Source organism: Crinia signifera, chromosome 3, assembly GCF_055691185.1.
Source record: "Crinia signifera chromosome 3, ASM5569118v1, whole genome shotgun sequence".
Classification (NCBI taxonomy): domain Eukaryota; kingdom Metazoa; phylum Chordata; class Amphibia; order Anura; family Myobatrachidae; genus Crinia; species Crinia signifera.
In genome coordinates, this window is record NC_139219.1 from 141,497,818 (window position 1) to 142,074,533 (window position 576,716).

A 576,716-nucleotide genomic window follows, 5' to 3' on the forward strand; every position below is an offset into this window, starting at 1 on the left:
TGGGTAGTGAAAATATTCACTCCCGGTATGCAACCTTCTTATCGAATAAAAAAATTGGATCCCTTGAAGATCCTAATATTGATGCACGACTGCATCAAATTCCATCCATATTCATATGTATGTGGGTCCTAAGTTTTTCAAAAAAAGGACTCCTTAGACAGGGACACAGCAGGTCAACAATAAACCAACTGCAGGTCTATTCTTTATTGTTGGCCTGCTGTGTCCCTGTCTAAGGAGTCCTTTTTTAAAAAAACTTAGGACCCACACACATATGAATACGGATGGAATTTGATGCAGTCGTGCATCAATATTAGGATCTTCATGGGATCCAATTTTTTTATTCGCAGCCAGGGGGCTGGATGCATGGCTAGAGGCTCACAGAGCCTTTGGGTCATGCCCCAATAGCGGCAAAATGGGGGCGTGACCTCGCGGGAGAGCCGCGAGTATAGACCACGCCCCAAATTAGGCCACGCCCCCGAAAATTTTGGCGCGTCTGCGGCGCGCAGCAGCAGCGTCCCGCCTGCTAAGCTGCCAAAGTTGGGAGGTATGTATATATATATATATATATATATATATATATATATATATATATCTCTTAGGGTATATAAGAATGACTGTACTCATTGTGGAATCTATAATTTACTGACAGCCATGAAAACCTGCGATTTAAAATATTTGTATATATATATATATATATATATATATAAATGTACATTGTATAAACTTTGTGCTGTTTCTGAATTGAGACCGTTTTACAATATTCTGGCATATTTCAGTTGAGTTCACATTCGAGCCCTCTAATATCTAGTTTGACTATATATAATTGAAAAAAGTAAACTTTTTCTGTGATGCTTGCAAACAGATAAATGGAAAGTAGCAGACAGTAGAGGAATTTGGTGAGGCCCCATTGAAGGTGTGGTAAAGGGAGGAGTGGGGGGCTGTGCTATAGTTCCTTCCTTGGTCTTGTGTAACAATTTCTTGCAAAGCTTCTCTCTAGCAAGGAAGCAGATCGTCCCGCCCAGGGGGCAGTCTGTCTGTGTCACCACGGCCATCAGGGGGGTGAGGGAGAGACATTCAAATCCCTGATCTAGCAACGAATTGTATAGCTGCAAACACGCCGGAGGCAGCAGGCAGGTGACTGCAGTCATTCTACTGCAACCACCCTGAAAGCTGTGACCACGGGGCGAAGCAGCCGGAGCTTGCGGGATCTCTGGGCGTTTTATTTAACTTTCTAACGTTACTTTGAACAGTTGGCGATAAGAGTCACGGGCATGTGATAGACACAGGAGTTGCAGAAGCGCCTGCAGGAAGAGCTGATCACTGGTGGGCTCTGCATACCTTCGGCACTGTGACGCTGGGCTGTACAGGTTACCACACACAGGTACCCAGAGTCACCTGAGGACGTGGGCTCTGAGAGCCGCATATGAAATGGCCCTACCGACTGTGTAGCTTGGATTACCTCCTCCACTGTATAGCTTGCTGCTGCGCCCGCGGGCTCTCTTCCTGCTCACACTCGCCGCTACAGCATAAGGAGGAGACATGAGTGACAGCAGCGAGGGGATTTCTTTCTCTGTGCCCGTGGAGTCCCAATTCTGCATGTATGAACACAAAGCTGGGCACCGGCACCAAGCAGCAGCCGGTAGCGGCGATGAGGGCATGCACCATGCAGCTGGCAGTTTCTGGAATGAGGACTACGTACATGGAACTGGAGCTGCAGTCAGATGTGCCAAAGCTTTAACTCCAGCCTCTACCTCGGGTAATGCCAGCCGCAGTACCACCGTGGTCTATGTGATCAATGAGGGCACATCGGAGCTGCAGGCCTGTGAGAACGCTGCCCGACGTAGCCTGGAGGAGGCGTGCGAGAGCCAGGGGGCAACACTGGAGACGTTGCACTTCGGCAAGCTGGACTTCGGGGAGACCACTGTGCTTGACCGCTTCTATAATGCGGGTGAGTCCCACTGTGACTGCGTGCACTTTAGTCGAATATTCAACACATGGTTTGTGCAGATGTTGCTTGCTATATTTAGAAGGGTGATCATAGTAAATGCTAAGGCTTGTTTTGCATTAAATGATATTGGCCTTTGAATTCTTGCTGGTGAAAAATGTAAATACTTTTGAGAAACCATTGCTTAAGGGTCTCCACATACTACAAAGATCTGTAATCTTGAACTCCCTGTCGGCCCTGGACTAAAGATTTTGAGAGAGATTTATCTTTAACATTTCAGAAAAAATTTGAACCCTACACCCGCCTCTGCATACAGTGCGATCGCAATCTGTACCCAATTGAAGGGGTCATTTTCAAATCCTGATTGCTGCAGGTAGGATCTGCAAAATTACCAAACGACCAACGGGGGACATGCATCAGATCAGAATCTGATCTAAAACATGCCCAATTTACGTACAATCGGTCGAGATTGTATCAAAATTGGAGGAATTGAGGCCAAATCTTTCTGGTGTGTACACAGCATAACACCCAAGCTCCTGAACAGCTGAGAACCCAATGGTGCCCGACCTCACACAATTGCCCTAATACCTAAGCATTTGAACGTGCCCAAGCACAATTAAACGAAGTGTCTGAAGTGTCCAACTCCCAAATACCCAACCTAATGTTCGAGCAGCCGGATGCGCCCGAGCGACTGAGTGCCCCTAACTCCTAAATACCCAAATGCATGAAGACCTGAATACCAGAGTCCCACAGATCTTGAGATGCATTTTCTGATCTTCAGTGCGAAGATCAAAAGATCGAGCTAAAGAGCCATGGGAGTGCGCATTAGTTCATGATTGCAAACAATTTGCTGTAAAAATCAGCCGATCGGCCTGAAAAAAATATCTGTCGTGTGTTGGCACCTTTATGCGGGGTACACTCCAGGACGACCCGCTCACGATGCACATCGTGAGTGGCTCATCAGTGTTTCTTCCAACCCGCTCACGATGACGCGGGGGGCACGACCCGCTCACGATGTACACCGTGAGGGGGTCCGATCCGTTGGCGTCCCGCACCCAGGAGTATGGTCGTTTCAAGATCCTACCTGCTGCAGGAAGCATCTGAATGACGACCGACCCGCGGGACCGTGCATCGGATCGGTATCGGACCACACCAGGACAGAAAAGGGCCCAATCACCACACAATCTACATCCAATCGGTCAGAGTTGGATCTAGATTGATGGGATCGGACCTTTGTCGTCCTGGTGTGTACCCAGCATTAGTCTGCACGCCGTAGTATCTGGCCTTGCACATAGCTACTGTAACCAGACAAGTTCTCTAAAACTAAACAGTAAAAAGTTGTCCACATTGTAAAAATTTCCTCTGTTAGGCAGATACGCAATAGTGCGCAAGTTGTGCAGTCTCTTTACAAATGATGCTCTGCAACACACCAAGTCATTGGCGTGCTCCACTTCAATTTACAGTATACAAATTACAATGTTCACACCATATGAGAGAAAATGTACTGTGCAGTTCAGCTAGATATTTATTTAAAATCCTCCAGGGACAAATCAATATACCATGCTAGCTCAGTTTACCTCTGCCCACCACAGACATTGCAACATGACAGATATCTCTTAGGACATACAGTATATTAATAGCCTTAAGGGTGGCAATATCTCCCTCCCTCCCTTCCCACAACCATCATCATTGTTATTATCTCTTATTTATAAGGTGCCATACAAAGAAGTGCATACAAACTAAGCACTGTTGGGCATAACGTGCATATAAAAGTTCAAAACAACCATTACATGACATAAAATGCATACAAATGCACCATATGAACATAGTAATACATAAAAGAGCAATTATCACTGGCTGAATCAGTACGGCAGTTAATGGCCCAGCAGAGAAGCTAATTGAGAAAAGGTTGCCCCCTACCTAAAAGTGGGTAGCGGACTGGCAAGGGGGCAGGCTCCTGGCGCTGACAGTGAATTAATGAGCAGGTCCCGCTCATTACTTATGCGGCTGTCAGCGCTGCTATCCCCTGCAGCGCTGGAGCAGGGACCCGCTCAATAATATTCACTGCAAGCTGGGTTCCCGGTCTGACTACTCCTGTCAGAGTGCCAACGACGGGCAGGGGGCTGTCTGGTGGAATGTATGCCTGTTTGATCCTCCGCCAGGATGCTTTCCGCTAGGAAAGCATTCTTAATAGGTGGAATATCAAATTGGCGGAATATATTCCTCCTCCGCCTGACAGGGACTTACCCTTAAAGCTTAATTTTCTCCCAGCAAAAATTAACCCTAGAATGTGTGTATGCATGTGAATGTAGTCAAGCTTCAAAAAGTGATAAAACGGAGAGTGATAATCAGCCAGCCAATCAGCTCTTATCTTACATGCTACAGGCTGGGTTTATAAAGTCGCTGATTGGCTGGTTGTTTGTCAATCTCCATTTTATCACTTTTTGAAGCTTGATACATCTGGCCCAAAGATTGTATGCTCCACTGGGGCAGGGACTGATGTGAATGTTCAAATATTGTCTGTACAGCGCTGCGGATATGTGTGCGGTATATAAATAACTGGTAATAAATAGGACAGTATATAGTAGAGTTTTGCATCTTAAGGGGTGTACAAATGGATGGAGGCATAGCGATTCATGGATTGATTATTGCAATAGTCTTCTTATTGGCCTTCCCTAATACAGACTCTCACCACTACAGTCCATCATTAATGCAGCTGTGAGGCTAATCTTCCTAGCCAGATGTTCATTGTCTGCAAAGCTACTCTGTCAGTCACTTCATTGGTTACCTGTATTCTACCGTATTCAATCCAAAATTATTTTACTTACACACAAAGCCATAAACCAAACTACACCAACATACATATCCTCTCTTTTCTCAAAATATCTTCCAACCCGACCTCTTCTCTCCTCACAAGATCTACGTCTCTCATCCACACTCATTACTCACTCCCATTCCCGATTGCAGGACTTTCTTCGGGCTGTACCCACTCTGGAATGCTCTCCCAAGTGGCAACTTAAGTCAAAATTTGGCCAGACAATAGCAACACCGTGCATCACTATTGCCTGCAGTGTACACACAATGCTATTCTGGTTAACCACCTAGGCAATTTTGACACCCTAATCCAAAATCTCCTTGCATCGTGTGTACACCCCTTTAGTCTCCAAGCTATCATAGGACAGCTAATCCTGTCTTACCTGTCCTGCTCTGTATTCCAGCAAACCCGTGTTACCACCTACTGGTCTTGCTCCTCTTACCAAAAAATCCTCAATAATTGGCAATGCAATGCATCAACTACCTCGCTTCCAACATATTGTTCATTCTAACACTCACCATCTTTGAAAACCCATGCAGGTCCTCTTCCCTGCCTGTGGTGCTTCTAGCACAGTATGGTCTGTATATCAGCACTGATATGCAAACCAGACCTGTGCTAGAAACACCACAGCAGACCAAGACACCCCAGGCAGGGAACAGGAGCTGCATGGGTTTTCAAAGATGGCGGGTGCTAGAATGCACACTACAACATACTACCAGGTGATCTCCACATTGTACTGATCCCGATATGGAGACATCCAAACCTCCAGTCATGCCAAATATATAACTGCTGCTGTCTTACAACAAAAGCCCCCTCCCCGCTTGGCCGCAGGGCTCCGACTTGCCCCCTTTCCTCTCCACTGCTCCCTACACTGGCGGCGTGGTTGAAGCGGTTGTCAGGATCCTGTGGGCACAATGCTTACATGTCCGCACGGTCCAGCGACCCTTTCCTTACTTGTATGGCTCTCAAAGCTGTCAATACTTGGCAGTGAGTGGTTCTGTGGTATAACGTTATTGGTGCAGCCATTCTTTCTTCGGTCATGTGACACTGGATTATCGGCCTCAAGCAATTCCTTAACAACCAATTACAGAGTATTAAAAGATTTATAAGCATTCTAGCCATAAACCCAAATCGCCAGTGCAACACTATTCACAGTCAGCCTGTGTGTAAGGTCTCTGTGCTATCTATTGCCTTCTACAGGTCCAATCTGCCTTCTTATTATACGGTTCAGAGCATTCTAGCTTCCACAGTCTGGCCTAGTCAGCCTGGTTATTAGCCAGTTCCACAGTCTTCTTTAAGTTTCTTCATCTTCAGATATCTAGTCCAGTTTGATTTTAATCTGACAAGAGGAGTTTTACAGTGTTAAAACTCATATTACAGCCTGGTAGTAATATACTAGTAATTATTGGTCACGTTCATATATAGGCGCAATAGTTTCTAGTTATGGCTTTCTAAAGTCATTATGAAAATTTAAGTTTCATTTATTTATTTCATTTATTGTCTGCATAATCACTTTTTTGCAAACCTCAGCATTTGTGGGTTTTAAGGAGGGTAATCACTTCAGTTATTTCCTATGCCTTATTTAGCACCATCATACACTGTAGTATGTAATGGTTTTACTTGTGTTCTGAGAATGATGGGTACTTGTGTATTATCACGGCTCCCATCGCATGCCAAACGTAGTGGCATGCGATGCGATTGGCATGCGATTGTCATGTTAAATGCACCCCAAATGTGTTTTTTCACACTGTACCACCCCCACTATCAACGCCAACCCGAAGCGTAGCGAGTGGCGGCGGTACGCGTTCCACGACCTTTTCATACCCCCACTATCCACGTCGGCGTGGAGTTGAGAATAGAAAGTGTGGCGAGCGCAGCGAGCCACCAAGCCCGAAGCGTGGCGAGCGGACGCGGATACCTGTGAAGCCTGCGAGGGGCCGCGGATACCTGTGAAGGTATCCGCGGGCTCGCTGCGCTCGCCACGCTTCGGGTTGGCGTTCATAGTGGGGGTGCTACAGTAACAAATGCCCTTTGGGGTGCATTTAACATGATTTTAACACATGTCAATGAATTCTGTGAAAAATGGCATCTCATCGCGTCGCATGCGATTTTTTCATATACGATGCACATCGTGGGAGCCGTGATACTACACAAGTACCGAATGATGTGTTGACATACAATATAATACTAACCTCAGGTCATGGTCCAAGGAGAACACAGATTTCTTTGTGTCAGGAAATTACTTGCTCTGATTTATCAACACATCCCTTTTGTTTAATATGATTACTGAGTTGAGATGAGTGGTTTCAGCTTCCCTGTAACAAGGGATTTATTCAGACCTGATCGCTGTTGTGCGAAATCACAAACTGATTGATTATTGAATAACTACGCATGCATAAGAATTGCATACATGCATCCGGCCAAACCGATTAAAATCAGCGATTGTTTTTTTTGCAATTTGACTAACCGAAAACCATTTTGGGATGGCAAGCGTTCATTTTCTGGGAGTGTCAGAAAAAACTTAAGATGGCCATACATCAGAACGACCAGCATCCGATTCTGATTGTGTCACGATTTCCCCTGCAGTTTCTCAGACCCAATAGATCTTATGTGTGTAATTTCACATAAGATCTATCGTAAGATCTGCAACTCCCAGCCTTCTGGTCGTTAGCAGCATCTTCAGATCATGTGTGCGGCACACATGATCTGAGTATCGACCATACTTGCCTACCTGACCCTCTCCATGTGGGAGAAAATGCTCTGTTCCTGGGCTTCCCTGGTAATATATGATTGCCATCACCTGTGGTGAGCTAGGTAATTGATAAGAAAGGTGTTTCACCACAGGTGATGGCAATCATATATTACCAGGGAAGCCCAGGAACAGAGCATTTTCTCCCACATGGAGAGGGTCATGTAGGCAAGTATGGCACAAAATAAACCGTACAATGTTTTGCACGGCCCATTGAAATCGTGCATTTGGGCATGAAATCTTTTTGATGTATAGCCAGCTTTAGGTGTGCCCAGGCATTTCTAGGGAGAGTTTGGCCTCTATCAGCTTGGTGCAGAGTTGTGGAAGGGTCAGTTACTCACTTGCACAGACTGGCAGATCGGCAGTATTTTCGCAAATTATCCATAGGCCGGGATGTATCAACGCTTAGCGGTGCGCTTACATCACGTTTTCGAGTCCGCATTGTGTTCCCGTGATGTATGAACAAAGTTTTGCATTGTTGATTTTAAAAGACTGGGGCGGCAGTCCTTCTTCTTGTTTTCTATGTAAGCTGATGCGCTGTGGAATGTATTAACATTCGCAGCACTCAGCTTAGCCCTGGTATTATTCGCCAAGTATTTCAGGCGATATACACTGCTGTGCCATTCTAGAAAATAAAACTGTGAGGTAATTGCAATGTTTTGTTCCTATTATATTAGGGTCTGCCAACCAGAGGTAAAAAGTGTTTTGTGGGATGCATTTTTCCAGTATCTTGGAGGCAATTTTGGAGTTGTGTGGTTGTTGTGATGGGATGGTTATGAAAGTGGAGCATGGTGTCAGGCACATTAGGGTGAGGTGAGAACATCAGGCCAAGGTACGTGGCTCATTCGGGCACATTGGGGTGAGGTGTGTGCCAAATTATGGATGGGTAAATGGACATGTTAGTGTGGGGTTTAATGCAAATTAGTGCGAGGTGTCAGGCTTCATATTAACGGCAATTTCGGCCGAGGTCTGAGGCTTGGGAGGGGAAAGGAATATTAGGGCGAGGGGAAGGCAAGACACATCTGCGCATGTCAGAAAACAAGAAGCTGTCATTGCGCATGCGCAAAACAAAGACAAAAAAACGAAAACAATCCGGCGGAGGGCAGAGTTTGCGCAGCCCATTAGAAAAGATAACAAAATAATACATAACGCGGACAGTTCCGCAAAACGGGCGCGAAACAAGCCCGAAAAAAAAAAAAGGTAACTTCACTTTATAGATGCGAATATTGATGCATCCCGGCCATAGACTTGCACAGGAAGGGTTTTCACTCTGTCTGGGTAATCGCAGGGCTCTGCAAAATTGCACAGCAGCGATCAGGTCTGAATAACCCCCTCAGTACAATTGCAAATTTGTACATACTGTCCTATAATGCAGAGTTCCCCAAACTTTGTCATTACTGTCCAGGTTTAGGGGTATCCATGCATGAGCACAGGTGACCTAATTACTACCCTGGTCAATTTCACTTGGCCATCTTTACTTAAGCATTGATATCCTCAAAATTTGGACTGTACTAGCAGAGTTTGGGAAATGTAGAAGTGCCATCACCGCCTAATGTTGACTAAAACAACTGTTGTAAGACATCACATACCTTATACTGTAAACTACGTACAGTAGTGATAGGCAAAACCAGTGCTGGTGGCTGCCAATCCTAAAACACAGACAATCAGAGGCACAACTGTACTGCAGCACATGTAGTCTAGGACGGTCAGCACTTGTGCTGTTTTTATTTAGTTTCTGGTGTATCATATTTTTTGATAAACAAATTGCAGTATGTAATCCTTGTTTTGTATTTTGAATTGTTTGCTGCCACATTAAACTCTACTGGGATATTAATGTAGGGTCCGTGGCCATGCGGTACTAACCATTTCATTTAGCCTTCCTTCAGACACCAAAGTACATTTTTCTTCACGCCCTACAGAGTGTCGTAGTATAGTCTATAAAGCTAGTTTTGCCTCTGAGGGGTATTCAATGCCCCTGACCGCAATCAGTGCCGATAGCTCGCCGTCAGAGTATTCCACTCCCTCCCCTTCACCTCGCTGGTTCCAATTGGCAAGGTGTAAGTGGCGAGTGTGGCCATTAAAACGGCACAGTTTTAAGGGGATGCTCGTCAACCACTCGAAGGTGAGGATTTCTCCCTAACATTGAATACAGCGTAGGGGTTTGACGACAAGGATGGCTTTTCCTCGCCGAAAATAAGCCATCCTCGCATTGAATACTCTCCATTAGTGACAACGGGTACAAATAAACTGGGGTTGCAGATGTGACCTCCTTTCGCTGTTTCCCCATGTTCAGGAAATAGGGCACATGTGCAGGACCCATCCTGCTCATGTACAGGTGTCCTGCACTGGAATCGCTATAATGCATTTGTCTCTGCCTGATTGACAGGAAGAGGTGTTCACATGAAGGGACTAGGGTGGCTGGCATTTCCAGAAATGGGAGTGTGTAGACAACAGATGACATTGCAAATGATATGAGGTTGCTCATGATTTCCCTTGAACTCCTAGACAAATTATATATTGCATACAACAGTGGTTCCCAAACTGTGCGCCTAGGCTCCCTGGGGTGCCTCGGGACACTTGCAAGGGTGCCTCGGGTTGGTTGTCCAGGACCAATTCAAATTATTTATGATCGATTTATTTCTGGACAAGACCAGTGATGGTGGCTGCTAATCATAAAATGTGTAAAATGTGTACAATCAGAATCAAACCCTGCCCTTTACCACGTAACTGAACCTAAGAAGCACATATAAACACAACCTACTTAATTTGATATATATTTTTGGGGGCCTAGGGGTGCCTTGGAAAAATTCTGATACTCTAGGGTGCCGTGATTAGAAAAAGATTGGGAACCCCTGGCATACACACTGAACGAATTTACACATGATAATGTCGGTGGCCACATCTGTATGTATGACAGCGAATGCCGCTTACGACCCGAGTGGCATCTTTAAAAACCATGTTCTCACAGTGTCGCTATGACTGGTCATTATCGTACATATGGTTTAAAATATGGTTTACGTCTACGCAGCTTAAAAGCTTTGGGTGTTTCGGTACTTGTGTAATAGCACGGCGCCCACTACGCTATTTGCTTAGTGGGCTATTCTGCATAGTGAAATCGCATCGCATGGAACTTTTTGTGCCGTGCGATTAATGCAATTTGATGCGATCTCACTAGTTGATTTATTCACTGCACCCTGATCGCATTCGATTTTGCGTGCGTTGCGTGTTCCAATTTTGCATAACACCCCCAGTGTACATGTGTATGGGATTTAGGACACCCCCACTATCCACACCAGCCCGAAGCGTGGCAAGCGGACACGTTACGCGTCCTCCCGACCTCTTCATACCCCCACTATCCACTATCCACGTTGGCGTGGAGTTGACTTTATAATGTTTGGCTAGCGCAGCGAGCCACCGAGTCCGAAGCGTGGCGAGCTGACATGGAATTCATGTAAAGTAATCCGCATCCCCTAGCGGGGCTCGCTGCAGGCACTTTATAAAATAAACTCCACGCCAAAGTGGATAGTGGGGGTATGAAAAGGTCGGGAAGATGCGTAACGCGGGGCTAGCTGCGGTTGCCACGCTTCGGGGTGACGTGGATAGTGGGGGTGTTTTAGGAACACATTCACACCTGCCATATCATACATCTGACACAGTAATGATGAAATGTGTTAACAGCTAACTTGAATTTACTTAATAAATAATAATTAAATATCACATTAATCACATAAAGAAACAAATGTAATAAGAGTCACTCTGCCTTAGGAAGCAGCGAAAGTGCGTGAAGAATACACTGAAATGCGTTATCAGCACCCATAGTCTTCCGCCAGATGAATTCCTGCAGGTAGGACTCTAAATGCTGGCGTGTCATGTCTCTTTGGCGCTTGTTGCGCCATTTGCAAGAGCCCCAAAGGCGCTCAATGTTCTGGGTGTGAACACCTGTGTCCGGGTCCACAAAGTTAAAACGATGATTAACCAGAGCATCGTGATATCCGGCCTGTTCCAGCTGCTCGGTATAGGCCCGCCAGCAATCCGAGTAAATAGTTGTGCCCGGCTCGATAAATTCATTGATGGGGGCCATCAGAGTGCTGGCATCCTGTTTCTGCACCTGAGTTACGAAGCACTCGCCAGTTTCCCTTGAAATGCCTCCAAATATCCACTGCTGAGGCAGCATCCATCCAACATTGCTTTTTCTTTGGACGAACAGACTCTCATCCACTTCCAGGATCTTACCCGGACCGCCAATACGCCGCTGGGGCTGTGCCATACGGTCCACGGTGCAGGCCTCCCGCATCCAATGGTTGTAGAGGACCGCAGTTTTATTGGACAACTGCAGTTGTCGCTCACAGTAAGCAATAGATGTCCGCTCCTCTGCCCAGGAATAGATGAATCGGATAAGTGTCAGGAAGGATAAACGGCACCCCGGGAAACAATGCACCACTCTGAGGCTCACCTTGCGACAGGATTTTATATGGCACCGCCACATGCACTCTTTACCAGATAAGCGCATAGGGTGCCTATTACTACAATTCTGCGTGACCGGCAGCAAATTGTGCTGCTGAAAGAAAAGAACAACCTCCTCCTCTGTCTTCGGCAAGGTGAACATAGTTGTGACCTGTTCTGCAGCCATTACTCCGGCAGCTCTCAGTGATGCAGCCATTCCTGTCAGTAATTCACCTCAGACTGACACTACGCTACTTCTGACTGACTACGCAATTTAGTTTGACACGTTGCCTACGCTGATTCTGACTAGCAGAGTACCATATTAACTGCGGAGATCGTATTGCATCCATCGCACGGCACTAAAACGGGACATGCAATGCGATTTCAGTACGCTAGCGTATGTATGCTAATTGGGCGCCCTGATAATACACAAGTACTGGTGTTTCTTTTAAACATTTTTAAATGATTTTCTAAGGAGTAAATCAAATGTACTGCAAGTTTCTTTTTCTCTTCAAGTAGAAACATTGCGGAGTGTTAAGGGTGTTAGATAAATGTTATTTATTTATGGCTTCTGGGTGTATTTACTGACTGAGTAATGCGTGTAATCCTTGTTTCGCTTGTCACAGCTGTTAGGGCTTTAATTATTCAGCAAAATACAGCTTTACGGCAAAATGTAAGATCAATGCTTGGATTTATTCTTTGAAAGCTTGTCTGATAAATACAGGAAACACATTCAATTTCAATCTATGATGAGAAGTTTTCTTTATTTTGTGCTATCTGTGTACTGTACAGCTTACAAGTTATACAGCACTACTGTATATAAAACTTTGGCAATTTGTGTAAGAACCTTAGCAACCAGTCATACTTCTGGAATCTGGAAATAACTGCAAAACCATAACTTTAAAAATAAATATATTATTATTGTTTGCTTAACATAAGTAGTGCGTGCAAGCTGGGATCATATAAAATTTTCCAGTCACTTTACACTGTGTTTGTCTCAGAGCAGTCTCCTCCAGCTGCTGTACCTTAAGTAGAAGAAGTTGTTCTGTGTGTCTCTACAAGGTAATGGAGCCGAATGAGATATTTGGATTCTAGGAATTCTTTGCTGTTAAAGGAAGGGTGTTTGTCATGGAACAGAGAATTTCAAGGAAAGTTTCAAGGCATCTGGCCGTTCCAGTAATAGGAAAATAGCTCCTTGTTCTGCAGCCAGAATTCCTGAAACATTACTTATCTACTATGACGTAAAAAGTGTGATGTTTTCCACTTCATGACCAAATCTTTGGCCTTACAAAAATTATAGTTCTGTCAGCTAACATGTAAAACACTGAGGAAACTGAACAGAAACTAGATTACTATGATTATTTTCTTCAAAACTTTATGGATAAGATTCTGACTTTCTCATACCTAGAGCATTGCCGTCATCACTAATGTTTTAAGGTAATCAAATAAAGTTATAGTAACACATAAAGACCATACACACAGGGAGATTTCTGCGCTGTGTGCGCCCTCCCACCCAACCTCCATACTGAACCTAGTACGCTCCGATTGGCTTGCGTGTTGGCGCGCCATTTGAAATAGCCCTGCCACGGATGGACGAACCTGCTCTGAGACAGACTGGTTTCCTGCCGCTCAGCCTGGCTATTTCCTTTAGCGGTGCAGGCAGGAACATACAAAGGGGCAAGGTGAGCGGACGGAGGCGGAACTGTTCAGTCTCCAAAATGGAACTGACGGAACTTAGTTCTTCCCCGTTTCAGCTCACTTTAACCCCTGGTGGGCAGTGGTGCCAATAATATATACATTGTTGGCATGTGCCAGCAATGTATATACTGTATTACTGGCTAATTAATAGTCATTGGTGCCCAGTGGTGCCAGTAATATATACATTTGCTGGCATGTGCCAGCAATGTATATATTACTGGCTTAAAAATAGAACATTGGTGGCCAGTAGAGCTACATTTTGTGTAGGGCGGGGAGAGCAAGGACCACATGTGATGTATCACAGTAGTGTATGGCCACCGTAGACTGTGGGAAAGCTCCCACACTAAATTGCTCAGAACACATCTCTTGCTCAAATCTCCCTGTCTGTGTGTAGGGTATGAATTCAATTGTTTGGCGCTGCCGCAGCTTCCAACTGCAATTACCAGGAGCTGATTGAATTGTATGTGCTTAGGGAAACCAATCCCGGGGCATTTTTCCAATACCGGGTTTCGTGATTGAAAAATGCTAAATCCTTGGTTTCCTGGGATCCCAAGATTGGCTTCCCTAATTAAAAAAAACACCATGGCTACCCAGCATGTTCACTTACATGGGCGGGTACGGCTGGGTGCCTGGAGCCGAGTATGTAGGCAGTGCCTCTAGGGGAGGGGGGCTGTCCACAAAGAGGAAGATGGTGACGGGATGCAGTTAAGATCCCGGCGGTCGGGATCCCGGCGTTCAGAATCCCGACGCCGGAATCCCGTCCGCCGAAATCCCGACACATTCTCCCTCCAGGGGTGTCCACGACACCCCTGGAGGGAGAATAAATTAATGTGCCGAGCGTAGCGAGGCACCGGGCTCGCTGCGTGGCGAGCGCAGCGAGCACGCAGGGGGGGGGGGGCGATCCACGTCCCCCCCTTATCGGGATTTCGGCGGTCGGGATTCTGAACGCCGGGATCCCGACCGCCGGGATTCAATACTGAATCCGATGGTGACAGCATGGAGGGCAGACAGTGTGGGAGGAAGGGGCTGAGCCATGGAGGGTGAGCAGTGCGGGAAGTGGGTCTGAGCGGTCTGCTCAGCATGACCTCTTAAAGTTCAGGGTGCGCAGAACCACTCAGTCTTGCACGGGAGAAGCCGGGGAAGTGCTCAAACGCTGCCGGGCATTTGACTGTGCATGCACGGTCTAATCCCAAAATCCTGGGATTGGAAAATCCTGGCAATTTTGGCCCCAAATTCCAGGATCCTGACGATCCCGATCCTGGGATTGGCCTCCCTATTTGTGCTTCTCTGTGCAATTGCAGTGGGCAACCATTATTTATGCTTTCACTCATCCAAGGTGGCGAGCTGAAATCAATCCATTTGTCTATCACATTCCACTAGTTTGCATGGCTTAATAAACTATGCAGGGCTCATAAAGTGTATACAGCCATCTATAATAAGCAGATACATATGAGTAGATATGTAGTCTTCTGGAGGTTAGTAGTAGTAGTGCTACCTCGGGGAGTTTAGCCGCAGTTAACCCAACCTTAAACACATATAGGGCCTAATTCAAACTTGATTGCAGGGCAGTTTTGGGTACTTGTGTGTTATCTGGGTGCCCATCGCATCGCATACCACTAATTAAGGTATGTGATGGGATGCGATGGGGCCCGATTTCCGGACGCACAGACTTGCACTGTGTAATAAAATATCGCATCGCATTGCATGCCATTACACATGGCATGCTATGCGATATTAAATTGCACAGGCAACGTGATGGGTGATTACTATGTTAAATGCACCCCCATTGTAAACGCCACCCCCACTATTAACGACCACCCGCAGCGTGGCGAGAGCAGCGAGCCCACGAGGAGCGGCGGTACGCGTCCTCCGACCTTTTCATACCCCCACTATCCACGTCGGCGTGGAGTTGATTTTAGATAGTGTGGCAAGCGCAGCGAGCCACCGAGCCCGCAGCGTGGTGAGCGGGCGCGGATTACATGTGAAGTAATCCGCGTCCCCTCACGGGGCTCGCTGCACTCGCCACGCTTCGTGCTCGGTGGCTCGCTGCGCTCGCCATACTATCTACAATCAACTCCACGCCGACGTGGATAGTGGGGGTATGAAAAGGTCGGAGGACGCGTACCGCCGCCCCTTGCGGGCTCGCTGTGCTCGCCACACTTCGGGTGGGCGTTGATAGTGGGGGTGGCGTTAACAGTGGGGGTGCATTTTTTTTTTTAACCCCAAAATAAACCTTCCCTTTAACCCCCCACCCTGTACTGCCCACCCCCAACTAAGGCGTACTTGGATCCCTTAACAGTTCCCAAACTATCTAGCACTAACACAACAAGGAGTAAATTAGCAGCCACTAGCTATATTTAGCTAGCCTAGCTTAGACAGAACTAATTTACCCCTACCTCCCATCAAACCCACCCCCTAGTTCTATGCTACACTATCTATCTGATCCCCCCCTCCCACCCAGCCCATATAAAGGATATTAATCGAATGTGCTGACAGGGGCAGTGGCACAGCACATACAATATAGGAGAGGGTCCCGTTACATCCATTACTGGGCAATCTAGTATAACGAAGAACATTTGAGCATCGGGTGAGCAAAACAACAGCCGTGATAGACCCAACTCCCCCATCACTGATGCTCTAAGCATCCCCCGCCGGGTTAACGCGGCGAGGGGCATCGCCATAAAAATCTGGCGATGCCCCATAGAAGCCAATGGGCTTCTACCGCATCCCACCGCCGCCCCGCAACGACCCCCCGCCGCCCCACACGGACCCCCGCCGCCCCGCTTTGCCCCCTCCCCCCTTACCTGTGTCCGTGCAGCACAGAGCAGTGCTGCCCGGACCTGTGACCTCCTCCCTGCACTGATCCTCTTCCGGGTGCAGGGAGGAGGAAAGCCCGGCGCAGCAGCAGCAGCGCCGGGTGTGTGAGGGAGGGGGGAGCCGCTGGGACCCGGCGACTCTCACCGCAAAGGACAGCTCTTAACGCAAGAGCTGTCCTTTGCTATAATTATCGCATATGTTAGAACATATGCAATAATGATAAATGCGAAGGGGGGCGGAGATTCTTAGAGAATCTCCCCCGTAGTCTGCTATTCACTGTAGCCTCTTGCGTTCAGTCTGGTGCTCATTCACACTGATTCTACCTGTGTGGTTCTCCGCTTCAGCCGGCATACCTGCCTGCAATACCTCAGCCTGCCCATTCCTGTGTGTGGTCTCATCACAGTATATTATTATTTTTTTATTTACAGTTTCTTATATTCAGATTCCATTCTGCTTTACAATAGTAGACTATGATAAAACAAACTGGGTAACAGACAGACATGGAGGTAGGAGGGCTCTGCTGCAATCTATAGGGATATAGGAGGGAAACACAAGGACAGGCACCAGTAATAGCATAGCAGTCTCACCAAGTTACAAGTCCAGAAGGGAAGCTATATAATGCATAATGTATATTACTGCCTTCTGATTCAGCTTGTACTTTACGGTATATAAGCTTGCAAACAGGTTCTTCCTACCTCTATTACTGTTTATTACACAGTTTTATCTGTGTGTCTAATTGTAAAGCGCAATGGACTTTTCTGCGCTATATAAGAAACAGTTAATAAATAAACAAAATAAATAATGCACAATTATTTGCAACCTGCTAATATCGTTGTGCAGTTCTTATCAAAGCCAGCAGATCGAAATCGCCGGCATACTTACGGGTACGCATACTGTCTGCATGTACTACTATCATATCAGCAAAGCTGTTCCCCCCCCCCCCCTCTCTTGAGTGCACACATGCCTCTCTCGCACTCGCGTGTGCGCATTCTCTCACATTCTTATGGAAGGGGAGACATTTAGCTATCAGAGGATATGAACCCTAATTTTCTGACATCCCCACAAGGCTAATAGCAAGCGTCAGAACCCATGGTGCGTCTGAATTAATGGGCTTATTATAGTCTATGGGGAAAATGTGTCCACTTTGCACCCTGATATCTCTGGTTCTAGGTGTCCTAGAGACCGGTGCCATATCAAAAAAGCGGAGGCTCTTGGCTTTTTTCAGGGAAGACTACTAGTTTATGTGACATCGGGAAGCGGAGCAACCGGAGGGGTCCCCTCCAATTGTCCACCCAGCTTGCAGGCGTTTCTGGCTTCCTATGCAGCCAGGGTGCCATCACTGGACAGCGGGGAGGTGACGGTGAGCAAGCCTGCGCTCTGGTATCAGCTCCTGCCAGTTGCTCAGCTCACTGTTGCACAGCAGGTGCGTGACAGCGGTGCGGGTAGGGGACCGGAGCTGCAGGTTGATCATTGCAGCGTCTGCCTTTGTCAGCAGCCCCTGTGTGTTTTAAATTGTGTAATGAGACGCACCTTCAGCATTCCCCGTTGCTCACTCCATAGATGTGAGCTTCCATGAAGCCCTGGTTCACACTTGGTATCCATTTTGTTAATCTGCTTGGTACATGAGTTGGGTCTACTCGTACTGTGTGTCATTCATACTGTAACATACTTCTGTGTTTAACTGGCATAGCGTAATGAGACTCGCATACAGAAGTGGCCAATGGCTCCATAGATGTGGGCTCCAATGAAGCCCTGGCTGACAACCGGTTGCCATTTTGTTAATCTCCTCATCACTCAAGTTTGACCTGCTCGTACTGTATGACATTCCTACTGTAGCGTAAATCTGTGTTCAACCAGTGTAGCGTAATGAGAGGCACAGACAGCAGTGCCCTTACACAAGTGCATCTACAGTCTGGATCCGCGGTTGTCTTTTCTGCTTTTGTGCCACAGTGACCCTTCTCGGTGCGCAGTTTCTCAAGACTAGGATGCACTAGCAACTCATGCGTGCACACACCTCATTCTCAGTAAAATTGCTGTCACTTATTCCCATAACCCACTATAAATCGCATAATGAGATAGACACTTTTTTCCAAAAATACTAGATGTATAACTAACGTACTGAACAGTACAGAAATGTACAATAAAGTAGATCTTGCGCTATAGTGCTTTTCAATGCACACGCAATCTGGATTATTTTGCTATAGTTTTTCATTAGACATCTGACACATGTGCAGTGGTTGTTTTAAAAAGCAACATCTGGTGGATGATCTCTGGTATTGCCCTCATCCTGTAAAGCCATACGCAAAACACCAAGTAGTACTTTTTATTGTGTGACTAGGCACGCTGTGGCGATTTGGTGGGCCAAACGCGATAGGCAGGCTAGATGAGCTTGACTCCATCTCTATGTATGCGTTATACTCTAATCCAGGGCTGGGCAACACCGGCCCTCCAGATGTTGATGAACTACACATCCCAGCATGCCTTGCATCAGTTTCAGCATGACCACATAGCAAAACTAATGCAAAGCATCCTGGGATGTGTAATTCATTAACATCTGGAGGGCCGGTGTTGCCCAGCCCTGCTCTAATCAAAAATAACCATTATATGTATACATTATGCATGTGGATTCCTTTTGTTTGGTTGTTACCTACATCATGTGGATGCATTGCTGTTATATAGATTTAAACTTGCATATGTTTTATTATATACTTATTGTAATAGTATTTGTTCATCCAGTGAGCAGTGTAATTGCCCCCTTTTTCAGTTTATACAAGCTTGTACAGTATGTCACTGTATTAAGGATGTGGCGTAACAAGGGTATACAGACCTGCTGGACAAGTTTCTTCGATTTTCTGGATATAACACACTTGTACAGGATCTTCTTACCTGAATGGCTTCAGTTTCCTGAAATCGATCGGTTCAGCTGACTAATTACATTGTGGTAGGTGTGGTGAGTGTATGTAAGCTTAGGTCGCTTATGAAATCATAATGTAAGGTGTGCTGCTACATCCCTGTATTTATGTTCAGTGACATGCCTGAAATGATATCACATTGGGACTATGACGTGTTGAAACTGCATAATACCAAAATGGGTGTGGATCAGTTGGTCACCAGCAAGCTGTTATACAGTCATTAGGACAACATGCATTTAGGTCGACATGAGTCTAGTTCAACATGGGTTAGGTTGTCAGGGTTATTAGGTCGACATGGATAATTAATTTTTTTGTTCTATTTTTTTTGGTACTTGTGTAGTTTCATGGCGGCACTGGGATCGATTTGCATGCGATGTTTGTTGTGCAGTTTCACGGTGCCCCTGCCCGGAGATCGCATCGCACGCAAATCGCATGCGATGTGATTTAGCACACCTCGCATGCGATGTGATTTACGCGTCCTCCCGACCTGTTCATACCCCAACTATCCACATCAGTGTGGAATCGATTTTATAAAGTGTGGTGAGAGCAGTGAGCCACCGAGCCCAAAGCATGGCGAGCGCACGTGAAATACACGGCAAGTAATACACGTCCCCTCGCGGGACGTTATAAAGTCCACTCCACGCCGACGTAGATAGTGGGGGTATGATCAGGTCGAGAGGTCAGTTGCACTTGCCACACTTCGGGGTCACGTGAATAGTGGGGGTGAGCTAAGTAATAGTGGGGGTGTGCTAAATCGCATTGCAATCCGTGGGCAGGGGCACCGTGAAACTGCACAAGTACCATCGCACGCGATCGCATACGATGCAATGCGATCCCAGTGCTGCCGTGAAACTACACAAGTACCATTTTTGTAATTTATATTTACCCTTATGTCCACAGTCAACATAAACACGTACCACCGCGTCCCCTCGCATGGCTCGATGCGCTCGCCATGCTTCGGGCACGGTGCCTTGCTACGCTCAGCACACTATTCTATTCTCCCACCATGCCCTAGTGGATGGTAGGGTATGAAATACTGCCTGTAGGCACATGTCGTGTCGACATCGACACTGAAACTTACCACCACGTCCACTTGCCATGCTTCGGGCACACTTTTTTATTCTCCCACCATGCTGTGGTGGATGGTAGGGCATGAAATACAGCCTGTCGGCACATGTCCGCTCAAGAACCAGTAAAAAAAAAAAAACATGTCGACTTAACCCAAGTCGACTTAACCCATGTCGACCTAGTGGTGTCAACCTAATGCTTGTCGACCTACTTGGTGGTGACCCAATGACCGTATCCCACCAGAATTATAGGTGCGCTATGTAATGATTTATGTTAGGATTTACGAACACTGTCTGTAGTTAAAATCAAAAACTGTAAATGTAGTGGACCATGCATTTCACTTTCAGAGAAATCTGAAATCTGTGTAATTAATTATGTTCAAGCATTAAATCAGGCTTGACAAATGTAAAAAAAATCTAGGAGCCAGAACGAAAGTGTAGTAGCCAGAACAAAAATAGTGACCGTGTGCGCCAAAATGTAACACCATAATGCCTATTACACATGTCACATACCCATTACATATTACACCACATGCCACAATGCCCATTACACATTATGCCACAATAATGCATACTATCCTACACACAATAATGCCCATTACATGGTAAACCAAACACAGTAATGCGCATTACACATTATCCCACACACTGTATTGCCCATTACATATACCACACACACCGTAATGCCCATTACACATTATGCCACACACTGTAATGCCCATTACATATAATACCGCACGCCATAATGCCCATGACATATTATGCCACATAAGTGCTGCTTACCTACATGCTCATTGCAATAGATTTTTGGCTTGATGCCAGGCAGGGGCAGATCGAGAACAAAATGAAGGGGGGGGGGGGGGGGGGGTACCATTTACAAGATTATGGATAAGGGAGGTAGAGATGGACAGGGAGAGCTGGCAGCAGCCTCTGGTGCCTCTGCGTAAGCAGTGGGTTCCCGTGGCTAGTTATCTGATCAGGAGCGCTTACAGCAACCTCGGGTGCCCCTGTTATCATACACGTTAGCAGATGGCCCCGTGGTGGGTTATACTGTTCAATATAACAGCCAGACTGGTGCACAATTCTCCTGGCTGACGCTGTATCAGAGAGCAGGTCCCCGGCGCAACTATTACAGAAGTAGGGATGGCCATCGACGATTCGAAATCATTGATTGTTTATGACAGATGTCAAATACTTTTACCATCAATGGGGGAGAACCAGATGGTTTACCTACATCGATGGCACAACAAACCCATTGTGTTTTTTTTTTTTTTTGTCAAAGTGCTCGGACATGACACCCGAGAAGCCCCGCCCCCGTGTTTTGAATGGCCCACAGACCAATCACTTAAACATAATAGATGATAGTGTTACACTCTATCAATGGCCTGTTGCACTTTTGCCATCGATGGCAAAGGCACCGATGGCCATCCCTATACAAAAGTCAAGGTGGTTCACGAGCCAATCAGGAGCTACCACTGCAGCTCCGTACTTGAGTTTTTAAATAGGTGCGCTGCTGACCTGCTCTGATATAGCGGCAGCCGGGAGAGTTGTGCACTGGGCTGCCACTGCACTGGCTGTTAGATTGAACAGTATAACCCACCATGGGGCCATCTGCTTACATGTCTGATAACAGGGGCACCCAAGGCTGCTGTAAGGGCTTATAGATAACCAGCCATGGGGACCCGCTGCTTACGCAGAGTCTGCTGCCAGCTCTCCCTGCCTCTCCCTGTTCATCTCCCGGCAGCCGGCTGCAGCTGCGCTGGCTGTTATATCTAACAGTATAACCCACAGTGGGACATGCTGCTGTCAATAATTCTGCCCGGGGGTTCTGCTTCCTGGCAAATCTGGCCGCCAGGAAGCAGAATCTGGTTGCCATGGTGACCTGGCCCCTGGGTTTGTCGAGCACTGCATTAAATTGTATCCTTTTCTTTCCACAACCTGGTAATATACTGTTTTTATGTAATTTATTTAGCTTTTAAGTTGGTTTGTATTCATTGCCATGGTATACAGCACAAAACCTTTTGAGTATCGTTCTATTATGCTGGAGAGCTGTCGCATCTTAGGGTAATAAATAACAAACTCAAATTGATGAAATAAGCCATAAGAAAACTGGAATGAAAAAACAATCTGTTGTCAAAAAAGATGTTTAGGCCAATCTTTGTCAATGATTTTTAATTTAATGTAATGCTTCCTTATTATTATCCTCACTGAAGACGGAAAGATTAGAATTTATACTGTACAGTATATCATGCTACTTGGTTGACTATTTAACTGGACATATGCTTGCCCTTCTATCCTGGTCATGTATTACAAAGTTTCTCCAGCTCAGGAATTCCCAACATCACTCAGCAAGGCAAGACCAGGGTTGTTAATGCCTCCTCTAACTTATCTAAAACCAGGAGAAACTCCCAATTGAAGCCAGCCAGCCACAGAAACTGTGTAATACATAGGTGTGCAGAAATAGTATGGTAACCCTAATTATTATCTATCAGTTAAAATTGCTAATATGCAAAACTAGATTTGATTAAAGTACACACTTCAAAATGAAGACCTCTGCTAATTAAAGTGTGGGTACTTGTGTATTATCACGGTGCCCATCGCATTGCATACCATAAGGCTTAATATGGTATGCGATGAGATGCGATGCGATGGGACCCGATCTTATACAATTTAAAATTGTATATGGCATACAATGAGATGAGATACGATTTTAAATTGTATAAGCACACTAATCTTAATTGGCCCCCCTATAAGATTTTTAATTGCATAAGCACCCTACAATGCACCCTACAATGTTAAATGCACCCCCACGCCACCCCCACGATCAACGCCAACCTGAAGCGTGGCGAGCGCAGCGAGCCCGCAGAGGGCGGCGGTACGCGTCCTCCGATCTTTTCATAACCCCTACTATCCATGTCGGCGTGGAGTTGATTTTATATAGTGTGGCGAGTGCAGCGAGGCACCGAGCCCGAAGCGTGGTGAGCGGACGCGTAATACATGTAAAATAAAATGCGGCCCCTCGCTGCGCTCGCCATGCTTCGGGCTCGGTGGCTCGCTGCGCTCGCCACATTATATAAAATCAACTCCACGCCGACATGGATAGTGGGGGTATGAAAAGGTCGGAGGACGCGTACCGCAGCCCCTTGCGGGCTCGCTGCGCTCGCCACGCTTCGGGTTGGCGTTGATAGTGGGGGTGGCGTGGGGGTGCATTTAACATTGTAAGCACCCATTAGGGTGCTTATACAATTAAAAATCTTATAGGGGGGCCAATTAACATTGAAAGTACCCATTAGTGTGCTTATACAATTTAAAATCGTATCTCATCTCATCTCATTGTATGCCATATACAATGGTATACATTTTAAATTGTATAAGATGGAAATCATGGGCGCCGTGCTAGGAAACAAGTACCAAAGTGTGTAAATCAATGAGCGGTATTCAATGCCGCCGGTGAGGGGGTTTCTGCGGTTACCTCGCTGTCTAAGTACTTCGCCGGCCACTCGCCCTATTCTATGTTCCTCGTCATCAGAGAATGGTGAAAAAACATCAAAGTAGAAATGGTGCAGGGGGGTTAGTTGAATACTGACCCGCAAGCTATCGGTACTGCTCGCCGGCACAGCTTGCTTAAAGGCATTGAATATACCCCAATGAGTAAGGATAAAATCCTGAATGGACAGATCATCACCCTAGGCCTGTAAGCTCACTCTGGTTATGACAGCATCATTAGCAAACAAGTCCTCTGTCATCATGGTAAGTATTGTTTCAGGTTAAATCCTAGCCTAAGGAATATGTTAAATTACATTGTAACAATGTCTAATCCAAGCTGATGCTGCATCTGAAAAAATAGCTTTAAATACAAATCAGAGACATCTTGCTACTGATACTCCTTTTATACTGATAAGTGGGGTTGCAACCGGCTCCAAGCTGGGTGCAACCCGGCTTGTGACCCCTTTCGCACTCGCGCAGGAGGGGGTGTGATGGGTAGACTATTTGAACAACCGTTAATAAGGTGACCACTATTGGAAGCATTACAGAGGCAAGGCTGCATATCACTATGTAACAAGATAAACGGTCCCCAAAATGCACATAGAGGCGTCCTGTAGTTACCCCAAAGTGATCTCAGGCTTTAATGTTGTCTGCATAGATTGATTTTTGTTGAGTAACACAGTATTAATCTCAAATTTAGTTGCATTGCCATTTGTGATCTTAAAGTGCATAGACTGATAATTGCTTCAGTGTCCTGTCCCCTGATGCAACTATCCACATTAACCATGTACTTGTCCTAAACTGTCTTGTGATGTAATTCGTTACGTGTTCTTGCTCATAACTATTCTCGGTTCTTGTGTAGTTTCTGGCGCCGTGCTACTTCCGGGTTGGGTACGCTCGCCAAACTATCTAAAATAAAATAAAGTAACTGAACTCCATGCCAACGTGGATAGTTCATACCCCCACTATCCACGTTGGCATGGAGTTGATTTTAGATAGCGTGGCGAGCGTAGCGTGCCACCGAGCCCCGCCATGCTGGCGCCGTGAAACTACACAAGTACCCTATTCTCTGTAAAGTGCTGCGGAATTTGTGTGCGCTATATAAGAACCTGTTAATAAATAAATAAATAGAGTGTTAAGGCCCATGCATGCTGGGGAACTTTGATCTGAAAGATGCTTAAACTTGCTGTTTTGAGAAGCTTTCAGCTCAAAGTCGCCCAGTGTGTATGGCCTGGCGATCATTGCCGGGAAAGCCGTTCATCTGCTTATATTACCAGCAGATGAGTGACTTGAGGATGGCTTTGCATAGCGCTGCGCTATGCAAAGCCGTCCTCCCCATGCTGACTGTGCCTAGCAGGGGGAAAGCTGCTCAGTGTATATGCACTGAGCGGCTTTCCCACCAGCCCAGTGTGTATGGACCTTAATTGGTTATAGTACATTGTGTGTTCAAGTGGCTAAAATTCATTCTTTTTTCACTTGCTACTGTCATCAGTTCCATGTCATCAGTTCCACTTCCTACTGTTATCAGTTCCATTTTATTCTTTCATGCAAATCCCTGTCTGCCTTTCTTTGTGTCTGGGTAAACCTTGCTTCTCTGCAATGAATAGGGAAGTACTGCTGGTGAAGGAGGACTATCCCATCAAGGTAACTCTGACCTATACCATATGCTTTGCACACTTGTTACACCATACTATTGCAGTAGAATTGTAAGGTTTTATTATTTCATTTGCAAAAGTACAAATACATGTAAACAGGACGTTTCATTGTTGGAAAAGAGGAAATCAATTTAGATGTGGTAATTTACCACAGGTGGAAAAGGGTGGTGGCTTCAAGCTTTTATGCTAGGGGCTATTCAATTAGAGATTTATTTTTTCCCTTGCCTGCTTACTAGGCTACTTATACTGGGGCAATCCATCTCATAACCTTAGTTAAATGTAGCTGTTATTCCCTGCAAGGTAAACTGAAAAACCACACCGTCATGGTAATCTAACTGTAAGGCTGTATCATATGAGTGCATTTAATTTTTTTTTTACTTTTTTTCCCCAATGATGAATGGGGCTTTGGGTTTTTTACTGACCATAACAATCCAGTCCAGCTATGAAAAATGTGCTTGCACAAAATGGTTGTCAGACCATGACCCATTCCTCCCTTCTCCTGATGATCAGTTTTTAAAACCCACGGGAGGCAAGGTTTAAAGATTTTCAGTGATTGTATTTCATTATAATAATTGATGCTAAGGGCTCAATTTAAGAATGCTAAACCGTGTGATGCCCATACAGAATATAGCAAACCCTAGTTATATGCTTTCAATGAGGACCCAGGAAAAACTTTTCCAGGGTCAATGAATCCTTCAGATTGGCCACAAAGCCATTACTCAAGCTATGTTGTTTTTCTATGCATGGTATTGACCCTGTGTAAATATTCTATCAGACAGAGTAAACTATTTGACTTTGTGATGAATACTTCTGATGAGTCATGGTTACAGAGCATCCACGTGCTGTGCTTACATAGTTGCTGACTCACTGATGTTATACACAAAGTACAAGCTACTACCAGACCTAAAGGTGCCCATACACGCTGCGATTTCAGCAGGCGTTTTGAACTTCTAAAGTTCAAAATGCATCACATCGACCTAAGGCCCCCATACATTAGCCCGACTTGTCCTAGGGACAAGTCGGACCTGATTTCCCCGGCAGCTCCCCGGGAGGTTTCACACATGATTAGGCACTTGATGTGCCAAGTTTTGCATATGATAAATCGCCATGCGATTTATCATATGAAACTCCCGGGGAGCTGCAGGGGGAGAGCCGGGCAGAATCAGCGTGCGAGGGACACTGGGGAGCTGCAGGGGGGAGCCGGGCATGGTAAGCTGTCAAATAGACAGCGGACGGGGGGCGCTGAAGAGCCGGGCTGGGGACACACAGGCAGCGCGCGGGGGTGGACGCCGGTGAACAGACGAGGGAGCTGGGCAGGAGGATCGGGGACTCGCTCTGCACTGCAAGCCAGGGGAAAAAAAACAATACAAATGAATAGGAAGCTCTCAGCCAATTGCTGATTGGCTGAGAGCTCTCTCAGCCAATCACTGGCTTCCCATTCATTTGTAATGTTTTGTTTTTTCTTGCAGAGTTGTCCCCGTCCCCAGCCCGGCTCTCCAGCGCCACGCCCCCTCCCCAGCATCTGCCGCCGCTGACTCGGCCCGGCTCTGGCGTCCCTCGCCCGGAGGCTGCACATAAGATTTAGGAAATCTTACGTACAGCCGGTTCGACTGCCCGACTCCGATCCGATGCGCACGGGACCGCGCATCGGATCGGAGGGGATGTCAAAACATGCGATTTGGGCCGATTTCATGGCCCGATTCATCCGAATCGGGTGAAATCGTGCCCAAATCGTATAGTGTATGGGGGCCTTTAAATTGCACCGTGTACCTGCGGGGATGCGATGCGGGTACAATATTGTAAAGCACAAAAAGTATCTGCAGGCAGTTCGTTTTGTGCTTCATTGCATCGCATCAGTTTTTGCGTACATGCGATGCGATGTGATGTGCATTAGTGACTATTAACTTTTTTTAAAAAGAGGCTGAAATCGCATCGCACCCGCCCAGTACAGTACTGTACATTGCATTGTATCCCCTTCAAGTGGCAAAATCGCATGGCACCTGTGAAGTTCAAAACGCACAGCACATGAATATCACAACGTGTATGGGCACCTTTACAGCTACTCGAATGTTTCTCACAAATGAATTGCTTATTCAAAAGATGATTTTAAAAAGAAAACTTAATTATAACTAGTTTGTTTTGTGTCCGAGAAGTTTGTAATTTTAAGGCAAGCTTGCCAAATAAGCTGCTGATATAAAATGTTCGACTTGCTTGCTCGACAGCCGTGACCCTGTCCAGTACTCGGTCTGCTCGACCGAGAACATGCAGGTGGGATTCAATGTCCCGCCTGCAGTGGGATGGAAGGAGGCGTGGCCGTGAGTTGCGGCCGGAAGATGCGAGCTGCAGCCGGCAGCTCGTCACTTCCCGGCAGAACGAGTCCGACTGCTTGTGAAGTCGGGCTCATTCTGCTGAGCTCCCCCTGTTCAAATGTTGTCGGGGAACACAGCATTGAATAGGGCCCGGCGGCCATCTCCCCCTCAGAAGATGGTCGCCGGTGATTGAATACCCACCTAAGAATTAAAAAGGAGCAGCTAAAAAAGGTGGTGGTGGTGTAGATAAATAGGGCTCAATCGAAGTTTACTCGTGTACTAATGTATTCTGCACCAATTGTTCTGCTGGACTGGCAGATCTTTGAAGTCCCATAGGGCTGTGTGCAAAAATGTGTGTCCTGGGTGATTTGTGGTGCCATTGGGGGTACTTGAGGACTGGCGTTGGAAATGACTGAACTTAAACCTAATCGGTAAAGGCCCATACACACTGGGCGACTTTGAGATGAAATCCGCAAGTTTGAGTGGCTTTCAGCTCAAAGCCAGCATTTCAGCTGACACCCCCCACTATTACGCCCACCATCGGGTATTTCAAACCATATATAAGCATTTACATTTCTTTTGCCTTTTTTATATTTAACCACATTATTGAACGTTACATGTACCATTTAATGCAGAATCTCAGAAGACATTTACTTTACTTGCACTCAGCTACAATATGTTTCCCTGTTGCACACACAGCTCTGACACTATCTAAAAAGTAGAACATAATAGTAGCCACATTGGAATCACTCTCCCCTGTATTTTACTGCTATTATAAAAGGGGGAAAAAACATTTTTCTTGGACTTGCGTAGCTCTTGAGGACTGGAGTTGGCTACCCCTGGTTTAAGCCAATCAGCTCGAATTGCTGTGTTAAAAGCTGTGTTTGAAAATTGACAGTAGCTGATTAGTACTTTATCTCTCTCCACTTTATAATTTTCCATAGCTTAGTACATATGCCAATGGACATGGTGCTGCTGCATGAAATATTATTATTATTATTATTATTATTATTATTATTTAATTATTTTAAAGATGTATTTTATTGAAACTTCAGGAAGTGACAACAACAAATCTGTCGTACTTGAATAATCCCCCAAATCCAGAATAAGTAAAATAGTGAAAAATAATGTTTTCCATATTCACCAAGCATGCATGTTTAAATTGGATTGTGTCTGATATGGGATAACCACCATGGTTGGGGACCATTTTTACACGTATCACATGAACAACTCTTGAAAAAGGTTTCTTATACCCCTTTCAGACAGAAAAAAAGACCCGGAATTTCCTGGCTCTTGCCGTGTCGACCCGGGTTTTTCTTCTGTCTGAAAGGGTCAACACGGGTCTAAAGTTCAGGGACTTCGACCCAGGTATTTACCTGGGTTTTTCCCGTGTCAGACGCATGTTTGCGGCTGTGTGAAAGGGTCGGACCCGTGTTTTTCTCCCGACTATTGAAAAATAATGCTGATTGGCTGGGCAGGATGGCTCTGCGTGATTGGCTGATCTTTTCAGCTTCCCTGATTGGCTGAGCAGGCGTGGCAGTGGCGTGCAGCGCAGCTCTAAATGGCCATGCCGCATTAAAAAGATGAGGTGATCCGTGAGCTGCTCAATGTCAGAGGGTAGGAAGAAATCAGCAAAACACACAGAGCACTCATGACCTCCAGGTTCTGCAACTTGTCAGCCATGTTTAATGCAATGCAGTGAGCAGACACCTCCCACTTTTCATGATCTCCTCTCTGTGTGCCTTTAAAACTGTCCTTTTCTTATGACACACAGAGTTTTGCAGGAAAAATCCGGCTTCTGTGTGAAAGGGGTCGACACGGGAAATACCCGGGTTTTTGCTCCTGTGTGAAAGGGGGTCAGCACCTTGCTGCCTAGTTCTACCCGGGTTTTTGTATCCGGGAAATACCTGGGTTTTTGGGATTTTTCTGTCTGAAAGGGGTATTATTCTACTTCTGTTTGAACTATTATGTGCAGGACACTGTTCTATAACAAATTTAATAATGGTTATCTTCCTCTTCATATAGATACCGTATTATCAGTTTACCAGACATTGGAGCAGATGTATTAAGCCTGGAGAAGAGATAAACGAGATAAAGTGAAAGGAGATAAAGCACCAGCCAATCAAACACATTTCACTGGCTGGTGTTTTATGTCCAGTTTATCTCTTCTTCACCTTTGATAAAGCCACCTGGAGTGGCGAAACATGTCAGGGAGCTGTTTGGATAACCCCATTTACTGACCCATACCGGATAGAAGTCTGAACCAACCTCTGGGACTCTTCCAACAAATCTGAAGGAACCTTTGCATTGCCTTACATTCATTGCAGTTGCCATCTGCTAAACCATCTTTGCGTCCACGGACCCGTGGACTGGACTCAATTGCCCCCTCACAGCCATCGGTGATTTGTGCCATCCTGGACCGAGCAAGGACTGTTGGAGGACTTCTGTACCCTCAAAAAGGGTGGTAATTATCCTTTCCAATATTTTATCCCAGAAGGTATACTAGGAACGGACTCTCCGGTGCCCAATACACAATTTTGGGGTGTTCATGTATGTTTTATCAAATTCTTTTATGATATATGTAATTTTTAATTCATTATTAATTGTTAATAAATTTATCTTACTCAAGACCATCCAATCTGAAAAAAAATGTCATTATACTTTCAAGGCTGTGCGCTGCTATACCTGTTTACTTGTACCTCTTTTTCTACGGGACTAACTATCTCTACCAACAAGCAGCTGCAGGAAATTGCACTCTAGGTGAGCGCCCCCCAGCTCTGTCCCCCAGGGCCAGTTCTAAATAATCTTTTTTTGAATACATCTGCCCCCTTGACGCTCATCATAAATGTAACTCTCTTGGGGAAACTTAAATGTTGCATGCAGCAACGGACACTTTTCAGTCACTTCTCTTTTTAACTCTCTCCCATTTTAAGTTAGGGCTCTTTTTAAGGATAACTCACCTACTATGGTTCATAAACGACATTTTTTGGATGATACAGATGTGTCCTCATATACCTAGCCTAAATACAGTATGCTGCTGACATCTGGCACAAGCAGTGTATCATCTGTTTTAACATTTATATAAGTGTCGGTTATTTGACTCTGTATAGGAAGCTAAGAGGAACTTAGCCTTAAAAAGTCACATCTGCTGTATTGCGGCACTTCGTATACAGGATAAAACTATTGGCACTCCTAGCAAGGTTTGCTGTTACGGAACAGTATCCCCCAGCTGTCCTGGCGACATTTCATTGATGCATTTTGGTAATAACATAAGTATTTATAAGCCGTACGGATGGTGTAATGGTTAGCATTACTGCCTCACAGCACTGAGGTCATGGGTTCAATTCCCACCATGGCCCTAACTGTGCAGCGTTGGTATACTCCGGGTACTCAGGTTTCCTCCCACAATCCAAAAATATACTGGTAGGCTAATTGGCTCCCAACAAAATTAACCCTAGAATGTCTGTGTGTGTGTGTGGGGTAGGGAATATAGATTGTAAGCTCCACTGGGGCAGGGACTGATGTGAATGTTTAAATATTCTCTGTAAAGTGCTGCAGAATAAGTGTGCGCTATATAAGAAACTGTGGTACTTGTTTCCTTGCACGGCGCCCACGATTTTCAATAGTATGGCATCTTATGCATTGTATCGCATCGTATGCCATATAGCCGCATGCGATGCGAGTTTGGCCCCCCTTTTTTGGATATATGGATAAGGGAGACGGAACCTGGAAAACCTTAATAGCGGTACCATTTCATATAGGCCAGTTGTTTCAACAATCTTTTTATTGAATAACAAGCTAAAATACAATGTGATATAAAGAGTACGAAGTGAACATCGAAACCAAATGCATGCATTACAAAACAATAGCGGGCATAACCATGGAAGACAATAGAAGAGAAGGAGTTACAGCATCGATAGTAAAATAAAATTGCAAATATGTATGTTGGAGACCCCCCCCCCCCCCCACCACACACACACAAAAAATGTGGGTCGTCAACGGTACTGGTTATGATGTGCCAATGGTGGCGTGGCAAAACTCTCCAGTGTTTTCATAATGAGGTATCCATGAGGTTTCATGCTGGTAAGACCAGGATCTTAAGAAACTGCATTGGCTATGCATTTTGACCCTGTAGAACAGGCATTCCCAACCACGGTCCTCAAGGCACACCAACAGTGCAGGTTTTGTAGATATCCAGGCTTGAGCACAGGTGACTTAATTAGTACCTGAGTTATTCTGATTAAACCATCTGTGCTGAAGCCTAGATATCACTAAAACCTGCACTGTTGGTGTGCCTTGAGGACCGTGGTTGGGAATGCCTGCTGTAGAAGAACAGAAACCTTTTCCTACAAGATGCTACTGAAATGGGGTATATCAGTCCTATAATGGTTTATGCTTCAATATCAAGAAATTTACTAGAAAAGTTGAACTTTGGAGTAAGGCAGCTTATGTGTCTGTGGGATGTTACATTTGTTTTTACGCGTGGGATGTTACATTTGTTTTTACGCATGGACCCCAGCCTCTACGTAATTATGGTAACATTTATGGACATGATTGCTACACATTAGGCCTGATTCCGGTTACATTGCTACTGCTTTTGTAGTCACAAAGTTCTGGTGCTTGGTACTTTGTACCTAACCCATTCATAGCACAGTGACTTCAGATGTCAAACGATGGATAGTCTGCAGATGTTTCAGGGCACGGAGGTGCCAGCAAGTAACTCAATTTCCTACTGAGATTTCCTGGCCTCTTGGATGGCGCTATGGCAGATTGCAGGAGAGTTAGATTTGGGTGGGGTGTGTTCAAACGGATATCTATATTGCAGTGTAACAATAAAGCAGCTAGTATTTACTATGCACTGAAACAAAATAATCACTCATTTAACACTCTCTGCACCCTTGAGTGGTGAGTTTTGCTAGGGCAGGGCAAACCTACCAGGGCACAGAACATAGGCCCCCCTCACCTCTGCTCTGGCGTTTGTACACCAGAGCTCCCCTGTCACAGTCAACAGTGACCACAGGTGGCAGCCTCGGTTGTTCGTGGCAGCTTGGGAGGACTCAGGCTCTTTAGTGCCCCCGAGCCGCCCCGAACATCACTAAGCCTGCTGCCTTCAACTAATGGTGGCGGGGGCAGCGGTAGGGGAGCTCCGGCGTATGATCGCCGGAGCAGGGAGTGGTGGGGGGTGCCCGGACCGGTGACCCGCCAGTGGTGCACAGCTGCATGCACCACTGGCACACATCTTGATATTAGTGGTATGCCCAGAAATTTTTCCAGGACAGCCCGCTGCGGCAGCACAGCTGAGTTTGGAAAATTTTCCAGACATACCACTCAAGTGGTTAAAGAAGGAGTTTTTTCTTTTGCAAGTGAACCAGAATCAGGCACTATATCTCAAACTCATGAGGGAGGCTTCTAGTTATACCAGACACCTCCTGCTGCATTACAATATCTGTTCATCGCTGCTGCTTCAAAGCAAGCAGCACCTATGCTAAATCCAACCACATCTGAATCTGGCCCATTGTTCTTAGGGCAAATGGTGGAGCAATTCATTATTGAGGAAGTAGAAATAAAAAAAGAAGTAACTTAAGGTGTATGTAATAGTTTATATACCTAAAATATGTGTAAATCCCCCCCATACACACTGCAATGCTCTCTGTTCTATTTGGTTCCGGTTGTTGGGTTGACAGTAATTTGGTCGACCACTATTGGTCAAAATTTACAAAATGTCAACACATGCAATAGTAGACATGGCAATTGTCTTCACACGAAAAGGACGACATGAGTTTTTCCCCCAAAATTTTTTTGTTAAGATAACTTGCTAATACTTTACAAATCCACGTTGTCTACAATTGGTAATGGTAAAGTGTGCCAAGCTGAGTGAGGCACCATGCCCGAGGCGTTACACTAATTGGGGGTTCATGCCGACAGATGTTTTTACTAAAAATGTGAAAAACTCGTCCTTTTGCTTGTGTTGAACTAGTGAATGTCAGCCTTTTTTTCAACATCAAACTTTTCAGTATCTGCCTCTTGAGAGTTGACCTAATTCACACCCCTTTTACTTTGGAGAGTTTTTCAGAGAGCATAATTTCTCTATTTTCAGGGCACTGCATACAGCAGATTAAAACCATTGGATAATTGGTAAAACATCATGCTCCAAGGCAAGCAGTTTTTGCAACCCCTGTGTAACAGAATTTATTTTATTTACTAACTGCAGCCAGTGAAAAGTGCATCCTATATTGATATAGTTGTCCAAAGTATTGCTCACTCTTCTGCTGTGTTTTTTTTTTTTTTTTAATCTCCTCCGTTTCGATTGGATGATTACTGATCAGTTTGTAGCCATTATGTTTATAGGAGCACAGATTATTTTGGAAATGTGTGGATCTTTCCAAAGAAAGAAAGAGACCCACCTACCCAAATGATATTTAACATTGAGGCCAGGTTGCATATGAAAATTCAGCTTTTTTTTTTTACAACTGCTGTGTTGGATCTCTTTCTCCATAAAGGCACATGCAGTTCTGTATGTGATTGATTGAGATCCTGGCTACCTGTGTCAGGACCATGATGTGAATATAGGGTACTATTCCCACCAGTATGATTATTGGGATGGAAATGATTACTTATAAACCTCTTTAAACATATGGTATACCTGATAATGATGTGGTAGTCCCAAATATACTAGTAGATAATAACCCAACGGTTTGTAATAGTGCAAAACTAGGCTTAATGTGAATGTGCGGAAATGTCTGCTGTCCATATATTGGTCTAATACCCTTTTCACACCAGCCTGAATTCCAGGGATGTCCCCGGGAACAACCCGCTACTAGCGCTGGTGTACAAGGTTCCTGGGCCAATTTCCTAGTACAATTTCCTGGGAATGCAACCCTGCCACAGCAGGGTTGCACCTGGTAAACAGACCGGTGTGAAGGGTACTTTCCCTGCATCCCCACTTGCTGCCATCCAGACAGCGGGGTCCAGGCGGCAGGGTCTGGGGTCCAGACCGTGGTGATCCGGCATTGGCAGCTGGGTGTTTGTAGGTCTATTTGCCGGGCAGCAGGGCTGGAAGCTCTGCTGGATTTGAAAAGACTGGCCGGACGCTCTCAGCCAATCAGCGCCTGTCTTTTCAAATTCTCCCGCCCCGCTCCCTGGCAAATAGTTCTACAAATGCTAAGCTGCCACTGCCGAATCCCCACAGTCTGGACCCCGGACCCCACCACTTGCTACCCCCTTACACCAGAAAATGCAGGTACTAGGCCGTTGTGAAAGTGGCCAACCTGGGAATGTCCCTGCATGATCCAGGGACTATATTCCTGGGTAAGTCTTTTCTGGTGTGAAAGGGGTATTGTCTGCATCTATCATTTGCACTTCAACTTCAGAAATTCAACTTTAAAAAACAGGGGAAGTACGTTGTTCTCATAACTGAAATTCTTTTCTTCAGAATTTGTCGTAACTTGTCTATACTCTAGTTTGCAATTTAGAAACCTTTCTGCTTGTAGTTTACATGCAGTGCTAGAAAGAAAAGTGTTGGCAGGGCTGTATTAGCCACAAGACTGACCTGGCTAAAGCCTAGGGCCACTCGTTTACTAGAGGCCCATGATTTTTTTTGCTGGGGCTCTGCTACATACATCCAACAGCTTCAATGGTTAATGGCACTTTGTACTCTGCTGTAGTTTGCATACTCTGCACACCTTTAGTCAACTGTGTCTTGTTTTGAGACAATGCGGGGGTGCTCTTTCAAAAGCGAAAAGGAAGAATGATTGCTCTGTGAGAAAAGAGGTGAGCAGTCTTTATTTCAATTGGGTATCGCTATTGGAGTGACCATGAAAAGGGGTATGGATCATAGGATAGGCAGACATTAGGTCTACAAGCATTAGGTTGACCACTGAAGGTCAACACGCATGAAGGCCGACATGGGTTAGTAGGACATGCATTAGATCGACATGGGGAAGGTCAACATCCAAAGGTCGACGTGGGTTTTTCACTTTTTGATAACTGAATGTTGGCAAAGTCGACATGGACACTAAAAAACGTGCACCACGTCCCTGCTCGTGGCTCGCTATGCATGCCATGCTCTGGGCATGGTGTCTCGCTACGCTTGGCACACTATTTATTTATTTATTACCAGTTATTTATATAGCGCACACATATTCCACAGCACTTCACAGAGAATATTTGAACAGTCACATCAGTCCCTGCCCCCATTGGCTGTTTTTCTAATTTGCCTCCCCAATTTAGACACCACTCATATGCCCTCAGTGGCTCAGAAAACATACAAGTCTTTTGTTGGTCCATTGCAGTGTGCTTGGTGAATCTTCTCTTCTTTTTTTTTTGCTAGATTATCTCTCCATTACAAGCACTTTTGATGGACCAATACATTCTGAGCAACCTCCATTCTGTGTGTCTCTGTTCTGATTGGCATGTATGTGATCAGTAGCTGGAAGGGATGCACACAGGTTAGAGGTCATGAATTTATGACCCAAAGTGGGGATAATTTTTTACATGGCTAACAAATGTGAGGAGGGACTGAGGGGATGGGGTCTCTTCATTGTGCATTTTTTATCCAATTTATTCCTGGCAATGAATATACTTTTTATACTATATACAGTTGACTTTGTAAATATATTTCTGATCCCAGGGGCATTCTAGTGAAGATAGGATGTTCCTATGGGCAACCAAACAGATTCTGTTATCATGCTAAATAAGTAGATTCTGATCCAATCATAGTCCTATGATTGGAAAGGGTGATTTATGGTAAAATATCAGACTTTTTGGGAGTAATTCCATTTGTCAGTCGACAAATATATTACTACATTTTGCGATTGGGCATGGCTACATGATTTCTGCTCCCAGCCTACTGTGGTGGAGAGGCAAAATCTGTAAAAAGTTTGCCAAAAAGGCTTTTTGGTGCCCAAATAGTAAAGTGCTTAAAGTTTAGATGGCTTAAACCTAGTGTTCTTATACACCCTGTGGCACTCCATTAGCATACCAACTGAATAGTTACATTTGTCACACATTCCTTAATCTCTTGGGTATGCAAAAAAACTATTGAATTTCCTCTTGTGGTTTTAATGTGGCATTGGGAGCATTGCCATATTTATGGGAAAGTGCAGGTTGCAATAACATATTTAACGTGATCTCCTTGCCTTGTGATGTTTTCATGTTGGGCCTAAGCTATACCTTACACAATGTGTACAACACATTATGTTTGGATAACCTGTCACTACAGACCAGAATATAAGAGAATGAAGACAATTCGAACAGCTTGGGAGACCGTGTACTGGAGTGCTGGATTTTCATAAAAGGCACAAAACTTTGAAAACCCTTGTGCTGCAGCCTGAAAGGGAAAATCACAGCTTTTACCCTAGCATAATGTAAGACTGTTTCAGTTATGAATATGATCATATAATCTTCCAAAAATTTAGAAATGGAGCATAAATGACTGAATTGGTTTATAACTTTTCCCCATGTGCCAATTTGGAACATGTATTGCATGTTTTTTTCCTTATACACAATGTAGAGGCTTGTCAGAAATTGTATTGCAGTGTTTCTGCATTCGTCTATATTCAAATAAAGCCTTCCACGCATTTCTGAATGTCACAGCTCAGCTTTTCTTCAATACAGCTTTGTGTTTAGAAATTCACAGTGCTAAGAATTACAGTGTGCAATACTGAAAAATGTTAATCGAAGAATTAAATTCACACAATTCAGTCCTTTTAAACAGCTAATGTTTTGAAGAGTCTGTTTCCCATAATGGGTTGAGGTTAGGGGAGAAATTAACCCCCAAGTTTTTGTTTTCATTGTTGTAGAAATTTTTGACTGATTTGTTATGTAAGGTTTGCAGTTCTGTCAATAAAATTTATCTTCAATGCTAGATATTTTCCGATTTGAAGTTTTGACAAACCAAAGCAGAGATTGGCAAGAATACAATGGAATTATATAGGGCAATCAGTGCAGTAATTAAAATATCAGCGACAAAAGTTTATTCAGTCGTTTTCGCTAAATACAGTGGGGGAAATTTAATATGATGAGAGATTCAGAAAGTGAGAGATTTGGTAAGAAATCCTCAATTTTTTTAAAGCAGCAATCATTTACACTGCAAAACCAGTTTGATCTTGCAGTGTACATTTTCTGAATCTATCATCCTATAAAATTTCACCCCCTATGTTGTGGTTAAGGAAACAAATTTAGCATGTGCTCAAACAGATTTCTTATAAGAGCAAATAAATATGAATATGATGATGATAGTAGAAGCAAAAATACTATATATATATATATATATATATATATATATATATGTGTGTGTATGTATGTATGTGTATATATATATATATGTATATATGTATGTATGTGTATACTCAAAATGTAAATGGGTATAAATAAAGAAAATAATGTGATGTTATAACCTATTTTTTGCCAATTTACACAGTTTAAACTACTTACAGAATTTATGACTGGCTTTAAATGTTGCCCTGTCTGTAGAGGATACCCCCATAATCAGAATGTGTGTAATACCCTGACAATCATGTTGATCAACTAATAACTCAAGCATACCATATATCCATTTGTTAGAGCTGCTATAACCAGTGTGGAAGAACTTATCACAAAATAAACTAATATACAACTAAAACCATAAGAAAAGTTTTTTTTCTTGAAGGAAGAGGGGAGGAGGTGGGAGAGTTGTTTTTGGACCTTAACCCTTCCCAACAAACCCACTCACTGGAAAAGACTGTAGAAAGGGACATCCCCTCTATTGGTAATCAGTTGTGTTAAGGACCACTATGTTCAAATGTTTTAAATATAAAGTGTTTATGTGTAATTTCCTTTGTGTTACAGATATTGCAGTGGTAGAAATGACTGATGCTTTTCGCCAGCCCTCCCTATTCTACCATCTGGGTGTTAGAGAAAGCTTTAGTATGGCTAATAATATTATCCTGTATTGTGATACAGACTCCGAATCTCTACAGTCACTAAAGGTAAGTCAAAATGCACCTTCATCTAGTAGACCGAGGCAGGACACATTGTTTAGTTGCATTTTATGGCTAATTGGCAAGCTTCACAATCCAACAATCCATGGTTGACACTAACTTCACTTAAAAGAAACCTACTTGTTAGCCCTCATACCTGCATATATGCGTCTCTTATTATACCCTAAAGCTGTGTACACATTAAACGACACTTCGAACAATGCAATGTCTTCAACAATTTCCCTTAAGCGGGCTGTTCTCCTTGACAATATAATATAATGCATACATAGTAAACAATACTGCAAACGATATCGTTCTATGGCCACATCCAGTAGCATGCTGCTGTTCATATAGTTAGAATTCTACGGCATGTACAGATAGAAGGGATCAATATTGAAGCATGCGCCTGTGATTCATTAATTACATAGTAGTGCATACACACTAGACATTATGTCCGATAAATATCTAAGATCTAATTATAGTGCAAATTGTTTTAAAGAAATCATCTAATGTTGTGGTTTCCAAACTGTGTGCCGTGGCACCCTGGGGTGCTCCAGAGCACTTGCAGGGTTGCCTTGGATTGATGGTACAGAACCAATAGTAATACTTTATAGTCAATCTAAGTGCTTGTGGCTGCAAATCATAAAATATGCTAACAAACAGAAATGAATCCTGTCCATCACTACATAATTGAACTTATTGAGGATATATATGCATATATTTTGTTCTTCATTTTTCAATGAGACACTTTTGGCCTTGGGGTGTGTGAATTTTTTTTTTTTTTTTTTGATACTCTAGGGTGCCATGATTAAAAAAAAAATTGGAAACCACTGCTCTAATGTGTACCTAGCTTTTACACTTCTTAACTCCACAGAAACAGGGATGGGCATGCATACCAACTATATTGTATGTCATACCTCTGCAGACCATCTTTAGGGGTGCATACACATGGGGCAAATTTTTGCTCATTTTATAAGTGAGCTGTCTATATAAATATAAAGAAAAGAAAATGACTCTTCCAATACCAGTGAACAAAAACAAAATGTTCTATGAATGGATCTACATTGTCCCTAAAATAAATTGTTAAGCAATTCACTTTTATTAGAGTTATGAGACAGCAATATTTTGCAGCTACAATGTACAGGGCAGCATTTATTAACACTGTACCTGAGTGTTAGTCATCTGCTGGGGATTCAAATCTAATTTTCTTCTGCAAAGCTAATAAAAGCAGGTGCTCATTCTCAAACGCTTCCTCTATAGAGATCAAACAAACTACCACACAAGATTGACATCACCAGTCATTTAAATACATCAGAAAATCTATCACTGACAAACTTCCTTTTGCTTTTTGACAATCTCTGCAACCATTTAAGCCATTTGATAAGACTGTGGGGTTTGATTTTTGAGGGGATTTTAATCAACGGGGAATACCTTATGAAACATGCTTTACTATAAGCACGCGCTTCATATGTTAAAACATCACTTTTTGCATTTCGGTTAATGTAGGTATCCATGAAATTGTGGATGGCCTCAGGCCCCAATTCAAAGTTCATATATATTATTTTTTTGTTTTTTTATGTGTGTTGTGCCATGGCTAGCATGTGCAAACTTATAATAACATAATCAGGATGAAACCCAGTTTTTCTGGAGAATAGAATCAAATGTAGCCATTCGGTAATGACAATCAGTAGTCATTTGTGCGGTTAATTGCACCATATCGATTAACTTCTTCACAAATGAGTCAAATATAGAACAAAAAATTTCTTTTTTTTTCAGAGGAGTAAAATCATAAAAAATCAATTGGCAACCAATATCTCTACACAATCCAATACACAACCCAATAGTGTTATTCAGCGCCCATAAACAATTCTTCAGTAAATTCAGTCTTTCCACACTTTGTACAATTATACAATTATCAACCAAGAATTCTTCTTGGATATAAAATATTTATTATAAAACATATAAAAACAAATGCTCTTGCAATAGAAGTATCCTCTTGGGATTGGGATCATACCAAGTACCCGCACATTTCGTTTCTTTATGAGACTTCATCAGGGGTTTTGATACTTATAGTATGAATCTTTAAAGATGTTATAATTCCTAAAGAAATTTGAATGAATTTTTCACAGTGGTTTTTCTCAGTGGGACGATAGTATTTACTGTATTAATTCTTTAAATCAGGATTTATAGCAATCTTCAATTTTTGTCTATTAAAATGGTAACACTGTACCATTTATGAGTGTATCATAATCTCATTCTTAGTGAATTTTTCAAAGGAGAATGGTACTTGAGACAGGTGAACCGTATTAATATGGGTAAGGGTAGCCACAATTCTAGCCGGGTTCCTTACTTTCCAGCCTCAAAAAAGGAAAATGGTCACTTATTGACTTTTGAGCTTGAACCAAGAGTAAAAACGGGTATATGGAACCTTAGTTCCCACCTCCAGACAAGTGATATGATCGCTCTTTAGTATTTTTTTGGGGATCGGAGTTAAAATTCCCTCAATGTGGCCTGAGCATGTGCACTCTCCAATATCCTAAGGGCAAGATCACTTGCCCTTTGGATATTGGAGAGTGCACATGCTCAGGCCACATTGAGGTAATTTTAACTCCGATCCCCAAAAAAATACTAAAGAGTAATAGACACTGTTCAGTTCCAGATTTCACTATCCAAGAAGAAAGACTTTGGATCTTTAAACATAACTATGGAGCTGTATCACAAACAGTTTATAACCCTGGGAGAAGGGCTCCCAACTCTTAGGGATGATGGCTTCTGCAATAGGAGTGGTGCCATGGGCACAATGGAAGATGCGTCCACTTCAATGGAGACTCTTGCCTTATGTGACGATGACAAAAGACCATTGGACAAGGATTGTTTTGTGAAAAGAAACAAGAAATTCTCTAAATTGGTGATCACAAGGTTTGGAGTTCAGGGCGACAAATCTTCAGCTTCCTCAGTTGATCAGTGTTACCACAGATGCAAGCCTCACAGGGTGGGGAGCTCATGTTGCAGAACTCACGGTACAAGGAAGAGGGTCTCAAGAAGAAAAGTCTCTTACCTCAAATGTAAAAGAGGCATTGGCGGTTTGGAAGGCAATCTGCCATTTCAAAGATCTATTCAGGAACAATCATCTCAAGGTCTTATCAGACAATGTCTATGTAGTGGCACACCTCAATCACCAATGAGGCACAAGAAGCAGAGCTCTAATGAAGATAATGGAAAAAATTATTCCTTGGTCAAAGAAAAACCTAAATTCCCTCTCGGCGCTATGGGCCTTATTCTAGTTCACTCTTAGAGGCAAATTCCTTCTTAGATGGACAAAACCATGTGCACTGCAGGTGGGGCAGATGTAACTTGTGCAGAGAGAATTAGATTTGGGTGGGGTTTTACTTCAAAGTGAGATCTATATTACAGGGTAAAAATAAAGCAGTCAGTATTTTCCCTGCACAGAAACAAAATAACTCAGCCAAATCTAATTCTCTCTGCACATGTTGCATCTGCCCCCTGCAGTGCACATGGTTTTGTCCACCTAAGAAGGAATTTTTCAGAAAGAGTAAACCAAAATAACCCCCCATATGTGCCAGGAAAAGAAAACATCTTGGCAGATTATCTCTGCAGAAAATAAATCCTAACAGGAGAGTGGGAATTGAATACGACAGTCTTCCAAATGGTAGTAAGAAGTTTTGGGATGCCAGAGGTAGTATGGCTATGCACATGAATTGCAAGGTAGAGCGATTCTACGCAAGATTCTATCTCCCAACAGCTCTGGTTACAAACACATTTTAAGTGAAGTGGGACTTTCAGTTGGGTTATGTGTTTCCACCAATTCAGATGATAGGTCGAGTATTAAAGAAATTACAGAAAGACTGAGTATCTGTTATAGCCATCCTTCCGTTTTGGCTGAGAACACCTTGGTTTCCTATGATGCTCAATCAAGCTGTCCAGAAACCTCTGATTCTGCTTGTAAAACCAGATCTTTTGATCCAATGACCTATATATCATCCTAGTCCAGAGATATTTTGTCTCAGGGCCTGGAAGTTGAAAGGCAGTATTTATAACAGAGTGGCATGTCTGATCCAGTAGCTGATATTCTTCTTAAAGCCAGGAAATAAATTTCTTCATTGGCCTATTACAGAGTTTGGCGTAAGTTCTTGCTATGGAAGGGAGTCTCCACTATAATGTCAGAAACTCTTACAACACAAGTTCTGCAATTTCTATATGAAGGTTTCCAGATGGGGCTTGCCGTATCAACAATAAAGTGTCAAATAGCAGCCCTTAGTGTCTTGCTAGAATGGAAATTGCCCAAAGAAGAGCTGATTATCAGATTTTGCAAGGCAATCAAGAAGATGCATCCTTCTAGGAAGTCCATGGTTGCTCCTTGGGACCTAAATGTTGTTTTAAAAGTTCTTATGCAGACTCCATTTGTCACATGTAGATTTAAATTTCCTATCATGGAAAGTATTATTCTTGGTCACTATAACCTCAGCCAGGAGGATTAGTGAAATCCAAGCCTTTTGGGTGGAAGAACCTTATCTGAGTATCTTCCCTAATAAAGTTGTTTTAAGAACACATCCCGATTTCCTACCGAAGGTGGTGTCAAAATGTAATCTCAATCAGGAGATTATCTTGCCTGCATTTTATGAGAATCCTTGTAACCCTGAAGAAGAGTTGCATTCTCTAGACCTAGTCGGAGCCATTTCCCTTTCTCTTCAACGAGTTCAAGGGATCAGAAAAACAAACGGTTTGTTTATAATATTGGAAGGTGTGAATAAGGGGTCAGTCCCTTCTAAAAACAAACATTGGCAAGGTGGATTAGAAGTCTCATCATCTTTACTTATGTGCAAGAACAGAAAGAGGTTCCGCAGATCAAAAGAACACACTCGACAAGAGCAGTAGCAATATCCTTGGCCAGGAAAGGAAAGAGAATCTAGAATCTGTTCAGGCGCTTGACAGGGGTTGTTTCTGTAAAAAAGCAGCTGCTGGATGTGGGGGTAGTCAATCCCCACTAGAGGAGGAAAAAAGGTAGTCATGCAGTTTGCATGTCAGGTGTGATTAAATAATAAAGATGAACCACATTAAAACACAGGTAATAATAAAAAAAAACCTTTATTAAGACACAGTTAATACATTTGTAATGATTATGTAAGATACAAATAAAACCTGATGTGTGTAAAATAGGCCACTTCACGTTCTCAGGAACTGATAGATGTGCTGGGGGGGGGGGGTCACTGAGGTAAGTGCACTTTCAATTGGTAAAGTGCACTTACCTCAGTGACTCCCTCTCCCCCCAATCACATCTATCAGTTCCTGAGAACGTGAAGTGGCCTATTTTACATGTGGTTCACCTTTATTCTTTAAGCGCTGCTAACATGCAAACTGCATGACTGTACCTTTTTTTCCTGGGCTAGGAAGGCTCAAGCGTCTATTGCTGAGATTTGCCAAGTGGCGACTTGGTCATCTATACATGCATTTACTAAACACTATGCCTTATATATCGTTGCTTCCTCCTTTGGGGAGAATGTGTTACTGTGCTCTAAAATAAATAATTGCATTGGTATTGTCTTCCTCCCTCTTCTGCTTTGGTATGTCCCTAAATATGGCTGCCATGGAGATCGTAGAAGAAATCAGCAAATTATACTCACCAATAATTCCATTTCTTCTTGGAGATCCCATGGCAGCCACAAAAAAGATCTCTCCCATATGCTGAGGGTGATTTTTTGTATATAGGGGAAATATCCCTAAGTATGGCTGCCATGGAATCTCTTAGAAGAAATGGAATTATTGATGAGTATAATTCGCTCTTTTTGAATGCAATTGCAACAACTGATGATCTATAGGACCATACATGTTTATTCCACACAAACAGGGACTTTCTGCTATGTGTGATTTTTCTCAATGGACTTACCAGTTTTGACTTTAATATTCCACTATATTTGGAATTGTTGAGATTGGTTTTAACTAAAAACTATTTTCTATTTGATGGCAAGATGTATCTGCAGTTGTCCAGATGTGCCATGGGGGCGGCGGTCGACCCCGACCTATGCCAATGTTTTTATGTTTAATTTTGAAAATGAACTGATTTTTAAACATCCGGGCGTTCTGCAGATATATAGATGACCTATTTATGTTCTGGAATGGGGGAGAGGAGTTCTTTAACATCATGATGTACAAAATGAACGTGTCTGACACCTATTAAATTTACATATAAATCGAGCAGTACCTCAATTGATTTTTTTAGGTGTGTCGATTACATTGTCTGGTGGTAAGATCCATACATCTGTATTTAGGAAACCTACAGATAGAAATACACTACACTATCAGCCACCATCCACCTCCCCTTAAGAACAGCTTACCGTACTCGCAGATGGTACAAGCAAGGCGAATTTGCAGTGACCCATCTAAAGTAAATGATGAATTGGATTTGTGTTACCGCCCGTACCGGAAGTGTTCATGGTTACAGTAACTGACCGGAACCCGATGTGTGTGTTCCATTTTGTGGGTCACAGTACAGGAAGTGGGATATGCGCTCTGTTACTGATACACAGTAGCTGGGAATTAAGGATGTGCATTACACTAATTGGAGAAAGAGTATTGCTAGTATATATATCACAATCATAAATATTGTTTAGCTGTAATATAGTAATATTTGTTTTAATGTGTTTTGTTTGTTCTTTTCCTTAGGAAATTGTTTGCCAAAAGAATAATGTGAGTATTACCTATTTTGGTTTTATGAGAAATAAACAAAAGAAGAGGTGTTACCAGAGAAAGGACCTTATTCTGGGCATTCTCATGGAAATTCGTCGATGGGGCGGGCAGCTGACGTCCGCGGATGTCAGCTGCCCACCCGCTCCACAGAGGTGTCTTAGGTCTGCGTGCTCTGTAGAAATCATTCAATAGTCGGCGACCATCTAATGATTTCCTCCCCTGCACACAAGGTGCAAATGGATGTTTATGCAAAACATACATTCGCATGCCTGCGGGGGATCTTGGCGGGGGGCGTATTTGGTGGACTCTTAAGGATGTGAAATTCTCTGTCTTGTGAGTCAACCAGAATAAATTCCAGTCTGCATAACTTTTAAAAGTGTTCTGACATATATCAGTGTGTAGTATATAAGGAAAGTAGAGAAATGTGTTTATCTGTAAATCACTTCTATAATATGCACCAGAGAAGATGCGGGTTTGCCCATGTTTAATATGTATGCATACAATAATAAATGCAGCAATCAATAGGTTAAAGTAAAGATGTATTTATATTGATGCTCCAAGATGTCTGTGAGGAGTGTGATTTTTATTGTTAAACAGAAAACCATTACATCAGTCTTGTATTGGTTAATGCTCTATCTTTGCTAACAATTAGTACTAGAAAGTTGTTTCAGGCGGATCATTCAATGGTTAATATAAGTGATGCAAGACATTGGTGCTGCTGGACTATACTCGGTTAGACTAAGGGCAGGATGTATTAATATACATCGCCGCCCTTTGCCTGCCAGCCGCCGCGATGCATACGCATATGTTCTAACATATGCGGCTAGCATCGGGTTGCGGTGACCACCGCAATACCTGTAATGTGGTGTACGGGGGTCTCCGTCACATCCCGGCAGTTGGCAGTGTCCCCCTGCGTCTCCTCCTCCCCCCTGCAGCCAGATGTCCTCCCGACTGTGACACCTGCTGGGGGAGGAGGAGACAATGGAGGACGGGAGGGGGTGGGGGTGGGGGGCGCACGGACGGCGGGCGGCAATAGAAGCCCATAGGCTTCTATAGGGTATCACCACCCAGAGGGTGGCGATACCCTGCCCAGGGGAGATGGGGCGGACGGCTAATGGTAAATAGGAAATTTCCCTTTAGTACATCCCGCCCTAAGGGCCTAATTCAGACCTGTTAGCAAGGCTGCAATTTATGCTGATGGTCAAAACCATTCTGCACTGCAGGTGTGGCAGATGTAACGTGCAGAGAGAGATATTGATTTGGGGGATATTGTTTCTGTGCCGGGAAAGTATGGGTTGCCTTTTAGACATGCTGGACCAGTGTATGGGGGTTCTTTCTGCACATGTTTTGCCCATTTTGAGAACAAATTTGCTCTGCGATAGTCTGAATTTGGCCCAATCCAAAAACAAAAATATAGGGCCCAGTTTCAGCAGCAGTTGCAGATTTGCTAAAATAGCTAATGCATACTATAGCTGCTGGGGGATGCCCAGCACAGGCAAGACTGCCTAACATGGAAAGGCTAGCCCAACGCTGCCATTGCAATGTTATTGATCGCTCTGATCACAGTGATTCGTGTCGACCCCTGCCTGTGTAGCCTGGCTTTGAAGGAAATAGCATCGACGCCACTTTTCCTTTCAAAGTTCCTGCATTAGATGTCACACAGCTATCGCAATAAATAGTAGGGACACACCTGTGTTGTCTGCCCCACTCCCACAAAACACAACTTCCCTGCATACCTCTCCCTCCCCCATGCCCACCACTGTCAATCACAGTGTGATCGCATCCTTCCGGAATGAAATCACACTTTGAAAGTCCAAATTGCCCCTATCCAATTTACTGACTTCTGCGTCTGATGCTGTATCAGGCCTATAGTCCAGAAAATCTGTTTGCTCCATCAAACAATACAAGGTTATATTCACAAAACTTGTTATGCTGATTCACCCCTATTTCATATGTGGTTGGTGGTTTAAAAAAAAATTGATTTTTGATGGATTTTAGCGAATAATGGGGCACTTCTAAGACTCTGCCGCCTTTTCTTCAATGTCCTTGGATCATTCCCTACTGATCCTATTTGAAAAATGCCAATCCCCTAGTTATAAAAAAAAAATGTTTAAGATTGGCCGGCATCCAGCACCTCCAGCAAACTTAGGCCCTATTACATTTCCCAGGTAATGTAAGTTGGCACCGTGCAAATCTAAACCCCTCCATATATGAAAAAGATACATAAATATTAATCCTTGCTGGCTGCCATATTTAACAAATCAACTAGTTTTAACAAGGTTACAAGAAATGAGAGCGAATTCTCCATGTTGCATGTGTTGTGTAGGCATCGGGCTCTGTGATCACTAGACGGTATTAACTTGTAGTTTTAGTTTAGTGATGGTTTTTAATTGCCCAACAGCTTATTATGGGGCAGATGTACTAAAGGCCCCCATACATTAGTCCGACTTGTCCTAAGGACAAGTCGGACCTGATTTCACCCTGCAGCTCCCCGGGAGGGGGACACACGATTAGGCACTTGATGTGCCAAGGTTTGCATATGATAAATCGCATGGATTTATCATATGCGGTCCCCGGGGAGCTGCAGGAGGAGGGAGCCGTGCGGGGGGGGGGGGGGGGGGGGGGTCATCAGCGGGCGGGGGATGCCAGCTAATAGAGAGCCGGGCAGGAGGAGGGTGACAGCGGGAGCAGCGCACTGGGCAGGGAGGATGACGCTGGCTGCCGGGCAGCGGTGGGAGCCGGGAGGAACACAGATAACTTGAAAAAAAAAAGCCCATACAGAATGACTAGCAAACCATTGATTGGCTGAGAGGTCTCAGCCAATCAATGGCTTGCTAGTCATCTGTATGGGCTTTTTTTTTTCAAGTTAGTGTGTTCCTCCCGGCTCCCGCCGCTGCCCGGCAGCCAGCGTCATCCTCCCTGCCCAGCGCGCTGCTCCCGCTGTCACCCTCCTCCTGCCCGGCTCCCTATGCAGCCTCCCCCTGCTCGGCTCTCTATAGCCGGCATCCTCCGCCCGCTGTCATCCCCCGCACGGCTCCGGGGCTGGGCTGCACATAAGATTTACCAAATCTTATGTGCAGCCCGTCCGACCTCCCGATCCGATGCGCACGGGACCGCGCATCGGATCGGACGGGGTGTCTGCAAGTGCGATTTGGGCCGATTTCACAGCCGATTCATCCGAATCGGGTGAAATCGTGCCCAAATCGCATAGTGTATGGGGGCCTTAAGACTTGGAGAGTCATTTTCTCTTTTGATGGCTTAGTACATCTTCCACTGTGTACCGTAATACAGATGCATTTAATATATACAATATAATGTAATGTCATTTTTTAGTTTTAATGTGTTTTGTTTGCTTGTTTGTTGCAGATGTGCACGGCTAATTACACATTTATTGCTTATATGACTACACCACATAACAAGGTGTTCTGCTGTGAAAGCAGCTTCATGAAAGGATTGACTGAATTGATGCAGCCTAACTTTGAGTTACTTCTCGGCCCCATCTGTTTGCCTCTGGTAGATCGCTTTATTCAAATATTGAAGATAGCACAGGCCAGCTCATGGTGAGGTCTTTTCACTGTTGTCTACCTACACTCTACAAATAGTGATAAACATCTTTTTTTTAATGCTTGAGAATATTTGTAATGAGCGATAGTCTACCTTTTTTGTGTACAGTATGTGCGTTTTAATTAAATTGATTAATGCTCCATGATTGAAAGTACAGAAGTGTGTTTACTGACCATCACCATTTATTATGCCCACTTAGCCACAATAAAAAAAACACATGCTAACCCCTGTACCCCACAGCCTAACCCTAACCCTACTAAGTGTACATATATACAGGTTGAGTATCCCGTATCCAAAATCCTCGGGACCAGGAGAATTTTGGATAACGGATTATTCCGTATTTCGGAATATTTTAATATTTCAATTATGTATTTTGAAGTATCTTGCATGTATGCTGTATAAACACATAAAATACACACAAATATATTTTATTACCACATACAATACACACATATATTTTAATTGTTCAAAAAACAAGGTTTCAAAACATGAAACCAAATTTGTGTACTATCTCAGATATTGAATTTGAATGTCAAGCAATCATTTTCTTGTACATATATAGTGGCAGTTACATATCATGTCACCACTAGGGCTGTTACAAATGTCCCCAGTGAGTTTTTAGCAAAAAAAAAATTTTTTTTTCACTTTCTGGAATGTATGGTTTTCGGAATAATTCGGATAACGGATACTCGGATACGGGATACTCAACCTGTACTACACATATTCCATTTAGTTGTGCTGTGCACACTGACTAATATACTAGTTTTCTTTGATTCCCAGGTGCATTGTTTAAAATACTAATTTATGAGCAATCACAGGCTGGTGTACTAGTGATTGTATAGCACATGATATACTACAAATGTGTACATGCTGGTAAGACTGGCATAGTGTTCCTGGAAATAAAGGGTGGCATAGTGTACTACAGGCACAGGGTAGTATAATTGTATACTTGGGTTTTACATTGGTGTACAGGAATTCAAAGGCACAGCCCCTGTATATAACCTGTGCTGTGACACACAACACTGGTGCCTCACATTATTACCTGACCATATCACTTGAACACTTCCACCTAGTCTAGAATGCTTTGCTACAAATTTCCCCTAAGTCTCTATACAGTAGCAATATATGCTGAATTAGTTCTTTATTATTTAAAAATTGCATTTTAATCAATTCCTTACATCAACATTCAATTAAACCATAGGAAAATAAAGGTGAAGTTCACAAGCAGAGCATTTTGTATTAAGAGGTCATGGCTGAGGGTTTATGGGATTTGCTGTTTTATATCAAAATATGGGAATTGGGTGGCATGTGGGAGATGGGAAACTATTGTCAATACTTTAGTAGGAAAGCCACTTGAAATTTGGATAAGTATGATTATCATTCACTTAGTCATCTTATTTTAGTGGTTTTTTTTATCCCCATACAGTTGTTTTTGTACTTGGTATAGGGAAGTGCTTGTGCTTTCAGTGCTATTGTTTCTCATTATGGCTCTCCAGATGATCGGTGGTGCCATATGAGATGATGATGATGATACAATGTCGACAAGACCAGGCATAATGAATGGTATCACTAATATTTTTATTGTGCAGTGTATGTTCAGGATTATATTAAGGTCCCAACAGCTGCCACAGTGGCTGTAAAAAGTTCCTCTAGAAAAGGGAAAGGAATATAACATATTAGAAAATCCTGTGCCATTGACATGCTGCAAGTTTTAGTGGAGACCAGTACAGAGCTGCAACTATGTTCAACTGTGCAGGCACATCTATTAACCAGGAGAACTGGCATGTCCCCTACGGGGACAGACTTGCGCTGGCATAGGTGCTGATTTATGTTTTTGCTGGTGGGTGCTCAAGCCAGAAATATAGGGGAGTGGCTTCATGGGAAAGGGGCGTGAACACAAAATAATACTGATTTATATTCTGCAGCACAGTTGTCTCCATCCAAATTATGGCAACAGTGCCAAATACATAAATGCCCACACAGTGCAGGTACAAAAATCCCCCCCTCCCACAGTGCCAAGTACATAAATGCCCCTACAGTGCAGGTATATAAATGCCCACACAGTACCTGTGCCAGCGACGAGGGAGGGAGAGTGCAGTGGGACACAAACAAGTGGGCCGCTGCTGAGCGCTCAGCAATTTCCGTGGGTGCTCGGACCCTCAAGCACCCACAGAATCGGCACCTATGTGCGCTGGTATGGGTTAATAATCCAGCTGCTGTGTGGTGTGGGGTAGTAACTTCCACTTAAACAGAAAAACAAGTAAATATATTTACACAGCGCTACTATGAGGAAGAATAAATGTGGATAGCCACCATTGGATAAAAGTTGAAATTAAGCATTTATTTCATTTAACCAATCTATAACAATCGATAGCTAAAAATGTAAAAGTATAAAAAAGTGAAAATATTTATTATACTGTAGCAGCAGTTGTGAGAATGTATGCCATAATGGAGCAGCAGTCTCACTTGATATATTTGACCTTTGTTGGATTACAGTCCCGTTCCTATGATGACCTCCAATTTTATGAACAATATCCTTTAAGCTGATCAGTCGCTCACTATTGATGGATCTTCACTCGCTGGGTGTTGGCTTGTCGCAAGGGGTATCCTGGATTGAAGGATAATTTACAGCAACGGGTAGGCTTGAGACCCAGGATTCGAGCTCTGAAAGTCCTGGGAAGGAAAAATTAGGTCTAGTCCGGGGCTGAGATGGCACTCTAAGTGGATCCAATATGGTGAATGTCAAGAGAGGCTGATCTGTGGCGATAATTCCTGTGTGCCAGTTCAACTGGCTTTATCAAAGCCATCTCAGCCCCGGACCAGACCTACCTTTTCCTTCCCAGGACTTTCAGAACTCGAATTCTGGGTCTCAAGCCTACCCGTTGCTGTAAATTATCCTTCACTCCAGGATACCCCTTGGCGACAAGCCAACACCCAGTGAGTGAGGATCCATCAATAGTGAGCGACTGTGATCAGCTTAAAGGATATTGTTCATAAAATTGGAGGTCATCATAGGAACGGGACTGTAATCCAACAAAGCTCAATTATATCAAGTGAGACTGCTGCTCCATTATGGCATAAATTCTCACAACTGCTGCTATAATCAATATGTTCACTTTTTTATACTTACATTTTTTTAGCTATCAATTGTTCTAGATTGGTTTAATGAAATAAATGTTTAATTTCAACTTTTATCCCATGGTGGTTATCTACATTTATTCTTCCTCATAGTAGCGCTGTGTAAAATATTTGCTTGTACATCTATTAACCATACTGTAGGTTTCAGTATCTCTCTGCTACATTTATTTTGTCAACCTTTCTATGTTGATGGTTTGTGTATACTTTGTTTCTATGCTGTTGCCTGTGCCGAGCACTGTGGCGCCTTGCAAAGTAGAAAAAAAATATATGCTTATGGCACGATGCAGAAGTGGACACAGTTTAAAATATGTGGCCTATACATTCTTTTTCAGAATGTTCGTGAGATTCCAGAGTTTCGGGGAGTGCCCTTAAATTCCCTGGAAATTAAGCCATCCTCTTACCTTTATTGTGAAAAGGACAGGCTGGGGTTTTAATTGCAATATTTTCTTTGATGTGCAGCATTGAGCAGAAGCCTGATGATGTCATCACTTTATAGGGTGTATTCAATGATTTTTGCGAACTGTGGCAGCAAGCAGTTCTAACTGCTCGCTTTCACAGCTCGCAGGGTCAATATTCAACTGACCCCCTGCACACGCCGTTTCCACCTCACTAGGTTTTTGTAGTGGTGGGGAAACGGCGTATGCGGCCACTAAAACAGCGAGGCTCACTGCTAAATGGAGCGGGCACCCTGCATTAGCTGCGAGCCTCTCAGTTTGGGAAAATTTTCGCCATACTCTGACAGCGAGGTTAGAACAAAATGTAGAATAGGGTGAGCGGCCAGCACGTGGGTTAAACGGTGAGGATCGCTTGTTTACAGGGATCCCCAACATTTAACCCCTCTCCCCGAACGCATTAAATATGGCCTTATGTGTGATGATATATTATGAAAAGATCTGTGATCTCATCACAACCCAAACTTATGGAACTTGGTAGTTCACTTGCAAAGATGTGTACATATGTTCCCAATTGTAAAGAACAACAGAATATGCAGGTGCTATAGAAGTAAATATTAACCCTTTTTATATATTGTAAGCTTGCGAGCAGGGCCCTCCTACCTCTATGTCGGTTTGTATCTACCCAGTTTGTTTAATCACTGTTGTCTCCAATTGTATAGCGCAACAGAATTACAAATACGCAGCGGTGTATAAGGATCTGTAAATAAACCCTTTAAGTGCAAATTGAGTTTGTCTAAATAGGTGTGGAAATTGCCAAGCAAACCTCTTAATTAATCATCAGGATCTGTACTGTTTATATAGGAAAAAAAAATTTACACAACATTTTTTATTTGAATTTATATAGCAAATGTGACTGGTGCGGATATTGTGAACATCTGTCATAGATGTTGGCACTCAAAAGGTTAATAAATACATTTCTGCATTTAGTCGAATATATGCATTTTACTTCATCGCACATAATGCTGGAGCAAATACTCCCAACTTGCATACAACTTTATTTGTAAATGATAAAACTTTAGCTCCTCAGCCTGAAATGTCTGTATCCTGGCTACAGATGGGGTTGTTCTCTGCCATTCCACCGGCGTGCCATCTGCTGGTATCTGGTGGATGGCAATTGTCAGCAGTGTGTTTTAATTGTGTCTTTTTCTTTGTAGCTTTTCATTACAGTTTTAAGTATGTACCTTAGGGCAGAGTGAAAAAGTTGAAATTGAGCCCTTCAAAATCGGCTAGTGTAGAAAAGTTGTGACTTGACCTGAATAAGAAATGTGCAAAAGCGTTTTGCTCTAAGTCAATATCTTCTGTTCCGGCAATACACCTTAAGTTTCGCTTTTTAGATGAAAATAACCAAACGTATGAAGAAGCATCGATCTAGTTAAAATTATGTCAGGACGTCTTAGAGTGGTTCAGTAATATACTTTAGCATAGTAAATAAGAGTACGAGCTTGTCCTAGTGCAAAGTTACTGACTTTGGCGGGAGAAAAAAATCCCTGATATCTGACCCGTTTTCATGGTCACAATTGTGAATATTGCGTGTTTTCACCCGAAAGTGTTTATTTGATTTTTTTTTTTTTTGGAGAGGATGCTCTTAAATTGAAGTGACCAAGGAAAAAAACTTGGGGGAAAAAACCGGGGTATATCTCTTTTGAGTTTACTATTTTGAGTAAATATATTTTTCTAATTTGAATTTTTTTATTTTTTATTCTAGCCAGTATTTCCGAGAAGCCATTCTCAATGACATCAGACGTGCACGTAACCAGTACACTGGGAAAGAGCTGGCTGCAGAGCTGACAAGAATCCGCCAGCGTGTAGATAATGTTGAAGTTTTATCGCCTGATATAATTATCAATTTTCTCTTGTCATATAGAAATATACAGGTATAGAAGTCTTTGCTTGAAACGTGTCGTCAATTTATGTGTCATAAAATAAATTTAAATGCACTACAAAAATAACTGGTTCTTTTTATGAGTTTAGTTATGTGTTTAAAGCGTTACTCTATTGCAGTGTTTTTCAACCACTGTGCCATGGCACACTAGTGTGCCGTGAGCTATTCCCAAGTGTGCCCCCAGATCTAGAGATGGCCAAACCAGTTTACAGCCACCACCAGTTCAACTGTTATTTACTGGTCTCTTCTTTTCATGTAAAGGGCCAATGTATTTTATTTTTATTACCTGTGGGGACCAGTGTGATTGGTTTTTATATGGGGGCCAATATTTTTCTTTTTTCCTATGGGGGCCAATGTGTTTTGCCCTGTGGGAATCTCATGATGTGCCTTGGCAATTTAAAATTTAGTGTGCCGCAAGGTAAAAAGGTTGAAAATCACTGCTCTATTGTTTACTTGCTTTGCTACACTAGCGTTTACCTGAAATAAGCAACAAAGTACTAGAAGAGTTCGCTTATATGACTGACAGCTGGGGGGCCTATTAAAGGAGAAGTACAACAAACACGATATTAACTTCACAAAAATCAGCGCTTGAACACATACAGCAACATAAATGTAGTTTTTTTAAGTAATTTCCTAAGGGGTCATACACACGTGACGATTTTTGCCTATTTTCTAAGTGATCTTTCTAGATCACTTAGAAATTAATCACAAATCACTTCGCGTGTACACCCCATAGTGAGAGGGATCGGCGGTCCCACACGCCACCATCACCGGCTCAGATATTTAGTGCATGCATTAAATATCTATTCAGTGCATAGAAAATACAGGCGTTTGCACTCATTGGCCCATGTGTATGGGTGATCTAGACATCGGAAATTCACCAACACTTAGTCGCTTAGCACACATCGCTAAGCACAAATCTCAACGTGTGTATGCCCTATTAGTGTTGGAATTTATGATAAATAAAACTAACTTAAAGCAAAACAAATAACAGTAAGCTAATGGTTCTCAGACTAGGTGTTGGAGCACCCTGTCATTCTGCAGGGCACTTGCCGGGATGCCAGGGGTTGGAGGTCCAAATCTGATTAGTTATGGTCATTGTGATCAGCAGAACCAGTCCTGGTCCTTGCCAGTCCTAAAATATGTGGAGTGCAACCCTGTCAACCACCACACAGCTGAACTTAAGAATAAGTGCATTATACTTAACTTTTAAAAAAATTCTGAATTTCTTAATAAAAGCTTTTTGCTTAGGGGTGCCATGAAAATAATTTTATGGCACAGTGATTCAAGAACACATACCTTTTATATTAAATGTATTATCACATTTGTCTATTACTTATTTCTCATTTAACATTTGATGGTTGTCCAGTTTGCAGAGCGATACACAATTCCCATCAGGTATACAGATCTGCAGCCACAGGATTTATGAAGAAGCTCTCTTTCGGGCATCTGGAAACCTTTCTGTGGTTGCATCTACATATTATACATGACAAGCTACATCAGTCTACTAGTATCCTAATTTTAATTATTCTCCTTTGATCTCTTGTATAAACGGTTTATCTGAAAAGGATTACGATTCAATTGTGAAGCTAGTGGAAACATTGGAAAGACTGCCAACCTTTGATTTGTCCTCCCATCCCCATGTGAAGTTTCATTATGCATTTGCACTAAACAGGTGAGAAAAAAAAATTCAGTAACTTGTATACAATGATAATTAATCAGTACTATTTTCTTCCCAACTAGTTTGATTTTAGCCTACACTGGGATTTTAGATTACAAATAGATTTTAGACTACATAGATTTTAGACTGTATAGACATCAAATTGTTTAATGGAGCATTGCATTATGATCCACTTCAATAGAATTTTTCACAAACGTTTGAGAATTTTCACTTTGTTGAAATTGCTTGGTGCTGGATTTATTGCTATAATATGGGTTTCATTTGAGAAACATAAAGGTTTACTACCATTTACTTTACAGGTTTTTTAATTAACTCTGAGTTTTAATGACCATTTATCTATCATGTGACCAACTGAGGCACAAAATGTATCTGCAATGTCGTTTAATTGGGTGCTTTGTTATTAGAAACTGTAAAAAAGTGACATTAGGTCATGATTTTTATTTTTGAAGTTCTTAACTATTGAAAGATGCTCTATATTGTTCAAGTGATGATACCTGTTGTGGAGGCAACCATTTTGACTGCAAGATCTTGTGGAAACACACAGAGGGGGAGCATTTGAGAGAAATGAAGTGCCAACTAAACAGCCTCTGTCTTTCAAGCGCATGACATGACATTTGGGAATTCTAGTAAATTCATAGCCTGCATTTTTATAAATACTATTGCAGTCCACACTACTTTGGAGTCCACATGATGATAAAATCTAAAAATGTACACCCAAAAAAATATGAAAAACTCACTTCAACCTTTTTTTCATGTGTCAACATTTTTTCCACTGTCAACATTGTGTATGTCACCTTTTTTGGGGGCAGCCTGGACATTGTTGACCTAATATACCCATGGTTTTCTGTAATGCAAACTTTGTCATTGAAAGAAATTCAGATTGGGCAAATAATATATGCAAATAAAATACCTATCTGTATAAATATATACTTAATTCTCAGAGTCTTTTAGTTTTAAATGAGCGTGTACATTGTTCTAGTTATGTATTTATCTTCATGTAAAATGACAGATTTAGATGCAAATGCTGTTGGCTGCGTCAATGAATCTGAGCCACCCAGTCCATCCTCTTGTTAAAGTTACCATCTGTGAACACTTGTGCCAGCCCAAAACCTAGTGTAAATGGATTCTTGTGTACCCTCTCCACAGAGAAGCCTACAATTCCACTTGCATGCCCACAACATGCCAGGAAAATACTTATCCTACGAGTGCTAATCCTGCACCAAGGGGGCAAGAAACCCTCCCGTACCAAAGCCTGCTTTCCCATTTTGTAACAGAAGCCTTTCTCTTTGAAAGGAAACTCCTGCAGTTGACAGTTTCTTCTCTACTAATAATATGACTACAGCTTCACCGTACTGTAGAGTATGACACAAAATGTGTTATGCGTAAGCTTTACGCAGCTTAATGGGACCACAGATTTAGGCTCTAGAACTCAACCTGTTTCCAGAGTGACCTTTACTCAACAGTTACCGGTTTTGGCCATAAACATTCCGGTGGAGGCTTTAGTTATGATAGTGTTGTCTAACACCCTGTGCTTTTGTTGTCAAAATGTTCCCTGTGTTAATTACCAACAAAAGATAGCTGATCACCTTTGACAGTGTACCGTGTGTGTGCATAAGTGTATTTATAACGGATTCAGGATGTGGAGTACATAAGGGCAATTGCAGCATTGCAGACCTTTTGGCAGTCAAGCTGTTAATTTGTTAAGGTAATCTGAAGAAATTTCACCTCATGCTTCCTGAAGAACCTCCCACAAGTGGGATTGGCTTGATGGGCACTTAACAGCCAAACTGCTCCCACAACAGCTAAATGGGTTTGAGATCTGGTGACTGCACTGGCCACTCCATTACAGACAGAATACCAGCTGCCTACTTCCTCCCTAAATAGTTCTTGCATAATTTGGAGGTGTGCTTTGGGTCATTTTGTCCTGTTGGAGGAGGAAATTAGCTCCAATGAAGCGTTGTCCACAGGGTATGGCATGGTGTTGCAAAATGGAGTGAGTCGTCTCTTCAATGTAGATGTTGACACTGGCATTGTATGGGTACCATTTCTTTCATTTTGAAGAACAAGACTGTTGAGTTTTACATGAAAGTTTTCTTTCTCGCCATTGTGAGCGTGTAATCGAACCCACAAATGTGATTCTCTAAATACTCAACTAGCTCAAAGGAAGGCTAGTTTTATAGCTTCTCTAGGGAGCAAACCCATTTTCAGATGTGCTAACATAATTGCACAAGGGTTTTTGTAACGCAATTAGCAAACACAATGTACCCTTAGAACACTGGAATGATGTTGCTGGAAATGGGCCTCCACACGTTTGCAGCTAGTAAAGTCATTTATAACATTGACAATGTATAGAGTGTATTTCTGATTAATTTAATGTTATCTTCCTTGAAAAAAGAGTGCTTTTCTTTCTAAAATAATGAAATTTCTAAGTGACCCAAAACTTTTTAACAGTGTGTATATAGGTACCACTACTATTGTAAAGAGAAAAAAGAAAAAGTACTCTCTGTATTTGGGGGCACACTTTGAAATTAAAACTCAACGTTTATTTATAACTTCATTAAAATTGATTTAGACATGACAAGACAGACATACATAAAACATGTATAAGTTCTTGAGACTCCAATTTGCAGAGTTCTCTATTGATTGTGGATGAGTTATTTACAGGTAGATATCGTCCAATTCAAGTAAAGTTCTGGTTGGGAGCTACCAATCTCACACAATTTTAAAGTACCACAATGTATGGAGTGGACCGCGAATATTTGTTTTAAGGTTATTTTACTTATTTTACACCAAAATATAAATATAAATTTTTGCTTTTCAGGCCACTAAGTTGAATTTGACAGAGAAATTCTGCTGGGGATTATGCTTTATTATATAGCCAGTGACTGGTGTATGACAGAAAAGAGAATAGAAAAAGAAAGAGAAGGAAGCTAAAGATAGGGGAAAGAGGAAAAATGGGGGGGGGTTTGTAGATGGAGAGAGAAAAAAGAGAGAAGAGAAGGGAGGAGAAAAACAAATTTAGTGTCAGTACACCCCTGCAGTTTGTTTGTTTGTTATCACGGTGACTGCTGCTGATTGCTCTATCCGCCTGTCTTAACCAGACTTTTGTAAATCATCAAGGAGATTAAGATTGTAGACCGTATAGTAAAGTTAAGGTTGTATTATTATTATTATTATTATTATTATTATTATTATTATTATTATTACAGGTTGAGTATCCCTTATCTGAAATGCTCGGGACCACGAGCATTTTGGATAAGGGAGTTTTGCGAATTTTGGGAAAAAAAAATCATGCTTACCTGGTGCCCCGATGGTCCCTCAAAGTCCACGGTGTCCCCTGTCATCCACGGCAGCATTGAGAATCCTTTTCAGAGGCATCTCTGCTCCCAGGGGTGCATTGTGCGAGTGTGCCGATGAAGGAGATGCCAGTGAAGAGGATTCCGATGGCCGCCGTGGACACCGGGGGATGAAGTAAGTATGGAAAAAAGAGGAAGTGGGGCAAAAAAAGAAATATTCTGAAAAACCGTGGTTTTCAGAAAAATATTTCTGTTTTTGGAATACACGGACAAGCGAGACTCAACGTATAAGGGAGACCGTTGTTGTTGTTGTTGTTGTTGTTGTTGTTGTTGTTATTATTTTATTATTATTTGTAATGGCCAGAGTTTTTGTTTTTTACTCACCAGGCCATTGTGTAAATTCATTGACACTGGTGTTTAGCATATCACGGTATATAAAGCTGCATGGGGAATTTGATTGAGAGCAGAAAATGTAAAAAAAAAAACACTGTGGCTTGGTGTCTCTCTATTCAATAGAAAATCCCTCTTCTATTTTTATCTAACCTTCTTCCCCCTGCACTAATGCACTGCCAATATCCACTCTGTGCCACATTCTCTCCTTGTCACAGCTACAGTATACCATTTTCCCTTCTAGCTGGTTTTTACACCGGTATTTATTTTTTTGTATGTCCCTGTGATATGTTTGCTCTGATTTTCTCAGTCTGCTGCAGAGCACTGTAGCACCTTACACGTCATTGGGGCAGATGTATTAAGCCTTAACAAGAAATAAATGCAAGGGTGATAAAGAGCGATAAACGTCCAGCCAATCACATCCTAACTGCCATGGCTGTGTTTGAAAAAAGTCAGTAAGGAGCAGATTGGCTGGATGTTTATCTCTCTTGATCAACCTTGCATTTATCTCTTGTTTAGGCTTAATACATCTGCCCCAAAGTCTATCACACTCTTATGAAAGCTTTGAAATTAAAGGAACGTAAACCTGTGCTTGAACTTAGATGTATAACATTCTCTCTTTGTCATAGGAGGAAACTACCAGGGGACAGGGAGAAAGCCCTGGAGATAATGCTACCTATGGTAGAACACGAGGACCAAGCTGCTTCAGACATGTATTGCCTTGTAGGAAGGATATATAAAGACATGTTTCTGGATTCTAATTTCACAGATAACGAAAGTCGGGACAATGGCATATTCTGGTTTGTATTCATTGCTTTTCATTAAGTGGTTAGCCATCATATTTCTCTGATGCTGTGTGATACATAAATAGGAAGCACTGATTGGAACATGGCTGCTTGTGGTTATACATATTAATGAGCTCAGCTGACACATTCACAGTTGACATTGTTTTGGCTCCAAAACGTCTGGGAAAGTTCTAGTAACAAATACAAACAGGAGAGTGATACAATATTCATGTTTGAGCAATAGACTTAAGTATGCTCACACAAACTCCCGCCCATCCTCAACAGCTGTCCGTCTAGTTAGCCAATGATTTTGGTCTCCTTTCGTGACCTGGATGGATAGTTTCTTACAATAGGAATAGGAGCCATCTGCATCATGTCATGTGGTCAGTCTAAGTTTGCTAATGACCATACCAATATCATAAAAATAATGCAGTAACATTTCCTAATGTTAATATAATTCCTAGCCTAATTCTGAAATAATGAACACCATAAATTCAGGTTATGAATACGTTTAAAAGCTCAACTAGTTGACCTGGCTACTGTGGACTCAGGTCTGTCCCATGACTGCTAAAACTGAAGAAGGGGTGTGAGGGTACGAGTTCCTCAATCACTCAGACACCGAGCAGATGAAACCAAAATATGGTTTATTTTTATCACAGCACACGAAAGTAGATGAAGACAGGAAAAAGAGTCAAATGTAGCATCTAAACGTTATCGGGTAGCAGTCCAATGGCAGTCCTTGTAGCAGCAGTTCCAAAGCACAAAACTATCACTTAATCCACACAGCAGTGATAGCCGAAACCTGTGTAAATCCACACAACACAGACGCTCCACACCAGAGCTTGGTAGGATGCCCCCTTCCCGGGCAAACGATGTGTTCCACAAGATCCAGTGAAGGGTAGGACCCCTGAGACCGGATTGCGACTAACATACTGAGCTGGCAGGTGTACAAGTCATTTTAAAAACTTCCAATTTCCCACGCTTCTCCATACCATCAGTGGGCTTGCACTCAATCCCTATTGGTGGATTCAAGTCAGGTTTATCCCCCCTCCCAGGTACTGCTGCTGCCCATCTGCTTCTGCCCCCTGCTGGGGTCGGTTCCAGAAAGTCTGGAAGTAGCCAAGATATGCATAGCAGAGTCAACACAAGATATAAAACACAGTCTGATTACATTATGTGGTGGTCACCCCCTGTGGACAACCCTCCTGTTGATAGTAGGGGAATTTGATCACCCCCTGTGGTGATTGTCCTTCAGCTATCCCCCTCATGTAAACAGCAGGAACAATAATCGGCTGATTACATTATGGGCTGATCACCCCCTGTGGTGGCCGGTTCCACAAAGTCTGCTAGAGCCCAGAGGTTTGCAAAGAATTGTAAACCCCCCTGTGGAGATTGCCCCTCAGCTTCCACCCTCCTGTGATAGCAGGAACAAAAGTATGGTAATGGGACATAACCTTTTGGTGACTTATTTCCTGGGTATTTCCTGGCAGACCATATTAGGGCGAGAGCGATCTGATCTGGAACTACACACACATATAGGGAGTATATAGACATATATGGAGAACAAGAGGGTACCGACGGACTAAAATAGTACATTAATTACTACACCTAATAAAATATAGTAATTACAGATTTACAGTGAATCTGATAACCTCACATTCCTTCCCCTACTATTGTAGTCCCGGTACCCAGCTGTTCAGGAACCAATAACAACCTGGAATAGCGGGATGCAGAGCCGAGAATCTGGGGTTTGGATATACCACCTGAGTCCCACAGGGTGACATCATACCAAACCCATCTTGTAAAAGGCGGCTGGTTTGCAGAACCAGCAAGGGCATGATTACCGTCTAAGTCATACATTGGAACTAACAAGGGCTGTAGCAATTCCTCTTCTTCGGATTCTGGGTACCCCCCCTCTGCAACATTGTAACCTACTAATACTTTTGCCTTGGGCACAATGGGGCAGGGACCACTTTCCACCTCCCCCTCTTGCCCAAGGAACAGGGGCCAAACAGCAGGCCAATATAGGGGCTCTGGCCCTGGCACTTCCACCACCCCGTCATGTCCTTCCTCCCCCAAACCCAAACTAGGGGCATGGCACATTTCAGTCCAGCATTTGGTCTCAATGTCCAGGGCTGAGGAGGGACCCTCCATCACAAACAATTCCGCTGGTGGCTGCAGGACAGGCTGTGTCAGCTCTGTCCCCTTAAAAGCCAGATGCTCACCTGCAGCTACTTCTGCGCACACCTCCTTCTCCGCGATAGCCTCCTTCCCCAGCTGAGTATGCTGGGCAGCCCGAAACACGACGTCATCTGTGACTGGTGGGCTGGTGGCCTGGATGTTGTCGGATACTCCTCTAACCACGGCGATCTCTTCTTGGACGCAGTCCTCATAGATCCCCTGGCAGCAGGATAATAGCTCTGCATCTCCCACCTCAGCAAAAGGGAAGCAGTAGTGCAGCTCCTCCCTAGGATGGGGAAGAAGCAATTGCAAACGGTGCCTTTCATCACGCCCCCTGCGACACTGATCTTGCCATGCTGGGGTATCCAGGAGCCCCCGATCAATCGCCTCTTCCTCTGCCACCACGAAGCACTCCTCCAGACACTGCAATTGTTCCCACACACTCAACTGGGCACCGAAATGGAGGATCCAGGCTCGATAATCAGCAAATGCATTTGTAGGATCTCCCTGATCGTGAAGGATCTGCTGAAGGATTTCCCCGCGAGTGCAGGATTGGATGGGTATACCTCGCAGCTGACCTTCTGCTATCAGCTCCTCCATACTCATTTCTTCAAGGGCAGTTAGGGGCCCCCCTGACAACGACCCTTCTCTTGCGGTAACAATTAATTCTGTGGCAGACCCCTCGGTTGTCTGCCCAGATTGCAGTAGCCCCCTTCTAGACCTTTCCTCTGGTTCTATCTGGGGCATCAATTTATTCTGGACTTGTCCTTCAGCCTCAGAATATTGTCCTCTTTGTAGCATCTGGGTAACTGTAGCAATCACTTCCTCTGTAAATTCTACAAACTCTGGCTCTCCTAGCAGATTCCAAGAAGTGGCCTCACCTTTACAGTGCAGGAATGCATCCCCCAGGTAACACACTTTGTCCTGTATGCTGGATACTCTCCACCCGCTGACCATCTGCTGAGCGTCTTCCCAGTACTTCCAGATAGACTGCATTTTCCTGACAATAAATAACAGATCCGGCTTCCCAGCCTGCCGATACACTGAAGAACCTCCATCCCTGAGCTCCTCTGCTACAGGGGTCTTGAGGCATCGATTTTCTTTCCTTGGAAACATTTTCCCTTTCACAGGACTGACACCTGCTCACTTGCTGAACATCACCTTATTGCATTTTCCGTTTCCTTACATATGGTCTGATCCTCTGTTCTCTGTGCTTTCTGTGCTCGATGGTTGGTGTCTGAATGATCCCACTGTCGCTGCCGCCAAATGTGAGGGTACGAGTTCCTCAATCACTCAGACACCGAGCAGATGAAACCAAAATATGGTTTATTTTTATCACAGCACACGAAAGTAGATGAAGACAGGAAAAAGAGTCAAATGTAGCATCTAAACGTTATCGGGTAGCAGTCCAATGGCAGTCCTTGTAGCAGCAGTTCCAAAGCACAAAACTATCACTTAATCCACACAGCAGTGATAGCCGAAACCTGTGTAAATCCACACAACACAGACGCTCCACACCAGAGCTTGGTAGGATGCCCCCTTCCCGGGCAAACGATGTGTTCCACAAGATCCAGTGAAGGGTAGGACCCCTGAGACCGGATTGCGACTAACATACTGAGCTGGCAGGTGTACAAGTCATTTTAAAAACTTCCAATTTCCCACGCTTCTCCATACCATCAGTGGGCTTGCACTCAATCCCTATTGGTGGATTCAAGTCAGGTTTATCCCCCCTCCCAGGTACTGCTGCTGCCCATCTGCTTCTGCCCCCTGCTGGGGTCGGTTCCAGAAAGTCTGGAAGTAGCCAAGATATGCATAGCAGAGTCAACACAAGATATAAAACACAGTCTGATTACATTATGTGGTGGTCACCCCCTGTGGACAACCCTCCTGTTGATAGTAGGGGAATTTGATCACCCCCTGTGGTGATTGTCCTTCAGCTATCCCCCTCATGTAAACAGCAGGAACAATAATCGGCTGATTACATTATGGGCTGATCACCCCCTGTGGTGGCCGGTTCCACAAAGTCTGCTAGAGCCCAGAGGTTTGCAAAGAATTGTAAACCCCCCTGTGGAGATTGCCCCTCAGCTTCCACCCTCCTGTGATAGCAGGAACAAAAGTATGGTAATGGGACATAACCTTTTGGTGACTTATTTCCTGGGTATTTCCTGGCAGACCATATTAGGGCGAGAGCGATCTGATCTGGAACTACACACACATATAGGGAGTATATAGACATATATGGAGAACAAGAGGGTACCGACGGACTAAAATAGTACATTAATTACTACACCTAATAAAATATAGTAATTACAGATTTACAGTGAATCTGATAACCTCACAAGGGGTACTTTAGAAAGCTAGCTACAATATAAATATTATTGCATTGGAAAGCCTGGATACATGCACAGTATGTCTTCTGCATATTTGATCTGTTTAAATAATTATGTTTTATTTAGAGATGTGCACAGATCTCGACAGAGATTTTTTTAAATATAACGAGGGTGCAGAGAGGATGCCTCTTGATCTAAATACTAAACATTTCGGAATGTTCCGAAAGTCTGAATCCTAGCCCAATTTTACCCAGCACTACAGTTTCTTGACAGGCGGAATTCAATGTTCCACCTGCCGAGTGTCAAAAAGGGGGCTTGTTAGCGAAAATGGCCATGGATTGTCGAGAAACAGAAGTAAATTCGAGGGCCATATCCGGCAAAACAGATCCGACTTGTTTTTAAAATGATCCGATCTGTTTTGTTGAAATCCGCCTTCAATGCTGTTGAAACGGCAACGGCAGCATTGAATAGATGGTGGGCGCTATTTTCCTTGTCAAATATAGCATCCTACATTGAATACCCCCCCCCCCACCCCCAATTTGTAACACTCCTGCCCTATTTTCTGACACTTTAGTCCTCTACATTTCTTGTAACTGTACCTCATTATGTTGAGTTCCAGTGGGTTTTTTCTTTGTGCTTATTATGCATATGTATTTCAGTTTTAAAAAGTACCCAATATCTTTAACTCATGTACTTGTTAAAGAGATGAAAGTATTGTAAAAAATTCTGTTAGGACTATGACATTTTCTCACACATTTTGTAAGACTGCTTCCTTAATTCTATTTATATGATGACTCTATTGTCTGTAGCACACATCTGTCATTTCAACCACTTCCTTATTTTCTAACTTATATTTACGTTGGCAAAAGTAGAAGCTATTGGTTTTGCATCTTTTGCCAGTAGTCAGACGAGTGTGGATGCTGCAGAGACGGCAGCCTGTTTTATTGCATAGTCTTATCTTTTTCATTATTTAAATAAGGATAGTCTAACATACGGAACACCGGCATTTACTGTGCAAAGTAATTATGCTTTTTAACTGCTGCTGTCAATAATATATATGAACCTTTTATATTTATTGACCTTTTCATACCGCCAATATCCACGGCGGCGTGGAGTTGATTTTATATAGTGTGGCGAGCGCAGCGAGACACTGAGCCCAAAGCGTGGCAAGCAGATGCGGAATACATGTAAAGTAATCCGCGTACCCTTGCGGGGCTCGCCACGCTTGAGTGGTGCTGTTTTAGGTGTTTTATCATATCAACTACTGAGATCTCATCTCATCTGTGATGCGATTTCACTCAGGGTGCAGTGAATAAATTAACTAAATGAACCAATGAGATCACATCGCAAGGCACAAAAAGCCATGCGATGCGATTTCACTACGCAGAATAGCCCACTAAGCAAATAGCTCAGTGGGCGCCCTGCTAGGAAACAAGTACCAGTCTTGGTTACCTTAAGGTGCAGTTTGCTGCTCTTTTCATATGGTAACAAGAGTGTCTGGCTTCATTTTGAGAAGTGCTTTTGTTTTTTAAAGACGTTATTAGGTTTGAACAGCCTTTTATTCCACTACTGCTCCTTTGTATCTTAAACTGGTATTGCACATTAAGCAATTTACTTTATTTGATTGTATGGAGTCTGCTGACCTTAAATACTTCTCTTGAAAGGCAGCTTTGTTGTTCACGCTGGCATCGCATTGGCCAAGTTCTCAGCCGAAAGCTCTGTTGTGGTGTTCACCTTATCTCATCTTTCAGGGCAGAGCTTAGTGCTTGTATGATTTTTTTGTCTACTGTGATTGGTTCTGCTGTGAGTGGTTTTGGTTATAAACAATAAACAACCTATTGTGGTTCAAGTTTGCATCAAGATTTGCTAATATCATGCTCTCTTAACAGTTGTACGGTCATACATAATTTTAAGTGTGAAGTATGGATTTCTGTGAGAGATCTCCTTTGAACCATATATGCAAGGAAAATTGACAGAAAGACTGTCTAATTTATCAGCTAGAAACTTTTGACCTAGGGGTGCCATGAAAAATATTCTGATACTCAAGGGCTCCATGGTTCAAAAACGTTTGCGAACCACTGCTGTATTTTATTGTTGATGCAGTAAATCTAGTGTTCCGTGGCTGCTTAAAACTTACAGCAATACTAGATCTATGCCACCAAAATAGGAAATGTTGATGAAAACATAAAACAGCATCTGGAATTGATCAATTAGAACTTGCATTAACACTCTGATCCTGTTAAAGTGCTGATTGACTTTCTAGCAGTGTGGCACAACCTTCCAGAACGGTAGTACTATGTGATTAATAAAATAAAATAAAATATTTTCACAAACTACCATAAAGATTGAGCTTTGTTTTAGTTAATTTGCACACAACTGTAAATGATTGACATTTGTGTTTAACTTATGAATCCTTTTTTTTCTCCTGTAAGTGAACCTTCATACAGTTGTGTTTGGATAATGAAAAACTCATTGTGAGAACTGTTTAGTTGCAGGAACAATCCATAAACTTCTACTTGTACAGAACATTAAAACGTTATTTTAAATGGGATACAGTCCTTGGGTCACCAGCATGACTTAAGGTCGACTTGCAGAAAGGTCGACAGGGTCATTAGGTCAACATGGGTACTGACTACCATCCACTAGGGCATGTGGGAGAATAAAATAGTGTGCCGGCGCATGGCGAGCGGATGTGGTGCTACGTTTCAGTCTCCATGTCCATTCGACATGTGCCGACGGGCGGTATTTCCTGCCCTACCATCCACTAGGGCGTGGTGGGAGAATAAAATAGTGTGCCGAGCGTAACAAGGCACCGAGCCCGAAGCATGGCGAGCACAGCGCTACACTTTGGTGTTTATGTTGACTGTGTTGACATTCCGGTAAAAAAAAACAGCCTGTCGACTTTTTCAATGTCCACCTTACCCATGTCGACCTCATGACCCTGTCAACCTTAACTCATGTCGACCTTAATTTATGTCGACCTAATGCTTGTCAGCCATAATGCTGGTGACGGTGACCTAATGATCCATACCCATTTTAACAATAAGGTATTGTTTTGCACCAAAAACAATTATACTGTATATGGAATAACGCAATTCTTTTCTCTATTTTATATGGAATTATGTGGCCTATAGCTGTAGTATGAGTACATTTATGCCAGTCACACAAATCAGGAGTGATTTCTATCATTTAATATAATCTACAATGGGATGGGCAATTTTCTAAAAAAAACAGTGCGGCCCTAGGGGCAATGCCATAAACAATAACTTCCAAACTAATTTAACCACCATTGAATTAACCAGTATTTTGAGTTTCTTTTAGTCCTCTTTTCTGCCAGATAATGTCACTGAACTGCATCTCTATAGGAAGTTACAGACTGTTGATTCCTCAGTAGTCCTTTAATTCTTTGTTCTGAAGTACAGGGAATATTGTGTGAGTCTCTAGGTTGAAATGCTTAGCAGAGCAAGCTCACCGTAAAATTAGACACTGCTCAGGTTATTGCACATAAATCACCGTAGATATGAAGCCATTGGTATTTGATCATATCTGCCATAAAAGGTAATTGTTTATGTGCAGTTTTTTCCCACAGGTACAACATTAATGTTCTATTACTCTAAGCTGTTATTTAGTGGGTAGTATTCAATTACTTTAATGGCGCTGTGCAGCGAATCCTGTTTAGGATTCGCTGCACAGTCGCCGTGTTCCGGAGGGCTGGAGCCTTCGCTGCCAGTCCTCGCTGAAACAGTATTCAATGCCGCAGGGGCTCACTGCCCCTGAAGGTGAATATTAACCCCTGCGGCGGATGCCACAGACAGGGAGATGGAAGTCTCCCTGCCTGCCCCAGAATGTATGTGGGTGGGAGGAGAGCTCCCCGGGACCCAGGCAGCACAAGCTGCCCCCCAGGAGAGCTAGCAGGGGACCGGGTAGGAGCCACTAACACTGCTCCCGATCGTGCATATGTAATGATCGGGAGCAGTGAATATATGAATATGTAATGAGCGGCTCCCGGCCCCCTGCTGGCTGTTATGCGTAAAAAATATATATATTTTTTAATTAAATATATATTCATATGCTGTAAAAGCACATGAATAAAAATAGCATGCCCCTTCACTGAATAAAATTCCTGATTTTTTTACACCAATTTTTAAAAAAAACAAAAAACATTATTTTAAAAGTTCACATTCCACTTCACCATGTAAAGATGGCAGTACTTGTTTCCTATCATGGCGCCCAATTTTTTCATCTTATGGCATCTTATGCCATCGATACTATTTATTTTTGTATAAGCACCCTAATGGGTGCTTACAATGTTAAATGCACTCCCACGCCACCCCCACTATCAACACGAACCCGAAGCATTGCGAGCGCAGCGGCGGTACGCATCCTCCAACCTTTTCATACCCCCACTATCCACGTTGGCGTTGATTTTAGATAGTGTGGCAAGCGCACTGAGCCCGAAGCGTGGCTAGGAGGCTCGCTGTGCTCGCCACACTATATAAAATCAACTCCACACCGACGTGGATAGTGGGGTATGAAAAGGTCGGAGGACGCGTACCGACGCCCCTCGCGTGCTCGCTGCACTCGCCACGCTTCGGGTTGGCATTGATAGTGGGGGGGCATTTAACATTGTAAGGACCCATCTGGGTGGTTGTACAATAAAAAATCGTATACCATTGCATTGTATTTGTATTGTATTTTTTTATTGTACAGCATCGCATTACATACCATATTTAGTCTTATGGTATACAATGCGATAGGCGCCATGCTAGGAAACAAGTACCAAGATCGCGATTGCTACACAGTGACACTAGGCGAAAATCACTTAGAAAGCAATTCGCCGTCTTCTCATTGAATACACTTACATTGAAAAACCACAGCGAATTGTGGAGACTATCAGACAGCGAATTGTCCGCCATTCACTGTTCGCAGACGGTGAAAAGTTTACGTTGAATAGGGTGATTCACTTTCTGACACAAAAAATCACCTTCCAAAGTAAAAATAGCACAAATTCGTCATGAAACATGGCGAATTGGCCTCATTGAACACTGCCCAATGTCTTCTCTATGATTTTAGATTAAGTAACGCTAATCACTTTGAGCTAATGGCAAAATTCTATTGTTTGATATTGGGTTATTGAGAATAGTAGACCGTTTTGTAAGTACAACATTATATTCTGCTTAAATTGTTCATTTCATGTTTAGAAATCAGTCTGAATGTGTTTGTTTAGGTACAGGAAAGCCTTTGAATCTGAGCCAACGCTTCATTCTGGAATAAATTCTGCTGTGCTGCTTCTGGCTGCTGGGCAGGAGTTTGATTCTTCATTTGAACTTCGAAAAATAGGTATTTCCACCAGTTTCCTGGGAAGATGTTTACAGTTGTACTGTATTAGACAATGTTAACCCTTTCAGGTCCAAGAAATAACATGGTGACTGATTGTATTTATTTAGTGGTAACAGCGTTTTTTTTTCATACAAGAGTGACCTTTTCAGTGCTGTGCACTCTTTGACCTATAATTTGCATCAACGTCAGTTACTACTGTCTGTCAGTACTGTGTGTTTTATATGCTATAAACACTGTCACAATGAGTTGTCTAGAGGCCGGTTATGACAAGGAAATGTTATTGGCAGTCACAACCAAAAAATGTGCCAAACATGAATTAGTAAGCATTTACTACTTTACAGATGGCCAGCATAAGTTAGCTTGGGTATACCAGCAGATGTATGTGTGTGTCCATTCACCCTCAACAAAGAGAAATGTTCCAGATCAGTTATCCAAGGAAACTGTGCCAGAATATTTGGAATTGGCTGCTGCGCACTATAAAACTGTGTAAACTCTGAGGAGACAGACGACGAAAATCATGGCTAAGCATTCTCAGAAGAACAGTAATCTTTCAGTGTCCTGCATTCAAGGAATACATTTAAATCAGACTTGAATTTTGACACTGAAAAAGGTGTTTCTGAAGAAGTTTTGCAATGCAATAGAACGTTTTAAAATTTCAATTAGGCATGTGCCTGGAGCAGCGCTTGGATGCATAATCATTACTGTCTGCTCAAAACTAGCAATATATTTCCACATTGAAATTCTGTGCACAATCTTGAGAGGAGTGTGAGCAGCCTGAAAATGGCTATTCCGTAGATATGTATATGGCAGGGGTGGTTCATACTGTTGTGCCTAGTGGTGCCTTAGACCCTAAATCCACACCTGACAATTGGTGGCAACAAGTAGCTTCCATCTAAGTGCAAGTACATGTCGGTTTTACAGGGCTCAATAAATGGCATATGATCATTTTTATAAATTTTAGCTATATATAATCAATAACTTCTACTACACTTAACATTTTTCTCAAAAGTACGAAAACCATTGTTTTTGAAAAACGGGTGGATTTTTGTGGAGGTTTTTTATCCCCACCCTATGCAATAATAATAATAATAATAAAAAAAAGTACAGTATATGAAAAATTTCCAATTTTCCTTCAAAAACACACAGGATCTAGGATACGTTCCCTATCCTATGTGTTTTCACAAAAAGAAATAAGGGGGGAATTTACTAAGATGGTAGTTCTATTACAGATGGAATGTTGCTATAAGCAACCAATCAGTTACTTTCTATTATCTTCTAGAAGGTGCTAAATAAGTAGATTCCGATTGGTTGCCCATAGCAACATCCCATGTGAAATAGAACTCCCATCTTAGTAAATTTCTCCCTATGGGCTGGTTTCAGGGATTTCCCAAAATCCCTGATAACTGGTGGCATCCAGGATAATGGGTGCCTGACGCGTTTCCGACAGTCGGGATCCTGACTGTCAAAATGCAGACAGCCGGGTGCCCGATGGCCACCCGCTATTTTCCCTCGTGGGGGTCCACGACCCCCCATAGAGGGAGAATAGAGCAGGTGGCGCGCGCAGCGCGGCGAGCCCGCAAGGGGCTCTTATGCGCCCTCCATGCTGTCTGAGTACGGGCAGTCGGGATCCCGACTGTCGGAGCCTCATACCACACCACAGGATAATTTGGTAGCCAAGGGGATTTCATTAGCCACTGCAAGTAACATGGCTAACTGGATACTGACCTATTACTGATACTTTGTTTATTTCTATGGCGGCACAGGGGTTCTGCAGCACCTAACAGTACATAAATGAGCAAAAAATTATTAAATAACGAATTACAATACAAGGCAATTTAAGACAGTACATGGTACATAAAGACCATTTCATCAGGGGATAGGACACTGAAGTAAGTATTAGGATGTCAGATATAGATATATTTATATTATTCTAAGAAAAGCACAAGAGGAAAGAAGGCCCTGCTCGTGATAAATTACATTCTAAACTGTGCTGATATTTCTGACAGAAATTTTGGCACTCTTCTATTCATTGTGGCCATTTTTGACTGCATTGGAGACCATACAGATTAACTTTTTTTTAAAGTCGAATCTGCATTGTCAAAAACGGTTGGTTGTCTAATTCGTGGCTGTTTTTAACAATCCACGGCCCTCCCGACTGTCGGAACTTTTCCAATAGTCAGAAGATTGAATACCATTGATCAGTATTTCAAACTGTTGGAAATTTTCTGACACTCGGAAACTACGTTGAATACTCCCTGTAAGATGTTATTAAAAAGATTTGAATATATAATGCTTCATTTCAATGCATCTTTTCATTGTCAAAACCAAAGGACCAGAGCTAACATGCGACAACAACTTAAAAATTGTATTGAACCCCAAACTCCCTTCCCTTCTGATTGGCCCTCCAAAATGCCAGGTTTTATGAGGAAAACTATTTTGCCACTTGTTGCCCTTCAGTTCTTGTGGAAATGTAAGCCTTAACATAAAAACCATGCTGGGGCTTGTAGTTCCACAGCAAATGGAGAATGGGTTGAGGAATTGACCAGAATTGTGTAAAGTAACCCCTCTAAAAACAAAAATGTTTTATTAAAAAATGATGTAATCACCAGATTTCAAAGAAATCTGTCCTGATGGATGGCACTTACTGTTTTACATGTACAGCACACGCTCGTTTGAGCCCAAATAGTATAGATTTGAGTATTAATTTGTTTGGGAAGGTAACTGGATCGTCATAACACAGTATTTCATCTAAGACAATGATAGCTCATATTGGATAATGCAGTCGTCAGGTGGCTGGAACAAAAACATGGTTATGGATGAGAGCAAATGACAGTTGACCATTTGCTTGGAATTGCTGGAAAACTGACAAACTGTCACTCATCCATAACCATTTTTTGTTCCAACCAGCCAGATCTGAAGATAAATCTTACTAGTGTATGGGCCCCCATAGATTTATCATTCTGCCTGATCATTATCAGAACTTTTCTGATTTTAAACAAACTGAAATCCTTTAGTGGTCACATGCATGTAAAGAGTCTAGTGCAGTGGTTCCCAAACTGTGTGCCGTGGCACCGTGAAGTGCCTCAGGACACTTGCAAGGGTGCCTTGGGTTGTTGGACCAGGATCAATTCATATTTTTTTTTGGGGGGGCGCAATGTAACAGGCAAAACCAGTACTGGTGGCTGCCAATCATAACATATGTGGACAAACAGAAGCAAACCCTGTCCCTCACTACACAACGGTGATCTATAAACACAATGTACTCCATTTAATATATTTTTTTCTGAATTACAATAAGAAACATTTGGCCTAGGGGTGGGTGCCTTGAAAACATTTTGATGCTCTAGGGGGCCGTGGTTCCAAAAAGTTTGGGAATCGCTAGTCTAGTGTAATGTAGTGTAGAATCAATAGATTGTTTGTTTTTCTTAATTTGATTTTCTTTCTTTGTTTGTTTCTTTCTTTTCTTTCTGTATTTGTATTACTTTTTGATATTGATGGGATTTTATTTTCTGTGTCCACATAGGGGTGAAACTCAGCAGTCTGCTTGGTAAAAAAGGAAACCTAGAAAAACTGCAAAGTTACTGGGATGTAGGATATTATATGGGGGCTAGTATATTGGCGAATGACCATACAAAAGTAATTAATGCTGCGGAAAAACTTTTCAAACTGAAGACACCTGCTTGGTAAGTTGCTCCAGGAAGTATTTGTACTGTGGTTTGATCTTAGCATTTACACATACAGTATAATAGAGTAATTTATACTGACAATTAGGGATACTGGGGATTCACTTAGTATGATGGAGTCAGTGCACATAAAAAACTTCAAAATGGTGTGTTGGCTCTTCCCCTATGCCCCCTCCCACAGCCCAGTTTAGAAAAATCAGGAGAGGATGCACACTCTGGAGCTCCAGAGAATTTTCTTCAATTTATTTTAAAGTTATATCCACTGGACAGGGTCCTCCATTCAACCGGCAAAATGGTTGTGTCTTATGAGGCAATTTATTACGGCCGCTTCCATGCCAGTGGATTTCAGTAGGACCTCCTGCGCAAGTGGTCGGGTTCGCATCTGCAGATGCATCGGTTGATACACCTTTCCCCTCAGACCAGGATATTTCTGGCATGGTGGCTGCAGTTGTCCCATCTGTTGGAGGGGCGAAGGTTCAAGATCCAGGATTAGATTCCTCTTACAACAGACTCAAGTCTAAGAGGTTGGGGGACTGTTACTGAAGGGGTGCAGTTCCAGGGCAGTTGGTCAAGCCACGAGTCCATCCTTTCCGATAAATATCTTGGAGCTCAGAGCCATCCACGAGGCCCTGCTTCAAGCCTCCCATCTACTCCTGAGCCAAGGTGTTCAGGTGCACTCGGACAGCTGTAGCGTATATCAATCATCAGGGATGGCTAAAGAGCAGGACCTGCATGAGGGAGGTGACCAGGATTCCCGTCTGGGCAGAAAGAAGCTGAAGGGCACTCTGGCATGAAAAACTGTGAAGCCGGCTTCCTCACGACATGCACCTGGAGCAGTGCTTTGGCTGCCCGGAGATAGACCGGATGGCATCCTGGCTCAACAAGCTTCAACTGTATTGTGCTAGAACCAGGAACCCCCAGGCTGCGACGGTGGATGCCCTGACAATGCCCTGGCTGTATCGGCTGGTGTATCTGTTACCTCCGATTCCGTTGCGGTCTCGAGTGCTCTGCAAGGTTAGGAAGGAAAGGATGCAGGCAATTCTGATCGCTCCGGGCTGGCCCAGAAGATCTCTGGAGATCTCCTGACTATGGCCCTTATTCTAAATCGGACGGTACGGCCCGCGTGCGGCCGTACCGCCGATGTTTTTGTTCTGCACATGCGCAGAGGTCATTCTGCGCATGTGCAGCCCCCTTCGCCGCAGACGGATTTCGTCCGCCGCAAAGGGGGCGTATAGGGGCGTGAGGGGCTTCAGCCCCTCATTACCCTATGTGTACGCCCCGCGTTTCATGGGCGTTCCCATGCAAACGCGGGGCGTGTGCATGGTAATGAGGGCATGACGCCCTCATTACCATGACATGGGGGCGGAAAGCTGACGTCGCCGGATGTCAGCTTTCAGCCCCCTTTCAAGCTCCCACACGGACGATTGTCCGTGTGGTCTGAGCTTGCGGGAGCTGCCGCGGCGTGCGGGCCTGCCTTCGATGGTCGTCGACCATCGAAGGCAGGGGGCAGCTCCCACCATGGTGGAGGCGTAGCCTCCACCATTTTTGTGCGGATCGCCAGCCGTCCGTGTACGGACGGCCGTGGCGATCCGTCGGGTGGGCGGCCCTTGGTTTGTGCGGTCGGAGCCCCGTGTGCGGCTCTGACCGCACCAACCAGAATAAGGGCCTATGTCGGTGGATGACCCTTAGCCTCTTCTGCTAATAAGGGACCTTCTACAGCAGGGGCCCTTCGTTTATCTGAACTTACCACTGCTTTGTTTGTCGGCTTGGAGGTTGAGCGGACTATTTTAGCCAGGAATGGTATTCCGAGCAATGTGATCGCGACCATGATCCAGAATAGGTAGCCGGTTACTTCCAAGCACTACCATCTTATGTGGAAGCGATCTGTGTCTTAGTGTAAGGGGAAACACTGTTCTCCAACCGGTTCTTGTGATTTTTACAGGCTGGAGTGAATATGGGCCTGCATTTAGGCTCCATAAAGGTGCGGATATCTGCCTTGACGGCTAGCCTTGTTGCCGCAGATTCAGACTTTTGTACAGGGAGTTCTCCACATCCAACCTCCTTTTGTGCCCCCCCCCCCCCCCCCCACAGCTCCATGGGACCTGTCGATGGTCATAACTTTTCTGAAGTCCTCCTGGTTTGAGCCCTTGAAATCTGAGAAGGACAAGTTCCTTACTTGGAAGACAGCAATGCTTTTGGCCTCCGCAAGACTGGTCTCAGAATTTGGGACCTTGTCGTGTAAGAGCCCCTATTTGATTTTCTGCCTAAGGTGGTTTCGGGATTTCTCCTGAACCAGCTAGTTGTAGTAACGGCTCTGTGACAGAACATGGCCACGCCCACGTTCCGCTACGTATTTTTCTCCCACCTATTTCAGCACTTCAGCAAGAGAGTTGCAAAATGCTGTCGATAACAGTATATTATCACTGACTGTATTCATATCTGAGCTGTGTCCCCCAGACTACTGTATACAGGGGTCATCACAGGATTGTATGTCGGACAATAATAGAATGTTATACTGAATAATCCAAACGGGTTATCCCATTAGGTTGATTGTGTGCCACTGGAGGGAAATATTCCCTCATGTTATGTAAATGTATCCCATACTGGTACATACGCATATGAAGGCAACAAGATAGTTTTCTGGGCACAGGAGAAACTGGTATGGAGGATTATCATTGCCCATGGTTACGTTACTGCCTCTGTGTCCTTCTCTTAGTAAACTGCGATGGTATCATGAATAAGGGACTTGTGACTGACGTTAATTATGGCAGTCTTTCCAAATGTATATTACTTAAATATTGAAAATAACTGTATAGGTGGAGACAAATGGTCTGGCTAGAATGGAACAAATGCTTAGATTAGAATCTGTTCAGTTTGTGTATAGTTTTTGTTTCAGGGATCAAAGGGCTTCTATACAGGCTGGTTAGTAACAGAGACAACCGGTAGTAGCAGAGAAATACACTCCCCCCCCCCCCCCCCCCCCAAATAACAAGATGCTAAGGATGGATAACACCAGGGTCAGAGATCTGTTCACATGAAGGTGTGAAACCGCTCACCTACACAAGCTTCAAAGCCAGATGAAGGGAGCGAGTTAATCAGCCCCTGGACAGGTAATAGGAGACTCTGTTACATTCATACAACTGCACCCAGCATAGGAAGGGTTAAAAAATCCTGAGGGAGGGGGAGAGGGGTGCCTTTGGGATGTAAGTTGATGTTTGCAGGCAGAGAAGGGAGAGATGTGAATGAGAGTCAGCGCTGGGAGTTGTGGACTGGCTTGTCCTGTCCATCTGAAGCTAACCTGAGGGGTAACGTGGTAAGGTTCTGATAAAGTGACTAATACTGATGGCCTTTCTGTATATATTGTATGTAGACTGTAATTGCTGATTTTACATGTATAACCTGTGTGTAAAATAAAAGTAATACTTTTGTACCTTTGCTATTGTGTATTCCTGTGCGATCTTTGGAACTCTGAATAACCCCGGGGGGGGGGGGGGGGGGGGCTGTGCAGGAGGCATAAATCGCGCTGCGCAGCTGCATGACCCCGGGATCCTCACAATTCTGGATGCGTGGGTTCGAATCCCACCGCTGCCACCAATTGTGATGTCCCCTGTATACAGTCGTCTGGGGAACACAGCTCAGGTATGAATACAATCAGTGATAATATCTGGTTATCGCCGGCATTTTGCAACTCTCTTGCTGAAGCGCAGAAAGAGGTGGAAGAAAAATACGTAGCGGAACGTGGGCATGGCCATGTTCCGTCACAGGCTCAGTCCGGTCTGACCTTCCAAAATCTTTGGATGTTGTACGGGCCTTATCTAAATAGGATGGCCTTGTCAGAAAGATGGATTTCCTTTTTGTGCTGTATGATGCTCGTAAGAAGGGTTATCTTGCTTCAAAGCAGTCTATTGCTCGCTGGCTTCGTCTGACTATTCAGCAAGCTCATACGTCGACAGCATTGTGGGTTCCGCAGTCTATTCGAGTCCACTCCACCAGGTCTGGGTGGCTTCCCGTGGAGTCTTGGCGATGCAGCTCTGCCAACTTGCTACTTGGTCTGGGAAGAACACGTTTGTTCGTTTCAATAAGTTTGCCAATGAGGATACCCAGTTTGTTCTCACCACATTCCCACCCATTCTGAAATCCCCATCGTACTAAGTGAATACACAGTATCCCTTATGGATAATAGAGGAAAATAGGGGATATTTATACAAATGTGTCCAATGTTTATAATGCTATAAATTTACTTATTCTGTCCATTTAAGTAAATTAAGGATGTTTTGCGATTTATACAACTTATGTTTGAAGAGTTAAAATACTTGACCATAGATTACATAGAAACAGCATTTCCTTTTACAGATCTTTTACGTTTCCACATCTCCCAATATTGGATGTGACATGAGGTTGCTGGGTCCTAGTGGGTCCTTTTTTTTTTTCTATTTTATTTATTATTTATTAACAGTTTCTGGTATAGCGCATAAATATTACGCAGCGCTTTACAGAGTATAGTTGAACAATCACATCAGTGCCTGCCCCAGTGGAGCTTACACTCTATATTCCCTACCACATGTACAAGCGCACACAGACATTCTAGGGTTAATTTTTGTTGGAAGCCAATTGACCTACCAGTATATTTTTGGATTGTGGGAGGAAACCGGAGTAAACCCACGCAAACATGGGGAGAATATAAAAACTCCGCACAGTTAAGGTCATGGTGGGTATTGAACCCAATACCTCAGTGCTGTGAGGCAGTAATGCTAACCATTACACCATCCGTGATGCCCGTACTATGCAGAACAGCACTAAATGCACATATAGGAGTAGATTTATTAAGCTCGATGAAGTGAAAAAGTGTCTGGTCTTTATCACCGGCCAATCAGCTCATACCTGTCATTTTTTAAACCAAGCCTATACCATCACAGTTAGGAGCTGATCAGCCAGTTATAAAGTACCAGCTGCATTATCATTTCACTGACCTTAAATCTGCCCCTCAGTACATCCCTACTTTCCAGGGACAGCAGGAAACACACCTCAAATAGGAACTGGCCCAATAAGACTGAGGCAGATAGAAGGTATGGCTTTTCATATAGTTCTCCACTTCTCCAGCAGCTCTGTGCTAATGGTTATTATTAAGATTTCTCCTGAATTTCATGTAATGTGTTATTTTGTTATCCCAAAAGTAAGTAATATAAATAAATTTGACCTTTACCTGAATCTGATGAACTGTATTTGGTCTACAGTATATATGACCATGTTGTGCTGACAGTCTGTGCGAACCATAGGTGGTGACTATAGAGTAGGTGTATTTTCCTTCTACACAAGTGGCAAAGTGAAATAGATCTGTTTATTGCACAGAAAATAACATTCTCAGGAGCATTTTATAAATATGATAGGCCTATATAAGAGTAATACTCGTTTGCAGATAAGAAAAGAGGATCCTATGTGCTCCCAGTTCATCACTATACAGAGCCTTGCACATATCTCTGCAGAGACTAGACATATTTATGTATACCTAACAGTTGTTCCATTAGCTTGTTTTATATTCTGTCTCTGTGTCACTCTGGGAGTAGCCTTTCAGAGGTTAAGAGGATGACATTTGGAAACTTTATTTATGGCCATGTGTTAAATCACCAGTGAGTATTTGAAATATTTTTACAAAATAGTGGTCAATAGCCAAGTCACACTGGTTTTATATCATTATAACACAAACATCAAAGCACTGCTTGGTGTGACCTTACCTCAACACAATAGTTTCTTAACTTTTTTTTTTTTTTACCTTCATGTAATAATTTATTAAAAGCACAGTTGTACATTTTTTATTGTTGTTATTGTTTGTTTACAATGTTCAGGTACTTGAGTTCAGTCGTGGATACCATTTTAATATACCAGCAATTTAAGAAACCAAACCTAGATAAACATGTATCCAAACAAGAGCTTGTGGATTTTTGGATGGATTTTCTTGTGGAATCCACAAATACTGATGTTTCTGTGGTACGCTTTCCGGTAAGTCTTCCTTATTGTTCCCACCCCCACACTATTAGTACTAGCATACTTCGTGAAACACTGGGCATCCATCTGAAAACATTTGTTGTATTGTACTGACCAGAGGAGGAGTTAGACCTCATGGGGCCCTGGCAAGATACCGGTTTGGGGCCCTCCTCCCTCCAACAATCCATAGCACTATATTTTTGCTGCTGAATGCAGATGGCAGCAATAGAGTACCTTAGCGTATGCACAGTCTATCAATAAATGACTGCGTGAACATCGGCATTGCTTACATTATAAATTGGGCTCTAGGTCTTTTGGACCGTGTCACAGTAAACTGACTGCTCACTTACCTTACTAATATTGTTTATCCTACCAAATAACATGAAAGGGAATTTGGGAGTGTGGGCAGGTCCATCTTCTGTCATCACACTGTAGTCACACAATGCTCATCTGGGAACTTTTTGGATGGTCAGGATATCTTTATGGGGCCCTTTGGCCCTAGGCAGGCTATGCTGCCCTGTGGAAAATCCAGCTCTGATATGGACAATTAGTTATGTGAGAACAAGTACGTATATAGATAGATAGGAATTATATTCATACTAATGTATTATTATTATTTGTACAATGCATATACTCTCCTCATGCCATTTCTACATATTCATGATACTTTGGATCCTATTTATCAAGGTTCAAAAAGTTATAAAATGAAGAGTGATAACATGGCAGTTATGAGCTGGTTGTTTATCACTCCATTTTATCACTTTTTAAAGCTTGATACATATGGCCCTTAGTGGGTTAAACAAAGTTAGTACAGACACAACACACATATTCCAGCACCTAATGGTCTGGAACCTCTTTTAAATCCACATTAGGTGACAGGGTAATTTAGGCTACGGGGGGGGGGGGGTATAGAGGAGCAGTGGGTGAGGGAGCTGTGCTGCAGATGGGGGGCTTGCTGTAGGGGGACACAACACGACTGGATGGACTGCGTGGAGGGGGGAGTGTGAGGGTGCTGTATCAAGGACTGTGGAGGGTGAGACGGGTGCAGAGAATCCCCCCATGCTCAAGGGAATACCACTGATAATCCTGCAAATTGGGTAATCTGGCATAGTGCTAGAACAGGGGGTTGGATTATCGGTGTTGTATTAGTCTGAATACCGAGAAATCCTATTATATATAATTTATTTTATATGCCTATGTTATTAAATTACTATGTTAGCAAAAGAACCATAGTCTGACTTACACTCCCCTCCTACTCTGTCAAGATCTTACTCCGTCTTTTGCTTCACTGTCACCTGCTAATGTTGGCTGCTTGTCATGACTTTCCCAATGTCACCATTGGTCTGAAAATCAAATCCACCCTGGGATTGACAGGATGACAAAGTAAAGGAGTGCAGGATGATTTCAGTTAGTATTAGTCTTTTCACCAGAGGACAGACATAGCTAGTGGACAGGCATAGATTTTGTATGACCATGGTATAACGAGGGGGCGGGGGGGGGGGGGGGGTTTGGTTTCAATTGGCTGTGTAATTAATATCCTGGGGCTATTCAATTACCTCAGTGAGCTCATTTGCAGCATTTTTAATGCATTTATTTTTAATACATCTGAACAGATGTGAAAAAAAAAGCCACGATACCTGTAGAGTAACCCTCTTAATTCTCACACAGTAAGTTAATGTTTTAAGGTTTAAGATCAAGGTTTAATGTGAAAAAGCAAAAACCGGAAACATAAAGACTGCGCTGGAGATCATCTATATAATAGTTGTTATTTATAACACATAAATTGTAAATCACTGGCCAGTGTTTAAAAAGCGACAGCATAATTTACATATACATCAACTTAAAATAAATTTAATTAGATATATTGGGCAGTTTTCAATGTACATAATTGCAGCGTGCAGCGAATCCTGTTTAGGATTCGCTGCACTGTCGCCGTGTTCCGGAGCCTCGCTGTGCCCCTGCTATACCCCTATTTGACGTCGCAGGGTCTCGCTGCCCCTAACGGCAAATCTTAACCCCTGCGGTGTCCCGCAGGGAGCCGGGGGACAGCGGCAGTCAGGGAGATGGATGTGGAGGGGAGGAGGGCTCCCCGGGACCCAGGCAGCAAAAGCTGCCCCCCTGGGAGAGCCAGCAGGGGACCGGGTATTCACTGCTCCTAATCGTGCATATGTAATGATCGGGAGCAGTGAATATATGAATATCTAATGAGTGGCTCCCGGCCCCCTGCTGACTGTTACACACAATTTTTTTTTTTTTTTAAGCACATGAATAAAAATAGCATGCCCCTTCACAGAATAAAATTCCTGATTTTTTTTACACCAAATGTAAAAAAAAAAAAAAACTTTATTTTAAAAGTTCACATTCCACTTCACCATGAAAAGATGGCGATTTGCTACACGGCGACACACGTCGAAAATCACTTAGAAAGACGGCGAATAGTGCACATTGAAAAGGGTGATTCACTTTCTGAAATAAAAAATCACCATCCAATGCAAACATAGCACAAATTCGCTGTGAAACATGGCGAATTGGCCTCATTGAATACTGCCCATAGACTCCATTGATTAGTTGTATTAGCAGGTTATTGATGTAAAAACTCCTATTATTTTTATAGATTAGAATATTTTGACTTGATTTCTTCAGGAACTTAATTAGTAGTGATAAGTGAAAAAATCAAATGAAAAATTGTTATAATAAAAGTAAAAAATAGGAATAAAAAGATAAATCACGGTATCTTACTTTAGGTCTGGCCAGAAAATTAAGAAAAAGTTTATTCTCTGAACGTTTTCCTAATTTAGGTAATAAGTTGCTTGAATGTAGTTAACCAACTGGTGTAAAAGTACAATTTAATGCCTGAAATTATATATACAAGCTGGGTCAAATTCATTTTTTAATTCATGTACATTTCTTATATGCCTGCTTATTTTCATTGTTGACTAGATCTTGATCCTAGAACCCACCAAAATATATCAGCCATCCTATCTGTCAATCAACAGTGAAGCTGATGTGAAAAATGTGTCTATTTGGCACGTGCTTCCAGATGATAAGGTAATTGTGTAAAAAGAATGTAGAACAGTCAAAGTTGGACTTACTGTAAGCGAAAGCTGTGTTTTTCCCCCCATAACTTGTTCATTCTTATTCTGTATTACTCATTCAAGTTATAGGGGATATTCAATTAGTCTGTTTTTTTTTTTCAACTAGCTGGAATAAAAAACACTGTCCCTATTCAATTTCGTCTTTTAAAAAAAATCAAAACTGCTTTCTTGAAAAAAAAAAAAAAGTCAAAAACAGACACATTTTTGACTAAAACACGTGGACAGAAGAGTAATTAGACGATCCAAGTGTTTTCTGACAATTTTTTTTATCAGTCAAAAAATCGTGCTTTTAATTGAATGGTTCGAATGGAAATTCGTCATAATTTTGCGTATGGTACCAAGTTTTTGACTGTCGAAAAAATCAGTACTAATTGAATACTTCCAATAGTCTGGTAACTTAGTTGTATTTTGCACATAAAATCTTAGGAGCAAAAGGTACCCAGACGGTGGTTAGAGGGGCAGTGTATAGGTGCTTCTAAAGTATGTTAAGTATGTGACGATGCTTAATTAGAACAAAGATAGCACCTAACTGTTGCATTTGCACCGGTTTCGCAAGTTGATGATTGATATAAGTATGTTATAATTTCTGCGGCTGTGATCAAATAGTAGTATCACAGGGTACTAAACATTCAGGGTGTTCTTTCAATAAGCATGATTTGGTACTTATTTCCTAGCACGGCGCCCACGATCTAGATTGTATGTGTCGGGAGAATATCACAAGCATTGCATGCATCTTATGTGTTTGTGCATGGACGAGATCGACGAGATATACAATCTATAAAATTGAAAAGATTTTTAATTGTATGTACAATATCCCATCTTATGGATCTCATCTTATGGATCTTATGCATCCATAAGATCCATAAGAAGCCATAAGATAAAAGATCCATCAACACCAACCCGAAGTGTGGGCAGCGCATCAAGCCCACGAGGGGCGGCCGTACGCGTCCTCCAACCTTTTCATACCCCCACTATCCAAGTTGGCGAGAGTTGATTTTATATAGTGTGGCGAGCGCAGCGAGGCCCGTGAGGGGACGCGCATTACTTCACAGGTATTACGCGTCCCCTCGCAGCGCTCGGTGGCTCGCTGTGCTCGCCACACTATATAAAATCAACTCCACGCCGACGTGGATAGTGGGGGTATGAAAAGGTCGGAGGACGCGTGCCGCCGCCCCTCGCGGGCTCGCTGCACTCGCCAAGCTTCGGGTTGGTGTTCATGGATCTTTTTATCTTATGCATCTTATGGATGCATAAGATCCATGAGATCCATAAGATAAGATCCATAAGATGCGATATTGTACATACAATTAAAAATCTTTGCGATGGGCGCCGTGCTAGGAAATAAGTACCCATGATTTTGTAGGGGATGTCTGCTAATTAGGTTATTAGTGTGGACTTAAAAGTAAGAAAAATGTTTCTTCTCAATTCTCCAAGAAGTTTTGTTGCTTCTTGATTTTCAAGCCACTTATATTACAGCCACATCATCTATTGATTCCTGCGGCATCTGCTCCTTAAATAATAAGTGGAATTTAATATCCACCTATTAATTGTTTCTTTTTTTTCCTTTACCAATAGTATTTAACTTTAGAATTTTTCTTTAAATATGAATAATGTTTAATTTTTGTCAATTTGCTACTAATCAAGGGTGTCCCACTCTGTATCGGTAGCAAATGCACCTCCTTCACTGCAAATAACAGGAGCAGTTGATTCAGGAACAACCTTACTCTTGCTTTCATATATATGTTTGTGGGAAAGAGACTCTCTTTTTAGATTTTGCTTGCTTTATTCTAATTAATATTTAAGCTTCATATGTCTTTTTGTTATAATTTAGCACCAATAACCAACCTTTTCTTATTGTTAATAATTATAAGTATATAATTTGTGGAATTTCCCTCCCCCAGACCTTATATATTTTAAATGATAAAGGATGGCAAGTATATTAAATGCTCAGTGGAGTCATTATCTTCACTCCCCTTTTCCCTTCAAATCACAGAACCTGTAGCAGAATTATAGTGTAATGGTGTTTCCAGTGATTGTCGATCAGGATTTGGCAGCATGATATGTATTATTAAGTTGTTGGGGTATTTACTAATATGCCTAAAAGGGTTATGGAGCAGAGCAGCTGAAGGACTTTTAGATATGGCGAGATCTGTCATTTGGGCAATCAGACATCTAAGTACACACCAGAGATGTTAAGGGGGAAATTTACTAAAGGAAATGTGTAAAAAATAGGTGTAAAAATAGGTGTATTTGTACCCAGAAATACACTTATTTTTGACATTTTCTATCCCGAAAATATGGCAATTCGTATTGATAGCATATCAATACGAATTGCTGTATTTTCGGGATAGAAAATGTCAAAAATAAGTGTATTTCTGGATACAAATACACCTATTTTTACACCTATTTTTTACAAATTTCCTTTAGTAAATTTCCCCCTAAATGTCAGGAGAGGCTCACCATATGATAGAGCACCAATTCCTCTTCATTGTTACCAGCATGTGACGGAAAATGATGTTGAATATTTTTCTTTACATAGTAAAGCATTGGATATCAAAGAAATGCTTTTTGATTCTCCATTTTTGGAGTTGTATGCCTAGATTTGCGCATTCTCTCATTCTGAGCAATGGGGGTTAGTTTAGACCTGATCACAAAGCACATTTTATTTAGCAAACTGACAAAACCATGTTGCACTGCAGGTGCGGAAAATGTAACGTGTACGGAGAGTTAGATTTGGGTGAGTTATTTTGTTTCTGTGCAGGGTAACTCATGTCTGCTTTCTTTTTACACTGCAATATAGATCTCAGATTGATACCTTACCTTACTCAAATCTTACGCTCTCTGCATGTTACATTTGTCCCACCTGCAGTGCAGCAGGGTTTTGCCTGTTTGCTAAAAAAAAGGTGCTTTGCGATCAGGTCTTGTAACCCCCAATATTTTACAGAACCCACACAGAGTGTCTCGCCTAAATATCCATTCTGCTGTTCATAGTGTTATCCTTCCTTTGTAACTTAGCACTGCTTTAGTAACTGTCAGGTTATAAATGCCAACAACTACAAAGCTATAGTATAGTAATGCTATATGTTATATGTCTAAGCTAATCAAATAGCAATCATAACAATAAGGCTGGGTATACCTTAAGCAATATTGGTTTTTATATATATATATATATATATATATATATATATATATAGATAGATAGATAATCAATTTGACTTGATTCTGAGGTCAGCCATATCGCTCACCTCAGTAGCATATGCATGTCAGAGCAGTTGACCCCACTTACTATGCCATGACTGTGAATGTGGGATTTTACCGCTTCATCACACGATTGTACACCGGATCATGCAGTGTGTATGGCTGCATGATCTATACTACATCAGCTGCCCCGTCACAAGAAAAACAAGGTGTCCTGAAGTTTAGCTGTAGTAAGATTGTTAGCCAACAAACCATGCATCTATTGGGGCAGATGTATCAACCAGCGTTAAGTGCAAAAATGCACTTAACGCTGGTTAACTGGGGGGGATTACGATTACTCCAATGTATTACTAGCGCACCTAACGTGCGCTAGTGACAGCCCGCCGAGTTACGCTCGGCGGGGCTGTCCCTGCAATCCCCCCCAGGGATTAACGGCCGGGGCGATGTATTAACAGCCTTCAAGGCGTTAATTCGCCCTGGCCGCTTCGCCAGCTCAGGGCTAGGGTTGTCCTATCCCCCACTATGGGGACAACGCTAGCCCTGCGTCTGGCTTGGGCTGCGCTGGAGATCTCGCGGTTTTTGCGAGATCTCGCGCATGCCCAGTAAGCCGGGGGGGGGGGGGGGGGCGGCGAGTGCCATGTGCGGGGCGGCGATGGAGACGTAAAGGAGAACCGTTAACGCTGGGCATAACGGCTCTCCTTATCGGCTTGGGGGATGTTAATACATCTCCCCATAACGAGTGCCCGCTTCTCCTTGTTATGCAGGAGAAGCGGGACTCGTTATTTCACAAACGTAATCTGCCCCAATGATACATCTGCCCCAATTTGTCTTATTTAGCCAGACATAGGTAATTGTTACAGGTAATCTAACGGTAACTTGTATTTATTTCTCAAAAGGTTTTTGTGTATCTAACTGCAATGCCGCCATACCATACAAAGCACAGTAGTTTTCTTTTTTTTTTTTTTCATTCCATACAATTTCTTTGAAAAATATATATTATTTTCTTTTTTCAGAAAGGAATTCATGATTGGAATTTCAGTGCTGCTTCCATTAGAGGTGTAAGGCAAGTGCTTTATGTTATTATTTTTATAAGAAAATGGCACTTAAGTGACTTTAATGACTTAATTAAAATAATTTTTATCATTATTAGTATCCTTTATTTGTATGATGCCACAAAGGATCTGCAGTGCCCAATTACAGAGTGCATTAATGAATATGCAAAACTGGATTCAGTGATTTACGGCCCCTATAACCTTGTGTGATTTGGTCTGCTTTCACCCGATTCCGACAGATGAGGATGAGAAATCTGGTGAAATCGGCCCAAATCGCATGTGCTTTTTTATCAGAATAAACACAATGCGTGGTCCCAACAGCATTGAGTCGGACATGCTTCACATAAGATAAATGGTATGGTTCACATCGTGGTTGCTTTTTGGCACCTGCAATGTAACGCACTTGATTTCTCTTGAACTCCCCCAGCAGCTCCCTGTGAGTCATTTTACATGCAATAAATCACATGCAATTTATCACATGTAAAAATGGCGCATCAAGTGCCAAGTTGGATGAATGACTCCCAGGGAGATGCTGGGGAAGTTAAAGGGAAAACTGGTCCGACTTGTGCCTCAGACAAGTCGGACCAGTGTATAGGGGCCTTTACAGTTGTGTACAATAAGGAACAAACATATCTGCATCAGCGGAGGACACTGAAATAAGTGTAAGGGTGCCAGAAAAACCTTAGGATTTGGTGCCATTAAAGATGGTTTAAGTAAGGTAAGGTAAATCACGTGAGGGAAGAGGGTCCTGCTTACATTCTAAAGGAGAGGGGCATGCAGGGGTTGACACAGATGATGTAGACCGTGGGGATAAGATGAGATGTGACTAGTTTTTTTTTATATTTAGGTCTTGAGAGCATTCTAATGTTTTTTGTAGAGTCTGAGCTAGAGAGAGATCAGATCAGAGATATAAATAAAAGAGGAGTTGGTTTGAGCTTTGTGAGTGAGTGTGAGAGCTTGAATTAGTTTCTGAAAGGGAAGCCAATGAAGGGTTTGTTGGGGAGGGGAGGTGGTTTCTGGATTAAAGGGTCGGCAGTGTCTAGATAGACAATCAATAGGATAGACACCAAAGTGGACATGGCAATGGTAGACAGATGAAAAGGTCAACATGCGTTTTTTTTATACAGGGTATTTTTGAATCCCTTTCACCACCTCAGCATGTGGACCCCCCAAATAGTATACCCTCACTTTGCTCGCCATGCTTTGGGGCAGATGCCTTGCTCCGCTACCAGTCGGAGTCTATATGGATGATAAAGTATGAATAAATCCAAATAAATTGGAAAATGCATGTCTAACTTTTCATTTATCGATGATTGTTATGTTGACCTTTTGCTTATTTCAACCTTTTTTCAATGGCAGCCTTGTGCATGTCAGCCTTTTGGTGTTGACCTATCATTCATAGTGCATTTGGTGAGGAAGATGAGCCGGGCTGCAGTGTTGAGAATAGATTCAAGTGGAGGGGGAAATTTGTCAGGGATTTCAGAGAGGAGTCAGGAGATGGCCAATTTGTGGTTAAGGGTCTTGGTTTCTTCCAATGATACAGGATGCTTTGTTGCTGGGCTAAAATCACATTCCTTCTGTCATTGTGTATATCCCTGAGACCCAAGGGTATATCTAGAAGAAAATGACCGGGAGGCACCATGATAGGGGAAAGGGGATGGTTAGTGGAGCAAGGGTACATGTGCTCTCCAAAAAGGAGGAGTGAAATATGTGATGGGAAGAGGGAGCGGATGAAAAGCAGGAGGTGACTGGAAAGCAGTAAAGGACAAAGATGTTAACAGGGCGAGGTGGACCTGAAAGGAAGAAGCAGAGGGTGACAGAGATGGTGACAGGGAGAAGCAGAGGGTGACATAGAGAGACAGAGGATAGACATGGAGTGAAAGGCAGAGGGTGAATAGTAGAGACAGAGGGCAGTATTCAATGAGAATACTCTGCATATGCAGTGAATCCTGTCTAGGATGCGCTGCACAGTCGCCGTGTTCCGGAGGGCTGGAGCATTCGCTGCCAGCCCTCCCTGTCACCGTATTAAATGCCACAGGGGCTCGCTGCCCCTGATGGCGATTCTTAACCCCTTGCAGCGAACGCCACAGGGAGCCGGGGTACGGCGGCAGGCAGGCAGATGGAAGCCTCCCTGCCTGCACCGGACACTGTGGGGCAGGAGCAGGGCTCCCAGGGACACAGGCAGCAGAAGCTGGCCACCGAGAGTAAGCAGGGGACGCTGGTAGGGAGCCGCTTGAACTGATCCCAATCGTGCATATGTAATGATTGGGAGCAGTGAATATATGAATATCTAATAAGCGGCTCTCTTCCCCCTGCTGGCTGATGTGTAAAAAAAAATAATAATTTAATTATGGTAAATATATATTAATGTGCTGTAAGCCTGTTCCTTAACATAAAAAAATTCCTGATTTTTTTTACACCAAATTTAAAAAAATAAAACCTTTATTTTAAAAGTTCACATTCCAGTTCACCATAAAAAGATGGCGATTGCTACACAGTGACACACGGCGAAAATCACTTAGAAAGCAATTCGCCATCTGATCAATGAATACACTCACAGCCAATCACATTGAAAATCCACAGCGAATGGCGGTGACTAGAAGACAGCGAATTGTCTGTCATTTACTGTTTACTGTCGGCGAATATTGCACGTTGAATAGGGTGAATAATTTTTTTAGTAAAAAGATTCACATTAGAGCATGAAAATAGCACACATTCGCCAAAGAACATGGGGAATCAGCCTCTTTGAATGCTGACCAGAGAGTATCTTGACAGAGTACAGGGGGTAAATTGGACTAAAAGGGTTAACTGGGACAGGGACAGAAAAGTAGGTGAAACAGGCAGAAAAACACAACCGGGTTCAACATCAGGGGTGGAAGAGAGAAAAGGAGAGCAGATAGAGAGATAAACGGCAACCAGTGAAAGAGATAAGGAAAGGAAATGATTGAGACAGGCATCACTATATATCCCCCCCCTACAGTACAGGTATCAATTGAAAAGGTTGACATGTGTTTGGTCACTCAGAAAGGGTTGATGCATGATTTTCTGGTTAAGGGTTAAGGCCCCCATCCTTCTTTGTGTATGCACCAAGGTTATGACATACATAGTTGCAGGCAGTATGAATATTTACAAAGTGTAAATATTCTTGCCTGACCTGAAAATTACATAGGGCCTGATTCAGTGCAGTTGATTTTGCGATCACCTCTTACTGCAGTAGTGATCCGACCTGCATGCCAGGAGGCAGCATCAGCTTGAGGGACCCATGGTGACTCTCAAGCCACCCATTTCAGAGGCCATGAAATCTTGGATGCACTTGTTTAGTAGTAATGCATACCTCCCAACATGACCCTTTTCAGGAGGGACACAATGCTGTGTTCCTGGACTTCCCTCTAAATTAATGATTGCCATGACCTATGTTGAAACACCTTTCTTATTAATTCACCTGGTCAACCCAGGTGATGGCAATCATACATTAAGAGGGAAGTCCAGAAACAGAGTATGGTGTCCCTCCTGGACAGGAGCATGCTGGGAGGTATGGTAATGTGTCCCTAAAGTTTATTTTAAATGTTGTCAACTCTGTATTTTCTTTTAGATTGCATATATCTTAACAAACTTCTAATTCTAGAATACCCCTCTCTCCATTTTGTAGCATTTCAAAATTTGAAGAAAGGTGCTGTTTTCTGTATGTGCTACACAACTCTGATGACTTCCAGATCTACTTTTGCACAGAGCTTCACTGTAAAAAGTATGTATGTCTGTGGGAAGTGAGAATTGCTTATTTGTGGCTCTGATGTTGCTGCAATTAGCTTTTGAAAAAGCAGAAATAGATTTGCATATTATTTAATCTTGAAATCTCACATTAGTAGAAATGGGACAGGTTTTTTTTTTTATATCATAATTGCAAATACAGGTTGAGTATCCCTTATCCGGAATGCTCGTGGTCCCGAGCATTTTGGATAAGGGATTTTTCCGGTTTTGGGAATAAAATAGTTTTAGGCATACTTACCTGTCCCCTGGTGGTGCCCAGTGGTCCCTCGGCGTCCACGTTGTCCCCCGGAGTCCACAGCAGACCTTCAGCGTGAGGTCCCAGGCGTGCCGGTGACGTCACCGGCGCGCACTTGCGCAAAGCACTCCTGGGACCACTGGAGACACCGGAGAAGATGCCGCCTGCCATGGACGCCAGGGGACTGGGTAAGTATAAAAAAAGGGTTGGGGGGGGGGGGGGATAGGGGATACTCAACCTGTACCACCCATTGTGCTCATATCTAATTCATTACAAAACAAAATACCTGTGTTTGCTAAATGCGTATACATACAAGTGGCATTTTGCGCTGCTAATTTGCATTTTATCGTATTGTTTATGGCCACATTTCAGTTATGTTACTGTATGTTACGATGAAACAATTTAAACTCCCGATGATGCTGGTAAGTATGCTAATGTTCGGTGCATCATCTTTAAGCTTTTGTGTTGGATGCGTATGGGTGCAGTCTATCGTCTCATAGCATCCTTCTATTTTAGATTTTTTGACATGGTGAACAGCATTACTAACGAGAATGGAAAAAACGGAGATGAAGTGGATTGTGATGGAGATGCACTTGAAGTTAGTGTACTACTGTCTTTTCAATCTAATTTTATGTTGGTTACTTTTTCATCATTTTGATTTCGTTCTTTGATATTTTTCATTTAGATTTCCATAACGTCGTTATTCACCAGATTACGCTACATACTTGATGAGAGATGAAGTAGTACTCATATTTGTTATTTACAGCTTGGTCGAGAGTGTCTTTATGGCTGTTAATGTTCCAGATCCAGATTTTAATTTTATCCCCCATTATTTATTCCCTTTTTCTTGCCTACCAAAACGATTTTTCTTTCCCACCATTAAGTTATTTCCATGCTGTGACTCCAACAGCATTAATACTGTCACTTTCCGTGATATCACTCCTTCCACAAACCTGGTGGTTTTCTATATCGTAGTAAATCATCATCATGCCTACCCATGCTTATGACCACCAGGGTTTCATATTAGGCTACCCTCTATCCCCATCTCTGCATCATGTCTTTAAAACCATAGCGAGGCGCACTCTCCAGCATGCCACTAGTATTTTCTTTATGAGGGTTACATGACAATAGTCCCTCGATGAGCCCGCTAACAGGCTCCCACATATGTCACTCATTGTTAGTAAGCATTTCATTGGCTCCCATTCCTTATATAGACAGGCTCTGGGGAACCCTCAGGTTCGCATCACTTGTGAGCAAGCCGTAGGCGAAACACGTGTCAAGTGTACGCCCCTGACACGCCTCCCCCTGACGTTCCCGGAACAGCTGTCCCCATTGAAGAACCGTACTATCACAGTACACTGCCGCGTCTCAGCGGCATCCAGCCGCACCTGTCTGACGGCGCCAGATTCTCTGTCCCCACTGCGCACCCACAGGTAACAGCGCTTGGCAGCAGGACTTGGAGACTGCAGACTGCCCCTGTAATTCTCTACCCGAATACAGGCAGCGTGGTCTCTTGCTGGAGACACGGCGCCCAACAATTCTGCCATAAGCAGGTCAGATTTTTCTGCATACTCGCTGAGTATCCTAAGTGAATTACTAACATTGACTGTGCTTGTGCTATCAGAGTGAGGGGTTATTTAATCCACCCTCATCGCTCCTTTGTATTATATCTACTATATGTGATATTGATAATATTGGTTGCCAATTTTGTTGATACCTACACACTAGGCAATTTTGACTGTCACAACCAATGAGAAATTTGTGTGATCACTGCTGCGATAACTATTTCTTTCAATATATATTATCATTCCCTTTTTTTTTCTGGTTTCTGCTGTCTGTATTGAGATAGACATCCATCAACTACGTCTCCCAGCGGATGTTTATGTAACATTCTGACAACATCCATATGTGGACAAAAACCTTCTCCCTCAGTAAATTATCCCTTCAGTAAGTACCGGTGTTCAGACACACAAGCCCTGACACCAACCTTACTGCTCCCTAGTGGAGACTAGGGTACATTCAAACCGTGTTGCGGAGCCAATTTTTCTTTTCTACTTCTGGCTGGTATTATCTATGACCCTTATCACGCCTGCCATTTGACAATTTGATTTGATGGTAGATAGCAGAAGGAGGGTCTGTGATATCCACCCGTGTATTGATAATCAGTTAATTTCCGTGACTCTCTCATTTGTCCAAGTGCCTTCCGATCTCCCTGCAATGCACATTCGCAACAGAGTCACTCGGATTGGGCTGGATAAAAAGCATAAGCACATTTTTGCTCCCCACTAAAGACTTTGTGGTACTCTCATCCGTGGTTCAGTACGGTCATACATCACTGGTCCGCCTGAAATCCATCCCGCACTCAGAAGTTAAGCAGTGAATGGTCTGGTTAGTACTATTTTGGGAGACCAATTGGGAATACCAGTAGCTGTAATTTGACTTGGACAGCAGATACACCATTGTCTGATAGAGTGAGCACCCTTTTCTCTCCTTTCATCCAATACTCACGCCTCACCGGGAACGTCCGCTCATTCCACCAGCAGGGGTCAAGTGTCAAGCTTCTCTGATCCGCATGCTCCACTCCAATTAATTCAGACCAGAATAATGATTTTCTTTAAAAAGATACATATATATTTGTTTCACCCAAGTCTGGTCACTTTCTAATTTGAATAGTGGAGTATGTGTTACCATGTTGTTCATTTCGCTGTTAACATTGTGACCATTTAATTATAATCATATTGACTATTTCTATTGTCGAATTCATTATATATTTTTTCCAATAATTTACTCACACGTACCTATTTTAAGCATACTGTACTTAATAAAAGTTATGTTTTAATACTATCATTTTTCATCTTCAAAGTGTGCCCCAAAAAGCCTTGTTGTTCTTCCTTCCTCTTGGTCACGTTTGTGACCTACTACGTTTTCAATGTTCCAGATCCACAAAATGCCATACATACAGGATATTGATCATGTATCACTAAAATCAGCTAAGTTACATTTCTCTTTCATCCATCCTGGTGACACAGCTCAACCATGGGATGTAGGAGAGTCCAAAGGAGCCAGGCACCTATGCTAAAGCTTTGAGAGGCAGGCTCCTCCCTTCTGCATTCCTCAGTTCGTGTTAGGTGCCCACCGGAGTGGGTGCTATGCTGAAGGGCTGCTACAGCAGCCATATGATAGAGTAGCTACGGGGTTTGTTTTTTTATTAATATTACATCTTAGTTCCTGCAGGCACAGTGTGAGGCGTCCAGGGGAAGTTTCCTCACACTGACAGAGCAGCAGGGGCTGACAGAAGCGCATCCTGTCAGCTCCCTGTGTGCTGAGAGACTCTGTCTGGTCTCTCAGCACAGCACTTAAACCTCCTCACAAGTGAGGTTTCCTGGAACCTGGGGGACCCCGGAGCCGACATCCTGCATGGGGGAGGGGGGGGATCATGGGTGACGGGAACCCCGTAATGACGGCTGCCATCTTCATAACTCCCAACATCTCTCCAGGAGGGACACAATGCTCTGCTTCTGGACTTTCCTCTTAATGTATGATTGCCATCATCTGTTTTCAACAGGTTTACTAATAAGAAAGGTGTCTCACCACAGGTGATGGTAATCATATATTGAGAAAAAAGTCCAGAAGCAGAGCATTGTGTTCCTCCTGGAGAGGGTCATGTTGGGAGGTATGCATCTTGGATGGGTTTGCAGGCTGATTTCTGAGGAGATTGCAGCCTGTTACAGGAGCTCAGCGCTGCTGGACGATTCCAAGTGGTCCCCATTGAATGGGAGACACAGGTCAAAAGAAGAAACATTCATTAGGAGCTGCTCACAGGGGGAAAAAGGCGCCAAAGAGCCTTCCACCCCGCTGTAGCAGGGACTTTGTTCTCTTCCTTCACTCTGCCCTGGCGCATTTCATCCCACACTGTACGGAGCTGGAAGGAGATTTTTGCTGCAGAGTGACAAGTTTTTTTTCTGAGGCAACGCTATCCCCGGTGACCACAGAGGGTCAGACAGCAGACAGAAAAGTACATTAATATATATTAGCTTTGTACAAAAGCCTGACTTGGTGCACTGTGATAAAATCATGACAGAAAGTTGTAATGCTGCTGTGTTGGGGGAAGGAGCATCTGCCATGTTAATTAACTGCAAATCTTGCGGGCTGAACAGATGGACCATGGGGATATATGCTCTTCATGCTGTGCCCAGTGAGGCGCAAGCCCAGAGGACTGAGCAACCTGAGCCTACGTGGGCAGCTGCTCTGCTGTGTCTGCCTCAGTACAGGCTTTGAACAGACAGAAAGATGAGTTGGTGAGATCTCCCAGGCCATTGTCATCCTCACAACCTTCGATTGGCTCTATTCCCCCCTCTCTGGGGGACCCTGCATTTATACAAGCCATGCAGGACACTGCTCAAAGTGTGCACAAAATTAATGCTTTTATGGAGCTACTAAGGAGTCTAAAGTTTCTCCCAGACACCGTTAATCCACCCCACCTATCCCTAATATAGACTCTGAGGAGGACGGGGAGTGCGTGGAAGACATGTCATCTGATCAGAGGGATGAGATCGAATCCTCTGTTCCTGGTGTTGATGATTTAATTTTGGCTGTTAAGCAGGCATTGAATTTTACTGAGGTGGATAAGGCTCCACAACAGGGAGTGGTCAAGAGACAGCGCAGAGACGCAGTCACTTTTCCTTCTGATGAAGGCATGCAAGAATTGCTGGGAGGGGTGTGGAAAACGCCTGATAAGAGACTCCTTATGCCCAAGAGGTTTTTGAGTCTGTACCCCATGCCAGAAGAGCATGTAAAATTGTGGGAAAAAGTTCCACTGGTTGATGGCTTGGTCGCTAGGCTGTCTAAATCTACTGCTTTGTCTGTGCAAGGGGGCGCTGCATTTAAAGACCCTGTAGATAGTTAGAGGGCTGTTCAAAAGCAGTTTTTGAAGGTGTTGGGTTTACCCTGAGACCTATTGTTTCTGCCTGGGTCTCCAAGGCCAAGATGGTGTGGGCAAATACCCTGTGTGCATTACTGCAGCCGGATTCAGAAGCTTTTGCATTGGCTGAAAAGCTGAAGGCGGCGGAATACACCTGTAAGGCTGGAGAAGAGGGAGTCAAAATGGCTTCTAAGGTGTCGGACTTTTCCATGATGGCCAGGAGGGCCTTATGGCTTAAGGCATGGCATGCCAACAATGAATCCAAGAAGTCTCTGGAAGCATTAGCTTTTAAAGGGGAGTTGCTTTTTGGTTCTGAATTGTGCCCAGTGGGCACAATGGGGGGAATGAGTATGTTTCTTCCCACGCCGGCAGCCAAACAGGGATCTTCCAGGTTTGCTGCCTTTTGCTTGTCCTTTCGTCCCTCCTTTAGAGGGGGTTCTTCTTCCAGAGGGCAGCCTGGTAGAGGAAGATTTGTTGCTGGAAAAGGTAAAGCTCCCAAGTCATTTGGAAAGCCGTGGATCCTTGGGTTCTCAATGTGGTTTCCCAGGGACATAGGATCAACCTGAGGGGCGTACCTCCAAGTAGGTTTCTCCCTACACCTTTACCCAGGGAGGCACACTTAAAAAGGGCCCTGTTGGGGGCGGCGAGGTCTCTCCTGAAAAAGGGCGTGGTGGTTCCAGTACCGCGGGAGGAAAGGAAGAAGGGGTTATACTCCATTTTTTTTCTTGGTGCCCAAACCGGACAACTCACTCAGACCTATTCTGAACCTGAAGTCCCTGAACCTCCACTTGTGGGTGGATCACTTCAGAATGAAATCTTTGAGGACAGTTCTCCTGAGCCTGGAACTGGGAGAATTTCTAGCCTCGGTGGATATTCAAGACGCTTATTTGCACTTACCTATATGCGAAGAACATCAGTCCTTGCTGCGTTTCGTGATAGGTGATTTACATCTGTAATTTCGTGCTCTCCACTTCGGGCTGGCAACAGCCCCAAGGGTGTTCACAAAGATAATGGCGGTCATGGCAGCAGCACTCAGACTCCGGGGAATTGTAATCATCCCATATTTGGACGACCTTTTGTTCAAAGCAGAGTCAGCAGAGAAGCTGCAGGAGGATCTGTCTGCTGCACTCAGTTTCTGCAGTCCCATGGGTGGATTTAAAATCTGCCAAAATCCCAGCTGTGCCCTACTCAGAGGCTTCAGTTTCTGGGAGTAATTCTGGATACCCACCTTCACTGTGTAGTTCTTCCAGAATCGAAGGCCACAGACATTTGTCAGTTAGTATGGACTATTCTGCAGTCACCCGGTCCGTGGGCATTGCCTGAAACTACTGGGCAAAATGGTGACGACGGTAATTTAATGGGGGATCTTTTATTACTGTGGATGTGGAATGTATCCAGTTAGGGCGTTCCTTTCGGTCATGGGATTGGTTGGTGGTCACCACTGATGCCAGCCTCAGGGGCTGTGGAGCAGTAGCCCTGAATTTGAGGTTGCAAAGTCTATGATCCAGTGTGGAATTGTCCTTACCGATCATTGTCCTGGAGCTACGGGCAGTCTGGAAGATGCTTCTACAGGTGGAAGAGGTTCTGAGGGGATCTCCCATTTGGGTACAATCGGACAATGCCACCGCTGTGGCTTATCTGAACCACCAAGGGGGCACTCACAGCAGGATGGCGATGCAGGAAGTGGCTTGGATCTTCGAGTGGGCCTAGGTCAATGTTCCGGCCTTATCTGCTGTTTTCATTCCGGGAATTCGGAATGTGGAAGCGGATTTCCTCAGCAGAGTGGATCTCCTGAAGGGAGAATGGGCGTTACACCCAGAAGTATTCCAGGAAATAGTGGCTCTTTGGGGACTCCCAGAAGTGGACTTAATGGCGCCCACCACACAATTGTCAGGAATCCAGGTTCTGTGCAAGGACCAGGGATCCATTGGCATGGGTGGTGGATGCCATGACAGTGCCCTGGAATTTCAACATGGCATATGTCTTCCCGCCATTTCCCATGCTGGCTCGGGTCCTCAAAAGAGTGAGGATGCAGGGAGCATCCATCATCCTAATAGCTCTGGATTGGCCAAGGAGATCTTGGTATTCCAACATTCTGAGCTTGTCGACATCGTCTTGGCATCTGCCACTTGAACCAGACCTTCTCAAGCAAGGGCCCTTTCTTCATCAGGACCTAGCTCGGCTCAATTTGGCAGCCTAGCTCTTGAAACCGCCATCTTAAAAAAGAAGGATTTCTCTGACGCAGTTATCCGAACCATGATTAGTGCACGGAAACTGGTTTCTGCAGCTAATTATTATAGGGTTTGGAAGACATACATTAGATGGTGTGAGAAACAAAAGTTCACACTTCTAGATTTAAAGCCTCCAGACTTCTGGATTTTTTACAGGATGGATTTTCCTCGGGATTGAGCCTTCAGTCATTGAAGGTGCAGTTGTCGGCCTTGTGCAAACCTTCCTCCAAGGGGTTACCTGTTTTAAGCCTCATTTTAGACAACCAGTGGCTCCTTGGGATTTATCCTTGGTGTTATCTGTTTTACAGAAACCACCATTTGAACCGTTAAGGTCGGCTGACTTGAAGTTTCTTACTTGGAAACTAAAATTTTTGTTGGCGATCGCGTCTGCAAGGTGTGTATCTGAGTTAGGGGCCTTGTCTTGCAAGTCTCTGTTTTTGGTGTTCCTTGATGATAGGGCTGTGTTGAGCACATTTCCTAAGTTTTGCCTTAGGTGGTTTCCTCTTTTCATTTAAACCAGGAAATTGTGATTCTGGTGTTTAGTCCTCCTGAGGAGGTCAGAAATAGGGACAGATTAAAGAAATTGGATGTGGTTCGCGCTTTGTGCATTTATGTGGACAGAGTGAAGGAATTTCGTAAAACTGACTTGCTATTGGTTTTGTACGATGTACACATAAGAGGCTGGCCAGCTTCAAGACCAGTGCCCTCCAGAATTAATGCTCATACCACCAGGTCGGTTGCTGCCTCTTGGGCTGTGCGTCATAGGGCTACGGCAGAGCAAGTATGCAGGGCTGTAACTTGGTCCTCTGTTCACACATTTACAAATTCTACGGGTTCCATGAGTTTGTGTCGGAGGATGCTTCATTTGGGCGAGCAGTGATGAGAACTGCAGGCCTGAGCGTACCCTCCCAAAGGACCAGCTCTTGAACATTCCATGGTTGAGCTGTGTCACGAGGATGGATGAAAGAAAAAAGGGGAATTTTGTAAGAACTTACCATTCGAATCCCTTTCTCTGAATCCATCCTGGTGACACAGCGATCCCTCCCTTACGCTCAGTAAGTAATGTCGTTTTATGTGTTGACATGTTATGATGGTTATAATGACTTGATTGTGCATATTAATATGTTCAGGCGTTGTACTGAGTTAATGTATCCTAGTGTGCTCTGGAAATTGAACTAAGGAATGCTGGGATGCAGAAGGGAGGTGCCTGCCTCTCAAAGCTTTAGCATAGGTGCCTGGCTCCTTTGGACCCACCTACATCCAATGGTTGAGCTGTGTCACCAGGATGGATTCAGAGAAAGGGATTCGAACGGTAAGTTCTTACAAAAATCCCATTATTCCGTGGAAATCCACCTAGACAAATTAAAGGAAGCCATATATGTGGCCTATTTTTATTACTGATAAAAAATACAAAATAGCCCTTATACATTAGTATTGAAAGACCAGTGTTGAGTTTGAAAAAAAGATGAGAAATGATTGTCTGTGACCATTAGGTGATTTAATAAATGTATTTCTTTTGCAGTTCGATTATGAGTACGATGAAAATGGTGATAGAGTGATATTGGGTAAAGGTACCCATGGAGTGGTATATGCAGGACGCGACCTCAGTAACCAAGTCAGAATAGCTATAAAAGAAATTCCGGAGAGGGACAACAGGTATGTACATTATCAGAACATAAGGCACTTTTTAACCTGTTCATGGTAAAAATTCTAAAGAACTATGCTGCTTGAGGTGGTAGCATTTCTATACAAGTAAATATTTTGATTCCCTATATACATTTTGTATGATAAAATATTCAACAAAATAGTATTTTGCACATTAGGTGCCCTACACCTCCGCAGTGCTGGTTATTGTGATTTTAATGATAAAGTTTACTGAAGTCAAATAAAGTGCATCCTGCATGCAGAATCTGTACAGCCCAGGAAGACAAAAGGTGTTGGGAGAGTTATGTCTGAAAGCTCAGAGGTATCATTTTTTTTATGCTATATTATATTCCCAACATATGGGAGGTGGGAAGAGAGAGGGTCTGCGGGTTTTTGGCCTTGCAATGCACTTGCAGACTTTCGAAGCTGTGGCATGTTTGACATGCTGTGACATTCTGATGGAGGGGCATGGATTAAAGGCGTGTGGGGGCAGCATTTCCATAAATGGGGTAATTTCGGAGACGGACAAGGTCATGGTCTAACATTGGTTTACACAGACTGGCAAAACCTGGCAATGGTAATCCATGGCAGCATCTTTGGATACTAAATTTACAGAAGTGGTTTATTTTATATAGATAGCTCCTCCTGCATTTGCGTTTTGGTGGACATAATTGCAAAGCTGCTTGTGTGCAGCTCTGAAATGCCATCTATATCTGAAAAGGCCCTTTGTACTAAGCTTTGGAGAGAGATAAAGTAACGGCCAACCAGTTCCTCACTGTCATTTTTCAAACACTGCCTATAACATGACAGTTATGCCGTGTTCACACTTTGTGAACAACATGGATTTTACCTCGCATTTTAATGCAGAGGACTGTGGCACCAGACCCTGTTCTCACTGCTAAGGCAAATTCCAGGGTGAAGCAGTTCTACCCGGTAATTTGCCTTTTAACACGCTTTTTTTTCCTGCAGAGTGAACGGTCTGCATACCTGGATCTCAAACACTGGTAAAAAGAAGGGTTGGAGACCGGAATTTTGACACTGGTTGACCCGTTCACACTGGAAAAAAAACCTGTGTTAAAAGGCAAATTACCGGGTCGACATGCTAGACCCGGGAATTTGCCTTGCAGTGAGAATGGAGTATGAGTAGCTGATTGCTCTCTGCTGTGGAAGTGCCCCCCCCACCACCACCACCACCACTTCCGTCAGTCCACTACACAGGACACTACAGTCCATGGGGTGGAAGGCAGGACTGTCTCACCCAAAGTGGGATGTTGATGGATATGCTATATGTTGGTTTAAAATATACAAGGAAATTCACTAGTTTATAAATGACCTATGCTTTGAGAGTACTTCTCTAAATTTAGGTTTTCCTTTAGGTGGCAGCTGTTGTATTACAGAGGACATTTTGGCAGCCCTGTGTGCACAGTAGTGTTTAGGAATATTAGTTTAGTGCATGACTCACCTTTTATGAATGCCAGAAACAGATTCCTTCCATCTACAGTAACTCACAACATGGAAATCTTGCCTGCCATTCATTATTGTGTAGTAAAGGTGATAAAGAAACGTTTTTGGCCAAAAGGTAATTTTAATATAATTTTAATTTATGAGCTCATCTAAAGCATTTTGAAAACTGGTGCTCATCTACATAATTGCTTGTGAAATCTCTATAGTTACACAAATATCTAATACTAGTAAGCCCGCTCAAAGAAAATGTATGGAAAGCTAGTCTGCTATCTTGTGATTGCCTCTGTGTTTGTGCATGCGTGTGAGAGAGAGACAGATGGCAGTGTTTCGGAAACACACCGACGGACACATAAATAGATGATTACCAAAATCTCCATGGTATAAAATGGCATGTACTAGAAAAGGGAGACTAATTTGACAACTTTTAAACTACAGTAAAAATGTCATGTTTTTCCCTATCCTCAGGCTAGCAAAGGCTTACACTATACATTTATTTCTGTTATCAGTTCTCAGGCTGTTACAAAAAATAGGTACAAGAAACTTCTCAAAAGCAGGGCTGTTTCTAGCCGATTTGTCTTCCAGTGTGCAGAAATAAAAATACGCCCCAACCCCCATAAATAATTTGTCCGTGAAGGGTGTGGCTTAATATAAGGGGCATGGCCTAGTTATAAGGGGTGTGTGGTCTAGCAAGAAAACCATTCCCTTACACGCTTAAGTTGGCTGGCTGAAGGCCACAGAGTGGCATATAAACATAACGGCCCACACAGTGACCTAGTACGCCTCACAAACCAAGCCCAATGACAGGCTATTTAAATCAATATACCCTGTTTGTCCGTATTGCCAATTACACATTATGCCCGACACCGCGTGATGCCAATTACACAATACACCTCATACCATATTGTCCATTACACAATACGCCCAAACCCTTAATGCCTATTACACAATATGCCCAAACTGAAAAGCCCATTACACATTACGCCCCACACTGCCATGCCCATTACTCCCCACACAGTCATGCCTATTGCACATTACACCACACACCATCATGCCCATTACAGATTATGCCCCACACCGTGATGCAAGTGTACCAGTGCTTAACTTTTGGGATTTTATCTTTGTGTACCTAGTAACAATTTATGATTGGAATGAAACCCTTTAAATTTGGAATAGCCGTGAATAGCCATAACGCGTTTTGCTGTTAATAAGTAGTTTATGAGGTTCTGCTTCTATGGAATCATAGCATAATTTCTGTGTTGGTCTACAGCAGGGTTCAATTGTGAGTTTAATTGTAGCTGCTAGAAAATTTGATAGCATACTCTTCATATGTTTATCTATAGGGTTATAATATTTATGATCTAAGTAATCAGATACATGCTGCCTCCATGTCGGTTTGTATCTCCCCAGTTTGTTTAATCACTGTTGTTTCCAATTGTAAAGCGCAACAGAATATGCTGTGCTATATAAGAAACTGTAAATAAATACATGGCAGTGAAATACCTATTTGAGAGTTTTCTCCTATCCTAAATGCCTTCCTAAGGGTGTATATGGACCCCTGCTAATACCAACTTGTTTACTTTTACACATTGAGCATGTCCCTTTCTGTTTTAAAATATGGTTCTCTCCCAGCCTTCCATATGTACTCAAAACATGTTTGTCAGCACTTTCCAATGCACAATCATTTTGATCTTGAGCGAAGTCCTAGAGTGATCTTCCAGCCTTCTCTAATCTTGCCTTCTTTTTCATGCCTTCTGGAGCGTGACAATGGTCTAATTACAGCCAAGGCCAGATATTTTTGCTTCCTGAATTCTTCCTCATAACAGGGTCATGTAGGGTATGATGTACACATGGTACTTCAATTGCTGGCATGTCCGGAACAATCTGGTTAAATACAATTTCCTGGAACAGTGTAAAATCTTACCTCAAAACAAGGGGATATGGCAGCTTTGGGGCTGTTGCTGCCACTACCTGTACTACGTGTCCCCTCACGGTAACAGGAAGATAGACACGCCCAATGGACACTTATGACTTTTACTGGCAGTAGCTGGTCCGTCAGACCTTCTGAAACTAGAGCGATGAACGAGGTGACTTTCCTGACTCAATCCATTGCTACCAACACAGCCTTTTGCTGTATCAGGACATGGACATGGCCAAAAAAAGGGAACCTGGGTCCTGTTTACCCTGCAAAAAGAAAATCCATTGGTTCCTGGCTGTTTAAACAATTTCTCCATCTTGCTATCTGGGGCTAAATTTCTGCCAATTTCTGACATTTCTCACCAGTGTCTGTCCGCCCCTAAGCATCACGTTTTTGCCGCCCGTCCATCTCCCCCAGAGAAGAGAGAGCGAAAACAAAGCTGCTACAGCCACCAGCCTCTCCCCCATGCTATGTGGCTGTGTTCGGCTATCTTGCGCGTGGCTGACAGCGGCTCTGCAGCACAGTCAGAGTGGCAGGGGAGTACCTGCCATTGTTCCAGGTCACTGCACCGTGAGCAGCCGCCGTCTCATCCGCTCCCCCCTGTGAATGCAGGAGAGGTGGGGAGATTGACTGGGGCGGTACACCTGTCAAACCGTAACGCAGGTGTCCTAAGGCGAGCTCAGGGTGAACAGAAACCTCCTGTGGAGCAGATGGGGAACCAGGGCCTGCCCTTCCTTCCATCCCGACCATTATTTTGGACCCTTTCCTTCCGGCGAAGGTTGTCAGTGAGGGGGGAATGCCTTGTTGCCCCCAGCAGGTGCCGCCCATAGGCCCATGCCTCACGGGCCTAGTGGGAAATCCGGCCCTGCTTCTCACCTGTATAGTCTTAGCTGCCAGCGCCTGCTGGATTTTACCTCTAAAAGAGTAACAAAAACAACAAACTAGAGTGAAAGCTTTCTCTTTAACTGGAGTTACACAGAACACCACCTTCTTAGCTTTGTGCACAGGTACCACATCCAAGCTTAACAATTTTCAATAACCCTTTCTCTGCTGCAAGAGGTTTACAAGCAAAACAATTGTATTATGCTGCAACTAATTTTCAGACCGTTGCTTTTCACAATGTGCAAACATTTTTTTTCTTTTGAAGGACACAGCATAAACTTTACACATTGGCACTTTGCATATCCACATGTGCAAATAAACTGATTTTTGCAAGCCTTTTAACACCCTCCTTCAGGGGTCAAAGTGAGGGGGAGGGTTCCACCACCTCTAATGGTGAGGTGGAACATTTTTACTGCCACATTGGCCCTGAAAGAAAAATTGGTTTTGTGTGTTGCGCAATCAAAGGCTGCTGGCACAGGGCTTGTCAGGCCCCAATTATTAAGCAGGAAAAAAGAGAGATATGTGCCAGCGCCTACTGTCTCAATAATTACACGGTTCTCTTTTAAAATTAATTATTTAATTAAATTAACATATAAAATACATACATTTAATATGAAAAATAAAAAATTACAATAAAATGCTGGTGAATCATTTGAGTATTGTTAGAGAATATTCTCACATTGGTATAAAGTCCCGTAATAGGGGGAATGTATAGAAAGATATACATGTGGTAGAGAATATAGATTGTAAGCTCCAGTGGGGCAGGGACTGATGTGAATGTTCAAATATTCTCAATAAATCGCTGCGGATTATGTGTGTGCCATATAAATGGTAATAAATAAAATAAGGAAATGGCTTCCTGACCTTAGCTATCGCCCAGCTGCTTGTCCGTATTGGAAGCTCCACAGTCCTTTATATTTTCACATTCACCAAATGTAATGATGTATATAAATATTTCTTAAGACCCCCTATAACCACACTGCAGAAGTATTCTGCTTATAATGGCTACCCCATCTCTTGGTGATTTATAACTGAGGATAGTAGGGGCTATTGCAGTCAACCAGTGGCAAAACTCTGGAAGACACTTGCCTCCAGGCTTCATGCACCTGCATGTACAGCAGCACCTGTGTGGTTCGCAGTGGGATCCACACACGCATATTTATTTATTTTTTCTACATTGTTTTGGTTGAAGTCAGGGCACCAACCTACAACATTTTCTTTTTTATTTTAAGGGGGGACGTCACTAAACCCCAACTTCCTCCTTTGCATACGTTACCTTACCAACTGGCCACCGGTTTCCCTGGGGATCGCATGCAATATATCATATGCAGTCCTTTTGCATACAAAATATCGTGTGGGATCCGACAAATCCTATGTGCATCCCTTTGAGCACCTTGGGCGAAATGTAATGGGAGGTTTTTTTTTTTTTGCGATTTTTCCCGCAAAATATGCCGTTTTCGGGCATTTCCCGAAAATCGCATATTTTATAGGGTGCGATTTGCGGGAAAATCGCATTTTTTAAAGGTGCGATTTTTAGTTAGACTAAAAATCGCATCCAGATGTTTTCCCATTAAAAAGGATAGAACTCGCATATTTAATGGGTTGCGATTTTTAGTAAAGGTTACTAAAAATCGCAAAAAAAATAGACCAGGTTCTGCCTGGCGATTTTATCAGAAACATGCACAGATCATTGAGATCTGTGCATGGTTCTGTTGTAAAAAAAATAGTTAAAACAAAAAAAAAGAAAAAAAAACGGCGTGCGGTCCCCCCCCTAAGCATAACCAGCCCCGGGCTCAAAAAGCCGGTGCTGGTATCATAAAATCAAAGGAACAATCAAGTTGGGGTTCCCTGGATTTTATAAAACCAGCACCAGGCTCAAGGTCCGGCGCTGGTTCCTAAAATACGGGGGACAAAATGACTAGGGGTCCCCTGTATTTTAAGAACCAGCACCAGACCCAACCAGCCAGCAGGGTAATGCCACAGCCGGGGGACACTTATTATATAAGGTCCCGCGGCCAAAGCATTAACCCCCTGGCTGGTCAGCATGGGCAGGGGTCCTGGGGAAGTGGGGACCCCCCCAATGAAGGGGTCCCCCCCTCCAGGACTTACCAGCCCCTGGGCGGTGGGCATCGGGTTGATGGAAAGTGTAAAAAAAAGAATATAAACTATTGTTTTCTACTGTAGAACTATGAGTCCCAGCAAGCCTACCCCGCATGCTGGGACTTGGAGAACCACAAGTCCCAGCATGCGGGGCATTAAAGGGCCTGCTGGCACTTGTAGTTCTACAGTACAAAAAATAGTTAAATAAAACACACTGACACCCTGAAAAATAAAAGTTTAATACATACACAGCCCACACATACTGATACTTACCTACCTTGAGCCCGTAGGTCGGTCCCTGGGTCCGGGCTCCAGGGCAGAAGAGTCCGGTTCCGGGGCCTTGGTCCTGGTTCCGGGGCTGGTCCGGGGCTCCTGGGCTGAAGAATCCGGGGTCCAGGATCCGAAGTAGTCCACAGGGGTACCTGAGGAAGGAAATCCTACTCACCTGGTCCCCGGCGACGACCCCGGCATCTTCAGCTCCAGGCGCGCTGCACCCGGCTGCTGTGGTACCCGCTCACGGACTGGAGAGATTTTCATCTTCCGTGCCTTTCCTCCGGATGATTCTATTGGCCGCCTAGCGGCCAATCAGGAGGGCTCCTGATTGGCCGCTAGGCGGCCAATGAAATTCTGAGGAGAGGCGCGGAAGATGAAACATCTCTGCGCCTCTCCAGTCCGTGAGCGGGTACCACAGCAGCCGGGAGCAGCGCGCCTGGGGCTGAAGATGCCGGGGTCGTCGCCGGGGACCAGATGAGTAGGATTTCCTTCCTCAGGTACCCCTGTGGACTACTTCGGATCCTGGACCCCGGATTATTCAGCCCAGGAGCCCCGGAAACCCGGACCAGCCCCGGAACCAAGACCAAGGCCCCGGAACCGGACTCTTCTGCCCCGGAGCCCGGACCAGCCCCGGAACCAGGACCAAGGCCCCGGAACCAGACTCTTCTGCCCTGGAGCCCCGGAGCCCGGACCCAGGATCCAGGGACCGACCTACGGGCTCAAGGTGGGTAAGTATCAGTATGTGTGGGCTGTGTATGTATTAAACTTTTATTTTTCAGGGTGTCAGTGTGTTTTATTTAACTATTTTTTGTACTGTAGAACTACAAGTGCCAGCAGGCCCTTTAATGCCCCGCATGCTGGGACTTGTGGTTCTTCAAGTCCCAGCATGCGGGGTAGGCTTGCTGGGACTCATAGTTCTACAGTAGAAAACAATAGTTTATATTCTTTTTTTTTACACTTTCCATCATCCCAATGCCCACCGCCCAGGGGCATCGGGGACAGCCCCGGACTTTCAGCATGGGCTGGTAAGTCCTGGAGGGGGGGGACCCCTTCATTGGGGGGGTCCCCACTTCCCCAGGACCCCTGCCCATGCTGACCAGCCAGGGGGTTAATGCTTTGGCCGTGGGAAGTGTCCCCCGGCTGTGGCATTACCCTGCTGGCTGGTTGGGTCTGGTGCTGGTTCTTAAAATACGGGGGACCCCTAGTCATTTTGTCCCCCTGTATTTTGGGAACCAGCGCCGGACCTTGAGCCTGGTGCTGGTTTAATATAATACAGGGAACCCGAACTTGATGTTTCCTTTGATTTTATGATACCAGCACTGGCTTTTTGAGCCCGGGGCTGGTTATGCTTAGGGGGGGGACCGCACGCGTTTTTTTTTTTGTTTTGTTTTTGTTTTGTACAACACAGCGCACTGTACTGAAAATGTGCCGATTTTCATGACTGAAAATCGCACATTTTCAGGACTAAAAAAGCGCCCGAAATCGCACCATATCGCACTTTTTTGTCGCAAATTTGCATCTCATTACATATGCGAATTCGCGGCAAAAAAATGCGATTTTTAAAGGTGCGATTTTTTTCTTACGAAAAAAATCGCACCCTATTACATTTCGCCCCTTGAGTCCTGTTGGAGAAAGTGCGCTATATAAATGAAACTTACTTACTTTGTATCCTCAGCTCTGATCCATTGTGCATGGGGGAATAAGCACGGGATTGGCGGTAATGGACATACATTTGGGCACTTCTCACTCGTTTTCTCCACCCAATGCATCATCAGAATCTGGTGAAAAGTGCACAAATCATATTTGTGTGTATCGGCACCTTAAGAATTACATTTCAATTCCATTTTCTCTAAATCTGATCTAGTCAATCCCAGCTAGGAAGAAAAAAATGCTAGCAAGCTAGAAGCATAAAGGCCCCCATACATTAGGCCGACTTGTCCTTAGGACAAGTCGGACTCAATTCTCCTGTGAGCCGCCCGGGGGCGCAGGGGGCGGGCGGTTAGGGTCAGGGGGTGGCGGTGCACTATCAGGGTGAGCAGTGGAGCGGGCAGCGGGTCCCTGAGTGCTAAGCTGGCGGCGCCGGGGAGTGCTGACCTGGCCGGGCGGTGATGATCATAGATATCAGCAGCGCTGCGGGACGGGACGCGCAATGGCGGGTATTAGATTTTAAAATACCTGTCAAATGACTGACCGTTCTCTGATTGGCTGGCTGAGAGCTCAGCCAATCAGAGAACGGCTAGCCATTTGACAGGAATTTTAAAATCTAATACCCGCCACGGTGCGTCCCGTCCCGACTCCCGCAGCGCTGCTGATATCTATGATCATCACCGCCCGGCCAGGTCAGCACTCCCCGGTGCCGCCAGCTTAGCACTCAGGGACCCGCTGCCCGCTCCACTGCTCCCCCGGTGTGTGCATGCATATGCCTGTCAGGTGGGCAGGCATATGCATACAGGGAGGTCGGACGTGATCGTATGTACTGACCGTCCGACCTCCCTGATCCGGTCCGATGCGCACAGGACCGCGCATCAGATCGGATCAGATATCACACACCTGCAATTTTGGGCCGATTTCACCCGATTATCGGCACAAAGTGCCGAAATCGGATGAAATCGGCCCAAAATCGCATAGTGTATGGGGGCCTTAAGTTCTGCCAGAACACAGGGACTAGAATTTGTTTTAGGGCAACCTTAATGTGATGTGTGCTCTTTACATTGTGCATCTATTAACTTACAGACAAATATCACACTGAACTTTTGACCTTTGGAAAAAAACCTTTTATTCGATGTCTGGCACATTCAATTCCAGACCAAACCCATTAGAATAGATTATATTCAGTAATTGCATGTAGACATATTTTATTTGCATGCACTAAAAGCAAGAAAAGGAATAAACAAATTGGATTTACTTGATAATTTCATTTATTTGAAGTACTTCATGGCAGCCCTGACTTACAGGTTGAAACTTCAGTTAACTGAGCCAACCTGCAGAAGTGTAGCCAAGGTTATAAACAAGACTATCGCAACAGGCAAACAAAATGACATGGAATGGTCAGGTAACAATCCAATATCACGGCAGCCTAATACATACCGTGTGTGTCAGACATGCATAAGTAGTAGTAGGGTCGATATGCACTAGGTCGACATTGATAAAAGGCTGACAATGAAGAAGGTAGACATGAGTTTTTCAACCTATTTTACATTTTGTCTGGACTTTTTCATGCTTTATGATCCACATGTAATCTGATTGGGTGCAGCAAGGCACCAGGCTCAAACCATGGAGAGGGAAGAAAGCAGTGTGAGGGTATACACTACACTAATTAGGGTTCCATGTGCTCAGGTGTCATTGACACCAAAAAACTTGAAACTTTTGTATACCATTTTATTGAAGAACTGTACAGTTATACAGAAAAATAAAGGAATATCCTCAAAAGGCTTGAAGCCATTTGTCATACAAAACAGTAAGTAAAATCACACAAGTATACAGACAAATGAGGACGAAAAACAAACAGTTGGTGGGCTTTTGTTTAAGGAGCCCATACACGCTCCGTTTTGCAGCTCCGTTATGTACTTTTAAAGTACACATCGTATCGGATTGCATGCCTTGAGCAAGAACTGCGATCCGATACGATGTGTAGCTAGTACAAAATGTATGCGCAGCACATACTTTTTGTACCGTACTGTGTGATGCGCGGAAACGCGCATTGCATAGTACAGAACGGGGCCGGACCACAACGGAGCATGTATGGGCTCCTTTAGGCATATACTAATACAAACATGTATTAATGTACATCACAGAGAAATACTCTTTAGAAAAATGAGGGGTAGTAATAATATAAAGATAATCAAAACGGAGGCACTCCCGTTCTAAGGGTTTCAAGGTTAAACCAAGAGGTTAATTGCATCGCTTGTCTAAGGGAATTTTTGATGGAAGAGGGTAATTATCTAACATGAGGCATCCAAATGGAAACAATTTTCTTCACCCTTATTTCCTGGGTAATTTTAGTGAGATGGATAAGGTGTTAGTGGAGATCCATTGGGATAGGACCGTTTTTATGTTGCCCTTTTGATAGATCAGTGGTGGCCAACCTGTGGCTCTTGAGCCTCATGCGGCTCTCCCCCTTGTAAAGTGCGGCTCCTGCTCCCACTGCTGCCCGCCGTCCACCATCTGTCCCAGTCCCCCCTGCTGCCAGTTTCCTGAATCCCTTCTCCTTCTGAGGGGAGGAGAGCACGCATCGCGCATCTCTCCTACCCCTTACTGTGCATCCTTGTGACTGGGCCGTCTGCCAATCAGAGCTCGTGGGCCAGCAGCCAATCAGGAGCTGGCCAGCGAGCTTAAATTGGTGGGCGGCCCAGTCACAGGGAAGTGAGGGGGGAAGGACTAGGAGTCACAGGAGGACTGCAGGGGGGACACCAGACTGTCCTCTCCCCGCCTGGCAGCAACGGTGAGTGCTGCTGCTGGGAAATTTGCACTGTGGGGGCATAGCAGTTTGTGGCACTGTGGGGGCATAGCAGTTTGTGGCACTGTGGGGGCATAGCAGTTTGTGGCACTGTGGGGGCATAGCAGTTTGTGGCACTGTGGGGGCATAGCAGTTTGTGGCACTGTGGGGGCATACCCGGCACCGTGTGGTGCATACCTGGCACCATGGGGGGCATATGTGTATCTGCCACTATTGGGGGCATATGTATTTATGGCACTGCACTATTGGAGGCATATTTGTATCACACCCACCCAAGGGGTCAAAATAGACCATGCCCCTTTTTGGCGCACACGCATGATGTCGGCTCTTTAGCTTGACTACCGATATTTTTGGGCTCTTTACCTCTGACCGGTTGGCCACCCCTGTGATAGATCAACCTTTTTCATGTTGACCTGGTCAGTGTTGGCCTACTGCATGTTGACATTTTCGTGTCGACCTATTAACTGTCAATCCTTTTATCCACACTGGTGTGGCAGACAGGGAGAGTAAGCATCAGAGGTGGGTGGCAGAATAAGAAGTAAAGAACTAAAAGACTTCATAATGACAAAATCCACAGACAAAACAAAGCATAAACACTTTTATAAAAGCTAACACTGTTAAAAGGCAATGTGTAGATGTTGCAGACAGCCTTATAAACCCACTATTCTCTAATACCAGTCCAGTAAGTCCAACCCTAACAATGAGTGATGTCTAGCATTTCATTACCAGTGAAATACTGTAGGAGGACTTCTCAAGGCAACCAAAATAAAGAGAATAAATGACCCTAGGTGCACTGGAATGCCTGAGTCTGCCTCTGATTCGGCCGATACTGCAGACACGTGATTCACAGGAACTTTCGAATATAAAGTCTCAGCTGTCACAAGGGGCGAGCAAAGGAACAAAATGCACTTGTTTTTTGTTTGTTTGGGGTTTTTAATTGCTTTATAATTATATAGACACTGCTGTTTACCTGACAATATGAATGATGCAAATTCATGGGTTTACGTAGGCATGGCAAAGAAATGATGTTGCAGTCTCAATTCAGGGTCATTAAAAAAGCCACAAGCAGATCATAGATTTAGATGAGCCCACGGTGGGCATTTCAACGTACATGGTCAACTGACTTCACCAGCAGCACAACCCTAAGTAATTAACCTTTAAAATCTTCATTGCTTTAAATGAAGTCACAATCTCCCCTCTTCTGATTCTTTTAACTCGGCCTCAAAATAGTGACTAAAAAGCAAATCATATTTTTGCAGTCAGGAATAAGTTTCATAATGACTTCTTTGAAGTTGTAGTGAGATCCTGGGAGACTAATTCAACTATCAAATTTTTCTTTATAATTCCAGACTAACAAACCTGTACATTTTACATATACCTTCCACCCCTCTCAATTAAAACTCTTATGGGCCCCATACATCAGCAATTAATTTTGACAATCCTGAGATCTGGAGATGATTCTTATTCAGATTTTTAAACATGCTTAATAATCTGGTATTATCTGCGGATCTTTTTTATATGTGTGGGCATTCCCAATTCGTCTTCTTCAGTTATTTACATTATGAACAGCTGAAATGACAATCGATTGGGCAATTTCCAGATATGAAGATGCAATCTTTAGATGGAAAAATCTGCCGATCACTGAAATAAATCTGTAATGTGTGGGCAAGTCAAAAAAGATTTTAGAATCCATATATCTCGCTAAAAAATCCCCGGATCTGGAAATCCATTAATTGTGTTTGCTGATGTATGGGGCCCATTACAGAACAGCTCCATGTTTAGTGGAGATTTAGTCTCCTAACTATGCAATTTATGTTCAGCAATCTGGGGTGTCCCCTTTCATGGAGCTCCTAATTTACCTGAATGTAAAGGTACATATAAACTAGATGATATTATAAACCATATGCACGATAATGACCAGTGAAAATGACATTTTCCTGTTTTTTGTTCAGTGTGTTTGCACTATATATCATTAGCTATTCATGCTTTTGGGAGTCACTGGGAAGGTTCTCTGCAATCGGTACATGCAACTCAATTTCTTTAATATCATTGACAACTAAGTGCATATTGTTCAGTGATAAATGACCAGTATTTAAATTACGCTTGAAACCCAAGAAGTTGGTAATTTATAGAACAACAACTGCATATTGCTGGTGGTTTGTGAAATCCCTCAGTGTGTATGCACAATATTGTTTATAAGGGACACTGGGAAGTTCAAGAGAAATAGTCAGTTGATATCGATCATGATGCATGTCGTCTAGTTTGTATCTAGATTAACATTCAGTACATGCAATTGTTACCAATTTTATTTGCTAGTGGTGAAACTTCAAAGTCTTATGGTCAACATTGATTCAAGGTAGACTTTACTCGGTACTTATGTAGTATCTGGGCTGCCGATTTTTTGATTGTATGCCTTAAGTTAAGGCATACAATCAGATGCGATGCGATGCGATATCGCATCGCATCGCATCCGATATCGGATGCGATGACCCGATTTTTCCATAGGAATCAATGTTAAAATGATTCCTATGGAAAAATGGGTCCTTTTCATACCCCTACTATCCAAGTGGGCATGGAGTTGGATATAAACCTGTGGCGAGCGTAGCGAGCCACCGAGCCCGAAGCGTGGCGAGCGAAGCGAGCCCCGCGAGGGGACGGTATTCGTCCCCTCGCGGGGCTCGCTTCGCTCGCCACGCTTCGGGCTCGGTGGCTCGCTACGCTCGCCACAGGTTTATATCCAACTCCATGCCCACTTGGATAGTAGGGGTATGAAAAGGACCCATTTTTCCCATTGAATTCCATGTTAAAATGGACTCAGTCCATTTTAACATTGATTCCTATGGAAAAATCGGGTCATCGCATCGCATCGAATCGCATGGTCGCATGCGATGCGATGCGATCTCCCGATCCGACCCGATTTAGAAATCGGCAGCCCAGATACTACATAAGTACCCTTTACTCTAATAATGTTATTTATATAGCACTTTTCTCCTAATAGAAATAATCAGACAGTGGCTCGCTGCTTCTGCTTATAGCGGGGCTGAGGTAATATTTAAAACACTTTGAAAGTGGAGTTGTCTTTCAACAACAGTACAGACATTTAAAATATATATCTTTTTGTTGCTATATTCAGCTTTCGATAAAACTGTATTTTTACTTACAGGTACTCACAGCCACTCCACGAGGAGATTGCGCTGCACAAGCATCTCAAACACAAGAATATTGTCCAATATATGGGTTCGTTCAGTGAAAATAAACTTATCAAGATTTTTATGGAGCAGGTTCCTGGAGGTAAGACAGATTTTTTTTCTGATTTTATTTGTACACCTTGACAAGTTGGAAATGAATTTCAGCTAGAGAACTTTACATACGTAAGATGTCTTGTTACCTTACTTATTGAACCACCCTCATATCTTATATTTACATGCACTATAACATGTTGTGGTTCCTTTATTAAATCATGCATAGTAGAATTTTAACAGAAAGCCACTTGTGTTGCTGACATTGTAAAAGTATTAAACTGTCAGATTATTGTACATAGATAAGGTACTATGAACAGGAGAAGCCAGGCAATGAAGCCTTTCGCTTGCAAAAATACTAGATAGTATCTTCTGAATTACACAAGTGAATGCTGATTATGCACCCCTTGAATTTCAGGTGTATATGCAAATGTACTTATAAGAGTGGTTTTCAGTTATTGTTTCCATTCATTCAGTGAATGCAAGTTCATTATGCTGGCGCAATCAAATGAGATTAAAGAAAAATAATAGAAATGCTAACCGTGATCATTTTCATTAGTTTGAAGAGATTTCAAAAACTGCTGAGAGCTGAAGTGTGTGGTAGCAATTACCAGAATGACTGAGAGAAAATGTTCTAGTGAAGAGCAGCACACATAAAGTATCAGTGTAAGATGAGACACAGGCAGGTAGTCATGAAGCAGTTAGTGGTTACTAAATTGTAGCTGTTATTATTAGACAGACAGTTGTTTGTGTGTGTGGTGATCTATAAATATATCTAACTATTAAGCCTGGGTGTGATAAGAGTAAACAAGTTCAATGTCCATATAAAGTTAGTCAGTAATGCCCCTTTCCCACTGCAGGTCTTAAATGGTAAATTGACGTTTTTTTCCCTTTTCTAAACGTTTAAGGCTGCAGTGGGAAAGCGCCAGAGTTGATTTACCGGTTAAAGATAACCGGTATTTCAACACGTTTAAAAAGCAGAGTCCTACACGTTTCAGAGACATTTTTTATGCAGTGAGAATGGCTCTGTATTTAAGACCCCACACTAGTCTTCCCCCTCCCCTGGTACCTGTCCTGCCCCCCCTCCCCTGGTACCTTGCAGCTGGTACCTTGCATCCGGGCGGCAGGGTAGGCAGCGGGCATTCCAGGGCTCCTAGTCGGATGGTCCCAGACTGATGCATGAAAGCATCACGCAGGAGGAGGCTGCAGCTGGTGCACAGACATCGGGGGCAGTGGGGATCCGGGCAGCGCGGTCCGTGCTTAGGAGGAGGAAGCGGAGGAAGGTCCATTAGGAGATTGTCATTTCATCGGCGGCGGTCCCTGCTGCGAATGGGAAATAGCTGAGCTGTTCATTAAAGATGTGCATATTTAATTAATGGTTCATTATATATGCGCATATGTAATTTTCAGGGCTGCTATTTCCCATTCGCGGCAGGGACCCCCGCCGATGAAATGACAATCTCCTAATGGACCTTCCTCCTCCTGAGCACGGATCCCCAGTGCCCCCGCTGTCTGTGCACCAGCTGCAGCCTCCTCCTGAATCATGCTCCTGCATCAGTGGGGGACTTAACGACTAGGAGCCCTGGCATGCCGCTGCCTACTGCACTTCCCCGCTGCCCGGATGGATTGCTGCCAGGTACCGGGGGGGGGGGGGGGGAGCAGGATACCAGATACCAGGGGAGGGGGGTACCAGGGTAGGGGGGGAAGCTGGGGTACCAGGGGGAGGGGTGGAGCAGGGGTACCAGGGGGGGGAGAGGGGGGGCAGGACAGGTACCAGGGGACCCGTAGTATACCATTTTTCTAGCTTTCAAAACGGGTTTAATGTGAATGGTACAAAAACGGTAATTATCCAGTAATATACCATTTACAACATGCAGTGGGAAAGGGGTTTCAGGCTAGACACGTTTTAAAGGGCCATTTAACAATACCGTGTCTTTACCCGTTTCTGCAGTGGGAAAGCAGCATTACTCAGAGGCACAAAGAGGATGCAGGTCTTTTACACTTATTGTGCCACATTAAATAGAGTGTATTTATTGAATTTGTACATACAAAAGCACTACTATAGGCCACATACTTGTTTCTGACTCGTGACTGTTTGACTCAGATCTATAACAGCACAACAAAAGATAATAACAGAAATCTTGGTTACACAAGTATAATGCAGATTAGGCGCAGAGCAGAACAACATTCTCCACAAGAGAATCGCGTAAAAAAATAGATTACAGAGATTTTTCACCCTACAAAGAAGAAACCTCTTCTTGTTGGGAGAAAGGGAGATGTAGGGAGAAAAGTCCCCAAATTGTGCACGCAGAGCATGATGCAGTTGAAAATAATGGAAATATAGTGACTCGGGAATGTGCAATTCCAGTTTAAGCGTGACCAACATTTTAATGATCGAATGTATACCCCACTGGGGTATATTCATTTGAGGTTGAAACTGTTTTCAACATTAATAGGTCAGAACGGGTTCTGACCAATTCAGTGCTAGCTGTTTTTATTGTTCCGACCTGCTGAAAACCAGGTGGAATGGCGGAATAGCCGAAAATCCACCTACTTTTGACGGAAGCACAGCCAAAACTGAAAGGTTTTTGCCATGTTTCCGGCAATCTCAATCCGACATGAAAAGATGTCAGATTGAGGCAGGGAGGGCGACGCCAAGTGAGCAGCAGCAGTTTATATGGTTCTGTCCGCTGCCTCCTGCGCCCTCTTGCCACCTCCGGTAGCCACCTGCTGCGCTCACCTGTGAGCAGCTCACCTGGCCCCGTTCTCGCTCCCGTTGCCTACCAGCGATCCTTGATGTCGCCAGGGAGGCAATGCCACGCCTTTTCATCTGCACCACCTCCCCCAATTTCCTCGGTTTCCCTCTTATACCCCTTTTAAATTACATTAAAATCCCAGATCTGACGCAGTATTTAGAACACTGTTTCTATCCTGGTCGGATCCGGGATTTTTCCCGTTTACACTATGATGCTGTACACGGGAGCGGCGCTTGGAGATTACATCATCTCCGAACGTCGGGACCACTGATTGCCATTCTGGGGTGTAAGCCCAGCACCAAGGAAAGCTGCTAGGCCCCAGCCTCCGTGAACTGCTAGCCCCCCTCCGCAAGTTGAATGGATGCCGCTCACAAGCATAAATTCACATCCTTCCTCTCTGGCTCTGCTTTTGTCTGCACAGTACAGCAGCGGAGGCTGTGCGCATCCTCCATTCTGACCACAGGACGCTGCAGTACCGAGGTTGGCCTCCCTCATTGCTCTAAATGGGAGCCGGGCCTGATGACCCGGCATACCTGTTTACACTGCCCTTCACCCGGTCCTCCCCATGTTCCACCCTGGTCAGGACCAGGGTAGGATTCGCGGGGGTTTTTCAGCTACCTCTTTTACACCACCGCTGACCCCGGTCCACGATGCAAAAACCCGTTTTTTTGCCTCGGTGTAAAAGGGGTATCATTTCTGCTCACTTATTTCAACTTATGTACATTTCTACTAAAATGATGAATTTTAGCATTGTAAATGTTTTAAATTAAATTTGGAACAAAGGTTTCATGCTTTCTGATTGTAATTTTGGGGGATTTTTACTCCAGTGGTACAACTTTACCCAAAAGTACACCTTCTCAGGGGACGTTTCAGTTGTTCTATTGTAACCTATCTGACAGGAGATCACAGGGGCGGTGTACTATTGATTTTTGTTTTTGTTTTGTGATCGCACTATTAATGTTGGTGTTAGCCACATAGAGCAGTTAAACCCAACTAAACTAATTGGAGTTACATGAAAAGTTTGAGCGGTCAAATAGGTAATTCTTCGCACATTTCAGATTGCCACCCCCCGAAAGTATGAGCTGAAATGCCGGGCCTAGTTGTGACTGACAAGGGCAGCAATTGAAACCTTTTTCTGCCTTGTAAATGATTGCCCCTTTAAAAAACATCCGAGTTCTGACTTCATCAAATCCCCCTATTTGTGTTTGCAGACTAGCTGCCCAATGATAATTGTGGGTGAAGTGAGTTATTTACTGTACGCTGCCATTCAAGCTTTATTTTTTCATTGATTAACTGGAAAAGTTGTTTCTTGATCCTGATTTAGCACTTAAGGTGCCCATACACTATCCGACTTCTCCCCTCCGAGAAGCCAAGTGAATTTGTGAAAATTGGCAAGCAAACCTTTTTATTCATCATAATGACCTTTAGGGGGAAATTTGCTAATGGAAATTTGTAAAAAAATAGGTGTATTTATATCCAGAAATAGACTTATTTTTGACATTTACTATGCCAAAAATACGGCAATTCTTATTGATAGCACATCAATACGAATAAAAATTGCCGTATTTTCGGGATAGTAAATGTCAAAAATAAGTGTATTTCTGTATACAAATACACCTATTATTTTTACAAATTTCCTTTAGTAAATGTCCCCCTTAATGTTCAGTAATATAGGAAATATAATATTTTTTACACATTTTTCATTTGAATTAATATAACAAGTGTGAGCGACGCTGGCATCTTAAGCAGAAATTTTGACCACCTCTCACAGATGTTGGCATTCAAAGGGTTAAATTATAGTTTTCCCATTTTAAAAGAGTATGTGACCCGCGCTATAATTATTTAAAGCAGCTCTTATAATAAGATAGATTGTGACAGGGGAAACAGAGAGCGCTGGTTTGGTGATAATAGAGCACCTAAAAATAAATATAAATGGTACTTATATGTTAGTTGGGCACCCACTATAGTTAGTACGCTCATACCCCCACTATCCATGTCGGCATGGAGTTGATTTCATATAGTGTGGCGGGCCACCGACCCCGAAGCATGGCGAGGGGATGCGCAAAACTAAGCAAATAGCTTAGTGGGCGTCCAACTAACATATAAGTACCATATGAATAAATAAAAAGAAGAGCAAGAAAAACTGGTTTAAAAATTCATATAAAAAAAAACAATGTTTACACTCCTCTTTGTGGAGATTTTTGGTGAGATGAGGTTTTGTATTACAGCACTTTCCCTAGTCTTAGCCTGCGGCTCAGAGGTAACTGCTCCATCCGGCCAGCGTGTTTTCTGCAGACGATGACACCAATGCAGTCTGGGAGCGGGCAGGGAGATTTTTGCGGCTGGGTCCAAGTGGCTGACTGAGATCAGCCACTCGGATCGCATGCAATTTATCCCATGTAAAAATTGGCACATCAAGTGTAAAATCATCGTGAGCTCTCCCAGGCAGTTTCTGGTGGAGCTCAGGGGAAATTAGGTCTGACTTGTCCTTTGGACAAGTCGGCCTCATGTATGGGGGCCTTTAGACACCAGGCCTTAAGCCACGTGGGTACGTGTTAACTAATTGAGGTTCATGTTGACAGGTGTCGATATTGACACCAAAAATGTTAACACTTGTTGACCTATTTCACGTGTCTTTCTTTTCCATTTTGACCTATTGCATGTCGACCTTTGTGTGTTGACTTATTGAATATTTATCTAAAAATCCACAACCATTTTGAGCTTGAACAACACTTCGGCAACAAGCCTTAGCGATATGGTGAAACTGTGTAACTGAGTAGTTCTTATGTATGGCCTCATGCTAGTTCTACTTTTGGTGGGGGAGAGCTAATATTCTGCCCTTTGTGGTTTCGGCCTAAGCTTGTAAACTGTTCTGTACATGAGAAGCTAAATATGTTGCAGTAATGATGGATGACACTTTGTTTTATTATAGGAAGCCTCTCTGCTCTTCTACGATCAAAATGGGGACCTTTGAAAGACAACGAACAAACCATTGGATTTTATACTAAACAGATCCTTGAAGGCTTGAAATATCTTCATGACAATCAGATAGTACATCGAGACATAAAGGTCTGTGGTGTGTGTGTAAATTGTGAAGAAAGGTGAAAGGCTGCTTGCAGTATATATGTGCAGGTTAGGCTTTAAAATGTGTTTCCTTAGCACCATTGTTGTAGAACCATTACTAGGGGCTTCACAGGTGACAATTGAAGTGTCCGTACCATTAAGTTTAAAGGATGCAGGTCTTTTACACTTATTGTTAGTGCCACATTAAATAGAGTGTATTTATTGAATTTGTACATACATAAGCACTACTATAGGCCACATACTTGCTTCTGACTCGTGACTGTTTGACTCAGATCTGTAACAGCACAACAAAAGATAATAACAGAAATCTTGGTTACACAAGTATAATGCAGATTAGGCGCAGAGCAGAACAACACGCTCCACAAGAGAATCGCATAAAAAAATAGATTACAGAGATTTTTCACCCTACAAAGAAGAAACCTCTTCTTGTTGGGAGAAAGGGAGATGTAGGGAGAAAAGTCCCCAAATTGTGCATGTAGAGCATGATGCAGTTGAAAATAATGGAAATATAGTGACTCGGGAATGTGCAATTCCAGTTTAAGAGTGACCAACATTTTAATGATCGAATATGGTACCCACTGGGGTATATTCAATTGAGGTCGAAACTGTTTTCAACATTAATAGGTCAGAACGGGTTCCGACCAGTTCAGTGTTAGCTGATTTTTTTGTTCCGACCTGCTAAAAACCAGGTGGAATGGCGGAATAGCCGCAAATCCACCTACTTTTGACGGAAGCACAGCCAAAACCGAAAGGTTTTTGCCATGTTTCCGGCAATCTCAATCCGACTTGAAAATATGTCAGATTGAGGCAGGGAGGGCGGCGCCAAGTGAGCAGCAGCAGTTTACATGGTTCTGTCCTCCTGTCCGCTGCCTCCTGCGCCCTCTTGCCACCTCTGGTAGCCACCTGCTGCGCTCACCTGTGAGCAGCTCACCTGGCCCCCTGTTCTCGCTCCCGTTGCCTACCAGCGATCCTGCAGCCTCACACCGATGTGTTCACCTGGTCCCCGCGCCGGCCGTGTGAGCATCAATCAGTGGCCAAATCCGACATCTGTATTTTGCTGCTGCATTGAATAATGGATGCCGGATTCATTCCGTCAAAATTAATTTCGGAATGGATCAGACATCCCTTGAATATACCCCTTCGAGTGCTAAGTGAATTGTCAAAATAGGTGTTAAATTGCTACACAAATTTTTTTATTCATCAAAATGACCTGTAATGTACCTTTTTTATGTAGGAAATATAATCTTTGTTTAACGCAACATTTTTTATTTAAATTTCTATAACAAATGTTAGAGGCACCGTCCTTTTTAAACAGTTATATTGCACCTATCTCACAAATGTTGGGACTTAAAGGGTTAAACATGGCCCAACATTACCCCATAATGCAGCCACAAAATAACTCCCTCAAAGCTGCCCAATTCAGGGACTATTCCAATGTAGGATTCAGTATTAAATCGCGGCGGTCGGGATCCCTGTGTTCAAAATCCCGACAAGGGGGGGTCATGGATCACCCACACACACACCCCCCCCTTGAGGGCTCGCTGCGCTCGCCACGCAGCGGGCCCGGTGCCTCGCTACGCTCGGCACACTAATTTATTCTCCCTCCGGGGGTGTCGTGGACACCCTCGGAGGGAGAAAGTGTCGGGATTCCGGCGTTGGGATTTTGAACGCCGGGATCCTGGCTGCCGGGATTTACACTACATCCCCAATGTAAGGTATTTGCTACAAAAAAACATTGAATAACCTGCTAAACCCCCACCAAGCTAGTTTATGATAGTGGGATATTTTCTAGTCTATTTAAACAACAGGAGAACCTGCAATGGGAACATTGAGGGACCAGCGATTAAATTAGATAATTGTGCTACCAGCTATACATAAAGGTGTGGACATATGTATTTTTTTGTGAAAAAAAAATACTTATTTATGGGAAATGTTTCAATATACCTCTCATATTAGAAATGCTCACATGCTTGTACCTGATACTAGTATATGTATGGAAAATGCTGAGCCTAGTGGGCTGGAGAAGGCGCATTACAATCTCATGAATATTTGAAAATGTTTAATAGTGATCAGTTACAGATGCTTGATTTAACTATACAGTAACAGATTTAAGACTTACAACCTCTCCCTTTTACGTTTTATAGGATAAAGCATATTTTACGTTCATGACCTCTCAAGGGCTTTCTTCCTAATTAAATAACCCAGCCTAGCTTTTTAGATTAGACATGCTCTCTCTAAAAGAGTATGGTTAATTATTACCTGCAGTGTATATTGAAATATATATATACAATTGTATATTGCTTCTCCTGCTCAGAAGCACTTATGACGTAGTGTTTCTTCAAAGGAATAAACTTGTTGCCATAGATCAATTCAAGTTTTGTTCTAGTTATTAAAAAAATTTGTAATCTTTTTTAACATTGGTAACCGGTAATGAGTTATGTGTGTATTGCATCAGATAAAATACTTCCCTGTAATGCAAGTAAGTCACAGTTTTAGAGACAGGGGTGTTTGTCACTCGCACAGGACTGTCCTCTGATATTAAAGGGACATTACTAGGACCCCCCGTGAGTAATTAGTAAAGTACTATGTCTATAGTATAGACTTGGGAGGTGTGCTACCACTGGACAACAAAAATGTATACAGACACAGCGTTTCAGAAGAAACAAGAAAAAGATTGTCCCTGGTGTGGTGCACCTGTTACAAAAATAATGATACAATAATATTTAACTTTTAATTCTTTATCTAAAAACTTGCGAAATATAAAAAACACAGATAACACTAAATAAGAGTGATAGACAAGGATAGACAAAGAGTGATAGACTAGTGTGAGGATACACCCATATTTGAATTGAATTAGAACAGACGACAGTGTGTCGCCATCCAGCCACCTTTTTTTAACACACCTATTCTATCTTTTTGTCTATCACTCTTATTTAGTGTTATCTGTGTTTTTTATATTTCGCAAGTTTTTAGATAAAGAATTAAAAGTTAAATATTATTGTATCATTATTTTTGTAACAGGTGCACCACACCAGGGACAATCTTTTTCTTGTTTCTTCTGAAACGCTGTGTCTAAGTCACAGTTTTACTGTTCTACCTAAACAGCAAGATATAAGGATACTGTAGCTTGTAAGCCTGCAAGCAGGGCCCTCCTACCTCTGTCGGTTTTTTACTACCCTGTTTTATCAATGTTTCCAGTTGTTAAACACAATAGAATATGCTGCATTATATAAGAAACTAAATAAATAATATGCAAGCTGGCTACTTCATACACTTCATTTACTCCATCTAAATGTGTTATCAAAGTTCAAATCAATGCTTTAACAAGCAATTTTTAGTATCGTTGCGAAAATAACCTTACTGCTCGGTGTACATGATACTTTACTTTTTATACCACTGGGGGTAGCTCCTGTATCTTGTGGTTATTTACAAAGTTTCTATGTTCTGTCAGCCAACTTGGGGACACCATTGTTGGCTAGCTGAAAAATCCAGACATACAAATTTAATAGGGTTTTTCCACTTATGCCAGTTCAGATTTGTTCGAAGTCGAATCTGCATCCAGGGAAAATAGTTGAAAACACATGGAACAGCAAGTAATTCCCCGATACACGTGTTTTTTTTTTGGCAGTCTAAAAATAGTCACTTGGAATGAATCGGCTTTGATTGAAAATCTGCAAGAAGTGCAGATTTTCAGACTGACCGAAAAATCCGTACATATTGAATACCCCTTCATAGCCCACTACACAATGGGTTGGTGATACTGAACAGGACCTAGGTTCATGATAGGTGCACTGTAAGTCATGAATTGTGTTGTATATGATTTAAGAACCAAACACTGGTAAGGAGTGATGCTTGGTTGACCTGACACATTTTCACAGAAATATTCATTACACCATTGTGAAAGTGTTGATTTACCCTTGATAAATGTGAAATGACACAGTATTTGTTGTAGTAAGAATTAATATAATAGATATTTGACCATGGGAATAGTTCACCTCTCCAAGTAGACAATGGGTATAATGGGTGCCAACATAGGGGGCATTCAATCTGGGATTCCAACTGTCTGAACGTCCTGATCAGACAGTAAAGTCCGTAAATTGACACCCTTCAATGCTGTTATTAAAGGCAGCATTGAATTGGTGAGTGCTAATGTCGGGAAATTGGTGAGTTTCCTGTCAGGAAATATTTCCGAAGATTTAATACCCCCATAAACTACTTATTTTTGGTTGAATCCATTTCTCATTTTGTAAGCTGTTCTTACTATATAATTATAGGACAGCACGGATGGTGTAATGGTTAGCATTACTGCCTCACAGCACTGAGGTCATGGGTTTGTTTCTTACCATGGCCCTAACTGTGCGGAGTTTGTATATTCTCCCCATGCTTGCGTGGGTTTCCTCAGGGTACTCCGGTTTCCTGCCACAATCCAAAAATATACTGGTAGATTATTTGGCTCCTAACAAAAATTAACCCTAGAATGTCTGTGTGCGTGTACATGTGGTAGGGAATATAGATTGTAAGCTCCAATGGGGCAGGGACTGATGCGAATGTTCAAATATTCTCTGAGAAGCGCTGTGGAATATGGGTGTGCTATATAAATAACTGGTAATAAATAATCAATAAATAAATCTTCCCACACTATGGGACTAATTCACATTCTTCTGTCTGCTTTAGGGTGATAATGTGTTAATAAACACATATAGCGGTGTTCTGAAAATCTCTGACTTTGGTACATCCAAGAGGCTTGCTGGTATCAACCCAAATACGGAAACATTTACTGGTAAGGATGAATGGCAATTGTTTATGACAGCAAATTCCAAAATTCATAATAAGAAAATTAATTTAATTGATAAATACACCTTACCTGTTCCAATTGTTAGCATATGTGACCAAATTCCATATATTAAGCATCAAGTCACGCTTCTTTTTCTTTAGAACAAAACTTGTTGGTATGGTTTTATAAGAGACTTGTAAGCAGAGACAAGGTGGGACAATGCACTGCCTGACTAATGTTCATGTGGCCTGCCTTATATTCTTCTGCTACTAGTTTATAGTTGTTTCATTGTTTGCAACATTTCCTTGAATATTGATTCAGACCTATCTGCTATTGGAGTTGCTGTATTAGAATCAGCATGTGGTGACATAAATAGCAGGATTGCCAACATGTAGCTTAAAGTACCCACACATAAACAACTAACAAGTACAAATATAGTTGAATGGATTAAGAAAGGAAAAAGTAAATCCCTTCAATACCAATACAATTGATTAGATCTCAAGGTGCCCATACATGGTACGATCATTGTATGCATTTTGGTCTAGATCGCATCGCAACCTAGTTCAAAAAGTATGCACAGCACATACTTTTTGAACTGTGTGATGGGATGTGTGTGGGAGCACCCGCAAAATGCACCGTGTATGGGCACCTTTAGAGATCTAAAACACATCCAGTTTTAAAAGGGATTAAAATAAATCTTCTTAGTTTTGTAATACAAAAGACAATAATGAAGTATATGGAGGTGGAAGTATTTAAATATTTTTGGCGTGATAATTATATTCCCTTTTTAATTTATTGCTGCTGGGGTTATTCCCAGTTATGTCCTGATAAATGAATATACAGTATAGAAACATCAGTCAGAAGTGGAACTGGATCCACGTGTTAGTGAAAGCGTCATTTACATATCTATGTACTAAGTTTTAGTAAAACAAAAATACAGTTTGTAATAATTGTAAAATCTATATGTTTCTAGGCAGTAAAAAGTCTAATTTGACCAGAATAAGATTTAAGCCCTGTACACACACATCAATTTGCTTTTGATTCGATTTTCTATTAGATCTGTATTAGTATTATCAACCATAAGCTGGCGTATACCTATCCAGGATATGATCTATCTCATCCATCTACTAGGGCTGAGAACTGACTAAATACAGATTATACATATACATATCAGCCATGCAGCTGGCCACACGTTCAGCAAGAAATCATTGTGTACAATCCCACTTGTGTCTGACCACACCCATACAGCACTGGCCACACCTCCTCTGCTTATCACAATAGGCATTTAATCATTTTGAACACCGGGACCATTTGGTCCTTAATCCTGCCTGCAAGGTTTGGGGAGATCATGTATGCACCAATGGTTTTGATATGCTTTTATTGTGTCAATTAATATATAAAAAGTGTGCATTCAAAATACAATAATTCCCATTTAGTGATTTAATTAACTTACTTGTTATGAGAATTATGGGAAGGTCAATGTGTGAAAACTACTTGAATGGATCCTTTGTTCTGATCAGCTCAAAAACCATGACATGTATGTTTGAAAATATTGCTGTTATTAATTGTGTTCAGTGGTCCTGTTGCTTCGGTTGGTCAATATACAGTGATTATATAAGTCACCATGTGTAAATTGATGCAGTGTTGTTTTTCAGGCACTCTACAGTACATGGCTCCAGAAATAATAGATAAAGGACCAAGAGGATATGGAAAACCTGCAGATATTTGGTCCCTGGGCTGCACAGTAATAGAAATGGCTACAGGAAAACCTCCTTTTTATGAACTAGGAGAACCACAAGCTGCCATGTTCAAAGTAAAGTTATCTTAAGCTTCTGATTATATATATATAGCACTGGTTTCCCTATCCTATTGATTTGGTCCTGGACCACCAACCTGTGGCACCCAGTTTATGAACCACTATAAGAAAGTTTGTACATTTTGGGTCAGATTAATTAGTTTGTACAGTTTGGGTCAAATTGCTTATAACATATTGAGGTATTAATAAGACACCATTACTTCATTTCATTAAATAAAAATTCACCTATTCTTCTCAGCATGTTATTTGTATCCTTGGGCCAAACGCCCCTAACCTGCTATATTCCAAATAAATGTACACTAGCAGAATGCAGCCATCAAGTGACTGGATATTCTGAGCATGTGAATTACCATCTTCCCGTTTCGATCAGCTTTTAATGGGCATGCGGTCCTGTTTGCGCTGACATACCCAGTTTATTTTAAGATGGTTAAAAATACTTAATCTGCATTTTTGGGTCGCCCAATAGTAAGTGATATCACTTGGATGGGGTGGTTTTCAAAAACATTCTTAAATCTTCTGCAGATCTGGTTATTTTATTGTATCATAATGTTTTCTGCACCACAGGTCGGCATGTTTAAAATCCATCCAGAAATACCTGAATCCATGTCCGCAGAGGCGAAGGCTTTTCTACTGCGGTGTTTTGAGCCAGACCCGGTGAAACGTGCCACTGCTGATGAGTTACTTATGGATGATTTCTTGAAGGTCTCCAGTAGAAAACGAAAGTCCCAGCTTAAGCTATCGGGTAACGAACAGACCTATTTATTTATTTATTAACAGTTTATTATATAGCGCATACAAATTACGCAGCGCTTTACAAAGCATAGTTCTGAGCAAAAACACATAACGAATACAGCCCAAGACAGTTTAGGACAAGTACATGGTAAATATGGATAGTTGCATCAGGGGACAGGAAACTGAAGCAATCATCAGGGTGGCAGTGGTTTATATATTCTAAGAAAGGCACAAAAGGAGAGAGGGCCCTGCTCATGAGAGCTTACATTCTAAAGGGGAGGGTTAGACAGACAGGGGTGACACAGAAGGGAAAGAAATGGGAATAAACAGTAGGTTAGGGTGAGAGATGGTTAGGTTTTATGCAAGAGGGTGGGAAGGGTCAGCTTAAAGTGCCCATACACTAGTAAGATTTATCTTCAGATCTGGCTGGTTGGAACAATAACGTTGTTATGGATGAGTGACAGTTTGTCAGTTTTCCAGCATTTCCAAGCAAATGGTCATCTGTCCTTTGCTCTCATCCATAGCCAGGTTTTTGTTCTAACCAGCCAGATCTGCAGATAAATCTGCATGTGTATGGCCACCTAGTCCTTGATATTTTAAGTCTAAAAAAGCGCTGGGTCATCCAAGAGTAGACAGCAGAGGTACAGTTGGAGATATGAGTGAGGATAGAGGGAGAGTGATCAGGAAAGGAGTGGTAGATTTCAGTATTATCAGCATAGATGTGATAGTGGAAGTTGAGTGAGAAAATAAGCTCACCCAGATAGGACATGTAGAGACAGAGAAGAAGAGGGCCCAGAATAAAATTTTGGGGGACACCTATCAATGGAAGAGCAGGTGAGGTGAAGTCATTAGAGGTACAGCTTGGCATTTTCAAAACTGACAGTGCAAATACAAGCATTAAGAAGTGATAGTAAAAGTTGTTTTCAGCTGTAAAAATGATAATATTATGGTTGAATAGCCAGATTAAGTAGCCAGGAGTAGTATGTTGTGAGAATGAATTGAACTCACTCAAAGTAGTCTTTGGTTTTCTCAGTTGTTATTTCTGTCCTTCTGTTTCACTTCAGTGTAACGCCAGTATAACGCGACAGTTAAATTATGCCGCACTTTAAAAATGATGCACTTCAAAACTATTATGCACACAGCTAAACCATGCACACAGCCTATTCGGCCCACAGCCTATGTACTGATCTTTAAATGCATCTGCACTCATTAATACTACTTTCAGACCGCAAATGCCGTGTTGCACACGGGATTAGGACACGGTTCCCATCCCCAGAGCAACACGGCAATGCGGTCTGAAAGTTCCGACACGGCATATTGCCGAGTCGGTGACGTCACAAGGGGTGGAGCTGGGCGGCTGCGCATCATCGGGGGCTCGGGAGGAGGCAGTACTTGGAGCTGACAGTGCTGCCTCCTCCATACTGTGAACGGGACACGGGTCGCTCGACCCAGGCACCCGTTCACACTGCACTTGACACGGGTCATAGCCGTGTTTAATCCTGGTCATTACCAGGGTTGAACACCCGTGTTGCTCGACCCGTGGTGGCCTTTTCAGACCGCACCTTGACCCGTGTTGGGGCCGTAAGAACACGGCAATAACCCGGGTCTAGAGTGCGGTCTGAAAGCGGTAGAATTGGACTCGCCCCTCCCAATCCCAACCCCCTACTACAATGAATGGTAATAAAAGTTGCTTACATAAACATCCATGCATTCCAAGATAGCATGTGTCACTAAGGGCAGTATTCAATGTAAAATATTCTCCGTGCATGGCGAGAGATTTTTTCTCTCGCCATGCACTCTCCGTGTTCCGGAGCCTCCTGCTCCCCCTATTCAACGTGTTAAAGACTCGCCGCCACTCGCGGCGAGTCTTAACCCCTGCAGCGGACGAGCGTCCGCGGCAGGGAGCTGTCAGGGAGCCAGGGGACGTAGCAGCCAAGAGAGATTAAAGTCTCTCTTGGCTGCTGCAGGGGATATGGGGTGGGGAGCAGGGCTCCCCTGGACCCAGGCAGCACAGGCTGCCCCCCCTATAGCCAGCGGGGGACCCAGTATTCACTGTACCCGAACGTGCATCGGGTGCAGTGAATATATGAATATCTAATGAGCAGCTCGAGCGCTCCGGCCCCCTGCTGGCTGCACTGTGTACAAAAAAAAAAAAAAATGTAAAAAAATATTTTTTTTTAAAATTAAATATATATTCATGTGCTATAGGCACATGAATAAAAATAACATGGCCCTTCACAGAAAAAAAAAAACAGATTTTTTGACACCAAAATTAAAAAAAACACCCTTTTAGTTTAAAAGTTCACATTCCTGCTCTCCATCAAAAGATGGAGAATTTCTACACGGAGAGAGACGGCGAGAATCACTTAGAAAGACGGAGAATATTTCACATTGAATAGGGTGGCTCTCCACCGCGTGAAAAGCACAAACTCTCCAGAAATCACAGCGAATTTTTCTCATTGAATACTGCCCTAAGAGTTACCTATGACAATATCAAATCAATCTAGGATAGAGGGTAGAATCATCTGCAGCCCTGACCAAGTATGTAGAATGCTGGTTACCTTGATGAGAAGAGAAGTCAGTTCATTCAGAATAAGCTGAAGATATGTCTAGAACGCCAGTATATATAAGATATGTCAGACCTACCAATATTCCTATATCACTGAATGAGTGGAAAACAGAAACTAAAACATACAATGACTGCATGTGTTGTACACCACTATTTTTATTGGCTAGTGCAAACCCCAGTTGACCCATAGTTGAATCTGCTAGTTTTTAGTATTTCTAGGCATTGCATAACTAAATCAGGTCAGAACTTGCAACTGTACATGCATCTAAGCCTGAGTATATAACTATGAGCAAGTACGGGTGATTTAAAATCATTTACATCTCAGACAAGTGTTCCTTGTCTGAGATGTAAATGCGGGCTATTCAGAGGTGAACCTATGCAGAGATTCATCTGATTTCAACAGGTTCTTTTACACAAAGGATATGGCTGATTTTAATGCTGTTAGGGGTGAAGGCTATGTGTGTGTGGGGGGGACTGTATTATATGTTTGTCTTAAGCATGATTCCTCATTGTATAATTGTGTATGAAAGCGTATTTTTTTTTTTTTTTTTGAGAAAAAATTTTTATTGGATTTTTCAAACAGTACACACAAACCAAGTAAAGACTTAAACAAAAGTAGTAATTATTAGTACAATTTGTTCATGGATGAGTGGTCCAGTTAACAGGTCTATAAGACAAAGTCTAGATAACGTCATTTGAGGGACCAAGAACTTTATTCAGGTATGTACTTAAAATGGTAGATTTGGAAAAATAGGGATTTGGTTCGGAGAAAAGAGAGAGAGGACAGAGGGTACAGGGATGGGAGGTGAGAGAGAGGGAGACTCCTCAACTAGTGGGAAGATAATTAAGAGGGATGGAGAAAAGGAGGGACTGGGGATATATGAAAGCGGTTTTATTGCACATGTTTAATTTATTTTGTTTATTTTTTTTTACAGCCCTCTCTCCGGGATCAAATGGTAAGACACTCTAATATTATAGACAACAGTACTATATAGCAGTACAAACTAGGAATGTGGAAAGCAAACTGATTTTTCTTATATATATACCCAGGCATTTGCAATCTGTAAGCTCCTCGTGCGACCCAGTTTATTGCTGGGTTGCTGACATCACATAGGACAGGGTGGAGTGGTGGCATGTCATCGGGGGTGGAGGCAGCACTAGAAGCTGACATCGCTGTCTCCCCAATAGAGTGAATGGGACTTGGGTCGCTCAACGCGGGTTACCCATTCACACTACACTGCAATCTGGGTCAGAGCCATTTCAACCCTGGTCATGAGCAGAGTTAAAATGCTGGGTTGCTCGACCCGGGGTCGCGCCTCCACCCAGGCTGGTGACACAGCAATAAACTAGGTCGATAGTGTGGTTTGAAAGGGGTAATATAAGAATGTTTTTTTTTTAAATGACTTAAATTCCTTAAAATTACTTGTATTCAACCATGGTAAATTTTTGGGCTGGTGAGAAATCAGCATTTTTCATCCATTTTTTTTTTTTGAGGGGGTGGGGGGGGATTCAACTATTCAATCCCTGTGCTGTAAAAAAAAAAAAATAGCATGAGCGAAAATGTACTCAAAAATGGGCAAAAACATCCATGATTGAATACTGATAGGCGAAACTTTGCCATTTTATTCGCAAAAAAAATTGGCTTGAAAACCACCCACAGGTGATATTGAGATGCATATAAATGTCACAAAGAGAATTATTTATCTGTACTTCTTCTTCCTATGCAGAATATCTGAGAAGTATATCATTGCCAGTCCCGGTGATGGTGGAAGATGCAAGCAGTAGCAGTGACTATGGATCAGTGTCACCAGACACTGACTTAAGATCAGAGCCTTTCTTATTTAAAACCAGAGCTAAATCTTGCATCGACAAGGAGGTGAAAATTCAAAGAAGTTTATTTCTTGGGTGAGTGTTGAGTGTTAAAGTGTTTTTTCTTCAGCTGACACATAAATCTTGGCGAAAAATGTGAAATACTGTACATTTGAAACGTTGGTTTAGGAGTGCTTTGTGCGTGTCATTATTCTATTATTGGGAGTGCCGCCATCCATTCTATCTCAGGAAGCTTCATTGCCATTCCCAGGAGGGCATGCAGGTTTTCTCCATTAAACAAAGTGCCGGCCACACATGGACATACATACATACATACATACATACATACATACATACACATATATATTTATCTTTTCGAGTCTAGGGGCTACAGAAAGTCTCTTTCAGGCTGTTCCTCTTCAAATAGCACATTTACCAATAAGCCCCTCGCTCTATTTTACTCTTTAGCCTCTTGGGTTGCTGGAAAAGAAATCCTGTCTATCCACTGGTGTACAGCGGACATCTTTTTGTAGCCTGCTATGGGGGCAGCCATTTTTGTTAGCTCCTGCTGCTGTAAGCCTCTAGCTGAACAGCGGCATGGGTAGCAAGAGCATGTGGTACTTGTTTCCTAGCACGGCGCCCGTCGGGGTACATCGCATACTTTAAGTTAAGGTACTTAAGGCATGTGATGGACCCGATTTTCTGTCTTTAACTAGCTCAATTGCCGGTAAAAGTGAAAATCGCATTGATCGCGGCCCCTAATAGGGGGCCCCGATGCGACCGACGCAATCAACGCGATTTTCCCATAGGGAACAATGTTAAATTAATTTTAAAGTGAAAATCGGGTTGATCGCGTCGATCGCGGGCCATTATAATGGCCCACGATGCGATCAACCCGATTTTACATAGGTGACAATGTTAAATGGGCCAATATGGCCCATTTCACATTGAATATATGTAAAAAGTATGGTTAAAGCCCCACCAATTTTAACGCCACCCCGGTATTGACGCCAACCCGAAGCGTGAAGGTATCCGCGCCCCCTCGCCGGGCTCGCCACGCTTCGGGCTCGGTGGCTCGCTGCGCTCGCCACACTTTCTATTCTCAACACCACGCCGACGTGAATAGTGGGGGTATGAAAAGGTCGGAGGACGTGTACCGCCGCCTCTCGCCACGCTTCGGGTTGGCGGCAATACCGGGATGGCGTTAACAATGGGGGCCATTTGAAACATCAGGGGGGGTTTTCTATGAAAATGGGGTGTTTTGGGGTATGTTACATTAAAATCAATGCAAAATCTGGTCTCAGGGACCATTTTACATTGATTCCAATGTAAAAATTGCGTGCATCGCATGCGATTTGGTTGGCATGCGATGCGATCGATGCGATTTTTCCGACATGATGCTTACAATCAAAATCGGTGGCGTAGAGCATAGAGCATCCTATGCATGTGTCAGGCAGCCCTCAAACACTTAAATTGCACTGGTCTGGGAGGCAGAAAGCACCCTGAGCCCAGCCCACCACTGCTCAGCACAGCGATTTGCCAGGGCCAGTCTTCTCCAGGAAGAACACTGGCCCTGAACGATTAATATCTAGCATGCTAGATATTAATTGTGCACATCGCTATGGCCCCTACATACGGAGTGATGTAAGGGCATTTTCGAAGCGATCTAGGGAGACTGCTTATAAAATGCCCTAAATCGCTACATAGGCCCCTGTTGCCCTAAAATCAAGAAAATCTGAGATCCCAATCAGCTTTTTTTTTTTTTTTTTTTTTTTTTTACACAAAGATAGGGGAACTTATCCCAGAACCTATGTATTTTGGACAAAAATAGAAAATCTTTCAGAAAAACTGACTGTAGCCTTACATTTCACAAACGGTGTTGATTGAAGGCCAGTCATCTGCAATAACTACTGACCAGGTTGCAAAATTGTTTTGGTTTCTAGCCCTGTAGTTTATTCAACACAGCACACTGCAAGTGTGTGACAGCAGCCTCCAACTGGAGGTGGAGTGCCTTTTTTTTTTTTAAACCTTCTTTATAAAAGACAGTGTGCAATTTTCAGTTTAACATGTATTTCCTTCATCTTTTCTGGTCAAGTATGAAAAGATGCCACCCGTATTTGATTTACTGCTGTTTATTTAACATTAGGATCCCTGATGAGCAATTTGAAGATCACAGTGCTCCTCCTTCTCCTGAAGAAAGAGATTCTGGGTTCTTCATGTTGAAGAAGGACAGTGAAAGGAGAGCCACCCTGCATCGGATTCTCACCGAGGACCAAGACACGGTGGTTAGGAACCTGATGACAACACTTAGCCAGGTAACCTTATAATGGCATTGTCATTTTAGTAATTGACACACACACACACACACACACCTCCAGGCCTGGTAATAGTAAAGGATGTGGGGTAGGTATATTACTGTCCAAGTTGTGCACATACACAGTCCTACCACTGGTTCCTTCACTCACATTCACATCATTTGAAGTTCATTCTATCAGAGTTTTCACCCCTTTCTCTCTGCGTGTCGCAGCGATCTATCGCCCACCTGAGCTTCCCAAACATCAATTTCTGGAAGATTTCTCTGCCTGGCTCCAACATCTTCTGACATCTCCACAATCATCATAAGTGATGTCAATATCACTATTGACAGCCCACTTTCTCCTCATGCCTCTCTAGGCTTCTCCCAAAGGTCTGACTCCTCTACTCACAAGGAGGGACGCTGCCTTGATCTTGTATTCATTAGGCTATGCTCTGTTTCTGAATACACTAATGCCCCATTCCCTCTCTCGGATCACAACCTTATTACCTTCTCAACCTCCTCAATTTCTCCAAACTCTATAATACCTAAATCATGCAAGCCTCTTCTAACCCATAGAAATACTAATGTTATTGATTTTCAACAACTACCTCTGTGCAACAACTGCGCTCACCCATTTCTACACTTGCCTGTCCTGAGACAGCTGTAACCCACCTGAACCAGACTCTACAAACTGCCCTGGATGAAGCTGCTCCAGCTACTCCTCACAATCCACATAGGCTTAGATGCCAACGGTGGCACTCTAAAATAACAAGACACCTGCAAAAACTATCACATAGATTTGAACATCAGTGGTGTAAATTTCAAAATCCAAGTGACTTTGTCACATTTAAGGCTACCTACCAGTCCTATCGTAATGCTCTGGACACTGCTAAACAAACTTATTTTCAATCTCTCTCATCTCTTCTCATGCCACTAACCCCAAGCAACTTTTTAATAAATTTAAATCACTACTTTTCCCTCCTTCACCCTCCCTACCTGCCAATATCAGTGTGCAAGAGCTTGCTTACTTCTTCAAGGATAAGATTGCTAAAATCCAAGATGAAATGGCATGCTCTGCCTCAGCCAGTGATTTACTTCCGTTCCTGAGCCCTTTGCCACTTTCTCCTCATTTGTATGTAGTATCCACACTTTACTCCTCTTCATACTCTACTAACTCTCCTTATGATCCTATACCCTTACAAGTCAGTAAAGCTCTGTCTCCTGTGCTTATCCCAAGCTTAACTAAAATCTGTAACCTCTCTCTCTGGTATCTTTCCTTCTCTGTTCAATCATGCACTTGTTACTACCATTTAAAAAAATTCAATCTCCGACCAGGATTCTATTTGTGTGGAGTTTGTTGTTCCCTGCTGTTGTGGGGTTTTCACGGTCCTAGGTTTTCCTCCACTACTCCAAAAACATACCAGTATGTTACCTGGCTGGTGACTATAATGGGCATGTGTTAGGGAATATAGATCATAAGCTCTTATGTGAAAGGGACACACTATTTAATGAATTAAATAATTAGTGTGAATTCAAAATATTCTCTCTATAGGTCACTGTAGAATATTATAGTTTTAGAAATAAATTATATAGTATTGCCATTCTTTTAAAACCTTTTTTCATTTACTTTTTCTTGTGCATTTACAAATTATTACAATCCTCTCATCACTGATTTTTACAAATAGTTTTACTAATTTACATAGATAATTGGGAGACTTACTATTGCATGTGCTATTACCTTCTGGGATGGTAAATTGTATGTGTATAATTTTAATAGGGTGCAGAAGAAACCAACTTAAAGTGGGAACATGTAACAACTCTGGTGACCAGCCTACGGGAGTTTGTTAGGTCTACTGACCGGAAGATCATTGCTTCTACTCTATCAAAACTGAAGCTGGAGCTGGACTTTGATAGTCATGCTATCAGTCAGGTGCAAGTAGCACTTTTTGGTTTTCAGGATGCGGTGAGTAAAAAGATGTCAAAGGCTAGCTTTATCATAAAAGCAATCCCATGATGTGTACTCTATTTATGAATTAATGGCTGTTAAAACAAAATATTATGTTTTTGACTTTTTTTTAATGCATTTGTAGGGCTGATTATGGTTAGTGTGGTAAGCACTAGCAGCTGCAACAACCTTATGCTGATTTATGTAAATGCTGCCAGGTGTGTTTTGTGTAAATAGACACCTCCTGTATGTTTGTGTGATCCGCTGTAGTGTCCAAGCATGTTGCTTTGGATCACTTTTCCTCCACCACTTAAGGTGCGTACACACGGGTGCAATTTCAGCACATATTGCCTGTGATTTGTGTGTGCTGCGTGTGCAGCCCCTGATGGTCGCTGGTCGCAGGAGCTTGCTCCTGCGATCAGCTATTTCCCTGCCTCTTCCCCCAGCAGAGTCTCCTGATTATCAGCGACCATCTCTGGTCGCTGATGAACAGGAGAGACACTCAGCAATATATTGCTCAGCAATATATTGCTGAGCAATATATCTCCCCCGTGTGTACGGGGCCTTAGAGTTCTGTGTGGACTGCATCCTGATGGCAAAAGGCATAGATGTTATTTGCTAGTTAATGTCAGCTCAGGATGAAGTTGGCTAACCGTGGCATGTGTTATCAGCTAAGGTAGAGAGATTTCACCTGATCATTTTTAGGTCAAATCTTTATGTACATGTAAAAGGTTGATACCCAGAGTACCACCACCAAATAAAGGTTGTGGTCTCATTGGAATGACCTCATGGGCCAACAACATTTGCATCACTTTTGGGGCATGTCCAGCATTCTGGAGATGCTGGACTTGTCTGCCTGCACTGCTGTCTCCTACACTATGACAGGTGCACAGAGTAGCACTTGGCTCCTACACTATGATAGGAGACAGGAGTGCAGCGCAGCACTCGGCTCCTTTGGAGCTGGCAATTTGGTGCACCCCTGGAAGAGTAAACATAGGTGCAACCTGCATCCACCCAGTAATGCCAATAAGCAGGTGCAAGCATAGTAATTGTTCGCTCGTTAGCTTAGTAAATTAACTCCTTATTCTTACCTTGGGTACACATTAGATGACTTGTTAACTATATAATATCATTAATGTACACTAGTATGGGATGGTTTGACCTGATCCTGCCGGAACGGGCTGAGAAATCGGGCCACATTGGATGGGTCTGACATCCGATCTGATGCGCTGTCCAGTGCGCATTGGACTGGATTTGAAGGTTGGACCTTCAAGCAGGTATAACCTCTGACTCGGACGCCCCTCACGGCCGCTGGGAACAGGGTTGCATGCGATAAATCGCATGTGAAAGGACAACAAATGCGATGTATCACCTTTGCAATTCTGTCGCCCGGGAAGGTCCCAGGCCACTCAAGGGGGATCGGATGGTCATACACTGCTGCAATGCTTCGTAGTAGTGTATGGGCAGCTTTAAACGCCTGGACAAACAAAATAGTGCAAACACAATGGGCAATTTTGCTAACTATTTTGTCCATGGAGTATGCGTTTGTTAGCGATATTTACAAATATTCCTGCATGTTCAAAGATCAGAAGTAGAGACCAACGTCCGTTGTATAGTGCGTACACACTGGAATGTTTTTGTGCATGTGTACACAAAATAGGGCATCTTCACAGCTTATGGCTGGCTGCATGACATGCTCATGTCTCTCTCAGCTAGCCCAGGTCCGTCTGTGGCCGGAACTTCCCGTCAAGTCATCGAATTATAATGGGGGCACAAGGGCTCAGTACCCCTGGGCCCCCCTCTATCTAGGGGCCTCCTGTGGTTGGCATGTATTTAAGCTAATGGTTTTGTGCATGGGAGTGGGGTAGTGCGGCAGCTTCACCTATCTGCCAATGTGACAATGATTAATGGTGCTGAGCATAAGGAGTCAAGGCACACTGACTGCACAAGTGTGCAGTGCATTACTGGGAGTTGACTAAGTCCCATAAGACTTTGCACAAGAGGTCAGAGGCTGAGTGGCTTGTGCTGTGCTCTGCTTGGTGGAGCTCATCATATGCTTCTCAGGCCCATGAAGGATAGCAGCAGCAGCTGCCTTGTTATGGGAGGGTTTTTAATCAGAAGCAGTGCTGAGCCTGTCAGGGCTCCTACAGAGTAAGTTACAGAGGGACAAACGCAGGCTTTTCATGCGGTGTCTGCAGTTGACCATTGACCAAGTTTATACTGCTCTTACTCTGTAAGTGTAATATTCTCCCGTGCAGTTTTCATCAAGTAATGACAAGTAGGAGGGGGCCCCCCTTTCTAAAGTGCCCGGGCCTCCCGAAGGCTTAATCCAGCTCTGATCGGAACTTCTGTCATTTGCCAGATGAGCAGTCTGGCCCTGGTTCTTACAGATCTAAATTAGCAGTAGGTTTATTGTAGCACCCTTTATTATACCATTGTCACAGGCTGTCTGCAGTATGATAGAACTAAATCTAATTAATATGTTGTGCACACACTTTTCTCAGTTAACTATTGAGCTGGTAAATGTCTTACCACAGTATTTATAATATAGAAACAAATGTGAAAAATAGAACTGCGCAATAACTGGGAGATAATTAATCAGTAATAAGGCATTTATTAATATTTGTCTCTAATAAATGACATCATAAAATCACATCAAACACATACATGGGTAATAAAAGAAAAAGAAAACAATTGTTATAAACAAGGGGGAATAAGCACAACCGGTTGTGGCTATATGCAGCATATGAATAATATATTAATTAAAAGCTAATTATGTTAGTTAAGCATGCATTTTCCCGAAGACTGATAATAGTCAGTGGATTAGAATGACTTTGCTTAGCTGAAACAACTTGTTAGTAAGCAGTCTATTGACGGTTTAGTAGTGAAACTTGCTTAGAACCATTGAGATTTGCAGGTATTGATTGATCTGAGATATATTAAGAACTGTCCAAGTTTATATGTCTGGCCAGACACTTTATAACAGGGATACCCTACAGATGACACCCGTAACTTCTCAGGCCTCCCAGTCATTGGTGCTGAATCACCTTTGTGGTACATCTTTATCCGGAGTAGCCTTGAGATGTTGTGGCGTAATTGCGTTATGTATGGTATCCCTCTGATGCATTCATAGAATAGAGCCACCGATTCGTTTCCCCGCCTCCGCGGTATCAGCGGCTTTGTCAAGGAAAAAGGTTGTCAACATTTGTATACAGCATAATGACCTGTAATATTTACCTTATATAGGAAATTATCAATTTATTTGTTTTACAAAACATTTTTTATTTGCAAGTATATAACACATCTGTGCGATGCACATCTCTCACAGAGATGTTGGCACTCAAAGGGTTAATAAGAGTCTGGAGGTGAGCTTTTAAGGTGAGTGAAGGCCCCCAACCCTGCAATGTGTGGTGTTAGCTGCAGACCAGGGGGGTTGAAGCCTCTGCTGCCAATAGTAAATGAGGGGGAGATTTATTAAAAATTGATCAGGGGCATATGCGCTATCCCCATGCGTTTCACCTGATCTGACACCCGCGATGTGGGTGTTGAGCGTGCGGTGCTATGGGGAAGGAAGGCTAACGTTTATACGTTATTGACAAATGTGAGCCTGGCTCATACCTTATTTATTAAGGTCCCAGTTGGCCACGCGCTCCTCCTATTATGTCCTGTACATAGATTTTTCTGTCGCTGGTCCAAAGTCACATTTTTTTTTGTTCATTTCAAAAAACTTTATTGTGTCTCTTCCCGGCTGACACCCGCTGAGTACGTGCAGTCGCAGGGCACCCGGCCGCACGGGATGGGGGAGCAGTGCAGCTGAAGGGGCAGGCCACCGGGTATGACAGAGGAGAAAGGCCCCTGAGGAGACAATGCCACACTAACAGCTTCCCTCCTCAGCGTCAGCACGTCCCCACCGCCCGATGGCTGTATCTGCGCGTGCGCCAGGTACACATCACGAGACAAGGTATCCGGCACATGCGCAGTACTTGGCAGCAGGGGGGAGCGCACATCCGTTATGGGAGAAAGCGTATCCCCGTCGGGTGGGGATAACGTACTCCCATAACCAAAACGTAAGGAATAATACATTTGGGCGAACTGGGGGGCTGCTTCACCACAAAAAAGTGGTGAAGCGAGACTAGCATAATAAATCTACCCCTGAATCTCCAAAAACAACCTTAAGAAAAACAAAGTAAATAATCACCAAAAATATATCTTCCAGAAATACAGTAAATGTAGTTGTTTTTTTTTGTTTGTTTGTTTTATGCATTTGGCATAGGTCACATTAAAAATGTTTCGCTTAACTTATTTTAAAGTAAATGCATAATGGTCTTTAAATTATTAGTACATTCTTTGGAACAGAATTTATTACCTACACAATGTGATCCAAGCACAAGGATCCCCCTGATACTGTAGCCCTATCCTAGCAAGATTGTATTTAGCTATTGGAAGGAATAACACCAACAATGTAATATGTATTTAGGGTCACACGCTACTATGACCACTTTAGTGACTTTTACTTTTTCCTAAAGAAGTGCAAAATATGCTGTCCAGCCCTGCTTGCAAATAACTTGATACAATGCCCCTATGAGCCTGTGCTTGATCCATATTGACTTGACTTGATGTTATAAAAAATAAAGGCTGTAAGTGACCTAAAAAATTACCTCTTCAAGAACAGCACTAGATATCGGTGAACTAGCACGTGTTATAACCATGATGCTATATAATTACATTTTTGGGGGGTTGAACAAGTGTTTTGTATCACTTGTAAATTTGTTATTGTTTTAGTTTTGCCAGAAATGTAGGGGTATCCTTGTAGCTGCTGTAAATTACGGCAGCTAATAGATTCCCCGTGGCTATCCAATGATCACGGAGCACACGGAGCAGAATGCCAGATAAGCAGCACCAGGAGACCCATTTTGTCAGCAATAATACATGGGTCCAGGAATACTATGTGTTATTGCCCTGATAACGGGTCATTTACTGCACATTAAAAATGTGGTATAATTGGACAGTGCTATAGTACTATCATGCCAAAAAGCCAGATTTTTGCATAAGTAAATAAGTGCAATAGGATAATTCCAATTAAATTGAAAATAAATTGGAGCGAAATATAAAGCAGCATTGACTGGCACTAAAACATTATTATTAGCATAAGTGGAAAAAAGCCTGGTATACTACATTATGTGTAACTATATTGGTACCATCTACAGTTTCTAGTTTCTACTAGAAATTTACATACCCTAGCAGAATTTGTGATTTTCTGGCCATTTGTCAGAGAATATGAATTTCTTTCACTTATGGTTAGTGGTTGGGCACAGACCTTTATTGTCAAACAGGTGTGTTTACTCTTTTTAAATCATAATGACAACAGAAACTACCCAAATGACCCTGATCAAAAGTTTACATACCCTGGAGATCTTGGCCTGATAACATCCACTAAAGTTGACACAAAAAGGTTTGAATGGCTACTAAAGGTAACCATCCTCACCGGTGATCTGTTTGCTTGTAATCAGTGTGTGTGTGTATAAAAGGTCAGTGAGTTTCTGGTCTCCTGAAAGACCCTTGCATCTTTCATCCAGTGCTGCACTGATGTGTCTGGATTCATGGGGAAAGCAAAAGAATTGTCAAAGGATCTGCAGGAAAATTGAACTGTATAAAACAGGAAAGGGATATAAAAAGATATATCCAAGCAATTGATATGCAATTGAGATATATCCCAAGCAATTGAGTGTTCAAACTCTAATTATGAAGTGGAAAATGATGGATTCTGTGGAAACCAAATCACGGTCAGGTAGACCAACAAAAATTTCAGCTACAACTGCCAGGAAAATTGTTCCGGATGCAAAGGAAAATCCACAAATAATTTCAGCTGAAATACTGGACTCTCTGAAAAAAAGTGGTGTGGTTGTTTCAAGATGCACAATAAGGAGGTATTTGAAGAAAAATGGACTGAATGGTCGAGTCGCCAGAAGAAAGCCATTACTACGTATTACTAATCCATTACTACACAGATGCCACAAAGCATCCCGCTTACAATACTCCAAACAGCACAGAGACAAGCCTCAAAACTTCCGGAACCAAGTAATTTGGAGTGATGAGCCCAAAATTGAACTTTTTGGTCACAACCATAAACCTTACATTTGGAGAGTTCACAAGGCCAATTATGAAAAGTAGACCATTCCTACTGTGAATCACAGAGGTGGATCGCTGATGTTTTGGGGATGTGTGAGCTACAAAGGCACTGGAAATGGTCAAAATTCATGGCAAGATGAATACAGCATGTTACCAGAAAATACTGGAGGAAAATTTGCACTCATCAGCCTGGAAGCTGCGCATGGGACGTACTTGGACGTTCCAACATGACAATGATCCAAAACACAAGGCCAAGTTGACCTGTCATTGGCTACTACGTAATAAAGTGAAGGTTCTGGAGTGGCCATCTCAGTCTCCTGACCTTAATATCATTGAGCCACTCCGGGGAGATCTCAAACTTGCAGTTCATTCAAGAAGGCCCAAGAATTGACAGGAACTGGAGGCTTTTTGCCAAGAAGAATGGGCAGCTTTACCATCTGAGAAAATAAAGAGCCTCATCCACAACTACCACAAAAGACTTCAAGCTGTCAGTGATGTTAAAGGGGGCAATACGCGGTATTAAGAAATGGGGTATGTAAACTTTTGATCAGGGTCATTTGGGTAGTTTCTGTTGTCATTATGATTTAAAAAGAGTAAACAGTTGTTTGACAATAAATGGCTTCACCCACCAACTAACCATGAGTGAAAGAAAAGTTTGAGTCATCATTCATATTCTCTGACAAATAGCCAGAAAATGACAAATTCTGCTAGGAAATGTCTACTTATGAGCACACCTGTATCTCCTGTTGTCTAGAACACTATACTCTCAATACAATTACCCACAAAGTCGACAATTTGCCCTTGCAATGGTGTGTTAATGTCACCAAGAGCACTTCAATTTGTCCCCCTCCTGTCCCAATCTCACTTTGGATTTAGGGATTTTTGTAAGCAATTCTATGGGGCAGCACTGTAAGTGTGGCACACAGACAGACTTAATCACACTCATAATGAAGTCGGAGCTAATTTGAGTGAGCCTTACGCATCACTTAACACTCATTAGGGGTAATGATCAAGCCTTGTAAAATGTGAATAAATTGATCATAGCTACCAACCAGCTAATAAATATATTCAGAGGTATACTGTACACTTGTCTGGCAGGTGTACAGCCTTTCCATATTCTAAAATGAAGAGGTGTAGTAAAGCACAGCTCAGGGTCAATTAAATTGTGCAGGTTGGTGGTTGGAAATATACAGACTGAGGTATATAATATTAGCCTCAATAATTTTTCTCGCAAAGATCCATTTTGAAAGAATATCACTCTGGATAAGTTCCTGGACCCATGTGTGTTGTTGCAGCTCTTGGGCTGATTATCATGGAGCCATAATAAGTGTCTGCTGTTGGGGCTAATTGGATATCCCTCTAAGTGAAATGACCTACAAGTTATATTACCATCTACCTCCCTGTCCTATTTAATTGACCCTAAGCTGGGTGTACAGTATTATACCTCTACAACTAGTTTGCTTCTACCTATCATTTAATAGCTGGTACTTAATTGCTAAAAGCTGATTGGCTACTATGGACAATTTCTCTACTCTTTATTAGGTTTGATAGATTTCTCCCATAGGTATTTGTGCACAGTTTGCTGTGAGTGCTGGCACAGAAAAAGAGGCTGCTTGATATACAGTAGGAGGTTTTTCTTTAATGGCCATTTATCTCGCTAGCAATGTTCACCCTCTTCTGTGTAAATGGGTGCCGGAGGACTGACCAGCAGTCGGGATTCTGACAGTCATTACACCGACATCGGAATCCCAACTTCTAAAACCAAGACAGACGTGCACCGGCTATTCTCCCTCATGGGGATCCACGACCCCCATAGAGAGAGAATAGAATAGGTGGCGGGCCATTGTACCCGCAGTGTGGCAAGCGGAATGAGCCCGCATGGGGCTTCGTTGCACTCGCCATGCTGTCTGAATCCGGGCAGTCGGGATTCCGACATAGGGCTAATGACTGTTGGAATCCTGACAGTCTGTGTGTTATACCACACCTGTGTAAATAGCAGCCTTTTCTCCATTATTTGCCATCACTTCTTGCCCACCTCCCATTATACTCCTGTAATCACTTTATGCCAACCTCAATATTATTGTTGAGGTTGGCCCCTTGTAATAACAAATATGGGGCAGATTTATTAAGCTTGGTGAATTGAAAATGTGTTGAGTGGCTGGTGGTACTTTATCACTGGCCACTCAACGGTAAACTGTCATTTTTTAAACCCAACCTGTAACTCACCAGTAAGGAGCCGTTTGGCTGGTGATCGATTACAAGCCACTTGATCACTTCACAGAGTTTAATATATCTGCCCCATGACTTTTATACTAATAGTTTATTATTCTAAATCATAAGTTGATATAAATATTTTGCTTTAGTGAACAGGGAACTAAGGACTAAATTTACTAAGATGGGAGCTGTATTGAAAATGTGATTTTGCCCATAGCAACCAAAAAGATTATATTTATAATCTTCTAGAAGGTGCTAAATAAATAAGAAATATAAATCTGATTGGTTACTATGAGCTACATCCCATTTTCAATAGAACTCCCATTTTGGTAAAGTTACCTCATAGCTTCAGTTTGCCACAAGAGGCTCATTGTTACTCCAATATTTCCAAATTTCTGTGAAGTATCAGCTTACTGGTTGTATTCTGTGTATCCAGGTCAACAAGGTGCTTCGAAACCACAACATCAAGCCTCACTGGATGTTTGCTCTAGACAGCATTATTCGCAAGGCCGTACAGACAGCCATCACTACATTAGTTCCAGGTACGTCACTCACACACCCACATACATAATGAGAGATCTTTCTGTTCTATAGTGATACATTGTCCAGCCTTGTAGATGAATACATATCTGAAATGGCGGTGGCAAGAATGTTATAACATTAGTTTTGTCATTATGGAATCTCCTGCCTGTATAGTTTCTGTAACATTATTAGTTTGTGTTTAAAACATACAGGCTATATTAGTCTTTACAATAACAGTATTTATTTATTTTCAGTTATAATGTAATTAGCTAGTACATTATCTGAGCTACAGGTGTGTATATGTGTATGTATGTATAAATATATATATAATATATATATATATATAATGTGTGTGTTATATTATATTTATTTATTTGTTACTTGTTGTGAACTTATTATTAACATTGTTAGTATTACTTTATTTATTGCAACTTGGATGTACTAACTGCTTACACCTCCCCCATATGCCACCATCACTTACTGCTTGGTGTAGTGCCTGTATGTTGTTGTAATTCCATTCTACAGTATAACACACTCTCAACAACATCACCTTCCCCTCCAACTTTGGCTTGTGTTTTAGACTGGTGTTCTTAAGTGGAAGCATTGTATGTAACTCTGTAAATATGTTACATTGCATGCCCCAGTGCAATGCTGATACCAACAAATATGGTAAAATGTATACATAAATAAAAGTCCATGCGTTGTGCCTTGACCAAGCGTTTCTGTTTAAATTGATGCCAATATAAATATAGCACGTCTTTATGTAGCAATATACAATCTAATAACTTTCTGTATCCATAGAATTGCGGCCACATTTTAGCATCACCTCTGAAAGTGACCCAGCAGACCAAGATGATATTGAGGTAGAGGAAGAACGAAATGCACACACTATACCTGAGGCCAGCGAGGTGCCTAATGTAGTGAATGAAGATAACGTACATACCTCAGGTGTAAGCACCCTCAGCTCCACTGTTTCCCATGACTCTCAGAATGTTCCCAGGCTACTTAGCATGCAACTGGGGAGACTAAAGATTGAATCCAATAGGTAAGTCTGGTTCATTGTGTGGGGTTATGAACATTCCTGTTGATAGCAAATTTACAGTATTTTTTATTAGTTGTGTTCTCTAAAACTAAATAAAATTGTCATCACTAATTCAAATTCAACAGCAGTCCCAACTTAATTTACAAATCTGACAGGTTTTTTTTTTCTTTTAAACACTTAACTGACAATTTTTTTCCTTACAAAACTGTCAGAAATTGTCTTATTACTTATTAAAGTTTAAGACCGTATATGTAATAAAATATTAAAATATTTTGTTAAAAAGAAAATCATTTATTAACGGTACTTTAAACTTTATAATGTCCCCACATTACGTGAAAAGAGGGTGGGCGACCCGCACCATGTATACTGAATTTTGTAGATTTTAATGTACAAATATGAATGGAGATAAGCCCACCAATGGGGATTTATTATATATAAATCACCCCCAAGTGGTTGAGGGTGCCGTCAACTGATTTGATATATATAGAACGCAAAAAAAGAGAGAAAAGCAAATCAGTTTATCATGACGCACTCCTCATTCATAGCGTCCAAAAGGACCTAGGGTAGCCTTGAAAAAGCCGACAGGGCGAAATGCGCATCGGCAGTTTGTTCTGTTGACCGTTAATGTGTTAGTCAAATGTATTTTAATATTATGTCAAATGTCATGTTATGTCCTGGTTGCATAGCGTAATACCGGCTCACTGAGACCACCCCGTGCAGCACCTCAGCGTGTATCTCTAGCGCTGACACGCAGAAACAGTGTAGACACCTGATCCCCCACAGCGGGTGCAGCGAGCCGGGATATATTCCCCACACGCTCCGGTGCGTGTGCACCACAGACGTGTTCTTGTATTATGGCTGGCATTGGGCGGAATAGACCACAGTATCAGCATTGTGCCCAAGGACCCAGCCTCAATAGCGCTATGAATATTTACTAGCGCATGTATCTAATAGATAGACTGGTGCTTACCACATAGCGCTATTAAGCGCAAATAGTGGAATATATATAGCATCAGCCAATACAAGATTGGGAACGCTATGTAATGTGAATCTGCATAAAGCTTTATCAGTTCAGTTACACTCAGCACGACTTACAGTAAATTGTTAATCCTGTAATTCAGTATATTTAAGCGATACGTCTGATAAACAACCTAGTGCATCCATATGCATACACACCAGGACATTATTGTGCCAATCTGCACTAATGTGTATGTAAAGTGACAGCCAATATACTGTATCCATAGGCAGTTCACCGGGCCATACGGCAGGCCATGACCTATATGTTATTTACACACCATATAGGCGTCATGTTTAACATAAGTGTAACACTGTATAATTAACTTGTTTTCGGATCACAACTGAGGCATTAAACAAGGATCTGTGCACAGTGTGCTTGAACACACAACACAGACAGCAGAAATATTGCAAGATATCTATGTGGTAACACTATCATGTATCTTGCAAGGAGCAACATACATTGAATTGTTGCGAAGGGACACTTTAAGTGTGGATAGCAGCATAAATAAACTCCCCATATAAGAGGAGATTACGCAATTAACCAAAATAAAACACACAACACGAGTGGACATTTGATTTGAGATTGGGAATAAAACCATTTAATATATACATTTGTACTAAGACTACATATACTAAACTTACCTGCATAATAAGCGGGATCTATAAATTAAATTGAGCAACAATCTACAACAACGGTTAGCAGAGAGTCATTTTTAATCTTTTATAAACTTCTTTCTTTCTATATTTCATATCTTCTTTATTTTAAATATTTTCGCCACTGTAATCCCTGATACAGGGAAACAGATTATCGGGTCAAGCATGATTAATGAAAATTAAAGATTATTACTGTAATGCATGATGGCCTGTAAGTGATATTAATAATAAAATTAAAATAAAATATACAAAGTATTTACACTCATTAAAGAAATTGCACAAATTTCAGTCCTTTTGGACGCTATGAATGAGGAGTGCGTCATGATAAACTGATTTGCTTTTCTCTCTTTTTTTAATGTCCCCACATTAGAAATAGATCCCCAGTGGTCCTAAATACTAATAATTGTAACCCCCACGTCTCCTTACTAGCACAAGAAAAAGGTTAGGGTTAAGCTGTCCGATACTGGGGTTATGCATTAGCGGGGAGGGGGATAGACTGGAAGGTATGTATTCTCACCTGACCCCTGCCAAGATTCTCTACATTAGGATTCCGGTGCCTGTATTCTGACCACTAGCATCTCCTCTGCAGGTCATCCGTATGGATTCCCATTTTTCAGTGTGCTTTAAATCTGTGATGTAATTATGACAATGTTGCATTTTAATGTTGCCATTTATGTGATATAAACAACATATGTTAATGTCTGTATTTGGATTGAATAAATATTAAAAGTAACTGGTCAAAACATAGTTTAGAAACATAAATTTACATATTTGTGAGATAATGTGATGTCCAAAAGTGATAGCTTTATTGGCACGGTTTTGAAAAGCAGAGCTACAGTACCATGAGAAATTTTGTATTGAAAAAAAGAGGCCTGCTCTTCCCTCTGTGTACCTCCAGCAGCCTCTCACCTTCCTCTGTGCCTGGGTGTGGTATAGGGTACCGACAGTCAAAATTCCAACAGTCATAAGCCCAAAGTCGGGATCCCGACTGCCCTGACTCAGACAGCATGCTGAGCGTAATAAAGCCCTTTGTGGGCACGCTGCGGGCACGGTGGCTCACTACGGTCGCCACCTATTGTATTGTCCGTCTATGGGGGTCGTGGACCCCCATGAGGAGATTAGCGGGTGGCCGTCGGGCATCCATCTGTCTGAGTTTTGACAGTCGTGATCCCGACGTCAGGTAAATGACTGTCGGGACCGCGTCCGGCACACCTGTGCCTCTCCAGAAAGCCCTCATGATCTTCTGCTATTCCAATCGGAGCTTGCGGTCGATGCCAGATTTTAAAATAGCATTAGCACTTCCTCTCCATGGCTGCCTGGCAAACTACAAGCAGCTGGTGGCACAGCACCAAAACCATCCTGCTGCCACGTGGGCCGCCTTCTATTTCAGGCCTGGGACTACAGTTCTGACAATCCCCCCCTCCTAATGGCAGCCTTGTGTGAAGGTAACACTAAGTAGATATGGAATGATTCAATCAAGAGGTCATTGGCTAATGGTGTAACACCTTAAATGTCCATACACACTGGGCTACTATGCCCAGCGTGCATGGACCGCGATGATGCCAATCATCGCTGCGGGGAAAGCCTCTCAGTGCATACACACTGAGCGACTTTCCCCCTGCCCGGAGGTATAACCAGCAGATGAACGACTTTCCCAGCGATTATGCGGGAGCACGCAGCAGTGCTCATCGCCGGGGCATACACACTGGGTGGCTTTGAGCTGAAAGCTGCTCAAACTGGGTGTTTGGAGCGACTTTCAGCTCAAAGTCGCCCAGTGTGTATGGGCCTTAATACTTAGTAACTTTGTTGGTCACTGAGCAGAAGACAATTCAGTAAATTAGCATCAGAATAAATCTGAAGTGATCAGGGTATGGAGAGTGCCAGATAATGAAGCAGTTACAGTATTACCTTTATATAAAGGGGGAGTGTATTGAAGAAATTCTGTCCTAGCTGGATCAATCCTTATATATCCATGCTATTGAGTGGGTATTGAGGTTACCGCATTACCAAAACCAATTTTCTCTTGACCAGTGGAAGATATAAAAGAGCCTAAAAAAATGTTAGCCCAAGGTCCCATGGTTATATTAATCCAGTTCTGATTTATGTAGGGTCTCCATAAACAATATACTGAAGTCTTAAGGGCCCCATACATCAGCAATTAATTGTGACAATTTTCAGATATGGAGATAATTGCCACAATTAATTTTAGATGTGTGGGCTCCCCCTTTTGGCAATCCCAATCAAAATCGCCAATCGATTGCTTAATCAGGTTTTTAAACATGTTTAATAATCTGGTATTATCTGCAGATCTTTTTTATATGTGTGGGCGTTCCCAATTCGTCTTCTTCATCTATTTACATTATGAACAGCAATCGATTGGGCAATTTCCAGATATGAAGATGCAATCTTTAGATGGAAAAATCTGCCGATTACTGAAATAAATCTGTAATGTGTGGGCAAACTCAGATAGATTGTAAAATCCATTTATCTGGCCCAAAAATCCCAAATCTGGAAATCCATAAATTGTGATTGCTGATGTATGGGGCCCATAACTTGCTTCTCTTTACAATACTATATTAGGCTTCTAGAGGAACTGCTACAAAAAGAAAAAGAATTCCAAGTATACCTACGGCAGGCTATTGAAGAGAAGGATCAAGAGATAAAACGGCTTCAGCTTAGATCACAGCCAATAAGTAAGTAATAGCTAATACCTATGCATGTTCTTTCAAACTGTTAAGAGGAACCCCTCTTAGGGGGGTAATCAATTAGCTGCCAGGTTTACACTGTGACTAATTGCCCCCCAAAAAAACATTCAATATTGCCCCCCAAAAAAACATTCAATTAAATAGCCTTTTTTCCCACACTGAAAAGTCATGACTCAAGCATAGAAACTCACTAATTATTTTATTCCTGTGCACAACCCAATTTTGTGGGGTATTATGCAGACTTTTGCTAAGTTCATTCCGACTGCAGTGACTTACTTCTGTGGTATTCCCCACTAATTGAATACCTCCACGGCTAATTGATTTCACCTCATTTAATATCTCTGGCACCACCTGGATACCCTATGCTATGTGCTCCATTTTAATTCTTAAATTGGGGGGAAGTGGCATATATTTTGTTATTAATAATAATGACAAACCAAACAGTTTCTTTATATGTTTTATTGCATAATATATTTTATTTTTGTACAATTGTATGCAATATTTAGATGTCATCACATGTCTAGAGTTTTGTTATCATATTTCAGATTTAATATACTGTAGACAGTGTGTATTGAATTTCAAACCTGTCAATTTGGTGCTCCGGTGGGCTATACTTAAAGGTAAGTCTGTGGTAACACCGCAGATGGTTTTAAAGGGTAGAGCCCCGAATAAAGTGCAAGTGCGTCCAGCAAATAGTGCCCCAATGCATCCAAGGTGCTAGTTTCCAAAGTGCATTGGCATCCTAAAGGTTTTGAATCCAAACTGCAATGAGTTTCAGAGATAGTTTCCTTCCTCAGGCTGGATCCATTGGGACACTTTATTTGCTGGACGCACTTGCACTTTATCCAGAACTATACCCTTTAAAGCCATCTGCGGTGGTGCTGCAGACTTACCTATACTTATAGTTGACAGCAGCACCAAATTAGGTTGAGGTATACTTTGTATTTCGACTGTCTTGCCATTGTGTGCTACCGAAGGAGATGCTGTGGTCTGTATGAATTTTATCAGACTATGTTTTATTTTTGGTACTTGTTTCTTACTACGGCTACAATATCGGGCATCGTGTACCTTAAAGTTAAGGTACACGATGCCCGCGATGGACCCGATTTCCTTTGAAATCAGGTCCATTTAGCCGTCAAACGCTAAATCGCGTCGGTCGCGGTCCTTAACATTGCCCCAGACGCGACCGACGCGATGCCCGCGATTTCCCCATAGGCTTCAATGTTAAATAATTTTTAACATTGAAATCGGGAACATCGCGTCGGTCTTGTGCCATTATAATGGCACAAGATGAGATGGACTTGATTAAGTCCATCTCACATAGGAAACAATGTGAAATGGGCCAATATGACCCATTTCACATTGTATATGGCCCAGTCGTCACCCCACGATTGACGTGAACCCGAAGCGTGGCGAGCCCGCGAGGGGCGGCGGTGTGCATCCTCCGACCTTTTCATTCCCCTACTATCCACGTCGGTGTGGAGTTGAGAATATAAAGTGTGCCGAGCCACCGAGCCCGAAGCGTGGTGAGCGGACGCGTATACCTGTGAAGTAATACGCGTCCCCTCGCTTCGGGCTTCACCACAAAACAGTTTTTAACATCTGAATACTCCCCCATAGTATAAATTCAAGAGAGAGTCATGTACACATTTATCATATAAAGCCACATAAGTACTGCCATTTCTCTCAAGACAAATTTATACACACACACATGTCCATCCAAACACATAAAAACTGTCCACAAGAGCAATTACTGTACATTCACCCAAGACTAAATCAGATACACACGATAGACCTCCATTCAGGTCCGTATGTTCGGTACTTAGCCCAGGACCCATTCTGCACATGTGCAAACAAGTCCTGAGACACAGGATGCCAGAATGGCATCAGACTGTCAGTGATTGTCAATCTGATGCCATCTGTGGACAGTGACAGCCTCCACTTGGGAAAACAGAGGCGTGTCATTGCCATTTAGGGGGAGGAAAGAGCCCATGGATCTCTATCTATGTACTGAATTCCTGACCTCAGCCATGAGGGACAATATGCCTACATAGGACCAGGGGCAAACACTGCTGAGTACCATTATCTAACTAATTTAACTACTTCATTTCATGTAGCTATCCCTGGTATATCTGTATCTCACACAAGAACCTCTAATACCTACAATGAAGATCTTGAACTCGTGTATTGGCTGCAGCAGCAACAAGTGGATGAAGATACAATAAACAAGGTAAGTGACATAATATATACATACAACTAGATCTTGTACATACAAAGAAACAAACCCTGTAACATAGTAGATAACAATAAAAACAGAAAAAACTGAAACTGGAACACCCTGTGAGAGTGGTATAAAATACAAATATATTTGATACACAGAAAATTCTATTAGCCACAATGAAATAGGAATGCCATTATCTCAATAAACATTAAGTTTAGGACAGCTAGAGATAGGTTTGTTCCTTTAAGAACCACATTTACCAACATGTCAATAAACATTTATAGCGTAATGGGGTTGTTTTGAAAATCGCCACCTGTGCTGTGAGCTGTCAGATATTGATGTTGATATCACGGGCCAAATGTAATAGGGTGTGAGAATCAGAAAGTGAGAGATTTGGGGAGAATTCTCCCCCTTTCTTTTTTTAAGTGCCAATCATTTACACTGCAAAACCAGGTTGATTTTGCCATGAAATAGATTTCCGCTTTAAAACAAGCTCTCCCAATATCTCTGACTTTCTAATTCTCACACCCTATAACATTTGGCCCCAAATGTCCTCCTGTAGGAATTGTTGATACAGAGCCCTCCATTCAGACCTTGCATTGTTATTATGCAATGTACTAACACAGGAGTCAAGTATAACACCTTTAGTATATGTCTATCTAGGTAAAATAATACTACGAGGAGGCGATCTGGCATTGACTTTATTAAAGAAGTAAGCTAGCACCGCAAGCCAGCACCGCATGCAGGGACTTGGAGAACCACAAGTCCCAGCATGCGGGGCAAAAAAAGGGCCAATTTGGACTAGTAGTGCCCCAGCAGTACAAATAGTAAAAAAACACACAGACACTTTTCCAGTATAACTTTATTACACACTGAGCCCATACATTCCGACTCACCTGACTTGATAGAAGATCGGTCCCCTTCTCCAGTAGAATCCATAGTGGGGTACCTATGGAGATTAAACATACTCACCGGACGTCTTCAGGGCTTCTCCGGGACCCCTGCACCGCTGTTATTAAGCTCCGGTGTTCTGTTTACTTCTGGACCGGGACTTAGGCCCGCCCACCAGCCAACCGGGACTAGGCCCGCCCACCGGCCAATCATGGTCTGAGATTTCCCGATGCTGGACCATGATTGGCAGGTGGGCCAATTAACTGGGCAAGCGGGAACATTCTGACTAGCACTGAGGCTAAATGAGAGGGGCTCCATCTGTATGTCTACGGAATCTCAGTTCAAACCCACCACCACCTGTATTCTTCCCCCACCCCCAGGGATGGGGAGGCAGGGGAGGCAGTGCCTCCCCTGTCATTAATGATTAATATAATAAAATAATACAAAGAAAATACTATGACACATATTATGTGTCATATGTATATGTTTTGTATTATTATAATACTTTTTTCTCCACTTTCCTTTATTTTAAATAGTTTAGGAGGCACCAAGTGCGGTGCCTCCCGTTGCCTATAGTATAGAATTAGAAACAGGGGGGCGGGCAGTGGGAGGGACCGAGCACCTGCCTACATGAAAGCACGCCCCTGTCACTGAGGCAGTGGCGCCTCCTCAGTGACAGGGGCGTGCTTTCATATAGGCAGAAAGCATGTCCCCCTGACTGTCACAGAGGGGCTCTATCTATACAGTAAGTGCCGCTTATATAGGCGGACGGCACTGGGTGCCATTGGGGGGGGGGATGGGCGCACAGAGCCAGGCTGATAGCTCCCGCCAGTAGCTGGCCGCTGGCACCGCTTATATAGGCGGATGGCATGGGGTGCTGTTGGGGGGGGGGAATGAGAATGAGCGCACGGAGCCAGGCTGATAGCTCCCGCTATTAGCTGGCCACCGGCACCGCTTATATAGGTGGACGAGCCGCACGGGGTGCCGTTAGGGGGGGATGAAATGGGCGAGCGGAGCCAGGCTGACAGCATCTGGCCACCGGCACACACCTGCTACACACAATCTCTCAGCCCGCACCATCTCCTGTCTGGTTCCTGTTCTGTATCTGATTCTGTCTAAATGCTGGGCCAGGGACGTGCTGTGCTGCTTAGGTAAGCAGTATCAGTAAAAGGGTGCTGTGTGTGTGGCAATTGTGGAGGGTGGGGGCTGTGTGTATGTTAAGTGACAGATGTGTGTTTGTGTAAAGTAATAGAGGTGTGTGTATGTGTAAAGTAATAGAGGTGTGTGTTTGTGTAAAGTAATAGAGGTGTGTGTATGTGTAAAGTAATAGAGGTGTGTGTATGTGTAAAGTAATAGAGGTGTGTGTTTGTGTAAAGTAATAGAGGTGTGTGTTTGTGTAAAGTTTACACAAACACACACCTCTATTACTTTACACAAACACACACCTCTATTACTTTACACATACACACACCTCTATTACTTTACACATACACACACCTCTATTACTTTACACAAACACACACCTCTATTACTTTACACATACACACACCTCTATTACTTTACACTGTAAAGTAATAGAGGTGTGTGTATGTGTATAGTAATAGAGGTGTGTGTGTGTATGTGTAAAGTTATATAGTTGTGCACTGTATCTACTGTATGTGTTTCTGTAAAATACGTGTGTTTTTAAATGAAAGAAGTATATGGGCCAAATGTACTAGCCTCTGCGTTCAGTGGTTGTGCAGGATGCCGGCTGAACTCGAGGTTCTTTTAAAGAGGCAGACATTTACAAGGCAAACCCATCCCTTGTAAATGATTGCCCTCTTAAAAAAACCTTGGAGTTCAGCCGGCATCTTCACAACCACTGAACACAGTCAAGTACATTTGGCCGCAAGTGTTTTTTTTTTTTTTTAAGTAGAAGAGGTATTAGGGCAGACCAATGGGCAGACCCCGTGACAGCTTGGTGGAGCCAGCGACGAGGGGGTATGTGGCAAGTGCTGGGTCCGGGTTGCTTCTGCGCTGTCAGGCAGGAACTGCTCTGCCAGTCTCTCTGCCGCTTATGCAGACTGCAGCTCCCACACCTGCCTGTCAGCGCAGAAGCAACCCGGACCCAGCTCTCCCCACAGACCCCCTTGTCGCTGACTCCACCAAGCCAGTGCCTCACCAACCGCTAACCTCACTGCACGTCACTGAGCACCCCCCACCCCCACCCCCCTTTTCTTTTTTCTGTATCCCCTCCCCTTAAAAAATTGTTGACATTTTTTTCAATGAATAACTATTTTTGTTCCCTTAGTTTATGGCAGAAGACTATCGACTGGAAGATATTCTATGGCACGTGACCCGAGAGGACCTGAAAGCCATGCAGCTAAGGTAGTTTAGTATATTTTTAAATATAATAATGAATCAAAAATGCTTTAAAATGATTATTATAGTATCAATATTCTATTTAAAACCTTGTAAGAAATTATAGGGGATGCTGATTTACATACTGCTTTAAATATAATTACTGCACTTTTTTTTCCCCTCAGTTTAAAAAAGAAGCATAATTTTAAGTAATATATATAAAAATGGCCTGAGATAAAGTAACTGAGTACAATTCCCAAATGCCACAAACAAGATCATGTATTCACATTAATTTATATTTTTGGCTACCCATTTGTACATTTGCAATGACTCTGTGAGTAATATTGATACAGGTGAGTTTGACAGCTGAGCTTAAAATAATAGCTTTCAGCTAGATATGTCAGTGTTCTCAATGTTTTACAAGATCTTCAACAAGCCAGCATTAGGGATAAGATTAAAATCAGGGTACTTGTTTCCTAGCAGGGTGCCCAGATTTCTTACGTACGCAAACTTAGTAAAATCGCATCGCATGGTACGTTTTAACCGTGCAATGTGTGTGATGCGATATTTCATTGTACAAGAGATGTGGTGGGTGCTTACAATGAGATGTGAAGGGTGCTTACAATGAGATGTGATGCTATGTGATGGGATGTGTGCATAGTATGTGATGTGTGCTTACAATTGTAAGCACCTGCACCTACGCCATTGTTTAGCGTCAACCCCAGTATCCACGCCACCCCGAAGCGTGGAGAGCGCAGCGGAATGCGTCCTCTGACCTTTTCATACCCCCACTATCCATTGTACAGTGAAATATTGTATAGCATTACACAGTAGTAAGTAAGTACAACTCTGGTTAGTTGGTCAGTTCGGTCGAAGTAGGGAGCCCAACGCGTTTCGTCCTGTCATGACTTTATCAGGGGGAAGAATGCAAACGATAGTAACTAAGTGTCCTATATAAGGGTATCCTGAGATGAGTATTTCAAAATCAGTCCGGAACAATTCCAATATTCGGAACAAAAAAATTCTTCCTCAAATTGAGTCAAATTATTTGCATGGGTCTTCAACCTGTGGCCCTCCAGATGTTGTGAAACTACATGTTCCAACATGCATTGCCACATTTTTTCCTATAATAGCATGCCAAAAAACCCCAGGGCATGCTGGGACATGTAGTTCCACAACATCTGGAGGGCCACAGGTTGAAGACATGTGATTTAGAGGGTTTGCTGGATGTAATCAGGAGCAGTAGCATACAGCAGTGGTTCACCACAGTGTATTCACACTTCAGTGTAATATATATATATATATATATATATATATATCAGTTAGTTATATTCCACAGCACTTCACAGAGAATATTTGACCATTCACATGGTCCCTGCCCCAGTGGAACTTACAAATCCATATTCCCAACCATACTGCTTTGTTATAAGGGAACGCTCAGTTTTGTTTTTGGGGGGATTGTTAAGGGGGGGATTAAACAAAGAAAGGTTACAACAACCATAGTTTTTGAAAATGTCCTTTTGCCATATCATACCCTTTCACACTGCACAGATATCCTGGGTAGACCATTGGTGTTTGCGGTGGATCGCCCGGGTCAGCGTGATGTGTGAAAGGGCCATTTTCAATACCCAGGGTCCAGCAACCCAAACTGGGGTGAAAGCAGTGTTTTACCTGGATCCATTTCACTGCTATGGAGGAGGCAGCAGTGTCGTTGCTGCCTCCTCTTTCCCCGACCTGCACGATGCACCGCTGCTCCACCCCGCCCCGTCTGACAATGTGCCGGGTGCTGACAGTTATGCTTTATCGCAAATGCCGGGTCGCTCCCGGGCCAGAACCGGATCCAAATCTCGGGGGTGACCCAGCATTTGCGATGTGAAAGAGGTACATGTCAACTAATAAAGCTAACAGGTACACCTCCGATAATCCAGCACCCTCTGTGGTATTGGTAGCAGCCCATTGCCCGCTACCCAGCCTCCCCCGCAGTCCATCTCCCCGGCACAGTGTATCACCCCTGGCTATGCGTCTCTACCTGCCGCTTATATCCCCTTGCAGTGCAACTTCAGCCGCTATTCCTATCCCCCTCTTCAGCATGACTTGACCTCTCCCCACTGCCTGAGTAAACCTACCTGCTGACCCTATAAACCATGGGTCTTCAACCTGTGGCCCTCCAGATGTTGTGAAACTACATGTTCCAACATGCATTGCCACATTTTTTCCTATGAGAGCATGCCAAAACTGTCAGGGCTTTCTGGGACATGTAGTTCTACAACATCTGGAGGGCCACAGGTTGAAGACATGTGCTATAAACCCTCCCAAAGTCTACATCCCACCAAATCCTAATTTCCCCCAAGGCACCAGATGTGTCTGGATTAAAAGAGATGCTGGACCACCAGGTGCCAGAAAATCAGTGGTCAACCCGTAGTACTATTATTATTTATATTATTATTAATATTATTTTGGCCTCAGTTGCTTCCAATATGCAGTTCTTGTGGTTGATTTGCAATAAAGCATATACAGTAGATTGACATTTTGTATATATTTCTTTGCAGGGGAGGAACCTTGTGTGCAATCTGGAAGGCTATCGTGGACTTTAGAGAGAAGCAATCATCTTGACACAAGGCACCTTAGATGGATAATCTGGGCCAGTTTCCCAGTGGAGAAAATTCTGCACTTTATTCCAGTGTTTGTTTACCAATGTGAAATCATTGCATAATTGCAGTGTGATCAATCCTGCTGCCCTCCTGCTATATCCATATACTTAGGTCTATTGAGGCAATGCAATCAGCAGAAAATTGGACCCTACCCATTTCAAGTTGTGCAAATCTTCCATTTAGTTAGAAGCCAACCTCCCCTTCCACTGCTGAATGTGGGTCACAATATTTTTCAACATGTCAGTTATTTGAAACATGAATGTGCTAATAATATGTAAACTTAGATGTGAGAACACTTTTACATTTTTTAAACAAAACCTTTTTTGTGTTTGTATTAGTGGGTCACTGATGAAAGGACTGGGAGCAGTGTGTTTTTCCTATATGTTAGATGGTGATCTTTGTTTTCTCTCATTATTATCTGAGAGATTCTTTGGTACTTGTGTATTATCACGGCACCCGGCTACGCTATGTTGTCAGCGTAGCCCAACAGCTGCCTAGCGTAGTCAGCATAGTGACTCCGCGGCAGCCCTGCGTAGTGTCCCCGTCAGGCAGCTAGTCTCCATACTGTCCCCGGGAGCTGCAGCTCTGTCCCTGGCAAGCCTAGTGAGCGCCTCTCACACAGCGCCGGCATGATCCCCTCTCCGCTGGCAGACGCAGGCAGAGAGGGGATCATGCGGCGAAGAGGCACTCCATCTGTCTGAGACGCAGGAGCGTCTTAGAAGCTTGAGGTCTCAGTAAGTATTGCGGCATTGTACGGCAACCCTGCCGACAGGGTTAGGGGTTTGGTAGCTCGTGCGTCTCCTGCACAAAGGTGGGGTGCGGCCGCAAGTGTGTCTCATGCACAATAAAGGAGGCATTTGGCAGTGCTCCATGTTACATACTGTCAAATGCCTCCATTTGAAACCCCCACTATCCACGCCAGCCCGAAGCATGGAGAGCACATGCGTTACGCGTCCTCCCGACCTTCACATGTATTCCGCTTCCCCTCACCGGGTTCACTGCGCTCGCCATGCTTCGGGCTCGGTGACTCACTGCGCTTACCACACTTTATAAAATCAACTCCACGCCGATGTAGATAGTGGGGGTATGAAAAGGTTGGGAGGACGCGTTACGTGTCCCCTCGCCACACTTCGTGCTGGTGTGGATAGTTGGGGTGTTTCAGGAACACATTCACACCTATCATGTCAGGCAGGTTAAAATGGTCAATGGTTCCCACACTTTACCCACCATTACAATGTAATAAGTGCAGACTGACTATGCTAACTGCGTAACGCTGACTGACTACGCTAACTACGTAAGCTCCGGCTGGCCGCGAATGGGCGGGAACACAACGCTGATACTAACAGGGACGCCTGACTGACTACACTAACTACGTAGGCTCCGGCTAGCCGCGAATTGGCGGAACCACTACAGTACGCTAGCCTCGGAAACACTACTCCTATTCTGACAGGGACGCTACGCTAACTACGTAATGGGTGCCGTGATAATAAACAAGTACCAATGCTTTTATTGAAGTTTCCTATGAAGATGGATGTTGACTTTTAATTTCTTGGACAACTGTGTATTTGTTTTTAATTTCAACATTACCAAACTGTACCAGTTCAACATACTATAAGTGAATTGTACCAATGCCGGCTTGTTCTAAAGCTGTTATGATTTTTAGTCTGACAGTAAACCTTTGAAATAAAGCATTCTGTCCTCTTTATTCTAATAGACAAAAAAATAATGGAGCACATTCACATCTTTCTAATTCACTAAATATCCCAAATGTCCCACCGGAACATACCGTTTTTTTAGGGGTGTTCCCACGGTCCACCCAGGGCCGGCAGTATCTGTCGGCAGGGGGCGCAGTTGGGTGTCCCCCTTGTCGCCCGTGAATAGATGCTGTGCGCATGTGCACCGCTTCTATTCATACCCTACAGCGGCGAAAAATGGGGCAAGGCCTCGCGTGAATATAGGCCATGCCCCTTCCCACTAGGCCACATACCCAAATTTTCTGGCGCTCCTTAGGCACGAATGAGCAGGGATCCTCCTGCCTCATCAAAGTTGGGTGGTAGGAATTCACTAATACTGAACATAATTTTACATTAACGCACTATTATCTGCTTAATAATCAATGTAATTTAAGCAGTGAGCTTTTGAGGTGGGGCTGCAGCTCAGTCCAAAAAAGGGAGCCACCCCAACTGCCTCCATGGGCACTGCCAATATAACATAACATAGCCAGCCAGCCGGGACTCCCTGGCACTTGGTGTGGTTCCCCTATTTGAATTTTGGAATGCACTGATGAGCCACATCTGAAACAGCCACTGAACCCTAACCATGTGTGCGCTGGATGTTCAAGTTTTATAGCTTCCAGCAGCAATATTCATTAGGTTTTATCTGCATCTTAACCTGCGACTGTTGCATATAAGTAATAGTGTCTTTACTGTGACACACATCCACTAAAAAGGGTGGGTAAAGGGGTTCTTGTTTTTATGCATTATATAGGTATTACATAAAAAAAAACAAGACAAATATATTGGTGCTAGACCTCGAACCGTACTATGTCCTTATTTTAACTATTAGGGTGTAGACCATATACACAACCATGTGCTAAATCCTTTTTAAACAATATGGGAATAACACACACAGTAGGTTCCTGCAGCGTAGTTATAGGAAATGCCAATTTCCCGATAGTGGAAAGTACAGAGAGAAAAAATATAACGCGCTGGAAACAATATATATCTGAATTAATGCAAATATTTAATAAACTAAAAATTAAATACACATATAGTATATAACACTGGCCAGTGATTAAAAGCACGGTACTCTTTACCTAGAAGGGCGGCCATCGCGGGCATTGCATGCACTAAAAAATCGGGTGCGATGCGACCGACGCGATGCCCGCGATTTCCCATAGGGAACAATGTTAAATGTCTCAATTGACCCGATTTTCCTGTTCAATGCCTCAATTGACCCGATTTTTCCATAGGAAACAATGTTAAATGGGCCACAGAGGCCAAATAGGCACCCTAAAGTGTGAAATGGCCACCCCAATTGTTAACGCCACCCCACGATCAACGTGAACCTGAAGCATGGCGAGCGCGGCGGTACGCGTCCTACGACCTTTTCATACCCTCACTATCCACGTCGGCGTGGAGTTGAGAATAGAAAGTGTGGCGAGCGCAGCGAGGCGACGCGGATAATTTCACAGGTATACGCGTCCCCTCGCGGGCTTCACAGCTGTCCGCGTCCCCTCGCTGGGCTCGCCACACTTTCTATTCTCAACTCCACGCCGACGTGGCTAGTGGGGGTATGAAAAGGTTGTAGGACGCGTACCGCCGCCTCCCTCGTGGGCTCGCTGCGCTCGCCACGCTTCGGGTTCACGTTGATCGTGGGGTGGCGTTAACAATTGTGGGGGCCATTTCACACTTCAGGATGCCTATTTGGCCTCTGTGGGCCATTTAACATTGTTTCCTATGGAAAAATCGGGTCAATTGAGGCATTGAACAGGAAAATCGGGTCAATTGAGACATTAAACATTGTTCCCTATGGGAAATCGCAGGCATCGCGATTTTTTACTAACGATGCCCACAATCAAAATCGTGGGCGCCGTTCTAAGTAAAGAGTACCAAAAGCACAATTCCATAAAAACACAATTAGTTGCAGACAAAATCCAGTGTGGTGAATTTGACACAAGTTGGGTATAGCTGTTCTGTTTGTCCCATATATAGGTGGGGAGGGTTAGTGGCTCCCTTATATTTTAGATTTTGTCTGGCCAAACACAAAAAATGTAAAGAAAATATATACAAATATATTTAGTACCCCTCTCTTAGGTTAGAGATGGAGAGGGGGAGAGAAAAAAAATAAAATATAAACATCCAAAGGGAGAAATATCCCTGTACCTGCGGTATGTGCACCGGTGCAGTTTTAATGGCTGTGTTGCAGCAGTCTTTTTGAAGTTCCTGGAAGCCCGGGCTCCGGGTTATATTGTAGATGGTGGGGTTACCAAACCCAGGAGATTTGCTGCAGGTAACAGGGCTCTATTTCTCTGGCACTCCGAAGATAAGGGTTGCTCAGTCAGAATTAGCGGTAGACACGTTTCCCCGCCTCCTTAGGGGTTCGGCGGCTTCTTCAGATAGTGAGCTAGCTCACTATCTGAAGAAGCCGCCGAACCAACGTGTCTACCGCTAATTCTGACTGAGCAACCTCATCTCCGGAGTGCCAGAGAAATAGAGCCCTGTTACCTGCAGCAATTGTGTTTTTATGGAATTGTGCTTTTTATCACTGGCCAGTGTTATATACTATATGTGTATTTAATTTTTATTTTATAAAATATTGCATTAATTCAGATATATATATTGTTTCCAGCATGTTATATGTTTTTTCTCTATATAATGCATACTGCATGTCTAGTGGTTTCTATATTGGCACTAGGTAATCAAATCAGCTAAAAGATCACTTTGCCAACCCAACTGCAACCTCAAAGCAAAAACCGCACTACTGATGATGCACTTAAGTTAATCAGTTTGAAGATCGGTTTGTTAATCACAACAAATAAAATAAATTGTATATTAAAATCAAATATATAAATGCAATATGTGATTAACATAAAGATAAAAATCATTGAATCATTTATATACAGTAATATAATTATATAATTAACAGCTGTACCCAAACGTGATATATTACATTTGCATGTACAGATGAAGCAACCCTCATTGCACCTGCAACTTTTTATGAGTGCAACTAGATTGCAACAATGTGTGCCCACATTCACGGGCACATGCATTTAGTCGCTCCTGCAGCCCATTGGAATAACATTGTTGCATCTAGGGTGTGTCTATTCACACCCAGGCGCACTAAGTCACTGCCACGATGTATGCACACGTTTGTACACATCACAGCATAGATGAGGGTTGCTACAGATGTAGTGCCTCTCTTCTTTGCCCAGCGCCCGCAGATCCCTTTCACTGGCGAGCGCCGGTGATAGGGACTGGGACACGTGGGTGTCCCACTATCACGGTGGCTGGGCAGTGTCTCCCTGCTGGTCTCCGCTTCAGGGAGACGCTGCCCAGTTCATGGGGGGGGGGTCGGGGTGGTGCGGGGGGCCTCTAATAACTAGAAAACTGTATTAATATGAGGATAAGGATTGAGTTACTGTGTACTCTCCTATGGATCGGATTCCGTCTAATGTGAGACCCACATGTGTAATGTATATGTGTGTAAGATAAGTTAAATATGTGGCATCAAATATGCTGTATCTTGCCAGATAGTGATCTTTACATTGGAGGAAATTAAAAACTTCTTAGCGTAGCAGCTGAACTATAACCACATAAATGTAAGGAAAAGATCCACCACAAAGGAAGAAAGAGACGGTACCATAAAGTGCTACTGTGAGTCTCTATATATGGTGATTTGTTCAGAAACCCAGACTGCACAATAATCTCCAAGATGCAGGCCTCTTAGTTGAGAGGTGTTAGTATGCTAGCGAATGTCTGACAATGGGATAACAAATGCAGGTTCATTGAAGAGCCACCTCCCATAGTTTGTATATTATAAATTATACACAAAAGGTTTCTTTAAAAGGGAAAAGAGAATCCAGACGGTGGAGGTATAACTCATATTTAAATTTGTATCTTTTATTTACAATATGATGTTTCCAAATTCCCTGCACCGAAGTAATATGGGTGGGCATGATATGAAAAGAGAGCAAAAAATGCTCTTTAACAAGCCAATATAATTAGATTTACAGTATATCCCCACAATTTAATGGCCGATTTTCACCAGAACCAAATACAGGGTGACATTGTATGTATGTATGTATGTACCAACTTTGGGTGATCCTTTTATTTTTACTAGACATTGAACAGGGGAAAGTTATTATGCTTATGCAATGCTTGTTCCACCTTCCCTTCCCAACCACAGCAGAGCAAAAGCTGCTGCAGCAGCCAGAGCAGGTCTCCAACTATCCACCTTCCCTTTCCAACCACAGCAGAGCAGGAGCTGCTGCAGCAGGCACAGCAAGGCTCCAACTATCCACCTACCCTTCCCAACCACAGCAGGGCAGGAGCTGCTGCAGCAGGTACAGAATATCCCGAAAACCCTCAATAAATAAACAAACAATCAAGAGAAAAAAAATAACTGACTGGGGATCGATCTCACAACAATATCTACAGTGTTCGATTCACAGACCACTCTGCCGATGAGTCGCTTATTAATTTCAGTTTGTCAAAAGTTTTGTAAAGTGAAAATGTTTTTCATTTAATGGACCCTTATAGGCCTTTAAGCACTTAAGGGAGTCTGTTTAATGTGTTGTATTCAGAAAGTCATAAACTTTCCAACAACCTATAACCATGCATGAAATCGACAGAAATAGCATGGACCCTTATGGCAGCACCCTTAAGGGCTTGTCCGATTAAACCCATCTTCAAACTTAGATTGTCCCTTAAGATGATAAGGTAGTTTGCAAAGTTTGAAGACTATTAGTTAAAGCGTTCGAGAGTTATCGTAGAACACATATACACACACAAATAATTAAATTATAGGTATGTAGATCATTTATAGTTTATAGCTGTAAACACCCTCCCACAGCTATACATTTCACAGATAACCCAGCTACTGCATAACTATAATCCTTATGGTCAGTCATTTTGAAAATCTGACCCCTCCCGACCTCTCCACTCTGCAAAAGATCTGTCTCTCAAACTCATTACTAGATCCCATTCACAATTGCAGGGCATTTGTTGAGCAGAACCCACCCTATGGAATGCCCTTCCACACACATTAGGTGGTAAATTTACTAAGATGGGCGTTCTACTGAAGATAGGATGTTGCCCATAGCAACAAATCAGATCCTACTTCTTATTTATTTATCACCTTCTAGAAGATAATAGATGCAATCTGATTTGTTACCTATAGCAAAATCCCATCCTCAATAGATCACCTATCTTACCCCCAGACCTCCCCAGTCGGCAGCCCTGTATGCAGGGGTGTACCAAATCTACGTCATACACTTCCAACAAGTATTTGGTACAGTACTCTGGGTGTATTTTTTAGTTGCTTAGGTAATAACCAACATTCAATATACTGATCTGGGCTGCAGAGTATTCCACCTCATGTGCTGGATGTATTTTTAATTGCTTAGGTAATTGTTCATACTGCCCACTGGTTTAGATATCAGAAATGTGTTTTTGACAAACTTCATTTTGCAAGTTATCTAGCAAATCACTCTTGCCTATGTGATGGGAGGAACATCTTATAACTCTTAAGCCGTGTACACACGGCTGAGATAGGGGCTGATATCGCTGGGAATATGGTCGCTTGCGACCATATTGCCAGTGATGGGAGTGTGCCCCGGCGATAAATCGCTGTGTGCGCGCTCCTGTTTTCAGCACCGTTCTAATTGCTGGTCGCAGGAGCTTGCTCCTGCGACCAGCTGATTACCTCTGCGGCTCCCCCCGGCAGAGGTTTCTTTTCATCAGCGACCATCTCTGGTCGCTGATGAAAAGGAGAGACTGAGCAAATATATTGCTCAGCAATATATCTCCCCCGTGTGGACACAGTATTAATGATACATCCTTATTTAACATGTACTGTACTTGTCCTAAATTCTCTTGTACTGTAAGTTGATATCTGTTTTTGCTCATTTATGTATTGTAAGACGCTGCGGAACCTTTGTGGTGCCATATAAATAAACGATAATAATAATACTGACCTGCAATTAAAGTTGACAATTCCTGGAGGAGCTTTTAAACAGGTATCCAGGAGTGGTCTCTGCTAGTGAAGTAGCTGCAGACAGCGGTGAGCATTGACATCATGATGGATGATAGGCGCACACACAGGTATATGTTTTGCACACTGTAGGTGAAAAGTGGTAATAGGTGATAGATGTGTGTTCTACAAACTGTCAGTAAATACAAGCAAGTGATGAATGTATTGAATAAAATGCATACAGGTGATGAATACGCCCTCTGCAGGTACTGAATACAATTCACGCAGGTACTGGATATGAGAATGATGGTAGACTGGATTTGTACAGGACAGCAGTGGTAATTGCGCAGGCTTTACATTGAGATGATGAGCAGTGTGGATTGCGAAGTCTACTAGCAGGAGAATCTTATTGTGAAAACTGCATGCTGGTAGTGGGCTTGCACTCTGCAGATTGTAAATGGAACTATACAGTTACAGTGAATGCAAAAGAGAGAGCTCACTGGTGAAAAATAACAGCTGTGTGCAAAATGCAGAGCTCAACATGAGATGTGAAACACAAAACTATGAACAGAGGAATTCAAAAACCGTAAAAAGCACAATTCAAGGTAAGCTGCATAGAAGAAAGGAACAGGTAAAGTATTCTACACTACTAGACAGCAGTACCCCTACTACTCTGCTCTACCTACAGACCCCGTTTCTGTGTAAAATAAAGCCTGCTCACCCGCCATACCTACAAGGCCCACCAAAAAGTTGATGGCAGCCAGCCAGGGACGTTGAAAGTATTACAGGAGAAGAGTGACCTCTCCTATTTATATACATTAATTCTGCCCTGAGCGTAAGGTATATAAAGCAGGGCAGCAGCTGCTTTTCACAGAGGGGACCTCATAGCTTTCTATTCCAACCTTTACCTGATCCCCCTACAAGGTAGGGTCCATCCCCCACAATACCCATAGAAGCCCACTATCACGAAGTAGCAGCTGACAATCGGAGTGGGGCAGCCTGTCAGAAGGGAAAGGGGACTTTCCAGCCTCCAACCAGACTCTCCCCCCCCCCCCCCCCCCCCCTTGTCATGGTTATATAAAGTCGGATGGGATCACTCACGCCTATTGGGTACATTCAGGCCTCCAACCCAGGCTATTAAGCCATGTTATCTCTCTCCCATCCCTTCTCGTGTTTTCCTCCTGACCCAAACCCCCCTTTTTTCCCCTCCTCCCCTCTCCCCCATACATTGCGAGAGTAAGAGGCAAATAGTACTGCCACCTTTATCAATAGAAAAAACTTTTGTGCAAAACTTGTGCACATGTAAATATGACACCTGGCGAGTAACCACTTGAATATGTATTTTTATGAATGACCAGTTCAAAAATTATTCTTTATGAAAGTCCACCTGCCTGGCTGAAATGTTATATCTATCAGATTGACGAAAAATCAATGTAGAATTACATAAGAATTGTTATTGAAGAAATCGTTCAGAAAGTTGTGAACCATTGACATTCTTTTTCACACTGGTCGTGTATTTTTAATGCATGACACTGTGGAAAATACCTGATTAATGAATCAAAAAATCATCTTACCTAGGAAATACCAATAGTAAGGCTGTACTAAGCCTGCATAGAGTATCCTCTTGTTCAAAAGATAGCCAGGATTAACTAAACTGGCATAATCCCTGCTAGGGAACTGAAACTAATTGTATACATTGTATGACCATGCTTAAAGTGTGAACTCTGCTTGTTACATAATAGCAAATAATCAAAGTCTGACTGCAGTATTACTATGATGTTGATTTTCTACCCTCAAGCATTTAGACTTCTAAACAAGCTGCATAGATTGCAAGACTAAGCTTAAGGGAGCAACTTGCCCGATACACAATTGTATATGCTTGGGCCAAAATACACAATACGGTCCAACTTGTTTCTGAAAGCAGTACCTTATGGTGCTTTTTTTCTAAAACAGCAAAAACTCTGTAACAAAGTGTACACTGTATGACTAAGAATAAGTAATCAGCTTAACTGATACACAAATGTACACGCTTAGGTCGGAACAGAATACTACTTGACCCCTTTCCTCACAAGCAGGGACACTTAAGTAGCAGTGGGCCATTGACAGCCGCCAGAGGGCAAGCCTAAGAGGCCTCACTCTCTAAATTAGTAAAGACAAACCCCTGCGGAGGCAATACAAGAGGACTTAGTACTCATAGAGCACAGGCATAGAAGTGTGATAAAATATATGTTTGTACGTTTGTGTGTCAATGCCTGAAAACATTTGTCTAGTATTTATTTTATTGAGAATTAATAAAAGTTAATTTTGAAACCTACCCAACATACCTAGGGATAGATCATCCTATCTCAGTCTCTATGTGTGACTAGCACCCCTACTGCCAATACAGTTGAAATTAAGGACTTTGTCCCCATAGAAGGGCTCCAACAAAGGAGCTGTCAGAACGGCCAGTATCATCTCTGAGCTTGTACCTAGACACCCCACCCCTAATATATCCCTTATATATAAAACATCCTGGTAGATGTTTGCAACCGATTACTATATGTAATCTCAGCCAAAGAGTGCCCCAAAAAAGAGAGACTCTCTATGGTGTACCTCCACTCCTTTGATTTTCAGAGAGCAGTTGCTCTCTTATACTACCAAGCTATTGTGGACCAACAGATTTAGGGCCAAATGTATCAAGCTCAAAAAGTGATGAAGGGGAGAGTGATAAACAACCAGCCAATCAGCTCCTACCTGTCATTTTTCAAACACAGCGTGTAGCATGGCAGATAGGAGCTGATTGGCTGGTTGTTTATCACACTCCAAGTGTATCAAGCTTCAAAAAAGTGATAATCTGGCCATTAACCATCTAATTCGCTAACCTATCTCAAAACCTGTGCACTGGTCCATCCTCCCCTTCCCCTTTTCCTTCAAAGTAAAGGTACAAGATGTACTTGCAATGAGCAGATGCAAGTAAGGGATTTAAATAGGGCACACTGATCAGTCTTTGTGCCTGTGATCAAGTGAAAGCTAGTCCCTCAGTGATTGGATTACACTAGAGTCAGTTTATCAATCCAACATGGTGGCATCTATTCAATAAGGAACCCAGGCATATGCCCAAATCACCAGCAGCAAACAGGACTCAATATGTTTATGTTTACTGTAGTGGCCAGTGGGAGCACCCCAGCAGATGAAATGACAGCTCTGGATCCTGGAAGAGGGAGTCAGTCTGCTGTAGGACAGCTGTTATAATTTCACCCTCCATATACCCCTGCTGGACAGGCTTAGCAGAAGATAAGAAACAGAATGGAGAACCACTCTTTTCGTAGTTAAGCTAATAATTATCCTTGTGACTCTGCCTCACATACAACAATAATTTTGCTGACTTTGCCTCCCAGATGTTTAAACTCAGTTTGTCCTGTGTCTCTGCCTTGTTGAAAGGGTGAACTCTGTCCATTACCTGTACAATGGGAACACAGGGGTGGGTGGCTCATGTCTACTATTAAAGTATATACAGTGAGCACAGTGACCCACTAAATTCTTGAAATGCCATTGGGCTAAGGACAGCTAAACGGGTGTGGTATGACACACCGACAGTCGGGATTCCGACAGTCATTTGTCCGACGTCGGAATCCCGACTGCACAGCGGGGGGAGTGCAATGAAGCCCCTTGCGGGCTCGCTGCGCTAGCCACACTGCGGGAACGGTGGCGAGCTGCGCTCTCCACCTATTTTATTCTCCCTCTATGGGGGTCGTGGACCCCCACGAGGGAGAAGTCGGGATTCCGACGTCGGAGTAATGACTGTCGGAATCCCGAATGTCGGGGAGCCGTCTGGCACCCCAGCTAGACATGGTCAAGCTCCCAAAGGCTAAATTCTATGTAGCTAGCTAAATGGTGTCAGTAACACTGTTCACATAGAAAACTTTAACAAATAGGGTCTTTTATCTTGGGGTGCTATTTCTATCTCAGTCTTTTATATGGCAAATGTTTTTAATACTTTGTATCTTTTTATTGGCAATTTTTTCCATTAACAAACAATAAGTTACATAAATAGGATTGCATCAATATATAACAATTGAAAACAAATAGAAAAATAACAATACAAGGTTCTTGCCAATTTAGGTATAATCAGAATCAGAATAATTTTAACCAAATATAAGTAGATGAATCTAAGGGGAAGGGTGAAGTCTCTGTGAGCTGAAAAAGGAAGGTAAATCATATACAGTATTCAAGGGAGAGGGTTGGTATGGAAATATTTAGTCCACGGGGAACGCAACAAAACTCAGGGGTGCTATGCAGAATTACTACATTCCAAGTAATAAATTCATCAAATGTTATTCATGGTGGCAAACTATTTGTTTCTAGTGAAATGCAATTGGACACTTGGCTGTATTTAGTCTATGTTGTATGAGTTTTGTTATTACGGGGAGAAATGTGAGTGAAGAAATGAATTTAATAAGATTATACATTTCAATTCATAAGAACTTTAGGCAAGACCACCAAATGTGCAGCACGGAGCTCTGAACATAGACCATAGAGTTACCAGGCTAGATATGAAGACTTAGGAAAGCAGAAATACATCACACCTATAGAACAGATGACAATAATTTTCTTTGATTTATTCATTTTGGTTACATCTGCTCTAATTTTTCCCATTCTTCACCTTATTTTTATTTTTTTTTTTTTTTTTGGGGGGGGGAGTTGGTTGTGGGCTAGGAATATACAATATCATTTGGAGATAAGACCTTTAGAGATAGGGTTATGACAACAAATGTTTCTAGTGGGTAATATAGATTCAGTTAGATGTGTTCTAGTACATAGTAAAGGTAGAAATGAAGGTATTGCTAAAGGCTGCTCTGTGGCACCAAGAATTTTAAACAATTCTGCAAAATTTGGAAAAGATCACAATGGAGTAAGGTAAATGTGAATCAAGATATATACTGTACAATGTACAAGCACTGTATTGTTCCATACGGGTGTGAGTAGTGAATGTAAAGAATTGGTGAAACTGGGAACAGAAACCCTAGATAGCAAGAATGCTTTATAACACAGCTCCGAGTCTGTATAAAAAGCACAATGGAACTTGACATACAGATGGGGCCATTCTCTGTGTTGCCAATGGTGTGCCATCCGCTGGTATCTGGTGGATGACGATCCGTCGGGCGTGGATGCGCAAGCTTCTCACGCGATGGCATGTCCATTTCCGAGAATGAGGCGCATGAGCGTCTCACCGTATAGATGGCTGTCGGCGTGCCAGGAGCCGATCTGATGAGAGTGGCTCCATCTGTAGAAAAAAACTGTGGATACTGCAACATAATACTTTGTATACCGGTTCAGAGACTCCAGGCCTAATTTAGAGGTGGATGCAAAGTCAATGTTTTAAGGAAGTGAGCAATCATCAGCAGACTGCACATTACGCATGCATTAAGGTGTCGCTACAAGGAGAGGGTTGGTATAAGCAAAGTGATTGACAGGAAGTGACTGTTTAGGGGTGTTAGTGGGGAGTGGTTGTACGACACAGATGTGTCATTGCTGGTTTCAGCGCATGTACTGTATCTCAGCTCTGAGGCATAGCATACAAAAGCATGGCTTCTGCATTTCTACTGCAGCAGCCAGTCTGCGTAGCCATGGACCTACTCCAGCAGGTGATGTTTTACATTTTTGCTTATAGGTGGTATATGCATATGCAAATTAGTTGTGGTGTCTTCGGTGGGCTTCTCTTTAAATATTTGGGCAGAAGATTCACTTGCTGATATTACCAGCTGTATTGTAGAGAAAAAAAAACATTTGCAGCTGCATTAGCATCCATCTCTAAATTTGACCCTAAGAAAGTCATATATAGGGGGAAATTTACCAATATGAAAAACCTATTTTTTTGTATTGGTATTTCCCCTCCGACTGCATACGACTGTTTCAGTCGTATGCAAAGTCGTGTTCCGGAGGGGAAATTACAAAGCAGTCATATACGACTGCTTTATAACCCTCCGATGGTGTAACCATTCATATTAGCTGGCCATATATATGGCCGCTAATACGAATTTGTACAGGCAGTCTACACGGATCAGTCAGATCCGTGCAGGCTGCAAGGTGTAAAAAAAATAGAAAAATTCAATAATTAAAAAAAAAAACAGCGTGGGGTCCCCCCCACAGCTGTAACCAGCACCAGGCTGAAAGAGCCGGGGCCGGTAATTAAAAATCAGGGAACCCGACAAATAGGGGTTCCCCGATTTTTAACAACCAGCCCCAGGCTCCAGGTCCAGGGCTGGTTCCCAAAATACGGGGGAAAAAATGACTAGGGGTCCCCCGTATTTTAAGAACCAGCCCAAGGCCAAACCAGCCAGCAGGGTAATGTCACAGCCGGGGGACACTTATGATATAAGGTCCCGCGGCCAAAACATTAACCCTACCGACCAGTCAGCCTGGCCAGGGGCCCTGGGGGAGTGGGGACCCCCCCAATGAAGGGGTCCCCCCCTCCAGGACTTACCTGACCAGGCTGAAACCTGGTGCTGTCCTCAATGCCCCTTGGGCGGTGGGCATCGAGCTGATAGTGGTTTTAAAAAAAGATTAAACTATTGTTTAATACTGGGGCACTATAAGTCCCAGCAAGCATCCCCCGCAACCACAAGTCCCAGCCTGCGGGGCATTAAAGGGCCCGCTGGGTCTTGTAGTGCCACAGTATTAAAAATAGTACAATAAAACACACTGACACATACTTAAAATAAAACTTTAATACATACAAAGCCCACACATACTAATACTTACCTATCTTCTTCCCGTAGGTAGCCCTGGTCCTGTGTCGTCTTCTGGTCCTGTGTCGGCGTTCTTCTTCATGTCGACGTCCTTCTTCAAGTCAACGTCGCTGTCGGCGATGGCGTCCGGAGTCCGACTAATTCATGGAGGAAGCTGTGGAAGGAAACCATACTCACCGTGCGGCTCCTGCTGTCTGGCTGGTTTCGGGTGTCGGTTTGTTTTTTTGCAAAGACCCTTACCTGGACTACGTCGCCCTGGGACAGGTGAGTATGGTTTCCTTCCACAGCTTCCTCCATGGATTTCGTCGGACTCAGGACTCCGGACGCCATCGCCGACAGCGACGTCGACTTGAAGAAGGACGTCGACATGAAGAAGAACGCCAACACAGGACCAGAAGACGACACAGGACCAGGGCTACCTACGGAAAGAAGATAGGTAAGTATTAGTATGTGTGGGCTTTGTATGTATTAAAGTTTTATTTTAAGTATGTGTCAGTGTGTTTTATTGTACTATTTTTAATACTGTGGCACTACAAGACCCAGCGGGCCCTTTAATGCCCCGCAGGCTGGGACTTGTGGTTCTCTCTTGCGGGGAAGGCTTGCTGGGACTCATAGTGCCCCAGTATTAGACAATAGTTTAATCTTTTTTTTACACCACTATCAGCTCGATGCCCACCGCCCAGGGGCATCGAGGACAGCACCAGGCTTCAGCCTGGTCAGGTAAGTCCTGGAGGGGGGGGGACCCCTTCATTGGGGGGTCCCCACTCCCCCAGGGCCCCTGGCCAGGCTGACTGGTCGGTAGGGTTAATGTTTTGGCCGCGGGACCTTATATAATAAGTGTCCCCCGGCTGTGACATTACCCTGCTGGCTGGTTTGGTCTGGGGCTGGTTCTTAAAATATGGGGGACCCCTAGTCATTTTGTCCCCCGTATTTTGGGAACCAGCCCCAGACCTGGAGCCTGGGGCTGGTTGTTAAAAATCGGGGAACCCCTATTTGTCGGGTTCCCTGATTTTTAATTACCGGCCCCGGCTCCGTCAGCCTGGTGCTGGTTACAGCTGTGGGGGGGACCCCACGCTGTTTTTTTTTTACATTTATTTTTTTTCTATTTTTTACACTAAAGCCTGCACGGATCTGACTGATCCGTGCAGGCTTAAAGCAAATACGACGGGGAAAGCAGGGTGTATTTTCCTGTCGTATTTGCGTGGGTGTTTTACACCACTTAGCAGCCGTATTATCAGTACGGCTGCTTAGTACATCAGGAACCACCATTCTTTTGAATGGTGATTTCTGTCGTATTCTATCGATGGTGTAGACATTCGTATTTGTAAATACAAATACGAATGTTCCTTCTTTAGGAATACAAATTGTTGTATTTTCATGATTGTAAATGGGAAGCAGGTGGTGCAGGGCAGGCTCAGAGTACCGATTGTTCTTAGTATCACTGATTAAAAACCGCTGCTCAAAAGAATTACATTTGTTTTTTCTTTTCTTTATGATTTGTTTTATCGTCTACTTCAATGTTGTCAGTCTTTTTAGTAAAAAATTGGTGAAGAATAGGTAAAAATAGCACAGATTGAATAATGTAAAAAATGACAACAGTATAGTGTTGTAACTAGATATGGATGAGTACGGTGCATTATGTGAGTACACCGTCATCCAACCCATTGCCTGTGCATCTGGCTTGCAGGGTTCATGGAACTTAGCCAGGCAGTAGTGCCCCTGCAGAGGTCCGGACTACAGAGACTGTGGTAATTTTTGGGTGCCTGTCCCTGTAAATGCCGCCATATGTAAAAACAATACTGTACATACCCTATGGAAGGAAGTGATGTGGCAAATACAGCCCTACACAGAGAGTGACACACAGGACAGAAACAGCACAAGTGTGCACACGCCTCACTTTCTTTCCATTGTGTATCCAGCTGGTTTTGTGTAATCTCAAATATTAAGGACAAAAGAGAAGTAAATAATGGTATAATGGTAAGAGATGAGAATACAATGGAAGCGGAAAAGAATAATACATTCACTAAACAGTGAATATATTCCTTAAAAAAAACAGATCTACTGAACAGTACCTTGAGTTAAATCATTATCAGCATATTGCTAACCATCTCTAAAAATGAGTACTTATTTATTTATTTAGCACCTTCTAGAACCAGGGGTGGCCAAACCTGTCCTCAAGATCTACCTACAGTTCATGTGTTTCAGGCAACCTGTGGATCTATAGGGGATGCAGTCATTTGGTCTATAGCATGATGGTCGACAGTCATTAGGTCGACATGGGAAAAGGTCAACATGGTTCTAGGTCGAATGGTAATTAGTTTGACAGTGTCTAGATCGACAGTCAAAAGGTCGACATGGGGTTTTTCACTGTTTTTTGAGCCGACATGTGCCGACAGGCAGTATTTCATGCCATAATATCCCCTAGGGCGTGGTGGTAGAATAAAATAGTGTGCTGAGCGCAGCAAGGCACCGTGCTGGACGCGATGCAAGGGGATGCGGGGCACTTTAAACTGTGTCCATGTCAACTATGTTAACATTCAGGTAAAAAAAAAACTGTGAAAAACCCCATGTCGACCTGTTGAACTAATGACCTTTTGACCTATAACCATGTCGACCTTTTCCCATGTCGACCTAGACCAATGTCAACCTTTTCCCATGCCGACCTAACGGTGTCGACCTATTGACTGTCGACCAACATGCTGTAGACCAAATGATCCCAACCCGTCGTCGACTCGTATCCTTTATTTTAAACATAATACACACATAGGCATACATATATTTATATAAGGTGGTACAGTATGTGTGTTTGTTTGTGGGGAAGGGGAGGGCACCAATATTTATATTGCCTCCGGGCAGCTGGGATGAACTTATGCCACTGAAAATGTGGACCGTTGATAGATCTCAAGGACCACCTCTGTTGTAAAAGATAATAGATGCAATCTGATTGGTTGCCTGTAGCAACATCCCATCTTCAATAGAACTCCCATCTTAGTAAATAAACCCCACAGGGGGAGATTCTCTAATACAGGAATGCTGTAAAAACCCTGTTATCTGGGTTTTTACCGCATTTCTGTAGGCTCTATTGCTCCTCCGCAGTGGCAGCGCTGCGCAGGGAATCGCCAGCAAAAGCTTCTTATCCATCACGGCTCCCTCCCAGCATGCCCTGCGGCTGGCGTCGTGCTCTGCACATGCGCAGATGGACTCCCGGGTCACAGACCCGGAAGTCCGGCGCCGCAAGGGACAGCTCTAATCGCAAGAGCTGTCCCTTGCGTTAATGACCGCATATGTTAGAGAATATGCGGTCATTAATAATGCGGTAGGGGGCTGCGGATGTTTGAACATAGTCTCCTGGTTCTTCCTTTTGCATATGTGTGAGCTGCTAAAGAGGCGCATGCTCAGAAAGATATATGTTATGTGAAAGCATAAATCCACATCTGCAAACCAATATAAAAACTTTGGACTGAGCATTTGCAAAAACCATTATAGACATTTTTTCATTGTATAAATACATTAACTTAGCTGTCCTCATAGTAATCTACAGTATGTGTAGTGGTGATCCTATAATTGGTACCTGGTGGGTCACAATCTGCATGCCTTCATTTTCCTCTAGTCCCATGTTGGCTCTGTGCACACAATTGAAAAATCCCATAACAGATTGAGACTATACACAGGACTCGTAAGCCATCCCAATATAGACTGACATGTCTTTATTGGCTATTCAAGGCTAAAAAACCTCCAAGTGCATGATTATGAATTGGGAGCAGGGTCCCAAAGGTTCTGCAATGTAGATCTAATTCATGTTGGTATGCAAATACATTTTTAGCTGTGTTTTTCTATGATATGGAATTGCTAATCATTACAGGAGAAGCTGCAGCACTGGAAAGAAGGTGTACTGTATGGGTCATTGGGTCGACCCTATTTAGGTTGAGTCGACCGCTGAAGGTGTCCGGGCTTAGGATGACACCTGAAATAGGTCGACAGGGCTAAGGTCAACAGGGTTGGAAGCAGTGTTCCCTGTAAAACCACTTTTACAACAAAACTGGCGGTAGCACCCGGGTTTTTGGACCTGGGTGCGACCCGGCAGTTGTTCCCTTTTACACCGGCATCCCCCGGCATCATGCCGGGTGGGCGACAACGGTGAAGTGGGGCCCTGAGCCGGCGCTTGAAGATGACATCATCTCCAAGTGCCGGGAAACCCGCCGACCCCAGCCTCTGTCATGGATGCCGCACACAGGCATCCATTTACCTCTGCCCAGCCTCCGCTGCTGTCTGCATAGTACCGCAGACAGCAGCGGAGGCTTTTTGCAGCCCCAGCCCAACCTCCGCACTGACCTCAGGGTGCTGCGATCCAGAGGTTGGGGCTACCTGACTGGAGGAAATGGGTCCCTGGGTCAGATTACCCATTTACACGGCCCCTAACTCCGGGGAAGCCCCGTGTCCGACCCTGAACATTTGCCAGGTCAGACACCGGGTAACAGGACCTGGCTTGTTTTTTTTTACCCCTTTTACACCAAGCCCCGGCCCGGACTATAGCGGCAATAACTCGGGACGCGGTTCTGGTGTAAAAGGGGTATAAAGGTGTACAACTCGTCAAGCACCCGCACACACACCAAGCGTAAAAACATATGTTGCCGTCCGCACGCCTGTCAGAGCTGCAGCCAGCGCCTGAGGCCTGATGGACCAGATGACGCAGCCCCAACACAAAATTGGCGGAGCGGGGAAAATCGTAGAAGTCGACGAGAGCCTCTTTGTACAGAGGAAGAGCCATATGGGACGGATGCTGCCTCAGCAGTGGCTATTTGGAGGCATTTGCAGAGAGACTGGTGAGTGCTTTGTGACACGTGTAGAAAGACGTGACGCCAGTACACTGATGGCCGCCATAAACCAAAGCATTGAACTCGGGTCGACCATCTACTCTGTTTGCGGGCGTGCCTATAATACAGAGCAGCTGGAGCAGGCAGGGTACCAACATGCTCAGGTGAACCACCGGTTCAATTTCGTATATCCGGACACAGGGGTTCACACACAGAATATTGAACGGCTGTGGGGATCCTGTAAATGGCGCAAAAAACATTAAAGAAGCACCGCGCGACAGAATCTTGAATCCTACCTGCAGGAATTTATCTAGCGTAAGACTGTAGTAGAGATGTGCGGGCTCGGATTTCAGAGATCCGAGCCCCCACGGACGTCATCATTCCGAGCCCAATTCCGAGCAGCGCTCGGAGATTCCCGCCTGACTCGGTCCGTCCGCGTGATTAGAACGTCATCTCCCGGCGTCGGATTTCGCGAGGCTTTATAAGCGGCTGCCGCACCCGCCATCTTCACTCCAGTCAAGTAGTGGGTTGGGAGAGGGTGTGTTGGTGCTGCTGCTGGGGCTTAAACTTGAGCTTGACCTTGAGCTTTTGCAATCGCTGGTGCTGTCTCTCAGTGCTGCTGTGTAGTAGTCTAACTGTGTACTTGTAGTACTACTGTCTCCTCTGTGCGGTCTACCTCTGGTGTGCTGTGCTGCCTGTAATTGATTATTTTATTTGCTGGGGCTGTCTCCCTCAGTGCTGCTGTGTACTCTGTTCTCAGCTTAGGACAACAGTCTAACTGTGTACTTGTAGTACTACTGTCTCCTCTGTGCGGTCTACCTCTGGTGAGCTGTGCTGTAATTAATTATTTTATTTGCTAGGGCTGTCTCCCTCAGTGCTGCTGTGTACTATGTTCTCCTCTGCTTAGGAGAACAGTCTAACTGTGTAGTATACCTGCCTGTAGTACTACTGTCTCCTCTGTGCTGGGGCATACCTCTGGTGCTGTGCCATTTATTATATATATTAATAATTAATTAATTATATTAAATAAATATATATAGTCCACTGGTGCTGCACTGCTGCCTGCACTGAATCTGCCAGTCTGGCGGTCTGTGGTCTGGGGCTCACTGGCTAATAAATAATTAAATACTGCCTGCCTAATAAATAATTAAATACTGCCGTATATCTCTACCTTTGTGGTCTGGGGCTCACTGGCTATACTGCCGTATGTACCGTCTGGTCTGGGGCTCACTGGCTAATAAATAATTAAATACTGCCGTATATCTCTACCTTTGTGGTCTGGGGCTCACTGGCTATACTGCCTTATGTACCGTCTGGTCTGGGGCTCACTGGCTAATAAATAATTAAATACTGCCTGCCTAATAAATAATTAAATACTGCCGTATATCTCTACCTTTGTGGTCTGGGGCTCACTGGCTATACTGCCGTATGTACCATCTGGTCTGGGGCTCACTGGCTAATAAATAATTAAATACTGCCGTATATCTTTACCTTTGTGGTCTGGGGCTCACTGGCTATACTGCCGTATGTACCGTCTGGTCTGGGGCTCACTGGCTAATAAATAATTAAATACTGCCTGCCTAATAAATAATTAAATACTGCCGTATATCTCTACCTTTGTGGTCTGGGGCTCACTGGCTATACTGCCGTATGTACTGTCTGGTCTGGGGCTCACTGGCTAATAAATAATTAAATACTGCCGTATATCTCTACCTTTGTGGTCTGGGGCTCACTGGCTATACTGCCGTATGTAACGTCTGGTCTGGGGCTCACTGGCTAATAAATAATTAAATACTGCCGAATATCTCTACCTTTGTGGTCTGGGGCTCACTGGCTATACTGCCGTATGTACCGTCTGGTCTGGGGCTCACTGCCTAATAAATAAATACTGCCCTAAATCTCTACCTTTGTGGTCTGGGGCTCACAGCCTAATACTGTCGTACCTGTCTGGTCTGGGGCTCTCTGCCTAATACTGCCATACCTGTCTGGTCTGTGGCTCACTGCCTAATACTGCCGTATCTACCCCCTGGTCTGGGGCTCACTGCCTAAATACTGCCGTATATCATTATCTACCTGTCTGGTCTGGGGCTCTCTGCCTAATACTGCCGTACCTGTCTGGTGTGTGGCTCACTGCCTAATACTGCTGTATCTGTATAACTGCCTGCTGGGGCATACTCACTGACATATATAATTGCACTCCAGTGGCGCTGTTCTGTGACATAACTCCACAATAATAATGGAGATCCAAAATATGGAGGTTAACAAACAAAGGAAAGATGAAGATGCCACTAGTCATGACATAGACAATGAAATGCCAACAACGTCGTCTGCCACAGCCGATGCCCAGTGTGAAAGCAGAGGGCATGTACAATCGAAACCAAACTTCCGTAAAAGGAATAAAAATATGAAATGTAAATCGAAATATGAAATGTAAATCAGATTACATTATCACACAATCAAGCCAGATAGGGAGTTAAAGTGATCAAAACAGTTACACACTTGCAGACAAACTCTGTGCTGCACAAAATGCCCATCCCTCCTTGGCTGCACATGGTAATCAGTGCATGATCAAGCCAGATAGGTATCTTTTATGGGCCTATTTTTTTAAACTGCCATCATGTCTGCCGCTGCAGTGCCACTCTTACATGAGCCACGTGTTTGTGCCGCACACTTGTGTGGCTTAGCATAGTTATCCAGCTACCACAGTGCAAACTTTGGCAATAAAAACAATATTGTGAGGTGTTCAGAATACACTGGAAATGAGTGTAAATGAATGTTATTGAGGTCAATATAGCGTAGGAACAAAAAAAACACACCAAATTCTGCGATTTTAGCTGTTTTTATGCTTTTTTAACAAAAAAATCAGAACCCAAAAACCCCAAAAAATCCAAACACAAAACACTTAGGAGGTGTTTTGCCAAAACCCATTAGAACCCAAAACCTCAAGGTAATCAGAACCCAAAACCCGAAAAGTGGCCGGTGCACATCTCTAGACTGTAGGTGCACAAACCGCTTTTGAGCTTATTCTTTATGCGCTTTCACTTCTACCAAAGGCTGAAGCATAATCAGAAGAATGACTGCTTTATTCTTTTTTTTTGTCATGATAAATTTATATTATTGTTATTTGTTAATGTGATCTTTTCTCCTTTATTACTAACTAAAATCCAGTTAACAGTTAACACATGTCATCATCACTGTCTCAGATGTATGATATGGTAGGTGTGAATGTGTTTCTGAAACACATTCACGTCACCCAAAGCGTGGCAAGGGCACGCGTTACACATCCTCCCGATCTTTTCCTACCCCCACTATCCACGTCGGCGTGGAGTTTATTTTAAAAAGTGTGGCGAGCGCCGCGAGCCACCGAAGCGTGGCAAGGGGACACGGATAACTTTTGTCCCCTCGCCACACTTGCGGCTCGGTGGCTCGCTGTGCTCGCCACACTTTATAGAATCAACTCCACGCCGACGTGGATAGTGGGGGTAGGTAAGGGTCGAGAGGACGCGTAACACGTACGCTTGCCATGCTTCAGGGTGACGTGGATAGTGGGGGTAGGAAAAGATCGGGAGGATGTGTAATGTGTGCCCTTGCCACGCTTTGGGTGACGTGAATGTGTTTCATAAACACATTCACACCTACCATATCATACATCTGAGACGTGCTAAATCCCATTGCATCACCTAGACATGTACACTGGGGGTGTTTTGCTAAATCACATTGCATGCTATTTTGCGTGTGATGCGATGTGATCAGCGGTCAGGGTGCAGTGAATAAATTAAGTAGTGAGATTGCATCGCACGGCACTAAAACGTGCCATGCGATGCGATTTCACTATGCAGGATAGCACAAATAGCTTAGTGGGCGCAGCTCAGCAAATACACAAGTGCCCATTTATTTACCAGCCACAACAGGCTGTGCTAACAATCAAAACCATCTTCCCTATTTACTTGCCTGCTATATGAACTGCTATGCTTTGCATATACCATATAATTGATTGCTACATCAGCTAAGTACATCTGGAACATTGCTACAATAATTAAGGGTACAACTGCCTTCTAAGCTGAACTAACAACTGTCTGCTTCTTACTTATGAACTTTTGCATGAACTGTTACTTACAGATGATTACTGCTCAGTTGCCATTAATACAAACTTTAGGATTGTCGTTGTCCAAATATCCACAGAATAATTTACCTGGAGGGTTGTTTGGTTTTTGATTGTGTTTTTTTTTATAACTGTCTTTACTATGTTGTTATTATATTTTACACGATTTAAGTAATAAATTGAGTTTTATTATTCTAGCGCAGTGTTTCCTCCTCTTTATTTCCTGTGAATTTCCACATGTGGATAAGTATCCACATTACACTGCAGCTCTAAATAGTTACAAATAATATTTTTAACCATACACAAGGTTTATTTAGCACACAGACAAAAACCCTTGTTTCTATCTAAATAGGGTTGACCTAGTAACCTTATCCCGGAAATAAGATAGACTCCCACCGGAGCCATTGCATACTCATACTGTATGCCAGTGGTAGCCAACTCCAGCCCTTGAGAGCTACCAACAGTTCACGTTTTCTAAATCACCTAGCAGAGGCACAGGTGCACTCATTACTGACTGACACATTATCAATGATCCACAGGTGGAGCTAATTTCTTCACTTGTGATTCTGTGAGGAGACCTGGAAAACATTAACCGTTGGTAGCTCTCGAGGACTGGAGTTGGCTACCACTACTGTATGCAGTACCAATGTAATAACAAGGAACATCGACTACTATGGTTGACTATAGCTACACATTGCATACCCTCCAACATGACCCATTCCATTAGGTACAAAATGCTCTGCTCCTGGACTTCCTTTTAATGTATGATTGTTGTCACCTGTGTTGAAACACCTTTCTATCAATTAACTAGCTCATCACAGGTGATGGCAATCATACATTACCAGGGAAGTCCAGGAACAGAGCATTGTGTACCTAATGGAATGGGACACATTGTGGTTGTGGAAGTAGTGATGCTGGCACCATGTCCCACATACATGTGAGCATTTGAAGACAGATACTGTATGCCCCAACACGAGCATGACACTCCTGTGTTTTTGCAGCAACTCCCACATTAACACCCCAAATGGTCCCTTTCAGTCACAAACTCTGTGTATAAAATATCAGTGCTAGCATGATAGCAAAAGGTACTTTGTGTATGCACAGTACAATTGTGGTACATGTGCAGTATACTGATAAACGCCGCCCTGTTGCAAGAACATTGGCCAACCTGTGTCCTGACAATTTTACACACAATAAAATGCGACATGTATAAAATCAGGGTATGGCTAAAAAACGGAAAAAGGGTGGCGGTGGAGCACTTGATTTTACTGCTTTAGCAGTATAAAAACATTAGTCTGATCAATTAGGTATCACATAAAATAATTTAATTCCATCTACTGAATATACATATAAAATGTAATTTAAAACATAATACAGAAAAAATATATATATCATATAATAAAATATGCACTCAATAATGTATTATTGTTCAAAAGGATGATGCAAGTTTATACTGATAGTGTATACTGCTTGTTTTACTAATTTAACTGGTATGGTGGGTATCCATATACCTGGCTGGAGGCCTTGTGTACTTCTCCAGTTTGTGAGAGATAAGGTGGTCTAATCTCACATTCCGGATAGGCTCCAAAATTAAGCAGGTGGTGGTGTCCCAGTAAGCAGAGTCAAGTTAGCAAAGTTGCTGCAAGTTAACAGGATCCAAGGAGGCGAAAGGGAGAGGAGAGGGGACTATGTAAAAAACAGACCCGGCCTAAACCCCGGACCGAAGATCAAAATCTACAGTCCGGAGCTTGTAGTGTCCGGTCCATGGAGTGTCCCGTCCGGGGGTGTCTTATACGGGGGTCTCTGTGATAGCTATATTCAGGTGGACATGGGGAAGGGGAGATTACAGTCTCCCCGTGTGGTCCGGCCTGTCCGGTTTTTGCTACATGTCCGGACCATACAGGGAGGCTTCATTCTCTCCCTCCTCCTCTCTCTGGTGACAGGTGTCACAGGCAGCCCCTCGGACAGGACACCCCCGGACAGGACACCCCCCGGTGGTCCGGGGGGTCTTGTCCTGATCCGGTTTTTAGCCATACCCAGAAGAGAGTTGGTCCAAGTGAGACAACAACAATTGAGGTCCAAAGTCCAACAAGCAGTGTGGCCTATGGGCTATTTCACACGCTCTGGCTCCTGCCAGATGGCGAAATCCCGCACGGCGAAAAGCCGTGCCTCACACTGTAGTTAATAATGGACACAATTGTGTCCATTCACACAGGACGGCCACAGCCCGGCCGCCGGGTGGAACCGGATCCCACCACTGGAAGGGTCAGCTGCCAGGCTGTGGCCATCCCCTCCATTGTAAACTACTGTGTACGTGCCGTGTGGGATTTCGGCACCCAGCAGGAGCCGGAGCTTATGAAATAGCCCTATGGGTAAAAACCGGACCAGGACAAGACCCCTGGACTGCCGGACCAGACATCAAACTCTTCATTCCGGAGCTTGTATCGTCCGGTCCAGGGGACGGTGTCCAGTCTGGGGGGCTGCCTGTGACAGCTGTCACCAAGTAGAGGAGGAGGGGGTAGAATAAAGCCTCCCTGTATGGTCCAGGCATGTACCAAAAACCGGAACAGTCAAGACCACACGGGGAGGCTGTAATCTCCCCTTCCCCATGTCCCTGGTGAAAGCTATCACAGGGACACCTCAGACAGGACACCCTCCCAGACAGGACACCCCCCGGACTGGACACCTCAAGCTCCGGACTGCAGATTTTGATGTCCGGTCCGGGGTTTTGTCTGGGTACAGTTTTTACATAGTCCCATAAAATCAGTGTGAATTTGGAACTGGATTACAGCAGTGGTACTCAAACCTGACCCCAAAGTGGGTCCCGATCTGCTCAGTATGGGGTCTTGACTCCCTGTTGCTGACCATCAGGCTGATGACTTTTCTGGAAAATCTGTTGAATTGTCTTAAGCTGCCCATACACGGCCCAATACGGGCGTGCGTTGTGGGCTTAAATAGCACAGTTCACATCACATTGCATTGCATGTGCATGCATTGTGCATGCAAGCACATGCTTTTTGTACTGTGCGATGAGGTGCCGCGGGAGCGCGCACCTCAAAGCAAGGAACGCACAGCCCGGCATCGGGCCGTGTATGGGCAGCTTTACGCCAATCGTTTTGAGCGTCTACAATGCTGCTGCGCTATGCATGTCCTGCGCGCGCCACGCTTTGGGATTGTTTTACACGTCCCCTTGCCACGCTTCAGGCTCGGTGGCTCGCTGCGCTCACCTCGCTTTATAAACTCCACGCCGACGTGAATAGTAGGGGTATGAACAGGTCGGGAGGATGCGTACCGCATCCGCTCGCCACGCTTCGGGCTGACTTGGATAGTGGGGGTGTGCAAGGATGGAATAGCATGCAAATCTGCAGGAAATGGCCGAAAATCCTCAAAAAAATCGGCTGAAAATCAGACGCAAATCACCTGCTAAATCGCATCGCGGATCAAATCGGCCGCAAAATAGTATTCGATATCATATGCGATTTACATTAAATTGGGCGCCGTGATAATACACAAGTACCTTATTTTTATTGTCTGATGGGGTCCCAGAGCAAAATAGTTTGAGGTCCCCTGGATTACAGTATTATTAGCGTTTATTTATACAGCGCCACAAGGGTTCTGGATTTTAAATGTAAAATGTGATTGTGTCTTTCTGCTGCAGTCTGCAGGGAAAATTATGATACAGTATATACTTTTTCATGCATCACCTAAGGCTCATACAGGATTTTCAGCTTTGAAAACAGGAATTACTAGCGCAACTGTAGTGTAACAATTTGTGGTGACGTTATGTTACAGGGCTCTCTCTCCTTGCACTGCAGTTCCGCTTCTAAAACTACAGGAGGCGCTGCGCTACATGAATTCCCAATCCCTGGTGTGGAACTCACCTGTGCAGCGCTGGCGGTGACCGGGGAGTCCCGGGCAGGGAGGTGCAAGCACTCCTGGGTGACGTCAGCCTAGACATGGCGGAGAGACACCAAATGCAAGAGGAGCGAGGGGACCGCGTAAAGTCAGACGGAGAGACCGTCACGATGAGCCCACAACCCGCAGGCGAAGCAGCCAGTGCGCACACAGGTAGCATGAAGGCTTAGGTAGCTTGCCTTGTCCCTCTGCACACGTTACTTGGTAGGGAGAGACGGACACCACACCTGTGCTCATGTGATAGACATGTTATGGGGTCAGTTATCATATACCTTTGCTAGATACGCAGCTGCTACTGTAGTGACTGTCATAGGATAAAGCCATTGTGACTATTGCTGTTTTTACAGTATGATAGAATGTGATAGAATGTACTGAATGTGATAGAATGCACAATAGAGGGTTTGTGGTGATTTGCTGCTGTAATACCAGGATATGACATGGGATGTGAGTGCTGTGCACAGGATGTGTCAGGCTCCTGTAGGGGTGGCTCACGACGCTCACCTGCTGGTAGAATAAATATGTTACAGGTGTCTCGTGCTGACAGGTCCTTGTATTGTATCTTATCCTCATCCCTCATTTCTGGAGGCACTCCCAGATATTAAAGATGTGTCCTAGTTTTTTTTTTCATCCTGACCTCATCTACAACAAGCATGATCTTACTGTTTATTCAAATCAGTAACCACTATGGGGTTCTCCATTTAGCTGCAATAGTTTTTTTTGGCTGATTAAAAATGAGTATTGTCGCAATTTGAACTCCATGATCATTATCGCACTGTTATGTTACAGCCATTTTGGTACTTGTGTAGTTTCACGGTGCCAGCATGGCAACTTCCGGGTTCTACGCTTGCCACAAACTAACTTAACTCCATGCCAACATGGAGAGTTCATACCCCCACTATCCATGTTGGCATGGAGTTGATTTTAGATAGCGTGGCAAGCGTAGCGAGCCACCGAGCCCGCAGCGTGGGCGAGCGAACCGAGCACCGCAAGGGGACTCAGACGCACGGCGTCATGCTGGCGCCGTGAAACTACACAATTACCGCCATTTTTTTATTGGCTGAAAAATTAGGTACTTGTTTCCTAGCACGGCGCCCGTCGGGTCCCATCGCATACCTTAACTTAAGGTATGCGATGGGACCCGACTGACCCGATTTTCGGGCTTTAAAGAAGTTTTTAACGCACTTTGAAAATCGGTCGCATCACATTCCATTATAATGGCATGCAATGCGACATGACCGTCACGACCGACCCGCCACACTATATATTAAATCAACTCCACGCCGACGTGGATAGTGGGGGTATGAAAAGGTCGGAGGACGCGTACCACCGCCCTTCGCGGGCTCGCTGCACTCACCACGCTTCGCGTTGCCGTTGATCGTCATTAACAATGGGGGGGCATACAATGAAAAATGGGGTCTGGGGGGCATTTAACATTGGGGCCAATGTAAAATCGGGTCTCAGGGACCATTTAACATCGGTTCCAATGTAAAAATCGGGTCGGTCGCGTCGCATGCGATGCGATCGACCCGATTTCATACAATTAAAATCGGTGGCGTCCTGCTAGGAAACAAGTACCAAAAATTACTGTTTTTTTTTTTTAGCTAAACATGTGTTATTGCAGCTTTGATTATTAGGGATTATGCCTTGCGTGCCTTTGGACGAGATGTATTAAAAGTGATAAAATGGAGGGTGATAAACAACCAATCAGCTCATACCTGTCATTTTTCAAATACAGCCTGTGACATGGAAGGTAGTAGCCGATTGGCTGGTGGTTTATCACTCTCCATTTTATCACTTTTCAAGCTTAGTACATCTGGCCCTTTAGCCTTCTGAAGTATATTTCCCAAAAAGTGCCAGCTATTGGGACTGAGTGGATAGTCCCTGTGGAATCCATTAGCTGAGGTAATTTGATGAAACTAATGGGATATCCCCTTATATGTAAGCAATCAGAACAGTGTCAGGTTGTCGGGAGGAGAAATACTCTTCCAATATGCAGAGTAAGTAACATGCAGGTTCTCTCTCCCACTGTCTCTGAGTTAAAGTTAGTACATTGTGATACAGGTTGGCAATAATCATGAGAGGCAGAACTCTGGGAGGCAATGGAGTCATCTGCCGCCGGGCTCCTGCACCCAGGGGGGCACCTCTCCTCCCCTTCAAGTTTGAAACAGTTAATTTAAAGCAGTTGATATTGCTAATGTTGCTGACTCCCCCTTCTAACAGCATTTTTGCAAGTGTCACACCCTGTATTAGATCCCATGACCATACTGGAGACAGACACCTTACTGATTTAACTATTTTGGGGGGCACCAATACTTATCTTGCCTCCGAGCAACTGGGATAAACTTACGCTACTGAATCATGACATTGCTGCCATTAATAATAACGCATGCCCTTAAATATGAAATTAAAATGTTTACAATTAATTTGACTCCAGTATTGTCCATAATCTTATGTATGACTTGCTTGGAATGTAATTTCTTGACTGTAATAGCTTTTCCCTACAATGTTTATTTTGGGTGTAAGTAAGTGCATGGCACTGTGTCACAGTACCTCGTACTTGCTGATATTCATTTGCAACCTCAGAGTACTTGGAGCATAACTCTGTGCCGCTTAGGGTGCCATTGCCGAAATTTACAGAAAACCAAAATACTATTTATAAGATTGAGTGGGGGATGTTAACTGTACAGCCAAGCTAGGTGGCAATGGTAGCTTCAGTCTAAGGCCGGTTTCACACACTCCGGCTCCTGCCGGACGGTGAAATCCGGCACGGCCAGGGAGCCGTGCAGCACACATTAGTTGTGAATGGACACTATTGTGTCCATTCACACGGGACGGCCACGGCCCGGCCGCACGGCTGCAGCCGGATCCCGCCACTGGAAGGGACGGCTGCCGGGCTGTGGCCATCCCCTCCATGATAAAGTACTGTGTGTGGCACGCTCCCAGGTCGTGCGGGATTTCACCGTCCGGCAGGAGCCGGAGTGTGTGAAACCGGCCTTAAGGGCCATACACACTGGGAATTTTTGCCCAGCATTTATGGGCAGTGATGCAATGCACATCGCTGGCCAGAAAATCACTCATTGCGTAGACGGTGAGTGATTTTCACAGGGTGAACAACTTTCCATAGTTAGTTATGGAAAGATGTTCACTCATCCTGTCAAACAGGGTGATTTTGACTGTTTGAGCTGAAAAGCCACCCAGTGTGTATGGCCTGGCGATGAGTGCTGATGCGCGCTCACGCATAATCGTCGGCCACCACCATTCATTAGCAGATGAGTAATGGGGTGGATGACTTTCTATAGTGTACTGTTATTGTCCACCGCTGCGAAAATTGCTCAGACGGTCAAAAATCGCTCAGTGTGTATGCAACTTTAGCTGTGTTGCGCTGAAAGCAGCTCAAATGACAAAAATCGACTAGTGTGTATGTGCCTTTACTGACATTCAGTGAAGTTCCCTGTGAGAAGTGCTGCTTGCCAGCCTGTACACATAAACACAAGGAAAGTAAACACATTAAGTGGTGCAAAGTGACCATGGCATAACATCTTTTAAGTCCCTGTCTGATGCTAGACAATAGGGTGCAGGAGTGGTGAATCAAACTTGGAAACATTTCCTTCACACTGTGTGCTGTTTGAATAAGAAGCATTTTATATTGTTATGGGGTAATTGCCAATCATGCATAATATTATGCTTTGTAAATGAAGGGAAACCAGGGTACCTGGGGAAGTTTTGATACATTGGACTCTATTCAATAACAGTGCACACTGCTAAGTCCGAATAGTGAATTTCTGCAGGGGTACGGGCAGAAATCTGACAAAACTAGGGTGGCACAAACAGCATCGTAGGGAGCAAATAAGTCTAAAATTTCAGTTCTTGCTACTAAATGCCTGTGAGTATCGTCATTCTCGTCATGCAGCGCACTGATTTGAATAGCTTCAGGGACTTCCTCCCGGCAGTTTTTACAGTGCTGAGTATTGCATTGACCCCATTGTTTTAGATTTGTTTTTCTTTGCTGGCTAAGCTCAGGGTAGCAGAGACTTCACAGTGGATCAAGCCCCGTACACACAGTGAGATATTGGCTAATGGCCAATTTTGCCTAAGCAATTTTGGTTAGGGGATCCGATATGTAATGCCGGCGGTCGGAATCCCGACATGGGGGGGACATGGAGCGCCCCCCCCTTGCGGGCTCGCTGCGCTCGCCACGCAGCGGGCCCGGTGCCTCGCTACGCTCGGCGCGCTATTTTATTCTCCCTCTATGGGTGTCGTGGACACCCACGGAGGGAGAAAGTTTCGGGATTCCAGTGTCGGGATCCCGACCGCCGGCAAATTGACTGCATCCCTTGGTTAGGTGCACAGGAGAATTTGGCTAGATGCACTAGAGATTTTGAGTGCCCATACACATTACGATAAATGTGCAGTACATACTTTTAGAACTGTGTGATGCGATTCCCCAGGAGTGTGCAACACATCACGTCGCATTTCACGTTGCTAATCGCAATGTGTATGAGGACCTTTAGCGAATTTGTCTAAGTAATGATATTCTATAACTGGCCATACACGCTGTGATACGTGCGTGCGTTCCGTGCTTAACAAGCACAGATTGCATTGCCTGTGCATGCGTTGTGCATGCAATGCGATGCAATGTGATGAAAACTATGTGCAAGCACATACTTTTTGTACTGTGCGATGAGGTGCCGCGGGAGCGCGCACCTCAAAGCACATAACGCACAGCCCACATCGCAGCGTGTATGGGCTGCTTAAGATCTAGACAAAATTGCCTTGCCTGTTCAGTCAACCTAGGTTTTTATTAACCATCTAGGAGTTTTTACTATAGTATTCAATTGTTGATATTTTCGCATGTTTTATTAGTCTTTTTTTAATTTTTTTGACAATTCTTTATTTATTTTTGTCAAATTGACATTGTTGAATAATGATTAAAAAATGCCTCCATATGTTTTCCGAACATACCATTTTTTCGACTAGATGAAGAATCTGCATTTTGATTGAATAGGTCTAATCAAGATTTGACCTAAAACCGAAAAAAGTTACCTTTTTTCCACTAGTCAAAAAAACAGCACTTAATTAAATATACCCCTTAAGGTGCCCATACAAGTACCGATTACCCGGTACTTTTTGTGCTAAAATAGCATCATTGTGTATGCGTTGTGCATGCGATGCAATGCTATTATAGCACAAAAAGGAACGGGTAATCCTTCCCTGATGTTATGTTTTTTAAGGATAATATCAGATATTTATATGTGAAGGTGCACTCAGAGATAAAGTTAACAGGTATCAAAGTAAAGAGAGTATTCCTAGAAGTGGCACACACAGATTGAAAGAGTACACTAATAACTTCAATAAGACATACTTTGTTGTTATTATTATAATAATAATAATGAAGCACCACAAGTGGTTCACAGCTATGCTGATTGCCAAACATTATACAAATCCAGGGTATGCAGAACTTAACATTTACAGTAACTGACAACAGAGCACAGGTAATAATTAGCCCCACAATTTTCATACACAATACAGCTGAGATGTAGAGAAGCAGAGGAGTTGTCCATGTGGGAGAGATATATAATTACAAGGGAGAGTGTGATAAGCTGTAATTGAAGGGAGAAAAGAGGGCCCTGCTCCAAGGAGCTTACAATCTAGAGCTGGGGTAGCCAACCCTAGTCCTCGAGAGCTACCAACAGTGCATGTTTTGCAGGTCTCCTCACAGAATCACAAGTGAGTTAATTAGCTCCATCTGTGTATCTTTTAAAATGTGTCAGTGCAGCTGTGCAGCAGCTAGGTTGTCTGGAAAATGGGAACTGTTGGTAGCTCTCGAGGGCTAGGGTTGGCTACCACTGATCTAGAGGGAGGTTGGGAGTGTCTAATAAATCAAGGGAGACAATTTCAGTTAGAGAAGCAGTTGGTAAGGCCGCGCAGGCAAAATCTTTGATTTCGCATGGGGTTAAGTGACCCATAGGGTAGAGGAGGGTAAAAGGTCATTGGCCAACTGGAGAGGGTGGTAGAGAATATGTAGGGATATGAGGTTGGAGATGTAGGGACCAGTCAAGTGAGAAGGGGTGTGGCAGAAGTGGAGCTGTGGCATTGGAAACATATTGGAGGGGAGCGATCTGAGAGTGTGGGTGGCCAGTGAGGAAAATATTGAAATAGTCTAGCTGTGAATTGAGAAGTGAGTGGATAATAAGTTTAGTTGCCCTTTGGTTGATGAACAACCTGATTTGAGCGATGTTGCATAGCTGGAACTGACAGAATTGAGAAAGAGATTGGACCTGAGGGAAGACAGAGCCATCAAGAATGACATACTGTACTTTAGTGGCACATATAAAAAAAATTAAGTTAACAATTTGATAAATGCCTTTCAAAAAAGTCAGGGGAAATATAATGTGACTATGTGAAAATAGTGAACCAGCGTAAGTGAATTAAAATACAGTGCTTAAAGATAACCAGTAACATCTTAAATGTTATTGTGTATGTGTGTGTATGTGATCAGTGTAATGGTGGCCACACATCAGACCAACTTTCCTCCAACCATCCAACTAGTTGCTTGGATGGAATACAAATCTGGTACTGGATGGGAGCAAATGTAATTTTGCATGTGATACTGAAGAGATCTGTAAAGCAGTTGTGGTATAGCAGGTCGACAGGATTTGGATCGACCATGATATAGTCAACCACCCTTAGTCAACCCGGCTTAGTTAAATGTGAATATAGTCAGCGGCCACTAGAGTGGCAGTACTGCTAGTTAGACATGACGGCTGATCAGCGGGACCTTAATCGACAGGACTTTTTCAGGACTTTTTGGTGCCGAATTTCACTGGGGTTCCCGGGTACACTGTATATGTGCACAGTGTCCCCTTACATGGCTTGCTACACTTGCCATGCTATCCTTGGCACACTCTAACTCTATGTCCACTTGGATAGTAAAGTGTGATCCAAGTGGACCAGCACCAAGAAATCCTTAAAGGTCCTGCTGACCATGTGTCCATCGACTATGGACCTGCCGATTGGTTGCCGGTGTCTAACTAGCATTACTGCCACTCCAGTGGCCGCTGAATATCTTTATGGGTCGGCTAAAGGCCCATACACACTAGGCGATTTTCAGCTGGTTTTCCATCCATCATCGCTGTGTGTAGAGATGGGCAAAACGGGTCACTAGCGATCCGGCAGATCAGTCTGTGAAAAGAGACGGATCTTTTACACTAATGAACGGTTCACTTTGAAAGAAGGGGTAATTTGATAATAACGAAGCATAATTTGTTTTACAATCATTTTTTTGCCTTTTTTTTTTTTTTTTAAACTGTGAGCTGAACAAATAAGAATATACATGACCGAGTCAAACACTGATTGATGGCTGGGTGCAGAATCGCCATCGATGGCGTCTGCACCGATGGCCATCCCTAGCAGCAGCAGCCTTGTTATTCTTTCTTTTACTTGCAGAAGCAGCACTGAACTCAGTCTCCAGAGTTAAAACATCTCAGCTGCCACAGGTAGCAGTGCTGAGATCAGGCAAATGCATTGTAATGAAAAACAAAACTGAAAGTAAAAAAACGACGGTTCACCTTTTTAGGATCGGCGGCTCACTCAGTCTTTTTTGGGATCCATCCAAAAGACCCGCTTCGTTCGTGAACGGCTCATCTCTAGCTGTGTGTGTACGCCGCCGGGCTGAAAGATTAGTCACTTTCAGCCCGGCCGACCGCCCCGCTGCCTTCCCTCACCCCATTGCCTCCCCCCCGCTTTTCATACTCACCCTGCAGGATTGGTCCGCACTGCCCCGCTCAGAGTCGTCGCCTTCTCTGTCAGGCTGCTGTGGCTGGATGCTGCAGAGCCCTCCCCCCCTGCCGTCCGCCGTGCTTGTCCCGGTGCTTGTCCTCCTGGGTCCCAGCTCTGCCGCCCGGCCACACTGACACGCTGACCCCGGCTCCCTCTGTCCTGCTCCACACGGAGCACCACTATCCACCAATGTTTTCCTTTTTAAGCCGGTAATATATACATTGCTGGCATATGCCAGCAATGTACATATTACCGGCACCAATGAGATTCTTAAGCCAGTAATATATACATTGCTGTTACGTGCCAGCAATGTATATATTACCGTTACCACTGGTCACCAATGAGTTTCATAAGCCAGTAATATATACATTGCTGGCACCAATGAGTTTCATAAGCCAGTATATTACTGGCACCAATGAGTTTCATAAGCAAGTAATATATAGATTGCTGGCATGTGCCAGCATTCTATATATTACGGTCACCAATGACATTCATAAGGCAATAATATATAGATTACTGGCACGTACGTCTGACCCCAAGGGCAAGATGTACTAAAGGGAAAATGCGGTAAAACCCCCGTTTTACCGCATTTTCCTATGTACTAAAACCCGAACGCCACGTCACCGCAGTGTAGGGTATCGCCACCTTTGGGTGGCGATACCCTATAGAAGCCTATGGGCTTCTTTTCGCCGCCCGACGCCTCCGCAGTAAAACCCGCCGACCCCCCTCTCTCCCTCCCTCTGTTACCTGGTCCAGGTCCTCCTGGACCCGGAAGGTAACACCTTCCCCCCCCCCCCTAGTGACGCCGGCTGCAGTCCTTCCGGCTGCAGGGGGGAGGAGGAAGCGCCGGGGACAGCTTGCTTAGCTGTCCCCGGCGTGAGGGATGCAGGAACCGGCTGGGAGGTGACGGAGACCCCCCGCGCACCACATTCCAGGTATCGCGGGGGGCCTCCGTCACCGCATCGCGATGCCAGCCGCATATGTTAGTACATATGCGGCGGCATCGTGGCGGGGGGGCGCGAAGGGCGGCGATGTATTTTAATACATCCCGCCCCAAGTGTGTAACCTGCATTAGGGGTCCCTCAGGACAGGAGTTGTAGTTGGGAAATACTGTTTTACACTAGCTATGTCTTTGCCAGTCTGCGTAAGATACTCTACAGTTTTTATCTTCAGATAAGGTTTTTTTATTTAATCACATTGCTCTGTAGAAATGCTGCTGTTGTTGAAATGAATGCTTAGGTGTTCAGTTGCTTAATCATTGTCAGAAAAATGAGTATTCAAGTTTCTGTAAGCATCATTGGATGTAATAGGAGATTGCAGGATACAGGTGTGGCTCCAGCCCAGTGTTTTCTGTCCTCTGTGTCTGAAGGGGAGTGCTGAACTGTCTTGGCATCTTCCAAAGACAGGGTGGATCTGGGTGTGGCATACAGACCTGTAGACTTAACAATAAACCCTCCTAATTCTTAACCTTGTACGTTCTAAACAAGTTAAACATGCACTTATTTTCTACCAGCTTGGCTGTCTCATGACAGATGCACTGAGTACACACGTCCATAACAACTCCTACATTATGTTTCATGAAGACCTGTCACAATGTTTTGTGTATAATGTTCTAGGCATTGTCTATATTATGGCAAAATAAATTTAAACTGGCCCCAATACTGCTTTTAGACTAGGGTGAAATGTGTGCTACTCCTTCTCTTGAATGCTAGAATACCGTATATACTCAAATATAAGCCAAGTTTTTGAGCACATTTTTGTGTGCTGAAAAAGCCCCCCTCGGCTTATATTCGAGTGAGGGTCACACTGTGGTGGAGACGGGAGGATGGAGCTGCCAGATGGAGGTGGGACCCGGCATGTGTGCAGGCTGTCACTCACACTGACAAGTACTCCGGCGCAGCCCAGCAGCCGCATCCAGGAGCGCACAGTCCACCTCTGGGTCACACAGCAGCACAAGGAGGAAGCCGCGGCCATGACCACCTGCAGCCACCGTGAGAGGAGAAGGAGAGCAGACCAGGGCGGTTTCGGGAGGGACGGAGTCTAGCATGGCGCTGCAGCACCACAGGCCCCAGCACACTTCAGGTACTCCGCAGCAGCGCAGGTCCCACAGAGTGGGGGGGGGGGGGGTGGAACCACAGATGCCAGCAGTGTTCCACCAGCAGGGGAGGGTGAGGTGGGCAGACTGAGTGGCCTGGAAGCACACGCATTGTAGTGACTGTCAGCTGTCACTGTCAGCCGCAGGGAACGTTGCCGGTGTGCAGACATCAGATTGCAGCTGCTGGCTGCTGTCAGTCAGTGGGCTGTGTCATGCTGTCTCTTGTGGTGGGTCCTGCTGTACTGCTAGTCCTCCTGCTCCAGCGCGGCCAGCCTCCAATCATTATGTGTGCTGCTATCTATTTTGCTGTTGGTGTGTACTACTACTGGCTCTGGCATCTTTACCACTTTCCTCCGCTCCATCTAATCCTCTCCCCATCAATCTCACCCTCTCTCCTTTTCCCAGTTTTTGGGGGTTAAATTAGGTGCCTCAGCTTATACTCAGGTCGACTTATAATCGAGTATATACGGTAGGTGTTTCTACTCAAAATAAACATTTGCATGTTGCTCATCCAATTCTTTGAGAAAAGTGCAATCTTGGTTGACACTATGAGCAGTATTTAATTGTATGATCTTACCCGATCTCCCATCTAAAGTGCCAGAAGATCACTGGGCTATATTAATTGATGTTTTTCGTTTGCGCATATTGTACTCACTTTGGTGGAGTTTAGGCATGTATAGTGTCTAAACCGACCAAACAAATGGGTGCAAAAGGAAAAGTCCCATTTGAGCGCAGAAATGGGTGACTTTTCACGCATTTCAACTTGCCAATTCTGGGACTAGTGAGATGAATTTATGTTAGCGTGCCTGTCTGCAGAATCTATTGGTGTGGGGACAGGCTCAAACAATTCAATACCACCCTATATAAACAATCAGAATGCAAGCTGTCTCCAGATAGTGCTCTATTAGGGGATGACCAGGGTTGCACTTGCCAAGGGCACTGCCTCAGCTTTTCAATCCCTGCTAGCCAGATGACCTATTCTAAACCTTATTTTATTATTATATTGAGCTTTATTTGTTATGTTCATTGATCTTGACAGTCAGAGGGAGGAAACTGAGCACATTTTTATGGGTAGTGTCTTCAATTCTTAGAGATCCGAACTTACCTTATACGAAGGCCGGATCCGAGGAGTTTGCCGGTTCCCGCCATCTTTCCGAGTCCAAAACGTCATCATCCCGCGTCGGATTCTCGTTCTTCATTCGGCAAGTGAATGTCAGACAGCATGGATGTGCCCGTGCTGTCTGCAGTGGAGGGGGACTCATGGGGGCTGCAAGTTTGACACACTAAAGGGGGAACTAAAGGACTAAAGGGGCTGCTGGAGGGGGGACAAATTAAAGGGGGAACTACTGAGCTGCCAGGGTCCAACTACTAAGGGGGAACTACTGAGCAGCCAGGGAATAACTACTAAGGGAGAAATACTGTGGAATAATCTAAGGGGGAACTACTAAAGGTACTATTCTGTGGCACTACTAGGGGGGCTGCTATATGGGACTGCTGTGGGGGATAAGGGGCTCTTATTATTACTGCAGGGCTGCCCAGTTACAGTCCAGCTGTGCTGCCCAGTGTCCCATATCAGTCCAGGGGTGCCCACATGTGTCCCGCATCAGTTCAGGGGTGCGCACATGTGTCCTATATGAGTCCAGGGGTGCCCACATGTGTCCTGCTTCAGTTCAGGGGTGCCCCCATGTGTGTCGTATAATTATATGGGTTCCCCCATTTGTCCCGTATCAGTCCAGGTGTGCCCCCATGTGTGCTGTATAATTCTATGGGTGCCCCATATCAGTCCAGGGGTGCCCACATGTGCCCCATATCAGTCCAGGGGTGCCCGCATGTGTTCCACGTAATTCCAGGGGGGCCCCAATGTGTCCCGTATCAGACCAGGGGTGTCCGCATGTGTCCCATATAAGTCCAGGGATGCCCGCATGTGTCCCATATCATATAATTCCAGGTGTGCTGCTCCTTATTTTAATTAAAAGATTAAACATTTTAGTTTTTTTACTGCAGGAATGTTGCCATGTCTGCCGTATAATTACATGTGTGCCGTATCAGTCCAGGGGTGTTGCTATCTGTGCCGTATAATTCCATGTGTATCAGAAAGAGATATGGATGTACAGTGCTAGGTTTATACTGAAGGAATGTACACTACCACTTCATCTGTTCTGATTCTCATTATTGTGAGTATTAAACTATACATCTTTAATAGAAATGAGAATACCAACCAATATGTTGATCGATCCAGACTTCCGCCATCCAAATTCGTCATGTCCGGCGGGAATACACTATCTATGCCAATCATACTATTCCACAAGTGGCATAACATCGCCGCCCACATTCCAAACACCAACACCTATCACTATGCAACTGGCGTCACTTCCGCCAATCAGAGCGATACAAACAACCAACTTCCGCCATTCCTTACTCCTCCATGATGTATCCTACAGCTCGTCACTTCCGCCAACCAAGGCCATTGGAATAAGTTTATCACATTTTATATGTATAGCACATCGCGCTACAAAGAGCGCTACCCACTGCTTTTTCTTCACTGACATATGTTCCACCAGTACATATATTTAATCAGCCTTACTTAGGGTTTATGATTATACCCCACTAATTTATGATTAAGCACTTTCATGATCACATGATCCGGTTCGATTACATGATGGAGTCATGTGACATCTGAACTGATCTTTCTAAACCTGTTTTCTACGGGTTTTTTTTTTTTATAAAAATGATTGTTTACAATCCTCCTGTGCATACCTACCACGTATGTGAAGTTTATGTATTGTGATTTTAATTTTAAAATGTTTTTAAATCAAACAATGCATTCCCACACCTGCAACCATAAGAACAATCATTCCAGGGTATAAATACAGGGTCCCTGGATAGACTCTATATTTCAGCTCCTGATGAAGACGTGAGTTAGCGTTGAAACGCGTTGAGCACCATCTCCACTGCACCCCAATTTGCTCCTTTGCACATCAGACTGCACCAAACTCCGCACTTTATTCCGGACCAGTCAATTGTTTACCTCCAGGACCCCCCCCCCTTTTGGTTCAGCAGCTACAAGCAGTGTCATGCAAGGTATGCATATACCAAAAGGACTGCCTCATATGAACTTGCTCTGAACAACCTGGATCTATTGGGAAATTATCCGGATTGGACAATCTATGCAGCAATAATAACAAGCCCCTCCCCCCCCCCCTAAATCTTCCAGTACAACTGGTAACTATTACTTATTGGTGCAATTATTTTTGTGGAGCTTTTTACTTTTATACCCTTGTCTACAACATTGTGTTTTTAATATTCAGCACATATTCATTGTATTATGAATTCTCATTAATTGTATTTTAACATGATTTATTAAATTTATATAAAAAATTATTTGTGGTAGTGTACATTCCTTCAGTATAAACCTAGCACTGTACATCCATATCTCTTTCTGATACGCTATTGTGGGAGATTTACACATTCCACGTACAGCAGCTTTGGCCCTGCCTATGGTTCATTCTCTATTTTGAATAATTCCATGTGTGCTGTATCAGGTCAGGGGTGCCCGCATGTGTGACGCATATTTTCTGGGGTGAGCCAAGTGTGTCATATAATTCATGGGTTGCTGCTGCTGACAAGTCTGCTGTATAATTCATGGGGTGCTGCCAAGTGTGCTGTATCAGTCCTGGGGTGATGCTAAGTGTGTCGTGTCAGTCCAGGGGTGTCCGCATGTGTGCCATATAATTACATGGGTGCCCCCATGCCTCCCATAACAGTCCAGGGTTGCCCCCATGTGTTCGGTATCGGTCCAGGGGTTCCGTATCATTCCAGGGGTGAGCCAAGTGTGCTTTATAACTCATGGGGTGCTGCTAAGTCTGCCGTATTAATCCAGGGGTGCTGCCCTTTTATATTAAAAGAATAAAAAAGTTAATTATTTTTACTGCAGTAGTGTCACCATGTGTGGCGTATAATTCCATGTGTGCTGTATCAGTCCAGGGGTTCCACCATCTGTGCCATATAATTTCATGTGTGCTGTATCAGGTCAGGGGTGCCACCATCTGTGCCATATAATTCCTGGGGTGAGCCAAGTCTTCCGTATAATTCATGGGGTGCTTCCAAGTATGCTGTATTAGTCCAGGGGTGATGCGAAGTGTGCCGTATCAGTCCAGGGGTGATGCTAAGTGTGCCGTATCAGTCCATGGGTGATGCTAAGTGTGCCGTATCAGTCCAGGGGTGAGCGAAGTCTGCCAAATAATTCCTGTGGTGAGCCAAGTCTGCCGTATAATTCATGGGGTGCTTCCAAGTGTGCTGTATCAGTTCAGGGGTGATGACATACTTTCCTACCTGACCCTCTCCATGCGGGAGAAAATGCTCTGTTCCTGTGCTTCCCTGGCAATGTATGATTGCCATCACCTGTGGTGAAACACCTTTACCTAGCTCCCCACAGGTGATGGCAATCATACATTACCAGGGAAGTCCAGGAACAGAGCATTTTGTCAGGTAGGCAAGTATGGGTGATAAGTGTGCTGTATCAGTCCAGTGTTTGTGCCGCACACTTGTGTCGCTTATCATAGTCCTCCATCTACCTTGGTGCAACCTTTTGGCCTAAAAACAATATTGTGAGGTGTTGAGAATAGACTGGCACTGAGCATTTTGCGCCTCCTTGGCACTGAGCATTTTGCGCCTCCTTGGCACTGAGCATTTTGCGCCTCCTTGGCACTGAGCATTTTGCGCCTCCTTGGCACTGAGCATTTTGCGCCTCTTTGGCACTGAGCATTTTGCGCCTCCTTGGCACTGAGCATTTTGCGCCTCTTTGGCACCGAGCTTTTACCTCCGCTGTGGCACTGAGCATGAAGCTCCTAGCAATGAATATGTAGGTAAGTGGCACTTATGTGGCATACTATGTAACAGGCATCACGGTGTGTGGCACAATGAGTAATGGCGCAGTTAGGGAAGCCAATCCCGGGGCATTTTTTCAATCCCGGGATTCGGGATTGAAAAATGCTCAATCCCAGGATTCCCGGGATCCCGGGATTGGCTTTCCTAATAAAAAAACCACCCTGGCCGCCCCGCATTTGCTTACTTTTGTGGCCGGGTTGCTGGGTGGGTGGGCAGTTTCATACTGCCAAGACCCCGGGTTGTTGTTTGCTGGCTAGGTGGGCGGGCTGGAGTGTGCCTTCGTAGTCCGGGAGCCATGGGGGAGCGGGACTGCGGACTATGCAGTGTTGCTTGCTGTGGGCGGGCGTGATCTCAGCCTTCCTGCGCAGCGTGACCTCTGATGTCACGCTGAGAGGTCACGCTGCGCAGTGCTCTCCGGGTATGGGAGAAGCCGTAGTCCGGGAGCCATGGGGGAGCGGGACTGCGGACTCAGCAGTGTCGCTTGCTGTGGGCGGGCGTGATCTCAGCCTTCCTGCGCAGCGTGACCTCTGATGTCACGCTGAGAGGTCACGCTGCGCAGTGCTCTCCGGGTATGGGAGAAGCCGGGCAGAGTCTGAGCCTGTGCTCAGACGCTGCCCGGCATTAGACTGCGCATGAGCAGTCTAATCCCGAAATCCCATGATTGGAATCCCGGTGTTTTGGGCGCCAAATCCCGGGATCCCGCCGATCCCGATCCCAGGATTGGCCACCCTAGGCGCAGTGTGTCTAAGGGAAACTGTGTGAAATAAACAATGATTAAAATACAAATACTGTGGGGTGCCGGACGGGGTCCCGACATTCATTAACCCGACGTCGGGATCCCGACTGTTAAATCCCCGACGGACGGCCGGCGGCTATTTTCCCTCGTGGGGGTCCACGACCCCCATAGAGGGAGAATAGAATAGGTGGCGAGCGTAGCTCGCCACCGTGCCCGCAGCGTGGCGAGCGCAGCGAGCCCGCAAGGGGCTTTGTTGCGCTGGCCACGCTGTCTGAGGCCAGGCAGTCGGGATCCCGATGTCGGGATAATGACTGTCGGGATCCCGACTGTCGGTGAGTTATACCACACCCATACTGTGTGTGTCTCTTAATATAAAGATGTCTTGATAAAGGTCATTCTGACCGAAACGCGTAGATCCTGTCAGAGGAGAGTGAACAGCCACACTTTTTGGATGTATGTATCGTTTTTATTCATGTTTTAAATAGTCTTTTTGTTTTTTGTTGAACAATTTGTTTGGAGTCTGTGGTTCTTTCCCCCATAATTTGTCTATGGGACACGTGTAAAGAATCTTTTATGGATTAAACTTTGTGGAAATACCTTTTTATCAAACTGGTTCCCTGGCTCTATGTGGTGATACTACTCAGCAGTATTTAACATATTGGAAAAGAAACCGCTATGGGCATTTGCCCTCTACCAAAAGAGGTGAGTAAGGTACGCCATTCTATATGGTGGTTTAACCCCCTGTGGAAATTAAAATCCTGCTATATCCAATTAAATTGGGAAATCTCTTGTTTCATGTACTTCGGAATATTGGAGCTATCGGGTCTATAGGGGCACAGTTGACTTATAGAATCACCAAATTATCTAATCTGCACTAAGGAGAAGCATATATAAAGAAACCTTGATAGGTTTGAAAACCCCAGATAACATCGTGAATAGGGGTACGCCCTTCTTTTCAACAAAAAAATAAACCTTTATATATGTTTTTATTTGAACGTAAGTGAGGTACGCTGTCAAAACTCATCATTTTTGCTCAGCTGCCCACTTTCTTAAAAGAAAAAAGAATATAAGGTCACATTATAGTCCTAGACACTATTTTTTATGTTTTTTTTCTGAGCACGTGAAAACACTTCGTCACTATACATAGAATAAAACGTCCACATGTGTTGAGAAATTGAGTTCCCTGGGGCCAACCTTTATAAGAGGAATACCATCTAAATCCAACGTGAGTTTCGGTACGCCTTGTGGAACAAAATTCATCCTCACATTGAATATACCACCCATTTGGGGGTTTATATTAAGGGACACACACACAGTATTTGTATTTTAATCATTGTTTATTTATTTTCCTTTTTTCACGACTCACTATGGTCTGATAACCAATATCCGCTTGAGAGAACTTCTGTGTCGTAGAAGGAGGAGTCTGAACGTAAAACTTCAAGTATTTCATTGCGCAAGTTTGTCTATATCCCATTTTTTCCAATTGAAAAATTCTACCCGGTAATTTGATGAATAACACGGGTATTTCTTCGGTACTTGTGAGTTATCCGGGCGCCCGATGTGGTCATCGCATGCCATTATAATAAGCATACGATACGACGCGATGCGACGCGATTTTCCATCGCGTCGTATCTCGTCGCATCGTATGCTTATTGTATGGTATACAATGGGATGCGATGCGACGCGACGCGATGTTTACACTTCCCGCCCATTTTTAAACCCGCCCTCTGGCACATCTGGCAGAAAATCATTGTGAGGTAGTTTCCAGAGGAGAGAGCAAGTGTTTGAGTGAGAGAAATTGATTTTCAGCATTGTTGCATATTACTGAGGTGAATTATTGGACATTTACCCCAATATTGCCCCATTTGGCCCTTTACACCTGCCCCATTTCACCCCTTACACTATTATTGCCAAAATGGCTGTGGTTGATGGCATCTTCAGCCTCCCAAAAACAGAGGAAGAGACAGTCACATTCCTGCAGGAGAAAGGGCTGCTCCCATTGACTGCCACATGCCCAAATGGCCACCCTATGCGCCTGTCCCTGAAAGAGCGCAAATGGCGCTGCTATATTAAAAGCTGCAGCAAAAAGCAGAGTCTGCGGGCCTCCCTATTCTATCCTGGGTGCAGGCTCCCCTTCATGACGATCCTGCGCTTTATCTGGTGCTGGTGTGATGAACTGACATCAATTGAATTCTGTGCCAAAAATTTGAAACTGTGCAATAAAAGCACCATTTTCTACAATGCCCTGATGCGGGAGGCCTGCCAATGTGATTTAATGGCACAGCCACAGCAGCAGATTGGAGGCCCAGGGAAAATGGTGGAGGTTGATGAAACCCTCTTTGTGAAACGCAAGGCCAATGTTGGCAGAGTACTCCCACAGCAGTGGGTGTTCGGAGGAGTGTGCCGGGAGACAGGGGACTGTTTTATGGTTGCAGTTCCGAAAAGAGATGCACCCACTCTCATTGGTGCAATTGTGCAGCACGTGGCACCTGGCAGCACCATTGTAAGTGATTGCTGGCGTGCCTACCAAACCAGTGAACTGGAGCGGGCTGGTTACAGCCACTTGCGGGTAAATCACCGCTTCAACTTCGTCGACCCAGAGACTGGTGCACACACACAGAACATTGAGCGACTTTGGGGGTGTGCAAAATGGCGCAACAAACGCCAGCGGGGAACAGCACGCCATCATCTAGATTCCTATATGCAGGAGTTCGTGTGGCGAAAATGCCTGGCGAGAGACAATGCATTTGAGCGTATTCTGCATGCGCTCACGTTAGTTGATAAATCATGATGTTGATTGAGATTATTGTGTGCTTTATGATTATTTGTTATTCTAATTTATTTCATTCTTATGTTAATTACACAGTTATTACCTTTAATTCAGTTGTCCTTAATGTGTCAGATATGCATGATATGGATGAATGATATTGGATGCTCACAGCCACTCCACTATCAACGTGAACCCGAAGCGTGGCGAGCGCAGCGAGCCCGCGAGGGGCGGCGGTACGCGTCCTACGACCTTTTCATGCCCTACTATCCACTAGGGCGTGGAGTGAGAATATAATAGTGTGGCGAGCGCAGCGAGCCACCGAGCCCGAAGCGTGGCGAGCGCAGCGAGCCCCGCGAGGGGACACGGATACCTTCACAGGTAAGCGCGTCCCTTCGTGGGCTTCACAGGTGTCCACGTCGCCATGGACACCTGTGAAGCCCGCGAAGGGACGCGCTTACCTGTGAAGGTATCCGTGTCCCCTCGCGGGGCTCGCTGCGCTCGCCACGCTTCGGGCTCGGTGGCTCGCTGCGCTCGCCACACTATTATATTCTCACTCCACGCCCTAGTGGATAGTAGGGCATGAAAAGGTCGTAGGACGCGTACCGCCGCCCCTCGCGGGCTCGCTGCGCTCGCCACGCTTCGGGTTCACGTTGATAGTGGAGTGGTGTTAACAATGGGGATGGGACTGACATTGTGTCACTTTTTGGGACACTTTCTTAGGGGTTTTACACTGCAAAAATCGGGTGGTATCGCATCGTATCGCATCGCATGCCATGTGGTTAACATGCGATGCGACGTGATCACTTTACATAGTACCCGATGTAAAATCGGGTTCGGGTGGTCATCTCGTCGCGTCGCATCGCATGCCATTTGGTTAACATACGATGCCATGCGATGCGACGCGATGCGCATACGACCAAAAATCGGGCGCCCGGATAACTCACAAGTACCATTTCTTCTATGCGAAAGGGTCAACACGGGTCATAAATCCAACTGTCCTCGACCCTGGTCAATTCCAGGGTCGGAGACATGGGATTTACAACATGGGTGTGCCCTTTCACACAGAAAAGGACCCATGTATTTAATGAAACTCCCGGGTGGAACTGCTTCACACGGGTATTTCATTTTCTGTGTGAAAGGGATATTATTTTATTTCTATGCAGGGAAATACTGACTGCTTTATTTTTACACCGCAGTATAGATCTCACTTTGAAGAAAAACCACACCCAAATCTAACTCTCTGTTCATGTTACATCTTCCCCACCTGCAGTGCACATGGGTTTTGTCCATTTGAGAAGGAATTTGCCTCTAAGAGTGAACCAGAATAAGTCCCTAAGCTTCAAACTAGATGAAATGGAGAGTGATAAACAACCAACCAATCAGCTCCTGATTTCAAATGCAGTCTGGGAAATGGAAGTTAGGAGCTGATTGGCTGTTCATCACTCTTCATTTTATCACATTTGAAGCTTAGGGCATCTGGCATAATAAGTTACCAACCTTAATTAGAGCTGCACTTTGCTATAAATCTACAATTCCACCATTATTTACTAATTAACGTTCAATCATTATTTGTATAAATTTTTTCCCCTGTGTATGCAATTATTTTGCGCATATAATTCTTTTCCATTACAAGCTAGAGTGAGATCATGGTTGTTTGTATCTGGCTGCATTCCCATCCACCTCTGGTTGCTATGGCAACTTGTCCACTTCACTCTTTAGATCTCCCCTATATATATATATATATATATATATATATATATATATATATATATATATATATATATATATATATATATATATATATATATATATATATATATATATATATATATATATATATATATATATATATATATATATAAACATCTGCCGGGGTGCCATCATCCAGAAAGTCCCAAGAACTTTAGGTACTTCCAAGTACATGCAGAAAAAATGGAGACACTCACCGGACTTGCTTGTAACTTAATTTATTCTCACCAGTTTTTTAGTGCATTATAGTGGGTACAGGTCGACGTTTCGGTCCAGTGCAGGACCTTCTTCAAGACCCCCTTCCTGCTCTGGAGAGACCAGGAAGGGGGTCTTGAAGAATCCTGCACTGGACCGAAACGTCGACCTGTACCCACTATAATGCACTAAAAAACTGGTGAGAATAAATTAAGCTCCAAGCAAGTCCGGTGACTGTCTCCATTTTTTCTGTATATCTATCTATCTATCATACCAGTACTAAGGTAAGCTCAGTGCAAGTCTGTAACTGGCAGTCATATCTCTAGGACCTTCATTTGAAATCCAGTTGGTTTTCCGAATTAGAACCGATTAATGCTGCTTTCACATTGCCTAAACGTTTGAGACCCGGTATTTTAAAACGGTATTTTAAATCCGTTTAAATTCGTTTTAAATTCCTTTCACACCGCACATAAATACCGGGTCTCCAGCAGGTTTGCAGTGTAAAAGCAGGACAGACAGTATCTATGAGAGCGCAGTGCATATGTAATGAGATGCTCATTACATATGCGCATATGGTATTAGCGCAGTGCCTATGAATGAGCCGCTCATTACATATGAAATGATCTGCTCATTACATATGCACTGCGCTCATAGCTACTGTCCTTTATACCGGTTCAGAGCCATTCACACTGCATGAAAAACGTCTCTGAACCGTGTAGGACTCTGCTTTTTACCCGTTTGCAAATACCGGTTATTTGTAACCGGTAAATGCAGACTGGCGCTTTCACACTGCAGCTCTAACCGTTTTAACAGGCTAAAAAAATCGGCAATATACCGGTTAAGAGCTGCAGTGTGAAAGGGGTATAATAGTATGCAGTGGCGTAACTATAGCACCGCAGCCCCCGCGGGGGGGCGCTGTGCATGTGGGGGCGCCGGGGGGCTGCGGTGCTATAGTAATGCCCCCGCCCCCCATCCCCCGCAGGCTTGCCTATATGTGCATCCCGGCTCCCCTCCTGGCTTCAATTCTATGGAGACGGACCACGATAAAATCGCCGCCCCATAAAGCAGACAGTTCTCTGAAACTGTCTGCGGTATGGGGGCGGCCATTTTATCGTGGTCCGTCTGCATAGAATTATTAATTGAAGCCAGGAGGGGAGCCGGGATGCGCAGACAGGTAAGCCTGCGGCGATGGGGGGGGGGGGGGGGCACCGGTGGCCGGGGTGGGGAGGCCGGCGGGGAGGCGCCCCCCCATTAACGGCGGGGGGGAGCCCCAAACCAAGCTACACCACTGATAGTATGTCAATTTGTTTAAGCAAAAAAGGTTTATTTGTTTAGTTCAGAGTTAAATCCTGTGATAGGAAGTGTACTCCAATAATAAAAAGATTCCGATAATTGGACATTTCTATTTAACAAAAATGGTGTTACAGAAATATCATGCAGTGATTATCATTGGGGGGAAAACCAAGTGCTAAGCATTTCATTGACTACTTCCTCAGGTAATGCATCACATACTCCATTTGGATGGAGATCCTTGCAATAACACACATCAGGCATCAGATATGTTTCCTGTAGTCTTTGACTCCTGAAAATAATATATTTTGAAAGTTTTATCTGTTTTGTGTAGCTGCATTTATAAAGTTTAAAGATTAACAAAGAACATTCACATGTGTGAGAAATTCTTGTATTATGCATTTTATTGCATGATGATCATATAACCAGAGTGGGTCACTATTCCAGTAGTCTGGGTTCTAGTTTAGCAGCTGAACTAGCTCAGCTTTGAAAAAAAAAAAAAACGCTTTCCCTCTTGTAAATTAAATAAAAAGAGAAATACAGATGTGTCTTCCCTCGTGTTGTATGTAATGTCTATGCACATGCACATGCACACACATCACGTTAGCTGCACCGTGGTGCATATAGTAAGCTTGCAGCAGGGCTCTCCTACCTCCAAGTCTGTCTGTTGTTACTAGGGATGTGCACCGGCCACTTTTCTGGTTTTGGGTTCTGATTACCTTGAGGTTTTGGGTTCTAATGGGTTTTGGCAAAACACCTCCTAAGTGTTTTGTGTTTGGATTTTTGGGGTTTTGGGTTCTGATTTTTTTTTTTTTTTTTGCTCCTACGCTATATTAACCTCAATAACATTAATTTCTACTAATTTCCAGTCTATTCTGAACACCTCGCACCTCACAATATTGTTTTTAGGGCAAAAGGTTGCACCAAGGTAGCTGGATAACTATGCTAAGCCACACAAGTGTGCGGCACAAACACGTGGCTCATGTAAGAGTGGCACTGCAGCGGTAGATACGGCAGTACTAGGCACCAGACAGGTAGATACGTCAGCAATACTAGTATGTGCACCAGCAGAATTTATAATAATTCATTTTATTATTAGGTACCTTTTGGCAGTGGCACACGTCGGTGCACCAGCAGCATTGAATTATTTTTGGTACTTATGTATTATCTGGGTTCCCATGTTAAATGCACCCCATTTTTTCATACCATTACTATCCAATAACGCATGGAGTTGTTTTTATATAGTGTGGCGAGCACAGCGAGCCACCGTGCCCGAAGCGTGGCGAGCAGACGCGGTCTCATAAGAAAAACGGGAGCCCAGATATTACATAAGTACCTTATTTTTTACAGTCCCACACAGCAGTAAGTATTATTTTTTAATTTAAATATATATAGCAGCCTAGTATGTAGTTGTACTACTAGGTAGGTACACTTAGGCAGTAACACTGCCAGTGGCAGTAGTGGACTGAGTAAATACTACTGGCAACCTCTATTCACAGTATTCAGTGCAGGCAGCACCAGTGGACTATATATAATTCAATTAAGTATTAGTAATATAGCAGCCTAGTAGGTAGAGAAAATAAACTACTAGGTAGGTAGGCAGGCAGGCAGTAGCACTGCCAGTGGTCACCACAAAAGGTAGTTATATTACACACCACCAGTAGCTTTATGCAGTGCACCAGCAGAATTTATAATAATTAATTTTATTATTAGGTACTGCTTGGCAGTGGCACTCAGTTGCACATCAGTGCACCAGCAGCATCGAATTATTTTTGGTACTTATGTATTATCTGGGCTCCCATGTTAAATGCACCCCATTTTTTCATACCATTACTATCCAACTACGCATGGAGTTGATTTTATATAGTGTGGCGAGCACAGCGAGCCACCGTGCCCGAAGCGTGGCGAGCAGACGCGGTCTCATAAGAAAAACGGGAGCCCAGATATTACATAAGTACCTTATTTTTTACAGTCCCACACAGCAGTAAGTATTATTTTTTAATTTAAATATATATAGCAGCCTAGTATGTAGTTGTACTACTAGGTAGGTACACTTAGGCAGTAACACTGCCAGTGGCAACAGTGGACTGAGTAAATACTACTGGCAACCTCTATTCACAGTATTCAGTGCAGGCAGCACCAGTGGACTATATATAATTCAATTAAGTATTAATAATATAGCAGCCTAGTAGGTAGAGAAAATAAACTACTAGGTAGGTAGGCAGGCAGGCAGGCAGGCAGTAGCACTGCCAGTGGTCACCACAAAAGGTAGTTATATTACACACCACCAGTAGCTTTATGCAGTGCACCAGCAGAATTTATAATAATTAATTTTATTATTAGGTACTGCTTGGCAGTGGCACTCAGTGGCACATGTCAGTGCACCAGCAGCATGGAATTATTTTTTACAGTCCCACACAGCACAAGTATTATTTTTTAATTAAATTAGCTATAGCAGCCTAGTATGTACTAGGTAGGTACACTAGGTAGGCAGTAGCACTGCCAGTGGCAACAGTGGACTGAGTAACTAAATAATACTGGCAGATTCAGTGCAGGCAGCACCAGTGGACTATATATATATATATATATATATATATATATATATATATATATATATAATTATTATTTATATAATATATATTACAGCACAGCACCAGAGGTAGGCCCCAGCACAGAGGAGACAGTGGTACTACAAGTACACAGTTAGACTGTCCTCCATGCTAGGGAGAGCCCACCCTAAGCAGAGAGGAGAACAGAGTACAGAGCAGAACTGAGGGAGACAGCCCCAGCAAATAAAATAATTACAGCACAGCACACCAGAGGTAGACCGCACAGAGGAGACAGTATTACCACAAGTACACAGTTAGACTACACAGCAGCACTGAGAGACAGCACTAGCGAATAAAAAATATTGCGGTCAAGCTCAAGTTTAAGCCCCAGCAGCAGCACCAACACATCCTCTCCCAACCCACTACTAGACTGGAGTGAAGATGGCGGGCGCAGCAGCCGCTATTTAAAGCCATGCGAAATCCGGCGCCGGGAGATGACGTTCTGACCACGCGGACGGACCCGAGTCAGGCGGGAATCTCCGAGAGCTGCTCGGAACCGGGCTCGGAATGATGACGTTCGTTGGGGGCTTGGATCTCTGGCATCCGAGTCTGCACATCTCTAGTTGTTACCCAGTTTGTTTTATCACGGGCTACTATTGTAAAGTGCAACGGAATCTGCTGCACTATATAAGAAACTGTTAATAAATAAATAAATAAATAATATAGTTGCTGATATAAGTGCATAGTGCTCCCATTCATGGACACACTGCGTATGTGTTGCATGTAAGCTCAGGGAGATGCCATATGTTCAATTTCCAGTCTTTCTGGGCTAATGGGCAGTTGCCATATACAGCACTCACTTGGGGCTGTGTGATGTTTCTGTGATAAAGGATTCTCAACAATAGCACGACCTGGTCTGTCAAAAACTTCTGCCCTTTTATAAGTCTTCCTGTTGATAGTCCCTTAATAGTCCACTAAAATTAGTTTTAAAAGCTTATTCTCTATAGAACTCTTCAATTGCTCCTTTTACTGTTACACCTTAATAAAATAAAGGTATTGTTTTGTTTACAATAATTCTGATCAAATTATGTAGCACTAGTAAGGACTCCGTTCCACCTTTCTACCACTGCTCTGTCCCTGCCTAATGTATATACTTAATAGTAGTATGTATATGTGTGTGTGTGTGTGTATATATATATATATATATATATATATATATATATATATATATATATATATATATATATATATATATATATATATATATATATATATATATATATATATATATATATATATATATATATATATATATATATAGAGAGAGAGAGGTGTTGGCTGCTGCGGGACCCAGTATCCACTTATGCTGTCTGCCATACAAACAGATTTTTCCTCCAGTAGAACATGGCTTTTCTTCTTGTAGCAGTGTTCTCCTGCTGCAGGCACATCTGCTGTCAGGTCTCTCTGTCCTCAGTGATGGTGGGAGGAGGTGTGACATTGCTTAGCCCAATTCCTCCCAGCATCAGTCAGGGTGATGCCAGATGGACAATGACAGATGTGCGCAAGAGGTGAGGGTTACTGTGTGTGGATGTGTATTATTAGATAGACAGTCAATAGTTTGACTCTAAACTGTCGACATGGGCTAAAAGGTCGACCTAAAAAAGCTAGACGCATGAAAAGGTAGATTTTGCATTTTTCACATTTGTTTGGTGTCCCTGTCCACATGGATCCCAATTAGTGCAACACTTTGCTCGCCATGCTTTGGGCTCGGGCCTCACTACATTCAGCACACTATTGTATTATCCCCCTATGCTAACATGAATGGTGAAGTAAGAACAAGCCAGTTTAAAATAAAAAAATAATGAAACAATCATGTCAACCTGGTCATATGTCTACCTTTTGACCCCTGTGACTTTATTGCATGTAGACCTATTGACGGGCTATCTAGACACTATAGATCGATCTAGGAAAAGTGATTTCTAAAAGAATAATGTAGCGCTTCACTTGGGGATCAGACTATCTGAATATACTGAGATCTACCCTCCGAGCTCTTTTCAAATTGATAGAACAGATGTTTTTGATAGACATAATATGGGTGCTCCCTTTTTTGAACACACAATTATTTATATATGTAAAAATAATAATATTCCCCTCCTGTTCATAAATTCCCCCCCCCCCCCCCCCCCCCCCCCCCAAAAAGGATATTGTTGGTCACAGTTGAGACAACTGTGGGGAACATATGAAATGAAAACACATATGGATGTATATGGTCAGTGGGTTTCTTCTCTTATAAAATAAGCGTGATTAGATTCAGGAAAGGCAAAATACTCAATGCATACCGCACTCACTTGAGTACTGGAATGTTAAGTCATATAAAGGTATCTTTCTGAAGAAATCGGTGGCGGAAAAAGGGAGTGAGACTGTGCCTCTTCTGCTATGGAGGGGGGAGGACTTTAATGGACTGCTTGCCCAGACTGGAGTCATTGGGTGAAATTTACTAAAGGAAATTTGTAAAAAATAGGTGTATTTGTATCCAGAAATACACTTATTTTTGACATTTACTATCCCGAAAATACGGCAATTCGTATTGATAGCACATCAATACGAATACAAATTGCCGTATTTTCGGGATAGTAAATGTAAAAAATAAGTGTATTTCTGGATACAAATACACCTATTTTTTACAAATTTCCTTTAGTAAATTTCCCCCATTATCTGTTTTAATCCAATTTTAAGCCCCAGTATGTTTTTTTTCTAAATCAATAAAAATATTGTGTGGAAAAGATACAGCGATGGACGTTTGATTACAGCTTACACAGTGAGTAACGGTACGCCACCAATTTCTTCAGAAAGTTACCTTTTATATGATTTAACATACCAGTACTCACTTGAGTGTGATATGCACTGATTTTTTTTTTTGCCTTTTCTGAATCTAATCATGCTTATTTTATAAGGGAAGAAACCCACTGACCATATACATCCATATGTGTTTTCATTTCATATGTTCCTCGAGACAACTGTGAGCAAAAATATCCTTTCTTTTTGGAAGATTTATGAACAACAGGAGTCCCGAACCAGAGAAGAGTATTATTATTTTTACATATATAGGTATTTGTGTGTTTAAAAAAGGGAGCACACATATTCTGTCCATCAAAAAACATCCGTACTGTAGATCTATCAATTGGAACCTGTGTGTGTGTGTGTGTGTGTGTGTGTGTGTAGGTGGGGGGCTCTATGAAACAGAGGGTGAGTCCCTGCTGTGAGTGGTGGGTGGGAGGGTGTGAGATTGGGTTACATCAGTGGTTCCCAAACTGTGTGCCGTGGCTCCCTGGGGTGTCTCGGGACACATGCAGGGGTGCCGCGGCTTGGTGGTCCAGGACCAACTCAAATTATTAATGGTTAATTATTTATGACCAAAACCAGTGCTGGTGGCTGCCAATAATAGAATGTGTACAAACAGTAGCAAATCCTGCCCTTTACCACATAACTGCCACTAAGAATCGCATATAAACCCAATCAAATTAATTTTTTTGGGACCTAGGGGTGCCGTGAAAAAAATTCTGATTCTCTAGGGTGCCGTGAATCAAAAAAGATTGGGAACCCCTGGGTTACATTGTGGTGCATGGAGGACATTGTTTTGCGGAGCGGTGCAGAGGGAGGGGGAGGCATTATAAAAACCTGTTATGGGGCCCCTTTGTAAATAAGCATAGCTACGCCTCCTTTTCAAAGTACATTTATATTTAGCAGTTGAATATATATTTTATAGAATGTCATATGATTGTTCATACATCATATACACATTCAGTCAGCAGTATACATTTATATAACAATACATATGATAACTAAGAAATAATTATTATATTCCTATTTCTAAATGCAAACAAATGTGTACCAGAATAACTTTTGAAAAAAAAAAAAAAATATATATATATATATATATATATATATATATATATATATTTTTGTCTTTTTTTTTTATGTAGTACCTTTTATTACATGAATATACTTTTAATATATAAGGCAGTTTATCAAAATCCACCATTACAGTGAAGGTTTTAAGGTTATCCATACTTGAGTCCGAATGGTTAAATCAAAATGATGTAGGTACTAATTTAGTCACCTGTACTCAAGCATTGATGTCCTTAAAATCTGGACTCTAATGTTAGTGATTTGGAAACTCTGGTATGATACACTTGTTGTGACTAATCTGTTTTGTATATACACAGAGGTTAAAGTGAGGGGATACTCGAACTGAGTTCCACCACCTGTAATGGTAGGGGGAACTCCGTTCCACCTCCACCACAGCCCTGTATGTAGAAATACAGTATACCTTATACTACTGGACACAAGCCACAACAGGGTGTCGCAAAATTAATCAATACCTGTTTTCCTGCCACACAAGGAGTTCAGAGTCATGTTCAGCCCTGTTTATGCCATAATCACAGTATACATGCTTAATGGACAAATTTTTAAAAAATAAAAACATACCTTTCTATTTTAAAAGACAGTGTTTATCTTTAAGGCAAGGGCTTTGAATCATATATACAACATTAATTAGATGAGTGACTCATAAATACGGAAGTAGAAGCCCTAAGTTGCCATGTTATACTCCCATTTTCCAAATCAAGACACAGCTTTATTTATAGTAAATGGAGACCATGATAGGAATTTATTTTGTCTCCTTGTTAAAGGGACACAAACATCAGTCATGTTACCATTGCCCTGAGTGACTAGTATACAGTATACAAAATATTTTGTGAAGTCCCCACCTAATTAAGGCAGGCATATCCTGCTGGTGATTTCTAGGGCTCCATGTGTCCTAAGGTTGAAACCAGTGTTTCTCAAACTTTGTCTTTAAATGATAGCCTTTCTTAAGCTGTGTACATGCCTAAAGATTCATCTGTCCAATCTGTCTGGTGAGAACAAATATCTGGAAATGTATGGGAGCACATAACGATTTGCTCCAAAACGCTGAAAAAAAAACCCCATGCTCATTCAGAAAAATTGTTTAGATCCATTAAAGATAACACATTTATCCAGCATTTGGGAGCTAATGGTTTATTGTTATATGCTACCATACACACCCAGATTTTTGTTCTCAACAGACAAATTGGACAGATAAATCTTTGGGCGTGTAATATTGATAATACTACTAATAATTATTTACATAGCCCTTTTTTTTCTAATAGGACGCAAAGTGCTTGCATTAGACTTTTTACAGCACAAAATACAAAACAAGCAGGAAAGTCTTGAGTCTATTTCTGAATGTTTCCAGAGTGGAATCTTCTCGAACTGCCCAGGGAAGTGAGTTCCATAGAGTCAGAGCCACAGTGCTGAAAGCTTGGCCCCCAGATGAATTCCGGGAAATTCTGGGTACTGTTAGTAGTCCTTCATCAACCAAGCCTTACGTGTGCCTAGTCTTACGTTTGGTAAATCAAAATGTTGAAGGCCGTAATTAAGTTAAGTGCACCAGCATGTGTAATAAGGTGCATTAAGAACCACATTTAGGAAACAAATAATTAATCTTATGAACAATTATTAATTCCTAAAAGGATACATTTTCCACAACTATTTTGATGATCCAGTAAATATTTGGGGCAGACATTGAAGAAATAAGGTAACTGAAGTTAAAAATATGTTGTAAACTTACCACGGTGTGTGTGTGTGTGTGTGTGTGTGTGTGTGTGTGTGTATATATATGTGTATATATATATGTATATGTGTGTGTGTATATATATATATATATATATATATATGTGTGTATATATATATATATATATATATATATATATATATATATATATATATATTCAAGTTGTAATAAGGCTGTGCTCAGTGTAGTTTGTATATGTTTGTTCTACTTTCTAAACTTTGCCCACAGAGAAGAACATACCAGTACAGTCCTCAACTGTATCATATCAAAGTATTTTGAGCATTTGTATCAACTTTCTTGACACATTTTAAAATATATATTTTATTTTGCATAAGTGAGGATGCTTTGGGCCTATACAGTGCCTGTCATATAGTTAAAACAACTACAATGGGAATTAGCGCTTCTGTGATGTAGCTTAACGGAATGGTTGCAACAAATAATTTATGCAGCACGAATACACTGATGGTAATAGACTGCCTCTGGTTTTCTTAAAAAGTTGTTTCCAGATGTAGTTTGCACTGACAACTGGCGTGTCTACAATTAAATGGTCAAAACTATTGTTACCTGTGAGCATAAAGCACTGTAAATTGTGCCATGTTTTGGTACTCATATATTGTTTAATGGCAGTTTATTTTTTATATCTGTAGTCAAATATGATACATTATACGAGATGCTTTTATGAGTTTTTTTCATTTGTGTTCCATTGTTTCTTCCTAGCTATCTTTTGCATTTAGTGTTAACTATTAACTATTACCAAGAAAAATTATTTGCAAATCCTAACTACTGCAATCTCCCATAACAGCAGCAGTTGACTGCATACACTAAATACATATTTACTGAATAGAGTGAGCATGGTTGTACGGTAATTATGAGTAAACACGGAAGAGGGGTGTGTGATAGATCTTTAGCTGAGTTGATGATTTAGCACCTGCGCTGGCATAGCTTTCCAGCCTACAGTAGGATCAACAGCAGCCTGCATGCAAATGTGTAACACACACCCGACACAGGTTGACTTCCCTGATAGAGCGTTGGGGATGAGTGGGAGAGCTTTTAACTTCGATTAAACTTTTTATTAAACATCAGTTAAAACCCACAGACTATAGCATTTACTATTGAATAGTGTGCAAAAAGAGAATCGTAAAAAAAAAAAAAACCTTTAATCTAATAATATATATATATATATATATATATATATATATATATATATATATATATATATATATATATATATATATATGTATGTATGTTCAAATAGAAACACAAGAGGAGCGCTCCATAGTGTAAAACCAAAGTGATTTAATAGAACATTAAAATTCTCCGGTACAGGCGATAAAGACTCATACCAATAAAAGAACAGCAGTGGACTGGTTACCACATGGTGTAAAATTACAAGCCAGGCAATCTCCTACCACCATCCGGGGCAGCTGTAGATCAGCATGGAATCTCACCGCACACTCCACGGAGGACACGGTGCACCACAGCGTCTATCAGGAACCAGGAACATATATATATGTGTGTGTGTCCTTAGGTCGGCACTCCACAGGGGGTAGCAGTATGGTTATCCCTCCAAGGGTACAAGCGTGTAACTCGGTGCCCTCCGTGCTGGCTGTGGTGAGCAGGCAGTGTACAAGAAGATGGGGGGGCGGCGGCACTCTAAATAAATACACAGCAGGCAGATACCCCAATGTTTCGAGACCACTAGGTCCCTTTATCAAGGTGCATGTGAAGACAAAAGATGCACCTTGATAAAGGGACCTAGTGGTCTCGAAACGTCAGAATATCTGCCTGCTGTGTATTTATTTCGAGTGCCGCCGCCCCCGCGTCTATATATATATATATATATATATATATATATATATATATATATATATGTGTGTGTGTATATATGTATATATATATATATATATATATTTTACAGAAATTAATTTGAAATTTGATTAGGAAATAATTTGATTAGGAAAACTGCATATAATTCCTCAGTGATTATTTATTAACAGATTCTTTATATAGCGCACATATTCCGCAGCGCTTTACAGAGAATATTTGAGTGTTCACATCAGTCCCTGCCCCAGTGGAGCTTACAATCTATAATCACTACCACGTGTACACGCACACACAGACATTCTAGTGTTAATTTGTTGGGAGCCAAACAGCCTACCAGTATATTTTTGGATTGTGGGAGGAAACCCACGCAAAAAAATAAATAAATAAAAAATTATATATATATATATATATATATATATATATATATATATATATATATATATATATATATATATATATACACACACACACACACACACACACACACACACACACACACACACACACACACACACACACACACACACACACACACACACACACACACACACACACACACACACACAACCAATAGTGTTAAACAGCGCCCAAATACTGTATATTTGTCTTTCCCGCTTCCTTTGCAATTACAATCAACCAAGATTTTTTCTTAACCAATTACAATCAACCAAGATTTTTTCTTAAATAAATATATATATATATATATATATATATATATATATATAGCACATATTCCAAGGAAGTCGGGCATGCACAGTAACCCAGCGCAGATCGGCGTTGTGTTATCAAGAATCACCCCACACGATTGGTAAGCATACTTATATAGATATGAAAAGCGATAGCAGTACTAACTATACTGCATCAGATCCCCGTACCCGGGTTATTGTATTAGACGTGGTCAGATGACCTGAAATTCAGAGTAAGTGGAAAACACAGCGTTCTGGAAATGCGTTCCACGGGAGCCCCGCGATTTTGTTATTATATTCCCTACACCCCCAATTCTGGTCCCCACTTGTTATGTAGGCACACACCATACCCCAATATCTCTTACTGAAGTTAGGACACGCTAGGAAACTTAGTTAACGTGTATGTCCCAGCAGAGTCATTCAGGAAGTGATGTCAGGATAGAGGAGGGTATTTAAACCCATGCAGGTGAGCTAGTGGATCTTGCTGCACACCCACAGTAGTTGGATGCTTACTATCATCACTCAGTAAGGTTGCACTTTATTGGTCCCATATATTATGTGGAATGCTACTGTGTATATTATGTCTGATATTAACGTCTTGTTATACTGCAGTTGTACTGGTATAGTGCTCCAACTACATTCTGCCATATATATCTTGTAGTGACCATACACTGCACTGAATTATTGTTCTAGACACATTAAGGATGGATACTTATATGGAATTTCCTCATGTCCATGAACTCTGGTTAATTTCTGTATTATGTGCCATTGATTATGAATTGTTATGCATCAGAAGTCACATTTATGTATCATTTATCACCATCAGATATTAGGTATGTACTATAATATGTTAAAAAATCGCTACGCACCATAAGTTACTACTATGTAACATTAATAATGAATTATTAATTATCATCAGACACTGTACTTGATGTTACCACTGACTAACTATTGGTCCTTTTATAATTCCGGTTTAACATTAATCATGACATGTCATTACACTGTATTAAAATTTATTATTAGGTATCAATATGTTATTATCGGAGCAGAGATTTGTACCATCTCACATTAACCAAAAACAGCTAGCATCTAGAAAACCCTTAATTTTTTCTAAAACATGGATTAATTTACTCCCACATGAATATATGTTTCACGCAGAATATAGATATTTCCAGTCATATATAGAGCGTTATGTTCATTTTCAAGTATACAACGAGAGGATTGTTTATTAAGTACAACATTTATTTATTTTTAGTATTTTTTAAACCACACATACATGGAAGTGACCCCCTGTGGTTGAGCCGTTCACCTCAAGCTATTATCGTCAGAAATTGGTATGTGTACTCCCAGGGTGGGACTCCCACCCATAATAATAAAACTATAAAATTGCATGTACAAATTTTGATATAGGTAATGATCATTATATTTACCCGTAGTACTTTTTGAAGTACTACACCTCTGCAGGACAGAGGTTTTACCTAAACTGACGTGGTCAGTAACCCTTTATATTCATTTTTTACTGTTGGATCTATCTTCATTGTACAATTCAGATTGGGTATGTAGAGCCTATACCCCACTCTTTTTTCACTATTAAGGTGTTTGACTGGACATCACATTTAATAGATCGAATACCCATACACGGGGACCCTTTTCCCCATTATTTCTCTTGGGCGTTCTATTTGACTATATAATTATTGAACCTTCACTCAATCGGCTCTCACGCTCTTTGTAAATCTTAATCACTCCAGTATTCAGGACCCACACACGGGGAGCTTTCCCCCCACTATTTTTTGGGGTCGATCTATTTGACTATATAACAATTGAACCTTCACTGAATCGGTTCTCACACTAAGTAAATTTTCATCACTTTATTATGCCTATTCAGGACATAGTTTTTTTTCAGAAATTGCATACAACCTTTGGACACCCCACCTAGTTTGGACTCATTTGGGTAACACCATATTGATCTGGATCACGCTGCCTCTCATTTGTCTTCTCTTCTTTCTTCACCACCTCATCGGATCTTTTTCACCTCCATCCTCCTCCTCCTCCCCCAATTTGATGTTATGTGTCCCTAATTAGAATCCTCTCAAAGGGAATTAAAGACATACATATGTATAGATGTTAAATCACATCACTCACGGCATATTTATATCTTTCACCACTCAGATCCTCATTTATCCCTGATGGAGTCCTAAGGGACGAAACGCGTAGGGTTTCGTATCCTAAGAAGTCTCACACATCTTGAAGTTGGATCTGTTGTCATTCACTTCTGCATCAAACTCTGTACAAACTCATTTTTTATTGATACGTTATCATTGTATAGAAAATTAGAATATACACAAATTTTATGTACCAATTTATGAGTATTAATGTACTAAAGTGGTGAAATAGACAGAGCGCACATCTATCTCTTCTTCCTTCTATTTTTCCCACCTGGTACCTATATTAACAGCTAGGTACGGTAGAAGTACAGCTCACAAAGACTAGTGTTAAGTGAGGCTTAGCTTATATCCCATGGAGATCCCGTCTGTACCACCCGTCCCTTCACTCTGAGGGAGTCCCGTTGCATCACATCCGCTTCCGGGTATCTCCCTCCCCTGGGATGCATCACTGTGTTGTCTGGTTACCCCGGAAACCAGCGTAGCGTCCTCTGCCTGTCCTCATCTGCGATGGGCACGCTATGTGAATAAAGACACCAAAGTGTGGACCGTGACATATGGATAGATAGCAGTTAACAATTATAAATTAAAAGCACGGCCCTGGCTATCGCAAGGAGAATACTCATTTGTAAAACATAACCTTGCAGTCTTATCAGATGGAGCAATGGGTTGTAAAAATGTTGTATGGGAATCGTATACATCTGTGTTGGACCGGGTCCCTTCTGTGATGAGTGAGTGCTGTGTCCATCTAAATGTACTATTGTTGTATTGTATACGGACCTCTGCATATGTGTTGTCCTATGCAAACCAAAACATTACACATGCCATAATACATGAGTAATACATCCCACACACACACACACACTAAAATGATGAGGTGGAAAAAATTAAACATGTTACATTTTTCCCAAGTAGTTGGACAACTGTTTTGGGCGTTGAAGTCTGCGTGCACACACACACACAAACTCACCTACATAAAAACAGTTATCACACACAAATGTATGGCAAATGTCACTGATCATCATCTATTTCTTCTTCTTAGACATAACACACACCCTCCCCCTCCCATGCCCTACCCACCACACTACTCCAAGGCACTTACCTGGTTCCCAAAATGGAGGAGGAAGCAGGGTGGATGCTGGCCAGGAGTATGACAGGAGGGAGGATGTTGGGATATAGGGGGAGGGGCTATCTTGTAAAGAGCCCAGCTCATTGGTGGTTGGTATAAGGTTGAGGAGCCCTCAGCCACAATAATCCAGGACTACTGCTGCTGCTGCAGCAGCAGCAGCTGTAGTCAAACAGTGAACTGTGTGAGCCTGACTGCTCGAGCTTGTATATGTGGACACAGTGAGTCTGTAACTCATGCAAAGGTGTCAGAGCGGCTGGCAGCATACTTCTGGCTACAGGCTTTGCACAAATAAAGTGAGCCTGTGACCCCAAACAGCTGACCCCCCCCCCCCTCCCTTTGCTAGTCCGTCCACCCCTGTCTGTCACCACCTGTTTCTTTTTAGCAGCACACCCCATCCGCCCACCCTCTGTTGATTAATGCAGCTTCTGCAGTGCTGCTACCGACAAGCAGCATCAGGTAGTGTGTGCTAGCAGGGGCGCGCGTAACCTTGTTTATTGTGAGCCAGCCGAGGGACTATAGGAGAGGCCGCTGAGGTGGCTATGGGTCCTGCTGGTGGACCAAACTGCCGCCGAACAGGTCCCGGCAATGGGGAGCGGAACGCCGCTCAGGAGGATCTCAGGGGGGCCACGGGGGGCTGGACCTCCGATATACTGCGGGGGGAGGGAGAGAGAGAGAGAGAGACACGCTACTATCCGCGGCTGTATGAACTCCATAGGCAGTAAGTGAGAGACACTGCTGCTGTGTCCTATCTCCTCTGGTCGACAGGGAGGAAATTCTGGTCGCCGTGGCGACCTGGCAATGGGGTTTGTCGAGCCCTGCATTATTGGAAAAAAAATGTTGTGTGGGATCTATGCGCACTATTTGACTGGTAGTGATATAGCAGCCTTTTGGTGACCCAAATAAAGAGTACACACCAACTCTAGGATTCAATGAAAAAGAATAGAGTGGTCAATAAGAGCCCTGCATTATAGCAAAAATATTGATTTAATCCGTGGCCACTATAAACATACATGTTTTTCTTATTGTATGTATTTGTAAGGTATTATTGTGATTGTGTATTTTAAATAAAGAACAGTTAAATATCTGCGCTTTCAGAACTTTATTTTTATATATCCCCAGTTTATCAAGCTCCACATTTTTTGATGGCCCCAGACTACAAAATTATCATGTATACGCATTAGCTTCACACCTGAATCTTAAAGATGTAGTGGAGTGATACTAGAGCAGGGCTGGGCAACATCGGCCCTCCAGATGTTGATGAACTACACATCTAGGGTGACCAACTCATCCCTTTAATCCGGGACACATATTAATTACACAGGTTCTGTGGCTGGCTTTCACCTGGTTTTAAACTGCCACACCTCAAGACTCCATTTAACCTGGTTTTAAACTGCCACAGAACCTGTGTAATTAATGTGTCCCGGATTAAAGGGATGAGTTGGTCTAGTCCCCCTGTATTGACACCCTCCCCAACAAAAACCTTTATAAGCAACCTGGGTCAGACTAGGGCTATTTCCTTGACATACTTGCTTTTGTTGTCCTATGTACATAAAAATACCCTTCCCAATCTGAAGTCCAAATGGGAGGCGGTGGCACTTCCACGACACGCTACAGTCTCTGCGAGATTTCTGCAGGTGCAACTATTTATATTGCATAGGACGTATCTGACCCCAACTAAACTTGTGAGGTTTGGAGGACGAGCTACTCCAGACTGTCCTAAATGCCACTCCCTCCAGGGCAATGTTCCCTCTAATTTTATGAAGGCTTTGTGCAGAAAAAGATATTGGCTGTGCAACTTTGGAAGGAAATGTACATTTTTGTGCGTCACATAACGTATACAGGCCTAGGTTTCGAGTTCTGTTGAGTTAATAAAGCAATTTGAATGTTTACAGACTTCACACACCACACATATAGACTATAGCAGTGATTTTCAACCTTATTAAACTCGTGGCACACTAAAACAAGATTTTAACCTTTGTGCGCTCAGTTGTAATGTCTGTGCGCGGGCTCGGCGAGTTGTGTGCGCGCGCACACGCGCACAGCTTAGAGGGAACACTGCTCCAGGGGTGTTTCTGGCATCTCCTATGGGATTGCCCCTTGGTGTCTTCTTTCTGGGCGAGTGTTAGGGCGACCATAGTTTCCACTGGGATCTCTAACCAGGCACTGACGCCCAAGCTGTGTGTTGGGCAGTAAGGACAACACCCCACTTAATAACATAGAATACCAATATGTGATAAATCTCTGTTCTCTCGCTAAGGTGGTGATAGCTAGGTACTGGATGGCTAGCTCGGGACCTCCACTGGTGGAGTGGAAGGCTCTGGTAAACATCACTGTAAAACATGAAAAATATGTATATATGTCCCGTAGTACCCTGGCTAAGTTTGAGAAGATCTGGAACAGATGGTTGGAGTCTCCACACTCTTTGTCTTCTTCTTAATACTACTGTGCCTGATCTTTAGTGGCTACTTTGGGGATTGATGTCTGAGGTGGGGACCTGCCTTGGACCCATAATGTGCTGATTCGTACCAACCATTTATTTACTGCCTACCTATTTGTTAAGTGAAGTAACCCCAACGTAATGCTCTCCATACATGCGGATTGTGCCCCTCTGATTGATGATTGATATTTGCTAATTGGTATTTGCATGATACCCCTTTTCCTCTTGTTTTCCCCCTTTTCTTTCTCTCATTTATTTACTATAAATTGATATTCTGGTTTAGATATCTAACACACACGGGACTCAGATAAAGTGTATACTTGTTCTTTATTTAGGTATGCATATAATATGATATATCTATTACACTTGCATTTACGTTTCAATTCAGCTATGCATAATCATTTCTGTACATGTACAGCTGTTCTGATATGTTGTTTTGTGTTATAATTTTTATTTTCTAATAAAACAGACTTTATTCAAAAAAAAAAAGGGATGAGTTGGTCACCCTATACACATCCCAGCTAGGGTTACCACCTCATCCCTTTAATTCCGGAAACATATTAATTACACAGGTTCTGTGGCAGTTTAAAACCAGGCAAAATGGTTTTGAAGTCAGCCAGCCACAGAACCTGTGTAATTAATATGTGTCCGGAATTAAAGGGATGAGGTGTTCACCATAATCCCAGAATGCCTTGCATCAGTTTCAGCATGGCCACATAGCAAAACTAATGCAAAGCATCCTGGGATGTGTAGTTCATCAACATCTGGAGGGCCGGTGTTGCCCAGCCCTGCACTAGAGACTGTTGGACAAACTGGGGCCCTTGGCCCAAGTGTGGTCCGCCCATGCTAGAATCTGTCCCCAATTCTGGGTTTTTTCAGAGGTCTTGCCACCTGTTGTCAGTAAGAGGTAAAATGCTTGTCAGGGCCCAGGGATGACACTGCTGGGCTGGACCTCTCTCCAACTCCGTGGAGGGCATGAAGTGCTATAGAGAAATGATGGACAATAGTAGCCAGTAGTGAAAAAATGGTTGACTAGAGTATTTTTCAGTGACGTACTGCAAGTAACATGGCTCTTTACTGCCACCTAAGCATGGGATAGTATTGATGTGGTCCACTGTCATTTTATCAATTAGGAGCAATTTATTATGCACCACATCACATTGAGAACATTTTAATTTAAATTGAAATTGAAATCCTTCAAAGTTTTTATTTCCTGAAACATTTTCTACTTTTAGTTTCTGTCTTTCTTAGAATAATCAGCAACAATCAGTAGCTAAAGGAGGGCTGCTGGATGTAGGAGGACCCACACCACACATCCATCACCCCTTTCAGGATACTTGCCTTTTCATCAGAACCACAGATGTTATTCAGAATATAATGTTGGCACCATGTCCTGGATATCTTTATTTGCTCTGTACAAAAATCGCAGGAAACATAGAACGTGTTTTATGGATACGTTAGTGTAAAACTTCTAATGTACAAGTACAGTACACATTAATATAATGTAGAAAATCAAATATTATTGTGCTATGTGACAGCTGACAGCCTAGAGCCTGTAGAATTAGATCCCGCCTTGTGCAAATGCAGTTGATCCTGGGAACAAGGATGTTTTCTTTATATGTATTTAAAGGAATGGTATTCAGTATGTGTAATTGAGCTTATTTATTATTGGTGGGGTATGGAAAATTGGATAGACAGCAACTAGGTTGACACCACTAGGTCCACATGGGGTTAGGTCGACCGGGTCATTAGTTTGAAACAAGCATTAGAAATACATGGAGAAGGTCGACAGTGAAAAGGTGGACATTGTTTTTTTTTATACGCTATATATATATTTTTTTACCCGTATGTCGACATAGTTGACATGGACACTACAAAAGTGCACTGCGTCCCCACGCATTGCTCACTGCGCACACTGTGTTTTGCTATGCTCAGCGCACTATTTTATTCTCCCACCACGCCCTAGTGGATGGTAAGGCCTATCGACACAAATAGAAGAAAATACAGTAAACTGTATAGAGCGCTTGTCAACGCTGTTTCCTCAAAGTGAGCTGCTGCAGAAGGGATTAGTCAGATCCCTTTAGAAAACCCGTTATGGGGTTTTAACCGCATTTCTGTATGCTGTATGGCCCCTCTACAGTGGCAGCGCTGATTCCCTGCAGAAGCCTATGGGCTTCTTACCGCAGCACTGTTTGAGGGATCAGTCACGGATATCTCCCAGCATGCCCTGCGGCCGGCGCCGTCACTCTGCGCATGCGCAGATGGACCCCCGGGTCACAGACCCGGAAGTCCAGTGCCGGCACCGTATCGTAAGGGACAGCTCGTATCACAAGAGCTGTCCCTTGCGTTGATAACCGCATATGTAAGAGCATGGGTCCTCCAGATGTGGTGAAACTACAAATCCCAGCATGCCTTGCCAGAGTTTTCCTATAAGAGTGTTAAAACTGTGGCAAGGCATGCTGGAAATTGTAGTTTCACCACATCTCGAGGGCCGCAGTTTGAGGACGCACGTGTTAGAGCATATGCCGTTATTAAAAATGCGGTGGAGGGGGGCGATAATGGGCAGCGGATGTTACAACATCCCTCCCCATTTCAGTAACCCCACTGCTATATTGCGCAGTAATGATGGAACAGGATCATGCTCATAAAACTATTATCTGGGCCTAATGACATTACTGAAAACTCATGACTTCTGGGCCTCACAACTGTAACACCTCTTGAAATGGATTTTGATTTATTTTGTACACAATTGAAAATCCAAGCTACAGTATCATAAGATTGTGTTTATTCTTTGTAACACCTGTTGTTGTAAAGCACTGCCAAGCACTTAGGGCACCTTATAAATAAAATGTAATAATAGCAGAAAATGATTTTTTTTCTTCTTCTCCGATTTGGAGAGGTAAAGTTTGCCAATCAGTAGCGGAGCTAAGCACCTGGCCCAAAGCAGTACACTAATTAGGGGTCCACATGCTCAAGTGTCAACATTGACACCACAAAAGTGAAAATCTCTTGTTGACCTTTTCACGTGTTAACCTTTTGGTATTGACTTAATATTTCATACCCCATTACATTGGGGAGGCCAATGAAACTGAGCCCTGTGTGGTGGCTGTTAACATGCAAGTTTAATTTGGGCTTAGACATACACTAGCATCCACTGGGAGCTGACTGAGAATGTATGAATTCATACAACAAATGGGTTTGACTGCAACAGCGGCCAAACACAAGAAATTTCTTGGTGGAGGCACTTTTTTAACAGTTTCAGAGAGTAGATATAGTTAAAATATAACTTTTAATTCACTTGTGCTAAAATAATGGTTTCAAAAATAGAGTATCAAAAATAATGTACAGTCTACCTTACATAAGGCCTAATAATAAAATGATTGAATCAATTACAAGGTCAGTTGAAACCTTCACAAAATAGATACAATTGTAGTGCATATTTTCTTGTTAATGCTATAACTCTCCAATTCATTAGATGCTGACAATGTACCTAAGGTGGTATTAATTATTGGTGCTATTAATTATTGGTGCTATTTGTTGGTTACAAAAGTCACACCATTGACTGCAATTACTATTAGTTTACCCATAAATTTACAATGTAATTTGTGTGTTCACCTCCACCATAACTATAATATTGTCAAAATATAGCATGTGTGTGCAGATACAGTAGATATCTAGCATTGCTAACAATGATCGTCACACTTTCAATTCATATATCCTGTGTATAGTCACATGCAGACCTGTCATTTGGAAGTCCAACCTTCCTTCTACTTCCTCCGTCTTCCACAAGCGGACGGAGGTGAGAGTGGAGTATTGGTACGCCGGGAGGAAAAATACAAGAGACAAATTAAGGGGGATGCCTCCCATATGTAATGTTAGGCAGTCCCTGATACCAACTGATTGCAGGGACTGGATGTGTTGCTGGATATGTGGCCCCTACATGGAGTGTGTGAGGCACGTGGTATGAATATTTGATGGTGCCTGTCAGTATTATTTATTACTACTAGTAGTGGGACTACAGCTGCCCAATGAGTACAACATTGACCAGTAATATGAAATAATCCAGCTTGTTGTGGTTACTAGGTACTAATTCAGTGGATAAATTCAGGAGCAGATACTAATGATGAGTGTGAATATAAAGCTACAGACCTGATTCCAATGCACCTTCTGCTGCCTACATCTTCAGTGCGGTGAGACAGAAGATTGGGACGCAGGAAAAATCAAGAGAATCACACTTCTCTTGATTTCTCCTGCATGAGAAGGTACTGCCTCCATGTGCAGTGTGAGGCAGCCCCTGATGCTTTTAGAGTGCAGGGACTGGATGCGATGCTGGAGGGGAAATGCTTTTCACAGGAAAGTACCTGTTAGAAAGGTATCCACAGATACCAAGTTTTCATACAACAAATTTGTGAGTCTGTAGCATACTGTATGAGGAACAATGCAATGCTGTAGGTGTACTCTGTAGGTTCAGACTCTGAACCTCAGCATTTCCAAAAATCATGTGAAACTTGTAATTTGAAATATCCAAAATCATAGAAATTAATGTGACTCCAGGTCTTGAGAAAACTAAAATGCTTTACCTTATATACATAACCTGATGAGGTAAAGAGGTGATCCTCATGCCCTCCCATTGACATGCGTCCGGTTGTACAGATCACTTCCTGGCAATACGCCGTCTGTGTGCTTCTGTGCTGTTCAGTGATGACTGCTACAGGGATGAGTTTGTTACACTTCGTGAACATGATTTGGCTTCTTTCAAGTACAATCCAAGTTTTAAAATGCATGCATATATGTTCTAATATACAAGGTGTGTCTATTAAATTCCAGGACTGGGGCTAATACAACGGAATGAACTTTTGTGCACGGCGGTACAAATTCTGGAAACGTGCTTCGTAGTCCTCTGAAGATATGCTTCGAAGTTGAGCGGTTACGTTTTTCTTTGTCCTCTACGTCCTGAAATCAATGCCCTTTCAGAGCAGTCTTAAGTTTTGGGAACAAGTAAAAGTCAGGAGAATACTGAGGATGATTAACCTCTACAATGTCATGTTTTGCCAAAAAGCGCTTCACATTGAGAGCACAGTGGGGCCTCGCGTTGTCGTGCAGTAGGAGCCAGCTGCCTTTATCCATATTCGGTCGCACACGGTGTACTTGTTTAACTTACCGATGCAAAACAGCTTCGTAGTACTCTTTGTTGACAGTTTGATTAGGTGGCACAAACCGTGACACGCGCTCTAATGAACCACCTGCGTTTACCTTCTCCAAATTGGAAATCACTGCATCCATCTTTGTGCCTAATTGGTTACGCTGTCACATCCGCATGATGACGCGTTCCTACACATTTTCATTCATTAACTACAGTCATGGAATTTAATAGACACACCTTGTATATATGGCATGACTATCACCTCTATCCCCCAAGTACGCTGTCTTAAAGTAATCCTTGACTCCTCCCTCTCCTTCACAAACCACATATTCAGTACCTCTCACAAACCTGCCATTTTCATCTCAAAAATATTTCCAGAATTAGACCTTTTCTCACTTAGGATGCCACACCATTATCCACTTACTGATCATATCCAGGCTGGACTACTGCAATCTCCTCCTAACTGGTATCCCTGACAAATGCCTATCTCCACTCTAATCTATCCTCAATGCTGTAGCCCGGCTCATCTTCTTCACCAAACGCACTACAAGCCCTTCACTGGTTTATCTTCCCTTTCAGAATTAAATTCAAACTTCTTACACTCACTTACAAAGCCCTCACCCACTCCTCTTCCATTTACATCTCTGACCTTATATCCCGTTACACTCCCACTCGTCCCCTTCGCTCTGCTAACACCCGTCTGCTCTTCTGCCTACTTATTACCTCCTCCCACTTCTACATAGTTGCCGACTTTTGGGCTGCCCTCTGTGGGAGAGGGCAGCCAGCTCTGTGAATTAGGGGGGCGGGGCCATCGACGGCAGGGGGAAAGGGGGCGGTTCTGGGATGGAGCCATGGATGTACTGCTCTTTAGTCTAGAGCAGTGGTAGCCAACCCTAGCCTATGAGAGCTACCAACATTGCACATTTTCCAGACAACCTACCTGCTGCACAGCTGCAATCATTAATCACTGACACATTTTAAAAGATACACAGATGAAGCTAATTAGCTCACTTGTGATTCTGTGAGGAGACCTGCAAAACATGCACTGTTGGTAGCTCTCGAGGACTAGGGTTGACTACCCCAGGTCTAGAGCAATCCCGGCATTTTAGCCCCGCCCCCGTCATGCAATGTCAGTATTTACGGCACTGCGGGGGGGTGGGGCTAAAATGCAGCGATTGCGTCATTTGACACGCGCCCCCCCCCCCCCTCCTCGCCAAGGGGTGGTTCAGGAGATGGACGGAAATGCGGGAGGATTGCCCCCCCCCCCCCCTTTCCGAGGGGCTGGGAGGGGGACCCAATTTCGGACCCTCCCGGCCATTCCGGGAAGGTAGGCAACCCTGCACTTCTACCTCCCAAGATTTTTCAAGTGCTGCTCCCTTACTCTTTAATTCTCTACCTCTCCCCCTCAGACTCTCCACTTCTATACAGAATTTAAAATGGTTTCTTAAGACCCACTTCTTCACCAAACCCAGCAAACTGTCCTCCTAACCTTCTGTTCCTCGCCCTGTCTACCACTCCGGTGTCACCCCTGTCTGTCTGCCCCTCCTCTTTAGAATATAGGCTCTCACGAGCAGGGAACTCTTACCTCATGTGCTTATACTTTCTTACTTCAGTAGTCTTCGACTGCACCAAAGCATGCTGTTTGCTGCCACCTGGATACTTATGTTGCAGTAATTGGCTGATCATTTACCCTGTATTTGTCCTGTATTATCTTCAAAAGTAAGTCACTGTTTTCCTGTTTTGATTATGTGTACTCTGTAATTGGGTGCTGCAGAACCCTTGTGGCATCATATAAATAAAGGATAATAATATTATATATATATATATGTGTAGTATTCAGCCCGGCACTCATCCTTACCGGAGCTCAGCTGCCACGGTGCCCTCTTGAAGCAATGATGTAGACCAATGTGTAGAACAAAAAGAGGCACTCGGGAGGACTTGGTAAAAGTGTAGTAAATCTTTAGTGGAGCAAAGCCAACGTTTCGGGGTCTGCAAAATGTGAAGTGAACAAAACATACCTTTTATATAGCTGTGCGCTGGTGCGTGCAGGGAGTCCCGGTGCTGGGGCCGGCGGCCGATATCACTTCCGGTCTTACCAGACGGAGGTTGGCGCTAGCTGCGTCTTCAGTTGCTAGGTAACCCAGTGGATGCGATGCGTGGTGCTGGCATGGCGTACTGACTGCTGTCAGTGTGATTTTGATGTTGTCAGCACAGGCTCGCCGCTCTCCAGGACGGGGATCCCTGGTGAAAGAGAGTGTCATATATTACAATCTGTGCACTTACAGTAATAATGGTGACATTAATACAAAATGACATTAGTGAGGGTAAGAAGCTGCGTAAAAGGAAGCAGCTATGTTAAGTGTAAAAGGTGACTGAGTGACAGCATAATGACAGCAGACGGGCAATGCAGAAATGCATAAATCCAGCACACATAGAAATAAAGTACACATAGAAATATCGGCAGTACTGTAAATAAAGCTGGATGAGTAGGTATGACCAGGTGTTGGACTCAAAGGTGGCTCATCATATCTTGGATGGGCTTGTCCTTGGGGGCACTAGGACTATAGTATAGTCCCGAGTTGAATAGTAGCAAGGGTAGGTGAGGCTATATTGCTATTAACAGAACAGGGCTACGTCCTGAAAGTGCCAAATGTCAACCGTTCATTGAGTCCATTGGGTTTACTGGACTGTAGCTTGAAGATCCAGGTAGCTTCTCGTTCCAGAAGTTTACCTTCCCTGTCTCCCCCTCTGTTTGAGGCTTGGATATGGTCGATCACGTCTGTGATGGTGTGGCCCAATTCGGCGAAGTGGCGAGCCACTGGTTGCTCGGATGTTTTGCCTTTTAGTGCTGCGTTAATAGCCGACCAGTGAAGAGCCATTCTTTCGCGCATTGTGTGAACAGTCTTGCCCACATATATCTGATTATATACACTATAAATGTGGAGAGACAATTAAGTGTATGGCGAATTTTGAAGTTCTCAGTTCCTGAGGAACCCTGGAACGTGCTGCCTACTAGCATGTGAGCACATGTGGTGCACTTGGGTCCCCTGTAGCAACCTGGTGTTTTAGGCCCTTATTCTGATCGGTGCGGATATTCCCGCTTGCGTACGGGCCGCCGATGTTTATCGTCTGCGCATGTGCAGAGGTCACTCTGCGCATGTGCAGGCGATTTCGCCGCATGGATTCTTCATACGCCGCACAGGGGGCGTAGAGGGGCGTAGAGGGGCTTGAGGGGCTACTTATCCTCATTACCCTATGCATACGCCCCGCGTTTCATGGGCGTTCCCATGCAAACGCAGGGCGTATGCATGGTAATGAGGCCGTGACGCGTGGGTACGGGGCGGGCATCTGACATCGTCGGATGTCAGCTGCCCGCCCCCATACAAGATTTCACACGGACAAGTGTCCGTGTGGTCTTGTGTTGCGGGACCTGGTGGAGCGTGCGGCCCTGCATTCGATGTTCGGCGACCATCGAATGCAGGGGCTGCTCCCACCATGGAGGAGGCGTATCCCCGTCCACATTCATGCGGACCGCCACATATCCGCATACGGACGGAGGTGGCGATCCGTATGGAAGGCGGGGATTCGCCAAGACGGACATCACCGCATATTTCTGATCGGGCCGCACCGATCAGAATAAGGGCCTTAGTTAGGAAATTAGGGGCCTGGGTGTTTTTTCTAAAGTTGGAGATATCGGTATGTACCAGGTAGTCCCTTTAAGTTTTTCCCTCTGCTTTAACATATATATATAGGAGTGCGTCCTTGGGTCAGGATGTAGTGCAGCTCTCTCCAAATAAAGCCAGACCTTAGCTTTAATTGTAGCAATCACATGTAGAAAGAAATTGGAGAAAAAGCGCAGATATGAGCAGAGTGTAAAACTAATTTTACTAAAAGTGCAGGCTCACATACATCATAGATAACAGCAAATAGCTTGCCACAGTGATATCCAACACTGTGCACCAACGACTTGAATAGCCGGGACCAGCCTTTTCGCCGCCGCCAGGGCCTCCGTGGTCAGGAACTCCAAAAGCACAGCGTTGTCAGTTTAGGCCACGCCCAACCGGTTTCGTCGTCTGGGGACTGATATATATACTCTTTAAAAGTGTGCCAGTAAAAATAGAGTCCCTTCAAATAGCAGCACTGTGAAGTCTTCCTTATATGGTGTACACACCAGGACGACCCGCTCACGATGCACATTGTGAGCGGGTCGTCAGTGTTTCCTCCAACCCGCTCACGATGACACGGGGGGGCACGACCCGCTCACGATGTGCGCCGTAAGAGGGTCCGATCCGATGGCGACCCGCACCCGGGAGTATGGTCGTTTCCAGATCCTACCTGCTGCAGGTAGGATCTGAATAACCACTGACCGACTCGCGGGACCGCGCATCGGTATCGGTCCACACCAGGACAGAAAAGGGCCCAATCACCACACAATCTACATCCAATCGGTCGGATTTGGATCTAGATTGATGGGATTGGACCCTTGTCGTCCTGGTGTGTACCCAGCATAAGACAGAACCAGTCATCATGTATACATTGTCTCTCTTTACTTAGGAAGCATTAGTGTACTAGCTGTTACCACCCTGCCATAATGTCATCCTATGACGTTCACTTGTAATTAGTCAGACTGGGAGGACAGTGTCATGAAATAATAACTGCGGCTTCATGCTGACTTAATTTCTACTGTGGTTGGTCCAATTGTAAAGCTTGCAGGAGTGGAAATATCAATTACTTTGGGCGCAACCCAACAAACAAAACCTTCATATGACAAATGTTAACCTTTGGATTGCAGAAAGATACATATATGGTGTTTGATAGAATTTAGGGTTATGCATAAAATTGCTATCATATATTGTACACCTTTCTTTTACTTATTATACTGTTTCCTTAGAATAGATAATGGAATATACTTTGTTTCATAACCTACTGTCTTTTGTTTCCTACAAGTACATGCATGTGTTAGCATATGTGCTGATGGTAATTCTTCAACTGGTTTTGCATTGGTTATACATCTGAATAAAAGACAATTACAGTTCATGAACATTATGGGCCTGATTCTGGGAGCAAAGCTAGAACGAGCATGTCACATTGCACCTGGGAAAAACCATGTTACACTGCAGGTGAGGCAGATTTATGTGCAGAGAGATTCAGATGTGGGAGGGATATGTTCAAGCTGTAATCTAAATTGCAGTGTAAAATAGAGCTGTCTAGTGTTCATGGGTAACATGCAAATATTTACCAACATGCAAAATAAATACGTGTGTATTGTGCGTGTACCCTTGTATTGGAACAAGTTTGTCCAGGTACAAGGTTACTTGCACCTTTTATGGATCTGATCGTACACTATAATGCAAATCCATTTTAATCCGCTATATAACAGAAAATATCATTAAATTATAAAATGTCTGTGTTCGCAAAATATGTATTTGAGAACAGAAGAAAGGTTAATATTGGAATGTGAATCTGTTCCTTACTATCTATATATAACACATTCTTGAATCCATTCGACAATTAAAAATCTGGAGGACATAAATCTCCATAGTAGTTTCCTCATTTCACTATTCTTGGCTCCGGATTTTGTTATTGATTTTCTTTTCGGTAATTTTTTTGTCAGTGAGGCATGATATATATTTTTTACAAACGTAATGCAGAAATTAGTACCCAAATACATACAATAAACATACCAGCATATAAATGTGGTTAAAAGATCTGGAAAGGCATTGAAAATATATATGGAAACTAGTAAGCCCACTCAGCAGTCTGCTACCTTGTGCTTGCCTCTGTGTTTGTGCATGTTTGAGAGAGGAAGAGATGTAGTTTCACTCACTGCCAACAGAGGGCAGTGTTTCAGGGACACACAAACATACACTAGACATATCTATAGAAGATGAATAAAAGTACCCAAGCTACTAAAGTGCAAATTTTATATTCCATTCTTTTTTCTATACTTTATATTTTTGCTAAAGTAAAATTCTGAAGTATAATCATATTTTGACAGCTAGTTTTGTTTGTATAATATTAATCTAGTGTTTGTCTGATCATGAGAGTTTTTATTGAAAATCTAGTATGTGCAGTGTTTTATTAGCTTTTTTCCTGATTGTACAGATGCACTGTAGCTATTATATTGGTGTGTGTAATGAAAAATATGCTTGCGTTATAGAATCACAAAGTAAGACATCATATATTGTTTATGATATTTCATGTATCTACTCTTAAATACATCCCTCTAGCAGTGCTGGTTTCTGTGTGCATAGCCGAAGCCCAATTATGCAAGAACATCTCATACCGCCCCACATGGGAGAGAAGGCACAGCCCAGCCAGAGCTCAGTAATGCTAGTGGGAAGCACAGGCTGTGGAAGGCATTCCAGCAGGCTCCAGCTGAAGAGGCAGCATTACGCAGCTTTCCTTTGATTAGACAATGTCACTGTTGTCAGGGCAACTGTGAACAGCGGCGTATCATATTTTTTCCTCCTGTGCTGTGTGCTGAATATTTTAGTGTGCTGTAGCCGGCAGGAAGGGTTAGGAAAAGGTGCTGGTGCAGTAAGAAAATCAACATATTCCATTTGGCTGGTATCCAGCCAGAAGGGTAATCTAGTGATTTCACATCAGGTAGCGACCATTTTCACGGACTCCCACTTTCCCCTGCAACCTATGGGGGGATCACTGATAAGCCCATAGATGTGCTGGCTGCAGCAGTGAAATACTCTTCTTGGAAACTGCAGCAGGAAAAGGGAATACATGCTTATATTCCTGAAACCGAGAAAAAAAAGGACAGCGGCAAGCAAAATGCCAGGGTCGAATACTGCTGCCCGTCAGGAAAGGGTGAAAAAAAACAGTGTGCGGCCTGCACCTCCAGTTTTATTCACTATTAATGAGGAAGATGAGCAGCAGAAGCAGCAGAAGATTGGCAACAGTAGGAAGGTAAAAGGTAGGCAATCTGTGTGTGTGTGTGTCTGTGTGTAAGATTGACATTGTGTTTAACACAATGCAGAGCAAATACATATTCCTGTTTTCCAAAGCAGGTGCAAACAGCCCACTGTCCAAGCTGACAGATTCCTAAGAATTTTGCTTTCCTCCAGAAATGAGTGCTGAAAATATGTTGCCATAGCTGGGAACTAATATTCTTGCTGGATGCATCTTTGTTTGGCCTCCTGGGTAGAGAACACTATGCAATGACCTTTTTATTCTATAACGTTCAGCTAATCATAGACTGAAATCACATTTTCTGCTGCAGGTTGCAGAAATTTAGACTACAGTTTAAGCAAGTATTCTGCAGCAACTTTGCTTGACGCTTACCATGTTCATTTTTTACTAGATGGTTTTAATATTTATTATATATAGTATAGTTTATATGCAGATTACTGTAGGTCTCATAAAAGTAACAGAGCCCTCCCTTATGCAGAGATATGATCTGGTGCGCATTGTGATAGGGTAGCGTGCTGTAGTGACCTAGCGTGGTACAGTGGCATGTGTGCCAGGTAGTTGTTGTACTGCATGGATGGGAAGAACCTTGTGACATACAAGTAGATGCACCCATTTCATCTGCTCCACAACAGCTGAGGAGTGTCAAGGGTGTCACAGACATCTTTACATAAATGTAATCCATTATTATCCTGTCCCATAGTCATTAGCACTGCCAACTAATATACAGCACAGGGAGGAGTGTATAAATATTTATTTTTAAATAGGCATACATGTCTTCTAGCCTGTCTCTTGCTAATGCGTTCATGGGAATAATACTGCAGTAGAGGGAGCAGAGAATGTTTCTAAATAAAACAATACACAGTTTAATTGCCTAATTGGTGATCTATTACTAGCAGCTAATTTAATTAGCTATGCTGGAAAGTAATTACAAAAGCTTGGACCCTTTTAGCATGGTATTAAATAGGACAATGCTGGGTGCTTTGACCTTAATAGAAGCATGTAACGCAGGAACAGAACAGCCACGTGCCTGCCTGTCCAGGCTATATTCTGGCACATTAGACGTTTTCATGAACTTATGAATAGTGTGCAGGCTGGATACACAATGCGGTTGTGATCAGGACTTTTTATATTCTCTATGTACAGTAATCTGCACTTTACAAATAACAATTTTTAAGGATAAGAATGTTTACTGATTATGCATAGTTATATAGATATTTGGCAAGTGCTGCCATATAAACAGTGGTTTATTGTCTTTTTTTTACTTTGTATATATATATATATGGAGCCGGACTTATTGTTGCTGGCGATCTGCCAGCAACACGGCGCTCCATCTGACTGAGATGAGTGTGCGTCCCCCACGCACGCGCGTCTCAGTATCCGGGCGGCGAGGCGGACGCAATACTGTCCGCCTCCCACTCGAGGGGGCTGGGGGGGGACTCGAGGACACTGCGGTGGGTGCGGTCGCCCGGTGTGGGCACCGGGCGACCGAGGGCATACAGATGGCGCGGGGCAGGGGATGGCGGCTGGCGTCGCCATCCCCTGCAAAGATGAATCCCGCTACATCTGTATAAATATTTATATTTAATTACTCTAATGGTGTTCACTGCATTGAATGCTCTATGTACAGTAAGGCCCACACACACTGGGCGATTTTTAGCTGAAAGCCGCTCAAACTTGGTATTTTCAGTGGCTTTCAGCTCAAAGCTGCCCAGTGTGTACGGCCCGGCGATGAGCGGTGATGCGCGCTCCCACATCATCGCCGGGAAAGCCATAAATCTGCTGTCCACCCCCTGCTGACAGCGCCGGGCAGGGGGAAAGCCGCTCAGTGTATATGCACTGAGTGGCTTTCCCCCCAGCGATGGCAGTGGTCATCGTTGTCCATACACTCTGGGCAAACTCGCCCAATGTGTATGGACCTTTTTTTTTTTTACGCAATCAGTGTTTATTATGATAAGATAACAAACATACATTGTAGTATAAACATTTTCATTTGAACTACAAAGAGTACAAAGGTTCTCAGATTAGAATAGCATGCAGTCCAAATCTTAGTTGTTGACAAATACATGTATTAACATTTTAAACTGAAGAAAAACAAAAACAAAACAAAACACATTTTGGTGTAAAAGCATGAAACAGGAAAATAATGTAGTGATAGAAGGAAGTAGAGAGAAAAAGAGAAAACAGGGAAGCGGGAATAGCAGGGATCGGTAGATTCCAACCAGCGCCGTTTCATGGTTGTGGGGCAGGCGTCAGTGGAGGATTACTAGCGTATGATGCATAATCATGGCTTTCCTTAAAGTTTAGCCAGGGAGACCAGGTGGTAGTAAATGTATTAGAGGGAAGCTTGGAGGAAGAGGAATATGTGAGGTCTTCCATAAGCATGTAGTGATCTATCCTTAGGAACCAGTGAGAGACTGGGGGTCGTGTTTGGGTTCTCCAGAAACGGGATAGTTGCTCTTGCAGCGTTCATTAAGTGTCGGAGAAGGGATTTCTTAAACATTGAGATAGGGATCTCCATGTAGTTGAGCAACCAAAATTCAGGAGTATGTGGTAGGGGAGCATCAGTAATCTGAATGGATAGTCTCCCAACTGTCGTCCAAAACTCAGTTAGTTCGGGGCACTGCCACCAGATGTGTAATGGGGAGCCTTGGGATCGTTGACATCGCCAACATGTGTCAGGAATAGTAGGGAACATCCGATGTACATGTACCGGACATCTGTACCACCTTGAGAGGATCTTGTATTGGGTCTCAAGGATCTGAGTCGAGGATGAGCTGGCAAACGTATATTGGAATATGGTAGGCCACTGGTCGTCTGGTATTGATGGTTGTTAACTCAGACTGCCATGCCTTAACAAAGGGGGGTAATTCAGGCAACAGAGCTTCTGAGCATATTTGGTAAATTACAGATACTAGGTGTTTAGGTGGAGTGTCATCTAAGCATATTTGTTCGAATCTGGTTGGAGTCCCTCTAATTAAAGAGAGATGGGAGGATTGGATATAATGTCGGAATTGTAGTGTATGGACCTTTTATAGTCCTCAATATGCAACATATATGGGGAGGAATGTGTTCTGAAAGCAGCATTTGAGTGGACAGATAATTGTTGTTCTTTATCCATTAACAGTATAATAACACTGTCCTATTACTTCTGTATAGTGAGGGAATCCTTTTTATAAACTTGCCGGTTAGCTCTTTTCAGCCTTTTCCTAATGAGTGCTTTTCATACTTTTACAAGTTGTGTCCTCTTACATCTTTGCAGCAGTAACAGCCCATTTTGGCATGCCAGGTTCAGTGAGGGGGTATTCAATCCCGGGTCACGACTGTCGATCCGTCCCGACAGCGGTGACCTTGCCCATTTTCTTTTTGCTCAACAGCATATTGCCAGGCAGGATTCAATGTCCCGCTTGCCAATTGGCGAAAAGGGGGACATGTCCACATAAACGGACGTGGATTGTTGAGATTCGGCTGTGATCTTGACAATACACGGCCAATATCAGCAAATCGGGCCCGGCAGCTTTTAAATTTGTACTGTCAATCTGGCTCTTCAATGCTGTTGAATAGGTACCCGCCGCTATTTCCCCTTTCTAAAATAGTGGCAGGGATTCAATACCCCCCTGAGACTCTGCAAGTGTTGAGCATCTTTTATTTATTTTTTTGCCTAAAAATGCATTTTACTAGCAAAGTGATGAGACTAGTATGCACAAAGAGAATGCTCTGATTCAATTTGATATGCAACTTTTTTAGATCTGTGTTCGACAGAGTCTCTGAATCTGCATATGAAGTTATTTTCTGATTCATATAGAGACTCCATCGCACACAGATCTACAAGTGTCACATATCAAATGAATCAGCAGAGTTTTACAGTGCGCCATGGATGCATTTTATGCAGCAACAAAAAAAGTGCTAGACGCTAGCGGAGTTGCACGGAAGCTGCCATCTGACTTGTTCCATGCATTATCCCTCTATGTGGCACATTGAGGCCATATATACTGTATAAAGGGCAACACATCTGTACTGAAAAGTGTCAAACACATACATGACACACAATGGGGGGCATATGACTGCCATCTTCAGTAAATGGTATTTCCCAGAATTCTGTTTTTTTTTTAAAAAGCTTACTTGATTAATAGAAACATCCTCTAAGAAATACCTGATGAAAAAAATCCTTTAAGAATCAGTAAGGGGTAAATATACTAATTGAAAAATGCAATATTTGTTTAAGCAGGGTATTTAAAATTGCAAAAACGACTCAAAGTAAAATGCAACATAGGCACAATGCCATGGTTCGTGCATGAGATGCTGGCAATGGTAGACAAATAACCATGGTATATGCAGGCTATCCTGCCACTGGTAGACAATCCCATGATGCATGGCTAGTATTCAGTGCTGCGGGCGAGCTGTGACAGCTAGCAGGGCTGCCTGGACTGCAGGAGGGGCATGTTTGGATTCTTTTTAATTGGCTCCTCTGAATGGATGGTTAGTGGCCTCCGCACATTCCTTTTCTTAGGGCTTATAATTCTGCCAATTCTGTCCTGCCACATACTTACCTGTTTTCCCGCCACCTCATGTGGGAGAGGGGGTCAGTGATACAAGGGGTGTGACTACATAATGAGTGGGCAGAGAGGGGGAATAATTGCATCATTGTGGTAACATTCCCTGGGGCTTGTTGACACAGACTGTCCAGTTTCAAGTCTGTGGCTAGCTCCAGGAGACTTGCTTACCCTTCTTGGAGGCTGTGAGTGGTACACAATCTGGAGCAGGCATTGGCAAGTATGCCCTGCCTGTGTTGCTTCATGATGATTCTGGTGGGTTACTGGCAACTTTTCAGCTATTCACTTCTTATTCCACACATGAGAATCGGTGGCTTTTACATTTCCCTTTGGATTAACTGTGTTGGCCTTGTAAGAACAGCATGCTTTTAGTTGATGGTTTTTGTAATTCTCATTATTTTTTGCTATATTAAGTTGTTGTTTTTTTCTCCTTTTCAGACAGAAATTCCTAACTTTTGTGTAACATGCTGGAGGTACTTATTAATCTACTTGATGTAAACGTCTGCAATAAAGCCATTAAAGTGGTAGATGGTTGGACTGACATATAGTATGTAGACTGTATTTTCCTCAGTAGTCCCTTAGAGACTTCACTTCTCCATACATAATTTTAGATTGTAGAAGTGTTTCCTGAGAGTAGGCAGAGTGAATGCGGGTGCTGGACAGTTTCCCGACAGTCATTATCCCGACAGTCATTATCCCTACAGTCAAAACCCTGACACTCGGGGTCCCGACAGCCACCAGCTATTCTCCCTCGTGGGGGTTCACGACCCCCATAGAGGGAGAATAGAATAGGTGGCGAGTGTAGCGAGCAAATTTGCCTGCAGTGTGGCGAGCACAGCGTTGATGTGCTTGCCATGCTGTCTGAGTCTGGCCAGTCGGGATCCCGACATCGGGCTGATGACTGTCGGGATCATGTACCACACACATGAATGCACAGTGTTTAAGATCTTTTTATGTGCCCTAAAAGGAACATTGATTGGATCTCAGACTGTACAATGTTACAAATATGAAGTTAATTTATTTGTCTACAAGGAATATATTATTTTGCAGATTAATATAAGAGGGAATATAGGAAATGGAGATTATGGATGGGTCCAACTGCAGATCCGGCATAGATGCCCAGTTATGTGTCATCTGAAATTATAAAATCCCTTTCACTCCTTTGTAGGTAAATCCCATAGCTATAGCTTTTATTAAAGCATAGCAATTCCTAACCGTAATTTATGTTCATTGTTTGAGCATTCCTCAATTTGCCACTAAAGTACAATGATACATTGGTATCTGACTTGCATCAAGTTGCGCTGTCTGATACCGGGTGGCGGATGACTGACCGGCAGTCGGGATTTCGACAGTCATTACCACGATGTCGGAATCCCGACTACTAAAAGCCCGACAGACGGGCAGCGGCTATTCTCCCTCGTGGGAGAATAAAATAAGTGGCGAGCGAAGCGAGCCACTGTGCCCACAGCATGGCAAGTGCAGCGAGTCCGCAAAGGGCTTATTTGCACCCCCAGTTCACAGGCAGCCACACTCACCTACTCCCCCCACCTTCCATATAATGCTGTGCGGTATAAAACTGTTTCTGGGGAGAACACTGCTATTCTGATGCTACGAATGAATAAGTTCCCACAGGCAAGTTCTGAACAAATAAATGAGTTTAGTTTACTTCATATTAGGCTGCTCAGTTGAGCCCCTAATCATCAATGAATGACTTACGGTACTTTTTTTCTGCAGGTATAACGTGCCCATTAGTAATTATGATTAGAAAAGTTTTCAAGTGTCATATATTATCTGAGAATAAAATTTTGTTTTATCTGCGTTATAATTGATTACTGTGAAAATCTATGAATTAAATATTCCTGTGGTTTTTGTTTTTACCTATGCTTGAAAACACAGGTTTAGATTTTACATAATATGTGACACCCAGGCAACACACCTATAGAAAGCATGAAATATGTTTACATGTTTATAATATTTTTGTAACCTATTTTGTGCTTATGCCAGACACTAACCTGACTGCTATGAAGGTTGGGCAGGTTGCTAAACATTTTAAATTCAGTGAGTAACAATTTACTACAAGACCTAGGCTCTTTAGAGGGGTCTGGTGTAATAAATAGACAATGTCTAGGTAGATAGTCATGATATCGACACCATATAGCTGACATGCACTGTGTCGAAAGGTACAGAAGGTCGACATATCAGAGGTAGACTCTGCTTATCAGCAGGTACAAAATCTGACTTGTTCAAAAGGTCCACATGAAAATAATAGACCCATTTTGTGTATTACAAATGTACACCATCAGTAGAAACTTTGCTCGCCACAGGTTACTATTCCTTAAATTTGGACAAATAACAAAAGGTGACCTTTTGAACCTGTCAACTATGCATTGTCAATGTATTACCCAAATACCCCTTACAGCAAATCTTTTCTCCTACTTCTACCCTGGGAGGCTCACATACAATTTGGCACTTGATGTGTCATTTTTTACATGTGATAAATCGCATGCGATTTATCACATGTAAAAGAAAAATGGGGAGCTGGTGGATGGTGAGGAGCAGCGGCAGTGGGAAAAAAATAGCATACTGTATATGGGCACCTTTTCAGTTTAGATCAGATCATTAAAACAGTGATGTAAACAAAAACACTATCAATTTTGTGTGCAGGATATAGCCATAGCTTCATTTACATACTTATTGATACAGGAGTACCATTTGTAGGGATACAGAGGTTGTCAGAGATTTTACTTCCATCTTATGCAATTTTTCTTATAACCCTCTATGTGTTTCATCTTAAAGACTTCATCGGGGGTTCTTTTTATTTGAATAAAAGAGAATAAAATTAATGAAAAAAATGTGTATTGAGATAATTCATAGCCAAATTGTGGTTTTATAAAGATTTTCTTATGAATAGCAATTATCTAATTTAATAATATCAATAAGTTTATCGTGGTTTGCCTAAACAAGGGGTGAATGATAAAAAATGCTATTATGGACAATATTTCCTACAGATTCAGATGTGACATATTTGGGGCTTGCATACCTTAAATCACTACTAGCTAGGAAAAAAACAGTAATACCCCTTTCAGACAGAAAAATCCCAAAAACCCAGGTATTTCCCGGATACAAAAACCCGGGTAGAACTAGGCAGCAAGGTGCTGACCCCCTTTCACACAGGAGCAAAAACCCGGGTATTTCCCGTGTCAACCCCTTTCACACAGAAGCCGGATTTTTCCTGCAAAACTGTGTGTCATAAGTAAAGGACAGTTTTAAAGGCACACAGAGATGAGGTCATCAAAAGTGGATGGTGACTGCTCACTGCATTGCATTAACCATGGCATGACACAAGGATATGTTGTAAACAAGTTTTATTGTTTTTATATACTGGAAGGTACATGTTACATCAAATGGCTGTCAGTATATTTGCAATGTTTGAGTACACTGTGGCATCTTTGACTGTCCCAGTCATCTGCCGATAACCTCCTCCCCTCTCACTGCCAGCAGCTCTCACCTCTTGCTTCTACCAGTGGGCCATGCTATCCTTTATTCAGCTCCCTAATGACCTCAGAGGCCAGCTCCATTGCTATGCCCTCCCAGCCAATCAGAGAGGCCTATCCTCACAACCAATCAGCCAGCACCCCACCAGGAGAGCCAATTCGTACCTAACAATGTGTAATAATCCCCAAAACCCAGGTCATTTCCTTTCAGACAGCCGGCGACCCGGGTTTTTGGAATACAGACCCGGGAAAAACCCAGGTAAATTCCTGGATTGAAGACCTGGCATTTTAGACCTGGGTTGACCCTTTCAGACAGAAAAAAAACCCGGGTCTACCCTCCTGGACCAGGGAAATTCCTGGGTCTTTTTTTCTGTCTGAATGTGGTATAAATGAAACACAATTAGGGGGGTATTCAATCTTCGGGTCACGGCAGACGAGCTTGGTCGCCCGCCGTGACCCAGTCCCGTTCTCGGTCAGCTCGGCCGAGAACATGCAGGCGGGATTCAATGTCCCGCCTGCAGCGGGACGAGAAGGGGGCGTGGCCGCGAGTTGCGGCCGGGAAGTGACGAGATGCAGCCGGCAGCTCGTCACTTCCCGGCTGTTCTCGGCAGAACGAGCCCGACAGCTAGAGATGTCGGGCTCGTTCTGCCATGAAACCCTGTTCAATGCTGTCGGGGAAGACAGCATTGAATAGGGCCCGTTGAGCATCTCCCCCACGGGAGATGCTCGACGGCGATTGAATATCCCCCTTAGTCTGGTCTATAATTCAGGGTGGTATTTACAGTGTCTTGATGTAGGTGTAGATAATAGACATAATAAAAATGTATTCATATTAAATTCAAAGTACAGGTCGAGTATCCCGTATCCGAATATCCGTTATCCGAATTATTCCGAAATACGGACATTCCAGAAAGTGAAAAAAAATTTTTTTTTTGCTAAAAACTCACCGGGGACATTTGTAACAGCATCACTGGGGACATGATATGTAACTGGCAATATATATGTGCAAGACAATGATTGCTTGGCATTCAAATTCAGTGCTGAGATAGTACACACATTTTGTTTCACGTTTTGAAACCTTGTTTTTTGAACAATTAAAATATATTTGTGTGTATTTTATGTGGTAATAAAATACATTTGTGTGTATATTATGTGTTTATACAGCATAAATGCAAGATACTTCAAAATACATCATTGAAATATTAAAATATTCCGAAATACGGAATAATCCGTTATCCAAAATTCTCCTGGTCCCGAGCATTTTGGATAAGGGATACTCAACCTGTATTATTGTAATGGGGGATTAGTCCCACATTCTGAATAACTAACATACCTCCAAATACCTTTTATTTCACCACAGGATATTTTTCACCACTATGATAATATGTTTATGATTTTCAGAAATGGGTCCTAATATGGCATAGCTGCAACAACTACAAAATATATAATTATTCATAAACATTAAGGGTGTTGGCCAGAAATATCCAATATCAATATCCAAGTTCTATTCGAAAAAATTGACCCATCATTTTTATTTGTAAAAACATAGTTATAGCTGCCACAGATGTGTACTTAGCTCATTAATCTAATTGTCATCTCCTAGAGATCACTTTATAAATTATTACACAGTTCCCAACCAACAAATTATATATATATATATTTATATATATATATATATATATATATATATATATATATATATATATATATATATATATATATATATATATATATATATATATATATATATATATATGGAGACAGTCGTAAGATGGCGCCCCTTGTGTTGATCTTTGTTATTAGACCAACATAGCCTTATGATAATTTCTTAAAGCATATAAAATAAAGTCTATAAATTTTCAAATATTTATTAAAAAGTCTCTTGTTCCACACAATGGTAGCAGTTGATCCAGAATATAACAAGATGTACTTTGTTGGTTTCAGGTACTTTAAAATAGCAAATGTGAACACTATATATATATATGTATGTATGTATGTATATATATACAGGTCGAGTATCCCGTATCCGAATATCCGTTATCCGAATTATTCCGAAATACGGACATTCCAGAAAGTGAAAAAATTTTTTTTTTTTGCTAAAAACTCACTGGGGACATTTGTAACAGCATCACTGGGGACATGATATGTAACTGGCACTATATATGTGCAAGACAATGATTGCTTGGCATTCAAATTCAGTGCTGAGATAGTACACACATTTTGTTTCACGTTTTGAAACCTTGTTTTTTGAACAATTAAAATATAGTTGTGTGTATTTTATGTGGTAATAAAATATATTTGTGTGTATATTATGTGTTTATACAGCATAAATGCAAGATACTTCAAAATACATCATTGAAATATTAAAATATTCCAAAATACGGAATAATCCGTTATCCAAAATTCTCTTGGTCCCGAGCATTTTGGATAAGGGATACTCAACCTGTATATATAATTGGAAAAACAGGCGTCACTCCTGAGGACTTTCAAATGGTTATTTTATGAATCAAAAGGAATCAATACATGCTCATCGCTGCCGAAGCAGTCGACGTTTCAATGTCACACAGACACTTTTTTCAAGACACGATGTGCATGTTTCTTGTTTATTTACATGCACATCGTGTCTTGAAAAAAGTGTCTGTGTGACATTGAAACGTCGACTGCTTAGGCAGCGATGAGCATGTATTGATTCCTTTTGATTCATAAAATAACCATTTGAAAGTCCTCAGGAGTGACGCCTGTTTTTCCAATTCTGCATATCATTTGGAAGGCACCCGGGGCACTTTAGCATCGATCATTGGGAGTGCCGGCTTTAAGCACATTTATTTTTTTATTTATATATATATATATATATATATATATATATATATATATATATATATATATATATATATATATATATATATATATATATATATATATATATGATGCAGTTAAAATCCCGGCGTTCAGAATCCCGACCGCCGAAATCCCGACACTTTCTCCCTCCGTGGGTGTCCACGACACCCCTGGAGGGAGAATAAATTAGCGTAGCGAGGCACCGGGCCCGCTGCGTGGCGAGCGCAGCGCGCCCGCAAGGGAGGGGGCAATCCACGTCCCCCCCTTGTCGGGATTCCGGCATCGGGATTTTGAATGCCGGGATCCCGACCGCCGGGATTTCATACTGAATATATATATATATATATATATATATATATATATATATATATATATATATATATATATATATCTCATACACATACACACACACACACAGTGGTTGAAGTGGAAATTAGGAAGAGGGGGTGTGAAAAAGTGTAGGCTGTAATCAAGCGCGCATTCTCCAGAAAAGGTATGTGGCCACTCATACAACCCTTATACACATTGTGCACCACAATAGTGGGATCCCTAATACTATCTAGTACTAAGGCCCCTTGCACATTATGCCACACGGAATGAGCCAACATTTGCAATATGCCACACAGTATGATCCAAGTTCATATTATGCCACACGCAATGAGGAAAAAATTAGGAGCAGAGAGAGTGACAGTAGGGACAAAAAGAGTGACATCAGGGACATAGGGACAGAAATAGTGACAGCAGGCATATAGGGACTGGGAGAATGACAATAGGGACAGAGAGAGTGACAGCAGGAACAGAGAGAGAGTGACAGCAGGATCATAGAGCTAGGGAGAGTGACACCAGAGACAGAGAGTGATGACAGGCAGTGGCAGATTAAGCCTTCGGGGGGCCCGGCGCACTTTAGACTTTATATAATAAATGGCACCCCATGCTCAGCACCATTAATCATTGTCACATTGGCATATAGGTGAAGCTGCAGCACTACCCCACTACCATGCACAAAACCTTTAGCTCAAAAAAAAAAGACATATATATATATATATATATTTTTTTTATATATATAACCACAATAGTTTTACTTGACGCCCTTACAATAAATGGTGATTCCTGTCTCTCTTTCACTTTATAATATACACACAAATAACAGTTTTTAAAACCTATAGCATTTATTAAAAAAGCTTTTAAAACACTTTTACGAGTGAAGTTCTTTTCACAGAGGTATTTTTCACAAGATTGTGGATGAAATGTAACCAACGCGTTTCGTCTCGTTTAGTGAGACTTCATCGGGGGTATTAGTATTTAAACAAATCTTTTATATATTCGGTTAAGGTTCTTCTAATAAGACGAATTATTGGCTGACCATCTAGTAAAGTGAATGAACCCTTCTGTACTGGGTCGATTTCCTGTGATGGATTTAAGATCACGATAATGTTTGCCTTGGTAGGGTCTTTATAACAATGGATGTGGAGAACACTTTAAATGGGGGATAAGATGTTCCCCTGTTCGAATGGGTTATTCCCCCGTACAAGGTTCAAAGGGCAATCCAAATTCTGATTGAATCAGGTAATGGCCTCTGTATATCCTCTTACTCGTAGTAGGGAACTTGTCTCCTAACAGATGTTTTTTCAGAATAAATGTTTTAAAAGATTCCTGTGGTATAGGTGCATGTGTTCTCATCAACGGCATGCGATGCAATTTTACTACGTTTGCATACGTAGTAAAATCGGGCGCCGTGATAATACACAAGTACCAAATGATCAATGGAAATCAAATGTATTAACCCATGGAGGTCTAGATTTGGAGTACCATTCAAAATTAAAGTTGAAAAACAAACTACAGGCTGATCCAACTTTGATGTAATGTCAAAAATGTGTCTCAGTAGTGTGTGTGGCCTCGACGTGCCTGTATGACCTCCCTACAATGCCTGGGCATGCTCCTGATGAGGTGGCGGATGGTCTCCTGAGGGATCTCCTCCCAGACCTGGACTAAAGCATCCGCTAACTCCTGGACAGTCTGTTGTGCAACGTGGCATTGGTGGATGAAGCGAGACATGATGTCCCAGATGTGCTCAATTGGATTCAGGTCTGGGGAACGGGCGGGCCAGTCCATAGTATCAATGCCTTTGTCTTGCAGGAACTGCTGACACTCCCGCCACATGAGATCTAGTATTGTCTTGCAAGGGATCTGAGCATCTCATCTGGGTACCTAATGGTAGTCAGGCTACCTCTGGCGAGCACATGGAGGGCTGTGTGGCCCCCCAAAGAAATGCCAACCCACACCATTACGGACCCACTGCCAAACCGGTCATTCTGGAGGATGTTGCAGGCAGCAGAATGTTCTCCTTGGCGTCTCCAGACTCTGTCACGTCTGTCATGTGCTCAGTGTGAACCTGCTTTCATCTGTGAAGAGCTCAGGGCGCCAGTGACAAATTTGCCAATCTTGGTGTTCACTGGCAAATGTCAAACGTCCAAAGGTGGAGGTAGCGGTCCTGCTGCTGGGTTGTTGCCTTCCTACGGCCTCCTCCACCTCTCCTGATGTTCTGGCCTGTCTCCTGGTAGCGCCTCCATGCTCTGGTCACTATGCTGACAGACACAGCAAACCTTCTTGCCATAGCTCGTATTGATGTGCCATCCTGGATGAGCTGCACTACCTGAGCCACCGTCTAATGCTACCACTAGAGTGAAAGCACCGCCAGCTTTCATAAGTGACCAAAACATCAGCCAGAAAGCATAGGAGCTGGGAAGTGGTCTGCGGTCACCACCTGCAGAACAACTCCTTTATTGGGAGTGTCTTGCTAATTGCCTATATTTTCCACCTGTTATCTATTCCATTTGCACAACAGCATGCAAAATTGATAGTGTTGCTTCCTAAGTGGACAGTTTGATTTCATGGAAGTGTGATTGACTTGGAGTTACATGTGTTGTTTAAGTGTTCCCTTTATTTTTTTGAGCAGTGTATATTTCTAGTGTCCGTAAGTCTCCGAAACAGTGAAACTACATCTTTCTCCCACATGCAGAAAAGCAGAAGTTAGCAGACTAGCTTTGGAAGCTAAATAAATATCAGGTTATTCAAGATGGCACTCACTTGTAATGGAAATGTGGTGCAAGGTCTGCACAAATAGTAATAGGCATAGCCGTTTCAACTGGAATTCTGCCAGTTTTCACCCCTGATGAAAACTGGAAGGATTCCAGTTGAAACTGCTGTCGGGTCAGCCGTTCTTTGCGTGATTGACAACGTGCTGTAAACTTCTAATACAATTAACCTTTATGCAAGTCTACATGAGCGCTGGTTCATTTCTTTCCCTGGCTTCAGAGGAGGGAAGTGTATGTATGTGTTTTTGTTTTTTTAAACAAATATTATGGGCCTTTGTTCATTTTTAATATTATATACAATTATTATGATTATTATTGATTGTTAATTGTATAGAAAGGTTGGATTGGGTAGGATGATGAGTACTACACAAATTATTGTTGGATTCCCCTTACACTAAAAAGCCTACCTACACATCCCAATATGCCCTTCAACAGTTTTGCTAAAACACTGGCAGAACATGCTGTGGGATGTACAGTATATTTCCATAGAAGCAGGAATGACCGGTGTTTCCTACCCCTGATTTAGAATACAATTTGTTTGGATGCGTAGACCAGTGTCCTATGTGTCCATGCTGAATTATTTGCGCGATTGTCACTCACAGCAACTTGTTTCTGTATTATTCTTAGATGGTTGGAGGCAGGTGTAAATTACTAGTGATAGTTGGTCATTGTCCCCAGCAGCATTAATTCATTTGTCATGAGCTGGTTGCAGTTACTCCTGTGATTTGTGATATCTTGATCACTCAGGCATATAGTTTCCTTATGTGTGCATGCTTAAACCTTGTTTTCTATTTGGATTTAAAACCTATAGAGTAGTGACTTTAAAAAAATTATTTGGTACTAGTTTCCTAGCACGGCGCCCATCGCATGGCTTCATGTACCTTATTTAGTGGTGTGCGATGCTTGTACAATGAAATATTGCATGCCAGCAAATGGGATGCAATGCAATTTTAAATTGTACAAGCACCCATGCCATGAGATGTGATGGGTGCTTACAATGAAATGTAACCCCAGTATCCACGCCATCCCGAAGCGTGGCGAGCGGCCATGGTACGCGTCCTCCGACCTTTTCATACCCCCACTATCCACGTCGGTGTGGAGTTGATTTTAGATAGTGTGGCGAGCCACTGAGCCCGAAGCGTGGCGAGCGGATGCGGAATCCAAGCCTGAAGCGTGGCGAGCGGATGCAGAATACATGTAAAGTAATCAGTGTCCGCTCTCCGCACTTCAGGCTCGTAATTCGCATCCCCTTGCGGGGCTCGCTGCGCTCGCCACACTATCTAAAATCAACTCCATGCCGATGTGGATAGTGGGGCTATGAAAAGGTCAGAGGACGCGTACCGCCGATGCTCGCCACGCTTCAGGATGGCGTGGATACTGGGGGTTACATCTCATTGTAAGCACCCATCCCATCTCATGGCATGGGTGCTTGTACAATTAAAAATCAAATTGCATCACATCGCATGCCGCAATATTCCAGGGGGATGCGATGCAATGAGATTTTTATGAGCCCATACGATGGAAATCGTGGGCGCCGTTCTAGGAAACAAGTACCATTTATTTTTATAGTTGATTTAATACATAGTAATTTGGAATATCTGTGTTGCACATAAAAGAAGTGGTTTCAAATATGGATGCGAGGAGGATGCAATAGTCCAGGACGTGTAGCACACACCTTAAAATAGCTGCTTTCATGTGGTCATGATTTCATGCCCATTATGGTACTTAAGCTCACTTTCCTGTCCATTTTATGTATTTTATTCTTAAATTGTTGCTATTGTCAGATTATGGTTTTCTGGTCATAAAATAGCTGTTTTATATGATCGGCCAATGATCCCTACCTGATTTCTTGTCTGATTCCTTTACCAGTAAAAGTAATCCAGACATTTTTACGTTTTTTTACATAGCCTTCATCTTTTTTATTTCATCTTGTACAAATACCTATTGTTTTTCTTTCCTGTGACTTCAATACTTTTCTATGTAAATGGGGGTTCTGGAGAAAGTAATACCCCTTTCACACTGCACTTTTAAAATGGTATATTGCCGTTTTTTTTCCATTTTAAACCGTTTAAGGCTGCAGTGTGAAGGTGCCAGAGTTGATTTACCGGTTAAAGTTAACTGGTATTTCAACACGTTTAAAAAGCAGAGTCCTACACGGTTCAAAGCCGTTTTTTAGGCAGTGTGAATGGCTCTATTTCTATGGCTTGAAACGTGTCCCTTGGGGGTTAAACAGGTTGAATGTGTGAGTGGTAATAAATGCTTTTTAAAACGGTTTTCACCTGCAATGTGAAAGGTCTTAAGGTTCAGACCCGTTTTAAAGTCCCATTTAAGAATACAGGGTCAATACCCGTTTCTGCAATGTGAAAGCAGTATAACAGGAGTATTTACTTGTTCAGCAACATCTAAATGAACAGCTATCGGTGTTAACATCTCTCTTCCCATGCTCCCATGATGATTTTTTTTGCATATTTTATTAGAGCTTAATTCCGTTAGTTTAGCACAATGCACACATCTCTGCCTTCCAAATCACTCACAGCTACTCCTAACAAAATAAAGGCCAGTGTTTTTCTAGCATGAGTCGGGATGTCTCTGAATGTCACTCACACATATTTGTCCTGGTCTTAGCCAAGAATTATTCCAGTGTGATTGAATTAGACCATATTTAGTTACGTTGCATTTTACAGCGACCAGTAGCCTTTTCCAATTACGTTTATTTAGAGCACTACTAAGAGAGGTCCTGTTCCTACTGACCTTCCAGCGTCTCACACCACTCTTTAGCAGGTTCATGTTTGTTTATACATGATCTATGTACACTTCTACAAAAGTATGATTAGTGACAAATAGTACCCAGTATTTTTTAATTGTCTACATTAGCAATCTTCCAGGAAATGCTTATAGAAAGTGCCAAGTTTAATTGTCACGTGTGCCTATTTTCCAGACAGATTTGCTAGATCTATGTGGGTGCTTGCTGTCTGTAGGAATGTGCTGTGCAGATCAATAATTACTGGTACTGTATCTGAGCATTTCAATGAGATTGAAGTTTCTGCAAAGTTATGTATTATTTGAAATTGAAATACTTTCTGTGCTGTAGTATCCTGGTCCTTCAGCAAACTCCAGGTTTTCTGCAAATCCACAATTGGGTTTCAGTATAGTACACGTGATCAGGAACACCCACACATTCATAGTTAACTGAATGCTGGTTCCCACACATTTATGAGGTGATAAAGTTGTGTATGACCATTAACCCTAATTGGTACTAGGCGCGTCTGAGACTGAGACTGAGATTGCACATGCGCCTTACCACTTGTGCCCTGAATTGCGGGCCCAGACAAATCATTATAACAGCTTGAGTTGATGTTATACTGCTATTGAAAACCACGGTAAGCTGTACGTACTTACTCCAATGTATTGAACTGCTAGTTTGAAGCTTTCCCCATATTTTAGTAGGCATTAACCAAATCAGCTAAAATAGGGAGACCTCTGAAGAAAATAAAAACAGATTTCTTAGCATTGATATGCTACATAAATAGTCTGAAGCTTTGGAATTATTCTGAAGGTGATCAATGATGGAGGGCTTGCTCTAAGCTTTATAAATAGAGCCTTTTATGTCTCCAAACTTATCAACTCCTAGGGCGGTGGTTCCCAAACTTTTTCGAATTACTGTGGCCCAGACTGATCAAACTGACAGATCAGAAATGTTTTTGTGGCACCCCTAAGCCAAAAGTTTCTTAAGGAGCAATTTAGGGGAAAAAAATAAAAATAAATTGTGTTTCTTGGGTTTAGTTATGTGGTGAGGGACAGGATTAACTTCTGTTTGTCCACATATGTTATGACTAGAGACAGGATTATATGCATTTGCATATTTGCATATGCATTTTCATATTTTGCCTATTCTCACTGGTTATTGCATATTTTACCTAAAATCTATGATGGTGCCTATTTTAGGCACCATCTTCTTCCCACCCGCGAGTTACAGCACTGCTTTGCCCTGCTGCTGCTGCTGGCCAGGTAGTGGTAGAGTGTGCAGGCTGGGGCAATGCACAGTGTTGCGAACCTTGGATGTACGCTATGTCTGACACTGCTCTAGGCTGCCAATCCATGTTGATAAAACTCAGTCGGGGCGGATGCCATTACGAAGCTCCTGAACCTTTGCCTGCCCCTGGCCTGGGACTTTACACCAAGAGACAGACTTCTGCAGCAGAGGAGGTGAGCGGAAGGGTTGTGACATCGCGGAGGAAATGCCATGTCACAGTGAGTATGCAGCGCAGGGAGGAAGCCTTCCACTGCACCGCCCTCACACGCTATGCTGACATTTGATCCATCGGCGCTGGAGATGAGGGGCCATGTAGTTGATGCAAGAAGAGCTTTGGATGCTGCAGTATGCTGTAGCAGCGAGGAAGAAAAAAATCCTGTGTACAGCACTAGACATCTGCAGATGCTGTGGGCCTACTTTTGAGGTTTGTTTGCAAATATTTGTATGCTGATTTTTAAATAAATAAGTTAAAAATTACTTTTTTTATTATTTAATGTAGCATATTTTAACGCTTTTTATGCATATTTTAAGTATTTTTCATGCATATTTGCATGCATATTTCAAGCTTTTTATGTTGCATATAATCCTGTCTCTAGTTATGACTGAAAGCACAAGTACTGGTTTTGCTTATTACATTGACCATAAATTACTTTGGAAAATGGATTGATCCATTAGTTAAGGAATACCAGTAGGAAATGGCACCATAGGATGATGGTCTAGTCAATCTGGTCAAAAACTGGTTCGGAGGTGTCTGAGGGGTAGTTAAGCAGCTGACATGGGTGTAATAATGCATCATAAGCACAGTTGGGTATTGGTATTAACAGTTCAAGCGGAATGTTTTACTGTACAGATCTCTGTTACAACACATACAGTATATAAGGGCTCAAAAAGTGGTCTAAAAAACTGACATCTACTTCAGGGCGCTCATAATTCTTTGGACTAGCACACCCCTTAAGGCCCATACACACTTACCGATTTTCAGCTGAAAATCGCTCAAAGCTGCAGTTTTGAGAGACTTTCATATGAAAATCGCCTAGTGTGTATGGCTCAGCGCTGCCCGACTAGCGATGATGCGCGCTCCCGCATCATCGCTACATCGCTAGCAAGGTTTTACCAGCAGATGTAGTGATGATGGATGTTTTTTCATCCATCATCGCCGTGTGTGTACGCTGCTGGGATGAAAGATTAGCCACTTTCAGCCCCTTGGACCGCCCCGCTGCCTGCCCCCCCACCCCGCCTGTCACTCCCCCTGCTGGTCCACACCGCGCCGCCCATCAATGGCTCCATATGGCTGGCTCCACACGGGGTCCTGCTCTCCCACCCGGCAACACACCACACTTGCCCCACCCCTCTCAACACGGAGCACTGCACCTCCATCCGGCTACACACCCGGCTGGCACCACCACCCACCCAATGACTATTATTAATTAGGCAGTAATATATACATTGCTGGCACAGGCAATGTATATATTACTGGCTAATATATACATTGCCCCCCCCCCCCCCTGGAGCAGTTCGGTGGCTGCATCCACCCCCGGCCACATCCACCCCCCTTTACTCCTCCCATGCAGCGGGTGAGCGGTGCACCCCGCTGCGGCCACACTCCAGCCCATGGCGGCAGCCGCATTCACGACCGTGGAGCCAGGTGAGCGGCAGTGGCACTCCCCTCCACCATGCAGCGGGTTCAAACCCAGCCCATTATGTAAATAGCCTTTTATATGAAAGATTTTCAGCAAAGTCTTTCACCTCCTGAAAATCTCTTGCTCTTTTGGAAAATAGCACAGTGTGTCTACTACTTTGGTGAAAGATATATCTTTCAGAATTTTTGGCAAATTATTTTGAAGTGAAAATCTTCTAGTGTGTATGGGCCTTTACTCTACCTGAGCATTTGAGTCTTTCTGCTACTGCTTATCCTGGGGAATCTCAGTATAGTATTGTATTCCTGCAGGATAGGTATCCTACACTCTACCAGTCTTTTATATAAAGCTACCTTTCACTCTGCATCTTTCTGACTGCTTTCGCCAAGGGCCTGAGGTTCAATGCTGATTTCATATTTGAGCTTTTTTTTGTGTTGCACAAGCATTAGAGTCGCACTGTGCACATGCCACGTTTGGGTCTTGGTTGTCAGGTGGCAAGTCAAGGGTGCATTATAACTATTTCAAGGGCATCTCAGCCTGTGAATGCATATGTACATGCAGTTACAATGGCACCAGCAGATTGCTTCCAAGGGACATTCTGGTGAATCATAGGGTTGCTGAGATGAACAATGTTATGCGAGTCCAACTGATGGCGAGTATTGGTACGCAAGCAGCAATTTTAAAGACACCACCAATGGTCTGTACAAGACCATTGCGCAACATTAGCAACTTTTCATCGTAACTGCAGAATCGCAGTTGTAATGGCATTTATGTGCACATTTGAACATGCCTCATGTTCTGAAGTGTCTTAATTGAAATGCAGACTCTATTTATGTCTGTGCCTCTCTGATGGAACTTGTATTTGTTGTTGAAGATCATTTAGAATATTACCCTCAATAATAGAACATTTTTTTAAGGTAATACCCATCTCAAGGGAAAATTAGTTTTACTATACAGGTCAAGTATCCCGTATCAGAATATCCGTTATCCAAATTATTCCGAAAACCAGACATTCCAGAAAGTGAAAAAAATATTTTTTTTTGCTAAAAACTCAATGGGGACATTTGAAACAGCATCACTGGGGACATGATATGTAACTGGCACTATATATGTGCAAGACAATGATTGCTTGGCATTCAAATTCAGTGCTGAGATAGTACACACATTTTGTTTCACGTTTTGAAACCTTGTTTTTTGAACAAATAAAATATATTTGTGTGTATTTTATGTGGTAATAAAATATATTTGTGTGTATATTATGTGTTTATACAGCATAAATGCAAGATACTTCAAAATACATAATTGAAATATTTAAATATTCCGAAATACGGAATAATCCGTTATCCAAAATTCTCCTGGTCCCGAGCATTTTGGATAAGGGATACTCAACCTGTATTACATATGCCAAATTCAGCATTCTTCTGTGCACCTGACGTTAAAAAAAAAAAAAAAAAAAAAAATTGATTTTACAAGAAAAACCAAAACATCTTTTTTTTTTTTTTGTAACCCAGTGACAGTCTTTTCTGACCAATATGTAATGCTTCTATTCTACACAGCGTTATCCACAGGAACATATTTCAATATGATGAGACCGTCCTATTTAAATGCTGAAAGCAGTGTGATATTGTAACGCTTCCTGGTTCAAGTCGCCAGCAGTCAGGCCACATGCCTGGCCGTTCTTCAAATTTGTAGCCCATAGCCTCTGTTAGGTTAACACTAGCTGCAGATAGTGCTATCCTATGGAGGCTACATTCAAGATTGTCAAATCCAGAATCAGAGTGATCCAAAGTACATCTGGGGGATATAAAAGATTTGCTGGTACTCTCTGAAAATGGCTGTTTTCAGGGAATATGCCACAAATATTTAGGGGCCCATTTATCAAAATCTGCATTTAAATGAAGTGCGAGAAAACACTGTCTCAGTTATGTGTCCATTTCGGGCTTTCATAAAAGACTTAATTTGTAGAAGGCACACTCTGCACATGCCCAGTAGGGCAGTATGGAGTGTGAAGACGGAACATGCAGCCAGTGTTGGATAGGACACTGGCTGCATGCAGAAAGAAATGTAAATAATAAGAAATAACCTACCTTCACTTAGGGATCTGGGATGCTGCTGTTGTGATTTGAACAATCTGATCTAATATTCTACAAGTTGCTTTATCTCTTTTATTTTGGAAATTGGGACCATCCAGGAAAATCAAGCTGAAGATTGATGGAAATTTCTTTACTTACTTGGTGCAGATCCAAAATGCTGGCATTGTCTAACCAATCAGGACTGATGAGACAATGCTGGGTACGCACTAGCCGATGTGTGTATACAGCGACATTGTTGGCAGCAGCGTCGGCAAGTGTGCATACACGTTTGCCATTGCCGTAGGGCAGGAGGGGCCAAGCTGCAGCATTGCCCTCATTTACAAGGACCTCCCATGTCTGAACAGTCATCAACAGTCAGGGGTCGGTAACAATTTGTGGAAGAGTGCATTATTAAAGGTATGAAGTGTACAGACTAGACGACATAGTAAAAGATATTGCTCAGAAGGGCATAATTTGTACATATTTTTGGGTACTTGTGGAGTATCAGGGCTCCCATCGCATGCCATCGCATGCCATATATAGTGGCATGCGATGGCATGCGATTGGATGCTATTTTTGCAGTTTTTAAACCCATTTTTTACAAAATCGCATGCGTTTTTTAACAGAAAAGCATCCAAATGCATTGAAATTAGTATCAAACATGTTCAATGGCCCCCAAATGTCATTTTTGAGGCTGTACCACCCCCACTATCAACGCGAACCCGAAGCGTGGCGAGCGCAGCGGTACGCGTCCTACGACATTTTCATACCCCCACTATCCATGTCGGCGTTGAGTTGAGAATAGAAAGTGTGGCGAGCCACCGAGCCCGAAGCGTGGCGAGCGGACACCTGTGAAGCCCGCGAGGGGACGCGGATACCTGTGAAGGTATCAGTGTCCCCTCGTGGGGCTCGCTGCGCTCGCCACGCTTTGGGCTCGCTATTCTCAACTCCACGCCGACGTGGATAGTGGGTGTATGAAAAGGTCGTAGGACGTGTACCGCCGCCCCTCGCGGGCTCGCTGCGCTCGCCACGCTTCGGGTTCGCGTTGATAGTGGGGGTGGTACAGCCTCAAAAATGACATTTGGGGGCCATTGAACATGTTTGATACTAATTTCAATGCATGTGGATGCTTTTCTGTTAAAAAACGCATGCCGTGATTGTCCACAAGTACCTATTTTTGTCCTACATATTTTTTTGTGTAAATATTTTTGAAAACAATGTTGCTAGCTTCATGTATTTATTTATGGTCAGTTATTAGCGTGAAATGTTTTTCCTTTCCAAATGTTTTTGTGTTTAGTGATCTGTATTGGTGGTTAGAGTTTGCTGTGTTTTTATTTGATCATGTGTTGAAAACTTGGTTGTGCCATATTAGCAGGGCAAATGGCTAACCCAGGAATTTGCATGTAACATGCTGCGGAATGTTTTACCTCTTTAACCATGTGACAATGATTGTTTTTTTCCATTATAGTAAGGCAAAATGATGTAAGCCGGAATGAAAGGCTTTCACACAAGCCCAGTGCTGATGATATGCTGCTGTGTTTGTAGATGATAACTATCCAGCACTGTACATTGCAGCGTCATCATGACATAACTAAATTCAAATTACATCTCTATTTAGGGGATACTATGGATTTTGCTGACAGTGTGTTGCAAAGGTTGCAAGTAACCTGCCCCAACAGGTATCTGGATGATAGTCGACGTGTTCTAGGTCAACACCAGCAAAAGATGGACATGGTGAAAAGCTCAAGTTTTACACATTTTTTCTTTCTTTGGATTTTCGTGCTTTGCAATCCGTGTGAACTACGAAGCTCTACATTAATTGACAGGTGTCAACATAGACCCAAAAAATGTAAAAACATCGACCTTTTCATGTGTCAACTTTTCCCTGTCAACCTGTTGTTTGTGTCGACTATATGATGTTGACCTATAGACTATCGACCTAGACACTGTAGACTAGGGTGGCCAATCGCGGGATTGGTGGGATCCCGGGATTTGTCCCCAAATTTACTGGTATTTGAATCCTGGGATTGGAGTTTCCCATCCTGCGCATGCAAAGTCTAATGCTGGACAACTTCTGAGCACTTTTTTTTTTAGGGATGCCAATCCCGGGATTGGCATTCCTACTGTAGACCCTTTGATCCGCAACTCCCCCACAACTATAGATGGAAAACAGGTTACTGTCCATTTGTATTAAGTATAGCACAAAAGATTATTTTAAAGGGTTTTTTTTTTTTTTGTTTTGTTAAAGCAATTTATTTGTAAACAGTAAATCATGTTTTATTGTGAAGTAGCATGGAGGCCTACAAATAAAGGATAATAATTCAGTGTGCAGGGATAGAGCTGAGATGGCTGGCTCAGACGTAGGATTGCATGAAGCTGTGTTCTCTTGAGGAATTAGGCCATGAGAGGAGGCAGCTGCCAGTACCAGTGACCAGACCAGTTTGCTTTGGGCTTAGCATAAGATAAGCAGCTCAATACATTGACGCAGCATTTCAGAGAAGGTGATCAGAGGAGCCCCTGTCTGTCCCCTCCCATTCATCTAATCTCTTGATGCTGTAGAGTGAGAAACTCCATTTTGGCCAGCTAGAAACACAGAAGCTCACATCTTAAGTATTCAATGTCCTGTAAATTCTATTGCTGAACTAATTCTATTGTTCTAAGTGGAGTTTAAAACGTTATGTTGCTTTGCGTCTCTTAATGAGTGTCTGTGCTACAATACACTTCATGAAATGTAGCCTTTGTGACTACGGACTCCAGCATATTGATGATATAAACACATCTTTGAAATCCTATGGGGGCAGCACTTTTGTTAAATATTGATGGCAACAAATGGTAAGGAATTTGTTTACATTTTTTTTTCTGCTTTAGTATGGTATTCACAGTCATGTGAGGAATTTCTTACAGTGTAGCTTTTGTGTTTATACAGTGACCAGTGGTCTTTATTATTGTGCAAAATCACAGGGTTACTGGCTTTAGTAATTCTATTTCACGTTGCTGGGTTCCAGAAATTCTGGTAGTGGTGGAAGAGCAACTTTTCACTTGTAGTAAAAATAAGTTGCAAGCTTTATTTGAATCGTTGGAAATAGTCGTTTTTGTTTTGTTTTGTATTATTATATAAAGGTTGTTCTATAAAGTGTTTTTTTTTTTTTGCAAATATAGATGGATTTTTACCATTCTGCAAAATGCACACCTAAGCATAACAAGCTGCTGTGAGTATTTTCTGTAAAGTGGTACAGAATAAATGTGCACTATATAAATGTTTTTAGATTTATAGGTCTTTTTAGTAGTAAACTATAAAAAAATGTAAGTTATAATTAAGAACTTAAGACATGAAACACTGAGCTGGTGTTCTCAACAGGATGTAGTTAGTATCCCTGCCAGGGGCACTTTGAGAGGAAAGGACCTGCGGGCAGCATCCGATGTGGGACCCCTCCCCTCTGATGGCGAGTAGACTCTGGCATTATTCCAGAGCCTGCTGTGCATGCACAGGTCTTTGGGGACATGGCGCGCACACCTTGTTCCCGGGGACACCTCCAGTGCACATGCGCAAATCAAAGCGGAAACTTTTGTTTGCAGAGTGATTTGTGTCTGCAGTGCACTGCGTGGGAATCCTGATGGTATAATATAAATGGATGCAATGTGTGTGGTTTGGATCACTCTGGACCCAGGGGCACATGTGCACCACACACACTGCATCTGTTATAGAAAAAACATAAGACCAGTTCTAAAATCTTGACAGCCAACATCTCAAGCAAAACTATCAAGGGCAGGTTAGGCTTCAGGGGAGTTAGGGATAGGGTAAGGATTAGGCTTACCTTTCTTATGAAGAACTGTCAGGATTCTCACAGTAGGGGTGCCAGTGTCATTATTCGGACTGTCAGCATAATCAACGAGATCCTGTATCACACCCATTCTCAACATATATGTTTTGTTTATATACCACCGACCAATACAGAAAGAAAATGAACTGTGATTATGAGGTCTTACTGTGAAGATAATTGGGACAGTAATTTCTGCATGTTTATATATCCGTCCCATTTACGAGTGGAGTGACAATGCAGTTTATGTATTAATATATAACCTAGCTGTATTTACACTCATGTATCATTGCACGGAAACCATTTCTACGAACAATCTGAACAAGTAAACAACCTGTGGGAAACTTTAACTTATGGGTACAGTTTACCAAGTCCCAGAAAAGTGGATAATTCTCAAGCAACCTGGCGGCCCCCATACACTACTGTGAGGTATGGCATGCAATACACCACTGGGTTCCTGGGCAGCAGGATTGAATTCCATACAATGTATGTGCTCCTTTTGCATACAATGTATCGTAGGTGATGCCATTGACTGCAATAGGATCCGGCAAATTCTTGTGGCAGCCATGGTGATCTCCGAATCTGATCCCAAGTGCATGGGACCACACATGGGATTGGATCTAGAGATAAAACTCATATGATATTGCGCTTTTCACGTGATTTATTGGCATGATGGGTCAGAATCTTAGTTATAATGGACCAAATAATTTGTATATTGGAAGTGGATGCTGGCGGATCAGGAGGGATAGCAGCAGGGTTCTGAGATTTACTGCTACGATCCCTCCTGATGCATTTGGAGGATACTTAATATTTGCGGCTAACGTTTTTTGGGAATTAACCACAAAAATGTATATGATAAATGGGCCCTAAAAGAATACATGAAAATGGCCTGTGCATCAAATAAAACATTAAAAGGCTTACCTGGTGAATCTTAGCCCAAAAGAGGTTTAGGTGGAAGTTTTTGTTCAGAATTACCTCTACTAGTTACGTCCCTTAATGCACCTCAAATTACAGATCATTCACAACTGGAAGGAACCTCTGACTCTTTGGAGGAAAGCAGCCACCCTTAATAGCAGGAGAGACTGGGTGACAAGATTTGTCGGTACTTGTGAGTTATCCGGGCGCCCGATTTTAAAATCGGGTCGGATCGGGACATCGCATCGCATCGCATGCGACCATCGGATGCGATGCGATGCGATGACCCGATTTTTCCATAGGAATCAATGTTAAAATGGACTGAGTCCATTTTAACATGGAATTCAATGGGAAAAAGGGGTCCTTTTCATACCCCTACTATCCAAGTGGGCATGGAGTTGGATATAAACCTGTGGCGAGCGTAGCGAGCCACCGAGCCCGAAGCGTGGCGAGCGTAGCGAGCCCCGCGAGGGGACACGGAATACCGTCCCCTCGCGGGGCTCGCTTCGCTCGCCACGCTTCGGGCTCGGTGGCTCGCTACGCTCGCCACAGGTTTATATCCAACTCCATGCCCACTTGGATAGTAGGGGTATGAAAAGGACCCCTTTTTCCATAGGAATCATTTTAACATTGATTCCTATGGAAAAATCGGGTCATCGCATCCGATGGTCGGATGCGATGCGATATCGCATCGCATCGCATCGGATTGTATGCCTTAACTTAAGGCATACAATCAAAAAATCGGGCGCCCGGATAACTCACAAGTACCGATTTGTCACTGGGTCAAGTTGATTTAATCTCTATAAGGAAATATATTGCACTCACGTTTGGATCCAGCTTATGGGATGCTCCCTAGATGCCACATGGATAGAGTCCTCCAGCCAGTGGTTTAAATATAGAGTTCAGTGTAATAAGGGCACTCACCAATCCTTTTCAGCAAATTTCTAAGGTTTTTATTCAAATAAGCATGTTTGAATAAAAAACCTTTAGAATTTGCTGAAAAGGATTGGCGAGTGCCCTTATTACAACACTGAACCCTATATCTATCTATATATATAGAAAATGTCCAAAGTAGAGAGCACTCACCAGACTGTTGTTTGAAGATGCAATATAAAAAGTTTAATACATCACCAGGATTTTTAAGCACAAATTGTCGACGTTTCGAGCCTCTCTGGGCCCTTTGTCAAGACCAATACAAAGATGGTTCACAGCTCCCAAAGCTCCTTTGGGAGCTGTGAACCATCTTTGTATTGGTCTTGACAAAGGGCCCAGAGAGGCTCGAAACGTCGACAATTTGTGCTTAAAAATCCTGGTGATGTATTAAACTTTTTATATTGCATCTTCAAACAACAGTCTGGTGAGTGCTCTCTACTTTGGACATTTTCTATATTGGCTGTAACCCCTCTTTTGCCGGATTATAGCCTGGGATGTGGCACCCCAGCAGATGGATTTGTGAGTTGTGAGTGCCGGCTCTTTCCTGTTGGTATCTATAGATATATATATATATATCTATAGATTTCCGGAATAACTGCGGCACTCCTCAGGCGGTTTGAAGCAAATAAAAATCCTTTATTGGCGCCCAACGGCGTTTCGGGGTATATCCCCCCGTCTTCAGGGACTTAAGGAACAAACAGTATGTGCAAAACAAGCATATATATAGCATATGTGACACTCAAAAAATTAAAACAAGAGTGCCCTCACCTGTTCGGCGTCGCCGCCCGCTCCGGGTGCTCCACGCTGTTTCCCCGTCGCGTCCAATGCACGTGGGACGGCGGCGCCGCACAGTGACGTCACTCCGGCAGGGAATAAAGGTTGCTAGGCCACGCCTGGAGATGTAAACAAACGGCGGCCATCTTTTACAGCACTTGCGATTCCTGCACACAAAGAAACATTTAAAAGTTACTAATTAAAATATAATGGTTAAAAACAACATAAGAACATTTGAGATTATGGACAGCAGTGAATAATAACATCAAAAGATGCAATATTATAATCAAACTGATACGGAATTTACATAATGTTATACATCCTTTAAGGTGGGAATTTCCTCTACCTAAGGGTATTAGTGACCTGATTATGGAGCAAAAAACGTGAAAAAACACTGAGGCGAATCTTTTCAAAGAAAGCACTGCAGTCCCAGGGCCTCATTCAGACCCCTAGGTGCGATAGTGTCTAAGGAATATATCCATTTGCTTTCTCTTTGCAAGAGAATTTTTGCCCTGTTCCCTCCCCTTAAAGTGGTAGGGACATGGTCTATGATGATAGCCCTTAGACTGGGGATGGTATGCTTGTATTGGGCAAAATGCCTGGCCACAGGCTGTTCACTCGAGCCACTACTGAGGGCTTGTTTTATGGCGCTTCGATGCTGCGCCATACGCTCCCTAAACTGTCAGCGTGGAGCACCCGGAGCGGGCGGCGACGCCGGACAGGTGAGAGCACTCTTGTTTTAATTTTTTGAGTGTCACATATGCTATATATATGCCTGTTTTGCACATACTGTTTGTTCCTTAAGTCCCTGAAGACGGGGGGATATACCCCGAAACGCCGTTGGGCGCCAATAAAGGATTTTTATTTGCTTCAAACCGCCTGAGGAGTGCCGCAGTTATTCCGGAAATCTATTTGGGACCTGCAAAGGCCATTTGAGGGCACCCCCAGCAAGTTACCATCGGAACCAGTGAGTGCCGGGCACACAAACGTCTGTATATATATATCTATAGATATAAAATAAATCCCAACATCACAGCTTTTCAAAATAAGACAGCTGTATGAATCGTCCATTTACTGAAGGGTTAATTCTTATATGATGCCCAATCATTTTAGTAAATACAACTTTTAATTGCTGCCCCCCCCCCCCCCCTGCAATACATGCACAAAAACACATTGATAAGGAAACCCTGTTTTATGATACTGTTGTACAATATATCGGACCTGAATAGCACAATGTGTTTACAGGCATTTGGATGTCAGTAGGTTCAGTGGTGGTCATAAAGTATTGTTATGGGCCACAAAATAATCATTCCTGGTTTACTTCCCTGGTGACGCGTTGGTTAAGCAGTGATTTATCAAAATTGATGCGAAGGTGACAGTAGGTTGTTTAGTAAACCAGTAATCCAAAGAGGCTTCCAGTTCACACTGAGGGCAAGTTTAAAATTGTTTTGCTCAGAAGTAAACAGTCTATTCATAAGCATGTTACCTTTACAAAGTATTTGAGTATTGCAATCTGCATTTTTCTTGGAATCGTTTAAGGCGCCTATTGAATTATCATGATTGATATTTACCTTAACTTAGCTCTAAATTACCCCTGGAAATAAATCACACGTACACCTTATTCTAAAAATAATCACACGGACAACAACTGCATAAGTTAAAAGGTCAACGATATTTATTAAGTGGTATGACCCTATTGAAAGGGATGGCCAGGAAAGCGCTTGGAGACCAGCTCAGTCAAAAAATATTAGTAATGGCCCCAACTTATAACCAGGGTGATGAACTGCTCCCATTGGATTTGAGGCACAGCCCGCACTGTGACGGCCCTACCGCCCCTCCTATGGCATGGCGAGGACACTTCCAGGAAGTGGCCAATGTCCCCCCTTGGGGGCAGGACTCACCAGCCGTCCTGGCAGAGGGGGTCAATACTGCACAGTGACCACCTGTATCCTAAAATTGACCGCTGGTCGAGAGCACCTTCCCGCCAATTAGTAAGTAGGTAAGTAAGAAGGCCGAAAGGCCAGGTAGCAATTGAAAAAGGCAAGGGAGGGAGGGTGGGAATCCAGACTCAAAGAGGAAGCAGTATCATCTGACCCTCCTTTATATACCCCTGCATAAGCTACCAACCTTATTACACCTAATTGGCTACTCTAACCAGGGCTATATTTGTGGCGGAACGGTCCGGAAGGCCGTTCCTGAAGATCATTTGAAAAATGACCTCACCAGGAACGGCGTTCCGGAAGTTCAACGCCGGGCGCAGGCACAGAGATTATCTCCAATCTCTGTTTCCGCGGCGGCAAGGAAGATCATCCCTGCCGCCGCCCGCCCGCTGCATGCTGTTCTGTGTCCTGACTGCTGCGCTGCCCGGCCGTGGCTCATACAATATCGGCTGTGTGAGTCACGGCCGGGCACCGCAGCAGTGAGGACACAGGACACACTCCCTTCATGGTCCATCTTGGTCTCCGTCCCGCTGCACAGAGGCGCCCTGCTCGTCCGTCCGCTCGGTCCTCCCCGCTGTGCCCGGCATCAGTCCCCCCACGCTCCCTGCTCTACCTCGCTTGAGTGGCGGAACTCTGTGAGACAACGGAGATCTTTGCTCTCTCTAACTTCCAGCTGGTTAGGGAGCAAGTATTTGCGGGCTCCCCCCCTCCCCCATAGGGTTTTGCCGTGGCTGTGTGAGGTGGGAGTCGGGAGATGGTACAGCAAGCAGGAGCCGGAGTGCACACTGCTACCCCCCCATCCACTGCTCACCCCGCGGGCACAGGCCGCCCTCACCATCCACGGAGCCTGGAGGAGCTGCATGCAGGAGGAAGTGCTGCGCACCATGGTGATCCTCAAACTGCGGGAGCAGGTAAGAGAGAGGAGGGCAGCCCCGGTTACCCGCTGTACTGTCACCTTGGGCCCTGCAGCCTGCACCCAGCCTGCACTGTCACCCTGCTGTCCCCCCTTCTGCACTGCCGCCACCTGCGTGTCCGTGTGTCAGACGCCTGTCACTGACCACATGTGGGTCTACATATATGTCGCCTGTCACATACTGACCACACATTGCAAGTGTTGGTAGATAGTGTTGGGCATCTTGGTGTGGGCCATATGTTTGATGGGCATCTCTGTGTGGGCCTTATGTATAACGGGCATCTCTGTGTGGGCCTTATGTATAATGGGTATCTCTGTGTGGGCCTTATGTATAACGGGTATCTCTGTGTGGGCCTTATGTATAACGGGCATCTCTGTGTGGGCCTTATGTATAACAGGCATCTGTGTGCGGCATATGTATAATGGGCATCACGGTGTGGGGCATATGTATAACGGGCATCACGGTGTTGGGCATATGTATAACGGGCATCTCTGTGTGGGCCTTATATATAACGGTCATCTCTGTGTGGGGAATATGTATAATAACTGTTACAGAGCGGGGCATATGTTTAATGGGCATCTCTGTGAGTGGCATATGTATAACGGGCATCTCTGTGAGTGGCATATGTATAACAGGCATCTCTGTGTGGGCCTTATGTATAATGGGCATCTGTGTGCGGCATATGTATAATAAGCATTTCAGTGTGGGGCATATGTATAATAAGCATTCTAGTGTGGGGCATATGTATAATAAGCATTATAGTGTGGGGCATATGTATAATAAGCATTACAGTGTGGGGCATATGTATAATGGGCATCACGGTGTGTGGCATATGTATAATGCAAATCTCTGTGTGTGGCATGGCATATGTATAATAAGCGTGACGAGTGAGGAATTATGTTTTTCTTTTTTTTAATGTAATGCCCTGCCCCTTTTGTTGCTCCTCCTACATCACCGCCCACTTTCTGCCCCTGCCCACAGTTCCTGAACCTATTTTCCTACAAAAATAGCACTGCCTCTAACCATCAATTACCTGACTTCTATGGGTAATGAACTATTCACAAAACTTTATTAGGACAATCACAAAAATTTGCAGGCTCTTAAATGCCCTCATGCCTATGCAGCCCTCGCTTAATCTTCTTGTAGAAGTGGATGTAAACAAAAGGTCGACGTTCAGGTTGACATGGTTAAAATGTCTACAAACAGTATGCCAACATTTTTAGAATGCCAGAATGTTGTTCCATGCCACTGGACCTGCATGCAGGAACCATTGTCATACAGCATCACCCCAAACCTTTCCCTTACCATAGCCCAGTGGTTCCCAAACTGTGCGCCTAGGCTCCCTGGGGTGCCTCGGAGCACTTGCAGGGGTGCCTCAGGTTGGTGGTCCAGAACCAATTCAAATTGTTTATGGCCAATGTAACAGCCAAAATCAATGCTTGGTGCTTCCAATTATAAAATATGTGGGGAAACAGAAGTGAATCATGTTCCTCACCACATAACTGGACCTAAGGATGACATTTAAGCACAACTTATTTTATATATATATATATTCTTGGTAACAAACTTTGGCCTAGGAGTGCCCTGAAAAATATTCTGATACTCTAGGGTGCCGTGATTCAAAAAAGTTTGGGAACCCCTGCCATAGCCCCTAATATCTCCTCCCACCACCCTACATTCCCCTATCCCCACCATACCACCCTACATTTCCCCATCCACTCCATACCACCCTACATTTCCCTATCCCCTCCCTACTGCCTTGCATCTCCCTATCCCCTCCCTACTGTCTTGCGTCTACCTCCTGCGTCTCCCTATCAATTCCTTACCACCCTGAATCTCCTTATTCATTTTCTCTGACCCTGTGTTTCCCTATCCATTCCCCACCGTTCTGCGTCTCTCTATCCCCTCCCTAGCACCCTGCATCTCACTATCCACTTCCCTGAATAACCCCAATTTTGTACCGTCTCACTTAAATTTACTGATTTATGTGCCCCTTGCCCACCTCTTTCACATGCAGGCAGGTCTGACCTTCGACTGCAATGGTTGGTCAGTTGGGATGTGAAACGCATGTGATTTTGGCTGATTTTACCTGATTTCTTGGCCTGATCTGCTGGAATCGAATAAACTGCATATGTGGTGGTTTCTATTATTAAGTTATACGAAAGTGCACAATGGTAATGCATATGTGATCTTGCCATACATGACAGTATTAGTTGAATATATGTTGGGATCTGTTTCTCAAATAGATTTGGTTTTTCTCACAGAACCATGGCTGACATGTGGCAATACAACTTTAAATTGTGTGCTTCAAATTTTGCATGCGCACGGAACATTTCCATGCATCTCCAGAATGAGTCATCCTTTATGGCTGCCTCTTATACAAAGCAGCTGAGGAATGTAATAGGAAAGAAAAATTGCCACGGTAATGTTTTTCTTTACTTAACTCCTGCTTCATTTATTTTTTATTTATTTATTTGCATTTTGGATATCTAACATTAACTGGTACTTGTGTAGTTTCACGGCGCCAGTACGGCACGGCGCTGAGTCCCCTTGCGGGGCTCGCTTCGCTCGCCCACGCTGCGGGCTCGGTGGCTCGCCACGCTATTTAAAATCAACTCCATGCCAACATGGATAGTGGGGGTATGAACTATCCATGTTGGCATGGAGTTAAGTTACTTTTTTTAACATAGTTTGTGGCGAGCGTAGAACCCGGAAGTAGCTTTCTTGTTTTAAATTCAAAGTACACAATTAGGTGTTATAGGCAGAGTAGAAGTAAAATGGACCTGTCACTTCACTGTTGCCAATGTACACTAGCTATTTACATTTGTGTATACCTATATCCCCAGAACTTACTTATACAGTGTAGTAGCAAAATATATGCTATTTTAATTTTTTTTATGTGAGATTTCTTAAGCAGGTTATTGCAGTATCTAAAATCACGGATCACAATTTGCTCTCACTTTTTCCCTGAATTAGCATTAATAAGGCTAATTAAGCCATATATAAAACAATCTGTTCATTAGTAATCCACAATAAAGTTGTGTACACACGGGGTAATATGATTGCTGGGGATATATTGCTAGCAAAATATCCCCAGCAATCATATTGCTCAGTGTCTCCTTTTCTTCAGCGATGAAAAGGAGACACTGCTACGGGGTGGAGGGGGAGTGCAGCAGCAGCAGACGCTGCTGCTGTCACTTTGATGGGAGGAGGGAGGGAGCAGCGGCACGGGGCTGGGGAGATCAACGCTGATCTCCCCGGCGCTGACTAGCTTTTAAGTGCACACAACTGTATCCACACATAATGCAAAACAATTGTATCCTGTCTCTAGATTGACCACTAATGGTCAACAGTGACTAGGTCGACACCTGAAAATGGTTGACATACCATAGGCCGGCATTGACAGGTCAACACACAATTAATGTCGGCATGAACATGGTTGACACTCAAAAGGTCGACACAAGTTTTTCAGTTTGGTGTAGATCACCTTGGTTCATACTTTACTATTTACTATCTAAGTGAGCATAGATTGTGACTGTGCCCGAAGCATGGCGAGCAGACAAGTAATTACGCTTGTACAGTGTTCATGTTGACATAGGCACCCCAAAAAAACATATTAAATAATATATTAAAATATATAAAATTAAGTAAATTGTTTTTTTATGTCATACTGTACTTGGGGTTAATTATGTGGTGAGGGGCAATGTTTGTTTCTGTTTGTACACATATTATATGACTGGTAGCCACCAGCACTGGTTTTGCCTTTTACATTGACCATAAATAATTTTAATTGGTCCTGGACCACCAATCCAAGGCACCCCTGCAAAGTGTCCTGAGGCACCTTAGGGCGCCACTGCACACAGTTTGGGAACAACTGCCATAACCTAAAAAAATTACTGTTTACAGTAATTATTTTTTTATACACATTTTTCGCTCAATGTAAAATAATAGGAATTAGTACTTGATATTCTTTGATGTAAGATGACCATACATTAGGCTGCACAATGATCTTCCCTTCCACTGCGTAGATCTACTGACTTGATGAAACACTCGGCAGGCATACATATTAAAAATGCCTGATTCTCTAATTATGACTGTCGGGAACAAGAAATCTAGCTTTTTATACATGTCTAATATTCTATATATACCCGGGTGTGAATGGGGGATTGACATAATCCATTGCTGGTATATTCCCTACATATGCTGCAAACTTGATTGGTTTATTAAAAAGTACATTATTTTAATTGAAAGCACCAATAACAGCATTTTAACAACTTTATAACTACCCTGTGTCTAGTTACATCCTTTTAGAATTTACTGCCATACCATGGCACTTCTCTATATTCTGACGAAGTGAGTTGTTTACTCAATGTGCTCTACTGCAGCCGTGTCAGGCATGAACTGCTCCTTTTTTTCTTCTTGAAGCTTTCACTACCTGTTGCTTTTTGTTTATAAAACAGGGTTGTTGCTCATCTGGATCTTTGAGTGTTTGGGCAGTTGTTGGAAAAGGAAAAGGTCCATGAAATACAAAAAAGCCTACCAAAGGATTAACAGCATGCCTCACTATCCTGTTACGTAGTTGGCGTAGTGTCCCTGTCGGAATCAGCGTAGTGTTCGTGCGGCCAGTGTAGTCAGTCAGAAGTAGCGTAGTGTTCCCGTGGCCAGCATAGTCAGCATCCCGGTCAGATATGTGTTCCTGAAACACCCCCACTATCCACGGTAGCCCGAAGCGCGGCGAGGCTTCGGGCTGGTCTGGATAGTGGGGGTTTGAAAAGGAGCCCCCTGACTGAAACGGACACGGGCAGGGTTGCCGTACCATGCCACAATAATACACCCGGGTATATATATAAAAGGAGCGTCTGAGACGCACCTGCGTCTCAGACAGATGGAGCGCCTCTCCGCCGGCGCCCGCATGATCCCATCTCCGCCGGTGTCCGCCAGCGCAGGGGATCTGCACTGTGTGAGAGGCACTCACTAGGCTTGTCATGGTCGCCAGGGACAGAGCCGGACTGCCGTGGAGTCACTACGCTAAGTACGCTAGGCAGCTGTTGGGCTACGCTGACTTAGCGTAGCCGGGAGCCATGCTATAACACAAGTACCAGTTATGTTATTGAATTTTAGTTCATAATGTGTGTTGTAACTTGGGAATGTGAGAGGGCAGGAGATGGGATATTGTGTATGTACAGATGGAGCTCCTCTCAACTTTGTTCCTCAGGTTGTGGCTCACCGTGGCTAGCCATGGCTATCCTATTGTTCTCAGCAGAAATACAATACAGAGAACAATAGAGTAGGGCATGGGTCTTCAAACTGCGGCCCTCCAGATGTTGTGAAACTACATGTTCCAACATGCATTGTCACATTTTGTCCTATAAGAGCATGCCAAAACTGTCAGGTCATTCTGGGACATGTAGTTCCACAATATCTGGAGAGCCGCAGTTTGAAGACCCTTGGAGTAGGGTCCTATTTGCAGAGTAATCCTATTACTCACTTAATCCAATTAAAGGGCTAAATGAGGAGGGCCCCATCTGTATGTGGTTGGTAGTCTTAAATCAATGGAGTTGGACTTTGGTAATATATCAGAGGAGTTACAGTGCTCGCTTGACAGGTATGTGTCTCAGTACAATCCTTTACAGTGTGTGCCTTCCTAAGTGGTATACTCCCACTTCTAGGGGACCCCTCAATGAGGGGGTGCCAAGTGAACCATTAGGGAACATTTTTATTCTTAGGGTCAATTCCCAGAACCTGTGTGCCCCTATTGGTGTGGATAGTCATTTGTGAGGAGTGACTTCTGGCCGGTGCCGGACGGCTCCCCGACAGTTGGGATTCCGACAGTCATTACTCCGATGTCGGAATCTCGACTGCTCCCTCGTTGGGTCCACGACCCCCATTGAGGGAGAATAAAATAGGTGGCGGGCTTCATTGACCCCCCACCCCCCGCCGCGATGTGCAGTCGGGATTCCGACGTCGGAGAAATGACTGTTGGAATCCCGACTGTCGGTGTGTCATACCACACCCCTTCTGGCATGCTTGGTGGTATATGGGCTTTCGTTGGAAGTTTGGTATTCATTCATCTAAGGTTCCACCCTTATACTTGAAAATGTGACTACAACATTACAGGAGTAAAGTAGGGACCTTTCTTTAGTTTTCTTTAGTGTTTGGGGTTACCAGATGAATAATGCTTTCCTGTCTTATTATTTGTTTGAGGCTGGATATCTGTTATTAAATTATACAACTTCTTTGCAATAGTGGTGTTTTTTTATTGCAGGCATTAAAAAATGGCCGGGAGAATTTTATCAATCTTTGTGACGATACAATCTTACAGGCTCTTAAGTACTCTATGGGCGGTGTTCAATCCTGCCCACTATTTCCACCTGCGGAAATAGCGGGCCCCGACTATTCAATGTTGCCGTTTTCGAAAGCATTGAAGGCAGTTTCGGACTAAATAGGTCTGATTTTTAAAACTAGTCGGATCTCTTTTGTTGGAAATGGCCGGGTATTGTCGAATTATCGGCTGTTTTTCGCCAATCCGCTGCCATTTTCACCAATCCTCTGACTTTCTGACACTCGTCAATCAGAACATTGAATTCAGACTGTCTAGTTCCTGTTGGATGGGATAAAAATGGCCTGGGATTCCTACTGTCGGGATATTCCAACAGTTGGATTCCCAGATTGAATACCCTCAATCATGGTCATGTGTGCATCGGATCAGAGCCCCTAGATTGCAAATTCTGCACTATAGATATATCGGATCAAGCACGATCTAACTGCACTTACTGGGGTTGCATACAATACATTGGCAGGTATTCAATGCTGTTTGCGAGTGGTGACAGTGAGCAGGGCTTCCTGCTCTCTGTCACCACTCACCCTGACAGCATTCAACACAGCCTCCGCATCCGCCAATTCCCCCTCGCTCCGTTTTTTGAGCGAGGGGGAATTGGCAGATGCGGCTCCAGAATGAGCGAGACCCGCGGCTAAAAACTGCGAGTTTTCTGCAGCAGCCGCGGGTCTCGCTGTTTTGGGGAATTCTCGCCGTCCTGTGACGGCGAGGATTTCCCCAGTACGTTGAATAGAGCGAGCGACGGCGCGGGGGTTAAACAGCGAGGATCGCTGGTTTTCAGCAATCCTCGCTGTTTAACCCCCTCGCCGGCCGCTCGCTGCGGCATTGAATACCCCACATTGTATGTAAAAGGACTGCATACGGTGTATTATGTGCGATCCTTCCGCCTGAGAAGCAACCGGATGGTTCATATATATATATATTATCCTTGCTTCTTAATCATGTAAGCTTGCTAGGAGTATGTTGGCACACAGCATTTTTTTATTGCAGTCCTCTTATGGTGATCGCTCTTTCTACATTCGTTAGCTGCCTAGAGTAATATGCAAATGAGCAATGCAGCAGGCCAGCTGCCAGGTGTCCAGTTTTGACATTGATAGAAGGAAGCTTCTGTTTGCAGCGTGCTTAGATAACGGTACCAGCCACATCGTTGCTACACATATACTTTGATCTGCTCCCAGTCTGCACATTCATGAAGGGGATTGGCTCTCTCATTAGTATACAATGTGAAAGTCTTGTTTGAAAGTAATTCTGGTTTGATTTCTCTACATTTAACACCTTTTTTGCTGAATTCTTTATTCTTTTTTCCTTTTTGTTTTTGCCTGGTGACCAAATACTGTTTCTGTTTTAAATCGTATGATGGTTTAATAAATGATGTGGTTAATATTTATTTGATGTTTAACCTACACAGAAGTACCTAGACACTGAGTGCAATAACTACAGCTGGAATTTGCTTTTTGTAAATATTTCACCTACTATTGCAGCTCTCTTGCAGATATTACTTTATCATTATGGGCAGTATTCAATGTCAAATATTCTCCGTGCATGGCGAGAGATTTTTTCTCTCGCCATGCACTCTCCGTGTTCCGGAGCCTCCTGCTCCCCCTATTCAACGTGTTAAAGACTCGCCGCCACTCGCGGCGAGTCTTAACCCCTGCAGCGGACGAGCGTCCGCGGCAGGGAGCTGTCAGGGAGCCAGGGGACGTAGCAGCCAAGAGAGATTAAAGTCTCTCTTGGCTGCTGCAGGGGATATGGGGAGGGGAGCAGGGCTCCCCTGGACCCAGGCAGCACAGGCTGCCCCCCCTATAGCCAGCGGGGGACCCAGTATTCACTGTACCCAAACGTGCATCGGGTGCAGTGAATATATGAATATCTAATGAGCGGCTCGAGCGCTCCGGCCCCCTGCTGGCTGCACTGTGTAAAAAAAAAAAAAAAAATGTACAAAAATATTTTTTTTTTAAATTAAATATATATTCATGTGCTATAGGCACATGAATAAAAATAACATGGCCCTTCACAGAAAAAAAAACCTGATTTTTTGACACCAAAATTATAAAAAACACCCTTTTAGTTTAAAAGTTCACATTCCTGCTCTCCATCAAAAGATGGAGAATTTCTACACGGAGAGAGACGGCGAGAATCACTTAGAAAGACGGAGAATATTTCACATTGAATAGGGTGGCTCGCCTTTGGAAAAAAAAAACCTCTCTCCACCGCGTGAAAAGCACAAACTCTCCAGAAATCACAGCGAATTTTTCTCATTGAATACTGCCCTAAGAAATCCAGAGGATATTCAATGTTTTGTGGACCTTTAAGAATAACTATATTTAAAAACTTTTTTTTTTTACATTTAAATTTTACAAGCCATAAACTAATCCTGCATATTTAGAAAATGCTGTCTCCACTTAACTGTAGATATTGAGAAATATTTTTTTTTCTCAATTATTTTGTTTGTATTTAAAAGCATACTTAATATTATTTTCAAGGACAACTATATCTAGGGATGTCTATATCATCTGTGGGAGTGCATTAGACCAATGCCTCATCCTAATTATCTGTATCCTTTAATTTCCCACTAATGTGGTCATTGGGGATACGGATTTTAGACAGACCAGCATCAAGGTCGACAAGCATCAAGGTCGACATGCATCAATGTCGACATGTATCGTTAGGTTGACATAGGGAATGGTCAAAAGGTCGACATGGGGGTTTTCACTGTTTTTTTTTAGCCGACGTGCCGGCCTTTTTACTGTCGACCTTCCCAATGTTGACCTTCTGTGTCAACCTTGTGGTGTCGACCTAATGCTTGTCGACCTAATTGATGTCTATCCAATGATCCATACCTGGTCATGGGTTGCTCTATTTACTCCCACTTCCTGCTTTCCCCTCCTGTACAGTATATTGTGGGCCTTATTCTAGTTCACTCTTTCTGACAAAATCCTTCTTGGATGGACAAAACCATGTGCATTGCAGGGGGGGCAGATGTTACTTGTGCAGATAGAGTTAGATTTGGATGGGGTTTTACTTCAAAGTGAGATCTATATTGTAGTGTAAAATTAAAGCAGCCAGTATTTTTCCTGCACAGAAACAAAATAACTCACCCAAATCTAATTCTCTCTGCACATTTTACATCTGCCCCCCTGCAGGTCACATGGTTTTGTCCATCTAACAAGGAATTTGTCAGAGAGTGAACTAGAATAAGGCCCATTGTGTGCAGGATGTGAATGTTTGCAGGACCATGCAGCCCAGCATTGATCAGTTTCCTCCGAGAAGATAAAGTAGTGGAGCTGAGCTCTGCTACACTTGTTGGAGCAAATGATCTGTGTTTATAGTACTCACAATAAAAAAAAATCCCCTCCGCTGATCATCACTCCCCTCCACCACAGCCAAGTTTGGGGATGCTTGGGAGCACTCAGGTGTTTGGGTGTCTGAACACACGAGTGCCCAAACACCCGAGCACAGTCCCCATCACCGCTTTGGCCAGGCACTCTCGTCCCCACTGAGCGGCCCTGAACTTTCCCGAGTGGCTGCTCGGGGCCGCTGCTGCTGCATGGGCTGCAGCTCTACCTACAAAAGGTAGTGGCTGCAGCTTGAGTGATGGGTTTGCCTGGGGCAGGACAAACCCGCCCTAGTAGGTTTGTTCTGCCCCAGGAAAACCCACCACTTAAGGGGTTAAGGCACTCCAACATTGCAGAATTTAGGGATATTCCTGCTTGTGCACAGATGGTATAATAAAACTGACTGAGCTGCTACTGAAATCACTTGTGCCTAAGCATGGATAGAGAAAAGGTAGGTCACAATGAGTGGCCTGAGGGGCGTCTGAGCGGAGTTGTTTTGCTGGAGCTGCGGTCTCAGGACTTGGGAAGTCTGACCCAAGGAATGGTACACTGGAAAAAAGGGGGGGGTTTGAGACCGCTCTCGCTAAGAAGCATGCAACAGGTGTAGTTAAAACATTTATTATGAATAATACATATAAAAAAAGTATGATAAAATAAATCAATTAAAAAGATTGGGGGTACCACAAGTAAATGCAAAGAGCAGGGATATTCACCCACAGTCCAGCCGTAGTAGTGTCCTTTATCCGTTCCTATAATGTCTCCAGAAAATCGTCCTATGTCGGGCTGCCAAAGGTGTTTGTACTGGGAGAGATGTAGGTCTCCAAACCAGGGAGCTCCTGATGTTGCGGGGTGCTCTACCTGGTGGGCTTGGTGTTATTGCCACTTGATTCCTTTGTGGGAGAGATGTAACTCTCCTGATGGAGCGAGGTGCTCTACCTGGTGGGCTTGATGGTGGTGCCGCTTGGTTCCTGGGAGAGGATTGATTCTGGAGACTGGTCCGGTTCACCTTGACAAAGCTTATTGCGAAACGCGTTGGTGAAGGGGAGCAGGGACACCCCTACTCTACAGACGCCCCACGTTTTTATCACCCTGAAACCGGACCAGTCTCCAGAATCAATCCTCTCCCAGGAACCAAGCGGCACCATCATCAAGCCCACCAGGTAGAGCACCTCGCTCCATCAGGAGCTCCCTGGTCAGGAGAGTTACATCTCTCCCACAAAGGAATCAAGTGGCAATAACACCAAGCCCACCAGGTAGAGCACCCCGCAACATCAGGAGCTCCCTGGTTTGGAGACCTACATCTCTCCCAGTACAAACGCCTTTGGCATCCCTACTTAGGACGATTTTCTGGAGACATTATAGGAACGGAAAAAGGACACTACTACGGCTGGACTGTGGGTGAATATCCCTGCTCTCTGCATTTACTTGTGGTACCCCTGATCTTTTTAATTGATTTATTTTATCATACTTTTTTTTACATGTATTATTCATAATAAATGTTTTAACTACACCTGTTGCATGCTTCTTAGCGAGCGCGGTCCCTAAGCATGGATAGCCTTTAAAACCTGGATTCTTGGAATGCCTTGACGATTTGAAAACCATTGTACTGCAGAATGGATTCCGAGATATGCAATAAATCTTTAATATAATGTAGAGAAAGGCAAAGTGCATAAGTGGTTCATTAGTATACACATATTAATCTATAAAACTACAGGTGATTCCGCTCAGTGCCTTTGTAAAGACAGATTTCACATCCCTACAACCTCTGTGAATACTATTTGTGACTAGGAATTTTGATGTGAGTTCATATATTACTGTACTTTTGACTAGCAAATGTATATAAATAATCAGGCAATACAATATTTTTTAAAATGTATTTCCTCAATTCACAAATAGTAAAAAAAACAATACCCCTAAGTTCCATCATTGGTGCATTTGAAATTTTAGCTTAGTGCCATAGGTGCCTGAGGGTACAGTATATGTTATATAGTTTGGATGATGTAGCCTCACAAAATTAAATCATATTAGAAATATTATTTTCAGAAAGTAGTGCAAAGTTGTATCATGCAGTGTTGATGAAACATAAACTCTCATGCTGCCATCCAGGAGGCCCATAAGCCGAATACAAATGTCCTGCTCCGCCAATGGTTTCGGCGAAGCACTACCAACTTCTTGCAGCACCTCACAATAAACTATTGTATTTTATGGTAGAGTTTTTCAAACTAATAAACACAAGACCATGGTAGCTAATCATCACCTACAATCTAACAAATCAACACTAAGATAATACTGATTAAAGAAATAAAAGCACACATTGTGTACAAGGCTATTTACCATTGCACAAACATTGTCTAAAAAGGTTTACATGTTAAATTGTTGCATTTTCATCATTTGACCATATATTTTATGATGCAGATTGAGATGTTTGCCCTCAATGTAGGTTAGTGACATCCGTGTGTTTTATTCAGCTCCACCAATCCTGTATGGTCCTGAGAGAGATCACATGCAGTTTTGTAGAAAAACATATGTATGTTATGTGTACACATTGCCATCTCATTCTATCAAAGATTAATATTTGTTTCTGTGAATCCATTCTCCAGTCCATGCGTATGAATTTTTACAGCTAATGTAGGTACGTAGCCTACAGTGGGTATTTATGTATGTTGTACACAGGAATGCCATTGTACATAAATATGTACTACACATTCCCAAAGACACAAAGAAGTGTATTTACTGGATGCAGACCTGACACTTGGAAGGCTGGGCTAGGCTGATGAAAGTGGGTATGGGTCATAGGGTCAACAAGCAGAAGGTAGCCCTGCATTAGGTCCATTGCTGAAGGTCGACATGCATCAAGGTTGACATGTTTGAAGGTCCACATGGGGTTAGGTTGACAGGGTCATTGAGTCAACATGGGGAAAATGGACACTTAAAAATACACTGCGTCCCCTCGTAGGGCTCGCTGCATTCGCCATGCATTTTTTTTTTAAAGTTAATTATTTTTTCAAATGCAGTGTTTATTTGCATTAATACAAGATTTAACAAAGATTTTCTGTGCTTATGAGCTGGTTAGGCTTACTAGACTTGCCCAAGACTGACAGGACTTGTGGCTGTTTCTCTTCTGACAGGAAAAAATATTTGGCTTTAGGAATGCTTTATGTCAAAATTTCATCTAGAGGGTAAGTGCGTCCGCTATCTAATATGATGTTTCCCTTTAAGCACTATAGCTAAAAAGGGTATGTCTGGTTATACAATAACTGAAGTGTGTTGTATTGTAAATTGCAAGGTACAGACAAGGTCTAGAACTAGATAAATATTCAACTCTGAGACCACTGTATGGAAATGTGCCATTGGCATGATTAATCCATTACATTGGCTGACAACAGATGTTGGCTTTACATTACACATACTTGTATGCATATTTTGGTAATGTTACTATTTAATTGATGGAGCATGTTCTCTTGAACAGTGGTTAAACTCACAAAAGAGCTGCCCCAGTGGAATCCTGTGCTTTGGGCTGTCTTTCCAGGTTTTCAGCACCTGACCACTGCATCCCTTTGGTTTTCTTTGTTGGGTTATTTTTTTTAGCTCTTTACAAAATCGGTACAGAAAGAATGTCATTTTGGACCCCTTGTTTGTATTGTAGCATGACGTAATGGCAACATAATATTAGTTACTAAACCGTGCATTCTATCCCTTAAGCTCTGTACACATGGAGCATTATATTGCTCAGCAATAGTATATTGCTCAGCAATAGTATATTGCTCAGCAATAGTATATTGCTCAGCATTCTATTTACATCAGCAGCCAGAGATGGTCGCTGATAAAAAGGAGTAGGTAAACTGCTGTGGTAAACAGCTGATCACAGGAGCATGCTCCTCTGACCAGCGACCACCCCAGGGCTGGTCACGGGAGCGTGTTCCTGATGACAGTTGCCCATACACACGTGGATGTGGTCGCTTGGCGACCATATCCCCAGTGATATAGGCTAGAATCGTCCCGTGTGTACGGGTCTTAGGTCCAACACCTGCCGCTGCATGATGTGTGGGTTTTTTTTTCATAGTGTTTGCTTTTATGTCTTGTCTTGTTTTTTTTTTTTTTAAACAATGAGTTTTGATTCAGTTTTTTCAGTAATACAAATAAAATTATAATAATAATAATAATAAAAAAAAGGTTCAAAATAACACTATATAAGGGGGTAAGGGTAAAATGTCAGGTATAAAATAATACTCACAAAATTTAAACACAGCATAACATAATGGGCAAGAGAAATATGAGTATCAAGTCATGACATTAATAATAACTAATAAGGTGTAACATTACAGCTAGCTGTAAAGCTGGGTACTCACCTCCAGATGTATCTGCCCAATCTGTCTGGTGGGAACAAAAATCTGGTAACAATGTGATATTCAGTCATTTGCTTCTAAATGCTGGAAAATTAATGAAAACTATTATTTGGACAAATCTGTTAGATCAAATCAATTTAACCAATTTTTATGAATGACCATTATCTGTCTGTTTGCCAGTGTTTGGGAGCAAATGATCGATTTTGTCATTTTTTTCCCATACATTGCCAGATTTGTTCCCACCAGGCAGATAAATCTTTGTATGAATAAATCAGAGTGTGAATTCAAGCCAGGAGAATACAGAACTGATAAATCAGTGGGAGAACTAGATATACAAGATTGAACCGAGTTCTCCCTATATTCACCCCACTTGAGCCACCTCATGTGTATAGAAGAGACCAAAGAGGAGTATCAACTATACAACTAGTGGATTCAAAAATAAAATGAATGTGAATTCTACTTTTAATTGACTTAATAGTAGGTAAAGAGGTCAACTTCCACATTTAAGAAATATAAATTTTAGCTGCTATCAACATGTGGCCCAGGAGATGGTTGTCCCCAGATGCCCGCTTGTTTAGGTTTTTATTCAAATGCTTCAAGTTAATGATTGTGGTTTTTCTTATTGCTTGTACTTTAATTTCCCCCAAAGGAAGCTCTTTTGTTCCCTATTATATTTCTTGTTTCCTTGTTTCTACTAACTGTTTTGCATTCATAAAGACACACATGGCTGAGTCCGTTATCCTCTGGCAGCTGAAATTCTCCAGGGTGATGTGCAGTCAGTGTTGCAAAATGAATGCCCCATTCTTATTGTTTAACACTCTCAACTACTGAAATGTCTATCAGGAGTATTTGTGGTGCTATTGGAGCTTGTGCAAACTGTGATTCTGTCAATGAGTAGGTAAAGGCTATTGATAAAGGCCCATGTAGTAATCCACTTTGGTATGCGGTCACTGGGTAGACAATGTCTAGGTCATCGACTAATGGTCCACATTGAATATTTAATTTACCTAAAGTCTGTCTTGACAAAAAAAACAAACAGGCTTTTGGTCGACATAGACATGGCCAACATGAAAAAGGTCAAGTTTTTCAAGTTCTTTTCCCTAAAATACTGTGTTTTTCCATACTTTACTATCCAAATGGGAATATAATAGTGTGCCAGGCGCAGTACACTTATAGTGTGTCTATGTCGACATAGTCAGCAAAAAACACAAAAACCTCATGTCAACCTTATTCGTGTCGACCTCTTGTCATTGTTGACCTTGGATATGTCAACCATTTCAAGGTGTTGACCTACTCATTGTCGACCATTAGTGGTCGACTTAGTGACTGTTGGCCTAGACATTGTCTACCATTTATACCGTAACCATTCACTTCTATAGAAGTTGTCTGAAAGCTCTGCAGGGGGGTCAAGTTCCAGTGATTTTTTTACTAAAAATACCAATTCCTCTGGAGGGGTGTTTAAAAAAAATGCTAAGGGAAATGTAATAGGGTGCGATTCTGGAAGATGTGCTATTTTTGGGTCAAAAACTGCAAAGATCACATGGTTTCTGAGTAAAACACACATGTAATAGTGTGTGATTTGCAGTACCAATGCAGTACAAATGACCCCCCCCCCCCCCCCCCCCAACAAAAAAAAATCACGTCCAGATGCTTTCCATTTGAAAAGCACAGAAATCGCAAATGTAATAGGGTGCAATTTTTCAAATCGCACACCTTTTATGTGACTAAAAAATCACCAGAAAATGTACCTGCTTCTGGCAGGCGAGTGTGACAGAAACATGCAAAGATCAGTTAGATATGTGCATGCTTCTGTCTGTGAAAGTTAAAAGTAAAAAATGGCATGGGATCCCCCCTCAGCATAAGCAATCCTGGGATGAGGTAAGTGGGATTGCCATTCTCAGGGAGGAGCCACATGTGTAAACACACATGCTGCTCATCGGTTTGTATGGTTCAGGTCACTCTTATTTTTATTTTAACTCTTGGATTGCCTACTTTGGGCCAAAGAGGACCGATCTTCACCGGAGTAGGGGAGTATCATTTCTTTTTCACGGGTCACACAAGGATTTCTACTGTAGAAGAGGACCGACAAATGAGGGACCCAAGGAAAGTATGTATGTATGGATGAATTTAGTGTTCATTCTAGCACCAGCTATCTTTAAAAACCCATGCAGTTCCTCTTCCCTGCCTGGGGTGTCGCTGTTTGCTGTAGTGCTTCTAGCACAGTGGGGTCTGTATATCAGCACTGATATGCAAACCAAACCTCTGCTAGAAACACCACAGCATACAGCGACACCCCAGGCAGGGAAGAGGAACTGCATGGGTTTTCAAAGATAGCAGGTGCTAGAATGAACACTACGAATGTATGTATATTGTTAAAGTTTTACTATGTAGGATGTGTGTTTTTTTTTTTTAGTATTGGTCCGGCTGTGGAACTACAAGTCCCAGGGGGCCCATGTCCTGCATGAAAGGACTTCTGGTTCTCCAAGTCCCTGCATGTGGGGTAGGCTTGCTGGGACAAATAGTTCCACAGCAGAACCCAAATATCTTTCTTTTACACTAAAACTCTCAATCCGTTACCCACCACCCAGGGGGGAGTGGAATCCTTTATTGCAGGAGTCAGGAACTTTTTACCTTTTACCCCAACATATATTTAGATATGCCGATGTATCCCCTTAATTTGAAAGAATGGAAATCATATATAATGTAGTGTTCCTTCTACAACCGCCATCTTTGAAAACCCATGCAGTTCCTCTTCCCTGCCTGGGGTGTTGCTGTCTGCTGTAGTGCTTCTAGCATAGTGTGGACTGTATATCAGCACTGATATGCAAACCAGACCTGTGCTAGAAATGGCGGGTGCTAGAATGAACACTATAATATAATTGCAATACAAACTGTAGCTCCAGAAATTGATGATATATCCTGCTTGTACAGTACACAGCCTGGCAGCCATTGATAATGATTTCCATGTATGGCTGTGTGCTGTAAACAATGATAATGTGACGTCCAGGCAACTATTAGTGTCAGTATTTGAAGATTATATAGTGACAGTCTGTGCTAATTTTTTCCCTAGACTAGAGATGGGTATACCTTGACAGGAGCCTATAAACAGCCAAAGAAACTCGGCGTTGCAGCAGCAGTAGACTGCGCGCTACCGAGATGGTGCAGCGACTAGTCGACTTTACTGAAGAAGCATGCTGACTCTGAGGTGGGGCCTCGGGCATCACGCAGGGAAGCGTGTTATACACAAGGGCCTGATGCACAGCGTTAGGTCCTTGTACACTACAGTACTGTAACAAACACAGCCAGGTATGCATATAGTTTCATATGCATGCCCGGCTGTGTCTCTGCAGCACGACAGTCCATTACCCCATTTGGGGAAATTTACCCCTGTTCCCTGACAACTGCTTTATTGGCATTCACACTGACAGATATCATTCACTTTATCGGTGACGTCACCCGCTCCATACTGTACATACAGTTGCTGACTATATTGTCAGATTGAGCTGCATGTACAGACCACAGGAGGGGTTATTAACGATGTGTGGGAGCAAGCATAGTTAACAATATTGAGCATACATATTGACCAATCAATGTTCATGATGTATCGTTAACAATATTAGTATTGTGCTTATCGTTTATGATATATTGCCCAGTGTGTACCCAGCTTCAGAGCCAGGAGCACAGTATATATGGTCTGCATGAGAAAAGTGTCCACATCAGGCCTAATGACAGAGGAGCATTTCTGAGTCTAGTGCTTTGGGTGCAGGATCACCAATATCATTCGACAGCAGCTTCAGGGATATTGCAAGAGCAAGGCATAGCCAGAGCGTGAACAGGAGTGAGCAGGTGAAGAATGTTAGACAGCAGGTAGGATAGGGCTAGGGCGTAATAGGGCGATATGGGGCTTGCCAAAGAGTCACAGGTGTCATCATTTTTGTTGACAGACTTCTAGCCTGAGGAAGGTTCAAAGAAAGATCTGTGGAGGGACATTGTGCTATGTGGAATGAGTGTCATGAATATTTAAATGTTAATAAATTCATACCTTCTGCAAAGTGTTACTTGACCTATTCACATAGTCACTATGCCAGGTATACTGTAATGACTAATGGGAATGGTCTCCAGTTTCGCATAATTGCAAGTCATGTCTTGTTAGCCCAACAGTCCTTCAGTTTTGCGGTTATTTTGTTCTCCAGCGCCCTAGCAGGTAAATTAATATGTCCGTTACTCTTGCTTACAAGTAAATAGAAAATTTGATCTATTAAGTTACCCACTGGTAATAAAAAACATGGTTTTATTCACATATTTACCAAAATGTTCCATCACAATGTATTTTTCAATGTTTTTATTACCTGCTTGTAAAATAAATGCAAGTAAATGTGTTGTGCAAATATATTTTATTCCTGTAACAACATTTATATTGCATCCTACTATGTATTTACTTAGCTTTTGCTTTGTCACCAAGTTAATGGAAGTGACCCCATTTCCAAACTGTGTAAAGCAATGTTGGGTACTTGTGAGTTATCTGGGCGCCCGATTTCTAAATCGGGTCGGATCGGGCACATCGCATCGCATCGCATGCGACCATCGGATGCGATGCGATGCGATGACCCGATTTTTCCATAGGAATCAATGTTAAAATGGACTGAGTCCATTTTAACATGGAATTCAATGGGAAAAAGGGGTTCTTTTCATACCCCTACTATCCAAGTGGGCATGGAGTTGGATATAAACCTGTGGCGAGCGTAGCGAGCCACCGAGCCCGAAGCATGGCGAGCGTAGCGAGCCCCGCGAGGGGACACGGAATACCGTCCCCTCACGGGGCTCGCTACGCTCGCCACGCTTCGGGCTCGGTGGCTCGCTACGCTCGCCACAGGTTTATATCCAACTCCATGCCCACTTGGATAGTAGGGGTATGAAAAGGACCCCTTTTTCCATAGGAATCATTTTAACATTGATTCCTATGGAAAAATCGGGTCATCGCATCCGATGGTCGGAGGGTCATCCAACACCCTGGAGAAAGATGGGCATTAAATGAAATTGTGAATATCTGATTGGGGTTTGTGCGATATATCCCTGAACACCTACATAACAAAAATTGAAATATTATGTTTCAAATGTACAGCACTCATTCATTAAAGCAGGGGTAGGGAACCTTTTTGCTGGCCATTACCATTTGCAATGCAAAAAAAAATCCTTCGGGGGCCATATATAATATATCCACTTACAATAGCCATTGGCTCACCTGTCCCATGCTGCTACCGCTGAATGACTCTCTTGACTGCCAGCGCTGCCGTTGCCACCACTAATTACGAGGGCTCTCGCGAGAGCCCTCTTCCTTGACTACCAGAGAAACTGTTGAGTGGGTGGGCCAGTAAGACTGGCTGCAGGGGCCGTTTATGGCCTGCGAGCCAGAGGTTCCCCTCCCCTGCATTAAAGCATGGTGAGGTACAAACAAGCTTTGTATATGTAATATAAAGTAACATCACTCTTTTTTTTCCATGAAAATGTGCCCACTATTTTAATTATCTTAAAATTATACATTGAAAGTGATACATTCGTGATGCATTTTGGTCAATCAGTGAGGGATGGTGCAAAAGTATTATCTTGGCAGTTAATACTGAATCTGGTATGTAGACATAACTGTAATGGCTAAATAAACATCCACACATGTCAATATCCGTATGGTACATTAATCAGCGTTTTGAAATATAAATTATAGGATACAGAAAGAGCAGTGGAGGATACACAGGGGGATCCAAAATACAGGACAAAAGAAAATGAGACCTACTGTAAAATACAAAACATATAGTTAACATTAAATGAAGAGGCAATATCCTCATTTAGAATAAACTGGATCGCTCATATCGATTTTCTTATATAAGCCTTGTTGTTGTTTTTTTAAAACATTGCATCATATCGTAAACATCAAGTGTCTTATGAGTTTGTAAGCCTTGTTTTTAAAAAATTGTATGTTTTAAGATTTGTGAAATCTTAGGGTGCATTCAATCCCAAATCACGACTGTCGGCCTGCCCCAACAGCTGTGACCCTGGCCCGTTTCAGTTTTGCTCGACCACAGGTCGCCAGATGAGATTCAATGTCCCACCTGCCGATCGGCAAAAAGGGTGCGTGGCTGCATAAACGGCAGTGGATTGTCGTGATCTGCCCTTGATCGCGACAATCCACGGACATTCTTGGCAAAATGAACCTGACAGCTTTTATAATCTTGCCCGTTCTGTCGAGCTGCCTCTTCAAAGCTGCCGGGCAAGACAGCATTGAATAGGCGACCGCCGTTATTTCCCCTGTCGGAAATAATGGCGGGGATTCAATATACCCCACAAATTGTATAAATCTTTATATAATTAGAACTTGTTAGCAGTTTGCATTTTGTCTTGGAATATTTTTTTATTTAAAAACAGAATACAGTAGATTACAAAATATGTATAGCAGATGTTGAGTAGAACAAAACATTTTAAACAATTTTAATGAATATTTTTTTTTTGTGGAGAGAGGAAAGATTGGATGTAAAGGGGTTAGGGAATAAAATTGAAGGAGTGAATCAGAACTGGTAATATCAGATGGAGTTTAAACTTAATGAAAAGTGAAATAACAAGCCAAAGTTCATGATTACCATAGCTCCGGTGCATTAAGCACCCACTGGGGGAATGCAGTGGTAAGGGCCAATGTTTAAGGATGTTTACAGTCTCCAGATGGAGCGTGACCAGTCACCACATTAGAGAGGTGCTGGATAATGGCCCAACAGGTGGGATCCAGACGGTCAGCACACCATCATCGGAATCCCGACTGTTTAAATGCCCGACATGGCAAATGCACTGTAGAAAATACAGCATAGCCCAGTACTGTATAAGGTGACATGTATAACCTATAATTCAAGTCTTGAACCTGATCCATACTGATGGCTTCTCCTGTACTACTGTAGGCTAGTTCCCAATCCTGTTCATCAGAAAGGACATGTATGACATACGATTAAACCTATCAAATGTATACTGCGACTACTTGATTGGTGTCATCTTGGAGTGAAGGGCTTCCAGTCAGTTGGCCACTTAAATGTTTCAATTAAACTGTTTTGCTTCCAGGGCCCAGAGTATTGAGGGTGGAGGAATTGTAGTATAATATATATGGGAAATGGATTTAGCAAGTGATGACTAAGAACCGGTTTTGAACATTTCACCATGTAGAGTACTTCAATTTAGTCAGTACAAGTTAACAGCAAAATTATATTATTATGGCTTCTCCAAATGGAGGTTGTAGTGGCTACATTGTTCCATTCTTTGGCCTAGATTTACTAAGCAGTGACTTTTTCATTAATATGAATTGCAAACTATGTCGGTTTGTATTTAATGTTTCGGCCATTTCAAATTTTAGTTTGAAAATCGAATCAGCTACTGCTTACTAAAGCTTTTGATACAGTACCACACAAGAGGTGGTACTTATATGTTAGTTGGGCACCCACTATAGTTAGTACGCTCATACCCCCACTATCCATGTCGGCATGGAGTTGATTTTATATAGCGGACATGGAAAACAAAGCAAATAGCTTAGTGGGCGCCCAACTAACATATAAGTACCCAATCGGTTGATAAATATAATAGAGGACCTGGGATCAGGGGCAAATATCTGTAGATGGGTAGGGAACTGGCTGTGTAATAGAGAACAAAGAGTGGTGGTGAACAGTGCCGTATCAAATATGATACCAGTACTAAGTGGAGTGCCACAGGGTTCGGTACTAGGGCCCATTTTATTTAACATTTTTATTAACAATATGGGGATGGGGTTACTCAGCAATGTATCCATCTTTGCTGACGACACAAAATTGAGCTAAATCCTTAAATCAACAGAGGATGTCGCCACGCTTCAAAATGATCTTGACAATCTAGATGAGTGGGCAAAAAAGTTGAAGATGACATTCAATGTGGATAAATGCAAGGTTATGCACATTGGGAGACATAACCAGTGTGCTAATTATAACCTAAGTGGGGAGGCATTGGGTAATTCAGTACTTGAAAATGATCTAGGAGTCCAAATAGACAACAAACTGGGGTGTAGTGCTCAATGTCACATAGCAACAAAAAAGGCCAAAATAATTCTAGCATGTATTAAAAGGGGCATGGAAACTAGGGACTCAAAAGTAATTATGCCACTGTACAAAGCATTGGCTAGACCTCACCTTGAATATGGAGTACAATTCTGGGCCCCACACAATAAAAAGGACATCATAGAATTAGAAAAAATCCAAAGAAGAGCAACAAAGCTAATTAAGGGAATGGAGAATTTAAGCTATGAGGAGAGATTGAGCAATTTGGGACTATTTACACTTGAGGGGGGACATGCTCAACATGTACAAATATATCGGGGGCCAATATAAGGAACTGTCAAACACCCTTTTTACTGCTAGAAAGGAATCTAGGACACAAGGGCACGAGTTTAGATTAGAAGAAAAAAGGGTACTTGTTTCCTAGCACGGCACCACCGATTTCAATTGTATGAAATCGGGTCGGAAAACTCGGGTCGATCGCATGCGATGCGATGCAATGCGACCCAGTCGACCCGATTTTTAATTGTACAGCCACCCTCATGGCTCAATGTTAAATGTCCCTACAGACCCGATGGAAACTGCAGCAGAAGTGGATGCAGTTATGTTTGCATCTGTGTCGTCTACTTTGTCAGCCTGTGGTAGCAGAGTTTAGGCCTAAAGAATACGCTGGAAAGCGTTTTCTGAGCCAACAGTCTTTCGCCAAATGAACTCCTGTAGGTAGGAGTCGAGATTCTGGCGCGCAGTGCCCCTTTGCCTTTTGTTGCGCCACTTACATGATCCCCAAAGGCGTTCAATATTTTGGGTGTGAAACCCAGTGTCTGGATCAACGAAATTTTACCGGTGGTTCACCCATGCATGGTGGTACCCTGCCTGCTCCAGCTGCTCGTGTTAAATGCACGCTGAGTATATAGTCATTCCCGGTTCGATGTTTTTGTTGATGGCGGCCATCAGGGTGCTGGCCTCACGTCTTTCGACAGGTGTCACGAAGCACTCACCGGTGCCTCTCGAAATGTCTCAGAAAAGCTATTGTTGAGGCAGAACGCGTCCAACATTACTTTTCCTCTGTACAAAAAGACACTCATCCACAACAATTTCTCCTGGACCTCCAATCCGGCATTGGGGCTGCGACATTAAGTCCACGGTGCAGGCCTCCCGCATCAGGTTATTGTATAGCACTATGGTTTTATTTGACAACTTCAGTAGTCGCTCACAGAAGGATATGCTTGTGAGCTCCTCCGCTCATGAATAAATGAAACGTATAAGGGTCAGAAATGGGATACGGCACCCTGGGAACCAATGTGCCGCACAGAGACTGGCCTTCTTACGACAGGTTTTAATATGGAAGCGCCACATGCACTCCTTTATACTCAGGCGCATTGGGTGCCCATTAACACAGGTTTGTGTCAGTAGCAGCAAATGGTGCTGCTGAAAAAAACCCACTGACTTCTCCTCTGTCTGCGGCAGGTTAAACATTGTGGCAGGTTCTGCAGCCATACGCAGTCACTTCATCCTCACCTCTGACTGACTACAGTAACTGCGTAATGCTGACTACGCGGGCCACAGGAACATTACGCCAAATTTGACAGGGATGCTGAATATGCGCTGGCCGCTGGAACACTAGGCCGAATCTGACAGTTACGCTGATTCTGACAGCGCTGCTACGCTAACTATGTAACGGGTGCCTTGATAATACACAAGTACTGTAAAAAAAATCTTTACGGTCAGAGCAGTCAAACTTTGGAACTCTCTTCCTGGAGAAGTGGTGTTGGCAGACACAAGAAATATGTTTAAAATAAGGTTGGATAAACATTTATTGGTTAAAAACATCCATGGGTACACATAAGAATCATAATCTGTCTTTAAAAATTTCAGAACATACTATACAACAAGGGATAAGCTATTGAAACCTAGGTTGAACTAGATGGACGCAAGTCTTTATACAGCCTTATCTACTATGTAACTACTAAATATGGCACTTTGGCACATTCCTAATGAGAGTGATTCCAGTAGTTCTCCTTCCCATGATACCTAATGAAAGAATTGCTAATTGTGTTTCGGAGTAAAGATAAACCCATGAAAAGAGACCTTTCAGAATAAGATTTCAAATATAGTAGTATATTGGCCATTTGGTCATATGGTAGTATATTAGTGTTCACTCTAGAATTTTTTTAGGGCAGGGTGCTGACCACAGGAAGGGCACATTTTTCAATCGCGAGGGCACATTTTTCACTCGCGAGGGCACATTTTAATTTAAAAGGTCAAAATGGTGACACCTGAGCTACAAACAATCATCACGTTTATGCTACAGTATATAACCCACCTTGTGACACCTGAGCGTCACACCATCAGCACATTTATGCTATATAATCCATCTTGTGACAACTGAGCGTCACACCATCAGCACATTTATGCTATATAACCATCTTGTGACACCTGAGCGTCTCGCCATCAGCACATTTATGCTATATAACCCATCTTGTGACACCTGAACGTCACACCATCAGCACATTTATGCTATATAACCCATCTTGTGACACCTGAGCGTCACACCATCAGCAAATTTATGCTATATAACCCATCTTGTGACACCTGAGCGTCACACCATCAGCACATTTATGCTATATAACCATCTTGTGACACTTGAGCGTCACACCATCAGCACAATTATGCTATATAACCATCTTGTGACACCTGAGCGTCACACCATCAGCACATTTATGCTATATAACCATCCTGTGACACCTGAGCGTCACACCATCGGCACATTTATGCTATATAACCCATTTTGTGACAACTGAGCTTCAAACATCAGCACATCATTTATGCCATAAATGTGCTGATTCTTTAAAGGTCAGTTGTGACAAGATGATTTTAAACCATCTGATCACACCTGAGCTTCAAACTATCAGCACATTTATGCTATAAAAACCATCTTGTGACAGCAGAGCTTCAAATATCACCACATTTATGCTATATAATATAAACCATCTTAATATCACACCGAGTTTCAAACCATCAGCCAGGGATGGCCATCGGTGCAGACGCTATCGATGGTTTATTTCGATGACAATTCTGCTCCCAGCCATCGATGGTAGTAAACTATCTGATGGATAACCATCGATAGTTTTAGCTACCAATGGTCATTCCTTATATATGACTGAATGGGCCTTGGGCCGATCAAAACCCAGGGGCGGGACTTCTGAGTGGCGGAGCTATGCTCCGTTTCCCGGCACCTTGTTAAAAAAAAAAAAAAGGACCATTGGTTCTCATTTGCCATCGATGTAGGGAAACCATCTGATTCTCCCACATCGATGGAAAATTATTCAACATCAGCAATAAACATCGATGATTTCAAATCATCGATGGCCATCCCTACCATCAGCACATTTATGCTAGAAAACCCATCTTATCACACCTGAGCTTCAAACATCAGCACATTTTAGGCTATATAAACCATCTCTTGCGACACCTGAACTTCAAACCATCACTCTGCAAAGTCATTTATGTAATGTATGGATCAGTGGACACCAAGTAGGTTGACAGTTGTTAGATTCACATGCAGGAAGGTCAACATGGGTCAAGGTGAATATGACATTACGGTCGACACAATCATTAGCACAACATATTAAAGTAGATCGACAGTAAAAGGTCAACATGGGGTTTTTCACATTTTTTTAATATGAATGTCAGCAGTGTCGAAATGGACATGGAGGAGGGGAGGGTGGGGGTAGTACCGCGTCCACGCCCTAGTGGATGGTAGGGCATGAAATACCACTTGTCAGCACATGTCGGCTCAAAAAACTGTGAAAAACACCATGTCGACCCAGTGCATGTCGACCCAGTGCCTGCATATCATTTATAAAAATGACATTTTTTAAATCATAGCAAATAATTTAATTAAATAAATCACTCCAAAACAATGAAACAGGCATTGTGATAGTGCAGGACCCCCCCACCCCACCAATAACAGGCATTGTGATAGTGCAGGACCCCCCCACCCCACCAATAACAGGCATTGTGATAGCGCAGGACCCCCCACCCCACCAATAACAAATTATACCTGGTGTATGTAAGTGTGTCTAAGTACTTAGTACTGAGAAAGGGCACAGTACCTAAACTGCAAAATTCACTTATTGTCCATCGGTTTGGGATTAATCTGGCAAATGCCTCCATTTCAAACCCCCACTGTCCATGCCAGCCCGAAGCGTGGCGAGCGCACGTGTTACGCGTCCTCCCGACCTGTTCATACCCAAACTATCCACGTCGGTGTGGAGTCGATATTATAAAGTGTGGCGAGCGGACACTGAACACTTGTAAAGTAATCCGCGGGGATCGCCACGCTTCGGGCTCGGTGGTTTGCTGTGCTTGCCACACTTTATAAAATCAACTCCACGCCGACGTGGATAGTGGGGGTATGAAAAGGTCAGGAGGACGCATAATGCGCCCCCTCGCGGGGCTCGCTGTGCTCGCCACGCTTCAGGCTGGCATGGATAGTGGGGGTGTTTCAGGAACACATTCACACCTGTCATGTCAGCCAGGTTTAAATGGTCAATGGTGCCCACACAATGTAATAAGCGCTGACTGACTACGCTAACTGTGTAACGTTGACTGACGACCCTAACTACGTAATCTCCGGCTGGCCGCGAATGGGCGGGAACACAACGCTGATACTAACAGGGACACCTGACTGACTACGCTAACTACATAAGCTCCGGCTAGGTGGGAACACTATACTGATTCTGACAGCGCCGCTATGCTAACTGAGTAACAGGTGCCGTGCTAATACACAAGTACCTTTAAAATCATTGTTGAAAAGGAGTGTATAGAATTTGTAATGTGGCAACTTATTAAACAGGTCTAGAAAGATAACGCAGCCATTAATGACGTCATTTTTAGTGTACAAGCAGGAAATGAATTAAGCCATTCTGTTAGTGAAGGAGCAACTTTATATGCTTAGTATAGTGAGGTGCTGTGTAGAACCTGCCTGTGTCACATGAGTATTTTCTGATTGGATGTCATATAAAAGGTTAAAGTATCTTATTCCTGAACTTTAATCATGCAGTGCCCTCTAGTGTAAAAAAAAAAAAGTGTCCCAAAATGATTACTGTATATTTATGGCTTTCATTTTGCTCTGATCAAGATGTGCCAAAATACCATTTATATTCATCCTCCATACCACTGTCCCACAGGTGCCACTTTACATTACCTGATAATGTGGCACAGTGGCAGCATTTAACAACTGTTCTTTTTTCTCTTTCAAGGTTATCCTTATTACTAACCATCCTGAATTTCCATTCAAACTGTGTATTGAAAAACACCTCTCACACAACTCTACTAATGCTGCAGTTATTTAAGCCTCCTACATAAATCAAATCCAAATTCAACTGTAAATAATTCTACATATCAAATAACTTTTTACAATATTCTAATGCAGCAGTTCTCAAACTGTGGGTCCTGACCGTCTCAGCATGGGGTAGCGACTCCATGTTGCTGACCATCAGGCTGATGACTTTTCTAATCTCAGAAAAGGTGCGTACACATGGAGCAATATTATCGCTGGCAATATATTGCTAGCAATATATTACTCAGCAATCATATTGCTGTGTCCCATTTTCATCAGCGACCAGAGATGGTTGCTGATGAAAATGTCACACTGCTGGGAGAAGAGGCAGGGGATGTCGCTGGTTGGAGAAGCATGCTTCTCTGACAGTCGACCATTAGGGGGCTGAAAACGGGAGCGCGCACCCGGCGATTTTTAGCAGCTGCACACTCCAATCGCTGGCGAATATGGTCACTCAGCGACCATATCGCCAGCAATTATTGTCCGTGTGTACACAGCTTTAGTGATTCAAGGAGTCTGAAAAATCTGTTGGATTGTCTGTTATTTTAGACTCCTTACATCAGTTTGTGCCTCCACAATGCTGCCATGTATGTGCTGTCTGCTGACCACACATGTGATGTGATGACTTTCTACAGGGATTCAGTATTGAATCCCGGCGGTCGGGATCCCGGTGTTCAGAATCCCGACGCCGGAATCCCGACAGCCGAAATGCCGACAATGGGGGGACGTGGATCGCCCCCCCTTGCGGGCTCGCTGCGCTCGCCACGCAGCGGGCCCGGTGCCTCGCTACGCTCGGCACACTAATTTATTCTCCCTCCAGGGGTGTCGTGGACACCCCAGGAGGGAGAATGTGTCGGCATTTCGGCGGTCGGGATTCCGGCGTCGGGATTCTGAACGCCGGGATCCCGACCGCCGGGATTGTAACTGCATCCCCTCTACAGTATCTTGTTTGGAGTCCTGTAATTGTTTTTATTGTCTGATGGGGTCCCAAAACAAAATAGTTTGAGGACCCCTGTTCTAATGTAATTACCAATATGTACAGTAAATATAAAAGATAAAGGGTCAGATGCACTAAGCTTCACAAGTGATAAAATGGAGAGAGGTAGGAGCTGATTGGCTGGCTGTTTATCAGCCATGTCGCAGGCTGTGTTTGAAAAATGTCAGGCAGGAGCTGATTGGTTGGTTGTTTATCACTCTCCATTTAATCACTTTTGAAGCTTAGTGCATCTGGCCCAAATACTGAAGTATACACGTGCAAATCAGTTAATGTAGTAGTGTTTATTGCATGATGCATACTTGCCTACTTTTGAAAAAATGTTTAAGGGAGATTATAGTTGGTAGTACAATTTTGCACAGCGCCCCATTGAGGGGCGTGTCATGCTCCACCCAAGGGAGTGTTTAATTCCATATATGGAGAGATTGTGAAAAGAGCTTGTCAACGTGGCATCTAGAACATACTTGCCTACCTAACCCTCTCCATGCGGGAGAAAATGCACTGTTCCTGGACTTCCCTGGTAATGTATGATTGCCATCAACTGTGGTGAAACACCTTTCTTATCAATTACCTAGCTCCCCACAGGTGATGGCAATCCTACATTTCCAGGGAAGTCCAGGAACAGAACATTTTCTCCCTGAAGAAGAGGGTCAGGCAGGCAACTATGACTAATATCCAAATGTAGATGAGCCCCAAAGCAGTTAGTAAGAGCTTGGTAAAGTGCTGGGAAATGGTACTGATGATTCAATGTAAATGTATCTATCTCTCATTCCTTTTATTCAAAAAAATATAACGTGTAATGTGGGCCAGGTGACATGAGCAGTGGCGGATTCAGGGGGGGGGGCACCCAGGCGCGTGCCCCCCGTGTCTCTAGCCCCCCGGGAACCGGAGATATCGCCTGGCAAAGCTGTAACGTTTTTTCCCCATAGGATAATATGGGACCCGTCAATTCTGACCCCCAACCCGGTTCCGACAGGTGCCAGTCCTGCCCACGGCATCACAGAAGCTTGTGATTGATCTCACTTAATTCCAAATCGCTGGGCCTTCAATATGATACTAGGATGGTCCATATTGGTCAATCGGTTCCAGAGATATTGCGTGTAAACCGATTGTTTTATTTTTGAAATGTAATTTCATGGCTGTTCATGTTCTTTGAGGGCAGATTACTCTGGAACCAAATGTTCCAGTTTCACTGGACCAAAATCATTCAAAGCCCACTCAAAAGTTCTTCAATATGATACTTGTCTCATGTAAATGGGTCCGTTGGTTCCGAAGATATAGCTGGTTAAATGAGATAACTGGTTTTCTCTCCCCTTCTCACCAGAAAATGCCGGGACTAGGCTGGTGTAAAAGGGGCCAACCTGGGAATGCATTCTCTGGTGTGAAAGGGGTATTATTTCAATTAGCCGGGACCTGCAGTGCTCTGAATACAGCCAGGCTCTGCCACTGTCCATGGCTATCACTTCTGCATGGCGGCTGTCCCCTATTTACCGCGAGCATGTATCCCCCTTGGCAATGAGCATGTAATCCCACATGGCAATGAGTATGGAACCTCTGGCAATGAGCATGGAACCCTTGGCAATGAGCATGTAGATAAGCAGCATTTATGTAGCATAATTTTCAATAGGCATTATGGTGTTTGGCATAATACATAATGGACATAATGGCGTGTAACTTAACGTGTAATGGGCATTATGGTGTAAATGTTTAATGCGAGCCTTTGGTGGACAATGTCCCTGTTTATGAAGCGTATTATGAATTTTGGCTTAATCTGTGTGGCATTATGTGAATTCTGCCTCAATCCATGTGGCATTATGTGAATTTTGGCTCAATCCAGGTGGCATTATGTGAATTTTGGCTCAATCCATATGGCATTTTTTGAATTTGGCTTAATCCATGTGGCATTATGTGAATTTTGACACAATCCATGTGGCATTATGTGAATTTTGGCTCATTCCAATTGGCATTATGTGAATTTTGGCTGAATCCGTGTATGTACATTTTGGCTCAATCCACGTGGCATTATGTGAATTTTGGCTCATTCCATTTGGCATCATGTGTAAGGGGCAAGTATAATGGGGTCTAGTATTTTGTTGCATAATGTGTAGAAGTTGTATATGGTGTTGTACACTACACTCAAGGACAGGCCCCCTGTTGAGTGGCCACACCCCCTTTCCCGGAGCGCGCCTTCGGCGCGCGCACAACTACATCCTTCACTTTTGTTGCCACGGTGGGCCTGCGTACTTTAAATGCCATGGCCTATTTTTAATCCCATTCCCACCCTCTCTGCCGCTTTCTTAGCATGTACACTGGCACCACTAACACCTCCCTCCCCCACCTAAGCCCTCTTATCATGGTACCCCCCCTGTCATTTTATCCTGGATCCGCCCCTGGACATGAGGGAGATTGCTAGGCTAATGAGGGAGAGAAGGGAGATTGCTGCTATTTCAGGGAGTCTCCTGCAGAATGCAGGAGGTTAGACAACTATGTTAGACAACAGTATGTTGTGATGTGTACACATACAAATACAGACTTGGACATGTCTGTTAAAAAGGTCTGATTTTTTACAAATATGCTGGGTGGAGTTGGGAGTATATGCCCACTTCTGCTGCTGCTGCAGTTCTGTTATTCTAAAACTCAACATAAACTTTACAAGAGATCAAGGAATATCTTGTTTGCTTTCTATTAATAGAAACCACAAAGAGATTTGTGTCTCTATTTTGTTTTTCAATTCTAATCTAAGATATAGACTTATGTTGCTTCTATTATCTTGACCTCATTTGGATAGTAAAACATGAGGATGTTGTTTAGCTGCAATGCCATCACTCCATAATCAGCATGAATGTCATTTTATAATACATATATTAGGATGTTCCTATTTAACAGCATCTCTCGGTTGCTCACAGCTATTTTCTATTATTAGCTGCCCCCCGTTACACAAGTCATAAAGGATTTACATCAGCTTTCCATCACTACTCTGCAGTTCTCCTTTGCTTTTAGAAGAACCTTCAGTAACACAAATGGGGAATATAGCCTTCAGCTGCATGACCAGTATAATTGTTTTCTTGCCATGTACTTATATAATCATATTTCATACTGCTCCGGTACATTTGATACTACGTAACTTCAAGACACCTTCTTAAAATAAGAGAAGTAATCCTTAAAATATTTAGTATGTACTAGCTGCATATTCTGTTGCGCTTTACAATTGAGAACTAAACCGTAAAAAAACAGACTGGGTATTAACTTCCCTCATGCTTAAAATCTATAGAAATATTAATTAAACCTAAATCCTTTTCATTTAGACATGGTCCGTCCCAGGAGCGACCCGGCAAATGTGGTCTTTGCTGCTTACGGGTCGCTGACGTGATATGGGGGGTGGTCCAGAGCGTCGGTTCAGACGGGGGAGGGGGAGGAGGCAGCACTGAGGTGATGGTGCTGCCTCCTCCATAGAAGTGAACGAGACCTGGTTTGCCCACTCAGGTTACCCATTCACACTGCCCTGCAACCCAGGTCTGACCCAGGAATAACACTACTTTTATCCAGGGTTGGATTTTTGATTTGCTGGACCCGGAATTTTGGAAATGGCCCTCTCATATTGCATGTCAACCCGGGTTATTTGTATGGTAGGAAAGGGGTATTATTCACTTAGTTTCAAACCAATATTTTGTTTAGTAACCGTTTCTTATATTGTGCAGCAAATTCCATTGTGCTTTAATAATATAACATAATGCATATCCTTTTTTTTAATAAACATTTATTAACATTTACTTATATAGAGGAAGCATTTTAAGTTACAGTTTACAAATGGTAGAACTTCAAATATTTTTTTGTTCTTTTCTTGGTAGAAATCATTTATATGTCATGACTAAAGGCCCATACACACTGGGTGACTTTGAGCTGAATTCGCTCAAAACAACAAGTTTCAGTGGCCAGTGTGTATGCCCCGGCGATGAGCGGTGCTGCACGCTTCCGCATCAACGCCGGGAAAGCTGTTCATCTGCTGGCACTACCAGCAGATGAGCGGCTTTGAGGTTGGATTTGCAGGGGAAAGCCACTCAGTGTGTATGCACTGAGCGGCTTTCCACCATCAATGATCATTGCTGTTTATACACCCAGGCCCCATTTTCAAGGTTCTCACTTGAAAAATGTGGCGTGTTCTACCTGAAACGTCGGACCTTTGAGATGACAATTACTTGTTTATAGTACATTTTCTACACATTGAAACAAGTCTCCAGAGTGCCACTACTACAAACTCGCGATCTTGCACACCATTTCAGAATCCACAGTGAAGTGCTGCAGCAACATACATAAATCAGAAGCCAGCACATTCAATTCCATTTCGGAAAAAGTATTTTTAATCAAGTTGAAAAAATTATCCATATATGTAAATAACATCAACACTAGACAAACCATTGGACAAGATGAAAAAAATGCTTCCAAGTGAGAAAAAAAAACTTATAGCAGCAGCAAGCCATGCATGTCCGTTGGTGAATTACTCATGCATGAGTAATTCACCAACGGACATCCATCCATCTGTAATTCCGTTGCTGGTGTGGTTTTTAGGATTTTTGATGTCCTAATCTTTCCGTGGACCTTGTTTATACTCATATGAGTGTACAAGGAGATGAGAAAAAAATGATATACCACATTGTTGGAATGCATGTATCATTCCACTAATGGGTGTGTGGGTACGTTTAGGAAAAAAAACTGTGATACACTCCTAGTCAAGAAGGGTTGGCTCCTACCTGACCACAGGAGGAGGGCTGCCGGGTCTCCCTCACTGCGTCCCAGCCACTGTCCAGGGTCACGGTGCCTTTACAATGCATTTGACTGATGCCGAGCCCGGCACATGTGCGGTGGCGGTACTGCACATGTGCAAAAGCCTGGCCATTATGGGCTGCATCAACTGCAGCCCATGGGAGCTCGGACTTCATGATTATGCGGGAAGTGACTTCCTATAAGAAGCCAGCTCTCTGCTAACCGCAGCCTTGGAATGGAACACCTCACAATGGGACTGCCTTTCATGTGGGTGACTAGGCAGGTAAAACTTCCAGTAGGAATTCACTGCCAGTCATAGTAAAGTCAGAGTAGTCTCACAAACTGCATCTGGACTGATGCTGAGAGGGGTGGCATATTTTGTTTGGGGGCCTGCATTAAAATCTGCTTCTGCATGTGACCGTGCAAACCAATAGAAGCTGTTTATTAGAGCATTGGCACAAACTAGAACACACACCAGTAAACATTGATGTTTTAACCAAACTAGCTACTTTGACAAACATAAAGGGATATTTGTCCATTTTACATTTCTGCACATTAAAGAAAAAGTGTAATGTTCATAATCCTTTCCTCCACAAAGCCCTAACCCCTAGTGTGGGGACAGCACAGTAGCAGATTGACACTTAGGGCCTTATTCTAGTTCACTCTTTCTGACCAAATCCTTCTTAGATGGACAAAACCATGTGCACTGCAGGGGGGCAGATGTAAAATGTGCAGAGAGAATTATGCTGCTTTCCCACTGCCTAAACAGGTAAAGGCCCGTTTTTTAAACGGGTCTTTAAACGGTAAGAGCCATAAAGACCCTTTCCCACTGCAGCTTTTAAACAGTAAATTACCGTTTAAAAGCCGCTTTTGTCCCATTCCCACTTACCCATTTATAATAGTAAAGATGAAGGGGGGGGGGGGGTTAAAAGGCTGTGCCCTGTATTTTAAGAACCAGCCCCAGGCCAAACCAGCCAGCAGGGTAATGTCAGTCGGGAGACACTTATTAGATAAGGTCCACGGCCAAAACATTCATTCCTACTGACCAGTCAGCCTGGCCAGGGGCCCTGGGGGAGTGGGGACCCCCAATAAAGGGCCCCCCCTCCAGGACTTACCTGACCAGGCTGAAACCTGGTGCTGTCCCCGGTGACCCTGTGTGGTGGTCACTGGGCTGATTGAAGTGTAAAAAAATTGAATAAACGATTGTCTTTTACTGTGGAACTATGAGTCCCAGCAAGCCTCCCTGGGACTTGGAGAACCACAAGTCCCAGCATGCGGGGCATTAAAGGGCCCGCTGGCACTTGTAGTTCTACAGTAAAATAAATAGTTAAATAAACACACACTGACAACACAGAAAAATAATACATACATTACACAATGGACACCCTGGCCAGGCTGACTGGTCAGTAGGGATGAATGTTTTGGCCGCGGGACCTTATCTAATAAGTGTCCCTCGGCTGTGACATTACCCTGCTGGCTGGTTTGGCCTGGGGCTGGTTCTTAAAATATGGGGGACCCCTAGTCATTTTGTCCCCCGTATTTTGGGAACCAGCCCCGGACCTGGAGCCTGCGGCTGGTTTTAAAAAATCAGAGAAACCCTATTTGTCGGGTTTCCTGATTTTTTTAATACCAGCCCCGGCTCTTACAGCCTGGTGCTGGTTATGGCAGTGGGGGGGGGGGTACCACTTTCCCACTGCCGAAAAAATGGCTTTTAAACGTGTAAAACTCTGCTTTTTGCCCATTTTTAAAAATACGGTATTTTTAAACGGGTACAGCAACCTGGAGCATTCCCACTGCAGCTCTACCCGTTTAAAGGCAAAAAAAATGGCAAATTACCATTTAAGAGCTGCAATGGGAAAGGGGTATTAGATTTAGGTGAGTTATTTTGTTTCTGTGCAGGATAAATACTGGCAGCTTTATTTTTACACTGCAATATAGATCTCACTTTGAAGTAAAACCCCACCGAAATCTAATTCTCTCTGCACAAGTAACATCTGCCCCACCTGCAGTGCACATGGTTTTGTCCATCTAAGAAGGAATTTGTCAGAGTGAACTAGAATAACCCCCTTAGCGTTGAAGTTAAGTGTTCAATTCCTGACCAAGGCCATGTCTGTGTTGAGCTTGTATGGTTTCTCCATGTGTTTGCATGAGTTTTCTGTATGTGCTCCAGTTACCTAAAAACAAACAGAAAACTTCTAGTAGGTTATGTGACATCAGAAAATAATAATCCTACAGTATGTGTGTGTCCATGTGGTAGGAAATACATATTCTCATTAAAGCGCTGCATAAATATTTATGGGTTTACAGCAAAAGACATGGATCAACACACGTGTATCTAAAGTAATTCTGTTTTGCATGAATAAACATAGAGACAGACACACAACCCCTGTTTACAATACACGCAACACGACCAGTAATTGCAAGTAGCTGGCTGTTGTAATTACCTTCCTTAAATTTGCTATCTTTTGTATTAATTTTCTATGTGTATCCTTTTTTTTAGCTCCTGAAAGTTCCCATAGTAAGATCCAAGAGAAGAAGATGGCTTTGAGTTGTAATGTAAAAGACAGCGCGTTATCCAAGTCTGGTGAGTTAGACCAATGTCTGGTTGCTTCAATTCACCTGAACTTCAGCCAAAGGACTTCTGTCTATCTGTGGTTTTCAGTTTAGGAACACTATTCAATAAACAATTAATGCTTGTCCATTTGTTACTACACATTTTTCACTCCGTTAGTAATTCCAGTTCACCTGGTAATATATATCTTATTACGGATTCATGTTGTTCTTTTGGGAATCAAGGCTACACATACTGTATACACACTTGTAAATACACATTCACAAAAACTCCTATACCATATTCATACACTTACTGGACTTGTGCCCTACTATATTACTAATTGTCTGATGCGTTTGCACCCTTTAATTCAGTTGTATGATACAACTTGTATCCCGCTTTATTTAAAATAGATAATTCTGAGAATGCAGTACACAAGGCTCAAATGTTCATCCTCGCATACTGCAGTCAGACAGCTAACACTTGGAGGGTTTTTCTCCTGAATAATAAGCCTGGTAGTTCTAACAAGTGTCTTTTTTTTAAATTCATTAATCTTTATTTATTTATCTTCATACAATTAACATAGACATATACATCATATTTGCAATGTACAACTCCTACCACTACACATATCCCAAACATTATACATGACATACAAACATAAAGAGACACGTCATCCATTCCTAATGTCAGATAAACCCTCTTCAATTCCCGCTCACTTTTCTTTTCTTTGGCTACAGATTCCTCTTTCAGTCTTATTCCCACATTTATCTTCAGCAATTATTTAATTTCTTATATTATCACAGGTATATCTCCTTCCGTCTACATTCAGCATATTATACTGCAAATTTGACCTTTTGTTTGTCTTTTTACTCAAAATGTGTGCCCTATAAGTACTGTAAAAAAAAAATCAGCAAAAAACAGCATTGCTAGTATACACAGACTACTGGGATTTGTACATCTGCGCAGCGGAGACTGAATCTGTGCAAAAGAACTGTGCAGTTAGTCACGGCCTGGCAGCTCTTGTACAATCTGTGTGGCTTTTTGCTAACTCATATACTTATTAAACACAAAATGTAATAAATATATGATGCACTAACCCGTGGAGCATTTCTGCCTCACTGGGAATCTTGCAATATGGCATATAAATACTAGGTCTAGGCAGACTCATCTGTAGTTGTAATAATCAGTTTAAAACCATTGCAACTAAGCAGATGTGTTTAGTGTGCAACAACATATCCAATCTGCTGCAGCCACACACAATAGAGATCTGTTGTGCTGCAGTGATTGTATACAGAAAATTACACCTAGCTTAATTTATTTTGAAATATACTGTGATTTGAAAGTTCATGTTCCAGACTCTAACCCCCACCACCAACACTCCCTGAATCTATATCTTTATATTGCCACTATACTTTCACTGTGCTTTAATAGATTTGTCTTGCCTCTGTGTTTTTTCTAGAACCTCATCTTGTTTTGAAGGTTGATGAGAAACAAAAACTTGCCCGAGAGCGACGAGAGGAACGTGAGAAGCTGATAGGTATGGTTTTTAAGCAAGTATTTAGTGATAAGCTGTAAAACTTGCTTAGTAAGATGAATCATCATATTAATTTAGTTTTCATTGTACAGTTTCCAAAAGTCCCATCCGCCCCAGTATCTCCAGATATAACAACTAGTAAGCCCGCTCGAAGCAAACTCTTCGAAAGCTAGTCTGCTACCTTGTGATTGCCTTTGTGTTTGTGCATGTGTGAGAGAAAGAGATGTTGTTTCACTCGCTGCTAACAGATGGCAGGGTTTCGGAGACACACAAACGGACTCTAGCATATATATAAGCTTTCTTTTATCTGTAGTTTTCCTTTTTAATCCAGTTCAGAAATTGACCAGCTGATGAGGCAAAGCTTCTTCTTAGATTGAGCCTTGTTGGTGGTTACCCTAAACCCATTTTTTTGGGATGAGGAGTAAAGATCATTTTTTGACTATAATATGTATAAGTAGTACAAATACTGGAAATAATGGTGACATTTAGGAATTGTAAAATACCACAATTACATGTTATATATTATTAATATTCTGTATTGTAATAGCATATATGAAGTGCATATTTTAATGGAAGCGCAGGTAAAAAAAAAAAAAATAATTCAAATATCCCTATCAATTACCTGAATTATTACATCTCTTCACAAGAATGCACAAACATGTACAGAACTCTGTATAAATGATATGTGGCAGAATGTGCAGCAGCTGAAGGATTCCTCAACAACTCTCCACCCCCGCCCCCCCCAGCACCCCCCAAACCCACTGAGTTCTGTTTGTTGGAAGCTACGGGAAGATGTTGTCTCCAAAAGACCTTGACAGGCATGTTTCCCGATTTTCTAAAGACCTTAAATAGTGCTGGAGTGTTTGTCTAGTCTTCAATGGGAGAACAGATATTTTTATTTGCTAGAAAGGGGTAAAATGTTCTACTTTTATATGAACCTGCAATTTGTTACTTCACAGGCTTAGGGTATTCAATGTTTAGGTCACGGCTTGTTTGACCGCCATGACCCTGTCCCATTCTCGGTCAGCTCGACCGAGAACATGCAGGCGGGATTCAATGTCCCGCCTGCCAGGGAGCGAGAAGGGGGCGTGGCCGCGAGTTGCGGCCGGGTAGAGGCGAGCTGCAGCCGGCAGCTCGTCATTTCCCGGCCATTCTCGGCAGAACGAGCCCCACAGCTAGTAAAGTCGGGCTCATTCTGCCGAGAAATCCTGCTCAATGCTGTCGGAAGACAGCATTGAATAGGGAGAGGTGGTCCCGGTGATTAAATACCCCCCTTAGTGTAAAAAGAAAATCCAAACATTTGATGTATTGTTTATGCAGAGTTCTCTGTAAAACTGGGTACACACACATTGGCAGATATATCAGCCATTTTTACAAACCGCCATTAAATCGCAAGCCTTTTGGCAAGTGTGTACCCCTGATATGTCAAATCTATAAGTCAATTCATAAGCTTGCTAATGATAGTTACAATAATTGGAACTAAAATGTGATGAGTCTTTTTTACCCATATAACAGGTATGTCAATAGGTAAAAAAATAAATTTTATATATATATATATATGATATGTGTGCGTATATATGCACACTCGTGCACAGTAGACTAATAGGTTCCATCCCAGGGGAGTGGCAGGAATGTTTTTGTGATTTGATTAATAAATAAATAATAGTGTTCATAAAGACAGTGTTGTCCTCCGATCAAAAATGTCGGAAAAGCAAGGATGTATATCCGTGTGTGTGGTATGCAGTATCATTACATCTAAAACAGATATTTTCTTGGAGGGAAAAAGAACAAACCTTGTTCAAACTGAACTGTGACATATTAAAGATGTCACACAAGGTGTTTTTGCAGTAGTCTTTAGGAACAACAGCAGCACTCATGCAGAAGTGATATTAATCAGTTCTCTCTCATTTTAGCTGCAAGAGAATCTTTATGGTTAGAAAAGGAGATGAGAGCTCGGCAGCACTATGAGAAGCACATGGAGGAGCGCAAAAAGAAACTAGAAGAACAGAGGATCAAAGAGGAAAGGAGGCGCGCTGCAGTGGATGAGAAACGAAAGCAGAAACTAGAGGAAGAAAAAGTAGGTCGCTTTATGTGCCATGGAGCGCTTCTCGCATCTATGGGTTTTTATTATTAAGTTTGGTCATGGAGGGGGGGGGGGGGGTTTGGAGAGTTTGGTATCTAACTGCCCTTTCGAAAATAACTATGCGTTAATACCTTGTGTTACAGTTCATGATTTTCTTCCTTACATAGATCTCCCAAAAGAGAGGGAAAGAAACTCTCATCAATAACAATTTTCGAATACAGGTTGAGTATCCCTTATCCAAAATGCTCGGGACCAGGAGAATTTTGGATAACGGATTATTCCGTATTTCAGAATATTTTAATATTTCAATTATTTATTTTGAAGTATCTTGCATTTATGCTGTAGTAACACATCAACCACATGAAATACACACATATATATATTTGTTCAAAAAAACAAGGTTTCAAAACATGAAACAAAATTTGTGTACTATCTCAGATACAGAATTTGAATGCCAAGCAATCATTTTCTTGCACATACATAGTGCCAGTTACATATCATGTCCCCAGTAGTGCTAGTTACATATCATGTCCCCAGTAGTGCCAGTTACATATCATGTGTTCAGTAGTGCCATTTACAGATGTCTCTAATAGTGCCAATTACATATCATATCCCCAGAAGTGCTGTTACAAATGTCCCCAGTAAGTTTTTATCAAAAAAACATTCTGGAATGTATGGTTTTCAAAATAATTCAGATAAGGGATACTCAACCTGTATAGGTATGATATTACATATACTGTATTAACAATTTTTTTTTTCCTAAGAAACGTCATGAAGCAGTAGTACGGCGGACGATGGAAAGAAGTCAGAAGCCAAAACAGAAAAATAACAGATGGTCTTGGGGCGGTGCACTACAAAGCAACACGAGCGTTAGCAGTTCAGGTAATATTGAGTTAGGCTTTTGCTATTATCTTCCCAATTGTAAATGACTGTACTCTGTCAAAGGTACTGTATATATAGAAAAAAAAAATGGTGCCACAAAGGCACTCTTGTGGAATGTAGTAGAGATGAGTGCACGTTTACATCCCACATCCAATCCACCATGAGAGACAAAGCTTACTTCATTTAACAAATGTTAATAAATAATAAGTGTTTATTGCTAAAATTGAGAGATTATGGATAAACAGAACTGGCATCTTCATCAGTCCAGAAAGGAAGATTGTTCACAGGCCACCTTAGACTATAGAGATAATTTTGGCTGTAGGAAGGAATGTGTGGTGGGTGCTGTAATGCTGAGGCAGTGGCATCGTTGTTGCCCCATTTATACACTTGCTCCAGCTTGAGGCACCTGGAAAGGCTCATTACAGCCTGGAGAAGTGCTTTGCAACTTGGCTGCTCTCTGCCTAGCCCCCTCTTTATGAAGTCATGAGGTCACATGTTCTGGAGGCAGAAGGCCTGCCACTGGGTTGAACCTTGCTGTGTCCGTGAACACAAACCACCATGTAAACACAGAGTTATATACCATTAAGGATGTCAATAAAGATTATCTGTAACATCACTTATCTATAGACTTATACAAATAAAACTTGAAATGTAAAGATAAATATGCAGCATATTGCAGAGTAATGCGCAGTAATTGAAGAAGGAACCAATATAGTAAGCAGTACCAAGAACTTGGGGTTACGGTATAGGTGATAGACGACATACCTTAGTTGTCTATCCACTGACTGCATACCGAACTTGGGCCCTACACCTGTTTATATTTGTGCCTGTCGTGTGGTGCACCAGCTCCTTTAGCTTGTCCAATGCCAACATATTTCTGATAATAGAGAGCTAAGACTTTGGTACAGAGGCAGAATCTTTGCTAGCTCCTGTTTATAGAAAATGGGCAAGCACTGGGAGTTGGCACAATGTAAGGGAGGCACAGTGATGGCGAAGAGTGTGCAGTACAGGGCCACTCTGGACCCATGAACTTGCTTGAACTGCACCCATGATAGATAAAACACTGCCAGAAAGACTGGTAGACACATAAGAAAGACCTGTCTTAAGCAGGGTATGCAATTGACTATATTCATAATGATTTGCTGATTCAGATGAAACTGGTGTCATCATCGAAATATTGTCTAGTGTGTACGCACAATGTTTCAGGCGACGCACATTCCCACATGTTGTCCGTGACATCCTCCGTCCTCTCTACATGCAAGAAAACAGAGGACCCACCTCCGCTTTTTGCAGCCAGTATCATTACGTGTGTGTGTATACATTTGCCGTTATTAGTTTCCAAGCACTGCCAATCTCGCTGGGTACAAACATCGTTTAGTGTGTACCAAGATGGAATGATTCCTGCACCTGAAAGCAGATTAGATGCTATTTGCAGAGCCACCTTGATGTTGAACATAAAATAGCCCCATGATTCATGGTTAAATGAACGAAGTCCATCCAAGATTATATTAGGAGCATCAGGTGCCATCCGACTGCAAGCGAAAATTGCCCATGTGACATTAGTGGTTATAGTGCTGGAATGAAGATAGCACAGTTCTGAATGTCAAATTAATTTATCAAGCGGTACAGTAGTTTCAGATACTATTCTTCCATTTTAAATTGTTTTAAACATAATTAAGAGAACTTGGGCAAATTGCTAATAAGCTTCTAATAACTTGGGTCCAGCTACCTTCTATTATTAAGATTTATATTGGTGTCTAGTAAGCCACTAAGTGTAAGAGAGTTACCAGCATTAATGGAAGTGACTGTTTAACCTTCTCTACCGGTAGTGTAAGGGGGTATTCAATGTCTGTCGAGCGAGGGTTAACTGTCGAAGGTTTTTTTTTTCTCGTTTTGTTCGACTTAAATCTCACAAACCATAATTTATTATTATTATTTATTCTTAAATTTCTCCCTCTTTCATTTTTTTTGTTCCTTTTTCATCACTTTTGCATGTTCTTTTCCTAGGTTACTTTGACTTCTCTTTCGCCACTGTCGATTTATCTGACCTGGCACACCATCTCCAAGCAAAGGGTGGTGTTAGAAGAGGTGGTACTTGAACCACTGTGTGTGACCTTCCCCTTAACCACTGCTTTTGCGTTATTTCCTTTGTGACGTAGAACCCATTTGTTAGTTTCCAAAGTCTTTCATGCTGCATTTGGTACAGAAATACATTACTGACACACACACTAATATTCCATGTCACTGTTTTCTTATATGTTAGCAATAGGCCAACTTATCTTCTAAAATCACCACTTGGATTGCGATTCTAGTATTACTGGTGTGTTGCCTGTAAACCAAAATGTAGTATTTCATACCTTTTGTGGTTTTATACTTTCCAATCACCATGCTTCTAGTTACTAAATATAAAGCAGTAAATAACTTAATTTATGTATTCCCACAGTGAAGCGTAGCCCAGCAATACCTACTTAATTTGTGCCAATTTTTACAGTATTAATTTGGCTACAATTCCTTTCACTTTTTCTAATATGTTTCATATTGCAGTTCTCTTTATCCATTTCCTTTTGTATTGCAGTGTTTTCTTTTCCCTGTGATCTGTGTGTGTTGTCTCTGTGCTTGTGTTCTCTTATGGGAACAGTAGTAAGAAAGCGTGTTTCTTGTCTGAGTATCTTGTACAGTACTTGCAGTGATTGCTTAAATACCTAATGTTTTATTAAGTAGCATAGTACATATTTACAGATTTACTACAGTTCAAATCAGCTGCTCGGATGTTTTTCTTTTCAGCGTGTACCCAGCTTTAGTTAATTCAGATTTATTAAGCTCGGTTAAGTGATAAAGTGTCTGGTTTTTATCTCCAACCAATCAGCTCCTACCTAGCTTGTCACTTCAGTGTTATGAGCTGATTGGCCGGTGATCAGAACCAGACACTTTATCACTTCACTGAGCTTAATAAATCTACCCCTCAGATCCTAGAATCTGTAACCATATTAATACTGGAACACGTTGGTTCTATCTATCCAGATCAGTATTGGTAATTATACTTTTCCTATGAAAGACTCCTGCACTTGCTGAGCTAACTAGTTGTGCTACATAGCATTATGTACGGACGATCACATTATGGGGCTGATTCTGAGTATGATGTTGCAGCTGTATCTGTAGTAGCTTCTGCAACTTTATGCTAATATCAGCCCTTCCCCTGGTGTACAGCTGCGCATCTGAATGCAGAAGGACACGGGAAAGCTTTTTTAGGTAAATTTTTCTAAGATGGGAGTTCTATTTCAGATAGGATGTTGTCAATCAGAGTCTATTATCTTCTAGAAGGTGCAAATTAACTAGAAGTAGATTCTTATTGGTCGCCCATAGCAACATCCCATATTAAATAGAACTCCCATCTTAGGGGGATATTCAATCTCCGGCGAGCACCTCCCATCGGGGAGATGCCCGCCGGGCCCTATTCAATGCTGTCTTCCCCGACACCATTGAGCAGGGTATCTCGGCAGAATGAGCCAGACATCACTAGCTGTCGGGCTCGTTCTGCCGAGAACAGCCGGGAAGTGACGAGCTGCCGGCTGCAGCTCGCCTCTTCCCGGCCGCAACTCGCGGCCACGCCCCCTTTTCGCTCCCCGGCAGGCGAGACATTGAATCCCGCCAGCGTGTTCTCAGTCGAGCTGACCGAGAACGGGACTGGGTCACGGCGGTCGAGCAAGCTCGACTGCCGTGACCCTGACATTGAATTACCCCCCTTAGTATATTTTCCCCTTTGAGTGGCTGCAGTCTCAGCCATCGGAAGCACCATCTGCACTTGGAGCAGCCTCATGCTATGGTATGGGCAGAGAATATTATCATACACCTAAATCCAAAATCTGTCTTGTGAAACACCTGTTACATACCCATAAGACAGAATCATTGTGCATTTGAACATCAACCTCGCAGTCACAGCACAGAACTGTCTATTTGATTCTTGCATCCTAGAGGCTCAGTTAGTCCTTATGGGATTTAAATGCATTACAATAAAATGGCAAGTTATGTGACAATCTGCATTGCATCCAACTCAAACTCAGCCTCAGTTTCTTTTATCTGTCTAGAGAAGCTGCTTTACACCCAGTTTTTTTTTTAACCTCAAGCTACTGTAACTGTGATTTGGGTTATGGATCTGAACATTTAATTTACCTCTTCATAGAGGTTTTAAGAATTGTTTCAACACCAGTAACTTTTCTATTCACCTCCACCAATAAAAATTTGAGTTTGTTCAAGATGTAGGCTTGGCTAGTGTTTTTGGATAAGGGGTGTCCTTTTTATTCTAGTCAATCCTGCAGATTATATCCTGGTTTGGCTGGGCACTGCATTGTAGGTTTACTTGGGTACAAGACTTACAGGCAACAACCATGTAATTACCTGACAGTGCATTGATGGGATAATACATTTTATCTGTGGTCTGCCGATAAGCAATATTTCAATTTGTTCTAGATCCCGAAAGGAGGTCAGTTTCAACAATGAACCTTTCGAAACATGTTGATGCAGTTATTACCAAGCGCCTCTCCACATCTTCTGCAACATTACTTCATTCTCCAGACAGAGGTATAGTGTCATGAATTTTTGTTTTCTGATACTGCGTGTTGGTAGTTTGTTACTAGCTCCTACCATTTTAACTTATTTCAAGTATCCATTTTTGCCTTTTTACATTTTTGGACATTTAGATTGCTTTTTCCTACAGGGTTTACATTTACATAGATTACATTTATTTACAGATTTGTAAAGAACCATTTAAGCTGTATTTAAACTGGATAGCCCCCATATATTAAGGTGTTGTTGTTGTTGTTATTATTATTAAATTAAGTCTTAAGAGGGAATTTAATTAATGGTGGTAAATTTACAGGGGTTTAAAACTGGTGGTTGCTCCCGTGGCTATTCATTTGCACTCCCGGTTTCCCCTGATAGCCTTGTTAATGGGCATTAACACAGGTAAATGGCCATTAAAGCAGAGAGCAGTGGATGTAAGAAGGGTCATTATCGGGAGAAGCAATACCAGCACCTTTATGTGCGCTCATACAGCTTTCACCCCATGTATTACTGATGAGAATTGTTCTCAATGACAGGGGTGCTAAGTAACAAGGTTTAGGTAGCCTTTAATACTTGAGTTATAGGGGATTTTACTTTTTAGACCTGCTAAGAAAGGTGGGAGTAATTTGATCACTCCTGGCTTTGGGCCTAATTGCATAACCTTGGCCCTTATTCTGGTTGGTGCGGTCAGAGCCGCACACGGGGCTCCGACCGCACAAACCAAGGGCCGCCCACCAGACGGATCGCCACGGCCGTCCATACACGGACGGCTGGCGATCCGCTCAAAAATGGTGGAGGCTACGCCTCCACCATGGTGGGAGCTGCCCCCTGCCTTCGATGGTCGACGACCATCGAAGGCAGGCCCGCACGCCGCGGCAGCTCCCGCAAGCTAAGACCACACGGACAATCGTCCGTGTGGTAGCTTGTATGGGGGCTGAAAGCTGACATCCGGCGACGTCAGCTTTCCGCCCCCATGTCATGGTAATGAGGGCGTCATGCCCTCATTACCATGCATACGCCCCGCGTTTGCATGGGAACGCCCATGAAACGCGGGGCGTACACATAGGGAAATGAGGGCATGATGCCTCTCACGCCCCTATCCGCCCCCTTTGCGGCGGACGAAATCCGTCTGCGGCGAAGGGGGCTGCACATGCGCAGATTGACCTCTGCGCATGTGCAGTGCAAAAACATCGGCGGTACGGCCACACGCGGGCCGTACCGCACGATCTAGAATAAGGGCCCTTGAGAGGATCAAATAGCCCCCCGGTAATTTACCACGACTACTTCTACCCTTAGAGGTTAGCCCCAAAAATGTAATCAAATTGCTACGTTACAGTGTTTCCCAGACAATCTAACCAGCGCAGTCATATTTTTTTGCATAATGAAGAAAAATGCACAAAAAGATGATCTGCATTGGTTAAATGTGACTGCAGTGATGGAGGAGGACACATCTGTTTGTGTTAACACTGCTGGCTTTGTGAAAATTGGCTACTTAATGGGTATTATTTTATTATATTTTTTTGGGGAGCATGCAGAGGGCCCGAAGAAAAAGAAATCCCATATAAGGTCTGCTGGTGATCTGGATTTGGGAATAATTTGATAGGGGATCAATTAGTATTACTGCAGCGAATGAAATTCCTGCCTTTAGTCTGTATAAAAATATTTTGCTATAGTAAAAACACCACAAGGCAATTGTACAATTTCATGCTTGGGTTCCCTAAAATTTCTTAGGAATGGGACAATAGAAATGCATGCCACATATACACAGATTAGCTCCAAGGTAATTTGAAAGTGTCCAATTATTGCAAAAATTATCCAAAATATTTTGTAACATTAAGTTCTTTTGGAATGTAAGGTACTTAATAAGAGATGGCAAAAATTGCAATATTAATATGCAAATATGAGGTCACTCTGTAACCGTAAGTTTCTCCAGAGGTACTGTAATGGTCTGAAATGAAATAAATTTAGAATAACATACATTAATTAGATTTTTTTTTATATACAGTAATTAGTTACATTTAGGTCAACATGAATACTCGGTGCTGTGCTTGTATTATTGGATGATATTTTTTGGTTATTTAATTTTTTATAATAGAGAAATAAGTAGAAAATGTTAGGGTCTAATATTGTATATGTAATTATATGGCAACTAGGTCGCAGACCGCAGCTTAGTCCATGGGAGTCCAGTGTGGTGACGAGATTGCTAACTCCCACACACTCTTACTTGGCCAGAAGTAAAAGCACAGCTGCCCTCTCTGGAGATGCAGGTACATTGTTCAACGCATACCAATGTTTTGGGGTCTTATTGTCTATGATTTCTTTACATCATGTGAAGCATGCAGTTGTGTGTGTGTATCTGTGAATGGATTGCAAGAGATATAGTCTGTCTTTTCTTGCTGTAGCTCTTCATGTGTGTTGCATGTTTTTGTTGCAAAGTTATTGATCAAAGCATCAGTCTGGCTAATGGGCCCTACACACATAGCGATGTGTGCAGGGCTACCTAGCTATGCTAGGTCGGGCTGTGCTGCGCCGCTATCGCATAGCACACAGAGCTGACGGCCCACACACAGAGCGAGCTGTCAGCTCTGTGTGCTAAGCGAGCAGACAGCACCAGTGTTCTCCGGTGGGAGAACCCTGCCGATGCCGAGATTGATGGACACTGTCCATCAATCTCGGCCAGCGATAAAGACGCGCAGGGACGCGCACTGCTGTTGATATAGCCCCCACACATACACCGATGTGAGGGCATTTGCTAAGCGATTTTGCCAAACTAAGCAAAATCGCTTAGAAAATGCCTTAATATCGGCATGTGTGTAGGCCGTATAAGCCACTCTTATTTTTATTTTTGAATGGTCAATACACTTTGCAAACAGTAACTTAGTTCATTTTTTGGTACATTGTGTTGTGTAAAAGTGCTGTGTATATATAGCCTGTATGATGGCATTGAACTGTGCATGGTTATTATTGTACCTATCTCTGCCAAAGCTTTGCTTTCTGATTGTGGTTCACTAAATTCCTACAACAACTTGTATGGTGGAAGGGTCTGTCCTTTTCTGTTTGAACTCTGATCTATTAATAATTCAGTAATCATTGTGGTAGCAGATGTTTTGTGAAAGACCATACCAAAACCATCAGTGTTGATTGTGCATTTAGTTTACATTGAGAAACCTGTCACTTCCTGAGACGTGCAGTGTCTGGTATCATGAAGGCTGCCAATGGGAGAGAATATACCATGGGTATAAGTATTGGATCTAATTTTAAAGTACTTGGGTTTCCAGGGTGACTTGATGGTTTTGGTTTATGTCATTTCTCTTGGTGGTATTAACAGGCTCCTTCTCTTTCTTTCTCTTGCCATGCTGCTTCCTGCTTCTGGCATTTTCATTGTCCACGTCTCCCACTTCTCTTAAAATCACATTAGTTATCCCCATTTGTCCTCGTTCAGCATCTTGCAGCCCAATAAGCCCTCAGCCCTACAAGACTCCAACCAGTAAAAGTTCAGAGAAGTTGAAATTTTTTATCACAACACCAGATGCCATTGCAAGGAGAAGAACCACACACTTTGCAGGGATAAAAAGTGTAAGTATGCCATTTTGTACAGACTAGAATACAAATGGTCTTTCCTATGTGTTTTTTGAAGACTTTATTTTACTTTGGTTTGCAAATATTTCAATACAAATCATAATGGATATTATCTATTTGCATTTAGACAATAATTGTATACTAGTGTGTATATAGTGAAAACTCTAAATGCCTGTAAGACGCACAGGCGTGAAGTAAAGGGGAAGGATAGGAAGGGAGAGATAACATAGACCAACCCAAAGGAGCATAGCCTATTGCAATAGGCTTGTGTTGAATCGACTGAGCAGCATCTACCAAAGGTAGCCTTGGTGGATTTTCTCTTTTTAAAGGAATTGTGGGGCAGAATTATTAAGCTCAGTTAAGGGCTAAAGTGTCTGGTTTTTTTTTATCACCGGCCAATCAGCTTATAACTGTGAAGTTACAGGCTTGGTTTGAAAAATGACAGTTAGGGGCTAATTGGCAGGTGATAAAAAAAACAGACACTTTAGCCGCTCACCAACGCTTTATCACTTCATCAAGCTTAATAAATCTACCACTGAGTGATACAAAAGGTGGGTCTGGCATGTTTTGTCGACGGCACCAGGTTCACAAGGTCCAAATGTCGACAATCACCATGTTGACCTTGACCATGTTAACATTCATCACAGATGGGATGTTCAAAAACCATCATGAGGTGCAATAATCTTAGTTATATGTTTACTTTGCGTTTAAGAGGACTGATACATTCAGTATTTGTCAAAGAAATCATGGTAATAAAAAATATATAAATATATATATATATATATATATATATATATAACATATCTATATAATGTATAATAATATATATAATCCAAGGGTCCAGGGCACTCACCAAACTCATAGTCTGCAAAAAGTCCTTTATTTTCTCATTGCTGAGAGTAAGCCGACGTTTCGGACCATACAAGGTCCTTAATCATGGCAGTAATCCAACACACAAGCACAACTGGCCTCATATGACATAGGTCTCACTTATATAGGGCTTTCAATCACGCCTCTAACAATCACCTGTATCCACAGGAAGTTCATTAACATCATACTGGTATCTATACTATGCCCCCTCCCCACCAGGTAACACACCTTTATATATACATATATCTCTCTCATTAGCAGCATCTCTTATATATTTGGCTACATCTGTCACTCAAAGTGTGTCTGGAGCTGTAACGCTGGGTTGTGGACTTCCATCTTAATTTATGATTGTCATCACCTGTTTTAAACAGGGTAATTGATAAGAAAGGTGTTTAAGCACAGGTGATGGTAATCCATAAATTAAGAAGAAAGTCCAGAAACAGAGCAATGTGTCCCTCCTGGAGAGGGTCATGTTGGGAGGTATGCACCTCCCTCCCTCCCCCCCCCCATTCACGGCATCCCCACGATTAAATGGCACATGCAAAACACTGACATGGCTATGGTCGACAATGAAAAAGGTTGACAAGATTTATTTTTCACTTTTTCAATGTTTTCATATTCATTCTCATGTGTCGACATGGACACCAATGAAGTGCCACACTTATGTCAACATTTACCCCCCGCGACCCCCCTCCCGCGATATGCAGCACACCCCCTGCAATTCGCGGCACCCCCGGTGACTCCCGCGATTCGCGGCCCCACCCCGTGACACCCCCCCCTCCTGCGATTCGCGGCACCCCGCGACCCCCCCTCCCACGATTCGCGCCAACCCCCCGGGCCCCCCCTCCTGCGGTTCACGGTGCCCCCCACAACCCCCCCTACCGCGATTCCCCACCTCTGACCCCCCCTCCTGTCATTGCGGCAACCCCCCGCCCCCGCGACCCCCCCTCCCGCAATTCACGGCATCCACCCACGACCCCTCCTCCTGTGATTCGCGGACACCCCTCACCTCCAACTCTCCCCCCCACCCCCACGCGCGATTCACGGCAACCCCAGGATTAAATGGCACATGCAAAACACTGGCACGGCTATGGTCGACAATGAAAAAGGTTGACATGAGTTTTTGAAGATTTATTTTTCTTTTTTTTAATGTTTTCATATTCATTCTCATGTGTCGACATGGACACCGATGAAGTGCCACACTTATGTCAACAATTACATGTGTTGAACTTTCTGTGTTGATTTTTTCTTGTGGCGATTCGCGGCACCCCCCGCGACCCCCCTCCCGCGATTTGCAGCACACCCCCCGCAATTCGCGGCACCCCCGGTGACTCCCGCGATTCGCGACCCCACCCCGTGACACCCCCCTCCTGCGATTGCGGCACCCCGCGACCCCCCCTCCCACAATTCGCGCCAACCCCCCGGGCCCCCCCTCCCGCTGTTCACGGTGCCCCCCACGACCCCTCTACCGCGATTCCCCACCCCTGACCCCCCCTCCTGTCATTGCGGCAACCCCCTGCCCCCGCGACCCACCCTCCCGCGATTCACTGCAACCCCCCGCGCCCCCCCCCCCCCTCCCACAATTCGCGGTACCCACACACCCCCCCCGCGACCCCCCCCTCCCGCAATTCACGGCATCCACCCACGGCAGCACCCCTAAGCCCCTCTTTAGTCCCCCGTATACTCACACACCCCTATCACTACCCAGCCTCCTGCTCTCCTGAACCGTAACTTCCACCACTGGGGAGTCGCTGACGCTGTTTTGCCCACATGCCCCTATCATGCCTCATAGCCCAGCCTCCTGCTCTCATGCACCCGAACTCCCACCCAGTAGGAGGAGACACTGACTAAGGGCCACCATCCTGTACTCCTGTACTGCCACGCTGGCCCCTCACCCACTGGCAGAAGCTGCACAGTATCTCCCACCCTCCTCTTTAGTCCCCCTTATGCCCACACACCCCTATCACTACCCAGCCTCCTGTTTTCCTGTGTCGTGACCTCCGCCAGTGGGGAGCCACTGACTCAGAAACACCCTACTATACTATTGCACACACACACCTAAACAACATGCACACACAGCCCCCCCCCACACCCACAAATGTCACTGTACCATCCACACTATCAATGTACTTCTTACTCTGTAACCGCTTTTTAATTAAACAAAACAATACACACCCCCTTCCACATCATATGCTCTCTATTTAACACATTTCACCTATAACTCAAGTTGCAATACATGGCATCTTTCATACAATTCTAACCATCTTTCTCATATGCAAATGTTCACAAATTAAGGGGGCGCAGCCCCTTACGACGGTGTGAAGAGCGCCCGTAGGGCGCGATGAATCACCTAGTCATAATATATGTGCGGTTAAGCGCTCAAATATAGGAGAATAATGCGATCTCTCACCTAAGTCCCTATCAGGGAATTCATTAAAAACTGTGAGTGCATTGGATTTATAAAGGATATATATATATATATATATAGATATATATATATATATATATATATATATCTATATATATATATATATATATATAGAGAGAGAGACACAGAAGTACCAACACACTCGCCATTCCTAGGAATGGGGTGCAAACAGCACTCACATCCCAGGGTGGGGTGCGGTGGCCTGTGACCACACACTCTAGTAAATACAAACACATGGGGCCCAGCACTCACTACAACAATATATATATATATGTGCTTGCTTGTGATTGTTCGGCACTGCTGATGATGAAATGTATATCCCGTGGTGCCTTCCTTAAAGTATCAATATTCACTGGATCACTGATGCAATAACGAGGCAGGCGGCACTCCAACGGTTAAATACAAAAATATTTTTTGTATAAATTTGTTATCCATGTCGACGTTTCAAGAACTAAGTATTTTCCTCAGGACGTGTAATACAAAATAAATAAAGTGCTGTGCAGAAAAAAATCAGAAGTGAATAATCTTACCTTAAGTAGCATATCTCTAGTGTAACGTGCTGCAGGAGTCCCGGCGTCTGTGAGTTCAGCTTCCGGCTGCTGCCGCTCCATCCCCTCTCTGGTGTGGCCGTTGCTAAGCAACCTTGGAAGCTTGCGCTCCACTTCAGCTAAGGACCTCCTTGAAAAGCATGTCCCTTGTGTGACGTGCTGCAGGTCTGTGAGGTCTGCTTCTGACCGCTGCTGCTCCGCGGCCCATCCCTGATGTGTCTGTGACGATAGAAGCTTGCATGCCACTTTAGACTCGGGCATCCTGTGGGTTAATAAATAAATAATAGAAGAAGAGAAGACCAGCGTTTAAAACCTGCTGGATTGTACGTGAACACAAAAATGCTTAAACCAAACTTAGTGAATGCTACTTTTGCTATATTAAGAAAACAAAATGTGTTATAAATGGGTCTATTGGAAAAATACATATTTTCTTTTTCGTCCACTAGGGGGCACAGGAGTTCACGCTGGGTATGAGAGGTGAGGTAGCAGAGCGTGCACCAAAGGGTTACAAAAATGTACCCAGCATGCTCCCTGCCTCCCTTCTCCCTCATAACCCGCCCCCTGAGCCTGGGTCACCAGTTTTTTCTTTGGTGCCAAGGAGAGAGCAGCACCATTATCGCGGCTGTTAGAACAGCCATGGGTTAGAGCTGCTGCGGCGGGTGCTCTTTTAGTGAATCACCGGCAGCGCAGCTCCATCACTCGGCGGCGGCGACGGCAGCGCTGGCGACTGGGCTGGGGACTTCCGTCGCGGGACCCTCTCTCGGAGGCTCCCGCATGCTGCACTCCGTCCCCGGGCAGGTAAGCGGCGGTTCCCTGCTTGCAGGGAGCCGCGTCTAGCAGCGATCCCCCCCCCCCGTTTGTATGGGAGTCAGCGGGGGGGCAGGCAGTGGGGGTCTGGACTGCTCCACCTTTCCACTAGATCACCAGGGACAATTAGTCAGGCTATGTCCCGGGGGTTGATGCCTGAGGGGGAGGTTAGACAGCCTGGGAACCTACAGCCATACACATTGGAAATGTTGTATATTGGGCCTGGTTAGTACTTGAGTGGGAGACCACATAGGAACACCAGGTGCTGTAGGTTAGTCCCTCCCCCACCCCTGGGGAAGTGCTGAGGCTTGCTCTCTGATTGCCCCAGGTGTCCCAGCTCCTCGTTAAGGTCCTAATCAGCAGCCATTCTGGCACTTGCTGGGTTTAGAGACGGAGGCTGCTGGGATTCTCCCCCACACCCTGCTCCTGGAAGCCTGGTGTGTGTGTAGTATTTATCCTCTCCTGCTGCGGGCTGGATTGTTGAGCTCTGCTGATGTCTTCTTTCCAATATCATTGGAAGCTTAAAGACAGCCTGGGATCTACAGCTAATGCTGTATATTGGGCCTGGTAAGTACTTGAGTGGGTGACCACATAGGAACACCAGGTGATGTAGGATTGCCCCAGGTGTCCCAGCTCCTCATTAAGGTCCTAATCAGCAGCCATTCTGGCACTTGCTGAGTTTAGAGACGGAGGCTGCTGGGATTCTCCCCCACACCCTGCTCCTGGAGCCTGGTGTGTGTGTGTGGTATTTCTCCTCTCCTGCTGCTGGCTGGATTGTTGAGTTTTGCGGATGTCTTATTTCCAATATCATTGGAAGCTTGAAGACAGCCTGGGATCTACAGCTAATGCTGTATATTGGGCCTGGTAAGTACTTGAGTGGGTGACCACATAGGAACACCAGGTGCTGTAGGAGTACGGAGGGTGTAATGGTTAGCATTACTGCCTCACAGCACTGAGGTCCTGGGTTCGATTCCCACCATGGTCCTAACTGTGCGGAGTTTGTATATTCTCCCCGTACTTGAGTGGGTTTCCTCCGGGTACTCCCACAATCCCCCCCAAAAAAAATAATAATAATAATACAAATATATATATATATATATATATATATATATATATATATATATATATATATATTTTTGGCCCCAGGTGTCCCAGCTCCTCATTAAGGTCCTAATCAGCAGCCATTCTGGCACTTGCTGGGTTTAGAGATGGAGGCTGCTGGGATTCTCCCCCCACACCCTGCTTCTGGAGCCTGGTGTTTGTGGTATTTATCCTCTCCTGCGGCTGGTACTCTGATGCTGTCTTCCTTCCAATATCATTGGAAGAGATGAAAGTTTGAAACACTGTCACCATTCATAGTATTGGCTTTGCATATACGGTGTCTCCCTTTCAGCTTGCTGAATTGTTGAGTTTATCTGCCCATACCAAATGGCTTTGCTTAAGCTTTGTGGGTAAGGCTGCAAGTGTGTTGCTTGGGTGTCAGTGTTGTAACTGCTGGTGTTTTTTGTCTTTTATCATGGACAGTATGCCTAAGGCGAAACCTGGCAAGGAGACTCCATCTCCGATGCAGCATACCTGTAGGGTATGTGTGGACATACTCTCTCGGCAGGAGGAGGATATCTGTTCCAGGTGTTTGGCCCTTGAAGCAGATCTTCTGCTGCCTTCACAGCAGGAACCGGCCTGGGCTTCGACCTTGACTCAGGTATTGACATATTGACCGCTTGTCAACTCCTTAACTCCTGCGCCCCTGCCCCCTGTGCCCATGCCCCCTGTGGCAGTGGCCAGCACCAGTGTTGGGGCAGCTCCTGCTTATGTAGAGCCCCCTTGGTGGCAATCCTTTGCACAATCTGTGCAGGGGTTGACGGCTACTCGGGCGGGCAGGGATTCCAGGAGGCAGTGTAGGCAGCAGAGTCCCGATCCGGGTTCTCTGCGTTCCGATTCGGATTCCAGCTCAGTGGCGGAATCCGCAGGGGCCGATGACACTTTGTCCTCAGCGGAGGTAGAGTCTCTGATGCAGGAGGTTAAGGCAGTCCTCCAGAGGGAGGATGAGGCTCCTGCCCCTAAAAGTAAAGACCTGCTTTTTAAGCGTCTTAAGAAAGTATCGGCCCAGCTCCCGCCTTCGGCCCTCATGGAGGATTTATTGGAGACTGCGTGGTCTCAACCGTTTAGAAAGTTCCAGCTTTCCAAGCGACTTACTACTTTTTAACCTGTTCCTCCCACAGAGAGGGCTAAGTGGGAAAATCCTCCCCTGGCGGATGATCATGTTGCGCGATTAGCTCGCGCTTCAGTACTGCCCATTTCGGATTCTTCATCTTTGAAGGAACCCTCTGAGAATTTCCTCAGGACTGCTTTTCACAGGCAGGTGCCATTGGGTGTACCACGCTTGCCGCGTCATGGGTGGCCAAGGCAGTGTCTGAGTGGGCGGGCAAGGTGGAGAGAGGTTTGTCCGACGGCACTAGTCCTTCCTCTAGATTTTCCTCATCCACTAAGGGAGCCAAGCCCTGCACCAAGCAGCCCTGGGCTACCAGACGTCCAGTGGCTAAACAGGTCAGGGAGGTGGTATCCAGGGGCTATGCCCTGACATTCCGGTTCCCCCCTCCTCAGTGTTATTTTTGCACGGGTCTTCCAAAGGACCCAGCGAAACGACAAGTGCTACAGCTTTCCATCTGCTCTCTTTTGGACTCGAACGTCATTGTTCCAGTTCCTCAGGAGCAGAGGGGTCAGGGGTTCTTCTCCACCCTATTTTTGATTCACAAACTGGATGGCTCTCACCATCCTATCCTGAATCTGAAGTCGCTCACTATTTTTCTGCGAGTGCCGAAGTTTCGCATGGAGTCCCTGCGTTCGATCATTCTCTCACTGGAGCCAGGGGACTTCATGGCCTCGCTAGATATACTTCACATCCCCATCCGACAGGAACATCAGCACTTTGAGGTTCGCCCTTCGGGTCGAACACTTCCAGTTCAGGGCGCTACCTTTTGGTCTATCTACGGCTCCCAGGGTGTTCACCAAGGTGATGGCGGTCAGGGCTGCACACCTGCACCGGCTGGGGGTTCAGATGATTCCATACCTGGACGGCCCACTGATTTTGGAAAGTCCCCAGACCTACTACGGAGTCATTTGCAGGTCGTGATTACACTTCTGTTATCTCACGGTTGGAGGATAACCTGGAAGAAATCGTTTCTTACTCCTTCCCAAAGGACACTTCACTTGGGAGCTCGGCTGGGCACTCGGTTGTAGAAAGTATATCTTCCAGAGGATAAGATCCACTCCCTTCAGAGGAAGATTCATTCCCTTATAGGTCACAGAAGGGTCTCAGTACACAAGTGTATGGTGGTGTCTTCGACATGGTAGAGTATACACAGTTTCACTCGCGCCCACTTCGGCTTTACACTCTCAGCCAGTGGACAGGAGATCATACTCGTCTAAGGAGTCAATTGATCACACTGCCCCCGAAGGTTCGCCTGTCTCTCACATGGTGGTTAAAGACAGACGACTTGTCTCAGGGCCGCCCGTTTTGGATTCCAACCTGAGTCTTGCTTACCACGGATGCCAGCCTACGGGGCTGGGGAGCGGTTTGCAATTCTCAATCTTTTCAGGGTCGCTGGATGGCTCAGGAGAGTCGCCTTCCGATCAATCTCCTGGAATTGAGAGCAATCCTTCTGGCTCTTCAGAGGTTGGGGTCCCTCATCCGAGGGTGCCCTGTAGAGATCCTGTCCGACAGCACCACACCTGTGGCCTTTATCAACAGGCAGGGCAGGACATGCAGCAAAGGAGCGATAAAAGAAGTCTCCAAGATATTCAGGTGGGCGGAGAAGCAGATTTCTGCAATCTCTGCAGTCTTCATCCCAGGGGTTCTCAATTTTGAGGCAGACTTTTTAAGTCGGCAAGATAGTGTACGCATTCCCCCTGTTTCAACTCCTACTTCGCCTTCTGTGGAAGTTCAGGAAGGAGGGAGGAATGATGATCCTAGTGGCCCCAGATTTGCCCCGTCGAGGTTGGTACGCGGATCTATGGAACCTGTTGGTAGCCTCTCCTCTGAGTCTACCTCTGCGTCCAGACCTAATTTCACAGGGGCCATTCCGACACCCGGACTTGAGTCGCCTGGCTTTGACGGGCTGGCTGTTGAGGTGTCCCTCTTTAGAAGTTTTCCGAGCACTTCAATCGTCTCCTTTCGAGCCTCTGGAGGAGGTGGATCTGAAATCCTGGAAGGTGGCTTCTTGTTGGCTATTTCCTCAGCACGAAGGGGGTCTGACATAAGTGCATTATCATGGAAACCGTCTTTTCTGGTATTTCACCCGGACAGGGCGGTTCTTTGTACCAAACTGGATTTTCATCCAAAGGTGGTGTCTGAGTTTCACCTTAACCAGGAAATAGTGGTGCCTTCTTTTCCAGGTTCTTCTGAAGCTGAAGCTTCTCTTGATGTAGTCCGTGCGTGGCAGATTAATCTTCGCAGGACTAAGTCAACTTGTAAGTCGGGTTCACTGTTTGTGTTTTATGGGGCCAATAAGAGACTGGCCCGCTTCCAAACAGTCCTTGGCGAGATGGCTCAGATCAGTGGTTCGCCAAGCGTATCTTTCCGCACTGATTACTCCCCCGGAGGGGATTACTGCACATTCTACCAGGTCTGTGGGTACATCCTGGGCTGCTAATCGAGGCTCCTCGGCTGAACAGCTCTGTAAGGCGGCTACTTGGTCCTCTTCCCAGACCTTTATTAGGTCTTATGCATTTGATACCTTTGCATCGGCTAATGCACAGTTTGGTAGACATGTGCTTTCCGCAGTCCAGGAGCGTCCCCCACCCGTGAGGGGACAGCTTTAGGACGTCCCAGCGTGAACTCCTGTGCCCCCTAGTGGACGAAAAAGAAAATAGGATTTATGGTCTTACCTTGATAAATCCCTTTCTTTGAGTCCATAGGGGGCACAGGACGCCCTCCCAGATGCACCTGGTAGCGGGGCTTCCTATGTAGGAAAGTTCCATGGCTTTAGGGCCTGTATGCTATGTGGGTGTGCATTTGCTCTTCCTTCTTCTCTGGCTCTGCTCCTACCTTGGGCTTGCTAACGAAACTGGTGACCCAGGGTCAGGGGGCGGGTTATGAGGGAGAAGGGAGGCAGGGAGCATGCTGGGTACATTTTTGTAACCCTTTGGTGCACGCTCTGCTACCTCACCTCTCATACCCAGCGTGAACTCCTGTGCCCCCTATGGACTCAAAGAAAGGGATTTATCAAGGTAAGACCATAAATCCTATTATTTTATATGGTCCCTATTGGCTCACCATAGCCTCTATATAGGGAGCTGGATGCAAAAAATACCTCACTGACTTTCTGACATATAGTAACATCTACTGCAATATTGACTATAAAAGTTTATTGAAACTATGGCATCTCTGTTGATCTTATAGTGTCTAGATACCCGAAGGCCTGATGGAAATGGTAATCAAAATATACATTCTAGAAAAAAAAATGTTTTAACAAATGCATAAAAAAGAAAAAAGGAGAAGAAAAAAATGCAGACATAAAATAAACAAAAATAAACAAAAAAATGAAAAATGAAACAACATTGCAAAAGTTTTAAAATATGAAGGCGTTCCATGCTATCTATTCATTGAGGCCAGTATTTGCAAGCGTGTTGAGTCTATAAATCCGTTCCGATTCACGTTGGTTAAGTAATTTTTGTCTGTTTCCACCACGTGCCAGGGGGGGGACATGATCTATTATCATGCATCGCAGATTGGATAGTGCATGTCCATGTTCTTTAAAATGATAGGCAACTGGTTTGTTAATGTCCTTGCCCTTTAAGGTCGCTGTTATAGCCGACCTGTGTAGGGCTAGGCATTCCCTAAAGGTTCAAATAGTTTGGCCCACATACATTTTTTTACAGGGACAGGTAATAATGTAAATTAAATATTGTGACTTACAATTGAGTATGTGTCGGATTTTGTATGAATAGCCTGTCTGGGGATGTTTAAATGAATGGCCAGCATCCATATGTGTGCAAGTAGTGCATGTAGGGCAATTGTAACACCCTGGTTTTTTTCTTTGTACATCAAACAGAGGATTGACGGGTTGTTTAGTTATATTGGTTTTAACCAATATGTCTCGTAGATTCCTTCCTCTTCGGTAGCTAGGCATAATTTTCTTACCTTTTAAAGCAAGGTAACCATTTGTCACTTGCAACGATCAGCCACACTGCATTTAACGCTCTAGGTAACACCTGACTTGCCGGAGTGTATGTGGTGACAAAAGGGACCTTTTCAAATGCTGTTTCACCTTTATTTTGCAAAAGCTGGCTTCTGGGTATTCTGGGTATTTGTTTATGGCGTTGTAACAAGTTGATGTAATAGCCTCGTGTCCTAAATTTTTCAATTATAGAGTCTAGATTTGACTCTAAAGCTGCCCATACACGTACCAATTACCCGGTACTTTTTGTGCTAAAATAGCATCGTTGTGCATATGTTGTGCATGGGATGCGATGCTATTTTAGCACAAAAAGTACCGGGTAATTGGTACGTGTATGGGCAGCTTAACTGGGACCTGTCACTGGTTATACGGGCCACCCTAATCAAGACTTGGGTAAGCCCTTTTTCAACACTGGTGCATGGAAACTGCTGTGTTCCAATAGGGTATTTCTATCTGTATCTTTATTGTATACTGTTGTAGAGATTACGCCTTCTGTGATGGATATTGTCCCGTCGAGATAGTGAATAGCTTGCACTTAGATAGTGAATATTATTGAAGTTGATGTTTTCCTATATTGTTTCCAACTGGTTGGTTGTACCAGCCCAAATTAACAGCAAGTCATCTATATAACGCATGTACAAAATAATATTTGAACTGTGATAATTTTCTTGTTCAAACATAAAAATGTTGGCGAGTGATGGAGATACATTAGAACCCATGGAACAACCAGTTAACTGCAAATAATATGATCCATTGTGTTAAAAATAATTTCTGGTTAAAGTCCGTTCCAATAACTCAAGGTAAAGAGAAATGTCCAGGGCACTGAAGTTGAATTTGTAAATTTTTTTGCATTGATTGCTTGTGAGTGTGGTATGATAGTGTACAGTTTTTTTTTTACATCCATAGTACATAAAACAGGGTTGTCAGGGAGATTTGCAATGTTTGATAGTTTTATGAGCAATTGGGTAGTGTCTTTCAAATAAGAATTTTGTGCCATTATGTACGGTTGTACCAATGTATACAAACATTGTGAGATGGGTTGGAACAAGGAACCCCTGACAGAAATAATAGATCTGCCAGGGGAATTTTGTGTGTCCTTATGAATTTTTGTAATGGTATAAATGACCAGAAAAGTAAAAGTTACAGGAAATTCTTGTGTTTAAAGTTTAATACACCATTTTGCTGAACAGTTCTTGTTTGAGTATCAAATCAAGTTCCTTTTTGTACTTATTGGTAGGGTCTACCTGTAGTTTCCTGTATGTTTTGGTGTCTGCAGAAGGATGTCCAAGTTTTGAAGATAGGTGGTGGTATCCTGCACTACGATACCCCCACCCTTATCGGCTGGGCGTATAGTTGGTGTTATTGGACAATGTCTTTAGAGCTTGCACTTCCTTCTGGCTAATGTTGGAATGTTTTTATGTTGGAATTTGAAACAAATCTTTGTACAGCCTCATCCACTACTCTCATAAATATTTTCAAAGACAGATTGTGGGATTGGGGGTCAAAGAACAATTGTGTGTGTGTTTCTTCAAAAAGTTATCGTGAATATCTTTTTCTTTGGTAGTCGCATGCTGGAAAATTCCCAATTTAACCCCTTCCCGACAATTGACGTACATTTACGTCATGGTCGGGAAGTACTTCCCGACACATGGCGTAAATGTACGTCATGGCTTGTAACTGTCACCGCGTCTATAGACGCGGTGACAGTTTCAACATGTCTGCTGTCCCTGACAGCAGACATGTCCGTGCATGCCCAGGGGGGGGCTGCGATGCCGCCCCCCCGTCGGCGATCGCTGTGATTGGCTGTTCAGTGTGAACAGCCATTCACAGCGTTTTCTGTGTCACCGGCGAATAACGTTCGCCGGTGACACGGGATCGGAGGTGATTGGTGCTGTAAAGTACAGCACCAATCACCGCGGGGTGTAAGGGTGACACTGGTGTCACCCCACCTCACCCTGCCCGCCCCCAAAGGCCGTGATTGGTTCGTCGGACCGACGGACCAATCACAGCCATGGAGGGGGATTTAAACTAACGGTGACTGCACTGCAGACGCCATTCCGGTCTGGAATTGCGTGCAGTGCGGTCACCGTGCCCAGCTGCCGCAGTATACTGACCTGAACCGAGCAAAATACTTACCTGATCCTTGCAAATACCTTGCCTGATCACTGCTTCATCACTGCTTGTAGTACGCTGGATGCTTCCTGGATCCTGTTACTACTTGTGACTTCCTGTGTTGTGAACTTGTGCTGCTGCAGTGTAATAGCGTTAGATAGAGAGAGATAGAGAGAGATAGTGTCAGAGAGTGCTATATTTTGTGCTGCTGCAGTGTGATATAGTTATAGATAGAGAGATAGAGAGAGAGAGATAGAGAGGCCTAGTGACAGAGAGTGCTATATTTTGTGCTGCTGCAGTGTGATAGTTATAGATAGAGAGATAGAGAGAGATAGAGAGAGATAGAGAGATAGAGATAGTGACAGATTGTGCTATATATTTTTTATATAACTGACTGCTGCCCCCCCTTTTGTGCTGATCAGTATAAATTAACTGATCAGCAACTTTTTGGGGGCGCAGGTTTTTTTTTATATATATATACCTGTCACTGCTGCTGCTGCAGTGTCATAGAGTGATAGATAGTGAGAGATAGAGAGATAGAGAGAGATAGTGACAGAGAGTGATAGAGTGCTAAATTTTGTGTCTGCTGCCCCCGCCTTTTGTGCTGATCACTATATCTGAGGTGATCAGCAACTTTTTGGGGGTGCAGAGGTTTTTTTTTTTTATATATACCTGTCAGTTGCTGCCAGTTGCACTGTCAGTTGCACCAAAGGTTGTGCACCTGCTGCCCCTCACTGGTAATCAGTGTCGCATCACTGATCACCTTTTTTTTTTTTGTGGGTGCTGTGGGGTCTTTTTTTAATTTTTTTTTTACACACACTGTGATTTTGTGGGTGTCCTGTGGCCACTGTGCGCTAAACAGTGACGTACATCACTGATCAGCTTTTTCGGCACAGGGTTGATCTTTTTTTTTTTTTTTTTTTTATCAAATTCCTGTTGCCTTTGAGCGCTGTTCAGTGACGGACGTTACTGACCAACATCTGTGCTCAATTTTTGGCGCAGGACCTTTTTTTATTTTTTTTAACCCCTTCAATTTTTTTTTTTTTTAACCCCTTCAATTTTTTTTTTTTTTGTATAAAGTATTTTTTTTTTCTGCACTACATACACACTACACACTACATACCCCCCGGGTTGAAATAAAGTTTGTACCCCCCCCTACACTATACACGTGTTGAAACATTTCACTACCAGTAACACAAAAATAAAAATGGCATCCCAAATGTCATCCCAAATGTCATCCCAGTCATCCAGAAGAATGTATTCAGTGGAGGAGGCATATGCCATGCTTGCCTCTGACTCTGACACAGCCAGTGAGGCAAGCGGGGAATTTGAAGGATTCGTCTTTAGCTCCTCTTCCTCCTCTGGTGATGAGGGACCCCCTCAAAGACGCCCCCGTAGAGCAGCTGAGACCCCCCCCCCAATAATTGATCTCGTATGGACCCCACCACCAGACAATTTTGAGCCCCGGGTTCCTGAGTTTTTGGCCATGCCAGGAATCCAATTTGATTCCACAGGTCTCAGAGAAATTGACTTTTTCAAATTATTTTTCTCTGATGATTTTATAAATTTAATGGTGGACCAAACTAATTTATATGCCCAGCAGTTTATTGCTCAAAACCCCACGTCATCATTTGCTAGGTGGACCCCTGTAGATGCAGTAGAGATGATGACGTTTTGGGGTCTGGTGTTTCATATGGGCATAGTAAAAAAGCCAGAAATTAGGCAATATTGGAGTACAGATGTTCTGTACAGCACCCCATTTTACCGTATGGCCATGACCCGGGCTCGATTTGAGACGATCCTTAAATTTTTGCATTACAACGATAATGCACAGTGCCCACCCAGAGATGATCCCACCTTTGACCGGCTATTCAAAGTCAGGCCGGTCATTGATCATTTCAGTGCCAAATTTGAAGAGATGTACATCCCAGATAAATTCATTTGCATAGACGAGTCCCTTATACATTTTAAAGGAAGGGTTAAATTCCGCCAGTACCTTCCCAATAAGAGGGCAAGGTATGGCATAAAAATGTATAAGCTGTGTGAAAGCACCTTAGGGTACACTCACAGGTTTAGGATATATGAAGGGAAGGATTCAAGAATTGAACCGCCAGAATGCCCCCCCTCCCTCGTAGGTGTTAGTGGAAAAATTGTCTGGGATTTAGTGCACCGCTTCCTGGATAAAGGTTATCACCTCTATGTGGATAACTTTTACACTAGCATCCCCCTGTTTAAGGCCCTTGGTTCAAGAGGTACAGCAGCTTGCGGTACTGTGCGCAAGAACCAGAGAGGCCTCCCAAAAACGCACATTGCCCAAGTAATGAGAAGGGGTGAAAGCAGGGGAATATGCACCGAAAATATGTTGTTGGTCAAATATAAGGACAAGAGGGATGTCCTTATACTGACAACAATTCACGGAGACAGTACCACCTCCGTCCCTGTACGAGGTACCAGTACCCACACCTCAAAACCTAATTGTATCCTGGATTACAATAGGTACATGGGCGGAGTGGATCTTTCAGATCAGGTACTGAAGCCGTACAGTGCCCTGCGGAAAACAAAAATCTGGTACAAGAAGCTGGCCGTGTATATCATCCAGATGGCACTGTATAACGCTTACGTGCTATTCCGTTCTACCGGCCAGAGGGGGACATTTATGCACTTTCAAGAGGAAGTCATAAAGGGCCTAATATTTGGGAACCAGCAGGCAGAGGGCCCCAGTACTTCTAGTACTGGCCCCCGTATTGTACCAGGACAGCATTTTCCTGATGAAATCCCCTCCACTGGAAAAAAGGGCAGGACACAAAAAAGGTGCAAAGTTTGCTATAAAAAGGGAATAAGAAAGCAAACTATTTTCCAGCGTGACACTTGCCCCGACAAACCCGGCCTATGTATAAAGGAGTGTTTTAAATTATACCACACATCTATGGATTATTAGGTTCATAATTTCACCGTGCTTCGGGGGTCTTGCTAATGCCACATAGCACCCACCATTCATTTCACCAGAATCAGAGCCGCAAAATCCAAAAATCACTCCTTCCCTTCTGAGTCCTGCCATGCACCCAACTGGTATTTTTTGGTCACATGTGAGGCATTGCCGTACTCGGGAGAAATTGGGGCACAGATTTTGGGGTGCTTTTTCTCCTTCATACCTTCTGAAAATAAAAAAATTTGAGCCAGAACTGCATTTTTGTGTAAAAAAATTTAATTTTTCATTTTCACTGCCCAGTTGTACCACAATTGGTGAAACCCCTGGGGGTTTGAAATGTACACTATACCCCTAGATGAATTCCCTGAGGGGTGTAGTTTGCAAAATGGGGTCACTTGTGGGGGGGTTCCACTGTATTGGTGCTTTGGGGGTCTTGCTAATGCGACATAGCACCCACCAACATTCCACCAGAATTTGTGCTGCAAAATCCAAATATCACTCCTTCCCTTCTGAGTCCTGCCACTTTTTGGTCACACATGAGGCATTGCCGTACTCGGGAGAAATTGGGGCACAGATTTTGGGGTGCTTTTTCTCCTTCATACCTTCTGAAAATGAAAAATTTTGAGCCAGAACAGCATTTTTGTGTAAAAAAATGTAATTTTTCATTTTCACTGCCCAGTTGTATCAAAATTGGTGAAACCCCTGGGGGTTTGAAATGTACACTATACCCCTAGATGAATTCCCTGAGGGGTGTAGTTTGCAAAATGGGGTCACTTGTGGGGGGGTTCCACTGTATTGGTGCTTTGGGGGTCTTGCTAATGCGACATAGCACCCACCAACATTCCACCAGAATTTGTGCTGCAAAATCCAAATATCACTCCTTCCCTTCTGAGTCCTGCCACTTTTTGGTCACACATGAGGCATTGCCGTACTCGGGAGAAATTGGGGCACAGATTTTGGGGTGCTTTTTCTCCTTCATACCTTCTGAAAATGAAAAATTTTGAGCCAGAACAGCATTTTTGTGTAAAAAAATGTAATTTTTCATTTTCACTGCCCAGTTGTATCAAAATTGGTGAAACCCCTGGGGGTTTGAAATGTACACTATACCCCTAGATGAATTCCCTGAGGGGTGTAGTTTGCAAAATGGGGTCACTTGTGGGGGGGTTCCACTGTATTGGTGCTTTGGGGGTCTTGCTAATGCGACATAGCACCCACCAACATTCCACCAGAATTTGTGCTGCAAAATCCAAATATCACTCCTTCCCTTCTGAGTCCTGCCACTTTTTGGTCACACATGAGGCATTGCCGTACTCGGGAGAAATTGGGGCACAGATTTTGGGGTGCTTTTTCTCCTTCATACCTTCTGAAAATGAAAAATTTTGAGCCAGAACAGCATTTTTGTGTAAAAAAATTTAATTTTTCATTTTCACTGCCCAGTTGTATCAAAATTGGTGAAACCCCTGGGGGTTTGAAATGTACACTATACCCCTAGATGAATTCCCTGAGGGGTGTAGTTTGCAAAATGGGGTCACTTGTGGGGGGGTTCCACTGTATTGGTGCTTTGGGGGTCTTGCTAATGCGACATAGCACCCACCAACATTCCACCACCAAAAATCACTCCTTCCCTTCTGAGTCCTGCCATGCACCCAACTGGTATTTTTTGGTCACATATGAGGCATTGCCATACTCGGGAGAAATTGGGGCACAGATTTTGGGGTGCCTTTTCTCCTTTATACCTTCTGAAAATGAAAAATTTTGAGCCAGAACAGCATTTTTGTGTAAAAAAATGTAATTTTTCATTTTTACTGCCCAGTTGTATCAAAATTGGTGAAACCCCTGGGGGTTTGAAATGTACACTATACCCCTAGATGAATTCCCTGAGGGGTGTAGTTTGCAAAATGGAGTGACTTGTGGGGGGGTTCCACTGTATTGGTGCTTGGGGGGTCTTGGTAATGCAACATAGCACCCACCAACATTCCACCAGAATCTGAGCTGCAAAATCCAAAAATCACTCCTTCCCTTCTGAGTCCTGCCACTTTTTGGTCACACATGAGGCATTGCCGTACTCGGGAGAAATTGGGGCACAGATTTTGGGGTGCTTTTTCTCCTTCATACCTTCTGAAAATGAAAAATTTTGAGCCAGAACAGCATTTTTGTGTAAAAAAATGTAATTTTTCATTTTCACTGCCCAGTTGTATCAAAATTGGTGAAACCCCTGGGGGTTTGAAATGTACACTATACCCCTAGATGAATTCCCTGAGGGGTGTAGTTTGCAAAATGGGGTCACTTGTGGGGGGGTTCCACTGTATTGGTGCTTTGGGGGTCTTGCTAATGCGACATAGCACCCACCAACATTCCACCAGAATTTGTGCTGCAAAATCCAAATATCACTCCTTCCCTTCTGAGTCCTGCCACTTTTTGGTCACACATGAGGCATTGCCGTACTCGGGAGAAATTGGGGCACAGATTTTGGGGTGCTTTTTCTCCTTCATACCTTCTGAAAATGAAAAATTTTGAGCCAGAACAGCATTTTTGTGTAAAAAAATTTAATTTTTCATTTTCACTGCCCAGTTGTATCAAAATTGGTGAAACCCCTGGGGGTTTGAAATGTACACTATACCCCTAGATGAATTCCCTGAGGGGTGTAGTTTGCAAAATGGGGTCACTTGTGGGGGGGTTCCACTGTATTGGTGCTTTGGGGGTCTTGCTAATGCGACATAGCACCCACCAACATTCCACCACCAAAAATCACTCCTTCCCTTCTGAGTCCTGCCATGCACCCAACTGGTATTTTTTGGTCACATATGAGGCATTGCCATACTCGGGAGAAATTGGGGCACAGATTTTGGGGTGCTTTTTCTCCTTTATACCTTCTGAAAATGAAAAATTTTGAGCCAGAACAGCATTTTTGTGTAAAAAAATGTAATTTTTCATTTTTACTGCCCAGTTGTATCAAAATTGGTGAAACCCCTGGGGGTTTGAAATGTACACTATACCCCTAGATGAATTCCCTGAGGGGTGTAGTTTGCAAAATGGAGTGACTTGTGGGGGGGTTCCACTGTATTGGTGCTTGGGGGGTCTTGGTAATGCAACATAGCACCCACCAACATTCCACCAGAATCTGAGCTGCAAAATCCAAAAATCACTCCTTCCCTTCTGAGTCCTGCCACTTTTTGGTCACACATGAGGCATTGCCGTACTCGGGAGAAATTGGGGCACAGATTTTGGGGTGCTTTTTCTCCTTCATACCTTCTGAAAATGAAAAATTTTGAGCCAGAACAGCATTTTTGTGTAAAAAAATGTAATTTTTCATTTTCACTGCCCAGTTGTATCAAAATTGGTGAAACCCCTGGGGGTTTGAAATGTACACTATACCCCTAGATGAATTCCCTGAGGGGTGTAGTTTGCAAAATGGGGTCACTTGTGGGGGGGTTCCACTGTATTGGTGCTTTGGGGGTCTTGCTAATGCGACATAGCACCCACCAACATTCCACCACCAAAAATCACTCCTTCCCTTCTGAGTCCTGCCATGCACCCAACTGGTATTTTTTGGTCACATATGAGGCATTGCCATACTCGGGAGAAATTGGGGCACAGATTTTGGGGTGCTTTTTCTCCTTTATACCTTCTGAAAATGAAAAATTTTGAGCCAGAACAGCATTTTTGTGTAAAAAAATGTAATTTTTCATTTTTACTGCCCAGTTGTATCAAAATTGGTGAAACCCCTGGGGGTTTGAAATGTACACTATACCCCTAGATGAATTCCCTGAGGGGTGTAGTTTGCCAAATGGGGTCACTTGTGGGGGGGTTCCACTGTATTGGTGCTTGGGGGGTCTTGCTAATGCGACATAGCACCCACCAAAATTCCACCAGAATCTGAGCTGCAAAATCCCAAAATCACTCCTTCCCTTCTAAGTCCTGCCATGCACCCAAATGGTATTTTTTGGTCACACGTGAGGCATTGCCGTACTCGGGAGAAATTGGGGCACAGATTTTGGGGTGCTTTTTCTCCTTCATTCCTTGTGAAAATGAAAAATTTTGAGCCAGAACTGCATTTTTGTGTAAAAAATGTAATTTTGCATTTGCACAGCCCAGTTGTATCAAAATTGGTGAAACCCCTGGGGGTTTGAAATGTACACTATACCCCTAGATGAATTCCCTGAGGGGTGTAGTTTGCAAAATGGGGTCACTTGTGGGGGGGTTCCACTGTATTGGTGCTTGGGGGGTCTTGCTAATGCGACATAGCACCCACCAAAATTCCACCAGAATCTGAGCTGCAAAATCCCAAAATCACTCCTTCCCTTCTAAGTCCTGCCATGCACCCAAATGGTATTTTTTGGTCACACGTGAGGCATTGCCGTACTCGGGAGAAATTGGGGCACAGATTTTGGGGTGCTTTTTCTCCTTCATACCTTCTGAAAATGAAAAATTTTGAGCCAGAACTGCATTTTTGTGTAAAAAATGTAATTTTGCATTTGCACAGCCCAGTTGTATCAAAATTGGTGAAACCCCTGGGGGTTTGAAATGTACACTATACCACTAGATGAATTCCCTGAGGGGTGTAGTTTGCAAAATGGGGTCACTTGTGGGGGGGTTCCACTGTATTGGTGCTTTGGGGGTCTTGCTAATGCGACATAGCACCCACCAACATTCCACCACCAAAAATCACTCCTTCCCTTCTGAGTCCTGCCATGCACCCAAATGGTATTTTTTGGTCACATGTGAGGCATTGCCGTACTCGGGAGAAATTGGGGCACAGATTTTGGGGTGCTTTTTCTCCTTCATACCTTCTGAAAATGAAAAATTTTGAGCCAGAACTGCATTTTTGTGTAAAAAAATGTAATTTTTCATTTTCACTGCCCAGTTCTACCACAATTGGTGAAACCCCTGGGGGTTTGAAATGTACACTATACCCCTAGATGAATTCCCTGAGGGGTGTAGTTTGCAAAATGGGGTCACTTGTGGGGGGGGGTTCCTAAATTTTAGCATCTTATGGTGCCTAGAAACCTACATGGTGCCTAAAAAATAATCTCATAAAAAGGAGGCTCCAAAATCAAGTAGGTGCTCCTTCTATTATGAAGCCTGTGGTTTGGTCAACGTGCACACTAGGGCCACATATAGGATATTTATGAAAACAAAAGAATTGGGGGAATCAATTTTTAGTCACATTTCTCTAGTAAAATGTACTGTGTTCCTTAGAAAAATATATTAAAATTGCAAATCTGCAAAAAAAATGAAATTTTGAAATTTCACCTACACTTTGTTTTAATTCCTGTGAAACACCTAAAGGGTTAACAAACTTCCAAAATGCTGTTTTGAATACTGTGAGGGGTGCAGTTTTTGAAATGGTATCATTTATGGGGGTGTCTCACATACAAGTCCCTCAAAGTCACATCAGAACTGAACTGGTCCCTAAAAAAATCAGTGTTTGAAATTTTCTTGAAAATTTGAGAATTTGCTATTCATATTGTAAGCCTCCTAGTGTCCAAAAAAATGAAAAGGAAGTTGAAATAATGATGGAAACATAAAGTAGACATATGGTCTATGTTAGTTATTAACTATTTTGAGTGGTATGATTATTTGTCTCACAAGCAGATAATTTAACATTTTGCAAATTGCTAAATTTTCCATTTTTTTACGACATTTTGGTATTTTTCACAAAAAAACACAGACTGTATCGACCCAAATTTACCACTAATTTGAAGTACAATGTGTCACGAAAAAACAATCTCAAAATCACTGGGATAAGTAAAAGCAAAAAAAAGTTATCCCCACTTAAGTGATACATGTCAGATTTGAAAAAAAGGGCTCTGTCAGGAACGCAAAAACTGGCTCTGTCAGGAAGGGGTTAAATGTGAAAATAAAAAGCTTTGTTTTTAATCAGAATTTGTAACATCATCATAGCAAATGGATATGCAACGTTTCCATCCCAACAAAGACCGTCCTCAGTAGTCTCAGCCATCACATCAAAGAAATGTACAGGGGCACAGCATAACCACGCAGCGGCTGTAGGATTTTGCTGCGTGGTTATGCTGTGCCCCTGTACATTTCTTTGATGTGATAGTTGAGACTCCTGAGGACGGTCCCTGTTTGGACGGAAACATTGAGTATCCATTCGCTATGATGATGTCATAAATTCTGATTAAAAACATAGCTTTTTATTTGCACATTTACGAGTGGCGAGTGCTTCCCATTATATATATATATATATATATATATATATATATTACACTGTTGCGGAACTGCTCGGCACTCCGCATATAGAGATGAAGCTTGTGCGGTGCCTTTGTTCCCCAGATAGGGATATGTAACCTACAAAGGTAATGCAGACACTCGCAGCAGGTAAGTGTCAGTAGAAATAATGCGAACACATCAGGTGTGGAAATGCCAACGTTTCGGGTTCTGGAGCCTTTATCAAGATAAAGGCTCCAGAACCCAAAACGTTGCCATTTCCACACCTGATGTGTTTGCATTATTTCTACTGATACTTTTACCTGCTGCGAGTGTCTGCATTACCTTTGTATGTTATATATTGTATATACATACATACCTGCAAAAAATATGGAGACAGCACACAATGAGCAAAGGTATCAACCAAACTTTATGTAATAAAAAGGCTCACATACACGTAAAGTAAGATATGATGCACAGCTTGTCATCACAAGGAGCACAGGTGATCATCTCTCACATCAAACCGGAGCCGCACAGCTTCCAGCGTGTTGCCGATCAGACCTGGATCCACACACAGGAATCGCATCACTGTTGGAACCACGCCCAAAGTGTTTCGTCACTACTTGGACTTTCTCAGACCCCTGACGAAGTCTGAGTAGTGACAATACACGTTAGGGGTGGTTTCCAACAGTGATGTGATTCCTGTGTGTGGATCCAGGAGGTCTGATCGGCATGCTTAGCAGGGAGGGTTACATCCGCTGCTAATTTACCAGACCTGATCTTAGCGTGCTGATTATTGTGAACTGTTAATGAAGCAGTTTTTGTCTGAATGATTTCCACAGTGGAGCGTGGGGCTTTCCTGCATCCCCAGCTCCAGATGGCAAAGATTTAAGGTGCACTATGCAGTTCAATTGACTGCTATTCCTTTCTTCCTGACCTTTTGCATGGGTCTATTTAGTGATTACACATTTAGCACTGGTCTGAATGCCTCATTTGACTTTTATGGGAAATAAATTAACTATCCCGCCTTTTGAGGCTATGTCTGACACATCTATCGTCCCCTTCTGCTGAACTACAGACAAGTATTTGTCTAGCAATGGGTTGCAACTCCATGAACAAGAATAGATTAAAAAGGAAAGTGAATGAGAGACTGCATCTGTTGGACGTTATTTTAGGAGCAACTTTTGATAATTAAGTGTGTAATTAGCTGTGATCACACCTCTGAAATATGGGCCAGAGGGGCCTGCATCTAATAGATTTTGCATGTAAAGTTTGGCCTCATGGCTGAACCCCTTACAAACACCGATATATCTGAGTGATGCTAGATCGTTCAGAACGCTCAGCAAGATGGCTCTGTGTGCTGAGTGATCTGTCGCGGGGTCAGTGTTATCCAGTGAGACCACTGGCTCTGACGATTACCCGGTAATGAGAGTGGCGTTAGTAATGACCATGAGTTTGGAACTACTAGAGACTCTAATGAGCAATTCACATTCACATTTATTTTCTGCTATGTCTACAATAAAAAGTAAAAGACCAGTAGCATAAGCTAATATTAAACTGAATTTATAATCTGTGACCTAGGGTTGCTCTAATGTCCAGTTAAGCATAATTTTGTATACTTCATGCCCCCCAACTTAGGGGAGAATTCAACGTGTGCCGACATTTCTGACAGCCTGAAATATCGGCACACATCTATTGAATCCTGCATTAACACCTGACAGATTCCATAAGCAACAGATACAGCTTCCTCCCATGTCTGCTCTGTAAAATAATCTGCCTGAAGGGGTGCCCTCTTTTTCACTCTACTTTGTTCATGCGATAATTGGGATACTTACTCCAGCTGTTGCTAGGTGACAAGCCTTCTGAATAAAAAAAATATAATTTGCTCCTGGAATCCTAAAAGGGAGTTCTACTGCATTATTTTATTCATGAATCAATGCAAAAAGCATATGGCTACATCATGCAGGCTATGTCTAAACTGTAGCACACACACACACACAATAGATGACATCCACATTCACATATCATATTCACATGACCTAAAGCATTGAGATCATATTGTTTTTCCTCTGACCATGCTTTTATTGTATTTTTTTCGAAGGTGGAGAAAAAAGAAAAACCAGACACTGATAGGGATGGATTACCAGCAGCTTCCATTGTCAGGAGCTCCCCTAGTATCCTGAAAACAAAATCACCTGCTCCTACGCCTGGAGTGTAAGTTCAATATAATGCTCAATACTGGGTACATACTACTGTACATTTTAAAGTTCCACATTATAACATGAGAATTGTGATATTTGCTAGATATGTTATATTTAATGTTTGAGTACTGTGTGATTCTATTGTAATGTAACAAGGGTTAAGTGAGTCAGTACACTGAGCTCTTGGCCCATTGCTAAAAGTATCAAAGTGCAATGCACTTATATCTTAATGCGCCTTATTAATACAGCCGTCTTTTTGTATATCACCAGTGACTGAAAACTATATTATATTAAAAATCAGTTAAAACAATAAAGGAACCTACAATACACTCACATAGCGAGACCTGATAAGGTGCCCTAACTATCAGAGAACCATAGAAACATAATTAAGGATTATTGCTGTTTTTTTTTTTCTCACCATATTGTGGTTGCTTTGTAGACCCACGCAGAAGTCATCAGTCACTATGTGTATTACAAGTAAGTCAGCACTAGCTTCATCTAACAGTTCTACCAAAGGGGTAACTATTGCTCAACGTCCCCTCTCTCCTGGAAATGTCCGGCCAGGAAAAAAAGACGGCAAGGAAGATACCAAGAGAAAGCAGGAACAAAAACAACCTGATGACTGCACAGCTAGTGACATTGTAATGGCAAAAGATCTACCGGCAGCAGATGTAGAACATGCTAATGAGAAAAGGTCTGCAAGTCCCGTCACAGCACAATCAGTGCAAGGTACCATAACAATTAAATTTTTTAAGAGTTTGCTCTTTTTCCTTTTTTATTATTCATTATTAAATATGGCTAATGTTTTATACAAGTTATAGTGTTCATTCTAGCACCCCGCCACTGTCTGCTGTGGTGTTTCTAGCACAGGTCTGGTTTGCATATCAGTGCTGATATGCAGGCCACACTGTGCTAGAAGCACTACAGCAGACAGCGACACCCAAGGCAGGGAAGAGGAACTGCATAGGTTTTCAAGGATAGCGGGTGCTAGAATGTACACTAAGTTATACATTATGATAAGAGGGCTACAGATGTCTTGCTTAGTTTTAAATTTAATTATTTGCTTTTGTGACTTGTTTTACACTACTGCTGTATTTCTAAAACCTTTGGTATTGGATAATATATAGGTCATTTTTTGGTTCTCAGGGTAAACTTAGAAAATATTCTTGCTCTAGGGAATGCTGATATTAACACCAAAGCTACTATAGGGTTACTATGTTTCACGCTACTGGATCAGTGACAAGGGTTTGTATTTTAATTCAAACACACATGAGAAACATTTACACTTAAATTGTTAAAAATGGTACCCGATGGAGACATGGAAGAAAATGCTAGTCGAAGGTTTCACTGGAAAGAGTGGATCGCTAAACCTTCAATTCGATGAGTTGTGTCATGTGCGAATAACTTAACAACAAATATAACAATAATAATAAATAAAGACACAGAGTTTGTCTGAAAAGCAGTTAGCTATTTAATTATTTATTACACCACACACACACCCTGGAATATCTTAATATCTATCTCTATATCTATCTCTCTCTCTCTCTCTCTCTCTCTCTCTCTCTCTCTCTCTCTCTCTCTCTCTCTCTCTCTCTCTCTCTCTACATATATAGAGAGATATATATATATAATCTATATAGTGAGAACACATACTGTATACAGTATGTTTCAGAACTCATCCACAGAAGCAATATCAGTGGCTTTCAATTAAGTGATTTAAACTCTCATGGGAGAAGAAGAGGTGTCCTCTTGGGAGCTGGAGCCCGGCAGCAGATAACTCCATTGTCTCCCAGAGTTCTGCCTCTGCTGCCACACCATAGGCAGGTTAAGTCAAAATGTCTCCCATTATATCACTTATAAATGTAAATAGTTTTAGCTTTAAAATGTTGGAGTCAACTAATACGTTCCAAAATACTACTATAAAAATGTTTGCAGCTCCTGATGCTCTTAATTGTAGGCACAGTAATCCATTGTATTCAAATTTCATGCATGAATTTCATTCTGTTCGCTTTATTTTAATTTCATTCTGTTCGCTTTATTTTTTATTCCATTTAAGATTCTCCAGTATTGCCATCTACACCAGTCATTCTATCACCTAACGTGCCTGGCAAGCCATTTGCTGGAACTAACAATCCAGAGGAAGCCACCAGGATTCTTGCTGAGAAAAGGAGACTTGCTCGAGAACAGAGAGAGCGAGATGAGCAAGAAAAGAGAGACAAAGAAGAGGAAGAACGGTAAAATGTCTATTATCATTTGTGTCATAATACATTAACAGGTTAAAAGTTAGAGATCAGACCAGAAAATGAGCAGTGTAGCAAACTTTTGTGTAAGTTGTACAGTGCCCTGTGTTTATACTTCATTTACTTGTTGCAGAAAGAGAAAAGAGGAATTGTCTCGAAGAAAAGCTGAGGAAAGAGCTCAGCAAGAAGAGCAAGCAAAGCAGCAGGAGGCAGAGCGGAAGCTGAAGGAAGAAAAAGAGCGGCAGGAAAAAGAAAAACAGCTCAGACAACTTGCAGAGGAAAAAGAGCAACGCGAGCAAGAGGAAGCAGAGCGTCAACAGAAACAAGTGCGTTTACAGCTCCTCTCTCACAAAGCGGTACTTGTGTACTAGCACGGCGCCCATGATATTTGGTCGCACAACTTTTAATCGCATCGCATGGCATACACCCGATGCACTGCGATGCAATTTTAAATTGTATAAGCCCCCTATACGATGTTAAATTGTATAAGCACCCTAATGGGGGCTTACAATGTTAAATGCACCCCCACGCCACCCCCACTATGAACGTGAACCCAAAGCGTGGCGAGCGCAGCAGTACGCGTCCTCCGACCTTTTCATACCCCCACTATCCACGTTGGCGTGGAGTTGATTTTATATAGTGTGGCGAGCGCAGCGAGGCGAGTGCACGCATAATACCTGTGAAGTAATGCGCGTCCCCTCTCGGGGCTCGCTGCGCTAGCCACGCTTCGGGCTTGCACTATATAACATCAACTCCACACCGACGTGGATAGTGGGGGTATGAAAAGGTCGGAGGACGGGTACCGCCCCTCGTGGGCTCGCTGCGCTCGCCACGCTTCGGGTTCACGTTCATAGTGGGGGTGGCGTGGGGGTGCATTTAACATTGTAAGCCCCCATTAGGGAGCTTATACAATTTAACATCGCATCGCATTATATGGCATTGTATGCCATATACAATGGTATACAGTTTTATATTGTATACCATCGGGTGCCAATCGCTTCGCATCGCATACCATCGCATGCCTTATGGTCTGCGATGCGATGGGCGCCGTGATAGTACACAAGTACCCACAAAGCTCCTGCACACTTTCCCGTCAAATGCTTTTATGTTAGAAGATGTCATGTATTCAGAAAAATGTAATCGGGTCCGATCATTTACAAGGCAAACCCAGGATGGTTTTGCCTTGTAAATGTTTGCTGCTTTAAAAATGTGAAATGTTGGCAGAAATCCCAGAACTCCACAATCTTGGACCCTATTACATTCAAAAAGTCTAGTTCCACAGTCCTTAAGTCCTCACCAACAGGTTTCTGCTTTATAGCAAGCCTTCCCTAGGGTCCAGAGGAAGGCTTGCTATAAAGTAGAAACGCATTGGTGAGGACTTAAGGACTGTGGAACTGGTCCTTTTGAATGACCATCTTGGAAGCATTGGGGAGTGGACTTTCTGGAGACCCAGGTCCTCTTCAGACATACTCCTTTATGTTACTGTTACACAAATAGCATTTATGAGATGACCAGACACGGTACTAAGCCAATTGTTCTATTTTATTGTTTAAATAATTGCTTATTTACTTTCACTATGTGTAGCATTTATCTTAATCCGTGGTATTAAGAAGATTTGAAGATGGATAACTACAGATTGGAGCCACTGACAGTACTACACACTATATATCTTGTGACCTAAGTTAAGGCTTTATTCTGGTACAGGGCACATATTTTAGCTTAATAGAACTATCTGCCATTTGTTTTTAGACCATCTACAATAGTGCAATTGTTTTATTTTATTTTTGAGGTACAAGCATCAGTGCATCCTCGCCGAACATACCATCATGGAAACTGAATATCGGCACCTGATCCTACCTTTTAATTAATTTTACATATATATATGTGTGTGTGTGTGTGTAATTAATAAATACATACATACATACATACATACACACACACACACACACACACACACACACACACACACACACACACACACACACACACACACACACACACATATTCCTCTCCCTTGAAATCAGAAAAGGGGGACCAGCAATCATTGATATTTGAAGAAACAGAGCAGCATGAGTTTACAGATACTCCGTTATCCTGCCAGCTGGGGCAGTGAGAAGAAAACAGGTTTTAAGAGTCAAATCTGCCAAGAATAGAGAAAGACAAGAAAGCTCTTCTAGCCATATTGAATAACTTGATGACCATCAGAGCGATAGAACCAGTACCAGTAGCACAGGAAAAGGAGGATTCTATTAGAGTCTATTCCCAGTAAAGAAAAATACATTAGTCTTCAGAACAATCCTAGATCTGAGATACCTGTACTCATTCGTCAATGTAAGGATATTCCGGATGGAAACGCTAAAAACCATTCTGGCTGGGGTCAGAAGAAAGGATTTCTTGCCGTCAATAGATTTAAAGGACTCATATTATCACATACCAATCTAGCAGGAAGGCCGAAGGTTTCTAAGATTCTGCATCCAGGACAGACATTACCAATTTGCCTGCCTACCCTTTGGTCTAGCACAGAGCTTATTTACAAAGATCCTAGTATCCTTGATCGTATGTCTTAGAGCGGCAGATCCAACTTTGGCCATAGCTACATGATATCCTCATTGCAGTAGGTTCCAAGGAGAAGGTAGAAATGGATCTGAAATAGGTTATTCAGTTTCTACAGGCACATGGATGGATCATAAATTGAAATAAGAGCAGACTACAGCCATCTCAGAACATTCAATTCCTGGGTGTTCAGATAGACACCACAAATTTCAGATTTTTTTCTTTCAAGATAAATATTCTTAAGGATTTAGGACCTATCCTTGGCTCTTATGAAAAGAAAGAAAATCTCATTAAAATAGGTCTCCAGTTACTGGGAATGATGACCACAGCCATAGGTATTATTCTTTGGGCACAGTGGAGAATGAGACTTTTCAAGTGAAGTCTTCTTCCATATTTAAGAAGAACTGTGGTAAAGGACTATGGTGAAACAAAATACACAAGTAAGAGGATAGCTTGGTGGACAGACGATGAATTAGTGGACCAAGCTACTTTTCTGGATCTTCCTCAATTTCTAATCATGACAACAGATGCAAGTACATCAGGCATCATTTTGTGCATCATATGGTACAGGTAACCTGGTCCTTGAACATGAGAGAATATTCATTATAGTGATGCTTCCCTTCTGGCCAAGGAGAGAGAGGTTCACGCCAGCTTTGGAAAACGGCAGTACAAGAACCTCGGACTCTAACCATCACTCCAGACCTATTGTACAGTCTATCATCATGATCCAGCAGGATTGTTTCTTAAAACATGACATTGAATGGAATCTGTTGAAACAACAAGGATTATCAGGTCAGTGATCCAAATCCTATTACAAGCAAGGTAAGAGGTTTTCTCTCAGGCATATTATAAAGTATGGTGAAAATGTATTGTCTGGAGGGGATCCTCAGAAAACTTCACTACTTCCTCAACGGAACAGGTCTTAAAGTTCTTGTGCAAAGGATTCTCACTAGCTGTGTCTACTAGTAAAGTACAGAGAGCGGCCCTAAGTATACTTGTTGTGTAAAGGAGATTGGCAGAAGACAGACTGATTAAGAAATTCTGCAAAGCCGTTAAAACTTTTGTGGCTCCCTGGGATTTGAACCTTGTTCTAAACTCTCTAATAAAGCAACCATTTAAACCTTTAATAGAGGCGTCTCTCAAATTCCAGATGTGGAAAATTGTATTCTTAGTTGCAATTGCATATACAAGAAAAATCAGAGAGATACAGGTCCTATGGATGGGGGAACTATACCTAAACATGCTCATCCTAACTTTCTTCCTAAAGTACTGTAGTCTCAGCGTTCTGTTTAATCAGGAGATTATACTGCCTGCTTTCTATCCTGAGCCTAAGAACAAGAAAGAGGAGAACTGGCATATGCTGGACTTGGACAGGGGGATTAACCTCTACCTCAATAGGTTAAAAGACATAAGAAAATCTAAACATTTGTTCATCATTCCAGAAGGAATTTGGAAATGCTTTGCTTCTTCAAAGTAAACTGTTTCAAGATGGGTCAGATACCTTATTACATTCATATACAAGGAAGATAGATGAGATGTTTCACCTGTATCAAGGCACACTCGACCAGGTCTATGACTTTGTCATGGGTGAGGAAGGTGAAGGCACCTACTGTTCAAAGGACATTTGCAAAACAGCATCCTGGTCCTCTTTCAACACTTTCTCTAAACATTACGCTATGAATGTTTTAACTGCCCACTTTGGGGATAATGTTTTTTGCAATATTCTCTTGCAAAATAAATAACTTTGCGTTATTTGTTATTTCCCACTCTTTATTCTGCTTTGGTCTGTCCCAATGTTATGGCTGCCATATAAATGTCTTCTCTAAACTAGAGGAGAGGAAGGATATTCCAGTGTTATGGCTACCATGGGGTCTCTAAGAAGAAATGGAATTTTCGGTGAGTATAATTCACTAATTTTCCAATACAAACAAGCAGCGGCACTCGGATGGTTAAAGCAAATTGTTGTTGTTCAATGAAATCAGCATGGCACTCCAACATTTCAAAGGGCGATTGTGCCGTGAAACGGAGGGTCATGCTGATTTAATTTAATAACACCAATTTGCTTTACCATCCGAGTGCCGTTGCTTGTTTATTTTGGTAAATATTTAGAAGATTGAGAGGGCAATGGAGTCACTAAACAAGATTAGGGGTGAGTGCGCAAGAATATATTGGCTGGCACTCCTACTGTGTCTTGGTGCCTTGGTGCTTTTTTGGGATATCCAAATCGAATTCCAACACATACATCCAAGTTCTTGATAAAGGTTGAACAAACTGAAATGTTTATCACAGGATTGGACACAGTTGCAAAGTGAGCTTTGTTTATAAAGCCTCTCGAGTGCTGCTGATATTGCTGGATATGTGTTTGTATGCATGTATATATGTGAGTATTTACAGCAGTTTGATTGGTTGACATGTTCTGCTAGCACTCACTCTCACAGCCTAAACTTTGAAATTAATGTTAAATTGGTGACATGTCCCCGAAATCAGTATTGGTTAACCAAAACATTAGGCTTTCACTGGCCCTGGCTGTGAAGGACAGAGGGGGGAGCTTGATCAAGCCTTTTAGAGTGAAGCAACCAATAAGCTCAGAGGCAGCATTATTCAACTGTATTCTGTAAAATAATAAGATTATTGATTGCTATGGACTTGTCTCTACTTGTCTGTTTCTTAATTTTTTTTATAAAAGTAGATTAAATGGTAATAAACATCACATCTAGTTGTATAGGACGTACACTATAGTTTTGTGGCTATGATAGATACACAGGGGTGCTGAGAGGGGGGGGGGGGGGCAGGTACAGTTTACCCAGGCCTGTCAGTGGGGCCCGGGTCTGGACACACAGGTTTTTTTTATTTGGTGGCATAATATGTGTGGTATTATATGTAATAGACATTACAGTGTGTGGCATAATATGCAATGAGCATTACGGTGTGTGGAATATTGTGTAATGGGCATGATGGCATGTGGTAAAATATGTAATGGGTATTACGGTGTATGGCATAAAAATGTGTACTGGCCACTACGGTGTGTGGCATAATGTGTAATGAGCATTATGGCATGTGGTATAATATGTAATAGGTGTGTGATGTGTAATAGGCATTACAGTGTAAATTTGTGTCCTTGTATCCACCTTGGAAGCAGTGGCGTAACAAGGGTCCGCAGAGTGTGCAGGGAGCTCCATCTGTGGGGGCCCCACAAAGTTGTTGTACCGGGGCCCAGGATTCTCTTGGCAGCCCTGTAGATACATACATACACACAGACACACACACACACGCACTACTAGTGAATGAATGATTAGCATAATAATCCACCAATATTTTCTTTTGAGCAATGATGAGTACGAAATGTACTTCTCCATTTCTAATGCTCATGCTAGATTACTATTTGCAGGTTTCTGGTGACCGTACTAAAACATAATAGAGCAACTGATAAATGCTAATCATTTCTGATCTGCTTATTTGCTTATAATTTGTCTAGATAGAAGAAGCCAATCGCATTAGGATAGAGCGGGAAAAACATTTCCAAAGAGAGGAGCAGGAACGTTCAGAGAGGAAAAAGGTAAGGTTCCCTTTTAATACACAATGTAGACAAGTGATTGGACACATAGAGACATAGATTCAATAGCCGAATTAGGAATGTTTACGCTGGAAAAGAGACATTTAAGGGGAGACATGATTAACATGTGCAAATATATCAAGGGACAATATAACAAACTGTCAGTCATCCTACTTAAGGGTCGTACACATTACGATGAGAACACCAATGCCGATACTGGAGGCGCAAGGGACTGGCATCGGCAAGTGTATACACACTTGCCGATGCTGCACAGGATGAAGCCAACGGCAGGGGTACCGACTGTAATGCTACAGCAAAGCAATAGTTAACGATGTTCTCCCTTGTCAGAACATACTTGGACAAGGGTGGGGGTTCTTTGCGATGTGCGGAAGAGGGCATCATTAACTATGTACATCGTACACACTGGACGATCTTGTTCACAATATCATATTGAAAGCCTTCCTTTTCTGAACGATATTGTTGCCAATATCATCTAGTGTGTATGGGCCTTTACATTGAGGTCGGAGACTAGGACACATGGGCATGCGCTCAGGCTTGAGGAGAGAAGATTTCGTACCTTCCAAAGGAAAGGCTTTTTTACGGCTAGGGCAGTAAAAGTACGGAACTGTATACCAGAAGAAGTGGCATCGGCAGACACAGTAAATACATATAAATTAAGGTTGGACAAACATTTGTTGAATAAAAACATCCAGGAGTACAACCGATAAACATAATTTAGCCCAAAATGGGATCATCGAAGTATAACATTCAAAAGGGGATTTAACATCTAGACCACACCCTCTAAGATAGTCAGTTACATTTTTAATTTATATTGCTTGAAATATGTTCTGTACATTCAATGTTTATGTATAAAATGTAGGCCAGGTATTCAATAGTAGACCAGAGCTTCATCCTAGTGTACCCCATGACTGCTTGCTTATAGTGCCTGTTTGCTGTCTGTTGTGCCCATTTTTTATTAGGGTGGGACAATGGCCTGCACCAGATAATAGCACTGTATTGTGGAGCTCATTTCTGTTTGTGGAGCATTACATTTCATCTCCTAAACTTCCCCCTTTTTTTTTTTCTGCACAGCGACTAGAGGAGATCATGAAGAGGACCAGGCGTAGTGAATCTGGAGATAAGGTATTAAGAACTAGTAATTGTCTTCTATACATTTCTGCTTAAGCTAAAACAAATTAGCACCAAATGTGCTTACAAGTAATTGATCCATTACAGGTCAGCACAGTAATGTAATGCACAAGGACTAGAATACCTAGGTGATGTGCAGTTATTTCTTACTAATATTATTACCAGCTATTTATATAGTGCACCCATATTCTGCAGCACTTTACAGAGAATATTTGAACATTCACAGTTCAAATCCACTGGGACATTCCCTGTCCTAGTGGAGCTTACAATCGATATTCCCTACCACATGTACATGCGCACACACACATTTGTTGAGAGCCTATTATCCTAACAGTATATTTTGGAATTGTGGGAGAAAACCAGACTACCCGGAGGAAACCCATGCAATCACGGGAAGAATATACAAACTCTGCACAGGCCATGGTGTGTGTTGAACCCATGACCTCAGTGATGTGATACAGGGCCGGATTAAAGGGGGGCACAGGGGGTCGGCATGTATTTTACATTTTTTAGCTAAAGGTTTTGTGCATGGGAGTGGGGTCGTGCTACAGCTTTACCTATCTGCCAGTCACAATGATTAATGGTGCTGAGCATCGGGTGCCAAGGCACACTACCTGCACAAGTGTGCAGTGCATTACTGGGAGTTGATTAAGTCCCATGACACTTTGCACAAGTGGGCAGAGGCTGAGAGGTTTGTGCTGAGCTCTGACTGGTGGAGCTCATTACATGCTTCTCAGGCCCATGGAAGACCGCAGCGGCAGCCTCATCAATGGAGGGTTTTAATCAGAGGCAGCACTGAACCTGTGAGGTCTCCTACAGTCCTACAGAGTAAGGCACAGAGGGACAAATACAGGCGTTTATACTGCTTTTACTCTGTTTTGACAGTGTAATATTCTCCTATGCAGCCAGTAATGACAAGTGCAAGGGAACCACCCTTTCTATAGTGCCCCGGGCCACCCGAAGGCTTAATCCGGCACTGCTGTGAGACACGAATGCTAACCTTATACAGTCCGTGCTGCTCCATTGCACTGTAAACTAAGAATGTAGTAAATCCTTTTTCTGGATGCTTAAATTATTGTGAAATTTTCTATTTCTTCTTCAGGGTTCCTAAAGGGATAACATTGGGGTTGTAGGAGGATCCTGAGGACAGGGCACCAACTCTCTAAAGCTTTAGGCTTCCCATAATGCCTGGCTCCTCTCCCCTATAACCCCGCCTCCATGCTAGGTCTAGTCAGTTTTCGGCATGGAGTTGTTTTTATAAAGTGTGGCAAGCCCGAAGCATGGGGAGATCAGCGTAAAACAAGCCCCGAAGTGTGGTGAGTGGACGCTGCCCTCGCCACGCTTCGGGCTGGCGTGGATAGTGGGGGTTTGAAATGGAGGCATTTGCGAGTATGTAACATGGAGCTCTGGCAAATGCCTCCATTTCAAAGCACACGCTACCGAACACCTACCCCCCATTTCCCTGAAGTGGACATAGACAGGGTTGCCGTACCCTGCTGCAAGAATTACTGGAAGTCATAGCAAGTACTGCGCTACCCTCGCCGGTATCCATTACCTCCTGTCACCCTGCGAGGTGTACGCAGGAGAGTGGATGGAAGAGGGCCCCAGTACAGCACGCTGGGCACCAAATAATTCCAGGACAGCATGGCCGGACGCTGGAGAGTAAGCGCTCTCACTGAGAGCAAAAATCGCTGTTCATGCTGTGTATCTGTGGGGAACGGGTCACAGGCACGCTTGCAGAAAAGAAAGGGTGGAATCAATGTTATCTAGTGGCGCAAAGCTTAGGTAAATAGTGCATATAGTGTAGACACTCAACACCATCAATATAAATCATATGAACATGCATAGAATGAAAAGAATTTTGTTAAGTCTTCCAAATAAATGTCCTTTTTGTGAGTGTCTCTGAGTGTGTTCTTAAAAAAAGGACGTTTATTTGGAAAGACGTAACAAAATAATTTTTCATTCTTTGCATGTTCATATGATTTATATTGATGGTTTTGAGTGTGTACACTATTTACATAAGCTTTGCGCCACTAGATAACAGGTAGGAAGAGTTACATGGTGGGGGGGGGGGGGGGGGAGGGGGAGACAGATGGACTCACGTGGGGGGGTCATAGGCATTTATGGAAAAGACTTGCTTATAAGACTGATGGAAGCATTTCAATGAGAAGCATTAACAAGATGTGGGAACATATGTGAGGGATGAGCTGTGATTTTTCCTTGTAGTCTGAAACTAGCTACTGCTTAGCCATTGTTTGCATTGTAGAACACTAGCATTCCTCTTATACTGAACTTGTCACTCTTCTTACTAAAATTGTTACAGCACTTTTGGATATTTTCTAGTATGTACTGAACATGAATCTACATAAATACCTACTGAATGTATATGTATTCAGTAGTATGACATGTCCTCTATATGTAATAGAGTTTCTTTGATCTCTATAATTTTAACATGACTTACTCTGCATACTGTTATGGGTAATATACTAGATGAGCTCTATGCGGATCATTGCTTTCCTTTTACTGTATATTACAGTGGTTCCCAAACTGTGCGCCGTGGCTCCCTGGGGTGCCTCGGGACACATGTAGGGGTGCCCTGGGTTGGTGGTCCAGGACCAACTCAAATTATTAATGGTTAATTATTTATAAGCAAAACCAGTGCTGGTGGCTGCCAATCATAAAATGTGTACAAACAAAAGGAAATCCTGCCCTGTATCACATAACTGACCCTAATAATCGCATATAGATTCAAAAAAGATTGGGAACCACTGGTATATTAGATATATGATTATGAAATGTTTTATTCATATTTGTAGACTTATTTGCTCTGCTTACAGATTCTTATTACATCCTAGTATTTCACAGATTCGTGTTGTTTTGTAGATGTTATATTGTTTATTTAAGTAGTGGTAATCAATGACCTGACTGCAAGCAATCGGCACATAGAAGTGCCGATAGCTCGCCATCAGAGTAATCAACGGATCTGGTTCACTCACCGTTTGCCTCCTCGCCGGTTCCCTGAGGCTAGGTGGAAATGGTGAGTGTGGCCATTAAAATGCCGGGGCTCGCCACAAAATGCGGTGGACTCGCCTTTTAAGAGGATCCTCACTGTCCAATCATGGGAAGGATTCGGCCCATACATTGAATACATTGAGGGGGTTTGACAGCTAGGAAAAGCCATTCTTTCCATTCAAACCCCCTTGCCAATAGCATTGCATAGTCTGGAGGTGATTGTTTACACTGTTATGGCTACCCAGGAAATGAGTTGTGGAATCTGTACTGGGGGTTATAAATACGACAAGATTGCTGCTGTTACATTTATCCTGATGTAATATGCAAAAATAAAGACATATGAAATGTTGATCTAACTTGTTACAGCACTTGAGTATGTGATTCAAAAGCTGTGGAGTGCTGCCTATGTGTTTCTATACTGTACATATAGATTATAGAACATCCAGCCAATTTGCCAGATGTCATCTTTACATTATTGGAGCAAGAGTTCCCCCACCGTTATTGCTGACAAATATCTATACCAATATACTGTATGCACTGCAACTTACTATAAATACTCCTTCCATACTGCAAGCCACATATTGCAGAGTAATATTCCCTCTCCCCACTATATTGCAAACCACCTGTTACAGAGTAATAGGCCTCCTGACCACATTACAAATCCTATTGCATATTACATATTGAGGAGCACAATGTTTCCATACAATCAGCATTTACAAGCCAAAGATTACCAACACCCCAATCCCAAACTGAACTACCTGAGGCACAAAGGGCCAGATGTATCAAGCTTCAAAAGTGATAAAATGGAGGAGTGATAACCAGCCATCCAATCAGCTCCTACCTGCCATGTCACAGACTGGATTTGAAAAATAACAGGTAGGAGCTGATTGGCTGGCTGTTTATCACTCTATACTTTATCACTGGTTGAAGCTTGATACATCTGGCCCAAAGATCCTTGTCCTGGTACTTTACCAGGCATCTTCTAAATCCCTGGTGCTTTTAAGTCCCACTGGGATCCCTACTGCCTAGCATATGTTCATTGGGCCCGAATGGCGGTAGAAGCAACACGAGGAAATGATACTCTTGGAGGTTATATAGATTTCTGATCCCTTAGGACTCGAGTCTTAACAACCGTAGCATTTTTTACGTTACTGCAAGTGCATCATGACAGCAGCCATTGGGAATCGGTGTAGAGTTAGAAAGTGATTTGTACAGTACTTTTTATAAACTGCTATGTAGATGCTGATAGGTTGCAATGGGCGATGTCTTCACTGGCCTGCTTCTCCACTCTTTTCACTGCTTCATACATGTCTCCCTAAATGTGTTTTTGTTTGTAATTTTCCAGAAAACTGACAAGTAATATGTATGCATTTATTGAACCTGGCTGTCTTACCCCTAGCAAACCATTTATTTTTATACATTTCATAAATGATGTAAGAATCTTATTGGCTGCTATGCTTTTTATATGCTGCTGTTTTCTTATATCTCCATTGCATGTAAAATTGTACAGTCTTTGTGTGCATATACGGACCAACTGATACATTAATAATAGCACTATTATATTTTTTTCCCAGCTATCAAGTGTTGAAAGAAATGGAGACGTACCCAAAGCAGTGGACAGCACAGGTATCTAGTAGTTAACACTCCCTTTTTTTAATACCATAGGTATTACAGTATTAAGTTGGCCTTAGAACGTACGATTAACTGTACAACCCTCCAATTAGTTTGCTGGTTAGAAAGAGAATCTGTTAATGTTTGGGAGTAAATGACAACCATTTGCTCTTTATCTCTGCAGAATAGTTATCGGTTTGACAAATAATCTTAAGGGATGTGCCCGTCTTTAAATGTATGGTTTTTATACTGCTGACAGACACCAACATTATTCAAATCTGAATGTAATTAAATAGATTGTGTACATCTTTAAGAATCTGATTGGTTGCCATAGCAACCTCCCATCCCCTATGAATTTTCCGTAGTGATCGCCAGGCAATAATCTCAGTACAGGGCACATAGGGGTCGATTCAGACCTGATCGCTCATGATGTCACATGACGTCGGTGCCCATTCCTAATTCGGAGGACAGTAAAAGTCCCATTTACTAAAAAATAGTGTTTAACTCCTATTTAATGACTGGAAAACAACCTGGCTTTCAAAATACAAGAGTTTCAACTTTCTCCAAGAATGGGTGGGGGCAAAAGAGACCTGCTACATAATCTAACCTTTTTTGCCACTGTGACAAGACCCACATTTCATTCAGAGACATGGATTACAGCACTGGCTAAGTGTAAATGAATAAAGTGAATAGTCCCCCCCCCCTAAGAGTTTAGGAATTAATATGGGGGGTGGGGGGTCACAAATTGATGGGAAAAATATCACATTGGGCTTCTACATTTGAGACATTTGGATGGGATAGAAATACATAATAGGTTTATGTTCTTTCCAGCTGTTACACCATTGCAAGATGAACAGGAATCTCTATTTCTCCAGAGCACTGTAGAAGGCCCTTTCAATGGAGAATCACCAAGGATTGTTCCTTTGGATAGGTAAGACTAGTACCTTTACCAGAACTAATTTAAATGTATGTTTTCTTAAACTGTTTGGTCTCTGCTGTTGGACATAAGACTACAACCCGCTGGCTTCCATCAGTGCACAATATATTGTGTCCTACTTTATAGACAATATTGATAAGCTAAAACATGAAATAGTATTTTCTTCGGTACTTATGTATTTGCAGGGCGCCCAATTTGCATACGTACGCAGGCATAGTGAAATTGCATCGCACGGCACGGTTTCATGCAATGCGATCTCACTAGTTAATATGGTACTTGTGTATTAGCACAGCGCCCCTTACGCAGTTAGCGTAGCGGCGCTGTCAGAATCAGTGTAGTGTTCGCGTGGGCTGCGTAAATAGCGTAGTCAGTCAGAAGTAGAATAGTGTTTCTGCTCCCTGTCAGATTCAGTCAGAGGTGAAGGAGAAGTGAATGTGTAATGGCTGCAGAACCTGTCACAATGTTCACCTTGCCACAGACAGAGGAGGAGGCAGTAGTTTTCTTCCAGCACCATTTGCTTCCAGTGACACAAACTTGTGTTAATGGCCACCCAATGCGCTTAAATATGAAGGAGTGCAAGTGGCACTGCCATATTAAAACATGTCGGAAGAAGGTGAGCCTCCGTGCGGCACATTGGTTCCCGGGTTGCCGTTTACCTTTCCTTACGCTGATATGGTTCATTTATTCATGGGTGGAGGAGCTCACAAGTATCAGTTTCTGTGAGCGACAACTCAAGTTGTCAAATAAAACAACAGTACTATACAATAACCTGATGCGGGAGGCCTGCACCGTGGACCTAATGTCACAGCCCCACGCCGTATTGGCGGTCCTGGGAAAATTGTGGAAGTTGACGAGAAAACATTGAGCGCCTTTGGGGATCCTACAGGAATTTATCTGGCGAAAGACTGTGGGTGCAGAAAATGCTTTTGATCATATTATTTTTGCACTTTCTCTACTTCCAGAGGCTAATGCAGAATCAGAAGAATTACTCTTTTATTATTTTTTTATTTGTTCTTGATTCATTGTTGTTATTGTAATTTGTTAATTTGATATTTTCTTCTTAATTATTAAGAAAAATCCAGTTAACAGTTAACATATGTTGTCATCAGTGTCTCAGATGTATGATATGGCAGGTGGGAATGTGTTCCTAAAACACACCAGCCTGAAGCTTGGCGAGCGTACGCATTACGTGTCCTCCCGACCTTTTCATACCCCCACTATCTACGTCGGAGTGGAGTTGATTTTATAAAGTGTGGCGAGCCACAAGCCCGAAGCGTGGCGAGGGGACGCGGATTACTTTACATGTATTCCGTGGCCCCTTGCGGGGCTCGCTGCGCTCGCCACGCTTTGGGCTCAGTGGCTTGTTGCGCTTGCCACACTTTATAAAATCAACTCCATGCCGACGTAGATAGCGCGAGTATGAAAAGGTCGGGAGGACGCGTTCCGCATCCCCTCACAGGGCTTGCCATACTTCGGGGTGATGTGGATAGTGGGGAGTGTGCTAAACCCCATTGCATCACATGTACACTGAGGGTGTTTTTCTAAATCGCATGCGATTTTGCATGTGATGCGATGCAATCGGTGGTCAGGGTGCAGTGAATAAATTGACTAGTGAGATCGCATCACATCGTACGCCACTAAAACGTGCCATGCGATGCGATTTCACTACGCAGAATCGCCCACTAAGCAAATAGCTTAGTGGGTGCCCTGCTAATACACAAGTACCTTTTTTCTTCTTCAGTAAGCAGCCTGCCCAACTTCTTCCCTGAACCCTCTGGAAGCTTCTGTTTATTGTGATCCCACAAATGAAGATAAAGTATCTACACTACTCTCTTCGAATATTTCTACTCTACTACTGTTCTTCTTATGGTGTGTACACATGGTCGATTAGGCTTGCTATTCAATCCCAATGAGATCAGATCAAAACGCATAGCAAGCCACCCTACATGCATGTGATTTGGACGATATAGTGCAGATTTGCACTATATAGTCATTGCAGCCTTGTCTATCTGGGTTTCGATTTGTGCTGCCACGGGAGCACGCATCGGGATCGCAAGGTAAAAAACCTGTGCGATCTGCAAAATCTCATACAAATTGTACCTGTGTGTACACACCATTGGTATTAAACCCTCACAAAGGGTGAATTATGTGGCAGATCAATGTATGTGCTTGTTTGTATGATCCATTAGGTGACGTTGGGAGATATCTTGGGAGAGTCTTTGATTGTTAGAGCTAATTCACGCACAGAGATACTACATCTTTTTGGGATGTAATGGGAGTCTTGAAAAACTGCCATAGGGGAGGTGCGATTGATGGCGCATCCAACGATGCACCATTTGTTATTTCATTGTCTACATACACTGAAAGTAGTTGTCCTTGCATAATCGGTTACACTGATGTAATCCGGTAAGGATTTAGCAGCTTTTATCTGCATAAAGACAAGGTGGTGACTTCCAAAAGATGCAGAGATAACACAGGTGTATCAGACTATGAATTAGCCCCACTGTGCCTTGAGATCTTAGGCTAGGGTGGGCTGATCTTAGGCTAGGATGGGCTGATCTTAGGCTAGGGTGGACTGATCTTAGGCTAGGGTGGGCTGATCTTAGGCTAGGGTGGGCTGCTGACCATGTGAAATATCAAATTATACTATTGAGCTCACTATAACAGCTCCTGTCTTGTGTGACAGTTAAGGATTTAATAAGTTGACACAAAAACATATATTGATAACTATTTGAATACATTAAATAATTAAGGTGGAACCATATATGAAATATGAGCTTAATGATGGTGTGCCAGTGGGTTAATTGTTAAATAGACATAGGTTTACATTTTCTCTGTATCTCTCAGCATTCCACGTACTGTATAAGAGATTACATTTGATGATCAAAGTAGCATGTTTAAACCATGTCAAATTGAATGAGTACTACAGTATGTGAGCCTATTGAACTATTGCCTGAATATGAGATTTCAATAAAATCCTTTGTATATGAACTAGATACAATTTGTGTATAAGATACTAAAGTTTCAACATTGATGCATATGTATTGCAGCTGGAAGACTAATACCCCTTTTACACCAGCCTAAATTCCCGGGCTGGGTCCGGGAACAACCCGGGACTAGCTCTGGTGTGAAAGGTTCCAGGGACAAATTCCTGGGTTAATTTGCCGGCAATTCAACCCTGCTAGGTAGCAGAGTTGCTCCCTGGTCCTTCCAGGGTTACTGGCTGGTGTGAAAGGTGCTTCCCGTGTTGCCTCTGCTAGTGCTGATTTGCTAGCTGGGCAACTTCCTGTTGTGGCGGATGCTCACAGACACGCCCAGAGGCAGCATACAGCGTGCAGGGAGACAGTGTGCATGTTCTGTGGCACCACAGACCCCAGAAGTTCATTTTCACCCCTGAAAGCCTGCAATGTGTGCCATGTCTTGGACAAATGAGGAGGTGAGAGAGCTATTAATCATTAGAGGGGAAGCTGATTCATATGCCGTTTAATTTGTTTTATACAAGTAAACAAAGGCTGAAACACTACAAATGTTTTGTGTCTTAATTATTAATAATCAATAATCTAATGTGAGCCTAAAAAAGGCCATTTTCAATGCTATTCTCATAGAAATGCAGGGTCATCCCGGGTTCAGTGTGAAAGGTGCCGACCCGGTTTGTCCCTGCTTCAAAAGCATGTGTGAATGGGTCCCAACCCGGGAATGTCCCTGCTTGTCCCTGGAATTTAATTCCCGTGTTTGTCTCTGCATTTCTGGTGTGAAAGGGGTATAATATTGTTACCTTCTGTGTCTACATATATTTAACACAGTATAACATATTGAAGACGCATATCTCACGGAAATTTATGTGAACCAGGTTAAAAATGCATTATATATTAAAATAAGTGTCTATGAACCTAGATACAAATGTATCTATTGTTTTGATTACATGATCAACAGCCACAGAGTTTTATAAATTGTCTGTAAGAATTTGGCAAATTGGGGTAAAATTTAGCAGGCAAACATTTTTATTCATTAAAATGACCTGTAATGTTCACATTACATAGGAAATATAATCTTTTTTTACACAATATATTTTATTTGAATTTATATAACAAATGTGAGAGACGCTGGCATTTTTAGCAGATATTTTGAACATCTTGCACAGAGAAGTTGGGGTACTTATGTAGTATCTGGGTGTCCGATTTTGTGATTGTATGCCTTACCTTAAGGCATACAATCAGATGCAATGCGATGCGATTCGATGCGATTTTGCATAGGATTCAATGTTAAGAAGGTCCTGTTCATTTCCCCACTATCCAAGTGGGCATAGAGTTGATTTTATATAGCGTGGCGAGCTAAGCGAGCCCTGCGAGGGGACGCATATTTATTAAAAAGTATTCTGTGTCCCCTCGCGGGGCTCGCCACGCTTCGGGCTCGGTGGCTCGCTACGCTCGCCACAGGTTTATATCCAACTCCATGCCCACTTGGATAGTGGGGAAAGGAAAAGGACCCCTTTTTCCCATTGAATTCTATGTTAAAATGGACTCAGACCATTTTAACATTGAATCCTATGGAAAAATCTTGACCATCGCATCGCATACGATTTGGTCGCATGCGATGCGATGCGATGCGATCTGATCCGATTTCTAAATCGGACGCCCAGATACTACATAAGTACCGAAGTTGGCACTCAAAGAGAGAAGGATCTCTTACAAGAACATAAAGTAGTTCCAAGCCTGATATTTCTGTTGTCCACAGGACAATAAATCTTGCTGCCTAGATGCCTTCATCGACTTGCCAAGTCTAGTTTTTACCCAAATCATGTTAACTATAGGTTACGTTTTACACAAAATACACAATTGCATTGATGTGGTTATATTAAATTATATTAAATTGTTATTGCATGCATGCAAATTATTGTTTTATGTTATTTATTGATTAAATAGTTTTTTAGTGTACACAAGGAGCCTACTGGTTTTTTCGGTACTCTTTACCTAGAACGGCGCCGCCGATCAAAATCGTGGTCATCGCGGGTAAAAATCGCGGTGATCGCGGTAATCGCGGGCATCGCGGGTAAAATTGGATGGTCGCGATGCCCGCGATTACCGCGATCACCGCGATTTTCCCATAGGAAACAATGTTAAAAAGCCTGATTGACCGCGATTTGACACTTAAATGCCTCAATGGACCCGATTTTGGCATATAAATCAATGTAAAATGGGCCACACAGCCCAAATAGGGCCAATGAACCGTTAAATGTCCCCCCAAATTTTTAACGCCACCCCACGATCCACGCCAACCCGAAGCGTGGCGAGCGCAGCGAGCCCGCGAGGGGCGGCGGTACGCGTCCTCCGACCTTTTCATGCCCTACTATCCACGTCGGCGTGGTGTGAGAATATAATAGTGTGGCGAGCGCAGCGAGCCACCGAGCCCGAAGCGTGGCGAGCGCAGCGAGCCCCGCGAGGGGACGCGGATACCTTCACAGGTAGACGCGTCCCATCGCGGGCTTCACAGGTGTCCGGGTCGCCACGGACACCTGTGAAGCCCGCGAGGGGACGCGTCTACCTGTGAAGGTATCCGCGTCCCCTCGCGGGGCTCGCTGCGCTCGCCACGCTTCGGGCTCGGTGGCTCGCTGCGCTCGCCACACTATTATATTCTCACACCACGCCGACGTGGATAGTAGGGCATGAAAAGGTCGGAGGACGCGTACCGCCGCCCCTCGCGGGCTCGCTGCGCTCGCCACGCTTCGGGTTGGCGTGGATCGTGGGGTGGCGTTACAAATTTGGGGGGACATTTAAGGGTTAATGGGCTCTGTGGCCCATTTAACATTGATTCCTATGGCCAAATCGGGTTGATTGAGCCATTTAACACTAAAATCGGGTCCATCGCGACTTTTAACATTGTTCCCTATGGGAAATCGTGAGCATCGCGTCGCGGGCATCGCGGGTGCGTTTATGTGCGGCCGCGACGCGACCGACACGATTTTTATGTTTTACATTGATTTCAATGGCAAATCGCGGGCATCGCGTCGGTCGCGTCGCGGCCATACATTAATGTACCCGCGATGCCCGCGACGGGCGCCGCACTAAGTAAAGAGTACCGTTTTTTCTTTTGTAATTCTCTTTGTTGAGGGCGGCATCCCTCTACCAGAAGGCAGCCATTTGTACATAGCACACAACACTTGTCCCTAGCGCTCATATCTTGCTACAATTTACCCAAATCACGTTATCTACATGTAAGAAACCTATCCAGACTATGCCCATATCTCACGCAAGACCGCGCAAAAGTCTACACATAATTACCCCCTTAACAGTCCACGTGTTATTTTTTATATTCTCACAACCCACTAAACCCCAGGCCAACATTTCTGTGTGATCTAGTACTCCTCATGTATCAGTGCTTATTTCCCAATAGTTTGTAAGCTTGTAAGAAGGAATCCCTTACATCTGTGTTATGTCAGTTAGTTATTAGTCTAGTTTTATTACTAAATGAAACAGCACTTTTGGAATTGGTAAAATACACTTTAACTACAATTACACTAGCTGGTAATTAAAATTATATTTTTCTATAATAGTTGCACATTACGTAAAATAATTAAATTAAATACCGCCCACCAGCAGCTCTGATTTTGTGTAATTCACAACCAAAGCAGTAAGGCATCAGTCTCTATCAGCCTCACAAGAAACTTGGAACGCACCAGCAAACCCCTGCTCAAAGGCCCCTAGAATTGTGGGGCCCTAGGTCAGCTGCCCAGGAAGCCCATGCATTAAGATGGCCCTGCTGTCACTGCCTTTCACTTACTTCCTCTCCCCAGTGTCACCCACTGCTGGTCACCCACTGCCTCTGCCCAGTGTTACCCACTACATTTCCCTAGGGTCAACCACTGCCTTTTTTCCAGCATCACTTTTCTCTGTGAGAGATATGCGCTAAAAATGCCAATGTTGCAAATATAAACTTTTTTTTGAACAACATTTATTTACATTTCCTATATAATGTAAACATTACAGGTCATTAGGATGAATAAATATGTTTGCCAATTTTTACATCTATTTTGACATTCACTTGGTATTCAAAGGGTTAATAGATTACAACTTGGAGTGCTGTCAGCAAAGGTTAGTACTGATATTGAAATGGAATCTCGAGACTTTGAACATTGGTAATTGAAAAACAAAACCGTTTTATGTGTAACCGTTTTGAAATACCCACAAATAAGTGCTCACTGTGATGAAAACGCCTTTAATGTATGATTTCTCTTACATGGATTTTAGTGCTGAGAAAAAACCAAATGAGAATGGTTTATGTACACAGAACAACAACAACTTTGAAGAGATTATAAATTTACCTGTTGGAACAAAATCAATCAAACTCGATTCTCTAAACAATGAAGGGAACAGCATCCAGGATCTCCCTTTAAATCCAATTATAGCTTTTGAAGTCGACAGTGTGCAAACAGCAGGTACAGTAATGATATTAGTGACTGTGCATAGTAAGTCAATATTAAAATAAATAGTTGGATCTTCTGTTGTGTACGGTTTATATTGTAGTAAGGTAATAAAAACATTTATTTAAAAAGGAATACTAATGGTGTGTACACACGGTAGATATGATGATAATTTTGACTATATAGTGCATATCTGCACTATATAGTCTTGGCTGCCCTCTCTATTTGAATGCTGATTTTCACTCACACGGGAGCACACATCAGGCTCGCAAGCCCAAAAAAAAGCACACAATCCGCATGCGATATGGCTTCCGATGTTCACTATATCGGCAACATCGGAAGCCATATCGCACCATGTGCACACACTATTAGTATATTAAAACCAGGTAGTTCTTCACAGGTACAAATTTGCTTGCTGTACCATTGTCTATCTTGCGGCCATTAGAGAAATAATTGTCCCCTGATCGACTTTTGATGGTCTACCACCTGCAACTTTAGGCAAATGCCGCTTCACAGACTTTCACTGGTGTTCTTCCCTGCGTATGAACGTGCAAGGTCTGACACACGATTATAACATGCTCATAATACACATTAATAACCTCCTCCCGGAACATCCAGCAATTGTCCCATGACATATGGGCAATATGTGTACACTCTGTGTGACGCATGCCCCATATGAGGTTAGTAACAGAAAATAGCTGAACATGTGGATTGTGTGTGACCCAGCTTCAGACCCCTGTGAGAGATGGGTTGAGCATGTTTGGTGAGGAAACAGTGGCTTAACATAAGGACAACTGTGGGGAAAAGTGATTCTTTGGCCCTGAAATACAAGGTTTCCTCCATCATTTAAGCAAGTTAAATAGATGTTTGGGACGGATTTTCCAAAATGCGTGAAACTTTTCTGTAACCCCCAGACTCATGCCTGAAATATACTAGGTGGCTTGTGTAATGCAAATTAAGTTTTCCACCCTGAGATCTGTTATGAGCCGCTCACAACCTACTTCAGGGTATTGTCCATTGCTAGGAGACAAGGAAGCTAGAGCACAGCACCAGGAGCTGCAAGGCATGATGATTCTGGCAGGCACTGGGATGCTAGCAATGGTTGCATAGAATCATGTCTGTTTGAAGCTAAGGTGCCCATACACTTATCCTATCCGGGCCGATTTCACCCGATCCCGTCGGATCTGTAGCTCCAGACGGGTGTGGGTGCAGCTTTGCGGCGGGGCGGGCAGTCTGGGAAGTGTTCAGGGGACAGAATTAAATTTATAAAACAAATTGATTGGCTGAGAGTGGCAAGGCAGCGATTTATCCCATCAAGTGGAAAATTGTTAGTGAGCTCCCCCGGGAAGCTGCTGGGGGAGCTCAGGGGAAATTAGAAAGGACACATTGGCCTAATGTATGGGGGCCTTAGCTGCTTGCTGCATTATTATCGTTCATACCTGTGAAATCACCTATCACTATGGGAAACTGGCTGCTCTAGTGTGATTCTAGGGCAGTGATGGAGCAGGGAATGCTGGGATGTACTACTACTGTAGTTAGGCACCAGCTGGAGTGCCAAGGTTCTCCATCACTGTTTAGGGGTCTTATGCAAATATTCAGGTGTAATGTAACACAATAGTGCTCATAACCATAAGGCTATAATAGTCCATTGCTGAAGTCAGACTTTGACCACTGCTCTGTCTGTTTGAAAAGAACAAGTTCCCTACTCATGTGAACATTGGATGAGAACGGTATTGACTCTGTCACTTTAAAAAGAAAGAGTTGTTGCTCGTACCAGGAAAGACTAAAACGTACCAGGAAAGACTAAAAGATCTTAATATGTATACTTTAGAGCAGAGAAGGGAAAGGGGGAACATGATAGAAACTTTCAAATATATCAAGGGCTTTAACAAGGTACAGGTAGGAGACATTCTTCACAGGAAGAGGAGCAACAGAACACGAGGACATGCACTGAAACTAGAGGGAGGAAGATTCAGGGGAAATGTGAGGAAGAATTTTTTCACAGAAAGAGTAGTAGATAAGTGGAATAGCCTCCCAACAGAGGTGGTAGACGCAAATACAGTAGTACAATTTAAACATGCTTGGGATAAGCATATTGATATCCTTACAAAAAAATAAGGATCAAATATGGTTTGAGGTAACATGTTTAAAAAAGGGGCAGACTAGATGGGCCAAGTGGTTCTTATCTGCCGTCAAATTCTATGTTTCTATGCTCCAGCATTAGGCTATTAGAGCCATTACAGCAGGGATGGGGAACCTTTGGGCCTCCAACTGTTGTTGAACTACACATCCCAGCATGCCCTGATACAATTTTGGTATTTGGCCATGCTAAAACCATTGCAGGGCATGATGGGATGCGTAGTTCAACAACAGTTGAAGGGACAAAGGTTTCCGTCCCTGCATTAGCGGATTGCAGAAGTTCAGCTAATGTGGGTCATACATCAGACCAACGTTGCTCCAACTGACCAGCGTGCCAACTAAAACACTGCCTCTCACCATAAGTTCAAAAGAAGTTGGCTGGTCTGATGAAAAAAGAAGTATCACAGAAGTAGGTGGACAGTGGGGTTATTCTGATTCACTCGGAAAGGCACAATCACTTTCTAATGGACCAAACCATATTCACTGCAGGTGGGGCTGATGTAACATGTGCAGAGAGAGTAAGATTTGGGTGGGGGTGTACTTCAAATTGATATCTATATTGCAGTGTAAAAATAAAGCAGCCAGTATTTACCCTGCACAGAAACAATAAAACATCCAAATCTAACTCTCTCTGCACATATTACATCAGCCCCACCTGCAGTGCACATGGTTTTGTCCATTAAAGAGTGATTGTGCCTTTCCAAGTGAATCAGAATAACCCCCAGTGTCTGCCTACTTTTTGTGTTTTTTTCTTCACTTAACGCTTGGTACTGCATTTTTAGTATTGGGTCCTTTATTCTGCAAACTAGCTCTCATGTTTAAATCATTCTTAAAATGCTTTTAGCATACATATGTATGTAATCTTGTTTTGTTTTTAATTGCAGAAGTTAATTGAACACCAAAGTGATGCGTAAAAATCATCTTAAAAGCCCCAGGGATGGTATTCAAAAGAAGGAATTATTGTTTACTCTGTAGGTCGCCTGCGAAATCCCCTTTCCTGCACCAGCTGACGGGCTGATGATCTTTTTTTAAAAACGAAAAAGGACAGAGAACTTTGATATTTTTATTAAGTGTGCAGTGCGTAAACCAGCAGTTCTCTCCCAGATATGGCTTCTAACAAGTGTCGGTGGAGTCTTCACCTACGCCGATGGGGAAAATAATCATTGGAAGCATGAAGGCAGTATGTGGGGGACATTAGGGACTGTCCAGTTTTAAACATAATTGTTTAACATGCTAATGATCTTTTACACTGTATATGTTTAATACTTGAATATACCCTCATAGCTCTACATGTAGGGCTATAGAGTGGTTTCATTTAAACCATTTGGTTTAAATATTATTGCAGAGAACTCCATTTATAGGGGCTTTAATGTATAGGCTACTGTATCAGGTTCTCTGACATGTAATTAGTATGTGGATATGCGATTCCTCTCATCGGTTGATTTCTTTCTCGTTTTCTTTGAAAGTGATTGACCATTTCTTTGATTTGGAAATATAATGAATAGTCTAGTTGCTACTTTGATTTTATTGGCATTCATTTATTTTTATTTTTTATCCTGTCTGGACCAATGTTTCCCAGAGTAAATTATACCTGATTTTACCATACTTGAATATTTGTTGTACAACAAAAATGTAAATGGAAAAAGTCTATATTCTAAATGTCATTTTCTGTTTGCTTTTTCTTACCTATAAATGTTTCTTTGCCTTACTAAATTCTTAAACACATGGATATATAAATATATATATAAATATGGGTGGATTCTAAGGAAAATAATCACTAAAAACATTTGTTCCTTTGCTCGTTTCAGAGCAAAACAAAATGTTGAACCAATTATTAATTTATCTTCTGTCTAAGTGTCTTTTCTCCACGGTTTTTCTCACATGATCACTTACACTGTACATTGCTGTTTTTGTCTATAGAATGAAGATAAACTTGCACTTTTGTTTTATTTAACTCTCATTGCTATACTTTACATATATGTGTTTTAAATAATGACGACACAGTCAGGTGAAGGGTGATATATCACTAGCTCATAGTTTCCCATCTCTAGTTGTCAACGATCCTCTGTGGTCTGAGAGTAGATGTGTACAACAAGATCATGAGAAATAGGACTGGTGATGGAAATCTGGGTGAGCCCCACTGATTTGGCTATATAAGGTCTACAGGGTTTATCATACAATAAAGTAATATAAGTAAAAACTTTCTCACAATCTACTGTCACACATTAAGTTCTATTTAGTTTGTCCTGATGCCCATGTACATAAAAGTTATATTTACAAAAGAAAAAAATTGTAGTTTATTTCTTTTAATCTATATAGCATGTTATTAATAAATAAATATGTTTGAAGTCATTTTAATTAGCCTAAAACTTTGTGTATTCATTTCTATCGCTCCACCGTACTATACAAAGGCTAACTATTGCTGAACAAGTCAAATGGGTGTGGACTGAAAGATAGATATTGAATAGGTTGACACCAGATGGCTACTCCTAACACTTGCAGCCTAACCTTCTGCTCCACCAGCCTAACCCCCTAACCTGCTCCACCAACCTAACCTTCTGCTCCGCCAGCCTAACCCTAACCTTCTGCTCCACCAGCCTAACCCCCTAACCTGCTCCACCAACCTAACCTTCTGCTCCGCCAGCCTAACCCTAACCTTCTGCTCCGCCAGCCTAACCCCCTAACCTGCTCCACCAACCTAACCTTCTGCTCCGCCAGCCTAACCCTAACCTTCTGCTCCGCCAGCCTAACCCTAACCTTCTGCTCCGCCAGCTTAACCCTAACCTTCTGCTCCGCCAGCCTAACCCTAACCTTCTGCTCCGCCAGCCTAACACTAACCTTCTGCTCCGCCAGCCTAACCCTAACCTTCTGCTCCGCCAGCCTAACCCTAACCTTCTGCTCCGCCAGCCTAACCCTAATGATCCAGAAAAATTAGGTCTACCTTTTGACCATGTCTCCTGTACGGTGTCAACCTACTAACTGTCTACCTATGTACTATCTATCATCCAGATAGCAAGCAAACACTGCCTAAGTAAGCCAGATTAAACCTACTGTACGCGAATAAAGAAAAAAAACTTTCTGGTTTAATTTATTATTTGATCACTCCTTTACACATTTACCAGTTCACAATATGACCATATCAACATTCGTTTTATGTTTACAATACACTAGGAGTGGATTAAACATCTGGTATAAAACAAAAAAGTTAAAACATAGAAAACCTAATTCTAAAATGTATGCTTAAATACAAAATACAAGTGTATAATAAATAAAAAAGGAAGAGATGTGAATGATTTTGGAAGATTGCAGTTAAAGTATAATTCCACTGAAAATAAAAGTTGCTTACGTAATATAATTATGCGTGATATTACCACTTAAATAATTCCTGATGAATAAAGTGCAGTGTACTGATTGTTTTCCTGGTTGCAGCGAATGCCATTTAAAAACAACTAATGAAATATCAACAACAATGTGTTTGTGTTTTCATTAGGTGGTTTCAGATGGATGTCCCGTTTCAAATATCTGGTATTATCATAGTAAAGTGTAATACCTAAATGATTTTATATTATCTAAATTAATTTTGAGTGGAGTTTCCTTATATTGGATAAACTAATCCAATTTAAATAGAATGTGCTCTATCCAGTGAGAATGGGGGTTGTCTTCCGCAAGTATCAATCATATGCTTATTATCAAGAGGATGCACTGACAACACTAGCAGAAACAAGATCCACATCACAAAATATTTTCCCTACCTGAAAAAGTAAACACTACAGCAACAGTCAGTGGGGGGAATTCTAGCTTACCCCACTAGCCAAGACCATGTAAAAATATTAAAAGCAGTGCGAGCAAATCACTCGCTCAAGTGTAAGCTCTCTGTTTGGCTGATGGCCAGTCTGAGCAGTGCCTGGGTCTCTTCTGTTTGCTGACGGACTTGTTCAAGCTGTTCCTTTAGCCGACTTTGACCGATGGTCATGGAAAACTCAGAATCTGAAACAGAGAATTGTATATTTATAGTTTATTTATTACTTTATATTCCAAGTTCTTGGCACATTATGGGAGAGTGTGATCTTGTGCGATACAGTGGTGCTAACAGCTAATGGGAGGAGGCATGACCAACGGCGGAGGTTTGGCCATGCCCCTAGTTACAAAACACTAGTCCCTATGTGAAGCCAAAGAGGGGAGAATGGGCCTGGGTGTCTCATTTATACATGTCATTGAGGTCCTGGCTCTAAATGCAGTGCAGCATTTGATTGTATGCTGCCAGTAGCTAGAAGAGCAGAACAGTACCACGGAAGGAAATGTATATAACAGCTTAGTGCCATCTAAGCAGCATTTCTCTTGCATCCAATCTGGAAGACATTCTGGCCATGAGTTGTTATAAAGCAAAAAGGAGCTGGGAGCTGCAAAGGTTACATTTTTGTGAGGACTTAAGGCTCTTTTATTGTCTTCAGTATTTATTTAGTTTAATAAGATTTGCTAGCTGACTTTCAAAGCCTTAAATGAGCAGGATCCATGATACTTAAAGCAGCTTCTTCCCCGCTCAGTTACTGGGATCTGCAGATGAAGGACTATTAGCCAACTCTATGGAACTCCGTTTGACAGACCCCCACTTTAGATTCTTCAAAAACAGACTCAAGACTTTCCTGTTCACTCAAGCATTTCCATAACTGCCAGTTTAGTATCTCCATGCTCTCTGTATTTTATGAAAAGCTTTTCTGTAGTATTGTTTTTGTATACTTCTATTCTACATGCTAAGCGCCTTGAGTCCAACTAAAGAAAGATGGTATATAAACAGAATCATCTACATATATGTCTAGTGTCTGATTGTGTGTCTCTGAAACACTGCCATCTGTTGGCAGTGAGTGAAACTACATATCTCTCTCACACACACACCTGAACAAATAATCACAAGGTAGCATACAAGCTTTTGAAACATTTGCTTCGAGCGGGCTTACTAGTTATTAAGTCCCCAAGGTGTTGGGCAGGTTTTCATTACAGGGTTGCCTTTGGCGTTTAAGGTTTGGCTGCTGGTGCTGCTATCCAGTACAAAGAAGTATTGCTTTCCTGCAGGAGCACTAGTATTTTAGATTTTTGTGTTTTAAAATAAGTACCAGATGACATTACTCAGTTACACTAGAATTTAAGTCACCCAATTCCCCCCAAAAAGTCTATTTGGTCTCATCTGAAAGCAGTTAACCATTCTAGGGCAAAAGCTGCGGGAAGGTAGTTTATTATTTCACCTGCTTCTGGTGGTAAATTAATGTATGGACACAAACTTCTGAGGCATGAAGAACATGTTATGCACATGGCTGGGGAAGCCTGTTTAGGTGATATCTCAAGCTTAGTCCATTGCTCAGGGAGTAAACTTGCTGTGGGTCATAGGGAAGAGAGTGTTAATGTGAGAGGCTTCACTGTCACTCAAGCTCTCCTCCACCCCTCCCCCCCCAATAGACTTCTAAGGCGGGAAAGTGCCGCTACTAGGGTGGCCAATCCTGCAATCGGCAGAATCCCGCGATTTGGCCCCAAAAATGCCGGGATTTTAATCCCTGGATTTTAATCCCTGGATTAGACTGTGCAGCAGGTGTGGCAGCAACCTACACTTTCCCTAAAATACCTCACGTCCATGAGCGGGGTCCGAGTAGTGCTGTCTGATGTTGCTTGCTTTTCTGTCTCCTGGCCGTTGGTTCCTCCGTTCTCTGTCCGTCAAGGATGTTTGACCTTTGCCTTGAGAAAGAGCATGCCTCTAAATGCGTTGGATGCAAGAAGGGAGCACTGATACGACAGCCTGAAACATGCTACCCGAACTTCCAGTTTTAAGACTGACAGAGAATGGAGGACGCAGCAGCCGGGAGACGGAAATTCAAGACAGCACTACACGGACCCCGCTCATGGACCTGAGGTATTGTAGTCAAAGTGTAGGTTTGCTGCCACATAGTGCATGAACCCCAGTGCCGCACTGCACACTGCTCCCCCACCAACAAAGCGATCTCAAGAAAAGGGCTGGAAACATTAATTACTAACCATTTTTTTCCCTAACAGGTGAGAACGGTCTTCATCATCTTTTATTTATTTTATATCTCTTGCTTTAATTTTACAAGCGCTCCTATATTTTTATTATTAATGTACCTATCACACGGAGCTGCTCAAACATAGCGCAAAGAACACAAACAATTCCCTTATGGAATGTTCCACTGTCCCTCATGGATGCATGATTCAGGGGCATTTTTGTTAATTACATAAAAAATATATATTTAGAGTTAATGAGGAAAACTCAGAACCATAGATTTAAGGTGTCCTGAGCACCAAATTGCTTTCTATGATAGCACAGGCTTTTCCTCCCCCATACCTTGCCTGCCTAAACAGCTACAGTAGTTATATTTAAAATAATACTGATAATGAGTCAGTCAGACATCAACTCCAAACAGCAGGTAAGGGGACTGCCACAATTTAAAGGTTTTATTTTTTTTTGGGGGGGGGTTAAGAACACTTGAAACCCCTTACCCAACTGTACATAAGTGGTGCACATTCCAAGTCAGCCATTTTCACATAGATGAAAATTCGTTAAATGTAAACCTTGAGTATTTTACGTGCAAATCACTGATTTATTATTTATTTGCATTGTCTGGGAGCTTAAGTAAGCTTACTTGAAGCCAGTAGCATTAATTCATATTTATAACCAAACAAAGAATTACATCCTGTAGGTAACTTGCACACTGTTGGAATTAGTAGCAAGCAATGGGAACATTCCCTGTAAAAGGTATCAGCTCTGTACTGTGTTATAAAACTTATGTCCCCATTATACTAGCAGAAAATGCAGTCCACCTTGTTAAAGAGCCATTTATTCCCCCTTGACTTTTTTAGTCTCCCTTGTCAATGAGCTATTTTAGTCCCCCTAGGCAACAAGCATAAAGCACCTTGGCATCCACATGAAGCCCCTGGCATCGAGCATGAAGTTCCTAGCAATGAGCATGTAGGTAAGTGGCTCTTATGTGTCAAATGTGTAATGGGCATTACAGTTTATTATATTAGCATGTATTATATTAGCATGTAATGGGCATCATGTGTGGCCTTATGTGTAATTGGCATTACGCCATGTGGCTTTATGTGTAATGGGTATTACAAAGTTTGCTAAAAATGTGCAATGGGCATTACGGTGTGTGGTATGTTAAGCTGTGCTCCCTTTTTCCGTGCAAGAGCCCAGCCTACTACAAAATAGGGGGGGGGGGGGGGGAATACATGCCCTTGCTCCGGGCACCGTGGCACCTAGTTACACCACTGCTAGTAGTTCTAATGCTAGAGTCCGCTGTGTAAATGGTTGGAGACTTAAAAAGTTAAAAGAGAAAATTATTATAAAACAACTTAAATGCACCCACAAATTTCTATACGTATATAGCCTGTACCTTCACTTAAAGAGCAGAGTGTAGCAATGCTCATCTGCTGGAATCTCAGCTCTGGGTGGCTGAGGTAACTCATGAGGTAGGCCTGGACTTCTTTCATAAGAGGCTTCAAATCTGCTGCAATTTTTCCTACAAGAGAAAGAGAGAATATTCTTACATCACAGATTAATTTATTACCTATTCGCCACATTCAGTTTACAGACCATCGACAAGCAGAAGTGTCAGTCGTGTATAGACTAGGCTGCAGGGTAGTCAGTACACACAACCCCAAGCCAGGGGGACCCAGTGCTGCTAACCCTGAACCCATAATTTTCTGCATATCAAAGCTTTTGTCTGTGTCTGTCTCTTCTGGAGTGTTCTTGTCAGCAGTTCCATGGCTGCCTCCTGCCTCAGCAGCATCATGGTCTGGATCTGAATGATGGCAACCGAGTGATATTATTATTACTGTATTGTTAATTTAAAAAAAAAAAAACTTTCCGGGGGCATGGCCTAGCTGGCGACTGAGGTGGATGTGCCTCAGAAGAGATCCTGCCTGAATCCCACAAACCTGGGCCCTTTGCCAGCCATCTGACACCAGTCACCCACCACCTACTAGCCAGGGTCCCCCTGTCAGGGCCGGCAACAGCGGGGGACAAGTGTGATGGGCCCCAGCAATTTGAAGGGCCCCAGAGCTTCCATTCTCCGATGCGTCCGCCACCTGTACTAGCTGGCTTGTCAGTGACCTTTGTAGCCCGGCCATCTACTGTGCACCATCTATGTGTGGCTGAGGGGTAGATTTATTAACTGACAATCAGGGGAATATGCGCTATCCCCATGCCTTATGGCAGGGGATAGCGCTTCCCCTGATCTATGACACCCGCTGAGCGGGTGTCTTACGTGCGGCGGTGTGGGGCAGGAGGCATAGCCCAGCTACAATATTTTGTATTGTGCGCCTGCCTCCTGCCTGATTTATGAACGGTCAGCATTGCTGACCATTACGCCGCCTGCAGCTATCGACTTCGACAGCTGCAGGCGGAGATGCCCTATTCCCACAGCAGGGACAGCACTGTCCCTGTTGCTGGCTCTGAGCTGTGCTGGAGATCTCACGTGAGTAGCGAGATCCCACGCATGCGCAGTCAGCCGGCCGGGGAGAACCAGCTGTCAGCTGGAGGAGGCATCCTACCTTCCCTGTATTCTCTGTTTTCCCCTCCTGCTCCCTATCCAGAACTTCTCTATATCCAGGAACATCACATTAATCTCTCTCATTTGATCCCCCTCATGTTACAAATTCAGCTAAATCCACATTGCGCATGTATCCTGGCCCGGAATGCCTAATCTCCTTTCATTGAATGTTAATGGGTTAAAATCCCCTAATAAACATAGATTGGCACTCTCCTTTTTTTCACAGGCAGAAGGCAGATATTGTCGCATTACAGGAGACTCCCTTTTCTTCCATTAACCCCCCATTATTTAAAGAGAATAACTTTCCCTTAGGGTATTTTGCAAATGGCCCATTTAAGCGTAACGGGGTTGCAATTTTGTTCAACAAACACCTCCTTTGTTTTACACTCCCAATCGACGGCCAAATGTGGTAGATATCTGATTTTAACGGGTCTCTTGGAAGATAAATTGACTACCCTAGTATGCCTATACTCCCTCCCCCCCCCCAACTCCAACCAAGTACCCTTCCTCCATAAATTATGCCTTCTAATACGCAAGATCTCTAAGGGCTCTCTGGTTATACTCAGGGATTTTAACTTAGTTTTAGACCCCAAACTAGACAAGTCCCAGCAACCCACCCATCAACCCCTTCCTACATCTGGTCCCTCCCTAGCATTCCGTAATCTACTACTCGAATTTGAGCTGTATGGAGATCCCGCAACCCTTCCGGTCGTGAATTCTCCTTCTATTCCCCTGTCCACAATTCCTATTATAGGAACGATTTCATTATCTGTGATAAGTGGACTATGCAAAATAATAAAGACACTGCCTCTTACCCATAATTTGGTCTGACCATGCCCCCATTTTATGGAAATGGAATCTGAATCCTGTGTCTAAAAAAATGAAATCTTACATGTCCAACAACATCCCCCATGATACATCTACGGTCAATCATTGGTGTGCTTTGAAGGCAGTAACAAGGGGCACCACTATTCAGGCAGGTGCCACCCTTAAACGACAATCCCTTAAGTTACAGTCCGACCTAGAGTCCGGTCTAATTGAACTAGAATCTAGAAACAAAACTAGAGCCCTTAAAAAAGAAATCTCAAGTGTACGTAGCCGACTACAGAAACTGCTCCTAGCTCGCACGCAGTCAGCCCTAAATAGTATGCGACAAAAATTCTATCTCTTATGCAATAGATCAGGTAGGATGTTAGCTCATAGACTTCGCGCCCAACAGGCTATAGACATAGGATTAAACATGTGTTCTCTCCTAATAATGAAAAAATTCTAAACCCCGAGAATATCACAAACCAATTTGCACACTACTATTCCCAATTATATAATCTGTCCTCGGACCCTATGATGCCCCAGCCCACCAGTGTAACTATTTCTTCCTTCCTAGACTCGATCCAGCTCCCCACTCTTACCCCCGAACAATTAGTATCCCTTAATGCCCCCTGGACTCCGATGGAAGTTCTGTCCGCCACATAACAAAGCACCTGGCACCGAGGGGTTTATCACGGATTTATACATTACATTTCCGGAGCTTCTTGCTGAACTACTAGAAGCCCGTATTGTGACTATTCCTAAAACCGGAAAAGATCCTGCATACTGCCATAACTACCGCCCTATAGCACTAATTAAACAGCAACATCAAATTGTTCGCCAAAATGATCACGGTCCGCATTAACCAATTTCTTCCATTGTTGGTCCACACGAACCAGACGGGATTTGTACCGAAAGACAGGCCACGGATAATACGCGAAGAGTTTTCAACCTGATCAACTCCCTCTCTGGAGACCAGGATTTACTGCTTATGTCTCTAGACGCCGTCAAGGCCTTCGACGGGTTGAACTGGAACTACATGCGTAAAAATTGGCCTTTCTTCCCATAAACTAAGTCTCTTTTCAGATGATGATCTGCTTTTTGTGACCAATCCACTGCCACGCAGATTAATAGGGAGGGCATCTGTTTTTATGGTATTGAGTTTGTAGTAGGAGGCTGCACTGTATGCATCTAAAGTAGAATGGAGGAAAGGGATTCCTCCATTCTACTTTAGATGCATACAGTGCAGCCTCCTACTACAAACTCAATACCATAAAAACAGATGCCCTCCCTATTAATCTCTCGCCTTTCCTAGCTCACCTACACACAACATACCAGTATAACTGGCAAAAGGAGTCTATAAAATATTTAGGCGTATACATTCCTGCTCACTCTTCCGATGTTTTTTTTGCGAACCTCACCCCCTTCCTCGAAACTTTAACCACCATATCCAAATCTTGGCTAGCATACAATGTCTCGTGGCTGGGCTGTATGGCTGCGTTTAAGATGTCCCTACTGTACTTGTCCCGCACACTCCAATACAATTTTCCGAAAAAAGATCTACAATTGTGCACCTCCATTTTAACTAAATACATCTGGTCTTCTAAGCCCCCCACTCTAGCTCAGTCCAGAATGGTACTCCCAAGAGCCCTAGGTGGGTTGAATCTACCCGACCTATATCGGTATCAGGAGGCCTGTCTTTTAGCCTCCCTTAAATACTATACTGGATCGGAGGCACAGATGGGGTGGGTGGACATTGAACAATCGGTACTTATGTAGTATCTGGGCGTCCGATTTTGTGATTGTATGCCTAACCTTAAGGCATACAATCAGATGCGATGCGATTCGATGCGATTTTGCATAGGATTCAATGTTAAGAAGGTCCTGTTCATTTCCCCACTATCCAAGTGGGCATAGAGTTGATTTTATATAGCGTGGCGAGCGCAGCGAGCCACCGAGCCCGAAGCGTGGCGAGCGGACGCATATTTCTTAAAAAGTATTCTGTGTCCCCTCGCGGGGCTCGCCACGCTTCGGGCTCGGTGGCTCGCTACGCTCGCCACAGGTTTATATCCAACTCCATGCCCACTTGGATAGTGGGGAAAGGAAAAGGACCCCTTTTTCCCATTGAATTCTATGTTAAAATGGACTCAGACCATTTTAACACTGAATCCTATGGAAAAATCTTGACCATCGCATCGCATACGATTTCGTAGCATGCGATGCGATGCGATTTCTAAATCGGACGCCCAGATACTACATAAGTACCGAACAATCCTCTACCCCTCCTTCTTAAAGACTTGCTACGGATCCCTTAGCCCTTCAGACCAAGCCATTTTGCCCTGCTCCCATCTACGCAAGCGTCCCTGGGAGTCTGGGACAAATTGTCCACCACCATGCGCTCACCGGCGTGCACCATCTCCAACATACACATCACGACTGTGGCAAGGCTAATCCCTAACAAACTTGCATAGATGGAAAACTCATGATATCTCTCTCCATAGCAACATCCTAGACGGAAACTTCCTTCTACCTTTCCCCTCAATACAACAAAAATTCTCCATCCCTTCACATGCCAGAACCCAGAACACATGCATTATCTTCAAGTTGCACATTGGTGGAAGTCGCTTCGCCCTACCCACATTTCTCTGAACACTCGCTCACAGACAACCCAGAACACATGCATTATCTTCAAGTTGCAGACAACCCAGAACACATGCATTATCTTCAAGTTGCAGACAACCCAGAACACATGCACTATCTTCAAGTTGCACATTGGTGGAAGTCGCTTCCCCCTACCCCCCCCGAACACATGCATTATCTTCAAGTTGCAGACAACCCAGAACACATGCATTATCTTCAAGTTGCAGACAACCCAGAACACATGCATTATCTTCAAGTTGCAGACAACCCAGAACACATGCATTATCTTCAAGCTGCATATTGGTGGAAGTCGCTTCCCCCTACCCCCCCAGAACACATGCATTATCTTCAAGCTGCATATTGGTGGAAGTCGCTTCCCCCTACCCCCCCAGAACACATGCATTATCTTCAAGTTGCACATTGGTGGAAGTCGCTTCCCCCTACCCACATTTCTCAGAAATCGGGAGCCGATTAGGGGAGAGGTTAAACTTACTGATAAATTCTCCATACTGGATGCCAGGCTCAGTCTGTTAACTGTCAGCATCCCCACCGCTGGGATATCATAAATATCCCCCCAAATCAGTTTATTAAATAGTTATAATTAAACATTTCCATATTCTTAAAAATAGATGCATAATGGTGTGTGTGTGTGTGTGAGAGTGAGTGAGTGAGAGAGAGAGAAGGGAAGAGGATGGAAAAAACTTGTGCCTGAACAGACTATACCTCACTCATGTTCTAATCTGTGTACTTCCCGTGTGTAAGAAATACAGATTGCATCCACAAATCTAATAAAAGTGTACAAAGTGCAAACTCTGCATCTAGCAGCTTGGCACATGGCTGCCACACATTTCATCATCACAATATATTTCTATACATGCACTACAATACATGGTAAATAAGCTGCCTATTGCTCCTCCAAAACATCGTCCAACTGTAATTAGCTTATTATTCCTTCTCCATCATTACATTGGAATCAAATTATATACATACAGTATGTTTTTATTACTATCATTCTATAGTCCGAAAACCTACCATAACCTTCATAACGGTTATGGTATTTTAGATCTACAATGTCTAGGTCTACAGTCATATGGTCGACCACTAATGGTCGATGATCCAAAGGTCGACAGAAGAAAGGTCAACAGGGTCCAAAGGTCGACATGAATGTTTTTGGTGTCTGTCGACATAGGTCAGCATGGACATGTCTAAGTGTACCACATCCCCTCGCCATGCTTCGGACTCGGCACACTATTATATTCTCCCGCCACGCAGTAGTGGATGGTCGGGTATGAAAAACCGCATGCCGGCTCTTAATTTTGTACAAAAAACTCATGTCAACTTTTTTCATGTCGACTATTTGACCCTGTCGACCTTTTCACTGTTGACCAATAGTGGTTGACCTTATGACTGTCGACCTAGAGTCAATCTATCATGAGTCCGGATACCTACATTACCTCATTTTCATTTAGCATTGACATTAACCACAATTTGTGTTCCATACGACTTTATCAGTAGTGTATGTGAGTAGCCCTTTTACTATAGAGCTGCTCACACCAACCCCCACTGGTTTGGGATTTTATTTTTAATCCTTTCCTATTCTGCTTCTTTATCTGCATTTTAAAATCTCTTCTTCCATGTTATTTACACATCTTTATCCTTGTGTAACTTATTATGAATATGCCCCATAGCACACCACTCCTTATCCTCAACAACACGTGATGCTACTCAGACAGAATGTCAGTACTCAGTGCTCCACAGCTAGAAATTGACAACGTACTTGATACACATTACCAAGGCCCACCCCTCACAGTAATGTACCAAGAATGATGACACAATTTGCAATGAATCATGCCATCCATCCCCTTCCCATTTCACTGGGGAACAGGGTGAGAAATGGGAGGGTCCCTCCTCTCTTAGGAGACCAGATAAACTTTCTTTCATTTTGAGGCCTCCCGGACATTTCTGGAGAACAGGAACAAAAGTCCCACTACACCAAAATCGTTAGTGTATTATTTCTTAGAGATGGGTAGATCCAGACATATGAACAGTAAGTGATGACCACCCTCAGACTCTAATTTCCTATAAGTACATGATGCACTTTACGATGAAAGTCCCCTAGTGAACTGCAGCTCCAGGCCTCATTCAGCCCCTGCAGTGATGTACATTTCACTTCTTCAGAGATTCACTATAGTATAATGCCACAAAACAGCTGAACCATATAACACCAATGGTCAGCACACTCTGACCATACACAAAAGAAGCAGTACCAGTAAACATGCCCTGCCAATTCTACCATTGCCACCTTCCTGTGCAGGAAAACCATCTGGTATGAAAGTAGTGGTTCCAGAAAGCCCTGCAACCGCCTGCACCTGAAAATCACTGTCCTAGTATATTGATCTATATGGGATGGCAAAAATGTCTTTATAAATGGTTCTTAGGGTAAGTGTACTCATGCTTGTGAATTGACCCTTATTCAGATCTGATCGCAGTACAAATTTGTTCTCAAAATGGGCAAAACCAGTACTTATATGTTAGTTGGGCGCCCACTAAGCTATTTTCTTAGTTTTCCGCATCCGCTCGCCACGCTTCGGGCTCGGTGGCTCGCGCTCGCCACACTATATAAAATCAACTCCATGCCAACATGGATAGTGGGGGTATGAGCGTACTAATTATAGTGGGCACCTATCTAACATATAAGTACCGACAAAACCATGTGATTTGCAGGGAGGAGCAGATGTAACATGTGCAGAGAGAGGATTCAGTATTGAATCCCGGCGTTCAGAATCCCGACGCCGGAATCCCGACAGCCGAAATGCCGACAAGGGGGGGACGTGGATCCCCCCCCCCCCTTGCGAGCTCGCTGCGCTCTCCACGCAGCGGGCCCGGTGCCTCGCTACGCTCGGCACACTAATTTATTCTCCCTCCAGGGGTGTCGTGGACACCCACGGTGGGAGAATGTATCGGTATTCCGGCGTCGGGATTCTGACCGCCGGGATTGTAACTGCATCCCCAGAGAGAGTTAGCTTTGTGAGAGCTATTTTGTTTCTGTGCAGGGTAAATACTGGCTGCTTTATTCTTACACTGCAATTTAGATTTCAATTTCAACACACCCACATTTAACTCTCTCTGCACATGTTACATCTGCCCCACCTGCAGAGCACATGGTTTTGCCCATTTTGAGAACAAATTTGTACTGCGATCAGATCTGAATAAGGGCCATTGTTTTGAGAAAAGCCATTCATCACAATCAATTACTATACAGTACATAGACATTGGTTTCTTAAAATAGCTTTTTCAGTTTTATGCTCCCTAGCATGTGACATAGGATGAAGCTTATATGTGGTGGATATAATTAAAGGCTTCGCTTCAAAAATTACCAGAATGTGACAGATGTCTGATGACTGAAGCTGCTTGAAAGGAAAGTTCTTTGTACTCCAAGTGCCCCGCCAGCCTCACCAAGCACCTGATGACATCTTTATCCTTCCTCCTGACCATCTGCTCCTGTGTGAAGTCTGCAAATGAAATATTGGATTAAGACAAGGCCACTCAGGCTCCAGCCTGACTTCGTAATGATCGCCATTCACCAGACTACTTACACTGTTATATCGGTTATCCAAATGATTCCAAAAACCATAGTTTTGTATTGGATTGTAAGCTCTTCTTACTGTCGTCTAAAGGTGCGTACACATGGGGGAGATGTATTGCTCAGTGTTTCCATTTCATCAGCGACCAGATGATGAACTGGTCGCAGGAGCTTGCGATTAGAACGGGGCGGAAAATGGGAGCGTGCACCTGGCAATTTATCGCCGCGGCACACTCCCATCACTGGCAATATGGTCGCCAGCGACCATATTCCCAGCGATATCAGCCCCTATCACTGCCGTGTGTACACGGCTTCAGCCCTCTTCTCTTTTCACTCACAGCCCTCCCATACTCAAACACTTAGGGTGATATTTAATAGAATGCGATTTTTGGTTATTTTCAAATTCGCCCATTATCGCACTTTTTAAAATCGCATTTTTTGACGCAAATTAGCATTGGTGTTCCGTATTCCGAGCAAAAAAGTGCGATTAAGTGCTGAGCTATATGTTGTGGTTCTCCAAGTCCCAGCATGCCGGGGGGAGGCCTGATGGCACTTGTAGTTCACCTGTATAAAGCAATGTTAGGAATGTCTGATTTAACCCTATCAGGCTGGCGTCCAATGCCCTGGTACACCGGTGACAGCCCCGGGCTTCAGCCCTGGACAGGTGAAGCCTGGGGGGGACCCCTTTATTGGGGGGGTCCCCACTCCTCCAGGTACCCCGTCCAAGGCGGACCAGCCATGGTGCTCATGTTTCGGCCGGGGGCCTTATGTAAAAAGTGTCCCCCGGCTGTGGCATGACACTGCGGGCTGTTGGAGCCCGGTGCTGGTTTCAAAATACAGGGACCCCCAGATTTTTTGTCCCCCGTATTTTTTGGAACCAGGACCGGTCCAAGAGTCTGGGGCTGGTTTCAGAAATACGGGGGACCCCTACGCTTTTTGTTCCCCGTATATTTGGAACCAGGTCCGGCTCAATGAGCCCGGGGCTGGTAATGCTCAGGAGGGGGGACCCCACACAATAAAAAAAAAAAAAAAAAAAAAAACACTTTTACATATTTTTTTTTACATAGGACCATGCACAGATCTCAATGATCTGTGCAGGATTCTGGCCAACTCGCCTGTCAGAACCTGGTCTGCATGTGACACATTTTCCCAAATTCGCATCTCATTAAATATGTAAATTGTATAGTTTTCAATGGGAAAACATCTGGATGCGAGTTCTGGCGCGACTAAAAATCGCACTTTCAGAATTTGCAATTTCGCGTAAAAAAAAGTGATTATTTTTTTTGCCATTTTTCGCATCTAATTAAATATGCAAATTCGGGAAAGTGTGATTTCGGCCGTTTTTTGCCTAAGAATCGCAAAAATCCCATTTTCGCAATCTCATTAAATGTCACCATCAGTGTCCATCTTTGACCATCAGCCCCATAGTAGTACTTTGATCAAGTCCTCACTACTTACATTTAAGCTGTAATGTGTATTGAACTGTGGCATTAATTTTACCTGTAATCTATTTATGTTATTTATTCTGTTATTTGCTATTTTGTTTTGTCTCCCTGTACTGTTCCTTTGTACGGTGCTGTGAAACACTTGTGGTGCCTTATAAATAAAATTATAATAATAATAATAAATAGTTTCTAGAATGTATGTATTCTTTTTTTTTGTTAATCGTAGTACTGGGGCCATGATCTGTAACTGGCACTACTGGGGACATGATCTGTAACTGGCACTACTGGGAACATGATCTGTAACTGGTACTACTGGGGACATGATCTGTAACGAACTACTGGGGACATGATCTATAACTGACACTATTGGGGACATGATCTGTAACTGGCACTACTGAGGACATGATCTGTAACTGGCACTACTGGGAAAATGATCTGTAACTGGTACTACTGGGGACATGATCTGTAACGAACTACTGGGGACATGATCTATAACTGACACTATTGGGGACATGATCTGTAACTGGCACTACTGAGGACATGATCTGTAACTGGCACTACTGGGAAAATGATCTGTAACTGGCACTACTGGGAAAATGATCTGTAACTGGCACTACTGGGGACATGATCTGTAACTGGCACTACTGGGGACATGATCTGTAACTGGCACTACTGGGGACATGATCTGTAACTGGCACTAAACACGTGGAATAAAATAATTGCTTGGCATTCACATTCAGTGCCTAAGATTGTACACAAACTTTGTTTCATGTTTTGAAGCCTTATTTCATGCACAACTAAAAAATATTGTGTATTTCATGTGTTTGATGAGTTTGTACACCATCAATACATTTTGTGTTCACACATATGTCCCATCCTCAAGATACCTCATTGAAATATAAAAATATTTAGAAATATGTCATAATCTATTATCCTAAATGCTTCTGGTGCCGAACATTTTGGAAAAGGGATAATAAACCTGTAAACAACAACCCTATCATTTTAATACTGCCTTTTTGAAGTCACAATGAAAAAAGTTTCATAGATTTCAAACTATCTGCATGACTGTATAATCCTATTAGTCTATCTCACTACATGCTATTTTATTTTCCAGTACTAAGGTAAAATAATTATGGCAATTGATGACTTGCCTATTGGCCTCTGTACAGTGTATATAGGGGCCGATTCTGGTACATTCGCAATGAATCGAAATCAGACGTTGCGCATGCACATTTCTGTGTAAGGTGCAAACCCCGACAGCACACCAACATGGCAATTTGCAATTGCACAGAGCGGTGGACATGGGTAGCGCCCATGGGAACACCCAGCGTTTCATGGGCATTCTCATGGAACCGCTGGGCTTTCCCATGGAGTTGCCAGAGGGACAAGGTGTACCGGGGAAGGCGGCTGACGTCACATGCCCTGTCTTTGTCCCACTGCCCGGCAGGTGAAATCATTCGATGGCCGCCTACCATCAAAAGATTTCTCCTTCTGCAGGCCCATGTCTTTGTGACACATCCCCTCACTTGGTTGCAAGAGGGGAAATGGCAAGGCAGGGGGAGAGGTCGGCATTCGCCAGGGTGCCATTACAAAAACTCTGTAATCTGCGAGTTTTGCTGCTTACCGAATCATCCAGAGTCACCCCCATAATGCATTGTACTTTTAAGTGCCATAAAACACAACTATAGATAGATATAGATATATATGGATAAATATATATAGATATCTAGTCCATCCAGTCAGCGGCACTCGCATGGATTTTTCAAAGTAAATGACAACCACACTGGGTTTAAACGATGAAGCTTCATCGTTTAAACCCAGTGTGGTTGTGACTTCCTTTGAACAATCAGTGGGAGTGCCGCTGACTGGACGGACTGCATGTGGATTTGAGCGCCAGCACCCTGGTGGTTGTACAGTCTTTGGATATAGATATATATATATATATATATATATAAAATAATATTTACACATTTAAACGACTGTCTGTTTTCTGTGATTGCTGCTAAGGTAATATATGCCAACAAATAAAGAATAAATAAGTGTCCCTGCCCATTAATAAGAAGGCAACATTTCTGTAGAGACGGCCTAATATGATCTGCTCTTTAGTTGAAGGATAATTGCATTACACCTTCTGCCACCACAGTGCGAGATTTCAAGATTATTTTCACTGGCGATCTCAAGACAATGGTCACTGGCAGAAGATGCAGCAATTGGATCCGCGCACATACTGTAACTGCATGTGCTCCATCTTCCAAGAGAAGAGAGTCCTCATATCCAGGAATACATGTCTTCTGCTAGAGCAGAGACAGGGAACCTTTGGCCCTCCAGCTTCTGTCAAACTACACATCCAAACATACCCTGCAACAGTTTTAGCATGGACAAATAGCAAAACTGTAGCAGGGCATGCTGGGATGTGTAGTTTAATAACAGCTGGAGGGCCAAATTGTCACCATCCCTATGCTAGAGAATGCATTTACCCAGCTAAGCAACAAGTAAGAACATGAAATAAATGATATAGTCCTACCATATTTAGCTAGCTCTGCGAGACAGGAGGCCAGGTACTGCAGAGATTCCTCATCATTGTTAGGGTCAATTAGGGCCAAAAGAAATTCTTCAAAGCACTGACTGCGCACAATGACCTGACATAATAAGATAAGTTACTGCTTGGAAAATCCCTCAGAGAATCACAGAAGGTCATCATGCATTATACAATGTAATCCTTAGCATTGATGTATCCATTAAAATATGTATATTTGACTGATGCTAATGTTACACGGAGCATTTTTAAACAAAACAACATAGGGCCTGATTCAGAGTTTCTCAAATGGGCATGTTGCACTGCAGGTGGGGCAGATGTAACATGTGCAGAGAGAGTTACTTGGGTGGGAGGTGTTCCAACTGAAATCTTATTTGCAGTTTATAAAGAAAGCAGCCAGTATTTACCCTGCACAGAAACAAAATACCTCACCCAAATCTGATTCAGGCCCATAGATCCAAGTCAGGCTGATCCAATGCAAAAACAATACAACTAGTTAATCATTTATTTTATGGTATTCCGGCAACTGCTGGATGAAAGGCATGGTTTTATTTATGCTGAGAGTTTTGTTCGCACACAATTCAGATTTATATATGTGCAGAGAGTGTAGTTGTAAACTAAACAGATATAAATGTGGCATTTCAAGGTAAAGAAAACTAAATATAAAAAGAAGAATGAACAAAATACAAAAAAAGAAGCCTTTATTAAAAAGTCTGAGGACGCAGCCTTATGCGGGGTACACACCAGGACGACCCGCTCACGATGCACATCGTGAGTAAGTCGTCTGTGTTTCTTCCGACTCACTCACGATGACACGGGGGGCACGACCTGATCACTATGTGCACCGTGAGCGGGTCCGATCCGATGGCGACCTGCAACCGGGAGTATGGTCGTTTCCAGATCCTACCTGCTGCAGGTAGGATCTGAATAACGACCGACCCGCGGGACCACGTATCGGATCTGTATTGGTCCACACCAGGACAGAAAAGGGCCCAATCACCACACAATCTACATCCAATCGGTCAGAATTGGATCTAGATTGATGGGATCGGACCCTTGTCGTCCTGGTGTGTACCCAGCATTAGATCACAAACTGATCATCATTTTTATTATTTTTCGCCAGCTTGTGTCAGCTGAAGCTTACTCTAACAGGCCGTTCAATCCGGACAACCGGATCCTGTAAGTTTACTTCCGGCAATACTGATTCTGCACCCGACGCGCCTCCATTTTGAAAAATGGCTGACAGGTCTGTGAGTGATATTGCAAGACTTGTTCTGCAAATGTGCAGACACCACAACACTGGATTGTACGTAAACCATGGGTCTTCAAACTGTGGCCCTCTAGATGTTGGGAAACTACAAATCCCGACGGGGGAGATGGCTGCGGGACCCTATTCAATGCTGTCTTCCCCGACAATATTGAACAGGGGTTCTCCGCAGAATGAGCCCAACATCACAAGCTGTCGGGCTTGTTCTGCCGAGAAAAGCCGTAAATAGGCGAGCTCCCGGCCGGAGCTTGTCTATTTCCGTCCTCAAATCGCGGCCACGCCCCCTTCTCGCCGCTCGTCGGCCGGGACATTGAATCCCGACTGCCGAGCTCCAGGCGAGCAAAACGAGAACGGGACAGGGGCACGGCTGTCGCGCTAGCTCGACAGCCGTGCCCCTGACATTGAATACCCCCCTTAATCAGGCACAGAGTGCTGAAAACAAGTGTGCATCTCCAGATGTGGCCAGTATAGTTTGTGCATCATATATGCAATGGCTAAGAAACTGATGTGCTAATATTGAAGTTGCTAGGAAGCCAATAGGTTTGCATTAAGTGACCTCTTTTGCTTTTTTTTTCTCAACAAGTTTGCTCAGATGAAAACAAACAGTACCTCTATGTTCTCTGCTTGACTGAGGTTCTGAATGGTGCATGCTGCATGAATCACAACCACAGGGTTCGTCCTCTCTGTCTGCATCAATACAGCTAAATGTTGAAGCATTTCTTCACACAGCAGTGCATCCTGGGAGAAACAGATAAATAAGTCATAGATGTGTTCTGACAGCACTGTCCAAATAAAGCAATACAGTTTCTCAAAAGGATGAAAATAGATTATATGCGTGCAGGAAGATAAAAGCAGAAACAGACTTCAATTGGATTAGAAATGCACCCAAACAGGTCAGCACATTCTTTTACATAGTATGTGGTTTCTTCTGGCAAAATGCTCTTTCATGTACAAAGCAGGTAGTTCTCCGTAAGCTGCTGGAAACAGCTGTTCTCATTTGCTAAAAAAAAATAACCAATTTGGTTTGTGAAAAATTATTTTAGGAATAGTATACCAGTGACATGCTCTCCTGTAGCCATTGGAACATGTTCTTATAAATTGCTACTTTTTCATCTACATGTCGTACACTATTTTTTAACTGTTTCTTATATAAAGCAGCAAATTCCATTGCGCTTTACAATTGGACACACAGATATTACAAAACTGAGTAATACCAAACAGTAACAGTGATAGGAAAGCCCTGCTCACAAGCTTACACTATATATGGAAATAGGCATTCATACATAAGGATAGGTGCTAGATATTGCATAGTTGTCCACCGGATTGCAAGGGTTCTATGTGGGCTGCTTGATATCACATCACAGCAATGAGGAATCCGGGTCAGAAGGAAGAAAAAGTGAAGAAACAGAAGATATGTTAAGCTGGCCTGAAGAGTTCAGATTTCAGGGAATGCTTGAAGGCTTGGAGACTAGGGGGAGAGTCTTATTGCGTGTGGTAGGGCATTCCACAGAGTCGGTGCAACCTGAAGAAAGTCCTGCAATCATGCATGGGAGTGAGTAATGAGTGTGGATGAGAGACTTAGATCTTGAGGAGAGCGGAGAGGTCGGATTGGGAGATATATTGAAATAACCAAAGAGATGTACATTGGTTAAGGGCCTCATATTTATATTGAATACGGTAGAGTACAGGTAGCCAATAGAGGGTCTGACAGAGTGGATCTGCAGCCAATGAACATCTAGCCAGGAATATTAGCCTCAAAACTACAATCAGATTGTAATAGTGAGAGTCTTCTTGATAAGACCAGTAAGAAGATTATTGCAACAATCAATGCGGGAGATAATGAGATCATGGATTCAAATTTTTGCAGTATCTTGGTGATGGTATAGTCATAATTTGGATATGTTTTTTAGATGCATGTAACATGATTTTGCCACAGAGTGAATGTGGGGAGCAATGGACAGTTCTGATTCGACCTATGCAGCAAGCTTGTGGGATAGGATTGACTGTTGAGTTCTCAACAGTGATAGCAATATCAGGTAGGTAACTGCTTTTGGCCAGTGGAAATATAATTAACTCTGTTTTGGGAATATTAAGGGCTAGATGTATCCAGCTTCATAAAGTGATAAAATGGAGAGTGATAAACAGGCAGCCAATAAGCTCCTGACTCATGCTACAAGCTGTGTTTGAAAAATAGCAGTTAGGAGATGTTGGCTGGTTGTTTATCACTCTCCACTTTATCCCTTTTTGAAAGAGAAAAAAAGGCATTGAGGGGCAGATTTATTAAGCTCGGTGAAGTGATAAAGTGTCTGTTTTTTATCATCGACCAATCGGCTCCTAACTGTGAAGTTAAAGGCTTGGTTTGAAAAATCGACAATTTCACCTTTAAAAAAGTTTGACTACCTTGGGATTAATAACCAAAGTTATTCTCACTTGGACCAACTCTCCCCCTCCCAAGCCATTTCCATCTGTTGGACATTTACACTGGACATTACAAGGGACACCACCACCTGCCATTCACTGGAGCTTCCTATTAAGGACTGAGACCAAGTATCCATATACAACCAGGATCAGGTTCAAAATCTCCAGTCAGGTTTATGGACACCCATCATTCCAGTTTTCACTAAAATCAATATGGGAGATTGCGATTATTCCATTTGGGAGAGTAACCCTGGGAACAAGTGAGATATTGCTTATTGTATACATTTGTACCTAAAGATTTATATGATCCCTATCAGGCTTTATACCAGTTTATATTATTTTATGCAATTGCTTTTTAACCATTGATTTTTTATTAGTAAAAATAAATACTTGTAATACCCAATTGGTCATATATATTTACATTTATTTACTATATAGCGCTCCACCACCCCTTGTGTGTTTTTTCTTTGGTTTGAAAAAATGACAGGTAGGAGCTGATTGGCCAGTGATAAAAACCAGACACTATATCACCTCACCGAGCTTAATAAATCTACTCCTGAGTGACACGGGCCAATATATACTAATTAGAAATGAACTCCACCCCCCCCCCCCCCCCCATGATTATGGACAATATAAACTATTCATTTGACAAAATGGACTTCAAGAGAGACTGAATGTACTAGAATTTGGTTTTGAAACATCCGAATAATTAACCACAGAGTATTTTGTACTGAATGAATATAGACTATAAAACTATAGCAATAGTTACCATGTTTCCAGGAGGGTGAGACATAGTGCAGAGCAGCGTAATGGAAGCTTGCCGGACATCTTTACTGCTAGAATTCAGCAATGAGAGGACTAAAGGCATGATGTCTATAGAGAATAGGTGAGCCCGGACTTCCCCTTAAAAATTAAATATGAAACAGTCATTAATCACTTAGAACCCAAAGCATTTATGGAATAATGCCTTACTAGAATACACAGGGCGGGATGCACTAAAGGAAAAATGCTGTAAAACCCCTGTTTTCAGGGTTTCTACCGCATTTCGGTATACAGGAAAACCTGCACGCCAGGTTTTTGCTGCGGGGGGTATCGCCAGCTTTTGCCTATGGGCTTTTATCGTGACCTGCCACTGCCACGCACAGACACCCCCCCCCCCCCTCACCTGTGCTGCCTGGACCAGTGACCTCCTCCTCCCTGCACTGTACATCACCTTCCGGGTGCAGGGAGGAGGAGGCAGAGCCCAAACCGCAGCAGTAGCCGGGTAGGAGGAGGGGGGACCTGCTGGGGAGCCGCTCACCCTCCGCCAGCTGATTCGCAAATGGTAGCTTTTACTGCAAGAGCTGCCCTTTGCGATATTAATCACATTTGTTAGAGCATATGCGATTAGGATCGCTGCGGTACCCAGCGGAGGGCGGCAAAGTGCATCCCGCCCATAATAAACTGCAGATATTCAGTGGAAGTATAGGGATATTTAAAGTTAACAAATAGTCTTATACAGGGCCGGATTAAGGCATTTGGGGGGGGGGGGCATGGGGCACTTCAGACAAGGGGGGGTTGCATAACATTGAGCATACCTCCCAACATGACCTATTCGAAGATGGACAAAATGCCCTCCACCTGAACTTCCCTCTTATTATATGATCGGCAATAGCAGCCTTTGAACTACTTCCACACTGGGAGAGGAATGCGGAGAGCTAGTTATGTCACAGTGCTCAGGTGGGGCCCCCTGACTTTCCAAATGTTGAGGGACCACAAGTTTCATTTAATTTAAAATCAATAAGGACTAGATATGGGAGATCATGTGGTATTATGTCGGCACCCTCCACCTTGGTAATCACATGATTACACTTAACCCTCAGTATCAGTCCTGATACTTAGGAGAAGGTTGCAGGACTGAAACTAGGATTTACGTCACCCAGAGCAAGGCAATCATTTGGATCACCTCAATCTACCAAGTTCCCCCCTCTGCCTCCCTCCCTCCTTTCTGCATGCATGTATAGGTATCACATCCAGCACCCGGGGCATGCAACCTCCAAGTGCTGCCATGTTTGGGGTGATACTTCTTGGAGGGCACTTTACTATTAAGGAGTGCTGGATTGTTTGCAGCAAGTGTATTTATTCACAGATGTCACACACGTAGATATACATACATATGCATGACTATAGCATCAAGCCCAGTGAATAACATCATCTCATTACAATGGCACCAGTGTTAGGTGTGGAATATATTAGACAGCATGTGAATAGTCGGTTCTTGAAGTAAAACCAGCAAACAAGGATGTAAGAATCTGAGTAACTCTGACAAGGGCCAAAGTGTGACAGCTAGATAATTGGGTCAGAATATCTCCAAAATGGGTGTTCCCAGTATGCAGTGGTTAGTACCAGTGGCGGTTATAAAGCTGATGCACAGTCCAAAACTAAAAAGGGGAGCCACACCAACTGCATGGTTTGTGATATACAAACCAATCAGTATGGCTTCTGGGTGCGTGCCAGCTAGATGCTAGCAGAGTCTCACAGTACCTGGAACGCAGAGAGGGGCTGTTTGGCACAGGTATGGATCATAGGATAGACAGCAACTAGTTTGACAAGCATTAGGTCGACACCCCTAGGTCAACATGCATGCAATATGCATGAAGGCCGACATGGGGTTAGGTAGACAGTCAAGAGGTTGACATGAGGGTTTTCACTTTTTGACCCAAATGTCGACATGGACACTAAAAAAATGCATCGCTGCACTAGTCATGCTTCCGGCACTATTTTATTCTCCCACCATGTCCTAAAGGATGGCAGGGCATGAAATACCGCCTGTCAGCACATGTCGGCTCAAAAAAAAGTGAAAAACCCCATGTTGACCTTTTGACTGTCGACCTTCCCCATGTCGATCTAATGACAATGTCAATCTAACCCCATGTTGATTTTCATGTATGTTGACCTAGTGGTGTCTACCTAATGCTTGTAGACCTAGTGACTGTATCCCGTTTGGCGCTACTGCAGCAATTGTGTATGATGACACAACTGTACATCACACAAAGGTACAGCCATAAGGACACTTACTGGTGTCTCAGTACAATGGAATCAGCAGAAGAATGACATTAGGTTCTTTGGATAACACTGTGCTCCTGGTTTCTCTGTATCTTAAGCCTCCTACACATGGCGATATTGCTCCTTTTAGCCCTTCTGATCGATATTGCTCAGTACATCGCCCAGTGTGTGCTGATGTGTGCTCCTGTGGGTCACGAAACCCCCCCCTTCCCCCCCTCTGTTATCTGTGCATGTACAGATGAGGGAGCAGATCATTAACGAGGGCCATTCTGAAGAATGCAGCTTCCTCCTCCGTTCATCATCCTCACTGTATATACGATATCCGCAGCTGCGATTATCAATAGGTGTTTATGAAACTTTTAATTTTCCCTTTTTTTTTTTTTTAAATCTGGCCCACACCCATCTCTATCCTATAGCTGTATATATAATTACACATAACAGTGGCATGTTAAGAGAAGGGGTTGCAGCTCTAATAGGGTAAATGGCATGTTAAGTGGCGCTTATATGGCCACATTAAAAAGGTAAGAAATAGGCGACCCTTCCATACTGTTAGCCCCTCAGTATCTGCCTCATGCTATAGATCTCATTTTCTGTTTGTAAGGTGCCCATACATGTCACAATTATTGTATACAATATCGCATCTCATCGCATCTTGGTTTTGCAATAAGATGAGATAAGATCTAGTACAACAAGTATGTGCAGCACATACTTTTTGTACTAGATCGCATCTTATCGCAAAACGGAGATGCGATAAGATGCGATATTGTATACAATAATTGTGACATGTATGGGCACCTTAAGACTATCACCACACATAATGGGTACAGGCCGGTACCCAGCTCTGAGAGGCTACATCTGTTACTGTAGCTAAATATGTCGCTGCCATTTATTAGTGTGTGGGCTCTAATTACTTGGAGAAGCAGAAAATTTAATTTTTTGATTTTTTTTTAAGTATCTTAAGTATCTGTGAAATGATTTGGTCTCTTTTTGGTAATGAAATGTGTTTGTAAATGAATAACTATTTACATCTTTATTCCCAGTCCAATATAACTTTGCCAATAAATATAATGAAGAAAGTAGAAAAAGTCCTTACCACTTGATGCTAGGTTATTCAGACAGAGGCAGGCCTGACTTGACACCTGTTTAAAAAAACAAACAAAAAAAAAACAGGTAACCTGTGAGAACTGGTCTATCCTGTCTGCTGGTCTTTCTGTACGTGGACACAGAGGGAAACATCTGCTTAATGTGAACAACATGCTAACCTTACATTTTGTTTCATATGTCGGAATGTTTTATGCTAATAAACCCCTACATGGTGATCAAAACACATGGGTTGTAAATTTTGGTTAACTAGGGGGAAATTTACCAATATGGATTCGTAAAAAAAAAAAATAGGTGTATTCGTAGGCAGAAATACACCTATTTTTTACACATTTGTATTTTCGGTATTTACAATTCGTATTCCTAAAGATGGGACATTCGTATTTGTATTTACAAATACGAATGTCTACACCATCGATAGGATACGACAGGAATCACCATTCAAAAGAATGGTGGTTCCTGATGTACTAAGCAGCCGTATTGATAATACGGCTGCTAATTTGTGTAAAACAGGCACCAAAATATGACAGGAAAATACACCTTGCTTTCCCTGTCGTATTTGGCTTTAGCCTGCAGTGTAAAAAAAAAGGAAAATTAAATAAAAAAATAAAAAAAAACAGCACCAGAGCCGGGGCCGGTAATTTAAAATCAGGGAACCCGACAAATAGGGGTTCCCCGATTTTTAACAACCAGGCTCCAGGTCCGGGGCTGGTTCCCAAAATACGGGGGACAAAATGAGTAGGGGTCCCCCGTATTTTAAGAACCAGCCCCAGGCACAACCAGCCAGCAGGGTAATGTCACAGCCGGGGGACACTTATTATATAAGGTCCCGCGGCCAAAACATTAACCCCTTGACCGGTCAGCCTGGCCAGGGGCCCTGGGGGAGTGGGGACCCCCCCAATAAAGGGGTCCCCCCCCCTCCAGGACTTACCTGACCAGGCTGAAGTCTGGTGCTGTCCCGGGTGACCCTGGGCTGTGGTCACCGGGCTGATAGTGGTGTAAAAAAAATAGATGAAAAAACTATTGTTTAAAACTGTGGAACTATGAGTCCCAGCAAGCCTCCCCCGCAAGCTGGGACTTGGAGAACCACAAGTCCCAGCCTGCGGGGCATTAAAGGGCCCGCTGGGTCTTGTAGTTCCACAGTTAAAAAAATAGTACAATAAACACACACTGACACAATGAAAATAAAAGTTTAATACATACATTACACACATACTGATACTTACCTATCTTGATCCCATAGGTAGCCCTCTGTCCTGATGTCCGGTGTCCTGTGTCGTCCTCCAGGTCCATGTCGGCGGTCCGTGCCGTCCTCCAGGTCCATGGCGGTGTCCGGGTCCGAAGAAATCCATGTTGGAGCTGTGGAAGGAAATCCTACTCACCTGGTCCTGTGCTGAAGATGTCTTGTCTTGGTCCGCCGTAATCCAGGTAATCTTCAAGCTGTCGCCGGTCCCCGCACTGTCCGCATCGCACTGAGGAGAGATGCAGAGATATTTCATCTTCTGCGCCTCTCCTCAGAATGATTTCGATTGGCCGCCTAGCTCTTTCAGCCTGGTGCTGGTTACAGCTGTGGGGGGGGGACCCCACGCTGTTTTTTTTTTTTAAATTTATTTATTTTTCTATTTTTTTTACACTCTGCAGCCCGCACGGATCTGACTGATCCGTGCAGACTGCCTGTACGAATTCGTATTAGCGGCCGTATATATGGCCAGCTAATACGAATGGTTACACCATCGGAGGGTTACAAAGCAGTCGTATCTGACTGCTTTGTACATTCCCCTCCGGAACACGACTTTGCATACGACTAAAACAGTCGTATGCAGTCTTAGGGGAAATACTAATATGAAAAACTAGGTTTTTCATATTAGTAAATTTCCCCACTAATGTCAAAGAAATCTCCCTTACCTCTATAAAAATCTCTAATCTCTATGCTCTCCTGGCCTCCAGCAACTAGGACCACTTCTAAAGCAGGTACCAGGCTGTGTATGTCTTAATAATGGTTCTGTTAATGTAGACACTCTCTGAATGGCATTGCTATGGGGAGCTGAAGGCTGCCTAAGCATGAAGCAATATAAGAGCCCTGACTTAGGGTCAGTAAAAGTTCAGGCAGTGAAAAAACTCTGTTTCAGTTTTTCTGCCTAGTGATAAGGTTGGCAGAAGTAGTTAGCCTATCAGGAGTAAAGGGGGAGGGTACATTATAGCACTACTTAAGCCCTAGGGATCATGTGACCTCCACCTTCTTACCTTTGGAAGTGCTGGTATCCTGTGGGTCCTGCGCAGAGCTGGTGAGTTTCTTTTGAATTTTCTTGCATATTCATTGTACAATGCCTAGGCCTAGACGTTCTGCTCCCCCTCCACGCCGTTTGGTGGATGCTGCTGGGCCCCTTGCGGGGTACAGGCAGCCCAGGGTCAGAGTAGTGGAGGCTGGGGACATGGCTGTAGCCTTGCCTGTCCCTTCAGGGAGCCCGGTTATCGGGTCACCTTGTGTTTTAGTACCCCCTCCCCCCACCTGTTCCACAGCGTCCAGCGCTGTGTTGGAGCCTGTGATGGTGCAGGCTGGGGAATCAGGGAGCGCCCAGCCTGTCACGCCGATGGGGGGTGTGATGGCGGCGCCAGCCCTGTCAGGGGAGGGCGGGACAGTGGCGGAGGTGCAGGCCGCGACGCTGGCTAGCGCGCGGCCTGTGGTGATTGTGAGGGAGGCGGGGGAGCAGGCCGCGTCGCTGGCTAGCGCGCGGCCTGTGGTGACGGAGAGGGAGGCGGAGGAGTCTGCGCTGGCGCCCGCTGACGGAGACGCTGGGCGGGAGGCGCAGGTCTCGGCTCTGATGAGCGCGAGGCCTGACGCGGGGATTCAGGCGGCGCCGGGGAGAGTGACGCGGTCCCCGGCGTCACTGGAAGCAGGGCAGGGAGTTAATATGATAGAGTTGTCTTCCCTTGCGGGGAGCAGCGCTTTGCCTCACGGTCAGCTGGCAGCGTCGAATGAGGCCCCTAGGGGGGGGTTGGCGACTGAGGTGGGTGGGCGGGATGTTGCCGGCCAGGGGGTGCCCAGTACTGCAGGAGCGGGTAGGAGCTCTGGGCAAGTGGGTGCCTTCGGTGGGGCCCTGGGGGGGGTTGCTGCAGCAGGGGGTGATAATGGCTTTAGGCCTCATTACTTGTTGAGAATGGGGGCGAGTGGGTTAGCACCCCCCAACCCCGGGGTTAGCACAGGGGGGTTTGCTGATGCAGGGCCCAGGTTTATGGGTTATAATAACATGATGGGTCAAGGGGGTGGTGCAACAGCGCCACCTGCAGGGGGAGGAGGGGTAGGAAATGTGTTTTATGCAGGGAGTTCCGTGGCCACTTCTGTGCAAATGCAGGGACCTGCAGCAAGTGGTTACACGGGATTTCCCTCAGGGGGGGGGGGGGATTATGTCTTCAGCTGCCTGGCAAGGGGCTCATTCCCTTCTCAATGCCTCCGGGATCCCCCATGTTGGGTTGGCAGGGGCAGTGGGCGCCCCATAGCTCCCCATATTTTCAGTCCCCCATGGGGGGTGGTGGTCAGGGGGTGTTGTCCCAGGGGGCTCCCTGGAGACCTTTACTTGCCACAGGTTATGGGTTTCAGCATGGAGGAGGGTATCAGTCGGGTTCCCTGGGCCAGCACATGTGGGGGCCCATGACTTCGCATGGGTACAGCTCACCCATTTCGGTCGGTAGTTTGTGGGAGCAAGGGTCAAGTTTTTCGGGGTATTGGCAGCCTCAGTTGAGTCAAGGTTACGGGTTTTCTCCGGGGGCGGGGGGGGGGGGTTGGATACCCCCAGACATCGCGGGGCAATGGGAACCTGTCCAGGTTTGCACATCCACAGGGGGTTCCGCCTTCAGGGACCGGTGAAGGGGTTCCTCCTTCCATGGTGACAGCTTTGGCCTCCGCCGGGGTTGAAGGGGATAGTGTTGTTTCTTCTCCCCCCCCCCCCTCTCTCGTTGTGTCTTCACAGGCAAGTGTGGGTGCATTGACGGCTATGGCATCCAGGAGGAGAAGTCGGGAAGTCAGAACGGAGTCAAGGACAGCCCCTGAAACGTCTGCAGCAGTTTCCGGGTCGGCCGTTGCGGCTGACGAAGCTCCAGGGACATCAGCCACGGGTGAGTGTGCGGTTCATTCATCATGAGATTCCACAGATAGCGACACCAGTAGCGTGGGGTCGGATTCCCCTCGGCGCCCGCGTAAGTTAGCCAGGTTGATTGCGCGTCAGGTTGCTAAGGTTACCACAAAGGATAAACCTTTGGGTGCAAGCGCTGCTCCTCCTCCTGCGGAGCCACCCCTGTTCACCGAAATGGTTCACTGCGCGAATACAGCGGTCACTAGGGGCATCCGTAAGAGGATGAGGGAGAAGATTAGAAAGGGGAAGTATGTGGATATTTTTACACTGACTGACGACATGAAGCAGGCTTTTGAGAAGGCAAAAAAGGCCGATGGAATAGGGGAAAATGCTTTTAGAAATTTTCACCAGTGGCTTAAGGGGTTTTTAGTTTTTGCAGCCTGCTATGCTGAGACCAGGGCGGCGGAATACCCCAACCTGATAAAATATTTGTTTTTGGTACACGAGATGTATTTGAAGACAAAGGGGTATTCCTGGCGTGAGTATGACGAAAAGTTTCGTCGCAAACAGGACGGGTGTTGAGGTCTGGTTGGAGGTCACGCAGCAGACCAGGCCTTTGGGTGAAGGTTCGGGGAAAAAGGTGGCGGTGGCGCCAGGTCAGTCCCCTAAGGTAGCGGGCAAGTGTTTCGCTTACAATGAGGGAAAATGCAATAGGGGGGCGAGTTGTCGTTTTCGCCATTCCTGCAGAGTGTGCGGGTCCAGTCACCCAGCAAAGTATTGCACCGCAGCCCCATCTGCCAAAGCAGGTGATGCCAGTGAAGCCGCTGGAAGTCACAAGTAAGGCCCCTTCGCCTATAGTGGTGGCTGAGTTAGACCGGTGGCTTAGGAGTTACCCGGATTTTGAGGCTGCTAGTTTTTTGTTGAGTGGGTTTCGTTGGGGTTTTCAGTTGCCGATTGAGGGTTCTGTGCATGTGGTTTCAGTTAGAAACTTAAAATCGGCCAGGGATTTTCCTCTCATTGTCCGCCAGAAAGTGGACGCGGAAATAGCGTTAGGGCGTATGTGCGGTCCATATGCGGTACCGCCAATAACGGGTTTGTGCATTTCTCCGGTAGGTGTTGTACCCAAGAGTACCCCGGGAAAGTTCAGGTTGATCCAACACCTATCTCACCCCCACGGTGGGTCAGTTAATGATGCCATACCGGAGGCGCTGTGCAGGGTTAGGTACCAGTTGTTTGAGGAGGCCTTGCAGTTAGTGAGAGGTTGTGGCCGCAATGCGTTGTTAGCAAAGGTAGATGTGGAAGCTGCTTTTTGGTTGTTACCGATACACCCGGATTCCTTGCGGTTCCTGGGTTTCAAGTTAGGTAGCGAGTTTTTTGTGGATAGATGTTTACCTATGGGGTGTTCAGTTTCTTGTGCGTATTTTGAGAGGTTTAGTTGTTTTTTGCATTGGTGCATTCAGTCGGCATCAGGGCAGCAGGGTATTGCTCATTACCTTGATGATTTCCTTTTTGTGGGTCAGGGCGGGAGCAAAGTTTGTGAGAAGTTATTGGAGGTTACTGAGAGGGTTTTTGGAGTGCTAGGGGTGCCCATAGCGGAAGGGAAAACGGAGGGTCCAACCCATTGCCTCAGTTATCTAGGAATCGAAATCGATTCCCAGGCGGGATGCTGCCATCTCCCGGCGGACAAGGTTCAGAAGCTGTTGGGACTTATTGAAGACTGCCTGGGTAAGCGGAAAGTGCGGTTAAAACAGGTACAGTCGTTATTGGGATCTTTTAATTTTGCGTGCAGGGTTATACCCATGGGCCGTGTTTTTTGTCGCAAATTGGAACAGGCAACAGCTGGTGTTGCACGGCTCCATCATTCGGTTTACCTTTCCAGGGAAATCAGGGAGGATTTAAAGGTTTGGTCCTCGTTTTTGGTTTCGTTCAACAGGGTGGTTTTGTGGCCTGCACCTCCTTGCTACAACAGTACACTTCAGTTATTTACGGATGCGTCAGGCAGTTGTGGGTTCGGAGCCCCTTTTTCAGGTTGGAATGGTGTGTTTCGAGCTGACCAAAGTCCTGGGTGGATAGGGGTTTTACTAGGAACCTGCTGTTATTGGAATTGTTTCCCATTGTCGTGTCCCTGGTGTTGTGGGCCCGGGAGCTTGCTGATAGGCAGGTCGTTTTTAGGTGTGACAACATGGGGGTGGTGCATGCAATAAACAATCAGAGGAATTCATGCCCGTTCACCTTGCGGTTGCTCAGGCACCTAGTATTGCAGTGTTTGCGTTTTAATATTAATTTCTCTGCCAGTCATGTGCCCGGCATTGATAATAAAATTGCGGATGCATTGTCCCGATTTCAATGGGAGAGGTTCCGGGAATTGGTACCCGGGGCGTCTCCAGTGGGTTTGACATGCCCGCCTTATGTCTGGCAGATCATCGAACCGGTTTAGTGGGTCTGGCCAGAAACGCTTTGGCTCCTTCCACACAAAGGGCATATGATGCAGCATGGAAGGATTGGCAGAATCTCCATTTGAGGTGCTGCTGTTTATAACTGTTTTTGTGTTTGCATTTTTCGGGGCATTTAGAGTGAGCGAGTTAGTGGCTAAGAACAAAGCGGGCAAAGAGGCAGGTTTGTTGGTGGGCAACGTCCAAATGGGTAGTGGCAGCGTGTTATGCAGGTTGGTCAAGTCCATGACAGATCAACTGGGTAAGGGGCGTTTGGGTCACATTGCAGGCGCAAAGCGTTAAGGATATCTGCCCGCTTAGCTTGGCGCAAGCTTATTTAGGAATCCACCCTGCGGGGATTCAGGGGCAGTTCTTGTTGCATGCGGATGGGAGTTCATTGTCTAAGTTTCAATTTGCTGCAGTTTTAAAGCATTGTCTAGAGGTACTGGGACTAAGGCCCCAGGATTATGGTACCCATTCCTTTCGGTTTGGGTCGGCTACACAGGCGGCGGCGTCCGGATCGTCGGTAAGTGAGATCCGGGCGCTAGGACGTTGGAAGTCGAATGCATACAAGTCTTATGTTCGTTTAGATAAGTTGTAGATGCGCCTGTTGCGCCAACCCTAAAACGTAGTTTACTGTCGGTTTTGGAACGGCAGCGTTCCGGAATCGATGGTGTGAAGGTTGTTTTTACTTTTTCCTCCACGGGGGCCTTAATTCAATTGGCAAAACTGGTCAACGGGAGGTTTTTTAAGTTTTCTCCTTCACATGGGTTGATTATGTATCAAGTTGTGTTTTTAAGAATAAGATACTGATGTTAGGGAATCTCCTTATTTTTTCAGTTTCAACGGATTCATCAAATATGGCTCATCGGCCATTCTTTTATTTATTGGGCCGGTGGGCATCCAATGGCGAGAAGGTCACATGATTATCTTGGTGATAGGCAGGTCAGGTGGATAGGAGTCCGGGGCCTGCGTTGGGTGGAGTTCCTGAAAGTGCTCATGAGACATGAGAGGAACTGGGGCAGGCCTGAGTGGCTGGTCATTCATCTCGGTGGTAATGATCTGGGTATTACCAAAGGGATTGACTTGATTCTAAGTATCAAGTCGGATCTGGTAGCTTTGAGGGCACACTGGCCTAGTGTTAAGGTGGTGTGGTCAGAGATAGTCCCCAGGTTTCATTGGCGGGGTGCAGTTAGGATCTCCGCCATTGAAAAGGCTCGCAAGAAAGTGAACTCCGCCATAGGAGTTTTTGTGAGAGCCATGGGGGGAATTGTGGTCAAACATCCTTCACTGGTTTTGGGCAGTGTGAGGTTTTATCGTGAGGATGGGGTGCATCTTTCCCCTGCGGGAAATTGCATTTTCTTGGAGGATATTTTTAGAGTTTTGGCCTGAATACTCGGGTTAATGGTTTTCGGGATCTCTCCTGGGGATAGCGGTGGAGGTTGCCTTGAGGCAACCTTGTTGTGGCGGAAAGTCGCTACCAGCCAGCGGTCAAAGGGGGGCATAAGCGGTCATCGTGGGACACCACCCCTTTCGTAGGACGGCGAGTGGTCCTCGCCATGCGGGTGGACAAGGGGCGTTCACCTGCGGGACCGCCCAATTTTTGCTCTGCCAGGTTAAGGGGTGGTGAGATCCTCACGATGCAGGTTGTGCCAGTTAGGAGGCGGTGGTGAACCCCTCCTTAAGTTTAAGTCACGTGTTTCAAGTTGACTGGAGCTGGCGTGTGGTAGCGACTATAATTTTTTGCCATCCTCCATCTTTTAGCTTAACGTTAGGGACCTGATCTTTAAGATCCCAAAAAATTCCAAATTTAAATTCTAGTTTAGCTTAACAAGGTCTTCAATAAATAATTCCTTTGACCTTTTTAAACGTAATTCTGGTGTCTGAGTCTTTATTTTGTCTGCGTGATTTATTTGCGTCAGTCTCAATTATTTTAAGTTAGAGGTTTTGTACTTATGGTTAAGTAAAAGGTTAATTAAGTCATGGGCTACTTAGGGGAGCTGAAGGCTGCCTAAGCATGAAGCAATATAAGAGCCCTGACTTAGGGTCAGTAAAAGTTCAGGCAGTGAAAAAACTCTGTTTCAGTTTTTCTGCCTAGTGATAAGGTTGGCAGAAGTAGTTAGCCTATCAGGAGTAAAGGGGGAGGGTACATTATAGCACTACTTAAGCCCTAGGGATCATGTGACCTCCACCTTCTTACCTTTGGAAGCCCTCCCGCCCTCCCTATTTTAACACTCAACGGTGTGGGATGGTTATCCCTCGGAGTGCTGGTACGCTTGGTCCTTTTTAAGCAATTTTTGTGGTGGCTTTTCAGCCAAAATGGCGGAAAGTCGCTACCAGCCAGCGGTCAAAGGGGGGCATAAGCGGTCATCGTGGGACACCACCCCTTTCGTAGGACGGCGAGTGGTCCTCGCCATGCGGGTGGACAAGGGGCGTTCCCCTGCGGGACCGCCCAATTTTTGCTCTGCCAGGTTAAGGGGTGGTGAGATCCTCACGATGCAGGTTGTGCCAGTTAGGAGGCGGTGGTGAACCCCTCCTTAAGTTTAAGTCACGTGTTTCAAGTTGACTGGAGCTGGCGTGTGGTAGCGACTATAATTTTTTGCCATCCTCCATCTTTTAGCTTAACGTTAGGGACCTGATCTTTAAGATCCCAAAAAATTCCAAATTTAAATTCTAGTTTAGCTTAACAAGGTCTTCAATAAATAATTCCTTTGACCTTTTTAAACGTAATTCTGGTGTCTGAGTCTTTATTTTGTCTGCGTGATTTATTTGCGTCAGTCTCAATTATTTTAAGTTAGAGGTTTTGTACTTATGGTTAAGTAAAAGGTTAATTAAGTCATGGGCTACTTAAACATACAGTACTCCTTATTTGTGCTGTCTGCTCTGCAATAAGCCCAGCCTGTCACACATATACACACTCTTGTCTCAGATGCTGCAGCTGTGCTCTTTCTGAAATGAGTGCCTGGGAAAAAAACAACATTGTTTCTCAGTGTTTTTTTTTTCCTGAATAGTGTAGTTCATAGGTTCTCATACTCAGTCCTCAGGACCCCGCACAGTGTGTGTTTTGCAGGTCTCCTAACAGAGGGGCACATGTATTAATGTGCCTATAACGTTTGGCGAATAACGATTCCCGCTTCTCCAGCATAACGTGGAGAAGCGGGCAAACGTTATAGGCAGATGTATTAACCCCATCCCAGATGATAAGGAGAGCCGTTATCCCCAGTGTGAACGGTTCTCCTTATCGTCTCCCTCGCCGCCCCGCACATGCGCAATCGCCGCCCCCCCCCCCCCCCCCCCCCCATGCCGGCTTTCTGGGCATGCGCGAGATCTCGCTAAAACTGCGAGATCTCCAGCACAGCCCAAGCCAGACACAGGGCTAGCGTTGTCCCCACAGTGGGGGATAGGACAACGCTATCCCTGAGCTGGCGAAGCAGCCGGGGCGAATTAATGCCTTGAAGGCTGTTAATACATCATCCCGGTCGTTAATCCCTGGGGGGGATTGCAGGGGACAGCCCCGCCGAGCGTAACTCGGCGGGCTGTCACTAGCGCACGTTAGGTGCGCTAGTAGTAGTAATACATTGGAGGAATCGTAATCCCCCCCAGTTAACCAGCTTTAAGTGCATTTTTGCACTTAACGCTGGTTCATACATCTGCCCCAGAATCACAAGTGACATAATAAGCTCCACCTGTGGATCTTTTCAAATGTGTCAATGAGTAAAGAATGCACCTGTGCACCTACCAGGTGATCTGGAAAACATGAACGAGTTTGAGAACCCCTGGTGTAGTTAGTCTATAGCTTTCATTTACCATCTAAAACCATCTAATCTAAAATGGTCACAAAAGGTATTTTCATCCAGCGATAGCTGTTTTCAAATCTCCGTATATAATCTGTGAAAACAGCCTTGGCTTTATGCAGACCAATTTGTAAGCATATTGCCAAGGAGAAATGCAATACTATTTAGTGCAGATGGTTCAAACTCTAAATAGCACTTTGTGAAATAATGGTTCACTCACAATCTCCTAGTGGGTTTAACAGCATTTGTTTTATATTCCACTATTGAAAAAGGTGAAATCCGAAACGCGTCTAGCGTGCACTGGACTCTGTGGACCCCTAACGTGGACTGACTGGACGGACTTCCTGGTTTCCTGTGGCTGACCTTTCCGGAGGGTCAGTGAAGCTGAACATCAAGCTCCAGGGAAGACAAGCGGCCTCTGGTTCCAGTTTGCCTGTGGGGACTCAATTTATGCTTTTATCTTTGTCTCCTATATGTGAGTGTAATCTTTAATAAACCCCCTTTGTGTTTATACAATCTGCACTATCTTTGCCTTCTCTTAAATGTTTTCCATGTGCAACTACTGTGGAACAAGGCGGAGGTGCATTGCCAGTGGAATATAAAACAAATGCTGTTAAACCCACTAGGAGATTGTGAGTGAACCATTATTTCACAAAGTGCTATTTAGAGTTTGAACCATCTGCACTAAATAGTATTGCATTTCTCCTTGGCAATATGCTTACAAATTGGTCTGCATAAAGCCAAGGCTGTTTTCACAGATTGTATACGGAGATTTGAAAACTGTCAACACTTCCGTAAAGGGATAGTACCCATTTATATTTTATATTTCTTTTTTCACATGGTGTTTTTGGGGAGCGCTTTATTGATTATGTGCATCTTTCTTTGTCAATTCTGTACCTCTGAGTGATCTGGATGTCACTCTTTGCACCCGATCTTTAGCTGCACCCTAATAACTTGTGCGCACCAATTGCTATTTCCAGAAATTTGTATCCAGCGATAGCTGTTCAGAGCATGTGCTTGCACAGAATCTAGTGAGGTGATTGGTTACGTTTTGTACTGCATTAATGGCCACTCCCACCAGAACTTCTTTCTGATGACAGATTTTTGATCTACTGTACAAAACAAGAACCTGTACAATGCTAAATTTCCCTCATCTCTTTTTAGGGTATCCCGATATCTAGGTTGAAAGTTAAAAGGTCAATACCATAGCATTGATGTGACATATGCCAAGGTTGACATGAGTTTTTGGTAATGTTTAACATTTTTGCAACCTTTTTTTATACTTTACATCCATATAGAGTGCAATTTGGAGCGTTGAAGTATGGTGAGCGCAGGAGTGGCGGAACAAGGTACCTAACCGAAGTATGGTGAGCAAAGTGCTTGGGTGTTAACACTGACGCTAAATAAACTCACATTGACCTTTTAATTTGTCAACCATCTTGTGCATGACAACCTAATATACCACACGCCTCTTTTAGATTACATGCTCTAGCGAACAGAGATCTCTCACCTTCTGCCTAACTCAATTTGTTTTTCTTACTGTACAGTGCAGCAGAATGTGCTGGTACTATATAAAATATATATGGATGAAGCTTTCGCCAGACTTTTACCTCTTATTTCAACAGTTGGAAGTATACAGCAGTTACATAGAGAATGCCTCTTATAGCTATGGTTGCTATTCTTAGCATCCTCTGCAGATGATTTGCTATATGTGGCTATTATACTGCTACAATGTGTACAACATAAACAAAAATCTGGATAATATGAATAATATTGGATTAAGGATGACTAGACCTTTTGCACAGATGAAGACATCAGAGAGAACAGCATCCGAAGAAGGAATTTATCACCGATGGCTAGCATGGCTTTATGGTGCTCTGGGCTGGCAGCAATATTTCCCAATGAGGCACAGCTGTAATACTGCAATAAATACATGGACAATAAGAAACTGTTCAAAACCGATTACACAATATGAATATGACATGCTTCCATGGGTTGTACAGATTCCAGATTCCTTATTCACCATACTAATAGCCTATCATCAATCTATTTATTACAGTTCAGCAGTCCTGACATTATAATAAATAAAAGCTAAGTGATTGTGTATATATTATATACTAGTAAGCCTGCTCAAAGCAAATGCTTCGAAAGCTAGTCTGCTATCTTGTGATTGCCTTTGTGTTTGTGCATGTGTCTGGTCATAGTGCTCGAAATGTGCCAGTATTCTATGGTATGGTATTCACTTGCAGCTGCTTGTTCTCGATCACTGTGGGAAGCAGTGACCGGGCAGCCCATGCCTCCCCCTACAGTGAGCGGCTGCATAGTGGACAGACCCCCCCATATGAGCTACCCCGCTCAGTGATCCATGAGCTATACCCAGGGAGAGGCAGTGGCTCACAGGGGGAAGGTGAACAGCAGTAAGTGATACAGAAAGGGTGACTGGGAGAAGGAGCTGGTAACAGGAGAGGGTGATAGGGTGATAAAAGAGAAGTTACATGGTGAGGATGACAGTTAAAGGCATTAGATGATCCCACCAAGAGGCAGAGGGTGACCAGAGAGCAGTAAGTGACAGGGAGAGGGTAACAGGGAGCAGCCAGAGGTGTGTCAGGGACACAGGAAACAGTCAGGTGCCAGCAAAGTGTATAGAAAAGAATAGTAAACATGCAATAAGACTTGTATTTTCACATACTATGATTTTATTGCAATCCGGGTGGATTCATCTAATGCAAAAGCATTATGCCATTCATTAGGCCTGCTGTCTATTTTAAATGATGTGGTTAAACAAAATTCCAGACAAGCTTCTAAAAAATTGTCCATACAGATTAACAACTATGCAATAAATAACTGCAGATTATGCTACATCCTTAATTAGTTTTTGGGTAGCTCACAACTACACCAGATAAGGCGTTTTCAAAGAAACCTTTACAGGCCTCTATTGTTCACATGCAAACCCGTGGTCTACTCAACATGAGACAGACCACGTCTCAGCTCGGTGTCATGAGTTCCTCAGCAGGGGAATGTAGAGACAGGGGCGAGGAGGAATTAGCTGGGTGTGCAACTATAATGAGACAACCTGAGGCAGTTGTGTAAAAACAGCAGGATTTAACGACAGAAAGAACAATAAATGTAGCAGTTCAGTACATGTTGAAATGAAAGGATTCAACCATTTCATGCAGCTCTAATAATGAATTTGTTAATACTGTAAAATACTAAAAATGAAAGCGAAATTGAGCCTAATTCAGACTTGATCGCAAAGCAGATTTTCTCAAATGGACAAAACCATGCTGCACTGCAGGTGGGGCAAATGTAAGATGTGCACATCTCACTTCAAACCCAGGTCATTGCCATGTTGACTCGGGCCAAGGTTCGGTGTGAAAGCAACACACTGATCAACTCTGTAATTCAAACCGGGGTATAAGAAGAATTAGACAGGGTCGCCCGGGTTTCAAATGAAAGTGTCAGACCCAGGATGGAGCCGGCATAGCGTTGTGAAAGCGGTATTATTAGGTTTCTGTGCAGGGTAAATACTGTCTGCTTTATTTCTACACTGCAATTTAGATTTCAGTTTGAACATACCTCACCCAAATCTAACTCTCTCTGCACATCTTACATTTGACCCACCTGTAGTGCAGCATGGTTTTGTCCATTTGAGAAAAAAAGGGGGCTGTGTGATCAGGTCTGAATTAGGCTCATTGTCCGCTTACAAAGTAAAATACTTAAACTGTGTGCACATTAGACGATGTGTACCAGACTTGATATTAGGAGCGACGAGACTCAGTGGTGCAGCCAACATCAACAAGTGCATACATATTCGAAGCATGACCCTCGCTAGAGATATCCTCTATAATCCTGCATGTACAGATTACAGAGGACATTGCCATAACCTCCAACATGGCCCATTCAATTAGGTACATAATTCTCTGTTGCTGGACTTCCCTCTTAATTTATGATTGCCATCTGATGTGCTAAATTAGTTAGTTAATTGATATGAAAGATATTTCTCCGCCGTTGACGGCAATCAGAACATTTTGTACCTAATGGAATGGGTCATGTTGGAGGGTATGCATTGCTAACAACCCACGGGGGCACGCATTGTTAACTATAAAAATGTGTACACACAAGACGATGTATACATGAAAATATTGTTAACAATTGTCCTTATCGTCAATATATCTTAATATATTGTCTAGTGTATACACATATTTTAAAGAATATCTGCTGCTTAGTAACACAGTCCATCACATTTATAGAGGAGCTGTGATTATCTATCTTTACTTCCAAAATTCTCTTTTTAACTACCAAACTCCATAGAATCTAAACTATTAAAACTAGTAATAGGAGTCCACGTGTTATGGTGTGTACACACGGTCAGATGTGCCTTAAGATACTATCCACGATCCGATCCGATCGTGGATAGTATCTTAAGGCACATCCGATTTGCATACAAGTCTGACTATATAGTGCAGATCTGCACTATATAGTCATGGCAGACAAGACTTTCTGCCTTGCGATACGTGAACGCGCATCGGAATCGGATCGGGATCGCAAGGGTTAAAACCCTTGCGATCTGCATCCGATTCCGATCCGATGTTGACTATATCGTCAACATCGGAAGGCAAAAAGTACCGTGCGTACACACCATAAGTCTCTATTATGGGCAAAAATCAGCTCATGTCATAGAAGTATGATTTGAGTACAGCGTTGTCAGATCTCCTTTGTTTGTTGTGCACACGCCTTAATTCTTTCACAACATGGAATAAGTACAAAGAGCAGCAATATCTAGAACACAGTGGTAATGAGAATATTATTATGTGATACACCTTGTAATGCTATTTACAAGTTTACACCTTAAGGTGGAACGGGAAGCGGTCATCTATTAGAATGAACTTAGGTCTACAGTCATTAGGTCGACCCCACTAAGTCGACTGGCAGGAAGGTCGACCTGACTTAAGGTCGACATGGGCCAAGGTCGACATGACTTAAGGTCGAATTTGCATAAAGGTCGACATGAGGAAGGTCGACTGGTCATATGGTCGACATGGGGTTTTTCACAGTTTTTTGAGCCGACAGGCGGTATTTCATGCCCTACCATCCACTAGGGCGTGGATGAGGTCATTAAAGCTGTGGCGAGCGAAGCGAGCCACCGTGCCTGATGCATCGCTAGCGATGCGAGGGTCCGATTCTCATTGCCAACTGTGTCCATGTCGACATTCGGATAAAAAAACAGTGAAAAACCCATGTCGACCTTATGACCAGTCGACCTTCCTCATGTCGACCTTTATGCAAATTCGACCTTAAGTCATGTCGACCTTGGCCCATGTCGACCTTAAATCAGGTCGACCTTCCTGCCAGTCGAACTAATGGGGTCGACCTAATGACTGTAGACCTAAGTTCATTCTGACAGATGTACCGATTCCAGTGGAACACACACAGGCGATGACTGGGAAAGCAGAATAAAAATAAGCTTATTTTTAAGTAATGGTTTTTAAAAATCATCCAGAGATTTAAAATCACTGCAATGAACTTCTATGGCCTATGGTCCCATTTACACAGAACATAGCTTCCTGTTCCAACAGGCATAGGCACCACTTAAAGATGCAAATTGAGTCCATCTCAGACAATGCTGTGTGTGCTGCTCTTGACCTGGCCTGCCACTTCACTGGATTGAACTGAACTCTCTGTGTAATCCTTTATTCTGTACATTTATTGTTTTATTATGTATGTTTCATAGCCTTTTGAGGCCGTTTTATTAAATACTTGGATTTTAAATTGTGTACTTCACTATAGCGCACTCTGATTCTTTGTGTAGATTTATATATATATATCCAGGTGTGGGCAGCATGCCAATTCTGCATTTCTGCTGAGGGAACCCTGCCACAGAACATACTTCAGTCAAACATCAAATTAAGAGAGAGAGAGAAAAAAACATCTAAAAGAATGTCTTCAATTCCAGATAAGAAATGATCAACCTATAAATTATAATCATCAAGCTAGCTACTAAAATGGAGGAACAGGGAAGCCGCAAACATTTTTAGTGCCCATGTATTAATTTGGTAAATGTTTGTTTATGTTGTAACGGTGGTGAAGTTACTGACATATTATTTTGCTTGTAATGCTGAATGGGTTGTCTCCAAGAAACACTGCTGTGTTTAGAGTAAGGGAGGTAGGAGTATGCAAGACACAATTTATAATTCTGCTGAACCACACAGAGCAACACCTGGCACATTACAGTGTCTGTTTAACCCTTTCAGTCCATATAACAAGTTTGACTCCCCTTCAATCCAAACTGCAAAGGATAAGTCACACTCATCCTAGAACCTTTTCATGAAAGATGAGAGTCTCTGCCCTCAACTACAAGCCCCCCTAAGTAGTTATTACCTAGTAATAACTCGGCAAACACCCTACTCTACATAAAGAGTAAGGAATCCAAAAATGGGGGAGGGTTCAAATTACCAGATCCCCACAATTTGGTGTGCAATCATTTGAGGCAAAGTCTGGTTCCAACATCTATGGTCATTACATGTCAGCTCAATCAGATGTGTCCACCACCCATCTCAAATTTTTTATGAAAATTTAGTTAAGAGAGGATGTCACAACAATTATTTCTGCCCAAATATCTCATTTGTCTGACAATTCATTTATTAAATATTGATATTTCAATTTATTAAATTATTTACTAATCATGGCCTCTTTGTCCAGTTTATTTTATGTATCATGGGTATCTACATTAGATATTCCAATTTTTCGAGGGTTTTTATCACAGGTATACATGGTACTCTTGTTTTATAGACTTTAAGGAAAATTACAGACTGTTACAACAGGTTCCAAACAAGGGAAAATAATGTGATCGTTGACTTAATTTGTCGAATCAAGTAATGTTAAAGTTTTTAAATATCATGGTTTCTTGTGTTAATTATGTATGTGATACAACAGTAATCAAACAAACTTACTCTATTTTTTTCAGTTGAGAAAATCATTACCATGCTGATTTTTGGGTGTGGTAGTAATGTATGGATGTGGTTAGTACCTTAAAAAAAATTGTATAGCGAATGCTGATTTAACACTTTTAATTCTGTTTGAAAAACATGCGTTTTAGCCTTAACGTCATATGCGAGGCAGATAAAGTTATTTGGATTGTATTTTAGGATTCAGGAGTAAATGTAACCATTAAAAAAGTCCAAATTTCATGGCGATTCCTTAATAAAATCTCATGATACCTATAACACACTGGGTAAAAAAGCAGCAATTAATAAAAGTTAAATATATTGAAATATTTAATAAACTAAATTGGCAGACAGTTGAGATATTTGTCAGAAATAGTTGTTTTGACATCCCCTCTAAACCTATAAAAAATTCCAAAAATATTAGATGGGTGGTGGACAATTGCATTTTTGGAGGGATGATCTGATGTGAAATGAACCGTGGTATCATTAGATGGACTATCTTATTATTACTACAAATGTTATGCATGTCATAAAAATTAAATTGCTTCTTTTTAACTAGTTTGAAAGTACAGATTTGAAGTTATGAAAATCAGTCTAGAATCTTATTTTTGGCTTTTTCAAAAAGGTAGCTTGGTGCAGAAGCAAGAATAACAAAATAACTCTTGGTTATGGGTAGGGGAAAAAATACCCATTTTTGCTTTTAAGTCTTCTAGATTAGAACAAAAATGAAGGTGTAATTTGTGTGGGTGCTGCATAAAAAAAAATATTGCCATTGATGTTGGAATGTGACAAGCCCAAAAAGTGCCAGAACAAGCATGGATTTAAAAGGCTCACTATACATTTAAATCTGATAACTAAAAAACAATAATCATACAAAAATATATTCCAAAGCATACAAACATATTACTAAAACAAAAACAGATATTTGAAATAGATTATAAACAGACATTTACATCTAACACTGGTTGCTATAATGCTGGATAAAGTCCATTCATTCTATATTTGCTGCAGGATTTAATGATCTAGGCAAATAGCAACCTATTGATCAGCGGCAGCTTCCCAAGTCAACATAAAAGGTTGAATCTATGAAGATTGTTGGGCACACAAACACAGTAAGTAGCAGCTATGGATACTGGTCTCTACACAAAAGCTTATCCACAAAACCCTAACTACAGATATGACTATGAGATACTATGGGGTTTATTTACTAAGATGGGAGTTCTATGGAAGATGGAATGTTGCTATGGGCAACCAATCAGATTCTATCTATTATCTTCTAGAAGGTGCTAAATAAATAACAAGTAGATTCTGATTGGATATAAATAAACCCCTACAGCTGTTAATTACTGATGCACATTTCTGCAGTATATACAAATAAAGGACCTCTTAAAAAGCTTGTTATATAATTCTCTAATTATTGAATTGCTTTTACTGAAGATTATTTTGGGCAATGGATGGAGGCAGATTTCTACATTTAATTACAGGTGGCTTAATGATAGATGTAAATTGTTCACTGTATCAGAAGTGATACTTCTGTCCTGTGTACTGCAGGGAAGTTAGACTTTGGTAAATTAAGGTATCAGCATTCAGCCTTTTTAGAATGTTGCATGACATGGTTTCAGATGAAATAAACCCCAAAACACTATAGAGTCATAGTAACAATTTGGAAGGTTTGGGACTGGTCATGTGAGCAGTGTCCCCCTTCTTTTGCTGATGATGCCTTCTTCTAATCTTTTTTGTAAGATGGCAAGTGCACTGCACAGAAGACCAATAAATCTGAACTGTCCCACCAATATCAGCCTAAAAAAACAGAGAGCACACTGTATTGATCTAATTACAATACAGTGCGCTCTCTGTTTTTTTTTAGTTTTGTTCTAATTCAGACTCATTGTATTCTGTTTTGGGAGCAGCACAAACAGCTGTGGTCATTATTATATTTATAATTATTCTTATAATAGTTAAAAGTTGCGCTTGATTTTACTTTGTAAGTATTTTTCTTTTAAAATCAGCCCACTTGGAGGTATGTTCATGGGACAGGAAATGATCCAGGTTGCTTTGTTAGTATACACTGTTCTGACACCCTGGGAAGAAGACAGGGCCGGATTAAGGTTTGTGGGAGCCCTGGACAACATAAGGGACCTCCCACCCTGGTTGGAGGCAGGTTCCACACCCACATCCCCCGACGGAGGCAGGTTCCCCCCTGGTACCTGGGCATTGCAGGGATCGCGGCAGCGTGGTCCGTGAGGCACTGGGTCCCTGTGGCGGATGGGAAATCAGTTCCCATCCGCCGCAGGGACCCCGGCGCTGATTTCCCATCCACCGCGGGGACCCCCTGCCCACCCCGCACTACCCGACCCTGCTGCCTGACACCCACCCCGCCACTGCCACAGCAGTGAGGTGGCGGGTGTGGGGGCCCCGGAATGTTTGGGGGCGCCGGGGCGAAAGCCACTGGGTGAAGGGTTGGAGGGGCTGATACTCCCTTACAATAAGAATGTAGAAAATGAGTATTCTCCCTGTTTGAAACTAACTCTACCAATCAGAAGCCATTATTATTTCTTTATATTGATGCAAAGAAAGCTTTTGATACAAAACACTTAGGGCCAGATGCACTAAGCTTCAAAAGTGATAAAAAAGAGAGAGATAAACAACCAATTAATCATCTCCTGTCTGTCATTTTTCAAACACAGTCTGTGACGTGGCAGGTAGGAGCTGATTGGCTGGCTGTTTATCACTCTCCATTTATCACTTTTAAAGCTTAGTGCATCTGGCCCATACTGAGGTCCTGACTAGGTTTGGTTTCTCAGGTCAAATTTACAGGCTAGATTACATCTGTAATCTAATGTTATGGCATGTGCTTTCAGTAGCAGGTTTTCTTTTAAATCACTTAATTAAAGATTTATACGATTCCTTGGCTTTTTAATCTTTTCAACAAAAACAATCAATGTGAAAAATAGTGCCAACACCACCACAGTTCTGCCAGCCTAGCTAAAGATTTTTATAAATACTTTGGTATTAGACATTGTATTCTGACAAACTCACCTCTTTCTCATCCCCTTCCTTGTCCCCCCTATCCTAATCTCAAAGGAGGTATTTCTTTATTGTATATTACTCTATTATCCCCGAAACTTCACATACTGTACAAGAAACATGGGCGTTAGTATTGAATATCCGATTGACAGAGGTCTAAAGTTTTTAAAAATCTTTAAAATGTCCAGATGCATAAATCATTTGGAAATGTTGTTCAAATTAAGACACAGCCTCTATCACACGCCAGTGAAATGACAAAAAATATGGCCTGAATCTTCTACATTTTGCTGGAAACAATGTGGTATAGAAGGTGCTATAACTAAGGCATTATTGGCTGAGGTCTTTGACCTGTTACTTCCTGAAATTGTCTTTTTCCATAATTTTCCTCCTCATCTCCCAGGTAAACACACATATAATAGAATATATACATACACATATACATGCACACTGCAGGTGGGGTAGATGTAACATGTGCAGAGAGAGTTAGATTTGGGAGTTATTTTGTTTCTGTGCAGAGTAAATACTGGCTGCTTTATTTTTACACTGCAATATAGTTTGACGTACACAGCCCACCCCAATCTAACTCTCCCTGCACATGTTACATCTGCCCCACCTGCAGACCATGGTTTTGTCCATTAGAGAGAGAATTTCCTTTTGCAAGTGAACCAGAATCAGGCCCTAGGTACAATGGGTTATTTCCCCTTTCCCACCTCTAATATTACTTTGGCTATTGCCTTCAGGGACTCACTGTTTTTAGTAATATTTCTCCTAGTGGATATGTTACCTACTTTTATGGCGCAGACTCTGTATCACCATAGACTTTTATCAGTCTCAATCTTGAAGGCATACACATACTTTTTGGAGTGATGGTTTTATATATTTTACATTTATACTTTTTTATTTTCCTCTCTCTCTCTTTTCACATTTTTTCCTCTCTTTTCACTGTTTTATTTTCCTCTCTCTCTTTTTACATTTGCAATTTCTGTAATGTTACATTTCTCTTCAATAAAAAAGATTTCAATTGACCAAAAAAACAATTAAGCAAACCAGAAGAAATCTAATTTGGTGTATAAGTTTTTACTCACAATTCATTTACCTGTTTGTGCCTCATATTATTAATCAGTTTCCCCTTTGCTTTCTATTGTAACATTGCTTTGCTATCTGACTTTCCTTTCTTTGTCAGGGCTACTGTAGATGTATAAAGCTTCAAAAAGTGGAACGTGATAAACAACCAGCCATTCAGCTCCTACCTGTCATTTTTCAAAGCCAGCCTGTAAAATTGCAATTAGCATCAATATTTACACAACACCAAATTCAGTACAAGCCATCATAATGTCATACCTGGATTTCTGAATCAGCTGATTGCAGGAGCAGCGTGAGAACTGGCAGCGCTCCCTCTCTGCACAGGATGCTCTTGATACGTTCTGCAAGTTAAATGCAATGAACCAAGGTTATGTGAATAGTTCATAAATTATTTAAGTATATAATATGTATGGAGGATTACCATAGTGACTTCATTTGTAAACATAAAGCCAGAAGAAAAAAAAAACACCACAGAACAGTAGAACAGCCTTAACACAGCAGAAATATCTCCAGGCTAAATGGCCACCCATCTGCCCAGTTGCTTTGCCAACTACATTTTCTGGGAATTTTATTCAAGTGTTCCGTGTTCTCTTTGTACTAGCATTACTTCTGAGCCACTGTTTCATTTAATGCTCTTTTCTTCTGGCATTAGATGTATTGCTAACCTACTTGATAATTAAACAAGTATCACTTCATAGTGGAGCAAAAACACAACAAATATTACAATGTAGTTCAGAAATATATAGGTTTCATCACTTAAAAGTTGAAAACAAATGCATCACGGACAATGCAGCGAGACGGAAATGATTCGCTACAAAAATTTCAGTGCCATTTTTCTCTTGAACATAGCTCTATAAAATGGTTCATTTGTTAAGTATTATAGTTTCCTAGTTTATTTTCAGTGACAAGGTTACATACAAATGACACAATAATTAACTAATACAGCTAACTTAAGGGCCTACAGTATTGATAAAAGAACGAATATACTTTAAGGTTGGCCTACTCATCTGTATTTTGGGGGTAATTCAGACCTGATCACATGCCAAGCATTCACTTAAGCTGCCGCTCTGCTAGAGTGAAATCCCACCTTAAAAATGAATGGGATCGCTGTGTGAACGGATGTGTACGGCTACATGTCTAAAACCCATCATAACAGGCTCACCATCAAATGATTTTTACACTGGGAACAAGTCATACTCAGAGTCACCAGAGACTTGCTTTTCGGTGAAATGGAAAAAGGCATATCCGGCCTGGAGCTGATGTCACACACCCACCCTTAGAACGCGCAGGCGCGCCTAGCATTTTGCCGGATACTCCCAGCGTTTTTCTTTGGATAGATAAGGGGTGTAGAGACCGGTGCTTTGTAATTAAACTAGATATGTGTCTGATGCGCACAAATGAGCGTGACAGTGTGGATTTATAGCATGAATGTTAGCAGATATTTATTGGTCACCATGCCTTATCTCAATAACAACCAAATACTTGTGTCTCAATGCTGCACATAAAAATGATATATCTCAAACAGAAAAGAAGGAAAATTCTCCTCCCCTCCAGACACCTTCTCTCTCTTCCCCCTACCCACTGACTGTACCCACTCTCTGCCCTGAGAGTACTCTTGTGGAGAACAATATCCACAGCCTGCACCAGCAGCACAGGGTAGTGACTGCATTTATTTTTACCTTCAAATACTGCATGCTTTTTGTCACATTTAATTTTCCTTCTTTTCTGTTTAATGAATATCATTTTTATGTCCAGCATTAAGACATAAGCATTTTGTTGGGTACTTGTGTATTTGCAGGGTGAAATCGCATCGCATGGCACGGTTTCATGCGATGCGACCTCACTAGTTCATTTGGTTCTTGTGTATTAGCACGGCGCCCGTTATGCAGTTAGTGTAGCGGCGCTGTCAGAATCAGATTCAGCGCCAGAATTTGTTAGTTGATTTTTTTCTTCTTTATTATTAAGTAAAATCCAGTTACAAGTTAACACATGTCGTCATTACTGTCTCAGATGTATGATATGGCAGGTGTGAATGTGTTCCTGAAACACCCCCCACTATCCACGGCAGCCCAAAGCGTGGCGAGCAGCCGCGTTATGCGTCCTCCCGACCTTTTCATACCCCTCTATCCACGGCGGCGTGGAGTTGACTTTATAAAGTGTGGAGAGCGCACCGAGCTACCGAGCCCGAAGCGTGGCGAGCGGACGCGGATTACTTTACATGTGTTCAGTGTCCCCTCGCCATGCTTCGGGCTCGGTAGCTCGCTGCGCTTGCCACACTTTATAAAATCAACTCCACGCTGACGTGGATAGTGGGGGTATGACACGCTTCGGGGTGACGTGGATAGTGGGGATGTGCTACATCCCATTGCATTGCATAGACGTGTATACTGGGGGTGTTGTGCTAAATCGCATCGCACGCAAAATCGAATGCAATCGGATGCGATTTTGCATGTGATGCGATCCGCGGACAGGGTGCGGTGAATAAATTAACTAGTGAGATCGCATCGCACGGCACAAAAACGTGCCATGCAATGCGATTTCACTACGCAGAATAGCCCACTAAGAAAATAGCTTAGTGTGCGCCCTGCAAATACACAAGTACCTTTTGTTGTTATTGAGACGAGGCATGGTGACCAATAAATATCTGATAACATTCATGCTATAAATCCACTCTGTCACGCTCATTTGTGAGCATCACCCACATATCTAGTCTCTACACCCCTCATCTATCCAAATACTACAGGAGGGTAGCCCCTCATAGAGACCAACAGGTATATGACATTACTCATGTAGGTGAGCGCTATACCACCTTCTAACAAACCTTTTTTTGGGGCTCCCACTAAACAGTCAGTTTCCAACCTCAGATGCCTACTTCTGGTCAATCACCTTCAAAATGTATGCATGCGCAGACTATCGATAGTCAGCCACTGTGCAAATTCGCAGCCCCTTGAACATGTCAGTGATAAGTCAATGATGTTATACATACAAAACAGTCCACTTCTTCTATATGCATATCTGGCTACCCCTAAAATAAAAATATTTCTCTCTAAAACAAGTAAATGAATAAATAAGTGTGAAATAACCTGATCGAGTTAAGTTCAGAATAGCCCCAACAGCATTCTGTTGCACTCTAGGATCATAAGACTTTGCCAGTGTGAGCAGGGGCAGGATCCCTCCAGCAATACCAATGGCCTCACGATTGGATTCTGAAAAACAAGAAGTCAATTGAAACATTGATTTAAAATAAATAAATGAGATACATCATGAGCAAATCATACATTCTCCCTTTCCCTCATCAGTAGCCTATGTTCAAAAAAGCAAACTGAACTACCAAATATAAAAAGACAAATGACAAAGTATATATATATATATATATATATATATATATATATATGTAGTATATAGTTCTCAATAACCAATATTGTTAGGCAAACACCATTCATCAAACTAATAAATGTGCTAGACAATAGACATAATATAGTATGCAATGCAAACACCTATGAGCACCTATGTATAGTGCTAACCTGTGATTGCCAAAGTCATGATGCAGGCACAGGAGTTACATTGTACTGCGGAATCCCCAGACTCCAACATCTCAAGTATCGGCTCAAGTAATCCCACCTGGACAACAAGCTCTTTATTTACTGTAAATAGAAAAAACACTTGGGAATAATCATTGCCTTCATGAAATGTGATATGAAGAATCAAATACATTTTTGGACCTTTAGTATGTTGAATTAACTGGCCAAAACTAAATAAAACTTGATAGTGTTGTGTATAACAAATGCTTACATTGCAATAAAACAGTTGTTCTCAAACTCTGTGCTCATCATTGCAAACAGTTCACCTCTTCCAGGTGCACACAGACACATTTATAAAAAAAAATAAAAAATCCACAAGTGGAGTTATAACTATATTACTTGTGTTTCTGTGAGATCTAGAAAACATGAACTGTTTGGGGTTTTTAGAAACTATGCAATAAAAACAATAGAATAAATATAAGTACCCAACCTTATTTAAATATACATATACACACACACTATGGGGGTATTCAATGTGAATTATCAGCACAGGTAAAATTTACGTTAAATGTAATCAATCTATCTGACTGTTGGAAATTATCTGTCTGTCAGAAAGCCCTTGGATCGACAAAAATGGCCAAAGATTGCTGAAAACGACCACAGATTCGCCAATTTAGCATCCATTTTAGACAATGCAGGTTCGATCTGCACGGTTGACGTAAATAAAAACAAGATTTGAGCCATGAGTAGGTAACCATTGCATGTGTTTGCCGCTAAAGATGGTGTCAACTTACAGTTTCCTTCAAGAAGAAAGTTCACAAGGGACAAAGATGACATCTGCTGGACCTCCAAGTCACTGGACTGCAGCAATGGCTGGTATGGTTCCAGGAACTCTGGTGGCAGCTGTGAATTCACTAAGGATATGGGAAAGAATGAGAGATAAAACTTAAAACAGAAAAAAAAAACACAAACACACCACCAAGGGATGTGCACATCCAAAACTATGTATTTGTATTATAGAAACTAAATACGCCATGTTACATTGTCTAGCTGTGTTGGGATTGTTTGGTCTACAGCAAGCTGGTCGACAAGCTCTGAAATACCGCCTGTCGGCACATGTCGGCTCAAAAATACAGTGAAAAACCCCATGTTGACCTTTTGACTGTCGACCTAGACCCTGTCAACCTAATGCTTGTGTTGACCTAATGACCTGTCGACCTAAACCCATGTTGACCTAGAAAAATGTCGACCTTGACCCATGTCGACCTAAGGTGTCGACCCAACGTTTGTCGACCAACTTAATGTAGACCCAATGACCTTATCCCATCTAGCTGATCCTTAAAAGTGATTCTAATCAGGTAAATAGGCGTTGTTTTTTTTTAAGTCGGAGGCTTGGGGCTCTCAGCACAACAGGGTTCTAGCTCTACAGGGTGCTGGGCATCTTTTTTTTCAAGAACGCAAGTTATACAACAAGGAGTACCCAGTGACCAGTACTCATCTCCATAGCTTACCTTTATATCCAAGGATTGAGTCAGATCATGAACTGATCATTGGCCTAATTCAGACCTGATCGCAAATCACCTTTTTTCTCAAATGGGCAAAAACATGCTGCACTGCAGGTGGGGCAAATGTAACATGTGCAGAGAGTTAGATTAGAGTGGGGTGTGTTCAAACTGAAATCTAAATTGCAGTGTAAAAATAAAGCAACCAGTATTTATCCTGCAAAGAATGATAATGCTCTCACAACACTATGGGGATCTAAATCTCTCTTCACATCCTGCAGTGCCGCATAGTTTAGTTTATTTAAGAAAAAAGGTGAACTCTTAAGGTGCCCATACCCTAGGGCAGGGGTGGCCAAACCAGGCCTCGAGATCTACCAACGTTTTCCAGGTTACCTAGCTGGTGCACAGCTGCAGTCATTACTAACTGTCACATTTTAAAACCTGCTGCATTCATTCCCACTATAGATCCACAGGTTGCCTGGAAAACATGCACCGTTGGTAGATCTTGAGGACAGGTTTGGCCACCCCTGCCCTAGGGAGATGTAACTCAGCAATTGGATGCATGCGTTTTGCTTGCAATGTGGGTGGGACCTTCCCGGGGGACAGGATGGCATATGATACATGTCTGAGGTCCTTTTGCATACAATGTATCTCATGGGATCCTAACAGGGGCTACAAGCTGCGATAAATATTTATGGCAGCCAGTGAAATGCGAGGTGCACAGGAACACGCCTGGTATCGTAATAGCACCACAACCACCTGTGATGTGCCAGTTACCATGAGATCCATCACAGCAATGTGTCGCAATCGCATGAAAACAGGCCATATCGCACCAGTGTATGGGGTACTTAACAGTTGACAATAAAATTAGAGCGTCCGTGTCATGAATTGTGCTCATGTAAGCAACTAAGAGGCAGCATATAGGATCAGTCCATACTGGAATATGTTAGAGGAAATAAACCTTGGCTTGTTTTGACATCCTCTTCTGAATGAGAAACACCAAGGTTATAACAATGGGCAGTATTCAATGAGAAAAATTCTCCGTGTTTTATGGAGAGTTTGTGCTTTTCTCGCCTTGGATGGAGACTTTTGCTCTCCAAAAGCGAGCAACCCTATTCAATGTGAAATATTCGCCGTCTTTTTAAGTAATTTTCGCCGTCTCTCTCCGTGTAGAAATTCTCCATCTTTTGATGGAGAGCTGGAATGTGAACTTTTAATCTAAAAGGTTTTTTTTTTTAATTTTGGTGTCAAAAAATTAGGTTTTTTTTTCTGTGAAGGGGCATGTTATTTTTATTCATGTGCTTATAGCACATGAATATATATTTAATTAAAAAAAAATATATTTTTTTTAATTTTTTTTTTTTTTTTTTTTTTACACAGTGCAGCCAGCAGGGGGCCGGAGCGCTCGAGCCGCTCATTAGATATTCATATATTCACTGCACCCGATGCACGTTCGGGTACAGTGAATACTGGGTCCCCCGCTGGCTAGGGGGGGCAGCCTGTGCTGCCTGGGTCCCGGGGGGGCCCCCTACCCTCCACATATGTTCTGGGGCATCCAGGGAGACTTTAATCTCCCTGGATGCCACCGTCCCACGGCTCCCTGTCAGCTCCCTGCAGCGGACGCTCGTCCGCTGCAGGGGTTAAGACTCGCCGCGAGTGGCGGCGAGTCTTACATACGTTGAATAGTGGGAGCAGGAGGCTCCGGAACACGGCGAGTGCATGGCGAGAGAAAAAATCTCTCGCCATGCACGGAGAAAATTTGTCATTGAATACTGCCGAATGTATTGCCTTAGACTGACTGACCACTACCTTGCTATAAAAGCTGGTTTCACATCGCATAAACGGCATTGAGACGGTAATTTGAAACGTTTTTTTTAAATGGGCAGACAGCCTTAACCCCTTTCACACCGCATAGCTTAAATGGTATATTACCCGTTTAAGTGTGGTCTGAAAGGGGTTTTACCGTTTCAATGCCGTTTTTTACCATCACTTTTTTAAACGTGTAGGATCCTGCTTTTAACATGTTTCAAAATACCGGTATCCTGTAACCGGTAAATTGACAATGGAGCTTTCACATTGCAGCTGTCCCGTTTTAAAACGGTAAAAAAACAGCAATATACCGTGTTAAAGCTGCAATGTGAAAGGGATATGAGTTAGCCAAGTGATACCCCCCCCCCCCCCCCCCATCTCTCTCTAATTCACGCCATCCCAAAAAAAAAATAAAAAAAAAATTGAGAAGTGAGGGAAAAAGTAGAAACCGGCAATCCACAATATGGGTATACATGCAAAGATGTACATGGAATTCCAACATATACTTGTTTCACATCGAAAATGTCAGGATGCATCTGGGATTTGGGGATGGGTCCCGATGCAAGTTCCCCTACATTAGGCATGTCCAAACTATGGCCCTCCAGATGTTGTGAAACTACAAGTCCCATCATGCCTTGCCACAGTTTTGCTATTAGGGAATGCTAAAATGATTGCAAGGCATGCTGGGATGTGTAGTTTCATAACAGCTGGAGGGCCGCAGTTTGGACAAGCCTGCCCTACATGGACCGGGTGGCTGACTTCATCAGGGGCGGGGAGCCTGGAGCTGAAGCTGCCTCTCACGTATAGTCTGAACGGGAACCAGGTCGCCCGACCCGGGTTACCCATTCATACTGCACAGCAAGCCAAGTCTGACCCGGAATGCCAGGTTGCTGGACCTGGGTTATATGTGTGATGCGAAAGGGGTAATATTAACAAATGTTTCAATCTTCTCAAATCTCACATATTGCATCAAACCTGTGCTAAAATATGCCCAGCAAAAATGGTGTTACTAGTTACATTAAGGGGGGTATTCAATCCCACCAGTGACAGTCCGAATTGTCGAGCATTTGTTTTTCTCGTTTTGCTCGACATGAATATTTAGCTCGACAAGTCGAGTTCTCGCCTATTCAAACTGTAATTTCAATCCCACCAGTAACAGTCCGAATTGTCGAGCATTTGCATTTGTTTTTCTCATTTTGCTAACTGAAAATTTAGCTCGACAAGTCGAGTTCTTATCTGCTCGACAAGTCGAGTTCTCCCCTGCTCGACAAGTCGAGCTCTCCCCTAGAGAGGAAATTGTCAATTGTCAGAGAAAGGCTTCATTTTTATAGTCAATTATATAAAAGTAGATATCTTGTTAAAAATGAAAATTCTCCTATAAAAACCATTTCCAAATCAGCAGACTGCACAATGCTGGTATCTCCCTGAAGTCTCAGTACAGGAATGAGGTAAACAAAAGAATGGCAACAAACAAACATTGTATCCTGAGTAATTCTGCCCCAGCATGTATACAAGGGACCTAAACATAGGTGTTTGATCAAACCAGAAGTAGACATAAATAGACATGTATACAGAAGACTTTCAATGGGCAAAATGCAGCACAGTGAACATGAAAGGTGAGCAGAAAAAAAGATACTACTTCTTATATGCCAAATGGAATAATTTAAACAAATGCGTAATAATACAAGCTGAAAACTGATGCTGACAATGGAATAATGGGTTAAAGCATACCATATAAACATGCAGCAAATGTAAAGTTAATCAAAAGAGGAATATTTAGCAAAATATCACAAAGACAGAAGTCAAGATAAGCACTACAAACATTAGTACAATCCTGCATATACATTTAACACAATTTATGAACATGCAACAAGAGAAACTCCCTTGTCACAACAGAAATAATTGTCGAGTTAAATTTGAGGGAAGAGTAATTTCAAACAGTCGAGATCAGGTGAATTCTTTAACATTGAATAGGCTGCAGGAATTATCTCGACAGATTTTACCCAAAATAACTCGACAAGTCGAGTTATGTTCAACTCGACAGTCGAGCAAACCGAAAACCAAATCAGGTGAGCTCTGCTCGACAAGTCGAGAAAACTAGACAACGAATAGGCGACCTCATAAATAACCAACCTCTCGTCGAGAAAACAACAAAGCTCGACAAAAATAATGAGCTCGACAGACATTGAATACCCCCCTAAGGAACCTCATTTAAAAACTAGGTTTAAAAAGCATTTGTGCTACCAGAACATTTTTATGGCAATGATAGCATACAGTATGTAACAAATGTATTTATATTTCACCTACAAGCATTTTGGGATACATACTGTGCTGGCTCATATGCAAATAGTAAAGAGCAGCAGAATGCTGAAGATTAGCATTTTCAGAAAATGCCAAGATCATCAATGCATCCAGGGTTTCTTTTCCCACCGGTGACTCATTTAATCCTGTAAAACCAAAATAACAAAGAAGTAGATAAATATCGAAGCACAGAAATAAAACATTGGCAGAATCAATGTAATGGTGCCCACACACGGTGCGATTATCTAGTGCGATTTAAACTTTTAATTCAAATCGCATTGCATCTAGTTCGAATAGCACTGTGTTTATTTTGCCATGGGATGTGGGCTCCAGCTTAGTCAATATCGCAAGGCAATAAAGTATGTGCAGGCAGGTATATTTGCAACTTGATCGCATGTACCCTGTAATTGACTGTTGTAGCACCCAGTGTACAGTCCAAATTGTATAGCACAAATTGTATGTCTGAAATCCCACCTAGCACATATCTCACCATGGCCCTTATTCTGATTGACGCGGACTTTACCGCGTTCTTACGGCTCGCGTCTTTACGGCGTCTGCGCATGCGTGGAGAACGCAACGCGCATGTGCCACGCCTTGACACCGTACCTGTTCGGGCAAATCCCGTACAAAACTGTTCACCGCAATCAGTCGGGAAATAGGGGCGTATTATGGGCGTCATGCGGAATGACACATGGGCGTAGTTTCAAAGTGGGCAAAACGGGGCGGAAACATGGGCGGACACGGGGGAGTACACTTATGTTGGGGGGCGTACATTCGGAAACCACTCCGAATGCACGCGAGCAAAAAGGGCTGAAATGTGCGGTGTCCACAAGTGTACTATTGCTTTGCGGACACCACTCGTTCATGCGGTAGGCGAACGTACGCCTAATGACTACAACCATTAACACCTGAACCCAATACAATCTACTCCTTTACTCATTACTCACTAATAGGCCGCTTGTCAGTGCTTTAATTGAAACCATTGCTCTTACATTGCTGTAAGGGTTAATGTGTGCTATGCATGTGTTAGGCATGCTTGTAAGGATATATTGGAATCTAATTGATTCCAATTCCAAATAAGCAGTTTTTTATGAGGATAGGTAATTGAATAAGTGGGTCATGTGATGTCTTGCAGAAGATACTTCATAGTGGGTTGTTTGGCGTAAATCCTCCGCTTACGTGCGGTAGCACCGCTTGGCTCCCGTTCGGATGCGGTATTCCCGAGCATACTCTGTAATACTCTGTAATACCGTGCCGAATCGGAGTGTTTCTCCCGCACACGCATGGTTTGTATGTCGTCCGTAAACACGCCCTGTTCTTAAAGAGTGAGTCCGTCCGAATGCGGAGGACACGTGGGCGTTTCTACGGACGATGGCCGCATGCGGCAAAACACCGTGGCGTGCGGACCGCTCCGTAAGAATGCGGGAATATCCGCACAGATCAGAATAAGGGCCCATATGTGGCCCCCATAAGGAACCACAATAATTCTTAAAAAGCTGGATCCTTTGCAAACATACACTTTGAAAAAAAAAAAAAAACACCAAACGCTTCTAACCATAAACCAGCTCTACAAAAGTATTTGGCACAGTATTTGGCACAACTGTTAATTTCAAGTGTTTCAAACAGACCCGTTGCCAAAAGGTGTATACAATCAAGTACCAAGCCATGCAGTCTCCATATGCAAACATTTGTGATACAAACATTTGTGATACAAAATGGGTGGTTTTGAATAGCTCAATGACTTCAAGAGTGGCACTGTGATAGGATGCCACTTTTGCAATAAGACCGCTCAAAAGTGATATTATTAGAAAGTGGAAGCATTTAGGAACAACAGCAACTCAGCCACAAATTGGAAGACCACATAAAATCACAGAGTTAACTACCACTAAGGCACATGGGGGTAGATTTAATAAGCTTGTGAGGTGATAAACTGTCTGTTTTATTTATTATTTTTTTTAGAATGTCTGTGTGTGCGTGTTCATTTGGTAGGGAATATAGATTGTAAGCTCCACTGGGGCAGGGACTGATGTGAATCTCTTATATATTTGGCCAGATCTGTCACTCTGTGACTGTGATTATAATGCTGGGTGGAGTCAGTCACAGATTGGCCTATCAGTCACAAAGTAACAGATTGGCCTATCAGCGCAGCACTAAGTGGCCACTGAGGCTGCGCTCCACTTCCTGCCTCTGCTGCTGCGAGCCACTGGCCACCCCTGCTGCCACTCTGCGATGGACCGGCCGCTAATGGTTATATCCCTGCCGCTCCATCCCGCACTCCCCACTGCCTCACACAGAGGGGAGCCCGCCCCTGATGCCACCTGCTGCTCCGCTCAATAATGCTATGCGTGCTTCCGCACAAGGAGGGGAGCCGGCCACTGATGCCTGCTTCTACTCACTCTGGTCCGTGGTCCGACCACCTGCTCCCCCGTCCCTCCCGGACAGCAGCAGCACACACTGCTGTCAGCACAGCACACGATTTACCTGTGTGCTGCTGCTAAGGGGGGGGGGGGACACAATACCACTGACCCTCACTTTTGCAAACCATTGGGGGCGCAGCCTAATCAGGGAGGTGGCCACGCCTCACACAATTATTCCACACCCCCAAAGTGTCCACGGGGCTTGCCATTCCTCTTCCCGGGTCCCTTACTCATCGAGAGAGCAGCAGCAACTGCCTACTGGTGACATCCCTGCCGCTCCCTCCCGCACTGACCGCACCCGCACACGGCGTGGAGCACCTACAGTATCACCCCCACCCAGCACTGGCTGCCTAAAGGGAACAGAAGCAAACACCTACATATCACCAACCCCATCCTCCATTACCCACCGCCACTGCATACACAGAACCTGCTGCCTAACAGTACACAGCTGCAGAGCCACATTTCCGAGCCTCCGCAAGGTAGGGAAACTTCTGCATTCAAACAGGGACTCTTGCACGCCTCACACACCCACATTATGCCCACACCCGGCCCTCCCTCACCACCGGTATACCGGCCTTTCACACATTCACAGCACGCCCAGAACCCTTCCCTAAACCATGCCAAAACACCCTCCAACACCGGCACCACCCCCCACCCAAATACAGCACACTCCCACACCACCCACATGCTCCCCACCTGACACCCCACCACCTGTAAAACAACCATACCCGCCCCTCCTACACCCACCACACACCCTTTCCTACCTGCAGCAGCCCCGCACCTGCCACCCCCTCACCCATGGAACTGCCTGCGCAGCGTGACGGTCGCGCTGCGCAGGCCACACATGCCACCCACACTGCTGTCAGTGTCACTCCTCCTGGCCGCCCGCCCCCCCACCTCTTCTCCTGCGCCGGCCCGCCCTGCTCTTCACCGACGCCGGCCCGCCCGCGCCTTCACCTGCGCCTTCCTCCCGCTGCAGTGCTGATGAGGAGGTGCACGAGCCCGAAGGCACCGTGGACCTCGGAGCCCACTCAACTCCCGTCCGCCTGCCTACCAATGTAAATAAATCTGTGGGTCGGCCGGGGGTGGGTATCGAGCACACACCTGCAAACTAAGGATGCCAATCCCGGGATTTAGCATTTTTAAATCCCAGGATTGGCATCCCTATAAAAAACACATTTCACACACTAAAGTCGATCACATATTAAGTGGGCAGAGCCCCTTACAATGGTGTGAAGAGCGCCATTAGGCGCATACATAATATGTGTGCACTATATAAGAAACTCTTAATAAATAAATAATATCAAGACATTTGGAACAATGCTATTCTTCCAACTATGAGGTGTTTTCAATGCTGCGGCAAGGGGGGGTTGTACAGCGAGGATGGCTCACCGTCCAATCCCCTTATTCGATGTTTGGCTGGAATCCTTGCCATCAAAGGATGGCGACGATTCCCATAAATGGCAAGAATCAACGCAAATGCAGCAAGTTCATTTTGGCGAGCCCCGCTGTTTTGTGCATAAAGCAAGGACTATAAAGATATGATTGGTGGATTTCAGTGTGGAAGAACTTGAATAGCCTGTACAGAGCCTTGACCTCAACCCCAACGAGCACCTTTGGGATGAACTGTAACAGAGATTGCAAGCCGCGCATTCTATTACAACATCAGTGTCTGCCCTCAAGAATGCTCTACAGAATGAACTGAAAATCCCACTAAAACACTCAAATCTCATCTAATCTCCAAGAAGAGGGGGAGCTGATAAAGCTGCAACAGGGGGACCACCTCCATATAAAATATATATATATATATATATATATATATTTCACTACAATGTCATTATAGTCCCTGTGGGTGTAATGAAAGGGCATCTGGATGCTTTTCTCAATAAAGTTTAACCAAGTGCTAATGGTTTAAGATGAAGACATGAGGCATATACTACTGAATTTGCAGGAAAAAATACAAAATGTTGCACAGAATGTAGGAATTTTATTATTTCTGCTTTCGCTTTATTCCTTGGTTTAAACTGATGCAATAAATATTGTGTAAAATGCATGACATTTGTAAAATTTGGCCAAATGTTATTTGAGTAAAAAATAAAATAAAAAAAATATATACTTAAGAGCCATTCTGAAATAATTTCTCCAGAGAATAAAAAAAAAAAAAGAATTCACCACATGCACACAGATGCTGTTGACAGAATAAGAGCATTTTTAATAAATTAAATATATGTAATAGTGTTTTGCCAACTGTGTGGCCCTCCTGCAATTCTATCCTACACCACTGCAATGAAATTGATGATATGGTTAATTCAGTCATCCAATGATGTAATTGAGCATATCTATGGCATTAACTGAACATCATGACAAGAAAGTTCCTCACAGCTATGACATGGTCAGACATGTGGTCATCCAGCAATCTGATATTTTACAAAGTATGATGACCATAACATTAAAACTTTTGCAAAGGCGGAATTATTACTCTAATGTAGTGTACACATGGTTCAATTTTGTCTATTTTTCTATTCGATTTTGCTTATATAAGCAAAATCTAAATCGATTTGAACGCATTCCATCCCAATAAGTGGCACCAAAGTCAAATAGAAAAATAGACTGCGCAGCCAAGACTATATAGTACAGATCTGTACTATATAGTCTAAATCTATTATGTACACCGTGTTGTGCGAGTCCATCCCGTTCGAATTGGGATTGAATGGAAAGTAAATCACACCATGTGTACACTAAATTAGGGATCATCATCTCCATTGTAACTAAATCTGTAAAAAGATGAGCAGCCATCTGTTTCTCTGCTAGTTTCACATTGTTATAAATGAACAAGGACACAGTGCTTTTATTTTTATTTTTTTTTATAACTGCAAGAAAACTAAAACGAATACAAATAAAACATTTATTTCATTGCGCAAAACGCTGGGTCGTAAATTTGTAGAATTCATCATACTAGTTACAACACCTTCACAATTTACAAGATGATTTTGACATGTAGAAAGGTTGGTGGGGAGCAATTCATTCATCTGTACATTTTGTATTTACCTTATTGTACATTCTGAAAACATCTCTGTAGATTGTAGCATGACAAAAATCGTTATAGGTTGTCTGCAAATAAAATGAACATCTGACAGGAAGAAATGCTGTCAGTTAGTGCTGGCTAAAGATGGCTGTGGTAGCCTCCAGTTCAGGCTCATGTACATAAAATCTCAGCCATCTTTAATTGATTCATAGCATCATATGGTAATGTATAGACTAACAAAAAGTGTATGGCATTGTAGGAAGGACTGCATGTCTAAACAGTCTTTACTGTGCATTTAACATTTGACAATTGTAAGGAGCAAATACAGAATCTGTAACAATATGTACTAACAAACCCACACAAATACTACTAAACAGCTACAGTTTCAGATAAAACAGACAATAAAGCTGGTTTCACGTTCTCAATAATAGCAGCAGCTATTTTTACAGATAGCACAGTCTGTCACATAGGAACCATAATAGGAGGAAATAAAACCAAGTCACGTGGGCAATTTGCAAGTTATCTATTATGTATCAGAGCCAATATAAGAAGCATGGTAATGCTAAATAATAGCATACATCTTCCATAGTGTGACAATGTGTGCGTCTCAGGAGACAATGATGCACAGCCCCATGGTAGACTGACGTTACCCTCAGTGAGCATCCTGTCACCTGTGACCCTAAAGCTGATGAGTCTATTACTGTTTAGAGCTTCTATGAGCAATAGGAAGTGCACCCACAGGTGACCAAAGTCATGCAGAACAAGAGGAAGCCCAACCCCCCTGCTTTCCAGGATGCATGTCCTATGGAACCATCTGCATCACCATGTAACTACCTCAATTAGGGTAGGACATGCAGGTAGACATTGCATGTGGTGCTGAAGAAAGGAGCAAGTAGAATGAAGATCACTATTACCATCCTGCACAACACCTGCTATTTCATGCATATCATATTACCTGTTTCCATATGATTGAGGAATTCCTGGGCAGCTTGCTTTTCATGGTTTTGCAAAACAGGTTCATAAAGCTGTCTGACCTTTGAGCCAGTGGGGTTCAAACAGCAACACTCACTGATGAGTGCCATGCATTCCTTGATGTGATCCACTATCCTGGAAGACAATCTCTTGACAAAGTTCACAAAGTCCTGAAGGAGCTGAGCGCACCTCTCACACAGACGCCCCATCTCGGTCTCGGGATAGATACAGCTGTTGCCTATTAATGATACTGTCAGCAGTGACTGCTTAGATCTTATGAAGGCATTACACTAGTGCCCAGCAGTCACCGTGCAGCACAGGCAGCGCTCAGTGGAGTAAGCAGACAAAGAGAAGCATGAAGTCACCAGCAGCAGCACAGAACCCGGCTCTGCAGGACAACTGCAAGATCACACGGTGATGTCATGGCAGGCCACGCCTCCTTTCCGTCTGCTGCGTGCCTATTGGCTTGCGGAAGGCGAGGTTTTTACACAGCAAAACAGGATAGTCCAGTTCTCTGGGAACAAAGAAGCTCTCTCATATGCTGGCTGTGCATTTACAGCACATCACTCATAACATTACTGTGTCTCAGTAGCTCCTGCAAGTCCAAATTCACAGCATTTTTTTCTTTCTTGTGTTAATTATATTTAAAGAAATACATTAGTCTCCGCCCTTCGCTTTTCCCCAGACCCCCCCCCCCAAATAAAAAGAAACAATTAGATAATTTATTTAGTATTTCGATATCAGTGCATGTCATGGAACAATCCCACATAGATATAGTGCTGACATTTACAGATAGTGCCGTCGTTAGCTTCAAAGAAAATCACAAATAGTGTTTATGATAGCCCAGGTAACAGCAGACTATTGTGTAATCCCAAGAACAATATTTGCATTATTATTAGTAATTAAGAACACAGAGGAGCTGCTTGTGCTTCAATAAAAAAACATTTTTTTTTAAAGAAATAACACCACAGAGGAGCACGTTTACATAACAGCATTCTTATTAGTTGGATTTTCTTTTTAAATTTCCAAACGATGTTGTTATGATGAGCATATGAGAGGCATGTTCTACTCCTGTCACATGTAAACTGACGTATCATTGATGGGCAGGCATGCAGTGTCGATGTGGAATGGATTAAGGGCCTAATTCAGGTTGGTTGTAAAAATAAAGCCGCCAGTATTTACTCTGCACAGAAACAAAATAAGTCACCCAGATTTAACCCTCTCTGCCTATTACATCAGCCCCACCCAGTGTCGTAACTATAGAGGGTGCAGGGGGTGCACTTGCTATAGCTTGGGGGGCCACAGGCCCAGCAAGATACCCCCTGCACCATGTATAGGGTTAACAGCGTTGCAGGCCTGGGGACAGTACCTGGCCGTGGGACCGGGGACACTTCCCAACTGTGGCTCCGGGGACACTTCGTGTATGTATGTATGTATGTATTTATGTATGTATGTATGTATGTATGTGGGAGGCAGTGTATGGATGGATGGATGTATGTATGTATGTATGTATGTATGAGGGAGGCAGTGTATGTACGTATGTATGTATGTATGTATGTATGTATGTTATAGTCAGTGTATGTATGTATGTATGTATGTATGTATGTATGTATGTATGTACAGTATGTATGTATGTATGTGTGTATGTATGTATGTATTTATGTATCTTATAGTCAGTGTATGGATGTATGTATGTATGTACAGTATGTATGTATGTGTGTATGTATGTATGTATGTATGTATGTTATAGTCAGTGTATGGATGTATGTATGTATGTACAGTATGTATGTATGTGTGTATGTATGTATGTATGTATGTATGTATGTTATAGTCAGTGTATGGATGTATGTATGTACAGTATGTATTTATGTATGTATGTATGTATGTATGTATGTATGTATGTATGTATGTATGTATGAGGGAGGAAGATATATATAAATGGATGTATATATGAGCTCAGAGGTGTATGAGAGAGGCTATGTATGTGAGAGGCAGTGTATATATATGAAAGTGGACGTGTATTGATGTATATATGAGAGACAGAATGAAATACAAAGATAGTATGTGAGATAATGTGTGCAAAAGAGTGAGAATGAGTAAGACTAAGAGCGAGGGAGAAAGAAAGAAATACAAATATGAGAGCGATTAGATAAATATATAGTCCTACCCCTCTGCAATGGACAGAAGCACAGTAACCATGCAGTCCAGGGCATAGGCAAATGCAGGGGGGGGGGGGTTCTGTTTCCTGGAAACCCCCCACCCCTTTGCAAGTGCCTTAAATTATGATAACAATAGCTCAGGGTTGCCGACTTTTAAAAGCTCCTCTCCGGGAGAAGCCCGGAGAGGAGACTTTCAGCAGGCGTTCGGGGGTGGGGCTTAAACGTGACATCATTAAGCCCTGCCCCCATGAAGGAAAGTTACTCACTTTGCCTATCTCCGTGGAGGGGGCGGGGCTAAATGACGCAATTATGACACTTTAGCCCTGCCCCCTCCCCGGAGATCTGCAGATAAGGCCATTTAAATGCTGCGGTCAGGGGGGGAAGCCGCAATCGGGGGGGGGGGGGGGGATAACTTTCTGGGGGGGGGGAAAGGGGACACTGAGCAATATATTGCTCAGTAATATATTGCTAGCAATATATTGCTGAGCAATATATCTCCCCCGTGTGTATGGGGTTTAAGGGACAGAACAGAGCTGCTGCACATGCCTAGTGTACCAGCTTCTTCTACCACATTTACTGATGTGTGGATCTGAGCCCTCAAACATCGCAATGGACCAGAGAGCAGCTGCCAGGAGGTAGAGACAGGAGCCTAACCATGAAGTGAGAGATTGTGAGATTAGAAAGTTCAGTATTGGTTATATTATGTTTGTGTATTTATTTATTTATCATATGTTTAACGTTTTCCTGGCCACTTATCTTATTTTAAACAGCCTAGGCTATATATATAATATCTATACTGTTAAATATTAATACAGTCTCCTGTGTATAAAAAGACCAATTTTCAGGGCTGTTACTGCTCCTCCAGATTCCCGTACTTATTCCAGTGTGCTGCACATTAGGAGATTTTGGATATTTGGAAACCCCCCTCTAAAAATCCTGTGTTTGCCACTGCAAGTGACCCCAATCCCCCATCGTACCCGTCACTGCTCAGAACCTGATTTAATAAAGATTACTGTGAAAGAAAAGTATTCATTGAGGAATGGGTTGCTTTCTGGGCCAACGTAAAAATGATAGGCAACACCACACCTCCTGTGTGGCTCTAGACATGCCAACTCTAGTGAAGACCTGAGTTGGTGGGGTGGGGGTGGGGGGTGCCCACAAAGTTCTTGTTATGCCCCTGGCCCCACCTGCAAGGTTTTGTCCATTAATGAAGGAGTTTGTTTTTGCACACTAATCTGAATAACCTCCTAAGAACGAGTAAGTGGTTGAAAGGACTTATAGCTATATACTGTATAAGCACTTAATTTCGCGAGTAGTAATTTTCGCGATAATGAAGGAATCGGCGTTTTCGCGAGTGGAAAATTTCACGAATAACTACCGGTCGCATCCCCCATAGGTTTCTATGGGGGATGCGAAGCTGCCCGATGTATCAGCATCAGGCAGCCCGGCATTGCACCCCTGGGCTATCGGCATTCTGATATGGCGATAGCCCATTGTAGCCTATGGCTACACATCGCACTGCCGAGCGGGGCAGTGCAGTCAGAGGGGTCGGCGGGGGTCAGCGCATAACCGCGCATGCGCTGACTCCCCGGCATCCGGGTTAGGGCTTCGCAGGGACGGGCTCCTATCGGAGCCCTGTCCTGCACCCCCAGAATGATAAATCCCTGCGGTATCAGATGATACCGCAATGCGATGCCCGGCGTTGTCATCACGGCGGGATCGCTATAGAATGATAAATGCACCCTTTAGGGAGGGAAATATTTCGCGCGGCTTTAATTTTCGCGATTACGGAAGGCTCGCGAAAATCGCGAAAATTAAAGCTGCGCGAAAATAAGTGCTTTTACAGTACAGTATACATGGAATATGACTAAAAGTTGTCTCTGAAGAAATAATCAGCAAGCAAGTATATAGTTATTAACCCCTTTGCTGCTGAAGCTGTTTGCACATTTGAATTTATATTCCAACATCAATATCATTTTTTTTTAATGTGGCATCCACACAAATTATGTCTTATTTTTTTTTTTTAAAGAATCATCTCTATAATTGTATGTTTATTGAAAGAGTCAAGGCAGCAATATACGAAACCTTTACCAGGCCCCAATGCTGTAAAGGGCCCCAAGGTTTTAGGCAGTATAGCTATGGCGGCTAGCATTATAATCTATATCTATATGGATCGTGCTTGCTGCCTTGCCTGTGCGGCACTGTAGTTGATAGGTAGGAGCCAGCTCCCCAGCAGTAACCTCCCCCAGGCAGAGCCACAACCTCCTATCTCCCCTGCTGCAGCCGGGCACACTTTACTGAATAAACAGAAAATAAACTACAGGTCCCAGCAAGCTGCAGTTTACTTTCAGTTTATTCTTTGTAATGCAATACGCCCAACAGCCAGATCAACAGGAGCACATGGGTTAGGTTATTGTTAGCTCACCCCATCTCAACCACAGCAGGCACTATGGGCATTATTCTGTTCCGTTTGCACGTACCAGAATATTTGCAGTGGCTCCCATGGTGGGCTTATGCACATGCGCAGGGAAATTTCTGCTCATGTGCATACACCAGATGCGTGCGATCACAGTGAACAGGGTGTTTGCTAGGCACACGCACCCAAATTTGCGGGCGGGGGACATGGAGTGGTGGCTCGGGCCATTTGCATATGGGAACGTCTGGGCGTTTTCATGCAAATGCCCCGGTGATGCGGGTGCCTGGGCAGCCAGCTGACCTCACCAGAAGTCAGCTGGCCGCCCACTCCCTCCCGATGTAAGTGTCCATGCATATGTAAGTGACTTCAGAGTCACTTTTATATGCGTGCACCTTCGCCATCATTCAATGGTCCCCGGCCAACGATTGATGTAGGTGGATCCCACTCGGCTGCGAATGGATATTACTGTGCAACATTCATTCGCAGGCCCTGCGAGGGTATCGCCTTTGCGAATGGCTGGCAGCCAGGCCACCGTTCACAAGGCAGGGCTTGGTGGACTCGCAAGACTGCAAATTTGCAGCCTTGCAAATCAACCAGAATAACCCCCTATATATGGAGTGCACTCAGTGTAGTCCGAAAAAGGGACGGGACTACATGGCTCTGTACAGTCAGTGTCATGTGGAGGCCAGCTAGCAACAGTCTGAGTCACCCTAAATGGTGAGTGTGACTCAGGAAGGGGCACTATATGTACTTTGTGTATACTATCTAATTGTGACTGTATGAATGTGTGCATGTGTGTGCAGGTGCTGTGTACGGGCAGCCAATGGCGAATGGATTATTCACTGGGTGCTCACATACAACAGTGCGGGCGGGGGGCATGGGGCGGTGGACTGGGGTATGGGCCCATCATTTCATGGGTGTTCAAAATGCTGGGTGTTCCCATGGAGATCTGGCAGTGATGCCGGATGTCAGCTGCCTGTCCTGTTCCAGGACAGGGAACACGCAAAACTAATGCATCTGAGACCTGACAGTGACTTAGTTTTGCGTGCTTGTTCCACATCATTTGATAGTCGGTGAATGATTTGGTCTACACACCAAATGCTGGGAATGAATGTTTATGCAAAACATCCATTCACAACCATGCAGGGAACACAGCTTGCGAGGGGGGGGGGCAGACAGCCAGCTGGATGAGCGGCAGGCATCGTTTCAATCACACGCAGAGCTGCAAAATTTCGCAGCGCTACATGGGGCCCAGAGTAAGGTCTGGTATGTGTATATATGTGTGACCATATAGATAGCCAACCAAGGTGACAGAAAGCCTAGTTTGAGCCCTGCCCCAGGTCACCTTTCTGTATCTTTCTAGTGGGCATAAGTTACCTTACGGTTACGCTCCGGAACCCGCACAGCACTGTGCCCTCCTCCCCACCATTCTGTTCAGCTGTTGTGGCAGTCTGGTTCTTAATACCTAAGAGGAGCAGTCCTACATTTATACTGTAGGAGAAATAGGCAGGACAGAATGGAGGAACCTAGGGTCTCGTGTCTGTATGTTGGTAAGTGACAGAGGGCAGTGACAGCTGCAGCAGTCTTCCACTGCTGCGGAGCTCAGCACAGACACTCTAGTGAGATGTCATCATCTCGCGAGTCTGAGTGTCTGCAGCAGCCTGGGGCAGGGACCGGATGCTGCAGCCTGGCTGGCCAAGGTGCAGTGGAGGAGCTCAGAGTCAGGAGGCTGGCCGCTGAACACACTGTTTGAGCTGAGTAAAAAGTCTGCCCTACCTGGCTTAATACATATACAGATATAATCATGGGCGGTTTGCGGGCGTGTGCACCTGGTCATGTGCCCCCCCCCCCCCCCTTTGATTATTACTTTTATTTTATTTTTACTTTTTTTTTTTTCGGCTGTCAGCCAGCCTGTTAGCCCTCCCTTGTTGGTCGGGATCTGTTATGTGCATCATGATATGTGCAGTGCAGAGGAGCCACTGCGTGGACGTCACCCGTCCACCTTCATATTATGCTCCACACTGCCCCCACCCACCAATGAACAGCACAGCCTGGGATCGGAGTCCGGGAGTCACTGCCAGTAGGACACAGACGTATGTCGGTCAGCCCTGTCATGACATCAGTGGAGCAGCAGAGGCGGCTGCTGCAGCGTGGGTGCCCATCGGAGGAGTTTGGATGCTGACTTCCTGGTGGTTCTTCTCCTGGACCTATGGTGAATTTGAGTTATAAATAGTAGCTCAGGCAGCTCAGCTGCACTTGACAGTGCTACAGTGTGGGGAGAGGGGCATGAGCTGGCATGGTTGGAGGGAGTCCCCTGGGACACGAGCATGTAATCTCCCCTTAAGGTGCCCATACACTAGTAAGATTTATCTGCAGATCTGGCAGGTTGGAACAAAAACATGGTTATGGATGAGTGACAGTTTGTCAGTTTCCCAGCATTTCCAAGCAAATGGTCAGCTGTCATTTGCTCTCATCCATAACCAGGTTTTTGTTCCAACCAGGCAGATCTGCAGATAAATCTGCGTGTGTATGGCCACCTTTAGTCAAGCATGTAAACACTTCCCATCACCTGGCAACAAGCATGGAACCCCCCATGGCAACAAGCATGTAATATTCCTATGGCCAAAAGCATGAAAACTCCTTTGCCAACAAGCACAAAACTCCTGGCATCAAGCTCGTAGCTCCTGGCAACTAGTATGTATGTAAGCGGCACTTATGTGACATAACATGTAACATGTAATAGGCATTTTGGTGTGTGACATAATGGGGGACATTTACCAAAATGGATTCGTAGAAAAAAGGTGTATTCGTAGGGAGAAATACACCTTTTTTTTTACAAATTTGTGTTTTCGGGATTTACAATCCCAAAAATACAACAATTCGTATTCCTAAAGATGGAACATTCGTATTTGTATTTACAAATACGAATGTCCTACACCATCGATAGGATACGACAGAAATCACCATTCAAAAGAATGGTGATTCCTGATGTACTAAGCAGCCGTACTGATAATACGGCTGCTAAGTGGTGTGAAACACCCACGCAAATACGACAGAAAAATAGAACACCATTTTCCTGTCTTATTTGCTTTAAGCCTGCACGGATCAGTCAGATCCGTGCAGGCTTCAGTGTAAAAAAATAGAAAAATAAATAAATTTTTTAAAAAAAACGGCGTGGGGTCCCCCCCACAGCCATAACCAGCACCAGGCTGACGGAGCCTGGAGCCGGTAATTAAAAATCAGGGAACCCGACAAATAGGGGTTCCCCGATTTTTAACAACCAGCCCCAGGCTCCAGGTCCGGGGCTGGTTCCCAAAATACGGGGGGACAAAATGACTAGGGGTCCCCCGTATTTCAAGAACCAGTCCCAGGCACAACCAGCCAGCAGGGTAATGTCACAGCCGGGGGGAGACTTTTTATACAAGTCCCCCCGGCCAAAACATTAACCCCCTGACCGGTCAGCCTGGCCAGGGGCCCTGGGGGAGTGGGGACCCCCCAATGAAGGGGTCCCCCCCCTCCAGGACTTACCTGACCAGGCTGAAGTCTGGTACTGTCCCCGATGCCCCTGGGCGGTGGGCATCGGGCTGATTATGGTGTAAAAAAAAGAATAATCTATTGTTTTTTACTGTGGCACTACAAGTGCCAGCAAGCCTCCCCAGCAAGCTGGGACTAGGAGAACCACAAGTCCCAGCCTGCTGGGCATTAAAGGGCCCGCTGGCACTTGTAGTTCCACAGTTAAAAAAATAGTACACAAAACACACTGACACACTTTTAAAATTACATACATTACACACATACTAATACTTACCTATCTTCTTTCCGTAGGTAGCCCTGGTCCTGATGTCCTCCAGTCCTGTGTCGGCATTCCTCTTCATGTTGACGTCCTTCTTCAAGTCGACGTCCCTGTCGGCGATGGCGTCCGGTGTCCGGGTCCGACGAAATCCATGGAGGAACCTGTGGAAGGAAACCATACTCACGTGTCCCAGCGCGACGTAGTCCAGGTAAGTGTCTTGTCAAAAAAACAAACCGAACACCCGAAACCAGACCGGACTGAGGGAGCCGCACGGTGTTTGTTAACATCGTGCGGCTCCGCCTCCTGAATGCCGCTATTGGCCGCCTTGCGGCCTAGCGGCTCCTGATTGGCCGCTAGGCCGCAAGGCGGCCAATAGCGGCATTCGGGAGGTGGAGCCGCACGATGTAAACAAACACTGTGCGGCTCAGATGTTCGGTCTGGTTTCGGGTGTTCGGTTTGTTTTTTTGACAAGACACTTACCTGGACTACGTCACGCTGGGACAGGTGAGTATGGTTTCCTTTCACAGGTTCCTCCATGGATTTCGTCGGACCCGGACACCGGACGCCATCGCCGACAGGGACGTCGACTTGAAGAAGGACGTCGACATGAAGAGGAACGCCGACACAGGACTGGAGGACATCAGGACCAGGGCTACCTACGGAAAGAAGATAGGTAAGTATTAGTATGTGTGTAATGTATGTATTAAAGTTTTATTTTAAAAGTGTGTCAGTGTGTTTTGTGTACTATTTTTTTAACTGTGGAACTACAAGTGCCAGCGGGCCCTTTAATGCCCAGCAGGCTGGGACTTGTGGTTCTCCAAGTCCCAGCTTGCTGGCACTTGTAGTGCCACAGTAAAAAACAATATATTACTATTTTTTTTACACCATAATCAGCCCGATGCCCACCGCCCAGGGGCATCAGGGACAGTACCAGGCTTCAGCCTGGTCAGGTAAGTCCTGGAGGGGGGGGGGCCTTCATTGGGGGGGTCCCCACTCCCCATGGGCCCCTGGCCAGGCTGACCGGTCAGGGGGTTAATGTTTTGGCCGGGGGGACTTGTATAAAAAGTCTCCCCCCGGCTGTGACAGTACCCTGCTGGCTGGTTGTGCCTGGGACTGGTTCTTGAAATACGGGGGACCCCTAGTCATTTTGTCCCCCGTATTTTGGGAACCAGCCCCGGACCTGGAGCCTGGGGCTGGTTGTTAAAAATCGGGGAACCCCTATTTGTCGGGTTCCCTGTTTTTTAATTACCGGCTCCAGGCTCCGTCAGCCTGGTTCTGGTTTCGGCTGTGGGGAGGACCCCACGCCGTTTTTTTTTTAAATGTATTTATTTTTCTATTTTTTTTTACACGTTGCAGCCTGCACAGATCTGACTGATCCGTGCAGACTGCTAGAAATAATTCGTATTAGCAGCCGTATATACGGCCGCTAATACGAATCATTACACCATCGGAGGGTTACAAAGCAGTTGTATCTGACTGCTTTGTAATTTCCCCTCCGGAACACGACTTTGCATACGACTCAAACAGTCGTATGCAGTCGGAGGGGAAATACCAATACGAAAAACTAGGTTTTTCATATTGGTAAATTTCCCCCAATATGTAATGGGCATTATGGCATGTGATATAATAATTAATGGGCATTATGGTGTGGGTCATAATGTGTAAACCGCATTACCGTGTGTCATAATGTGGCCATGCCCGTATTGTCATGTAGTCTCGTATAGTTTCATATAACCATGCCCCATGATGACACATGTCCCACTTTTGGCACTTATGGTACCACTAAGAAAAATTTCTACTTGCGCCACTGGGTACAACATTCCCCTTTGAGGCCACAACCATGTTTTATTAAGCCATACACCCTTTTCTAGAGACCAGCTCACACAACGGCACTCCCCTTTATTAATAGTGGTGTGTGTCCGTCCGTTCGCCCCCCCCCCTGTAATTTTTTCCTGGATCCGCCCCTGGATACTATCTATGATTGATGTGTGTGTGTGTGTATATGTATATATACATATATATATATATATATATATATATATATATATAGAGGAAGAAGAACGCCCCCCTCCCCTCCGTATGGGACCCTGGAAGTTGTTGTACCAGGGCCCAAAAATTCTCTTGCCAGCCCTGCCTATAGTAGCCAGCATGAGACAGGGGTCAGACAGTTTGATGGCACAGGTGGGGCAGAGAAGAGTTATTGAGGCTGAAGACGCAGCAAAAGCCCTGGCAGATGGCGGCCATGCAAAAGAGCTTAAAAGGCCGCCAACCCCTGGGTGAACCAAAGAAGATGCAGATTAATGAAAAAAATAAAAAACTGTGTTTGTGTTTTCATTTAATTTATTTTACAGGGGGCCTCTAGGTACCCACAGGCTTTTATTGCCCCAGATGCTGGTACTTGTGGTTCTCCAAGTTCCAGCATGTGGGACAGGCTTGCTGGGACCTGTAGTCCCACTGTAAAGGACAATATTTTTTTACCCTGCTATCAACCCTGCAGCCACTGCCCAGGTTTGTGGGGTATAGCCCTGGGCTTCAGCCTGGGGCTCCCCTTTATTTGGGGCGGTCCCCCACCTCAAGATCTCCTGGTCTGGGCTGACTAGTAGGGTGGGTAATGTTTTGGCCATGGGACCCCATCAAGCTTGTCCCCTGGCTATGGCATTACACCCACTGCTAGTGGAGTCTGGTGCTGGTTCCTAATATATGGTGGACCCCTACTCATATTGTCCCTCATATTGTAGGAACCAGGGCCAGCTCCAAAGGGTCTGTGTGTGTGGGGGGTGGATGCAGTTGCCTCACCAGCCAGCGACCTCACCGCACGTCACTGGCACACAGCATCACGGTGTGCGGCACGAGGGAATAAGCAGGGATTTGTTAAAAACCGTAATGGATACATGCCCCAGAAAACTGACTGGACAGGCTCAATTCAGCAAACTCTGCCATTCCGGAGCTTGTAGTGCACTTCCCCATCTTGGGGGTGTCCCATTCGGGGGAATGTATATGACCCCTGTCACCAGGGAGATGGGAAGGGAGAAATTACAGCCTGCTTATATGGCCTGGACCATTCCAGTTTTACTACATCCCCGGACCAAACATGGAGGTTATAATCTCTCCTCCATCTCCCAGGTGTCACAGACAGTCCCATCAAACAGGACACACCACTATAAGCTCCAGAATGGCAGAGTTTGTCCGGTCCAGCGCTCTGAAGTCCATTCTGATTTTTACGTAATCCCAAATGAGCAGTGTAGGTTCCAACCAAAAACAATTATATGATGGAAAATACTATAATTGGTGTTTATCAAAACTTAAACACTTCTGAAGCTAGGAGTTTCATCACCCGCAAGGCAGTAATTTCGGAGATAAAGTATCAGTCAACCAGCTTCTGCTGCACATGTTACAGACTCTAGTTGCTACAAATTCTGGTTGCAACTAGAGATGTGCAATTTTTTCCCAAGAAAACCAAAACCAACCGAACATCTGGGTTATAAATTCATCCAAGTTCCTGACTTGGTATTTCCTGCAGATCTTCATCTCTCATGTTTTTGATTCAATAAAAGTCCCTCCCTGGTGGTTCGGGTGCTATTTCAAACATGTACGCCTGAGGTAGAGGGAGCAGTGTGACTGGGACTATGATTATGGCATGCCTTGCAACTTTTAATGTCCCGTAAGAAGGATTTACAGCGGTCTAAAGGCATGCCTCCCAACATTGGTGGCAGTGGAAGAGGGACACGAGCGCAGACCTTCTGAAATTAGGGAGCACGGCCTCCTGGTCAGGGGACATGGCCTATACCAGCACTCCCCGAATATATGTCCCCCATCACCCCATCTCTCTCTGTAGTGTATAGAATCTGCTAAGCAGGGTAGCAGGGAGGACTCCCAACTGCCTCCCCCACTCCGCAAGACACTGCCAGTCTGGCCGTCCCATAAAAACAGGATGTTCTGATAAAATTGGGACAGTTGGGAGGTGTGTTAAAGGGGCAGGCTTTTGATGGAGGCAGGGCCAGATTAACAATGGGCCTGATGGAGCTACAGTTCCAGGCCCACTCTCCAAATATTTTGTAGATGAGGACTGGGGCTTTCCAACGAGCCCAGCCCCGCATCGCTAGCCTCCCGGGAACCAGAGATACCGCTGGGTAAAGCTGGAACGTTTTCCCCATAGGATAACATGGGACACGCTAATTCCGACCCCCATGCAGTTCCGACGGCTGTCCCTCTGGCATCACAGAAGCTCGTTTGATCTCATTCGAACCCAAATCACTGGTCCTTCAATCTGATACCAGGCTGGTTCATATGGGTAATTGTTCCAGAGATATTGTGGTTAAACCGATAATTTCATGGCTGTTCATGTTCTTTGAGGGCAGATTTCTCTGGAACCAAATGGCCCAGTTTCATGGGACCAAAATCATTTGAAGCCCACTTAAAAGTTCTTCAATATGATACTAGTCTCATGTAAATGAGTCAATTGGTTCCGAAGATATAGATGGTTAAACAATACAGCCAATTAAAGGGGGGGGGAGGGTTCTCTCCCCTTCACACCAGAAAATGCAGGGACTAGGCTGGTGTAAATTGGGCCAGCCCAGGAATGTCCCTGCATAATCCTGGGACCATATTCCTGAGTAAGTGTGAATTTGGGCTCATTCCATGTGGCATAATGTGTAAGAGGCAAGTACAGTATTAGGGGGTTACTATTGTGTTGCATGATTTGTATAAGGGGTATATGGTGTGGTGAACTTAGGTGACCACATAAAAGGTGCTGAAATGTTGTCTACCAAGTTTTGGCTTTCAGTATTTTTTTTTATGACTGGAATACCGCCTCACGCCGCAAGTATCTTAGGACATCGGCGTCCTGCGGGTGCACCTTTGGAGGGCACCTGGCAATATATCTCCCTGCATCCTGTGTCGGCATTTGTAATTTATATATGCATGCATTAAACTGCACCAGCACTTTTCCTAATAAATTTGGAGCCTTATGTGTGCCGCCTACTTTCCTGGGACCGTATAGAATGTAATCACCCCTAAGGGGGTAACCCAGATTTGGAGGGCGTGTACATATATATCATCAGTGCTGGCGATACATGGTCGGCACTGAAGCCCAAAGTCTACAGCCGCCGCTGGAAGGTAAGTATATTTTATTGTCCCTCTTTTCTGTGCCAGGCCCTTGCATATGCCAACCTCTTTGCCATTTTCCACCCTATACTAAACCCTTTGCTTTTTTCCTATTTCCATTTTAAGAATAGACTAATACAGTAGTTCACAATATGGCAGCCAGATCACTACCGTGTTTCCCCGATAATAAGACCTACCCCGAAATTAAGCCCTACCCTTTATTTTGGACACTGGTCCAAAATAAGCCCTACCCCGAAAATAAGCCGTAGTAAAATTTCCTTATACAGAGTTCAGACACAAAATTTTACCCCATCACCACCCCCGCTAACCATACCTCCGCTTCAGCTCCCGGTCCCAGGGATGCTCTGCAGGTGGCGCATGACGTCACCGTGCACATCATGCGGCTGCAGCAAAGCTCAAAGAAGTGGCACAGCCAAGAAGAACTGGAAAGTTCTTTATTGTTGGTGACTGTGACGGTATGTTATTTAAAGGAGGACTGGGGGCATGATTAAGAAGGAGGACTGGAGGAATGTTAAAGAAGGAGGTCTGGGGGCATGTTAAAGAAGGTGGACTGGGGGCATGTTAAAGAAGGAGGACTGGGGGCATATTAAAGAAGGAGGACTGGGGGCATGTTAAACAAGGAGGACTGGGGGCATTTTTAAGAAGGAGGACTGGGGGCATTTTTAAGAAGGAGGACTGGAGGCATTTTAAAGAAGGAGGACTGGGGGCTTAAAATGAACCCTACCCCAAAAATAAGCCCTATGGTGTTTTTTGATAAAAAAAATAAATAAGACAGTGTCTTATTATCGGCGAAACACAGTAGATTCCCAGAGGGCCAGAGAATCAACAGAAAAATAAGGAATTTTGCTATGTACCCTTGATTGAGGATCAACTTTTTGATTCTGTACCAACATCAAAAAACAAATAAATACGCCCTTTGGATGAACAACGTCTTTGCTTACTTCACTGACAATTGTGGACTTTGTTACCTGAATTTTATGGTTTAAATTAGTTGAAAGTATTTATACAACTAGAGACACACCCATGAGCAGACCACCCAACCAGAACACTGGTCACGCCCCCCACATTATTAGGTGCTGGCCACAACCCCTATTATTGCGTATAATAGGCCCTTGATCATTTTCAGCTCCAGGCCAATTAGACCCTAATCTGGCACTGGATGGAGGATGGGGCTTCTGACTAAGGGGGCAAAATCGAGTGCCAAACCCCGTGTTTTCATCTTTTAACCAAACAGCTGGGCAGCCGCAGTCTCCCCTACCACAATAAATTGATGCAGTGCACTGCATTTACTTATTGTTCACCAGCTGCTCTGCTTCATTTTAGCCCACACCTTCCCTGACGAGCCGCAAATCGTGGTATTTAAAGGGCGGAGCACTGGAGATGCTGAGGTCCGGGGGCATGCGGGAGGCTTGCCCACCTTTTCTGGGAGGCAGGAGGCAGATCTGATTTTTGGAAGTCTTCTAGGCATACCAGTAGGCTAGGCAATTTTGGTATAACTAGGTGCTTCATCTCGTCCTACGGCGCTCTTCACACCGTCGTAAGGGGCTCTGAACGACTTTAGTGTGTGAAATGTGTTTTTTATTATATGGAGGATGACCTGTGTTGGTACTTTAGTTAGAGGTAAAATTTTCAAGCTGAAAAGGGCGTTTGATTGTGAAGGAGATGTATGTTCTTTTGTTGGTATAAAGAGTGATTAGTTGGTGTGGCTTGTTGCGGGGGTACTGCGTGATGGAGATGGACAGGTGCACCGTTTCAGTGAGGGGAAGTTTTTGGTGGTGCTGTGGGTGTAGCAGTAACGGTAGTGTGTTTGAGTGAGGGATGAGTGCGTGGGTGTGCTGTTGTTGCGGCTGCATGCATGGATACTGCAGGTTGAGGAGATCCGGGTGGGGGGGGGGGCAGCATGGGTGGGTGTACTAGTTCCATGGGTGAGGGGGTGTCAGGTTCGGGGTTGCTGCAGGTGGGGAGGATGTGTGGTGGGGCTGGGAGGGGCAGGTATGGTTGATTTGCAGGTGGGGGAGTTGCAGGTGTGGAACATGTGGGTGGTGCGGGTGTGTGAGATGCGGGGGTGCGGGTGCTGCATTTGGGTGGGGGGTGGTGCCGGTAATGGAGGGGGGATGGATGTTTTGGGTGGGTTATGGAAGGGTTCTGGGCGTGCTGTGGATGTGTGAAAATCCGGTATACCGGTGGTGAGGGAGGGCCGGGTGTGGGTGTAATGTGGGTATGTGAGGCATGCTGGATTCCCCGTTTGAATGCAGAAGTTTCCCTACCTTGCGGAGGCTTGGTAATGCGGCTCTGCAGCTGTGTAATGTTAGGCAGTGGGTCCTGTGTATGCGGCGGCGCTGGGTATTGGAGGATGGGGTGGTGATATGTAGGTGTTTCCTTCTGTTCCTTTTAGGCAGCCAGTGCTGGATGGGGGTGATACTGTAGGTGCTCCCCGCCTTGTGCGGCTGCGGTCAGTGTGGGACCGCCATGCTATGGGCACGGTGGCTCGCTACATTTGCCACAGGTTCTATTCTACCTCTATGGGGGTCATGGACCCCCGCAAGGAAGAATAGCCCCTGTGAGTCGGGATCCCCCTTGTCGGAGCACCGGCACTCGGGATCCCGATGTTGGGATACTGACTGTCGGGATCCCCACTGTCAGAGCGTCATCTGGCACCCGTGGAGGGCGGCTTGTCCTATTTTCATGTTTTCATGCCAAGAAAAGCATGTAAAAAACTCCCAGGGAGCTGTCGGGGGAGTACAAAGGAAATTGGTCGCGACATATTGTGGATGCTAAAAAGCACCAGCGATGTGTCGCTGATGGTCCAATTCCAATTGATCTTATGTGCTGCACATAAGATCATAAAGATCCAATGCGCACTGGAATGTGCATTGGATTATTTTCATTATTATTACATTTTATTTATAAGGCGCCACAAGTGTTTCGCAGTGCCGTACATAGGGCACATAATTAGAACCATACAGGTTACATAAGACTAGGGATGTGCACTGGCCACTTTTCGCGTTTTGGGTTCTGATTACCTTCATGTTTTGGGCTCTACTGGGTTTTGCCAAAACACCCCCTCTTGGTTTTTGGGTTTTGGGTTCTGATTTTTTTTTAAAGCATAAAAAAACTAAAATCACAGAATTTTTTTTTTTTTCCTCCTACGCTATTATTAACCTCAATAGCATTCATCTCCACTCATTTCCAGTCTATTCTGAACACCTCACAATGGGCCTTATTCTTATCCACTCTTTCTGACTAAATCCTTTTTAGATAGGCAAAACCATGGATGGATACAGTACACATGCCGGCACCCCTGAACTGATACAGCACACACATGGGCACCCCTGGGCAAATACAGCACACATGTGGGCACCCCTGGATGGATACAGTACACATACGGGCACCCCTGAACTGATACAGCACACATGCAGGCACCCCTGGACAAATACAGCACACATGTAGGGACCCCTGGATGGATACAGTACACATGCGGGCACCCCTGGATAAATACAGTACACATGTGGGCACCCCTGGATCGATACAGCACACACGCGGGCACCCCTGGACTGATACAGCACACATATGGGCACCCCGACAAATACAGCACACATGTGGGCCCCCCTGGATGGATACAGTACACATGTGGGCACCCCTGGACTGATGCAGCACCCCTGTACTTATACTGGGCACTGGCAGCAGTAATTAAAAAAATCTTTTTTTTTTGCTTTGAATTTTTTTATTTAATTAAAATAATGCAGCCCCCTCTGTAGCACTAGCAGCCCCCTCTATGCATTAATCTTCCCACCTCTTCCAGCAGGTTTCCCCCTCACCCCCCTCAGCAGACAGCACGGACACGCCTGTCTGAAGTCACCAGCCTGTTTGAAAATGGAGCCGATCTCCGCGGATTATATATCCCAGGGTCTCGTGAGAATCCGACATGGGATGATGACATTTTAGCATTTAGGACTCGGAGAGATGGCGGGTACAGGCGAACTCCTCTGATCCGGCCTCGGATCAGGTAAGTTCGGGGGGGGGGGGGGGGGTTTGGAACTCTAGGATCTGAACCCGCTCATCTCTACACAAGACTAAACATACTAGTAACTGAAGAATAAAACACAGCAGAGGTAACAATTAGCACAAATCTTAGTACACAATACAGCTGAGATGTAGGGAAGCAGAGGAGCAGTTTGCATGGGGCAAGTAGTCTGTGATAGTCAAGTGAGAAGAGATGTGGATATAGATGGTATGCATAGGCAGATTAAGGTCTGTGGGGGTCCTGGACAATAAAATTGTGGGGGCCCCCACAGCATACTTGCCGACTCTCCCGCATTTTGCGGGAGCCTCCCGCTTTGGCCAACATTCTCCAGGTCCCCCGCAAAGCCCCCCCAATCCCCCGGAATTTCAATGCTGAGCTAAAAATACCGGACTGCGCATGCGCTAGTCCGGCGCGATGTGGGCGGGACTTGGAACTACTACGCGTGCAAGTCGCAACATCAGTGTGAGAGCCGCACGTGAGAGAGCCTGCCCTGTTAGCAGAATCAACAAGCAGGGAGGCTCAGACTACGAGCAGCAGCAGTGAAGCCCGACCCTCTGACCTCTTCCCCTCACCGCCTCAACTAGGAGCTGCACGCTGGAGAGACAGAGGAGGGGGAGAGACGGGGACCTGCACAGAAAGCAGCTGTGTGGAGACTGGCTGACCAGGCCAGCTGAGAGCTCGGAGGAGAGGCTGGGGGAGGAGCAGGACTAGTGCTCCGTCCCAGGTTAGTGCATGTTGTTCTGCCACAGAAGCTCCATACTGGATGGAACTGTGTGTAGGCAGCTATGTAACTGTATCTGTTTGTGTTTACTTAGCTTGGCACTGACCGTAATGTGTGTATTGGTGACCTATGGTTGTATCTATTACAGCTGGCAGTGTGTGTGTGTGTGTGTGTTTATGTAGTCCGGTACTGACCCATGTCATTGTGTGTGAATGCACTGTGTGTGTGTATAGCCTAACACTGTTCTGTCTGTGTGTGTGTTCCCTATGAATTTTAGGCTGGCACTGAGCATTTGTTCATGTGTAGGTAGGATCCCGGTTTGTGTGTGTGTGTGGGACGGTAGTGACCCCTGTGTGTGTATATGCAGGGACTGGTAGTGACTCCTGTGTGTGGTGTTGTGTAGGCTGGTAGTGACTCCTGTGTGTGTGTTTGTATAGGCTGGTAGTGACCCCTGTGTGTGTGTTTGCATAGGCTGGTAGTGACCCCTGTGTTTGTGTAGGCTGGTAGTGACCCCTGTGTGTGGTGTTGTGTAGGCTGGTAGTGACCCCTGTGTTTGTGTAGGCTGGTAGTGACCCTTGTGTGTGTGTGTGTGTGTAGGCTGGTAGTGACCCCTGTGTGTGGTGTTGTGTAGGCTGGTAGTGACCCTTGTGTGTGTGTAGGCTGGTAGTGACCCTTGTGTGTGTGTGTGTGTGTGTAGGCTGGTAGTGACCCTTGTGTGTGTGTGTAGGCTGGTAGTGACCCTTGTGTGTGTGTGTAGGCTGGTAGTGACCCCTGTGTGTGTGTGTGTGTGTGTAGGCTGGTAGGGTACTCTTTACCTAGAAGGGCGCCAGCGATTGAAATCGCGGTCATCGGGGGTAAAAATCGCGGGCATCGCGGGTAAATCGGGATGGCCGCGATGCCCGCGATGACCGCGATTTTCCCATAGGGAACAATGTTAAAAAGGCTGATTGACCGCGATTTGACTGTTAAATGCCTCAATGGACCCGATTTGGCCCTAGGAATCAATGTTAAATGGGCCACAGAGCCCAAATAAGCAGAATTAACCCTTAAATGTCCCCCCCAATTTTTAACGCCAGCCCACGATCCACGCGAACCCGAAGCGTGGCGAGCGCAGCGAGCCCGCGAGGGGCGGCGGTACGCGTCCTCCGACCTTTTCATGCCCTACTATCCACTAGGGCGTGGAGTGAGAATATAATAGTGTGGCGAGCGCAGCGAGCCACCGAGCCCGAAGCGTGGCGAGCGCACGCGGATACCTTCACAGTTATACGCGTCCCCTCGCGGGCTTCACAGGTGTCCGTGACGACGCCGACACCTGTGAAGCCCGCGAGGGGACGCGTCTACCTGTGAAGGTATCCGCGTCCCCTCGCGGGGCTCGCTGCGCTCGCCACGCTTCGGGCTCGGTGGCTCGCTGCGCTCGCCACACTATTATATTCTCACTCCACGCCCTAGTGGATAGTAGGGCATGAAAAGGTCGGAGGACGCGTACCGCCGCCCCTCGCGGGCTCGCTGCGCTCGCCACGCTTCGGGTTCGCGTGGATCGTGGGGTGGCGTTAAAAATTGGGGGGGACATTTAAGGGTTAATGGGCTCTGTGGCCCATTTAACATTGATTTCTATGGCCAAATCGGGTCCATTGAGCCATTTTACAGTAAAATCGGGTCCATCGCGCCTTTTTACATTGATTCCTATGGGAAATTGGGAGCATCGCGTCGCGGGCATCGCGGGTACATTTATGGCCGGCCGCGACGCGACCGACACGATTTCCATATTTAACATGGGTTTCAATGGGAAATCGCGGGCATCGCGTCGGTCGCGTCGCGGCCATACATAAATGTACCCGCGATGCCCGCGACGGGCGCCCTTCTAGGTAAAGAGTACCGCTGGTAGTGACCCCTGTGTGTGTGTGTGTGTGTGTGTGTGTAGGCTGGTAGTGACCCCTGTGTGTGTGTGTGTAGGCTGGTAGTGACCCTTGTGTGTGTGTGTGTGTGTGTGTGTGTAGGCTGGTAGTGACCCTTGTGTGTGTGTGTAGGCTGGTAGTGACCCTTGTGTGTGTGTGTGTAGGCTGGTAGTGACCCCTGTGTGTGTGTGTGTGTGTGTGTGTGTGTGTGTGTGTAGGCTGGTAGTGACCCCTGTGTGTGTGTGTGAAGGCTGGTAGTGACCCCTGTGTGTGTGTATAGGCTGGTAGTGACCCCTGTGTGTGTGTATAGGCTGGTAGTGACCCCTGTGTGTGTGTAGGCTGATAGTAGGTTGCCGACACTCCCGGATTTTGCAGGATGCTCCCATTTAGGCGACAGTCCCCCGATTCCCTGCAAAGCCCTCCCAATACCCCTGAATACTCAATTCCCATCTAAAAATCCAGACCGCACAGTGCAAGTCTGTCCGCCATGGGGGCATGATCAGGCCTAATAGGCCTGCCATGCACCCCTGGCAGTAGTTAGCATGAGAGCTGCCCAGGCCAGCTTTCTCTCGCCAGTGGGAGTGGCAGTAGCAAAAGATCCTCCCCTCTTGCCCTGACCCATGCATGGTGGGAGCTGCACCTTGGAGACATCCAGGACGGTGAGAGACGGAGAGCAGCTGGTGCGGAGGCTGACAGCTGGGAGCCCACAGGAGAGGCTGCGGGAAGAGCAGGAGTGCCTGGGATGCAGGTTGGTGTTTCCTCAGCAGCTTTTTTTGTGTGTGTGTTTGTACAGGTGACCCTTGTTTTTTGGCTAGTGTAGGCTGGCCCACGACCCCTTTGTGCAAGACATGATCCCTCATCTGCGGGCCATGCAAACTCTCTAGAATCTCATACCTCCCAATTACAGCTGGACAGTCTCGCTAATTGCAGACTGTCCCGCTGTACCTAAGGGGGGCAGAGATCACCGGTAATCGCTGAAGAGATGCTGTGTGCATGGCATCTCTTCAGTGCAGGGAGGAGGCATGCCCCCAAAATGATGAAAATGGGTGTTTCTACATTAGGCCACGCCCACTTTACTGGAGACCACACCCACTTTTTGTAGCCCCACCCCCCATTCTGGGTCGGCCGCGCGGCGGGTCACAATTTTAACCATGCACAAGTTGGGAGGTATGGAATCTCCCTGAAAGCAGTTTCAAAAAGTAGGCAAGTATGCCCCACAGGCAGCCGCATCTGACCTGTGTATGGGCACCTTCAAACTGATTTCCCTGATGTGCCAGCATGTGTTATGCAGCTGCAGCATAGTGTCTGCAGTGTGTCGCCTGCAGCTAACCACCAGCCTGCTATGTCGATGCCTGTGTGTGTGCACTACAGCTACTGGAATGCTGTGCTCCATGCATGTGCCCTGTAATCAGTGTGTGCTTGGGTATTGGTCACGGGTCCACTCATATTAGATCAACATGCATTGGGTTGGCCAAAGAAGGTCGACATGGCTTAGGTCGACACATGAAATAGGTTGACATGGGTAAGATCAACAGAGTTGAAAGGGCCACATAAGCATTTGGTCGACAATGGCTAGGTCGACAGTCAAAAGGTCGACATGAGTTTTTGTCCCAAATGTCAACATAGTCGACATGCATACCATCAAAGTGTAATGCGGCCCCTCACATGGCCCGCCATGCTTAGGGCGTGGTGCCTTGCAATGCTCGGCACACTATTCTCTTCTCTCTTCACTCCGGGCCTAGTGGATGGTAGAGCAGAAGTTATTCCTTCGTTCTTATGAGCTATGGCCTGAAGCACAGTGGCAGCATACTATAATGAGTCAGCCTGAGTCATAATAACACCACTGAGTCCAACTGTAGGCCTCTTTATTGCAGTGGGCCCTTGTGCAATTCACCAACTGCAACGCTGAAATTTCCACCTCTGTCCCGATGTCCTATTCAGTGAAAGCTAGTTCATTTTGATGCTTTGCTATTAAACATGGTTCTTAATCGTTCACCAGACTGGTACTGACAAGTCCTACCTTTGCAACTGACAATTCTAAGCACAGATTTTTTTCAAGAATTCAGCATTAAAAAATGCTGTTATGCCTGTGTAGGATGCATTGGCATCAAAATGCAATGCTTGATGAATCTTTCTCTATGTCTTCATAACAATATGACCACCCAACTGGTCCTGACAATTTGGCTACTTGTTTGGTTATATTTTCAGATTAGCTTCTGCCAACAGTTACTGAGACACATTCCTGCCTAACACCAGCTGGCAATTTCAAACAGGTATTTTCAGCCATTGCAGTTGTCTTTGTCCAAACACATTGTGATTGCAGCTGTACGGCTGTAAAGCCAGCATTACTAGGCAATACATAGAATTCAGTTACGGCACTCCATCCTCTTGAAACCAAGAATCTTTAATGTGACAGCAACTTTTCAATACAACAACATATTTTCATCAGTCTGATGAAAATATGTTGTTGTATTGAAACGTTGCTGTCACATTATAGATTCTTGGTTTCAAGAGGATGGAGTGCCGTAACTGAATTTATATATATATATATATATATATATAATTTGTGCTCTTGCGGGTGCTTGTGATATAGGACTATATATATAATATATAATATATACTCAGCGGAATGCGTCAAGCGTTTCTTTTTGCTTCCTGACACTTAACATCACACATTAGTATTCTATAAATCTTGCGATAAGAGCTGTCCTTTGAGATGATAGGACATGCAAGTTCATAACCCCCGAGTTCTTTATGCCAGTGCCATAAGTAGATATTTTGATGTGTGCCAGAAAGGAAACTGGTGGCCCCCATAATAAAAAAATGGACAGTGGGTACCTACGGTACTGGCTTCACATATTAGTACCACTACACTGTATCTGCCCACAGGACACAGGATATTGTGTGTGCCAGATACAGTGCGGGATATAGTGTGGGTCGAATACAGTGCAGGTTGGATACAGTGGGGGATATAGTGTGGGTCAGATACAGGACAGGTCATATACAGTGTGGGGCATAGTGGGGTTTAGATACAGTGCAGGTTGGATAAAGTGCCCGTAGATACAGTGTTCAGCTCCCAGAGGAACAATGTTGGCAGCAACATTGGTAAGCTCACTACCAGTGTCTACCAGTGCCCAGATCTACCGGCCTTCCAACTGTACCAGTATCCAGAACAGGGTGGACTCTTCTTGAGAAACACCCGCAGCAGCCATGCTGACCATCGGCCAAACCAATTTTCCAGCACTACAATCAATTGTCCCACCCCACATGCTTGCCACATTCAAAGCACACCATGGGAGGCAGGGCCTTTAGCTTAACCACTGGGACCTGAGTTCTGGGCTTTGGTTCTGACACGAATCCTGACCTGACTTTAGTCAACTTTCACAAGGTAAGGTGCCACTCAATTACCACTGCCAGCTTCTCAAATGTCTGGGGGTCAGCCTGAAGGGCCCACTGGTGCACCAAGAGTTCTTACACCCTCATAACCGGATCCAGTGCGACTATCTCCACAATTTTCTCTGCAGAGCTTTTATCCCACTGTAACTAGGCTTTAGCCAGCTGGGCTAGTTTGGCCAGCTGAATCCTGAGAGGCTCAGAGCCCTCCAGCCACCAGTCATGAAATTCTTGGGCTTTGCTGGGCCCCATCACTCTATTTCTTTCAAGTATACAGTAGCCTTGGGTAGGAGGGTGTCTCAGCCACAGTCATATCCACATAAGCACTCTGTGCCTTCCTTGTTGAACAGACAGTCTATCAGACATTTCTGTACTTATGTAGTAGCCGGGCGCCCAATTAACATACGTACACTTGCGCAAGGAAATCGCATCGCATGTCCCGTTTTAGTGCCGTGCAATCCATGCGATGCAATGTGATCTCAGTAGTTTATATGGATAGACTACTGATAGATATTTGTCAATTACCGTATCTACGCTTTCTGAATAAGCTTAGGCTATGGAAATAGCGTACTCAGTCAGAACTTGCATAAGTGCTCCCGGGCACTGTCAGAATCATTCTGAGGTGATTAGCTGACAGAGATGGATGCTTCACAGAGTTCTCACAGTGTGACAGAAGTGACCAGCGTGGCACGTGAACAACTGACCATGTTCACCTTGCCTACATCTGAGGAGGAGGCTGTGGTGTTTTGGCAGCAACACCACTTGCTGCCCGTTACGCAAAATTGCGTGAACGGCCATCCAATGAGGCTGTCTCTGAAGGAAGGGACGTGGAGCTGCCACATAAAATCATGTAGAAAGAAGGTCAGTGTTCCAGTGGCCCACTGGTTCCTGGTGTGCCGGTTACCCTTCCTGACCCTGGTCCGTTTTGTGTAGTCATGGGCACAGGAGATGACCAGTGTACAGTACTGTGAGAGGGAGCTGCACATATCGATAAAAACTACTGTGCAGTACAATACCTTTGACAAAGCTGTACCTCCTAAACAGCGAAACGCGTCAGTAACCCACTTGTGGACCGGATACCCATGTTCAAAATCTCTATTAGGATTTGACTGTCCCTGCAGTTGCTATTTCTACACTCTGGAATACTTGGCTCCATCCATCTGCCTACCATCTGCGAGCATCTCGGTATATGTTAGCTTCCATTGTTACCAGCTTGGCTTACAAATACAATCTATTCTTTCCATTGGACGAAAAGATCTGAGGACATTGCTACTATGCTATCCCGAGGGATTGAAGTCCTCTAGCGGCGCTGGGTAACTATTAGACCCACCAGGGCATTATAATTGATCCAACTTGTTCCTACCTGTACCAATGGTTTAATATCAACAGACTTGCAATTGAGACGGGACAGTCAGTTATACCTTCCTTGCATAAACCAATCCGGTCCACATATACCTAATAGTGGTTTAGTCATATCACAACCCCCTTTTTTAAATTTATATATTTCTGTATTGTCAGTGATTATGTGTATTTTAGTGTGTTGTTATTAAATTTTCAACTCCTTTCATCAAATGAAGCGCCACTTTTTTTGTATCTTTTTCTATTGTTCAGTACAACAGTCTTCTGATGGAGGCGTTGTCCAAGGATCTCCATTCCCAGCTGCTGAGGCAAATTGGAGGCCCTGGCATGATGGTGGAGGTTGACGAGAGCCTCTTCGTCAAGCGGAAATACCATGTGGGGAGGATGCTGCCCCAGCAATGGGTTTTTGGCGAAATTTGCAGGCAGACATGCGCCTGCTTTTAACAGCTGTGGAAAGGAGAGACGCCACTACCCTGATGGCTGCTATAAAAACACATGTCGCTCCCGAATCTTTGATATACTGGGATTGCTGGAGGGCATATAATACTGACCAACTTCAGCAGACAGGGTATGAACATGAACTGTCTGGGGGAACGCACTGGTCATTTTTTTTTTTAAATGTAACTTTTATTAATAATATTCCCTATGTCAGAGTAGGGGAACTTACATAAACAGCAGACATTTTTAGGGCTGTGTTCCCACCGCTGGGTCAATTTCTTCTTGAGGTTGGTTTTGAAGTCGTGCCACCTGCAATCAAAGTTTACATATTACTACTTGTCACTCCTCATGTTTGCTGTACCAACCATTGCAATCTGCAACAGATTACAACATGTGCTTCATTACACACAACTTACATTCAATGAAAATATAAAAACAACCCTTAGAAGATACATTCACACTCACCCTACAATAACTATCGATTAAATGACATGGCAAACATGTCTGTGGCTCCAAGCAACGTGACCGGCCATTGACCAACTCCATCTAACATCTAATGTAAACATTACTGGTCTTGTACTGCTCAAATGTAACACACATGAACTTACCTCTTCTTAACGTGCTCCGTCTCACGAACTTGTGGAGCCACCGCATTAATCTCCGCCGTTATGTCCTCCCAAATCTTCCATCTCCTTGTGTGCGTCAACCTGTCCTGTGGACACTCGATCCAATCCCGTGCGCGGGGTACCAGGATGGCAAGCTCCTGCGCTTCGAATGCCATGTTTCTGCTGCTTGGTTCCTCTGTTGGCCTCTTTCAGCCACGCCCACGGCCACGCCCACCTGTCGCTGTACTTGAAGTGCTGGCCAGGCTACTCTGTTGGGAAGCCACCTGTTGTGTTCCCAATGATTCTGCTGAGGCTGAAGATGGGCCAGCTGCCGATTGGCCTGATGTAGATGGCCCATCTGGCTGCTGTTCTCCCAATGGCTGGTCTGGGTTGAGGGGGACATAGCTGGTGTTGGAGTCCATGCGGGCAAACAGGTCCAGGCACACCTGCTCTTCCTCAGATGAAGATCCAGCCATGTTTGCAACAACTTTTTTCCTTTCTAGCACACCTTCAAATAGTATTTCTGTAATTGGCGTACATCAGCGACACCTCGCATTCCATGCGGCAGCGTCACGTACGGCAGTGTACGCCGTGCTGTTTGTGCGGCGCATAGGCCACGCCCATAGTAGCGGCAATTCGAATTTTGAAAACCTGGCAACCCTTCAAAGTGTAATTGTGGTGAACTGTTGTAAGATTTGCTATAATGGACACCTCCAACGTTATGCAATGTTAAATGCTATATGTAAATGTTCAGTAGTACTGTGCTATTGTTGAGATTGTCCATAAAAAGTAAGTAACCCAATCCATTTGAAAATCCGGGCCAGAAGTCATGCAATAGTGATCACTGATGTCATGCACAACACATGTGCTAGGCCTATAAATAGTGCTTTGCTGCTTGGTTCATTTGTCTCCAGAGCTGTATTGGGCCAGGGTCTAAGGTAAGCTCTCCCATGGTCATTGTAGAGATGATATACATTAACAATGTAAGGGTAATAATGTATGCACCATTGGTTCACTGAGTACAGATTGTTGGGACAGCAAAGGCTTGTTAGCATTATTGAAACATGTTACCTGGCCACCATTTTACACAGCTGTTAAACCTGTGTGTCACCATATATTGGTGAACTACATGTCCCAGCAATACTTGAAATGTGTCATTTGATTTATTGATCAGTTGATGACACCTATAAGACTTCATTAGTGTTTAGTTGTTACATGTTTTAAAGTTATTTGTGTTTAAGAAGGTGTGTGGTGAGGTAATATTCTTGTTACATCATTATAGATTAATATGGATCTGCGGGACTTCACTGGGCGGCCGTGTATTGTACGTATTGATTCATCTAATGTGACAAATTTTTTGCCATGACCAATCTTTGCATAGGTGATTCCTTATTTATGATCCTTTCGTTGTAGGTTGCTGAAGCAATGATGGATTTTATGGCTGATAGCCTAAGGGCACTTGCGGCTCACCCCTCTCGTCGCCCAAGGAGGCCAGGACGTGCTAGAATCTTCCGCACACGGGTGACACTCTTTGGGATGCCCGATGATGAGGTACTTACTAGGTACAGGTTACCCCCACATGTCATTCTAGATATACTCTCTTTAATTGAGAGTGATCTAGAACCTCTTCATGGGCTCACGACAGCAATTCCGCCTCACACTCAGCTGCTGGCGGTCTTGCATTTCTGCGCATCAGGATCATTCCAACAAGTAGTGGCAGTACTTGCTGGAATATCTCAGTTGGCTTTCAGCCGAATCCTGAGGCGTGTGACGTCAGCCATGTTTAGGCGCAAGGGGCACTTCGTGGCCATGTCTTTTGCCCAAGAGACCCTTCACCGAAGCCAGCAGGCATTCCATCAAATTGCTGGCTTCCCTAATGTGATAGGGGCTGTGGATGGCACCCATGTACCATTTGTGCCTCCATCAAGAAGTGAGAAGATCTATAGGAACCGAAAATTGTTCCACTCACTGAACGTGATGGTGGTATGTGGCCCATCCATGGAATTTCTCTCCTTCAACTCGAAGTTTCCCAGAAGTGCCCATATTTCTCTCATTTTATCCGACAAACCGGGATTTGGCAAAGACTCCAAGAGCTTGAAGGCCATGATGCGTGGGTTCTGGGTGACTCCGGTTACCCATGTACGCCCTGGCTACTTACACCGTACAGCTCCCCAGCACCAGGCCCACAGGAGGCATTCAATAGGGCACATGTTGCCACCAGGCAAGTGGTGGAGCGCTCAATTTGCCTGTTGAAGGGTCGATTTAGAGTGCTCCACCGCACTGGTGGTGACTTACAGTATGCGCCTGAATTGGTGTCGAGGATTGTGGGTTTGTGTGTATGCTTTCACAACATAGCTGTGCGGCGTGAGATACCCTTTGATGAGTGGGAGGTTCCATCTGAGCCGCAAGATCCGCCCCTGCGCCCATCCCGCTTCCCCGAAAGCCGACGTGGATACCAGCTGCGGGACTCGGTGGCCCAGAGATTCTTCAGGTACATTTCTGAATGTTGTACAGACCAACCCAATTTCAGATCAATTATCCCCATCAAGGTTGAAAATGATTTCAATTTTGTGTCCTCCTAATTAAACATTAGGCAGCATGGCCTCTTAATGCCAATAGCAATAGCACTACGTATTATGTTTGAGGTGTATTGGTTTAAGACCAATATTGCATGTCACACTTATACCTTGTACATAGATTTGAAAATGTATTTTATGTTTCCATTATTTTAGCTGACCTTATCATCCATGTCTGGTGAGTACATTGAATTTCATACTTTTTTCACCATGTATGTGTGGGATGTGGGGGTGATTATTTTATTTGTAGATGTAATATTTATGATCACATATATATATATATATATTTTTTTTGGGGGTGTTTATTTTAAAATATATTAGCAGTAGGAGCTAGGCAGGCAGGCAGGCAGGCAGGTGTCCAATATAATGGTATAGTCAGGAGACGTGCTAGTATGTGTATGTGTTTTTTCTCATAAATGTATGCATACACATAAATGCATACAGTAAGTAATGCGAAGTACAGCTAAGCGATGCCAAGCTATAGCACGCGTTGCGATGTTATCGCCGATTGTTGGGCGCATACACAATGTCCATGTCAATATGGATAATAAAGTTAATACCAAATAGTAAAGTTAACAACCAATCACACGACAGGAAGTATTTTCATGTGCCATTGCTAAAATGGCTGCCTACCAGCGAGCACCATCCTTCTCCACTGCGGAGCTGCTAGCGCTGGTGGCAGTGATGGAGAGGAGGCTGGGGCAGGCAGGCCCCTACATTAGTAATAGGGACAAGCGCCGGGCATATGTTGCAGCCTGGCGCCCCATATTCACCCGCACTAATGTGCGAAGGACCATCGCACAATTGGAGAGGCGATGGTCCGACCTGCGGAGGCGGGAGCCGGAGCGGCTGCAGGCTTTGAGGCGGCGTCTTCAACGCTGTAAGTATTTACGCAAAATACACATACTTGACAGTGGGGCAGATTCTCTAAGCTTCAAAAGTGATAAAATGGAGAGTAATAAACAGCCAGCCAATCAGCTCCTACCTGACATTTTTCATGGCAGGTATGAGCTGATTGGCTGCCTGTTTATCACTCTCCATTTTATCACTTTTGAAGCTTAGTGCATCTGGCCCAGTGAATGTTATCCTTTTCACATTATTTAATATTAATATTACATGAGGTCAATTGGGTGTTGATGACATAGAAATGCCATATACAGTACTATATGTGTGATATATAACACATATATAATGTGGTTATGATATGTACTTGTTATAGTGATTAGAATGTCAAATGACACTCAACCATTTTGTTTGGTTAACCCACAGCGCGGGAGAGAGCCAGACAGGCCAGAGTGGAAGCCAGAGAGGAGGCCGCAGAGGAGGCCGCAGAGGAGGCCACAGAGGAGGCCACAGAGGAGGCCCAGGAGGTCGGCCAGGAGGTCGAAGTGGAGGGCCAGGTGGAGGTGGAGGAGGAGGAGGCGGGACAGGTGGAGATGGAGGAGGAGGAGGTTGAGGGCCGCCATGAGGTGGAATACCTCACCTCCACCACCCCTACACACACCCCTCCCCCTAGCCACTCACCAACCTCCACTGTCTACCTCCCCCCCGTGTACCAAGAGGAGGAGTTCGGCCTACCCCTCCCGGATTTACCACCACCTCCAAATCTGGAGGAAGAAGAGCTGGTGGAGCTGCCTGGCAGGGGTAAGTAGACGTAATGCCTCATTACTGACTTAGGTACAGTTTGTTATGTCGCACAGCTGATGACATTTTGCTATAATATAGTAAAGAGTAGTCAAAACAAATGGAAAACAACAGACACACTTTGGCCTTATAGGGCCATGCTGCAAACGTGCAATGTGGAGGCTCATGTAGGTGATGAGTGTTTATTTCTGGAGGGTCTTTGTATAGAAGCAACAATAAAACATCAATGGAATATGGCCAGGCCTGATTTATAATGGAGTCTCAAGTGTCCAGTTCCCCTGGGCCCCCCTCTAGCCAGTGGGCCCGTGTTGTTGCCATGTATTTTTGAAAGGTATTATGTAGGATGGATTGCCCTTAGAAATTGTTTGGTGTATGGAAGCGGATTAGTGCTGCACTTTCACCTATCTGGCAATGTGACAAGGAATCATGAAGTAAGGGGTAGAGGGACTAGCCTAGCCTTTTAATGTGGTATATATTCTATCTCTCTCTATCTATCTATCTATCTATCTATCTATCTATCTATCTATCTATCTATCTATCTATCTATCATGCAGTTTAGCTATTAAGCAGTGACATGCAGGTATATATGTATGGCTAAATGTGGCATGTTGTAGTGGGTGTAGCTTTCTAGTAGATTGGTGAGTGTTTTGGCAGGAGAAGTGTGTTGTGATTTTGATAGATACATTGTGAAGTTTATGAGTCACATATTCTGTTGTGTAAGCCAGTGTGTGTGGCAGCATCATATATTTTCTGCCTTTAGATACAGTATTGGCTATGTAATTGTTTGTATGTATGATTTCTCATGCTGTAGGTACTTAGAATTGACTGTACAAGGTGTACCTGAGTAGCATAATTAATGTTAAACCCCCTTTCACATGCCCACAGATGACCCGGAAGAAGGCCAGGGGCCCTCATGAGGCTGCGGCAGGACCTCATGCGGATGGCGGCCCACGTACAAGACCTGTGCGACCTCCTGCTGGAGTAATTTAATTTGTTTTTTTTTTGTTTTATGTAAATACATTTTTCAGTTTAAGTACAAAGTGGTCTGTGTGTTATTTTATAGTTTAAGTATAAATATACGGAAATAAGTAAAAATATTGATGTTTAGTTATGTAAGGTGCAAAAGGTATATACAGTAGATAGATGTTTTTATTGCATAGCAGTGATTTAAAGGGAATGTTAGGGTTAATGTAAAGTGGTTTTAAGTGTTTAATTATCAATTAGATAAATAATAGATGACCAGGATAAACAATCCCTTTTCAATGAGGTTGGCTAATTGCCTAAGTGTGTCATGTGATCGATTTGGAAATTCAGATAAGAGTGGTGGTGATTTGTGCGTAAATACACCGCATCGGTGCGTACGGGCAGGTTCCCGTCCGTTCTGACGCGGTAAGACCGTGCATACGCGGTAAGACCGTGCATACGCTGTAAGACCGTGCAGAATCTGTGTGTGTCCACCGCACACGCATGGTTTGGATGTCGTCCGTAAACACGCCCTCTTCTTAAAGAATGAGTCCGTCCGAATGCGGTGGACCGGTGGGCGTTTCTACGGACGATGTCCGCACAGCGTGGCGTGCGGCCCGCTCTGTAAGAATTCGGGAAAGTATGCATCGATCAGAATAAGGGCCCGTGTCTTTATTTCTTATATAGCTGTATAAGTTGGAAAAACGGGTATAGCAGCGCTAAATTGAGTAATTAAAATACCATAAAAAAATAATTAGTAAAGGATTGTACAATTAAAAACAATAATACATTTTATTCAAAGGTGACCAAATTGTGCTGGTATTGATGAAAGGTTTGGGGGGGGGGGGGGAATTGGGATCACAATGAGGGACTGTCCATTCCTATTAGGCCTGGGACCATATAAAGTGCAAATGCAAAAACAATTGGGTAGGGATTACCGTCCACCTGTAGACAAACTGGGGTGTGTAGTTTCTCTCCCTGGGACTCAAGGCCCGAGTTGGTGTTGGGGCCGAGTCACCGTCCAGAGTAGGAGAGACACCCAGAGTTGGCACTTCCAAAGATGGTGCTGGGGTCCTTTAAGATGTTGTAATGTCCACGGTTAGGTCAATCCGATTAGGTCCAAGGCTGGTCTGGAACAGTCCAAAAGTGGGGATAAAAAACAACTGACACGTTTTGCCGACTCAGCGGCTTTATCAAAGGTGATGGGATGATGTGACTGAGGGGTTTTTATATCAGACTGGGCAGGAAGTAGGTTTGGTCACATGATACACAGTAAAACACATAATCGGTCCAATCCATAAAAAACACAATAAAAATATGAGGAGGAGGCAGAAGTAAGAATATATATACAGTTCACGTTTGTTTTTAGGTATTTTGTAAGATAGTATTGCTATATTACGCAATAATGTGGTGATACAGACAAAATATTTCATTGGTGGACAGTGGTCATGTGCCACAGGAAAGAGCTGTATCATAATTGGTTGACTAAATAGCCTATATACACTATAATATCCCCGTATTGGTTCGGGGGAAGAGGGCGGAAACTAGGTGTCAGTTAGGGCAGAAGTGGAGTGTCCCTGCTGCACTGCTCCTATGAAAGATATATGCGTCTGTACTATTGGGTACATCCAGTCATATGATGGAGGATGAGGGCAGAACCTGGGTGCCAGTGAGGGCGGAAGTGGAGCGTCCTTGCTGCACTACTCGTATGTGAAATATTCGCGTCTGTGGGATTAGACGCATCCAGTCATGTGATGACTGGGTGTGCAGACGTGATGGCGTCACGCGTCCGGAAGTATATGGCCGGATGGTTGGCGGCTCTCTAGGAGTCCGGTCACGTGATCGGGGCAGAAGGCTGACATTCTCCCATATTGTGGTCACGTGATCGGGATCTCATTCTTGTAGGTTGCTATGGTTATACATAACGCCAATTCGGTCATATGGTGGGGGAAGTGTTTCATGTGGATGATATCTATAGCAGGGTGTATATTTGCTAGTACATATTTATACTTCTAGAAATTATGATTTAAACACCGATTCTAGAAGCAGATACTCATCGTACAGATACAGATTAGTCCTCTGAATGGAGTGTGTACATCTTAACAGGTATATGAAAGACATATATTCATAGATTTCTATTAACATAACAGCAGGAGACATAATATGGAGGGTATCACTATTATATTGTTTTAGTATATATTTTGTTGGTATTCAGCCCACCATATTTAGTCAAGATATGACAGTTCCCTTATTATCGATTGCTAAGCTTTTTTTGTTGTATATATATATATATATATATATATATATATATATATATATATATATATATACACAGTCCCTGATCTCATATACAGTATTGTCAGAAGGAAATATGTCAATTGCAGCACTTAAAAAATCCTAGCGCTGGTTGTAGCAGATATGGACTCACTAATATGTGACAAAACACAACAATTTCTTTATCCCATGCAATAAAGTGGGTGTGCAGGTGGAGAAGGATCTCACTATTGCAGGGGCATACCTATGTATGAAAAAAAGGGGGGGCGTCACGAGGGTGACTACATGGGAACATACGTAAGGTTTTTGGGGCACACTTGAAAAAGATATATATAGTAATAATGAATTAGTGGTTAGTTGAGTAATTAGTGTAATAAAACTTAACTTTTGTTCTGATTATTACTAAAAAAGAGAAAGAGACAATATTCAATGCGTTAGAATAATATGGCTAATTGCCAAACGTGGGTCCTTGATAATAATCACAAGATCAGCGCAATGTTTGGATATGAGTGTACCATGCCTGTAAGATCAACACCTTTCATAGGTTATTTAATTTGCATAAATGTGCAGTATAGTTGATACAGGTATTGGTTTAGGGATGCTTGACACACATAATTAAGCAGTGAAGATTCCAATAAACAATGTGTTGTCCTCCGTGATAGACGAGTAGTAGTGGGTCACAACTGTGGATATTGGGGAATGTGAGTGATAGAAAGATTAGGAAGTCAGGAGTAGTGGAGAATATAGACAGCTTGAGCTAGGTCCAGAAGGTGATCCCTTCTTCGCCTGATAATTACAACACCGAGTATTCCCAATGAGTCTTCCCACAGGTACTAGCCCGGCCAGTCACCGCTTAGCTACTGAGATCGGGATGGGTTCAGGCGATCCAGTGTCATATGGTAGTAATGTTGGCAAAATTGGGGGGGCACCAGCATTGTAGCTCAATAGAAATAGAGTGCTTCTGCTTTCAGATGTTATGCTTGCAGCTAGACTCTGGGGAACAATTACAGGGAACGGGGAATTGGAGGTCAGGCGTGAGCCTGTGGCCGGGACCGCCGGTTAGGACGGCCACGGCGAAACCTACGCTGACTCTGTTGAGTACCCCGGGCAGATGACAAACCCCTGCAGGTACTAGGCTTCACCTGTGGCCGCCGCGTTCGAAGGAGCGAGTTAGGCCCGCTCCAACCCCGATGCAGCTAGGTCTATGAGGGGACAAGGGGTAAGCAATCGTCAGGGGTAACTCAAAAGGAAGAACCTAACTACCGGGCCTGACTGTAACGAAACCCCTGTCTGCCGGCACCGGGCCAAATCCGGGAATGTGACCCAGTCACAGGCACAAGTGACAAGAGACGGGGAATCTCCACACAGAAACACAATAACCAGAAGACTGGCAGTGAATCCCCAAAACAAGGACTGGGACAGGAGATGGGAAAGCCCTGCCTATCCAAAATAAAACTACAGGCAAGGACGGGAGTGGGAGTAAACAATGGATAAAGAGGTGTGGGCCAGGCCCCACGGAGGGACAAGGTCCTGAAACACCCACAAAATCACAAACAAACAGCGGGACAGCCTAAAGGGCAAAAAGAGCTAGGCAGCTCCAAAGAAAGGAAGGAACCAGGCTCCACAGGAGCACTTACGCGACCACAAGGCAGATCACCAGGGTGGCTGGGCTGGGAAACAGGAGCTGAATGGAGAGGTTCCAAATCCCCCCAGCAGGCATGCAGGAGCTCGAGCTGGACGACCAGGGACTGGTAAGGAGCTGGAGGCAGGGACTGCACCAGGGACCGGGGGACAGCTTGAGAAGCTATAACCGGCGTCTGTGCCCAGCAGACGCCGGCTTATATTTGAAGTTCGCGCCGCCTAGCTGACGTCAGCTGGCGACGCGGGGAGCCGCCGGGCGGAAGTTCGGGGTCGTTGCCTAGCAACGCCCCGACGCCCGAGTTCAGGACGAGGCGTGAGACGCTGGCGGGGACCACCCCCAGCGCTCTCATGCCCTGTGACGTCTGCCGGCTGTCCGGGCGCAGGAGATCCCGGACAGCGGCGTTTAACATCAGAGGCGTCATCAATGGTTCACCCTGTTGCTTGCCTGCATTGCAGGGGGTTCAGTTTTGACGCGACTGATGAGAGAGCACTGAAAAGAAGGGTTATGGCATAAGTAGTGGGTTGGTATCAACAGTGCGGACCCTGACTTCTGCTGTCCACCATCTACTAGTTGTATCAAATGATGGATGAGAGAGTAGGAGAACGCTGATCCTTTCCCCGGAATAGAAGAAGGGTAATAGGGTTGAGACAACCACTGTTTAGTGTTGCCACCGGTGTAGATTATCTTATAAAGATGTTGCAGGTGCAGGTCAGGACATAAATAATATACTTAGTATCACAATTGATGAACTGTTTTATGGTATAAGGTTTTTTTGTTGTTGGGATTATATAAGTTTTTGTTTTGAGAATATGCGAACAGGTTATACATCTATTCCCATTACAGCTGAAACACCCTTTGGGTTTCTGGGGTAGCCACATGTTGTTGGCATAGGCAGTTGGTTTTTCTTCTTTCAAGAAACTTGGGGCCAAAATTTGTTTCAAAGAGTTGCTTTTTTGAAGATGAATATTGGTTCGTTAGGTAAAGATTTAGCTAGGAGAGGATCTTGTTTTAGAATTGGAAGGTTCTTCTTTATAATATTCTTAATGTCTTTACTGGAACTGTTAAAAGAGGAGATATATGCAACATCTCTGTTAGATATTTCTTTTTGTTTATTGGTGTAAACCAGAAGATCTTTTTTCTGGAGACGTAGGACTTCATTATAAGCTTTTTTTACTATGTGTTGGGGGTATCCTCTTGGGGGTAAGAATGCGGATGACATACCCTGTGCCTGTTCAATAAAATTATTGGTATTCAAACAATTTCGCCTCAGTCTAGTGAACTGACTTTTTGGAATTGAACGTTTCCATGGGAAATAATGCTGGCTTTTAAAATGGAGGTAGGCGTTCTTTCCTACTTCTTTTGTGTAGTTTCTTGTGGTTCATTTATTATCAATTATTTCCAATGAAATATCCAAAAAAGTGGTTTTAGTCGCATGAAGGTGGTGAGTGAAGGTTAGATTAAAGTTATTACGGTTTAAGTGATCAACAAAAGATTGTGCTGAAAGTGCGTCCCCATCCCAAATAATAAAAAGGTCATCAATGTACCGACCATAGAGGACCAGGTTTGCGCCAAAGTCACTTCCCCAAATTAGTTGTTCTTCTACCTGCCCCATATATAGGTTGGCGTAACTTGCCGCAAACCTGGTCCCCGTGGCGGTACCCATGACTTGCAAATAAAAAGTGCCAAGAAACAGAAAATAATTGTGTTCCAAAATAAATAAAATAGAGTCCCGAATAAAGTGTTGGTGTTCCACCCTCAGGTCATTATCTTTTGCCAATCTATCTGTAATCACTTGGATACCTGTATGGTGTGGAATGTTTGAATAGAGGCTCTGTATGTCCAGAGTGAGAAATTAATATGAGCTTTTCCATGTAAAATCTGTGACCAAATTCAGAAAAGAAGTTGTATCCTTGATAAATGACCTGAGGGTGGGCACTCTTGGTTGTAGGAAACTATCAACATAAATGAAGGTGGTGAGTGAAGGTTAGATTCAATTTATTACGGTTTAAGTGATCAACAAAAGATTGTGCTGAAAGTGCGTCCCCATCCGAAATAATAAAGAGGTCATCAATGTACCGACCATAGAGGACCAGGTTTGCGCCAAAGTCACTTCCCCAAATTAGTTGTTCTTCTACCTGCCCCATATATAGGTTGGCATAACTTTGCGCAAACCTGGTCCCCATGGCGGTACCCATGACTTGCAAATAAAAAGTGCCAAGAAACAGAAAATAATTGTGTTCCAAAATAAATAAAATAGAATCCCGAATAAAGTGTTGGTGTTCCACCCTCAGGTCATTATCTTTTGCCAATCTATCTGTAATTACTTGGATACCTGTATGGTGTGGAATGTTTGAATAGAGGCTCTGTATGTCCAGAGTGAGAAATTGATATGAGCTTTTCCATGTAAAATCTGTGACCAAATTCAGAAAAGAAGTTGTATCCTTGATAAATGACCTGAGGGTGGGCACTCTTGGTTGTAGGAAACTATCAACATAAAAAGAAAGGTAAGAGGTGAGTGAATTAATCCCTGAAATAATAGGTCTCCCGGGGGGTGAAGTGAGGGATTTGTGCACTTTGGGTAAATGATAATAAATAGGCACCACAGGGTGTTCTGTGTAGAGGAAGCAAAATTCATCATTTGAGATGATACCTTCGGTTTTTTCGTGCTCTAAAAGAGTGCAGAGTTCCGTGAGAAAAGTGTTGGTGGGATTACTGGTCAGTTTTCTATAGAATGAGGTATCTTCCAGTTGTCTATAGGCTTCGGACACGTAGTCTTCTCAGTTCTGGATCACGAGTCCTCCGCCTTTGTCGGCTTCTTTGATTATTATCGTGGTATCTGAGGTCAATTTTTTGATAGCTTGTTTTTCAAGTTTGGATAGATTGGATTTGTTCTGAATATGGTGATTTTTTGGGGAGGATTTGTTGCATAATGCCCGAAAATCGGATAATGTGGCTTTATAGAAGGTTTCAATGGTAGGGCCTTTAAATTTAATAGGGAAAAACTCGGATTTTAATTTAAATTTCCCTCTTGTGACGTCAAAGATCTTCTCCACTGTTGGTTTCATTTCAGCCGTAAAGTTTGTCTGTTGTAGTTCTTCTAGTGTTTTCAGTGCCTGTTGGTCATCCAGGTCCAGAGTGATGGGGAATCCTTGTTCATGATTGTTCTGAAGATTTCTGTTTGCAAAAAAACGATTGCGACAGAGGCTTCGTACAGTATGTACCTGTTCAATTCCACAAAGAGTGTGGAAATGTTGGTAGAGGAGGAGGGGGCAAATTTAAGGCCACGACTCAGGAGAGATATTTCAGGCTTTGTGAGTACCTTATTAGACAAGCTAATGATATTGATTGTCTCCTTCTCGTTACGTTTGTTTATTTGTTTCTCGAGTGCCACTCTTCTTCCTCCTCTACATCCTCTATACTGTATCTTCTTTTTTGGGGGGGGGGGGGGGGGGGGTCTGGGATCCTTTCGGATCGTGGGATTCTCCTTTGGCTCTGTTCTAAAAAACTAAGAGATTCGTTTGATCTAACTACATCTGAGTACAATCTTTCCTTTCTCTTCGGTCTAGCTCCAAGTCTGTTACTGGTATCGTTTGTGTATGTTGATGGTTCTGTTCTCTGTCTATATGGTGGTGTTGGGTGGTCTGATTTTGATGAATAATTATTCCTTCTTATAGGCTGTGGATCTGGATATACATTTTGTTGAAATCTGTCTCGGTATTGTTTGGGTTGTTCATCTTCCTTTCTTCTTCCATCATATTCATTTCTATTGTGTTCTCTTGAGTTATTTTGATAGTTGGTTCTTCTTTTATTTGAATTGTTTCTATTTAAAAGTTTGTATGTACGTTCCTCTCCTCTCTTATAGTCCTCTAGGTCCCTTTTGAACTTAGAGCATTTATTATTTAAGAGTAATTGTTCAAATTTCTCAACTTTTTCTGTGACTACTTTATCTCTCTCTTTGAATTCCTTATTGTTACTGAATGGTTCCATTGAGATCTTGAGATCTTCAATCTCTTTTGCTAGGGACTCCGCCCGTCCCTTTCTGTATTTTATTACAACCTCCATTAGGGAGAAAGAGCAACGGTCAAGGATGTTGTTCCACTCCTCTTGGAAGATAGTTTAATCTTGAAATACAGAAGGCTTAAAGAGTCTCAGCCCCCTAGGTACCATTTTTTTATCAACGTATTTCGGTAAGTTAGTGCTATCTAACCAGTGTCTTAATTCAGATTTTAATAAATCCTCCAATTTAAAGAAACTCTCTTTGAGTTCACAACTTGCTCTCTCAGTGGGATCCTCTGTTGAGGACTCCCACTGAGAGATATGGTTCTGCCTCCTCTTCATCCTATCTTGAAAATGAGTGAAACAACTCATGTCAGCGGCCACCAAAAAAACTAGCAAACAAAGAGAAGGTGTTCCTCCACAGGGAAGGAAGGTGGTAGATGTGGCGCTGTGACCTGTGTTGAGTGACTAGCAGCTGCTGGTTTGTGTCGGGTTAGTTTCCCACAGACACGAATATTTCACATACGAGTAGTGCAGCAAGGACGCTCCACATCCGCCCTCACTGGCACCCAGGTTCCGCCCTCATCCTCCGTCATATGACTGGATGTACCCAATAGTACAGACGCATATATCTTTCATAGGAGCAGTGCAGCAGGGATGCTCCACTTCCGCCCTCACTGACACCTAGTTTCCGCCCTCTTACCCCGTCCTCCACCCGTCCTCCACCCCGAACCAGTACAGGGATATTATAGTGTATCTAGGCTATTTAGTCAACCAATTATGATCCAACTCTTTTCTGTGGCACATGACCACTGTCCACCAATGAAATATTTTGTTTGTATCACCACATTATTGCGTAATATAGCAATACTATCTAACAAAATACCTAAAAACAAACGTGAACTGTATATATATTCTTTCTTCTGCCTCCTCCTCATATTTTTATTGTGTTTTTTATGGATTGGACCGATTATGTGTTTTACTGTGTATCATGTGACCAAACCTACTTCCTGCCCAGTCTGGTATAAAAAACCCTCAGTCACATCATCCCATCACCTTTGATAAAGCCAATGAGTCGACGAAAAGCGTCAGGTGTTTTTTATCCCCACTTTTGGACTGTTCCAGACCAGCCTTGGACCAAATCGGATTGACCTAACCGTGGACATTACAGCATCTTAAAGGACCCCAGCACCATCTTTGGGAGTGCCAACTCTGGGTGTCTCCCCTACTCCAACTTGGACCTTGAGTCCCAGGGAGAGAAACGACACACCCCAGTTTGTCTACAGGTGGACGGTAATCCCTAACCAATTGTTTTTGCATTTGCACTTTATATGGTCCCAGGCCTAATAGGAATGGACAGTCCCTCATTGTGATCCCAATTTCTCCCCCCCCCCCCCAAACCTTTCATCAATATCAGCACAATTTGGTCACCTTTGAATAAAATGTATTATTGTTTTTAATTGTACAATCAGTCCAATCCTTTACTAATACATTTTTTATGGTATTTTAATTACTCAATTTAGCGCTGCTATACCCGTTTTTCCTTCTTTGCATAGTTCGGGCCTAACTAACCCAACACAACCAGCAGCTGCTAGTGACTCAACACAGGTCACAGCGCCACCTCTACCACCTTCCTTCCCTTCTCTTTGTTAGCTGTATAAGTTTATTATGTTGTCATCAGGTGCATGGAAAAGGACACACACATCTGCTATTACAATGTTTAAAGGAGCTTGAGACATGGCCGGACTAATGATTCAAATCACACTGTAGTTTAAAATGCCTCTCATATCCTGTTGTTTTTTTTTGTTTTTTCTTGTATCTGCATTTTTTGAGAGGGAGCTGGATCTGGTTTAGCCTAGTTTTAGGATCATTAATCTAATACCCTTGTGAATTATTTGTTGCGTTCTCTTGTATTTGGGGCGGGGGGGGGGGGGTGTAATTTCAATAAGGGTGGGTGAGGGATGGATTTTATTACTTTATTTTATATATTTAATAGACTCTATTAGTTGAATTTTTCCTTATTCCTGCCGCTATTGTTCTGCTGTGGTACTTCTTGACTCTTATATAATAATATTAGTAGGCAGGGGCTGGCTGGCAACTTTCAGCCTGGAGGGCAACACAAGCAAGTGGCCCACCACCATCACCATCTTTTTACCACCCTGTGGTGTGTGTGGAGATAATATCCCCACTCAGTAGCGCTGCCACACTCAATAAATAGAGACCCAGTCTAATATGGGAAAGTACAAAATATTTTTACTTAGGTGTCAGACCATAATACATTTCATAAAATTACACAATATATACATAGTATTACACTCAAAAGGGACATACAAGACATACAACATGAAACATATAAGGCATGGGCTGGCTATGAGGCTTGTATCTGCATATACATTGTATATATATGAGGCAATAATATTTGTTTGTTTTTGAGCAAATAGTTACCAGTCCTCCTTGTGGTCAGCACAATGTGCTGTATTGGATGCAGGTCACCAAGTCCTATATCTGAGCCTCTAGATGCTGCTGTAGTAGCTCACTCCCTGTTGGGGGAGGATCGGCTCCAGGTGCTTGTTTCCCACAGTATTCAGATCCCCACTGGGATATTTGTAATCCAAAATTGTGTGATCAGACTGGATGTCTGGATGACAAGTCGACTGGCAGTCTGTGCGGCTAGAGCGGGCTCCAATACGCGTTTCTCCGCCTCTCTCACTCGGCGGCTTCCTCAGCTGGATGCCCTATCTCCTCTAATGCCGGTTTTTAAATGGTGTGTGTTCGCGGGCTTCCACGACTTCCGCATTTTGCGGATCACGCCTCGTTTTGGATGTCACATAATCGGCGGCCATCTTGCGGCTCAAGCCTCGATTTCACCCACCAATGAGTGCACTGTAGCGGCCATCTTTACTGCTCAAAGCCGTTTGCTGTTTTTACCTTATAGCGGCGGCCATCTTTTTGGTTGTTTTGTCCATATGACATCGGCGGCCATTTTTTCGGTTAGATAACAGCGATCACTTCCCTGGGGTTTCTCGGCGGCCATTTATATACACAGAGAGATGTTTTATCTGTCCCCATTTTTCAGGGTCGCCATTTTATTGGTTATAATTCCATTATGACTTTTCATATTAGTGGACCATCACTGGATTTTTGCAGTTATGCATCTTTATTAAGAAGTCCCGAAAACACAGTCTTTATACAAGTATATGCAGATTTTATTTTTGTATTATACAACATTATGCCTCTTTTTATACATTTAGTCGTCATGCCCATTGACATGCCCATGTTAGGATGCCGCTTAGCCCACAGATTTGCTCATTTATTGCCTCATATATCTTGCCACCATGCCAGCCTCATAATTAAATATCAAATCATAAAAACAACCAAAATAATAATAATAATATTAATAATAATTTTCAATTACCATATTTATTTCATAAAAGCATATCATTAATTAATTAATGGACACCTATACTCATAATACAAATCATATATGCATATATATATGCAAGCAATAAAGACTATACATACACATATACATATAATATAATAATTCTTGACACATACATAAAAGAATAATCAAACTAAATTAAATAATAATAATAACCTAATAATAATGATCTAGTTACTAATAATCACGGCCTATACACTCAATTAATAAAAAATTAATTAATATCTCTATACTAGCCCTAATTCCTTTTGAGTTTGAAAGGGTCTCTTGAGGGGCTCTATACGAAAATAGGGCAGGGAGATGGAAGGGAGGGGGGAAGATGACGAGGGAAGGGAGGAGGGGAAGAGGGAAAAGAATTGGGGAAATGGGGGGATGGGAGGCAAGAGAAGGGGAAAATTGACTGGGAAGGGGAAATATGGAGGAGGAAAGGATGCATATATATACACCCACACACAAAATTCCCCAATATTGATATTATCATATTCCAAGATGAGAATTAGATGGGGTCAAATTCTTCTACCCTCAATATAGGGACACATACATTTTTAGATCTCTAAATCATATACACCTGTCTTCAAAAAGGATACAGGGATACATAAGGGAAATAAATTATATTATATGAACATACCCTTATCTAAAGGAAGTGGGGATATCACGGGGAGATGGAACACAAACAGACAATCTATATAATTCCAGATCTATATACCGTTCATTTCTATCGTGTCATTAAGGCCCTGTGGGGTCAATGTCCTTAGACAGAATATCCAATATACCTCCTTACGGCACAATTGGGTATATCTGTCTCCCCCCCTTGCCGTATGTTTAATTTGTTCAATCCCTATCATGGTCACATTTTTCATATCCCCCTTTTGGCAGACTGTCATATGTTTGTACAAGCTATTTGTCCTCGACATGCCAATTATGTGCCTCCTATGCTCCATAAATCTTATATGTAGATTCCTAATCGTTCGTCCTACGTATTGGAGCCCGCATCCGCAGGTCAATACGTATATTATATAGTCTGTCTTACAGTTGATAAAACTTTTTATTGGGAATATTTCATTTGTTACCTGGGATTTAAAGTTCAAATTTTTTCTTTCTAAATTTTTACAGGACAGGCATTTTACATTTCCACATACATGATATCCATCTGGCTTCTCAGGTAGCCATGATGGTTTTAGGGGTTTTTTGTTCTTATCCTTATACATACTTGGGGCTAATTTTGTTTTCAGATTTTTTGATTTCCTAAAAACTACGGTGTTGTTAATATTTATTTCTGATATATTTTTTTTTTTATATATTCATCTAATTCCAGGAGATGCATATTTTTCTTAACAATCCTCTTAATTTTATTAGCCTGTGTATTGAATTGAGTTACAAAAAATGCTCCTCCTTCTCTGTTTTTCTTTTTATTTTGTTGTTTTTGTTGATTTGGTTTAAGTAAAACTTCCCTATCCATCCCCTCTACTACTGCGAGGGATTCCTTCAATAATTCCTCCGGGTAGCCTTGTTCTAAAAAGGCATCATATAAGTTTTTACTTTGGGTTTCAAAGGCAATGTGTGATGAACAATTCCTCTTTACCCTCATGAATTGGCTTTTTGGGATATTTCTCTTCCACTTTTCATAGTGGTTGCTGTTATAATTCAAGTACCGGTTTTGGTCCACATCCTTCACAAAGGTTTCTGTTGTGATGACACCCTCTATGACAGTGAGAGCAATATCCAGAAAATTTACCTTCTCCTTGTGATAAGTGCTAGTGAATTTGAGACCAAATGAATTTGTGTTTAAACTATCTGTGAATTTCGTGACTGATTCCAAATCCCCATCCCAAATCAAAATTAAATCGTCTATATATCTACCATAGAGGACCAGGCTCGTCCCGTGTCCGCCTCCCCAGATGTATCGCTCCTCAAAGCGACCCATAAATAGGTTGGCGAAACTCGGGGCGAACCTGGTCCCCATGGCCCCACGGCCCATTCCTGCCGCTATTGTTCTGCTGTGGTACTTCTTGACTCTTATATAATAATATTAGTAGGCAGGGGCTGGCTGGCAACTTTCAGCCTGGAGGGCAACACAAGCAAGTGGCCCACCACCATCACCATCTTTTCACCACCCTACCCTCTCCCCTCTATCTACTATGCAGCAATTATTAAACAATCATTCCCCCACACACACCCGAAATGGGAACAGCGCGCGCCTAAGGCGCACTGCAAAATTTTACACTGTAATGCCCATTACACATAATGCCACACACCCTACTGCCCATTCCACATAAAGCCAACACCGTAATGCCCATTAAACATAATGCCACACACCGTAATGCCAATTAAACATAATGCCATATATATATATATATATATATATATATATATATAAATTATCCTCCAGCCGGCACTCTTATACAATAGAAAATATTTCAGCCCGGAGCCTGTCAACCACTGTATAGCAGTTACATATCATAGCATAACGACAGCTTCAAACGGACGTCTTACTCAGAAATAAACCACACGACCACTGATAGAATTCAGCAACGTTTCAATGTTCTTCAAACATTGTCATCAGGCTTAAGAATGAACATTAAAATGTACCTTGAATAGATGCATATCACCCATAGTGCAAACTGCGTTTTCCCGACAACTTCCGGCTGTTCCCGTCTCCAGGGACGCCAGACAGCGTCAATCACAGTGATAGTTGCATATTAACATCCCGTCACCTACAACAAATACATGTACAGATTAAATACGTAAAAACAGGCTTACGGTTCCGGCTTCTATGTGAGGAGTTGCAGGACACAGAGGCTCCGTGGCGCGTGTGTGGGACGGCACCCCTAACTCACCGCCGAGCGGTCCATCCAGACGGGAGGCTCTGCCCAGACCCCTAGACGCCCGCAGCGCTGTATGGAGAGGTACCTCTCTCCTATGTCAAGACGCCGGGGATCAGTCTCACAGACGCAGCAGCAAAAATCCAAGATGGCGGGTGCAACATCAGCGCGCCAGCAGAGAGCACAGACTGCCTCACAGAAGGAGTCAGAGGTTAGTCTAACACCCTCCAACAGCCCCCCAAACCCACTGGCTGACAGAGAGGGCCCCTCTCAGAGCGCAGAGTATTACCAAATAATGACCAAAGCAATCAGAGAGACAATTGAACCTCTATTTGAGAAGCAGGCTGACACTTTTAAAAGCTCCATCACTGAGCTTAAAGATCACCTATCCCAACTCACAGGCAGAGTCTCTCAGGCCGAAAATCATTTGGGGGCAGTGTTCCATGATGTTCAGGACCTTAAAACTGAAAATTCCAAATTGCAAAAATCAGTGCATGCCCTAACCAATAAGGTCGACGACCTGGAAAATAGGTCTCGACGGAACAATCTTAGGCTAGTAGGCCTGCCGGAGCATGTGAAAGGGCCAGCATTACATCACTTCATTAAAAATACCCTGCCAACCCTTTTAGGCATAGAGGGTGATTGTGTGGATTTAGTGGTTGAGAGGGTCCATCGGCTAGGCCCCGATCGCAGAGAGAATAACTCCCGCCCAAGGGTCACTATATTCAGGTGTTTGAATTACCTACACAAAGAACTGCTATGAAATGCATCACGCAGGAAAAAATCTTTACAATGGGAGACACATAGACTCCATTTATTCCAAGACTATTCCGCGGAGGTCACCAGGGCCAGGAAAGACTTTTCTCCCATATGTGCTAAATTGATTGAAGATGGCCAAAAGTTCGCACTGATGTATCCGGCGAAGTTACGCCTGTTTAATGGAGATTCTTACAAAGATTTTTCCACCCCGGGAGACGCCAAAGCATATCTTGATAAAGGGCCAGAGATTGATACAGGAGACGTGAGACCCAGACCTTGAGGACTCTTTACGGGGTTAATTGGATGATTATTGAAGGATAGTATCCTGTCCTCCCGTCGAGGACTATAAATAAAATGGAGTACGGGAAGACTGACACTACCCCTCATGGTTTGAGGGTAGACCAATGGCTTTTCACTTACTTTTATTTTTCTATATATATATTTCTATATGTTTATATATATGTATACGCCTGGATAAGGTTGATAGTTGTTGAAAAAGTTGTTATTTCTAAGTTATATCATTTTCTGTCTTCAAAGAAAGAGAGAGAGTTAAGGAAAAAGGGGGTGCCGACCCAGGAGCGCTGCCTAAGGGGGGTAATAGCACTTGTTGACCAGCGAATTTTATACGGAAGTTCTAAGGTTAGCGATGATTCGCTTTGGGAGGATTCTCCCAAATACTGACTCAAAGTTTATTTGTTACATGTTTGTTTGTCTAGTTTGTCCTTGTTACCTACCTAATGGGTGGAAATTGTTGAAGCCGTGTTTTGAGGCTGTGGGGGGGGGGAGAGAGGGTGGGAGGGGTTTACTTTGGGGACGGGAAGGGGAGGCAACACGGGTATGTGATCTCATGCAGGTACTCCAATCTGAATCGGGGTTATGGCACAAATTAAAATATGCTCATGGAATGTGGGGGGGATTAACTCCTCAATAAAACGTAAAAAAATCCTCCTCTACCTTAGGAAGCAAAAGGCAGATATAGTACTTCTCCAGGAAACACATTTAACTGACGAGGAGCATGCAAAGCTGGGTCAAATGGGGTTTGAGGTGGTGGCTAGTGCCTCTTTCTCATCTAAGGCCCGGGGAGTGGCAACCTTGGTGAGGAAGGGATTATCTTCCAAATTCAAAACATTATATACAGACCCCTCTGGGAGGTTTGTAGTGGCGGAGATCTCCATGCTTCAGGAAACATATATTATCTGTAATACATATGCGCCTAACCGTTACTCCAAAAAATTCTTCAGCAGACTGTTAGCTAAATTATGCCCGTTGGCTGATTCACAGATGATTCTCGGAGGAGACTTCAATATGGTGGCTCAGCCCTCATTAGATAAGTCTTCCAAGCCTAAACGTGCCCCAACCCCCCCGGCGGTGGGTATATCCTGTCTGTCGGAGCAGCTACACCTCCTGGATTGTTGGAGGGTGCTGCACCCGACGGATAGGGAATATTCGTGCCTCTCGGCGGCACATGGCACCCTATCGCGCATTGATTACCTGCTTGTGTCGACTACCCTGTTCCCCAAACTAACGGAGGCCCAAATGGAACCAATTGGCATTTCAGATCATGCTGTGGTCTGGTGCACATTGGCCACACCAATAGATGTTGGAACGCACAGACAGTGGAGATTTCCCTCCTACTTGGCCAACTCCGTGGGTTTCAGGCGGGCATTGGAGGCGAGATGGGCTGAATTTACGCAGGACAACCAGCTTCATGCTGACAATCCCATGCTCCTATGGCAAACAGCGAAAGCTGTGTTACGGGGGGAAATTATATCTTATGTTACCAAATATAAACGAGATAAAACAGCGGATATATTGAAAGCGCAAAATACCCTGACTGACGCGTATGCAGCATTCCAGGCCTCCCCTCCCCAACAAATAAAGTAGCTTACTCACAAGCAAAATAAATTTTTGATTCCCTTTTAGACAACCAAACCGTACAATATATTAATAATGCTAACTTTCAATTTTATAAACATGGCAACAAAAATGGTCGCCTACTATCAAACCTAATTCGGGGAGCAAGACCATCAGCCTTTATACCCATTCTGAGGTCCGCCGATGGACATAGGGTCAATAAGGGACCAGACATTATTAACATTTTTCAAAATTACTACAAAAAGTTGTACACGCAGGGGCCCCTGGATATAGGGAATAAAAGACAGTTCTGGGTCTCTCGGGACTTACCCCAAGCGCCAGAATCCAGTGAAGAACGACTGATGGCCCCGATATCGGCGGAGGAAGTCAAGATAGCAATTAAAAAACTGAAACCCCTGAAGGCCCCGGGCCCGGATGGTTATTCAGGGGAATTCTATAAAATCCTAGTAGATAAAATTAGTGACGTTCTTACTGCCATGTTTAATACTATTCTCAAAGGAGAACAGATCCCCCCTTACTTTAATTCGGCGGTGGTTAAGGTTCTCCCCAAGGCAGGTAGAGATCCAGAAGACCCTGGTTCCTATCGGCCCATTTCACTACTTAACGTGGATTATAAACTTCTAACCAAGATAATCGCAGATAGATTGAAATACATATTACCCACCATAATTAATCCAGATCAGACAGGGTTTATTCTCGGCCGCCACTCAGTGGTCAATGTTAGAGAGGTGCTGGCGGCGGTCCAGCACATAGAACGGGGGGGGGGTCCCGGGCGACCAAGCAGTGATCTCTATGGATGCCGAAAAGGCGTTTGATTTGGTCGTCTGGGACCACCTATTCGAAACTATCAGTCGATTTGGCCTCCCTGACTCCTTCACCACACTATTGCAAAATCTATATCGAAAACCTCTTACCCAAATAGCATGTAACGGCCACTTATCCTCGCCCTTTCAGATTCAAAAGGGCACAAGACAGGGATGCCCACTCTCGCCTCTCCTGTTTGCCCTGGCCCTGGAGCCCCTGGCTATTGCTCTGCGTTCCAACGAATCCTTCTCGGGTATTAAAATTGGCTCGTCCACACTAAAAATCTGCCTCTTTGCGGATGACATGATGCTTTTTGTCTCCAATCTAGCCAGCTCACTGCCGGGCATTCTAGAAATGCTAGAGACGTTTGGCTCCTTCGCCGGATACAGGGTCAATGTGCACAAGTCAGAATTGCTAAAGGTATCAGGGCGCTCCCTAACATCGGTTCCACAATCGTTACTAAGCCAATTTAAAATCAAATCCCAAGCCATACAATACCTGGGAATTTCTATCCCAGGAACCATATCTGATCTTTACACTCTTAACTACAAACCCATCATAACTAAGGTTATGGCGCAGCTGGAGTCGTGGAGATCTCTGCCATTATCGCTGCTGGGAAGGGCTGCGGCCCTACAGTCTATTATATTCCCCAAATTGTCCTACTGCATTCAGATGATACCAATTAGCCTCTCCAAGGCAGACATCAAAAAACTCACTGGGGCATTCTTCGCCTTTTTGTGGCAGGGCAAGAAACCTAGAATTTCGAGACACAAACTATACTCCAAAAAAAACGAGGGTGGTCTAGGCATTCCCAATATCTTAGCATTCACACAATCTGTATTCATGAGATACATATTAGATTGGCTGCTAGGTACAGAGAGTTATACCCATAAAAATACTGAGGAGACGATTTTTGCCCCTTACGCACCGGCGGCCCTCTTGCATGTTCCTCGTTCAGAGCTCCCCCCACAGGCAATCAATAATGTCCTATTTAGAGATACCTATTTAACCTGGGTGGCGGTCAACAGAAAACTGGGCCGCACCCATAGAACAACGAAATATGCCCCCCCTGTGGGGAAATCCTAATTTTCAACCAGGTTTGATGAACTCAGGATTTTTACGATGGAGGACAAAGGGGATTTAAGCAATAAGAGACATCTTCGATCCAGGGGGACAGGTATTATCCTTTCAAGAATTAGCTGCAAAATATGAAATAGGTAGAGGAGAATTCTTCATGTATCTGCAGGCAAGGCACTACGCCCAATCTTTGCCACCAATCACGAAAAACTCAGATACTCCAGACCCCCTACATTCTATCTATGTGCTAAGTTCGACAGGGCCCTTTAGAATTAGATATTTATATGCGGATTTACTACCAGTATCCAGTGATAAAATATGGTCCAAGATAGCTTCAAAATGGGAAACAGATATCCCACAAGTCACCTCAGCAGAATACCTAGTGAAGCATATGGAGAAAACACTTAAGATATTGAAATCGGCCATGCTTCAAGAAACCCACCTTAAAACTATACACCGGGCTTACATTTCACAATCTCAAAGAAAATACTTCATACCCGGAGACCCAGGCCTATGCTTAAAATGTAAAAGTTCACTCTCATCATTTTATCACAATATGTGGGACTGTGGTAGACTCCGGAAATTCTGGGATAAAGTGATGGGTTTTATTAATGATGTATGTCACTTGAAGCTGGTCAAAGACCCGTCGGCTATGCTCTTGGCAAATTTTTCCAACTGGGACTTTCAGGGGCGCAAACGAGCTTTGAGGCCCTTCTTAACAGTCGTAGTGACAGTGGCGAAGAAAGTAATATTGAGAAGCTGGATGGTCTCATCGCCCCCATTTCTCCATGCGGTAAAACAGACGATAATGCAGACCCTATATATGGACCGTACAGCCCCACACTCCCAGACGTGGAAAATGGAGCAAAGAAATTTTTTGATAAATGGAGGGTTTATGTCGATTCCCTGCCACAGTCTACGCAGATGCACATTTATAAGTTGTTTACAGACACCACATGGTATTTGCACCGATCATTATCTAATTGACCAAACATATCAAGTTGCCTTTCTGGGAATGGGGAGGGGGAGGGGGGAACTACTGGGGAGGGGGGGGGGTAGTTAGAATTAGTAAAGTAACTACAGTAGGCAGTTTCTTGTTGTGTAGGATAAGTGATCAAATCCAATCCAATCAATTCAAATTCATAAGTAATGGCTACAATGTCGATCACAAGGATAAGAGATGAAATAACTTGAGACCTATGTGCGGCCATGGTCAACCCGGGACCACTCCAACGCATTTCGTCAGCTTGTGACTTCGTCAGGAGGCGTGTCATGCATCAACAATGATAGAGCTTATATACCCAGTGGTAGACAGAACGCGTGAACCTTCACTAATTGCTTTAAAGGTATATCTACCGCAAATTCATTCAAAGAGCAAATACAATATAAGAAATACAGACAAAAACAGTACATAGTATAATACAAAAAATACAATGAAAATACATATACATAATAACAGTACAATTCATATACAACAATAAAAGACAAAAGAGAATATGTATATAATATATGGCAGAGTGAATGATATAAACATATAATTGCACAACACAGACATCTCACACAGGACTAAGCACAGACTAAGGGGTGTACACCCAACTACAGAGCCCAGCAAATCCAGGGAGAGATATCAATGCCATTAGTGCAAGAAAGGTACTATGTCGATACCTTCATTCATGCCTATAGGAGACATAGTGTTCAAGGTAAAAATCCAATATGATTCTCTGCGGCTTAGTTTAGTTAAAATGTCACCGCCCCTCTCATCAAAGGTGACATGCTCCAATGCTTTAAAAGAAAAGAAATCAAGGTTAGAATTACAACATAGTGCAAAATGGCGGGGGACACTGTGGAGGATGGATTTATTTCTAATACTCCTTGTGTGTTCAAGTATTCTAATTTTCAAGGGACGTTTTGTCTTGCCAATGTATTTTTTGCCACATCGGCAAGAAAGAGAATAAATGAAACAGGTGGTTAAACAAGACATTCTACTCTTAATACTCCAAGATTTTGAATTGTCGCTATTAGCAAACTTATAATGATCCTTATCGACATACTGACACATTTTGCACTTATTGCAGGGGAAAAAACCATTACAGGTTTTAAGCCAGCCATCATTAGGTACATCTTTTTTAATGCGGCTAGGGGCCAGAATAGATCTTAAAGTAGAGGCTTTTTAAAAAACAATTTGTGGCTTAGGAGGCAATAAATAATGTAAAAAGTACGTCCCAATGTTTATTGAGAACATTTCTTATACCTTTGCTTCTAGAATTATACTTAGGGGGTTATTCTAGTTCATTCTTTCTGACAAAATCCTTCTTAGATGGACAAAACCATGTGCACTGCGGGTGGGGCAGATGTAACTTGTGCAGAGAGAATTAGATTTGGGTGGGGTTTTACTTCAAAGTGAGATCTATATTGCAGTGTAAAATAAAGCAGTCAGTATTTTCCCTGCACAGAAACAAAATAACTCACCCAAATCTAATTCTATCTGCACATGTTACATCTGCCCCCCTGCAGTGCACATGGTTTTGTCCATCTAAGAAGGATTTTGTCAGAAAGAATGAACTAGAATAAACCCCTTAGTTACAAATGGTATAAATTTATCTCATCTAGCAGGACGTTTCTTATACTGAAGCAACTCATTGCGATCTCGATCACAGGCTTTCTTCTGGCAATGTTCTACTAGATGAGGGGGATATTTCTTATCAATAAATCGTTTATTATAGATAGCTGACTGCTCATCAAATTTCTTCAAACTAGCACAGTTCCTTCGAACTCTAACGAACTGAGAGTAAGGGATATTGTGAATCCACTTACCAAAATGACAGCTATTAAAATGAACATAGCTGTTGCTGTCAACCTGCTTAATATATGTAGACGTTTCAATTGTATTATTTGTAAGAGACCATTCAGAGGAATCTAGCAACAAATCTACAAATTCGATTTTACTATCATGAAAATTGGAGGTGAAATGGAGATTGTAAGTATTCACATTAATGGCAGCAATAAAATTATTGAAATAAATCTCATCCCCATCCCATGTAATAAGGATGTCATCTATATATCTATGGAGGGAGACAATATGATCTTTAAATATAGAGTTAATCTTGGGGCTAAGCTCCTCCCATTTTCCAAGATAAAGATTCGCTAAGCTAGGTGCGTATGGGGTCCCCATAGCGACCCCACACTGCTGTATGAAATATTCACCTTGAAACGTAAACACATTGTTATACATAACCACCTTAATGCATTCAATAAAAAAAGTTACTAAAAGCAGAATCCACCCTGGTGTCCTTCTCCAAAATATAACGCATTGCTTCCAAACCACCATCATGTGGAATGGACGTGTAAAGCGCCTCCACATCAATGGTGCACCATTTATATGTGGGGCGCCACACAAAATCTTTCAAAAAAAGCAAAATTTGCGTGGAATCTTTAGTATAAGATCCCAAATTGGTAACATATTTTTGTATAAAAAGATCTATATACTCAGACAGCCTACAGGTAGCATTATCAATTCCAGCAATGATTGGACGACCCAGAGGGTCTGTCCAACTTTTTGTGGATTTTAGGCAAGTAGTGGAAATTTGTCAAAGGTGGATATTCCTAAACAATGTATTTAGCCTCATTGCTCGAAATAAACTTATTAGAAAGCCCCTCGTTAATGAGAGTTTTACCTTTTCAACGATCAATAATGTGGGGTCAGTTTTCAACCGTGAATATGTGACAGAATCATTCAAAAGTCTGTATGCTTCATCAAGTAATCTGACCGGTTTAAAATTACAATCCCCCCCCCCCCCCCTTATCCGCCATTCTAATGACGATTTGATGGTTATCCTCCAAATTTTTTATGGCTCTCCTCTCACTGCTATTAAGATTATCAATACTTTGATTTTTATTAGCACACATTTTCTCGAAATCGGTTTTAATAAGATTGAAAAATGTAGAAATTAAAGGCGAGGACATCTAGGGTAATTTTCTCGGAAATATTACCAGTGCCACGTGCTAGCTCAGGGAGGCAGAGGGAGATCAGGGAGGTAAATGTGTGGCTTAAGGATTGGTGTAGAAAAGAGGGATTCGTGTTCATAGAACACTGGGCGGACTTCTCGGTCAGGCGCCATCTTTTTTGCCGTGATGGATTGCACCTGAACGAGGAGGGGGCTGCGGTGCTGGGGGGAAGGATGGTTAGAGGGTTGGAGGAGATTTTAAACTAGGCGACGGGGGGGTGGGGTCAGCAAGACATTATGGGACCATCAGGGAGAGAAGCCGGACTGGGATCAGGAATCATATGGGGGAAGGAGATGGGGGGGGGGACGGAGACATAGACAAAGTCCTGGGACATAACAAGGGTATAATCGGGGGTAACTCTCAGGGTGCATCAGGAATGTCATGTAATAAAATGTTATGTTGTAACAGTCACGTTATCCCATTACAGTTCTTAGGTACAGATGATCTTAGTATACGGGAAGGAGGGAATGACAGAGGAAGAATTCCCGGAACTATGGAGAGGGCAGGCAGTGTGCATGGTGGGGAGGCCTGTAGAGAGTCTATTGAAGGGGAGAGGGGAAAGAGGAAGCTAGTAAAGAATTCAAATGGGTCCTGGGGTGAAACTAATCACAATATTAGAGCCATATCTAAAAATAAACATAAATTAAAATGCTTACTGGCTAATGCAAGAAGCTTAGTGAGTAAAATCGGGGAACTTGAAACGGTGATCAGTAGGGATGACTACGACATCATTGGTATTACAGAAACATGGTGTAATGAGTCGCATGACTGGGCATTAAACATGGAGGGATATACACTCTACAGGAAAGACAGGGAAAATAGAAGGGGCGGGGGTGTGTGCCTATATGTAAATAATAACTTAACATCATGTGAGAAAAATATGAGCACAGACCTGGAAGACGACAACTCGGAGACAGTGTGGGCAGAGATAACCGACAATAATAAGAAACCAAAAAACAAATTTATAATAGGGGTATGCTATAGACCACCAAATATAAATGAAAGGGAAGAGTCTCTTCTTTTAAACCAAATCAAACAAGCATCAAATCAGGGCCAGGTATTAATTATGGGGGATTTTAATTTACCCGACATTGATTGGGAAAACGAAACAGGTAAATCAGCAAGAAGCAATGGGTTCTTAAGCTTACTTAAAGACCAGTTTATTACACAAACGGTAGAAACTCCAACTCGTGATGAGGCGCTCTTGGACTTAGTATTAACAAATAACACAGACTTAGTTTCAAACACAAAAGTAATTGAACAATTAGGGAATAGTGATCACAATATGGTTTCACTGGAAATCAACTTCAGTAAATTACATCAAAAAGGATCTGCAAAAATACTAAACTTCAGAAAAGCGAACTTTGAATTATTCAGGGAAGCCCTAACAGGAATTGGGTGGGAAACGGTTATGGAGGGAAAAAATGCAGAGGAAATGTGGGATACTCTAAAAAAGGTGCTTGATTCACTAACTATTGAATACATTCCTAAAGTAACTAAAGGTAAATTCAACAAAAAAAAGCCACCATGGTTGGACAAAGAAGTAAGGTCAGCTATCAACAATAAAACCAGAGCCTTTAAATTCTATAAAAATAACTTGAATGAGGAGGCGTTCGCAAAATACAAAGAATCAAACAAAACTTGTAAAGGGGTAATCAAAGCAGCTAAAATATTATATGAAGAGTGCATAGCCACTAAAAGCAAAACCAACCCAAAGAAGTTTTTTAAATACATAAATAGTAAACGTTTAATTAAGGAAAACATAGGCCCACTAACTGATACTAGTGGAAAAAGTGTTACTGAGGACAAGGGAAAAGCAAAACTGTTAAATGAGTTCTTCTCATCAGTATTTACTAAGGGAGAGCAGACTGTGGAACGAACATTTACCACAAACGGGACAAATAAGCCAGATCTCATTGTGGATTTCACGCCGAAGGAAATAATACTGAGGCTAAGCAAACTCAAAACAAATAAGTCACCAGGGCCAGATGGGATTCATCCGAGGGTATTAATGGAATTAAGGGATGAACTAGCTACCCCCCTACATTATATCTTTAGCAAGTCACTATCGTCAGGTATAGTACCAAAAGATTGGAGAATAGCAGAGGTAGTGCCAATATTCAAAAAAGGAAAAAAGGAAGATCCCGCTAATTACAGACCCGTTAGTTTAACATCAATTGTGGGTAAACTATTTGAAGGATTTTTAAGGGATGGTATCCAGGAATATTTAGATCATCACCGTCTACTCAGTACTAACCAACATGGGTTCGTGAAAAATCGTTCATGCCAAACTAATCTACTAGGGTTCTATGAAGAGGTTAGCAAAAACCTCGATAATGGAAATGCTGTAGATGTGATTTTCCTAGATTTCGCTAAAGCATTTGATACTGTCCCACACAAGAGATTGATTAATAAAATGGAGAACCTAGGATTGGGTGAAAATATCTGCAGATGGGTAGGGAATTGGCTATGTAATAGAGAACAAAGAGTGGTTGTGAATGGTGCCGTATCAGATATGATACCGGTACTAAGTGGAGTGCCCCAGGGTTCGGTTTTGGGGCCCATTTTGTTTAACATTTTTATTAACGATATTGGGATAGGGTTACTCAGCAATGTATCCATCTTTGCGGACGATACAAAACTTAGCAAAGTCATCAAATCACCAGAAGATGTCACCATGCTTCAAAATGATCTTGCAATTCTAGATGAGTGGGCAAAAAAATGGAAGATGAGGTTCAATGTAGATAAATGTAAGGTTATGCACCTTGGGAGACACAACCAGTGTGCAAGTTACAACCTTAGCGGAGAGGAACTGGGTAATTCCATACTTGAAAAGGATCTAGGAGTCCAAATAGACAGCAATCTAGGATGTAGTGCCCATTGTAATGTAGCTACAAAAAAGGCCAACAAAATTCTGGCATGTATTAAGAGGGGAATGGAAACTAGGGACTCAAGGGTAATTATGCCACTATATAAAGCATTGGTGAGACCTCACCTAGAGTACGGAGTACAGTTCTGGGCCCCACACTATAAAAAGGACATCATAGAATTAGAAAAAGTCCAAAGGCGTGCAACAAAGCTTATTAGGGGAATGGAGAATTTAAGCTACGGGGAGAGATTAAGCAATTTGGGACTATTTACATTAGAAAAGAGACGTTTAAGGGGGGACATGCTCAACATGTACAAGTATATCAAGGGCCAATATAAGGAACTGTCACACACCCTATTTTCTACTAGAAAGGAATCTAGGACGCGAGGGCATGAGTATAGATTAGAAGAAAAAAGATTTCATTCAGCTAGTAGAAAGAATTTCTTTACGGTCAGAACAGTCAAACTCTGGAACTCTCTTCCCAGAGAGGTGGTAACGGCTGGCTCATTAAATGCGTTCAAGGCAAAGTTGGACAAACATTTACTGGAGAAAAACATCCATGGGTACAAATAAGAAATATAATTTGTCTGTAAAATACCAGAACCTACCAAATCAGCAATGGATATCTATACCAGGTTGAACTAGATGGACGCAAGTCTTTTTTCAGCCTTACCTACTATGTAACTATCAACATAATTACCCCTAGATTCAATAGGGTAAAAAAAAACGATTTTGGTTTTAAATCAGTTTTATTAACAGGGTCAGCATCATTAGTAGGTGTAAATTTATTTTTAGCGAAATGCCATTTTAATGTAAGGGATCTCACAAATTTGTTGCTATCAATAAAAAGTTCAAAGGCATTTGGTCCATTATTCGGGGCAAAAGATAATCCCTTTTTTAAAAGAGAAATCTCTTCGTTTGATAACTGATAATTGGACAAATAAATATCCCTAATTCTTTTAATGTTAATATCTTCTTATTTTGTCTCTTCCCTCCTCACATTTTTGGGGGTTATTCTGGTTCGTAACTTTATAAACGTACGCAGGCGGATCTGGGGTTTTATGTTCTGCGCATGCGTACCTTCCGCAATGTGCAGGCGCGGCGACTTCACAACGCTCACAGACGGGTCTTTCCGTGCGAAAAAACCTGTCCGCAAGACAGAGTACGGTCATAGGGGCGTGTTGAGGGGAGCGGCCAAAATAAGGATGGAAACTGGGCGTAAACATGGGCGTACACGGGGGTGTGCACAAAAAATGTAGGGTGCTACTACCGCTCGATCGGCGAAAGCACCGTGCATTTCGGACACAAAACAGGCGGCCGCCACCGACACCTCCAGACCACCCCTACAGATACCGCATGAGAGCGGACGCCTGGGTCTGCTAATTAACGCTGATTACTGGTCAAACACATACACCTGAATGTAATAAGCAATGCTGCAGTCTATTAACTCCAAACCATTATTTCACTACCTGCAAGCCACACACAGCACTCAAACACATTGGAAGCATATCTTTGTACACTTCTCTACATGTAAAGGTTTGTTTAATTTAAGGTAAGAATCATTTTAAGACCTGCTTATATATGCCAAGGTAGTTATTTTGTAACCATTTACACACATTCAGTAAGTGTTTTCATATACTTTAAACAGCAGCACACTCGACTTCTGGTGCGGCATGTGAGAAGGAAGCAGCGTCTCATCATAGCTCCATCGTCTCTCCAGCTCCGTTTGATTTAATACTGTCTTCCAGGCCCAGAAATCTATCCCGCTCCCCACGGGGATCAGAGGCAGTGATGGACCGATCCGTGGAGCCGCAAACCGCAGCTAAGCAGCCCCCGGCACCACAACCACAACAGTCAGAGAAAAGACGCCTTGAGCAGAACATGGCGTCTTCAGCAGACAACGCCCAGGGGACTCCAGTGTCTAAGAAACCCATAAAGGACTCCTTAATCCAGCCACAAGGTACCCTAGAGAATGTGGGTATAATAGGGGCAACGCCACTGAACCAAGGGGAACTTATAGCAATAATTCAAGCCTCCATGGCCCCGCTTTTACAGCAGGCAGTGAAGGATATCACAGAGCAGATTAGCCTCATCACAGAGAGACTGACTGAAGCTGAGGCCCAAATTAGCTCTAAGATGGATGACATACAAGCAGTACAAAGGTCTGTGAAAGCATTGACCAAGGACAATAAACAGCTTACAGAAAAGCTAGAAAATATCGAAAATAGGATGAGACGAAACAATCTAAGAGTCACTGGTATACCAGAAACTGGTAAAGACACGCAATTAGAGCACTCTTTCCGCTCCAACATACTGAAAGCTTTACAGCTGGATGTGATCTCTAAGGAAATAGTAGTGGAGAGAATACACAGGCTGGGGCCTAATATTAATCAATCACCCACTAAGCCGAGAGTTGTGATACAAAAAATACTAAATAATTTGCACAAACAGGCTGTGTGGACAGCATCCAGAAAAATAAACCCAGTCAAATGTGATGGTCATGTCATGATGATCTTTCAAGATTTCTCTAGTGAGGTGGCAAAGGCTAGGAAAGCCTTTACCCCTCTCTGTACGGCTATGATTCAAGCAGAATGACGATTCTTTATGTTATTCCCAGCAAAACTTAGGGTACTCACTGACTCGGGCCCACATGATTTCACAGAGGTGGAAGCGGCAAAAACCCTTTTGATTAACAAACGCTTGATCAAACGTCCAGAGGACATAGCGGATTCACCTGGCAAGAAACCAGGATGAAAAGGGGGTGAAATTGATCTGAAGCAGTAATTGTCTGGTACCAGGATTGCTAAAGTTACTTAAGGGTTCTTTCTTTTTTTATCCCTTATGAACAGAGGGACTTGGAGGTTTAATTCAAAATGTGATTTGACTGTATCTGTTATTACTCTAAATTTGGGGTCAGAGACCTATGTTTCTGTCATTGCATGACTTTAGTTTGGATAAAGGCTTGTTAGACATGTTATATATATTTTATGAATATCCAGGAGCAGGAGAGCGATGAGGCTTTGTCGCTATAGATAGTAGGAGAGAGAGGATATTTAGTTACATCTAAATTCGCTACGGAGGTCATAGTTATGGTTCTAGTATTTTTAGTCGCTGCAAGTGTATATAGGTTTTGTTTTTCTGTGTCTGTCGTACTGTCGTCATTGTTTGTGTGTCTAATTGTTCTGTGTGTCATCCTAATGTGTCCTTACCCCCCCCCCCTCCCATAGGAATGCTAATTATGAATTTGTTGTAATTCCAGTATGCCAGTGAATATAGGATCGCTGAATGTTAGGGGTATCCACACACCAGCAAAAAGGCGGAAGCTATTGACTTACCTTAATAAACAAGGTATAGACATAATTTGCTTACAAGAATCCCACCTAATGCCTGAGGAAGTCAAGAAACTCCAAATGTTCAACTGGGTGGTTCTTGGCTCTGCTCACTATAACTCAAAATCTAGAGGAGTGATAACTTTGGCTAGATGTACAGTAGGCATTCAAGCTGAGTTGGTATCAGTGGATAAAAATGGTAGATATCTACTAATTAAGATAGAAATAGAGGGGAATATCTTTCACATTTGCAATGTTTATGCTCCAACGCAATACAAAAAAACTATTTTTTATTGAATTATTAGCTATCCTTCATACAATGGATCCTTCCACCCTTACTGTTTGTGGAGATTTTAATCTTATTTCCTCTCAAGTAACGGATAGATCCCCTCCACCTAAAAATCCCACAGCCCTCCCAAAAATAGGTGTCCCATATTTTATTAAATCTCTTAATCTGATTGATGTCTGGCGGGCAATACACCCGACCGAAAAGGAATTTTCGTGTGTTTCTCTGACCCATGGTACATGGTCACGGATAGATTTTATTCTCATAGCTGAACCCCTCTTTCCTAAGGCCAAGACGACCAAAATACATACACCTGTGCTATCTGATCACGGCTTGGTTACACTAACTATAGAGCTGCCAAGTTCAGTTACAAATGGGCAGACTTGGAGGTTTCCTTCGCATTTGGGTCAGACTGGGGGTTTGAAGGACATGTTACTGACTGCATGGCATAGGTTCTTAAAGGAAAATGGAGGTAGTGGGAGCTCAGGTATAGATTCAGTAAATCTTTGGCAGGCAGCTAAAGCTGTCATTAGAGGTGAAGTGATCGCTTATGTAGCTAAGATTAAGAAAAAACAAAAGTCTAAATACCTAGAGCTTCAAAAAGATTTAACTGACGCATATGCAGAGTTTAAACTCCTACCTAATGTAGACACCAGAGCGAAATATCAATCAGCTAAAACCCAATTTGAGGAATATCTCAAGATCCAGGGAGACAAATATCTCTTTAATGTCAATTCAAAATTTTATAGGTTCGGCAATAAGATGGGCTCTATGCTCACGAACCTGTTACGAGGATCTAGGCAAAGGACAGTGGTCCACCCCCTGAAGAAAGCTGATGGCTCTGTCTCCAAATCAAATAGACAGCCGCGATACTAAAATCCTTCTATGAAAACTTGTACTCTCCCCCGCAGATCTCCCAAACTGAATCAATTTCTTCTCTTAATAAGGACGCCCCTGAGGCCCGCCACGAGGGTAATTTATTCTGGGATTCCTTACCATACCCTAAGTTAAAGGAAGAAGCTAAAAGGAAGTTGATTGATCCGATTAGTACGGAGGAAGTAACCAGGGCAATAAAACAACTTAAATTGGCAAAGGCCCCAGGCCCAGACGGCTACTCCAATGAATTTTATAAAGTATTGGATCTCGAAATTATTCCAACTCTGACAGATGTTTTTAATCACATTAAGGGAGGGGAATAAACTTCCTTTGTACTTTTCGGATGCAATTATCAAAGTGTTGCAGAAGGCAGGCAGAGATTTAAAATTACCAGGATCTTGTCGGCCAATCTCTCTGCTAAATGCAGATTATAAAATTTATACAAAAATTTTAGCAGAGAGATTGAAAACGATAGTACCAACTATAATACATAAAGACCATACCGGATTTATATCAGGTCGTCATTCGACCACAAATGTGCGCAGGTTACTGGCAGCTATCCAACAGTCTTATCATAAAACAGATACAAAAGATGACCCCCAAATGGTCCTCACAGTCGATGCTGAAAAAGCATTTGACTTAGTCTAATGGTCCCATTTATTTAGAACATTGGAGCTATTTGGTTTTCCCCCAGAATTTATAGCAACTATCAAAACAATATATACTGCTCCTAGGTCCGCTGTGTCATGTAACGGACTATTGTCTCGGTTCTTTCAACTGGGTCAGGGGACACGGCAGGGATGCCCTCTGTCCCCCCTCCTATTTGCGATAGCAATAGAGCCTTTAGCGACAGCAATTAGAACATCTCCTCTTATACATGGAATCAAAATTCAATCAGAAGAGTTGAAGGTAGCGTTATTCGCCGACGACACCTTGATATTCATTTCTAAACCAGAACAGTCTATACCAGCTCTATTACACCGAATTGGTTCATTCGGGGAGATCTTGGGCTACAAGGTCAATTTATCTAAATCAGAAATAATGATGCTGGGGGGGGCGAACTCGCTGTCCTTGCAACAAATAAATATCCCTTTTACTTTTACAGAATCCCATTTTAAATATTTAGGAATTCAGATAAGCTCTGACCTATCTAAATTATATAAATTGAATTTCACACATATCATAAATTCCATAGAATTGAAATTGACAGCATAGAGAGAACTTCCTGTCTCACTCCTAGGCAGATTAACAATAATAAAATCGATCATTTTTCCAAAGATTTTCTATGCCATGCAAATGATTCGGTACTTATGTAATATCTGGGCTCTCGTTTTTCTTATGAGACCGCGTCCCCTCGCCACGCTTCGGGCACGGTGGCTCGCTGCTCTCGCCACACTATATAAAATCAACTCCATGCATAGTTGGACAGTAGGGGTATGAAAAAATGGGGTGCATTTAACATGGGAGCCCAGATAATACATAAGTACCAATGATTCCTCTAAAACTGACCAGAGCAGATTTAGCTCGTATTGAGGCCCTGTTCTCCAAATTCATATGGCAGGGAAAACGTCCGAGTATAGCAAGGGCAAAACTGCAGACTTCTAGGGAGGAGGGAGGATTTGGACTCCCGGATATGAAGGTGTACTCAATGGCAATCTTTTTTCGATATGCATCGGATTGGATCTTAAATAAAGGTACATATACCGACCCTGATCTAGATCGAGCTGTTTTCCATCCGTTCTCTCCGGGAGCCCTGATCCAATCAAAGGGAACAGTTATTCCAAGGGAAATCAAGTCACATATTTTATTTAGTGATACCTATGCCATGTGGTTAATGATGAATAAAAAATGTTCAAGAAACCCCTTCTCATCCCAGTTTGTGCAATTGTGGGGAAACCCATCCTTTCTTCCCTCGTTGACCATCCCGTTGCGTACGGTGTGGAAAGACAAGGGGTTAGACTTATCTTGCCGTGTATTTGATCCAGGGGGATGCTTGCATTCTTTCTCTGGTTTATCACAGCTATATAACCTCCCACGGTCGCACTTCTTTGTCTACTTACAGGTATGTCATTTTATCTCCTCTATGAAAATCCCAGGCTTACAAATGAGGGGCGCAATCCCTATATCACAGGTTTCCTCTGTAGACCTGCTTTTATATTATCTATTATTTAAAAATTATAAGATAAGACACTTATACACATTACTTATAAAAGGACAATCCCTGAGTAACCCACAATGGCGGATTCTATTACAAAAATGGGTCAATGACATACCATCTATCACCCAAATAGAAGATATTATTGGAATACAAATGCAATCACTTAGGGTGTTAAATGCAGTTTATTTACAGGAGGTGTTCCTGCGAACTGTACATAGGGCATACATAACTCCACCATATAGACGCAGTTTTATGATTCAAGAGGAAACGGGGGCATGTATGAAATGCGGAGCCTCTGTAGATAACTTTGCACATTGTATGTGGTTATGTTTTAAAATTCGCAGGTATTGGTGGAAAGTATTAAACTTTCTTCATGAGATGTTTCATGTTAAATTTATTTTTGACCCTCTGGCATTGATGGGGCTATCCTTTAGAAATTGGTCTACAGAGACACTTGACAAAAATAATCTAGCACTGATCATTATAATTTTAGCGGTTGCGAAGAAATGCATACTTTTGTTCTGGACTAAGAGAGCAGCACCACAACTGGAGACTCTTAAACGCAAACTCACACAGATTCTTTCGATAGGAAGTATGCCAAACGAGACCTCCCTAACGGAGCAAGAAAGTTTATGGAAAGGTGGCTGCCATTTATGAACACCTTGGACACTACGACTAAGGCCCATATCCTTTCAACATTTGAAGCCACGAGCTGATCAGGACTGTTGGATACGATATATGATACTCCCAAATCTCCTTCATATGGTATATAAATGTGTATACCTTGTTCCGGACACTGAAATACAAAACTGAGGAGGCTATTGTTGCACCCCTGGTTAATTCTAACTTTTTATTTTAGCATATTGGCATCACTGGTTTAATGCACGTTATTATGACAAATGTATACTGACAACAAGGTTGAGTAAAAATGTATCTGTTTATTAATATAATTGTCAATGCATAACATTCTTCTTGGTGTCAGATCTCCTGATGACATTCTCCAATCTTAAGTAATTGTATCCAATACAAGTATTCCACCCTTTCACCCCCCCCCCCCTATAACTTTCCTGATGTTTTCGAGTATTGTCTAAGTTATGTCTTGTCTTTGTCTGTCTAGTTCCATGTTGTCTGTTTAATATAGGAGTATAGTGGGACAAGTGTAATAATTTGGTAGTAATCGCGACCTTACTTAGGCATAGATGATATATCTAGTAATAGTGGTGATTAAGGTCATAATGCAACATTGAAGATATATTGTAAGCAAATCACATAATAATGTTGATATGCGATGATATGTAAAGCTGGGTACACATATGTACAATTTCATTTTTCTTGCGACCGTTCGATCGACCGAATACACGTTCGGCCGTCCGAAACATACGACCGATCTGCGCGTACACATATGTACAATTTTACTTGCGACGTCCGATGTACTCCCGTCCAAACAATCGCAAGAAAAAGATTGTACCACCGTACACACTCTCCCGATCTGGCTATTCGCACGATAAAAATGCACACAACATTATCATAATGGGCTGGATTAAAAGAGCATACCAAAACGAGGCGTGATCACAGAACAAAGAATCGTTCGTGTAGTACAGTGAATAGAGCCGTGACTATTCAGATCATTGCTAGCTGTACAGGATATACGTACGTACGTTCGTCTATCGGTGCATTTGGGCCTTTTTAATTATGAGCTTGAGGAGAAGGAAGGCTCGTGCGTGCATTTTGGCTGCTATGGCCATTAGATTGCAGGCTATTAAAAAAAGAAAAAGGACCAAGAATCGGAGCTGCTGGACCAGATACTGGCTTCTGAGGAGAGACACCTTCTCCCACATGCCATTGCTACAGGAGATACGGGAGAACAATCCTGATGACTTCAGGAATTATCTCCGTATGGATGACGCTACCTTCATGGAGCTGCTGACACTGGTTACCCCTTTAATAGAAAGAGAGGACACCTATTTCAGGAGGCCTATTTCTGCAGAGCAGAGACTGGTGGCAACGCTGCATTACCTGGCAACAGGCAGGACCCTTGCCGACCTGAGATTCACCACCGCAATATCATCTCAAGCGCTGGGGCTGATAATACCAGACACCTGTGATGCCATCGTCCAAGTTCTACAGGACAAATACATGAAGGTAAATATGGAAATTACATACATGTCCCCCATATGTATAGCTGTGCACATACCTGTACCCTATATGTATATCTTTACAATGCCTGTTAATTTAAACTTTTACACCAGTGGGTGGGGGGTCATTTTGATAAGGCGGGTAATAGCTTTGAGGCTGCAATGGGGGAGGGCTGATGGGTCTAAAATCAACCCAACAGATTATTAATACGCATATACTTTTATATTGCAGTTTCCATCGTCCAAGGAGGAGTGGCAAATTATTGCACGTGATTTCCGTGATCTTTGGAATTTCCCTAATTGTGGTGGAGCTATCGATGGCAAACACGTCAGAATCATGCCCCCTGCAAAGAGTGTCTCTTTTTATTATAACTATAAGGGGTTCTTCAGCATTGTTCTAATGGCCATCGCTAATGCCCGATACGAGTTTGTATTTGTGGACATTGGGAAAAATGGTAGAGTTTCAGATGGAGGAGCCCTGGAGAATACATTTTTCCATGACAAACTGAAAATAACTGAACTGAATCTGCCAGAGCGGACTGAAAATGAGCACGGTTTGAACTTTGTTTTTGTGGCGGATGAGGCCTTTGCATTGCACCCTAATGTCCTTAAACCCTACCCACAAAGGGCACTGAACAGGGAACGACACATTTTTAACTATCGCCTGTCACGTGCCAGGCGAGTGGTTGAAAATGCGTTTGGGATTCTGAGTAATAAATTCAGAATTTTTCACAGTGCCATCAATCTGCGCCTAGATAAGATTGACAAAGTGGTGCTGGCCTGTTGTGTGCTGTACAACTACATGCGCAGAAAAGCGGTGCACACACAACAACTGGGGGCTACAGTGGACGAAAGCCAAGTTGTTGACGAGCCTATTGGTCTGACAGCTTTGGCAAATAATTTAAACACCAGAAATGCATCAACGCAAGCAAAGTTTTCAAGAGACGAGTACTTGAATTATTTCAATGGTGTTGGGGCTGTGGAGTGGCAGAATGACATGATTGCTTAAAAATGTACGTTTTTGTCATTGTAAATATATTGTTTTTTGGTGTGTACAAATCAATATTTTGCCAATAAAATTTGTATACTCACAGTGCCGCACAAGTTGTCCTCCGCGTCTTCTTGCAGCAAGGAGGAGGAGGTGGAGGCGATAGCCTGGTCTTGGGGCAGATTACTGACCGAATCACGGCAAGTGAGTGGTAGTACTCAGGTGCCAGGCATTCCTGGAGGGCACAATGCCACGACACCTGGAGTGCAGACTGTACCCAGTACTGGTGTTTATGTACTAGCAAGTAGTGGCTCCACCACACCTATTTCTATGCCAATTTCTCCTGGTACTTTTGTACAATCTCCAGGAGCAATACATGAAGGTAAATATTGAAACAACATACATGTACCCCATATGTATATCTGTGCCCTATAGTCACCCTGCATGGTAAATGATATTTTCACACGGACACCAACTAGATTAGAGAATTTTTAATTTTTATATAAATTATTAACTTATAAACTTATAACAAATATAACATAAATAACAAGGAAATAAATAATAAAGAAATACTTAAACATAAAAATATTTAAACTATATTATTAAAACAATTATGCAATTAAATCAACTATATAAAATATTTACATCTGGTGGTAAACTTGTCCCACCCCATAATCCCCTGTATCCATCGGTGGTTGTGAGGGAGATGGACTTTCCACTAAACACTGGAAGGGGCCACCAGGTGGACCTGGTGGGAGTGTATTAGCCAACGTTGCCGGTTGGTGCTGCCTTTGCCCGGTTGGTGGCTGGAAATGTTGGTACTGCGGATATTGCCCCGGGTGAAATACCGGTTGTTGGGGTATAGGGGCAGGGCTGATGGGTTGAAATTCAACCCTAGGCAGAGGGGTGTCATCGGTGAGCCGTGTGTGCCGGGACAGAGTCCCCACACGGGCCCGGTACAGCGTTTCATAGAATATCCGCTCTACCTCCACCCTTGTAGCCGGGTCTAACTTTCGCAAATTGTCAGCCAATACACTCCCCACCCGGTCCGCATCATCTTCCTCCATGGTCATCAATCTGTTAGCAGACTCCAGGATCTTGGTGGTTGTCACGTCCGCAGCATCTGGAGTCTGCCTCGGCCTTTTGCGCCCTCTTCTTGATGGTGCTTCTGCTTGAGGTTGAGCGCTGGTGGTGGCGGTTGGTGTGGGGGTGGAGCAGAGGGCCGGTGAAGGCAGCTGTGATGCCACCTCCAGCGATGCAGAAGATTCCTCCTCGGCAAATAGCGATGGCTGTAACAAAACAAGATGTAACAATGATGTATCACTATCGATTTTTAAGACTTCCATATATTTTTATATCTACGCAGAAGAACGCAGCCCACACACCACCATGTTGCTGCCATGGATGAAAGTGAGCTAGTTGAAGAGGCGTTAGGACTGGCATCTCTGGAAACTAATTATTTAGATACCAGAAATACCAAATACTAATTTAAATACCAGAAATGCATCTATGCGTGCAAAATTAACCAGGGATGAATACATGCAGTATTTTATTGGTGTTGGCGCTGTGGATTGGCAGAATGATATTTCGTTAATTTTACACCACAAAAAATATTAGAATAATCCGCGCCAGAAAGACTTCAACAGTGTAGATACCAGGGATTACCAATCCCAACCAAAAGTTCCAAATACAAAAAATGTGGTAAATGCACTTGCGATGTCTGAATATTGATCACTGTGTTCTCAGGCGGATAAGAGTATACCTCCACCACTGAGAAGAACCAGAATTAGGGCCACAGAGAAGGTCAAATTGACGATGTATAACCAAAAGGGGGGGTATCGCCCCCTGCAACTGACCTCTCTGTTGTGCCCAACAGAGAGGTCAGTTGCAGGGGGCGATACCCCCCCCTTTAATTTTACATGTTCACAATTTTTATACTGTACTTGTTGTTATATTTATCTGGTTTAAAAAAAAATATTTAAAATAAAATCCGTCTACTTACTGTGCCGCAAATGGTGTCATCAGAAACCTCTTGGTTGCACGAGGAGGTGGAGGGGGCAGGCTGGTCCCTTGCAGTGTTGCTGACCGATTCCCTGGGCAGCTCCTGGTCCACCGTGAAGGCCAGCAGGTCTTAGTACCACAGCCTGGGCACATAGACTTGGTCTGCCCCTGCCCCAGACCGCTTTGAGGACTCCACCTTATTTAGTTATTTTTTAAAGACGGTCCTCATATTAGCAATCCGAGTCCGGACCCACTCTACATTTGCTGTGGGGTAGTATGTCTGGCTCACCCTCACCAGCTCCTCCAGAGCAGATAGCCTCTTCTGCCGATTGGAATGGTCTCTGGATTTGGTGTTCCAGAGACAATTCTGATCCCTGTAGGCCTCAATGAAGTCCTTCATAAATTCGACATTTTTTTCTGCCATGGTTGAATTTCTGTTCCAAAAAATACAATAAAAAGGCATATTATTTTCTTGATACACAAAGCACACCATAAACCATTTAATGTACAGGTGTTCAGTCTGTGGGCCACTAGATATACTGTAGCTATAGTACAGGAGTTGAAACTCTGTGGGACATAGGATACACTGTCACTACAAGCCCCAGCATACCCATGGGCCACAGATTGAAGTCCCATGGAAACTCCACATTTTGTTTTAATACTCACCGAAATAAATGTCGATATACAGTCCGGAAGCTCCGATCACTCGAACAGCAACAACGGAATATTCTTTCGTGCTGAACGTGGCTTGAAACCCAGTGATTGGATGAGCGCAGGAATCTCCGCCCCACTCACGTGCTTGGCGTCACACAGACACGGGACATCGAGGAGCCATGTCGGAGGGTCTGGCGCCACCGCATATGGGGGAGACCAGTACAGAACCTTTGTTTCCCAATTCAGCACTGATAACAACAGATAAAGAAATCGCTGACAGACAGGACAACTAGGAGAAAAAAGTGACGCGCGCCTCCGCCATGTCATCTGCAGAGGTGGAACTGATGGTAAAAATGCTGGATAGAAAGGACTACGATTGTTCGCGAAAAACATACCCCAAGACGAATTATAGAAAAGAAATTATTATGCAGCGTGTATGCAAGGAGATAAAGGAGAAGTTTGGGAAAAGAAGGTCCAAATACCAGCTACAGAAACGGTGGTCAGACCTGAAGCACAAGGAGCAGGCCAAGCTAAAGAAAATTCGTGGAATTATTAAAAGAAGTGAGTACAATGCCCTATGTGGCTTTATTAATATACTGTCTTGATCCATTACATTTTGTGTGTTTTGCTGACATGTTGCTTGTTTTTACTCAGAGGAAATCCAATCCAGGAGAAGACATGAGGAAGGCAGAGACAGGGCCTCCAACCTGAAAATAAAGAAGGAGAGTACAACAGGTAAGGTTTTGTACCAGCACACCAACACAACAACACATGTTTTATACACAAAACAAGGGGTAGTAATACGTCACTTTACCTTGTCACTATAGATGATATCCAGGCTGCGCAGCCGATGGAAGGGACCACAGAGGGCCACCAAGTGATTGCGATCACCAGCAGTGTAGATGGTGAGTGTATACTGCAAATCATCTTTATGGGATAGTGACGTATCATTTGTGGAAAGGTAAACATTTCTTTATCTGTACTTATTATAGATATCGTCGAGATTTCAGATGTCAGTGCAGAGGGGGAGAAGAACACACCATCACCTGACACGTCCAGCGACGAAAGCACAATGCAAGAAAACATGACACAAGTCCATAAATGATTACAAGAACTAAGCGGAAAAGTCCATACCGTAGCCCAAAAAATTTCAAAAATCCAAAAAGGCGTAGCAGTAGTACACTCATTATACGAAAAAATTTATAACGGTTTGCATTATAAAGTCAAAAAATAGTTTGTGTACTTTATTTAACATTTTATCTCCTTCTTGTTTATTTGGAGGCCAGCAGCATGCACCTTAAAATGGTGTATGTCGTGGCAAGCAGTCTCACGGCAGCAATGCATCCCATGTGAGCAGGCCGGGATGTTCCCATGTGATGCGTTGCTGCCGTGGGACCGCTTTCCACTACATACACCACCATGTTCCAATGTGTTTGATGTTTTTTGGGTGGGTGGGCGTTCCTGCTACACCTTCTCGTGGCACCTATGTCATGGCAAGCAGTCTCACGGCAGCAATGCATCCCATGTGAGCAGGCCGGGATGTTCCCATGTGATGCGTTGCTGCCGTGGGACCGCTTTCCACTACATACACCACCATGTTCCAATGTGTTTGATGTTTTTTGGGTGGGTGGGCGTTCCTGCTACACCTTCTCGTGGCACCTATGTCATGGCAAGCAGTCTCACGGCAGCAATGCATCCCATGTGAGCAGGCCGGGATGTTCCCATGTGATGCGTTGCTGCCGTGGGACCGCTTTCCACTACATACACCACCATGTTCCAATGTGTTTGATGTTTTTTGAGTGGGTGGGCGTTCCTGCTACACCTTCTCGTGGCACCTATGTCATGGCAAGCACCTGTATGTGACACTCTGTTCAGGTCCGACCACCGTTTTACCTCAAATAAACAAAGTGTTCACAGTATTTTTTGTCAGTATTTCTTAATAAATGTTAAGTGTTTATGCAGAACAATGAACATCAAATATCTATCTATCTATCTATCTATCTATCTATCTATCTATCTATCTATCTTCTATAACTATATCTGTCAGGAATGCACACACAATGATTATTTATTTCAAAAGGAATGCACACACAACGAATATTCTTTAACAGCATGGCGCGGAAAGTACGGGGGAGAAGACTTCCTGTTGTTTACATGCTGCGCTGATGGAGGGATGACGCAGCTAGTCAACACCCACATGGGCGTGCTGCTTTTGGGAGGAATGATCGCAGGAACGGGCTGCATATCGATCGAACGTGCGTACACATGTCACTTTTCTTTCGATATGGAGCCGTCCTGTCGGAAGAATATTAAGCAGCAAAGAACCTGCGACCGACCGACCGTGGACGGCCAAGAGCGTTTTTGGCCGTTTATCGATCGCAACGAAGGGATCGGGACTGCGTACACATATATACAATCGAACGGCCATTCGTCCGCAGAACAGAAGAACGGCCCGACGATTGTACATATGTGTACCCAGCTTAACTCTGTATACTTATATTCACTTGTCCAAATTGTATATTGTTTACTGTCCAATGTTAAGGAATGAAAAAATTTGAATAAAAAGATTTAAAAAAAAAAAAAACAGCAGCACACTCAATCTACACAAGTCGACATGTGTCAACGTTTTCAATGTAATACAAACATAGTTTTTTAATTATGATAAAAATACATAAACCACATCTAACAGCTACAAGGATGTTTCAGCAATGTTTTAAGGCCATGGCCACTATTTTGCACACAATCTTTGTACTGTACCCAAAATACATAACTTTACCACTTTCTGATCTGCTATGAATTGTATGTAGTACACTCTGGATGTAAGATGCCACCAATCACATTATTGCAATCACATCTCTCTAACAAAGGATTCCTACATCTGCTTATGACACTGAAAACTCATATTTGTAACAATATTTTAACATGTTTGTTCACAAGCAATTTTATCATGTTTTGTCGACTCACACATCTTTAACATACCTGTACCAAGACCTGACTGTTTTTTTAGGGAGGACACATATGCATTCCTACACAAATGTCACTTTTGCCCCTTGTTTGCCTACCTCACCCACTCCATGACGAACTCATTGTTCTGGACCTGCTTTTACCTACTAATATAGGAGCTACCTCACCTGCACACAAACTGCTTTCTCACCTATAAAGTTGCTCTGCACATGTGCTGACACAAACTAATTAGCTGGGAAAAGTTGGATATGAACATGTGCATGGCCATGGAGAGGGTTATACATGCCAAACTTCTACAACACTTCAATAAATGCACCAAAAGACCAAGGTCAGTAAGTACACATAAATGTATTATTTGTTTGACACAAGAAATTACACATACAACAAATGTTTTGTAATTGTGAAATAAAATTTATTTGCTGTTAAGCATCATAGGTTATTTGAAAATGTAATGGCATTAATAAAAGGAAATCAAAATATATTTACAAAAATAACAATCAGCCAGAACAAGAGGTTGTATATCTCCAAACATGTGTTACCCAGCAACTGCAATGATGAAATAAATGTGGACACCAGAATACAACCTGCAAAAACCTGGGAAAATACTAGGCACGATACACACCACCAAAAATAAAAGCTGCATTTCAAGAGGTCAAAATAAACAGTTTACTGCCCTTGGCACGAAAATGGATAGATGTAGAACTCAGGAAGTGAATCCCCAGTGCAAATTTAAAAATTTGGGGTCCAAACACAGAGGAAGTGACTCAGGTGTCATTATTTAGGCCCTTTTTTCCCCTTCTTGGAGGGGGTATGGAGGGGTAGGGGGGTATCCGTGCCCACATTTTTATCTGCGGAATTATCTGCAGCCCTCTGTTGCCAGAAAAGAGTGACACCCACTCTTAAAATGGACAGGTTTTGTAAAAGGGTAGGTCAACAGGGTAGGCGCAAATAATCCGGAGTGGATATGTTAATAATCTGGACCCACAGTGGGAATATTTTACCAGAACAAAGATTTATTCACATACAAATCACATATAAAAGTGCAAATGCAAATGGGTACAAAAGTGCAAGTGCAACAGCAGTACAATTTTTCAAAGTGACAATGCATTCATTTTCCAAAAGTGCATGTACAATGAATAAGATGGGGCAATCTGATGCTTTTTATCTCACCATTCCAAGGAGGTGCGGTGGGCTAGGTGCTATAGATGGTGGGTCCCGGGTAGCAGGAATGTAATTACCACCGCACAGGCTTTGGATGGGGATCCAGTGGTGTAGTTTCAGAGTCCTCCCGTCAGAGTGTTGGCATCCTCATAACATGTTTCGGAAGCTGGTTCCTTCTTCAGATGTGGACCTTCTTGGATGGGGCCTTGGGGACAGAAGCCTTGCGCCATCTTTGGCCAGTGGACAGAGGAGGGTCAGCAGAGGTGGAAGGTTGTGGAGCAGCTTAGGCTGGGGCAGCAGATGGGGGGTTGTCCTTTGGTTGAAGGTCTCAAACTGCTGCCTGTTGGTGTCCTTCCAATCCGCCAGGAACTCCCCAAACTGCTGCTGACGGGCTGCAGCCTCCACCCCTTGCTGCTTGATCCTGTACAGCATCTCTATCCACCTGGAATCCCATGTGGCCTGTGGCTGGGGGTGGTGTATTGGTGGAGGCTGGACCACTTGCTCCACTTGTGACTCTGAAGGGGAAGAGGTACTCTTTACCTAGAAGGGCGCCCGTCGCGGGCATCGCGGGTACATTTATGTCTGGCCGCGACGCGACCGACGCGATGCCCGCGATTTCCCATTGAAACCCATGTTAAACATGGAAATCGTGTCGGTCGCGTCGCGGCCGGCCATAAATGTACCCGCGATGCCCGCGACGCGATGCTCCCGATTTCCCATAGGAATCAATGTTAAAAGGCGCGATGGACCCGATTTTACTGTTAAATGGCTCAATGGACCCGATTTGGCCATAGAAATCAATGTTAAATGGGCCACAGAGCCCATTAACCCTTAAATGTCCCCCCCAATTTTTAACGCCACCCCACGATCCACGCGAACCCGAAGCGTGGCGAGCGCAGCGAGCCCGCGAGGGGCGGCGGTACGCGTCCTCCGACCTTTTCATGCCCTACTATCCACTAGGGCGTGGAGTGAGAATATAATAGTGTGGCGAGCGCAGCGAGCCACCGAGCCCGAAGCGTGGCGAGCGCAGCGAGCCCCGCGAGGGGACGCGGATACCTTCACAGGTAGACGCGTCCCCTTGCGGGCTTCACAGGTGTCGGCGTCGCCACGGACACCTGTGAAGCCCGCGAGGGGACGCGTATAACTGTGAAGGTATCCGCGTCCCCTCGCGGGGCTCGCTGCGCTCGCCACGCTTCGGGCTCGGTGGCTCGCTGCGCTCGCCACACTATTATATTCTCACTCCACGCCCTAGTGGATAGTAGGGCATGAAAAGGTCGGAGGACGCGTACCGCCGCCCCTCGCGGGCTCGCTGCGCTCGCCACGCTTCGGGTTCGCGTGGATCGTGGGGTGGCGTTAAAAATTGGGGGGGACATTTAAGGGTTAATTGTGCTTATTTGGGCTCTGTGGCCCATTTAACATTGATTCCTAGGGCCAAATCGGGTCCATTGAGGCATTTAACAGTCAAATCGCGGTCAATCAGCCTTTTTAACATTGTTCCCTATGGGAAAATCGCGGTCATCGCGGGCATCGCGGCCATCCCGATTTACCCGCGATGCCCGCGATGACCGCGATTTTTACCCCCGACGACCGCGATTTCAATCGCTGGCGCCCTTCTAGGTAAAGAGTACCGGGGAAGATGCTGCCGGTTCCTCAGGAGTTTCTGCTTCTTCTAGGATAAAAATTTAAAACAATGTCACCATCACATACACAAACAATCTCTCTTACCACAAACAATGCATTACTGTGAATTACCATTAAAAGCAGCAGCAAAGACCTCCATCTGGAGCTCACTATCCCTATTGGATACCCCCCTGACCTCCGCCACATCAATCACATCCAACGAGTCCTGCTCCAGGGGGGTATATTCCAAACTGGATGGCATAGGCCCCCTCCCGGTGGACATGCTGTGTTTGTACCGGTCAGTCATCTTCCTCTTCAGTCCAGTTTTGAAGTCTGTCCACCTACAAATTTAAAAAAAAAAATATTATCATGAGATATGTGCACCACTAGGGAAGCCAATCCCGGGGCATTTTTTCAATCCCGGGATTGAAAAATGCTCAATCCCGGGATTCCCGGGATCCCGGGATTGGCTTCCCTAATTTGAAAAAAAAAAGCGCCCCGGCCACCCTGCACATTCACAGAACTTACATTTGCGGGTGTTGGGTGGGTGGGCGAGCGTGCAGATATTGCTGGGAGCCGGGTGGGCTGCAGGTATGTCCGCTGGGCGGGTGGGCAGCTTCAGCTGGGCGGGCGGGTGGGCAGCTTCGGGTGGGCAGCTTCAGCTGGGCGGGTGGGCAGCTTCAGCTGGGCGGGTGGGTGGCTGGGCGGCTGGGTAGCTGTTCGGGTGGTCGTGTAGCTTGGCGGGTGGGCGGGCGTGTGCTGATAAGGCGAGATGCTGGGTGTGTGGGCGGCTCCGCTGTGTGGCCTGCGCAGCGTGACAGCTGACCTCATCACGCTGCGCAGGCCGCACGGCGGGTATGGGAGAAGCAAGGCAGCGTCTGAGCGGGTGCTCAGACGCTGCCCGGCATTAGACTGCACATGTGCAGTCTAATCCCGAAATCCCGGGATTGCAATCTCCAATCCCGGGATTGAAATCCCGGCATTTTGGAGGCCAAATCCCGGGATCACGCCGATCCTGATCCCGGGATTGGCCACCTTATGCACCACTGTGCTAGTGAACATCATTACTACGTTACATTTCCTAGTGTGGGTGATATGTTTTATTTTCTGCATACGTTTGCCACACACACATTTATGTCTCCATTATGAGGCATTACAGTGTCTCATCTCATTCATTAGGCCGCTAAATGCACATACATATCTCACTATGCTGAAATGACAGCAGCCATGGTTAAATTATGCTCCTCCAGCTGTTGTGAAAATACACATCCCACCATAGCTTGAGAGTGTTGATATTATGGAGTAATTTAACTATGGGAAGGCATGCTGGGATGCTACATGTGCACAGTTTGGACATCCTTGTTTCATTAGCATCATATGGAACATGTTACTACAACTCTTTTTCAAAAACACACTTGCTGTTGTCCCATCACATACTTCACATGAGCAGAACTGTGCCCATAACCTCACATCACACCAATGGTGCATGTTTCATATATAAATGTGGGTTATTAGACATGGTTGTGTTCACATGTGTCATTGAAGTGTAGCACTATCTACAAACACACATTTCTATTATTCTCAAAACATACATGTAACATATGTACACACATATGACATTATCAGGGGAAGAAACACACTTGTCTTTTCTTCACTGATGTCAAATCCCTTTCCACTCTTGACACCTGGTTCCTCTGTGATCTTCTCCCAAATCTTTAGCCTTGCACTGGCAACCGGCTTCCTGGGAGGTAATTCTATCCATTTTCGTGCTCTGGGCACTAAAATTCTCAATTCTGCCTCTTGAAATGCCTCTTTTTGGTGGTGGTATCCTGCTCAGTACTCGGCCTAGATGTTGCAGGTCATTTTCTGGTGGCCCCAGTTCTCTCAACATGCAGCTGCTGGGTCTCACATGTTTGGAGAGATGCAACCTCTTGTTCTGGCTGGTTGCTTGGCCCTTGTTAAGCTGGTGGTGTTGTTGCAGTGCCTGTTAGTGAGGGGCCCCCTTGATCTTGGGCCCTCCTTCTCCGCTCCTGCTCCCTCTGCCTCAAAGTTTCAAGCAGGGATTCAGCTCTTGCTCTCTGTAGGTTGTCCTCAGCTGCAGAATCATCTCAGCTAGACATGTTTGCAGCAATTATGGCCTGCATCTGACTGGATATTTATATGCTAAACTCCCGCCTTGAACAAGGGGCACATTTTTTCTCCCCTATGTAGTAGCTAATTCCCGCCGATAAGTCCCGCCGATAATTACAGCGTAAATTACGCAGGTCTCAACGCACCTGAGCATTCACCTGTACATGAACATACACAGGTTGTTGACCATTGTGTGCTACATGGTTAAATGTGTGCACATGTCACTCCAATGATGAGTATTTTCAGGTGGTCTCTGTTGGAGTACGTGTATGCTTTCTTAAACAAATTTAAAAACATACCAACGTTACAATGCTTTCCTTACATTTGTTATGAGTATTAATTTGTCATACACCAACATGTTGTATGTGCGTTGTTATAAGCGTGTGTATTAGTACATGGTTGTGTGTATAATTTTTCACACACTGTATATACAGTAGGTGTCTCCCTACATTGAATGCATAATGTATGTTATGGTGTGCATATCGGACCGGTCCGCGAAAGTTTTTATTCGCATACATATTGTTAACTAGGTGATTCATCGCGCCCTACGGGCGCTCTTCACACCGTCGTAAGGGGCTGCGCCCCCTTAATTTGTGAACATTTGTATATGAGAAAGATGGTTAGAATTGTATGAAAGATGGCCTGTATTGCAACTTGAGTTATAGGTGAAATGTGTTAAATAGAGAGCATATGATTTGGAAGGGGGTGTGTATTGTTTTGTTTAATTAAAAAGCAGTTACAGAGTAAGATGTACATTGATAGTGTGGATGGTACAGTGACATTTGTGGGTGTGGGGGGGGGGGCTGTGTGTGCATGTTGTTTAGGTGTGTGTGTGCAATAGTATAGTAGGGTGTTTCTGAGTCAGCGGCTCCCCACTGGCGGAGGTCACGACACAGGAAAACAGGAGGCTGGGTAGTGATAGGGGTGTGTGGGCATAAGGGGGACTAAAGAGGAGGGTGGGAGATACTGTGCAGCTTCTGCCAGTGGGTGAGGGTCCAGCGTGGCAGTACAGAAGTACAGGATGGTGGCCCTTAGTCAGTGTCTCCTCCTACTGGGTGGGAGTTTGGGTGCATGAGAGCAGGAGGCTGGGCTATGAGGCATGATAGGGGCATGTGGGCAAAACAGCGTCAGCGACTCCCCAGTGGTGGAAGTTACGGTTCAGGAGAGCAGGAAGCTGGGTAGTGAAAGGGGTGTGTGAGTATACGGGGGACTAAAGAGGGGCTTAGGGGTGCCGTGAATTGCGGGAGGGGCGCGGTGGGTGTCGTGAATCAAGGGAGGGAGGGGGCGCAGGTGTCGGTGAATCGCGGGAGAGGGCGGGGGGTCCGCAAAGCGTGGGAGGGGGCGTGAACTGCGTGAGGGGGGTTGCGAATCACGGGAGGGGGGGTGCGCGGGGGGGCCGTGAATTGCGGGAGGGGGGGAGCACGGGGCACAATGAATCACCTAGTTGGTTATATATTCTTGTAGAAGGATGGTAGGATGTTGCTGTCATTCAGAATGCATTTACATAAACAGTAATAGTAGCAGTAAAAGATCTGACTTAAAACACCTACAGTAAAACAGAACTCTCCCACCCCCAGCCAGGAATCTGCCACCCCCAGCCACTCTCCCACCCCCAGCCAGGCATCTGCCACCCCCAGCCAGGCATCTGCGCCACTCTCCCACCCGGAGCCACTCTCCCACCCCCAGCCAGGCATCTGCCACCCCAACCACTCTCCCACCCCCAGCCACTCTCCCACCCCCAGCCAGGCATCTGCCACCCCCAGCCAGGCATCTGCCACCCCAGCCACTCTCCCACCCCCAGCCACTCTTCCACCCCCAGCCACTCTCCCACCCCCAGCCAGGCATCTGCCACCCCCAGCCAGGCATCTGCCACCCCCAGCCAGGCATCTGCTACTGGACACCCATCCAGTGAAGAGGAGGATGCCACAAGTAGCCATAAGTAAACAATGTGCCAAATGTTTACATACACATTTCTACACATAAACAATCATAACACCCACATATGTGTATCCAAAAAAAAAAAAAAAAATTCTATTAAGAGAACCGTGTAACAAATTATTGAGACAGCAAGCGCTGGCACACAACCATTTCTTTATTAACTATAACTACCATTGGGTTCTTGACAAAACCCTGTGCCAGCTGCTATTAATTGTGCAACACACACCACTTGTTTTTTTCCTCATTTTGAATAGTAAAGTGTGTAGCAGCAATTATGAGCTGTTTCTCTAATTTTTCAGAAAGGAAAGATAGGAGGCAATCATATATTTCCCAATGGACGGATGGTAATGTTATTGATTCTCATTATGAGAAAAATTACTGGTTCAAGGAATTGGTTAGATGCTACTAATCTCGAACATTATGTCGAGAAAAAAATGATCCCTAGAAGACTACGTATCCTCAAAAATTCTATTTTTCAAGAATCTACCGAATATCAAACAGAATGGGACCAGATCCTTGACTCCTGTTCATTTTCTCTGATGAGACTAATAATTAAATATAGGATGAATAAGGTAAACCAATTGGAGAAAGATATTGAGGAGGTAAAGAAATCTCTAGATAAATACAAAACTGAAACAACATTTATCGAAAAAGATAAATTGATAAATGAGAGAATTTTAAAATTCGAAAAAGATTTAGCTTTCACAAAACAAAAAAAGTTCAAACGTGATCTTTATGATTACCAAAATAACAGTGTAAGAACGTTTAGAAGACAGAGAGATAATACTAATGGTAATGGGAATGTAGACAGACCATAAAATAGGAGATTTAATCAAAAGTCTTCAGACAGACCCACAAATAGTAATTACCAGTCACCACATGGTCAAAATAGACGAGATTATCAATACAAAACCTATGATGCCCCTTATTATCATCAGAAAAGACCCCAAAAACAGACCAATCGTGAAAAATCAGAGAATCAAAACACAACAACATCATGTTTTTTGTGGGCACGTCCAAAAACGACGAGATGGGACCTCAGCTACTCCCAGCCCAGTCGAGACTCCCCAAAAAGACGCAGGGAAGGAAGCACAGGGGAAAACGAGGAGGCAAACTCCTCCAAAAGAAATCAAAGACACACATAAATAGTGATAGTAAGGATCAAATCCCATGTGTATTCAATTTGTCCGACAAACAGTTAAATGAGAGTCACCTTTCAGTCCTACAGAAGGGCCTCAAATTCAGTCCTACAAGTCAACCCAATATATTTGACCTATTTGTCGAATTGAATAGGTTTGTGCGAACATTATGCCAGAAACGCTATTTCGCACAAAAAGATCTGAAAAGTAAAAAAGATGACTCCATCCCAATTGGGTACTTGTGAGTTATCCGGGCTGCCGATTTTTTCATCGCGCCCGAAATCGTGGGCATCGCGTCGGTCGTGGCCGTTATAAGGAGCCGCGACGCGATGCCCACGATTTCCCATAGACAGTAATGTTAAAAGACACGATGGACCCGATTTCCGACACGATTTCCCATAGACAGTAATGTTAAAAGACGCGATGGACCCGATTTCCCATAGACAGCAATGTTAAAATAAAATGACCATGTGAAATTGGCCAATATGGCCATTTCACATTGGATATGTTTTTAAAAAAAAGGTTTCATGGCCCCCCACCACCGTTAACGCCACCCCGCTATTGACGCCAACCCGAAGCGTGGCGAGCGCAGCGAGCCCGCGAGGGGCGGCGGTACGCGTCCTCCGACCTTTTCATGCCCTACTATCCACTAGGGCGTGGAGTGAGAATAGAATAGTGTGGCGAGCGCAGCGAGCCACCGAGCCCGAAGCGTGGCGAGCGTAGCGAGCCCTGCGAGGGGACGCGGACACCTTCACAGGTATCCGCGTGCCCTTGCGGGCTTCACAGGTGTCCGCGGCCCCTCGCGGGGCTCGCTGCGCTCGCCACGCTTCGGGCTCGGTGGCTCGCTGCGCTCGCCACACTATTCTATTCTCACTCCACGCCCTAGTGGATTGTAGGGCATGAAAAGGTCGGAGGACGCGTACCGCCGCCCCTCGCGGGCTCGCTGCGCTCGCCACGCTTCGGGTTGGCGTCAATAGCGGAGTGGCATTAACGGTGGTGGGGGGCCATGAAACATTTTTTTTAAAAACATATTGGCCAATTTCACATAGTCATTTTATTTTAACATTGCTGTCTATGGGAAATCGGGTCCATCGCGTCTTTTAACATTATTGTCTATGGGAAATCGGGTCCATCGTGTCTTTTAACATTACTGTCTATGGGAAATCGTGGGCATCGCGTCGTGGCCCCTTATAACGGCCACGACCGACGCGATGCCCCCGATTTGGGGCTAAATCGCGGGCATCGCGTCGGTCGGGTGTCCTTAAGTTAACCAAACTTAAGGACAAAATCGGCAGCCCGGATAACTCACAAGTACCCCCAATTGTTTTGGAAAAAATTATGAAATTTTGTTAAGAAGTTTAGAAGAATTATGGGAACAAAACCATATAGGTGAAAAAAGCCAACAAATATATGACATAAAGAAATCTCTGTCTACCCCATTTCATGTAAAATCCAAATTTTTTCCTATAAATGCAAAAAGCTTGAGTATCGAATCCTTTTATAAGATTACTCTTGAAGATTTTAACCCCTTCCTGACAGAGCCAGTTTTTGCGTTCCTGACAGAGCCCTTTTTTTCAAATCTGACATGTCTCACTTAAGTGGGGATAACTTTTTTTTGCTTTTACTTATCCCAGTGATTTTGAGATTGTTTTTTCGTGACACATTGTACTTCAAATTAGTGGTAAATTTGGGTCGATACAGTCTGTGTTTTTTTGTGAAAAATATCAAAATGTCGTAAAAAAATGGAAAATTTAGCAATTTGCAAAATGTTAAATTTTCTGCTTGTGAGACAAATAATCATAACACTCAAAATAGTTAATAACTAACATAGACCATATGTCTACTTTATGTTTCCATCATTATTTCAACTTCCTTTTAATTTTTTTGGACACTAGGAGGCTTACAATATGAATAGCAAATTCTCAAATTTTCAAGAAAATTTCAAACACTGATTTTTTTAGGGACCAGTTCAGTTCTGATGTGACTTTGAGGGACTTGTATGTGAGACACCCCCATAAATGATACCATTTCAAAAACTGCACCCCTCACAGTATTCAAAACAGCATTTTGGAAGTTTGTTAACCCTTTAGGTGTTTCACAGGAATTAAAACAAAGTGTAGGTGAAATTTCAAAATTTCATTTTTTTTGCAGATTTGCAATTTTAATACATTTTTCTAAGGAACACAGTACATTTTACTAGAGAAATGTGACTAAAAATTGATTCCCCCAATTCTTTTGTTTTCATAAATATCCTATATGTGGCCCTAGTGTGCACGTTGACCAAACCACAGGCTTCATAATAGAAGGAGCACCTACTTGATTTTGGAGCCTCCTTTTTATGAGATTATTTTTTAGGCACCATGTAGGTTTCTAGGCACCATAAGATGCTAAAAGTTAGGAACCCCCCCACAAGTGACCCCATTTTGCAAACTACACCCCTCAGGGAATTCATCTAGGGGTATAGTGTACATTTCAAACCCCCAGGGGTTTCACCAATTGTGGTACAACTGGGCAGTGAAAATGAAAAATTATTTTTTTTACACAAAAATGCAGTTCTGGCTCCAAATTTGTCATTTTCAGAAGGTATGAAGGAGACAAAGCACCCCAAAATCTGTGCCCCAATTTCTCCCGAGTACGGCAATGCCTCACATGTGACCAAAAAATACCAGTTGGGTGCATGGCAGGACTCAGAAGGGAAGGAGTGATTTTTGGATTTTGCAGCTCAGATTCTGGTGGAATTTTGGTGGGTGCTATGTCGCATTAGCAAGACCCCCCAAGCACCAATACAGTGGAACCACCCCACAAGTGACCACATTTTGCAAACTACACCCCTCAGGGAATTCATCTAGGGGTATAGTGTACATTTCAAACCCCCAGGGGTTTCACCAATTTTGATACAAGTGGGCAGTGAAAATGAAAAATTACATTTTTTTACACAAAAATGCAGTTCTGGCTCAAAATTTTTCATTTTCAGAAGGTATGAAGGAGAAAAAGCACCCCAAAATCTGTGTCCCAATTTCTCCCGAGTACGGCAATGCCTCACATGTGACCAAAAAATACCAGTTGGGTGCATGGCAGGACTCAGAAGGGAAGGAGTGATTTTTGGATTTTGCAGCTCAGATTCTGGTGGAATTTTGGTGGGTGCTATGTCGCATTAGCAAGACCCCCCAAGCACCAATACAGTGGAACCCCCCCACAAGTGACCCCATTTTGCAAACTACACCCCTCAGGGAATTCATCTAGGGGTATAGTGTACATTTCAAACCCCCAGGGGTTTCACCAATTTTGATACAACTGGGCAGTGAAAATGAAAAATTACATTTTTTTACACAAAAATGCAGTTCTGGCTCAAAATTTTTCATTTTCAGAAGGTATGAAGGAGAAAAAGCACCCCAAAATCTGTGCCCCAATTTCTCCCGAGTACGGCAATGCCTCACATGTGACCAAAAAATACCAGTTGGGTGCATGGCAGGACTCAGAAGGGAAGGAGTGATTTTTGGATTTTGCAGCTCAGATTCTGGTGGAATTTTGGTGGGTGCTATGTCGCATTAGCAAGACCCCCCAAGCACCAATACAGTGGAACCCCCCCACAAGTGACCCCATTTTGCAAACTACACCCCTCAGGGAATTCATCTAGGGGTATAGTGTACATTTCAAACCCCCAGGGGTTTCACCAATTTTGATACAAGTGGGCAGTGAAAATGAAAAATTACATTTTTTTACACAAAAATGCAGTTCTGGCTCAAAATTTTTCATTTTCAGAAGGTATGAAGGAGAAAAAGCACCCCAAAATATGTGCCCCAATTTCTCCCGAGTACGGCAATGCCTCACATGTGACCAAAAAATACCAGTTGGGTGCATGGCAGGACTCAGAAGGGAAGGAGTGATTTTTGGATTTTGCAGCACAGATTTTGGTGGAATGAATGGTGGGTGCTATGTTGCACCAATACAGTGGAACCCCCCCACAAGTCACCCCATTTTGCAAAGTACACCCCTCAGGGAATTCATCTAGGGGTATAGTGTACATTTCAAACCCCCAGGGGTTTCACCAATTTTGATACAAGTGGGCAGTGAAAATGAAAAATTACATTTTTTTACACAAAAATGCAGTTCTGGCTCAAAATTTTTCATTTTCAGAAGGTATGAAGGAGAAAAAGCACCCCAAAATATGTGCCCCAATTTCTCCCGAGTACAGCAATGCCTCACATGTGACCAAAAAATACCAGTTGGGTGCATGGCAGGACTCAGAAGGGAAGGAGTGATTTTTGGATTTTGCAGCTCAGATTCTGGTGGAATTTTGGTGGGTGCTATGTCGCATTAGCAAGACCCCCCAAGCACCAATACAGTGGAACCCCCCCACAAGTGACCCCATTTTGCAAACTACACCCCTCAGGGAATTCATCTAGGGGTATAGTGTACATTTCAAACCCCCAGGGGTTTCACCAATTTTGATACAAGTGGGCAGTGAAAATGAAAAATTACATTTTTTACACAAAAATGCAGTTCTGGCTCAAAATTTTTCATTTTCAGAAGGTATGAAGGAGAAAAAGCACCCCAAAATCTGTGCCCCAATTTCTCCCGAGTACGGCAATGCCTCACATGTGACCAAAAAATACCAGTTGGGTGCATGGCAGGACTCAGAAGGGAAGGAGTGATTTTTGGATTTTGCAGCTCAGATTCTGGTGGAATTTTGGTGGGTGCTATGTCGCATTAGCAAGACCCCCCAAGCACCAATACAGTGGAACCCCCCCCACAAGTGACCCCATTTTGCAAACTACACCCCTCAGGGAATTCATCTAGGGGTATAGTGTACATTTCAAACCCCCAGGGGTTTCACCAATTTTGATACAACTGGGCAGTGAAAATGAAAAATTACATTTTTTTACACAAAAATGCAGTTCTGGCTCAAAATTTTTCATTTTCAGAAGGTATGAAGGAGAAAAAGCACCCCAAAATCTGTGCCCCAATTTCTCCCGAGTACGGCAATGCCTCACATGTGACCAAAAAATACCAGTTGGGTGCATGGCAGGACTCAGAAGGGAAGGAGTGATTTTTGGATTTTGCAGCTCAGATTCTGGTGGAATTTTGGTGGGTGCTATGTCGCATTAGCAAGACCCCCCAAGCACCAATACAGTGGAACCCCCCCACAAGTGACCCCATTTTGCAAACTACACCCCTCAGGGAATTCATCTAGGGGTATAGTGTACATTTCAAACCCCCAGGGGTTTCACCAATTTTGATACAACTGGGCTGTGCAAATGAAAAATTACATTTTTTACACAAAAATGCAGTTCTGGCTCAAAATTTTTCATTTTCACAAGGAATGAAGGAGACAAAGCACCCCAAAATCTGTGCCCCAATTTCTCCCGAGTACGGCAATGCCTCACATGTGACCAAAAAATACCAGTTGGGTGCATGGCAGGACTCAGAAGGGAAGGAGTGATTTTTGGATTTTGCAGCACAGATTTTGGTGGAATGAATGGTGGGTGCTATGTTGCACCAATACAGTGGAACCCCCCCACAAGTCACCCCATTTTGCAAAGTACACCCCTCAGGGAATTCATCTAGGGGTATAGTGTACATTTCAAACCCCCAGGGGTTTCACCAATTTTGATACAATTGGGCAGTGAAAATGAAAAATTACATTTTTTTACACAAAAATGCAGTTCTGGCTCAAAATTTTTCATTTTCAGAAGGAATGAAGGAGACAAAGCACCCCAAAATCTGTGCCCCAATTTCTCCCGAGTACGGCAATGCCTCATGTATGACCAAAAAGTGGCAGGACTCAGAAGGGAAGGAGTGATATTTGGATTTTGCAGCACAAATTCTGGTGGAATGATGGTGGGTGCTATGTCGCATTAGCAAGACCCCCAAAGCACCAATACAGTGAAACCCCCCCACAAGTGACCCCATTTTGCAAACTACACCCCTCAGGGAATTCATCTAGGGGTATAGTGTACATTTCAAACCCCCAGGGGTTTCACCAATTTTGATACAAGTGGGCAGTGAAAATGAAAAATTACATTTTTTTACACAAAAATGCAGTTCTGGCTCAAAATTTTTCATTTTCAGAAGGTATGAAGGAGAAAAAGCACCCCAAAATCTGTGCCCCAATTTCTCCCGAGTACGGCAATGCCTCACATGTGACCAAAAAATACCAGTTGGGTGCATGGCAGGACTCAGAAGGGAAGGAGTGATTTTTGGATTTTGCGGCTCAGATTCTGGTGGAATGAATGGTGGGTGCTATGTGGCATTAGCAAGACCCCCGAAGCACGGTGAAATTATGAATCTAATAATCCATAGATGTGTGGTATATTTTAAAACACTCCTTTATACATAGGCCGGGTTTGTCGGGGCAAGTGTCACACTGGAAAATAGTTTGCTTTCTTATTCCCTTTTTATAGCAAACTTTGCACCTTTTTTGTGTCCTGCCCTTTTTTCCAGTGGAGGGGATTTCATCAGGAAAATGCTGCCCTGGTACAATACGGGGGCCAGTACTAGAAGTACTGGGGCCCTCTGCCTGCTGGTTCCCAAATATTAGGCCCTTTATGACTTCCTCTTGAAAGTGCATAAATGTCCCCCTCTGGCCGGTAGAACGGAATAGCACGTAAGCGTTATACAGTGCCATCTGGATGATATACACGGCCAGCTTCTTGTACCAGATTTTTGTTTTCCGCAGGGCACTGTACGGCTTCAGTACCTGATCTGAAAGATCCACTCCGCCCATGTACCTATTGTAATCCAGGATACAATTAGGTTTTGAGGTGTGGGTACTGGTACCTCGTACAGGGATGGAGGTGGTACTGTCTCCGTGAATTGTTGTCAGTATAAGGACATCCCTCTTGTCCTTATATTTGACCAACAACATATTTTCGGTGCATATTCCCCTGCTTTCACCCCTTCTCATTACTTGGGCAATGTGCGTTTTTGGGAGGCCTCTTTGGTTCTTGCGCACAGTACCGCAAGCTGCTGTACCTCTTGAACCAAGGGCCTTAAACAGGGGGATGCTGGTGTAAAAGTTATCCACATAGAGGTGATAACCTTTATCCAGGAAGGGGTGCACTAAATCCCAGACAATTTTTCCACTAACACCTACGAGGGAGGGGGGGCATTCTGGCGGTTCAATTCTTGAATCCTTCCCTTCATATACCCTAAACCTGTGAGTGTACCCTGAGGTGCTTTCACACAGCTTATACATTTTTATGCCATACCTTGCCCTCTTACTGGGAAGGTACTGGCGGAATTTAACCCTTCCTTTAAAATGTATAAGGGACTCGTCTATGCAAATTAATTTATCTGGGATGTACATGTCTTCAAATTTGGCACTGAAATGATCAATGACCGGCCTGACTTTGAATAGCCGGTCAAAGGTGGGATCATCTCTGGGTGGGCACTGTGCATTATCGTTGTAATGCAAAAATTTAAGGATCGTCTCAAATCGAGCCCGGGGCATGGCCATACGGTAAAATGGGGTGCTGTACAGAACATCTGTACTCCAATATTGCCTAATTTCTGGCTTTTTTACTATGCCCATATGAAACACCAGACCCCAAAACGTCATCATCTCTACTGCATCTACAGGGGTCCACCTAGCAAATGATGACGTGGGGTTTTGAGCAATAAACTGCTGGGCATATAAATTAGTTTGGTCCACCATTAAATTTATAAAATCATCAGAGAAAAATAATTTGAAAAAGTCAATTTCTCTGAGACCTGTGGAATCAAATTGGATTCCTGGCATGGCCAAAAACTCAGGAACCTGGGGCTCAAAATTGTCTGGTGGTGGGGTCCATACGAGATCAATTATTGGGGGGGGGGGTCTCAGCTGCTCTACGGGGGCGTCTTTGAGGGGGTCCCTCATCACCAGAGGAGGAAGAGGAGCTTAAGGCGAATCCTTCAAATTCCCCGCTTGCATCACTGGCTGTGTCAGAGTCAGAAGCAAGCATGGCATATGCCTCCTCCGCTGAATACATTCTTCTGGATGACTGGGATGACATTTGGGATGACATTTGGGATGCCATTTTTATTTTTGTGTTACTGGTAGTGAAATGTTTCAACACGTGTATAGTGTAGGGGGGGGTACAAACTTTATTTCAACCCGGGGGGTATGTAGTGTGTAGTGTGTATGTAGTGCAGAAAAAAAAAAATACTTTATACAAAAAAAAAAAAAATTGAAGGGGTTAAAAAAAAAAAAAAATTGAAGGGGTTAAAAAAAAAAATTTGAAGGGGTTAAAAAAAAAAAAAATTGAAGGGGTTAAAAAAAAAAATTTGAAGGGGTTAAAAAAAAAAATTGAAGGGGTTAAAAAAATAAAAAAAAGGTCCTGCGCCAAAAATTGAGCACAGATGTTGGTCAGTAACGTCCGTCACTGAACAGCGCTCAAAGGCAACAGGAATTTGATCAAAAAAAAAAAAAAAAATAGATCAACCCTGTGCCGAAAAAGATGATCAGTGATGTACGTCACTGATCAGCGCACAGCGGCCACAGGACACCCACAAAATCACAGTGTGTGTAAAAAAAAAATTAAAAAAAGACCCCACAGCACACACAAAAAAAAAAAGGTGATCAGTGATGCGACACTGATTACCAGTGAGGAGCAGCAGGTGCACAACCTTTGGTGCAACTGACAGTGCAACTGGCAGGTATATATAAAAAAAAAAAAACCTCTGCACCCCCAAAAAGTTGCTGATCACCTCAGATATAGTGATCAGCACAAAAGGCGGGGGCAGCAGACACAAAATTTAGCACTCTCTATCACTCTCTGTCACTATCTCTCTCTATCTCTCTATCTCTCACTATCTAACACTCTATGACACTGCAGCAGTGACAGGTATATATATATATAAAAAAAAACCTGCGCCCCCAAAAAGTTGCTGATCAGTTAATTTATACTGATCAGCACAAAAGGGGGGGCAGCAGTCAGTTATATAAAAAATATATAGCACAATCTGTCACTATCTCTATCTCTCTCTCTCTATCTCTCTCTATCTCTCTCTATCTCTCTATCTATAACTATCACACTGCAGCAGCACAAAATATAGCACTCTCTGTCACTAGGCCTCTCTATCTCTCTCTATCTCTCTCTCTCTCTATCTCTCTCTATATCTCTCTATCTCTCTCTATCTCTCTCTATCTCTCTCTATCTCTCTCTCTCTCTATAACTATATCACACTGCAGCAGCACAAAATATAGCACTCTCTGACACTATCTCTCTCTATCTCTCTCTATCTAACGCTATTACACTGCAGCAGCACAAGTTCACAACACAGGAAGTCACAAGTAACAGGATCCAGGAAGCATCCAGCACACTACAAGCAGTGATGAAGCAGGCAAGATATTTGCAAGGATCAGGTAAGTATTTGGCAAGGTTCAGGTCAGTATACTGCGGCAGCTAGGCACGGTGACCGCACTGCACGCAATTCCAGACCGGAATGGCGTCTGCAGTGCAGTCACCGTTAGTTTAAACCCCCCTCCATGGCTGTGATTGGTCCGTCGGTTCGACGGACCAATCACGGCCTTTGGGGGCGGGCGGGGTGAGGTGGGGTGACACCAGTGTCACCCTTACACCCCGCGGTGATTGGTGCTGTACTTTACAGCACCAATCACCTCCGATCGCGTGTCACCGGCGAACGTTATTCGCCGGTGACACAGAAAACGCTGTAATTGGCTGTTCACACTGAACAGCCAATCACAGCGATCGCCGACGGGGGGGCGGCATCGCAGCCCCCCCTGGGCATGCACGGACATGTCTGCTGTCAGGGGCAGCAGACATGTTGAAACTGTCACCGCGTCTATAGACGCGGTGACAGTTACAAGCCATGACGTACATTTACGCCATGTGTCGGGAAGTACTTCCCGACCATGACGTAAATGTACGTCAATTGTCGGGAAGGGGTTAAGGAACTTTGTATAAAAGAACAGACCAAACCATACCATACATCAAATTTAACAAGAAGAGAGAAAGAGGCTTTAAAAGACTTACAACAGGATAAACAAATAATAATAAAACAGGCAGATAAAGGGGGGGGGGGGGTGGTTCTAATGAATAAACAATATTACATGGAAGAATCTTATAGACAGTTGCATGATATTAATTTCTATATGCAACTTAAAAAAGATCCCACACACGAATATCTCGATCAAATTAAAAAATTATTAGAACAAGCATATCACTCGGGAGTCACATCCAAGGAAGAACACAAATGTTTATTACCTACACATCCCATCACTCCCACTTTTTATTTTCTTCCTAAAATTCACAAGTCAGTTGCTTCACCCCCTGGTCGTCCCATAGTTTCCGGTATCAGTTCCCTCACAGCCAATTTATCACATTATGTTGATTTTCACTTACAACGCTATGTTCCGGCTCTTAGGTCATACATCAGGGATACTTCAGATCTGTTAATCAAAATTCAGAACATCGAATGGAAAGAGAACTTTGCGTTTCTCACGTTAGACGTCAATGCTTTATATACACACATCCCACATGGATTGGGATGTGATGTAATTCAGAGAAGATTAATCCTTAATGATGACCTAGAGCCGGAACATAGACAATTTATTCTGGACAGCATCACTTTTATTCTCACCCACAATTATTTCACTTATCACGGTGATTTTTATTTACAGACTATGGGGACGGCCATGCGGACCAGGTTCGCGTCCAGTTATGCAAACCTATACATGGGAGAGATGTAGGAGACCCATGTGTGGGGGAGCAGCTGGGCACAGAGCCTGGTCTTCTATGGCCGTTACATAGATGATTTGATTATAATTTGGGATGGGGATATAGATTCTGCTAACTCTTTTGTTAAATCACTCAATTCCAATTCATATAATTTATCATTCACTCACTCCTATAGTCAGATTTCTGTTGATTTCTTGGATGTGACTCTCGAGGTTCAAGACAATCAGATTATATCCTCAAATTATGTTAAACCAGTAAACACCAACTCGTATATACACTATAAAAGTGCTCATTTTAAACCCTGGAAGACAAATATTCCAAAGGGTCAATTCATGCGCCTTCGGCGCAACTGCACCAATAAACAACAGTTTTTAGAACAAGCGGAAATAATGTCTAAATCTTTTAAAGAAAGGGAATATCCAGAAAATCTCATAAAAAGGCCCTTATAGAGGTCACTGAAATGGATTGTAAAAAACTCTTAATACTCAAAAAGGAAAGAGATATGACACAAGACAAAAGGGAGAGAGAGAAAAGAAAAGAGAATTTGCATATATTAGTAAATTTAATAATTGTGCTACAGAAATTAAAGCTATAGTATGTAGAAATTATAGAGTCCTACACCAGGACAAAATATTATCTGAAATAATCCCTAAAAAAACAACGGTCATATATAAAAAGAATAGAACACTGAAAACTCTGCTTGCTCCAAGCCACCTGAAAAAATAAATTGTAAAAAATGACAGAGAAGAACATCTAGATTAGCTACCCAATAAACCTAAAGGCTGTTACAAATGTGGAAAAAATAAATGTTTAATGTGTGGACATATATCTGATGGTAGTTCTTTATCAGAAACTTTTCTCCTGGACCCCCCCCGTACACACCGAAATCCTTTATCAATTGCAACTCCTCATATATAATTTATTTATTGTATTGTAGCTGTAGACTTCCTTATATAGGTAGGACCACTAGGACCTTAAGAACAAGATTCATGGAACATCGTCGAAATATATTAAAAGGTTTTCAAAAACATAGTGTGCCAAGACACTATCAGACACACCATAAATCAGATCCCAAATGTTTATCTATAGTTGGCCTAGAATTTATAGCTCATACACCCCGTGGCGGTGATAGATATAATATGCTATGCAAAAGGGAGATCTATTGGACATTAAGATTCAATTCATTACATCCTGACGGTCTAAACGAGACTATTGAATTAAATACAGCATTATAATATTGTCACCACTCGCTATATATTTTTTTCCCTATTTAAATCTGTGGAATAATAATGATGTTACAAATGTATGTGTCCTGATCTGATTATATATATATATATATTTTTATTTTATTTTATATATTATATATGTTTTATGATTTCCTCCTTGGTTTTTATATATATATATATATGTTATAATGTGGCTTTTTTCATGATTCGATGAACTGAGCTATACTTATCCACATTTCTCCATTGTAGACCTGAAAAATTACTGTTACTAAGCTATGGACAGATTGTTGCCATTTATGTACAATGTATGAAATAGATCTGTGCACGGTATCGGGCCGGTGGGTGGATCATTCAGGTTTGCCACCATGGCAACCAGTCCTACGAGCGTCGTCATGACGACGCAGATAGCTTCCTATGGACGTAGCGTGGAACCCGATATAGTCAGGTAGTGGCCGCGTTGCACAGGCGCGCGGCGCCTGACGTATATCCGGGCAAGACACACACACCCTGGTGAGCTGTCGGAGCTGCGGGGCACGTCCGTGTTGACACCGCTGCGGGGCACGTCCGTGCTGACACCGCTGATACCGGCAATCGGCGGGCAGCGGAGGCGCTGGACACACTCTACCCTGCTAGCATGATCCCCCCATCTGACCCGATGCACGGTATAGTAAATTACTGATGATCTATAGAGAAAATTGAAAATGCACATCTCACTTCCGGGTCACATGACCGGAATACCGATATGTGACACACAAATTAATGTTATAAAAGTATTAGATTTGTTATCTGAGTTTATTGGTTTTATCATCTCACATGTGAATCAGTGAATCAATTAGCAATGAAGGTATATATACCCAGGACAAACTGTCCCACAATTACACTTGCTCCTGAGGAAGCCGGAGGTTGTGGGGAAACGCGTTGAGCTTCTTAAATATTGCTGACTGCATCCACCAAAAAGAAGTGACCTGGTTCGTCTTTATCCCGTGATGTCCCCTTGATACCACTTGGACGTTCAAAATTTATGGGTTACAGCATCATCCCTAATTTCCAAGGAAAGGAGGACTGTTCATCTGGGACCCCTGAGCCTTTGCAAATATAAGGCAAATAAGAACCACAGCCGTCACAGCACTTCTGGCTATTCAAACGACCAGAGACATTGGATGGTAATATATTTGTCAGCCCCACCCACCACACTTCCCTAATTCGGGACTATTGGTATTGGTACCTCTAAAGCAAAAGATCTATTAACCCCTTCCTGACGCAGCCTGTTTTTGCCTTCCTGACAGAGCCCTTTTTTTCAAATCTGACATGTATCACTTAAGTGGGGATAACTTTTTTTTGCTTTTACTTATCCCAGTGATTTTGAGATTGTTTTCTCGTGACACATTGTACTTCAAATTAGTGGTAAATTTGGGTCGATACAGTCTGTGTTTTTTTGTGAATTTTCAAAATGTTAAATTTTCTGCTTGTGAGACAAATAATCATACCACTCAAAATAGTTAATAACTAACATAGACCATATGTCTACTTTATGTTTCCATCATTATTTCAACCTCCTTTTAATTTTTTTGGACACTAGGGGCGAAATGTAATAGGGTGCGATTTTTTAGACTAAAAAAAAATCGCACCAAATCGCACCTTTAAAAATCGCATTTTTTGCCGCGAATTCGCATATGTAATGAGATGCGAATTAGCGGCCAAAAAATGCGATTTGCCGCGATTTGCCGCGATTTTTAGTCATGAAAATGTGCGCATAGCATAGCTCAGTCCTGATTGGCTGAGCTATGCGTCTCCATGGAGACGCATACTGTAGCTCAGCCAATCGCGCTCTCAGCCTCTGTAGCACTGGGACAGAGCTACAGAAGCTACGGAGAAAGCCGGTGACAGGCAACGGAGAAAGCCGGTTCTCCCCGCTGCCTGTCAGTGCGGGGGGAGCCGGCTGTAAAGCAGCCAGACCAGCGCTGGATCCAGGAATGGTAAGTATGCTGGTGTAAAATTGAGGTGTGTGTGTGTAATAAACTTGTACTTCTCTGTGTGTGTGTTTTTTATAAACATTCTTTTTACAGGTGGACTACAAGTCCCAGCGGGCCCATTAATGCCCTGCATGCTGGGACTTGTGGTTCTCCAAGTCCCAGCATGCGGGGGAGGTCTGCTGGCACTTGTAGTTCGCCGGTAAAAAGCAATGTAATGATATGTATGATGGATTTAACCCTATCAGGCCGGCGTCCACTGGCCACGGACGCCGGTGACAGCCCCGGGCTTCAGCCCTGGACGGGTGAAGCCTGGGGGGGGGGACCCCTTTATTGGGGGGGTCCCCACTCCTCCAGGTACCCCGTCCAAGGCTGACCAGCCACGGTGCTCATGTTTTGGCCGGGGGACCTTGTATAAAAAGTGTCCCCCGGCTGTGGCATGACACCGCGGGCTGTTGGAGCCCGGTGCTGGTTTCAAAATACGGGGGACCCCCAGATTTTTTGTCCCCCGTATTTTTGGAACCAGGACCGGTCCAAGAGTCCGGGGCTGGTTTCAGAAATACGGGGGACCCCTATGCTTTTTGTTTCCCCGTATTTTTGGAACCAGGTCCGGCTCAATGAGCCCGGGGCTGGTTATGCTTAGGAGGGGGGACCCCACGCCGTTTTTTTTTTTATAAAAACACTTTTACACATTTTTATTAACAGAACCATGCACAGATCTCAATGATCTGTGCATGGTTCTGTCAAATTCGCCTGTCAGAACCTGGTCTATTTTTTTTGCGATTTTTGGTAACATTGACCAAAAATCGCACCCTATTACATTTGCGAGTTGTATACTTTATAATGGGAAAACATCTGGATGCGAATTGAAATGTGACTAAAAATCGCACTTCTAAAAGTGCGATTTCGCGGTAAAAAGTGCGATTTTTTACCGCGATTTTCAACCTATTAAATGTGCGATTTTCGGAAAATGTGCGATTTCGGCCGTTTTTGACCAAAAATCGCACATGTCTAAAAAATCACACCCTATTACATTTCGCCCCAGGAGGCTTAAAATATGAATAGCAAATTCTCAAATTTTCAAGAAAATTTTCAAACACTGATTTTTTTAGGGACCAGTTCAGTTCTGATGTGACTTTGAGGGACTTGTATGTGAGACACCCCCATAAATGATGCCATTTCAAAAACTGCACCCCTCACAGTATTCAAAACAGCATTTTGGAAGTTTGTTAACCCTTTAGGTGTTTCACAGGAATTAAAACAAAGTGTAGGTGAAATTTCAAAATTTCATTTTTTTTGCAGATTTTCAATTTTAATACATTTTTCTAAGGAACACAGTAGATTTTACTAGAGAAATGTGACTAAAAATTGATTCCCCCAATTCTTTTGTTTTCATAAATATCCTATATGTGGCCCTAGTGTGCACGTTGACCAAACCACAGGCTTCATAATAGAAGGAGCACCTACTTGATTTTGGAGCCTCCTTTTTATGAGATTATTTTTTAGGCACCATGTAGGTTTCTAGGCACCATAAGATGCTAAATGTTAGGAACCCCCCCACAAGTGAACCCATTTTCCAAACTACACCCCTCAGGGAATTCATCTAGGGGTATAGTGTACATTTCAAACCCCCAGGGGTTTCACCAATTGTGGTACAACTGGGCAGTGAAAATGAAAAATTAATTTTTTTACACAAAAATGCAGTTCTGGCTCCAAATTTTTCATTTTCACAAGGAATGAAGGAGACAAAGCACCCCAAAATCTGTGCCCCAATTTCTCCCGAGTACGGCAATGCCTCACATGTGACCAAAAAATACCATTTGGGTGCATGGCAGGACTCAGAAGGGAAGGAGTGATTTTTGGATTTTGCAGCTCAGATTCTGGTGGAATGTTGGTGGGTGCTATGTCGCATTAGCAAGACCCCCGAAGCACCAATACAGTGGAACCCCCCCACAAGTGACCCCATTTTGCAAACTACACCCCTCAGGGAATTCATCTAGGGGTATAGTGTACATTTCAAACCCCCAGGGGTTTCACCAATTTTGATACAACTGGGCTGTGCAAATGAAAAATTACATTTTTTTACACAAAAATGCAGTTCTGGCTCAAAATTTTTCATTTTCACAAGGAATAAAGGAGACAAAGCACCCCAAAATCTGTGCCCCAATTTCTCACGAGTACGGCAATGCCTCACATGTGACCAAAAAATACCATTTGGGTGCATGGCAGGACTCAGAAGGGAAGGAGTGTTTTTTGGATTTTGACGCTCAGATTCTGGTGGAATGTTGGTGGGTGCTATGTCGCATTAGCAAGACCCCCGAAGCACCAATCCAGTGGAACCCCCCCACAAGTGACCCCACCCTCAGGGAATTCATCTAGGGGTATAGTGTACATTTCAAACCCCCAGGGGTTTCACCAATTTTGATACAACTGGGCTGTGCAAATGAAAAATTACATTTTTTACACAAAAATGCAGTTCTGGCTCAAAATTTTTCATTTTCACAAGGAATGAAGGAGACAAAGCACCCCAAAATCTGTGCCCCAATTTCTCCCGAGTACGGCAATGCCTCACATGTGACCAAAAAATACCAGTTGGGTGCATGGCAGGACTCAGAAGGGAAGGAGTGATTTTTGGATTTTGACGCTCAGATTCTGGTGGAATGTTGGTGGGTGCTATGTCGCATTAGCAAGACCCCCGAAGCACCAATACAGTGGAACCCCCCCACAAGTGACCCCATTTTGCAAACTACACCCCTCAGGGAATTCATCTAGGGGTATAGTGTACATTTCAAACCCCCAGGGGTTTCACCAATTTTGATACAACTGGGCTGTGCAAATGAAAAATTACATTTTTTTACACAAAAATGCAGTTCTGGCTCAAACTTTTTCATTTTCATAAGGTATGAAGGAGAAAAAGCACCCCTAAATCTGTGCCCCAATTTCTCCCGAGTACGGCAATGCCTCACATGTGACCAAAAAATACCATTTGGGTGCATGGCAGGACTCAGAAGGGAAGGAGTGATTTTTGGATTTTGCAGCTCAGATTCTGGTGGAATGTTGGTGGGTGCTATGTCGCATTAGCAAGACCCCCGAAGCACCAATACAGTGGAACCCCCCCACAAGTGACCCCATTTTGCAAACTACAGCCCTCAGGGAATTCATCTAGGGGTATAGTGTACATTTCAAACCCCCAGGGGTTTCACCAATTTTGATACAACTGGGCTGTGCAAATGAAAAATTACATTTTTTACACAAAAATGCAGTTCTGGCTCAAAATTTTTCATTTTCACAAGGAATGAAGGAGACAAAGCACCCCAAAATCTGTGCCCCAATTTCTCCCGAGTACGGCAATGCCTCACATGTGACCAAAAAATACCATTTGGGTGCATGGCAGGACTCAGAAGGGAAGGAGTGATTTTTGGATTTTGCAGCTCAGATTCTGGTGGAATGTTGGTGGGTGCTATGTCGCATTAGCAAGACCCCCGAAGCACCAATACAGTGGAACCCCCCCACAAGTGACCCCATTTTGCAAACTACACCCCTCAGGGAATTCAACTAGGGGTATAGTGTACATTTCAAACCCCCAGGGGTTTCACCAATTGTGGTACAACTGGGCAGTGAAAATGAAAAATTATTTTTTTTACACAAAAATGCAGTTCTGGCTCAAAATTTTTCATTTTCACAAGGAATGAAGGAGACAAAGCACCCCAAAATCTGTGCCCCAATTTCTCCCGAGTACGGCAATGCCTCATGTGTGACCAAAAAATGGCAGGACTCAGAAGGGAAGGAGTGATATTTGGATTTTGCAGCACAGATTCTGGTGGAATGTTGGTGGGTGCTATGTCGCATTATCAAGACCCCCAAAGCACCAATACAGTGGAACCCCCCCACAAGTGACCCCATTTTGCAAACTACACCCCTCAGGGAATTCATCTAGGGGTATAGTGTACATTTCAAACCCCCAGGGGTTTCACCAATTTTGATACAACTGGGCTGTGCAAATGAAAAATTACATTTTTTTACACAAAAATGCAGTTCTGGCTCAACATTTTTCATTTTCACAAGGAATGAAGGAGACAAAGCACCCCAAAATCTGTGCCCCAATTTCTCCCGAGTACGGCAATGCCTCATTTGTGACCAAAAAATGGCAGGACTCAGAAGGGAAGGAGTGATTTTTGGATTTTGCAGCTCAGATTCTGGTGGAATGTTGGTGGGTGCTATGTCGCATTAGCAAGACCCCCGAAGCACCAATACAGTGGAACCCCCCCACAAGTGACCCCATTTTGCAAACTACACCCCTCAGGGAATTCATCTAGGGGTATAGTGTACATTTCAAACCCCCAGGGGTTTCACCAATTTTGATACAACTGGGCTGTGCAAATAAAAAATTACATTTTTTACACAAAAATGCAGTACTGGCTCAAAATTTTTCATTTTCACAAGGAATGAAGGAGACAAAGCACCCCAAAATCTGTGCCCCAATTTCTCCTGAGTACGGCAATGCCTCACATGTGACCAAAAAATACCAGTTGGGTGCATGGCAGGACTCAGAAGGGAAGGAGTGATTTTTGGATTTTGCAGCTCAGATTGTGGTGGAATGAATGGTGGGTGCTATGTGGCATTAGCAAGACCCCCGAAGCACGGTGAAATGATGAACCTAATAATCCATAGATGTGTGGTATATTTTAAAACACTCCTTTATACATAGGCCGGGTTTGTCGGGGCAAGTTTCACAGTGGAAAATAGTATCCTTTCTTATTCCCTTTTTATAGCAAACTTTGCACCTTTTTTGTGTCCTGCCCTTTTTTGCAGTGGAGGGGATTTCGTTAGGAAAATGCTGCCCTGGTACAATACGGGGGCCAGTACTAGAAGTACTGGGGCCCTCTGCCTGCTGGTTCCCAAATATTAGGCCCTTTATGACTTCCTCTTGAAAGTGCATAAATGTCCCCCTCTGGCTGGTAGAACGGAATAGCACGTAAGCGTTATACAGTGCCATCTGGATGATATACACGGCCAGCTTCTTGTACCAGATTTTTGTTTTCCGCAGGGGACTGTACGGCTTCAGTACCTGATCTGAAAGATCCACTCCGCCCATGTACTTATTGTAATCTAGGATACAAATAGGTTTTGAGGTGTGGGTACTGGTACCTCGTACAGGGACGGAGGTGGTACTGTCTCCGTGAATTGTTGTCAGTATAAGGACATCCCTCTTGTCCTTATATTTGACCAACAACACATTTTCGGTGGATTGTGCCCTGCTTTCACCCCTTCTCAGTACTTGGGCAATGTGCGTTTTTGGGAGGCCTCTTTGGTTCTTGCGCACAGTACCGCAAGCTGCTGTACCTCTTGAACCAAGGGCCTTAAACAGGGGGATGCTAGTGTAAAAGTTATCCACATAGAGGTGATAACCTTTATCCAGGAAGGGGTGCACTAAATCCCAGACAATTTTTCCACTAACACCTACGAGGGAGGGGGGGCATTCTGGCGGTTCAATTCTTGAATCCTTCCCTTCATATACCCTAAACCTGTGGGTGTACCCTGAGGTGCTTTCACACAGTTTATACATTTTTATGCCATACCTTGCCCTCTTACTGGGAAGGTACTGGCGGAATTTAACCCTTCCTTTAAAATGTATAAGGGACTCGTCGATACAAATAAATTTTTCAGGGATGTACATCTCTGCAAATTTGGCACTGAAATGATCAATGACCGGCCTGACTTTGAATAGCCGGTCAAAGGTGGGATCATCTCTGGGTGGGCACTGTGCATTATCGGTGTAATGTAAAAATTTAAGGATTGTCTCAAAACGAGTCCGAGTCATGGCCATACGGTAAAATGGGGTGCTGTACAGAACATCTGTACTCCAATATTGCCTAATTTCTGGCTTTTTTACTATGCCCATATGTAACACCAGACCCCAAAACGTCATCATCTCTACTGCATCTACAGGGGTCCACCTAGCAAATGATGACGTGGGGTTTTGAGCAATAAACTGCTGGGCATATAAATTACTTTACTCCACCATTAAATTTATAAAATCATCAGAGAAAAATAATTTGAAAAAGTCAATTTCTCTGAGACCTGTTGAATCAAATTGGATTCCTGGGGTGGCCAAAAACTCAGGAACCTGGGGCTCAAAATTGTCTGGTGGTGGGGTCCATACGGGATCAATCATTTGGGGGGGGGTCTCAGCTGCTCTACGGGGGCGTCTTTGAGGGGGTCCCTCATCACTAGAGGAGGAAGATGAGGTTAAGACGAATCCTTCAAATTCCCCGCTTGCATCACTGGCTGTGTCAGAGTCAGAGGCAAGCATGGCATATGCCTCCTCCGCTGAATACATTCTTCTGGATGACTGGGATGACATTTGGGATGACATTTGGGATGCCATTTTTATTTTTGTGTTTCTGTAAGTGTAATGTTTCAACACGTGTATAGTGTAGGGGGGGTACAAACTTTATTTCAACACGGGGGGTATGTAGTGTGTAGTGTGTATGTAGTGCAGAAAAAAAATACTTTATACAGGAATTTGATCCCAATAAAAAAAAAAAATTGAAGGGGTTAAAAAAAAAAAAAAAAGGTCCTGCGCCAAAAATTAAACACAGATGTTGGTCATTAACGTCCGTCACTGAACAGAGCTCAAAGGCAACAGGAATTTGATCCAAAAAAAATAAAAAAATAGATCAACCCTGTGCCGAAAATGCTGTTCAGTGATGTACGTCACTGATCAGCGCTCAGTGGCCACAGGACACCCACAAAAGCAACGTGGGTGTAAAAACAATTTAATAAAAATAAACCACAGCACTCTCCAAAAAAAAAAAAATTCAAAAAAACTGCAGAAAAAATTTTTTATCAACCCTGTGCCAAAAATGCTGTTCAGTGATGTACGTCACTGATCAGCGCTCAGCGGCCACAGGACACCCACAAAAGCAACGTGGGTGTAAAAACAATTTAAAAAAAATAAACCACAGCACTCTCCAAAAAAAAAAACTATTTAAAAAAACTGCAGAAACAAAATTGTATCAACCCTGTGCCAAAAATGCTGTTCAGTGATGTACGTCACTGATCAGCGCTCAGCGGCCACAGGACACCCACAAAAGCAACGTGGGTGTAAAAACAAAACCCCACTGCACTCTCCAAAAAAAAAAAAACTGCAGATCAGTGATGCAGTGATGCAACACTGATTAGCAGTGAGGGGCAGCAGGCACACAACTGTGGGTGCAACCTGACAGGGTATATATATATAAAAAAAAACCTGGACCCCCAAAAAGTTGCTGATCAGTTAATTTATACTGATCAGCACAAAAGGGGGGGCAGCAGTCAGTTGCACAGGCAGCACAAGCTTTGGTGCAACTGACAGGTATATATATATAAAAAAAATCCCCTGCACCCCCAAAAAGTTGCTGATCAGCACAGATACATCGATCAGCACAAAAGGGGGGGGCAGCAGGCACAAAATATAGCACTCTCTATCACTCTCTGTCACTATCTCTCACTATCTCTATCACTCTCTGTCACTATCTCTCACTATCTGTCACTCTATGACACTGCAGCAGCAGCACACAGGAAGTGACAAGATCCAGGAAGCATCCAGCTGCTGGCAGCACGCTACCAGCGGTGATCAGGTAAGTATCAGGCAAGGATCAGGTATGTATATTACGACAGATTGGCACGGTGACCGCTCTGCACGCAATTCCAGACCGGAATGACGTCTGCAGCGCAGTCACCGTTAGTTTAAATCACGCGCCATGGCTGTGATTGGTCCGTCGGTCCGACAGACCAATCACAGCCTTGGGGGCAGGTGGGGTGAGGTGGGGTGAGGTGTGGTCATCACCAGTGACCCCCTCACGCCCCCTCACACCCGGCGGTGATTGACACCTGTGTTACCGAGCGTCTGATTCGCCGGTAACACAGGAAAACGCTGCGAATGGCTGTTCACATTGAACAGCCAATCACAGCGATCGCCGATGGGGGGGAGGCATCGCCGCCCCCCCTGGGCATGCAGGGACATGTCTACTGTCAGGGACAGCAGACATGTGTAAACTGTCACCGCGTCTATAGACGCGGGGACAGTTTAAAGTCATGACGTATATATAAGTCATGTGTCAGGAAGTACATCCCGGCCATGACGTATATATACGTCAAATGTCGGGAAGGGGTTAATACCAGCCCCGGCTCTTTCAGCCTGGTGCTGGTTACGGCAGTGGGGGGGACCCCACGCCGTTTTTTTTTTTAACTAGTAAAAGGGTGACTAAAATGTAGACGCAGTAACCGGTCTATATAGAACTTTAGTCACCCTGCCGGCTGACTAAAATTTTGACGCTAACCCATCTATATAGAACTTTAGTCAGCCGGCAGGGTGCCTAAAATTTAGACGCAAACCCATCTATATAGAACTATAGTCACCCTGCCGGATGACTAAAATTTAGGCGCAAACCCATCTATATAGAACTTTAGTCAGCCGGACCAGCCCCGAGACCAAGCCACCGGACCGGACCCAGGGACCTACCTACGGGATCAAGATAGGTAAGTATCAGTGTGTTTGTGTAATGTATGTATGTATTAAACTTTTATTTTTCATATGTGTCAGTGTGTATTTATTTAACTATTTTTTTTCTGTGGAACTACAAGTACCAGCGGGCCCTTTAATGCCCCGCATGCTGGGGTTCTCCAAGTCCCAGCATGCAGGGGAGGCTTGCTGGGACTCATAGTTCCACAGGAAAAAACAATAGTTTTTATTCTATTTTTTTACACCATTCCATCAGCCCGATGTCCACCGCCCAGGGGCATCGGGGACAGTACCAGGCTTCAGCCTGGTCAGGTATGTCCTGGAGGGGGGGGGACCCCTTCATTGGGGGGGTCCCCACTCCCCCAGGGCCCCTGGCCAGGCTGACTGGTCAGTAGGGATGAATGCTTTGGCCGCGGGAACTTATATCATAAGTGTCCCCCGGCTGTGGCATTACCCTGCTGGCTGGTTTGGCCTGGGGCTGGTTCTTAAAATACGGGGGACCCCTAGTCATTTTGTCCCCCGTATTTTGGGAACCAGCCCCGGACCTGGAGCCTGGGGCTGGTTTTAAAAAATCAGCGAAGCCCTATTTGTCGGGTTTCCTGATTTTTTAATACCAGCCCCGGCTCCTTCAGCCTGGTGCTGGTTACGGCTGTGGGGGGGACCCCACGCCGGTTTTTTTTTTAAGTCAAAGCTAGAACGCCCACATGGGCATTCCAGCTTTGTCAGTATAGTCGCAAGGACGGCAGCATATCGGTCGGACGTGCGTACACACTGCACTTTTGTACCGATATGGGGCTGTCCTGCCGGATGAAAATTAAACAGCAAAGAACCGTCGACCGACCGAGTATGGACGGTCAAGACAGTTTTTTGCCGTTTATCGGTCGGTAGGGACAGTGTACACACCTATACAATTGAACGGCTGTCCGACCCAGAACGGAAGAACAGCCCGACAATTGTATATATGTGTACCCAGCTTATGCCAGAGGGTTATTTACTATAGGTTAAATTGGCCATTGTTCTAAGTCCCCTGACTATCAGATGTGATTAACATAAGTAGTAACCAGTGTATGTTTGGAGCTCCAGGTAATCTGATCATGTACACCCCATTGTATGCAGGAACCCAGACAGTTCGTCTCTGCATCTCATCAAACTCTCTAACATCCTGATTGAACTGCCTGGGTTATGAATAGACAGGGCTGGGTATAACAAGGGGGGTGAGCTCTACTGGGGGAGAGATCGGCACAGGAGGTGCAGAGAGAGGAGTTGGACTTCTGACGTACAGAAGCGGACTAGGCATTGCGGTGCCGTCAGTGCGGACAATTCATGGCGACGGGCGATGTGTGAGCTGGTATCCCAAGCCAGGGGACACAGAAATACTGCCAGCTTCTGTAGCTAAAGAACGCAAGCACCGGTAATCATATACTACTGTGGGGACTTAGTAAGTAAGATACCTTCCTGGCTGGTAATTGTTACTGTGATAGTGCACTGTGTGTATATATTTACCATAAAAGGCTTTTGCCATGTTACTAAACTGTTTACCTGAGTGATCAGAGAATCCATATCTTCACAGGTTGCTTTGGGGATTCGCTGTGCTGTGTTATACCCATTGTTTGGAGATTCCCCGAGTCTATCTCTTGTGCCTGTGACTGGGTCGCACTCCCGTCATTGGCCAGGTGCTGGCAGATAGGGGCTCTTACTTAGTTAGGCCCGTTAGTCAGATCATCCTCTTGAGTAACCCCCTGACGACCGCTCATCCTTTGTCCGTCCCTAAGACCTAGCTGCATCGGGGTTGGAGCGGGCCTATCTCGCTCCTTCGAACGCGGCAGCCACAGGTGGTCTAGTGTTCGCAGGGGTTTGTCATCTGCCCGGGGGACCCAATAGAGTCAGTGTAGATTTCGCTGTGGCCGTCTTAACCAGCGGTCCCAGCTATGGGCTCATGCCTGATCTCCAGCTTCCAGCCTTCGGTAGTTACATCCAGTGCCCAGGCGGCAACCGTAACATTATCACTGGTCATACCGATATATGCATGTGTTCACAGTAGTCATAGGGATACATGCATATATACAATTTTGTCTCATGGTATTTTGGATGTTGTGCTTGATTACTGGACCTATAGATTTACCCATATTAAGATTTTTTTTTCTCCCTTACGTTCCAGTAATTGTCCGGTTCAGGTTTTTCAGCTTGCCCAGCTGGTCTGTCTGTTTTGTGTGGTTGCTTATTTCTGCACGGAGTTAAAGATGCAGGCCTTGCAAGCCTCCTTGATTGCCTTAAATACGGCATTTACTGCCTTAAGACCTGAGCGGGTTAAGGGTTTGCAGCGGTCATTCCTGCAATTGCAAGACCTTTTAACCAAAATTGTCCTGGACCTGTCTGAGGTTCTTGGGGCTCAATCAGCTCCAAAGGAAACCCTGACTAAAGAGGGGTTAGTCAGTAACACTTAGGTTCAGGAGTTTCAGAGGGGACATGGAAGTTTTCCACGACCAAGGCTCTTACCTGAGGAGCGGTTAAGGCGTAGAAACAGCAAATTATGTCTCTACGGGGGTTCAGGCCACTTTCTGCTTAATTGCAAATTACGCAGCCCTGGCGGTGGTGCTGGGAATTATTTTCCTCAACCCAAGTGGAATCAGGAGGTTACATCTGTGCCTGTCTCCAATAAGTCTGAGGGGCCTGACCTCACATCCCCTGTACTTAGCACTCCGGCTTACAACTTAAGGGGCACAATCCCACAGGGAGTCGTGGAGGCCATTTCTCCCAATAGGGTCCGGAGGGACACGACTCAAAAGGGGAAGTTTCAGGCAATAGTCTGTAGTGACATCCTCCCTGAAGTTGAGGTTCCAGGGGTTGCCTCCAAGACTGTGGGTCTAGGAGTAATACGTAATGTCCCGGTTCCTATGGGCGAATCCGATGCCGTTGGGCCAAAGGAACGTGTATGATGACTCCTGTTTGGAGCAAACGTTTAACGGATTGTTCTAACGCACTGCGCTTTTCCAGGTCTGATGGTAGACTCGTGGAAAAGAACGATCTCGGTGGGCGATGCCAAAAAGTTAAGGAGTAGCCCCGAGAGACCACCTCCTGAACCCAAGCGTCTGTGGTGGATTCCAGCCAGACGGCCGAAAAACCCCAACAGACCACCGCCCACCTTGGGATTTCCTAGGTGGGGGCCCACCCAGTCATGCGGAGGGCTTGTCCGCAGGCTTGGGGTCGGGGCGTCTGGTGGCCCAGTGACGCTTACCTCTAGGACGAGAGGATCTGCCCCCCTGGGAAGATCTGGAGGAGAAGGCCTGTCCCTTACCACGGCCCTGGAAATGAAAGGACTGAAAAGTAGGCCGGGGCCGTGGAGCCAGGGTGGATGGTAGGAAGGCAGTTTTTGAAGCTGCTACCGTAACAACCATTTTATCCAGTTCAGGACCAAATAAGAGGGAACCCTTGAAGGGAAGAGCCTCCAAAGCCTTCTTTGAGTCAGTGTCAGCCTTCCAGGAACACAGCCATAGGGATCTTCTGAAGCCGACACCCTAGTAGAGAGAGAGGAGAGAGTAGCGGAATCAAGAGCTGCCTCTCCTAAGTAGAGGGCAGCCTGATGTATCAACTCTATAGTAGGCAGCAGAGTTTCTGCTGGAGCCCCCTCAGACACCCCTGCCGCCAGGACAGCAGTCCATTTAGTTAAGGCCATAGCCACCCAGGCTGACGCCAGGGCAGGCCTGCCTGCTGCCCCAGCCGTGGTGTAAATAAGCTTTAGGAAGTTTTCAAACTTCCGGTCCGCTTGGTCCTTAAGAGACGCTGTAGGAATTGGCAACAGAGAGGCTTTTACCAGTTTTGCCACATGAGCGGCTACACTGAGGGGCAATCTCCCAGGGGGTCCTATCCTCCTGGGGGAGAGGATAGAGGGAGGAAAAGTGTCCTCTCTAACACAGGCGTCCCCTTCGTCAATGGCGTCATTGACAGCCTCCTCCAAATAATCGTCATCCTCCTCCTCATCATCATCATCCATATCATGCAAGAGGAGGGGCCGGAATGGCGCAGGTTTTTTAACTAAAGACCTGCGTCTATCTGCGGGCAGTGAACCCTCCCCCTGGGCATCCAATGCTGGGGGGGCTACACCCACCGCCGATGAGGATGGCACGGGCTGCTGGGGCAGCGCAGCTGAGACTTTATCCACTAGCTGCGCCATCATTTGCATCAAGGATTGAGGCCCAAGCAGGCTCCTGAGAGGGCGTAGGCAGCGCCTGCACATTGCAGCAGCTTGCTCATAAACCGTCCTGTACATAGTCCAGGGGAGATAGGCCCGCATTACAGGCTGTGCATGACAGCAATGCTGGGGCTTCTCCCCTTTTGGACTTGCCCTTGTTGGGCATAACTTCTGTAAGCACAGGAGGGCTAAGTACAATATGACACCAAACACACTGCAGCAGTTAATGGGTTAATAAAGTACACAGAATACAGCAAGCATACATAGGCATGCAATGCAATAAAAAGCAAATGGCACTAGGCTCTTGCAGCAGCTATGGCTACCTGGAGCACTCAGAAACTGTGACCTGTGTCCAGCAGGAGAGGTACAGGGGGAACTTGCCCAAGCCTCCTGGCAGTGAAGTAGTGGTACCCCGGTTGGCAAGAAGCTCCTCCGTGTCCCTCCTCACATGCAGCCCGGCAGACTGGAAGGGATGTCAGGGATGGGAACTCTCTGTGCGCCAAACATAGTTTCCTGCCTACTGTCCCCGGGGGAGGGGCTGATGTGGGGGGAGCCACCTCCCCCTGCTAAAAAATGGCCCCCAGGGAAAGTGTCCTCATGCAGCTCCGGTAAAATGGTGGGGATCCGCCGCGCGTCCCTGCATACCGTGCTCTGCTGCCCACAAACTAGGATCCCTGGTGGTCCAGCGGGACAGGCGGCGAGCTGGCCGACCTCTTGTTAGCACAGCCGGCGGTCACCCCATGCTGACTGTTTCAGCCGCTAAGTGCGGCTCTCTGCGCTTTCGCATGCACTCCCCTTTACCTTGTAAAGAAGGTCCCTGGCGTCTGGTGGCGGCTGACTGCTCCCCAGTGCCCGGAAGCCACTGAAGGTCCCCACCCGCGAGTAGCGATGCAGGGCCGGACCCGGGTGATGGAGCCGGCAGCGCAGGGGTCTGCTCAGGCAGTCAGTGTAAAATAAATAAGACAAAAAATAAAAAAGTTATGGCTGCTAATATAGCAGCCCCTCTAGTGGGTGCATCTGGCTCCTGCCAGCACCCTGAAAAACTGAAGTCCTTGGCCTGGAGGTTGGGTAGAGGAGGGGAGGAGCCCGGCAGCCTGGGAGGCAGTTGAAAGTTAACCTCTAGGGTGCTGGTGCTCACTCCCACTCCACTACCCACTGTAACGCTGTGGCCCCTGATGTATCCGGAAGGAGAAAATGCCTTAATACAACCTTCCAAATTTTTGTCCACAGGGTCCTTAAAAGCCGCACCACCCTGTACTGGTAGGACGGTAGCCTTAGATAGCCTCGCTACTGGTGCGTCTACCAAGGGAGCCTTCTCCCATAATTTGACATGCTCCTCAAGCATAGGATATAGGCTTAAGAACCTTTAAGGCATGTGGAATCTCTTATCGGGTGTTTTCCAGGCCCCTCCTAGTAGATCCTGTAACCCATCATCAGAGGGAAAGGTAACTTCCTCTCTATGCTGTCTTTTGAAAACTCCTTGAGATGGAGTTTTATTTTTCTCAGACAAATTTAAAGCCTGTTTAACAGCCAAGATTAAATCGTCAACAACAGGGGCAGAACTTTCCAGCTCATCCCTCTGGTCCCATGACACCTCTTCCTCACACTCTCCCTCTTCCTCCGGCTCCTTAGAAAACTGATCCATAAAGGTGTTAAGCCTGTTAATGCCTTGAGCTGTATCTTGCATTACCTGCAGAAACGCAGGCTCCGGCTGAGTTAAAGAAAGAGAGCCAGATGATTGCTGAGAGGATGACAATGGCCTAGGATACATAACCAACTCATCCCTCTGTTTATTTAAAACCTGTACTAAAGCAGGGGCGTGGCTTGGCCGAGCATGTGAACAGCAGCATTCACACGGAGCTCCGCTATTAATCCTTTCAAATCCTAAAATCCTGGGCCACCGCTAGCCCTAAGAGCCTCCATACCTGTGTGGTATCCCCCCTGGACCCTGCTGCCGCGATTCGGGAGTCCACTCCAGCTGCGGGTGCCTGCTGGTGGGAGATCTGGGTCTCTGGCCGGCTCCCTCGTGCCCGCCGCCATCTTGGAGCACGGAGGGGGAAGGACGCTGCTCCCTGTGCCGTCTCCCCTGTGCGACCACCGCGGCCCGGACAGCGGCTGCATCTACCCGCCGCTGACTACATCTGCACCCACTCCTGTGAATACACGCCGCGGCCGGGTGCGCGGCTACGCCCGCTGCCGCCGGCGTAATCGACACCCCCGCACCTGAGAGACCCGGCGCCCGGCACTGACGCACGCTCGTGTGACCTCGTCCCCCCCGCCCGGTACTAGACACCAGGAGGCGGCGGGCTGGACGCGGGGACCCGGCGCCTCCCAGCTTCAGATCCATCGGGAGGTGACGGTCCCCCCCCTGGAGGCACAGCAGAAGGGGTGAGTCAGGCCAGTGTGTCCGGCAGGGAGCAACAGAAAGGCGCCACTCTAGGCCCCCCCATGCTATCTACCTAGATACCCCCATCAGCTGCTGGGGTCACAGCCTGCTCCTTAACCACCCTCCAGCACCTGGGCTCCCTGCCCTGAGGACACTAGGTGAGCGCTGGGGTCCCCTATCATCTGCTCATGATCTGCCTGCCAGCCCTGCACACACCAACCAGGTGCTGAGCCCATAACCTGCTCATTCATCATTCTGCCCTTGAGACATCAACAGGGCATTGGAGACACAGCCTGCCCTTTCACCACCCCTGCCTCTCCATCACCACTCCTTCACTTAGCCCCCCTGGTTAGTGAAGACACTAACAGTGGGCCCCTCTGAAGCCCTGAGTGAGAGCTGCCAGCTCACGCGGTGCCACCACTCCCTCACTCTTTCTGGGACCCTGTAACTTAATACCAGCAATCCTAATAACTGCCCTTGGATGTAGTGACAATGTCCCTGGACACTGATACTGTGAAACCGCCACCTGCTGCAGATGCCCCCTGAGGGACCGCCCTCTGTCTAAGTGACTTTGGCTCTCTGATATTGCACCACTCACCCCGGCCTGCGCTGGGAGATCTGCTTCCTACTCAGTGACTCTCTGCTCTCTGATATTGCATAAGTGCCACCCTCACCTGCTTTTACCCACACCAAAAGGGTCACTATCTACCCTTGTGATTTGAGTGCTCTCTGAATTCGCTGCTGGGACCCTACCACCCCTCACTGCTGACATCTGCTGGGAACTGGTGGGATAGCGTGCCTTTAAGATCTGTGACACAGGCCTCAGACCCATTACAGCTTCAAACCTCTGCTCTGACTACACTGATACTCAGCCCCTTAGTGGGTACTGGTCATATCCGAGCTCTTGGTGGCACTAACCATGGGAAAAACTGGGGGCGCAACTGCCGCGTCCAGGCTAGAGAAGTATGCCCGTGGCTCCCAACCCCCTCCCCCAGCGCAGTCTGCGCAATCCTCCAATTCCTCACAACCCTCGAATGAGGGGGAAGACTCCCCACCTGCCGAAACCTCAGCCCAGTCTACCCAGCAAATCCTCATGGCCTTGGCAGCCACCGAGCAAAGAGTCATGGATAAAATGGGCCAGGTGCAATCTGATATTTCCCTTATCCGACATGATATGCAGAAGGTTCGTGAGAGGGTGGGGGAGGCTGAACACCGAATATCTGACTTAGAAGACGTGACTAACCCCCTAAAAGCAGCAGTGGCGGATCTCACCACGCAAATGGCATCGGTCAGGTCCAAAATGTCAGATATGGAGGGGCGCTTACGTCGCAACAACGTGCGCTTTGTTGGCCTCCCGGAAAGGGCGGAGGGCCCCTCCCCTGAGAAATTCCTCGAGAAATGGTTGCTAGAGACATTCTCCCCTGACGACTTCAGCCGACAGTTTACTGTGGAGAGAGCTCACCGTTTGCCCACTGGAGCCCCACCACCCGGGGCCCCGCCAAGCACCTTTATTGCCCGCTTTCTACACTACAAGGACAGAGATGCTGTCCTCCGGCTGGCCCGAGAACGCGGCCCACTTAAGATCGACAACCAGGTGGTGGCGGCATATCCGGATTTTGCAGCTGACGTCCAGAAGACCAGGGCCCAATTCCTACAGGTCAAGCGTAAACTACGGGACAGACAGGTGCAATACTCTATGTTATTCCCGGCACGACTCCGCGTGGTGGCGGATGGCATCACCCATTTCTCACCACACCTCAAGAGGCCGAGCAGTGGCAGGACCGCAGACCACGGCACCCGAACTGACATCCTTATCGTGAGCAAAATGATCCTAATATCCCACTGGTGGGACACCTAACCCTCTTTACTTTTCCTTTGTCTGGCTCTGTTGTTCTATAAATTTACCTGCTTAGCTCAGGATGTACTCCACAAAGGAGCTCAAAGTATGCTAGGAAATAGTTTCATCTTTTATAGTAGACCGTTAGTCTCTATACCCCTTAGTTAACACAGTTTTTAGCCTAATTGGGCAAGTTTAGTTCTAACTGTTATTGGGATCCAAGTATATCTAATGTTTGGTAGGTATACCGGGTGGGATGGGATGTTGGGATTTTTTTTAATGTCTATGTCTTTGTCTGTCTTTTACTGTACTTTCTACTCTCTACTTTCCTTATTGTCTATAAATGCAAGGTTGTGTACGCTGACATATTACCAAATTTCGATTGAATGTCTGTGCTGTGGCCGGGTTGATTTGAGGGCGAGGGACCGTGACTTTGTCTCCACCAATCGTTTCTGGGGTGGGTCGCGGGTGGGTGGGGCCCTACTCCAGAACCAGTGCCCGATATTTTGTATCCCCCCGCTTTGGCCGGAAATATGCGTGTCTGTCCTGTGTCCTGATGATGAGCGCCCCCCCTCCTTTTTCCCTGTCTCTTCTCTAACCTATGCCCCCCTCTAATGCTGTAGCGGGCCTCCACATGCTCAGCTGGAATGTGCGGGGTCTCAACGACCGTATCAAACGTTCGCTGGTGCTGGCTGAGATCAAAAAGCATGGTGTGGATATAGCCTGTCTCTCAGAGACACACTTGATGGGCACTAAAACGATGTCGCTTAAGAAGCCCTGGGTGGGTCATATGTTTCACTCCACCTTTTCCAATAACGCCAGAGGGGTTGCGATCCTAATCAAAAAAACCATCAATTTTCACCTCACTCATCATCAAATCGACCAATATGGCCGATATATCTTCCTTAGGGCACATATCAACCACACCACCATGTATATATTAGCAATATACATACCCCCTCCTTACAGTAACGATGTCCTCAGGAAGGCAGTGGCATTTATTGCCTCTTTCCCGCCGGCCCCTACGGCCTGCATAGGGGACTTCAATAACATCCTTGACAGGTCGCTTGACAGATGGTCGGCTGTGGGCCGCTCCCCCCCCCCCCTCTGGTCCCTCGCCCACCCTGATTGCTAAACTTACCGCTGAACTGAACCTAACTGATGCCTGGAGACATAGACACCCCACTGACAGGCAGTATTCATGTTTCTCCCCGGGCCATCAGTCGTTTTCTAGAATTGACCTGGTGATGGTTTCCCCTGACCTGCTCCCCAAAATCCTTGCTGTGGAGTATCTCCAGAGGGGGATTTCGGACCACTCTCCCCTATCTGTCACACTGGACTTGATGCCTCCTCGCGGCGCTAGCACCTGGAGGCTCAACCCCTTTTGGCTCACTCTCCTTACTGATGATGAGGTGCTGGTGGGGGGGTGGTCCGGGTTCCACGAGGACAATGCTTCATGCCGGGACCCGGTTATAAGACACGAGACGTTTAAAACAACCATCCGTGGCTCCTTCCTTAGAAGAATAGCAAACATTAAGCGGGCTGGGAGGGAGGAGGAGGTCAGGTTAGAGGAGGCGTGCTCACTGAGTGAGGCTGCGTACCTGCGATCTGGTCTCCCTGAGGATAGACTTAGGTGGGACATCACACGTAAACTGTGGACTGACCACCTACTCGACAAATCCAAACGAAAACTCCTCTTTTCGGCCCATAACAGATACTCCCAATCTGATGTAGGAGGTAGCTATTTGTCGTATCTCGCTCGGGATGAAAGATCCTCCTGCTCCATACAAAAACTATGTGACCCTCAGGGGGAGGAACATTACACCACGCCGGAGATTGCTCAAATCTTCCTGGCCTTTTACTCCTCACTATACTCATCCCGGGCGACATACACCTCACAACAGCTAGTTCAGTACCTCTCGGGGATCAATATACCTCACTTCTCTCAACAATCGGTTGCCCTGCTGGAGGCTGACATCACATCTGCTGAGATCGAGGCAGCCATAACCTCCTTCCCTAATAAAAAAGCCCCCGGTAGTGATGGCATACCGATAGAGATATATAAAAAATATAAAGACTACTTTGTCCCTTATCTCCTTCAACTGTATGGGGAGCTGGGGTGGGTGGGTGTCTTGCCCCCGTCCATGGCGGAGGCAATTATTGTCGTGATCCCTAAGCCTGGGAAGGATCCTTCCCTCCCGGACTCTTATCGTCCCATATCTCTCCTTGCCACTGACGTAAAAATACTCGCTAAAATACTTGCAACCAGGCTCAACTTGGTAGTAACCTCAGTCATACACGAGGACCAATCTGGTTTCATGCCGGGCCGCTCCACCACTCGTAACCTTAGAAGATTATTCTGCCATTTACAAGGGGGCGGCGCGGATTGTTCGGAGGCAGTGGTGGTGTCCCTGGACGCTGCCAAGGCCTTTGACTCGGTGGAATGGGACTATCTCTGGGAGGTCATGCGCAGGTTTGCCTTTGGTCCTAAATTTGTAAAGTGGGTGCAACTGCTTTATTCCTCACCGGTGGCCCGTATTTCAGTCAATGGCTATGTGACGGAGGCGTTTCCACTGGGCAGGGGTACCAGGCAGGGCTGCCCATTATCACCAGCCCTGTTTGCCCTTGCCATTGAACCCATGGCAATCATGCTCCGTGACTCCCCACTGATCCGGGGCATCCCCCTGGGTGGTCGGGAAGATGTTGTCGCACTATACGCGGACGACACCCTCCTCTTTCTAAATGACGCTGTGGCTTACCTGAAAGAGATGCTGCAGATAATACAATCATTCGGCACCTTTTCGGGACTCCTCATCAACTGGGGGAAATCCAGTATACTCCCCCTGTCCGGCGTAATACCGGACAGGCCACCAACTGCCTCTCCACTTCAGTGGGTCCTCAGGTTTAAATACCTGGGGGTCTGGGTAACCCCTACCATTACAGACTTTGTAGATCTCAACATACATGCGGTCACCAGGGAACTAAAGAATAAAATACACCAGTGGAAGAAACTCCCCCTGATAGTTATGGGCAGAATTAACCTTATCAAAATGTCTATTCTTCCTAAGTATCTATATCTACTTCAACACTCCCCGATCTACATTCCCAAGCATGTATTCCTGGCCATCAACACGCTCCTTTCCTCCTTTATATGGGCAAACAGGCCCCCTAGGATCGCAATCAAGACCCTTACTAAGCCGAGGGTGGACGGGGGTCTGGGACTCCCCGATTTCAGGCTCTACTACTTTGCAGCCCAACTGGCACATATATCAGACTGGATAATGGGGAGATCAGGCCCTACTTTTGAGGCCTCCTTTGCCGAGTGTGTGGGGTCCCGCCTCACCCCCTTCAGTTTCTTCTTTCCTCCCCCTTTAAACCTACTCTGTCCCCTCTCTTCAGGCAGGCGCTACTCATCTGGCGCCAATCCCACAAAATATGCGGCTGGGATGGGGTGGATGGGGAGACTCCCCTATGGTTCAACAGGTCGTACCCGGAGTTCAAACAGCTCTCCTCTGATGGTTTCTGGTTGAGGGCAGGCCTCACATCAATCTCACAGCTCTTTTCTGCGGGCACCATTAAAACATTCCAACAAATCTCAGAGGAGCTCCAGATTTCCAATAGATCTTTTTACAGATACTTACAACTCAGACATGCGGCCCGGACTCAGTTCGGTGACTCCCCCCCTCTACCTCCGACTCCCCAATTAAAAGTCTCCTCCAGTCCCTGGCCACCACAAAGCAAGTCTCCACCATTTATAAATGCATTATCAGCCGAACAGACACTAATAGCCTTGACCACCTTAAAGCTAAATGGGAGCTCAGTATTGGGGAACTTGATGGGGAACAGTGGACCGAGATTCTAGACTCAGTCAGGTACGCTACCCCCTGCTTGAAATACCAGCAAGTGTCATTTTATATATTACATAGAGCCTATAGATCCCCAGTCTCCATGCTGCGAGCGGGGCTTAGACCGGATGACGCCTGCCCCAGATGCGCGTCACCTGGCGCCGACTTCTGGCACATGCTATGGTCTTACCCGCCGATTTTGGCCTTTTGGGAGGCGGTCTGGACGGATGTAATCCTCACTGAGCCGTCTCTCCCTCCCTTTGATTCTAAATACTGTATGTTTGCTTTGGGAATACAGGAGTCTCACTCGCCCCCAGTTTATAAATATGTCCTCTGCCTTACTGCCCTCGCTAAGGTGCTCATAGCCAGGAAAAGGTTTGACGTGTCATGCCCGAATATTTACCACTGGAGGGCGCTTGTCAATGAGGTTGTGGGCCATGAGAGGTTTACCTACAGGTCGAGGGGCTCGCTCGTTCCCTATGCTGCCAAGTGGGATAGATGGACCTCCTCTAGGCTGGCCCTGCCCGCTGACCCCACGACATAAACATACAGCTCGTTGATCATCCGCAGGAGGGGCCCTGATGGTGTCCGCCCCCCCCCCCATCCTTTGTATCATGACCCGTGTCGCGGCATCCTCGTCTGCCTTAGCACAATAAGAATGCCCCCCTGTCTGGGGCGCTGGATGAATATACCCTGCTGCCCTCACAGCAGTTGGCGTGCTACTTGCCTACACAACTATATCTTCTAGGCATACCTATGTTATTGTATTTTTTTTTCTCTTTTTACTCTCTCTTATTTTCTTTTTTTTTTCTTTCTTCCTCTTTCTATTTCTTCTCTACTTGTTGGTGGGAGGGGAGATGGTACTCAAACATGAGTACCGGGATAGTTTATTAGGGGAAAAAAATTATTTGGCAATTCCATATGTACATCTGTGCTACCATTGAACATCTCTCGATATCACCTATGGACGCTTAACCTTGCCACAAAGAACACTCAGAGACTGATTCGTGTCGAAATGCTTGCAAGTGTTTTATTGTTCTGTTGTCCATATATGTATAAACTGATGCAATTTAAAAATGACAATACTGCTTGCTAACTGTACAGATGTACATTCATCTTCATGTGTTTCAATAAAAATTTACCCAACTAAAAAAAAAAACCTGTACTAAAGCAGAAATTGACCTGCCTAGGGACGCAGTCCACGCAGGTTCTGACTGTCCCCCCCCCCCCACACAAATTTTGCAATTGACTAAATTGGCAAAGGCTCCCTCCCCCATACCAGCAGCATGCCTTTCAGTCATGTTAACACCACAGTACATAAATGTCAGGCGATAGGATAAGTTCTGGCATACATTTATTTGGTACTGTCTGCTGGGGACCCTCTCTGGTCAGCGGGGGTAGCGATGCCCAGAAGAAATCAGTCACTCTGCAGGAATCTTTCCTTCAGCTTGCACAGACAGTTCTTCCAAAGGCGCCAAAAACAGTGCAGGAAGACACTAAAGTCCCTGCTACAGCGGGGTCTGTGGCTTTTGGCGTCAACTACCCCCTGCAACCGCTCCTAACTGGTGATCTCCCCTCATCCAAATGCCTCCCCTTGGCTGGGGATCACCTGGATTCACCCTTCAGAAGAGCTCCTGTCACAGGCTGCGATCCCTCATGGGTTCAGCCTGAAAGCCCCAACCAAGATGGCCACTGCCATCGTGGGGAGACCTCGTCGCCCACGATCCCCCCCTGCGGGGAGCCGGCTCTGGGGCCCCCCGAAAACTTATTTTCAAAGTAGTTTCAAGAGCTGTGCAGAGAGAGACCAGACAGTGTCTCTCTGCACACATGGAGCTGACAGGACGTGCTTCTGTCAGCCCCTTCTGTGCTCTCAGTGTGAAGATTCATGTAGAATCCTCACACTGTGCCTACCTAAACTAAGTGTAAAATTAAGAAAAAAACAAACACCTGGCTACTCTAATAAAGGCTGCTCCAGCAGCCCTGTTCAGCATAGCACCCACTCCTGTGAGCACCTAAAACGAACTGTAGCATTGTGGGATTCCGATGGGAGGAGCCTACCTCTCTAAAACGTTTAGCATAGGTGCCTGGCTCCGATGGACCCTACTACATCCCAATGTGAGCTGTGTCACCAGGACAATTGAAGAGAAAGAAAGGACAGTGTGTATATATACTTGCTGGCTCTGCCTGTACTCTGTCCTGTTCAGCCTCCCAGCAGCGTGCAGCTCCGGCCTCCCGCAAGAGGTAGCAGGCAGGTCCCGGCGGTGCACTGCTCCGGTCTTCCATGGGGAGGTGGCGAGTGGGTCCCAGAGGTGCTCGGCTCAGGGCTCCCACAGGAGGTGGCAGGTGGGTCCCGGCGGTGCATGGCTCCGGTCTCCCTCAAGGAGGTGGCAGATAGGAACCCTAGCTTCATGGAAAAAGGGCGATTGAGAGAAAAAGAGAGGGAGAGAACGGGAGAGAGGTGAGTCAGAGAGAGGGGTGAGATGAGAGGGAGGAAGATGATGGTGAGCTTAGAGTGGACAGGATAAGAGGGGGTGCAGTGACAGTGGATAAGCTGATATGGTGAGATGGTAAGTTGACAAGTGGAGACCAGAGGGAAACGGGGACAAGAAGAAAGCAAAAAAATAATAGGAAAGACGGGGTGGGTGGGTGAGATGACTTGGTGGAGTGACAGGGGGTGAGCTGACTGGGTGTAGTGAAAGGGATTGAGGTGAGAGAGAGGGTGACAGGGTGAGCTGGTGGGGGGTGAGGTGACTAGAGAAAAGGGGTGGGTAGAGCGAAAAAAAGAGGAAAGATATGGGGCGGGAAAGTGAAATGAGAGGGGGGGAAGGTGAAAAGGTAAGGTAACATGGCAAGAAGGGGTAAAGAGAGAGATGGTGGGCTAGTGGGTGTGAGGCAAGAGAGGGTGAGCTTACGGGGCTATAGGGGGTGAGGCTGACAGGGGGCTAAAGGGGGTGAGGCTGACATGGGGCTAAAGAGGGTGAGGCAAGAGAGAGGGGTGGGTGGAGCGACAGGGGGTGACCTGGTGGGGTGGAGGCAAGAGGAGGAGAGCTGGCGAGAGGGAAGAGGGGAAGGCGTGGCAAGAGGGTGAGCTAGTGGGTGTGAGGTGAGAGGGTGAGGTTTTTGGCTAGAAGGGGTGAATTGGCAGGGCTAGAAGGGGTGAGGCGAGAGACGGTGAAGTCACAGGGCTAGAAGGGGTGAGGCGAGAGACGGTGAAGTCACAGGGCTAGAAGGGGTGAGGCGAGAGAGGGTGAGGTGAGTGGGAGAGTTGATGGGGAGCAAGAGGGTGTGAGGTGACTGCAGAAAAGGTGTGTGGAGAGCGAAAAAGAGAAATGAGTTGGGGTAGGGAGGGAGATGAGAGGGGGTGAGTTGACGTGGTGGAGCGATAGGGTGTGAGCTGATGGGGGCAGCCACGGGTGAGTTTTGGGGGGGGGGCAGAAGTGCAGCCGTGGGGGAGAACCGGGGGAGGGGGGGTGCAGGTTCCAGGTGGGGGAGATAGAGGGGGGGGAGGGGGCTGGGGGTGCACAGTGCAGCCGTGGGTGAGAAGGGTGCGGCCCTGGGGGAGAACCAGGGGGTGCAGTTTACAGGTGGGTGAGATGGAGAGGGGGAAGGGTGCATAGTGCAGCCATGGGCGAGAAGGGGAGCAGCCATGGGGGAGAGATCCGGGGGTGGGGGGTGCAGTTTCCAGGTGGGTGAGATAGAGAGGGGAAGGGGGGGGTGTGTGTGCACAGTGCAGCCGTGGGTGAAAAGGGGGGGCTGGGGTGCAGCCATGGGGGAGAACCAGGGGTGGGGGGTGCAGTTGACAGGTGGACGAGATAGAGAGGAGAAGGAGGCTGGGGTGCACAGTGCAGCCGTGGGGGAGAACCAGGGGTGGGGGGTGCAGTTTTCAGGTGGGTGAGATGGAGAGGGGAAGGGGGGCTGCACAGTGCAGCCATGGGTGAGAAGGGGTGGGTGGGGGTGTAGCCGTGGGGGAGAACCAGGGGTGGGGTGTGCAGTTTTCAGGTGGGTGAGATGGAGAGGAGAAGGGGGTGCACAGTGCAGCCATGGGTGAGAAGGGGGTGGGTAGGGGAGAACCGGGTGGTGCAGTTTCCAGGTGGGTGAGATAGAGAGGGGAAGGGGGGGCTGGGGTGCAGCCGTTGGGGAGAACCAGGGGTGGGGGGTGCAGTTCATAGGTGGGCGAGATAGAGAGGAGAAGGAGGCTGCACAGTGCAGCCGTGGGGGAGAACCGAGGGGTGGGGGGGTGCAGTTTTCAGGTGGGTGAGATGGAGAGGGGAAGGGGGGGTGCACAGTGCAGCCATGGGTGAGAAGGGGTGGGTGGGGGTGCAGCCGTGGGGGAGAAACGGGGGTGGTGCAGTTTCCAGGTGGGTGAGATGGAGAGGGGATGCACAGTGCAGCCATGGGTGAGAAGGGGGTGCGGGGGTACAGCCGTGGGGGAGAACTGGAGGTGTGTGGGGGGTTGCAGTCACTGATGAGAATCGTGAAGAAGGGAAGAAGCCGTCGGGTGGGTGACATGGAGCGTGTGTGGTGCGGGCATGGGGGGTGCGCAGCCGTCGGGTGGATGAGATAACGGGGGCAGGGGGGGGGTTAGGTGCAGCCGCCGGGTTGACGACGGAGCGTGCATGGTGCGGGGTGCGCAGCAGTCAGGTGGATGAGATAACGTTGCGGGGGGTGCAGCCGTCAGGTGGGTTAGACGCAGACGTCCGGTTGATGAGGTAACGGGGGCAGGTGCAGCCGTCAGGTGGGTGACATGGAGCGTGCGTGGTGCGGGCATGGGGGGTGCACAGCCGTCGGGCAGGACACCCCCCCTTCCCCCCATACCCAGCGGCGGCAGAACACCCCCCATACCCAGCGGCGGCAGGACACCCCCCCATACCCAGCGGTGGCAGGACACCCCCCCATACCCAGCGGCAGCAGACACCCCTCACCCCCAGCGGCAGGACACCCCTTACCCAGCGGCGGCAGCAGGACACCCCCCCATACCCAGCGGTGGCAGCAGGACACCCCCCCATACCCAGCGGCGGCAGGACATCCCTCCATACCCTGCGGCGGCATGACACCCCCCCATACCCAGCAGCAAGACACCCCCCCCATACCCAGCGGCAGGACACCCCCATACCCAGCGGCGGCAGGACACCCCCCCATACCCAGCGGCGGCAGGACACCCCCTCCCATACCCAGCGGCAGGAAACTCCCCCCCATACTCAGCTCCAGGACACCCCCCCATACCCAGCGGCGGCAGGACACCCCCTCCCCCCATACCCAGTGGAGGCAGGACACTCCCCCATACCCAGCAGCGGCAGGACACCACCCCACCCCATACCCAGCGGCGGCAGCAGGACACAACCCCACCCCCCCATACCCAGCGGCAGGACACCCCCCCATACCCAGTGGCGGCAGCAGGACACCCCCCCTATACCCAGCGGCGGCAGGACACCCACCCCCCCTCATACCCAGCAGCAGGACACACACACCCCCCCATACCCAGCGGCGGCAGGACACCCACCCCCCCATACCCAGCGACGGCAGGACACCCCCCCCATACCTGGCGGTAGGACACCCCCCCATATCCGGCGGAGGCAGGACACCCCCCCATCCCATACCCAGCGGCGGCAGCAGGACACAACCCCACCCCCCCATACCCAGCTGCGGCAGGACACCCCCCATACCCAGCGGCGGCAGCAGGACACCCCCCTATTCCCAGCGGCGGCAGGACATGATGCCGCCGTGGAACTGAAGACAAAGCACGTTCTCTTTCCTGCAGTGCACGACGTACTCCTGCAGTGGGAAAACTGTGTGGTAGATGCTAAACTATAGTGGGCTAAAGGACCTGTGATGACGTCACACCCACGTGACCCGCTGTGATCAGTGGGAGGAGTCAGTACACTGAGCTCCATTTCCTCCTTCCTTTCCTACTGCAGGCAGGAGCAGCGGGTAATAGGATGAGAGATTCAGAAAGTGAGAGATTTGGGAAGAAATCTCCAGTTTTTTTTAAAGTGGCAATCATTTGCACTGCAAAACCAGTTTTATTTTGAAGTGTAAATAATTGCCGCTTTAAAAAAACCTGGAGATTTCTCACCAAATCTCTCACTTTCTGATCCTATTAAATCTCACCCAGCATGTGCTGCGGACTGGTTGTGAGACATCCCAAGTATCAGGTACACATACACCCAGCAACACCCACTCACCTGCCCGGTGGGCATCCCCCACGACCCCTGTTCTTACCACCGACCTTACCCGGCGGAACAATCCCCCCCTCGACGGCCACCTTCTCGCCCGGCAGCACCCTCCGCACCCGTACCTGCACCACCACCCGCACATCCTGCCCCCACACATAACATCCCACACTGTCCCCCCCTGCACATACTGCCCCCACACTGTCCCCCCTGCACATAATACCCCACACTGGCCCCCTGCACATACTGCCCCCACACTGTCCCCCCTGCACATACTGCCCCCACACTGTCCCCCCTGGACATACTGCCCCCACACTGTCGCCCCCCTGCACAAAATATCCCACACTGTCCCCCCTGCACATAATACCCCACACTGTCCCCCCTGCACATACTGCCCCCACACTGTCCCCCCTGCACATACTGCCCCCACACTGTCCCCCCTGCACATAATATCCCACACTGTCCCCCCTGCATATAATACCCCCACCGTCCCCCAGCGCATAATATCCCACACTGTCCCCCCTGCGCATACTGCTCCCACACTGTCCCCCCTGCGCATACTGCCCCCACACTGTCCCCCCTGCGCACTCTGCTCCCACACTGTCCCCCCTGCTAAATCAGTGTGAATAGAAGGACCTGTCCTTTAGCCCACTAGGATATAGCCGTTTTGTACGAGGCTGAAGTTGGCTTCTTATTCGGCCAGCTTCTTATTCGAGCTCCAGCTTCTTATTCAGAACAATCACTTTTACAAGGGTTAATGAATCATGGACCACAAATTTGACTGCAGAAATCAAAACAGGGGGGTCACTTACATATGACCCACTAGCAATTTATTTTGACCAACAAGGTTTTGGGCAGAAATTGGGCACTAAAGTGGGCATGGGTCCCAGAATCCATCATTTTGAATAAGTAGCTGGTGTCCTGCAAGGGTTAAACAGTGTTGGTCAAAAAATATTACACTGGAAACCCGCACAGGGGGATCACTTACATATGACCCACTTGCTATTTCTTTTGACCAACAAGGATTTGGGCAGAAATAGGGCACTAAAGTGGGCATGGGTCCCAGAATCATCATTTTGAATAAGTAGCTGGTGTTCTGCAAGGGTTAAACAGCATTGGTCAACAAATATTACACTGGAAACCCGCACAGGGGGGTCACTTACATATGACCCACTTGCCATTTCTTTTGACCAACAAGGATTTGGGCAGAAATAGGGCAGTAAAGTGGGCATAGGTCCCAGATGTCATCATTTTGAATAAGTAGCTGGTGTCCTGCAAGGGTTAAACAGTGTTGGTCAAAAAATATTACACTGGAAACCCGCACAGGGGGGTCACTTACATATGACCCACTTGCTATTTCTTTTGACCAACAAGGATTTGGGCAGAAATAGGGCACTAAAGTGGGCATGGGTCCCAGAATCATCATTTTGAATAAGTAGCTGGTGTTCTGCAAGGGTTAAACAGCATTGGTCAACAAATATTACACTGGAAACCCGCACAGGGGGGTCACTTACATATGACCCACTTGCCATTTCTTTTGACCAACAAGGATTTGGGCAGAAATAGGGCAGTAAAGTGGGCATAGGTCCCAGATGTCATCATTTTGAATAAGTAGCTGGTGTCCTGCAAGGGTTAAACAGCGTTGGTCAAAAAATGTTACACTTGGAATCCACACAGGGGGGTCAGATACATATGACCCACTTGCAATTTCTTTTGACCAACAAGGATTTGGGCAGAAATAGGGCAGTAAAGTGGGCATAGGTCCCAGATGTCATCATTTTGAATAAGTAGCTGGTGTCCTGCAAGGGTTAAACAGCGTTGGTCAAAAAATCTTACACTTGGAATCCACACAGGGGGGTCACTTACATATGACCCACTTGCCATTTCTTTTGACCAACAAGGATTTGGGCAGAAATAGGGCAGTAAAGTGGGCATGGGTCCCAGAATCATCATTTTGAATAAGTAGCTGGTGTCCTGCAAGGGTTAAACAGCGTTGGTCAAAAAATATTACACTGGAAACCCGCACAGGGGGGTCACTTACATATGACCCATTTGCCATTTCTTTTGACCAACAAGGATTTGGGCAATAATAGGGCAGTAAAGTGGGCATAGGTCCCAGATGTCATCATTTTGAATAAGTAGCTGGTGTCCTGCAAGGGTTAAACAGCGTTGGTCAAAAAATGTTACACTTGGAATCCACACAGGGGGGTCAGATACATATGACCCACTTGCAATTTCTTTTGACCAACAAGGATTTGGGCAGAAATAGGGCAGTAAAGTGGGCATAGGTCCCAGATGTCATCATTTTGAATAAGTAGCTGGTGTCCTGCAAGGGTTAAACAGCGTTGGTCAAAAAATCTTAAACTTGGAATCCACACAGGGGGGTCACTTACATATGACCCACTTGCCATTTCTTTTGACCAACAAGGATTTGGGCAGAAATAGGGCAGTAAAGTGGGCATAGGTCCCAGATGTCATCATTTTGAATAAGTAGCTGGTGTCCTGCAAGGGTTAAACAGCGTTGGTCAAAAAATCTTACACTTGGAATCCACACAGGGGGGTCACTTACATATGACCCACTTGCCATTTCTTTTGACCAACAAGGATTTGGGCAGAAATAGGGCAGTAAAGTGGGCATGGGTCCCAGAATCATCATTTTGAATAAGTAGCTGGTGTCCTGCAAGGGTTAAACAGCGTTGGTCAAAAAATATTACACTGGAAACCCGCACAGGGGGGTCACTTACATATGACCCATTTGCCATTTCTTTTGACCAACAAGGATTTGGGCAATAATAGGGCAGTAAAGTGGGCATAGGTCCCAGATGTCATCATTTTGAATAAGTAGCTGGTGTCCTGCAAGGGTTAAACAGCGTTGGTCAAAAAATTTTACACTTGCAATCCACACAGGGGGGTCAGATACATATGACCCACTTGCAATTTCTTTTGACCAACAAGGATTTGGGCAGAAATAGGGCAGTAAAGTGGGCATAGGTCCCAGATGTCATCATTTTGAATAAGTAGCTGGTGTCCTGCAAGGGTTAAACAGCGTTGGTCAAAAAATCTTACACTTGGAATCCACATAGGGGGGTCACTTACATATGACCCACTTGCCATTTCTTTTGACCAACAAGGATTTGGGCAGAAATAGGGCAGTAAAGTGGGCATAGGTCCCAGAATCATCATTTTGAATAAGAAGCTGGTGTCCTGCAAGGGTTAAACAGCGTTGGTCAAAAAATATTACACTGGAAACCCGCACAGGGGGGTCACTTACATATGACCCACTTGCCATTTCTTTTGACCAACAAGGATTTGGGCAGAAATAGGGCACTAAAGTGGGCATGGGTCCCAGAATCATCATTTTGAATAAGTAGCTGGTGTCCTGCAAGGGTTAAACAGCGTTGGTCAAAAAATCTTACACTTGGAATCCACACAGGGGGGTCACTTACATATGACCCATTTGCCATTTCTTTTGACCAACAAGGATTTGGGCAGAAATAGGGCAGTAAAGTGGGCATAGGTCCCAGAATCATCATTTTGAATAAGTAGCTGGTGTCCTGCAAGGGTTAAACAGCATTGGTCAAAAAATATTACACTGGAAACCCGCACAGGGGGGTCACTTACATATGACCCACTTGTAATTTCTTTTGACCAACAAGGATTTGGGCAGTAATAGGGCAGTAAAGTGGGCATAGGTCCCAGATGTCATCATTTTGAATAAGTAGCTGGTGTCCTGCAAGGGTTAAACAGCATTGGTCAACAAATATTACACTGAAAACCCCCTGTGCGAGTTTCCAGTGTAATATTTGTTGACCAACGCTGTTTAACCCTTGCAGGACACCAGCTACTTATTCAAAATGATGAATTCTGGGACCCATGCCCACTTTAGTGCCCAATTTCTGCCCAAAACCTTGTTGGTCAAAAGAAATTGCTAGTGGGTCATATGTACGTGACCCCCCTGTGTTGATTTCTGCAGTCAAATTTGTGGTCCATTAACCCTTGTAAAAGTGATTGTTCTGAATAAGAAGCTGGAGCTCGAATAAGAAGCTGGCAGAATAAGAAGCCAACTTCAGCCTCGTCCTATTTGTATTGAGTTGGCTAAATCATAGTGCCTGGAGGGACAAGGTCCTTTAGTCCACTATAAAATAGACTCAACCAAAACTGTGTGCTCCGTGCTGACTCCTCCCCCTGATGACGACAACAGTCACACGAAGGGTATCTAGCCGCTACCGTTCCAGAATTTTTTTTTCAAAAGAACTTTATTAGTACTGTACATCGCTGGACAGATGATCACGGCGACCAGTCCAGCAACAACGATAGGCATCAACACCGCGAGACTACCACCATCATCATCATCATCATCTTCTCGCGAGATTTCGCCGCCATTTCTCCTTTCTGCTGCCGCTGCCGCCGTGCTTAATGTTTCATTTTCTGCCAGATAGCGGATAAGTCAACACCCAGCAGCAGCTGTGCAACGACAGGATTGGTGCTGGGCCCTGCTTTGGCGTCAGGGGCTTTTGTTTCCGCCGGAGGAGCACGCTGAACTGTGCCGGTCAGAACCGTGAGGCCGGGGAGCCGCTGCCCCCGAGACGGTGCCATTGCCAATGCAACAGAAGCGGCGCTCCGTCCCTCTCCTGCGAGACAAAGATAGATGAATCGGCGGACTGACGGAGGGGAGCCGCTGCAATCACGCGGCGGCGCAGGAGGCCGAACGGTAAGGCGACGTACGTGAGAGCGGGGCTTGCTGCACGAGGTGACGGACACGGGCCTGTTTGGGGGGGAAAGGGGACTAAGTAAAAACCGGACCCGGATAAGACACCGGAACGCCGGACCAGACATCAAACTCTGCATTCCGGAGCTTATAGTGTCTGGTCCGAGGGGTGTCCCATCCGGGGAGTGTCTTTTCCGGGGGGATGCCTGTGATTGCTCACACCAGGGACATGGGGAAGGGGAGATTACAGCCTCCCTGTGTGGTCTGGAACGTTCCAGTTTTTATTACACCCCCGGACCATGCAGTGAGGCTGTATTCTCCCCCCTCTCCTCTCCCAGGTGACAGGTGTCAGAGCAGCCCCATCAGATGGAGCACCCCCGGACAGGACACCCCTGGACCGGATACTACAAGCTCCGGAATGCAGAGTTTGATGTCCAGTCCGGCATTCCGGTGTCTTATCCGATTCCGGATTTTACCCATACCCGGGGGAAAGGTCTGATGTTGTCGCTACTGTATCTGCGCTCCGTGTCACAATTGCACTCAGGTGTACCTGTGCCACTATCCCTGTAGGCAGGAAGAGTGCTATATATGCAGAACACATTATATGCTTTTCTCTTTAGACTCCAAAACCCCGCTGTGATGGTTATGCTATAGTAACACTTTTTTTTGGGTATGGGTAAAAACCGGACCATGACAAAACCCCCGGACCGCCGGACCAGACCTCAAACTCTGCATTTTGGAGCTTGTATCGTCCGGTCCGGGGGGGGGGGGGGGTGTCCTGTCTGGGGGTTCTGCCTGTGACACTTGTTACCAGGTAAAGGAGGAGGGGTAGAATAAAGCCTCCCTGTATGGTCCGGGCATGTAGCAAAAACCGGACGGTCCGGACCACACGGGGAGGCTGTAATCTCCCCTCTCCCATGTCCCTGGTGATAGCTTTCACAGGGACCACCCCGGACAAGACACCCCCCGAACAGGACACCCCCCGGACCGGACCCTACAAGCTCCGTACTGCACATTTTGATGTCCTGTCCGGCGGTCCGGAGTTTAGTCCGGTCCACTTTTTACAGTCCCCTTTTTTTTTATTCATGTTTTTGTGGGCTGGTGTTACTACCGGCGTCTTCATGACTGGCATGAACGTTTAGCTGTATTGCTGCACTACCGTTGCGTTTGCAGACAGCTGCTTTCACACTGCCAAACCTACTCTGACCTGTTTTTTTTTTTAAACGTTTCTTTAACCGGGTCAGAGCAAGTTTAACCCCATTTATGCTGCTTTCACACCGCAAAACCTGCTTAGACCAGGTATTTAAAACAGGTCAGAGCAAGTTTAACCCCTTTCACATCGTATGTAAATACCTGGTCTAAAGCAGGTTTGCGGTGTGAAAGCAGCGATGGGGGGAGAGAGGGGATCAGGCACCAGAGCCCGCACCTAGACTGCCAGCAGGAGCTCCCGCACTGCAGGCAGGGAGGAGAGCTGCCTGCAGGACGCTGTAAGGGTAAGGGGGTCTGACAGTGAGCAGTAGCTGATCTGCTCTGACTGAGCCTGCGCAGTGCATATTTAATGAGCCATACGCTCGTTACATATGCACATAAAATGAAATATGCGCTGCTCTGGGGACCAATTGTGTTTACTGCTGCCTGGGTACCGTTTCAGACAGCAAAAAAAAACCGGGTCTGAAACTGGTAGGACCCTGCTTTTTTACCGTTTCAAAAAAAAAAAAAGTTTTTTGGAAACTGTAAAATCACTCTGCACCTTTCAGACCGCACATATTACCGTTTTAAAACTGTTAAAAATCTGCAAAATACCGTTTTTTTTTAGTGCGGTCTGAAAGGGGCATAACACTGCATGTTGTAGACGCTATATTACTGGTAAATTACCATTTTTGTACCTTTCACATTGAACTCGTTGTGAAAGGTACAAGGTAATTAACCAGTGATATACCATGCAGTAGGCAGAATGGGTTCAGGGGGTGATCCAGGGGTGGCAGCCACAGGTGCCGGCAAAGCAACAGGGCCCTCCACACAGCCAGCGGATCCGGGCAGCGGGCGTGCACAGGTCACTAGGAGCCGCTCCTTACATATGCGGCACCAGATTATTAAATATTCACTGCACTGATAACCAGCTCAGTGCAAACTGCTGCCTGAGTCCTATATACCGGTTCAGAGCCACTCACATTGCATAAAAAGGGCTCTGAACCATGTAGGACTCTGCTTTTTACCCATTTGCAAGTTCCAGTTATTTGTAACCGGTAAATGCAGACAGGTGCTTTCACACTGCAGCTCTAACCGGTTTAAAAGGCTAAAAAAAGGCAATATACCGGTTAAGAGCTGCAGTGTGAAAGGGGTATCAGTGTAATGCAACGGTTCTCCCACCTGGGTGAAAGCAATTGCAATCCTCTTAAACTGGTCACGCACTTGGTGATATATTGTTAAAGACCTAGTAGACTATGTTAATGAGAGATATATGTATATATAGATAGCAAATAGTCCAGTGTGTACACCCCCCCCCCCCAATGCCTGTACATGTAGTGCAATCTTGACTACTCAGTCTGCATGTATGGAACGGGCGCCGGGTAATGTCACTGACCTATATCTGTCATTTTGTGTGCACTATTTTTGACACCCGCAGCACCACCTATAATTCACATGTCTTCAACCTGTGGCCCTCCAGATGTTGTGGAACTGCATTTCCCAGCATGCCCTGACAGTTTTGGCATGCTCTTATAGGAAAAGATGTGGCAATGCATGTTGGAACATGTAGTTTCACAACATCTGGAGGGCCATAGGTTGAAGACCCATGATTCCTATATACAGGGTGATTCAAAAGTCGCAGTGTACCTTTTTGTTTCAAAAACTGCAGGAAATGGTAAAGCTGAATACTCCTGTGAGGTTGGCTATCTTTTATGGTATGTGCTGAACATGGGCGCCATCTTGAAATCAGCGATCTTGAATTTAAGTCATTTTTTTTCAAATGGGAAGGAGATGCCAAACATAAAAATTTGCTGTAACTTGTATTGTTGCAGATTTAAAATGGCAGTTATGGTTCAAAAGTTACAATTCTTTTTTAATTACCGGTAACTGAAGATGGCTTTAGTTACCATAACTGCTTTTTCAAATTTAAAGCAATAAACTTAATCAAATTTTGATTTTAGGCATGTTACATGAACCCTTTGCCATTTAAAAAAAATGACACTGATGATTCGGGAAGGCAGATTTCAAGATGGCGCCTATATTGGGTACATACCCTAAAAGAGAGCCCACCTCACAAATACCTTAAGTGTTCATTTTTCCCACTTCCTCTTTTACCAAGGGTCTCCTGTTAGGTGCTCTGCTAAGGAGTGTTGGTCATCGTGGTGCTGTTCCTGTGACCCCCGGTAAAGTAAAGTGATGCTGCAAAGTGGCAGTTCACTTTACCGCAACGGAATGGGATCATTCGTCAGACTGCATTTAGGTCCACAGGGTCATTAGGCCGACATGTTTTTTTTTTTTCTCCATTTTTTCACGCGACAGTCACCATAGCACCGTATCCCCTTGCATGGCTCGCTGTGCTCGCCATGCTTCGGGTACTGTGCCTCACGACTATTTTATTCTCCCGCCACGCCGGCCTAGTGGATGGTAGGGCATGAAATACCGCCTGTCGGCACATGTCGACTCATAAAACAGTCAAATAAATAACAAATGAATTTTTAATCCTCATAAACCATTAGAGATCTGGTAAATATCATGCATTTACTCATCTTTTTAACCAAAATATGGGAAAAAAATACCCCAAAAAGGTAAAACCAAATGTGTGCCAAATGGAACTTTCATTAACATAAAACCACTGATTATCAACACATAGCTTCTGCCAGTGAATGTGCTCTACTTGTATTTATATACTACAATAAGCCAAGTGTCTTACTTTTGTTTTCAGAAAACCGCAATAGATAATCAGTGGTCACAATCAGTGTCTGCCTGATGATAACCATTACTGAAATAAGGCAGCATGTCACATGACACACTGTTACCAACCGATTTTTTTTAAAATACTATAGACCAGGAAGGTCCAAACTATGGCACTCCAGCTGTTGTGTAACTATAAAGGTGCCCATACACGTGCCGATTCTGGCGTGCGTTTTGTGCTAAAATAGCATCTCATCGCATACGTTGTGCATGCAATGCGATAGACAGTACAAAAAGTATTTGCAGCACATACATTTTGTACTGTGCGATGAGATGCCGCGGGAACACGCATCTCATAGCACACATCGCACCGCCAGAATCGGCATGTGTATGGGCACCTTAAGTCCCATCATGCCTTGCCACAGTTTTGCTAATAGGGAATGCCAAAACTATGGCAAGGCATGCTGGGATGTGTAGTTTCACAACAGCTGGAGGGTCACAGTTTGGACATGCCTGCTATAGACTGACTGATGCACTGGGAAACTTTCATGACCCATGTCCTTTTTTTGTTGGAAGTGCCCTTAACCATCCACGTGAACTCTGATTGAGCCCGAATCATATAGAGTGAGGCTGTACACGATTTGGCGATTCCCATTCTTAGGTGAAAAAGAAAAACTTAAACCTGTCTAACTTTTTTCATCAACCTTTTGGTGTCTATCTAGATATTGTGAGATGATCCACACCCTATTTAAACAATTGTGTAGTTCAATGTCATTCCTACAGTTAGGGGTACTCAATAAAGACGGTGAGGGGGTTTCTATGGCGAGGATGGCTTTCCTGGCCAAAAACAAGCCATCCTCGTTGTCAAACACCCTCGCCGTATTCACTGTAAGGGCCAAATCCTTGCCATGAGAGGATGGTAAGGAACACCATAGACTAGCTGCATCTGCAGCGAGCATTGCTGTTTGTCACATTTTGTACCTTGCCCCATCATTTTAATGGGAACACTCATCGTGTCCACCTAGCCTGTTCCATGAGGTTAGGTGGAAACGGCGAGTGAAGGGAAGTGAGTTGAATATATGACTGAGTTATTGGCATGTCTCGCTATCAGAGCATTGAATACCCCTCAATACATCTCTGGTACTACTTAATTGGTTTACCTAATGGGGGCAATTTACTAAAGGGGTGTACACATGGGGAGATTGACAAATGGACAATTTTGACTAAGCAATTTTGGGAGAGCTTTTGGCTAGATGCACTGGAGATTTTGACTAAGCAATTTTGTCTAAGCAATGATAGTCTATGATCTAGTCAAAATTGCTTTGCCTGCACAGTCTATTTATGCTAAGCAATTTCTGCTAGAAAATATTGACTAAGCAGGAGAAAAATAGGGAGATTTTGGCTAACCTTCTATGAGATTTTGACTATCTAGTCAAAATCTCCGGTTAAAAGTTCTCCGTGTATACCCCTTGAGATGCGAGTTATATTTCACATGGGCTGTTGCTATAGGCAAGCAATCAGATACTATCTATTATCTTCTAGAAGGTGCTAAATAAGTAGATTCTGATTGATTGCCCATAGCAACATCCCATGTGAAGAAGAATGCCCATCTTAGTAAATTTCCCTCAATATTAAGAACAAATTAGAAAAAAAAAAAAAATATATATATATATATATATATATATATATATATATATATATATATATATATATATATATATATATATATATATATATATATATATATATATATATATATATATATGCAGTGTTTGAGCAGGTTACAGGCTATTCTTGGTTTTGCATATCGAACGGTCCCATATGTAAAAGGTTGCTTTGTGCAGAATATTAGTTTTTTCCTAACAGCGGAGGTTCCCAAACTGTGTTCCTCTGTATGTTTGTAAGGGTGCCTTGAGTTGGGTCTCCACCACCAAACAAATTATGTTCAAAAGTGATAGGCAAAACCAGTACTGTTGGCTATGGTAATTATTTGTTATGTATATTATGGTGATTATTTTGCACAATAGTGTAGGGCCTACAGAAAATAGGGGTCCCATGGAGGGAGCTGCAGACTTAAATGCATTGATCAATACATGAACTAAATCTCCACTGGTTATTAGTTAATTTAGTGAGCGCAGAGCCCCTGCAATTTATATTTAAACAATGTGGTCACCCTAAAACTAGGAAAGGTGAATGCTGATGATTAGTGTATCATACATAGATACATGTAAGCCCGCTTGACTCAAAAGTTTCAAAAGCTAGCTGCCTCTGAAAGAATGATAGTTTCACTCGCTGCCAACAAATGGCAGTTTTTGGAGACAATGGGCCAGATGCACTAAGCTTCAAAAGTGATAAAATGGAGTGATAAACAACCAACCACTCAGCTCTTAATTTGACATTTTTCAAACACAGCCTGTGACGTGGCAGGTAGGAGCTGATTGGCTGACTTTTTATCACTCTCCACTGTCACTTTTGAAGCTTAGTGCATAAATGGTAATGAGTCTTAAGGTGCCCATACACTAGTAAGATTTATCTGCAGATCTGGCTGGTTGGAACAAACACCTGGTTATGGATGAGTGACAGTTTGTCAGTTTTCAAGCATTTCCAAGCAAATGGTCAACTGTCATTTGCTCTCATCCATAACCATGTTTTTGTTCCAACCAGACAGATCTGCAGATAAATCTGCGTGTGTATGGCCAGCTTTAGTTTGGTTAAAGGGTACCAGTACTGGTGGTATATAGTCCCAGTTTTACTGGCGGAATCAAATAAGGCACTTCGCTTTATGACAAACTGGCAGCTCCACCTTTTTGAACCCAAGGGTTCTCCTGAATCCAAGCAGGTATTCGAAACCTAGAAAGACAGTGTGGGCGCTCGAATAGTGCACGTTACCACTTTAAAAAAAACCTTTAGACAGTGGTACAATACAAAAAACATACCACAAGCGGCGGGGTGCACAGATTTGCCGCATGTAGATAGCATAGGAATGGTGCTCAGCACCTAACAACTTTAAAAGTGGTTACACTCACTCAACTCCACGATCACGCTGACAGTAGGCCACGCCCCTACGTGTTTTGTCACGGAGGACCAAAGGTGCGTACACATGGGGGGGGGGGGGGGATATATTGCTCAGTGTCTCCTTTTCATCAGCGACCAGAGATGGACGCTGATGAAAAGGAACCGCTGCTGGGGGAGCCGCAGAGGTAATTAGCTGGTCGCAGGAGCAAGCTCCTGTGACCAGCGATTACAATGGGGCAGAAAACGGGAGCGTGCACCCGGCGATTTATCGCCGGGGCACACTTCCATCACTGGCAATATGGTCACCTGCGACCATATTCCCAGCGATTATAGCCCCGATCGCCCCCGTGTGTACACAGCATTAGTCAGAGAGCTTGCCTAGCGTCTGACGAGCTTCCCTCACATACAACTCATACAGGTGTTATCGTATTAAAATGCTCATTATCCACCCTGTGCTTGATTTCAACATAACATTACCATCTGCACAGCCACTGTGGTCACCCCTGGCAACCCACAATTACACATTTATTTCTATGAAATTTAGGGTATTATCAAAAAATATCAACAAACATCAAATAATATTGTTTTAAAAAGGAGTATATAATATATTCCGAATAAAATAACATACCAGCAAGTCAATAATTGACTTAAAAATATATAAGGTAACAAAGCATAAAAATAATGGAAGATAAACTCCCATTATAATTATTTGAACTAGATTTTAAACAAGGTTTCAATAAAAACACAGAAAAAAGATAACATGAAAAGGTGAAAAAAAGAGAAGGTCCATTTGATTATTTCAAGAATGGGGTAATTTCCGTCCCCTCGTTCAATCCTGTCGGACATGGGGTATCTAGCATAAAAATCCAAAATGACATTTTCCTTATTAGTGTTTATTCTAGCACCTGCCATCTTTGAAAACCCATGCAGTTCCTCTTCCCTGCCTGGGGTGTCACTGTCTGCTATAGTGCTTCTAGAACAGTGTGGTCTGTATATGAGCACTGATATGCAAACCAGACTTGTGCTAGAAATACCACAGCAGACAGCGACACCCTAGGCAGGGAAGAGGAACGGCATGGGATTTCAAAGATGGCGGTTGCTAGAATGAACACTACTTAATACATTTTCTGTTCCCTCCTCTAATATCAAGTGTAACATGCTCTAAACCCGTGAATTTCATCCCAAGAGGGTTCCCTGCTTGACATTTTGTGAAATGACGGGGGTTGCTGAGCGTCAGCGTGATCGTGGAGCCGAGTGAGTGTAACCGCTCTGAAAGTTGTTGGGTGCTGAACATTCCTATGCTATCTACTTGCGGCAAATCTGTGCACCCCGCTGCTTGTGGTACATGACCCAATTATTTGTATTTTACTACTGTCCAAATAAATGGTTTTAAACAAGCATACATGTTAAAATTTTTGTCATGTTGGCAACCCTGTAGTATGAACACTGTGTATCACAATTTAAATATGAAAGTAACTTTGGCATCTATCATTCTACCAAGTTTCTTGTAAATCTGTCTGCTGGGAAGAAAAGTAACTTTTTTGTGTGATTATTTGGTTTAGGATTACGCATTTTAGATGGATATTTAGAGAGAGGTGAAGATGGATAGAGAGAAATGGATCTATCTATCATTCTCCATCATGGTTCGAAAAAAGTTTATAAAAAAAAAAAAAAAAAAAGGACCAGGTTTTAAGTAGATCAAGTTCTTTATGGTTTATTGCATAATGCGGTGTAGGGTAGTGTGTATTTAAAATTGGTCTTTTTTTTTTATTACAAACTTTACTTACTTGAATTTTCCCCCCTTCTTACTAGGGCAGCTAATCTATTGAATATTGGCTTTTTGGGTACCCGAAGAAAAACTGTTGCCTCCATCCATTAAATATGTTACAAGAAGAATCCAATGTCTTCAAACAGGGAATACTATGGATGGTTTGGTGGTGGACACGGCAAGCAGGCATCAGGATACAGTGCTGTAGACTATTGGACAAGACGTTTATGGATTTCAATGCACAGGTAAATATATCCTGTATAAATTTCACATAACTAGCTTTTCATGTTTGATGTCCAGCTTGTATTTCCTTGATCTGCAAAGGTTTTTATGAACATTTTGATCATAAAACCAGAAGCACTGCATCATGCTTTGTGATGCTATGCTGTAAGCTGCCTTCCAGACAGTTCAGTCCTATGTGCAGCTTGTTTTTCCTCAATATATAAAGGTTTCTATGACTATTTTGGTCATAAACTCACAAGTATGGCATCATGCTTTGTGATGCTATACTGGAAGCTGCCTTCCTGGCAGTTTCAGTCCTATGTGCAGCTTGTTTTTCCTCAATATATAAAGGTTTCTATGACTATTTTGGTCATAAACTCACAAGTATGGAATCATGCTTGGTGATGCTATGCTGGAACCTGCCTTCCTGGCAGTTTCAGTCCTGGAATCTGCGTTCCCCATATGCGAATAGCTTGTATTTTTGGGTGTAATCTATTATCAGCATCACTAAGTCCGTTAGTATGGTGGCAGACTGTCTGATGCTTTGGTGTATGGCACCGTACAACTTTGTATTAACAGTTATGTGCTTACTGATGATGATGGTACCCGATCCAGCTGCGTTTTCCTTGATCTCCTAATAGAGAACACCCAGCCATACAAACTATTTTCAGTGTCCTATGTCCAGCTTGTATTTTCTTAGAATCCAAAGGTTTTTATGAACATTTTGATCATAAAACCAGAAGTACTGTATGGCATCATGCTTTGTGATGCTATACTGGAAGCTGCCTTCCTGGCAGTTTCAGTCCTATGTGCAGCTTGTTTTTCCTCAATATATAAAGGTTTCTATGACTATTTTGGTCATAAACTCACAAGTATGGCATCATGCTTTGTGATGCTATACTGGAAGCTGCCTTCCTGGCAGTTTCAGTCCTATGTGCAGCTTGTTTTTCCTCAATATATAAAGGTTTCTATGACTATTTTGGTCATAAACTCACAAGTATGGAATCATGCTTGGTGATGCTATGCTGGAACCTGCCTTCCTGGCAGTTTCAGTCCTGGAATCTGCGTTCCCCATATGCGAATAGCTTGTATTTTTGGGTGTAATCTATTATCAGCATCACTAAGTCCGTTAGTATGGTGGCAGACTGTCTGATGCTTTGGTGTATGGCACCGTACAACTTTGTATTAACAGTTATGTGCTTACTGATGATGGTACCCGATCCAGCTGCGTTTTCCTTGATCTCCTAATAGAGAACACCCAGCCATACAAACTATTTTCAGTGTCCTATGTCCAGCTTGTATTTTCTTAGAATCCAAAGGTTTTTATGAACATTTTGATCATAAAACCAGAAGTACTGTATGGCATCATGCTTTGTGATGCTATACTGGAAGCTGCCTTCCTGGCAGTTTCAGTCCTATGTGCAGCTTGTTTTTCCTCAATATATAAAGGTTTCTATGACTATTTTGGTCATAAACTCACAAGTATGGCATCATGCTTTGTGATGCTATACTGGAAGCTGCCTTCCTGGCAGTTTCAGTCCTATGTGCAGCTTGTTTTTCCTCAATATATAAAGGTTTCTATGACTATTTTGGTCATAAACTCACAAGTATGGCATCATGCTTTGTGATGCTATACTGGAAGCTGCCTTCCTGGCAGTTTCAGTCCTATGTGCAGCTTGTTTTTCCTCAATATATAAAGGTTTCTATGACTATTTTGGGCATAAACTCACAAGTATGGCATCATGCTTTGTGATGCTATACTGGAAGCTGCCTTCCTGGCAGTTTCAGTCCTATGTGCAGCTTGTTTTTCCTCAATAAATAAAGGTTTCTATGACTATTTTGGTCATAAACTCACAAGTATGGCATCATGCTTTGTGATGCTATACTGGAAGCTGCCTTCCTGGCAGTTTCAGTCCTATGTGCAGCTTGTTTTTCCTCAATATATAAAGGTTTCTATGACTATTTTGGTCATAAACTCACAAGTATGGAATCATGCTTGGTGATGCTATGCTGGAACCTGCCTTCCTGGCAGTTTCAGTCCTGGAATCTGCGTTCCCCATATGCGAATAGCTTGTATTTTTGGGTGTAATCTATTATCAGCATCACTAAGTCCGTTAGTATGGCGGCAGACTGTCTGATGCTTTGGTGTATGGCACCGTACAACTTTGTATTAACAGTTATGTGCTTACTGATGATGATGGTACCCGATCCAGCTGCATTTTCCTTGATCTCCTAATAGAGAACACCCAGCCATACAAACGGTTTTGAGTGTCCTATGTCCAGCTTGTATTTTCTTAGAATCCAAAGGTTTTTATGAACATTTTGATCATAAAACCAGAAGTACTGTATGGCATCATGCTTTGTGATGCTATACTGGAAGCTGCCTTCCTGGCAGTTTCAGTCCTATGTGCAGCTTGTTTTTCCTCAATATATAAAGGTTTCTATGACTATTTTGGTCATAAACTCACAAGTATGGCATCATGCTTTGTGATGCTATACTGGAAGCTGCCTTCCTGGCAGTTTCAGTCCTATGTGCAGCTTGTTTTTCCTCAATATATAAAGGTTTCTATGACTATTTTGGTCATAAACTCACAAGTATAGCATCATGCTTTGTGATGCTATACTGGAAGCTGCCTTCCTGGCAGTTTCAGTCCTATGTGCAGCTTGTTTTTCCTCAATATATAAAGGTTTCTATGACTATTTTGGGCATAAACTCACAAGTATGGCATCATGCTTTGTGATGCTATACTGGAAGCTGCCTTCCTGGCAGTTTCAGTCCTATGTGCAGCTTGTTTTTCCTCAATAAATAAAGGTTTCTATGACTATTTTGGTCATAAACTCACAAGTATGGCATCATGCTTTGTGATGCTATACTGGAAGCTGCCTTCCTGGCAGTTTCAGTCCTATGTGCAGCTTGTTTTTCCTCAATATATAAAGGTTTCTATGACTATTTTGGTCATAAACTCACAAGTATGGAATCATGCTTGGTGATGCTATGCTGGAACCTGCCTTCCTGGCAGTTTCAGTCCTGGAATCTGCGTTCCCCATATGCGAATAGCTTGTATTTTTGGGTGTAATCTATTATCAGCATCACTAAGTCCGTTAGTATGGCGGCAGACTGTCTGATGCTTTGGTGTATGGCACCGTACAACTTTGTATTAACAGTTATGTGCTTACTGATGATGTTGGTACCCGATCCAGCTGCATTTTCCTTGATCTCCTAATAGAGAACACCCAGCCATACAAACGGTTTTGAGTGTCCTATGTCCAGCTTGTATTTTCTTAGAATCCAAAGGTTTTTATGAACATTTTGATCATAAAACCAGAAGTACTGTATGGCATCATGCTTTGTGATGCTATACTGTAAATTGCCTTCCTGGCAGTTTCAGTCCTATGTGCAGCTTGTTTTTCCTCAATATATAAAGGTTTCTATGACTATTTTGGTCATAAACTCACAAGTATGGCATCATGCTTTGTGATTCTATACTGGAAGCTGCCTTCCTGGCAGTTTCAGTCCTATGTGCAGCTTGTTTTTCCTCAATATATAAAGGTTTCTATGACTATTTTGGGCATAAACTCACAAGTATGGCATCATGCTTTGTGATGCTATACTGGAAGCTGCCTTCCTGGCAGTTTCAGTCCTATGTGCAGCTTGTTTTTCCTCAATATATAAAGGTTTCTATGACTATTTTGGTCATAAACTCACAAGTATGGCATCATGCTTTGTAATGCTATACTGGAAGCTGCCTTCCTGGCAGTTTCAGTCCTATGTGCAGCTTGTTTTTCCTCAATATATAAAGGTTTCTATGACTATTTTGGTCATAAACTCACAAGTATGGAATCATGCTTGGTGATGCTATGCTGGAACCTGCCTTCCTGGCAGTTTCAGTCCTGGAATCTGCGTTCCCCATATGCGAATAGCTTGTATTTTTGGGTGTAATCTATTATCAGCATCACTAAGTCCGTTAGTATGGTGGCAGACTGTCTGATGCTTTGGTGTATGACACCGTACAACTTTGTATTAACAGTTATGTGCTTACTGATGATGATGGTACCCGATCCAGCTGCGTTTTCCTTGATCTCCTAATAGAGAACACCCAGCCATACAAACTATTTTCAGTGTCCTATGTCCAGCTTGTATTTTCTTAGAATCCAAAGGTTTTTATGAACATTTTGATCATAAAACCAGAAGTACTGTATGGCATCATGCTTTGTGATGCTATACTGGAAGCTGCCTTCCTGGCAGTTTGTCCTATGTGCAGCTTGTTTTTCCTCAATATATAAAGGTTTCTATGACTATTTTGGTCATAAACTCACAAGTATGGCATCATGCTTTGTGATTCTATACTGGAAGCTGCCTTCCTGGCAGTTTCAGTCCTATGTGCAGCTTGTTTTTCCTCAATATATAAAGGTTTCTATGACTATTTTGGGCATAAACTCACAAGCATGGCATCATGCTTTGTGATGCTATACTGGAAGCTGCCTTCCTGGCAGTTTCAGTCCTATGTGCAGCTTGTTTTTCCTCAATAAATAAAGGTTTCTATGACTATTTTGGTCATAAACTCACAAGTATGGCATCATGCTTTGTGATGCTATACTGGAAGCTGCCTTCCTGGCAGTTTCAGTCCTATGTGCAGCTTGTTTTTCCTCAATATATAAAGGTTTCTATGACTATTTTGGTCATAAACTCACAAGTATGGAATCATGCTTGGTGATGCTATGCTGGAACCTGCCTTCCTGGCAGTTTCAGTCCTGGAATCTGCGTTCCCCATATGCGAATAGCTTGTATTTTTGGGTGTAATCTATTATCAGCATCACTAAGTCCGTTAGTATGGTGGCAGACTGTCTGATGCTTTGGTGTATGGCACCGTACAACTTTGTATTAACAGTTATGTGCTTACTGATGATGATGGTACCCGATCCAGCTGCGTTTTCCTTGATCTCCTAATAGAGAACACCCAGCCATACAAACTATTTTCAGTGTCCTATGTCCAGCTTGTATTTTCTTAGAATCCAAAGGTTTTTATGAACATTTTGATCATAAAACCAGAAGTACTGTATGGCATCATGCTTTGTGATGCTATACTGGAAGCTGCCTTCCTGGCAATTTCAGTCCTATGTGCAGCTTGTTTTTCCTCAATATATAAAGGTTTCTATGACTATTTTGGTCATAAACTCACAAGTATGGCATCATGCTTTGTGATTCTATACTGGAAGCTGCCTTCCTGGCAGTTTCAGTCCTATGTGCAGCTTGTTTTTCCTCAATATATCAAGGTTTCTATGACTATTTTGGTCATAAACTCACAAGTATGGAATCATGCTTGGTGATGCTATGCTGGAACCTGCCTTCCTGGCAGTTTCAGTCCTGGAATCTGCGTTCCCCATATGCGAATAGCTTGTATTTTTGGGTGTAATCTATTATCAGCATCACTAAGTCCGTTAGTATGGCGGCAGACTGTCTGATGCTTTGGTGTATGGCACCGTACAACTTGGTATTAACAGTTATGTGCTTACTGATGATGATGGTACCCGATCCAGCTGCATTTTCCTTGATCTCCTAATAGAGAACACCCAGCCATACAAACGGTTTTGAGTGTCCTATGTCCAGCTTGTATTTTCTTAGAATCCAAAGGTTTTTATGAACATTTTGATCATAAAACCAGAAGTACTGTATGGCATCATGCTTTGTGATGCTATACTGGAAGCTGCCTTCCTGGCAGTTTGTCCTATGTGCAGCTTGTTTTTCCTCAATATATAAAGGTTTCTATGACTATTTTGGTCATAAACTCACAAGTATGGCATCATGCTTTGTGATTCTATACTGGAAGCTGCCTTCCTGGCAGTTTCAGTCCTATGTGCAGCTTGTTTTTCCTCAATAAATAAAGGTTTCTATGACTATTTTGGTCATAAACTCACAAGTATGGCATCATGCTTTGTGATGCTATACTGGAAGCTGCCTTCCTGGCAGTTTCAGTCCTATGTGCAGCTTGTTTTTCCTCAATATATAAAGGTTTCTATGACTATTTTGGTCATAAACTCACAAGTATGGAATCATGCTTGGTGATGCTATGCTGGAACCTGCCTTCCTGGCAGTTTCAGTCCTGGAATCTGCGTTCCCCATATGCGAATAGCTTGTATTTTTGGGTGTAATCTATTATCAGCATCACTAAGTCCGTTAGTATGGTGGCAGACTGTCTGATGCTTTGGTGTATGGCACCGTACAACTTTGTATTAACAGTTATGTGCTTACTGATGATGGTACCCGATCCAGCTGCGTTTTCCTTGATCTCCTAATAGAGAACACCCAGCCATACAAACTATTTTCAGTGTCCTATGTCCAGCTTGTATTTTCTTAGAATCCAAAGGTTTTTATGAACATTTTGATCATAAAACCAGAAGTACTGTATGGCATCATGCTTTGTGATGCTATACTGGAAGCTGCCTTCCTGGCAGTTTCAGTCCTATGTGCAGCTTGTTTTTCCTCAATATATAAAGGTTTCTATGACTATTTTGGTCATAAACTCACAAGTATGGCATCATGCTTTGTGATGCTATACTGGAAGCTGCCTTCCTGGCAGTTTCAGTCCTATGTGCAGCTTGTTTTTCCTCAATATATAAAGGTTTCTATGACTATTTTGGTCATAAACTCACAAGTATGGCATCATGCTTTGTGATGCTATACTGGAAGCTGCCTTCCTGGCAGTTTCAGTCCTATGTGCAGCTTGTTTTTCCTCAATATATAAAGGTTTCTATGACTATTTTGGGCATAAACTCACAAGTATGGCATCATGCTTTGTGATGCTATACTGGAAGCTGCCTTCCTGGCAGTTTCAGTCCTATGTGCAGCTTGTTTTTCCTCAATAAATAAAGGTTTCTATGACTATTTTGGTCATAAACTCACAAGTATGGCATCATGCTTTGTGATGCTATACTGGAAGCTGCCTTCCTGGCAGTTTCAGTCCTATGTGCAGCTTGTTTTTCCTCAATATATAAAGGTTTCTATGACTATTTTGGTCATAAACTCACAAGTATGGAATCATGCTTGGTGATGCTATGCTGGAACCTGCCTTCCTGGCAGTTTCAGTCCTGGAATCTGCGTTCCCCATATGCGAATAGCTTGTATTTTTGGGTGTAATCTATTATCAGCATCACTAAGTCCGTTAGTATGGCGGCAGACTGTCTGATGCTTTGGTGTATGGCACCGTACAACTTTGTATTAACAGTTATGTGCTTACTGATGATGTTGGTACCCGATCCAGCTGCATTTTCCTTGATCTCCTAATAGAGAACACCCAGCCATACAAACGGTTTTGAGTGTCCTATGTCCAGCTTGTATTTTCTTAGAATCCAAAGGTTTTTATGAACATTTTGATCATAAAACCAGAAGTACTGTATGGCATCATGCTTTGTGATGCTATACTGTAAATTGCCTTCCTGGCAGTTTCAGTCCTATGTGCAGCTTGTTTTTCCTCAATATATAAAGGTTTCTATGACTATTTTGGTCATAAACTCACAAGTATGGCATCATGCTTTGTGATTCTATACTGGAAGCTGCCTTCCTGGCAGTTTCAGTCCTATGTGCAGCTTGTTTTTCCTCAATATATAAAGGTTTCTATGACTATTTTGGGCATAAACTCACAAGTATGGCATCATGCTTTGTGATGCTATACTGGAAGCTGCCTTCCTGGCAGTTTCAGTCCTATGTGCAGCTTGTTTTTCCTCAATATATAAAGGTTTCTATGACTATTTTGGTCATAAACTCACAAGTATGGCATCATGCTTTGTAATGCTATACTGGAAGCTGCCTTCCTGGCAGTTTCAGTCCTATGTGCAGCTTGTTTTTCCTCAATATATAAAGGTTTCTATGACTATTTTGGTCATAAACTCACAAGTATGGAATCATGCTTGGTGATGCTATGCTGGAACCTGCCTTCCTGGCAGTTTCAGTCCTGGAATCTGCGTTCCCCATATGCGAATAGCTTGTATTTTTGGGTGTAATCTATTATCAGCATCACTAAGTCCGTTAGTATGGTGGCAGACTGTCTGATGCTTTGGTGTATGACACCGTACAACTTTGTATTAACAGTTATGTGCTTACTGATGATGATGGTACCCGATCCAGCTGCGTTTTCCTTGATCTCCTAATAGAGAACACCCAGCCATACAAACTATTTTCAGTGTCCTATGTCCAGCTTGTATTTTCTTAGAATCCAAAGGTTTTTATGAACATTTTGATCATAAAACCAGAAGTACTGTATGGCATCATGCTTTGTGATGCTATACTGGAAGCTGCCTTCCTGGCAATTTCAGTCCTATGTGCAGCTTGTTTTTCCTCAATATATCAAGGTTTCTATGACTATTTTGGGCATAAACTCACAAGTATGGCATCATGCTTTGTGATGCTATACTGGAAGCTGCCTTCCTGGCAGTTTCAGTCCTATGTGCAGCTTGTTTTTCCTCAATAAATAAAGGTTTCTATGACTATTTTGGTCATAAACTCACAAGTATGGCATCATGCTTTGTGATGCTATACTGGAAGCTGCCTTCCTGGCAGTTTTAGTCCTATGTGCAGCTTGTTTTTCCTCAATATATAAAGGTTTCTATGACTATTTTGGTCATAAACTCACAAGTATGGAATCATGCTTGGTGATGCTATGCTGGAACCTGCCTTCCTGGCAGTTTCAGTCCTGGAATCTGCGTTCCCCATATGCGAATAGCTTGTATTTTTGGGTGTAATCTATTATCAGCATCACTAAGTCCGTTAGTATGGCGGCAGACTGTCTGATGCTTTGGTGTATGGCACCGTACAACTTGGTATTAACAGTTATGTGCTTACTGATGATGTTGGTACCCCCCGATCCAGCTGTGTTTTCCTTGATCTCCTAATAGAGAACACCCAGCCATACAAACTATTTTCAGTGTCCTATGTCCAGCTTGTATTTTCTTAGAATCCAAAGGTTTTTATGAACATTTTAATATTAAAACCAGAAGTACTGTATGGCATCATGCTTTCCGATGCTATGCTGTAAATTGCCTTCCTGGCAGTTTCAGTCCTATGTGCAGCTTGTTTTTCCTCTATGCAAAGGTTACTACGAATATTTCAGTCAAAAAAGCAAGTATGGCAGCATGCTTTGTGATGCAATGCTGTATGCTGCCTTCGTGTCCGTTTCATTCCTATGTGCAGCTTGTTTTTCCTCAATATACAAAGGTTTCTATGAATATTTCAGTCAATCCAAAAATATGGCAGCATGATTTTTTGTGCTGTAACCTACCTTTCTAGATTTTTCCTTAATAGACTATGAAAAGAGGTTCCCCATCTTGGCCTTTAAGTTTAGAATCCCTGTTTATTCAGTTCTATATGTTGACATCATTTAAGGCATTTTCCAATTTTACCTTTAACTTTATTTTGTTTAGCGGCTACTCTTTTGGATTCCTGAAAGAAAATGGTTTGCTTCATCCATTAGCAAAGCAGCAAGAAAGCCAATGTCTTCAATCACTGGAAATCATGGTGGTGGACATTACAAGCGTGTTTAAGGATTCAGTGCTACAGATGTTTCTGATGCTGTACAAGAAATTTACGGATTTCAATGCACAGGTAAATATAGCAAATTTCACATTACGGTCTTCCTTTCGTATCATAATCTATCCGATTTCCTGCTTGGTTACATTGCTAATCTTGTATGTATTTCAGAATGTAATGTCTCTAAAACTATGGTGTGGCATTGTGAGGTTGTTCTTCCAACATCCAACATACTTTTCAACAATATACGAATAGTTTAAAGTGCGTGGGTTAGCAAGTTTTCACCATCCCTTCGGCAATCAGTACGCAATCGTGCTGTGCTTCTTGGTGCCGTGCGCCATGGCATTGTGCTGTGATTATTTTCTAAACTTAATTTCACTGCTTGCCTCCCTTTTTAAAATCCAAATTGTTTCTATTTTTTTCCTTTCTAAAAGTATGTGGTGTGTTGTATTGTTTTCCCTTTGCAGTATGGTGCTTTCCTGGTGTCATTTATAAATTGTGGTGTGCCAATAGACCGTTTCAGTACTAGTACACGCTCTAACCGATCTTAAACTCTTTCCACTTCTCACTATGGCAGCTACTTGAATATCTACATTTTTTGGGCCACTGAAAGAAAATGACTTAATCCATTGGCGAAGTTACAAGAGGATGGCAATGTCTACAAACCCTAAAGATGGCTTTTTAGTGAAAATTACAAACAGACATCGGGGTACATTGCTGCAGACTATTGAGTCTGAAGCTGATGGAAGAGATGTTTGACTTCAATGCACAGGTAAATATCTTTTCTACATTTTACTTATCTATACTTCCTTTTCTTCCGTACTCGGTCCTTTTTAGTTTGCTTTCATTTAATATCTAATTTTTTTAAATTCTGGGTTAAACCAGATTTCTCCCATCCCCACAACCATCAGTAGAGCATTATGCTGTGCCGCATGGTGCCGTGCAACATTGCATTTTGCTGTATGGTTCCATTCCTAACGTTACACCTTAATTTCATCTATCCTTTATTTAAAACCCTAATATTTTGAAATTCTGGGTTAAACCAGATTTCTTCCTCCCCACAACCATTAGTAGAGCATTATGTTGTGCCGTATGGTGCCGTGCGACATGGCATTTTGCTGTATGGTTCCATTCCTAACGTTTCACCTCCTTTTCATCTAACCTTTATTTAAATTCCTAATATTTTGAAATTCTGGGTTAAACCAGATTTCCGCCTCCCCACAACCATCAGTAGAGCATTATGTTGTGCTGTATGGTTCCATTCCTAACGTTCCACCTCCTTTTCATCTAACCTTTATTTAAATCCCTAATATTTTGAAATTCTGGGTTAAACCAGATTTCTTCCTCCCCACAACCATCAGTAGAGCATTATGTTGTGCCGTATGGTGCCGTGCGACATGGCATTTTGCTGTATGGTTCCATTCCTAACGTTTCACCTCCTTTTCATCTAACCTTTATTTAAAACTCTAATATTTTCCATTTCTGGGTTAAACCAGATTTCCCCCTCCCCACAACCATCAGAGTATGGTTCCATTCCTAACGTTACACCTCCTTTTCATCTAACCTTTTATTTAAATCCCTAATATTTTGAAATTCTGGGTTAAACCAGATTTCCCCCCTCCCCACAACCATCAGTAGAGCATTATGCTGTGCCGCATGGTGCCGTGCGACATTGCATTTTGCTGTATGGTTCCATTCCTAACGTTCCACCTTAATTTCATCTATCCTTTATTTAAAACCCTAATAATTTGAAATTCTGGGTTAAACCAGATTTCCGCCTCCCCACAACCATCAGTAGAGCATTATGTTGTGCTGTATGGTTCCATTCCTAACGTTCCACCTCCTTTTCATCTAACCTTTATTTAAATCCCTAATATTTTGAAATTCTGGGTTAAACCAGATTTATTCCTCCCCACAACCATCAGTAGAGCATTATGTTGTGCCGTATGGTGCCGTGCGACATGGCATTTTGCTGTATGGTCGTTTCCTTCTATTCAGTCTCTATTTACAGTTTGCGTTCATTTCAAATCCTTAGTTTATATTTGTAGGTTAAACCAGATTTCAATGCCCATCTAAAACCTTCATTGCGTCCCTTCCCTCTAAAACCTTTATTGCCTCCCGTACCCCCTAAAATCTTTGGCGCGTCCCATACCCCTTAAAACCTTCACTGCTTCCCGTCCTGTCCCATCCCCCTACAACCATCAGTAGAGCATCATGCTGGTTTAGCTTAATATCCAAAGGTATGTTGACCTCATGTCTTGGGTTTTCACCAATTTTGCATGCAAGTATTATGTTTACTAGTTTTTCTACTTTACCCTAGGGCAGCTCCTATATTAAATAATGAGATCTTTGGATTCCTGAAAGAAAATAGTTTGCTTCATCCTTTGGCAAAGTCGAAAGAAGAAGTTAAAGTCCGGATCTTCTAAACAACTGTGGTGGACAATAAAATCGGTCATCAGAATCCAGTTCGGTGGACTTTTCTCTGAAGAAGCCGGGCAAGATATTATCTGACCTCTATGCATAGGTAACTATAGACATATATTAAATATTGTAGTCGATTACACTCAACAATACAAACTGTTCTTCGTCCCTAAAATTGTTAGTATGGCATCCTTGCTTATTTTGTGCTGTTTGGCACAGTACCACATGTTAGTATGGAGCGGTCTGCATCTGGAGCCAGTTCTGAGTCTCCTGGGGGTGGGCCAGTTCTGAGCTTGACACCTCGGAACTGTGCTCTGCCTCAGATTCCAATTCTGCAGACTGGGGACAGTTCTGAGTCTCTGGGGCTGGTCCAGCGCCCCATTTCTGATGCTTGATCATGCAGGCTGGAGTGCCTGTGGCTGGTTCCAGGTACTACCCGGCCGGGGGCACTTTGTCAGGTGTCAGTTTCTGAGTTCTCAGTTTACAGGTTCCAGTTTTGCGCCTTCAGTTATACTACTCAGCGCTGCGTTCTTGGCCCCAGATTCCATTTCTGCAGCTGGTTCCAGTTATGAGTTTCCAAGGTTGGTTCCATTTATGAGTTTTTGTAGCTCGTCAAGGTTCTCAGTGCTTCAAGTACTGAGTGCTGAGCTGCAGATTCCATTTATGAGTTCTTGGCTTTGGATTCCATTTCTGCGTTCTGCTTCAGGTGCCAGCTCTTAGCATCCTTTGACCCATGTAGATGACAAGCCACTTTCAGTCATGAGTGCCGCCCAACCGGCCGCCAGATTTTTTTCACCACGCCTTCTATTTTTCTACAGCATTTCTTCTCGTTGTAATAGTCTGTATTGTTGGGTGTAACCAGTTTTCAGAATCCCTTCATCCATCAGTAGAGCATACTGCTGTGCCATGCATCATGGCATTTTGTTAATTTACAAATGTTCAGTCCATGTGGCATCATGCTTTGTGATGCTATACTGGAAGCTGCCTTCCTGGCAGTTTCAGTCCTATGTGCAGCTTGTTTTTCCTCAATATATAAAGGTTTCTATGACTATTTTGGTCATAAACTCACAAGTATGGCATCATGCTTTGTGATGCTATACTGGAAGCTGCCTTCCTGGCAGTTTCAGTCCTATGTGCAGCTTGTTTTTCCTCAATATATAAAGGTTTCTATGACTATTTTGGTCATAAACTCACAAGTATGGAATCATGCTTGGTGATGCTATGCTGGAACCTGCCTTCCTGGCAGTTTCAGTCCTGGAATCTGCGTTCCCCATATGCGAATAGCTTGTATTTTTGGGTGTAATCTATTATCAGCATCACTAAGTCCGTTAGTATGGTGGCAGACTGTCTGATGCTTTGGTGTATGGCACCGTACAACTTTGTATTAACAGTTATGTGCTTACTGATGATGATGGTACCCGATCCAGCTGCGTTTTCCTTGATCTCCTAATAGAGAACACCCAGCCATACAAACTATTTTCAGTGTCCTATGTCTAGTTTGTATTTTCTTAGAATCCAAAGGTTTTTATGAACATTTTGATCATAAAACCAGAAGTACTGTATGGCATCATGCTTTGTGATGCTATACTGGAAGCTGCCTTCCTGGCAGTTTCAGTCCTGGAAT

The 576,716-nt window shown here is 43.8% G+C and overlaps 3 protein-coding genes and 1 long non-coding RNA gene across 9 annotated transcripts; 3 read left to right on the forward strand and 1 right to left on the reverse strand.

Annotated features, from left to right (window-relative positions):
- Nucleotides 1-973: 973 nt before the first annotated feature.
- MAP3K5 (mitogen-activated protein kinase kinase kinase 5) lies at nt 974-160,594 on the forward strand. The gene is made up of 30 exons (XM_083176623.1): nt 974-1,948; nt 38,724-38,863; nt 45,536-45,559; nt 48,926-49,119; nt 54,422-54,590; nt 56,167-56,273; nt 60,595-60,765; nt 70,489-70,601; nt 74,125-74,284; nt 80,128-80,281; nt 83,207-83,314; nt 87,573-87,622; nt 91,261-91,356; nt 92,131-92,212; nt 100,289-100,422; nt 114,664-114,791; nt 120,428-120,564; nt 125,254-125,359; nt 127,009-127,166; nt 127,734-127,911; nt 131,406-131,426; nt 132,198-132,375; nt 134,426-134,594; nt 136,353-136,538; nt 145,300-145,405; nt 146,187-146,430; nt 150,679-150,791; nt 152,921-153,033; nt 156,206-156,282; nt 158,805-160,594. The coding sequence occupies exons 1-30, from the start codon at nt 1,540-1,542 to the stop codon at nt 158,866-158,868; spliced, it is 4,089 nt and encodes a 1,362-aa protein (XP_083032749.1). The 5' UTR covers nt 974-1,539; the 3' UTR covers nt 158,869-160,594.
- Nucleotides 160,595-186,095: 25,501 nt separating this feature from the next.
- MAP7 (microtubule associated protein 7) lies at nt 186,096-367,656 on the forward strand. 5 transcript variants are annotated; one of them, XM_083176627.1, is made up of 19 exons: nt 235,584-236,169; nt 302,847-302,930; nt 304,360-304,437; nt 306,348-306,511; nt 307,282-307,399; nt 311,867-311,977; nt 314,113-314,226; nt 315,378-315,535; nt 339,684-339,796; nt 340,223-340,260; nt 340,348-340,512; nt 341,840-342,017; nt 342,157-342,349; nt 348,052-348,132; nt 349,222-349,272; nt 353,865-353,916; nt 354,733-354,832; nt 362,083-362,270; nt 365,279-367,656. In XM_083176627.1, exons 1-19 carry the CDS (start codon nt 235,980-235,982, stop codon nt 365,287-365,289), a joined length of 2,187 nt encoding a protein of 728 aa, XP_083032753.1. In that variant the 5' UTR covers nt 235,584-235,979; the 3' UTR covers nt 365,290-367,656. The 5 variants fall into 5 exon arrangements, with proteins under 5 accessions (XP_083032752.1, XP_083032753.1, XP_083032751.1 ...); XM_083176626.1 differs by lacking the exon at nt 235,584-236,169 and adding an exon at nt 186,096-186,310 and having other exon boundaries at nt 340,223-340,512; XM_083176625.1 differs by having other exon boundaries at nt 315,402-315,535; nt 340,223-340,512.
- On the reverse strand, nt 365,432-429,092 carry LOC146063830 (uncharacterized). Of its 2 annotated transcripts, XR_014471684.1 has the most exons (15): nt 428,675-429,092; nt 422,304-422,423; nt 417,460-417,579; nt 416,669-416,788; nt 416,228-416,350; nt 413,403-413,485; nt 403,885-404,010; nt 391,787-391,832; nt 388,418-388,551; nt 385,840-385,968; nt 383,952-384,066; nt 379,777-379,911; nt 371,795-371,920; nt 367,093-368,381; nt 365,432-367,045 (listed from the first exon to the last, which is right to left on the reverse strand). XR_014471684.1 is itself a non-coding variant. In XM_083176629.1 (14 exons), exons 1-14 carry the CDS (start codon nt 428,898-428,900, stop codon nt 368,245-368,247), a joined length of 1,740 nt encoding a protein of 579 aa, XP_083032755.1. In that variant the 5' UTR covers nt 428,901-429,092; the 3' UTR covers nt 365,432-368,244. The 2 variants fall into 2 exon arrangements, 1 of the variants encoding a protein (XP_083032755.1); XM_083176629.1 differs by having other exon boundaries at nt 365,432-368,381.
- A 124,802-nt stretch (nt 429,093-553,894) lies between these two features.
- On the forward strand, nt 553,895-573,107 carry LOC146062588 (uncharacterized). The gene is made up of 3 exons (XR_014471411.1): nt 553,895-554,270; nt 562,974-563,174; nt 572,566-573,107. It is a non-coding gene; the product is annotated as an uncharacterized LOC146062588 (long non-coding RNA).
- The last annotated feature ends 3,609 nt before the right edge of the window (nt 573,108-576,716 follow it).

Coding starts and splice junctions, on each gene's coding strand:
- LOC146063830 (XM_083176629.1), bottom strand. CDS start 428,900: ATGGGGCGTCTGTGTGAGAGGTGCGCTCAGCTCCTTCAGGACTTTGTG. Junction 422,424..428,674: donor CCTCAATCATATGGAAACAG/GTAATATGATAT, acceptor TTGGTTTTACAG/GATTAAATGAGTCACCGGTG. Junction 385,969..388,417: donor CTCACCCTCCTGGAAACATG/GTAACTATTGCT, acceptor TGTTTCTCCCAG/GATGCACTGCTGTGTGAAGA.
- MAP7 (XM_083176624.1), top strand. CDS start 235,980: ATGCTTATATTCCTGAAACCGAGAAAAAAAAGGACAGCGGCAAGCAAA. Junction 311,978..314,112: donor ACTTCATTCTCCAGACAGAG/GTATAGTGTCAT, acceptor TATGGCAACTAG/GTCGCAGACCGCAGCTTAGT. Junction 314,227..315,377: donor TGCCCTCTCTGGAGATGCAG/GTACATTGTTCA, acceptor AAATCACATTAG/TTATCCCCATTTGTCCTCGT.
- MAP3K5 (XM_083176623.1), top strand. CDS start 1,540: ATGAGTGACAGCAGCGAGGGGATTTCTTTCTCTGTGCCCGTGGAGTCC. Junction 1,949..38,723: donor TGACCGCTTCTATAATGCGG/GTGAGTCCCACT, acceptor TTTGTGTTACAG/ATATTGCAGTGGTAGAAATG. Junction 100,423..114,663: donor ATTCCGGAGAGGGACAACAG/GTATGTACATTA, acceptor TTTTACTTACAG/GTACTCACAGCCACTCCACG.